General features: G+C 42.0%; 1 protein-coding gene and 3 long non-coding RNA genes across 5 annotated transcripts; 3 read left to right on the forward strand and 1 right to left on the reverse strand.

The window, feature by feature from the left end:
* Positions 1–128006: 128006 nt before the first annotated feature.
* Positions 128007–135515, forward strand: LOC309355412. The gene is made up of 3 exons (XR_014162535.1): positions 128007–128170; positions 132312–132453; positions 135469–135515. It is a non-coding gene; the product is annotated as an uncharacterized lncRNA (long non-coding RNA).
* Positions 135516–209262: 73747 nt separating this feature from the next.
* Positions 209263–477277, forward strand: SPON1 (spondin 1). The gene is made up of 16 exons (XM_081906840.1): positions 209263–210113; positions 221985–222091; positions 266215–266348; positions 291849–291922; positions 294947–295069; positions 306727–306875; positions 422080–422144; positions 453745–453946; positions 461405–461545; positions 462652–462730; positions 465469–465651; positions 465763–465933; positions 466046–466213; positions 469147–469311; positions 471313–471576; positions 472382–477277. Exons 1-16 carry the CDS (start codon positions 209864–209866, stop codon positions 472543–472545), a joined length of 2439 nt encoding a protein of 812 aa, XP_081762966.1. The 5' UTR covers positions 209263–209863; the 3' UTR covers positions 472546–477277.
* Positions 477278–485424: 8147 nt separating this feature from the next.
* On the reverse strand, positions 485425–491026 carry LOC309359100. Its single transcript, XR_014163718.1, has 3 exons — positions 490559–491026; positions 486409–486517; positions 485425–485639 (listed from the first exon to the last, which is right to left on the reverse strand). It is a non-coding gene; the product is annotated as an uncharacterized lncRNA (long non-coding RNA).
* Positions 491027–530392: 39366 nt separating this feature from the next.
* LOC309367553 lies at positions 530393–567615 on the forward strand. 2 transcript variants are annotated; one of them, XR_014167209.1, is made up of 4 exons: positions 532469–532847; positions 546907–547039; positions 559894–559991; positions 566964–567615. It is a non-coding gene; the product is annotated as an uncharacterized lncRNA (long non-coding RNA). The 2 variants fall into 2 exon arrangements; XR_014167208.1 differs by lacking the exons at positions 532469–532847; positions 559894–559991; positions 566964–567615 and adding exons at positions 530393–530714; positions 547163–547625.
* The last annotated feature ends 9101 nt before the right edge of the window (positions 567616–576716 follow it).

The following is a 576716-nucleotide window of genomic DNA, read 5'->3' on the forward strand; positions in this document are numbered from 1 at the left end:
TGCTGCCCCTGTGGATCCTGCTGCCTGAGGCGGTTGCCTCACCTCACCTCATGGGTGGGCCAGTCCTGGTGTTAGGGATGAGGCAGAATCTTGCCCCTCCTTCCATGCATGTGCCTTTTAATGTAGGAAGAGTCCTTTTCGTGTATGTATCATGTGACCAAAAGGAGTATGAGTAAATGGGGAGAATAGTCTTCAGCCTACAATATGGTGGCTTCCATAGCACAGGGCAAAACATCCAGACAAGAGCACCGATTTCAGGCCAAAATAGGGAGATCTCCTAACTAGAGGCTCCTCATGCCAAATAATAGATCACCTTATTCTATGTACGTTTAGCTTGAGTATGTGCTTCGATATCAGCAACAACAAAAATGTGTGGTGCATCAGATAGTTTCTTAATCCAAAAGATCCAGGTCATGAAAGGCATTCATAAATGTTAAATCATCACTATATTTCTTCAAAAGATCGATGAGGACCAAGTGTACAGTCAAGTTGGCATTCATACCTGAATTTAAACTTACAGGTGAATGAGTTTTTTAATCAAGAATTTATATAGTGCATTCAAAATCGATCATATGCACTATAAGCTTTTGTAAGGGTGGCTCCTCCTATGTTTCAGTAACTTACTAAAGTGCAGAGAGCAGGAATAAGTGGACAGTTCAGAAAACAGAGGGATGTACTAAGAAGAGGAGTCCACAAAGCATCTGCATTGGAACTGGGACCAGTGCTCTTTAACTGTTCACAAATTATCGGGAGCTAGGCATGAGTGTGGTCAAGTTTACTGATGACACTAAATTGTTCAGGGTAGTAAAAAAGAAAAAAAAGGAGTTGAAAGGAACTCCAAAAGGATCTCTCTGAATTGGGTGAATGTGCATTAAAATGGCAAAAGCAGTTCAATGTAAGCAAATGTAAAGTGATACCGACTGGGGCAAAAAAATAATAATCCTAATTTCACATATACATTAATGGAGTCTGAACTGGAAGTGACTCACCAGGAATGAGATTTTGGGGTTGTGGTTGATAATTCTACACATTCTGTTAACCGCCCCCACCACTAATTATCAGAATTCTTTCTATTTCCTCCTGCATGTTAAATCTGATCTTTTTCCCTTTAAAGTTTTCTTCCTGAGACCTATGATTCAATCTGAATTGCATTATACTAAGGAGTTTTTCACAGTATAAGCTGTGTCCATAGACTTTAGATCAGAAACTAAAATGCTCCTTTGAAATAAGTGTTACGTTTGTTGGTCTGTTAACCATTCAGAAATTTGTGTTTTGTCTTTCAAAATATTTCATTTTATGCCCACATATTGCCAGATGCAAGCAATAAAATAAAACGGGAATGAACCAACAATCAAATTTTGCAACAATCTTTGCAAGAGTGCAAAGGATACAAAATATTGAAGCTTATATAATAATATCTGTCTGTCTTTTTCCACATCTTGTTCCTGGAAACCTTTGATATCTTGTTACAAGAACAGGGCACGTCACAACTTCTTTTTCCGCTTAGCAACCTGTCTTGCAAATGAAAACGGTGGAAATCCAGCAGTCACTCACTTAGAATAGGTTGAGGAATGCTCTGCAAAGGATGACTTGGATAATACCAACTGCTCCTATAACATTGCTGCACGGCCGTCCAAAAGTTGATATGTCTGTGTGCTTAAGGTAGGACTGTAAAAAACGTATACACATAGTGTTTTGCTTCTCCTTTCAAAATGTGAAACAGTTCACTTTTATAGCTATATTAGAAAAGAGTGGCAGCACAAAATTTGATGAATTGTTCTGAAGAAAACAGGTTTGAAACATTTTATTAGAATGACTTCTTCTCAGCTAGATTCCTGATAAAATGGGGGATTTGATTAGTTTTAATCTGCAAATCAGATTTATACATCAAATCAGAGTTTTCTAATCTAGGTAGGCACTGATTAGACTTTGCCTGATCATTTTTAATGGGAGATAGGGGAATGAGAATCTATGCAGGATGAAATGCGAAATTGAAAAAAGATTGAATTGTAAAGCTATATATTATAGCCAGAAATAGTAGGCATGATATTTTCTGGATAAATTGTGTTGTCTTTGGCTCACCTTCCTAAAAGACCCTCCATGATCATTCATATTGCATTCTCTCTACATATAGCCTCCCAATTATGCATCTCATACATGTTGTTGTTTAGTCATTTAGTCGTGTCCAGCTCTTTGTGACCCCATGGACCAGAGCATGCCAGGCACTCCTGTCTTCCACTGCCTCCCACAGTTTGGTCAAACTCCTGCTGGTGGCTTCGAGAACACTGTCCAACCATCTCGTCCTCTGTTGTCCCCTTCTCCTTGTGCCCTCCATCTTTCCCAACATCAGCGTCTTTTCCAGGGAGTCTTTTCTTCTCATGAGGTGGCCAAAGTATTGGAGCCTCAGCTTCAGGATCTGTCCTTCCAGTGAGCACTCAGGGCTGATTTCCTTAAGACTGGATAGGTTTGATCTTGCAGTCCATGGGACTCTCAAGAGTCTCCTCCAGCACCATAATTCAAAAGCATCAATTCTTCGGCGGTATGTATGAATCCCATACATACAGAGGCACAATTACCTTATGCAGATTATTTTCACTAGGTCACAGCTTTCCAGCAAGCCCATGGAATCTTACAGCTTGCACAGAAGTCACCAAAGCCCTTTTCAGGTGACCTCTGTGCTCGGTAAACACATGGGGAATGGCAGGGATGATTGCCAATTGAGAATGGCTTCCAAGGGTCTGAAGCTGCCGGGGGGGGGGCTGTATTATGGAGACTCTGTGCTCCCATGGAACATCCCTGAGCTCAGGAGGCTTCAGACAGGCATCTTCCAACTCAGGGAAGAGGGGGAGAATGATGTCAGAGGGTGGGGCTAATCAGCCTGTCCCTGCTGTCCCACCCCAAGTGTTTATTTTACATACTTAAATAATGTCTTAAGAGGCCCTGACTGTCTGAACAAAGCCTTTGTTTCCAACAAATCAAGGATTCTCTAGGGAGAGAGCTAAACCAAATATTTATGGCTATTGGATCCTCAGAAGATAAATGACATTTTTTTGTCATTCATTTTTCTATACTTTCAGCACAGTGCTTGGCGTCTAATATGTAAATAATAAGACAAGTATTACAAAGACGCTGTAACCCTCAAGTGTTCTCTCTCATCCAAGGGAAACTAAACAAGTGCTGTGCTGAAAATATCTTATGCTTCCTGCCCACCCTGACAATGCTTCATCAATTAATGAGAAAATCAGCATGGAAACATTTAAAAAAGAAACTTCCCTTTTTAAAAAAATCACAGGAAGTGAGCTTCTAGCATCTGTTAAAGCATACCCTCCAACATTCCTCAGATGAAACTAGGTCCTTTATCACACCCCTCAACTAATCCTCAACCCCCCATTTTTTTGCCCCTCCCCCAAGCATTTTCTATCAGAAGAAGGGCAAGTGCCACCAGTGGGACACAACACACACTCCCTCCACCATCATGAGAAAAGGCTTGAATCCCTGTTTTGTTTTATTCAGTGGATTTACAGAAAGAAAAACTCACACCAATAAATAAATGATAGAAAGGGGCAAGATTAGACACAGGTGCACAAAGTCTTTTTTTAAAAAAAGACTCCTTGCACTCTGCTCCCCATTTCTTCCTGCCCAGAGTGGCCCTGTCCACTGCCTGCCCCTCAGAGCTGGTGTGTCACATGGGGCTGGGCCTTGATGGCGACAGCCTTTCCTTTTCCTCACCCACTCTCCAGCAGCTGCTACATGGTGCCCAAGGGAGGAGGCCGGCAGCAGCAGCCGTGGAGAGGCAATGGAGAGGCAACAGGATGCTCCCTTGCCGCTGACACCACTTGGGACAAGCACCAGCTCACCCCTCTTCTCGAGTGGTGGCAGCTGCACTGCCAGGGGAAACAGGGACATTCTGAGATCAAATCAGAAGCTCGTATGGCTTTCCTAATTCCAGGGCTGTCCCTGGAATATTGGGACACTAGGAGGGCATGACTATGACACAAGGGAAAATATCCGAAGGCAACTCCTTCCATGGGAGAAATTATCAAGAATTTCTTAAGCACCCTATGCATCAGGCAATAAAACAAAAGACTCATTCTCAGGGGAAGAAATCTTTGGAGGGCAGGGTTGAACCCCATATTAAACTACATTCTGTGTACGGTTAACCCTGGAGTTTTCACAAAGCAGAGTAGTTTGCAGTTTCAGTTTAAATTTAGGAGAAAGTAAATCAGAGTTGTGAATTAAGAGTTGTGAGACTTTCAGGGAAATTCATGCTGTTGAACAGTTCTGCAGAACTGAAAACTCTGTATTGCTCAACCAGTAAAAAAAACCAAAGAAGGATCATACTTTATTTTTACAAAGTAGGAGAGAAATTCTACATTAGGAAATATGCTCACAATTTCAAGGACTAGATACAACAGTTTTTTCTTTTCAAACAAGAGCAACAAAATTTTTCTTTTCAAACAAGAGCAACAAAATTTTATATATATATAAATATATATATGCAGGTTTTGGTGTCCTCGGGTGTCTTCCCGTGTAAAAGTTGGGGTGTCTAGGCGACGTTTCGACGAGGTCTCACTCGTCATCTTCAGGCTGGTGCTTTCGGCTTCTTGTTACTGGAACAGAGCAGGATCTCAGTGTTTGAGTTCCTATAAATACTGTTGAGGGGGTGTGGTGTATAGCCTCCAATGTTCTGGGCAGAGAGGAAGTTCCCAGGCTAGTGTGCCTTTTCTTCTTTTGTTCCTTAATTACTTGAGGGATATCTTGAGTGATTTCTTGAGTGATATCCTGAGTACCACTTAGGTGGGTCATTAGGTGTGGATTAGTTGCTAAAGTCTTTGTGTCTTGACCTCTTGAACTTTGTGAAGAGTTTTTCTGAGAAGATGGTATTTATAGGAACTCAAACACTGAGATCCTGCTCTGTTCCAGTAACAAGAAGCCGAAAGCACCAGCCTGAAGATGACGAGTGAGACCTCGTCGAAACGTCGCCTAGACACCCCAACTTTTACACGGGAAGACACCCGAGGACACCAAAACCTGCATTCCTGTATCCGTGAAAATCTACGAAAGCATATATATATATATATATAGTAACTCAATGAAGATTCTGACAAGGTAATAATAATAAATAAAGCAATGTCTGTAAACAACAGGATAAAACAAAACAAGAAGCAGCAGACTAGAAGAACACACATTTTCTTGAGACTTTCATCTTTGACTAAAGTATGCACTGTTTCCCACAAGATTGGTCCCCATAAACTGGGGCTGTTAGAAAGAACATTGGACGTCAGGATATTTGTCCATACAGCATTGTCTACTTTTGACTGGCAGAAGGTCTCTGTCCAACATGACACCCTCCAGATCTTTTGTCCTACAACTCTCATCAGTCCCAGTCTAGCCAGTGGTCAAGGATGGGAGTTGCAGTCCAAGGCATCTGGAGGGTGTCCCATTAGTTGCTCCTGCTCCAGGTGCTTGCAAATACAGAAGAAGTTTCGCCTGTTACCTAACCACTTAACTAAAGATTATTAGGATTAAATCTTTCCTTTTTGATCTGTAGAAGACTTTGCTGTAGTCTAATCTTGATGTGGCAGAGGAATCAGCTGCATTTCCAGATCCATCTTGTTAAAAACAATAGTAGTCTTCTCGCCAGATTGAATGGTAGGGCTTGGCCAACTTTGGCATTGTTAATTTCAACGGGACCTTGGCTGTCTTTTGTTGAATTGCATTTTTAATTTGTAAAAGCCCAGCCATTTTTTTTTTAAAAACCAAGTTATAGATTACCATACGTTTACTTCTAACATGCCAATCCTAAATACCTTTACTTGGAAAGAAATTATAAGGCTTCCAGTAGAATTTAGGCAAAAGTAAATCCAATTAGGATTGCAGCCAGGATGGCTTCTGATGTCCAGAAATATAGAAGGGAACTAGAAACATGAGGCACTTTTTACTTCCTGGCCAACTCCTAGGGGCCATGAGTGCTTTGGGCCCCACAATAAAATATTTGAGGGGGCTGGGCCCTCACAAAGTTGATGGCCATTCCCATTCAGATGGTGTGTGTGCACTGCATCATGTGATCAATTATGTGGGGCAGGGCTTACCTTGGCCCCCACAAAATTTTATTCAAGTTGGCACCCCTGGTTCAGTGCAACTCTCTTTAATATTCAGAGGGAAACATCTGCATCTTGCCCCATGGCAAGATGTGCCAACTGTCCTTGCATTAGTGCACACCATTGCATTGGTGCACACAAAATACAGCTTTTAGAATCTTACTCAAGGGCTCTTTAGTCTAAAATTGTGAGAGGAAGAAAACAAATCTGCATTTTCCAATACATTATATATTCTGGAAGGAGGAAAAACATGCTTGCTTTAAATCTTCAAAGGATGATGTATAAGCTGGCTACTCTTGATAAGGTTTCTCAGAGGCTAAAGACACTCATTCATAGAAATCTGCCCCGTTTTCCAGTATGATTTTTTCTGTCTTTCAGTCATGGGCTTCTATTCTGCTTAGGCAGTCACCTTAAATCAGGGATCTTTGCTCTGTGAAGGTACTTATCAAGTCCTGCCTCCATCTTCTCATTGATAAGCTAAATTAAGATGGGTTCTCTCACAATCTTATACTATAAAGGTGCTTCTCCAAACCTGTAAATCATTTTATAGCTCTGTGGAATACCTCCTTTTTAACACTGCAAAGGATTTTTCTCTTGTCTTGGAAGGACAGTGATTGCTGTGCTGTTTTAGAAGTATTAATAGATACAGAGAACTCCCTTCTGTTTGTACACATTTTTAGATTAAAGGCTTATCACAAATGGCAAAACACAAACCTTTTATCTTGAAAGATACTTTAATTCCAAGTCTGCATATTAAAAATCCAATTTGCTCTTCTTAATTAAAGAAAAAGCTTGCATGACAATTTGCACAACCTGAGTCTTATACTGAAGAGGCCTTTTCAATTTGGTAAAGGATATGGATTACCAAGAAATTCGGCAAGTGAAGGCAGAAGTGACTATTGAAAGGGCTTAGCTCCACTCCCATGTTATCCCTCCCATTCACAGGTTGTGCAGAACACTTAAGTGTTTCTTTAAAAAGATCATATTTCTCTCCATCTGCATACAGGAAGCATTGCTTTTAATTCTGCCTTCACTTTTATGTTGTATTTCTTGAAGCCAAATCCAAGTGAGGGCAGAATTAGGAAGCATTGTTTTCTATCCTCATTGTAAGTAGGAATGTTCCTTCTTAGCCAAAATACATCAGAGTGAAGGAAGGAAACATTATTTTCTAGGACTGCCCTCACTCAGATTTGGCTTGAAGATTGAGGGCAACACTTTATGTATGCAATCACAACCCTAAACATGTGTGTGTGAAATAAAGAAAGAAATGGGAAATCGGAAAAACCTGCTATTCCCTGCTCGACATTTATTTATTTCCCTCCACTCATGTACCCTGCCAGTTTTCCTTGATTACCAGGCTCTGAGAAGGTTGCAGGAAAGCCCTGGGAAGCTCCCAGAGCCCTCACACCTCCTTCTCAGACCACCAGTAAGTGAGATGCCTTGCTTACTGGGCTTTGGGAAGGTCATGGGAGGGCTCTGGATACTCCAGCGGAGGTGGTCCCAGGGATTCCTGATTTTTCATGATTTTGCCTTTGTGCACAGACCCCCAGACCGAACCTTCGTGTAAGTGGCAGGCCAACTGTACACTTTTTGAGACTACAGTAGTATTATCTCTGGCAATACACCAGAAATACATACATGGCTTCAACAGGAAGAGAAGTCACATTGTGATAGGAGGAGAAACCCATTATCTCCTCTGTGTGTCGATGATGATGTTCAAGTGTAAAGAAGTCACGCATAGATCCCTTCCTCTGTCATTGTAAAGAGATGAGCCACAATCATATGAAGTAAGAACACCAGGAGGAATGACTTACAGAAGAAACAGGAGATATCCAAGAATATCCCTGGCATTGTTGTTTCCAATCCCAGGGTGTTTCTTTTAAGCGGTATTGTTCATGATTTCACTAGCAAAGGAAAGAGAAAACGCTCTATATGTTAATAACATATAATAAAAGTGTTTGTGTGAACAGAACCCTATAGCGAGTTAGTTTAGGATGAGATGAGACGAAAACCAAGATTAACAAATAACAATTATCACCTTCCATACTTATGTGCAATTTAAAATGGTCTGGCATGAATTGAGTAAAATATCAGAATACAGATGGCTTAGTAAAAAAGGTTAAAATATCACAAGAACACAGATGGTTTGATTAAAATGTGACAAGAACATCACTCATCCCTGTAAGTGTGATTCGTAAGCAAATTCAGCCAAGTGTGTGGATTTGACTATAGCCACCATAATTTTCAGAGTACAGTTCAGAAGTGACAGGATCGTACATGCAACCAGATTTTTTGCCTCTTCAGATTTCAGCAGCAAATTAATGCCGGTTGTTTATACAGCTTTTCTACATGCTATCAAAGGGACAGCCCAAAACATTTTGCTGACTGAGGCAAAGGACAAGGCGGCTTCTCCATTCATTCTGCGTACCTAACTTCATTGGCAGTTGAATCTTCCTTCAGTACTGGCAACAAGATAGTATCCATAAGTACACCTGATCTCAGGAAGCCAATTAACAGAAGCTGCTTAACAAGCCATGTCATCCTACAGAAGGGTATGGAAATGAGGCTCAGGAGGTCCTGCCAGGGCTGCCCCCATCACCTCCTTCCTAAACATATGGAACCACTTTAGACCTTTGGTCCATCTAGCTTAGCATTGCCCACACTGACAGGCAGTGAGCCTCTCGGATTTCAGGCAGTGGTCTCTCCCAGTTAGCCAGGAATCCAACCTATGACCTTTCAGATGCAAAACATGTGCTTCCTCACCTACCCACAAGCACCATATGGCTATTTCTTGCTGGATCATTGCAATGCCCATCCATGCTGAATCACTGCTTGTTGTTGTTTGCTTTGACATCACTGATGATCAGTTTGGAAGCAGAGTTCACCCTCTTCCACTGCTCAAGACAACAACATCATTCAATGGGCTGTAAGATGATCACAGGCAGAGAAATCTGCATACTCTGCTGTTTCAAAGGAGAATTTTTGGGTTGTGGCCTCTGTATTAATATATAAGACTTTAAAGCTGAGATTTTATTTCTTGTCTTCTCTAAAAAAACTATTTTTTTCCATTTAGAAGAGTACTTCATTATCTGCAGCTGGATTTCCTGATTGAACACCAGGCCTAACTTAAATTCTAGTTCTGTCGGCTTTCAATCTCCTCGTTCCTGGTGTTGCACGACATTTCCCTGCTTGCTTTTTACAGTCATTTATTGTACATAGCCAAAGGTCTTTACAATATGTAAAATATAAAATTTCCAAAGCAATGCATTAATTAAAGGAGAAACATGTTGTGGAGAGTCACGTGACCACCCTGAATAGCTATTTATACTATCCTCCCAGGGTAACAAAGCACTGAATGAAAATTTATACTACATTATAATTCTTGATATGCCTAGAATGCTGCTTCTTAGCTGCTAGTGCAAATTTAGCTACCAAACGCATAATGTAAAATTGTTTGTGTCTATAAGTTACCACTTCCTGAGATGATTGATTTGAATACAACTGAAGAATAGGTGACAATTCCCCTCTGGGCTCCCAATACAGCAAATATTTTCAATCTGATATATATTTTTCCATTCTATAACTGGGATTTCAAGGTATCTCCCATCCAAATGTGCTGATGGCACCTGCTGAAGCCCAAGTTCTGTAAAAGCTCTGCAATGCTCTGAAAAAGGTAAATGTCTTAAAATAATGGGGTCTTGAATGACTAATCTTTATTTGGAGGACATTTTAATGAAGAACAGTTTTGATTGTTCAGTTTACTGATATTTACTGTGGTCTTCAAGGACACAGTTGCGAAGACACTTGGACATTGGTTGCACTGAAATCTGTTGTTACTTCCTTCTTAGTAAACCTGTGCCAAAATGATATTAAGTGTTTCATTTTTAAAAGGCAAGGGTTGCAATTAAATCTGCCCAAAGCTCTACCTCTGCCTTGGTGAAGTGTCCCATGCAGTTGATTTCCAGCTTCCTCCATGCAGAAGCAACATACTGATTGCACATTCGAAATATAAAGAAAAATGGCTTTATTATTAATCTCCAATTGGGCTGCCTAGGGATTAATTAGCACAAGCATTTAACAGGGATAATCCTTCACTGTTATGTATGGGGACTTTGCTCTGGAGGTGTATTATTATGGGCTTTTAATTTTAGCATTGTAATAACCAAATTTCCTATTAATGATAGGGAGCATTAATAGAAATAGCCAAATAGTATTTTAACTCGCAGGTAAACTACTCAAGAATGAATGATCATAAGCATTTAGGGTGAGCAGACTTTAGTCAGAATTACAGATTATTGTTTACACTCACCGCAGACCCCAAGTAATGCCTCATCCCAGACATTAGTTTATTTTTCACAGATGGTAAAGTGTAGTAGTAATTACAGTGGTGAGGATGCCAAGAGAGATGTTCAGTCGTATTTTTTTTTTTTTGGGGGGGTGTTGCCTCAAATTATAGGGATTAAAATAATGTGGAAAGAAGCTGCCAGAGTGTATAAATTAGATAGTCAAGAGTGGAATAGGCAACGCATGTGTGGGCCCAGCCCAGAGCCAGGCAGCTGTGTTGAGGTAATGGCAAAGTATGAGGCAAGAAGACAGGTATGAAGACTGGCAAGTCCTTAGATCAGACAGGCAGGCAATAGGCAGAAAGGCTAGCAGCCAACAACAGATGGTCAGGTATTCTGGCAATACAGCAGAATCTCATAGGGTCTTCTCCCTGTGTAAGGTGTTTAAGGTGTGTAGGTGTATCTTGAATAAGGGTCTCCAGCAGCCCGTCTTCAGCACTTCATCTTGCGCTGCACTCCCTCAGCAAGCCAGGCAGATTCTGTGGATTGGGGTGATCTCTCGACTGAAGTTTCAGCCCAAACCCTACCAGTTTATTCCTCAGCTTGAGCAGGTTGAGAGCTTATACCCGCACTTCCTAAGTCACTAGTGGGCTTCTCTCTCTCTCTCTCTCTCTCTCTCTCTCTCTCTCTCTCTCTCTCTCTCTCTCTCTCTCTGTGTGTGTGTTTATAATGTGATATTTTCCTGCATACCCATGATGCCCATCTATTCTATAGGGATCCAAGGAGTGCATTATAAACAGAGGCAGCAATTCAAGCTGTCCAAGACCCCTGGTGGTCCTCTATTCTGTATTCAACTTTGCTCCTGTTTTTATGACTACCTTATTTGAACTGCTTCACATCATAGCTCTGACATCGTGTCCAAAGGATGGAGAGGATACTATCATCTAATAAGACAACCGACAAATGAAAAAATTGAGCAAACCCTTATTCTAGAATATTTAGATAGCTAATTGAACCATATGTCCATCAACATAGGGTAAATCCATTTTATTCTGGGTTACTTAATCTGCACTACCAACTATCTCATGGTCCCAAATTCACAAATACTAATACGAATTAGACATTTCACTTCTTGTGTTTCTATTCAAATGGGAACAGGTTTTATTATCTGCTTTTGCTACTTGTTGACCATCCTGAGTTCAAGAGTGGATTAGAGAAAGTATAAGTAAGGGTATTCAATCTGTTTTAAGCATGCATTCTACAAAGATTTCAGATCAGCAAAGAATTTATCTCCATGACATGTGGCAACTATCTAATGGATGTTTTCTGCACACCATTTTAAAGGAATAATGTGAATAATTTTATCTCCTTAGAACCCATATCTGCTGTTCTTGCTCTGATAAAGCAGAGCAACATTTTTCCCTATAGAGTTCTGTATTCACTCAGAGGTAATGCTTTTTCTCACACATGTTTCTAAAGAAGAAAATGAAACAAGTTCCTCATTCATTCATATAATGGAGTGCTCCCATTACACAAGCCTTAAAAAACCTATATTTTTTTGCTTCTGCTTTTCTAGCAGTACTGTGAGTTATAGCAGAAATGAATTTTAGCTACACAATTTTCATTATATCGCGGGCGAAGTGTATGTGGATATAACACACATATGAAAAGAGAGAGAGAAATTCCAACTGTGTGTTAAGAGTTTTGAAAAATGTATAGCCAAACCCCACTTTAAGAACATATAAATTTGATAGAGACTAGGTATGCATTGAAAAGCCAATCTGGGCTGTAGTTGAAAGCTTGCATCCTTACTAGATGAGAGGAAATAAGAAAGAGAATGAAAATATAATTAGAGTGATCAGTACTCAAGTCCTCCAGTAGAGAATTGTGTCTTCTCTCCCTCCTGGTTGATGAGTGTTTAGGAATCCACTCTAAGCAACCATAATGAGGAATTAACTTCACAGTCCTCCTGTACATGTCTGGTCAGAATTTCTTTTATTTTGCTTTTTCTGTGGCTTTTTGCAGTCACAAAGACCCACATTTTTGCTCCTCTATGCCATTTCCCCCCTCTATATCTCCATGTATCTCCAAAGTGACACTTGTTCATTATCTGCCTTTCAATTAGCTGTTCAGGCGAATTCCTCTAAAACAAAGATGGTGAACTTCAGGCCCAGGACTCTGTATAGGCCACATAGCTTCCTGAGCTATAAATCTCAAGTGCCTATTGCTTGCCTGGATGAAGCATAGGGATGTGTGCATGTGAAGAAACTAGTTTACTGTACAAAAGTGATTTTGTATCTGGCCCCACTCATTACTATCATCTGCCTCCCCGCCCAAAAAAAAGGTTGCCCAGAGAATTGTGCTGAAAAAGTTCGCCACTCCACTCTAAAAAAGAAGCAAATGACCTCTCCCACCTGAATATAATTTTAACAGCCTCAAAGGTGTCTCTGTATTGACAACTGAGGCAAATGAAAAAATTGCATTTCACTTGCGACAATTCCAATCCTACAGTGTTAGCTTGGCCTCCCAAGGTAAACAACACAACTCACTTTTGTGGCTTGGAAAATAGGCTTTTGAATTATCCTCCCAAGTGCATCTAACGTTCCCGCTGATATGTGAGGGTGCTGTATCAATGTTTCTTTTCAGAAATTTATATTATTTCCCATTACACACAGTGTAAGTCTTTTTTGTTTGTTGTTGTTTGTTTGCTGATAACCCACTCTGCAATAACCTTGCTTTGCCAGTCCTTGCTTATATCACATATCATCAAATTAGAAATCCTTTTTGGTTTGTGAGGAACAATAGAAATTGCTCCTTTTAATAGTCCTCCAAGGGGGGGGGGGGAGAGGAACGTGAAGCTATTTATCAGGTTTTGCTACCTAATCAGTACCAGTTGCAAGGAAATAAATAAATGAGTTTTCCCCTTATTAAGAAACTATATCAGACTCATAAAGTGTGATTTTAATTGGGACTGAAAAACATTCATGCTTAATATTCCTTAGATGTTTAATAGTCCTTGCAGTGGTAGCAGCATGCATCATTCAGTGGCTTTGCATGGAACGCTGCAGAATATTATGAAATAGCTTTGTTGGAAACAATACCGAGCTAGTGTTATTATCAGTATTATAGCAAATTTTCTTTTCGAACTCATTCACTAATTTATCCTGCAACCCTTGGCATATAATCAGCTCTCTCTCATTCCAAACAGGTGCCTCTGGGAAGAACACGAAACACCAGCTCCTTCTGAAAACAGCACTGTGCTTAATGCCCTTTAGGAAAAAAAATAAACATTTCTTAATTAAAGGAACAGGTCTGATTTATGAGGTATCTGTTTGCTTCTCTTCTTTAACTCAAATGCTCCCTAGGTGCATGTTTTCTTTAGAAAATGGACTGTATCTCTGAAGTAAAATGCCTTTAAAAAAGACTTTTTCTGACTATTGCAGAAGGGCATGAGAGTCAAAAGCCTCCCTTGGGATCCACTTGACAGTTTTTAGATAATTGGTTTAAACAAAGGGTTTCCTTGGCATTGTGATAGGGCTTCATTGATCTATTTTGGGGCTTTTCCTTTTGAATTTGTGCAAAATGATGGATCTGTACCATTACTCCACTACAGATATAGGTCTCCAGAAAAAGGCCTTTATTTTGCTTTGATCCTTTGCACAGCTGAAAATATTACAGGTCATCTGGAAACAAAGAAGGAAGCCATTCAGTCCATTGTAGAGCTGAGTGAAAATGACCTCCTGAATGAAATTGGGGGTTGAGGGGTTGTTCTTTGGAGCTCAACATTCTCCAATAGTTCCCAGGAGGTGAGTGTAGGTTGACCATTAGCAGTTGTCACAGCATGGCTTCCTTTCCTCGCTTCTTCCAGGGTGGGCTCTTCTGTTTTGTTTTGTTTTGTTTTTTGTCCGCTGTAAGAAACAACACCACCATAACAGAGCTCCTGTGTTGTCAGCCTGACCGCCATATTGTGAGTGGAGAGACCAGAAAAAGAAAATTGTCAGAAACTTGCTCCACAAAAGTCCCAATGAAATTTTTGGGGGTTCAGTTCTAACTCAACACAATTTTTAGACTTTAAATTCAATCCCAGATCGCAAAATAATATCTGTGGTCTAACTCAAACACATTTCCACCACATTTGCTTTGCGTGTTCAGACCCAGATACCTCCCCGCTAAATAAATTCACACTTGACTCAAATTTTGGTTTTTGGCAGAATTTAGGCCACAACTTTATTGATTACAGAAAGTGATTGGTTGCACAGGCTCTGGTTCGACTAGCTCCCTGCCATGCAAGTAGAGCTGACACAGGGTTCCAGCATAGGTCAGCCGAGGGCGAACACCTGGATAAGCAGAAAGCCGGGAACAGGCTATCTCCATCACCCAAACGTCCTCCTGGACTCAGGCACAGGCACAACCCCCTCTCAGGGGTTGACCAAACCATTGAGTCCCTGGATTCCTTTAATGGAATACCCTTCACATAGGGATGGCAAGAGCGTTCTCCCATCCCTATCACCTGAACCAGAGCCTATCCACAACCTTACAAGTTGTGACAATTTGCTACATGGCACGTGAAACCCAAATGGCAACAGCCAATCAGCCAAGTGGGGAAAATTCCTGCCATGCCCCTGTCCCAATGACAGATGACACACGATGGCATAGCAAGGTCAAGTGCAAAACCCTAAAAGTAGGGAGAGGTGGGTGGGCGTTCCTAATGCACGCGCCGAAAGAGGAAGCTCTGGGTCACGGGCATGGGTATAAATAGGTCCCTTGAACCGTTTGGACTGCATCCCATTGGCCAGATTGCACTCAGCTACGAGGGACCTACCAATCGGGTGCTGTGGCTGACCAATCGTACCCACCCACAACACAGGGTGTCAGTTTCCAGGTCTCACCGCAATATGTGCCCTCTTTAAGGGAGGACCTGATTTATCAGCATAATGAAAGTTGGTTCTGAAAACTTTATTTCTGCTATGTTCTGCATCTAGAATGGTTAGCTTTCCAAACACAACATTTGTTCAGCATTTGCTGAAGGGATTGTTGTTTTCAGATTGTATGGATGTACCTAGGTTATTATGAGCAAACATGGGCAGATAAACAGAAATTATTTCTGGCAGAGTAAATACTTTAATTTGTTATCAACATTCATTTACTTGACATACCCAGGCAACACTGATTGGCCCCTTTCCTTTTGGCCTTCATTCACCAAACAAAGCAAACAAATCAGGGCCACCAGTTTCTGCTCACAAAGCCATTGACACAGACTTTGTCCATGGATTTTCATCTGTGGAACAGGATTTGGCATGAGTGTTTTTAAATTAAATCCCTGCCAATCTGGGATGCGCGCGCGCGTGTGTGTGTTTTCTCTATGCAAAATGCTTTTATAAAAGACTGGAGAAGAAATCAACTCTCTAAAATCCTTGGTAAAAAGGGACACAGATGTATCATTCTCCTGGTGCTTTGGCTGCCTGAATTCATGTGCCCCTCCATTACATGCTCTCTAAGGTCCATTGCTGCTATTTCAAGGATTAGATAATAGACTGCCCAGCTGTGTTATACAGACAGCACAGTGTTCTCTTCTGTAGGTGAAAGATTACAAAAGCCCCACACAGTCTGGTCTGTTTGGAAATAATGCTAGTTGTCTGCTAGACATTTCCCCTCACCCCTAGACCAGAATGGCACTAGCCAAAGCGGGAGGGGGGGCACACTCTGACAAAGCCCATAACAAACAAATAACAAAGAGTTGGTGTGTTCTGCTCAGTAGACAGTTCACAACAACTAATAGTTCATTGGCTTGGGAAACAAAGAATGAGCCAGGAATGTCCATTTACTATCCTCTGAAGTAACTATTAGCAGTGTCCTTAATGAAACTCAGTTTTCAGGAAAATAGATAATCAGGTTATTTATTCACAGAAACCTAATCCAGAACTTTACTGTTTCTCAACCTGACTCATTTGTCACAATGTGGATTTTTTTTAAAAATGAAAATGTATTCTTATGGAATCAGCTTTATTTATAAAGGTTTTTCCTGGGATGGGATGTGCATTTTCTAAAGAATGAAAATTGCTGCTTCTGCCTCATCTCCTTGGACATAGTTATGCCACCATGTGTAATTTTCATAGAAAAAGAGGTCATGAATCATATTATCTAAGATGTTACTATAGGGAAAATCCTAACTGTTTTCTGATAGGCTTGAATTAAATCCTAATGGGGTAGACAGTGGCAGAGGTATGTATTGGAAGAGTTAATGGTTAAGGATGGAAATAAATCTTTGTTGTCTATGTGTCATTGTTTCAACTTACTGAACACAGACATGGGAATGAATGATTTGGTCATTATGATCCCACATGTTTTAGAACTTAATGTATTATTATGATACCATGGGGATCAACCACAAGCTTAACATGAATCAACAGTGCGATGCTGCAGCAAAAAAAGAGATAATACTGTTCTAGGCTACATCAACAGAGGTATAGTATCCCAATGAAGAGAAGTAGCAGTATCACTCTATTTTGCCTTGGTCAGCCCACACCTGGAGTTCTGTGTCCAGTTCTTGGTGCCACAATTTAAGGAGGATATTGACAAGCTGGATGAGTGCAGAGGAAGGTGACCAAGATGATCAAGGGTCTAGAAACCAAGCCTTATAAGGAACTGTTGAGGGAGTTAGGTATGTTTAACCTGGGAAAGAGAAGGTTGAGAGGAGATATGATAGCCATCTTCAAATATCTAAAGGGCTTTCACATGGAGGATGGAGCAAGCTTGTTTTCTCTTACCCCGGAGGGTAGGGCTCAAACTAATGCTTTCAAGTTAAAGAAAGAAGATTCCAACTAAGCAACAGGAAGAACTTTCTGGCAGAGATCTTTGACAGTGGAACAGCCTCCTGCAGAGGCTACTTCATTAGAAGTTTAAAAGCAGAGGTTGGATGGCCATCTCTCATGAATGATCTCGTTGAGATTGCAGGGGGTTGGACTAGACAACCCTTAGGGGCCCCTTCCAACCCTACATGATTCTATGATTCCAAACATGGAGACCAAGCTTTCTTGCAGCTACTTTGAGAAAAGGACATAGCTCAGTGGAACAGCACTGTTTTGCATACAGAAGGCACTAAGTCTGACCACCTTTATCACCTGGTAGGACTAGGAGAGACTCTGTCTGAAACCCCAGAGAGCTCCTGCCAGTCACAGTAGACAGTCCTAAGCTACATGGACCCATGGTGTGATTCAGTCTAAGGCAGCTTCTTATGTTCCTTGCTATATTAATAACAGGTCTAAGAATATTACATCTTATATTTTTAAATTAGACTGCACTGTGACCAACTCATTTGAGCAACAACATACATGCAAGACCATAGGAGTGCATAGGGGGTGTTTGTTTTATTTAAAGAAAACTGGTATCATGGGGCAGAGAGACACAGTCCGAAGAAAAAGGCTGGAGTGGTGCTGAAATGGATCTGCAACTTTTGCTTGTGTCTGTCTCTGGAAGTGGCAGTGGGGTGATTTGCTCCAGCAGTGGCGGTAAGTGGGGAGGAGGGACTCTTTCTTCTGCAGGCAGAAGCTGCAGTTCCATTCCAGCCTTTCATTTCTGCCTTCATCTGCCTCATGTCTATGTCTCCATATGCCTGCCACTTTTCATGGAGAGAGATCTGCAGGGGTGAGGTGCTGTTTTTGTGGTGCACAAGCAGTAGGAGGAGAAGCCATTCCAGCCTCAACCCTCCAGATCTGCCCTGCCTCTTGTTAGCTTGCAGGAAAAATACCTTGTTTTGGCTTCTTGACCCCTCCTGTTGTTTCGCGTTAGCTTTTTGTCTCTTTACCTCTTCTTTGTCCTTATTTCTTTGTCTTGTCCCTTCTTTCTTTATTGAAATAAATAAAAAAATCCCCGAATGTTTTATTCAACCTAATGAAATGTGCTGTGCACATCTGTGTGAAAGATCATTGTTTACCATGTTTGTAGTTGTTTGATCTTTTTTTCCAGTCACAGTGCAGTGACAGGAATGTAACCTACAAAACAAATCAAGCCTGTCTATACTCTATAGACTATAGTTACCAGATCAACACAGCTTCATCTTAGCTTTCAAATTGCAAAATCAGAATTAAGATAAGCTAATGGGAACCCCAATTGGAAACACCACTTTTCTTCAGAAAATGTGTATATGCTGAAATATATCAGGACAAGTCACAGCTGAAGCAGGGCCCAATTCCTAAGAAGCAAGAATTTACTTCCAAGGGACAGGACAATCCAAAGGGAGAGGAAGAATCACAGGCTGAGAAACTGCTAAATTTAAGAGCCTGTAAGCTCAAAAAGTGGAAAAAACCTCTTCCACTTCCTATCTTTTTTTTTCAGGGTGGGGATTATCTCTCAGATTTCCTCTCCAATGGGAAGGAAAACCAACATATCAGCTCCAGGGCCTGCATACTACCCACTCATATTCTTGGCATGTGTTGGAAGAACAGGAGATCTTTGCAAATCTCCTGCAATTTATTTCACCCCCAACACAAACCTTTTCACTGTTGGAACACTGATGGTGGATGAAAGATATCCAGGCCATATATTTGCTTGGGATCCTTGAGATATGACAATCAAGCAATAATCCCAAATAATTTTGGACTAAACACTGGGGGGATCATTTTGTTCTGTGTTAGTTTTTATTAATTTTATGTGTTGTTGTTCCAAATTGCCCAGATAGCATATGTTATTGGGAGGTATATAACAGTAGTAAATAAATAAATAAGCAAATGAGAGCATATAAAAGCCTCTTAGCATCTGTACCCCTGAAGAGAAGCATCTGACAGTTCATTAATCCTCACTGTTGGGTTCTGGGATAGTGAGGAATATATGCTGTTGAAGATACAAGCTTTGTGAAATGTCCAGAAAATGCAAGCTAATGCTCATCAACAGTTAGTAACCAAACATTTTGGAGCAAAGCTTGAAAAAGACATTTTCCTTTATTTGAGGCAATGCCTTAATCAAAGCATTGGAATAGTTCAGCTAAACCCATTATTCTTGTAACTTGATAAGGCTGCATTTTCTATACGGTTCTTTGTGTTGCAGTAATGGCAGAGACATCCATCTTTGTCTCAAACGGGTGGCAACCACCTAATTTCATGTAGGTGGCAAGGTGGGAGGAAACAAGCCAAAAGTGAATGGCAGAAAAAGGGAGGGGGGAGAGGAGTGGCAGAAAGAAAAGTGGGGGGGAAGGAGTGGAAGAGAGTGAACAGACTTGCCCACTGCTAGTATAGAACCCCCAATAGATCGTCCCTGGGAGAATATAGTCCTCAGCAGGATAAAAAAGTTGCCCTTTCCTGCTCTTTTTAAAAATATAGCCATGAATCTGCTGCAGCTGAACATTGCTGGGTCTGCTTCGGGAAACAGGTTAGCAAAACCTGCCATGTTTTTCGCTTGTTTATGCTTCTAACTGAAAAGTATATTATTCTACATGGATTTATATTCCTGTTGCAGTATAAATAGGGAAGAGATGATTAAGAGCGGGTCAAGATTGCCAGTTGTTATAACATTGGCTTGACCAGGATAAGGCTGGTGGATTGACTGAAACTCCCTCCTTGATTATTTGCAGATCCTGGACAATTATTTTGTGTGGCCCCAGTCCCATTTTAGCCAAATGTGAATGGGGTGGGACAGGAGACTGTCTGTATTATGCTCTGTGTTCGTCTCTGAAGTTAGAGGCTTGTGGTGGACTTGGTGCCAATTTCCCAGCCTGCTGCAGTTCTCTGACTTGTCGGCAAGAGTAATGATAAGGTATGAGAAAAACAAACAAGTTCAGTGTAAAAGGTATCATTCAAGGATGTCCAAGACTCTCAAGGCTGGCTCCTTGTCAATGTGGACTCATTTACAAACTTGAGCATGCTGCCACAAATTCAGGGAAAGCCCTTGGAGTGTGAATGCGGATGACTATATGTTATTTTTTTGTGTCTCAGGCCTTCATTCTTTAGCTGTGGAAGGTGGGTACTTTGCATCCCAAGGCTTTAAAGGTAAAGGGACCCCTGACCATTAGGTCCAGTTACAGACGACTCTGGGGTTGCAGCGCTCATCTCGCTTTATTGGCCGAGGGAGCCGGCGTACAGCTCCTGGGTCATGTGACCAGCATGACTAAGTCGCTTCTGACAACCAGAGCAACACACGGAAACGCCGTTTACCTTCCTGCCGGAGTGGTACCTATTTATCTACTTGCACTTTGTGTTTTCAAACTGCTAGGTTGGCAGGAGCAGGGACCGAACAACGGGAGCTCACCCCGTCACGGGGATTCGAACCACTGACCTTCTGATCGGCAAGCCCTAGGCTCTGTGGTTTAACCCACAGCACCACCCGCGTCCCTAAGGCTTTAGGTGCTGACAAATATAGATTATTTGGGTATCCAGATGCAAAAAAAGGGGCAGGGCTCACCAGTGCTTCTTTTTTAAAGAAAAAAAATGGGGGCAAGTACTCACCATGAAGTTATTACAGTAAGTGCCACAATTTTTAACATGGGGTGCGTGTATGTGGGCCTGTACTGCATACTCTATTGTGGCTTCTTTCAGTTTTGAGTTGTGTACTTGCATTTTTCCTCTCCCTCTTCCTTGTTATATATACCTTTTTGGAATAAACTGCTGAATTGGATTTCGGAGCTGTACTGGTTTATGGAGGCATTCATGGACTAATTGTCCTCACATGTGGCTCAAGCTGTTTGGGCAATGCTACTGGTCATAGGTGCCAATGCCCAGGGGCCCTGGGTGCCTGAGCACTCACAAAATTCTCCATGAAGAGACCGGGCAACCACAAATTTCAGTGCCAGGACCATATGGCACTCACGGCCCTGGGCTTCCATGGTCGTAGGCCCACGTTGACACTTCTGCTACTGGTTGTGTAGCGGCTGAGAGAGCAGGAGGGGAGCTGTGGTGAAGCTGCCAAGCTGGAGACTTGGTATTCAGAGGACTATTCCCAGGTAGACAGGCAATGGGATTCTGGCACCCTTGCCCTCAGTGATCCATAAGTAGGTGGTGGCAGCTGAAAGAGTAGAACAGGATGGGTTCCCCATGTCTACTGTGTTTCCTTACAGGGTTAGTGCTGCACCAGGGGCAACCCTTACATTACACCAGGTTATCCAGAATGCAGCCATCAGGGGTTTGTCTGGCACCACATTATGGCTGAACCTTATCCACTTCACTGGTGGTTGTTATGTTTCCAGGTTCAGTGGCACTTTTGATGTTTAGAAACCTAAATGGCCTCAGGATGGGCTAGCTGCCTTTTCCTGGATAAACCTGCCCAAGAACTTCAGCCTATTTCTGAAGCCCTCATTTATTATTAACTGCTTTATTAGAAGTATTTTTATACAGCTCTATGATTGTATTCCCAGTGTATTCCTGTCTGCCTGTGTTAAAACAGAAGGTTTTGTGAGTCTTAAGAGAAGTGTAAAGCTCCATATCTTATAAGGTCTCTGTGCATTATGTAGTACTGTCTGAAACAATGTCCACTTTTTTCTTTAAATATGCTATTTTAAGTACAGCCAGGTCTCCCCCTCTCATATTTAAATGTCATAATTTCCACCTTATCGCCTGAGATTCTTCAAAGGAAGTTAAGGGCAAATTCACTTTCCCCAGATATTTTAGTGCCTTCTATGACTGAGGTGGAACTATTCTTCAAGCAAAGTCAAGTGGGAAGAAGGTACTGTACTTGATTTTTTTTGTAATTAAGCAAAAAAAATTATTTGGATATTTCATACTTCTGAAATGTTTTGTCTTCGTGGCCCAGTTGCTCCTGTGATAAGGTAACCTATGCAAATATAATACATATAGCAAATAAGAAATAAATATTTTTCCGCCTGTAATCTTATTGCCATGTTTGTCCCAGACAAGCAGGTGAAATAATAAGCAGGCAGACAGAATAGGAAAGGTAATAAACTTCTTGGATTTTTAGAGCAAATGGTAGAATTTCATTTATTCTGTAACTTTTATAGTTAGATAACATTGCTTCAGGGTTGCCATTTTCCTTGTGAGCATTTCCTCCCCAGACTCGATGCACTTTGATTTTGTGGGGTAATTTATCAGTTGATCACAGTGATTCTCATAGAAATATCCTCTAGCATTTAACTGGATGTTATGTTTCTGCTTTTCTTATCTTTTTACCGTGCTTAAGAAAAGATCTCACTTTCTGACACCAAGAATAACAGAGGCACCATCACTGTTTGGGAACCAGAAAATGCTTCTCACAAATCTATAAAACATAATTTTGTTGGAAGCACAAAATGGATGTCACATATCTACACTAGCAATCTAAAGTGAATAAGAAGACAATTTCCAGTGTGAATTGTTGTACTCTTTCAAGGATCATTTGGACAAGGTCTGTAGCTCAGTGGGAGAGAGCATGCATTGCATGCCAAAGGTCCCAGGTTCAATCCCTGACGTCCCAAGATTGGGCTGGGAAAGAAATAGCCGTCTGAAGCTCTTGAGAGCTGCTACCAGCCAGTGTAGACAATACTGACTTAGATGGACCAGTGGTATAAGGCAGCTTCCTGTGATGTATTTTAAGATTCAAAAAAGAAGGAATGTATTTTTCCTTTAATTTTTTCCTTAGCCAATTGGTTTCATGCAGTGTGAGGGTCACCAAAGGAGATCAAGAAGATATGACATGATGAGACTAGGATTGAGGGACATATTGCCCGTCAATCTGTAGCATGGCCTGCTTTCTTGAACCACTTTGGCACACTAGCATTGTAACTGCAAAGATATGCAGAGTTGCAATGGTACGCAGCTTGATGCCTTGTGTCTATTTTGCATACATCTTAGACAATGGAATAGTTATGTGTGTTCTATGTCTATGTTACAAATCTGAAGAAGTGTGTATCTGAAGAAGTGTGCATGCACGCGAAAGCTCATACCGATAACAAACTTAGTTGTTCTCAACTTTAACGAAAGATTGGCAGAGAAATTGAGGGAAGTCAAAAATTGATGACTGTGTGATAAAGTATGAGTAGATTGTACAAAAATGTTTGAAAAATGAATAAAAATTATTTAAAAAAACAAAACAAACTTAGTTGTTCTCTAAGGTGCTACTGGAAGGATTTTTTTTTTATTATGTTACAAATGATTAGGGTGGCACAACCCTATTCATTTGGGTATCTTCAGAAAAAGCACATTCAGAAATAGATATTTTGAGAAACATGTGTTTAGAAATGCACATTGGAGGGAAATAGGTTTCAAGTAGAAAATAGGTTTTAAATCTCTCCAAAAGATGATATTGGAGCACTCCAAGTCATTTGCCCATGTATGTGCACAGAAAATAGTAGATGTAGCTGAAGGGCAACACATGGAGATTTTTATTGATTGTTGGAGACTGGCCAGGGCTAAGAAGGTGGCTCTGTTAGAATACTACAGGGCTGCATTGTCAGTTCTTTCCCCCTAGAATTCTCTTGACTGCAGATATCTATAGGTTGTTGTGCTGATGTGATTTTCAAATCTGGAGGTGGCAAGGGGAGGTCAGAGAGATGTCTCTTCCCTGTGTGCAAGATAAATTCATCCTGTTAGTATCAAAGATATATATTTTTTCCCTTAAACACAAAGAAGAAAAAAGATCCTGCCATGTTCCTTCTTTGAACTCTCAGTGGATTAATAAAAACAATAGCAGGTGACTTCCAATCCATTTTGCCTAGCATAACTGCTAGCTAAAGTGTGGCACATGACTCACTCTTGTCAAATGGAGACACTGAGGAATTGGAAATGGGGAATGGGGAGGGAGGGAGAGCTGCATATGTCTGTTGGAATGTATTGGATTGTTGTTGTTTTTCTTGTGGAAAAGCTTAAAATGCAACTTGCTGTTAGCTTCATTTTGTAAAGCATACATTTTAACAACAACAGAATAAATTTAGAAAAGTGTTTGATGCATGTACACCGGTACCTCGGGTTACAAACACCTCAGGTTACAAACGCTTCAGGTTACAGACTCTGCTAACCCGGAAGTAGTACCTCGAGTTAAGAACTTTGCCCCAGGATGAGAACAGAAATCGTGCACTGGCAGCGCAGCGGCAGTGGGAGGCCCCATTAGCTAAAGTGGTATCTCAGGTTAAGAACAGTTTCAGGTTAAGAACGGACCTCCGGAATGAATTAAGTTTGTAACCAGAGGTACCACTGTATTAGAAGTTTCAGAGGAATGCAACACACACAACAGTTTGAATTAGATGCACATTTCTCACATAAAAATATATAAAAATTGTGATCACATTATAAAAATAATAATATAGTGCTGGGGAAGTTATAGAATAATCCAACTCAGTCTTCACAATCAGTAGGTTCTTATTTGCTGCAGCCTTCATCATGCACTGATCTACATACATAAAACAAATTCACGCACAGATGTCTTCCAATAAACACTGACAACTGGGAAACACTGGCCTGTGAGTGCTCCAATTAGAGAACAACCTTTACCAAAGGTGTCATGGGCTTTGAAGATGCTCAAACTCAGGATGAAAGGGAGAAACGTGCTAAGAGGAAGGCATGCTTGGCAAACCCACACCATGATCAACTCCAACCCAGAAAGCTATGCCCCCACTATGGAAGGAGGAGTGGATCCAGAATTGGCCTCCACAGCATTTACGGACTCACTGTTAAGACTGTATTCATGGAAGATAATCTTACTTGGCTACGAGTGATCAGCAAAGAAGAAGAAGAAGAGTAATCCAACAATTAGATTGGGCTTATTTTATTCATCAGAACTATCTTTATGCTAACTTTTCTTCTCCAGATACCAGAAACTCTGCTACATGGGTCCAGGGCACCAGCGCCAAAGTTTCATGTCCAAGTAATTCAGTAATAAACACACATTTCATTTAGCAATATTCAAAGGCACCCCAGTGCCTTTCCAACTCAGTCTGAAAGGTTGATCCTGGCAAAATCCCACAAAGCTGGAGGTGTTGTATTGTTCTTCTAGATCATTACTTTTCAACCAGCCATTCCTTGCTGGTGGTAGAGAAGGAGCTATGCTGGCCATAGCATGCGAAATCACCAGTTAGGGCAGTATTCAATGAAGTAATTGTGCTATCATAAGGATTACCCTCCAGCATAATAGGAATTCCCTCTCTCCTCTCCCTGACCACCCCCAAATCTGTTATTGTGGGATGAGGAAATCCCCAGAAAAGATATATGGGGTCCACAGGGAGAGAACATTGTGCAAGCATAAATCTGAGGGAACACTTGCCTTAATGCTACAACCCAAAATCACATATCTAGACATGCTTTGCAGCCTGAGATGCACATAACAACAACAATAAAAAGCACTTGGTATAAAATGCCACAAAATGGGATCTGAATTACTATAGTGCTGAAAGCAGCAACATGGTAGTTTGTCCATGTAGTATCAACACCATTGTGAGGTTCTAAACAGGCTTCTGTGAAGAAACAAATGCTCAGGGGCCCTTAAGAGTAAACTAACCCAAATAAAAACGAAGTACAAGATCATGAATAAAAAATTGGAAGGTAAGCTGTTCTAATTTATTTACTTCTTTATGATAGAGAGGGAGCATCTGCATTCTATGGCTATTTTATTCCAGGTTAACCTATGGAACTGCAAAACAGTCAATGAGCCATTTATTGCAGCCAAAATTGACATTTATGCCTAGTGGCTGTTGCTGTGTTTCCAATCTCCCTTAGAGCATCCTCTGAGCCAAGAAGCCAATGGAGATCAGGAAGCAGTCAAAAGTTGTAGGTCTCCTGTGGCCAATTTGTAGATTATTGCTTTGGGCTTTGAACATACTGGAGATGTCTTGACAGCAATATATATATATATATATATATATATATATATATATATATATATGCAGGTTTTGGTGTCCTCGGGTGTCTTCCCGTGTAAAAGTTGGGGTGTCTAGGCGACGTTTCGACGAGGTCTCACTCGTCATCTTCAGGCTGGTGCTTTCGGCTTCTTGTTACTGGAACAGAGCAGGATCTCAGTGTTTGAGTTCCTATAAATACTGTTGAGGGGGTGTGGTGTATAGCCTCCAATGTTCTGGGCAGAGAGGAAGTTCCCAGGCTAGTGTGCCTTTTCTTCTTTTGTTCCTTAATATCCAGGATATCACTCAAGAAATCACTCAAGATATCCCTCAAGTAATTAAGGAACAAAAGAAGAAAAGGCACACTAGCCTGGGAACTTCCTCTCTGCCCAGAACATTGGAGGCTATACACCACACCCCCTCAACAGTATTTATAGGAACTCAAACACTGAGATCCTGCTCTGTTCCAGTAACAAGAAGCCGAAAGCACCAGCCTGAAGATGACGAGTGAGACCTCGTCGAAACGTCGCCTAGACACCCCAACTTTTACACGGGAAGACACCCGAGGACACCAAAACCTGCATTCCTGTACCCGTGAAAATCTACGAAAGCATATATATATATATATATATATATATATATATATATATATATATATAGTTAATGTTTAAAATGGTTATTAATGTCTAAACACATATATACAGAATGAAGAGAATGAATTTATTGAGCACTGACATGTTTGTTTAATCACTGCTCACAACATCTGCCTTGGTTTATGGTGTATTGCATGCTAGGAATGGTAGCTTGTGATATCTCTAAACAGGGAAATGAACAGCTTGAGCTAGCACTACCCACTCAGCTGTGTTTCTGTTTTGCTTTTTATATACAAATAAATATCAGCTCCCAAACACACAAGTGTTTCCCCCACTTTTGTGCTGGGACAATCCTTTTTAATTCTTTTTTTGGGGTGGGGGGAATTAAATCACTCAAGTTACAGCAGGCTCCCCCATGAAAAAGAAACATATTGGAAATTACACAATAACAACATTTTCACCAGTTTCTAAAGCAAATTGCACAAACATATCACAAACGTGCGAGGAAGATATCTTCCATTCTTGTTTTTATCTTGAATTCTCAATGAACATGTCTGCTTTTGTTTTTCCGTGTTTTTTTGTTTGTTTGCAAAGGCTTTGTTCAGTGTTGGAAAGGAAATAAATGGGCTGGCATTGCCCACCAAGAGAACACTTTATATTGGGAAGGAAACCAAAACTAAACTCTAAAGCTAATTCAGAAAACCTTTCTTTGGGTTTCCATGGAAGTAGAGGCAACCAAGTAAGACTCCTACACAAAGAAGCCTGTGGGTGAGGGGAGGCTTCAGGGAAGTTACAGATGATGAGAGTCTGTTGGTGCTTGTCCTCTCACAGGGCCTAATCTGTCAAGGAGCAGAACTCTTTGCACCTCAGAGTACATTGAACACCTCTCAGCTCTCCTTGACATGAATGAATTCCAATGGTCTTGCAGAACAGGGCCTGCAGTCACCTTCCTAACTGTCTCCTTCTGGCCAAATTGCTGATGGCATTAGTTGTGTTGTAACGAAATGCATACCAATGAAGCCTGGACAAAGAAGGCTGAGGAATGAACTTGCTGAAAAGAATCGTTGAGTGGGCATCCCTTCTTAGGCAGTTTGTTCTGTTTCGATATCAGTTGCTGCTGGCGTTTATTTAATTTCTATCCTGCACTTCCAGAGGAACCCAGGGTGTCAAACACCAAAAGGGTAAAACAATATAAATAAAATTGTAATTTAAAATAAAACTAAGACATTTTAAAAAAATATTTCAGAACAGTTAGAAAAGCATTTTTGAAGTGCTAAAAACAAAAGCCACATACCCTCACAGCAAGTATTGCTAAGGTTGCCAGGAACAATGTATTTCAACCATCAAATGCCTGGGCAAACAAGAATGTTTCTAAGTTCCTCCTGAAACTTGAAACTGAGGGAGACAGTGGGCAAATGGGGAACCATAACTTAGAATGTCCTGTCACAAGTGAATGCCAGCCAGGCAGCACCCAGTGTCAGCAGCACCTACAGACTCCCCTGCTGATCCTAGAGCCTGAATAGGTTGAAACTGGGGGAGACAGTCTTTTAGGTAGTTGGGTCCCAAGCCGTTTAGGGTTTTGTATGCTAGTATACCTTGAATTGGGCCTGGTAGCTCACGGAAATGAATCCTCGCCTTGCATCTTTGGGAAAGCTTGCATCGTTATACAGGCCATACAGAAATGACACAACATTGCAGGAGAATGCAAGACTCGTTGACTCTTCAGGGCCCTTCCAAGTCTACTGTTTGATGACACATTACAGCTGTGTATTGCAGTGCAGATATCAATCTCTAAATATATTCCACATTTATCAGCCAAGTTTATACCTGCTACACAAACTGTTAAGCTGGATTTCTTCAGAGATCTCAAAAAAAGAAGGAAAAGAGAGATAAGAGAGAGAGAGTCCTTCTTCTGAATGTGACTGATTAAAGGAACTGTGAAAAACTTTGTGGTCAGTAGAATTTAGAATGCAAGTTCTCTTTCTCATCAAAGCAAAAGTCTCCAGTTGATCTTTCTTGCAATGTCAAATACAGATTCAAACCTTTGGCTTTTAACACTGGAATTGTTATTTTCACTTCTTTTAATTTTTTCTTGTTATTTTCTTGTAGCTTGTTCAGGGAGCTCTTCTGGGCTGAAAAGCAAGGCAATAAGGACATGTTTGTTTGTTTAAACAAATAAATGAACCAACCAACAAAGAAATTCTTCAAGGTTCCATGGTTTCTCAAAGAATGAGTCTTATAAGTTGTTACTAAATTTCATTTTTCTGAACTCCACTTACAACAGTATAGGTACTCACAATAACATGCAAATTACAGAGGGAACTTCAATGCAACCAAGGTTATTTTCTTATTATACTCCCTTTACTATTTCCAGTGCATTCTTCATATCACTGAATGTCAGTAAATTCCATATCACTTTGCCTCAAATGCCATGCCATGAATGACGGCATTGAGCCACACAACAACGAAGAGATAGTATGCATCAGACAGCTTCCAAGCTTTCAGGTGTGAATCCCTTTGAAGTATGAAATCCATATAAGAGAAATAATGTCTAACCCAAAGATTTATTCCCTGTATAGTTTTCTTCATGGCTCATAAAAAGTGATGGATGGACTTAATTTTTAGTTTAATTTCTAGCTGCTCAGTTCAGTAATTCCAATGATATTAAACAAAAATTATTAAGAATCTGGAACTATTCAACAGTCGTTAGTAACTGAGCACATCAGAGCATGAGTTGTCATTTTGTTTTCAAAAAGATGGCGGAAGGGATGTAGTAGGGGTGGGGTGGCAAGCAGTTGGGCTTGAGATGGGAGAGAGAGCCTAATTTTGAAAAACCATATTTTGGGGAGTGGGAGAAAGTTAAAATGTGTTTCTGTTTTAATGCGGTCAGCTTATTTCTCTAGCATGGCATGTCAGAACTGTTGCATTTCCATCTCAGTTTATAGTCCATTATATAGCACTTCATAGACTTCTAATTTATTTGACCTCACAAAAACCTTGGGCAGTAGTTCCATTAGCATAAGGACTTCTGGCTGCACAATAGAACTTCTCCTATCTCTTCTCTCCTGTGTGTCCAATAAATCTCTTCTGGGTTTCCCCCTAGACTTCCAGCACAGGTACAGGGTGAGTGAGGCATGCTGGGAGGGGATGCTGGGAGAAGAGAGGAAGGGGAACTGTCAGGTTTCTGGCCCAAGAAAACAATGACAGTGACTCTTAATCTAAAGAAAGGAAGAGGTCTTTATTCAGGTTAGCAGTGGTTTATTCTCACCAGCAACCACAAGCTTCAGAAGTCAAGATTCCAAGGTACAATACATGAGCAAGGCAGGAGGTTCATGACCAAGTAGAAACTATGAAAATATCATGATATGGCATGTCCCTCCCACCAAACTTTTAAAGACAAGGTAGGGTGAGTTCACTCATGAGATTCTCCCTATGGTTCTGCTGCGTGTTCACAGGTGTGATCTGTCATGGAGGGTGTTTTGATCTCACTGATGTTGATGGTATCTGGTTCTTGGTGACAAGACTGTATTCTTGCCCCTCTGCCTCCACCGCTACCTCTACCTCCATTGGCTGGGCAAAGTTCTCCCCTCTCCCTGATGATGCTCGGCAGCCTACAGGAGGGGTGGGGAAGACAGATGGCAGATCTGTTTCATTCTATGTGTCATATAGAGTAGCTATAGATACTTACATCCTTGGCAGATTCTATTGAAGGCAAGGGACCCATGACAGAAAGTTCCATTGGTAAAAAACAACCCAATGCTGTTTTGTTGGGTACCATCCCTTATGTGAAGGATGAAAAGAACCATAATAACAATTTTGCCCATGAGGAGCTGATACTGTGATTAGTCCAAAGCCTGAGGAGAGATTGGAACCAATTGCTCCCCTTATGATTCCAAGCAGGGACAGCAGTTGTGAACCATTTCTTCTTAGCTCATCTGTAGTCACCTTGCACCTTTAAACTCACTTCAGGAAGCAGAGGAGAGGGCAGATAAAAGGACCCGGAGAAAATAGAGTGGTATCAGCCACCTCTATTTCAGTTCTCAAAGCATCAGAGAAGATACAAAGGCAATCTTTGTCCCTAGTCGATCACAGATACAATCTGGAGAGGCATCCCATAGACCAGAAGCATGACTCATATCAACAAGGAGACTTGCCTCACTGTGAATGGCCCAGCTCTATGGAACTCCCTCCCATTAGAAATCTGGTAGGCTCTGTCCTTCCAAAATTTCAGGCCCCAGGCTAGAACAGTTTTATTTCAAGAGACCTTTGTGCTGTTCTACTGTTTTTATTTTCTGATATTTAGATCTATGTTTAAAATTTTATAGATAGTATGTTTTATTTTTATTTTTTTCTGTAAGCCTCTTTGAGGCATAGTGAAAGGCGGGATACAAATTCCTTAGATGAATGAATAAATCTTTAGGTTACCATCTGGCAATTCAAGCTCCATCTCTAGCACTCACAGAAGCTGCAGTGGCTCTTTCTCTAGCCGTCCATGAAAAGAAAAGATGTCATTGTATCACATGCACACAGCAGGCTTCCCAAGTAATTTCTTCTCCAGGATTATATGGATCATGTGGCTTGTCCCTAAGGAAGATAGCGCCTTGGCAGAGGCATATTTTTCTTGACATTCTCAGGATGTTTCTATGCTTCTCCATTGGAATGAGCTGGAAGGCACTATACAAACAAGAATTTATCACTGTTGGCCCAAGCTCCAGTCATATATGCATGCTGGGGCTGAATCCCAAAAACTATTTGCTACTTGCTGTGCTGCTGTTGAATTACAAAAACATTCCTACTGTTATGCTGTGGCTAGTGTAGTACATTCACTTGACAGATTCAAATGCAAGATTTTTTTCTTCTGTTTTGAGTCTTTCCAGTTCTCAAGAGGAGGAAATAAGCTTCACTGGGTGTCTGGCTATCAAAGGAAGTAAAAACAAACAAATAAATAAGATAGGTTTGTTGGTTCAGTGAGTTATCACTCAACTCTTCCTCCGAGGTTGTCATGCTAACATTAAGCCATGGTTATCTCCCAGTTGACAATTTATTCATTTTCCCCCTCCCAAACTGGCTCTCAAGAGTTTGGTGCCCCCAAATGGGGCATTTCTAATCTCAGGTACTCCTCCCAATGGTCACTGAACGCCATGCATACTGTATATGCTCATTTCTGCTGTTGCATTCTGTCAGTAAATGTACAGCCACACTGAACATTTCTTCAGAGATGCACACAGAAACTGAGGGCTATGAGCAACCCAAGGTAGCTACAGCTGTAGTTTTAAATTTTGTTCATGACATTCATCATTCCTCCAAGGAACTCATAGTTCACTGCACACACACACAACAACAACAACAACAACCATGAAGCTACCTGTGCAACTAATTGAAATATCAAGGAGGTCCTTTAAAGAAAAGATTCTTTCCTGTGTTGTCTCTATGGAAGGAACTGTATTATGCGGGAAATATATGGGGTTCCTAAATCTGTGTTTCACTCATAAGGCAAATAATTGATAGAGCACTCTCAGGGAAAGAACTGATGGGATGATTAGGGTGCATGTTTGTATAACCCTTTCAACCATCTTCCAATTCTTCCTTGAAAATAGCTCCTTCCTAGCTAAATCATTTCCCCCCTAGCTGGGCTCAGAAAATAGAAGCAACCACAGTTCTGCGCTATTTTGCATTTGCGGGTAACAACAACAACAATAACATACAATGATTCCAGCTTGATACTGAAAAATAATTGGAAGATCAGACTAATCACCCTGAAAGGTTTTCTTATTGTTATTGTCTATTTAAAATATATTTATTTCCTAAAATATTTTCATGTGATTGATGATTGCCCCAGTGTGAAATGAATCATGGCTGTGAGGGTTTGAACTGTTATTGTAAAGTAATCAATGATACATGCCCAATACATGTCCCCACTCAGTTATCACCTTGATATAATCTGCAATAGTATTTAATTAATATTATGGTAACTAAACCCAGAACAGGCCTAGGAAGGAATGACCTTATACTCTGTCCATTAGTTTACATTGTAGTTTCAAAACATTTAGGAGAACTATTTGGTTTTAATCAAGGAGTGGGGAACCTTTCTGGCCCAGCAGGCCATGTTTTTATCTCCATGCAACCTGGCAGACCAAGTTTAACAGGTGGGCAGGGCCACTCACCTGTCAATTGTTTAACATCACGACATCAGGTTATTGATGCTCATCTGTCAAAGTTGACTCATGGGGGGTGGGGAGAGTGCCTGATTCACCAGCATGGTTCCCACAGGGATGTGCTGGCAAAGCAGCGCCCAGCAGAATTAACCTTGCCCTCTCCCATCAGCAGATGTCATCCAGTGATGTCAGCTAATGGAAAGGTAGGCGTTGTTTGGGGAAATTGGCCTTGCAGGTCAGCTCAGACCCCCTGGTGGATCAGACTTGGCTCACAGGTTGAAGCTTCCCTGCCTCTACTCTAATGCCTCATGCGACTATGACATAGTGAAACAAATACTATATCTTCTTTGGTTTCTGCATGGATTTGCACCTTTTCCATACTCGTGCTTGGAATGAACTTGCTCACTTGAACATAGTTTACTGAACTAGTTCAGAAATCTTTGAACAATACCTGAAAATAGGTCCCATAACAGCCAGATGAACGAAAGCTGAATAAAGTTAATCTTAAAGTAGAATTTGTAATGATTTCTCATTCATTTTCATTCCCCATCCTAGTCAGAGGCCTGTTTAAAATAAATAGATAAGTTAGAAAGCAAAATGTGAAAGCAGTATTCTAAGTTTTATTAAGTAGATATGGAGGCTGCTAAGGACATTTAGATTTGGTCACTCATTCACTGTAGGCTAAGTAATCTGAAGGAAGGAATGTGACAGGAACGGCGTGCAATGAGAAGTACAGGTACAGGAATAAGTTGAATGATGCCTTGTGCCTTCAACAGCTGTATGGTTGGAACAAATTAAACAGGGCAAGCCTTTTCTTTCTTTCCTTTTGTGGGCACTGCTTTTTATTTTATTTTTTAAATATATTTTTTATTGATTTTTGCACAAATTTTCCATCATAACAACTCCAAAACAACATAAAAAATATTTGGCTATCACAGCCTAAGACTTCCTTGAACCGCTTCTAATGGTTTTCCAAATTTCTTTCTCATTTTGCATTTTATTACTATGCTTATTGCTATAAATCCAGTCCTGTATCAACTCATCTTAATCCTTTTCACAATAATTTATGTAGTCCTTCTTACAAAACTTCTTGTAACCCTACAAGAGATGTTAAGTAATTACAATTATCTTTCAGATACAGCACAAATTTCTTCCAGTCCTTTAGGAAAGTCTGGTCCTGCTGGTTTCGAATTTACCTGTTAATCTCACCAGCTCGCTATGCTGAGCAGGCAAGCCTTTTCTGGTATGGAAATACAATCATGGGGGAAATGTCACCTGATGACTTTCTGTCTATCAGACCTCTTATCAATTATGTTTGGCCACTGATTTACTTTTGAACACTATGAACAGCAGCTTGAAACATTCTGAATGCTAGAGGGAAAAAACTGCTCAAGATGAACTGTGTATTAACTAAAAGGTTCATTGGAGAATTTGAGTTGAACTAGTTTGCTTGATAGAAGAACAAACTGAAACTAGTTCCTTTTTAGACAGAATGAACTTAAACTAGATCCATTTCCTTTTTTAAATGAACTTTCCAAGCGCTGCCTTCCCCACAGTAGTTCATCTTGAAGTCAAAAAAAGCAATATTCGTGCTCAAGTACTTCCACAAATCCCACCGACGCACCCACCAGATATCTTCTGGGAGCAATGATCTGATAATGAACAACACAGTTTATTGTGAATTTGAGTCTTAAATGATTTTCTTGAAATGTGCATGATACTCAAGATATATTTGTAATATCATGTACCCCCCCCCAACCCCAACCCTTACCTTGCAAAACTTTACTCACTAAGCGAAGTTCCAGGGCCTGTTTTCACTTAGAGTGTTCATTGACTGGAAAATCTATTGCGGAAGAAGTTGAGTGGGACTGTTGGTATGGCATTGAATACATCACATATGTCTTCAGATTGACAAGATAATGGTAGCTGGTAAGTAGCTTCCGTAAATAGAACCGAAATTTTTAAAAGGCAGTAAGAGCTTCTTTTTTCTGTTGTGACTACAACATTTATAAATTAACTGACATATTAGCATTTTTTTAAAAAAAAATATGATAACATTTAACACAGCAATCAGTCTGGACAGGTTCATGTCATTTTCACATATATTTATAAGTCCCTTCCACCCGTTTCTTCAATAATTTTACTGCACAAGAATATTGGCATTTAACAAACTTTAAATACATTTTAAAAAATCATTTGAAGTATTTTCTCTCATAAGACACCTTCCTAAACACATTTTCTATCAAGATATGTCCATATCAGAATATTTTGGAATTGTGGGTGCTATTGAATAAGGGTCTAAGCCCCTGTTTGAGTGGATTGGTTAAAATGACAACGGAGGGGCTACTGAATCCTGAGCAAGCCCCACTGTCATCTTGTGGTGGGATCTGACCTGATCCCAGCCTAATCATTGCAAAAGCTCCAGGCTAGCACAGCTCTTTGCCTGCCCCTCACCTTCATATCCTTCCAGCATCCATGGTATGGCCACAGATGTGATGGTGGCCTGGCCACTCTGTTAAGACCCTGATGTTGGGAAAGACTGAGGGCACAAGGAGAACGGGACGACAGAGGACAAGATGATTGGACAGTGTTCTTGAAGCTACCAGCATGAGTTTGACCAAACTGCGGGAGGCAGTGGAAGACAGGAGTGCCTGGCGTGCTCTGGTCCATGGGGTCACGAAGAGTCAGACATGACTAAATGACTAAACAACAACAACAAAAGCAGGGGCTAGAGTTAGGAATGCACCATTAGTTCCAATCCACAAATTAACCCAGGAGGTGCAGATACGTTAATTTGTATCTTGTCTCAAAAAGGTTGAATGCCCCAGTTTAGTCCCTATGAAAATTTCTACTTAGTTTTATTGGGAATGGTTTGCCATGTTTGGAGGTTTGGAATGTCAGTTAAACTGGAGGACACCTGCTTCATTTCAGGACCAAATCAGAATCTTGCGTCAGAAAATCTGAAACTTTATGTCCCCCCATCTACTATATATTTCAGAATATTATTTGCTGTGCATATGGACACTTCTTGAGATATTGTAACCAAATTTTGGATGATGGTTCCTGAGCTCAAGGAATGGGTTTTTATCTACATTTGGCTACAGTTGGATGCCATTTTGAATCAAAATTGGTAGAACCTTGCACAGCTGCACATATATTTTGGATTCTTTGAATGCCCAAGCAATGCCAGGTATGACTATAAAGAAGATATCAACAAATGGCTGTTGTTTTCTTTTGCTTTGTGTTAGAATTGGATGGAATTTGCAGGTGTAACCTATGGATGAAGCCTGCCAAATTTCAGACAAATAGGTGCAGCAGTGATATATGTGCAGAGATGTATAAAAATAGCCTTTACATTTTTGAAGTTTTTAAAAACGAGAATTGCCTTTATTACTTAAAATATATATATTTGCGGAATGTGCAAAATGGGATTTGCAGGCATAGTACCTACTGCTGAGGGGAAGAATTGTGCCAAATTTTAGATAGAGGCAGTGGGGTGGGGAGGAGGAGATTAGTGCTAGGAGACCTTAGTGTATGAAATGAAGCATACTGTGATTTGATGAGAATTCCTTTCTTTTCTATGGAGTGAGCCATTTAAATGCAGGCCACCATGCTACAATGTTGGCAGTTTTGTTTCCTTTTTTTGTAAAATAGGCATCATTGTGCAGAAGACCTCATAAAAGGAAATGTCACTTTAAATGCAAGATATTTCCAGCTAAATGGCATTGTAATTGCTAATTTGGCAGACTTATGGTTTTAATGAAGCCAGAAGAAAGACTCTTAGTCACTGGTGTAGTTGAAAACTACAAGCTGAGAAACAAGTAATTACTTAATCTGAAATGAGATTTGTTAAACAAATCTGATTCAAATGGTCATTAAAGAGTTCCCCCCTCCCTGTCTCTATTCCCTCTATTAGTTTCTTTACACCAGCCTTCTTAGTGACCCCCTATAATGGCGGTATGGTTATGTCAGTGTAATTATTAAAAGTGGACTGCTGCATCAAAAAGCTGTGTGAATGAATGCCCAGTTGATATGATTTTTAATTTTTGTCTCCTGTGTGTGCCTGTGTGTTTTTAATGCAGGAGCAACAATCCCTCAGCTGAATGACACCTTTGCCTGCCTCGTCAAATCTCAGAGACATGGAGCTAATTACAGCATTCATCATGATGCAAAGTGAATTTGCAGGCTTCCAAGTGCAAAAAGCGACAAAAGGCATTAATTGCCCTACGATGCTCAGCCAAGCTGGAATGTTACAGGAAAAGAAAAGGGTGGCAGAGGACTCATCTAAAATTTCAGACTCCCCAAAACTCTGTAGTACAACTCCTAATATTTCCCCGCTAAAGTCCAGCAACAGTAGCAACTTGAAAAGTTCATGCTGTCTTTAATTCACATAGCTCTAAGCCAGCCCAGCAACCTTCTACCACCACCACCCAAGTGTAAACCACTGCTGATCCGATCAAATAGTATTACCTGCTGCCTACAGTTTTATACCCACAACTTGAATTGAACAGAGAGCAGCAACAAATTGTCCCTTAACACAAGGGTCAAGAGATGTGCTGCCTGAATGAGCTGCACAATGCTGCATTGGTAGGAGGTTAATGAAAAAGAGAGGGACTGGAGAATAAATATATAAAGGCCTGAAATATAGGGTCCCTTGGTACTTGACCTAATTGCATTCCTGCTGTTCTACTTATCTTAATCATATTTATTCCTGGATTGTTTTCATTTAGAAACAGATGAGGCTAAGTATCAAGGGTATTCAGGAAGCTCCAAGAAAGAGAATCGGGTTATATTTTGAAGGGCTTTTGAATGTCTTACACATGTTTTAAAAAAGAACAATGACATTTCACATACATTTAAGTTCCTTTGAGCTCTTGTATCAAATGTCTAACTTATTTACAGAATTGGTAGAACATATACAGACTTCAACACACTCTGGGGAGTTTGGGATTGTTGAAATATATACAACAAAAAATCAATCAATTTGAGTAAAAAAAAAAAAGGTAAAGGTAAAGGACCCCTGAAAGTTAAGTCCAGTCGCAGACGACTCTGGGGTTGCAGTGCTCATCTTGCTTTACAGGCCGAGGGAGCTGGCATTTGTTCGCAGACAGTTTTTCCAGGTCATGTGGCCAGCATGACTAAGCTGCTTCTGGCGCAACGGAACACCAAAACCAGAGCAGCGCACGGAAATGCTGTTTACCTTCCTGTTGGAGTGGTACCTATTTATCTACTTACACTTTTTGGCATGCTTTGGAACTGCTAGGTTGGCAGGAGCTGGGACCAAGTAGTAGAACTCAAATTGCATCAACTAGACCCATTATTTTTTAAAGCAATGTGGACTAACATTACTTTGGGGGCCTTTCTAGAATTGGGAGCCCTAACCTTAAGCTTCATTAATTTCATAGTACAGTCGGACCTTGTGAGTTGAACATTTTGGCTCCCGAATGCCGCAAACCCAGAAGTGAGTGTTCCGGGGACTTCCGGTCGGCGCCAGCGTTAATGGCGGTCCTTACTTCGAGCTCCGAAGCAGGACTGCTCCGTGAGTTCGGGTCTGACCCGCTACGGCGAGCGGGGGACCCCTAAAATCACAGGCGCTGAAGCCTGTGAGCAAGGAGATTCGGTGGGCACCTTTGCGCCCCCCGGTATCGCGAAAGAGCCTTTTTAAAGGCTCCGGAGCAGCATCGGGTGTGAGCGCGGTGCTGAGGATCGCAACCCAGCCCACGGAGCGAAGCCGCGTCGCCATTGACGGAGAGCGCCGATTCCTTCCTGAAATCACCGATTGGCAATAACACCCGTGAGTAAGACCGACAAATAAAGTGAACGGGACTTTAAATTTTAAGATTTAAGAAGATTAGGCTGAAAACGGGCAAGGCAAAAAATCAAGGAAGTCTGCCTCCCGGAACTGCATGACTGATTGAGCAACGAAAGGAGTAAGCTGTGTTTAAAGGGAACGCATTTATGCTTTTTAACTTTGTTAACCTGACATCGAAAGAGGACCTCACCCCTAATGAGCAGGAGAGAGGGGAAGAAAATTGACTTAATTTTATCTGCTTGAAGAAAGGAGTTTGGAAACGGGAACCTTCCGCTGTCGATACCTCTGGCCAGGCTGCCGGAGCAGCGAGCGCCTGGGAGTGAACTGTCAAACTAGATGGTGGATATAAAGTATCATTTATCTGAAAGAAAGTAACGGGACTTTAGTGGACAAAACTGTAACGTTTTAAATCGTAACAAAATAGGGCTCTTATTTGGACTTTCACTTTTGGAACTTTTTATGGCTACTTCTCTCCCTGTTTCTTTGTTCCTGTAATGGATACAATGTACTCCCTCTAGAGGCTTAAAAGAGAGACTGCTGTATTGAGACAGAAACAGGGGGATTTTCCACCTGCAACTGTTCCTGTGGGAACGACCTTGAGATATGAGCGGTCCACTGGATGAAATATCAACAAGATCCAAAGCAAAGCAGGCTCAGGCTCAAAAGAAAAGAGGCTCCTTGTCAGGAGCATCAGCTGCACAGGAAAGAACAACAACGGGTGGTGATTTATGCCAAGGAAAAATGGGAACCAAAAATGATCTTCAAAGATGATGAAGGAAGATACCTGGCAGTAGAAATTCAAATTCAAGGAGAAAAGATTTTAATTGTTGGAGTTTATGCACCCAATGAGGGGAAGGCAGAGTTTTTCAAGAAGTTGCATGAGACTTTAATGGACTTTATGGATTTTAAAATCATAATGATGGGAGATTTTAACCGAGTTGTCTCCACAAATATGGACAAGGCACAAAGACAAGTAATATCTAAGGACGGGAGACTACCAAAGACTTTTTTTGAACTGACTGACACCATGGACCTGATCGATATTTGGAGAACTAGGAACCCTCTGGAAAGAGAGGGAACCTTCTTCTCTGAAGCAAAAATGACCTGGACTAGAATTGATCAAATTTGGATTTCTAGCAATCTGGCACCAAGAGTGAAAAAAACAGAAATCTGCACAAAAACCTGTTCCGACCATAATGCAGTCAAGATGGAAATGAAATTAACAACGGCTGGAACCTTTAGATGGAGAATGAATGACACCCTATTTAGAGACGAAGAAATCTATCAAAAGGCCCAAAAAATATTGAAGGATTATTTCGAGATAAATTTGAGAACGGAGGTGGAAAAAAGAATAGTATGGGACGCAAGTAAGGCCGTGATGCGCGGATTTCTAATTCAGCAGAATTCTATAAAGAGGAAGAAACAAAATGAGAGGAAGGAAAAGATTTTGAACCAGATAAAAGAAGGAGAAAAGAAATTGAGATCCAAACCAAAGTCTCATGAGATTTTAAGAGAAATAAAATACTATCAGACGCAATATATGGAATTGATGAATCAAGAAATAGAATGGAAGATAAAGCAAATGAGGCAAAAGACATTTGAATCGGCAGATAAATGTGGAAAACTGCTGTCATGGCAACTGAAAAAGAGACAAAAGCTAAGCACTGTGACATCCCTGGAAATAGATGGGAAACTTATTAACAAACCAAATGAAATAAGTAACTGTTTTCAAAGTTTCTTCAAAAAACTGTATGCACAAGGGCCTATAAACGAACAAGAAATAGAGGAATTCGTTAAAAAATATGGATTATTAAAGATTTCAGAACAAAATAAAAGGATTTTGAATGAAAAAATTACAGAACAAGAAATAGAGGGTGCCATCCAGAATATGAAATTGGGGAAATCACCAGGACCAGACGGTTTGACTGCGAAATACTACAAAGCTCTTAAGGAATGGTTAATACAACCATTGAAGGAAGTATGCAACCAGATATTAGAGGGGAAAAAGGCTCCCGAATCGTGGAGAGAAGCATTCATCTCACTCATACCGAAGACAGAAACTGAGAAACATCAAGTTAAAAACTATCGCCCTATATCACTCTTGAACGTGGATTATAAAATCTTTGCAGACGTTTTGGCGAAAAGATTTAAGAGAGTTTTGGTGGAGGAGATTCATAAGAACCAAACAGGCTTTCTCCCAGGGAGACACATGTCAGATAATGTGAGGAACATTATAGACATTCTGGAGTTGCTGGAGGTGGACATTAATAGAAAGGTAGTTTTGATTTTTGTGGACGCGGAGAAAGCCTTTGACAACATTTCTTGGAAATTCATGAAGAAGAATCTCCACGGGATGGGGGTAGGCCAAGGGTTTGAAAACGGTATAGGGGCAATATACTCTGAACAAAGAGCTAAGCTAATTGTGAACAACGTGGTAATGGATGAAATACCAATAGAGAAAGGCACACGACAGGGATGCCCTATATCCCCCTTACTTTTTATATCTGTCCTGGAGGTTTTACTAAATATGATTAGAAAGGACCAGCTGGTAAAAGGAATACAGGTCGGAACCAAACAATACAAGTTAAGGGCATTTGCAGATGATCTAGTGTTAACTTTGCAACAGCCAGAAGCTAGTACTAAAAGAGTCTTAGAATTAATGGAGATATTCGGCCAGGTCGCAGGATTTAAACTAAACAAACAGAAAACAAAGGTGCTGGAAAAAAATCTAACAAAAGAGGAGAAAGATAGGTTTCAGAGTGAAACTGGGTTGGAAATAGCAAAAAAGGTTAAGTACCTGGGGGTAAATTTAACATCTAAAAATGTGAATCTATTTAAAGATAACTATGAAAAATGCTGGTCAGAAGTTAAAAAAGATCTAGATATATGGTCTAGGCTGAAACTTTCCTTGTTAGGCCGAATTGCTGTTATCAAGATGAATGTATTGCCAAGAATGTTGTTTTTATTTCAGACGTTGCAGATTCTAGACAAAATGGACTGCTTCAAGAAGTGGCAGAAAGATATATCTAAATTTGTCTGGCAGGGCAAAAAGCCCAGAATAAAATTTAAGATTTTAACTGATGCAAAAGATAGAGGGGGCTTTGCCCTGCCAGACTTAAGACTTTATTATGAATCAGCAGCATTTTGCTGGTTGAAGCAATGGCTACTTCTGGAAGACACAGACATTCTTGATCTGGAAGGATATGACAATAGTTTTGGTTGGCATGCATATCTGTGGTATGACAAGGTAAAGGTCTATAAAAGCTTTAAAAACCATATTGTCAGGAAAGCATTGTATAATGTTTGGAATAGATATAAGGACTTACTGGAAAGTAAAACCCCTAGGTGGTTGTCACCAAAGGAAGAGCAGTGAAAAAACTTAACATGGACTCTAATTGGCCTAAATATTGTGAAATTTTAGAATATGATGGTGAAAAACTGAAGCTTCAAAGTTTTGAGAAGCTAAAGCATAAAGTTCGAGATTGGTTACACTACCGTCAGATAAATGAGACATTTAAGCAGGACAGGAAACTTGGTTTTCAGAAGGAGAGGTCAAAGTTAGAAACAGAATTGTTAGAATCCAATACTAAGAATTTATCTAAAATGTATAATTTGCTGCTGAAATGGAACACACAGGATGAAACGGTGAAATCAGCTATGATTAAATGGGCACAGGATATCGGTCATGATATTATGTTTGATGACTGGGAACAGTTATGGACCACCGGTATTAAATTTACGGCATGTAGTGCCTTGAAAGAGAACATAATGAAAATGATCTATAGGTGGTACATGACCCCAGTCAAACTTGCAAAGATCTATCATTTGCCCAATAACAAATGCTGGAAATGTAATGAGGCTGAAGGTACTTTTTACCATCTTTGGTGGACTTGCCCAAAGATTAAGGCCTACTGGGAAATGATCTATAATGAAATTAAGAAAGTCCTTAAGTGGACATTTGTAAAGAAACCGGAGGCTTTTCTCTTGGGCATGGTCGGCCAATTGGTACAAAAGAAGGATAAGACATTTTTTATGTATGCAACCACAGCAGCAAGAATCCTGTTGGCAAAGTATTGGAAGATGCAAGAACTACCTACTCTGGAAGAATGGCAGTCGAAGGTGACGGAATATATGGGACTGGCAGAGATGACCGGCAGAATCTGTGACCAGAGGAAAGAGACAGTGGAAGAGGACTGGGGGAAATTTAAAATATATCTTAAAAATTATTGTAAAATTGCGGACTGATAAGATGTCAAGGGGTAAGAAACAAAGAATTACAGCTGTAAATCTTAAACTTTAAGAAAATTTAAAAGGGACTTGATTAAATACTGACTGATGAGTTGCTCGAAAAAATGGCAAAATAAGGATGTGGCGAAGGGAAGGCATGGGGAAGTCAAATTTTTGTTGTATGTCTTTGATGTTTGTGTTTTGTTCTGTATTGTCTTTAATATGTGTAAAAACTAATAAAAATATTATTAAAAAAAAAGAAGTGAGTGTTCCGGTTTGCGAATGTTCTTTGGAACCTGAACATCCGACGTGGGAGCTTCCTGCAGCCAATTGGAAGCTGCGCCTTGGTTTCGGAACATTTTGGAAGTTGAATGGATTTCCAGAATGGATTCTGTTTGACTTCCGAGGTACAACTGTAGATCCGCCCCTATTTTGGAGACTCACCAAAAGCCTTAGACCTGAAACTTCCTTTGACAGTATCATGAAATTTAACTTTGTCAGTTTTCACATACTATTTTTCACCTTCCCATTTGGAAGCCAATGACAGATGATTCTATGATCTATTACTTATTCTTCATTACATCAAAACATATGGTTCCTGTGATTTATTATGACAGAGAAATGCTAGTCTCCCCAGTTGATCTAATTTGGGTCTCCCCTGTCCGAAATCTCTCCCATAACCTTGGTTAGCTTCAAAACTAACAGTGGGTATTGCAGAGTCACCAACATAACCAAATGCTAAAGTTCTTCTTATTAGTAATGAAGCAACCTTTTCACATGTAATCCCTGTTCCTAGTCAGATAGTTATAGATCCATGAAGAAACACTTTTATGACACACATGAGTTGAGTTCATGCTTTACATTTTTGGATGTATCTTAAATACATCTTAATGGACATCTATTCATGTAATCTCCAAAGTGGTCCTTAAAATGTGGGATTTATTTAACTACTTAGAGAGTGAATTCTTATCTCAGGGAAGTATAATTCATTTTGTTTCTTATAAGGTATTTTCCTGTTTGAGATCAGATCTGTGAAGCCACAAGAGTTTATGGATGGCAGTATGGATCACATAGCTGGGAACTTTAAGAGCCAACTAAATAACAACAGTTTATTAAAATATGGGAAACAGCTGTATCACAGAAATGCCTGCATCAAATCAGACTTTCCAAAGGGAAGAAAAAGAAAGTGCATTCCATTCTATTTGGTATGCTTTAGTCCATATCTTTAGGATTACGACTCCCATTGATTTCAGCCATACTGGCAATGTCTATATAGGAATTGTTTTCCAAACTATCTGGAGGGCACCAGGTTGGTGAAGGCTGCTTTAGTCACATATGTGGATAATTCAGCTTTTAACAATTTGCTTTTATTTGCTCATTTGGTTGTATAATAGCCATGGATGGTTCCACTTGCATTGTTGATAGCATTAGATTAGCATTCCATGAATAACCACCCATTTCTGCTAATTTGATAGATGTGTACACACACATTCTCAAAGGCCTGCCTATCCACTTCCAAAATTATTTATTTGGGCTCATAGATTCAAAATGCTTTAAAAATGATTTTCCCCTCCCATGTGGGTTGTGTCTCTATGATACATATGAGACACTACCTACATAGTGTCTTCTACGATACACATGACAATACATAAATGGCTTTAGCCCTGTACACCTGAGGGAGCATCTCTACCCCCATCATTCAGCCTAGACACTGAGGTTCAGCTCTGAGGCCTTCTAGTAGTTTCCTCTCTGAGAGAAGTGAGGTTACAGGTAACCAGGCAGAAGGTCTTTTCGGTAGTAGCACTCATCCTGTGGAACACCTTCCATCAAATGTCAGGGAAATAAACAACTACAGTGGTACCTCGGGTTACATACGCTTCAGGTTACAGACTCCCCGCTAACCCAGAAATAGTACCTCAGGTTAAGAACTTTGCTTCAGGATGAGAGCAAAAATCGTGCTCCGGTGGCATGGCAGCAGCGGGAGGACACATTAGCTAAAGTGGTGCTTCAGGTTAAGAACAGTTTCAGGTTAAGAATGGACCTCTGGAATGAATTAAGTACTTAATCTGAGGTACCACTGTATCTGACTTTTAGAAGACATCTGAAGTATAGGGAAGTTTTTAATTTGTAATGTTTTACTGTGTTTGATGTTTTAATTTGTTGGAAGCCACCCAGAGTGTCTAGGGCAGGCTTCCTCAACCTCAGCCCTCCAGATGTTTTGAGACTACAATTCCCATCATCCCTGACCACTGGTCCTGCTAGCTAGGGATCATGGGAGTTGTAGGCCAAAAAAAACATCTGGAGGGCCGAGATTGAAGAAGCCTGGTCTAAGGCAACCTAGTCAGATGGGCGAACAACAATAACAACAACAACAACAACAACAATGATGCTGTTGTTGCTGTCATTTTAGTAGTGGTAGTAGTAATAGGCATGTGTGAAAATTCAGAAAAGGAGCAAGCTAAGCAGTTCTCTTAAAGCCTCCACTAATTATCTTAGCTTTTAGTGTATTCTTGATGACCACATGGCAACATCTTGCAAAGAGCCAGCCATAGACAGTTAAATGCAGGTGCCAAGAATTCCTTTTGTTTCAAACAGATAAAGGAGTTGCACCATACATTGTTGATACTATTTTTGCCTAAGCGCCTCCTTGGTCATTCTTTTTCATTCCCTGCAGCAGGGAGGGATAAACTATTCTCATTAATCCACAGATATAGGAATATAGAAATAGATGCAGAAATAGAACAAATGTAAAATAAAAGTGTAGCACAGGCAATTTAGGGCACTAGGCACAAGCTGTTAGGACTCAAGGTTTGGTGAATGGTTACAATTTTAACTACAATTACATAGAATGTCAAGCTGCAGCTTTACAAACTAATAAAGATAATAACAGGCCCGGCAATTTGATTCTTTTAAAAAGCCTCAGTAACTCAAAGGGCATAGCTGGGAGTTCTAATATGGATTCACAGAATATTATATGCAATTTCCTCCTTTCCTGCTCACTGCTTCAAGGTATTTAAATTATTGTGGGCTACTTTGTTATATCAGTCGGGCCTTGGGGGCTTGAAATTGTAAGAGGCTACCTAGGAAACTCAAGAGGTTTTCTAATATATTTGTTTGCCAAACAACCTTTTGTATAGAGTTGCAAGGAATCTCATTCAACCCTCTGCAGTACCAAGTGTTTCTAGGCTAAGGCTGGTTCAGACATTGTTCTTGGCAGTTTTAATCATTCACAGAAGTGGCATACATAGGAATAGAAAATAATGCGACTGTTGGAGCTGTTAATGCAGCAATTTGCCCCAAGTTTTGTGCTCATAGGCTAAAAATATATATAATTACACTCGTATACAACTTTCCTAGATGTCAACTTTTTGCTTATTTGTTTGATAAGTCTGTTTCCAGCCTCCATGGGATTTCTGAGCCCCAAATGGAAGGAGAGATGGAAAAATCCTCATTATCTGGTTATTTTCTTTTTGCTTCCTATATGCTTTTTGTAGATGGCCAAGACTATGGGACTCTTAGGAATAAGAATCAGGATGCAGAGTAGTCTTGGTAAAGTTAGAATTTCATGGGCTCATTCTATTCTTGCACAAAGCAGCAAGATTATACCATCTCTTCTCCTTTCTAGAATGCCCTCTGCCCTTCCCTGTCCAGTTTAAGTCCTGGGATGGACAGACCTCTGACTAATTGGGGCATTCTGAAATATTGGCTTGAATCAAGATCTGCCACAAACATTTCAAGGAATGAATTTGCCACAGATTTAACTTGAACATGTGAAAATATTGGCTTGGAGCAAGGAATGGATCTATCACCAACATTACAAATAGTTTATTACTTTGGGCACTTCCAGCCTGCCACTAGTTGCAGGTGGGATTCAGTCATATACCAGCAAATTCAGGTTGGGCAATTATAGTTGATTGAGAGGTCTTGTACAACAACAACAACTTGAGATTTTAAATGCTTGAGATGTAAAAGTTGTCAGCTTTAATTCGTTTTAAATTTTGTACATTTTACTGTAAGTCATTTTGAGACCTGTATGGTGAAAAGCAGAATATAAATTTTTAGATCAACCGACAAACAAACAAACAAAGAAACCTGTCTCTTACTCCCCATTCCCTGGCAAAAAAGGCTTTTTGCAATAAGGAAAGTGACAGAAAAGTTCACAGCACTTGTTTTGATGCAACATCATCTAATCTGCCTGTAGAATGTCAGTGTTCTGGGGTTGGAGTCAATCATGTACAAAAAAAATTCAAGTTGCAAGATTATAGTTCATGAGCAGGTCTTGTGCTACAAACCTGTCCCCCATCCCCCAAAGATCAGACTTTCTGTGATAAGGAAAGTGATAGGGGTGTTCACTGGAAGGTGTGAGATATCACTTGCTCTGATGCATCGTCATCTAACAACTCAGAAAGTAAGTTCATTAAAGAGATAGTGTTGCTGGTGTACATAGTCTGTTTCCCCTTGAATTCTCACACCACTCCACCAAAACTACTTTTTGCACCCAGAAAACGCTTCAAAGAGAAGCCAGTTTAGGGTACCACAGAGGCGCATTCTGAGAGAGAAGCTCTTGAGAAAATTCAAATGCATGCATGGATGATTTGTGAATGCAGCTCTGGGTTGATTGTGGCCTTAGTTTCCTCCAGCTTCTTTAGAAAGAAACCTGTTATTCTAAAAGGTTGTTTTTCAAATGCAATTTCCAGTGTCATTTGTAGCCTTCGTCATGCTGCCTCAGTGAAGTTGACAGTTGCCTTTAAAGAACAAACAGACTCTTTTTTGAAAGCTGATCTTTCAGGCTGAGTGTTTTAGCCAACTGTCTGTCATTTGCTCACCATGCCGGTTGTTGACATTTACCCATGTGCAGCAATATTTAATTTTAAATTTTTGTACTTTGATGTCAAATCCCCATGACAGCACTTTGTCATTTTTCTGCCCCACTGCAGCTGGTGATAGCAGCTGATGCTCTGCTCTGGTCTTTGGGTACCTGGGCTGTTTCCTGCTGCTAATGGGAGGCAGTGCTGTCCCTTTGGGGCATAATTGTTTATGGTGGGTTGTATTTCAGCCCATAAAGAGCATTCCACAGAAGTGATGAGGCTTCTTTCATATTATGGAACAATAAGAAATGCATCTACTCCAACATCCCCTACTTACCAGCAACAGTCTTTATCTTCTTTATCTGTCTTTATCTTTTGGTCTCCAAAAGTGTAGGGGTAGATTATGTATGCATGGAATAGCACATACATGAACACTAATACAACATGAAGGTGAACTCTGATATCGCTCACTGATAATCAAGAGGCTTGTTTTGAACTGTTAGGTGCAATGATTGACAGAGCACATTTATGTTTTCCTAGTATATCTTTAATGAAGAACAACTTTGTTTTTGAACTATGTGATATGAGTGAGGCTGTGACCGCACTCATTCCTTCGTTGGTTGCTGAAAAAAGCAAGGAGACTAACTCAGTGACCTAGCTGATATAAGTTCCTGGAGTTTTCTCAGCTGCAGCAGCTCTGTAATATCCTCCACCAGGTGCACTGTGAAATTTAAAATCCCGGTTTTGTTCAGTTTACTGATACATACGCCCAGTTTCAGTAGCCTGTGCAGCAAACTAAATTAATATGGCATGCTGCGGACAGACAAGACTTCAGCAATGTGTGTTGTGTATATGTGGATATGTGGATATGTGGGGGGGTATGCTCAGATAGTATGCTCAGCTGCCTCACCTAGTACACATCACCATGGCTTGGTTGGTGGCACAGCTATGGCATTCACCTGTCTTATTTATTGCCTCAAAAGGTTTTCAATTCATCACCATCCTAACCTGATGGCTGGGGAAGATGGGGTTGTTGTAGTCAAACTGGTACCCTCTGGACATTGGACTGTAATCTCCATCATCTCTGATCATTGGCTAAAGTGGTTGGGTCTAATGGGGATTGTGATCTTAAAAAATCTGGAGGATGCCACGTTGTGGTACTTGGTGACTCAACAATATAACAGGTTTCCTGAGTATATTTCCCAAGGACTCACTTGGTTATCTTTTGCTTTAACCTTTCACAGGGTGAGAACCAGTCTTCTTTCCCAAGCCACTGGCGAGATCTTGCATACACTGTGGAAATTTATGGGAAATCATACCTTTTATTTATTGTTTTATTTGCTCTTTCATTGGGTTGCTGCTTGTTCTGTCTTTCAGTTTATATTTATCTATTATAGTGGCTCTAATTGTCCTGCCACTATCTTGGCATAAGCTACCTTGAAGACCGAATGGTGACAAGGCTGAATATAGTTTTAAAAAAGCGAAAGGAAAATAATAATAAATAAGAGTGCCCCTATTGTCATCTGTGAAATGTTGGAGAGTAATCAAATAATGAAATATTTGGAAGGCCAGTTCTGTGAATTGGCTTTAGCTGAAGGGGCACAAGCAATGACTTGCATCAGTGGAGTGAAATCCTATTACTGGCAGCTCTGCCCTGCTTGCCAGGAAACCTGTTTTTCTCTTTTTGGTCTGTGCATGTTTACATCAATCTCTTTGGCTACTGTCGACCAGAAAGGACCAATGGGACGATGTGGAATGGAACTAACAAGAGTCTTGCTGTCTCTGCAGAGGGGCTCCAGGACAAGCAAGGAAACACAGCTCACAGGTTAAAATCCCCAGACACGCCAGCTTCCTGCTTTTTCTCCAGACCAGATGCATGCATCCCCAGTTGCCATTAAAGTGACCCCTACAGTGGCAGCCACCATGTCTTGAAAAGCCTATTTCACAAGCATATACATGTGCAATTAAAGTAGTGGATGCCACATGCAAAGAAAATAATGGAATTAATAATGCTATTATATGATTTTCTGATTCGACCTGTACATGGATACACCATGCATGCCAACATGTTATCCAGTGAAGAGCCAATGCAGCCTTCTCCAACCTGGTGCCCTCCAGATGTTTTGAGGGACTCCAGCTAGTCCCAGCCAGTGTAGCCTGAAATCAAGAATGGTGGAGAGACGTCATCTAAAATATCTGGAGGGCAGCGAGTTGGGGAAAGTTGTGTTGTAACAGGAGCATGAAATCTACTGTGGGAACACTTGCCTGCAGAGTGCAGATAATCTAAACGCAGACCAAAAATGCACATATAAATCCACCCTGAATTTGCTTGGGAATCCTATGAAGTTAAATAGCATTATTGCTAAGAGTAGAAATGCTACACAGGGCAATTTAAAAACTACACTCAATCACAGAGCTCTCTCCCCCCCCCGCCCTTTTCTTTAAAAAGCTATGAACAATCTTGTTCTGGCAAGAAATTATCTGAAATGCATTTTCTGAGTCCATTTGAGCGCTCCCTTGATTCCTGGAGATGGGAGTGGAAGGAGTTTCGGAGTCATCAATTGCTTCACTTTGGTCCCCCTTTCTCTCTTGCTGGCTTCTGTTCCTCACAAAGGAAAGAAGTATAGGTGCTTTAGAAATTATCTTATAATCAGCATCATTAGCTGGAACTGAAAAGGGGACAGATCATTAGACAACTACTCTGCACAACCTAAGTGTAGGGAGTTGCAGGCATAGGGAGCAAAAGGCTAAAAATAATAGGCCATTTGCACTCAGCAGATGAAACAAGGAAATTGCTAGCATTAAGCTAGCCAACTTCACATGGCTGGGGGGGGGGAAGAAAGCTGTAGAAAATTTGAAGGAGAAACTTCACAGGATGAGGAAGATGAGAGGGCAGTGGGAGGCAGAGAAAAGTGGCAATGGAAGTAAAGTGAAGCTCAGAGAGAAAGGCAACACACCAATAAGGAGTTTGTGAAGCAAACTCTAGGAAGCAGAAAGTGAAGGAGAGCCATTTAGAACAAGGCGCATCCAGAATTTCAGTAAATGCACAGGAATATTTCTTATCATTTTTGCTTAGCTGCTGCCCTAATGAAACAATATTCCTACTCAATTGAAAACGTAATGTCCCAATAAGCAACAGTAGATGTGAGGAAGCCTTGAGATAATTTGGCCCCTTTCCCTGTAAGCTGCCAGGAGGGTTAAATTAGCTGATGCATTAAAATGGATACCTAAATTCAGCCGTGAGCATGGAGATCAGTTTAGGGCAATGGTGCCATGGAGGAAGAAATGAGCTGTTCAAACTTTCCCCTCTGCTACAGTCCTGACAACAGCTCCCACCCAGCTCCTGTTTGCCCTAGGAGAGAATCTGCCATTGGGAGCTTCTATTCTGAAAAGGTTTGAAGCTTCCTGGAGAATTTTTTGTTGCGACTGGTAAGAGGGGGTGAAAGGGTTTCTTCTTCATGATCCCAATCCCAATTCCTCCTCCTCCGACACACACATTTAATAAATTGTCTCAGTTTGACCCTTAGATCTTATGGTTGCTGGAGATAACTTTGGCAAAAAGATGTGATGTTTGGGTGGGGTTGGGGTTGTGGGTGGCACAAATAAATTGCTGATTGTCGAAACTGACTCTGTTATGATGGAGAATGCTGTTGTAGAGATTGGAGCAACTACCGTTGGAGGGAATTGACAAACCATTCTGATCTTACAGGATGCTTCAAATTCCAAAAAACAAAGTGAAATAAGAATGGTTGTTGTTGTTGTTTAGTTGTGTCTGACTCTTTGTGACCCCATGGACCAGAGCAGGCCAGGCACTCCTGTCTTCTACTGCCTCCCACAGTTTGGTCAAACTCATGTTTGTAGCTTTGAGAACGCTGTCCAACCATCTCATCCTCTGTCGTCCCCTTCTCCTTGTGCCCTCCATCTTTCTCAACATCAGGGTCTTTTCCAGGGAGTCTTCTCTTCTCATGAGGTGGCCAAAGTATTGGAGCCTCAGCTTCAGGATCTGTCCTTCCAGTGAGTACTCAGGGCTGATTTCCTTAAGAATGGATACGAATGGATAGAATGGATAGGAATGGTTACATCATGGCAATTCATGCAGGGCAATACCCCACACTGGGGAGCGGGGAAAGGCTCCCGGCAATGCTCCAAGTTACACAATTTAGGTGAACATGCAACTTTACAGTAGAGCAGATAAGCACCATGCCTGCTGTACTTGCCCCAGAAAAATGCTTTCCCTGAAGTGGCAAAGATGAATTCCAGCACTAAAGTACATTTAGGTTCCAAGGCTGAGGAAACATTAGTATGATCAATGAATGCAAAGCACTAACGAGCAATTTAGATGTAACCTGGCTGGCTGTTAAAGCTCGATCCTTCTTCCCATCCTCATAAAAAGGCTGACACCCAAAAACAAGTGCTATATCATGTGTCTGAACACTATGAAGCACTAATTAGAAAATATTGCCCTGTAGCTCTTTCATTACGTGCCTTCACATGAAGAAAGTCGCACAATAGATCTGTCAGACTTTGGCTAATATTAGAAGGAGCATGTTCAAATTTTCTTTATTTCAACTCTGTTAATACTAAGATTGCATTAACAGCAGCAAAAGGGGAGGGTGTTCTTTGTCTATAGCAAGGAGGAGGAACCTGTAAAGCCACAGATCCCATCAGCCTTCAAGGACTCAGAGGAGAAGGTGCTGATGAGAACCAGCTGGCTTCAGCCTTCTTTAGCAGGGCTTCCAGCCTCAGCCAGATGCTGGAAACAACGCTTATCATTCCTGGCCTGACCTTGCTGCTTCTTGCTCCTCTTGACCTTGGGTAACTGGATTCTCTGACCACTGGACCGTCTGAGCACATGAATTTCTGTTTGCCCAACCCCAGGAGTGGATCTGACTTTGGATACAGACTCTGCCTATAGGCAAGTGCACCTCTGAGACTCTGTTGTTTGGCTGGCCTCCAACTCCTCTGAGCTTGCTCTCTGTTGCTCAGCATAAGACTGCAACATAGTTGAGTGGAAAGGTTCAGAGCCCACTTGAGAAAGAAATGATTCTTCTCCCCTGGCCTCTGACATAGCAAAGCTTGCAGGATACTTCTCAGAACCAAGACAATGAGCCAACAGCACTGAGGGCGTGCCATATCCTTACCCATTAACTTTGCAGCACATTCTAATGTGCAAGGAAAATGGGAGGTAGGTGTGATGAGCTATAATTGTCCACAGTTCTTAATAGGCAATGCTCCTAGTAATTAATTAACCCCCCTGCAAAAAACAAACAAAAACCAGACAGCTGAACAGATACACAGCTTTCCCTCTGAATCCCAAATGGAGCTGGGCAATTGCATTGCATCTTCCTGACCGCGTTTTATCCTTGCAACAACACTGAGACACAGGCTGACTGTGAGATACTGGTTTGCCCTTGGCCACTCAGGGAGCTGCATGACTGAGCAGGGATTCTAACCCGAGCCTCTTAAATTCTATCGCAACTCTTTTTAACATTGACACTTGGCTCTCCCAAAGTAACAGCTAAACTCAACACAGCTGTCATAAGGCAGGGGAGTTCCTGTAGTTACTATTCACCATAGATCTTTCAGAGCAGCCATCCTTAGCTGCCCATATTCAAATTTCCACTGTGTAGGTTTGTAGAATAATCTTAGCATGGTATTGCCATTGTTACGGGACGAAGAAAAAAAGGCATTGTGGAAATAAAGGCTGTCTCTTTCATTGGCATGGATCCCAATTTAGATGTTCACAGTCTAGGGCTGGCTAGGGGGCTGATGACTGTGGACATTAGCATTTCATCACAGTTACAAGCAGCTATTGGCTTTATAAACTTTTAACTAGTGAGATGGCGTTCTCTTTTGTTCAGTTTAGCTAAATCAATTGGTTGCACTGCTCTCACAGGGCTGTAGCCATTCTAAGTGTTCTGGGTGTGTGTGTTTTTAAAAAAATATGATGACTTAATATTTTAAGGATAAAACAGTATGGGAGGTTCACACGGTTAATAAGTGCTTCGGGGTTCACTACTCTTCTGTTATCTTTACATGCTTCATGCTGGTTTTAAAAAAAAAATGGGAATGTAAAGGCTTGATTTAACTATCGCCACTTTTTAAAAAGATACTCTACCACCCAGATACCTCACAGTGGGAAAGAGAGAACTCTGCGTCCTATTTCTTATAACAAATTATTCTGCTTGCAGACTAGGGGACCACTGGCAGAGCAGAGAAGAACATTCACCTTGTTAAAGCTAGGAGATCACCCTTTCTTTCCAAAATGTACTTTTAGAGGCTAAAGAGGCACATTCAAAGCAAACAAAATTGTTGACAACAAAAGAGCTATACAACTACCTTAAGGAAGAACTCCAAAATATGATTGATTCTAAAGCTGAAACAAAACCATTCAGCCAATTTGACTTGTTCCAAGGGGGCCACAAATGAACACAAAGGAGGGTTACTGCCCATCCCTAGAAAAACACAGGTCTGGTGGGAGGAGAGCAAGCGAGAGCCTGAGTGGGAGTTTGTGCAGGCAGAGCGTTGGGTCCATGAGGAGGAGAGCTGAGCAGGGGAGTGAGAGTTATTGCAGGACACAAGCGGGACACACATTGCAGGACACAGAGGGCAGGGCAGGGCTGGGAGTTTGAAAGAGAGAGTTTAAAGAGAGAGCCAGAGAGGGGATTTGCAGTGTCTGGGAATGCTACAGTGAAGTCTCGGGTTTTGAGTGGGAAGGGGGTGAGTCAGAGAGTGAGAGAGAGGGTTTGCAGGGGCCTGGTGCAGTGTGGGAGAGAGGGTTTTTGCACAGGCAGAGGGCATGTGGTGTGTCAGACTTGGAGAGTGGCAGGGGGTTTGCACGTGACTGTTTTTTTTCCATTGAATAAACCACTGTAAACACCATGTGCCATTGTAATGGATTTCTTTGAAGTTATTTCTGTACCACGTAAAGCCATTTTAGCCCACCAATTCTCCTCCCAACCTGTTCCGTATTTTGCCCGACCTGTCATTTATTTTGCCTGACCAAAGGTGGCAATCCTAGCACAAAGCCAGGTTCACGTTGGCTGCAATCTTGTACATGCCTACCTGCGAGAAAGCTCTATTGAACTCAGCATGGCTTATATCTAATTGAGTAGCACATTGGTTTTGATGGCTGAAGAACCCATGCTAGATTGTGAAAAGAAAATGTGTAACATATTACAACACTGTCGTTACAAATGTGTCACATTAGTGTTTTATCATTTTCATTGTCTCCTGGTCCATCTCTTGGCTCAATGTAGCCCAGGACCTCCATCCACACTGACCAGGGGGTCACTTCAGTGCTGCTAATGCAGCAATTTGACTTCACCCCCAGAAGCACACTCCGTTGCCTCTCGAGACTGATGGATGCCAACTATCTATATCTACATCTATATTATCTGTGGTTTTAGAGGGTATTTTAGTGCCATGTGGATGTTTTATGACTCTCTGCCTTATATTATTAGACAGTGGTGGAGATTGTATGAAATCTGCTCAGATATGTTTTGACATGACTGGTTTTGTGAGTTTCTATGTGGCTATTTGTTCACGATTTACTGGATTTGTGATTTTTTGTTAGCTTTCCATTTTTAGCTGCCCAGTGAACCTTGGTTATGAGGTGTCAGATGGAGAAATAGATTGGGGTTGTGGCCAATTGTTCCCATCCACAGATAGAAGGCTTCCAGCAGGGGCTTCCATTAGTGGAAATGGGTTGAAAATGTTTTTGCTGAGTCCCTCTGCAACCCTACTGTGAACAAAAAGACACAAATCTGTTGCAGAGGGTTGGGATACCACTGGAGCTCTGTGTATTTAGATGGGTTGGGGAAATACAGGAGAAAAGGGAGAGCTTCAAAAATATCTTCCTCACAACCCCCACTTTTAGCTCATGGAAGACTGTTTGGTTAAAGAGCCTTCCATTAGTGGAAGAAGGACACGGTTGGATACAGCTCTATACAAATAACAAACAGTCATACAATTATTTGGAGCCACTTCTATCCCTCAGGTTTGGCAATCTCTTTCCCACCGGTTTTTCCTTATCATTCACAATTTACATTATTTATTTACATTTTACATTGTAATCAAACTCTTAGCAGATGTTTTTTTCATTCAACAACAACATACCTTGGGCAGTATCCAGTGAAGGAGATCTGTTTGTGCTAGCATCTCTGCTTGGGCAACAGAACATGCCCTCCCTCCTGTCACTCTGTGTGCCCCCACACCCTTCCCAAATCTGCTCTGGGGAGTTGGGGAGCTCCCAAGTGAGACAGGGGGAGGTGTGCAGCAAGAAGAGGAGGAGAGGAAGTCCCCTTGCACTAGCAGACCTAGTTTGTTGGATACCACCCATTACTAACCCCCCCCCCAATTTATACTCAAAGTGGCTTCAATGTCTAATGTTGGGCAAACTGTTTGATTCTAAATGGTCATATGGGAGGACCACAAGCAGCTCTGGTCATTGTCTCCTATTTGCAGATTATGGTCCCATTGATGCCATACATTGAAAGCACATGCTTTTCCCCAAAGAATCATAGGAACTGTAGCTTGTTAAGGGCTCTGGGAACTGAAGCTCCATTCCTAGGATTCTCTGGGGAAAACAATGCGAGAGCAAAAGGGGAAGTGGAGGGAGTGTGTGAGTGTCTGTGGTCCATTTGAGAGTCAGGGCAGAGAGGTGGCTGGTGGAAAGGGTGCTCAAACCCATTCGCCTCCTCCACTGTGCGCCTGTCGCCCCATCACTTGCCTTGTATGAACACCAGCCCAGTGAGAAGCAAAGTAGCTGCAGTGTCATGCGTTGGTGTGTTTGTGTGGGGAGGGTTGCATGAGTATTGGGAAGGGCTTGAGATGATCATTATCTTCCTCCCCCCCTTTCCCCTCCCCTCCATGTCTCAGGGAACAATTTAAAGTAGTTTTAAAGTGGTTTTAAACAGGAGCCTTTGCCATGATTGAACAATTTAAAGGGCAAGTTTGCAAGAAGAACACTGGTGTGTTGCTTGCTTATATATGCATTCTGTGTGGGTAAGTGAACTTTGGCTCTGCCAAACCTGCTGAGTCCTGTGGGTGAGTGGAGGGTGCCTCTCTCCCCCTCTGTCCCTGGTGGGTAAGGCAAAAGGGGCTGTGGGCGATGGTGGAAAGAGAGATGGTTTCATATAAAAGGACAGAGGAACTGCCACTAAAACCCAGAGTCCTCCCAGCCCTCTTGCATCATGGCGTGCTTCATCTGCCCCCCCCCCCAATATTTTATTCAAGTTGGTGCTCTTGGCTATTGGTGAACTATACCTCTCTTCAAGTCAGCAAATATTGCCAGGGATGGTGGAAGTAGTTATTCAGCAACTTGAAATATTATTATTATTATTATTATTATTATTATTATTATTATTATCATTATTATTTAATATACTACCCCTTATCCATAGATCTGAGTGTGGTTCAAACATAGACAATGCTTTAATCCAGTCTCCTACCCCTCAACCATTGTATCCACTGATTAAAGCAAAATAAGTAATTCCATGTCTCACAGCTTAGTAGCTGCTGAAGGCATATATCCAAGATGAAATATGTGATGTGAAGCTTTTCTTGTGTACATTACAAAGATTTTGACAGCAGGCCAAGAGTTTCACAACAGCACTCTTCATTTATATCTTTCAAAAGAACGCGAATTCCACTCATATTTGATGGTTGACAGATTTCTTGTTTAACCAGATATCCACAAAGAGGTTGACAAGTTACAGTACACTTCTTTACATAAAGAACGTGCTTTTCCTAATGGTAGCATATGATGATCTGGTATATCTGGCTGGTGGTATCCATGGTGAAAGGATTGCCATCTAGGCACCAGTGGCCTAGAGTGAAGCACTGTGTGTGGTAGGCTGCATAGGTAGCTACTTTATAGCAGGCATATGTCCATTATCTCCTCCAGTCTTTCCCAACCTGATAACCTCCAGAATTTTTGGACCACAACTCCCATCAGCCCCGGACTATTGGTCTACTCTGATTGGTGTTAGCTCTCTAGGGTCTTGGGGAGAGTTTTCCCCAACATCTACTACCGCAAATACTTTTAACTGGAACTACTAGAGACTGACCCTGGGTCTTTCTGACTGCAAAGTATGGCGTTTACCAATATGTTCCACATACAGAATGGCAGTACACAGTGGAGGCCTATGCATGTAAGTTTATTTATGTTCAATGGGGCTTTCTCCCCAGTAAGCATCTGCAGGAATGGGATAAGTGTGTGCACAAGAGACATGAACCTTTAGGGAAGGATGGGATGTTCTATGGCCTAAACTCTATCAAGAGTGGCCAGTGGGGAGGCCTCCCTGTAGCTGTGCCACTGCTGTGTACCAGTACAATGACAGAGAGATGTTTCCTTTAAAAAAAAACCAAAGAGAGCTCAAGAGGATTCTATGTCCCCTGCTCCACACACTGGAGTGTTCTATTGTCACCCCAGCAAATGTTAATATATTGAGATTTTTTTGTGTGTCCATTGAACATTTTACTACCATGAAACACATTGGAATTTATCTCTGAATCCCAGATGCTGGGGGTCACAAGTGCTGTTGCGTTTATGTAGGATTCTGGTGAGCATCTGCTTGGCCACTGTGAGAACAGGACGCTAGACTAGATTATGAACCTATGCTCTGATATATATTCTTCTTATATTCTTATTTCCCACCTTAAGAAGGCAGGTTGTGTTTCAATTCGCAGAAAAGGAAATAGCCCTCCAAGCTTATATATCATCTATTTTCTCCCGTGATTGATGCCTAATTGAGGAGGGAGAGTTCAGGCTTGGGGAAGTCTGTTCTCTTTCTTTGTGACAGAGACAATAAAAATGTTGCAGGAAACACCCCTGTGAAATATGAAGTGATTGATCTTCTGGCATGTCTCGTATTTCCAACACCTGGATGTATTGCAAAATTGCATAGATTAATTAAAAGCAGACCTTATATCGAATGGCTCACGGTTTTCACAGGAGAAGCAGTTCTTCTGCCTGTTTGAAAAGATGGCCGGTGGGGGTAGTGAGGGCAAAACACTGAGCGCATGCAGTAAATTTCCCGTTCTATCAAAGTGCACTGGACTATGGGGCTGCAATCAAACATGCCACCACTGGTTATAGACGGCCCCGTTGCAAAGAATGGAAGGGAGGTGACTCTTAAGGTAGCTAGGTTCTGAACCACTGAAGCTGGCATATTGAATTACGCCTGGAAGCTGGCACACAGTTCATTGACTGCCCCTCTCCAGGCACTTTTTAATGCTCTCTTGCCACTCCTGTGAGATGACAGCAGTTTGTTACAGCACCCATGGCCTATTCTTTGCACCAGTGTCCCCATCTGAGTCTGCAGTCATAAGCTACTAGTTCTGCAAGCTGATCACAAGGCATATTGCTGTCCATCTACACTATTATTTGAGGAGTCTGCCTGGCTCCTCCCACTCAGCCGCCCTACAGCTGACGGGGAGGTGGTGGGCGGACTGTTTGGGGCACCAAGGAACCTGCAGGTGCCCCAGCTACCACGTCACTCCCAGGAGAGACACGTGGCTTGGGCGTGCTGCAGGCCCCTTAGTGAGTGCCACCTGGCGTTTTGTCATGCCCCCTTCAGTGGTGACACCCCGGATGACCTGCCCCCATCACATCCCCATCCTCCACCCTGTCTATCCCACCTTTCACTGAAGTACAGTGGACTGTTTCCCCCATTAATATTTTAGCTTCACAACAACTCTGTGAGGTAGGTTAGGCTGAGAGACAGTAGCTGGCCCAAGGCCACCCTGTGAGCTTCATGGCTGAAATCGAGATTTCAACATAGCTCAACACTTTGACCACTATACCAGCTAACTATGGTTCACAGATTACTGCCAGCAAGATTTGGCCTCTCAGCCTGGCTTTGAACACCCCATTCCTTTAAATCTTTTGAAATATTACTTTTGTCTTAGTTAGAGCCATATATCCTGTTACCACATAGCAAAACTGGCAACTGGCCCCATTTATTCCACCTGCGTGGATTCCTCTCCTAGTTAGTCTGCAACCCTGATAATCTCGGCGGCCAGGTTTATGTATGTGCCAGATGTTCCACGGCTTCATTCCGTAAATACATTGCAATATTTTCTTGATTTTAAGGCTTGCCAGTTTATAGTGGTGCACTCTCAGGAAAGGGTGGGGTAGAGATAATAAAGTGCATACAGCACTGCTTCACAAAACAGATACAAAAAAAGAGGGAGGGAGCTGTGTTATAAATGATTATACTTCTGTGAATTATATGGCTTTCATTCTTGCTCTCCTTTTAACCACATGGTATCATCTCATTAGGACATATGCTGAAAATGAGAGAGTCAGCAAATGGCATGTAAGGGTGCGTAACAAAAAGATGCAGAGTTGGCAAAATTCCTTCCTTTGTGTAAACTAACAGCCTCAATTGCTGGCAGCCTCACTTTATGCTGAACCTACAGTCTGTACTCCCAGCTCATCTGCTCTTGCTCTCAGCACAATCTACAATACCTACTTCTTCTTCTTCTTTTTTACAAAACACGCACAGCTGAAATATGTGTGCTCAGTTATTGGTGACATTAATCTGCCTTGCTGTGGCTTCTCTTCAGTTGTGCCCTTGTTCTGCTTTCTTAGAGCAAATCTTCAGCAAAGACATATCACCCTGCAATGGCTTCAGAAGGATTGAGTGTAACGGAATGTAGGAAGATGCCTTACACTGAATACAGACATTTGCCCATCCATATTGCCTGCACCAGGGGTTGGGAATCTGTGGCCCTCCAGATGACTCCCATCATCCCTTATCATCGGCCATGATGGCCAGAGATGATATGGGTCAGTGCCCAGTATCATCTGTAGGCCTACTGGTTATCCACCCTTGGTCTACACCAGGGGTCAGCAAACTTTTTTCAGCAGGGGGCCAGTCCACTGTCCCTCAGACCTTGTGGGGGTTATTTTCTTTGGGGGGGGATGAATGAATTCCTATGCCCCACAAATAACCCAGAGATGCATTTTAAATAAAAGGACACATTCTACTCATGCTGATTCCTGGACCATCCATGGGCTGGATTTAGTACACTGACTGGTAGCAGCTCTTCAGAATTTCAGGCAAGGGTTTTTTCCAGCTCTTGCAGTAATTATTTCTAAATTTGTGCCTATTTGTATTACCATACAAAAGTTTTATGGAAATTGGTGTTTTTTTTAGCTTCCTTTTTGGCGATGCAAATCCTTCTTCTTCCCTCGCCTCCACTTTTGTGGCAATACTTAACTGGCTGACTTAGTCTCAGTAGCATAGCAATTTTTACAAAGTGCATTATACACTTACTAGTGAACTTGGATCTGACGTTGCTCCACAATTCCAAGAAGCAAAACAAAAAATCAGTCTAGTTTGAAAAGTTCATTCCACAATTTTGATTCAAAATGGCATCCGACTGTATCCAAACATAGATGAAAACTTGTTCCTTCATCTCAGGAACCATCATGCAAAGTTTCATTATGATACAGTGGAACTTTGGATTTTGAACTTAATATGTTCCGGAAGACTGTTCAGCTTCTGAAAAGTTCAGAAACTGAGGATCAGTGGGCTGGCTGCAAAGTCAATGGGAAAAAATGAAAAATGTGGCTTGGAAACGGTTCGGTTTCTGAAAATCATTTGAAAACCAGAGCAGTTGCTTCTGGGTTTTCAGTGTTCGGGAACCAAAACGTTCCAAAATGGAGGCGTTCCAGAACTAAGGTTTGACTGTATCTTAAGAGATGTCCAAGTGCGCAGAGAACAGACAGATACACAGATTTCCAAAATAGATACGCTAGATAGATAGAATTGATTTGGTGGCTTCTGCTCTACATCTCTACTAGTCTTATTGATTTCATGGAGCACAGTCTCAGGTAAGTGTGTATGCAACTGCAGCCTTAGTAAATCATAGGCTTAAACTTCAAAACAGATGGCAAAGATACGAGTCTGTGCTCCTTTTTACCTTTATTAAACCACCATAGCTTCTTCTTCAGTTTTAATATGCAAAACCACATTGCAGTACATTCATTTCAAATGCACTTCTCCACTTAACAGCCTGCAAGTATATTTTCTATGTCTAATGAAGTTGTACTCCATTGAACTAGCCATTAAAACAGCCAAGACCTAATGTGTCAGGTTTTCTTATTAGGCCAGATTTATAGAAGAGCTTATTCACTCCTTTGCTACTTCTACATTTAGTTTCCATTTAGTGGCAGCAGAGTATTCAAAATGTTAATGAGTTTGGGTCAGGGTGGGGTTGCTATGTTGATCCCATAAAAACGAGAGTAAGTGAAAAATGACAGGCTTGGGCTCCTCTGGCAATTCCTTGAGGGTGTTGAAGCTTTTGATGAGCCAGTATGGCCTGTCTGCCCTTGCACAGCTCCACAAATGGGGAGATATAAGCAGGGAGCTCCCTGTTCCCATTGCAATGAATGGGACTGGCTCTCCATGTGTACATCAGAGTGTGAAAGGGAACTTGGGAGAAAACGAACAAGCAGAGCAAACATGTAACTCTCCAGTTACGTTAGGAAAAATCAGCAAGGACACACTATTTTAAAAGCCATTTTGACAGGTTAAACTACAGCAGCAAAAGCATTATTCTAAAAAGTATTGTGGCAAATATGAGCAAGAAAGAGAAAGAAACATCACCAGATGAGATTAACAAAAAAAGAAATTATTCAATCCTAATGGAAATATGGGGGCAACATGGGTGGTGCTGTGGGTTAAACCACAGAGCCTAGGACTTGCTGATCAGAAGGTCGGCGGTTCGAATTCCCGCAACGGGGTGAGCTCCTGTTGCTCGGTCCCTGCTCTTGCCAACCTAGCAGTTCGAAAGCAAGTCAAAGTGTGAGTAGATAAATAGGTACCGCTCTGGCAGGAAGGTAAATGGCGTTTCCGTGTGCTGCTCTGGTTCGCCAGAAGTGGTTTAGTCATGCTGGCCACGTGACCCAGAAGCTGTACACTGGCTCCCTTGGCCAATAAAGCGAGATGAGCGCTGCAACCCCAGAGTCGGCCATGACTGGACCTAATGGTCAGGGGTCCCTTTACCTTTACCTTTAATGGAAATATATAATATATAATTCACAGTGGTACCTCAGGTTACATATGCTTCAGGTTACATACGCTTCAGGTTACAGACTCCACTAACCCAGAAATAGTTAAGAACTTTGCTTCAGGATGAGAACAGAAATCGTGCAGTGGCGGCACAGTGGCAGCTGGAGGCCCCATTAGCTAAAGTGGTACTTCAGGTTAAGAACAGTTTTAGGTTAAGAACAGTTTCAGGTTAAGAACGGACCTCCGGAACGAATTAAGTACTTAACCCGAGGTACCACTGTATATAGGCAAGTCCGTCTGTCCAAGCAAGTATCCAAACAAGATGGATAGTTAGAACCATAGAATCATAGAGTTGGAAGGGACCCAACTCCATGCAATACAGGAATCATTTGGCCAATGTGGGGCTCAAATTCATGACCCTGAGATGAAGACTCTCATGCTTTACTGACTGAGCTTTCCCAAGTTATATGTCAAATGGAGAAAGGCAGTGGGATCTTTAGATCCCCGAGTAGTAGGTAACCTTAAAGGCTCACAGGGTTCACTTTGGTTGGCTGTCTGTTAGTCCCCACACTAAGCAGCAAAAGTGCTGAGGGCAGCTTGTCTCAAGGCATTGTGCACCTTGGTACATATACATTTTGTGCACATATTGTGTTGGCTATGGAGGGCATATGAATGTTTCAATTGCAGTTGTCAAAATATTTGGAAGGGGTGACTGGGAAAATAGGATTAGTTCCCAGGCTTGATCACCCTTGATCTGCTCAATGAGAAGTGTGCAGATTAATTTATAATAATTTATTATTTGTATCTCACCCATCTGACTGGGTTGCCTCAGCCACTCTGGGCATACTACGACTTACACCAAAGACGTGTTTTTCATTAGGTTAGCATAGCTGAAATCAACAGGACTTTCTTCCAAGCAGATGTCTGGAGGTAATGAGATAGATGTTATATTATCAGTGCAGATAACTGATTTTTTTCTAGAAAGGGAGCTTACAGTGGCTGCTGGCAGAAATGGTGCTGAATAACAGCATTCTCTTGGCAAAAAAGTGTTCTTTACAGTCTGGTACGACAACATACCACAGTCCAGTGTATGCAAAGGTCATAACATAGATGACGAGGGGCATTTAAATATGTGGTTTGAGAAGATAAATGAAAAACAAAACTTTTTTATGGCTCTGATCAGAGTTGGTAGATCAGATAATATCACACCAAATGTTCACTGATTACCAATTAGTTTCTAATCTCAATCCAATATTTTGGCCTAAATAGTCTAGAAGCAGAATATTTTGTGTATTGCCTATGAGCCTGCTAGAAACTTTTCCCCATTTCTGAAGTTCTTTATTGTGTTCCTGCACTGTCCTGTATACAGTGGGTGTCATATATACAGATGTAGGGATGAGGGAAGATTTTCAGCAAACTTCCCTGCTCTACATAAAATGAATCATGCTCAGATCAGAACACAGACACGTGGATTAGATCACATGTCCATGAAGCTTTCCAGAGCATGGTTCATCCAACATATAGTTCTACAAAGGGTATCTATCATTCTTTCTTTCTCTTTCTGGCTTTCTTTTTCCTTTACAACCATTTCTATCTGCTTGCTAGTTGCTTGTCACTTAATAGACCATCTGTTCTATTTAGGATATCCTGGTCTCTGCAATCTGAGAGGGAGGCCCTTGTCGCCATACCACAGTTTATGGATGCTCAACTGGTGGTGGTGCAAAGGAGAGCTTTCTCTGTTGTGACACCTACGTTCTGAAATCAGGCAGCCGCCAATTATGAGGTATTTCTGCTGACCCTCCAAAAATGTATCTGTTTATTGGTGTTCCTGGCTATTACTGCTTGACTACTGTGACTAATATATGGTTATTAATATAGGGTGCTGGAGGAGACTCTTGAGAGTCCCATGGACTGCAAGAAGATCAAACCTATCCATTCTAAAGGAAATTAGCCCTGAGTGCTCACTGGAAGCTGAGGCTCCAATACTTTGGCCACCTCATGAGAAGAGAAGACTCCCTGGAAAAGACCCTGATGTTGGGAAAGATGGAGGGCACAAGGAGAAGGGGACGATAGAGAACGAGATGGTTGGACAGTGTTCTCGAAGCTACGAACATGAGTTTGACCAAACTGCGGGAGGCAGTGGAAGACAGGAGTGCCTGGTGTGCTCTGGTCCATGGGGTCACGGAGAGTCGGACATGACTAAACGACTAAACAACAAATATAGGGTGGCAAGGTGTGTCGTGGACCACTTTGTAAATAATGTTCTAAAGATAAATAAATTTCACAGGGTGGGTGGGTAATGGTAACCTTGTGCTATTGGGAAGAAACCACACTGGGTCAGTTAGTTTCACCTCCAGCCCATTTTTGTTCTGATCTGGGTAATTTGATGAGGATATTTACCCTACTTTGCAATAACCCTTTCCTCTTTAAGAGACTGGACACTCTCCCTTGGCCAGGTGTTAGTCAGGCTTCTTTATCAAGTTTCTCCCAGAGGGTGATAAGCCTTCCACAGTTAAGGAACACACATGCTCAGTCAACGAGACTGCATAGTATTTTCACATTACTTATGTCACACACAGTATCAGACGGCAAAGCGTTCTTGCAACTTGATTGCAACACTTTCCCTTTGAGTATTGTGATTCAATTTTGAGAGGGCTTCCTGGGGGTAAAGCAAAATTTCTTCATGGGCCAGATTCAGCTCACAATATATCAGCTGACTAACTGCACCAGGCTTCGACCCTCTGGCCCTCTTTCATTGGTTTAAACATGAGAAGTTGTATGGAAAGAGCACTGTGAATTGGATTCAGCATTTACTAATGGTTTGCTGCATTTGCCCCTTACGTTTTCACTCTACATTCTGACGAGAAATTTCAGCACTGGGCTGCCAGCATGTTATACATGGCCAATAAACTCACACTCTCTCAGGTTCATCAGGAGTTTTGTCTTGAAACCACCCAGCCCAATATTGTATCTCATGATTGAGCTGTGGCTTACACAGTGCTGAGTGAAGAACATTTTTTTAATAAAAATGTCAATAACCTGGAGAGGTTTACAGGGACAGCTATACTGAGGATAAAGGCTTTAGATAGCAAGATGTAAATGGAGAGGTTGGATTGTATTTTCTGACACAATCATTATGGCTGACAGCCCTTTCTGAACAGTTACTCTGAAGCAATCCACATATATGCTTGGGTTTCACAAGCAGATCCTTGCAGGACTGTTTAATTAAGAAGGCATCTCTAAAGCAGGTTTCCATCCTGCAAACAGTACTCTGTCAACACAAGCAATGCCCTGATTTTACAGCAAGCAACTTTAAACTATTATTCATGATGTACACTTTATAAACCATTGTAAGTGTGAAGAAAGAAATATGGGAGAGTTCACTTTAAATGCTGTAGAAGCACATTGTGTTCACTCTAGGCCTCAGGGGGTTAAAAGAAATGGCAGGTCAAGACTAGAAGGGCAGTAATATGATGTAAAGAATGGAGAAAAGAGAAGTGAGAAATAAAAGAATAAAAGTGGTAGAAAGGGGGTAAGGTCAAAAAAGGATGAAACAGAAAGGATGGGAAAGGGGAACATGGAAGGAACAGGAGTGGAATGGAGAGTTACAGGAGAGGTCTGGGTGTCGTCTTTTTGGTCTTGGTTGAGGGGAGAGTTAAATTTCCAAGTAGCTATTATGGCTGGTGCTGTAAACCAGCTGTGACCATCAGAGTGTGCATGGACCAACATCATGTGAAAGGAGAGTCTCTCAAACAGATCCCGCCTCATACAAAACAAACAAAAGTTCCCTAAACTAGTTCCACCAAGTTTTTGTCACATAGCCTGATCTAGCAAACATCCCAAATGACCATTAAATGTGGCCAAAATTCAATGTCAACCATATTCAGCTGCAACAATTTTGTATTCCACTCTAAATTTTCAGTGAGGGTCTATGAGAAAGGAAGTGAATATAAGTAGAAACACAATTTTGATGCATACATAAAATGAATTTAGTACCTTTTAAAAAAAACAACAACAAACAACCCCAAAGATTGCTGCTCATCTCATCCAATGGGTGTATGAGATCACTGAGGAAAAACAGTGTTGCATTTAAGCAAGAGTGGGGAACCATTTTTATGTCAAGGCAGGGCCACATACTGGTGGTGAATAGGGCTACAGCTGGTGGTGTGCATATGATAAAGCTCAAGATATGTGGTAAAGATGTGGTCACAGCCAGAAGTTCAGTAGGTGCTCTACCACCTTCTTTTGTCCCCTTCTTTCTCCTGCTTGGCAGGAAGAAAGAGGGTCCTCTTCCTCTCCACATAAAATGGAAGCCAAGAGAGTTGCCAGACACAGAGGCCTTTGTCTCCCGTCGCAGCATGGAAATTCAACCAGTTGCTTAAGGAACGGCAGTTCACTCTATCCACAGTTAAGAACATATGAAGAGCCTTTGCGGATGAGGCCAAAGGCTCACCTAATTCAGCATTCTGTTCTCACAGTGGCTAACCAATTGTCTACAGGAAATCCAAAAGTAGGACAGGAGTGCAATTCCTCACATGTGGCTCCAAGTATTCAGAGCCATATTACCTCTGACAGGGGAGGTAGAACATGGATAATATCCATTTATCATCTTAACCTCTGTGATTGGTCTAATCTTATTTAAAAGGTTGGGCAGCTTATGTGGATTTCACACTGGGTGGGAAGAAAGAGACTTCATTCCCACCCAGAATGGAAATTCAGTGGACTGAGGGATGCCAGGAGGACATAGGGCTATGAAGAAGATTCAGGCTAGATCCAGTCCAGAGACCAGTGCTTGCCCGCCCCTGCATTGAAGGAAAGAAGTGCATAGCAGGAAAAGTATGTATTATGCAGTCCACTTTATCTAAGGTGGCACTTGAAATTTTAAGTATTACTTCCGTACTCAGTGGATTTTGTCCTGCTTTCCAGCTGTCATCACTGTTGCTCTTGTGTGTGTGAGGAAATGGCCCATTGAAACATAATGTTCTAAGTATTTCAATTGTGTTCAATATATTTGCAAAAAAATTCAATACTGTTGAGTTCAAACATTGACAACTAAAAATGTGCATTGTGTATGATTCATTAATAGCCGGTGTCTATGAATTGGTATGACTGTAATGATTAGGCAGGGGTGAATAAGATGAATTTGTGCCCGTGCTCCTAAGTATCAGCCCACTCTTACATTTCCTTTTGCCAGTATTATTTTCCCAATAGTCTTTTATCTGCAAGTGTTCACTTTCTAAAGGCCAACACATTCTTTTGTCAAAGGCACTAACATATAACTAGGTTTTAAAAGCACATTTGCCCTTCGTTGATTTATTGCAGAGGTGTGCTGCTTGGTGATATTTTCTGACATTACTGCATGCTGTAAAGTTCATAATATAAATAGGTTTTGCATATAACTCTTAAGAACCAGGGTTGTCTGAAATATTCTCCCCAGAAAAGTTCTGGGAACACATATAGGTTCAAGACAGTGTTTCCAAAGGATTTGCATTAACTGACTAGGGACAGGGACAGAACTTTCTCTTTTTCTCTAGGACACACGGGGCTTGTACTAATAGAGACTAGATGTTGTGTCCCCCAGATATCTTCCTGAGAGTCTTGGTTGATTGGAGTCAGGGATTGTTGTTGGCATCTATTTGTCTTGAGAGACAATGGAGTGCACCTCCAGAGGGGAAGACAAAGTGCTGGGTTAGCTTCACTGAAGTGACCTCCCTGGAGCGCAAGCCTGGACAGTGTGTATGGAGGTCCTGGGCTACCCAGACTGGGATTGACCGATTGCCATTTAATTTAAAGCCAGGAAAGTCTTTTACTAGGTCAAATTGGCTGATGAATCTGGAGGGTCTTCAGAAGTCTCCCTTGCATGAAAGACTTGGACTTCCATCTTGGGGAATCCCAAGAGCTTTATTGATAAAGTCAGCATATGAGCTCAGCATCAGCTCTGAGAAAATAAGCAGCTTCCATTGATTTAGAGATGGAGGAACATGTGGCCCTCCAGATTTTCTTGAACTGCAACTCCAAATCATTCATGCCCATTGGTCATGCAGGCTGAGGCTGATGGGTACAGGAGAACAGGAATATCTAGAGGGCTACACATTTCCCCATCCTTGTTTCAAAGTGACAGCTGCAGAGGTGGAAGACTAACATATCATTATCATAATTGTATTTATAAGCCATCCCTCTGACTGGGTTTCCCCAGCCACTCTGGACAGCTTCCAACAAAATATAGAAAACACAGTAAAACATCAACCTTTAAAAACTTCGCTGAACAGGGCTGCCTTCAGATGTTTTCTAAAAGTCAAATAGTTGTTTATCCATTTGACATCTGATGGGAGCGCGTTCCACAGGGCAGGCGCCACTACCAAGAAGGCCCTCTGCCTGGTTCCCTGTAGCTTTATGGGTTGCATTGATGGAACATCCAGAAGACCCTCAGAGCTGGACCTCAGTGTGGACAATGGTGGTGGAGATACTCCTTCAGACATACAGGGCTCAGGCCGTTTAGAGCTTTAAAGGTCAACACCAACAATTTGAATTGTGCTCCTATGCATACTATTTTGAGGAGTATTCCCTAATGAACTCTGTGAGGCCATGCATAAGACTGTGCTGGAAAAGAAGGAAAGAGCATTTAAGGCTGTCTTTCTATACACACTTGAGCATAGTGGCACTTCCTGAGTAAAAGTGTATAAAATCGTACTACAGGTCTCATTGGAATAAATGGAACAAGTTGCAGCTAACCAGTCCCTTTAATGGGCTTTATTGGAATTAAACCATGATGTCTGTTTCAACAGAACATATTGGCCAGGAGTCAAATAATCTCAAAACTAATTCTGTGCTCCTATGGGTATTAGGGCTCACATTTCTTGAACTGCTGCTTCTGCCCATGTCATATAATGAACCACTTTTGAAAAGTGACAGGACTTTCAATAGTAGTTCGATACAGCAAGGGGATTTGTGGCTTAAAGGGAGCTTAAAGAAAAGTTTGTGACATGCCCAAGGCATTGCATGTGCATATAAGTGAGTGCTTTGGAAAACTACAATTCTGGTTAAATCCTGGTCTCTTCAGAGAAATCAGCCAGGCTTCAGCAAGTATTTCTTTTGAAAATTCACACTTATAATACTGAGGAGTGCTAAACTAACATGATCAAAACAGATCTTTCTTTAACTAAAGACCACAGTCGTGAAAAGCAAAAAGAGAAGAGAAGCATGAAGTGCTTTTTAAAAGTCAGTGCAACATCATCATCATCATCATCTTGGTTTGTAATTTTATTCTGCAACAATATAGAGTAACATATTAGCTTTTCTTTTTGCAAGATTGATAGGTGAGCTACCAAAGGATTGAGATGGACAGCCAGAGACTTTTTAGAAGGGCTTGAAGTTAACTCATTTGCAAAACAAGGCATGACTGAGATCTCATAAGACCTGGCTCCAAGATTGCCTTCTTTTCCTCCACGGGGAATACTGATCCAGGAAATGAATGGTTTGCATCATATCTCTACAACTAAAGTGAAACAAAGTATGTCTGACACTTTCTCTGTTTGACTATGCAAAGCGGATGCTTAGCTGTATTTGCCTTCTTCTTTCCATTTAGATTACTCTTATTATTTTCAGCTTGGCTAAAATTCTGATTGTTTTCCCGCTCTCCAATTTTCTTTTAATGCATCAGAAGAATTCAAAGTAAGTGAAGTATGAAGGGTTGGAGGCAAGTACGAAGTCTGGGGTGCAATCCACTGCTTTAATAGCAACCACTTGAATTGCTTAAATTCTTTCTTCTCCAGTGTCTTATTTCCCTACTTTATTTCAAAATTTAATTTATTAACTGAGTGTATTGTTCCACCATGGAACTGAATAGTGAAATAATGAAATTATTCTTACAACTCTGGAGGCTTTCCTGCATGGTCACCCCAAATAATTAATAAAATACATGCTATACATTCTGCAAGCCTAATGCACGGTCAGGATCAGCCAGAACTTGAGTCAGAAAGTTCTAGGTTTGTATGCCAGTACATTTCGTGGTTGACCACTTGAGGTTGTTCTTCAACATATTCCATTCCCATGTCCTATGAAGTTGCATGAAAACAGGGACAGCAACACGCCGTTACCCCATGGGCCATGCCATGTCATGGTGACATGAGAGGTAACCCCAGAGTTGTATGAAAGTGAGGACAATGGGGCACATCAGCAGATTGAGATGAGGACACCAGGGTTTGGTTTCTTCAGCTTACCCTATGCCTGGCTTTCCTTTTTGTAGCAAGAGGTGGTTAGAGGTGAAAACGTTCCTTTTCAGACAGTGTTCACATTTCCACTTTACGAAACAAGGAAGTTGTGATAGTTAACATTTTCACTGTGTTCTGGGTTTTTTGAGAGAGACTATAGCTCTCATGATTTGATTATGTAATGTGAAGCTAACCACTTGGGAAGAATTATGAACTAAATAGGGTAGCCTAGATGGCTGATAATCTGCTGAGCAATTTCAGAGTATCTGCTTCTAAAGAGAACTTTTGTGATGGACACCATGCTATGAGTCTACAGGTGTTTGTGACAGATTTGTAAAACAAAATTAATTCAGAACTAAAAGATTGGGAACTGTGTTAAAACTACCATTCATACAGTCTATTATTTAAAACAGTGACTCCAAAAAGTACCCAGCAGTCTACTGGAGGTGTAGGCTCCAAATTTAGAAAACATTGCCATTATGTTGGTTCACCACATTCTCCATTCAACAGCACAGCCAGCACAGGACATTTTGCCACTTGAGACATAACAGAAAATGCCACCCTCCGCTGCCACCAAAACCACCCCCTGCCCACCAAAACTGCCTCCCCCTACTGAAGCCACTCCCCAAAGCTGTTGCGGCCTGCCACCACCTCTTCCCACTGCTGTCCGTCAAAGCCACATTCCCCCCTCCGACTGCCTTCAGGAGAAAAAAAATGAGGCTGGAGAGGATCAGTGGTGGCAGCAGTCAAAGCAGCAATAGAGCAGCCCATTGTTAAAGAGTGCCTTTCTTTATTGGCCAACTCCACAATTCTCTGATTCTATGAATTTCCTAAACCAACAATTAAAACAACCATAAATTGTGAGGGGGTGAAAAGCTGTTCATGGCCACAGTTTCCCTGATACCTGTTTAAGTCTCATTCCCCCCCCCCCTTTAATGGCAGGATAGTGACCTCATGTTGCTTTGTATCAAATCATATTTGGTTATCTTGAGAATGAAAATAGTGTTTCCTAGCAGTTGCCACAGGGGTGATCTGAGCCAATCAGGGATCATGTAGTAAATAGAATTCTCTTAAACTGCTATTTGGCCAAAGTGATTTGGCTGTGTGATGTCTCAACCAAAGCCAACTCAGGGTGAGGGCAATGCTTCCTGAACTAGCAATCTCTTTTAATAACTATCATAAGGAGGAGAGGGAACACTGGGGCACTTTTCAACTCTTCAGAAAACCTTCGTGAAAATGACACCCCCTGCATTTAGGCTTAGCCGTATGGGTGAGAAAGAGTGAAGGCAAGGTTCTGAGACAACTTTGCTTTCCCTAATACAAAAGCTCATTGTCTCACATGTTTCCAAATGGGAGGGATGCACGTTAATGGCAAGTGGAATATATTTGTTTTCCCACCAAGATTGACACCAAGTTCCAAAGGTCAAGCATCGTCTGATACCAGCTTAAGCCTCACTTTCCCACAGGGGATGTGTTTCTATGAGAACTGACCCAGCTGCCTGTCCATCAGCTGGGGAATTTTCTTACACATCTTTTGTGTAAGAACTGAACTTGTTAGAAGATGATAATTAGCCAGGAACTGGAATCTTTTCCATCCTGTGTGGGCAAATGGGCCTGAGGCAAATAAGCACAGGATGGATATTCAAAAGCAATCACTCTGTGCCTTAATAATTCAACATTTCATTTCCTTCCATCCCCTCCTCCTTGCATGCCTGGATTAAGAGTGACAAATAGAATACAGCTCTGTTTGGTCACTTCCCTGCTTTTTTTGTGCTTTGTTCAACCAGCCCATCAGCCCTCCAGACCATCTTTCAAGTTCCAACACATGTTGAAAATGCCAAACTTTATAGGAGTGTCTGAGAAGAGTAAGCAGTCAGATATATTTCACAACCTCAGAGGGATTCCTGTAGATCAGTGCCTATTTGCACATCATATTGGCCTGAAAATGGCATTTTCCTTCCTCTTGCCTATATCACAACTAGGCATTCTCGAGAGATTTGATCTTTGTGAATTCCAGTGGGTAGTGGATTTGATCTGCACCTCCCTAGCTAATGTGTGGATTAAAACGTACAGTAAATGTCTGTCAGATTTTGCAGTGCTCTTACTGCTGTGATGTAGTTCTCAGCCTACAACCCATGTATCAAAATGTGTTTTAGAATGTGTCTTTTGAGAGAGAATACATCTAGAAATATGTGTTTTTAAACAACGTGTGTTTCAAAATGTAGGTCTTAATACAAATTTTCATGTGGATAAAAAGAATAAAGTAGCAGATTGAGGTAGAAACAAGATAGGGCAGATGCATAAATGAACAATTTGAAAAGTGACAGGAACCAGAAATGGACTGATTAGGGATGGGTGTTTCATAGCCAGCAGTGACCTGGGTTAAGCACAGATATCACATAATTCACCCCAGACCTTCTAGTTACCCATGGCAAGTGCTAATATAATGCAATCTTGCATTCAGCCGAGACCAAAGTTGCTGAAGCATAAAATCAGTTATTTCCAACTAGCTCTCACTTGATTGAAGGAACAACTTCCAGTTGCACAGAAAAAGGACTAACTTGTCACTCACTGAAGCAATTCACCTGTTCGGAGACAGCCACAATTGTTTTAGAGTGGAAGCAGACACTTTTGAAAATAGAGGCTGCAGAACATTATGGAGGAGGCCTGCAAATGATTGTGGCCAGGCTGCAGATATGTCTTCTTTATTACTGATGGGGGCTGTCAGAGTATATTTAAAACAAAAACAAAAAAACAACAAAATTATCACAGGAGACAGGTTAAAAATATCGAAGCAGCTTAAATCTTAAGAAAACATTTAGATAAAATGTTTGCTTGGATGCATGGTGATGGCAAGAGGCACACAGGGAGAAAGAAATAGTCCACTGCACACCCAGGGAAAATAAGTTCATGGTTTGACATAATGGTATGGGGTGGGGCTAGAGATGCACAAATCTGTCAAGTTTATTTCCTCTAAGTTTCTTATTTTTAAAATCTAAAGTTCAGTTCTCTGTATTTCCACATCATTTTGCATTTTAAAAAATGTGCTCATGATAATTCATCAGCATTCCAGTGTGAATTTCTCTGAATTTGTATGCAATTTTGCCTAATGTGCACATTTGTCCAAAGCAGTGTTCCCAAATACATTTTGTGTGCTATTTTCACTCATTTAGCATGGGGGAGGAACTGTACTTGAATAGATATATTTTGGTATTTGTTACTTGGCTGGAGAACTGCATTACGAAATTCAGAAAAGTGCAAATTTCAAAGGATGGCAGTTTTGGTTTGTGTACTGTTTCTGAAAGTGCGAATAAGGTAATTTCACCTTTAAATGAGAACTGAAGGAAATTGATCCCCCATGCCTAGGTAAGGGGATAGGTTCTTAAGTAGCAAGTGCCGAGTTGTCATTTCTGTTTTCTCTTGTGAACGATCCTTCAATCACAGCAGGTGAAATGATAGTGCTTTTAACAAAATTGATCTTCTCTCCCCCCACCCCAAATCTCCCCCCACCCTTGAAATGGCATGTCATTGACCCTTCTTCATAATGGTGTTCCTACTAGTGCTAGCTTGAGTACGGTAATTGCTTTTCTTCATAGACTGACCGAGGCACCAGCCTGTGAAGTATATGTTAAAGTTCAAATTACGCAGCCTTTGTTCTTTGCTTAGCCCTACCTGCTCTGAATATGTAAGAAAAGAGGGCAGGGAATAAAATGAGTTACAGTTAAGAATTATTTCAGGGTTGAATGGAGGGAGGAATAAATCTGCTTACTATGCTCTCTCTCTCTCTTTCCTCTCTCTCTCTCTCTCTCTCTCTCTCTCTCTCTCTCTCTCTCTCTCTCTCTCCAAAATAAATAAAGAGGCTACATTAAATGAGCCAGCACCAATGGACCCTTCAGGATTTCGTACTAGAATATCCTGACCTCCTTTCCTCTTAATTTTTCCCCACCAGATGGATTTCAGTTCTGTTCATGCCCTTTATTGTGGTTTCCATTATAGCAAAACACATGGTAGCAAAATCCCTGTTCAGCACACCATGTGATTTCACACTGTTTGATGTTTACAGGGCTTCATTGCCAGTGGGCGAAGACACTAAATGTTAAAAATGTTGAACTGTCACCTACCTAAGATTTAACTGTCACGTTAAAGGTCAGCCTTATGTGTATTTTCCCCCCTTTATGCCCTCTTTCCTTGAAAATGTGCATTCATTATTATTTGCAGTACTAATGAAAGACACACACCATTAAGAAATGCAATATGTGGGGTTGGGGGGGATTTCTTACACCCAGCACCTACAAATAATTAACTTGGGCATGGAGGTTCGCATTCTTTCATTACACTCACTAGATTAAACAGTCTACTTATTTGTATTTTGAAAAGTGCAGTGTTATTTACACCATCACCAAATAGCAACTTTAAATTTTCAGCAGTGTCTTGAGTCCTCTCTGGATGCCAAGTGCTGTTAGCAGTCAAATATGCCCAGCACTAAATGTCGAGCACTGTAGTTGTGTGCATTCCATTTATTTTAAATTTAAAGTTACACTCCTGCCTTTCAGCCTTGCAAGGTGGCTTATTTGATAATCCTAACAGGGGGAAAAAGAAGAATTAAAAGTTAACAAAACTGCATTCATTTTGAACAATTAATAATGAAGGTATTAAACCTGTAAGCTTATAAATCACTTGTAAATGGCAGGCTTGCCAAGGGAGTAGGGGTGGGTGACATTTAACAGCGAACCCACCTAATTCACACTTTGCGAAACAATGCAGAAACCAAAATACAACCATCCTACAAAATTCAGACTTCTCCAGATTTTGCACCCATGATTAGGCACGAAAATACACTAAAATGAATTATTTGAAGACTATATTGGTTCACCTTGAATCGGGGCCATTACTTTTAATCCCTCTCACCCACAAATTCATCCCCCCCCCCAGTGAATAGGGGCAGACTGGTAAATCTCCCTTTCAGCCAAGGACATAAGAAGAGCCTGATGTATATGGCCAATATCTCCATGTGGTCCAGCATCCTTTTCTTGTGGTGGCCAACCAGATGCCTATGGAAGCAAGACCTGTGCACAAGAGCACCCTCCCCACTCATACCATATTGGCCTGAACATAAGCTGCATTTTGCCCCCAAATTCTGACCACCAAAAGTTAAAGTGCAACTTAAATTCGCAAGCTTATGGTATGCAGCCAGGAGCGTGGGGCAAACAGCGCCAGGAGCGTGGTGAAGCGGTGCCCGCCCCGTGCGTAGTCCCCCATCCTCTCCCCCAAGGCCAGGAAGGGAGAGGGCAAGGAAGGGGTGGCACCCCCAGCCAGGAGCAGCGAGATAGGGAGAGGCTTATATTCGGGTAATTTTTCTTTTTTACTCCCCCCCTCCAATTTTAAAGGTGTGGCTTATATTCAGGTGCGGCTTATATTCGGGCCAATACGGTACATGCCAACTTCCCGGGGTCAGGAGTGCCCTGGCTCCCACAACATTTCAATGAAGGGGCAGGGCCCCAACAAAGTGTGGCAGCAGCTGTGCACACACTCTGCAGAGTGCACATGCTACATCATCACACCCTTGGCATGTGCATGCTCCATCACCATGGCCCACTACGTGGGCGAGTTACATCAGCATGCAAGGGTGGTGGTGATAATGTAGCATGCGCACACTGCAGGAGGGGACATGATGACGCAATGTTTGAACTTTTATTTATGAACTTTGTAATTTACTTTGAACTCATCCATTCTGCGACAAATGAATAACAAGCTCACCTGTCCGATGGGTGTGTTTTGAATATGGTATATAATGCAGAGGTCTTGGTATGTTGGGGTTTTGTTTGTTTGTTTGTTTTAAATAATGACTTTTCTTTTATTTATGTATTTTCTTTCTTTTTAAAACTACTTTATGGGCTGCCAATCTTATGTTGTGTCAGTTTGTTTCTTTGAAGTGTATTATATTGTTTTGACAGCTGTAATAATTTTTTCATACAATGTAATTATGCAGAACACCACACACACACACACACACACACACACACACACACACACACACACACACAGTGCTACCTCGGGTTACATACGCTTCAGGTTACATATGCTTGAGGTTACATACGTTTCAGGTTACGGACTCTGCTAACCCAGAAATAGTGCTTCAGGTTAAGAACTTTGTTTCAGGATAAGAACATAAATCATGCTCCGGTGGCACGGCGGCAGCAGGAGGCCCCATTAGCTAAAGTGGTGCTTCAGGATAAGAACAGTTTCAGGTTAAGAACAGACCTCTGGAATGAATTAAGTACTTAACCTGAGGTACCACTGTATATATATATATTCCCATGACTTAGTGCTACTCCTGAGCCCTGGAAAAAAGGCTTCTGGAAGCCCTTGACACAACAGGATACCTGTAAGGGTAGTGGGCTTCTCCCCACAGCAGTTTTTGAGTGGGCAAGCTTTCCTCTCCCCAATTTCTCCATTTCTTTTCTCCAAGAAACCAGTGCAAAAGTGGCTAGCTGAGCAACTCTGGTGAAAAGAGGCCTCAGTGTTTCTAACTAGTGTCATGCAACACATACTTCTCTGTCCCTTCCTTCAGTTTTATTTCCTCCCCTTGATTGATTTGTACATCTTACTGATTTTTTACATCTGTATTATTAAAACATATATAAAAGAGTGGTGGGAGCATATCCCAGTGCTGGTTGGAAGAGCACCAAGCACTCTGACTAGCATTACATAACACACACACACACACACACACACACACAGAGAGAGAGAGAGAGAGAGAGAGAGAGCGCCAGCCTCTCCCTCTGGAGAAAGGTCACTTTGCTGTTCCACTTTGATAAAATACAGCTGTTAAAATCAGGACACACACACACCATTTTGGGGTACCTATTTTTACAACCTGAAACGGCAAATTTCTGCAGCTGCAAATTTGAGCCCAAACAATTAAATGCTTGTTTCAGCTTTAAAGCAGATGTGAATAGGGAAAATTTGGGACCCCTGCTTGAATGCATTTAAGGGGGGATGCAGTAATTCATGCAGGGAAATATCCTTTAGAATTGACAGTCTTATTCTTGGCTATCTATTCAAGTAGAAAACATCTCTCCTGGTCATTCTGCCACCCTAGGTAGGCAGGGAATGGTGCCCAGGAAAGGGTTTTCTCTAAATCATGGGACTCCCTCACCATGAGGTGCGTCCAGCTTCTGCCATATGCTGAAAATGTCTCTTTAACCTGGCCTTTGGCAGTTGAGGATATTTATGTATTTATTGGTGAGACCCACTTCTTTTTTATTGTATGCTTATATTGTTGCAACTCATTCTGAAACCTTATGGTGAAGATCAGGCAAGAAATCTCATAAGTAAATAAATAAGATGTGGTGAACACCACAGCAAGATTCCTCAGGACAGGAGTGTTGAACCAGGGAGCGTGCAGAACAACGTTAGCCTGACATTAGAGGCAATTGCAGCTGTGAATCTGCTGCAAGCAATTAAAACCTTCTCAATATGTTACTTTCCTATAATATAACAATATCCTTGCGCAGTACATCCTATATAGCATTGTGGGAAAATGTCTCCTCTTGTACTGGCCAAAGTCAGTTAATCCATCTATCCATCAACCCATTAATGCTTCTCTCTGCACAATTCATGATGCTTCTGACAGTAGAGTAGGGCAGGTTAAAAGCAGCCTAATGAAACACTCCATTACAAACATGCCTGACTCAAGTCCCCATCTATCCCAGTCATGATCGATATATCTGCTATGTGTAGACTCTCAATTAGATCAGAATGTGATCAGAATGAGCATGATGTCAGGGGCGGGTAGGGTCGAGCTGGGGGGAGAGACCATTCAGCTCATTGGATCCAGTGTCTTAGCACAGAAAAAATTGAAGTATTAAAAGTTTGCCTCTCTCGGGAGGACTCCCAAATTACATTTCCAGTAATGTAATGCAGAAGCAGGTTCTCTGATCTACCGCCAAATAAATAACAAAATTGTTGTCTGTCTGCACCAAAATGTCCAGTGCTCAAAGGGTTGAAGCACTAGAAGGCTACCTGGGAATGAAGCAGTGCAGCATGTTGTGTCTCACAGGCTTAGCAATGGCTCTAATAGCCATCACTGTCACTCTATCCAGCCATCACCAGATTTAGTGCAGGTGCAGGCAGTTCCTCCATACAGGGCACCGGGGTGAGGGTGTGCAAAATTGAGAAGACCCATAATTGAGAAGATCCATTTGGGGTCACCAAAACTTGGACTCACTCAAGGCGCCATGTTATGAAAGATTACAAAAACCACTCCTGGTCCAGCTAGTGAGCTTCCATGCGCACTCTAGGACTTAGTCCTTCTATGGTAGGGATGGGGATGTGCCCAAGGGCTGAATTCTCTTCTGGGCAACCTTCTAAGGCACACTTGGCAGTGGTAGGCAGGGCAAAAAGTAGGTGGGGCAAGGGATGCAATTTTCACCTCTGTAAAGTTGGCTTGTTCCTATACACCTGTCCATTCAGGCAAGCGAGAGGCAGTATCAGAGTTTCAGGACACACCTAGCCAGACAAAAGAAAACCAAGGAGAGTGAAGAGCAGGACCAAGGACAGTTCCAAGGGCTAGATAGAGTGGTCTGGAGGGCTGCATTTGGCCATGGGCCTGAAGTTGCCCATCCTTGCTGTAGAGAAAGGGACTGTATTTCTGTGGTAGAGCACATGCGGACATGCACAAGGTCTTTGGGTCAGTGTAAAGGATCAGGATGTGTTTAAAATGATTATATAATGCCTCAGCTGAAGCCCAAGAGAGCCACTCACAGCCATAATAGCTAATACTGTGCAATGTGGACAAATATATTCACTAGGCAGCTGAAATGTAATGGAGTGGAAGACCATTTTCAGCTGTTCCCCTACAGAAGAAGAGAAGAAGAGTTTGGATTTGATATCCCGCCTTTCACTCCCTTTAAGGAGTCTCAAAGCGGCTAACATTCTCCTTTCCCTTCCTCCCCCACAACAAACACTCTGTGAGGTGAGTGGGGCTGAGAGACTTCAGAGAAGTGTGACTGGCCCAAGGTCACCCAGCAGCTGCAGGTGGAGGAGTGGAGACGCGAACCCGGTTCCCCAGATTAGGAGTCTACCGCTCTTAACCACTACACCACACTGGCTCTCCTGTACTCCCCCAAATCTTCTTTAGGGAGTTAAGGGACCCCTTAGGTCAGTGTGAGAAGTAGCTCAGAGGGCTGCAGGACACAGAGAAATCAATGAAAGTCCTCTCACCATTCCATGGACAGAAACCTCTGCCATTTTATGCAGGAAGGAGAAGGAACCAGTTTTTATCAGGTTCTTCTATGTTATTTCGCTTTATGGAGACACATCAAGGCTCATCTAGTCAATTTGCACAGTTACACAGTGATGAAAATGTAATCCTCCTCTCCATATCCCTTTCAGTTTTTCCCCTTTTGGAACTAAAAGAGTGAACAAGATTTTTGTGGGAAGAGAAGCACTATCCAGCTTTTGTATGACTTGTTAGTGTTTCGGTGGTGCTTTAAATATTTGTTATTATCACACACACACACACTTCAAGGCAGAAGTGGCCAATGTGGTGCCCTTCAGAAGTTGATTGACTGCAATTCCCATACTACCTTTGGCCCTGCTAGCTGGCACTGATGGGAACTAACACCCAAGAGCCTCTGGAGGGCACCTTGTTGGCCATCCCTGCTGTAAGGGATAATATTATTATCGGATAACTTTATTGGGGTCACCTGTGGTATGCTTTCCAGTTTAGTTTGCAATTCTGTGACTCATACCTTTTGTTGCACCGCATGCCTGCTGTGCTGGTAAAGACTCATTTTGACTAGCTATGATTGCTTGCTATGCCTGAAGAGTGTGAGTCACGACCAGCTCAGGCCAGCAAGAAGCAAACAACATGGAGGAAACAAGGGCTGGCGAGAGCTCACCTTGTGTGGTAAGTTAGCCTGAGAGGCCATTAACCTCATGATGCAGCAAAAATTGAATAGATGTTTTTGTTTGCTGTTTCATTAAACTGCGCAGCAGTTGAAAAGCAAGTAAATGTGTTCAATTGTGTAAATCTGGGTGGGGAAAATCTTGATCATTTTTTTTAAAAAAAATCTTTATATACATATTTTTAATTTGCATCTGGCATTTTCTAACTTCCCTTAGTCTTTCTGAAACAGACACTTAAGGCTCCCCACATAGCCAATCACTGCTATGCACAGAATTTCTATCTATCTACACGCTGCTTTTTAGTCTGGCAAACTGGAGCACGAAAACAGTCTCTTCTTACAGCTATCATTTTCTACTGTAGGCAAGGATGCTTCGGGAGTAACTGTTGGTGTTGCGATATTAGTCTCCCCCCCCCCTTCTGCAACAATTGCCGTGCTGCTGCCTTTCTCCACTGGGCATGCATACGATCAGAACTGCATTTTGCCAGGATATGCCTTGGCATTGTGCAGCAACAGTGACGATAGTTCATACATAATTCAAATATTGTGCTTTACAATAATGCGAGGATTGAAAAATACTAGTATCTTGGAGTAAAAGGTAATTTGTAGTTCTGTCATTTTCAGGAATTAGAGCTAAAACACTACTTGGCTGCCGGTAAATTTGCATCTTCTTTTCTTTTCTTTTCTTTTCTTTTCTTTTCTTTTCTTTTAAAACCCTTTATTTAATGTTCTGGGATTTAGCATTTTTCTTTTCAGTGACTGGAATTGTCTGTAAAGCCCAGGGCTCTTACATCTTCTGCTAGTTCCAAATTGCTTGTCTTAGCTATTGCTCAAGAGCTTAGGCCATCCAGACTTGGAAAAAGGCATGCTAGGGCCAACACACTTAATTGCCCATTGTGCAATTCACAAGGCAGGCTGCTCTACATCCCATACAAATCTCCCTGAAATGATGTGCATTGAAATTAAAGGCCAACAATGAATAGTAATAATTAGAATTTTTTTAAAAATGAATGAGTGCTTTCAACTATAGTCTTTATCTTGATTTTCACAGATCTGTAATCCAGATCAAGTATTTGCTGGAGCAACATGGAGCAGACCATGGTGTCCTTATGCAGAAGCTTCCAGAGATGTCCTTGGAAATTAGGGGCACTTGGAAGTTCTGGAAGCAGCGGGTGGACTCTGCCACTGCATCCACACAGTCCCACCCCTGCTGCTGGGAGATTGAGCTGTCTGTCTTGTACCTATTTAATGCCTTCCTCGTGCCAAGCAAATGCATTTTGTTTTACCAGGTCTTTTAATTTATGTATCAGTTTAGTACTGTTTTAGTTCTGTGAATTTTTATTCTTCTGTTTTGTGGTTTCAATTGATTGAATGCAGCTGAGCTGTGCTCCTCGGCTCTGCTTTTAGAGTGGTTTGACTTTATGGCTGTGCTTTATTTGTTGCGTTTTATTGTAACTCTGATGCATTTTAACTTGTTCTTGTTCTTGTCTTGTAAACTGTCCAGAGCGCTTCTGTTACAGGGTGGACTTAGTTGGCAGAAGGTGCTTGCACAGCCACTAAAACTATTTTGAGCTTCACACACAGCCACTACCACCCCTCGTTTGTCAGGAGCCCTCAAAGAAGTGCCTCAGCTCATGATCTCAAGGCACAGGTAAGTAAATGTGAGGAGAGATGATCAGGAAGCGAGGTTCCAAGCTGAGAACAAAGCTTTCAGCCACACCCAACTCCGACAGCTTCTCCATAAGGACACCATGGTGAATTCTCTGCTGAATTCTCTTTCTCTAACAGACAGATCCAGAGGTCGTAGTCTACTCTCTTGTCTTCTCCTTCCCCATACAAGGTAGGGCTGGGATATGGAGCATCACCAATGTGTGTGCATAACAGAAGGGGATCACCAGGTGGGGTGGAGCCACTATACCAGCTTTCCTGCTATTGCATACTGGGTGGGAGAGGAGCGGGGCAGTATTGGGGTTGGTGTAGTGCAGTTTCACTGGCAGAGCCTCTCAGGTGCTCCTGCTGAATATTCAACATTGTTCATAACAAACAGCCTTGTACACAGCCCTTGGATGTGTGCCCTCCACCTGACGGTGGGAACAAAAGACATCTTGCGGGCCTTTTTTCGCTTTTGGTTTAAAGCTATTTTATTTCCTAGTTCAAACATGATACGGTTTTTGTTATATCTGCAGAACAATCTGATTTTCTTTGTCTGCAGTTCAAAGTCACATACAAGAGTGGAGCAGCCTCATGGTTATATAAAATGCTTTTTTGCTACACAGCCTCTGACTGGGTTGCATTAGCTAGCCTATAAAGGATCAAAACATACACATTGAGTGGGGATATTACAGTGGGAATCTCTCTGAAATATACTGTCTGACTTTGATCACTGTTGTCACTTCCTTTCGCAACCTGAAATGTGCTAGTCAAATATTTTCTTTTCTTTTCTATATTAGCATTTTAATTGCTCAGATCCAACCAGCCACCAATATGGAAGGGTGAATTCTCCTCTGAGAATCGTGGCTTCATCCTCATTTAGATTGGAGTGGTCTGACCATAGTAGGGCATCAGAAATGCCAATAAACTGATCATGCAGTGTGGTCTGAAAAAGAGGTGTGCCAGCCATATAGGGATAGAAGAGAAATTGGATTCCGTTCACATTGAAAGGCGGACTGACCTAATTCACACTTCCTGAAACAATATGCAAACTGAAAGCCAGCCATCCTTCAAAACACACTTCTCCAAATTTTGCCGTACAGTTTTCCAGCCAAGTAATGGGCACAAAACTGCATTCACCTGGCTAAAGTGTGCCTATAAATGCCTGTATTAGTGAAAATAACACCCAAAATGTACAATATTAGGGGTGTTCACTTGTCAAAATTGCCTCAAAAATATGTATCAGGAGAAATATCAGGAGAAATTAGCACTAAAATGATGAATTTCAATGAGGACCACCCCCTGCCTGCCTCTAATCCACAAACTGATGTGGGACTGTGAAGAACTGAAGGCTGGGAAAATGTGAAACTGAAGAAAACCAAAATCGACTGATTTGCTGTTGTACCTTTTAACTAGGAAGGGGGCCTCAAGTAAACACCATCCCATACTCATGTTGACATGGTAAAGTGAATGGGCTTCTTCCATTATCTTTTAGGCCAGTGTGTGCAAGGATGATGAGGTGAGTGAATTTGATCCCAGCATTGACTTGGAGCAGTTGCTTATGTTGAATCTCTAAGCAAACAGGCCCACATGAAGACCTGGCAATATTGGGCAGCTGGTAAGGACAACACATTCCAGAAGGGCCACATGGGCTGATACATAGGCTGTCTGAGCTCCCACCCCATCCCAATATTACTTCTGGTGCCATTTGGTCATTCAGCAGTATGGATACTGTGCTCAGAGATTTTGCTACCCACACTTCTTGGATGGGCTATGATGTCCAGCAATGCAATGATTCTGGCAGCGATGCTAGGGAGCAGAGAGACTGTGGAGTTGAAGACTAAGCCCAAGCAGTGAGCCTTTTTTGTGCCTGGGGTATTTGTCAATACCAGGAAGCCTATTGGGGGCATTTAGCCTGACTCTGTCCCTGATGCTACAATGTATATAAGAAGTACATTTATCAGTGCTAAACCCTGTCTTCAGCTTATCTGCACGAATGAGTTGGGTGGGTGTGTTTCTGTGTGTATGCCATATCTACCACTGACATGCGGCCCCCAGAGGGATAGTCCAGAGTGAATGTGGCCCTTGGTCGAGAAGGTTACCTACTCCTGATCTAAATAGGAAAAAATACCTGTCAAACTGATACTCCTGTGCACTTCCACATGCGCATGGCAGTTTCTTGATGCTGGTAGTGAGGAGCTTTTATGGTTTTCTCTGTTCTTCAGAGCTGGAATTTAGTTGATAAATTAAGATTGCTAAACTCAGGCGAGTGTTGCTTTAGCAGTATGATCTCCAAAGCACACAGGAAATAATTTCCTCAGATTGATAAATAACACAATAGGAACTTGCAATCCCTGAGACGATCATGCATAAAAGGGCACGTTCTTTGAGTCAGTCACCCACTAAATGAGCACCGAGCCTTTTACATTCTTAGGCAGGTAAGTCTTAACAGCTGCTTCAGTGGCGGGAGGCTACACTTCCATGGGGAGCTGGATTTTAATTTACATTTTTAATAAAGGGCTGCGCTAGTGAAGCCTGTTGTGTTTTTTTGTTTTCCCAACACGATTAGCTTATTCTTCCAAAATCCTGAAGTTCTCTTTATCTTATTTTCTCGTTACAATTCTGTTTAGATATGGGATCAGTTTCACAAGACGACTCTGCCAGGCACATTGGAATTGTTCATAATGATCATATAGTCTGTAGATTTGGGGGTTTTTTATATAAAAAAATATATCATACATCTTCTAATCACTGGGGAATGATTCAGGTCGTCTCTTGAGCATGACAATAATGCAATCTGGGCAGAGTTGGGGAGCAGCCGTCCATTACATATCCATATGTTTGAAATACACTGGAGGTGGAATTGACGCTATTAGCTGAAATGAGGGGAGGGAATTTTTTGAGGAAGACTCTTCATTCTTACCAATTTTGCAGGGGCCAGAAACAGTGGTGGAAGTTTTTGCCCCTTCCGAGTGTGGGGAACGCTTCCTCTCCTTCCTCTTAATTGCTTAGTTACCTTGCAATGTTGCCATATTTGATTAGTTATGCAAGAGGTCAGCAAACTTTTTCAGCAGGGGGCTGGTCCACTGCCCCTCAGACCTTGTGGGGGGGCTGGACTATATTTAGGAGAGAAAAAAATGAATGAATCCTATGCCCCACAAATAACCCAGAGATGCATTTTAAATAAAAGTACACATTCTACTCATGTAAAAACATGCTGGTTCCCAGACCATCCGCAGGCCGGATTGAGAAGGCGATTGGGCCAGATTCAGCCCCCGGGCCTTAGTTTGCCTACCCATGGGTTATGCCATCCCTGATTGGCTGAGATCATGTTGCCTAAATGTCTGGGATCCTATATCCAGGAGAAAGGATATAGGGTGGTGTTTAACTAAATAATTGTGTGAGTGGAACCACTTCCACTTGTGCAGTGGGATTCCTCCCTCCTTCCCTTCTACCCCACTAAATCTGCTCTGGGGTCTATCCCAGCCCTCCAGAGTAGTTTGGATTCTCAAAGGTTATGCGCATGGGGAGGAAAGCCCTGTTGCTCAAGCAGAAGTCATTCTTTTCACACAGTTATTTAGTTTAATACTACTTATACTGCTTTAAAAGGATGGTGGTAAAGCAATTGTGGATTTGGCAGAAAACCATTTTCAGGCAATTTTGAAATAAATATGGGGAAGAGGGCTGGAGCCCATTTGGCCCCTTGAGGGCACCATTTTTGAAATGTTCACCTGTGGTCGTTCTAATGAAGTGCATGTGGTATGGAATTTAAATAGTTTGCTCTCTCACTCTTAGGTTGCAATCCTGTACCCACTTACATGAGAGTAAGCCCCACTGAACTCAATGAGACTTACTTCTGAATTGCAGTGCATATGATGGTGTTGTTAGAGATGAAATATGGAGGCAATTGTATACATGCGAAACATATTTGTATTGTCTTGGATGAACTATTTGAAAGATTCTAACTAATGCATGATCCCTTTTGTTTTAAGAATTTCCTGTCTCTACTTTTTTAAAAAAAAGGTTTGGGCAGCCTTTCCATCTGCTGTTCATCACAAGGATTTTGCATCTTCTTGACGGCAAGACTTAATTGGCACTCTGAGGACTTATTATCTCTTAATGTCTCCATAATTTTATATGCCTTTCTATATCTCTGAATCCTTTGCCAAACAACACCATTGTTATCCTAGAACCCTCAAGCCAAATCCCACTAGCTGTTGCCTGAGTGCAGCATCCCACAGGACCAGGCCATCAGATATTCAGGGCTGATTTTTTTTAATCAGAGAAAGGCACTCATCAGAAGTTTTAATGTGTGTGATTATTAACTATCGCTACACAGCTTTTTCTCAGGAACTCAAAAAGAAAAGAAACATATAAAAAATAATGTGCTTGAGGAATGAGGGAAAGGCCACAAAATATTCTACTGAGAAAGTATGGGGAAATCGTACGTTTAGATGGGATGTACAAGTGACATATCAAACATTATTTAATTTGGACCTTCTTGGACTGCGAGTTTCACAGGTTCAGTTTCTAACAGTAAAATTTATTGTTAAGCATTTCTACTGGGGGAAGCACCATTTATTGAATTAATTTGGGTTTGTTTATTTATTCCATTTATATCCCACCTTTATTTCCAAGGAACTCAAGGTGGTGTACATGGTTCTCCCTCCCCTCATTTAATCCACATCACAACCTACCCTGTGAGGTAAGTTAGGCTGAGAAGCCATGACAGGCCCAAGGTCACCCAGTGAACTTCATGGCAGTTTGAACCTGGCCTCCCAGGTCCTAGTCTGACATTCTAACTGTGACACCACACAAACGAATTCACTGCGCGAGCAAAATGACTTCTGCTCATGCTATGGAACTTCCACTTCCTCTCCTTCTTCTGCATGTCCCCTGCAGCACCCCCAAATTAACTCTGGAGAATTGGAGAGATCCCCAGAGCAGATTTGGGGTGGGCTGCATGGGCAGAGGGGAGGGAGGGGAAGTTCTGTTGCATGAGCAGGTCGTTCCATGTGCACAGTGATATTGTTTACAATATGTGTATACCATCCTTCATCAAAAAGATATCAGGGCAATTTACAGCATGTGTAAAAAGGAATAGAAAACAATTATGCACACTTGCATACCAAGCAAAAGAAAAAATCATATATAATAAAACAGGAAATAAGGTTAAGCAAGACTGAGCATAATACATTTTAAAATGCCATAAGGAGCAGGCTTTTCAATTAAATGTCCATTTAAAAGCCAGGTAAAACGGCCGAGTTTTAAAATATATATAAAATATATCCACATACAAGAAAGAAGATTCCACCTAAACATTAGGAAGAACTTCCTGACAGTAAGAGCTGTTCGACAGTGGAATTTGCTGCCAAGGAGTGTGGTGGAGTCTCCTTCTTTGGAGGTCTTTAAGCAGAGGCTTGACAACCATATGTCAGGAATGCTCTGATGGTGTTTCCTGCTTGGCAGTGGGTTGGACTCGATGGCCCTTGTGGTCTCTTCCAACTCTATGATTCTATGATTCTACTGGTGCACACATGAAGCAGGGGAGGGCAGGGAGATTCTAGAAGAAAAGCACTGAGTAGAACCTTGACCAATTGGTTCAAGTTTGAAGAGAAAACGTTTGAGGCTAACTTCCTGCATCAGTTCAACAGTGGAATGGGCAGCCTAGGTAGGTGGTGGATTCTCCTTGAAGCTTATTGGTCACCTATTAGGGATGTTGCAATAGTGGATGTCCTGCATTGGCATGGGGCTGGAGCAGGATGACCTTTGAGATCCTTTCCAGCTCTATGATTCTGTGATCACCTTCACACTTTCCTTCAGCGGAAGGAGGTTGCCTTTTGAAACCATCTTTAGTTGAGCTATTGTAGACATCTTGTGCCATTACAGTGGTACCTTGGTCCTCAAACTTAATCCATTCTGGAGGTCCGTTCCAAAACCAAAACCAAGGCTCGCTTTCCCATAGAAAGTAATGCAAAATGGATCAATCCGTTCCAGACTTTTAAAAACAACTCCTAAAACAGCAATTTTACATGAATTTTACTGCCTAACGAGACCATTGATCCATAAAATGGAAGCAATAATCAATGTGCTGTACTATAAAATAAATAAGACAGTATTGTAGATGATGAAAATAATAATAATAAAATCTTACCTGCACTGATGATAGTCATTGCTTGGATGCGGGGCTTTTATCCATTTCCGCAATCACACAATCAATCAGTCAGTCAGTCAATCAATCAGTAGCTGAACTGGGTTCCACACAGTCACAAAAACAAATTAACCAAAAAAACCTCAAAAACAAAAAAGCAAAATAAATAGCAAAAACAAAAGCGCCAAATTTAATTGGTTCTGGAAGTCCATTTGACTTCTGAAAGGTTCGAAAACCAAGGTGCAGCTTCTGATTAGTGCAGGCGCCTCAGAAACAATAGCCGACAGCCACATTGTTCGGCTTCCGAAAAACTTTCTAAAACCAGAACACTTACTTCTGGGTTTTCGGCATTTGGGGACCAAGGTGTTTGAGTACCAAGGTACCACTGTATTCTTGTGTGTGTGTGTGTGTGTGTGTGTGGAGGATAGGGATTGTTTCATAATCAGGGATAAAGGTTTTCTGTCTTCAGGTGTAAATCTTATTATCTTTCTGTTTAGATCATTCATAAAGGATATTACTTCTTTTATAAGAGTACAACACATCCCCTCTGTATTTTACTAGCACATGATTCTGATATGGTGCTGAAATTCATTTACCATTTAACTGCAGATAATAACCTTGAATATATCTTTCCCATGGTTTTAATATGTACTTATCGGAATAGAATAGCAATGCTGTCAATTAATTGCAATAATTCTAGAATGTGTTTTTATTGATGGAGACTTATTTACGCCAAAAAAGAAAAGATAAAGCAGTAGGCTACAGCAAAGAGAATTTGAACTCGATTCTGCTGTCAGTCTCAAAGGGACACTTTTGAAATATGCCTGCATTTTTATTTCATGGGCATTAAATGAAATGTTCATGGCATCTCATCAGCCCATACCCTTGACATCTGATTTGTGTTTATTAGGACGCTCAGGTAGGGAGAGAATTTGCAACTGATAAATTGCCAAGATGTCCCCAAAATTCCTTAGATTACATTGAAGTTGCAACCTTCAGGCCACTTGGCTTAGAACGAAGTGATTGATTGGGAAATTGAACTATGCAACCATGGCGTGCAAACCTCTGGAAGACTTGGTTCTTCATAGCTCACAGCTTTGTAGGGGAAAATAACACCAAAGTCAAAACTGGCATCCCGTTTCAATAATACCCCCTTAAAATCCTGAAACTAGTCATTGACCCTCTACAACATGGAATCCTTGGGTTTGCTCTGACTCTAAATCACCCCAGTTTGTCTCATTATTTGGCCCCTACATATAGCCAATGCACAACCAGAGGATCCAGCTAATGAGTCCTGTTAGCATATGCCCTGCACAAGATGTTTGTTTGAATAATGGAGCTTTCTCCCTTCTCCTTTCCTTGCCCCCCCCCTCGTGCTCCCTGAAATTGGACCGAGGGGTTGAAAGAACCCCTGCAAGAGCACAGAGGGAGGAAAGGGGGATAGTTCTATCTAGCAAGCCAAAATACTTGCCCTGACTGATTACTTTAGTGTGACATTGAATTTCTCCCTGTGTGTGTGTTTGATTACATTACATGAGTACATAGGAGTGAGGTGGTCTAATCAAAATTCATACCCTTTAAAGTACCCTTCAAATCATCAACTAAGGATGTACCATGGATAAATCTGTCAGTTTTCTCCGTTCTCAAGTTCCATTGACCACATTTTCACATCTGTATTCCATTTCCCCCTAATGTATGAAAGTTTCGCTTGGAGAACTGCATTGCAAAATTTGGAAAAGTGTGAATTGTGAAAGGCAACTGCATTTTTGGTTCACACACAGTTTCAGGAAAAACAAATCGGGTAGAATTCTGTTAAAGAAGCTCCCATTCCTGCCCTCAATTTCTTTTAAGTCTGAATGAGAAATGGAATAGATGGGTAACAATACACCTGTGAAATGTGGAGTTCCTTTTCTCAAATAGCTGGAGATCACTCCTGTTTGATGAGCAGGAGGTCGGTATTCTTCCATGCAAAATCTTTTTTGTTTTTCCCTGATGTTGCTGAATTGGCACAACATGCATGATTCATGAACTGGTGCTCATAGATATTTTTGTTGCAAATTAAACTGTGACCCTTCCATTTTAGTGATAATGTAATTTAATGGAAAGCCGTAAGAGGAGCATGAAGTAGTAACCCACTTTAACAAATACGCAGCAAAGTTAGCTATCTTCTTTCTTTTTTTAAAAGCAACCCTACATACTAAACAAGATAGCAAAGTTAGCTATCTTCTTTCTTTTTTTAAAAGCAACCCTACATACTAAACAAGGCAGCGGCTAAATGGAAAAAGTAAACCACATAATATATTCTGATTTAATTGCCTCCAATGAAATATATAGAATTAAGTGCTTCAAAATTATTCAGTGCTAGCTCCAAAAGAAGTACATTTTGGAACTTAAATGCTGAGATGTTTCATTTAATCTTGAAAGCTTTGAAGTGAATGTGAATCTGAATGATATTAGAGCTACCACACGAGGGGAATAATAATTTTCAATAAAGAACCACAGATGGAGAAATTGTACATTTTAGTAGCTTGCCATATCTGCAGAATATACCAAGTGAAGACAGGTTGAAAGAAAAATGGTTTCCACATGAGAAGCACTTTGCTCTGTTATTAGCAGGGAAACTAGGTGGCCTCCGTTTTCTGGGTTCCCAGACCCACAGCTAATGCCAAGGATCCATTCTTGAAACATCTGAGGAAAATGCTCAGTCTTAGAGTCTTATTGGTTTCACTTCCCTTCAGCCCATTTTTTCATATCATGTGGCCAGACCTATGTGAATGGTGGTTTAGATTAGACCTACAAGCAGCATGCCAGGTACGATGGAACCTTTGCATTAGCTTCCGGGCAGGTGGGTTGCTGAGGGTCACTGGATGGGAGAGGGTTGAATTGGCGGGAAGGTTGGCATAGAGCAAACACACCAGCTGGAGTGGCTCCAACAGTGTGTTTGCACCACACAAAACTCTTCACTATCTGGCCTCTCCTTCTCTCCCTCCTGTGACCAACCTGTCAGGGAGCTAGTATGGCTTTACCCCACCCAACAGGGCACTTCTGATTAAGCATCTAAAAAGAGGTATTGCCTGATGGAGTCTCTCCCCTCACAGTTCTTCCTCCAGGCACAGCTCCCTCATGAGGAGTCCCAGGGCGGGGCGGGGGAGCAAGGCAGGTGGAAAGAGGCCTTGCCTAATGGAGCCCCCTCCCCTCACATGTTCCTGTGTCATTGATCATTTGGGAAATTCCCCAGTTACAGATGAAAACAGTGCACCAGTTTGTCATTTGTTTTGCAGACTCCACAAAGGTGTGGAGGTGTGGAGTTTTGCAGACTCCACAAAAGGTGAGCTTCTGCTGGGGATAAATTGCCATTTCAAGCATCCTAGAATACCGGCATGAGGTGAATTTGATGCAGGTTTAGCAGTGGCCTCTGAGTCGGAAGTGGTGCATGCCACTCTTCTCTACCATGACTATCAAACTACACATAAGAAGTGGGAGAGTCTGCAACTCTATGATGCAGATGTTGCAGGGTGACAGGCAAAGAGGTAGAATAGAAGCACCCTACTTTGTGTGGTGCAGGGACTCTTGTGGCTTGTGTTAGCTGATGTTGCTTTCAAGGATATCTGTGCAAGCCTGTCATGGCTGGCTCACAGGCATCTGTTGGGCCTCTGTGAGAAGAGGATGCTGGACTAGGTGGTCTGTGCCTGGAGGAAGAACTGTGAGGGGAGAGACTCCATCAGGCAATACCTCTTTCCACCTGCCTTGCCCCACCCTCTAGTGTCTGCTTCTCAATTTGTATCGTATTATATTATGTACTGTGGCTTGCCGTTGTTTTATTGATTATAGTTTAGAAATTATTTATTGCAACTGTTGAGTGGATTTCTGTTTAACTTTTATATGTTGATATTATTATTTTGTACTATTCTAATAATTGTTGAATGTTACTGTTTGATGTAGGTTGCTTATTTTAAAGTTTTGTTTTAATATCACATTTTTGTATTGCATTAGATTGCTATAAGTTGTCCGTTTTTTGTTTCTTCAGCTTGTAAACAGCCTTGCGTATTGTAAGACAGAAAGACGGTATACAAATAAAAAATGATGATGATAAGAAGCTGTCATATACCAAGTAAGTTCACTGGCCCATTTTCTTCAGTATTGCCTACACCACGAATGAGATGTCTATGGCATTCCAGATGTTGTCCCATCAGCTCCAGAGAACATGGAAAGAGGAATGATGGGAGTTGGAGTTCAGTGACATCTGGAGGGATACAGCTTCCTCATCCCTGTTCTGTGCTGATTGGCAGAGGCTCTCCAGGGCTTTGAGGCAGAAGCCTTTTCCAGCCCTATCTAAAGGTGCCTGGGATTGAAACTTAAGACTTTTGGCATGCAAAGCATGGGGTCTAATGCTGAGATAGGGCCCTTCCCCAGGTCAGCAGTAGTGCTCTTAATGTTAAATCAAGCAGCTCCCATAAAATGCAGAGGTGATGGAAGATGCTATTTCTTATGGACAAAGTAAACTGTTTTGACATACTACCCAAGTGCTACACTTTCTGTTTTCTGCAGGAAACGATGGGCCAATTTTTAAATGTCATGTACAAATTGTGAAATTAATGCGAAGCATGGAAAATAAATGACTCACAGAAATAATGATATTGGCATGTCTGTGATACCTTTTCATCTGGGAATCTCTGAAGCACTTTATAAACATTAATTAATCACAATGGCATCCCTTGAAACACATAAAGGGCTCAATGTGCTCTTTTCACCCACCTCTGAGCTCTGCAAACAGTTCTTTGAGAACACACTGCAGAAAGCACAAAAGGCTTGGTATGGGAAGCCAAGGAAACCAGAGCACACTAGGTGAGTAGAGTAGAACTAAGCAAAAGGTAATAACCAGTGGGGCACATGCAGTTCAATTCCCCCCTCCGAATTTCCTTTGCAGCAGATGCCTTGAAGGAACCCTCAGACAACATTCTGGACTTCACAAAGTTTCAAAAAGCAATTTCAGGATTCTTTCTTTTTTTTAAGAGGAATTTGGGAGTCAGTGAAATGGCATGCTTTCAGTTGCAGAGGACTCGCAAAAATAAACAGATCAGTGTTCCACTGATTTCAAATGGGGGACATTAGCACAGTCCTATGTGTACTAACTCAGAAGTGGCCTCACTGTTTGCTGCACATGTTTATCTGTCCATGGAAACAGATGGTTTGGACATCTGATTAATTTTGACAGCTCTTCCTATATGCATCCAGCCCACCCGAACCTGGCAGAATGGAAGAGGAACTAGGCTTGAGAATCTAGGCCATATTTACCCTGTGCATTAGATAGCACTTAAATAGTCATGACTCCCTCTAAAGATTTCAGGGAGTTGTAGTTTGTTAGCTAGCATTTCTTGTGAAGAGGGATTGGTTGTTAAACAACTCTGGTAATTGTAAAGCCTCAAATTGTACCCATTTAGATATTCTCCAAAACAAAAAACACCCCCAAAACCTGACATTTTAATGATGCTGTTTATAATTGTATTGTATTGTATTGAGGTATTTATATATATAATCCTGATGTAAGCCACTCTGCATACCTTTGCAAAATGTGGTATACATACTTATTTGGGTGTAAATGGGCATACAATTGCAGCCCCAGTTTTCTAGAAGGATCTTCCCACTGCTCCTTGTGAACGTCATCCCCCATGTTGGTCCTCTCATATTTCTTTCCATACCTTCTTCATTCCCTTTCCTTTGCCATGTGCCCATTCTGCTCTTGTGGGTGAACCCTTTTTACAGGTCTCCTCTACCTGAGCCAATTCCACCAGCTATAAATGGGCAGAACAATGTGCCCTTTCAAATTCTTCATACGGTTGTTTGTTCTTGAAGGCAATTGAAAAATCTTCAGGGTAGAGAGCTACAGTGGTACCTCGGGTACACTTGAGGTTACAGACTCCGCTAACCCAGAAATAGTACCTCAGGTTAAGAACTTTGCTTCAGGATGAGAACAGAAATCACATGGCGGTGGGGAGGCAGTAGCGGGAGGCCCCATTAGCTGAAGTGGTACCTCAGGTTAAGAACAGTTTCAGGTTAAGAACAGACTTCCAGAACGAATTAAGTTCTTAACCCAAGGTACCACTGTATCATGTTTTCAAATTTCTTAAATTATACTGAGGACTAGAAACAGGCCTTTAATGAAAAAAGTTTAGACTCTCAGAAGCCTATGAAGCATTCCCTGCCTGGATTTGGTGCCCCATCACAGGCACAAACATCTTCACTGAGGAGAACTAACAAACATGGATGATCCAGCTGCACACATCAACATGGTGGCTGATGTGTGGATTTGTAACTTCTACTGCTGGGATTGACTCAATTTCTCATCAGGCTTCCATGTATAAGGTAGGTGAGGTAATGGCAGTGCTTTATTTTTTAGCCGGAACTCACCAGAACTTAGTTCTGGCACCTCTCAGGTGGGCGCTATTGCCATTGTAAGAGAACAAGGGAGGCATTCATGGTGAGTTCTGGCATGTCTTTTTCTAGAAAAACAGCACTGTGTATTGGTCACCTTCACTTCAAATTTCAGAATGTCAAGGATTCAAATAAACTTGTGCCAGGAAATTTGCTTGGATAGCAATTACAGCATTTAGCCCTCTGGGAATACGATGGTTCATGCAAAATGCTCTCTCCGGTGAGCATATATTTCATGCAAAGAAATTCTTGGATGCTTGTTCATGTCTTAAATTACTGAAGTAATAGCTAATATTCTTTTGTGTAAACATAAATCTGCAAAATCAATAATGGCCTAAAATAAAAATAATTTAGAATAACTATTCCAGGTTTTATCACCTCATTACTTCCCCCTGAGAAATTATCTGTTCCTTTCCTACCAATGAAAGGTTTCTAGCTTTTTGCCCTCAGGAAGCATTCATCTGGTAGGGAGATAAATTAGAAATAGAACTTGGTGGCTGTTATTTTTATAGAAAAGAAGCAGAACCCAAGGCAGGAGCAGGGGAGAGAAAGAATTAAGGCCACAATCCGCACTCCGCTGAAGTTAGTGGCAAAAATTCCCTTGACTTTTATAGCTGTTTACTGTACTCTAACTACTTGCCCTTGGCTCTAAGCACACCATCTCGGTTGGGCTGGGAAAATATAATCTATTTCACAATCTGCAGAAGAAATACTGTCCCTGAGAGTATTCATGTGAAAGCAACCATGAAATCATATGAATGGCAAAGGTGTGCCTTGTAAAGCTAATTGGAATATAAGCCATTGTTTTTAAACCTCATAAAGAAAATTCTGGTTTACGGTCTTACAAGCAAGTCCCATTTTTCTATATACAACATTTGTTCAATGAATTGCGAGGTTTCTTTTTGACAAGAGTGTTCCTTTTGTCTGTTTAAAAGAATGAGCAATGAGAAAGTGGTAGATATTTGGGAGTTAAAACCAATAAGAATTCACCCCCCCCAAAGTGTAACTGCAGCAAGCACATGAGCTTGGGAGTGACACCAATGAAATGCTTTCAAAGTTCATTGTGATTATTCCATAGTGCTGTTAAAAAGAAATGCACTAGCTTCTTTCAGAAACTTAATTCCTGGCTCAAGACATCTTGCAATAAAGAATAGCTTATTTGTAGCTCTTTTCCACAGATATAAGCAAAATGGTGGTTTGTTGGATTGCTGTCCTCTTAATGCATAACCGACTCAGGACTCCCATGGGACCTTCTACCTTGGGATTTATCCATTCTAGCAGAGAATCCCTTTGGCTCTTCTCTATGGTCTTTACACTGTACAGCACATGCCGTTTTACCTGGAAATATTCCTAAGGTAGAGTTTGATCTTTGCAAGCTTTTTAAACAACCACTGAAGACTTTAAAAAATAAGCAAACATATTCCTTACAGACTGGCTTCAGTTCAGTAAGTGAGCATGGAGGTAAACAAGATGAGAGGACTTCAGCTTTGCACTGAGACGATCATTCCATCAGACAGACAAACCGAATGATCACTCCCTGTGCTGTTCTGGGGATTCCCCCGCCCACTCTGAACTAATTTCGGGGGCACATGGGGTGCACAGAAGCTGGAAAAGGGGCAAACACCATGGTGCAGGCAGATGCCCTTGCACAGGGCTTCCATTGATGGGACTCGTTAGTTGAACTATGTATGGTGTTTACATTCATAGTGTTACATTTAGTGCTCCAACTATGAATATCGTGGGCAGCCAATGGGAATAGCTGCTCTGCAATTTGTTGGAATTAGTTGGAATAAGAGATAGCAGCTGAAACTGCACATCTTGGGGACAATGCCAGATGGAGCTAAACCCATATGGAATAGTGAACAAGTCTGTAAGGGGAAAGTGTTAGGGTTCAATCCCATAAAGATAAAGGAATTATATCATTGTTATGTTGCATGGGATTTATGTGTGCATGTGTACAAATGCCTTGAGGCAGGTAGTCATTTTTTAAAATATAAAAACATGCCAGACTATATATATATATATATATATATATATGCAGGTTTTGGTGTCCTCGGGTGTCTTCCCGTGTAAAAGTTGGGGTGTCTAGGCGACGTTTCGACGAGGTCTCACTCGTCATCTTCAGGCTGGTGCTTTCGGCTTCTTGTTACTGGAACAGAGCAGGATCTCAGTGTTTGAGTTCCTATAAATACTGTTGAGGGGGTGTGGTGTATAGCCTCCTGAAGATGACGAGTGAGACCTCGTCGAAACGTCGCCTAGACACCCCAACTTTTACACGGGAAGACACCCGAGGACACCAAAACCTGCATATATATATATATATATATTTTCTGTAAGTAGCCTTGGGTTGTCTTGAGAAAGTGATAAAAAACTTAATGATGATGATGATGATGATTTAGTTTCCTGCTGAAAATCCAGAGAAATCAAAGGCTGACTACCCAAGACTAAACCTGCTTGCCCCTACTTCGGCATGTGGAGCTGAATTCTTGTCTCACCCCATTTTAAGCAGGGTTTATATAAGCTCAGAGCCAGTGATGGAATCTTAGTAACAACACCACAGACCACCATGACAGATTTTGCCCACAGCCAGCCATCAATGCCATATAGTTATTGGTTATTGTTGAGAAATCCCAAGCATAATGATTCCTCTGAAAAGCTGGTTATGTGTGGGCTAATTCAGTTCACATATTATCCAAAAGAAATTTACATGATCCAGCTCCATGTCACAGTGGTATTCTATGTGTCAGCCAACCATGCGGATTTTTCTGATCACAGGGTTATTTCCTACACCAGGACCTTTATTCAATTGCAATCACATTGTGGGTGTGCAAAGGAACTGCTAGATCAGTGCAATCCACTTGGGCGGGCCTTGTACACATTTTTCTTGTAAGCTGGAGCCCAGCCACATGGAAGTGGTTTTCTGGTAGCTACAATATCACCTAGATAGTTAGCCATAGTGATCCATGACTTGTGTAAATAAGAACTACCAAGTATGACTACGCTGCACTTAAAAATAATATCCCCCACTTAAAAAATCCCAGCAGCACGCATTATATGAAACATTTTTTTACTCTTAAAAGTCAGCTAATGCTTTGAGTTCCCCAAAGCAGCAAACCCATTCTCTAGTTTTAATATCCATTTTAGGTTTATGCATACTAATGAACATTTCATTAAGACTCACTCAAAACTCATTCTTAGCACAGAAAGCAACAGAGTTAAATTCTCTCTGGAGAACGGAAGTTTAATATTTAATGTACGCCTCTAGCGAGCCTTGTCTTGGTCAAGGTTTGAGGTGCAGATGTTGGTTTTAAAAGACTATTTCATCTTCATATATTATAATGAGCCTATAGATAAAGCCTGTCAGCATTTCTGTTGCAAAACCTGTTAACTTGGGTCCTTATATAGCTTGACTATAACTTTTGTTTTTGCTTTAGGCTAAAACTAGTTAAACCAAACTTCAATCTGAGAGCAATTTTCTGAAGCAAATTTGATTCAAACTGCTTTCATTTATTTATTCAGCCATAGTTTAGCTGTCCTAGAAAGTCTTCACAAAGGAATGAAGGATGAGCAAGCTTTTAGAATCCAATTCTGCACTTCTTCTCACAGGAAGTAAAGCTCTAACACAATTTAGTTGGTTGGAGAATGCATTTATCCATTAGGGATGGCAAACCGGTCAGCATTTTACTGGTCTGAGCTGTAAAAGTGTGCTCTGTTCCTGTTAAGAAACTTCTGTTGGAATGCAAAAATCCCATAAACGTCAACTTGCCATGCTTTCGTGCAGAGAGGCACAGTGCTCATTCATGAAGGGTTCTCCATAGAGCTCAACAAAGACTTGTCTTTCCATTCCTCTTATTGGGGTGCACAGAGAGGCATGTACAAGTGCACCAGAGTAGTGTGTGGAATGGGACATTTGCACACACAATGCATCCCTGTCATCTTCAGCCTGGTGCACTCCAGAAATTTTGGACTACAATTCCTATTAGCTGAAGAGTGCTGGGTTGGATAAGGGCACCAAACCCATTCAGACCTTCCCCACTGCTCAGTTTTGTCAAGTCACTTGAGCTTTGAAACATGAATAATTTGATTGGTTATAGCATGAGATGCCTATCATTCCCTATCAACAGAGGATTGTACTGCACGTGTTTACATCAAGCAGAGAGAAGGAAAAACTATTTCATCTCTTAGGGAGATTTTGGCAGGCACTGCACCCTTACATGGAGAAAACTTGTGATCTCAAATTTCTACCTGCCTGTATCCATAACCCACCAGATTCTGCCAGGGTTTACATGTAACTGGTTCACTCTGTCTCCACTGCTGACCAACCAGCTTCTATTTTAGCTCTGCCCCAAGTTCCTTGATTTCTTTAGACTCTCCAGGCATCTGCCTCTCCAGATTTAACATACGAAGAGCCCACTGGATCAGGGCAAAGGCCCATCTAAGTTCAGCTTCCTTTTCTCTCAGTGACCAACCAGATGCCTGTGAGAAGCCTGCAAGCAGGACCTGAGTGCAACAACATGATCCCCATTTGTGATTCCCCACAACTGGGATTCAAAGACAAATTCCCTTTGACATCGTAGAGGTAGGACCTAGCCTTGATAGCTAGTAGGCTTTGATAGCCTTGTCCTCCAAGAATTTGTCTGTGGCTGATGGAAGCTAGAGTCCAACATTACCATGCTGCCGAAAGCTGCTCTAAGCAGTGAGTTTTTCAGAACTTAATATTCTCATATTCTGGGGAAGAAGAAAATACACGAGCTCCTTTTACAGATAGTTGGAAGCTAGGGATCCAAATGTTAAACCAGTGCAGCAACTTCTCCTACTTGGGCAGTTATCTTTCCATAAGGGCTGACATTGATGCCGAAATCCTTCATCGCCTGAGCTCTGCAAGTGCAGCTTTCTCCCAACTGAAGTGCAAAGTGTTTGAGGACCGGGACATTCGCAGGGAAACCAAAATGTTTGTTTACAAAGCTATTGTACTACCAACATTACTGTATGCTTGTGAAACACGGACCACTTATAAATGCCATCTCCAACCCTTCAAAAGATTCCATCAATGGTTTCTCCAAAAAAATTTACACATCACTTGGGAAGACAGGCGAACTAATGCCAGCGCGCTGGAAGAAGCAAAGATCACCACTGTCAAAGCAATGATTCTTCAACATCAACTTCATTGGACTGGTCATGTTGTGTGGATGTCTGATTATCATCTTCCAAAGCAATTACTCTATTCTGAACTTAAAAATGGAAAGCGTAATGCTGGTGGTCAACAATAGAGATTTAAAGACTCTCTCAACGCAAATCTTTAAAAAGCTAATATAAAGAGTGACAATTGGGAAACACTGGCCTGCAAGAGCTCCAATTGGAGAAAAGCCTTTACCAAAGGTGTCATGGGCTTTGAAGATGCTCAAACTCAGGATGAAAGGGAGAAATGTGCTAAGAGGAAGGCACGTTTGGCAAACCCTCACCATGATCAACTCCTGCCCGGAAACCTGTGTTCCCACTGTGGCAGGACGTGTGGATCCAGAATTGGCCTCCACAGTCACTTATGGACTCACTGTCAAAACTGTGTTCATGGCTATGAGTGATTGCCAAAAAGAAGACTTTGCACATCAAGTTTCACAGTTTGTTGCTACAATTTCACTGTGTTGGGATGCTTTCCTTTGAAAAAACAAACCCCCCACATATTCTATTTTATGCTTGTTTTGCAACATTTACATGTTGGTCTTACAATATGCTCATTTTTACTGTCCTTTAACTTCACAAAGCAGCACTGACAAGTGATTTCATAAGCCAGTTATTCAAAGTATCCAAACAAAAAAGTTTAAAAAAGCATACACTTTATTATGAGAAAGGTGGTGACATTTTTACGAGTTCTACAAAAGCCCCAAACGGATCCATTTTATTTTAGTGCTATACAACAGAGATCTTAGGGAAGAAATCCAGCATATGAACTGTGTTATCTCAACACTTCTCACACTTTATTTCTGACTCAATCTGGTGTTGTTGTTAGAGTTGGAAATGCTTCATCAAACTGTTGACCTAGGGATACGGTTGCCCTTGGAGAAGTCAAACTTTTCATCTAGCTTGCATTTCCCTACTTAAATATATCTTATAGATATATTAAAAAAATCTGTACTTTGGGGGGTTTCTGAGGAAAGCCTCTGGAGACCAAAATCACCATATTTAAAACACTATAGCACTCTGAGGCAGATGGTAAGAAAAGCAAATTTTGTTCAACGGGGAAGATGAAAGAGGGTTGGATCCAATGCTCTCTTTCTTCAAGCATCTGGTTATATTTGGGCTGTATCAGGGAAGTGAGATACTTGCATCTGACAACTAAAATCATGCTGAGGGTCACTTGAATGTTTTGATTAACTCAAGAGGTCTAGGAAAGTATTTTTGCTACCATTTGCACGCTGTTCTTCTTAATCCCTTTCTCTGTTTCTATCTTTGCATCCTATAACATGCTCTTGATGCACAACTGCACCTTATCTCCATTATCCCTCCTATTTCCCTGTTTTCCCAATCCGCAGATCTCTCTGCAGCCCCATCACTCACTGACTTTCCCTTCCCGCCACACACTGGACCCCCAGAGCACTTTCTCCTTTGTTGGTACAACCATAGGCCCTTGTCTCTGTTACCTCAACTGTTTCTTTGCACTCTATGTTATCTACGTTCTCCCTGCATCCCATACTATGAAAACTATTTCCCCATCACCCTGCTCCATAATGCCTACACTTTCAACTCTGTTACTGTTATTCTAAAGCAGCAATGCGGCAGCAAGCAAAGGCTATAGCAGCCAAGACTGCTGCTTGTGGCTGGAAAGCCAAACAGGAAGATTGTGACTGTTGCCATGGGAACAAAGGGGCAGTCCATTCTGTACTGAGCACCGGATGTTAGCTCAGTGGGTTTGTCATATGACCTGTGCTGGAAGTACTTGGGTGGAGTTTATTCTAACTGCTGATGAGTGCAGACATGTTTTCTCTGTACTGAAGTAAAAGACAGGAATAAAAGATGTAAATAGATTTCTGTCTGCTTCTTTCCCCTCCCTGGGGACACCAAAGGGGAGAGAGGAGCAGTTGGTGTGTTTTCCTCACAGCCTGAGGAAAATCGCCGGAACGGACCTCGCGTATGTTTTATCCTGCCGGGAGTCGCCGGAGGGAGGTCTAAGGAATTCAGCCGGTGCCTGAACAGATAGGCACATACCTCCGTGATGGGCCAGAATTCCAACAGTTACCCCTTCTAGGGTCTCTCACTTTGACCTTTATTTCCTTCCCTTTTTTCACTGTTTCAAGTCCCCACCCGCATTGCTGCTTATCTCTGTGCTCTTGGCTGAATCCAAAGCTACAGCCTCCATTCATATGTTCAGCTCGCCTGGGAGCCAAATGGCCAAGACGCAAAACTCTCTGTCAAAATTTTGTTGTCTGGTAAGCAAGCGCTTCTTCACTGGGTGTGTGACCCATGCTGAACTGGTGTGTTCTATCATGCTATTTGTTTTATGTCCTCTATTGTATTGTATTTTATTTATTTGTTTGTTTATTAAACCTATATCCTGCCCTTCATGAGAAGACCTCAAAGCAAGTTACAACAGATTCATACATAATGTACCATAGCAAAAGATCACATCATGCCAATAATCTGTCTGTTTCTTACATATACATGTCACTGCCTTTAAAAGCTGGTGTAAAAAGGGCAGATCTTCTGTCAGTGCCTAAAAGCTGTATAATGTTTCTGCTAGCCTTAACTGTGTCACTTATCTTGTGAACCATTTAAAGATTCTGTCCCCCAAAATAGCCTGGCCACATTTTGTGTTTTCCTTTACTGCAGCATGGTGCCTTTAGGGCAGGTATGGAGGACTGGATTCATTGAAGCCAACTCCCAGGGGTCAAAAATATAGCAAAATATTTGAGGGGGTTGGGACCCCCCCCCCAAGTTGATGGGCATTGCCATTCAAATGGTGCACGTACACTGCGTCATGTGTTCAGTTATGTGGGGCAGGGATTATTACCTGCCCCCCATATTTTATTCAAGTTGGCACCCCAAACTGAATTGGAGGGGCTGCTACATGCATCAGAGATACAAATAGGGCCTGTAACAAAATGAGAGAGTGTGAATTGCACCTGTTCATTGTTCCAGTGAGCCATGCCTTCCTCCCACTACTCAGAGCTGTCAACGTTTCCCTTTTTTAAATGGAAATTCCCTTATTCCGAATAGGATTCCTCGCAAGAACAGGGAAAAGTTGACAGCGATGCCACTACTACACAATTTCTGTTTGTGCTCCCAGTGGTTAGTGAGCATTCAGTGATCACTGAACATGACCACAATCTTCAGAGGGCTGTTTGGCGTTTTCCACGCACCCCTTTTTAAATAGTTTTACAAACATTGGGTTTCTTCCAAACCTGCTGATACCTAACTCTTGAGAATGCAAGGTGCTGTTTTGGCTACATAAGTCCTGGCACTCATCTCCAAACTTCAACAATAGAGGGAATGACATGCAAGCAATGTGTGTTTACAGTGGCCCCAAGCAATAGCATGGTGGGTTGTTGGTAGGCTTTTCTTAGCATTTTCTAGGGTGCACTTGACTTCCCTTTTAGGCAAGTGCTCATGACTTGGTGAGCTTGTAACTTTCCTCATTGTTGTTTATTCGATGGGCTTGAAAGCAATTTGTACATCACACCTGTTGGGCAGAATGCCAGCTTTTAAACCTGACTTCTCATCTCCCTGCACATGTAAATCAGCCTCCATTGCCAAGTAGATGGGAAACTGGAGGAATAGGCAGCAGCAGTGGGAACTTTGGCAGAGATTGGAAGTTGCTCGATGCTACCACCTGTGAAACTGATTGGTGCTCTGCCAGATATTCGGGAGAAAGTTTCAACAGCATAGGAAGGATCTTCAGTAGGTAAATACAAGCAGAGGTCAAGGGACACAAAACAGAGATGCTTTCACTTGCTTAGGAAAGAAGCTGTGTCATGATTAAAAGAGCTATGAGAAAGTAAACAAGAACTTGCAAACTCTCAACTGTTTCTATAAAAGCCTCAAGTATTTTGTTTCTTTCAAACAAGCCTGACTTATGCCAGTCCCTCTTAATAAAGGGTCAACAGGTTTTGCTGAGGGGAATTCTAGTTAACTACTTTCCCTGCTTGTTATATCTCTTTACAGCCCAATAGGTTTTCCACATTCCTGCTGATAGTTTGTTCCCCCAATTACTAATTTCATGCATCGTTATTGTAGATGGAACAGCAAAAAGAGACATAACTTTAGTCCGTGGCCTCAAAAAGTGACCTGAACTCATAATTAGAGAGTAAAACAATTTCGAGAAGCAAGCTCTAATTGGGACAATAAACTGAGGGGAGACTAGCTGAGACAACCCCAAACAGTTGATGTTGGAGGTGGGAAACCTGTAAATGTTAAAGTTCTTTTTTGAATTTCACCCTCTTACAATTTCAGTGCAATAGGAGCCACAAACCAGAGGCTGTATGCACTACCTTATAATATGAAAAACTGGTGGTCTTTGGGGATCTCACAGCATTCCAGACCTAATGCAAATAGCAGTAAGATTACTGCAATAATTGTGTCAACCTACCTGGCTCTCCATCTCATCATCTCCAGTTCTGACAGAGCAATCCTATGAAGTTAGTCCCACTGCATTCATTGGGGTTTACTTGCTCATGTTTAGGATTGCAGCTTGAGTTGTGATGCAGATTATCTAAGGAAAGGTATGCCTTCACTTTGAAGTATGAACTATGGCCAGGGATGGTGGAACCATAGTTCAACATCATGTGGAGGGCCACAAGTTTCTCATTTCTGCTCAGGAATGACTGTATGTTTTGGGATGGTGAACGGGGAGTAGGCACATGTATGAAAACTTGGGTAGCAATTCACATTTCTAGTTGGAGAACTCAGCTAGAAGAAACTGAGGAATTGGGTAAGAAATTCTCTTTAGTTCTGATTGCGATGCAAACCCACCTAAATCACACGTTCTGAAACAATATGTGAACTGAAATATACCTACGCTTCAAAATCAGCACTATTCTGAATCTTGTGATGCAGTTTTCCAATAAAATTATGTTCACAAACCTTATATTAAGGGGAAGTGTGCATAAAAATGCATATATTAGTGAAAATAAAAAATGAAAATGGATTATATTGTGGGAAACCGCTTGTTAAAAAATGTTACATTTTATAAAACTGAATACAAAAATGTATAGAGATGCATGCTAAATGCCTGTACATTTTTATGACTTTTTAAAAATCACTAATGGATGTGTAAAGTATTTCCAGGCTTATGATTGGAAAAATGAGAAACTGAAATTGACAGATTCATCCATTCCAACTTTCACGTTTATTCTTTTCAGCACCTTCTCATTATACTGAATCAGGCCAATATTTAACTGCAGCTCCAGGTTCTTTGGTGATAGGTTCAGCTTTGTTACATATGGAAAATAGGTGAAGCATTAAAATGGGATTGGACAACTTAATGGGGAATAAGACCATCAATGGTTACTAATGATGACTAATATATACCAGTTCCAGGACCAGAGTCAACATTTGTCTGAATACCAGTTGCTAGGGAACCACAGTGCTGTTGCACTCATGACCTCCTTGTGGGTTTCACATAGACGTTTGGTTAGCCACTGCAGCAAACAAGATGCTGAACTAGATAAGCCTTTGGTGTGATCCAGCAGGCCTCCTCTTAACCCATTCCCATTATAATAGGGTTCCTCGCGTCACTTCCATTGGATACACAATCACAAGACCAAAAAGTCTAATTCACTACAGTGGACACTCGGGTTGCGAACGTGATCCGTGAGGAAGGCATGTTTGCAACCCACAGCGTTCACAAGCCACAGCGCCATGTCTGGGCATGCGTGGGTCACATTTTGGCGCTTCTGCACATGCACAAAGCACAATTTAGTGCTTCTGTGCATGTGCGAGCACTGAAACCTGGAAGTAACCCATTCTGGTACTTCTGGGTTCAGCGCAGTGCGCAACCCGAAAACATGCAACCTGAAGCATCTGTGACCTGAGGTATGACTGTACTTTATTACACAAGAGTGCAAGCACATTGTAAAAACAGAGCTGTTCCAATAGAAGCCACTACAGATAGAAGAATTCCAATCCAAAATGCTACTACAGAGCCCTCTGATATGTACTGCAACTTGAGCAACTCATCTTGATTCCCCCAAAACAATTTATTTTCCTCTTGCTCACCCTCTCCAACTGCTCTGTGCTGCTATTTCTACACTGATGAGTTGCTATGACCATTGGCTTCTGTTCCAAGCAAATTGCCTCAGAAGAAGGACTGCATCTCTCTTAACTTGCACAACGGCCAGGTCACTGATGGGCATGCTGAATGCAGTTAATCATAGTCAGTGGGAAATGCTACTTAACTATTACCATGGAAATCCAAATGGAATTTCAGTCCTGCAAGTTCATCAGATTCACCTCAGACCCCCCTGCTGTTTGTTAAAAAAATGCACCGGTGATCTCAGCTCTCACAAGCTTTGCATGCTAGGTATAGCTCATTTTGCTTCAGTTCTTTGTGTGTTTTTGATTAGGAAGCAGTTGCTACTATGTTCTTCAGCTTTTTATATTGCACTACGCTTACAAAAAAGATTACCAAAAGTCTGCCCCTGCTCTGCCTAAAGTTAAGGCCAGCCCTGGATGCAGACACAATATCAGACCCAGTTCTGTGTTTGAATTTCCACAGGAGGTTCATTGTATCAAGGGTAATGGGTATGCTATCTACATAACGGTAGTGTGATGCAAATGTGAATTGTTAACACTTAGAAATTTCTGGGAATTGAGGACTAAATTATGTTTGTTGATTTTATAAATTTTCAAGAAAAACATAAACGTAAGCAGGGCTTTTTTGCAGCCGGAACTTGCCAGAACTCAGTTCCGGCACCTCTTAGGTGGGTGCCATTGCCATTCTAAGAGAACAAAGAAGGTGTTCATGGTGAGTTCCAGCACCTCTTTTTCTAGAAAAATAGCCCTGAACATAAGCATTATCAATACAATTGGTTTCCTACCACCCCACCCCTCCCCCCAAACAGAAAATTAATGTGTGCAATTTCCCCATAAATCTATATGCACAGTTGGTGGGTGTTAGTCATCAGGATGTTCATATGAATATTTTATAAAGAGGTGCCATACTTCAAAAAAAATAATCATCCGTATCAGCCATGTCATTCAGGGGGAGTTCTTAGTTTCTCAGATAAAGCAATTGTCCACACATTATCGTTTCTTAAGTAAAATACTGAGATAGAAGGAAGCATGAAGCCATTATTGTGTTTACTAAATGTAAAAACCATTTCTCTGCAAAACTGTAGTAAGCAAGTTATAAAGAAATTCACATTTTTTTAAAAAAGGAACAAAAAACCCTCTTCTGGTAATATATAGTCTCTTAAACAAGCCTAAGATGTATGCAGATGTTTGTGCCACTGGTGCAACTGTTCTCTTTAGCATTATGTTTTTATGTCCCCATTCTGTCACTTTCCCTGGTTTTAAACAAACAGCTCCAGATGCCACTGATTTTTTTCTTTAAAGGAAGTTTCCACAGCTCTTCAGAGACTGCCTTAATTAATAACTGCACCAGAGTCTGTGATACATCACGTTTCAGCATTTTCAATGCACATCCATGCCCAACTAATTTGTTAACTCTCCACATGCTCTTTTTGCTACAAAACTAGGGGAAAGGCATTTGTGAACCTCATTGGAAATGATTTGCTGTTTTCCTCTTTACAATCCAATATGCCACAAGTTCCTGTTAACATTCAGGCACAAACACATGCATTTAACTGAATACGGAATATTTCTGACATTACTAGGCAGGAACATGACTTTTGCATTTTATTTAGAGGGGAACGGAAACTTGTTTTGTTTCCGATTTGCTATAAACCCTCTCAAATGTTTAATTTCAAGAGCGCGCTTGAAATGATCACCACTTCTTTTTTTCTAGTTCTATGTTTTGATTTGCGCATTATGTGTATAAATCTCCACTATGCTGGGCTGGAGTGACGGTGGATTGTTCTGCCTGCCCAATGTGCAGGTGGGCAGAAGTCCTCCCAGCTAAAAGCTCTGAAACATTCTTGGGTGAGGAGGAGCGGAGCTGATCCCGCTGCCATCAGATGATTGTGTCAGACCTAATCTGGGACCAAATGCTGCACCACCTCCAGGCCGCTGCAGCAATTTGCCTGTCACCAGCTTCCACCCTGGTGACATGTGTGGAAGGAATGTGGATTCAGTGGTGGCCCGACCACCCGGAAAGGACTTAAGATCATTAAAAAAGAGTCAAGCTGAATCAGGTCATAGGTCCATCTCATCCAGCATTTTGTTCTCACAGTGGCCAACCAGATGTCTTTGGGAAGTCTGCAAGCAGAGGCAGGTTTAGGGCACCACAACCACTTCCTCTGCAAAGGGGCCAAGGGAATGTCTTCCCAAAGTCCAGGAAGTGCTGGGCTTTGGGAAGAAGGCATGATGGCTCTGAAAGTGTCCTTGAGTCCTTCTGCCTCTTTCCCAAAGTTAGTTTTTGCCTAGCTATGGGAAGGAGGGCTCTAGGAACCTGCCGGAGCCTCATGCTTCCTTCCCAAAGCCTGGTGCCTCCCTTACTCAGCTTTGGGAAGGCAACTTTGGGCCGGTGGTGGGGACATAAAATTCCGGACTCACACATGGCACCATATTACCAAGGCCCACCCCTGCTGCAAGCTGGCATGAGCATAAGAGCACTCTGCCCACCTGTGATTCCCAGTAACTGGTATTCAGAAGCGTGCTACCTATGATAGTGGAGGCAGACAACATTGCCAATGTGGCTAACAGAGTTTGGATTGCGCCTCTAGTCCAGGAACTGTTAATCAGGTTTATCCAATTAAAAATGTAGGCAAGACAAAATCCACAGGTGTATCTAACAGGAATCACCCTGTTAAGTGCTGGAGATCACATCACACCATTTTGTTCTGAGAGTTTCTTAGCCATCTCTCACTTCTCATTGCAACTACAGCTTTATAGTGCAGCATGCGAGGGCATACTTTCAATAAAGCTTGAAGAAAGTTCCCAGTAATCTGATCAATCTGCATTTGTCATTCTAACAGTAAAGGATTCGACCTGGGTTAAATACAGATTCATTCAGAGAAACATTTTGATTACCCCCAACACAGACTGACACCTAGGCAAGAGATGTAAACAGCAATCGTTGCCTCTCCTTTTTAACTTTTCCCACATACTGAAAAGTGCACTGTGTTAATAATGGGCCCATGAGGACTTGATGTTCTCAACAATTATTCTTTAAAATTGCAGTCATTAAAGAATGACATTTGGTGGTGTCTGTGGAAATCTCAGTTAATGAATTGTAAGTGCAGGGCTGCTTTCTAAACATGAATAGGGGAAGGAGAAGTAGGAATCTGTATTGTAGTAGGATGCAGCTCCCACACTATAGCCACTCCAAAGGCTAAATAGTCTTAAAGAGAGCTGCAACAAAATGTAACTATACATATAACAGAGGCTAGGTCAGAGCAGGTTATCTAATTTGGTGGTTCATCTTGAAGCCGAAGGTTAGTCCCCTGAAGACGTCAAACTAAAATATGCTTCAACAAGAACTGGCCTGTGGAACTAAACACAGGGCTTGTGAGTAGGGATGGAGGAATCAGTGTCCAACAAATATCCTTGTTTCTCATATTTTCCCTATTTAAAATTCAGTTTACCACATTTCCACAGCAATTTGAAATTTCCCCACAAAAATTTGTCAGTATTTTACTGCAAATTTCTCCTAATATACACATTTTTTAAAAAAATCTGCTGTTATTATTAAGGATAGAGTATACATAGAATACATTTTTGTACACGTTGTTTGGCTGGGGAAATGCATTTCAAAATTTAGAGAAGTATGAATTTCAAGTGACAATTGTGCTTCCATTCGAATATTTGTTTGAAAAGTGTAAATGAGGTAGTTTCTCATTGAAATGCAAACAAATAAAATGTCATCCCATCCCTAACTGTGCCACCATTTCATTAGTTTATCGAATCCAGGAAATATATTTTTCTGCTTCTCCACCTACCCATTCCTTCAATGACCTTATAGGTTTCCAGCAGCAGCATAGGTAAGCCGCTTGGGTGCCTGCCAGCCACCTCTGCCTCACTTGCAGGCACCGCACTGCCCGAAAAGGTAGTGTGGGGCTCGCGTTTGCCCCTGCCTCTCCCTCAGCTGAAGGAGGGAGAGAAGGAGGAGATTTTTGAATTCTGGTTATAGCTAAATAAATACGAAATAGTTGTGAAGTTTGCATGTCTTAGAAATAATTGCAGAATGTTAAATTCCAGTTGTTGCCATTTTCCTCATTCTTATCAAGTATAAAACTAAAATAGGCGCTATCTTTAACACTCAAATCCCAATCTGCGAACTTTCATGCGTCAGCATCCTGGGGTGTTGTGTAAGCCTGCCAACTGACGTAAAAATCATGTTTAAAAGCAGGTTTAAAAGGAAGGCTATGAGTGTGCATAGAGTGAAATTATCCACATAATGGAAGATAACTCACCCAACAGCTTCATCTGAAATTTACAGATGGTGGGCTTTAGTTATCTTTCCTGATTTTAAGTCTAGTAGAATAGCCTAAGAGATGAAATATAAGTTCTATGGTGCTTGTGATACTAAGTCCTTTAAGACCTTTGAGAGCTCATAAAGCATTCGAGGAAATTATAGACACCAATATTGATCAGTTCAAGGATGGTGCTGAGACATCAGCTTACTAATTAGAATGTCCTCCACTTCGTTAATTATCTTTCATGTTCCTCTTTTGTGCAGCAGAAGGAACTGAACAATTGCTAATGATGGATAGCCCACATCCAACTTACTCCGGGTGGTTTATTGAACAATACTTCCCAAGGTGTTTTAAATAAGCTATTTTCTTTCCACTGGCACAATGATTCTAAAATGGCGGCCACCAACAGATGAACAAGTTACCTTTTAGATGGCTTTCTAGATTGGTAGCAGTGGGATTGGGAAACAATGCCATGAAGAAAATGGACAAATTAATATCCTCCTGATTCAAGAAGAGTGGCTGGCAATGTTTTATTGAGCAGGCCCCACAGCAAAAATTGAGGGAGAATCTCTGCTCTAGCTAATCCCTGTGCCATTCATTTAAAAGGTCCAAAATGGCCACTCCTGCTATATGCCCAATGTTCAGAATTATTCGTAATATTATGTATGTTGGATTTTTTAAAAAAATTACCTGACAAGCTGAAACAGACCTATGTTTTACACTTCCTCAAAACCCCTCCTAGTAAACATGGGATATCCCACTCCTTCCTCTTCTCTCCAGTTTTTGTTATGCTTTTCCTCTTGGATTTACTCTTTACGTGGAACGTTTCAACAAGAAGGCTTTTTGAAATAGGAGTCCTTTAGGCCAAAGCAGCTAAACTCCACTGCTAGCATGAAAACTAGGTTTTCCCTGAAAACGTATCTTCAGCCTTTCCAGCTTCTCACCTAGAGCTTGCACCTGTTTCATTAATAGGTATTACGTAGAAGTGATGCTTCTTGTCCCTTTATTACACCAGGCATATTGCCTACTCTTCTTTGTACTGTAGCAGGACTCCCATTTTGTTCCACCTAAGGCAGAAACGGCAAGCCGATGAGAGTCAGATTAGTGGGCAGGAAAAGTATGGTTCACAGATTTGGAGTGGCAATACATACTGATGAAAATTGATCTGATGAAAATTGGGACATCCTATTCTACATCTGGAAGCTTCTTTTACATTTCATCTCACCGCATACATAGACATCATACACACATCTATATCAGTCACCTTAGCCAATTACAACCTCTCTGCTGAACTTATCTTGCAGGATTGTTGTGAAGAAAAATGTGCAAGGGAAGGGATTGTGTGCAACACTTTACACAGATAATTTCAACACACAATGTTCCTATACATTGTAAGGCCATACAAAATGTAACTCTTCAAAGATATTTGGGGTTGTAAATGTTGGACAGATTGTTTTGTATTTTGTTCTGTAAATTGCTTTGAGATGCTTTGCGAGAAACAACCAACAATTAACAACATCGCCAAAATACAATATGGAGAAACTTTTTTAATGTTTCAATTTCTGGTTCAGAATCAGCTGTTAGTAAACTGCTGTGTCAACATTCATTGGCTCTTTGCTTCACCACATCAAACCATTTATTCTTATTGTCAGCAAATTTTCCATGCCATGCTTGCCAGAAGTGAATAATGCTGTCAGTTTTCCTTCTTAGTAAAATAAACAATTTATTTCTTCTAAGATCAACAGGCTTCTTTCCTCACATTCAAGTAAACAGAGTGCATGTTCTTCTTCAAGTTTCTCTTTTGGTTCAAGAGGCCTCCTTACCCCCTGCCTGTTGATTTTTAACATGGAATTTTATTTTTGAATAACCTTTAAAATACAGGGTATGGAAAGAGAGAGCATATATAACAATGCAACGGGTTCGCTAAGTATAGGGGAAAGGAAATCCACTGGCTACAGTCTTTAATATGTTATTGTTAAGTTTGTGGGGCAAGTAAGAATGTAATGTCCTAAAGCGATACTCACCAGCTATAGAAAAAAAAAGGAAATTCAGTTAAATTATTTAGCTGAAACATACTTTGGATGTGTCAATTATTTTGCTGAAACATTTTTTTTCTTAAAAAAATATGGCTTTTATTCTATAGTTCTTTGCATAGATCCTGGAGGTTTCTGTGGCGATGCTTTGGCCCCAAAGTCATAAGTGGTACATTTTATGCAAACTCTTGGCTAGGTACCCCTTTCAGTTACCTGAAAGTATACCTCAGAGGTCTTTACATTATTGCAGTCTTTTGGGTCTCCTCCTATTTCATAGTGTGAGGGCATCTGTCAAATCTAAGGCTGCACATTATTATTATTATTATTATTATTATTATTATTATTATTATTATTATTATTATTCTGCCCTATACCCGGAGGTCTCAGGGTGGTTCACATAAAAGGATCACAGTATATAAAATAAAAATAAAAGCAATAACCCAATAATACCCTCTGTAGGGGGTAATGAGCTGTTTCCAACTTGGTAGGCGGCCCACTCAAGGTGAGAAAAGACACCAACTTTCACTCTGTAGTATCCAATTATCCTTTAGAGTAGCAATGTCATGGCCAGTGGTCAAGCACACAAGGGGTTTGGCAGAGAAAGGTTTGCTTGCCCCTCTCCCAAATTGGGGACGTTGGTGATCCCTTATCTTAAAGTCTGCAAGACTAAACTTCTATTCTATTCCTCATGCTTTCTAAATAGCATTAAAGGAAATCAGAACAGACCAGTAAAAAAAGAAAAAGAAAGGAAGGATACATCTACAAGAGGACAAGAGGTAGCAGATCCACTCCTAAAGCAGTTCAGTCCTGACAGTGGTATGAAAATAAATTATAAATGCAAGGATCACTCTGGTCAAGGTATCTCTGTCCAGGAATGATCATAGCTGATGTATCAGCAGAAGCTGGTAATAGCCGCTCCTCTCTACAGAGGTCTCTTTGGCCCCTAGCAACAATTATGAATTCTGAAGCACTGTAGAACAAGAGTAGGTGCAGCCCCATCCAGAGTACATAGATCCCACTCTGGATCTAATAGAATAGGAACTATTCACCCCCAGACAAAGGGTTTCTTATCAGGATTCAGTTATAGTTCTGACCTCCCTGAAGGATGGAGATTTGATTTTGAGCTTGAACTGGGCCTAGAGTTGTTAACAAAAAAAGAAACAAATGAAGAGGCAGTTATGTAGTGGTCTGAATATTGCCTTATTTCTTTTAAAATAAGGACCCTCCCCGCCCCATAATCCAGGATTCCCCTCCCTTCAAGGTACCAGAGGTTTTGCTTTCATTGCCCCAAAATCAAAATTGACACTGCGACTCAAGCTGCAGTGCATGCTAGAGCACACATTACTCAACAGAGTAATCACACAGCAGATTAGGCTTGAGGCATGGATAGTATACTGTACTAAGCATTTATTTTACATAAATCAGGACAAATAAAAACATGGCCTCTCTCATCATTCTTCTCAGAGAGCGAAACCAAAGCAATACAGAGCGGAAGTTCCGCTCACACCAGCAATCTGTGCTGGTATGTAAACAGACATGTGACATGCGACATGTAACAATCCCACATATCTGCAGCAAAGGGTGGAATGGAATTCCCAACAGAAAACACTCTAGTCATATGGATTCTTTCCTGCCTCCTTTATGTTAAAAGGGAAGCTGTGTATTCTGCATCAGCTGAAGTTTCAGAGCAATTTTCAGGGGAAGCCTCTTGAAGACTACTTCACAGACATTTTTAGTGATTACAAGTGCACAACAGATAGCAACCAGTTTGGACACAGCCAGTGTAACTGATGATATTTGCAGCAACTTCCTCTCCTCTGTTAAATACATTTTTCCCCAAGTAGCAATGCCAGGTCTATGAACAGCCGCAGACTATGGCAATGTTATGGCAGAGCAATAATAGCTATCCTGCAGAACACAATCATGCTTACTGCTCCCAGAACATCCATAGATCCCAATAACTTTAGTATTATCATGTCTGGAATGAATTCACTTTCAACCTAAAGGCCTTCATCCATTGGATTATGGTCTTCTAAGCACTAATTTGGGGTGCTTCTCATTCTGGGTGCTGAATAAAAATATATATAAACAAGAGTATGGTCAGAATATTGACACGGTCAAATGCAAAGCTGAAAACAGTTCCTCTCAGAGGTTTCACATAAATGTTGAACAACCTTAGTGAAAGCACTACAGAAGTCATCAAGACAGATCTCAAAGAGCTGAGCACATCACCAAAGGCTATTATTTGCAGTCATTCTGATTTATTTATTTTTTAAGAGCAAAGCCATTCTAAAGCCAAAGCTCTTATCTGACTGTCAGTCATTGCAGAAAACATGAGCCAGAATTCCAAAGGCTGTGAAGAAATCCATAGGAAAATCAGAATGGAGGAGTCTGCTCACTCAGCTTCTAGATCCCTGGATCTCAAAGCGTGTGGCAGGAAAGGATGGCAAGTGTGGCACGAAATTCAAGATCAAAGAATTTTTTAAACATTTCAGTGTAATATAATATCAAAAGAGTTTGTCATAAAGTAGACCCAATATAAATGAGATTACCCAGCAAAAGCAAGCTCACGCCTCTTAATGAGTTTGTGTGCATATTTAAAGTACATATGTAAGAGGCTTGTTTATAATTATATTTCAGGATTGATTCATGTTCTTATGTAGCTGCATTGTTTGATACTTTCTGGATGTCCCATGGTCATATTATGAAGTAGTTGTGTTCTATGTTATGAATCAAACACTGCTAGTTGTTGTTATTTTTCGCCCACCAATTAATTTCTTATAAATAAAAAAATTCATGTGGTGTGAGCAAATTATTAATTTGAAAGTGTGGCCCAGAGAAAAAAGTTTGAGAGCCACTGTTCTAGATGGTCAGTCAGTCTTCCCCCAGGGCAATGAGAGCAGTCAGAAGCCAAACTGAGGAAAGATATTTTATATCCATGAATTTCTGTAGTTTTCACATATGTTTATGGAGCATGTCACATATTTTAATATGTTAGCATTTTAAACAAAAATGGCAGAACAAGCAAAGTAAGATAGCAACAAATTGTAGCTATAAATAAGATAGTTTTCCTTCTCCCTCATTTGTGGATGGGCGTGTCTGTTTTGCTTTAAAAGCTCTTTTAATAATGACAATATTTTCCATTTCCATTATGAAATATTGAATGGGACATTTTACACACTCTCATACCTCAAATATTTGTTACCGGGAGGGAGATGTTTCACAAGCAATGCCACCAAGCCTTGTTGTGATTAATCCAAAATGTCACCACAGTAATAAAATACTGTCCACAAGTCTCCTTAAAAACGAGACTCTCTCAGGTAAATGAACTCGCAGGCAATGAATCACTGACATCTGAAAATGCTTTCCCAGAGGCTACTTTTTCTGTTTATGACTTTTCCAGATTAAACTGTTTCAGAAATTATACCATAAAGTAGATTGAAATCTAATTGAATAATTCCTCTTTTATTTTATCTTATCCTCAAAATTGTACTATCTCCAAAAATTGTGACTTGAAATATATGACGGGAGAAGCTAATGCAGCTGAAGTATGTCACTGTTGCTTGTAATCAGTCACGAGTCCTTTCTGCATGGTGCTGTGACCTTTCCGCTTGGTGGAAAACGAGAAGCCATTTCATGCTTCTCTGGGAGGTGCAAGACAGCTTGCATTTTTTTTAGGGCAGAGGTAACACAAAGGCCTTAGGGCAGCAGGCACTGGATTAATGCAGTGGTCCAGTCTGATAGGTCCCAGGTGAGCACGAGGGAGCATATGAGAGACGCTTGAGGTATTCAATCTCTGTGAGTTCTGGTGCGAACTCACCTGTTGCTCATGTTCCAAACTAAGGTACGAATCTGAATGTGATTATCCTTCAGATTTTGTACTTCTCTGGATATTACGATAACTGTTCCTGGTTCAAAAAATGTATCAAAACACATTTGAAAATATGTAGGATAGAACCAATTTTGAATGAATATATTGAGATAAAATACAGACCCATCAATCTGTATTCCGTGATAACATGCAAATTTACATGAACTTCCATGCAGACTTTTTTCAAATATGCAGATTAATTCAGAAACGGGTCAGAACAGACTTATGAATGAACACATGGGAAATGGGAACACATGGGAAATAAAAAGAAGATCCCATTGCACAAGCAGAAATCCTTGTGCTAGTGGAATGTGCTGGCATTGTAGGGAAGGCAGGTGAAGAGAGGGCAGTTTAATTGGGCTTTTGACTCGCATGTTATGGAATGGTTGCTTTGGCCTGTGAATTATAAAACAAAATCCTTCCATAGTATATCCATAGTACATCCATAGTATATCATAGTATAGTATTGGCTCTATATATCTGAAGGAGCATCTCCACCCCCATTGTCCAGCCCAGACTCTGAGATGCAGCTTCAAGGGCCTTCTGGAGGTTCCCTCACTGTGAGAAGTGACATTACAGGGAACCAGGCAAAGGGCCTTCTGAGTAGTGATGCCATCCCTGCAGAAAGCCCTCCCATCAGATGTTACTTTTGGCCAAGTGAGTTTTTGAACCACCTTGTAGAATTATAGATCTCAGAAGCATCCAGTGAACACCCAGTGAGCAATCTAGAACAAACCCTGCTTCAAAGCATGACATCTTATGCTGCACATGGATAAGCCATGACCCCTGTGATTCCCCATCATCCCTGATCAATGACCATCCTAGCTGGGGTGGATGGGAGCTGGAGCCCAGCAACATCCAGGGGTTCCACAACCCTGTCTTTCCCCAGGATATTCTGGCTTGATCAATAGCTTACATGGTGAGATAAGCCTTGTAAGTTACAAGCCAAAACAATTGTTCATATTGTTCATTTGTTCAACAATCCAGGGAAGGTGCTGCAAGACTTCCACGCCTTATTCATGGTCTGAATCCCAACTTTTGAGAGCTCCCATTCGCAGAGAGTTGTGCTCATGGAAGGAGCTTTCTGTTCATTAGGGTCCAAGCCATTGACTTTATTTTATAACTCCAAATGCTTTTATGTTCCATATTATTACCTTTAGAACTCCCATGTACAGAGGCCAACATGAAGATTCATGTAGGAAATTTGATTTCAGTTTTCAGTGTAATTCAATCCTGAACGCTTCCTCAATGGTGAAGCTCTGTGCTGTAACTGAATTTATTTTTATAATGTTTTCTGCTTGGCTGTGCTGTTGTCTTGGCTAATGATTTCAACATTTTAAAGCGTATAAGAGAGCAGACAGGGAAGTCTCTGTACGGAGATGTTGCTGCTGTTTATCTTTCATGGAAGCTTATGGTTGGAATATATTTGTGACTTCCAGCATTTTTACTATAGATGCAAAACTGGGAAGCATACAAAGTCCTTCATCTGATCCTTGTAAAATGTCATGAAATACTCCCAATGTGTCTTTGAAATGGAGGATGCATTGATTTATCTGTATTTCCGTTCTGTTCCACGATTGAAATAATTGGGTCCCTTAACTATTCCTTCCATTTGTGTTGTGTGTGAGAGGGGTCCTTTCTGTTTTTATTTAATGCCCTACTTAAGAGCACTACTGTAGATACACTTATAGAAAAACGTGAATTCACAGGCAGTCATTTTTCACCTAGTTTCATTAAGAATGTGTTCATGCACAAACTAGGACAATCCTAGAAATAGATTATGTTGTAGATGTGAAAGTTAAATGAGTTTGCCTCTTATGTCATTTATCAACACAGAACCAAATTTCAGTGAGAAAAAGTGGCGGGTGGAGAACAAATCAGGAGACTGGAAACTTTGGAGAGGGAACAAAAGAGACTCCACCTCAGTACTAGGCCTCTATTATTCACTTAGCTTTATTTTTGCTTAGCTCCACATTTTTCTAGAGAATTTTCTTGTTCTGAAGCCTTTGGAGCCTTCTCTTTGAGAAGAGAAGGGATTTCTTGCTTTGAGCATATCCCGCCTTCCATTTTTGAAGTTGCTAGCCTGCCTTTTTTGGTCTGGGTGTTTGGCTCATGAAAAGTTTTGAACAGATGCAAGTTTTATAGGGTTTTGTTTCTTCGATTTTAAAAAATTGATTTTACCTTATGTTTATTCCCTTGTGAGGCTCAGACTTTACTTTTCCAATTTTCTCTTTATTTTTATCTGAACGTATTTTCCTCCTTGAAACCTGGAGTTATCTTTTTTCAGATTCTCCTCCTGACTCCACAGAAGTCAGATTCACAGTTCCCAGTTTGGATTGGTAGCTATATAGAATCATAGAACTGTAGAATTGGAAGAGACCCCAGGGTCATCTAGTCCAACTCCCTGCAATGCAGGAATCTCAACAAAAGCATATATGGCAGATGGCCATCGAAGCTTTGCTTAAAACCTCCAAGAAAGGAGAGTCCACCACCTTCCAAGGGAGTCTGGTCCACTGTCAAACTCTTACCATCAGAAAGTTCTTTCTGATGTTTAGTAGGAATCTCCTTTCTTGTAACATTAATCAATTGGTCCTAGCCAGAACTAGACAAAATACTCCAGGTGTGATCTGACCAAGGCAGAATAGAGCAGGACTACTTGATTGGAACACTGTACTTCTGCTGATGCAGTCTAGACACCTAACAGTTACATCTTCCAGCCCACATTTTACTAGCTTCTCTGCAAGAAGATCATGGGGGACTTTGTCCAGCGCCTTACCGAAATCAAGATACACTACGTCCACTGCATTCCCCTGGTCCACCAAGCTTGTAACTCTTTCTAAAAAAAGAAATGAGAATCATCTGGTATGGTTTAGTTTTGCTCTCACAGACCAACCATTTAATTATCTTTTCTAGTATATTTCCTGTCATTGATGTCAAGCTAACGGGTCAGTAGTTATGTAGGTTTTCTTTTCTTTTCCCCCGTTCTGAAGATGGGACAACATTTCCCTGTCCCCAGTCTGCAGGGCCCTCACCTGTTCTCCAATAATTCTAAAATATTATAGACAGAGGCTCTGATATTACATTTGCAAGCTTCTTTAGCACCCTTGTGCTAAAGGCCCCGGATATCAGGCCCCGGATATTTGAATTCCTTTAAAATACAGTGGTGCCTCGCAAGACGAAATTAATTCATTCCACGAATTTTTTCATCTAGCGAATTTTTCGTCTTGCAAAGCACAAAATCCCATAGGAATGCATTGAAAATCAATTAATGCGTTCCTATGGTCAAAAAAAGTCCAAACAAAGCCAAATTTGGTACAACAAGAGTTTATTAAGTGCTCTTTAAAGTCACACATACTGTAAAGAGCATTTCAAAATTCAAACCCAGAATTTTTTTAAAAAAACAGCAGAGTGGCCCAATGGTCACAGAAAATCATAAAAATGCAGGGGGAAAAACACAAGCTTCCAGATTCTTGCAAAACCCTCCCCAACTGTTCCCCCAGCCACCCAGCACACAGAAATTCAAATCCAGAATTTTTTTTAAAAAAACAGCAGAATGGCCCAATAGTCACAGAAAATCATAAAAATGCAGAAAAAAACCCACAAGCTTCCAGATTCTTGCAAACCCCTCCCCAACACCAAGTCCTTGAATTCCAAACACCCCAACCCAAAATCCAACCCCCCCAAAAAAAGTTTTAAAAGCTTAACTTACCAAATGGCTGCAAAAGAAGTTTTGGAAAAGCTTCAAAAATCACCAAAGTCTTTAAAAACCTCAAAAAAGGCTACTATGTACACTGCGTTCTATGAGTTGCTCCTCAAAGTCAAGTCGCAACTGTATTAATTGTGTTAAGAAAAAGAAAACAAACTTGCAAGACGTTTTCGTCTTGCGAAGCAAGCCCATAGGGAAATTCGTCTTGCGAAGCAGCTCAAAAAATGGAAAACCCTCTCATCTAGCGAGTTTTCCGTCTTGCGAGGCATTCGTCTTGCGGGGCACCACTGTACCCAGGTCTTCCCTTACCACCTTGGGCTGCAGCTCCCTCCTTGCATCATTTATTCTGTTATGACTAGGTTGGGCACTGCTTTCCTTTTGGGTGAAGACAGAGGCAACGTAGGTATTGAGCAGTTCCACCTTCTCTGTGTCACCCAATAGCATTTCTCTGTCTTCTCAATGCAGAAGACCAACTACTTGCTTGTTCTTCCTCTTGCTTCAAACACAGCCAAAGAAACCTTTGAAAAATTATTGCTACCTCTCTTGCAAGCCTGATCTCATTTTGAGCTTTGGTCCACCTGTGCTTCTCCCTGCAACTGTTAGCTACTATTATTCTCCCACCCTTTAAATCTTTAACTTAAACTGCTGTATGGCTGGGCAATTAGAAAGTTTGTAACTACCGTAGTTTGGAAGTTTTAGAAGGATGAAATTCAGTAACTGCTTGGTTAATCTAATGTTTTTATTTTTTGCAACTGATTCATACATTTTAAAAATTCTTATATTTCAAATATTGCTGGTTTGTATATTTTTATCACTTCTGTGCTTTGATTTAGATAAAACCTTCCTGTTAATTTTATTTTCAGTCTTAACTCTGGTCCCTTTCTGCCATCCCAACTCACTGAAGTAAAATGCAAGAACCTATTTTCAGCTGTTTGTTAGACCACAAACTACCTTATCAATTAATTTATATAAATTATCAATTAATTTATATAATATATACACATTACATGGGTGTATATGTAGTTAGAATAAATAATTACAAAAACAGATATTTTATTGGCATTATTTTATAAATAGCATAAATGGGTTGTTAACTGACATTGTCAAGAATGGAATAAATCCTGTTGATCTTTGCTGTGTAAAATAAAAAAAAAATATTTCCAAATTGTTTTTATAATATGCATTCTCACTTCCCCTTTTTAGAAAATATGTATTGAAAGTTTGTTTTCAGCTACAAACAAGATGCAGTTGCCAGACTGAGTGCATATGAGGAAGATATAAGGCATTCTCCCCGTAAGTCACAGCAAATAATGCAAGAACTAACAGCACACAAACCATTTCTGATCCTTCTGCAACTACAGTGATTTGCACAGGAAAACTTAGATAGGGAGTTCAATAAATCCCCCTTCCAGTTTACCCTTAGCACAAGGGCACAAGAGCTGTCAAACACAGCTGTGGGAGCACCTTCTTCTCATCTCTGATGCTTATCTGAGTGCACCTTTACTGCCCAAGACCCCAGCCTGCTGACCTGGGCTCTAAGAAAAGTTGGAACTGCTGGATATGTTTATTTAATCCTTGAAGATATTTGTAAATATTAGGCTTGCGTGCTGGATCTGGTCAGAGCCCAGATCTGAAACTGAATCGAGCCCAATTTGGGAAACCCACCCAAAGCGATCCTGGATTGTTATGAGACAGTGTATCGGGCATCAGGCAGCAAGAAGGAGGGGCAGGCTGCAGCCTCTGCAATAAACCGCACGGGGCTGTTGACCATACGTTGAATTTGGGTTTTTAAACTCTAATTAAACATGCAGTTGGGAGGCAGCAGAAAGGCCACCGTGTCTCACCTACCACATTTAATAAGGGCTGGCCCCCAAACTGGGGCCTAGATCTGGGTCTGGTCAGCCCAGAGTTACAGCTACTCCTGGATCCAGGTTCTGAATGGGATGTGGAGGAGCGTGGATCAGCCTATTGCATACTCATTTTCTTAAACAGGTGATTTCCCCCATGACTTCATACATGGACCTGAGGCTGCAGTCCTACCACAGCCACTGACCAGTGGGGTTTCGTGGAACAGCAGGATCACCACATGCATGTGGCTGCCCAGGCAAGGCAGAAGGTGGGGAGGCCTGGAGCTTGCACAGATTGGTCCTAAGACTGTTGTGTGATGGTAATGGGACCAGCTCAGAATCCAACATATCTTGGTCTAGTTCAGCCCCTCCCTGGCATGAATGCCACATTTTGAGGCCTTCTGTTGGCTGGATTTCTGCCAGTGGTACTTCCGGCCACTTGCACATTCAATGGGTAGGAGAGGAAGCTCTGGGAGGTATGCTTGGGTGACAGAGTTGGGTGGAGGGATGCCTTCTCTCAGTCCCTGCTCACCACAATGCAGCATACCTGTCTCTAGATGTCTCTTTCTGTGGATTAAAGCGGGACACAAACCATGGATTAATAATCCGTAGATAAATGTGGGATATCAGGGACTTTCCAGCTGTAAAATGAGTATAACACTTATCTTCCTGTTCATGTTCAAATTATATGAGTAAAAACTGTAAAACATGTCACATATTAAGGAATCCATTCATCAAAACTTGGTGATAAAACAACTATTAATTTAATTTGGGCTGCTGAAAGGTAAGAGAATCTGGTCCCCCCCAAAAGACTATTTGTTAATAAGAATTATAGTATGGTATCAATTCTGTGAGACACTGACATCAATCAGGACAATGATTAGATTTCCACAGCCATCTTGTTTCTAATGACCAGGAGAACCTGCCATTAGATAATTAGAAGGAACTAGGGATCTGAATTTGGGGGCAATTGACTCGCCAGAATTCAACTCATCCTTCATAGGCTGTGAATTGGGGTCTTTATGGTCCTTTCCCATTTAGCTAAAAGCAAGATATGATTTGTGTGAAGTGTATATCACAGCTACATTGAGCAGTCAAAAAGAATAGCATTAAAATTAGTATACCAGCAGTGGAGGAGGGTGGAGAAACGGTTACACAAAAGCTTCACAGAAAACTAAGCTCTGCAGAAATCCAGCTTCTGATCTTGACTCAAGGCTGCAAAACTGTGAAATGCTTACAAAGGAAGGAAAGGGACAAAGCAAGAGATGAGAGCAGATACTGCAAAATGGAGAGCCATTTGGAATGTGAATGAGCAGGAACAAATCTTTGAAAAGGAGCAGACAGCTGGAATCGACAGTTGCTAAAGCCAGCAGAATCAATGGGAAGTGTATTTGGAGAAGCTCACGTTACTCATTCATGTTGCTTTATTACCGCATGCTCTCCCTTTTCCTCCGCAGAATAAAGACATAGCTTTCATTGTAAGACTTTGGGCCTTTTCACACACTACGCAGAAGCAAACACAGGTTTGTGACTGCGGGTGACTTTTCAAAAGATGTGGATGCTGCAATGAAACAATGCATTCCTCTTCCTCCATATTTTCAGGTCTTATGCCAAGGAGAGAGGAGCATACATATCCCCCTCTGGATGGCTGCACGTTATATCCATGCAAGGGAAGAAAAACCTTCCCCCCTAAAGGAAACGTACATGCTGCAGTCCAGTTCTATGGCCTGCAAGCTTGGGCACATAGTCGTTGGTGGAAAGATTTCATCTTAACATGCAGTGCTACATTCACGCCATACATTTAAAACACTATTATACCACTTTAAGAGGGACACGGGTGGCGCTCTGGGTTAAACCACAGAGCCTAGGACTTGCCGATCAGAAGGTCGGCAGTTCGAATCCCTGCGACAGGGTGAGCTCTCGTTGTTCGGTCCCTGCTCCTTCCAACCAAGCAGTTCGAAAGCATGTTAAAGTGCAAGTAGGTAAATAGGTACTGCTCCGGCGGGAAGGTAAACAGCGTTTCCGTGTGCTGCTCTGGTTCGCCAGAAGCGGCTTAGTCATGCTGGCCACATGACCCGGAAGCTGTACGCCGGCTCCCTCAGCCAATAAAGTGAGATGAGCACCGCAACCCCAGAGTCGGCCACGACTGGACCTCATGGTCAGGGGTCCCTTTACCTTTATACCACTTTAAACAGTCATGGCTTTCCATCAAGGAGCTCTGGGAGCTGTAGTTTGTGAAGGTTGCTGAGGGGGGGGGTATCATATTTCCCTGCCAGAGCTACAGTTCCCAGAGTTCCTTGTGAAGAGTGATTCGATGTAAAACCATTATCTTGAATCACCAGGTTAAAACCAGGTAGTACTGACACCATAGTCCTCCTATCTAAGCCAAGGGAAACTCAGGCTATGTCTGGATGTACTTGGGATTCACAAAGGCAAGGACCAAACAGTCCACTCTCTGTCTTTTGAACCCCAAGCGCCACAGCTTACTCAGTAGCATAGCACCAAGTAGTCAGGTATCAGATTCAGAGCCAAGCTTAGTCCAAGAAATCATACCAGGATAAATCCAATACCTTATTACACCGCTTATTACGCGGCTTATAAACGCAGGCATGAGAACCCATTACCAATAAAAGGACAATCAAGAAAAAGGGGTAACATTGTAAATTGTAAATCTGAGGACAGAATAGAAAATAACAACACCAGCCCACCTAATACCAACCATGAGTGTCATTGACCCCATTGAACCAGCAAGCTGCATTCAGGCACAAGTAGGTGTTTCATAACAGGGGCCATAAGATAAAAATCAGAAACCATCTTTACACAAAAAAGACCTGGAAGCAGGAGGGCAGATAATGCTTAGCCAAGCAAGGCCTAGGGATGTGCTTCCCAGCAGTTGAGGGTATACACGCTCATTGACAATGCAGCCACTCAGCTAATTTCTACACAGTCATAGTAACCTTGATGCTATCTTGCATCAGACATTCACAGGTGTCAAGATAATAATAATAATAATAATAATAATAATAATAATAATAATGATTTATTTATACCCCATCCATCTGGCTGGGTTTCCCCAGCCACTCTGGGCGGCTTCCAACAAAATATTTAAATACAATAGTCCATTAAACATTAAAAGCTTCCCTAAACAGGGCTTCCTTCAGATGTCTTCTAAAAGTCTGGTAGTTGTTTTTTCTCTTTGAAGCTGATGAGTGGAACTCTCTCTCCCCAGCCCCCAGGGAAAACTGTACCCAGAATGCTGAGTATGTTTTTGTTTAATAAATATAATTTTTATTATTTTCCAATACAAAAAAAAATACAATTATGCCAAATTTTCACAGATTTTCACAAATTTGTTACATTTTAGACTTCCTTCGGATTCTCTGACAATCATCCATATTTACTTCTCAGTTTACGCATTTCTCTGTTTATATTGCCATTAAACTTCCTCCCACTCCTGTTTGTTTTTTTTAACAATATATCTCTGTTTTCATAGTGCTTCTTGGAACCCCACCAGTGTTGTTTGCACATCACATATTCTTTTCAGATATTCAACAAATTTCCCCCAGTCCTCGATGAACTTTTGGTCTTGAAGATATCTAATTTTTCCGGTTAATCTGTCCAGCTCTTCATAGTCAGACAGCTTCATTCTTCAGTCTTCTATTGTCGGTATCTCCTCTTGTTTTCATTTCTGGGCCAGTAGAATTCTTGCTGCTGTGGCTGCATATTGGAAAAGTTTACAGTCTTTTCTTCTAATTTCATTCCCCGTCATTCCTAAAAGAAAGGTCTCTGGTTTCTTTACAAATGTATATTTTAACATCTTTTTCATTTCATTATAGATCATCTCCCAGAAACCCTTCATTTTTTTACATTCCCACCACATATGGTAAAACGTACCTTCTTTTTCTTTACATTTCCAACATTTGTTGCACGTCTTATACATTTTTGACAGTTTTACCGGTGTGATGTACCATCTATAAAACATTTTCATGACATTTTCTTTAAGTGCTGTGCATGCAGTAAATCTTAGATTCTCTGAGTATGTTTGTAGCTCTTCTACTTTTATCTGTAAGCCACCTTGAACCCCTCTCAGGAAAATAGGTGGAGTAAATAATAATGATGATGAGGATGAGGATGTCATTTTAAAATGAGCCAAAGAAAGAGGGATTCCTTTGTCAGTATTGGTGCTTTTCCAGATCTCTCTCCTTGTCTAGGACATGAAATTTTGGTACTTTTCACTGGGCATCACCCCCCCCTTTCAGACTTCCATGCCAGGAATGAGTAGAACCAATCAAAGGCAGTGCCAGAAACTGTGCCCAGATGATCGTGAGATGCTGGCATTATACAATTTTGGGCACAATTGTATTAAAAGCCACAGAAGGGTGTAACAGGATCCATGGGTGCAATTTTCCCTATAGATCCCATAAATTGAGTTTGTCAAGGCCACAAATACAGCTAATTAACCCTGCTGAAAAAGTATAAATTGCTCTGTTACAGGGACCATTTAATAGACAGAGTTTGTGGTACAGGAGGGAAGAGGGGAGCGCAACCCCGCTTTGTGACGAGACCGCCAGTGTGGCATGACTTGCGGGGAGGGAAACAATGCCCTAAGGGGGCGGGGATGTTGAATGAAGAAATTAAGAAAACTGTGGCTTATGCTGTTGCACATAGCAATGAGTCCCATAAAAGTCAGGACAAAAAGAAAGAAAGACCCAGCACTTTTTAAGCAATTCCCGGTCCAGCATTCTTGCTGGTGCTGTGGTTTATTTATGCACCTAGAAGACTCAAATGCAGGTTTCTCTTTTGCCTATGACAAATAAACCAGCAAGCTGCAAAGAACACCGAAAAGATAATGCTGGTGGCAGAGGAATCATTGATCTTCCTTAAACTAACATTAATTTTAGAAAGGCAGCTGGAGGGCTGTTGGTCTGCTCCATACAAGCTGACAGCAGTAAATTGGAAAACAAAGCTTGACATCTTTCCATGCGTTCCTTATTGTACGGCAAATTTTTTATAACACCTAGGTTCCCGGCTGGCTGTAAATTTCACTTCATTAAAGATTTCACATCTGGAGCATAAATATGCACTCTTTAAAGTAATTAGCTCTTGGAGTAGTCTGTCTGCAATATAAATGACAACAAACCCCAACACAACTTCTGACTGAGCATTTTGGTGATAAAGTTTTGTACAGATGTGAACTTGGAAAGATATCCTTTATTAATGCAGCAGAGTTGGGAGCAAATTTGAATGGAGGGGAAAGTTTAACCAAATTAATTATAAAAAGGACAGCATGAGCTTGAGGAAGATCCAGAAAATATACTGGGCATTACCTCACTTTCTAGTTAGGAAAATGAGTAAGAATTGGATGTATTTTTTATGAATTGTAGCTTGAAAGGGCACTGCTTCTTCTTGCTGCCATCTGAACTGCAGTCTTTATTTTTCATCTACCATTCCAGACCTCAGTTATATCAGAAAGGCCTATGTAACACAATAGGGTTTATTACATTAAGTCTAATTGGCCATGATCCAGGATACTGAACAAAAGAAACAATAGCACGAGCACATCCATATTTTGAAACTTGATTAATTTTCTAAAGATTGGTTATTATTATATAGTTATCTTACAAAATAGATTGAGAATAACTCCAGAGCGAATGGGCGGTAGAATGGCAAATACAATTCAATGTAAACCACTTTAAAGTGATACATGTGGGTGCAAAATAAAATCTTATTTTTGCATATGTGCTAATGGGGCCTTGAAATGGTGGTAGCTGACCAGGAATGAGACAATAGACAGGTGTATGCAGATGGCAACCCTATGCTCAGCAGCTTCGAAAAAGGCAAATTCCATGCTAAAGGATTATGAGGGAAGGAATTGCAACTGCTGACATCACAATGGTATTATAGAAATCGATGGTAAGACCACATTTGGAATACCATGTACATCTCTGGTCCCCTCACCTCAAAAGGGGTATTGTAGAGTTTGAAAAGATTCAGGAAAGGGCAACCAAAATGATCAAGGAGATGGAAAAACTGCCCTATGAGGAAAGGTTGCAGTATCTGGGAATTTTTATAGAGGAAAAAGGTGAGTAGGAGGTGACATGACAGAAGTTTTTAAAATTATACATGGAATGGAGAAAGTGGACAGAGAAATTTTTTCCTCCCTCTCTCACTAGAACTTGTAGACATCCCTTGTAGACATCCAATGAAGCTGAACGTTGGAAGAGACGGGATACATAAAAGTCAGTACTTCTCCACACAATGCACAGGAGGCAGTGATGGCTTTGCAAGAGGTCTAGGCAAATACATGGAGGAAAAGGCTGTCCATGGCTACTAGACATTGTGGCTGTGCTCTGCCTCCATGGCTGGAAGCAGTAATACTTCTGAATACCAGCTGCTGGAACCTGCAGGAGCAAAGAGTCCTCTTATGTGTGGGTCCTGTTGGCAGACATCTGTTTAGGTGCATAAAATTTCATAGTTCACCCATCTCTTATTTCCCCCCCATCCGCTGTGACTGTGTATATTTAAAAGAACTAGACATGCTGCTGGAGGTTGTAGTCTTACAAGAGAAAGAAAAACCTGTAATCTTCCAAGTTGTCAGACAAAAGATTAGAACAAAAATTACGAATGACAACTATGTATAGAGCATTTGCAAAGCAACCGGTTTTCATCCTAAGATACTAAAATTGCCTGAGAATCACCTACCTCATGGTTATATAAGTTTGCCTCTGATGTAAGGCAGAAACAGATTTTATAAACCAAACAAGTAAATAGCCAATTAATCCTTAACAATTTATAAGGAGCAGAATCTTCATTTCATTAATGCTACGAATCAATACCTATACCCATTCAAGAGACAGCAGTGAATAGGGAGACTTGGGTTCCTTTCCTAACTACCAAGCATGGATGGTATTTCTATGTAATGAAATCCCAAAGGCAGAAAAGATTTAGGTGGAGCTGAGCAGAACCTTCGTCTTCCCATCACTTCTCTGTTCCAAACTATCCTCTTTATTGCTATGATAGAATAAATCCCAACAGCATCTTCTTTCATATTTTAGTGAGTAACTATCTACCATCTGAAAATCAAAAGTGAAATCACACAGGCTGTGGAAAATAAAGGACAATCAGTAAAGAGATTGGTAACTGAATAGTTCAGGCATGTCAGGAAAGAAATCATAAAGGCGAAGGTGTAAATGGGTGACAACTTTCTGGAGTTGTTAGACATAATTAGAAATATGTCAGAAATAAATGGAAGACCGAAAGCTACATTCATGTGCTATATTTTCCTGCAGCCCTTGGTTCAGCAACAATTTAAGGGATGTGGAATCGTAAAGGAGAAAATGGACCAATGCTTCTGTTTTGGGAACATCACAAAGTCTGGACTGGGACATTCTCCCAGTTATAGATATTTCCCTTCTGCACCTATCCACCGCAGAAAGTCAGATTTATTATGACAGGCTCACAATAGCTTACTTGCCCCCTAAAAATGAAAATCTGAGGAAGATAAGCCCCACCAGCTATTATTTTTATAGACCATCATGTAATAATATATCCAATTTTTATAATCATTAATACTCTGACCACTTCTTGAAGACATAAGAAGAGTTCTACTTGATCAGACCAAAGGCCCATCTGGTCCAGTATCCTCTTCTCCCAGGGGCCAACCTTTTTTCCACTTTTGATTCTCGCAAAGAAAGGTGGGCCATAAATTTGTTTATATTGTACAAAAAATGGGAACATAGGGAGCTGCTTTATCCTAGGTTTGGCCATTGGTTCATCTAGCTTAGTATTGTCAACACTATCTGGCAGCAGCTCAACCGGGGTTCAGCCAGGGGGAATTCCCAGACCTACCTAGAGATGTTGGGGTTTGAACCTGGAACCTCCTGGATGCAAAGTGGAAGTTCTACTGTTGAGCTATGGCCCTTCTGTAACTGAAGCTATTGATAGACTTCATATATATTCTTGTCAGAACTTGAAGCAGGCATTTGATTTCAAATGGGACACTCTTTGTGCTTGGTAAGCTTGGAGGAATCTGTAAATTGGCAGATGAATTTGTTTGTTGATTAGGAATTGTGAAACCAAACATCAAACTCTCTAAGTATTGTTGCATTTCCAGCTTGATCTGTAACCTTTGCTATAGGAAACAGGCAAAAATGCAGGCATCAGTGATACTATCTGAACATTTCCTCAGGATACAGCTCACATAGATAGGAATAAACATTAACATATATAGTGTTTTTCTCCACAATTGTATACCAACTTATGATTTTCAGAATTATTTCCTTCTACATTTTATTTACATTCCCCACAGTCATTATTGTAAAAAATGAATCTCAATGCATTTTTAATCTAACCCTATTTTGGAAGACATATGAAAATTGAACCAGAACATAAAGGGAAGGTTTACCTATAGTTGTGTTCAAGACTAGACTAGTTTTGACAAATTCAGAAGCTGCACACACAATATTATTGTTATTTATTTTCTGTGTTATTCTCATTTGGGAATCCATGATACATTTGGAAACGTAGCCTCCAGTGAAGAAAAGTCAGGTTCTGTTTTGCAAAGAGGAACTTTTTCTACATATATTACTGCCCGATCATTTTTTCTACCTTTTCTTCTGAAAGGCATTACAAAGTTTACAATTCATGCACAATGTTGGGTTCAGGAAAGATTACAGCTAAGGCAAATTCCGGTTTTCAAATATCCGTCAGCTCAGATTCCATTCATTAATTTGAGTGAAATTCTCACCAGTTTATGGGCTTACTATATTCAACTAGTTAGAGCTTATTTTTTCTAATGATAATGCATAATCTCTCCTCATGCATTTAACAGTATGTGTGAGGGCTTAAACTGAGGGAGCGGGTCTGGCGTGTGTCAATGAGGGACATCCCAGTGTCTTCCACCCTACCTGCTCTTCTTCAGGGTGTTGGGAAAGTCTAACCATGTTCAGATGGACGGGATTAGAATCCTCATTTCAAACAGGAGCTCTGATTAGGGAAAAAAGCAACAAAGGAAGCTGCCTTAGACCATTGGTCCATCTTGCTTAGTATTGTCTACACTGACTGGCAGAAGCTCTCCAGAGTTTCAGGCAGGAGTCTATACCTTGACAGCCCTACACCAGGAGATGCTGAGGATTCAACTTTTGACTTTCTGCAAGCAAAAGAGATGCTCTACCACTGAGATATGGCCCTTCCCCTCTTGCAGAGTTTCCGAACTGAGGGAAGATTGTTACCATATCCAGCTGGTTAGAGCATTTCTTCAGGCCTTCATAGAGGCTCTGGAACATGTGTGTCTGTACGTTGGGGGCAGGGCTTGCATGCATATCCCCATGCCCAAACATTAAGCCTACACATTTATTTTTTTGGAATGCCCAACAAAAGCTACATGTTGTGGCTCCCAAGGCCCATTTTCCCATGCCACGAATTAGAGCTTTCAAATAAAAAGGTGTTGCTTCTAGTCCACATGTTTGCAAAGCTATCGTTGAAGTTATGATTGCACACATATTGATTAAGATTAAAGTTTGCAAAGAGTAATGTTTCTGAATAATGACTATTGTTGCACACACTTGGAATGATGAGAGACTTCAGGGGTTCCTGAATTTACCCAGGGTTCAGTTTCCTTAGAGTGAAGTTCAGTGGAGAATGTAGTGTTTTTAGGATATATGGGGTTGCTTCCAGGGCACTATGGCAACACACCTGTTCTTTGTCAGCTCTTTAGACACATAAATGGAGGGTGTTTGTAGGCCTGGCGAGGGCCATTAACTTAACAGATAGTGGTTTAACCATTTCAGCAGTCTTTTCTACTATAATCTACTATGTTGTAGATACAAAATCTACAACATTGGGACCCAAGGGCATAATTCAAATAAACCCACCAATCTTAGAAAATATAAAAACCATCATAATATATATTCAGGATCCCTAATGTTCTTGAAAAAGACAGGTAAACCACATCAGATGTAGGCAACTAATGTTGTCTGGTTTTATTGTTGTAAATTGCTGTGGTATATTTTTATGATACAGCGGTATATAAATGTTTAACAAACAAACAAACAGACAATACCCCTGCTTTGTTGCAGTTTTCTGGCTCATGATATGTTTCTGATATGGTCCACAGTGCTGAACAAATTATTCATCTTTGATACTTGATTAAATGGCAGAAAGATTGTTGTTGTTAATCCGTATGTAGGGTTATAAATGTTTCTCATGTTTTACTCTCTTCCTAGCATGACGCCTTTCAGAGCTGAGTTGGGCTTCCCCTTGCTAGCATGACGCCTGTGCCTTTAATGACAGGCAGGAAGAAATTGAGAAGATGAAGTTCATTTCAGCATGAAAATGATATGAAAAGCCTTGTTAAATTTCTGTCAGGTAGGTGTTAAAGGAGTAGCCCTCCCAGGAAATAATTGGCAATTACAGAAGTGAAGGTTAACTATATAAAACCTGATATTTACCTGATGTTAGGAGACAAACTTCCCTTTTGCAAGCAGCAATGGACAGCATGACAGAGCTGCACCATTCAAATTAAAGGCAAAGCTACCTAGTTTGCAGTTCCCGAAATAATACACGGACTGAAAAAGGCATCCATCGAAATTTTCACTTCTCTGAATTTTTCAATCATGTTTGCAACTAAGTAGTGTGTACAAAAATGCATATACGTGATAAACTGTGTGTGAAAATAGGCATATTTGTGCAAATACAGCGGTACCTTGGGTTACAGATGCTTCAGGTTACAGACGCTTCAGGTTACAGACTCCGCTAACCTAGAAATAGTACCTCGGGTTAAGAACTTTGCTTCAGGATGAGAACAGAAATTGCAGGGGGGGGTGGCGGCGCAGCAGCAGCGGGAGGCCCCATTAGCTAAATTGGTACAGTGGTAAGAACAGTTTCAGGTTAAGAACGGACCTCCAGAACAAATTAAGTTCTTAACCCAAGGTACCACTGTAACATACAAAAATACATTTCGTTATGGGAAATTGCTTTGCACAATGTGTGCATTGGACAACACTGCATACAAAAATGTGTATTTTAGAATTAGAATATTCACACAAAAATGCTGGTGAACTTCCACGAGGACTTTAAAAGAAGAAAAAGAATTGGCAAAGTGATGTGGGAATGTGGAAAACTGAACTTAATATTAGAAAAATGAGAAACTGACAGAAACTGAAATTGACAAATTTCCCCATCCCTATCCTGGAGTAAATAATGTTTGTACTCTACACACTTTCAGTTTGCTTCTTCCTCTACAGGTGTGGCTTGCCAGTGTAGTCCAACAATTACCCCTTCTGACACCTTGTAATGAACCCTTAACCACAGAATGTAATGCATGTCTGTTAAAAGCAAGATTTATTGAGTTCAATGGGACTTACTTCCAGAGTTTAGAAGTAAGCGTTGAGAGTTTAGCTCAGTCAGTAGAGCCTGAGTCACTTAATCTGAGGATTGTGGGTTCAAGCCTCACATTGGGTGAAAGATTCCTGTACTGACTAGTAGATGATCCTTGTGGTTCCTTTCACTTCTACAGTTCAATGATTCTATTCCGCCTTTATAGATGGTTCAATTTCAGTTTCCACACTAGGGCTTCTGCATTCTAATTATTAGCACATCTGATTTGGTCCAAATTTAGCCAATGGTGAAACAAATACAAATAAGCTATGGTTTTTAAATTGTACTCTCTAAAATGTGCTTAGTGAACATCACAGCAACTAAATATGTTTTTGCTTGACATGCCATAGTAGGATAAGCGTTCGATCAGTATTTCATAGCACGATACAAGAAAACAGGGAAATGGTTTATATTTGTTTGATAAGGTTAACATTTTTTAAGACACTCAGAATAATTCTCTTTATAAGGCATGTCAAAATAGCATGTCTTTATCATCGCATAGTCACTTCGAACTGATGAATCTAATTTTCCGTAAGACTGACCGCTCTTCTGAGATTCCTGCGAAAGGCTGAGGGGATGCAAAATTAAATTAATATACTGATATAATATAGTGCAGGTATGAAAAAACAGTGCCACCATTAGTCTGAGTTGCACTGCTGCATTCATTTTTAAATATTGCCAAGATGCTGTGTAGGGTATACATGAAAATATGAGTTCTCATTAATGACCAGGCCAATTTATGAGAAAATAAATAGAGAGTCCGGGCCTTGTGCCAATGGCATGTATCTGAGAGGCTGTAGAAAGGGTCCTAATGCAAGGGTTTATGAGACTATTTTAGGTAAGGTCTATGTGCAAGTGCATGTGTTATACATATCATGATACAAATGCCCACTTCAGTGTATCTCAAAATTTAATGATGGTCTGCAAAAGCCTCAAAGGATGGTGATTATTGTAAGCCATTGCATATGCTAGGAGCTCTGCAATGCCTGCCTCACAACAGGGAGGGCAAAGGGTAAGTCCTGGAGGTACTTGGCATATAATTATCTTTGTGCTTTATTTGTGAGCTCTCTCTTCAACTGCAAATGGAATGAAAGGACCTAGGTGAGTTGCCTCACAGAGCCTAGATAAAATAAAGAGCTTAGGAAAGATTTTATTTTTTTTAAAAAAATAAGCTCACTGACTTCGGCATCCAGTATCTATTTCACAGTTTCTTCACTAGGGCTGCTTGTAAAAAACTCCTCCTGGGCTAGGAGCAACAATTCCCCCATCCATGATCTGATTATGAATGAGAAGGCTGATCTGGTCTGTACCACTGAGACCTGGGTGGGTGAGCAGGGTGAAGTTGGTTTCACCTAGTTGTGCTCACCTGGGTACTTGGTGCAACAACAGGGCAGAATCGAGGGAGGGGGAGTTGCTGTGGCCTACAGAAATTCTCTCTCTCTCTCTTTCTCTCTCTCCAGGCTCTCTGTCCAGTTCTTAGGTGGGGATCTAGTGTGTGTGTTCCTGGCATTGGGAACATTAGTTCCACCACACAAGAGAGCTAGTGGAAGGGAATTTCTCCCACTTTCCTCACACATACATACACACACCGCACCATCCCCAAATCTTCTCTGGAGTGTTGGGGAAAACCCAGAACAGATTGGGGACCAGAAAGTTGGAGAACCTTCCATTAGACAAGGAGAAATCCTTGCGCTAGTAGAATTTTCTCATGAGCGCTGTATTGAATACAAGTCTTAATAATGATTCCAAAATGCATCTAAGCATGGCCGCTCAATCACCATTAAAAAAAAAAGGAATTAAGCCAAATTTAGATACATCTGCTGGTGACACCTGTCAAGAACAACTGTTTTTGACGACATTTCCTGTCCTATTTACCTACAAGGGCATTTGTAATAAAACCTTCTGCAGAACCATGAAGAAACATTACAGCATTCTAATCTGGTTGGTCCAATTCCTTCATGTAGAAACCCAACTAACACTTTTCAGCTGTTTTTCTTTTTTTAGGTGCCTGATATATTTTCCTGCTACCAACACTTAGTAGTGAAATTTGGTACGAAGCTACGATTTCTCTGGAGTGCCATCCTGTTTCCCAGTGAAATTACTTAGCACACTACAGTGTGGATTTTGTCCTAACTGCATTTCTTTCCCCACCTACCCTCAGTCAACTCAAATTTCAGCTGAGACAAATTATAAAGCTAAGAAGTAAAGGTCAAGGCAAATTGCTACAGGTTATCTTAAATGTTGGTTTCCAGCTCAGTTATTGCTATTTCTCTGGTGGCTTTCAAGTATTTATGAATGTGGTGGCGGAAGCACTCATATGCCCACCTGCAAACATGTTGCCTACTTCTACGGGATGGCCTGGGCAGAGAAAATGGGGACATTAGCTGAAAATATCCATCCAAGTCTCATTTCATTTGTTCTTTAAGTTGTTTGCCAAGTACAGGTGTGGGCAATCTAAGGCTCTCCAGATGCTACTGAACTACAACTCCCAACAGCCCCAGAAAGCATGGCCAGGGAAGATGGCAGGTGTAGTTCAGCAATATCAGAAGATCCATGGGTTCCCCACACCTGGCTGAGTATATGAAAGGTGGGGTGGCGCTTCACCTCGTCTTAGTTGAAATTCCACTGGTGCATGATGAGATGTAGCTGCAGCATCTGCTTTGAGTCACTGAAGTAGACTAGCTGTTGCATTTAAAAATAATCCAGTTGAATGAGAAAAAAATGATGGAATAATAATAATAATAATAATAATAATAATAATAATAATAATAATAATAATAACTTCATACACTGTCCTTCAAAGATCTCAGGGTGGTTCACAACAGAAAAATGCAAAATGAAAATACAAAATATATAATAAAATGAAAACAAAGAAACAAAAACAAACCAATAACCCTCCTTCTACAAACACATTTAAAAATCCATAGAATGCTAATCAGCCAAACAACTGTCTGAAGAGAAACATTTTCGCCTGGTGCCTAAAGCTATGTAATGAAGGCACCAAACGAGCTTTCCTGAGGAGAGCATTGCCCAAGTGGATGGTGTGTTGAACTAGGATGATTTGGATCCACATCATAGCTCAGCCATGAAGGTCACTGACTAGCCCTAGCCAACTTAGCACATTGTTTTGTAAACATAAAATAGGTTGATCTCATTCATTCAAATAAACAAGATGCCATAAACAGGGCCATTTCAGCCTCTGCTGAAATGGTTTTACCCACCTGTAGTGGAAAATTTGTGAGTTGGTATGTGTGTGACTGGATCTGAGACTTCCACAAAGTCTCCTCTTATGATAACATTGCCATTGTAATTTTTTTAAAAGTTCTTATCTTGAGAGTCTGCATTGAAATTGTAAACATTTACATGAATACACTTATAATGAACCAATTGGTTTTCTAAAATGTCAGCCCTCTGGATCTGATACCACCTAAAACACTTATAGGTTTGGTGGAGGTTTGGGGGTCAATCAAGGTTGCTGCTCCTTTTGCTCACAATCTCTTTTTTGCAGGAGTTTTCCTTTGCAGAGGAAGGGAATTTTAACTCTTGCAAAAAAAAGGGGGAGGAGGAAAGCTTTCATTTATCTTCTGCTTTGCCTCATACAACTTGATTAGTCTCTGTTCAGTATTAAAATGTCAGAAGAACAATTAAACAAAAACAAATACAATATTTAGATCAAGGTCTTCAGCAAAATTCTCAAATGATAGGGACACCTTTTATGAAAACTGCACCTTGGAAATTGAGTTACCTTGGAACACAAAGCAAGCAAGTTCTAAAAATTACTGTGTTTGAACCGAAATTCTGGTTACAAATCAACTTCAGGAGAAGGAGGAACTCCAACAGACTGTTGCAGTGTGAAGTGCTCCTGTTCAGGTTCTAGCCATGCATCTTCTAGGATATTCAATTCCCTTCCTTCCTGGCCCCCCTGCCCCTGATCAGCCAGCCAGTCACCATTCCATGACAGCTGAACATATTCAGTCCTCATTGGGCTGCACTTGGTTTCTCTCAATAGGATTCCTCCCCCAAGATGATTCCTCCCCACAAGGTTGCAGGTGCCTCCCTCCGGTATGTCGATGGTACTGTTTGAGCTACTTAAGAGATGGTACTTGGAGAACAGACTCATGAAGAAAGAGAGGATGTAATGAGATAAAGGTTTGATGTGAGAAGGAATGGAGGATCATGAAGAAGAGTAACAACTGGTAGTAGCTAGGAAAAAACAAATAACAACAACAAATGCCTTGCTGGATGAGACAAAGGTCCATCTCTGTAGCTGATACAAGGTGGTCAGTTTTTAATTTTTTTAAAAATCAAGCATCTGGATGGAACCAAGAAGTGCCAGAGCCAGGATAAGCTCCCAATGCCTGTCACCCTCCATATGTTGCTGACCTACAACACCTGTAATCCTCACCCAGCATGACTACTGAAGAGGAGCGATGGGAGTTCTAATCCATCAATTCCCCATTCCTGCTTTGGACAGTACTGAACTACATAGAATATTGCTTTGATTCAGGGTAAGGCAACCTCCACCTCTGTTCCTAGAGTTGGAATTAACCAAGCTATTTCCCAGTTTTTAAAGCAACAGTGTTCTATTTGTTAAGCCCAAATCCAAATCAAAACAGGGGAAGGGTTTGTCAAACACTAAATGTTCTATGGGTCTAATATGGCTCTCCATCGTATTTGCATAACAGGTTCATCTTCTTTGTTGGTAGCTTTTTGGTGAAACGGAGGACGTTACATTTTCAAGGCAAGAGGGCCATTTGCATGTTTGATGGATGGCCTGCAGAGAACTTTTAAAGATCAGAATAGATGGATCACCCTTGACACCCAGCTGTGAATCTCAGATGTTTCTGCCACAGATTTATAATGCTAAGGAGAGCACTTGAGCCGAGGGAACTTTGTTGCATGCATAAGAATGAGGAACACAAGAGCATTAAGGTGACCCCGGGTGAGTCTGGCGCGCATGATGCTGGCTCCCTTGCTGTGCGCTCACTCTAGTTGTGTCATAGAGGAACTGCTACTGAAGCCTGTGCTTTATTGATGCTTTTTAAATGATTCTGATCATTAGGGCTCAGCCAGTAGTCCCAGTGTCTGCCTTGTCAAGTACCATCAATATGCAGATAGCATTTTTTAAGCAAGTAAAGCTGTAGGTGTTAGGACGTTTAATGAAGCAATCCAGAAACTTCACACCAGAGCTTTCCGTGACACACTAGGCACAAGTCAAAAGCCAAGGAAGGGGTGACTGAGTTGTGCTGATAATATATAAGGCAAATTAGCTCCTCTGTGGCCATAACAAAGCATTCCTGAGCAGAATAATTAAGAGAGAATCTCTTTAAAAGTCTTTGGGAATGTGATGCACCACCACTCAACCACAATGGATAGTTTAAAGCGTGTATTTATTTATTTTTATTGCCCTTAGGGGAGGTAGGAATGGTTTAAAAGTTGTTGTTGTTGTTAATTTAGATTTAGACTTGTTCTTCACTATAAGGTCCCTTGGTGGGCACAACAGCAACAGCAACAAAATAAAATGGGGACTTCCGGTGCGACAAAATGGTCATCGCCATGGAAACTATTTATTTCAGTGGATCTACTCGCTGAAAACATAGTATTTACAATGGGACTACAAACTGTTATAAATACTATATCTACAATGACCAATACTAAAATATCAGATATTGAACATCTGAGGTTTAACGGATGACTTTAATCAAACCTAGTTAACTGGATTTCTGACTAGGTGTAGATGTGTGATAAGAGTCTTTGGACTAGTTTGAGTGTGGATACAGAAAGTCATGTTACCACCTATTCCACTACATATATACTCCCGATGTACAGGAAAATCCCCCATAATATTTGGCAGGATGTTTCAGGCAGCAACACGATCCTAACACAAAATGGCTGAACAGAAGGTAATTTGGTCCTGTGGTAGGTTATTATTTAATGAATGGTCAGCTGTAAATCCAGTTGACTGGTCTATCAATTGGTTAATGCACACAGTTAACTTATATGGTCATCACAGTTCACCCTTTGTCTGATGCCTTGCAGTAAGCTCATGCCAACACCTTCACTCCATTCCAAAATGGACCCTTTCTCTATCCATTAAAAAATAAAAAAAACCCCAGCATTTATTCATGTTAGCAAAGGCCTCTTCTGCTTCTCTATTCCAAAGAAAAGGGCTTATGACCAGACACTCCTTTACATCACAGTTCTACACCATCATTCAAAAGCAATAGCCATGGGGAGCTGACCTCTTTTGATGAGGAAGTCCCTTTCTCTGCTAGAAGAGGTTCCCAGGTTGGGCCATTCTATGGCAGCAGGGCAGTTGATACTAATCCTGCATCATGGCCACCAATGGATGCTGTGATATACTGAAGGATGGATGTAAAGTGGAGGCAAGAGATGCGTCAAGCATGGATTTTGTATTATCATTTTTTTGCATAGCTATTTTAGGGGATTTTAAATTTCTAGAATGCACCTTAAGGTAAACAAATTTCAGTAATTGGCTAAAATAATTTGTTTTGATAATGGTGCTTGCTGGAAACAAATGTACACATGCATTTTATCTTCTGGCCCAGACAAAAATGTACTTTTCCAAGCTAAAGAACTCATTTTCAAATGTACTATCACACTGAGTTCATTAAAAAGATTGAAGGCATATCAAATATATCTATTTTAAGGAAAGATGACTAAAATATGCAGAATGGGAAGATAGTTATTTTGATACATTGTAATTACATCAAATGCACAGGTGTGGAGTTTATCTTTTTAATCCAAAAAATGATTGAAAATGCTTTCAAATACTTTAGCGTCTTTTTTGGGGGGGGAGCAATTCAGATTCAGTGTAATCATGTTAACTACACAATTAAATATATTCCTGCCGATAAACATTGCATTAAATATTTTGGAACTTTCATGTGCAAACTTTGTAGTGCTTTCTTAATGGAAACTAATTGCCATGCATATTTCAATAATATATGCATTGCAGTGAACATTCCTTGGAGAGGATGAGGGACCCTGAGACCAGGGTCTGGCCATTGGGACTCTTTCCAGGTTACACCTTCTCCTCAGGTCACACTCCTCACCAACCCTGTTCTGGACTTTTGCTTGGCTGGAATGTCTTCTTAAGAACGCAAGAAGAGCCTGCTGAATCAGGCCAATAGCCATTCTACCCCATCATCCTAGTCTCATAGTGCCCAACTTGATGCCTGTGGGAAACCATCAAGCAGGATTTGAGCACAAGAGCACTCTTCCCTCAAGTGATTTCTAGAGTTCAGGAGCATTGCTGCCTCCACTTTTGAGGCAGAGCACAGCCCTTATGGCGAGTAACCTTTAACAACCCTCTCCTCCACGAAACTGCCTAATCCAGAGGTGTAGCTAGGTGAGGCAGGAGGCACTAGGTGCCACACCACGGGGGGCGGCACTTACCACGGGATCTGCAGTGAGCCCAAGCTACATGTCTCTCTTGGGAATCATGTGGCGGCTTGGGCGCCTGCAGGCTCTGTGCTACCCGGAGCAGCAGCGTGGGGCTTGCATCTGCCTGCTCCCTTTCCCTCAGCCACCCTACAACTGAGGGGGAGGTAGCGGAGAGGCGTGATGCACCCTGCCCTGGCTTGCCCCTGTTAGGAGTTCAGCCTACACACGAGTAGGACCTTGGCAGAGACACAGGCCTGACTGGCATGTTCCCTTCCTCCTGGTTGATCATTTGGGAGCTTCATAAGCTTTCTTCTGCCTGAACATCACAGTGACCGATGCCAACAGACATCATCACACTTAGGAATCCGCAGAGTCTTTGCAGCTTGCGTAACAGACCTCAGCAACTCAGCATTTTGGCTAATCTACTTTATTTACATATAAACACACAGAGAGCATTGCAACATGGCTCCCTCTCTCTCTAGCATCAGACAGCAAAGTGAAAAAGAGCAAAGGACAATAGTCCCACTTAACGGAACACAGTAACCACAAACATCCTGTTTCAATCACTTCCCACTCTGTGGAGTCAAAACATATACCATCATGTGAAAGACAACAATCCTATGACTGCAATCATAGATCAGGAATTCTAACAGCCCCGCCCCCACCCCAGGCGCAGGGTGTGCATGCGCCCCAGTAGCTACGCCACTGGCCTAATCTTCCTTCAAAGCCAAACATCCTTGAACTGTGATGTTGCCTACTGCTTCCCTGGATCGAGGTGTGTGTGTGCTTAGAAAACTGTGACTTTTGCATATCTTGCTCTACGTAAATAAAAGTAGCATCCATTGTTTTGCCCACTTTAATCTCTAATGCACTGGTGTGAGGCCCTCAGAAGGTTGTATATGTGGAAATGTGGCCTTCAGGCTGAACATAGCATATGATTCCACCAGCATTCAGAATGAAAGAAAGACTTGATTCTCAAGGCCTCAGAAAAGCTACGCAGTACAAGTTGAGCAGCACAATTTATGTGAAAATGTATTCAGTTTCCAGATCACCCCTTCAAAACATTTGTGGCTGTGCATCTACTTATACTGTTGACCTAAGGTTTGCATCATAATGAATTATTGCAGATGCAATAATTCATCCCCCCTTCATTTTATGCATGCTATTGGCACACACCCATCTTTGGATGATGATATATCATCTGGGTGTCCAGAGAAAAGGTGGTTGAGAAACACAGGCAGAATAAAGTAGCCTCGTGACTACTTCATTAGTCACCAAATCTCAGTTTTTTGAGTGCGCCTGAACATCTTACTCATCACTGAAAGACCTTTGAGTTGGTCATCACACTGAAGTTTTGGGATTTGGACAACCAGATGTCATTTCTGTGTGCCTGAACTCAGCTCACACACTATCGATTGGCATTACATTCAGCCAAGGTTATATGTCGAATATTTATTGGATTCATTTTCAGCTCCTGAAGGTCACTTTGGGTGTACCCCAATTAAATGAGAACGTTTGATGGTAATCATCTGAATAAAGTCCATGATCGGTCCAGATTCTCTTGATACCACAGATCTTTTTTAAAGCATTTTACAGGGATGCTTGCAATGTCTGAGCATGTGGAAGAGCTTTCAGACAACCACGTCTTTCCATCTGCATTTAATCCTGAATGACAGAAGAAGAAGAAGAAGAAGAAGAAGAAGAAGAAGAAGAAGAAGAAGAAGAAGCAGCAGCAGCAGCAGCTTTCCAGTTGGACATGTGGATTGGCATTGACTCAGCCCAACTTTAATAATCAAATAGGTAGTGAAGTCCTTTCTTACATGTTTGCTATTAAGAGACAGAAATGCAATATAGTATTGATTTGTCCAACATCATTTAATGCTGTTTGCTTTATCCAGTTAGGTGATATCTGGATTCTAAGTAGGAAAATCGTTGAGGTTCAACTAATAACAAACTGACATTATGCTGGTTTTCAAAACAACATTATGTAAATATGCAGTAATGAAATCGCACCAGGAGAAAGAATCCAGTGAGGTTTCCCCCCCACAATCATATGTATAGTCTAGATTTAAATTCTAATTTTGACATTTTTTAGTAAACATCTATTGGAATATAATGAGCATGACAATATTGAATTGGTATAACTCAAGGCATATAATATCAAAGCGGAAGCAGCCTAGATATTGCAAAATAATATTGGTGCATGATGAAATTCTTTGAATGTTATCTAAATGCCTTATCCAAAGGTTGTTGCTGGTGGATCAATCTTGCCAGCTGATGGTTCTAATAGCCCCTAGTCCTCAGGGAACATTGCAACAAAATGTTTTAGAGAAGCTCTTATGTTCATACTTTGTCATCTCTAAGATTTTTGCATAACACTTTGTTCTGTTTCATTAAATGAAAATACCCTAAAGTCTTACAAAGTATTTTTTAGGATAGGCATTATTGGATTCTGCATTTATTGGATTTAAATTGCTCCCATATGAATGCATATTTGCTAAATACAAGGCAGGGTGAATGAAGCCTGTTACAGACGAGTCAAGCTGGGTTTTGTTTTGTTCAAGATTACCTGTATGAAAAAGGTATGAAAGAGGTACAGGATAAATTGTGCCCTTGAGAGCACTTAAACGAATCCATTGACTCTGCTAGAGATGTAGCTGAAGGGAAATGCATTAAGGGAATGTGCCGATAATACCCAGAAAGAATTAAACTTTTTTTCTCACACAGATTAGTTGGCTTTGCAGAATGAACATAAAACATTTGCAACAATACTTATTTTTGTCAGTTTGGACAACTGATAGGTCTAAGTAAAGAACAAAATACAAACAAACAATATCCCCACTTGAACAAATCCAAATAGCCAAAGGACCACAAAAGAACACCTTTTGTAGACCTCACAGACCTCACTGTATATATAGCCCAAAGGCGCATTGATCAGTTGGTTGACCAGAACCATGTCAATGCAGGCATGTTGTAACAGTACAGAAAAATAAGGAATAATTAGAATGGGACTGGAAAACCTTTGGCCTCCCAGACGTTGTTGGAGTCCGACTCCCATCAGCCCCATCCACAGTGATGACTAGCAAATGGTGGTGTGTGTTGTGTTGCAGTCTAACATCTGGAGGGCCAGAGGTTCCTCAACCATGAACTATAAATATTTTAAGAACAGAATTATTTCACAGCAAGATCAACCAGCATGGTGCCTTATAGGTGCTGTTGGGCCCCCATTATGCCATGCTGGATTTGGCTGATGAGAGTAGGACATTTGCTGCAGCCCTGTCATTAACATTTATTGAATGGAACTCTCTTGGGGAACAATATTTTAAGAACAGGCCATGCTCCAATGCTCTGTGGACACAGATGCAGGTGGAGGTTGGGACATTTTTCCTCATCTCCATCTGCTGGAGTTTGGTAAATATTTTGCAGTGGTGTGCAGAAAGAGATGCAGGTAATTCACATATTACACTTAGAATACTTACATGGTCGCAACTTTATGTGGGCAGTGGGGAAATGAATGAATGGGTGGATGGATGGATGGATGAAGAGCAGGGGAAACCTGCTGCAGGAAGAGCTTTTTAAGCCCTCCGCCTTGCTTCCTGGGCTCTGGGAAGGGCATATGAGGGTTCTGGGAGTAACCCACAGCCATCACATGTCCTTCCCAGAGCCTGGTAAGTGTGGCGGAGGACAAGGCCCACTCCAGATAAGTAGGAATGGCCACAGGGCGTGCGGTTCCAGGGGTTTCTGCCTTTATGCAGCTTTGAGTTTACGCGCGGACCCCCAGAATCAGACCCTTGAATAAGCTGTGAGTTACCTGTAGCCTGGTAAGAAGGGATAAAGGGATAAAGAAAATTTAGGGCTTGTTACTCATGGCAAACTAAGTCATTCTAAGTATGTGTTTTACAAGTGGCCAAGAAGTTAACACTAGCACATGCTAGCTCATACAGCTTTTGACAGAACTTGGAGACGAAGCAAGAAGGAAGTAGAGCCTGAAAATAAGTGTTCTACTGTACAAACAAGTAGTTACAATAAGCTCCAACATTTTCCCGATGGAAAGAGGGATGTCCCATTCCATAATAATGACAACAATTTTATTATGTATACCCCACCCATCTGACAGGCTTGTCCCAGCCACTCTGGATGGCTTCCAATATATATAAAAACATAATAAAACATTAAACATTAAAAAACATCCCTATATAGGGCTGCCTTCAGATGTCTTCTAAAGGCTGTAATGCTACTTATCTCCTTGGCTGGGGGAGTCACATAACTGCATACCCTCCAACATTTCTCTGGTGGAAATAGGGATGTCCTAAGGAAAAGCAGGACAATCTGGGATCAAATCAGAAGCCAGGATGGCTTCTGTAAATCCAGGACTGTCCCTGGAAAATAGAATCTGAGTTACTAAAAGTGAAGGAATCAGTGGGAAGGAAGAACAGGTTGCCTTCTGTCTATCACCACCACCACCACCGGTTCAGGTAGCTTATTTGGGAGCATTATTGCTTTGCTCGCAGCACCATCTCTCCTATCAGCTCTCATCTGAGCACATTGACAACAACAGGGCCAGGAGACATGTTTTTCTGTTAAGGGATACATTCCCTCTGATTTAATCTCCTGGGATCACTTGCTGGTGGTAGGAGGAACTGAAACCAGTTGCATGTGGGGACAAAGGGGTGAGAGGCACCCCTTCCCCTCCCTCTCCTTGCAACCCACTTGAATTACAAAAAGGACTAAAGCCCCAGGTTCCCCCATCTCTGCACTATGGTAACCCAATTGTTCTCTACAATGTAGGTTTGGTGGATACTGTTTTACATAAAAGGTTGTGCTTGCATGTTAGCCATGCCTGGAGCCCAAAGGTGTGTTTTGAGAAAGGAAATGGGTCAATTGGTAGATCAAGTCCCTTCAAGGAAATCTATCTTTCTTTTTGTGCTCATAAGATTGTCCTGTAGTATTTTAAGGCACCATGTAGCCTGCTTGTGCTCAATTCAAAATGTGTTAGTATAACAGCAGCTGTTGAAGGAATTCCACACAAACACTACACAAATATATATTGTTTTATAAACATTTTAGTCAGTAATTAATTAGCAATAAATAACCGTTTTAGGGGCAACTTGTCCTTCAGAAAATACCCCCCCTTCTCCTCAGCTTGTTTTCTTGACTGTTCCTTGATTGAACAGCGTGTGGACAGTCTTGAAACGTTTTGCATGATTTATGACAGAGACAGATGTCTGTGTGATGCACAAAGCCCTGTCAAATTTTAGAGACAGTTTAAAAATATATAAATCTTGTGATGATGACGGAACTTTAAGGAAATAGAGAAAAATCTATCATGGGAGAGGAGGATGACAAAGATGGTGAGAGGCCTCAAGAACAAGAGCTATGAGGAAAGATTGGAGTTGGGTATGTATCATGCCCATGCTCTGAGGAGGATCAGGCCGAGGAGAATTCAGAACCTGCAGAAACTAGGAGGACTCCGGAACAGAAAGCTCTTAAGGTGCTTCAGCTGGGGCCTGGCAGTTCTGACTTAAAAACCTCAGTGTGAGGCAGCAGTAGCTGCTTGAATGATGTCTTTCCCCCAAGCTGGGAGCACTACCATTGTGTGGCTTCACCTTGGACCATCTCTTCTCTTCTAACATCTATTCCCTGGCTGTGGGCAAGGAACAAAAAAACCATGAGCAAATTCACTTTTTATTTGTCTTAATGATATTTGCTGCCCAAGCATGGAAGACGAATGGGGGGGATGCTAGTGCAGTTTTGTCATTTCCAGAAGTGCCTTGCTGGTCAGAGAAGTGGTTTTAGGAACAGTCTAAGAAGTGCTTCAGACAGGCTGCTTGAAAGGCTGCCATGGCAAGCTGACCTCCTCATGCAAACAAAGGAGTGCACTGCTAAGCTTCTTTGTTCCAAGTTCTACAATCTGTTTCCTGCCAGTTTGACAAGGAAGGCCTGTATGGGATGTGCAGGAGCTCTAGGACAGCAATAGATGTTTTCTGGAGACAGGAAGAGAAGATCTGAGGAAGACTCCCATTTCTATCCCACATCAACATTCCATGGGAAAAAGTGGACTATAAAGATACAAACGTCCTTCCAGCCTTCTCCAGCAATCTATTATCTGCAAGAAAACAGCTAACCGCAATTCTGCCCCCTAAAATGCTTTGCCTTTATGAAGCAGAGAGAGACTGGGTTCCAAATGCTTCAGAGAGATCCAGATGGAGAGATGGAATCTTTTTTTCTTCCAAGCTTATCTGGTTCAGCAGAGGATAAACAAACAAACAAAAGCCAGAAAGTGCAAGCTTGGAACAGTGATTTATTTTTTGTTATGTTCTTTTGGGAATTAAAACAACTAACTATCCTTATAGCTAGATAATATCAAAACACACCCTTTCCGATCACTGCCTCACCTCCTGGGGAAGAATGTCAACACGCTGATGTGGACTCCATTTGCTTCTTCATACTGAGTTAGGGCTCACCAGGGCTTAAGCAACAAATCTGTTTCAAGTGTCCTAGAATATGTGATGTTATAATCAAGAAGAAAACTTCTTAAGCATGTTTATATGTCTTCTTTCTCATTACTGAGTAGCCAAACCAGACCTCCCACATCTGATAATAAAGGGTGAATCAGACTGAGGGCAGAAGAGAAGCAGTTTGAGAGTGTGTTGTCTAGCATCAGTGTTACTAAAGGGTGTGCATGGGAGATGAAAGAACAGAGGTCATCTCTTGAGGTTCTTCACATTTTGAAGACGGAAGTGCAGTTCCTCCTAAGGTCAAAACCAGGGAGCCGCGGTGTGTAGGTAGGAGTGCAGATTTTAAAAAACCAGACATGAACTTCCGCTGACATATTTCTCAGTTCAAAATAATACTCCTACTGTCATTATCCTCTTGCTAACATCTCCCGAGAACAATTTGTTGTCTGGCATATCTAGGTCATAAAACGGCTGTTAAAACAAACCATTAGCTGTAGAGTAGTTACAGTTTGGAGACATTGCTGGGGGGCTGGAAAACTTCTCTCTCCACATTGAGAAAGGCAACAATATTGAACCAAGAAGGTTTTCATCTAAACTCTCTAAGAAAAGTCCTTTCTTTAATAATGGCATGGCATCCAAACCTTATTCAGAAACAGTATTTGATTTTCTATCTTTATGAGTGTAATAAGAGAACATGCCCAGGTCCTCAAAGAAATGAAGACTCCTAAACTAGGAAAGACTATATCTATTAAAGCACCATCTCTGCCACCTGATTAACCTCAACCCAACACTTAGAGGCACTCAAAAGTACTCATTAGGAACTTCCCTACATTACATTTTAGGGAAATTGTTGTGATTAGAGAAATGGGGACAAGGTATAAAATTAAAGCACATAATCAGTAGATTTTTTTTTAAAAAGAAGGAATTTACCTCAACAGGTAACGGGAACCCAAAACAATTTTATTTTATGTACGTAGTGCATTTATCTATCACCTCTCCCAAGTCTTAGCCAATACTCCAGATCTAAAGCTCACCAGCTCCTGTGAACTTCTAGAGCTTCAACAAAACTAGGCTTCTGCATTAACTTTCTTAGAGGGGAAAGGACAGTTTGGTGCAGATATAACTTGTTGTGCGTGGAGCTGCCCTTTATAAACTGAGAATCTTTGCAGGATATGGAAACTCTTTATACATGCTAAACTCCTGTGTTTGCAAGAAATCAGTAGACTGAAGCATCATTCTGTTGGATCAGGGATTCTAGTGTCAGATAATTTACAAATAAACTCTGAGTTTGCTCACACATTCATGTTCATCATTTGATGTCTGCAGTGCAAATCTAGCAGTGATTTGCATCCAAATTACCTTCTACACAAGTCTTTTTGTGGAGTCACATCAATGGTGCTCTATCAAAAGTTTAATAATCAGGTGATGACAAATCAAATTATGTAAATGCATGTATGCACTGGGCCCAACCAAAGATGTAAACTTTGGATACGTTTTGTTTTTCCTTCTAATGGCCTTGTAAGATATTAATAAAATCCATCCTCGTACTCCAGGAAAATACTTTCTGGCATATTGTCTTTGGAACCTGATTCTGTTCTTTGAAAAGATGGCACATTTCCTCACAACTTGTATCAAGGGAAATCAACTTGTATTTGTGCAGTGAGCACTCCTGCAAGAAGAATATGGGCTGTGTGCCCATATTAGCAGGGCTTTAGAGCAGATCACAAATTTTACATTATTATTTTTTAAATTCCCGCATTTTTAAATTCCATTAGACAATATATGTCAGGTTCTTTTGTTTGTTTAATTTGGGATGTTACCAAACCACCATCAGCCAGGGAAGGTGATTCCTGTTTCTATACAGTATCTCATCTAGTCTAAGATCTTCCCTGCAGTTACCAAGGCAGATCTGAGGCCTAATTATATACCAGGCACCACGGCATGGGGCATTTCCTGGGAAAAGAGAATCATCTAGCCTGGAGCTAAACCTCAGGCTGTTAATTTTATCCATTCATTAATCCTTAGGAAATGCCCCATGTTGAGGAGGCAATAACTGTAGCAAGCTGCAGGGAAACGAAGTGATAAGCAACAAAACATAGGCCTACAGCTTTCTTTTAATCAAAGATGCACTTTCAATTAAAGTATTTGCCGTTTATTTTCAGGGGATTAATATCGTCTCTCAACTTGTCCCAATGATTTTGTGATCCCCCTGCATTCTGCTTAAAATGAGAAATGCATAATAAATAAGGTGGAGGAACAAGCAAAATAAATCAGTCTTCAGATATTGACCCAGCTCCAGGGACTGTGCCTAGCTGAATCGCAGCGTTGGCCGGGGAAAGCCAAAGGTCCACACGGTCAATGGTGTGATCAGCCCTTGGTGCTACAAAGTTCTGAGCACACTCATGGAACTCTTGAGTAGATCAGTGTCTACCTGCTTGCTTATGACACAATGGGGAAAATCAGCTTGAACAATTTAGCATTCTTATTGATGGAATAATCATACAGTGGTACCTCAAGGTACAAACGCCTCAGGTTACAAACTCCGCTAACCTGGAAGAGTTACCTTGAATTGAGAACTTTGCCCCAGGATGAGAACGGAAATCGTGTGCCAGCGGCGCAGTGGCAGCATTAGCGAATGCACGCCTCTAGTTAAGAACAGTTTCAGGTTAAGAACAGAATTAAGTTCGGAACTAGAGGTACCACTGTACTTGCAAAGCTGACCATCCATTTAAAAACAATGTCTTTGAATTGAAAGCAAAGGATTGAGCATCGTACTAACAAGAACATCCAGTGTGTATCCTACACCTATTTGTGCTGCCGGCTAGGCCATGGATGTCTAAGCAACAGTGTGGCATCATGGCTTGAAATGCTTTGTATAACTGGATAGAAATCAACACAGTTGCACATGCTTAAGATTTATTATCTTCTTCGTCCTGTTGTGCATGTAAACATGATTTACCTTGGTTTTTCTTCTCAGCTTGCCAACACCACCATTTAGAATATATGAGATAACAGCTGCATCTGGTATGGAGGACTATTATAAATGATAGAGAGGAACATGGTCTTCCTTTTATACCCAGCTAAATGACTCCCGTAGTTTTGACTTTAATTTGTCCCATTGCTCTTTCCTCTGCCTGTTCCCATAAAGTACCCTCTCCTCAAATTCCAGGTTCATAGTAGTAAAATGAACAGTCAACCATTGATGTTCCAGAGAAACAGTGAGAGAGGAAATGTGTGGCTGGGGCTTCTTCTCCCTTACATTTTTGGATGTCTACACCTGTCACTTAGGAAGAAAGAGCATCTTATTCCTTTGAATGCACCTGAGAAGCTTTTGGGAAAAGGAGTGCAAGGCCCTACCAATTCCTCTGTTACTGCTTCTTTGAAACTTCTGGTTAGTGTTCCTAGAGAATTAGAGGGGGCATTCAAATGGATATGTATTTAGACTGGCTTTTTAGTCTTGATAAAAAGATATCCCATATTAATCTTTGCATTTCCCCCCCCCCCCCCGAATTTCAATAAAATCTATTAAAAAACCTAAATGGGGATGCATTTCACATTGTCATTTCACTAGGAAAGGGGAGGAGAACCTGTGTCCTTTCAGATGCTGCTGGACTATGGGAGAGATTCAATGGAGTCCTGTCAGCCCTGCACATGGACATCTGCTTGCACAACAGGACTTTCATCACTCTCCTTCTGCCACGCCCCCCAATAGACTGGGGGTGTTTGTGTCAGGAGAAACCCACAGAAGAGTGAACATGGAGGAAGGGGGATTATTCAGGGAAGCCAAATTGGAATAATCACCTTTGTGTGCTGTTGAATTCCTCCTTGTGATTCTGATCATCTCTGATCATTGTTCATGCTAGCTGCAGCTGATGAGAGTTGGAGTCCAACAATATCTAGAGGGCCACAGGTTCCCCCTCCCCATTGATAACGGTACTGCTTAAATGATTCTGTTGTTCAGTAGATTTTCCTTCATGGAAGGAGCATTTTATCCACCCCTCCCACTTCAGTGTTTGACCTCATGTGCTTCCCGAGTGCTCTGTTTCAAAAGACTAAGGCAAAATTCTGCAGAAACATTTATCTGTGGAACAATTGCAAAGTGGTTTTCAGAATAAACATTTCCCCAGAACCAATTTTACATATTTATTTTGTTTCTAAACAACATAAGCAACAGCCATTTTTGGCTATGAATGCTCTTGGGACAATGTCATTGAATAGATGCTTGTGAAAACGTTTGCAAAATTGATTTATGGAAGGGAAAAGCAGTAATTCTACAAAGAAAGACAAGCTGCAGAAAAGAGAACTAAGGAGAGTGAAAAGGAACAATCCCCCACCCATCCCATGTCCTAAAATAAGTTCAGAATGTTAATTCTGTTACCTACTCACCAATTCCAACTGTCTCCTTGGAGTAAGCCCTCTTGAACCAATGGGTCTTACTTCTGAAGTGAAATGTATAAGATGTGCACTGTCAACCTCATCTGGGTATGGTAGCTCTGCTCGAAAGAACATGGGCAAAGTCTAATGTCTTAGCATTTAAGAGATGACCTCAGAGTTACTCTGCGACAAGGCATATTCAGTGCTGTTGTATTCTGTTAAGTTTGTGTAAGAAGTTTGACTGGAGCAGGCCCAGGAATTGAGGGAGGGGCTGGGGGGGGGCCGAGAAGAGAAAATTGTCTGAGGAAATTAGGCTGAGATGTGACCTAATTAATCAAGATTTCCTTTGGAATAACTGGAGATCTATTTTTCATATCCAAAATATTGTTAGAGTCAAACATCAACTTTGATGTATAGACAGTAGGGAGCACAATTCACCTGTCAATAGGAAGGGAGTTCCAGAGATTAGGTGCTGCCACACTAAAAGAGCATTTTCTTACAAATATGGAGCTAGTATTGTGTGCTACCTGCAACAATGCCAGTTCCACACATTGAAGCGGTTTAGTGGGCATATTGTGTCCTCCCTAAAAGAGGGCACATGTTGCAGTGAGACCTGAAGACCGACCTCCTGTGTTGTGGGTGGGTAAGATTGGACAGCCACAACACCCAATTGGTAGGTCCCTTGATGTTGGGTTCAATCTGGCCATTGGGGCACAGTCCAAACGGATTGAGGGACCTATATATACCCATGCACGTGACCCAGAGCTTCCTCTTTCAGTTCGTGCATTCAGAACACCCGCCCACCTCTCCATAATTTTAGGACATTTTGCGATTGACCTTGCTATGCTGTCGTCTGTTGTTGGGACAGGGGCATGACAGGAATTTCCCCCACTTGGCTGATCGGCTGTTGCCATTTGGTTTTCACTTGCCACGTAGCAAATCGTCACAACTTGTAAGGTTGTGGATAGGCACTGGTTCAGGTGATAGCAATGGGAGAATGGACCATTAAAGGAATCCAGGGACTCAACTGGTTTGGTCAACCCCTGAGAGGGGGTTGTTTGGTCAACCCTTGGTTTGGTCAACCCCTGAGAAGGGGTTCAGTTCAGGGGAGCATCTGGGTAGTAAACACAGTCTGTTCCTGGCTTTTTGCCTACCCAGGTGTTCACCCTTGGCTGACCTATGCTGGTGCCCTGGGTCAGCGCTGCCTGCAAGGGTGCAGGGAGCTAGTCAAACCAGAGCCTATGCAACCACTCACCTTCTGTAATCAATAAAGTTGTCTCCTAAATTCTGCCAAAACCAAAACTAAAATTTGAGTCAAGTGTGTCTTTATTTGGGGGGAGGTCTCTGGATCTGAACATGTAAATAGGAGGTAAGGTGGTCTTGCAGAAAAATGGGCAACTGCTTCACAAAGCTAGAACAAGACCAGAGTTATCTGTGATACAAGTCAGAAACAAAAAGTTCCAATGTTATTTACAATGGATCGGTATAAATAGTTTAAACTATATTGTCAACATAGGAAGATAGGGGGTGCTGCTATAGAATGAGATGAGGCATCTTTTGTATGTTAAATATTCAGAAGCCGTGTGAAACAAACATGTCTTCTGCATCGAGATTGCATGCAATTGTTTCAAATGGTCCCTGTGCATATTGTCACTTTTTGCTGTCATGAGTAAATACTTCATGCTGTGTGATGTGCAAGAGGTCAGCAAGATAATGAGGGTCACTTTTGCAAAGGCCTGCAATTTTCCTCTTTAGAAAAGAAAGGATTCATAAGCAGCAGCCACATGGCATCAGAGACACGAAGAAGAGAAACAAAATGGAGTTTTTCCATGAGAATGAACCCTGCAACGTTAAGAGCCAAGAATGCTGGCTATTTCATTCAGATCACTACAGATCTGTGCTTACACTGGGCAATGACGAAATCCGCAGAGGCAAAGTGGGTGGTAGATGAAACACATGCCTTCAGCACGTTAGTTTTGCACACTTCAAAATAGTATATTACTACCTATATTTGCCACATGGCCAAGGAAAACCATAGTTATCAGCTTGTAGAGAATCAGATTCCCTCCCCTCAAGGCCTTCAGTAAAGAGGATTATTTCCTAGTACTAATGTTATGCCCGCAGCAATGTAGGATGGAGATTCTAGTTTATCGCTTTGTTTACGGGGCACAAATAAGTATGCAATTACCCTGTTTGTATACTAATTATATGGAAATAAATATTATTTATCTCCAAAAGGCTACCTAGTAATTTTGCAGTACCATGAAATTAGGGCCTGGAAAAGAATATATTAACAAGACTATTTACTTCCTCTTTACAGTATTATTTAATATATCAATACATTTTCTTTGTTATTCCACTGGAGATATTTTTCATCTCTCACTTTTAATATTTTTGCACACAGATTAGCCAGCTGGGGAAGCCAGAATGAGATAAAGAAGAGGATTCTGTCCAGCTGCCAAACAGGTGTTTTTTGTATTGAGTGGAGTGCCTTAGAATTAAAGTGATGCAAGCAAAGGATGCACACCTGTGGGAATAGCTAGGCCCCGGCTTTGCTGCAATCCTCTGAACTTGACTCTGATTTCTTCCAGAAGTTTGTCCCAACTGGAGTGGAGTGAAGTTCATCTCAAGTCCACCATTTAAACTCCCCAGCAAATGGCAAGCCCATCCACAGAAGTGAACGGTGAATGTATAGGGATATCAGAGTAGTGAGTGCATTTCAAAACTAGTCTTTGTCATTGCATTGAAATATTTCCCTTCCAGATACATATGGCAGGGCAAAAAGCCGAGAATCAAGTATAAATTACTAACAGACGCAAAGGAAAGGGGAGGCTTTGCCCTGCCAGATCTGAAGCTATACTACGAAGCATCGTGCCTTTGCTGGTTAAAAGAATGGATTAAACTTAAAAATACAAAACTCTTGGATTTGGAAGGATTTGACAACAGATTTGGGTGGCACGCGTACCTTTGGAAAGAAAAGAAGAAGGGATACAAAACTTTTGAAAATCACATCTTCCGGAAATCGCTATGGGAAGTTTGGGACAGATATAAAAACATATTGGAAGGGGGGGGTGCCACATTGGCTATCACCACTAGAGGTTATGGGGGTCAAAAAAGTTAATATGAGAAGTGATTGGATTACCTATGGAGACTTAGTAGAGAAAGAAGGAGGAAAGTGGAGATTAAAACCATATGAACAAGTCAAAGAGCATGTTTTTGATTGGCTGCACTACCATCAAATAAATGAAATGTTCAAAAAGGATGTGAAAGAAAAGGGGTATAAAGAAAAAGATTCGAGATACCAAACAGAGATAGTGAACAGCGACTCCAAAACAATTTCCAAAATGTACAAAATTTTGCTGGAATGGCACACAATAGATGAGGAAGTGAAAGTAGTAATGACTCAGTGGGCCAAAGATCTAGGATACAATATAGATTTCGACGACTGGCAGAAAATATGGAATGAGAATTTGAAATTTACGGCATGTACCACACTAAAAGAAAATGTAATGAAGATGGTTTACAGGTGGCACATGACACCAGCAAAATTGGCAAAAATGTATAAAACCTGTAACAAATGCTGGAGGTGTAAGGAGAAGGAGGGTACGTTCATACATATGTGGTGGGACTGTAAAAAAGTAAGGGGGTTCTGGGAAACTATATACAACGAACTAAAGAAAATACTAAAATACAGTTTTGCTAAAAAACCAGAAACCTTCCTTCTGGGCATAACAAGAACGGATATAAGTAGGAGAGATCTCAAACTGTTTCAATATGCTATTGTTGCAGCAAGGACACTGCTAGCACAAAGGTGGAAACAAGAAATGGTTCCGACCTTAGAGGAATGGAGGTCAAAACTAATAGATTACGCAGAGTTAGACAAATTAACGGGGAAAATTAGATACAAAAAGGACCAGAATTTTATTGAGGACTGGGGGAAATTTACAGAGTATTTGGAAAGTATATGTGAGGATAGTACAACGCTAGCGTGCTTTAAAGAGGCTTTGTGAAAGTAGAAGGAGTATTGTCAAAAGGCAAGCAAAGATAGAAACATAATACTTAATGGCAATATAAAATTAAGGAATGTGAGCAGGGAACAGGAACGCTGGAAGGTCAGGAGCAGGAGGCCGGGCAGAGAACAGGAACACTGGAAGGTCTGAAGCCAACAACGACGTTGCTCCCGCAACCTGGGACCGAGCTGACTGACCTTTATCTTCTTCTAAGGCCAGGGGCGGTCCCGGCCCCCAGGAGCCCCGCCTCCTCTGGCCTTAAGGCGAGCACTCCTCCTGGGAGCAACCAGTTCCCTTCGCCTCTCTGCCCTAAGCCTCTGCAGTTCAGGAGAGGCCAAAGGGTTACTGGGCCCCGGAGGAGGCTCACCTGTAGACACTGAGTCCTCAAGCACCTCTGGGGCCAGAATGGCTTCACCTGGTGCCTGCTCCTGAGGATCTGACACAGGTGCAGGCTCCTCAGAATCCAGGCCTTGCCCCAGTTCAGCCGGCCCTGGAGGCAGGGACTCCTGTGCAGGCTGGGATTCCTCTGGTTCAGCCTCTGAATCGGAATCCCAGGCCATCACACAGAGGACCAGAACGCTGAAAACAGAGAAAACAGAAAGACCAGTCTTAGTGCTAGGATACACCGTGGATCATTTTACCCACCTTTCCAGTGTTACTAATATGCACCAAAGTGCATTAAGATGTATCAAGATAATATACAAATAATGATACTTATTGGTAGCATCCAATGCTATCTCCATGTATAAGCATAATGGGACTTCCTCTCTTCTGCCAGCAAGCCAGATGCAGAGCTAAGGAGATGAAGGTGAAGTCTCATTGTGTGGTTTCCACCCAGCATTTATTCTAGCACCGAACAAACATTCTCTGGAGGTGTTGGGAATGTTTGTCTTCTTTGAGAGAGTAAAAATTCAAGTGAGGTTGAAACTTGGGGGGTACAAAACTCACCATCTGTCTCAGAAACCCTGTCAAAATGATACTATGACATAATTTGCACTTGTTTCTGTAGTTTGGTGGGGAGGGATAGTGGCTGCCAGGAGGAACTGGTGGAAGTGATTTCTCTACTCTGGGAAATTGGCCAAAGTGGGGGCAGTCATGTCATATATAACTCCTATGTTCAGAGACCTTCAGGTACATTAACCCTTGCCATAACCTTGTAAATATCCCAGTGCTGTGATCTCCATTTTGCAGATTGAATGTGCATGGAGACGGAAGTGAATAACAGTGCTTTGCCTAAGACTATTCAATGAAATTATTAGAGGAAGACTTGAGCAAGGGACCTACTATGAGCCCCATCAGTTTGCATAGGAACCAACCTGCATATGCTCTCACTGTGCCCAGGCTGCATACTGTTCTCTCTGCATGTTAGCAGTGAAAGCTCAGGACTCTGACCAAGCCAGGTTTGATGGGCTCAGAGGGGCTGCATTTTGAGTCATGTCCGGCATCCATGGGGTGCAGTCAGTCTCAAAATGTGTTCTGCACCCAACCTCCAACCCTCCATGTGCATGAGAAGGGGGTAACATGTGGCAGAGGGCTCCTGTCCCATGAAGAATGGGTTATATATTATTGGGCGGTAACTGGAATCGTGTGATTCACTGCCCAGAGGGAAAGCCTGGGTTGTAATTTTTGTGTGTTGTTAATAAACTTGCTTAAGGCCTCTCAGTGTGGGAGACTGAACTGGCGTAGAGAGTCAGAACCTATGTGGGTGGGAGGTGAATGGGGGAATGGTTATGTTGCCATTTGTATGATACTATGTTGCCCAAAATGGAGGTGGGAGCAAGAACTAGTTGTAGATTGTGCTTGATGCTTGTAGACCAGACACTCATTTCGGGACAAATGGTTGGCTGGGGATTAGCAGTGTTATGGGAATGATCAAGAGTGAGGTTTTAAGTGGAAGCATACTAAAGATTATTTGGAAGATGTTACCAGGGAGTGGGGTGGGCAGGGTGAGCATGGCTTCTATTTTAGTTACAGTGGTACCTCGGGTTAAGTACTTAATTCGTTCTGGAGGTCCGTTCTTAACCTGAAAATGTTCTTAACCTGAGGTACCACTTTAGCTAATGGGGCCTCCTGCTGCTGCCGTGCCGCCGCATGATTTCTATTCTCATCCTGAAGCAAAGTTCTTAACCCAAGGTACTATTTCTGGGTTTGCGGAGTCTGTAACCTGAAGCATATGTAATTGAAGTGTCTGTAACCTGAGGTGGATCTTTATTGTCTTTTCTGTTTTAATGTGTTATCTTGATATTGTACTTAATGTTGTAAATGTAGTACAGTATAGAAATTATTTTAATAAATAGATATATGCCCACACAGGACATCCACAAGGTTTCTCCTTAGCAATAGATGTGCCAAATATTGTTTCCTGCTTAGGAAGCATTGAACGTATAGTTTTCAAATAGGGGGGAGGAGGTGAAGACCAGCTGAAACTACCCCTCCCAGGGGAGCAGTTTATGGGGCACCATCAGCACACATGCAGTAACAGGCTGGAAGAAAATATACACTGCCATCCACCCTCCAAATTCTTGTAAAAATTGAGCTGATTCTGAATTGAGTTGAGAAGATTCGTCCCTCTCTGGGTTTTTCCAAACTCTATAGTTTAGAATTCCCTAATTGCTCTTCTTGCAATCAAGCTGAGGCCGATCTCACACATGCATGGGCCTCACTTGATGGCTACAAGGTCAATTGCTGACATGCATATGTGAAGCAGCTACAGTCAGCACTTTCGCTTTTCATTACATTGCCACAACTCAAACAGTAGCAGTTCTTCAAACAGATGGAGGTCATTAAACGATGAGGCCCTGAGCTATGTACGCCACGTGTGAATCAGCCTTAAGAGCACGTCTTGTCCTCCCTGACACCCTTCTGGGAGCCCCACGGGCTTGTACCATTTAGCAAAAGCTCAACGGCTATTAAAGTGGGAACTTGTCAGCGTCGTCAACACCAGTTCCAAGTGCAACAAAGCCTACCGCCAGCCAGGGGCTTTCTTCTTCACCGTCAAAAGCAAACCCAATTCAAAGTAGGCTTGCAACACAAAAGCTGTTCAAGCATCTGTCTGTCAGGGCATTTCTCATTCCTTCCAGCTACTTTTACTGAGGGTCAAACTGCACATTATACTTAAAGGGTAGCATGCAGCAACCTCAACCCCCTCCCCAAATAGTTACAACTGCTGTAGGTGGGCATTTGTACTGAGGGCTTCAGTGCATACAGTTTATCAATTTCAGTGGGTCTTCTCTGACTGTGCCTTAGTTGGATATCATCTTTTGACTTAATGGCAACTGTCTTTTGCTCTCACCACTCGGTTTTCCTAAAATCATCTATCAAACAACCAGTCCTTAAGGCACTCAGCCCTGTTTGTAGTTATTTGGGTTTCCAGATGCTGTTGCACCTTGCTGTGATTGCGCAACATGCATGAAAATGAATTTGCCTGCTTTGGACCATCTTTCTTTCTTTCTTTCTTTCTTTCTTTCTTTCTTTCTTTCTTTCTTTCTTTCTTTCTTTCTTTCTATAGTTTTGCATCATGGATACTGCCATCAACATTTATTCTGAAAGCAGTGCTTGAAATCTTGAAATCTCATTCTGTTATGCTGTTTGATATATATGCTAGTAAATACAGGGACACTTTATTCCTGTGCAAAGTCTTATCATGTATTTTTTTTAAAAAAAATCTTTTAAAATTTATCAGAATGAAAGTACTATAATGCTGATAGCATTCTTTTCAAATGGCTGGCATGATTTGTTGTTGAAGGGGGAAAAAACAGCCTAACTGCTTTAAAGCAAGAAATTAAAGGGCAAGGAATGTAAGCAGTAATATTAGATATTTACGGCAAATGTTTATTTAATTAATTTAGTTAAATAATCAGTGGGGACCCTCAGCCCACAGCCTAATTAGGCTCATCTGCCAACCGTTTTGGCCCACGAGGCCATTTTGGCTAAGTCTTGCTCATCTGTTCTACACCTGATAGCATCCATGATGTCAGGTGTAGGGCAGGTAATGGCATAGTCGACCTGACAGAAGGTTTGCAATCACTGTGCCAAACCTCTGCACAGCCCCAACAATCAGCTGATCGTCAGCAGTTTGTTTTCAAGCCACATGGCCAAAAATGGGTCCCCTGACTTCCTTGTTCCATTAAATGATTGGCACATGGGTAGTCCTAATCATCTGTCCACCTTAGCCCACTGGGGGGGGGACACAAGGATCCTGTCCACGAGCTGGTGCCAGATTCTCCCCCTGCCATTTAAATGATTGATATTCCCTCCCCCCTCAGCATGTGTTCGAATTACAAGATGAAAGGAGGGAAACCCCTGAAAATCTAAAATAATTTTAGAACAAAAACCAAACAAACCATAATAAGATAATTGGTATGGTATCAGCCAGTCAGAACCGTAGATCTAGGAAGGAACCCCAGGGTCTGATAGAAAGGATGGTGTTCTAGTCTTTTGGAAAGGGAAGCAAATATAAGCTCTACTCATAGTGTGAAGGGAACTTGGAAGCACATGTTCCTCCTGACCCCTTTCCTGGAATTGCACATCCCACCAGCCCTGCCTCCAATGTCCAGGCATCTCCTGACTCCACCCCTTTGATCTCCACACATTCAGTCTGAGGGGGAAACTAGCTGAGCTCATGTTAGGCTCCTCCACATGATCAGTGGTCAGGAAACAGAAACCAGCTGGTTTTGAAAGGTCGCAGAATGCAATTTAAAACTTTACCCATGTTTAGAAAATATATCACAGTTTCTAAACAGTGACCTCCCCTAAGGTTAAATATTTGGTTGCCTTTCAAAAAGCATGAGTCAAAACTAAGCGAGAGCACTGAGGATATATTAAAGTATTTTAGCTACTCCTTTCAGCCTTGGGTTCTTTCATTAGTTGCATTGCTGAACTACATAATAAAAATCAGACTAATGCATTTTCTCTCTTTGAACACAGATTTTCATTAAGTTTTATGGAAGGTTTAATTCAATTTATAGACTTTTATATCCAGATCCTACTTCTGATATTGTTTGCTTGCTTTTGCTTTTTACACAGTCATACAAGCATCTGGCTTCCAAAAGAAATAACTGAAAAGTTAGGAGGTAAAACAGCTCTTATTGGGACTTCTTTTATGTACTTTATTCATCATTCTATTTGTACGTCGCCTTTATGCACACATCCAACATCTTACAACCAAGAGGGCAGCAAAAAAAGTCTTAAAATCAACAGTCATAAGAACTTGAGCTTTCAAGTAGCTTTGAATTATCGAATCATAGAGTTGGAAAGGACACTGTAGGAAGTGGAATTCACAATGATACAGCACGATCCATGACAGCTGTATTAAATCACAGCACAATCTTAGACATGTATACTCAGAAGTCAAACCCATTGAGTTCAATGATAAGTGTGTCAAGGATTGCAGCTTTAATTTATGTAATTCACACACAGCACACTAGCAGTTCTCTCATAGTAGGCAGTTTAGGAATCAACACCACAAGGCCTGTTGGAGCTCAACATTTCGGTCCTCACTAAGAGAAACAGCATCCCTATAATGTCTATTCTTCTTGCTTCGTAGGCAAAGACAACATTTTGACCAAAAAAAACCTGGCCATCAAAACTGCAGTCTAGAAGGAAAGCTGGCAACATTATCAGTTATGTAGAATTGCTAAATAGCACGGTCAAGAAAGCATTTGTCCCATAAACATAGCCATCTCTAGAAAGAAGCTTGTTTTCAGTATTGTTTTGGATAGCACGACCAGTGCTGGATTTACGTATAAGCTAAACAAGCTAAAGCTTAGGGCCTCACTATCTTGGGGACCCCCAAAAAATTTAAAGGGAATAAAGCCTGGATGTACATTTCCAAAATATAAGATAAAAAAACAAATAAAATAAAACTTACACACTGCAGCAGTGTTTTGTGTTGTGTAGGCTCCTATTTGTTATGTGCAGATGGCTTTAGGTACCTGTTAAGTCCATAAATTACCATATAGCATATATTCAATACAAAAAACAGCGAAAATTTGTTGTTGACAAAGAACAGCTGGTCATATAAAGGGCACCATTACCTTCAGTAGCTTAGGGCCTCATCAAACCTCAATCCGGCTCTGTGCATGCTGAGTTTGAGATATATAAAACTATCTTGTTCTAATGTATCATTTGGTCAAAAATATCCCTCTCCCCCCCCTTCTCCTTCTTTTTTGGTCTGTGAGTATTTAGACTGTGTCACTTGTTGGCCTTTTCTATAGGTCTGTGCCAATATTTGAATGGAACAATGAACTATTAGTAGAAGCATGGTATCCATAATGATGAAAGGTGAGGAATTGATTGCACGTTGCTATGGCAGTAAAGCAATCATTTTGAGTATTGTGCTGATTTGTTCACTTACTCGCTCTTTCTCTCTTTCCCAATTATTATGGTAACAATGATGCACAGGAATTCATTGTAGTACAGCCTTGGAGGGAAGCCTTGCAGAAAAGAATGATCAAAATGGAGAACTGTCCGTTTACAAAAACTTGCTTTCAATTCACAGCTTCTGCTATTGCTGAGATTGTGAAACAGTACTTTACAAACCTCCACCTGTGAGTGTTTAATTGCTAGGTCAATATGAAAAGAATCACAATGCAGTGATACCTCAGGTTAAGAACTTAATTTGTTCTGGAGGTCTGTTGTTAATCTGAAACTGTTCTTAACCTGAGGTATCACTTTAAGCTAATGGGGCCTCCCGCTGCTGCTTTTCTTATCCTGAAGCAAAGTTTTTAACCCAAGGTACTATTTCTGGGTTAGCGGAGTCTGTAACCTGAAGCGTCTGTAACCCAAGGTACCACTGTATGATTATGGTCAAAATTAAAAACAAACAACAGAACAGAAAACCCTAAACCATTGACCACCCTCCTTGACTGTCAATATGATAAAGCTTGAAGAATTAAGTTGCTACAATTTTTGATGCATTTTTAATGTAAAATGACTCGCAACACATTATGTCCCGCTACATATATAAAGCACACAATATGATAATAGTATAAACCAGGAAATCTGAAAAGTAAACACAATAGAAGGCCTTTAACAAATGAAAAAAGGGGGAAATGATAAAACGAAATAATCATGACAAATCATGAATACTGTCCATCCCATTATGTATTTCAGCTCCTGCCTGTGGGAGAATTTCCTGAATTATGTAGCTCCCAATTGCTATTTCTAGTTCAACAGACATGAACTTTCAAACATTTTTTTTTTTTAAACACACAAACATTCAACAAGATCATACTTTGAAAAATTATTGTCTTTCCAGGAAGATAACCATCTAGATCATGCAGATCAGGAGATAAGGTGGGCCAGGAAGAGCAATGGCACTGTTCGAACAGGGGGCCAGTCACTAGTTTGTACAGGATGCTTCATATTCATACTTTTCATTGCTAGCGAGTTGAGTACTAAATAACACAATCTTGAAAGCTGGTTGCTTCCAGTGACATCATTACTTTAGGTATGGTGTACTTGTGGCCAAGAGATCAAAAGATCACGAGGCTCCAAAAATAACAGACTGGCAAATCAAATTACAGGAATTGGTGGAGATGGCTCAATTGATTAGTAAACTCAGAGGAAACTCAAAGCAAAAATTTGCGGAAAAATGGGATGGTTATAGAACCATCTCCGACAGAAGTTAAGAAAGATTTAGACATATGGTCTAGGCTGAAACTTTCCTTGTTAGGCCGAATTGCTGTTATTAAGATGAATGTATTGCCAAGAATGTTGTTTTTATTTCAGACGTTGCAGATTCTAGACAAAATGGACTGTTTCAAGAGGTGGCAGAAAGATATCTCTAAATTTGTCTGGCAGGGCAAAAAGCCCAGAATAAAATTTAAGATCTTAACCGATGCAAAAGATAGAGGGGGCTTTGCCCTGCCAGACTTAAGACTTTATTATGAATCAGCAGCCTTTTGCTGGTTGAAGCAATGGCTACTTCTTGAAGACACAGACATTCTTGATCTGGAAGGATATGACAATAGTTTTGGTTGGCATGCATATTTGTGGTATGACAAGGTAAAGGTGTATAAAAGTTTTAAGAACCATATTGTCAGGAAAGCATTGTATAATGTTTGGAATAGATACAAGGATTTATTGGAAAGTAAAACCCCTAGGTGGTTGTCACCAATGGAAGCGAAAGCAGTGAAAAAAATTAACATGGACTCTAATTGGCCTAAGTACTGTGAAATTTTAGAATATGATGGCGAAAGACTGAAGCTACAAAGTTTTGAGAAGCTAAAGCATAAAGTTCGAGACTGGTTACATTACCGTCAGATAAATGAGATGTTTAAGCAGGACAGGAAACTTGGTTTTCAGAAGGAGAGGTCAAAGTTAGAAACAGAATTGTTAGAATCCAATACTAAAAACTTATCTAAAATGTATAATTTGCTGCTGAAATGGAATACACAGGATGAAACAGTGAAATCAGCCATGATTAAATGGGCACAGGATATTGGTCATGACATTATGTTTGACGACTGGGAACAGTTATGGACCACCGGTGTTAAATTTACGGCATGTAATGCCCTGAAAGAGAATATAATGAAAATGATCTATAGGTGGTACATGACCCCAGTCAAACTTGCAAAGATCTATCATCTGCCCAATAACAAATGTTGGAAATGTAATGAGGCTGAAGGTACTTTTTACCATCTTTGGTGGACCTGCCCAAAGATTAAGGCCTACTGGGAAATGATCTATAATGAAATTAAGAAAGTCCTTAAGTGGACATTTGTTAAGAAACCGGAGGCTTTTCTCTTGGGCATGGTCGGCCAATTGGTATCAAAGAAGGATAAGACATTCTTTATGTATGCAACCACAGCAGCAAGAATCCTGTTGGCAAAGTATTGGAAGATGCAAGAATTACCTACTCTGGAAGAATGGCAATCGAAGGTGATGGAATATATGGGACTGGCAGAGATGACCGGCAGAATCCGTGACCAGAGGAAAGAGACAGTGGAAGAGGACTGGGGGAAATTTAAAACATATCTAAAAAATTACTGTAAAATTGTGGACTGATAAGATGTTAAGGGGTAGGAAACAAAGAACTACAGCTGTAAATCTTAAACCTTAAGGAAATTCAAAAGGGACTTAACTAAGGACTGATTGATGAGTTGCTCGAAAAATGGTAAAACAAGGATGTGGCGAAGGGAAGGCATGGGGAAGTCAATTTTTGTTGTTTGTTTTTGATGTTTGTGTTTGTCTTGTATTGTCATTAATATGTGTAAAAAACTAATAAAAATATTTTAAAAAAAAGAACCATCTCCACCAATTCCTGTAATTTGATTTGCCAATCTGTTATTTATGTAAGATAAAATATATGCAAAGGGACCTGACAGGAAGTCAAAGTTGAAGAAAAGATTTGGGAAGATAAAAGGGGAAAAAATATTTACTTTCATTATTATCATTTTGTGTGCGGGTGTGGGTGTCTGCACATATGTGTGTTGTTGTATGCAATATTTCGGAGGAAATAAGATGGTAAATAATAAAGAACAAAGTAAATATTGATGTATGTATTTTTTATTTCTTAATTATATTTAGTGGGAGTATGGCTGTATTGTTTTTTGTAACATAAAAGCATTCAATAAAAATTATTAAAAAATAAATAAAAAAAAGATATGGTGTGATGTTTTGCCAGGAAAATTGCTGGAAGGTATTGTTACATATTAACACCCCCCCCCAAGCACATTAGAAGAACAAGTCTTGCTAAAGCAGAATCAGCATGGCTTCTGCAAGGGTAAGTTCTGTCCTGTACCACCGACCTATTAGAGTTCTTTGGAAGTGTCAACAAGCATATAGATGGAAGTCATCCAGTTGAAAGAATGTACCGGTACTTTAAACAAGCTTTGAACAAAAGGCCACCCAAAACCCCTGAGTAAGCTTAGCAGTTGTAGAATAAGAGAAGTACTGTCAAAAGCCTTTCAAAACACAATATTTTCCCAAGGCTGCAATTATGCTAATAAACCTCTGACCAGGTTGAAGCCCAGAGGTCTGGTGGATGAATTCACAGCCACCTTATCTCAAGGGAAAGTTGGCATCCAACTTGTGAAGTGAACTCTACATTGGAAAGAATTTCAGTGAAGGCCTTGGAACACATCCCTAGACTTTATGAAGAATGTGAAATGTTCTTAATAACCAACATGAGTAGACAGGGCCTTTGATGTTAAGGTCTTATCTAAAAGACACAGGGGACTGCATGAGAGTGGATTTACCTCCTTTGGAAAGATAAGGGTCTATATCAGTTCTGTTGTTATTCAAAGCTGCAGTTCCAGGGAATGTACAGCAGGAATGATAAACTCTCCACTGTTATTCTGTTGCGTAGGTTTGTTCATATTTCAGCAGTTTCTTCACTACCACTGCTGAATTGGATTTTTAGATGTATGACACTGAGATTAAGCATATTTTATTTATATTTAGGGAGAGAAAATTACTGAACCTAGGCTTTTCAAGATGATCTTTGGAGATAAATATGTTTCCTGGCAGGAAAATTCTACTAATTTCAATGGAAATTATTGTCAAGAAAGAAGTATGGGCTAACAATCTAACATCCCAATCCTACATAGAACTTTGCGCTTCGAAGCTTATTCATTGAAATGGACTAAGCTAAATGGACTAAGAGTTACATGGGAAAGCCACAAGTGGAAAAGTTACAGATAGGTAGCCGTGTTGGTCTGCCATAGTCAAAACAAACAAACAAAAAAATCCTTCCAGTAGCACCTTTAAGACCAACTAAGTTAGTTCTTGGTATGAGCTTTCGTGTGCATGCACACTTCTTCAGATACGTGTGCATGCACACGCAAGCTCATACCAAGAACTAACTTAGTTGGTCTTTAAGGTGCTACTGGAAGGAATTTTTTTTGTTTCCACAAGTGGAAAAGTAACAGAGGAGAGGGGAGCTCAATCCTTTTGCTAGCTCCAAATCACTTCCTTCCTCCCATTTACTTTTTGGGTTTTAGCTGTGTTTGTAAAGCAAACAGTCACTGGAAATCTGTTTAGGAAATTGTGTTTTGTGTTTTGGTGAGCTGGCAACCCTAGCTTCTCTGTTCCCATTCCCTTGTCTGTGGCTTTTCTAGCAGGAAAAGAGCTCTCAGATTGCCCCAGCGTGCACTTGTGATTAACATGTAATTTGGTCCTAAACCGATTGAAATCACTAGGCTTGGGTATGCTTATCTCGGCATAAGGCTTGGCTAAGCAGCATTATAGCGGAGTTTTGCACATAGCATCACACCAAAAAAAGTTCTTGGGATGAAAGAAATGTACTGATTCCAGGATTTCGCATTAGAAGGGATAATCCAATACAATCTGCCACATTTCCTGTGGAAATTAAGAAACTAGTGGACATAATCAGTCCAAGGAAGAAATGAGAATTTCCTTGAAGCAGTTATGGGGTAGGATGTTTTCAGTCCAGTCTAAACTATTTACTTCACCTACACTGAATTTGCAAAAGGATTGTAACAGGGTTTAGGCATATTGCATGTTAACAATAATGGTTGGTTTTAGTCTTTTTATAACTGTAATTTTTTTAAAGCAGTGTGTTTGTATGTTTTTGTGCTTATTTTGATCTAAGCAAGTTTGACCAGTTCTCTCTCTTGTTTAATGATTTGGCATGTTCCTGCCAAATACACAATCCCCTTATAGAGCTGTTTTTTCAAAGATCCTTCAGCTTTTCTTAAAACATGATGCACAGAAAAGTCAGCTATATCTCAGAGGAGCACACAACTGGTTGGATGAATTTTTTTAAAAAATATTTTTTATTGATTTTCTTTTCTCATAACAAATATCCAATATCATTACTAAACATTCGTTTTTCAATTTTCCCCATCCCTGTTGACTTCCCTCAACTTCCATTTCTGCTTTATTACATCAAATGATAGATTCTGCTGCTTATATATAATACTATGTTATGTTATTGTTCTACTCTTGTTCTCTGTAAATAAAATTGTAAATGTTTATTTAAATCCTGCCAGCGAATCCATTTTTTTTGTTGTTTCTGCAAATATATTGTAAAGAGTTCCAATTCTTTTTCAAAGTCACTATTGTCCTTTTCATGCAATTTGTCCGTTAACTTTGCAAACTCTGCATAGCTCATCAATTTTTCTTGCCATTGTTCTTTTGATGGTACTTCTCCGGTCTTCCAGTTTTGTGCTATTAAGATTCTTGCTGCTGTTGTAGCATACATAAATAAAGTTTGTTTTTCTTTCGGTAACTCTTGTCCTAAAATACCTAACAGAAAAGCTTCTGGTTTTTTAACAAATGTTATTTTAAACATTAGGGACGCAGGTGGTGCTGTGGGTAAAAGTCTCAGCACCTAGGACTTGCCGATCGAAATATCAGCGGTTTGAATCCCCGCGGCGGGGTGCGCTCCCGTCGCTCGATCCCAACGCCTGCCAACCTAGCAGTTCGAAAGCACCCCCGGGTGCAAGCAGATAAATAGGGACCGCTTACTAGCGGGAAGGTAAACGGCGTTCTGTGTGCTGCGCTGGCTCGCCAGATGCAGTTTGTCACGCTGGCCACGTGACCTGGAAGTGTCTGTGGACAGCGCTGGCTCCCGGCCTCTAGAGTGAGATGAGCTTACAACCCTAGAGTCTGTCAAGACTGGCCCATACGGGCAGGGGTACCTTTACCTTTACCTTTACTTTATTTTAAACATTTCTTTTTTAGTAATCTTGCAATCCCACTGGCTGGATGAAAAATTGGCACAACTAAACACAGTCCTATCCTCAATGCCTTCAAAACAACATAATGGGCACTAAAAGATGGTGAAAGTATGAATTGTATGCAAGGCACACCAGCACTCATGAAGTATGCTTCATGAGTATACTACAGTGGTACCTCGGGTTAAGAACTTAATTTGTTCTGGAGGTCTGTTCTTAACCTGAAACTGTTCTTTAGCTAATGGGGCCTGCCACTGCTGCTGCTGCACAATTTCTGTTCTCATCCTGAAACATAGCTCTTAATCCAAGGAACTATTTCTGGGTTAGCAGAGACTGTAACCTGAAGTGTCTGTAACCTGAGGTACCACTGTACTGGGTAGTTACCCAGACCTTGCTGCTGGTTGCGAAGGGCCCCCCGTAACAGTTCAAGCTTCAAGGCCCCAAAAATGTAGCACCGCCACTGCATTTACTGTATTAATAAATCTATCTGCTAGATATCTGCAAAATCTTAGATGCATCGGCAGCCACCGTTGGTCACAAAAGGAGGCATAAGGAGGAAAGGCATGTGAAGTGCAGCTTCTGGCTTGAGCTGAATATACACTGGGTGACTTCAAATACATTATATGTAGGTGTTTCATGTATATCCACTTTGCTTTGAAAATGTATGCCATCCCCTCCTTTGTGTTTCCACTCCGTGGGAAGGAAGCGGTAACACAAACTAACAGGGTTAACATATGAACTGCGCAATTAACAAGTGATGTGATTTATTGCATTGAGACAGCTACTCTGCCTTAAGTGAGGCTTGTGGCTTGCTATGGGAGTAAACTACCATTTACGGAGATGGAAATGTAACGAGTTTGCCGAGGTGAAACATGGCAGCAGACATATCAATATCAATAACACCTACCACATTAGCTTGCTTTCTGTGCACAAAAAAATTAATAAAAGATCTAAATAGACCAATTTTCATGCTTCCAAATGGTCTCTTTATTTAACCTGCAGTAAGAAAATCCATTTGAACGGTGGTGCCAATTGCTTAAAAGCTGCTGTTTTCATGCTTCATTAATATTTTCTAACCCAGTTACTGAATTCCCACTGACAATCCTGCTAAAGCAGCCTTAGTGAGGTATTAAATTCATCCTGGCTCTGAATGGCCAAAGAAGAATTTCTGAATTTCATTACTGGCTGGGAGAGAAGCCTTAATTATCCCTGAATAAACCTTAATGACTAGAATTACCTGGTGTGTGAGTGTGTGTGAGGAGAGAGGGGATGCCTCAGTGTCCATTAGCTATTTAGAAAATGCAGGCACCAACAATCATTACTCATAATGTTACCACTCAGTGACAGCTGCCCAAAGATAGAGGTGTACCAAATTGAGGATGTCAGCTATGCCTTATAAAGATATTCACCTGACTTGCTCATTAGTGGTGTGTGCATAGAAGCATAGCTGGAGTTTCATTTACTTGCTTCCGATATAGCAGTACAATAGTACCTCGGGTTACAGACGCTTCAGGTTACAGACTCCTCTAAGCCAGAAATAGTACCTCGGGTTAAGAACTTTGCTTCAGGATGAGAACAGAAATCGCACACCGGCAGCAGCGGGAGGCCCCATTAGCTGAAGTGGTACCTCAGGTTAAGAACAGTTTCAGGTTAAGAACGGACCTCCAGAACGAATTAAGTTCTTAACTCGAGGTACCACTATATCTTAAGTGGCAAATGGATAGTTGGAAGAGTAATCCTTTCATTCGTAGGGATACCATCATGTGAATCTAATGATGTATCAAATTCAATTTTGGGAAGAAGAAAAAAGATTAGGAGCTATTGTTCTCTTAAAGTAAATGTCAGTATATTGGGCTGGATCTATACTAAGTTGAATTTAGCTCCCAGTGTAATCAGTGAGACTTAAGTTGTGACTAACTTGTCCCACTAATTTCAATGGGAACTTAGTTTAAGTAATTTAACCTGCATCCAGTTTATTGGATTTATGTTGAGGTCAGTGGAAGCTGATCTAGTAGGATGAATAAGGCCACTGCCTCACCCAGCCTCAGTCTCCACTCCCATGCCTGTCTCCTTACTTACAAGCAGTCCAAGGAGTGGCACTGCTGGCCAGCTTCCTCCTCCTCAGTCTTAGGGGTGATCCACACTTACCTTTCCTTTAGGGATGCGGGTGGCACTGTGGTCTAAACCACTGAACCTCTTGGGCTTGCCAGTCAGAAGGTTGGCGGTTCCTGTTGCTCTGTCCCAGCTCCTGCCACCCTAGTAGTTTGAAAGCACACCAGTGCAAGTAGATAAATAGGTACTGCTGTGATAGGAAAGTAAACAGCATTTCTGTGTGCTCTGGTTTCTGTCAATAGATTTTATTGCATTAGCCGTGTGGCCATAGCATAATATACATAGAAATAACAACATAAAATGGGGGTGGGGAGGTAAAAGTAGATATCGTCTTGGGCGAATACTTTTTTTAAAAAAGGGGGGGATAACAAAAGTAACAGGGGATTTAAAACATCGAGTGACAGAGAGTACAAAAACAAAAAGACAAAAAACTGCTGAGGCTGGAGGAGGATTGTTAAAGGGTCCTTCATCTCCTCAGATTTGTCCTAGCTCCTTGTCCTTGTACAATAAGGCTACTTGGAACTTCGTTCGATTGTGCGGCGTATCGACTACAGCTGTGGTATTAAAGAAGAAGTTGGTGCCGCTTTCCTCTTCATCACACTAAGCAGGAAGTTAGCTGTCATCTCGGTAATCCAACAATCAGAATCCTGCAGAAGAAGGGACACTATCCAAGGCTGGATTGGGAGATGAAGCTTGTTCACGAGAGGAGTTAGAAACCGAGATCTTTCATCTGTCCAGTTGGGACAGAAGAGCATTACATGTTCCATAGTCTCCAGAGCCGTGTCATTGCACGTGCATGTTCTATTTGCGATGGGAACTCTGGAATAACGACCCGACAGAACTGCTGTGGGAAAACAGTTGAGACGGGCACAGGTAAAGGCCCTTCGCTTAGCCTCCGAAGAGATTGTGAAGCAGTATAGAGGGATCCCTTCAGGGGGTGGAATAGCTAGGGCTAAGCCTGAACACGGCCCTCTTGCATGGGAAGCTGTGTTAGAGAAGTCAAGTTGCTGTAGCTTCTTTTTGATTGGAGGTAGGGCCGCCGGGCTAATACATTCTAAGTTAAGAACAGTTTTACAGTTCAGATTGAGAAGAGAGCGGAATTTGAGGTTAATTGTAGTTTTCCAGGGAGAATTATGACTATCTCTTAGGATCAGATTGGATCCTCTAATTCGAGCATCCGATGCTAATAGGTGGGAGCTATAGGAAATGGCTTGACTCCATGCTCGTTTTACAATTGAGGGCTGGGCGAACTCAAGTCGTAGGGCTGCACCTGAGACACATCTCGGGATGCCGGAAAGAGATCTCAGAAACATGTGAAGTGGGCGATCCAAGTTACCTGATATTGCTGTAGTCCATACTTCGCAGCCATATAATAATTTAGGGACAACTTTGGCATTAAATATTTGAATTGCTGCTGGAAGGTGTTTGCCGCCCTTCTGGTGGTAAAATCGGACAATGGCATTAGAGGTCATGGTTGCAGCGAGAAAGGCAGATTGTAGATGGGTGGTCCAGGAGAGATTATAAGTGAATATTAAGCCTAGATATTTAAAGGCTTTTACCTTTTCTAAGTAGCCACCTGTGATCTTAAGCGGCTCCAGCTTGAGTTTGCGGGAACGAGTGAAGTGGAGGACTTTCAATTTTTTATAATTAATATTAGGAGCTTCCGCCTTACAATAGGCGATAAATGCATTAACTGCATTTGCTAGGTCCGCAGCTGTTCTGGATAAGATGACGGCATCATCTGCATAGAAAAGGGAAGCAACGGGGTGGCCTGCTAAGTGAGGAGGATACTTAGTTGCTAGCTTCAAAGGGGAAATTGCATCATGAAGATAGAGATTAAACAGTAAAGGGGCCAAGAGACAACCTTGTCAGACGCCCTTGGCCGTTGGGAATGGAGTGGTAAGGGAGCCGTTGGGACCACTTCGGACGCGAGCTGTGGTGTTTGAATAAAGGGAAATAATTAGGGAGAGGAGGTGCGGATCAATTCCCAGATGGGCAAGTTTGGACCATAATCTCTGCCTAGGAATGGAATCAAAGGCGGCCTCCAGGTCCATGAAAGCGGCAAATAGGTGGCCTTGTCTTGGTGCAGTGTATTTACTGGCAAGGTGATAGAGAGTTAGACAGTGGTCCATGGTTGATGCTGACTTTCGGAAGCCAATCTGTTCTGGCGGTAGAATGTTCCTCTCATGGACCCATGAAAGAAGTTCTTCCAGTAAAACAGCGGCAAATATTTTCCCCGGAATAGATAATAAACTGATGGGGCGATAGTTCCTAGGGATGTTTGGCTGGCCGCCTTTGAAGATCGGAACTATTGTTGCTTCTCTCCAGGAGTCGGGGATGTCTAGGGCGGAGGAGATAGCGGTGAATACAGGAGTCAGCTGTTCGCTCCACCAAAGAGGATCAGTCAGGAAAAGGTCCAACGGGACCATGTCTGGGCCGGGGGCCTTGTTCCTTCGCATGGACATTATGATGTTGAAGATGCGAGTTGAGGTAAAGTTTACTGAGGAGGTGGGACTAAGATAACAGGAACAGAGGTCCAGCGGGGATTGAAGGTGATCTGTAAGATGATTTGGAGAAGCAAAACTGGTTGAATAATAGGCAATCCATTCGTCAGCGGAAATCTGGGTAGCTGAATTGAATGGTGCCGAAGGCCTAACTAAGCGCCAGAAGGAGCGGGAGTCATGCCTCTCTACAGCCGAACGAAGAGTGGACCAAGCCTCAAGGATGTGCTGCTGTTTTTTGCAATGAATCATATTTCTGTATGTCCTTTTAATATCTATAAGCTTTGCACGGGTTTGGGGGTCGTTGGAAAATTTGATGATTCTGACCATTTTCCTAATTCGCCTTCTTAGGGCTTTACATTCCTTGTCAAACCAAGGTGATTCAGAGAAGAGGCGTTGGTGGGTAGGCGAGGTGGTGGTTATGTAAGTTGTTGAGAAAGCATCAATTAATTTCCGGTATTGGTCAGCGGGCAGAATTGGGTCAGAGGGAACTGCAGGCATATCAAATGATTTTTGTATGTCCAGGGCAAGAGAGGAGCTGATGCTTGTCCATTTCTTTGTTTTGTATACAGGGTGGCTTTGTGCCGTGGAACTGTAGTTTGAGGGGGCTGAAAATGGCTCTATTAGGTTTAACAATAGGGTCAATGGAAGGTGGTCACCACCAAAATATTCAGCCACTTCCATTTTTGTAGAGATTGAGAATAGCTCCGGCGACAATAGAATGCAGTCAACAACACTGGTTCCCCGGGAAGTGATGCACGTTAACTGCTGTGAGGACAAGGGAGTAACGTTGCCATTTGCGATGCAGAGATCGTTTTCCATGGCCAATTGGGCCATCAGCCTCCCCGACGCATTTGTTATGGGATCAAGAGAGCATCTGTTTCCCCAGGGGGGCTGCAGGGGATTGTCCAGGAGTGCTGCGGAAGATAATATACCATCGTCGTTGGGACCTATTCTTGCATTAAAGTCGCCTAAGAGGATTTGAGGAAGTCCTGGGTTAGTTGTTTGAAGATCATGAAGCCAAGACGAAAGTTCAGACCACCTTTCGTTGCGGTCGGAATCATTAATTACTGGGGGCAGATATACTGTAGTTATCAACCATGGGCTTTTGGTCTTTGGAAGATGGATCTTTATAGTGAGAAAGTAAGGGGAAGATTTAATTTCCTCACAAATAGTGAGGGATAAGCTGGTTGAAATAAGACAGGCGAGGCCAACTTGAGGGCGACCCCTGTTAGTTCTGGTTTCTGTCACTGTGTCCCGTTGTGCCAGTGGTGGTTCAGTCATGCTGGCCACATGACCTGAAAAGCTGTCTGTGAACAAACGCTGGCTCCCTCAGCCTGAAAGCGAGATGAGTGTCATAACCCCATAGTCGCCTTTGACTGGACTTTACCAGGGGTCCTTTACCTTTACCTTACCTTTCCTCTGCTCTTTCGAGGCACGATCCATGCTATGGAGCTCCATGTTTGAATGCCCTGTGGTTCTTTTTGCTCTGGAGCTTTGCCCCTGAAGTCCTGCTCTTTAAAGCTCAATTGAGCACTGAAGAGTAGGTTATCTTGGGAAAGCTCTGGGGCAAAAAAGAAAAATGCTCAAACATTGAGCTTTTAAGCACAGACCTGTGCCTGGAAAGTGTGGATAAGCCCTCTGTGTAAAAAATTAGCAAGGAGGAGGATGGGGCAAAACTAGAATTAGCTGGCTATCATTGACTCTAGCTCCCCCTACTTATGTCTTTCACCCTACCAGTTCCAACAGGCAGCAGCCACCACTATTTAAGCTAAAAAAAAATCAAACTCATACCCTTGACATCTAAAGCTGCAATTTAGCACAGAGGAAATTCCCTTAAACACAGTATGACCTTTCTCTGAGTAAACAAGCTTAAGATTGCATTACCTGGCTTTAACACTCCTGCTTGGATGGTACTACAACTTTATATTTGACTTGAGCTGGCAGCCTGGAGGTAAAAAGGAATTCCCATGGTGTTAGCAAACTTAACTGACTTAGGGTGACAGAATGCTTGAAACTCTCTTTTTTTATTGTTCTAGGTGTATGCATGAAGGAAATGTGTGGGTGAATTTATTTTATAAAAAGTATTGATAGACCACTTAATATAGAATATCTAAGTGGTGAACATGAAAGATAAAGAACTGCATAAAATAAAAAATAAATCGTCAAATAAAATTTACCAAATGTAGTGAAGATCCTTTGTTAGAAATTGTATCAGCTGCAAACTAAAAAAAAATTCAGCTAGGCAAGGCCTGAGTTTAAAAAAAAAGGCTTTCCACAGACATCTAAAAGCACAGAATAATGGGCACCTATCTAACTACCCAGGCAAGAGAGTTTCATCTTGTTGGTAACAAACATGCTGAAGTCCTTTTTGGCAGTATGAAGGCTGATCGCCGAAGAATTGATGCTTTTGAATTATGGTGCTGGAGGAGACTCTTGAGAGTCCCATGGACTGCAAGAAGATCAAATCTATCCATTCTGAGGAAATCAGCCCTGAGTGCTCACTAGAAGGACAAATCCTGAAGCTGAGGCTCCAATACTTTGGCCACATAATGAGAAGAGAAGTCTCCTTGGAAAAGACCCTGATGTTGGGAAAGACTGAGGGCACAAGGAGAAGGGGACGACAGAGGACGAGATGGTTGGACAGTGTTCTCGAAGCTACCAGCATGAGTTTGATCAAACTGTGGGAGGCAGTGGAAGGCAGGAGGGCCTGGCGTGCTCTGGTCCATGGGGTCACGAAGAGTCGGACACGACCAAACGACTAAACAACAAATAAGGTGAAGCAGTGCCACTACAAACAAGGTCTCATCAGTTGAGCTTTTTCTAAATTATGGTGAATTCACACAACTTGCCAACTTTTGTACTAGAATGGGAAATTGAAAATATTGTATTCTCCTCAGCAATGGTACCTTGCCAGGAACTTCCTTCACCTAATGGTAGCAACAGACGCCCCATTGTATTGGCATTGGAAGATGCACCTGTTTACACAGGCATTCCCTTGTATTTTGAACTGAACCTTCTGTTTTTAATTGCTGTGTGGGGTTTTAATGGGGTTTTTTATTACCTGTTTTAATTATCAATTTTTCATATTCTAATGTTTGTGCAACTGGATTTTATACTTCATAAATCCCTTGGAAGCCTATTTTTGGCATTAAGCCATATATAAATGAAATCCTTAGCGTGCGATGCCCAGGGCTGAGAAGCTAGCTGTATTCCTGCCTCAGGACACCCTGTAGGGTATAGACAGAAAGCGTTGGCTTGGCCTGGCTTGGATATACTGTTAAAGGTGGCCACTTATGCTTCACCCAAAATGAGGAGATGCAGCGTCAGCCTGAGGTCTTGGAGAACAGCTGACGAGGTCGGTAGTGCTGGACTAGACGGCTCAGGTCACATGTTCAGAATGTGAATGCATGCATCCTGACTTGAGTCCACACAGTCCAAACTAAACCCACAGGGAAGCAAGCCACATCAGAGACTTGATGTGAGTGAAGGAGGAAAAATGAAAAAATGAAATGTTACCAAAGGTCATCTCAATGTCTCCCTTCTGTGTCAGCCCATCAGGAAAGCAGTTGATATAGGGAAAGAATTCCTTCCTTTCCAAAGTGTTGGAAGCAACAATCCGATTCCTTCATGCATAGATACAAAGAAGCATATGCTACATCATGGAAAAATAGAGCAAAACCCTGCTGGTTAAGAGGCAGCGACTTCTGTTCTGTTCTGCCTGGCATGATACCCGAATTAGCAGACTGTTTAGCACATATTCTGACAGCTGGAAGCCATCCTCTCTACAAGGAAGCTGCTAGCAACAAGAAATGACAGCGCTCATGTTACAGCGTTTAGCATCAGACATAATGTCGATACGAAGATGATTTGCGGCTTCTGGGCTGCTTGCTGTAAACAGGCAGCTCCTCGTGCCAATTGCAAACCAACAGGACGAGCGCCTCTGGGAACCTCCAAAAGAAGCAGCCCTTTGCTGGGTAACAATGCACCCACTTTTCACTTGATGCACATCTGATTAGTACTTGGTCGATTCTGAGACAGTGCATTATATATACATGATGTTATGGCCAAGGGGATAAATAGATAGTTTTTCTCCTGATTCCCAGTCATCCCACTGTAAGATTTTTTAAACTGTCTTTTTCCGAATAATAGGCCACATTCTGAAGTCCTTTGTCATGTAGGAAAACCACCTGCATACTAAACTGAGCCTATATTTAATGCTTATAAATGGAAGCAATCTCCTCTGTTCTGATGGATTCATTTGCTCAATTGTATCACAGCTCAGTATCTGACAATAGTGGAAATCACACCAGTGTGCCATCTTAAATACCTTTTTCTTCTCAAAACTCGGGGTGGATAATAATGAGTGTTTATGGCACACAGCTTGATTTTCACACACAAGGACTGAGCAAAGGTCTAGCACTCAGCTGACACTGTATACCTTCCAAGCATTTCAGTAACAATCATTATCCACATTTCCATATTGTTTGGATGCTGTTTGGCATCCTTTTGTTCCCTTGGATGAAGCTTCTACTGAACACCATTTTTCTCCCTTCTTCTGTCTCACTATCACCTGCTTCGTTTACTCTGACTGCCCTGTAATTTAATTTGTTGCGGTGACCCATGTGATCCGCTGGGTATGCCATGATGCTATGTCTCAAACAATGATGTCACAGATGCTTGTAAGCAAAAGACTATGAGCACAGCCAACCAGACTATACGGACTATGGGAAGAGTTGACACTAAGAACAGTGAGAGCAAAGGAGAAAAATAATGTCCAGAAGCAGTGCCCCCCCCCTGATGTTTCATGCTTTGGTGTTGAAGAGGTGTTTTTTGTTTAATTTATTTGTATGCATCAGATACATAATAATTTAAAAGCACATCTCAACTAGCAAATATATGGTGGAGTTTCTGTAGGCAGTAGTGCTGGGCAAAAGGGGTAATTTGTCCTGTCATGTAACTGATGCAAAGAAAGTACTTTTCCGGGACTTTGGTCTAATTCATCTTTATGAGCATTCCCATGAATCAAGAGCAAATCGCACTGGTTATGTACGGCTGGTGGGCAGCTAATTCATCTAAGGCTCACCTGTCATTGTTTTTTATATAAGCAAGACCCTTCAGTAGCACTGGACAATGATCCCTGAAGCATAGGTCAGTAAATATTATGAGGCTCTTATGCCTACTTAAAAGTATACTAAAATGCCACATCAACTGTTATTGAAATAGACCATTAAGAACACTTTTTTTTACCATGATATTTAAAGCTATAAAGATCAAGAACCTGTTCCTTTTCTTCTATGTGTAAGGCCCCTGTATTTAAGAATCAGATAATACGAATGGAAAAATGGAAATCAATGTTTCTCAAGATTACACAATATTACAGCTTACATTACTGTATTGGTCCAAGTCCTCTTTAAAATCAAAAGTGGCTATTATACTTTTATTTGCCTAGGTTTTATTCTATAACTGTTTCTTATAGTTGTTTGGCAAGCATAGTTTCTCAGATCCATCAAGCTATGCATCCCAAAATAGTTTCCAATAAATTGCCACGTACTAATGTTAGGTTTTTATTAACTGGCAAGACACCAAATGCTTTTTCTCTGTGTGGGATCAAAGCACGTTGAAGCAGTGAAACGCCGCACAGCTACGACTTTTTTCAAGGATGACATAATTCAGTCGTCTTTGAGCTGATGCTGACATTGGAAAGGCATAGGGTAATTATGTTAAAAAAGGAGAGATGAAGACAAATGAACAACTGGTAATGTGGGATGCAGACTGGGCCCTAGCCCTTCCATTGCACGCTTGAAGTGAATCCACGAGCTTAATAACATATTCTTCATCATTTCACTCTTCCTGCTAGGTCTGAGAAGATACAAGAATTGAAAAGGCTAAATTGCCTTGGGCTAGTATTTTCAATTAGACCCAGAAATGTTCTCTTACACAAAATGATGTGGTGGAACTCCAGACTGTGCCACTGTAGTGGGGGGATCGGATTTTTGTATCCTTCCCTATGCAAAACAAACAAACAAATGAAAACAACTCAAGCATGAAGTAGACTAGCACATTGGAGAGAGAGGTTTGGTCTAGTCTAGTCTTGTCTTTAACATGTATGCAGTGAAAATAGTGGCCAGTGCTCCTTGAGAATTGAAGGGTAGAAGGCAGGGAAACCAAACAATAGGTGAAACTAGAATCAGTGACTGACAGAGCCACATGCTGACTGGTTGTAAGAAAGAAGGCAGGCAGGTGGGGAATGGTTGAGGGCAGAACTTGAGGTTGGTGGGCAGTGCCCCTTTCCCCTAAAGAACCGACTTCCACTGCCCACACCTGCAGTCTGAAGCGGTATAATCTGCCACGTCCTTCTGTTAAATGGCTCTTACACCAAGGAAGTAGAATGATAGCTCAATGTAATCACTCACTGACAAAAATGCAATTTGTATCAGTGAGTATCTTCTTCCAAGAAATGTTGAACCAACCTAGTTCTTCAAGTAACACTCATTTGAAACCTTTGAATTCCAAACTCATGGATTTTGGTTTTCTTCCACTCTGTTCCTGCATTTTTATTTCCTCCAGGAAGCATGTTGAGGAGTAGAGTATACCAGGCATCTCTTTTGTCTGAGCTCAAGCGTTAGCTATAAGACTATGTCTTGGAGGGAGACATCAGACAGGTTGGGTGTGGGGTTGGCTGGCTGCTGCGTATACCCCAATGGTTGTAGAGCAAATATAGTACATGTGCTAAAAGAGGGGACACTATTTTTTTACTAGGGGCGGGCATTGGATTTGGATGAATTCTGGGTGGAGACCCAATATGAGGCACTATGAGACAAAGCAGGGACATGAATAGTACCTCCTGATTCTACCAAAGATATGGACTTTTATTGTAATGTTAGTTATAAAAACTATCATATTATTTCATCAGAATTTTTATACGTAGTTGATTTTTATGTACCTTGCAGAACAAAGACACCAAGCTAGCAAGATGCAGTAGATAAGGACATATACACTGGAGTTCATTAGGTTGTATTTTTCCAGTTTGTGCCCCACCTTACGGAGGACAGACATCTACACTAAAGGGATATCAGAAGACAGTCCTCTTTTTGCAAATGTCTTCTGTTTGAAAGTATCTGCCAGTTCATGTTTAGTTAAACCCTAATTAAACAAATAGCTGGAAGGGGGCATTGAGAAAGAGATGTTGCATCTCCTCCCCCTCCCCACTGAAAGCAAGAGGGCCAATTCTGCTGGGGGTTCCTTTTCAGGCAACTAGTCTGAGAAGACACTTGCAAAGGAGACATCTATGGCACACAGATTTAGCACCTCTGCTGAACAAATGCAAATCCTCTTTTATTCTTTTTGCAATGCACAACTGACTGCCATTTCACCTCCAGAACTGCCCTAGTGAACAACAACTCATATTGTAAAATCCTGGGTACTAGTAGAGAAAAACCTTGAGCAGTTAAGCAAGGGTAGTACAAATTTTCTTAGAAATCCATGAAGCATGTACAATTGCAATTTCAGTGCACCATAGGATTGAGGACTGGGGATTGTGATCATCTTTATTTGGTAACGTACCTGTCTTCAGCACGTTACTCCATTTGAGGCTTCTAGGCAGACATAACATGAAGTCGCCAGGAATTTGCGGTGCAGTGCATCCTTATGTAATCAAGGAATTCAGTAGTATTTTTCACTCTTTTAAGAGCTGCATAATTTGGCTTTCTTGCCATCAGATCCCTGAGAGCAAAGTACTTTTAGATGTGAAAAAGTGACTTGAGCTCACACAATCAACAAAAGAGCACTGAGCGCTTTGCAGTGTTGAACTATCCCATGAACCTCCTCTGAATAATCTTTAGTCCATGTGCTTCTCAGTATGCTGATAAGAAGTGGTGTCCACTTGTGGTGTCTGAAAAACATGATAATGTCCTCTCTACAGATGTGGGAAATGACATGAATGAATGGCTGATTGAGCTGGTTCCTCTTTTTTTTGTCCAAATGCTATCCTTTGACATTAATAACCACAATCATAAAAACAACATTTTAGCTTATCTTTTGCCTTCACTTCCATCTGCCAGCACCCTGCTGCTAAGTTTCACACAGAAAAGCACTTTGTACTCACAGAACATAGATGGCCTCATCAGTAAGCATGCACATTAAAAGCCAGAGTCCTCAGAGAGCGTAAACAATTAGACTCAGCAGCAAAGGTAGTGAAGTCAACTTTTCCTGCACAAGTTTGCATTGATGTTTGATGTATTTTGCTTTTGTTGCTATTGTCTATTGTCCCGAGCTCCTTTATGAGTTGCATTTTCTCTAAAGGAGCTCAGGAGAATGTACAATAACCACAAAAGCAAAATGCATCAAACATCAATACAAACTTGCTCAGGAAAAGTTGATTCAGTTCACAGTTAAAGGCAAGCCCTGCCTAATTTTCACTAAATAAATAAACAAGAAAATAAATGCAGGTCTCCACATGTTCAGTCTTATTAGCATAGAATTGTAGGATATGGAGGTGAACAACCAAATCACTGAGGCATACTAAAAGGAATGTATAGGAAATACATACTCCATAATCAACAAGGTACAATATTTCTGGGAGAAACTGTAGAAACATAACCCCCTGTCATTAACTATTTCTTTAGCATTGATGAGCTAATTTGGGGTTCTTGTGCTAGGAAATTTCTGCTTGTGTTTTTCTTTCCAAGGGTGTATTTGAATAATTCTGATTCCATGGTCTATTTTCTATCCCATTCCTATGCGCCATGGTAGCCTTGCATAACATTAACTCGATTGCGAGGAGACGACTTGATCTTGACTTCTTCTCACAATCAGTGGTGGCAAAAGAGCGCTTGGAGGAGCTTTACTGCATGACTAGGCTGCAATTGATACTGATTTCCTCATAGAGCCCTAAGCAATGCTAAGCACCATTTGTATTTGCAGTTGTGCCCTGTTGCGTGTGAGATATTGTTTTATATATATATAAAGCGCCTCCTCATTTCAAGCACTTCCAGGGGGGAAAAGACATTAGAAATCATTGACAATAACCAAATATAGAGTTAGGCTATATCTCCATCTATTTGCAAGAACAGCATTCCATGACTTTCAGCTTGACCTTGTAAACAAGAGGTCTCTGTGTTTTGTTTTGTTTTCATTTGTGCAAAGGTCTATTCTAGCCTCTTTCTGGGAATTTATTGTTTTTATTTTGTTTTAAAAGAAGGGATTAGGCTCAATATTAAAAAATAAATTAAAAGCTTCTTAGTATGACAGGCTGAATTCTGGTACACAAATATGGGTACACAAAGTACGTATCTGCTCAGGCTTTTGGTCCATTTAGCCCAATATAATTTATTCTGAATGTCATGAGGTCCCCAGACTCTAAGGAACAGATTTTCTCCATCATCTATTCCCTGTTCTTTTCTTTTTTAAAGTCTGGATTTACCGGGGGGAGGCGTGGTGCGCTTTTGAATTTCAAGCAAGTGTTCTGCATAGTGCTGGGTTAATCTTTATGGCCCATTAATTTTTGAACATTTGAAAGGGGGAAGGGACAAAAACAAATTGCCTCCAAGTTTTGCAGGGGGTGGGTGAAATGGCTGAAGAATTTCACGGAGGAATGTTGGAAGTTGGTTTACTGTATTAAAGTTGTGAGGTAGCCTAGCAGCGTTCTTGCTTTAAGTTTCTCCATGCAGTAAGGTAAAGGGTAAAGGACCCCTGGACGGTTACGTCCAGTTGAAAGCAACTATGGGGGTTGTGGTGCTCATCTCAGGGAGCCAGTGTTTATCCACAGACAGCTTTCCAGGTCATGTGGCCAGCATGACTAAACCGCTTCTGGTGCAACGGAACACCGTGATGGAAACCAGAGTGCATGGAAACACCGCTTACCTTCCCGCTGCAGAGGTACCTATTTATCTACCTGCATTGGCATGCTTTCAAACTGCTAGGTTAGCAGGAGCTAGGACAGAGCAACGGAAGCTCACTCTGTCATGGGGATTTGAACTGCCGACCTTCCGATCGGCAAGCCCAAGAGGCTCAGTGGTTTAAACCACAGCTCCACCCATGTCCCAATTCCATGCAGTACAGTACTCCCCTCGCTTCCCATTTCTCCTTTTTACTCAGTATTATGTTGCTCTGGATGTAGCCTTCCCAGCTGCCTGAAGACTATGAGCATATGAGGATGCTGCCTGCAGAATGCCTGAGAACAGGACGTTCCCTCTCTACAGATAAAATAATATCCTTTTAGCTTTTTTGGGGGGGGCATTGTTTTCCCAGGTGCTCCACACAGTAGCAGACTGTGGAGCAGTAGTGATCATCTGACCAGTAGTGATCATCTGACCTCCCCACAGCCAAGTCACTGCTGCTTAGTGGAAGGAGAGGTGGTGGGGATGTCTGTGTGATGCAAACATAGTGGCAGGAGCACCAGATAGGCTCCACTGGTGCATTTGTGCCATGCCAACCTCCCCACTGCCTTGCAGCTCCCCTTCCACTTTGTCCTCTCCTTCCCAGATAAGAAACACTGACTCAGGTGTTGGGAGGTCAGGTGAGCATCACCACTCCACCCCACCATCCGCTGCTGGCTCTACAGATCCCCTGGCTCCTTTCTGGCTGTCAGGTGTGCCTGAAGCACAGAAAGTAGGGGGAAAGTAGAGTGCCATGCTATGCTGCACAGGAACACCCCTTACACATTTAACAAGGTAAGCACCATCCCCCATAAAGGGGATTCACCCACTCTGAAAGATGGTATTTCCTTTGTGGTTTCCTCTATTAAAGCGCACCAAGTGTTTCACAAAGCTAGGGAATGGGGTCTGGCACACCAGAAGCTATCACTTATGGTCCTTCCCCCTTTGCGACAGAAATCAAAAGAAGACATTCACTTCAACAGCTGCACTAATAACAGAGGAAAGAGCCCTTTGTCCCAAATCCACAGGTGAGGGATGGGGAGCCTGTGACCCTCCAGACGTTGTTGGACTACAATTCCCATCATCCCTGCCCATTTGAAGATGTTTACATGGGAAACAAGAAAGCTGCTTCATCCTGGCAGGAGACACTGTAGACCTCAGTATCCAAGGAATTCTTTATTCACTCCTACTAATGGTGTCATAGTCTACTGCCTCTTTCTTTCTCCAACAGAAATTATGGCTGCCATTCATTTCTGTGCAAATGTTTGGACCGCTAAAACATATGTGCCAAAGGTTTTGAAAAAGACACTTCACTGAGGCAAAATGGTTGAGTAGTTGCAGAATCTTTTGATGGATGGTTTCTTAGCCTCCAACAGACAGCAGTCACTGGCTAGTATATTGATCTCTTCTGCCCAGTGATTAAAGGAAAGAGGATTTTCTTTAAACATTGGGTGAACTCCACTCAGCTCGATTTGAGATCAAGGCAGCAATTACAAATGTTGTCAAGGATGCTTTAAAACACCCACGTGCCTATTTTCAAAAGTTCCCCACTTGAACAAAATTCTTTGCCCTTACATTCCTTTCTTGGATGTGCGTTCTTGCAAGTTTCCTTAGAAATGTTGTATCAGAGTGGGAGACGGCATTGCGTTGCCTGTGCAACTGGAGGAAGCAATCATTCAGCACCAAAGTCCTGAGCTACAAGTTGGAACCCACCCATCCCCATCCGCCCAGTACACAAGCAACTGAAGGAAGTCTGGAATGTACCCATGATGTTTGAACTTGTTGCCTCCTCCCTGCTTCCCTTTCCTTGCCCAATCATGGAGTCTTGTTTAGCTAGAGCAGAGCTGCAGGACTCCAGCTGATGAATACTCCCTTCTCACTCAACCAGTCAAGGATCATGGTGGCCATGAACGCTACTATGAATTTGGAAATTCCTATGCCAATTGGTTTGCAGAGCAATACTAGTTGTGTAATTTTCCATTCCTATTTTTTAAAATTTAGTCCTGGGTAGTGCTTTTTTCTGGGGGGACGCAGGATACGTAGAACACATTAACAACAACATACAAATGCATTTTATGGGAATGGGACCTTTAATGATAGAGAGAGATGCTGGAGTGAGTATGATTATTCCATAGAAATAATCAATGTATATTCCACATGTATAATCAATATTGTTGCTAATGTATCAATTGATGCATGCTTTCACATGTAGGGTAAATTATTGAAAATCTCCACCCCCTTCAACTTTTAAATATGTATTATTAAGCAAATAAATAGATGCCTGAATACCCTAATTGTTGAAGCCCCATTCAGGCTCTTTAAGCATCTGTTTGGTGTATGCAAGGGAATGGGGAGGGGGTTTGACAACTTAAGAGTTACCATTTTCCATTTGCAAAAGTAGAATGGTGACAGCCCAGATACACCCACACGTAGTAAGAGGGTGCCATAAACCTGCGCTGGTAGTTCTGAACATGTAATTTTGTACAATATTGTTTTTAATTCTGTTTAAAAGTGCTTTAACCTTCAAAAACACTCTGTTGTACACTTTTCAGTAGATTGTTCTAGCAATTGTTGTTGCGCAGAATTAAAGAACCGCATGCTTTTTTCTCGCTGAATTGAGTGACAAATCTTTACAGCTTGGCTCCATAATGGATTTAAGTAAGCAGTAATACGGAGAATGTGGAAAAGCTTAAGAATGTAAAAAGAAAAATCTTTCTTACCAAACAATGCAAGTTGTCCTGCACAGCTTTGTAAATCTTTATAAGTGGGTTCCACAATTGCCATAAGTGAATTAAATGACTGGCAATATGGAAAATTTGTAGGAAGGCATCTAAGAAAATAAAGATTTCCTTTCTTAAGAAATAATCCAAACTGCCCTTCACGGCTTTAGAAATTCGTGGTGAATGTGAACAACATCCCCCGGTGCATTTACCAAATCTCTGTGGAATTTGAAGCATGAACTATATAAATTGGGAAACACTGAATTGAAAGTACATTGCTCTTGATAAATCCTGATTTATTGTTCTACACGTTCAACCCCAGTGATAATGAGAGCTCTTGTTCACTTCAGGAGTTCTTCTAACTGAGGTTGTAGTTTTTATGATAATATGCAGTTACCATCAGAAATAAGAGAAAAGGTTAAAGAGCCTTCTGAGTCAAAATGATGAATGGTACAATCCTATGTATGTCTACTCAGAAGTAAGCCTCAGCTGAGCTCAATGAGACTTACCCCCATGTAAGTGTGTTTAGAATTGCAACCCAAGCCTGAGTAATCCTATACCTACTTATGCTGGAGAAAGCCTAATTAAACTCAGCGGGCCTTGCTTCTGAATAGATTTGTATATGGGATTTTGTAAGCTATTATTATTATTATTATTATTATTATTATTATTATTATTATTATTATGGTGCTGAAGGGTTGAGATCAGAAGCTTTGCTGAGATCTACTTGGGGATTTTAAAAGTCATAATCTGAGAATTGGATTTGGATGCTGGTCTACAGCTGTAATTTTCTTCTTCTTCAAAGAGTATTATCCATATCTTAAAATATTAGCTACATTTTTATAAAAAAGATAATTTTGCATGTTTCCACTGTAATTACAAGGATATTAGAGACTTCTGGTATTATAGCAGGTGCTCAGAAGTAGAAAGGGCAAGGAAAAAGTAAGGGATATAATCACTTGTTCGCCAAAATTTTTTAGTGACAACATAACATTTAGATAATTATTACTCCCAAGACGGGAAGCGAAGTTGAAAAGACTCCAAGCACTTTTCTTTTCTTTTTCATTTTTTTAAAAAGGGGGGGTAGTAAAGCAACAAAGTTTTTAGAATTAATTTCTATTTATAACACATTCCCTAATAGAGCATGAATAATTAGGAAAGATCATCAATGCAGCTAGCTTTAAGACAGTGGCTTAAGTGATTATAGGACTTGGGCAGCTATCAGAAAAGAAACACTATTCCATTTTTTTGGCAGCACTGAGAATGAGTATGACTGAAATACATTATGTATTTTCGATGTGTCAGTTTGAAGAGTTTTAATCAAGTACAAAGGCGCCTTTTACAGTTACTGCTAATTCAAATATGCAAATTTTAATTTACCTCTAAAGGTTATTATAGTGGAGAATATTGATTATTCACATGTAGTAGTGATTGTACGTTAATTTCCATCCTGAGGTTCCAGAGAAAGCTACAACTTTATCCTATTATTCTAGTGGAAGAGTAATTTCTACTGAAGATTTCAAGCTGAAAATCAAAAACTACTCATTTTGCAGAAACTATAGCATATTTTATGCTGAACAATAGCAAATGTAATGACTGAAAGGAGAAAGACGGTGCCTGTTACTGTTACAATGGTAACATACGAGACTTACCGTATTTTTTGCCCTATAGGACGCACTGGCCCATAAGACGCACCTAGTTTTTTGGGGGGGAAATCAAGGAAATTTTTTTTATTCCCCCCCCCCCAGGTTTGCGCAGCCATCCCCAAGCTAGAAGAGGGAGACGGAGCGCTCCGTCTCCCTCTTCTGCCTTCAGGGACAGCCTCCCTAGCCTCCGTGGGGCAGCGGCTTGCCCCGCTATCCCCTGAGCTTGTGGGGCTGGCGGGGGGGAGCAAGCTTGCTTCTCCTCCACCCGCCAGCCTCCAGATCAGGTTGGGGAATAGCGGGGTGGCGGCGCTCCGCCTCCCCGCTATCCCCCGGGGTTGTGGGGCTGGCGGCGGGGGGGGGGGAGAAGCAAGCTTGCTTCTCTCCCCCAGCAGCCTCCAGACCAGGTCGAGGAATAGCTGTGCCTCCTCGCTGTCCCCCGAGCTTTTGGGCTGCAGGCTGCTGCCCGCAAGCCTTGCGAGCCCTGCGAGCCGCGCACCGACCCCTCTCGCTCTCCAGGCTTCAGCGAAAGCCTGCATTCGCCCCATAGGACGCGCACACATTTCCCTTTCATTTTGGGAGGGGAAAAAGTGTGTCCTATAGGGCGAAAAATATGGTAGGCTCCATCCACACTATACATTTAAAGGCATATTATGCCACTGTAAACGGTGTCAGGAGCAGGTGTCAGAAGCAGGTCAGCAATAAATTACACATTGTAAGTGAAGTTAACTCTTTATTCTAGGAATCAAGGTCTGCTCAGAAGGCCAGGCCTACTGAGCACAGCAACTCGTCCTGGTAGATTTTACCCCACAGTCGTCTAAGTCTCCTCCTCCTCCAGGTTCTTCCCAAGCAATCTGAGACTCTGTCACCATGTCTGTCTTTGCTCCTCTGTCTTCTATCTTTTCTGGTTCTGGGAGACTAGGGAGAGTGGAGTTGGTCTCAGCAGGAAGGGGAGACGCCCTGGTCTCTTCAGCAGCCTGCCTCATCTCTGCCTCTTGGCTCCCCTCCTCTAGCCTCCTCTTCTTCCTCTGGGTCTAGACTGCTCTCTGCCACAGACTCTTCCTGCTCACTAAACCCTGTTCACTTCAGCTTCCAACCCCTCCTCCTCCCAGTCTTCTCTCCCTCTTCCCTCTGACCACTCATTGTCGTCCCACCATCAATCCCCTGGCTCTAAGCCTTCTGCCCTTGGGAGTTCCCCAGCCTAGTGCTTCCCACCATTCCTCTGCATCCAGCCAGTCCATGACAACAGTTATGGCTTTCCCTAAAGAATCCTGGAACTGTAATTTGTTAAGGTTGGTGAGAGTTGTTTGGAGACCTCTATTTTTGTCACAGGGCTACAGTTCCCAGAGTTCACTGGGAAGGATGGTTAAACCACTATGATAATTATAGCTTTGTGATGTGGGATAGGGGGTGTCCTATTACCGGTAGTTCTAAATTCCATGGTCACTGATGATGCTATTTGTTGGGTGCTATGTGTTTTATAAGGTAAGGTAAAGGGACCCCTGACCATTAGGTCCAGTCGTGACTGATTCTGGGGTTGCAACGCTCATCTCACTTTATTGGCCAATGAAGCCGGTATACAGCTTCTGGGTCATGTGGCCAGCATGACTAAGCTGCTTCTGGTGAACCAGAGCAGCGCACGGAAACCTTCCCGCTGGAGCGGTACCTATTTATCTACTTGCACTTTGAGGTGCTTTCGAACTGCTAGGTTGGCAGGAGCAGGGACTGAGCAACGAGAGCTCACCCCGTTGTGGGGATTCGAACCGCTGACCTTCTGATCAGCAAGTCCTAGGCTCTGTGGTTTAACCCACAGCGCCACCCGCATCCCGTTTTATAATGTACTACCTGTATATTTTATGATCTGGTGGTATGAGATACTTTTATAAATGAAAATAAATAAATAAATGGTGTCAAATGCTGCTGAGAAGTCAAGGAGAACCAAAAGGGTTGCATTCCCTCATCTCTCTCCCAAGAGAGCTCATCAGTCTAGGCAACCAAGGTTGTTTCAGTGCTAAAACTAGGCCTGAAGCCAGATAGAAATGGGTGAACATAATCTGCTTCTTCCAGCCATACCTGTAGCTAGCTGGCCACCACACTTTTGATCACTTTGCCCCGGAAAGGAACACTGAAGACTCCATGAAAGTTTTCTAATACCCCTGGATCCAAGGACTGCTTCTTCAAGAGGGGCCACACCACAGCCTCCTTCAAGGCTGTTTGGAAGGGAAGGGAAGGTGAGTTGGTGTCCAATGCTGGCATCCAAAGCAAATCAGGCAACTGTAATTGTAAGGAGACATAATGAATGTAGGACAGGCCAAGCCAATGCAAACAGTCCCTCCTGCAGTGTGGATTTTTGAATGGATATTTACTGAGACCCTTTGCGGTCATCAGAGATAGTGGTGGGTGCCCTGGCACCTGTGGGCAGTGTGTTGGGAACCTCTGTTCTGTGAAATCTTTCCAGTAGCATGGGCAGATGTGGGTGCCAGTGGATGAGGCCTTCTTTTCCACTCCCACTGAAGTAGTTTACATGTGTATGTGTGTACCACTCAGTGCACGTCAGGGTACACAGGCTGCGATCACTCCCATACCTTTCCAATAGTGTGTGTTTTGTTGAGACAGAGCACTTGAAGACTTTAGATGAGAGGTACAATCTTTATTGAGTTCTGTAGGCTCACACACCACTCTGCTCTGGGCAAGCTGCAGGGAGAGCATGTCATAGGCCAGAAGTCAGCTTCACCTGCTGAACAGCAGCTCAAAGAGGGAGACGGCAGAGTGACCACCTGTAACTGATCAGTCTTCAAGGACACAGAGGCGAAGGCACTGATGAGAACCAGCTGGCTTCAGCCTTCTTAAGCTAGAGCTTCCAACAGCAGTCAGATGCTGGTAAGAATGCTTGTAGTTTCTGGCTCTATCTTGCTGATTCCTGCTTATATTGATTCCTGCTTATATATGGATTCCCTGACCCCTGGACTGTCTGGCCACACAGATTGCTATTTATACAACCCTAGGACTGGACCCGACTTCGGATGTTGACTCTGCCTCCAGACGGGTACACCTCAGAGACTCTTCTGATTGGCTGGCTGCCCACCCCACTGAACTCTGCACGTTGTTGCTCAGCAACAAGACTACAACAGAGCACAGGTGAGGCCCTTGTTCTGACTTCCTATCCCAGCACTTTCTATTTCCTGTCTAGAGCATGAGTTTATTCATTTAGTTCTGTTATTGTGGTCCCTATCCTTACAATGTAATGGGGAAAGCTACTCTTCCCCCCCCCCCCTTTTTGTATATTTCTATGAAACTCTTAAGACTTAAAGGTACAAGAGCCCTTGGAGGCTGTCATGTTTGTATCTAGTATCCTTCATTGGCCTGTGTGGATTTGTGCAAAATGTCCTTGCGAAGCTCTATAACGCTCTATTTTTGTTGTTGTTGTTGTTGTTGTTGTTCCTAGAGACCATGAAGCAGATTTTAAATGGTCTACAACTCCCTTTGTGACTGGGAAAATGAGAGCGTCTGGTATGGCCATTTTCCTGCTTCATGTTTATGTGGCTGCACAGGGACAGTAAACATGTGGTTGATTTAAGTCATTAGACTACAGGAAGCTCCCTTGCGCTGTCTAAAAGTCAATTAAACCTTGAGTGCAAATTACCTTAGGCTTCTGTAACTGAATCTTTTCCTTGGGTTACAGCATTTTGATTTCAGGACAGTTCTGAGCAAAAACAAGCATTTGTGGCATGAGTTCAACCTTAGGAACAATCATTTCTCTAGTTCACAGGCCAACAGGAGCAAGAAAAACTTGGCTTGGGGAAGTCACATCTGTTTTTAATTTCTGTTGCTTCTGCTGGATTTGAGTTCTATTTGCAAATAATTATCCACCAATACTTAGGAACAACAATGGCTGTGCAGACCAGCTCTCCTTGGTGGATTTTCCATCCTAAGAGTCCAATACAAGAGACGCAGGCAAAAGGCTGATTTGTGTTTTCCCAGTACCATGATGTGCTATCTTGTAGTCCTGGAGGGGGACTTTCTGCCCGAACAGAAAATATTCCTAAATCTGAAGTGGTATTTGCATATAAATGCACTCCTTGATAAATTCTTGTTCTGACATTTATTTCTTGGGATAAATAATTTCAGGGGTTTTAATATTGTTACACACTGTGGCGTTTTAGGATATAAGGTTTACGGTGGTACCTCGCAAGACGAATGCCTCGCAAGACGAAAAACGCGCAAGATGAAAGGGTTTTTCGCTTTTTGCATTGCTTCGCAAGACGATTTTTCCTATGGGCTTGCTTTGCAAGACGAAAACGTCTTGCGAGTTTGCTTCCTTTTTCTTAAAGCTGTTAATACCCAGCGAATCCGCACTCCGCAAGACGAAAAAATCGCAAGACGACACAACTCGCGAAACGAATTAATTTCGTCTTGCGAGGCACGACTGTATTTACACATATATACAACCTGGGCCTTTGATGGAGGGGCTCACAGCATTAACACCCCAACCGATCTTGCTTCTCCATTAGTCACAGGTTTGGATCCAGTCTAATCAAGCGTATCTCTGTCTTTCTGCTTCTCTACCTGCATCCTGCTTTCTCGCTGCTCATCTCACACACAACAACCTTGGCTGCAGTCCTTCTAACTACTAGCCAGGTGATGGCGAATGGTGGGGAGACCACACACTTGCCTTCTAGCACAGAGCAATTTATTTGGTTATACAGTGGTACCTTGGTTCTTGAATGTAATCCATTCTGAAAGACCATTCGAGTTCTGAAACGTTAGAAAACCGGAGCGCAAAGGAGCTGTCTGCAAATTCAATTGAGAAAATTGAAAAACATGCAGCGGAAGCCGTTCAACTTCTGAGGCGCGTTTGAAAATGGAAGCATTTACCTCTGGGTTTTTGGCATTCGGGTTCCAAAATGTTTGTCAACAGGAGACATCCAAGAACCCGAGGTACCACTGTACTAATGAAGGTACTTAGGTGGCAAGCTAAGGCCATTATCTTACAATTGCCTTGTTAGCAACAGAATATCTTCTGTCAGCTTTTAGTGCTTACTGGGTATGGAACCCCCAAAATTGGAAGGGACTCATGGTATCATGCAGCCTGACCCTCTCAGCAACAATATTATATGTGACTTGACTCCACTGCTTGAGGTTTTTTGTTTTGTTTTTGTTTTTTGCTTTTTAATGTATAGCTGTTTCCAAAATAAAGGCTTAGTTGTAGGCCATACAATTTTTTTATTTTCATGTTGCTGTCTCATCCCTTTTTGCAGTTTGTCATAGCTACAAAGGAAAAGGCTGCTCCAGGGTATGTGTGTGTGTGTGTGTTGATTTGAGTTGGAATCATGGACTCCCTTATGAAAAAACCTTACAGCATTTGGGGCTTTTTAATTTCCACAAAAGGAGAGCAAGAGATGAAATTATAGGTGTATAAATATCTGCATTCTATATGGAGAAAGTGGGTGGGAAAAAAGGTGGTGTCCTTCTCTCAACACTAGAAGTCATGGACATACAATGAAGCTGAAACTTGGAAGATTCGGTGCAGACAAAAAAAGGACTTTTTCACCCAGCACATCATTAAACTATGGAATTTGTTTCCACAAGAGGCACGGATGGCCACCTACCAGATAACAGTGGCTCTCAAAGTGAACCATTCACAGTGGGATCAGGTGTTAAACAGGGTTGTGTTATCACCCCAGCTCTATTTATTATTTTCATTGCCAGGACTTTGTCAAAGGGAAACTCCCCATCGGAATAGAAATCATATATAAAACAGATGGAAAGCTCTTCAATCTGAGCAGGCTGGAAGCAAAGAGTAAGGTTACCATAACATCCATCATAGAGCTTCAGTATGCTGATGACAATGCAGTGCGCAGACACTCAGAAGATGATCTCCAAATCATCCTTAAATATTTTCACAGAAGTTTACAAAAAGCTTGGCCTATGGCTCAACATCCAAAAACCGACACTGCTGCACCAACAAGCACAAAACAACCACTCTGCAGTGCCACAAATCCAACTCAATGGTGCAACGTTGGAAAGTGTCAATCACTTCTCCTACCTGGGCTGTTACCTTGGCCAACATTGATGCCAAAATCCAGCATCGCCTGAGCTCTGTGAGTGCGGCTTTCTCCTGATTGAAGTGCAGTGTTTGAGGGCCAGGACATGTGCAGAGAAACCAAAATGCTTGTTTACAAAGCTCTTGTACTACCAACCTTACTGAACGCTTGTGAAACATGGACCACTTATAAACGCCATCTCCAACTCCTCGAAAGATTCCATCAAGCAGTGTCTCCAAAAAATTTTACACATCCCTTGGGAAGACAGGCAAACTAATGTGTTGAAGCAATGATTCTTCAACAGCAACTTTGTTGGACTGGTCATATTGTTCAGATGCCTGATAAGGCTTTAGAGCTCTCATTCCAAATGAACCAAACCTCAAAAACTTCCCATTGCTCTGGGAAGTGGGGCAGATGTAACATAATCTTATTTTGCAACAGTGTGTGTGTGTGTGTGTGTGTGTGTGTGAGAGAGAGAGAGAGAGAGAGAGAGAGAGAGAGAGAGAGAGAAATCTGTTGAATTAAAACAGGAAAGCTACTTATTTTGTGCAGACATGTCCATTTTAGATACAAACTGCTGATTGCAGATTTTGTTTTGTTGTTTTTCAGTAGCTCAGCTTTTTGAAACAGAATGAATGCAACAATCCTTATATTCTATCTTTAAGGAAACAAGAACGTTTATGATTGGAATATAATTACAAAATTGCAAGTTGCGAAGGCTTTTTAGAACTCATGGAAAGCATATTTGAAAAATATTTATAAACTATTGCCTGCAGTCCTGGCACTCAAAGATGTATGATAAGGCTGGTCTCCTGTTGAGAGCTAGTGTTGTGTAGTGGTTAGAGTTTCAGACTAGGGTCCAATCCTCACTTTGCCATGAAGCTCATATGGTGACCTTGGGTCAGTCTAACCTACCTCACAGGGCTTTTGTGAGGATTAAATGAGGAGGAAGAGAGAGGAAAGGCTTTAACAGCTTCAGTTTTTACATAATTTGAATATATATTTTTGGTTCCTTGGTCCAGTTTTTTAAAATACTAAATCATATTTATGTACTTTATTGTGCATTATTTATGATGATTAAATATCTTAAGAGTATTAAATTGGACCTATATTTGTATGACGTATTTCCAATGCAAGTAATTGTTTTGTATAAATTATGTCCCTTTTAAATTACATTTAATGTTTGTTCTTCTAAGCTAATTTTGGACATGGCTTTGCCCACCTCCCTTGCAACTTGCTATTTTGAATACAATATTTATTTGCTACATTTATATATCCATTAACTCAGCCCTCTGGGGATAATTGTTATCTTGGGTCTGACTAGGCTAGACAAATGAATTCAATGTTACCTCAGTTTTCTTTGTGAATCTGTGTTCCAGAAGGACGCAGTCCAGATTTATTGTGACTTATAACCCTCTTCCACCTCCCCAGAGGTAGAGAGGTACCAACGAAAATGCTATCAGTCCCTATCCATAGGATTGCTGCTTCCAGGAGCCATTGAAATATCTATCTCTTGCAGTCAGTTTGTTCAAAGGGTCATTCATCTAAGAATACATGGAACAATGAGATCTAAGCCAGGCAAGGGGGCAATTTCTGGAAAGCAAAAAACAATTTCCCAAGAAGTAGTAGAAAGGTGATGTGCATGAATGCAGATCGAAATATAGGAGCCTCTGTATAAGCATGAAGGCTGAAACCTCCCCACAAGGAGATTGTAGGGAATCTATTTCAGGCCCACTGGCTCAGGAAACATCCTTGTTCAGCAGATGCATAAATACATTCGCCAATGGTGTCAGCCTGTCTCTCGAATTTACATCTTATACCCGCTCATTTCTTGACTCTTGGCTGTTGAAAGCCACACAGATGGCTGAACCATTCATTTCTTCCTCTTTTTCCCCTGAATTTTTGAATATTCAATTTTTAATGACTAAGATGTAATCTTGTGTTGCCCTTTTCCTTCCGTGGGAGTGTTGACTAAGCGGAGTTGTTTTCTTCGGGATTGATATGCACTACGCCCTTATGTCATGCTTCTTTTTGGCATTCTGATCCTTCATTATTTCAAGTGCGTGGGGTGGAGAGAGAAACCAAGAGTGGCATACAGGGCCAAAGGAAGCAGTCTCTTCCCGTGTCTTGCACAACCATCTCTGGAACATATGGGTAAAACACCTTGGGGGTAATCTGGGGAGGGGAGGGGGCACACAAGGATCACATGCAAGCAGTTGTTGTTGTTTAGTCATTTAGTTGTGTCCGACTCTTCATGACCCCATGGACCAGAGCACGCCAGGCACTCCTGTCTTCCACTGCCTCCCGCAGTTTGGTCAAACTCATGCTTCAAGAACACTGTCCAACCATCTTCAAGCTTCAAGAACACTGTCCAACCATCTCGTCCTCTGTCGTCCCCTTCTCCTTGTGCCCTCCATCTTTCCCAACATCAGGGTCTTTTCCAGGGAGTCTTTTCTTCTCATGAGGTAGCCAAAGTATTGGAGTCTCAGCTTCAGGATCTGTCCTTCCAGTGAGCACTCGGTGGATGAGGACAAAACCAAAAGGTCGTTTCTCCCCACCCTGCCTCTCCTTGTCCTGGCTCTGCCTCTCTGATGAGGAACTGGAACTCTTTCTTCCGGTTTTGCCAAAGGCTTTTATCTTCAGATTAGGAACATAGGAAGCTGCCCTATATACCAAGCCAGACCCTTGGTCCCTCTAGCTCAGTATTGTCTAGCAGCAGCTCTCCCAGGTTTCAGGTAGGAGTCACTCCCAACCCAACCTGGAGATGCTGGGGATTAAACCTGGGACCTTTTGCTTGCAAAGGCTCTTTTCATAGGTTGCAAGCGTCTGCAGTTCCAAGGGAGTTCAAAAGCATGACTAAGCAGGAGTTAAGATGTTGACCCAACAAGTACATGCTCCTGCAGCTTCCTATCAGGGCAGGCATTTAGTGTGACTAGCAGCTCTGAGATTGGGCAAACAAACGGGCACCCCTTCCAGAAGGCTGGCCAGGTGGTGTTTGTGCACGTTAGCAATGGTGTCTGCCTTTCCAAGGGAACAGAGGTGGGGTGCATACCAGCTTGGCATCCGATTTACTCCCAGCTGCCTCCCCTGAAGACTGAAGCTCCTGTGTAATGCTCCTGGAGAAGCTAGGGGGCAGGTGGGTGGGCAAGTCTGGAAGGAAAGTATCGGGAGGCATTGCTGACAATCTGTCTGAGTCTCCTTTGGTGGGGGCAGATCCCCATCCCCTAATCCACTGGGACCCTCCCCAGGAACAGAGATCTCTTGGGGTTTGGAATTTGCTACCTCCACCCACCCCAGGGTCCTTCAGATCTGAATTTCCAAGCTCCTTTGACTCTTCAGGGTCCAACCCCCACTTCCCACTCCTTTTCTTGCCCTCTCATCTTTGCCCAGAGGACAGATCACTGAAAGATATCAGTTTGGATTTCTGGGTTTTGAAACTGGGCTGAAACACCTGAGTCACCCTGCAGAGGAATGAGGAGGAAATTTTTGCCAAGTCCACCTTCCCTCTTCAGCCCCCTCACAAAAAGTCTCCTGAAATGTTACCCAAGAGAACTGGGAGACCTTCCAGAACAAGGTGAGAGGTGGATCAGGTGGTTCTGGTGGGAAGGGGGATTTGCAAAAATGGCCTTGTTGCCTGCCTTCCTCCAATGAGAGCCTCTGCTGAAATAGAACCCCTTCTGGGAACTGATGTAGCCCCTCCATTTGTGAAAGGGACACTGGACCAGCTGGTGACCTTAGAGGTTGTCATCAGCCCCCGCCAGCACCAGGATGGGGAAGGATCATCTACTGCATTTGTGTTAATGATTGCCAAGCCATTTTACTGACATAGATGGAGATTAGATGAGGAGGATTTAAAAATACATGTAATTTGAATCTGAGAGGCTGGTTTATGGCCTTGGCCACAAGTGGGCTAGTTTTGCAGTGGAAGATTTGCAAACTTAAAAGCCCTAGGGAGCAGATCTGTTTTGCAAAAGAAAACAATACACTTTTCCTTTAAAGGTAGATTTTTTTTCATGATTCCTTAGATATACTCCTTTCAGTTTGACAAACTGACATATTTTCCAACTACACCACAGCTAGGAGCAAGCAAGCTGAAGATTATATTCCACTTTGTGCATCAGCAACAGAATTGTTTGTTAAATTTCCTCCAGCTGCACCTGCGATAAATCACTGAAAACAATGGGGTTGCACGGGATGTAATTGGAAGACAATGGGATTTCACAGGGAGTCATCGCGCAAACTTCATTACTGGTAGTGATGTGGAAAAGGAAGAAAGCCTTTGCTTATTCTTTTAGCCTGTATTTGAAGGTCTGGGATGTAAAAGGTGGCAGTTTGCTTGTAAATTCAGGATATTTGTTCTAGGAGCCACTGCGATACAATCTATATAGAAGACCGCAGAGTTATTTCTTTTAATGAAATAATGCTGCTGAATAGAGTTGCCGTCTGATAGAATTTAGCCATAATCCAACTGTTAAATTGAGGGAAATTATTTTATATGTATTCACCAGCGAAAGCCTTTCAGAATCTGAAGCCATGTAATTCAGTTCTCCTTTATTTCCTTGTACCTATCCATCAGATCCAGGGGAAATCACTGTCCTTATTTTGTATTCTGGGGTGATTTTTGAAACTTTTCTTGCATATATTGTGTTTTCCATCTGCACCCCCCATTCGGGAGAAGAGAACTCATGTGTGCATGCATGAAAGCAAATGCATGCTGATAAGATTACGGCAGGCAAACTAAGGCCCGGGGGTCGGATCCGGCCCAATTGCCTTCTAAGTCCAGCCCGCGGACGGTCCGGGAATCAGCATGTTTTAACATGAGTAGAATGTGTCCTTTTATTTGAAATGCATCTTTGGGTTATTTGTGGGGCCTGCTTGGTGTTTTTACATGAGTAGAATGTGCGCTTTTATTTAAAATGCATCTCTGGGTTATTTGTGGGGCATAGGAATTTGTTCATTTTTCTTCTTCAAAATATAGTCTGGCCTACCACAAGGTCTGAGGAACAGTGGATCGGCCCCCTGCTGAAAAAGTTTACTGACCCCTGGATAAAATGATACCAGCACACTTTGTCTTCCCTTTCCATTTCCCACCCCAGTAACTGCCAATCCAGATAGTCAATGCTGCTTTTCTGTAATAAATGCAAGACCACCCATGGTGTTAGATCAGTGGTTCCCAAAATTTCTCAGGCCACTACCCCATTGCTTCCACAAACTTAACCCTGGTGCCCCCTACCCTATAGCAGTCTGCATGACCCACAAGAGAAAATAATGCCATAAAATTCAAAACAGTAACAATTAATTGCACATTTAACCCAATTCCAATTAAAAACTATTTGGTTTGATTAATTAATGATGAAAATGGATGAATTTGGTCCAGTGGTACCAGCTTTTCAAAGTCTGATTGTCATTTACACCTCCAGTGCCCCCTATGTAATCCCACCCCACCCCACCCCCCCGACGGTACCCTTGGGGAACCACTATATTTGATTAAAACACAGAAAGCTGTCTTATAGCAAATCAGATCCGTTGGCCCATCTAGTTCAGTACTGTGGGGACAGGCAACTGATCTCTCTCAGCCCAGCCTGGAGCCTGGAACCACCTGCATGCAAAGCAAATTATAATGCTGAGCCATGGTCCTTTCCCAACAGCATTCAGTTAATGCATTTTATGATTTGGCACTGCTGGAAAAGGACCATGTTACATTGTCAGGAAAATCTTTCTGACTCTCCTTCCTTAGAGGTTTTGACTCTGAGATTCCTGCATTGCAGAGGTTGGACTAAATGACTCTTGGGATCCCTTCCAACTCTGATTCTATGGTTCTACGGACAAATCTGCATCCGAAGAGCCTTCAGAAATGTTTATTGGTTGGTCTTTTGTGCAGATAAGGACAGTGCCCAGGAAATGACCCTCATTGGGGCTAAGAAGAGGAGTTTCGAAGCCTTCCTGCTTCCAGTTTCAAAATGCTGGGGGGGGGGGGGGACTCAGCACAGAAAGAGGGAGAAACGTTTTCAAAACAATTGGTGAAGTGCTTGTTAACTACTCCAAGAGTCATCTTCACAAGTGTGAAGCTTTCCAAAACCAAAAGACACTAGAAGGCAAAATTCTGCCACAGCTTAATCTCTAAAAAGCCATTCAGAAACAGCTAGTAACTTAATCTCTTTGTACCCATGTGTTGCCAAGACCGCAGTCGTCTTGTTTCCTTTCTGCTATCTCAGAGTAGCAGTGAGTGCCGCAAGGTACCAGACTCACTTCTCCCCAAGCTATACCCAGAGGGTAGGCAGGCAAGCACAAATCCCTTCTTTCCCCATGCTCTTCAAGTCCCCCAGACACTTTCCACTGTGTCACAAATCAAATTCTCAATAAAATACATAGGGATGGAGGAGGATTTCACTTGGCCTGTATTTTTAAGGAAAATCAACCAAGCCACACCTCTCTAATCCAGGAATAAGGATGGAATGATCCTATGGCCTTCACTTTGTATTTTGTGGCAGTTCACTGCTCAAGATGTGCTAAACATCCAATATTTTAGGATAAAATAAGTTTAGAAAAGCATACATTGAGGTATTTAAATACAAATTTTGTGATTAAATATACTTGCATACAAATGATTGTACAGAATTTCTTTTGTTTGAAAAATCGCACATTAATGTGGAAATGGGATGATGATGATAATACTAATACTAATACTAATAATAATAATAATTTATTATTTATACCCTGCCCATCTGGCTGAGTTTCCCCAGCCACTCTGGGCGGCTCCCAATAGAGTGTTAAACAGGAAGGACTTATGTATGAAAACATGTAAAACTGACATGGGCTGGAAGTAGACTAATCTGTCCATCCCGAACTATATGCTACAAGCTCAGATCCAGTTTATTACAAGTGTACAAACCAGATATGCATTGGAGGCAGATTTGAAATGGTTGCAACTGCTTCCTGAGCTCTTTACATATTGTCCCTGCACTAGCCTTACAGCAGCATAAGGCCGCCATTCTCAAATCCGGTCATTGTGGAACAGTTTTGCAACGCTTTCTTCAGCTTGCTTGATAACAGAAGCCTTTGAAACAAATGAGCTTTAAATTAGCTGCTAGCAAGAGGAATGAAGTATCTACCAGACAGCATAATAATATGTATCGAGAAATAAGGGATTCATTGGATCAGCAAGGTCATAACTAGCAGAATTGCCATTCAGCACACATCCACAACCACAGCTACTTTTTCAACCAAGCTGGTAAACAATATGGTTGGAGTAGACCCATAAAAATGAATGATCCAAATCAGTCTTTTATGTTAACCTTAATGGGTCTAATCTGAGTATGACCAGCACTGAATACCACCCAATTTGAATTGACCTTAAACACTCTTTCTAGTATGATAGAAACACAACGGTGATAACCACTGTCCTTTTTCCAATCTCTCAAGCAATGTCAGATCCAGTGCTGGATTTACATATAAGCTAAACAAGCTGCAGCTTAGGGCCCCACTCTCTTGGGGGCCCCCAAAAAATTAAAGAAAAAACCCCTTGGATGTACATTTCCAAAATATAAGATAAAAAACAAATAAAATAAAACCTACATACAGCAACAGTGTTTTGTAAGCTCCTATGATGTAAGTAATGGGCCACGCCTGCTAGCCTGCTCCCCAAAATATCACTGGTTTGCTCATTTCTATATATAGGGTGCCTACATTCTGCATAGACAGCTGGACATATAAAGGGCCCCATTACCTTCAGTAGCTTAGGGCCTCATCAAACCTAAATCCGACCCTGGTCAGATCCATGGTGGAATTCTCCACTTTTCACTAGCTTTTCTTCTGTGTCTTAAACAGAAGTTTGACATACAGAAATGTAACAGATGGGTATGACATAGCCTTATATCTCTGCCAGGATAAGCTGCACCTGGTACATTTCTGCGTGACAGACTGGTATTTTATTTTTTTATTTTTTTAAATGGATCCAGATAAGAAAAATGGTTTGCAATCTAAACCCACATAATTGCACTTGCCCCTTACCTATTTCCCTATACATCATGAGCTCCTATACATCATTGCCGTACCTAATGGGTGACATGTTAAGCCTTACTGAGACATAGGCAACAGAAAAGAGCCAGAAAGATGCTCAGCTTTCTTGGCTGAATCCAGCCATCCGTGGTAAATGTATCAGTTTGCATGTGTCTGAGACTGATGCATCACACCAGACATTTTAGGCAAACAGACTCTAATTGGTAGAACAAATAGAAACCCCTAAGGATGCCTGTGCTTAATGACATTGCTGGTATTCTATAATGTCTCTACTACAGAAATTACTCATTTCATGGCTGCAGGCAATGCAAGTTAATTTATTTGTATCAATTGCTAAGTTAAAGTGTGCACTTCTAACAAGATATACTGTACTTTGCCTATCTAGGAATGTTTCTGGCAGCTCGGTTTTTAAACAAGGGAGAGCAATACAGTGAGAGGAGCAGGTAAAGGGCAATGGAAATCTAAAAAGCGAAATCAAGCGATGCACATTCATAATCCTTGCATCTCCTGTAAGTAAACATGGCCAAAATTGTGCTGCATAACTGTCCTTGTCTGAGGCTTCTTATCCAAATCTCAAGTTATCCACTGCAACTGCTGGGTCCCCAGATAGCTTCTTGGCACTGTAATCTGACATAAATAAAAATCTCGGGTTCTGATTATCAGAATTCTTTAGATATTCCTCAAGCCTTTCAAATAACTCAGATTGTACTTTATATTCCACCTACTAATGTATGCCTGATGAGATACAAGATGCTGGTGAATTAATTCATGTTTAATTAGTTATATTTTGGTCCTTTTGTTAAAAGCAAAGTAGACATTCAGAGAGAGAGGGAAATGTTACAGTTACAAATATTTGTTAAGTAGAACACAAAGTTCTTTCCATGGGTGATGCAACTGTGAAGCAATGGGTCAAATGGCTGATTGGTGCAGCTTCCAACTTTGAAATAGAAGAAGGGAAAATAAAATAGGACATTGTCTTCCAAAGGCTTGTCAAGTTATTCTGTCTTTTCCATAAACAATTGCGTATAATTAGTTTGTTTTAGATAACAACATGGCCCATTCAAATATGAAAATAGTCTTAAGTCATGAAAACACGCTAGTCCCTCTGGATCAGACAAAAGCTCAGTCCAGTTCAGCATTTCTCTTTCCAACAATGAGAAGTTAGATATATAGAGGGAGGAGGAATCCATCTTTGCTAACATTGGGTCACCTTTTTCATCAAGCACCTGTTTATCTCTGAGCCACTGGTGCATTGCCAGGGGTGCTTGAAATAGGAAAAAAAAACTTGTCTGGCTAAATATATGCAGAATTATATGTAATAAATAAATAAATAAATAAATAAATAAATAAATAAATAATAAAGTGTGTAATGGGCAGTATTCAATTAACAGTTGCCAATAGGCCATTAATAATCCAATATTCTTTTTGAAAGCCATCTAAGTTGACTATCACCACATCTCCCCTCCCCATGTTAAACAATGGGATTCCATAAGCGAATGATGGATTGTGCGCAATACTGTTTTATTTTACCTGTCCTGATTTTATTGGGTGGCCCCGAGTACAATTCTTATGTACATACTGTGATAAGTGTGCTTGGTTACAGGTTCCTGCTAAGAGCAGTTCAATTTTGCCTTTTCCTCCTTTGCTGCTATTTTAAGCATTATTGTTAAGTCTCTTGAGAAGAACTGCTGAGTGAATTGCTTAAGGTGGATGTAATACTGATATGGCTGGAACTGGGTATTGTTAACTGACCTATTAGTACGTTTGATGACCATTTGAACTTCAGTTTTGCTTTAAATGGATCTTAATGGCTGAAATGTCAATGATATATGGCCGTTTATTAATCTTTTATTAGTTCGGGCAACTGCGCCGTTGCATTTCCATTGTCTGTTCTGTGAATCACTTTGAGCACAATGTATTTGTGGAAAACATGTTACATAAATAGACCAACTGGGTTGTATCAAGTGCAAGCAGAATGGGTCATCTTCCTCTCATCCCCTGCAGTCTTCTGCGTGCCCTCTAGGTCTTCTCCAAAGGGTTGGGGGACTCAGTGGAGCAGATTTGGGAGGGGAAGGTTGGTACAGGGTCTGCTGTCCCATTGTGAGTGCCCAATTCCATTTGTGTACAGTTACACTCTATAGCCATAGAGCAGAGTCTATCTTTCTGTTCTTCAGTCCCATTCATAATTTTATGTCCCCCTCTTTTTTTATAAATTAAAAAAGTACACGGAGCACTCTCTTTCCCCCGCAGGGAAAGTACTTCAGATACTTGATCAACAGAACCAGGCAAAATTCCAGAGTGTATGAACAAATCATCAGTCTGTGAGAATATAGAAAAGGAATGCATTTGTGGCTAGGACCAAGCATGAGTTTATTGAGAATAAATCTTGTGCGACAGATTTAACTCCTTTTTTGATAGAGTTAATAGCTTGGTAGGTCATGTGAGAATGCTGTAGACATAGTATACTTTGATTTCATTCTTGTGGATAAGCTCGTAAAATGTGGCCTGGATGGGACTGCTGTTAGGTACATCCACTATCAGTTGAGCGATTGTATCCTATGAGTGCTTATGAATGGTTCTGCATCAACCTGGAAAAAGGTCTTGAGATATGTACCTTGGTCCTGTGCTGTTCAGCATCCTTATAAATGATTTAGATGAGACTGCAGATGAGATGCTTATCAAATTTGTAGATGACGAAAAGTGGAAAGGGTTAGCTTGCCCCATAGAAGATACAATCAAGGTTCAAAGCAATATGGATAGATCGAAACCTGAAATTCGACAGAGACAAATGTAAACACCAGCATTTTGACTCAAATACATAAATGAAAATAACATAAAAGGAAAGGTTGCAAGTAAAGGATGGGGGAGACCTGGCCCTGCATGTGATCACACACACAACATGAGCTGGGAATGCGATTCAGAACCTTAAAAGCTATACAGTTTAATAAATGTAATAGTTCAGCTGTGTTCTATACTAATCAGACCACATCTGGGTATGGGGAGGGGGGGGAATGTAGTTTTATGCACCAGAACTGCATTGCAAGATCCAGAGAAGTGGGAGTTGCATTCTGATTTACGAGCAAGTCTGAGAGTGTCGGATTCAGTAGATCTGCTGTGAAAAGCAGACTGAACAAATTCTTACTTCATCCCTAATTTCATTCCACTTATGATGGTGATGACATGATTCAACTGTGACAGATGCAAGACCCCAAAGCAGATAAAGTTTTGTCACTAATACATCATGATACACTGGGCTGATTACTCTGATTACACAATATCATAGTGATTCAAGTCCCTGCTATGTTTTTTCTTGGAGACAGGGGACATTGGTTAAAGGAACACTTGATTTCCACAATTTCTTATAGGGTAGTATAAGAAATATAGTACGGATGGGTAGAATAGGTGAGTGATCCATTCTGCATCTTTTATTCATGATAATTGCTAGTGAACTGACTTAACTGTAGAGGCTAATTGTTCAGACATTAGCACCAATGAAAGCCAAAACAGTTTGGAGTCTATGGCTCAGTGAAGTTTCATACACTTCTGTCCAATAGAACTTATTGATATAGACTGTCCAGGACCCACTCCTTCCAGGCACAGAGTTTCCAAAATTTGCTTATTCCCTTGACCCTGGAGACAATGGGGAACAGTTGCATCTTAATATTCCCTTTGCTTTCTCTGGAGTAAAAATGATGAGCCATTGATCTAAAGGCAAAAACAAAACTAGTTATGTAAGTCTTCCCAGAAAACAGGAACTGACTAATTCAGGGTGAATTCAGGAATGTCACAACTAAGTTAGGGGGGGGAGAAACTAATTACAGGCAGGAGCCATTTTAAAAGGGCCCAGGAGGAAGCTATTAATTAAAGGCACTGTAGCTGCGAAAACGCTTGGTAATAGTTTCCAACTGGACAAGCTGGTGCTGCAGTTGGATTTTAATACTTCTTGTGTGTGCTACAAATCAGGCTTTAATAAAGACAGGAGGATAGATGGAAAACACTGGAAGGCAATGCTGGGCAGCAACATTGTCTGGATTCTTCATAATAATGGAGTGAAAAATTAGGTCTGTTCCAGAGATAACAGCTAGTGTGGAAACAACATATATTTAGGTCCAGGTCTTGAATGGTAAAAAACAAAGACGACTGGCTTTTTTGCATGATGGTAGCATATTGGCAGGGGCAGATGAAGGTGGCTAAACTCAATTTTTTAAAGTGCAGGAGGTTTCCTGGAATCAGTCATTCCAGGTGTTAGCTTATACACCCATGTTCATTCCTGCACACTCTTCTTCCTAATCTACAGGCACAGAATTAAGAAATTTGACCTCGGTAACCTTTCAAATGAATCTTTTCCCTTATCTGACAAGTGAACTCTTGAGTTTTTGCAAAACTCACGATGACTGTTCTTGATCAATGTACTACTAAACTCCTTAAAGCCATCATTCAACTTGCAACAGCATGCCGGAGCTATCTCTGCCCTGATTCAATCAATCTTTACCAGAACTAGACCTTTAGTATGTGGGTACCTATACCATTTGTTCCTAATTTTATTTGTATGCTGCTTTTCCAAAAACAGAATCATGCTCAAAGCAGCTTACAAGAAAGGAAACATGAAAGCATTTCAGAAACGAACAGCACAAAACAGTTTCATAGTAACAAAATAAAACAACAGCAAATACAGCAACATACCAAATATCTATCTGTCTGTCTTTCTGTCTATCAATCAGTATTACAAATATAACAAGATTACATTAACAGCATCCAACAGCTTCATCTTGATCCTAGAAACAGCTCTCCCATGATGTGGCTCACAGTCCCTCTCCTGCAGTCACTTGCAAGGCTTGTCGTCCCCCACCCCCACCCCCGCCCCAACATCATAGGCCTAACAAAAGGTTTTGCATTTTATGCAACAACCTGAGATCCTACACAATGACCCTATTAGTCTTGATAAATGTTTTAAAGCATTTTTTAATATGGGCTTGTTGCTCATTTAAAGCACACAAGCACACCCATCCAAAAACAATCCTGGGAACTATATTCTGTTACGGGTGTTGGGAATTGTAAATATGTGAGGGTTGAACTAGTTTCCAGGACTCTTGGGGAGGGGATGTGTGCATGGTGTATATGCAGCCTATAGCATGAACTGGAACAATGTGAAATAGAATCATGCTTTTCTACTTATTTAATCACCCATTTTGTGTGCAGAAACTAGGATGAAGGTGGTGGTGGTGGTGGTGATGATAATATATTTTGTACAGAGTGGAACACTCTGTGTCACACTGTATAACATAGGGCCATAGACTCTAGAGTACTTTCAAGGAATCTTTCAACATTGAGCGATCTGAAAAGGAATCTATGCCATTCCAGACACAGGACCCTTTCACTTTCAAGAGAAGACTCATTTCATTTAGGCTTACTATGAGAATATTGCTAGAACACAGCCCAGTTCATTGTGGGAAAAGGTCACCCATATTGGTTGTTCACCATGACCGATCTTCTCACTGAGGAATCAGGTGGTCTATTGGGACTCAACTTTATTGTTTTAGGTATGGATCCACTCTCTTTTACCCTCTCAATTCATTCATCTGGCTTCATTAACGCCTCCTGAATTAACACTTGAAATGGAGGGATAAAAACCCCTGCATGATTCTTTAAAAATGTACGACAGGATGCTTCGTAGGTATGAGGAGATAATGCATTCACTTTAAAGGAAAATGGTGAGGGCACCATGAGCAGTCCTTTTCCTTCATCATATTATCTTCCCTAGTAGCTGCTGTGTCCTGACCAGTCCTGTGCTTTTCCTGTAGCGAGGGAGGAAAAAATGCCAGAGATGCATGCCTTGGTGATGATGGCCAATGGATTGGAAATATCTAAATTATGCATCCTGCCTGGTGCCTGTTGATGGTTATCTCTCAGGGGTTCAGTATGTCTTGAGTTGGCAGGGGTGCCAACTTGAATAAAATATTGGAGGGGACAAGTAAGCCTCACCCCAGATAATTGATCGCAAAATATGCTACACACACACAATTTGAATGGTAATGCCCATCAACTTTGGGGGCCTGCCCTCTCAAATATTTTATTGGGGGGCAGAGGAACCTCAGTCCCTAGGAATTGGCTTCTATGGTTGGCAATGTGGACCACCACCAGCAGCAGTTGGCCACAAATGTGCAAAGTAAGTTAGACTGAAGACGTGAGAGAGCAGAAACTCCAAGAGTCCCTTTTCCAGCTTCCTTTACTTCTTTCTTTCAAGGGGCTCCTGCTCAGTCCTGATGGACAGTTTTGCAACAGGCCAAAAGCATTCTGCAAAGTGAACCCAATTACAAAGGCTTTTGAGCCACTGAAAATATTGCTGCTGACATGCCTTTTCATCCCATTTGTGGTGGACCTCAGGCCTGGTCACTGGGCATCTCCCTGGGGAATTGCTCCTTTCCAGGCCACAGCTCTTTCTGGTCCTGCTCTCTTGCTTCCACAAGTGCTTTTTTCTTGGCTTGTTGTTTTCCTCATAATGTCTCTTGAGGAGCTGAGGACAGAGAAAGATGTAGGTAGGTGTATAGATGCCTTTGACTTCTATGTGGCTGAAACATAGGGCTTCCCACAGATTGATGTTTGTTCCAATTTAGTAGTAAACAGCGACTTTTCCCGAGAAAAGTGTTGGGACAAAACCCCCCAAAAAACAAATCAGACCGGTGCCTAGAAATTGTGGCACAAACAGAAGAGTGGATGAGCCCTTACTCTGCATAGGTAAGAGTCGCAACTGTTGCTTCACCTGCTTTGGCTTCTGTTCCCACCTGGTCCTGCCCACCCATGTGACCCTCAGAAGGTTCCTGACAAGGGAATGTGGCCCTTGGACTGAAATAGTTTCTCCACTCTGGACCTCTGGAGTTATTCACTCCAGACCTACCATCAGGTATCTTACCTTTCTGGTCAATATTCTTGCCTTGGATCCATAACCAGGTGTTTTGTTTCCTGCACTCTAATCAGCCAGGTCCCCTGCTGGTAGGCCCAAGCCTTTGAACCTTCCCGCCTCAACTGCACTATCCACCACAACTAGCAGCTCTCCTGCCTCCAAAGACGCCATCCAGTGGTGCAGTTTGGTAGTTGAAGACTCTGGAATTAATGATATTGTGGAGACCACCTTGAGCTGGCAATGTCCATTACTTGGCTTGTGCCAACATGTAGCAAGGCAACATGTCAAGGAAATAAACAATTACCTGACTTTTAGAAGACATCTGAAGGCAGCCCTGTTTAGGGAAATTTTTAATGTTTGATGTTTAATCATGTTTTTAATATTCTGTTGGGAGCCGCCCAGTGTGGCTGGGGAAACCTAGCCAGATGGGCGGGGTAGAAGTAATAAATTATTATTATTATTATTAATCCTCCTGCCAGTTCTGCTTAAGTGGGAGCCCAAGGGCACCACAGACTCCATCCACCAGACAGTCACAAACCACCTGCCTTATTCTATAACGACATTTTTATTTCCAAGTAAGTGTCACTGAATGTATTTATTTATTCTTTATTTATTTATTAAATTTCTATACTTCCCTTCACCCTCGGATAACCAGGCAATTTGACAGTGGTGCTTTCTCTCGAGTAACCACACATAGGATCGGGCTGCTGTGCAACACACTTTCTTCTTCTTCTTTTTCTTGTTTTATTTGCTTTGGGGGCATCTCTTTAGCTTTGTACGCTTTTGTAAACCGCCCTGCGGTCTTCGAACGAAGGGCGCTCTAGAAATTTAATAAATAATGATAAATCCTTCAAATAACAAATGATGCCCCCTTCTTCGTGATGCTGCCAAAGTTTGCCCTTCGGAAACTTCAAGCCTTGCGGGAGGCTTGGAGGCAGGGGCGGCTTTGACACGTGTCCCTCTACCTCAGGGGTCCTCTGGCTTTTTAGGGAGGGCATTCCGCCTCCTTGTCCCTTCTCATCCGCAGAGTTCCTATAGACTGGGGCACGGATTTCGGTGATCGGTTCCCAAAGCACCTCCCGTTCGATCCGCCCAGTGGGGAACACTCCCCACCACACACACACACACACACACACACGTGTCTTGGCGCCGGCGCCGCGCAGCCACCCACGCACCCTTGCTCCGCTATTTCGCCGACCCCTGCGAAGAGAGCTCGGCTGCCTAAGTAAACATCGCCGAGCTGCTAATCACAAGGTCTGAAACAAAACAGCACTTCACTTCGGATCTGGGCAAGATCAGTCCTCCTCCTGCTGCTGCTGCTCTCCTTCGCATCGGCTAAGGTGGTCCTTGAGATCGAGCCGCTTCCCTGCCTGCTCTCGCTTTTCCTCCGCGCACCGGGGGAGCAGCCGGGGGGTCGGGCACCCATCGCGGGCTGCAGCCGAGCGCAGGCTGCGTTGCTTAGTTCCTGGCTTCGCTTTCTCCGGAGACAAGAAGAGGGGAAGAGAGCGCGCGGAGGGGAAGGGGGTACCTTTCCCTTGCCCTCGCCTCCAAGCTGCCCATGCTGCGCTTTTTATTTCTCTCTCGCCGCCCCAGCCAGATATAACCATTGCCTCTTTGTCGAGTCTGCTCCCCTCCCCGCCACCTCCCGCAAAGTTGCTGTCGTCGTCGGGGTTTGAGAGCGCCCCAGGATGGGGCTTGATCCTGCAGCCCCTCGCCAGTCTCCCGGGTACTGGCGAGCCTGGCCGCTGCTGGCGTGCGCTTTCCCCTTGGTGACATTCGCTTCCTTCGCCGACGAGACCTTAGAGAGAGCCCCCAAATCCGAAGGCTACTGCAGCCGGATCCTGCGAGCCCAAGGCACGAGGCGAGAGGGATATAATGAATTTAGCCTCCGCGTGGAAGGCGATCCGGATTTCTACAAGCCCGGAAACAGTTACAGAGGTGAGTGGGGCTGGCCGCTTCCAAAGGGCGCAGCAAGTGTCGGGCAACTAACCGGGATGGTGGGCGGGGGGGGGGGGGAGAGGTCTTCCCCTCTGGACAGAGGCAACTTGCTGCGATGCACGACGCTGGTTAGGGGGGTGGGTTGCAAATAAGGAGCAACACTTGTTCTGTTTTTTAAATGGAGTTTGTGTGTGTTGCTATCTCTCCCTCCCCACCCCCTTAATGCATGCTAACGGGGGGTAAAAGGAAGCCCTGTTCTACGACGCAGCACCCAGACTTACTCTTTTTACCTTAATTGCCCCTTGCACTTTTCCAGCGTTGCGACTAGAAATTATTTCACTTGGCAGAAGATACTTAATAGGCTGCTAGTGGTCTTGCTGTGCGACAGGAAAAGCAATAGGACTGGGAGAGCAGATGGGCCAAGAAAAGGCACCAGCTTTCCTCACAGTTTTCACTTAGGTCCCAGGATAACTACTTGGCGTTTATGCTACTTGTAATTCCTGCCCTGAGAAAGCACTCTGCATGCCCTCAGGAGCACTCAGGATGAGCCTTGGCGCTGAAAATATAGTCCAAGAAGTAAAAAAAAAAAAACAACCAAGAAGGAAAAAGAGTTTCACCTATTCCTGACAGCAAGAGTCCTGAGGGTGAATATTCTACGAAATGTTGCTCAGAGGTTTCCTCTAGTTTTCTCAGAATCAGAGTGTCTCCTTATAATAGGAGACATATCTACAAATCACATTTTCATCTTGAACAGCAGATCACTGTTAAGATAATAATATCTAACTTCCCTAGCAGGGCACTTCATCCCCCCCCAATTATTATTTTAAAATATTTTGGGAAAATAAGCCCACCTTGAATGCGCCCTTGAGCAAAAGTGTCAGATCCCATTAACATTGCAAACTCATTAACCTAGTTACCTTACGGTAGCCCCAACTTTTGAGGTTGGCATCTTCCCCACCCCCACAACCTTTAGCTAAAGTAAGTGAAAGAGCATCCTTCTTCTCCCATGAGGCAAACCCAGACAGGATTATATTCTTAGGCAAGGGAACATTATCAACTTGTGAATATTTGGGGTTTGGTTTGGGTTTTTTTAACAGTTGGAAGGAAAATGGGTTGAATAAAAGAAATAAAGCTGAATCTACATGTAAAACAACCACCATACCCTAAATTATTCTCCATGAACAGGTGACCAGCTGAACTTTGAGTTTCCAACTCTTTTCTGTGCCAAGTCAACTTGGCATCTACCTATTTGGTTTCTTAATGGCCTGGAAATATTCTTGCAAAGGTTTGAAAATTACTCGCAGTGAAAAGTTCTACAGAGTATTGTTTTTAGTTGCCAAGAAGGGTTTTTTGTTTCTTGGATCTGGAGGGGAAAATAGACTTTCAAATAAACTTCCAGAACAAACTTGCAGGAAATATGAAGTTTTTGCCAGCAGAATGCAATCAAATAATCATTTACACACACATTTACGAGTGGTAAAAGTTTTCGGATTCTGATCTCTGGCTCATTAGAGGATGTGACACTGGAAATTTAGCACACATTACTTGTAGTTTTCAAAGCTAAATTCTTCCAGATCCTCCTAAAACTTAGCCAGATGGGAGGAGCATGAGAAAATGTTGTAAGTATAACTTTATGTTTCCTACAGCAGTTTAATGTTGTCACTTAGCTTTATTTTTATTAACTGTCACAAGAATTTAACAAGTCTCTCTCATGCAACATGAAATGACATCACACAGTCTGGGGGGAAAATCCTTCCTAGGCTCAGTTGTTTGGTTTTTTTAAAAAAAGTAATAACAGTGATCTTAGAAAATATCTGTCTTATCTGAACAAAATCTGTGTAAGAGGCAAAGCTGATTAATTAAGGACAAACTGAGGCTTTGTTGCCTATAAATTACCAGGAAGCAAGAAATACTGGGCAGAAGATGCTGAGAAAGACAGCTGAGTTATAGCCAAAGATTCAGCAAATGATGTTAACAGGGACTGAGAGCATTAGTGGGGGAGAGGGGGAACCTCCTGGTGCCAAATCCTTAGTCTGTTTCTTATGTGTTTTTGTCACTGCGTGGGGTTTCTGGTAGAAGGCTTTGCCACCTGGAGCTGTTCTTCAAACAGAAAGAGCAAGCATGATTTTCCTGTTCACAACTGCTACTTCTCTTTGGATGAGCACAGGGTGTGAGGTGGTTTTTAACCATGGGAAGAAGATTCACACTTTTGCAGAGAGAGGAATCAACACATGGCAGAGCTGGCAGAGGGAGGTGGCCACTTCAGGCAGATGACTTGTTGGTTATTTAATTGATTTCTGCTGGATATGTGCTGCCAGGGAGATGAAGAGGTGCTTGTGGGATTTTGTGCCTCGGGTCCAGCTTGTCTTGGTGGAGGGCACCATTTGCTGCTCCACCTGAGGCAGCAAAATATCACAGGATGGCCTGGAACTTGGGACAAGTTGTTTTCCTGCCTAGCAGATGCTTCACACAACTGATTTCCCCTTTGGCCAATAGTTTGGTCTCCACGTGGCAGGATGTGTCTGGAAAATGTTCCTGTGGAAGAGTTCACCACACGTTTCTCTCTTTACTAGCATATGTTCAGGACCTGTTGATAATCTATGCTGCTTTGTTTGCATTCATGGGCTCAAAAGGGATTCTGTCACGTGGAGGGTAGAAAACATGGCCACATGTGGAAAGGTGCAGCTTGTAAAACAACTGTCAGTGTGCCTTTTGTCCTTTCTGAGGAGTGTGGCCATATGTCCTACTTGACAGGGGACACTCCTTGATTTGAAGGGCTTAAAGATAAAGAACCATTAAACGGGGGAGAGCAGAGAGTGCCTAGGAATTGCCCATCAACAATTAGCATCTGGACAGCAGACTAAGCAGGCACATGTCTTATCTAGCCTTCCCTACTATCCTTATATGTATTTAAGTTATACTCGTTGTTTCTAAATTTGCACCTATACATACGGCTTTTTCTGTAACAGTACCCACCAGTACAGAGTACCATGACCTCTTTCTTTGCTGCCCATGGCAGCCATTTTCTGTTGGCACCCATGACACTTTTATCATTATAACAGCACCTCATTTTTTTTTTTACCAAAAGCAAAGCAATTATTCATATAATTAGTGGGTGCACATTTTAGGCAACACTGTGTCCCATCCGGTTTGTTCTCCCTCTCTTACACTTCTTCTTTGGAGGCAATATGTAAAGGGCCACTGAAATAATTTTGTGAGGATGAGAAAAGCCTCCTTCCTGTCAGTGTACTTGATTTATTTTAGCATTCTCACCAAAATACATTCCCTGGGATTCCAGGGTGGGGTGTGGATAGCCATTTAAACTACTATTTAAATGCAGTGCCTATATATGCTTTATGTGGTATCTGTAGTGATTGCATTGTTCCAGAAGCAATAGGAGAGATGAGATAAACCTAAAAGAGTTGTCTTCACCTGAGAGCATGAGGAGGGTAAGGTAGGAAAGTTCCTTCTCTGCCTGTTCCTCAACCTCCCAGGTCTTCCTTTGCCTGAAGCATGACAAAAGTCTAAGGCTGCAATGTTATGTACATGTAACTGGGAGTAGGTGCAACTGAACACAGTGGGACTTATGCTCAAGCAAATTGAATATGCATATGATTGTGTTGTGAAGTCTACATTTGGGTCCCTGTTATCCTCTTGCCTGCTGTATCCAAGGTAGCTCTCTCAATTCTTTCAGTTAAGTGGCAGAGGAAGTCGTTGCCAGCTCTTTTGATTTTCTTTTTAGCATCATGAGTGTAGGTGTTTTCCTAACACTCTGCCTGCTAAAACTTTGACACTCTTAGCAATAGTTTAGAAAAACATTTTTCCTTTTATGATTGTAGGTAAAAAGCATTAAAATATGGCTGCAGATTGAACCCTCCCCTCCTGAAACTAAAAGATACATAAGTACCTGTAATAAACAATTCCTGAGCTTTGCTTTTTTACAAGCTGACAATTTCTGTTCTAGTCCTCTCACAGAGCTGCCAAATTTGCATATACAGTGGTACCTTGGTTCTCGAACGTAATCCGTTCTGGAAGTCCGTTAGACTCCTGAAACCGTTCGAAAACCAAGGCACAGCTTCCGATTGGCTGCAGGAGCTTCCTGCACTCAAGCAGAAGCCACGTCTGATGTTTGGCTTCCAAAAAAAGTTCGAAAACCGGGTTTTTGGCGTTTGGGAGCCAATATGTTTGTCTGCTAAGCCGTTTGGGAACCAAGGTTTGACTGTAGAGACAGTAACAAAGAATAATCCCACAGGATCACAGCAAAGGCCTATCTAGTCCAGGATCATGTCACCCACAGTGGCCAATTCATAAACAAAAGCACTCTCTTGTTCATGATCTGGTATTCAGTGACATACTGCCTCTGATGCTGGAGGTAATATATAGCCCTTATGACTTGTAGCCATTGATAACCTTGTTTCCCATGAATTTATCTGCTCTTATCAGCCCAGCCAGCATGGCTATTGAACAGGGACTGATGGGAATTGGAGTCCAACAACTTCTGGGGAGCCACAGTTTCTGTGCCCCGGTACCATCCCATCAGTGTTGAGGCAAAGGGCAGGAAAGTAGTATTACACTCTTATGTGTGGCACCCACCATATTATGCTCTTCCTACTGAGATTAAGATGGCTCCAAAGATAGGTGTTTCCATCAAGTGAAAACCAAGTGTTTCCTGCTGCCCAGTGTCCTAGTTATTGTCCTATGTTTGAGTCATCAGTTTTAATGGATTTTATATTATTTTAATATATTAAAAACTACTTTGGCATTTTGCTACAAATGAAAATCGGTACATGATTTTTAAAAGATTAAATAACTGTGGGAGTTTTGATTTTCTAGAACTGTGAGTAGCAATTCTGGAACCGAAGCAGAGAGAGGGTCACTAATAGTTCATCCTGACTCCCACCCCTTTAACAGACATGGGACTGTGCCTGAGGGCCCTTTCATATGCAGCAACAGTCATGTGGGGGCCTCCTTCCTATGGTGTGATCTAATGCTGCTAAGGTTGCAATGGGGTTAATCGATCTACATTGGTGGGCTTAATGGCATAGGTCTCTCTGGAAATAGAGGCACCAGCTAACAGTGGCTGTGTAAGAAGGCACAACATTTTGAGTAACCATCCACAACTGTTGATGTCACTATCAAAGGTGGGTAGGGAACTTTAATGGAGAGGAGCATTGCCTCAGCAGCTTTATGTTCAGAAAGCATTGGATACATCCTTATGTCTGAAAGTACTTTCAATTTCAGATTTTAAAAACTCAGTGCATGGATAAGCTTGGTGGGGTGGGGTCAGAAATATCTTAGCATGAAAAGAGCCCTGCTGGATCCGGCCAAAGGACCACCTACGCCTCTCTGCTCATTGTGGCAAACCAGATGCCCATGGGAAGACCATAAGCAGAACCAAAACATGTCAGAACTCTCCACACCTTCTGTTTCCAGCAACTGGTATTCAGAGGCATACTTCAACAGTGGAGGTAGAACATAGTCATTGTGGCTAAGAGTTATGGAAGAACCTTATCCTCCATGAATTTGTCTAATCTTTTAAAGCCATCCAAGATGGTAGCCATTACCATAGCTTGTGGTAGCAAGCTCCCCAGTTTAACTATGCAGTGTGTGAAGATGTATTATATTTTGTCTGTCTTGAACATTCATCATCTATTTTTCCTCTTTTACTATTTGTCTAATAATAATAATTTATTTATACCCCACCCATCTGGCTGGGTTTCTCCAGCCACTCTAGGCAGCTTATAGCATATATAAAAACATAATAAAACATTAAAAACTTCCCAGACTTAAGATGTCTTCTAAAAGTTGTGTGGTTCTTTATCTATTTAACATCTGAAGGGAGGGTGTTCCACAGGGAGGGTGCCACTACCAAGAAGTCCCCCTTCCTGGTTCTGTGTAATTTCGCTTCTCTCAGTGATGGAACCAGCAGAAGACCATCAGAGGAGGACCTCAGTATCTGGGCTGAGCCATGGGGGTGGAGACAATCTATCAGGTATACTGGAATGTCCAGCCTGACAAAGAGTTGTCACATATCACATGATGAACCTTGCATATAGAAAGCATGCTGGTCCTAACAAAAGGGGTCACTTGGCTGTCTTTGTGATTGGATTGTGAAACAAATCCAAGCAAAACAAAATCTGGTTTGGATCATCAGATATAAATTTGGCCCCAGTCCTACACATTGCTTACCTTTTCTGAACCCCTGAATGGGAGATCAGAGAACTGGGTTTCTCATGATAGCCTTTCTCTAAAGGAAGAGCAAGAAAAGAATACAATAAATAAAATACATGATCTGGAAGGTTTGACACATTTTACTTTACATGCATACATTTGTAAGTCACCAAGACAGATACAGAACATTAATTTAGATTTGCAGTTCACAAGGGGCTTGCTAAACCTACCTAAGTAGGTGGGTGGGGGAAACCAGGAGGGTTGCTTTGCCGAGCACTGGTCAAGCCATCAATCAGGGCTGATGGGTTGTGTATGGCTTAGGCTGCAATCCTATGCATACTTGGTTGGGAGTAAGTTCCATTGAAATGATTAAGATGGGACCTCTCCTAGGGAAAAGCACCAATTGGCCTAATTGCTTGAAGTTGTAATGTGGGGTTGGGGTGTGTGAGATAGAGGCTATTGTAAAAACCCTACTAGAAGTAATAGTTGGCAAACTTTTCCCAATTTGGGTACTGTATCAGTTACAATGCACTTTTCTCTTGATTACATACTGGCATGATATTATACAAGAGTACATGGATGGAAATAATAATTGCTAGTTTGTAATTGTGAGTCAGCCGTTTAAAAAGAACACAGCATTACAGTGGTAGCTCGGGTTACATACGCTTCAGGTTACATATCTTTCAGGTTACACACTCCGCTAACCCAGAAATAGTACTTCAGGTTAAGAACTTTGCTTCAGGATGAGAACAGAAATCGGGCTCTGGCGGTGTGGCAGCAGTGGGAGGCCCCATTAGCTAAAGTGGTGCTTCAGGTTAAGAACAGTTTCAGGTTAAGAACGGACCTCCGGAATGAATTAAGTACTTAACCTGAGGTACCACTGTACTATCAAATGCAGAAACTTTTAAGTATGAATACACTGTGAGTATTTGTTTGATTTTAGTATTCATGTATTCAGATTTTGCCCTATAACCAGGAGAACTGGGGAAATGGGGTGGGGGGCTAATAACTAGGAGACTCATGTAGTCAAATGACTCTGGAACGCTGTAGCACTGGCTTCCATGATGTGATAAAATTAGGAGGCTTGCCATATAAATCATGAGCACTAGATGCTCACCTACTCATGAAAGAGAATACTAAAATTAGAACACATAAAATTATTCCCATAAGCAGAAAAAAAAATAGACCGTACTGAAGATTCCCTTTTATTGGTTTATATTAAACTGGAATAATACACTCGTTCCACCAGAGTGTTAAACACTGGTTTGAATTCTCCACTGTATACATTCTTTTTAATAGAATAAACTGTGATCTGCAACCAGTTTAGTTAAGCATTATGCAATCAATCTGCAGGGAATTCACAAGTGATTTTGTCCATAGAAAATGTTTTAGTTTTATTTCAAAGTGGGTCCTCCCCTGCCTAAAAAGTAACCAACAAACAACTCCTCTTTGACAATTTGATGTGACATTTTGGTTTATTGTGGCCTCTTCTGAAAAAGCAATATGAAAACTGAAGTACATTGTTTAGTACAGAGTAGAAAAAAATATGGGGAGAGAGATCCATTCCCTTCGGCAATGCACTTTTGACATTTTGCCTAGCTTTGCATTAGTCAGTGCTACTGTGGCTTTGTTGTATAAAGGAAGGGAATTAAGCATTTATCTGTGTAGCTGTGATCCCATCACATTTCTCTGTAGGAGGAACAAATGTGAATCCTACTAACTAAGAAGGGATTTATACAAGAAGGGGTGGAAATGGATATTGACCTAATGAACCACTGCCATAACATACTAATTCTGTTTGCTGAGTTTAGCTTCGACTGAGATTGTGCTTGTTTTTGTTGGTTTCTGCTTTCTTCTCTGTGCAGCGAAGTGCTTGTCACGAGACAGGTTGTTTACATTCCACAGAGTCTGTACTGCACAGGTACCAGGTGGAGACTATCATGAGACCTACTCACCCACCGTGAGGTATGAGAGCATTAGGCTTATGCTCAAGCTAGCTGCAGAGGAGAATCTACACATTAGTCACCATGATGTGAATACAGCTTTTCTGTACGGATCTCTAAATGAATCACTTTATATGCTTCCACCTGATGGCGTACAGGTAAAACAGGGATTTGTTTGTGCTCTGAAAAAGTCCCTTTATGGTCTCAAACAAAGTGCACGGTGTTGGCACACAAAACTCACTGAAGTATTGTTTTCTCTAGGTTTTAAGCAAGGGAAATCTGATCCATGTGTATTTGTCAAAGAGGAGGGGCAAAAGAAACTGTATTGTTTGTTTTATGTTGATGATCTTTTATTCTTTTGGAAAGATGTCACAATGTACAATAACGCCCTAGCTCAACTGAAAGAGCACTTTGACATGAAAGATAAACAACTACCTATCTCTGGAAATAGAGAGAGATCAAGATGGTAACATTCTAGTACACCAGTCACGGAAAATTGCTGATGTGTTAAGCAAACTAAACCTGATGGATGCTAATCCTGTAGACACACCGATGATAACAGGTTATCAGGTAGATGACACTGAAGAAGCATTTTCTGACACTACACTGTACAGAAGTGTGCTAGGCAAGCTACACTTCATTGCCAGATGTTCAAGACCAGACATTGCTGTTAGCTGTACTTTGCTAAGCAGACTAGTCAACAATCCTACTGTTAAGGATTGGAAAGCTCTGAAACGCATAGCGCGGTATTTGAAAGGCACTATGCATTACAGACTGAGATTTAACAATCAGAAGTCTGGTGGTCTTGAGATATTTGCAGATGCAAGTTTTGGAAGTGACACTACAGACAGGAAAAGTACGTCTGGAGTTTGCTATAAGTACAATCAGGGTCTATTTGATTGGTCATGCAAGAAGCAAACAACAGTTAGCTTAAGTACTTGTGAAGCTGAACTGAATGCACTGTCTTATTCACTTAAAGATTGTGAATGGTTGTTACAATTGTGCAAAGACATGGAAATTCCTGTCAAATGTCCAATCCAGGTTTACCAGGACAACAAAGCATGTTTGGCTTTGCTGAATTCTGAAGGTTGTAAGCAAAGCACGAAGCACTTGCAATTGAAATTGCAACATGCTAGGGAATGTATTCAGAAGGGACTCGTAACGGTGTCCTATATGCCAGGTAATGAAATTCCTGCTGATGTATTGTCCAAGATTGTATCAAGGGATCAACACTGTACCTATGTGCAGAAGTTGGGTTTGTACTGATATTGTACGAACACGCTGCCCAGAGATGTTCACAGAAAGGGGGAGGATGTTGGTTTCTGCTTTCTTCTCTGTGCAGCGAAGTGCTTGTCACGAGACAGGTTGTTTACATTCCACAGAGTCTGTACTGTTGGTGGTTTTTCCCACGGGAACGGGAGACTGGATATGACGTACACTGGTTTCCTGTTTTTCACTGTTCTTTGCAGTTTCAGTTTGTGACTCTCTCCGTGCTTTTGAGGAGAGATGACGCTTTCTCTGCTCTGGCAGAGGGAAAATGTTTTTCTGTAACTTACCAGCTTTGAACTGTAAATAAAGTAGTATAGAGCATGTTGGCTCATACTTTTCATCATTCCGCTGTGCACTGGACACTGCTTATCAACAACAGTTTTGAGGGGTGATATTCCACTAAGATTTGCTCGGAATAGACCTATTGAAATTAATGGGCATAACTTAGTCAAGCTCATTGATTTTAATGGGTCTACTCTACATTACTTTTATGTGGTGATTCCCCCCCCCCAAGTGCTTTTTCCAACCATTCTGTCAATGAGAAAAGGAACTGCATGTGGAAATTATCAAAGGAGAAGGAAGAATTTTTCATAGATGAGGGGTAGGTTTTTTGTTGAGCTTGCCTTGGTTTCAAGGTGACCATGGGGTGTATGTGAGTGACCTTTCTTTCATCTCCCCCATGGTCTGCACTTCCTGGGTGACTATCCTTTCTGAAAGCACCATGACATCCTCAGCTGGACTTATTTGTAAGCAGGAGAAAGTGTGGAAGCTGCCACTATGTTATTTTGTTCTAAAGTGAAGTCTTTTTATACTTTTAATGAAAGGAAAAGGAAATAAATCCCCTTAAAAACAAAATCATCTGTAGTTTCTGAAGTGGCTGAAACTAAGGAAAGAGGTCAAAGTAGACAGCTGTCTGGAAATATTGATTCTGATCTCTTGTAGCAATGGAAAAGAAAATTCGATGGAAGGAATCATTTGGAAAGGAATCAAAACCAGAACTATCAATACAAGTATATACATTTATTGAGAATCTACTTATTTGGAAACTCTCACAGCCAGATAAGACTACATAGAAATAAAGCAGGATTCTGCACAAAGTGTTACTAAAAATAATAAGAACAATTTGACCAAAAGTCAAGTTTGGTAGAAAAGGGCTCTTCATTCTCCAATAGGAATTCATTCAATAGGCCAATTCAATAGGCTTTTCATTCTCCAATAGGAATTTCTGGCACATCACAACCAAACTACATGCAACATTTAATGCAAATGCACCTTTGCATTTAACATGCATTGTTTGTTTTAATGAAAATAGCAAAATGTTTGTGGAAGGCTGAGGCTAGTAATTAACAGGATCAGAGCACACACAGAGGGAGCACTTGAACCATAGACTTGTAGAGTTGGAAGAGACCATGAGGATCATCTAGTCCAAACCCCAGCAATGCAGGAATCCTTCACCCAATGCAGGTCTCAAACCTACAAGCCTGAGATTACGAGTCTCATGCTCTACCAACTGAGCTTATCTGCTTTCATCTCCTCCTGAGGTCCTAAAGAAAACCCTTCTCATGAAACTGGCATTTGTGGGGGAGGGGAGAGAGAAACCCATTGGCACTAACTGGACACTTAATTTCAAATACAAATTTTAAATCAAATGCTCTTGGTGTTGTACAACAGCTCAAGTTCAGCAGGTTGTGTTGCTGGGCTAGTTAAAAGAAGAGAGATAAAACTGCAAGTTAAGCATACTTTCTAGAATGTGAAGCCTTGTGCATGAACAGTGGATTCACTCCTTAGTATGATTGCTTTGCAGGAATGTAGGATTGTTACAAGGAACAAGAGAGCTGCATTAACTGCTGTATGGAACCACAGTTTTAATTCCACTTCCAGCCCACTGTGGGAGATCAGCCCCAACCAGGAAGTTAGCACTTTAAACGTTGCTTCGTCTGTGAAATTGCCAAGAGGCCTTTGGACAGCCACTCCAAGCTGCCACAGCCCCCATCTGAATTATAGGGATAATAGCGTTGATTGACTTTATGGTGTTCTTGTAAAGATTCCAAAAAATAATGTACATAAAGTATTTTGAAACACTGTAAGGTATGTAATATGCATATATAAAAGCATTATTAAGAAATGGTGGCTGGTCTTCTAACATTAGTAAAACGTTAGCCCTGTGTTTGCCAAGATCAAGGTGGTAGATGTGGACATTTTCCAGGGCCCCAAGTCCAGCAGAGGGGCCCCAAACAGCCCTACCATTTCCACTTTCCACAGAATATCTAAGAACATCATAAGCAGTCTAAGAGAATTCACTGTTTGCATGCCCTGTTTCCTTCAGGTGAAGGGACCCGACTGACAGTGCCATGACTGAAGCCTGCCACCACCCACTGTAAAAAAATAAATGAATCCGGAACCAGTACTGTCTAAAGTATATTGTTTAAAAGCTCTGTAGAAACAAACTCATTTTAAAAGTCTTATTTTCCTGCCTTTTCGCCCCCAGTAACACTTTCCGCTGCCACTCCAGCTTATTTTCGTGGATTCACACTGATTGCTTTGAAAGAGGGCAAAGAGGGAGAAAAAGAAGAAGACCACGCAGGGACTTTTCAGGTGAGTAGCTGGCTCTTGAACTTCACCTTCAGAGAGTCTGTCTCGATGGTTATTTCACAGCAGGATGGATACTGTACAAAACAACATAATCTATTTGTGTTGATATCAATATCTCTGTAGTTGCAGGCATGGGATAAGCTTTGCAACTCCAGCTAAAGATCAGATTTCTACGGGAAAAGATTTCGGCATGTGCTGTTAAGTTGGCTGCGGAGTTTAGTGGATTTATACACTTATAGTTCAATCTTAGGCATGTTTGCTTGGAAGTAAGCCCCACTGAAGTCAATGGAACTTACTTCCAAGTTAAGTATGCATAGGATTGCAATCTTAAAATAATTTGACAGACAAGATGCAAGAAATCGGAAGTTGATGCTGGTATGCAGCTATTCATAACAAATATAATCAGCTCCAAATATTTTTGTAATGTTTATTTTGTCCAGCACTTGGTCTCTTTTTGTCCACATTCCTTTTTCCAGACTAGCAGATATTATTTTAACATGGTGGTATTTTGATAGCTATGTTGTTTGAATCTAGTCGTCATCACTTGGAAGTAGGTCCCACTTAGTTCACTGGGGTTTGCGCCTAAATAATTATGCATGGGGTGGTCAGTCTTACTGAAATGTGCTATTGCAAACTGCAGTCTGGTCTGCTTTGTCCTGGAGCCCTTGAGTTTTCCAAGAAATCATTAATCACATGACTTTCATGTTTTCTAATGGTTCATGAACTAAAAAGCAAATAAAAAACAGCTAGTTCAAGTTAGGAAGGAATATTGTTTTTGCATCTGTACTGCTAGAAAGATTATATTTATCAATTACACTGACTTAGTGAGACCACTGTTGCTCTTGTTGACCTCCTCTGAACTTGGGAGTTTTCTACCTGGAGTTTCCTCAACACTTCATTCAGTTGGTCAACAGCTTCCAGCTCAGACTGCATGAACATATATGTGAAATTAGGATTTATGTGCCCCAACTTTACACTTTCTTACACTGAATTGTATATGACATTTTACTGCCCATTCACCTAGTTTGGAGAAATCCTTTCCGAGCTCCTTGCAATCCCTTTTTGTTTTAACCACCTTGAACAACTGATATCACCAGCAGACTTTACTGCCTCTCTACCTACTCCTAACTCTAATTCATGAATGAAGAAGTTAAAAAAACACAGGTTCCTTGTGGGCTTCACTTTCGACATCTGTCCATTGGGAAAACTGTCCATTTATTCCTACCTTCTGCTTCGTGTTCCTTAACCAGTTATGTAAGAGCTTACAGAAGTTTTCATGCAATGTAACATTGATTTGTGCTTCAGAATATCAATACGGAAAATACAGTGTATAAATCCAGTGGGCCATACAAAAGTCTTGGGAATGACCTTGTGTAACCTCTTACACAATTTGGCTGGCCCAAACTGAGAAACTCTTCTGAATTTGGGATAACTTTTCTCATGCAATGCTCTCTGCAAAGCTGGAAGCAGCATTTCTGAGAAGGTAAGAGGCTTTCTAGGGACGTGGGTGGCACTGTGGGTTAAACCACAGAGCCTAGGACTTGCTGGTCAGAAGGCCGGCGGATTGAATCGCCGAGCGGGGTGAGCTCCCGTTGCTTGGTCCCTGCTCCTGCCAACCTAGCAGTTCGAAAGGATGAAGTGCAAGTAGATAAATAGGTACCGCTCTGGCGGGAAGGTAAACGGAGTCTCCGTGTGCTGCTCTGGTTCGCCAGAAGCAGCTTAGTCATGCTGGCCACATGACCCGGAAGCTGTACGCCGGCTCCCTCGGCCAGTAAAGCAAGATGAGTGCCGCAACCCCAGAGTTGTCTGCGACTGGACCTAATGGTCAGGGGTCCCTTTACCTTTACCTAAGAGGCTTTCTGCTAATGGAAGAGTGCCCTTAGGTCCACCCTGGTATCCAGCAAGCACATGGTCCTGCAAGTTCCCTCACTTCCTCCATGATCATAGCACACCATATTGTCATATTGCTGAATTCTCCACCTCACCCCCTCCGTGACCCCGACTAATAAGTGAAGTGTCAAGGCTCAACTCTATCATTTAGAGAATGTGTGGGGCAACATAAATTCCTCTTTGTCCATTTTTATCTTAATTGTTTGCTCATTGAAGAGTTTATAACTTGTGCAATCAATCCAGCAGTTGTGATCCTATAAAATACATAATCTTAACTTTATTGTGCCTGGGGTGGTTGTTTTTTTTAAACCCAGATCATTTTCATACTTCACAGACATCTGTACTGAGTCATGCAGCTTAATTTTTGCTGAAACTTTCAGCTGAGGATGTTTAAGCAGAAAAATAAGCACTCTCTGCTTGATAACAATATTATCCACTATTAATAATATGGAGTTTGCCAAACTAGAATAGGATTTATTCTTGCAGATTTAGTATTCTTACAGGTTTACCATTCTGTGACATGGGCTTAAGCATTTTAGAAAAAAACATATCAAACACTTTCTGGAGAGCCACAAGGAAACTGACAGTGAAAATAAACTCATTGTCCCCTGTTTGTAAGCTCCTTTTCTGCTAATACAGAATTTAGAAACACATGGAGTGTATTGAACATGCTGATGTTCCTGCCTTCAATCTGGATGGACTCTTTGGTTTTTCATATCTGCAGCCTATATATGTATGTAAGATTAGAATTGCACATAAAAACATATGGGCCTAACATGTGAAAGGGCAGTCCTATGTCACACCCACCCTTCCCTCTCAGTAACATGCCACCCAACCTACCTTATGTTCTGCCTAGTCTAATGACATCAAGAAGGGAAATAAACTGTAATTCACATTATGTAGCACAGTGGTACCTCTACTCATGAACGTGATCTGTTTCAGGGTGCTGTTCACACCCTGAAAAGTCCGTAAGTAGATCACTTCTGTGCAATGCACATGTGGCGAAACCCGGAAGTAAACACTTCCGGGTTTGCCGCGTTCACAACCTGAAAATCCGATGAGAGGAAAAATATGAGAGGAAACTTGACGTGGGGGTGCAGATTTTGGTTTCTAATACCTTCTTGGTCTACCCTTATTAAGTGCAGCAGCAGAAGGGCTGACGCTCTAGAGGGGACAGATTTTCACCTGGGTGCCAGGCCACCTCCCTGCCTCTCACCTGCTTGCTCACAGTAGCAACACCTCCTTCTCTCTTTTGGGCAGTTTCTTCAGGAAAACAGGAATGTTTTCCATCTCCCCAAACCCTGAGATAGTGCAGCTGCCTTGCAGATCAAAGGTCCCAGGTTCAATCCCTGTCATCTCCAGGTAGGGCTGGAAATGAATGAAGAATCTTTATTGCTTTATTATAGCAATAAAAACAACAATACAATATACAAAGAATAGAAATAAAAAGTCAATTATATAAAATACTTTTTAGGGTTTGAATCAATAGTCAAATAGTGGATCTTATTTTGATTGCCCCAGCTAAAACCCTTGCAACCTTCGCTGTCACCTGCTCATCTTGATCTACCAAGAGAAAGGACACTGTGGCAGTGGTTGGACAACCCAGAATGGACAATAAAGGAGGGGTGATAATCTCATTCCTCAGTCCTTAGAAAGAGTGCAAGCCAGAAGGGCACGTGCCACCAATTCGATACTGAGGTAGGGCTGGGAAATATTGGGAAATATGGTCCAGATTGGTGTATGGCAACCTGACAGTCTCACGTCCCAAAGTAAGTTCAGCAATACTATTTTCAATATACTGAGGGATTTAGGTCTAATGCGTGGCAAAAGACAAGGAACAACATGGAAATTATATGAAACGGCAATATTCAAAATTCGAATTGTGAATTTAACAGGCCAGTTTAAGAAGACTAGAAAAAGTTAGGTCATCACACAAGTAGGTCATCACACAAATGTTAGCAAGTACAAATTAGTGTGGATCATTTCCCGTAACTTAATTATAATTTCTCCTTTACTATAAAAAAGTGGTTATTTTCTTCTTTCCACAGTTGGGCGCATTCCCACCATTAATGTCCTATTGTAGCTAATTTCCAATTAACTTTTCAGCACTGACAAGAAAAAGAGGTTTTACAAGGGTCTGGACTCCAGGCCTAACTTTTTCAGCATCAGACCAGTAAAAAAAAACCCCAGTAAAAACATCCCTTCACTTTGCAGAAGTAGGCAAGAATTTTGAACTTTTGATGAGAGTTGGCAGAAAATTGAATTTTCTAAATATCGGCAAACGCCTCATGGATCTCAGCGGAGGAATAATTATTAAGCTATTTAATTAGTTTTATTATACCGCTTAGAAGCTGAAATCAGCATTTTAATTGGCAGATGAATATTTCAAAAGTTTTCGAATAGCTAAATTCATATTTTTTTGGCATGAAAGAGAACTCATTGCCCTTCCACCTGCAAACACTCTATTAAGTGCTCTTTGTAGAGCTAACACCTGCCTGTAATGCCTGCGTTCATTAAAGATTCAAGTATCAGCTTCACTAATGTGTAGCTTTGCGTTATAGTTGCCCTGTGTGCCACTAGCTGGGTGAAAAACGAGAGTTCATAAGTGCTGCATTAGGATTATGCCAGGCCTTTAGTCATGAGGTGATGCCACTATTTTGCAAGCAGCTTTTGTACAGGTTTTTTTAAAAAACAAAAACAAAAGCTTCCAAGCTGCCCAACTCCCAGCAGTGCAAGCAAAGGTTTGTGCCACTGCTGTTGAACTGGCATGCTGAGTGCCTCAAGTCTGACACAGCCATACAGAGCTGAGGTGGCACCTCATAGGTTCATCTATTCCAGCATTGGTGCAAAGCGCAACTCACTCCTTGCATAGTACCATACAGGGCAGTGGCGTAGCGTGGGTTGTCAGCACCCAGGGCAAGGCAAGTAATTTGCGCCCCCTAACCCGTGGATTTGCGCCCCCTAACCCTAACCCCCAGATGTCGTGCCTGGTGCGGCCGGCTCCCCCTGCACCCCCCACGCTACACCACTGATACAGGGGTGTTCTTGGAGAATGTTGCTTTAAATACAGATTCAAACTAAAGTTTGATATATATTTTTAATGTAGAATGTTTTGAAACTTTGAAATGTCGACTGAAGTCAATGTTGTTATACAGTGGTACCTCTGGTTATGAACTTAGCATATTTTTTGCTCCTGACCATAAGATGCGCCTAGTTTTTAGAGGAGGAAAAGGGGAAAGCCCCGTTTTTGGGGGGATCAGCTCAAAGTTGTGCAGCTTCTTTTGCAAAGAGGAAAAGCCCCCTTTTTTGAGGATCAGCTCAAAGTTATTGAGCTTACTCTGCAAAGGGAAAAAATCCTGGTTTTATAGGTTTCAACTCACAGTTCTGCAGCTTCTTTAAGAAAGGAAAGGGAGCTGTTTCTACAGTTTCCAGACAGATAATCTAATCAGCCAGTCACATGTCGCTGGGGAAACAAACAGCCTCCATCTGCAGAACATTCAACAATGGAGGCCTGGGCAAGGGGGCGGGGCTGGAAAGGGAGTCAGCGATTGAGCACACATTCGCTCCATAAGATGCACAGACATTTCCCCTTACTTTTTAGGAGGAAAAAAAGTGCGTCTTATGGAGTGGAAAATACGGTAATTCATTCTGGAGGTGCGTTCTTAACCTGAGTTACCACTTTAGCTAATGGGGCCTCCTGCTGCTGCCGCCATGCAATTTCTGTTCTCATCCTGAGGTAAAGTTCTTAACCCAAAGTACTACTTCCAGGTTAGCAGAGTCTGTAACCCGAAGTGTTTGAAACCTGAGGTGTTTGTAACCCGAGGTACCACTGTACAGGGCAATGTTGCATTTATCCAGCATTTCACTCTACTCTCCTAACCAACTTTCATACATTTGTAAAAAGAGCATTCAGAAGGAAAGTGTGCTTACTGAATGTAGAAGCAGGAGAAAGCGAAGGATCTGGCATCTGGATCCTTATGTGAAGGGGGAACATGAGTTGCACTCACCTCATGGAAAGTGAGGTTCTAAAATTATCCCAATGAGTGAAAAGGTGCTAACCAGTGAGACGTCTAAAGGTAAATATCTGTTTAGAATCATGCACAATTCTTCCAGCAGAGATGGGAGGTATGTGAGATCTGGAGCAAGACATGGAGGAAGGTGTCATCCAGCAATAGCTTCTTTAACTATCACTTGCAAGACTGCTCAGGGCCGACTTTTTGCTGCCTGAGGCAAAGGGCAAACTAGCACCTACACTCCACATGCAGATGCTGACCAGACTGCCGTTTGAAGTTATTAAACACTGGCTGCAGGGTGAAGGATAGCCTGCATGGCATACACACAACAGAGGAGAGTGCTGGCCCTCTTGAGGCAGTTGCCTCACACTACCTACTGGCAGGGCCAACCCTGCAGCCAGTTCCATTGGCGCTTTTTATGCTGCTGGTGTTGATGTGCAATGTGTATTTGCATGCAAAGGCCAGGGCTGCTCTTTTGAGCCTTCTGAGTGGCTGTGGCACCATCTGATTGCTTTAAGGACAGATTCAAACTTGAACTATTTTAAAATGTAGAACATTTCAAAATTAAAAGCTGTCACTTTTATTATTATTATTATTATTATTATTATTATTATTATTATTAAATGCTGCAATTGTACAGCATTTCCTCTTAAGCAGTTTTCATACATGCATACACATAGAAGTGGGAGAGAGCAAAGGCCTTGCATCCTGATTCTTATATGAAGGCAATTCATGAGGTGAACATACCTATGGAGAATATCACCACTGAACTACATCCTTATCACAAGGCCAAATAAGACTGAAAGCCATGCTTCTCATCATCTTTGCCTCATTTTGCAGCCTTCCCATCTAATTAGTGAAATGGGTTGTGTATTTCATGGAGGGAAAGTCTTTCATATAATGTTCCTTAATTTCAGCTCAGATCTATTTTCAGTAGAGTTTAGAATCATTGTTGACTTTATTGACTTACAAGTTGGATGATCATCAGAATGATGTTTTAAAATAGCAAGGTATTAATGCCAGAAAAACACAAGAGCTGCTGAAACAAATGATTAAAAATATTAATTCTATAAAAGGTACCAGTGCTTTCTTTGAAATGCCACACAACCAAAGCGTATCCATGAAACTGTTTAAAATAATCTGTATGCAGCCAAGCTAGCAGTGTAGGAGACCTACAGAAAAAAAAAATGACAAGGGGAAGATCAGAAAATAACCTATTCATTTTAATTTATGATTCTTTGTACCTGATTACAAATCCTCAAAGATAGAACTCAAATTAATGTTTCCACCTTATTTTTAATGCATAAATAGGTTAATATGATGAGAAAGCCTGCAAATCTAGCAATTTTTCAAGTGTTCCGATCATTTTATATCCTCATCAAGTTGGAGTCTTAGCACTTCTGCATTAGATGACTGGCTTGGGTCTGGTCTATGGAGTCCATTTGAGCCTCCAAAGGCTTTTTCTTGCTGATTTGGTTTTACATGTTCAGTAACTCAGCAGGTCTGGTCAGCCATCATTAATCATAAATCAAGGAGGTCTTGATCTTTTAAATAGCCCAGCTGTTCAAGCATCTGTGTAGACTATGCAGAGGCTGGAAAAAAGAAGTTTACTTCTTCATTAGCTTTCTCCTTTCTACCAGTGCCATCTTTGTCACAGGATTAAAGGCTTCAGATGAAGCTCAAAGAGAATTGGAAAGATGTAGCTGCATCTAGTGCTGCAGTTGCATTTGCAGAACAGACACACACGTGTGCAATAGAAATTCCCTTTCCTCTCCTGCCATGCCTCTTGCAGCCCCCAACCACCACTTCTCAACACCTGCTCCAGAGCACTGGGGGATCTCCAAAGCAGATTGATGGGGGTATGTGGGGAAGGGGGAAGCTTCACTGCATGAGTAGAAATCTAATATTTAGTCTCCTTGTGAAAAGAAGTGCCATCATTTTGATGAGTTTGAAATTGGATCACTATAAGAAGGCTTGTAACCATGATCCTGTACCAACGTAGGTCAGATTGGTTCAAGCCAGAAACCCAGTCTAATAATCTTTCTTGGAGGCATAACAACAATAGTTTTGCTTTAGGGATTTTTAATCCAGAATCTTTCAAATAAAGAAAAAATTCCTTCCTTTTTGAGCTCCTCTCTACCCTGAAGATCTCTCAACCCTCTTAATAAACCTCAAGCCAGAGGTCCTCTATTTCCCCAAATGCCAGCAGCCAACCCCATCACACAGCTGCTTCAGCAGCTCACCTGAGCTGCAATGTATTTATTTTTACAGCACTGTAAAAAACTCCTAGGCAAGGCTTTGGATAAGTTACTGAATAACAACCACCCTATTTAGGATTAAGAAGGATTTTCTCTGTGTCTGTTATTTTCCCCAGCTGTAAGCACTACAGATGGGCACCATTAGAAATCAGCAATTGAAAAAAACCACCATTCTCTTTGGGAGGCAAAATGGAAAGATTTTGCAGACATGCTCAGAGATCCCAGTGATATCTCAGATTGAATTAGATGATTGGCTACTTATCTGACCCTCTGGGAAATGTGACTGAGTTATAGTTAAGTGATTATATTACTGGCTTATGGTCACTCTGTGATCCTCTGTGACTTGTGTATTATGCTCTCTCTGTGATCTCAGCTGTTAAGTGATCATGTTTTGTGTGTGTTTATATGTGTCTGTGTGTATATACACAAAAACACACACAGATAGGTCATATTACAATTGCATTTGATTCTGTTCCTATTTGAAGGGACCCTTTCATGGAGGGACCATGAAGTTACTCAGTTTGTCCTGCAAAATGTCCTAATCCTTGCATGTGTTAACAAAGTTTCCTATCTTGATGTAATCAGTAGATTTTATCAGCTTGCTCCTATTTCACTCCTCAGTGTCTCTAATGAAATATTGATCAGCACGTCCTACGACTCATCTTTGAGGATCTGCACTGGGTACTCTTTCCAGTTTGAAAGTTTGCTTTTTAGCAGAACGCTTTGGTGTTCTTCCCTTTGACCAGTTCCTTTCCCATTGTATAAATCTGTACTATGGTTCCAATCCCCCCCCCAATTTTATGAACATTCCAAGCTGACTGGTATAGAGTCAGTGATAAGATGAATGCAACTGAGTGAGTTGGTTCCAGACTTAGTCTTGCTTAGAGTAAACCCATTGAAATAAATAGGAATCAAGTTACTCATTGCTAACTTAATTTCTCTTGATTTCATGGGGTCTGCTCTAACTATGACTAAATTCAGTGCTTTTTTCTGGGGCTACGCATACCCCTAAACATTTTGTGAATCTAACTTTGGCTTCATTGAGGAGCAGTACTTCAATATGAGTAGAAAAATGAGAGTAGCCCTAAACATTTTTTTTAGAAAAAAAGCACTGACTAAATCTATATGCAGCCTGTTGCTTTGTCCCATCTCCTGCCAACCTAGCAGTTCCCAAATGTATCAGCGCTAGTAAATAGGCATTGCTGTGGCAGGAAGGTAAATTGCATTCCCTTGCTTCTGTCATGGTGTCCCGTTGTGCCAGAAGCAGCTTAGTCATGCTGGCCACATGACCTGGAAAAGCTATCTGTGAACAAATGCCAGCTCCCTCGGCCTGAAAGCAATATGAGCGCCACACTCCATAGTCAAATTCAACTGGACTTAATGATAACTGTCCAGGATTCCTTTACCTTTTTATCTTTTTTACCTGCCTAAAGCTCACCCAAATTACTAAAATATGTGACATCTATTGCTAGTCATAAAGTAGAAACATCGAAACAAATAGACTTCATGAAGATGACAGTGGGATATCACCCAGCCACTGTTGTGAAGTTAAACACAGAATCACAACAATATGTTAAACCAGCAGTAGCCAAAATGGTGTCCTTCAGTTATTGTAGACTATAGGATAAATTCAAGGCAGCAGTCTTGATCACTGTGTCAGCACAAGCCTGACAGAATGATCTCCCCTCCACGTTGTTCTGGGGCTGTCTCCACTGAGGCAATTTGGGGGGTGGGGTTGGGACCGTGGGAGGAGAAAGCCCTGCTGCACTAGGGAAAGTCCTTGTGCAGGTTTCCACTAGTGATCTTTGGCCATGCTATGTACATCATTTCACAAGGTGTGACCATTTCCATTTTGTGGGTTGTGCCTTTCCATCCACAGGTTGGTTTCAAACAGCACACAGGTCATTGGGACACCAGGTGACTGAAAAGTGGGCAGCCCCATTCGCCTGTCATACTTGGCTTGTGGAGAATGTAAAAGATAAGGATATAGTGCACCAGTTCCCCATCTCTGATATATATCATTAAGGCAAGTAGTTAAGGCCTTATTGTGATACAAAGGATAGCCACAGGCACCTGCCTCCCTCTATTAGCTTAGAGCACCATGCTCCACAGCCTTCTAGCACATAATAGGGAGGTTGTTCCCGCTCTCATGCAGACAGATAAATCTATCTGATTTGCAATGTTTAGCAACACCATGCAAATCACTTTTTCACAAAAGCTAAGTAATTTGATGGCAATTTACACCTGAACTCAACAATCAGGCACTGATTGACAGTAATTAGCATTAGAACAGTCACTCCACAGGCCAGGGGTTCTGCCTGTTTAAGCAAAGCTCATGGGGCTTCAGCAAACTGATGCATTTAGTTGGTGAATTAATGCTCATTTGTTTCAAGGTAAATGTCCAGTTAAACGCATGTCATTTAACACATCGGGTTCTGAAGTCTTTCAAGTGCACAACATATAATCATATAAGACAAATGAGCTTATCCATATGTCGGATGCAATGAGGAGAGTGAAGTACATTTTAGAAGAATAGAGTTAAGGTATTTTACAGCAATTTTGCGGCGTTTGCACACTAGATTTTAGGCAGTTTTTCCATAATTCATTTTGAATCAGACCGCAGGCTGAGCTATAATGACTGTGACTATGATTTTTTATTTATCGAGCCATTAAAAATGACTTAAAGTGACTCAGAAACACAATAGAAATGCTAAACCAATCATAATAATAACAGTCAACAAAAAAGGACAACAAACACCAGAACAGGTTTAAATACTTTGGCTCTAACCACCAGATACAAGGGGTACACAGAAGATTCCCAACGATTCCCCTATGCACTTTTGATCCTTTCTGATCATTTTGTGTGTAACTCTTTGCATGCTCCACTTCAGTCTGTAATTCTCAGTCCCGGAGATAGTCTGGGTGAAAAGAAGCGCTGTGCTTCCCCATTCACACTAATGGGCCATCTACACATGGCTATAACTTTTCTCCCTTTTAGCCATAGTGAGTGACATGTACCAGGATAGAAGCTGCTCCACTCAGGATTACACCTGCCAAATTGCAGACAAATAGGTCCATAATCCTCTGAAGCAGAGTGGGAGGTTATCTTTTGCTGGGCGGGAAGTTCAGAACTTCGACTTGTTCTTTTTTTTAACCTTAAAATAATAAAGGAATGATTGAGCAGTGTGTATTTTTGCTTGCAGATGTTTAAAAGCTTTGCAGTTTCTCACCAGCCTCAGTTTCCAGTGCTTTCTGATAGGATTTACAGACTTTGTCTGTGTTCTCCAAGTGACTAGAGGCCTCCAAACAAAGGCTTTATAACATGACACTTTCTAGAACACGGGCTGAAGAGCTGTTTTGTAGAGCTATGGGACGGGGATTAAAGCAGAGTGATGCAGCATTCTTTTAAAAAGCTTAAATGAAATTTTCATTTCTAAGAAAACCCTCTGCTGCTTTGCTTAATGAAATAAACAAATCCAGAGCTCTTCGTTGCTCGACAGGCAATGTTTTAGACAGCCTAACTCCTTGCACAGCCCAGAATTGGAGGGGTTGCCATAGAATCCATGCCCCAAAATACAGAATCAGGATTCAAGGTGACTTTAACAGATTAGAAAACTGGGGCCCAACTAGTAAAATGAATTTCAATAGGGGCAAATGTTACATTCTGCACTTAGGAAGAACAGGCTGTACAAATATAAGATGAGGGACATGTGGCTTGCCAGTAGTCCAGTTGAATTCAGTTGAATTTACCCACAGGTAAGGGATTAGAACAGCAGTCTTGCTAGCATGATCCTGCCTTGTTTCCTTCACTCCGGCATCAAAGTAGGACAGTTTAGGATAATTATGAAAAATGCTGGTCTGAAATTAAGAGAGACTTGGATAGCTGGGCAAAACTGAAGCTTTCTTTGTTAGGCCGAATTGCTGCTATTAAGATGAATGTATTGCTTTGCTTAATGAAATAAACAAATCCAGAGCTCTTCGTTGCTCGACAGGCAATGTTTTAGACAGCCTAACTCCTTGCACAGCCCAGAATTGGAGGGGTTGCCATAGAATCCATGCCCCAAAATACAGAATCAGGATTCAAGGTGACTTTAACAGATTAGAAAACTGGGGCCCAACTAGTAAAATGAATTTCAATAGGGGCAAATGTTACATTCTGCACTTAGGAAGAACAGGCTGTACAAATATAAGATGAGGGACATGTGGCTTGCCAGTAGTCCAGTTGAATTCAGTTGAATTTACCCACAGGTAAGGGATTAGAACAGCAGTCTTGCTAGCATGATCCTGCCTTGTTTCCTTCACTCCGGCATCAAAGTAGGACAGTTTAGGATAATTATGAAAAATGCTGGTCTGAAATTAAGAGAGACTTGGATAGCTGGGCAAAACTGAAGCTTTCTTTGTTAGGCCGAATTGCTGCTATTAAGATGAATGTATTGCCAAAGATGTTGTTTTTGTTCCAAACATTGCAAATTGTGGACAAAATGGAGTGTTTCCGGAGGTGGCAGAGAGATATTTCCAAATTTGTCTGGCAGGGCAAAAAGCCCAGAATCAAGTTTAAGATATTAACAGATGCGAAGGAAAGAGGGGGCTTTGCCCTGCCAGACTTAAGGTTGTATTATGAAGCCGCAGCTTTCTGCTGGCTAAAAGATTGGCTACTTCTCGAAGACACTGATGTGTTAGACCTGGAAGGTTATAACAATGCTTTCGGTTGGCATGCATACTTGTGGTATGATAAGGTTAAGATCAATAAGGCCTTTAAGAACCATATTGTCAGAAAATCAGTGTTTAATGTCTGGACAAAATATAAAGACTTACTGGAAAATAAAACTCCAAGGTGGCTCTCACCTTTGGAAGCTAAGGCCTGGAAAAGACCCAATATGGAAGCCTACTGGCCAAAATATTGGGAACTGTTAGAAAAAGACGGAGATAATTGGAAATTGCAGAGTATGGAGAAAATGAAGGATAAAGTGCAAGACTGGTTACACTACGCTCAGATTAAAGAAATTTTTAAAAGTGACAAGAAGTTAGGGTTCCAGGTGGAGAAATCGAAGTTGGAAACAGAATTGTTAGAACCTAAGACTAAGGTACTTTCAAGAATGTATAACTTGCTGTTGAAATGGAATACACAAGACGAAATGGTTAAGTCGGCTATGATAAAATGGGCACAGGACATTGGGCATAACATTATGTTTGAGGACTGGGAAAGGTTGTGGACCACTGGGTTGAACTTTACTGCATGTAATGCTTTGAAAGAAAATGTAATGAAAATGATATACAGATGGTACATGACCCCAGTTAAACTTGCCAAAATATACCATTTGTCTGATAACAAATGTTGGAAATGCAAAGAAAATGAAGGAACATTCTTCCACCTCTGGTGGACTTGCCCTAAAGTGAAGGCCTTCTGGGAAATGATATATAATGAGTTGAAAAAGGTATTTAAGTATACCTTCACCAAGAAACCAGAGGCCTTTCTTCTGGGCATTGTCGACCAGAAGGTGCTAAAGAAAGATAGAACATTTTTCATGTATGCAACAACAGCAGCAAGGATATTACTCGCTAAGAACTGGAAAACTCAAGATCTACCCACACTGGAAGAATGGCAGATGCAACTGATGGACTATATGCAACTGGCGGAGATGACTGGCAGAATCCGAGACCTGGGAGAAGAAAGGATTGAAGAAGATTGGAAGAAATTTAAGATTTATTTACAAAAATATTGTGATTTAGTGGAATGTTAAGAAGGATCCTTGGTTATAAATAATTGGCCATCACTAAAATAGATCAGAATTTGGTAATAAGAGAGATTAAGAGAAACAAAATTTGTAGGAGAATTTTTTTTATAGTATTTTAATAAGTGGTTATAAATTTGGAAATAAGATGATAATTTGCTTGACAAAAATTTATTAATGATGCAAGTGGGAGCGGGAGACGTGAGGAAGTCTAAGGATGTTATGAAATTTTGTTAAAACAAAGCAACACTGTTTATTATTATTGTATTTCTTTTCTAAAAATTCCAATAAATATCTATTAAAAAAAAAAAAGTAGGACAGTTTAGCATCCCAGTCATATTTTGCTCTTTTTGTCCTGGACTGCCCAAATTCCTTTGAGACTACCAAAGTTTTACATGGATTCTAATGCCAGGGCATTTCCCTTTTTGCAATGCAACATTTTATTTCATAACTGCACTTTTTATATACAGAAAATGGTCATGTGTATGCATCTGCTGAAATATGTCTAACAATCCAGCTAACTTATGTTTTATGTGTTTGTAGTAAACATGGTGTGTTTTTTGTTTGACAGCTGACTTTAACTGAGGAGCACAGATTTATTTATATTTTCTAGAAGTGTATCCATCTTCCCACACTCTGGCATTATGTGTTTGTGATTGCTTAACCACAGCAGCAAAAACAGTGTTGTGTATCACATCTACATTACTATATGCAACTGAAGTGCATCATATATTCAGCTTAAATGTGCATCATTTAACATACAGGCATCTCTAAGTGATGTGGTGCAGATTTGAATAATTGCTGCAGACTACAACAACTACTAGGGATGCGGGTGGCACTGTGGGTTAAACCACAGAGCCTAGGACTTGCCGATCAGAAGGCTGGCGGTTCGAATCCCCGTGACGGGGTGAGCTCCCATTGCTCGGTCTCTGCTCCTGCCAACCTAGCAGTTCAAAAGCACGACAAAGTGCAAGTAGATAAATAGGTACCGCTCTGGCAGGAAGGTAAACAGCGTTTCTGTGCACTGCTCTGGTTCGCCAGAAGCGGCTTAGTCATGCTGGCCACATGACCCGGAAGCTGTATGCCGGCTCCCTCAGCCAATAAAGCAAGATGAGCGCCGCAACCCCAGAGTCGGCCACCACTGGACCTAATGGTCAGGGGTCCCTTTACCTTTACAACAACTACTGCTTTAGTTGTGCTGTGGATATTGCCTCTGATCACCATTCCCCTCCCTCTGGTTCAGTGTTTAATTTTAATCCAGTTTCCTTTTTGACTCACTTGCAACCCTCCTCCCAGTATCTGTGCAGTTCGGATATTATAAGGAGAGTATTTCACAGCATTTCAAACCAGTGTCCATATGGTTGCCACCTCTCTAACTTTTATGTGCATTTATCACAAGGGGGGAAAGGAACAAAATTTTGAAGAAGGTCTTCAAAGAGAGGCAGATGCTCTGTGAATTCAAAGAGAGTTACAGTGTATCCAGATCAGAGAGACAGGGATTTTTATTTAGCTAATTCCCAATCAGCAGTTTCCACCAGCAGCAGGAGATAAATCAATCTAAACTGATTGTCTATAGCTATTAAATCCAGGATCCTACCATTATAATTAGTGAAGTGCGTTTGAGATAAAAAGGTTGAAATGTCATGTATGTTGTGGCATTCTTTGGCAGTCGGAAAATTATTGGAATGAAGCACCTGCTACCACACTGAATTTAATCTGAAATATATATTGGGCTTTTGTATCACTCAAGAAGCATGTGCAAGGAGAAAATAGGTAGTAAAAGGTGAAAGAAAATCCTAAGAATGTTTACTCAGAAGTAAAACCCACTGGCCTTCCGGGATTACTTCCTGGTAAATATTTCACACCAAGGGGGTTTGTGGTCCAACTCAGGGCTGATTCATGCATAACCTTGAATTTATGCGGATCTTCATTCACATACATAGATATTTAGCTTGTAATGTGCAGACAGCTGAAGTAGTAAACCCATTCTTACACTGCAGAAATACATATAGGATCATAGGAAGCTGCCATATACTGAGTCAGACCATTGCTCCATCAAGATCAGTGTAGGCGCTACATTGATTGGCAATGGCTCTGCGTGGTTCTCAACGGGAGTCTTTGCCAGGGAATGAAGTGTTGTTGTTGTTGTTTTTAATGCAAAGCATATGTACTGCCACAGATCTGTAGTCCTTCCTGTTTCTCCTATGTGGACAAAATGTCTTGTGGAAATCAGCTCTTAGCCTCTGACAAACGTGTCCGGCTTAATTTTGTTACCTAATGTGTTTAGGATAATGAAAACATTTCTGTTCAAACATTTCTGTTCCACCAGTACCGTCAAAGCAACCCTGAGGGCAGCCAGATTGCTTAAAGCCTAACAGAAAGGCCTAGTTGTGCTTTTTTCACTGGCAAAACCCCAATGTTTTCACACTTCACACCACTCAGGTGCCAAATTGCCCCGTTGTCACTCACCCACACTGCTGTTGCTGCCAAAATAGAGTCCTTGCAGCCTCTCAGGTCCTGTACAGGGGTGCCCCAAATCAAAAGTGGAGGTGGTCCTGCTGCTGTCACTCTGCGCTCGGAATAAAAGGGGGTAGGGGGCGCGATGCTCAAGCTTCATTGAAAACAATAGGACCCATGTTCCACACTCCCCATTCATTTCAATGGGGCTTTCACAGATAAATCTCCCGGTGGATCATGTTCCTACTCAGCTTACTGGAATTTATTGGAGCTTAAAAGTATGCCCTCTTGCAGGACTGTTCATCTATATCAAAGGATGGTCTCTGGGCACTGCTTTCAAAGGCCATTCATCATTATTACAGAGGAGAAGAATGCTCTGTATCCTGTTTTCACAATGTTGGCTGGATAATAACGTGGCTTAAAAACATTGTGTACCAGATTAATCATAAAGATTTCAGCAGTTGTTCCAATAGGCTTTAAACTAACTTAATGGCTTTGTGAAGAGATGACTATATGAAAGATGACACATTCCTTATCAGGACCACAAGACAGAATACAACAGTGTGTAGAATTTATCCAACAGGTGCTATATACTACATGAATGGAGAGCCCACTGCACATTTATGTGAGAAGAAATCTCACTCAGTTCAGTTACTTACTTCCCTCCAAACATGTATAAGATTATTAGACTCAACAATATTCTGGTGACCACGTAACTATGTGACCATGACTAATCCCAGTATATAACCATTGCATAAGAATCCTAAAGTTAATCCAGCCTGTGATCCAGAATGGATGTAAGGTCCATAATAAGTTGGTTCCACTCTAGAATGGTCATGGAGGCAATGAAATTCTGAACTGCAGCTGACAAGAAGACCTTAGAATAAGGGTTGTTGGAGTTCAACAACATCTGGGGAGCATCATGTTTGCTACCCCTGACTTAGGTCATTGGAAGCAAGATTTCTCTGATGGTTTTCAAGTGGAATAGCCTCAGCCCAGGACAGAAGCCCCACAGTTTATTGAGCATTTTGTAAATTTTTGGGTGGGTGATTCAGTTCTCCACATTTAGCATGTGTTAATCAGACTCAAAATCAATCTTAATTATGAGGACTCCACAAGATGGATTGATGCAATGAAGTCATGGGGCTGTAGGAAGTAATTAAGTGGGTCAGCAAACTCAGCCACCTTCATGGGGGAGGAATTTCCTCAAATTAAATAAACCAAGACTGCTGCTGATTCAGCCATTCATTAAGCCCCCACTTCCTGAGATCCCACAGGTTCAACACACTGAGCATCAATACTTGCAAATATGAAAATAACTCTGATGCTAATAAATATGGAATTGTTTTATTGGAATGCTAATGATTGTCATCGCTTTGTAGCAATGTACATAGTTTTGTAGAAGGTATGGGCTAAGTACTAAGTACTCCACATCATTTCATTATACTCTTACAACTCCAACTGAGTTTAGTATGTGGAAAAAGAAGGCAGGTCAGTGTTCTCCCCCAAAGCATGACTTAATAATGCTTGTAAGTGTGGGAAACTGATTTCTGTGCATTGGCTACATGTGGACATCAGCACAAACCAAGGCTAACCAGTGGTCCCAACCCACACCGATGCCGCCACAAGGAGATCAGAAGCATTTACATTGGTATTTGACTGATTTCCAACATCAGTATAAACAAATGTGTTCAAAATTCATTTTTAATCTGTGTTAAATTTCAGAGTTAGGAAGAAAATTGCTTGGGTGGTGAAATCTATGCTTCTATATTGCCAAAGATTTTTACCTTTATGCCAAAGCTACATATACATAGATAAAGGTAAGATAAAAAGGTAAAGGTATACATATACAGAGATAGAAATTCTTTTTTGCAATGTTCACATTCCTATTGTAGTGATGTTCATTAATTTCATAGGGTCTTCTCTGAGTAAATCTTAGTTGAATACTACCCCATAATACAATAATAATAATAATATAACAATTTAAGCAATTTTAAAATAGAGGGGGTGCTGATATTTTATTGATATGATGGTAGAGCACTCTCTCCTAAAATTCGGAAATAGAATATAAGAATAAGGTGAGGATAAGCATCTATGGAAATCCAGAGTTCCCTAGAGTGTTTGAAAACTGTTCTATAGTAGAGCATTGTACAGATAACACAAATAGAGCATTCGTCTACTTAGCTCAATACTGTGTCCTCCAGCCTTCCACAACCTGGTGCCCTCCAGATACTTTGGCCTACAGCACCCATCAATCTTAGGTAGTGATGGCTGGGACTTATAGGAGTCACAATTCAAAACATATTGAGAACACCAGATTAGGGACAGCTAGTTTACTCTGATAGACAGCATCTTTTTTATGTCTTTAAATACCAGAGATGGAAGCAAGGACTTTATTCAGGCTATATCTTAAAAGTCCTTCCCAGGTATGTAAAATCAGAATAATCAGCAAACCTGTGGTTTTTATTAGAACAAAAGGAGTGTATATTCTCTTGCTGCCTTGCTAATTGATATTATTAACAGAATGCCATAAATATATAATCATATGGTTTTTCCCCCCAAAAAGAGCATTTTGAGGGTTTGCTACGTCCCCTTCCCTCATAGCTTTGACTGTTGCATACCTTGGATTCTTTTGAAGCAATGTGGCTTAAAATAATAAGAGAGCAGCTGCTTTTCCTTCATTCTAACAGTTCATCAGCACCAAAGGAGAAAAGTCTGTCTTTAAATAAATGGTTTAGGTCTATATCTTTTCATACCATTAGGTGTTTATTTGAAGTTAATTTAGGTTGTTAGTTACATGCACACATTGCTCAGGATCAAAACACAAGATGTTCAAATGAAGGGTTATGCAATGGTAAATCGTAAAATGTAAACCTAGCGCAATTATTTTAGACATATTTAAATATAGACAATTCTGCCTGGGAGGAGGGAATTCATACCCCTTAACTGCACAAACATTTAATAACATTGTGGTTTTAGTTGTGTATGCCTGAAGGTAAGCTGCGCGTGTTTTGGGCATATATTGAAAGTAATAAATCCAGCTTACTTTCGGAAGACATAGTTAGGTCTCTAGGTGATGTATCATATACATCTTCTCCAGGGTTGCTTAAGAATGCAAAGAGATGGGCCCATGCATGTCTCATCTGTCCCATTTTGAGGTTGTCTTCCTGGATGTCACTGCAAATCCTCCCCCAAATCTAAAGCTACAGCATAAGGGTGAAGGCAACCCAAGATTCTGTCTTATTTGAGGTGCCCTTCATATGCTATAGCAGCAATTGAGGTGGGTGGAGATTATCTGTAGCTTTGTCCAATTGGTGTGGCCAGTTCTCATCATCATTGCCTCAGATCCCAGCTTTGTGAGGATTGTGTGAGAAGGACCTGTGCAATTTGCCCTGCCCATGTGGCACTGGACTTTTACATGTTCTGGATGCACAGTGGAAAAACCCACAAAAGATCAGATCTCACTGCCTTGCTGTTGTACTATAGAGAGAGCACTCTTACCTTGTCTTTTTCCTGTCATAAATCTCTGGCTACTGTTAGCAACACAAATATAGTGTCCTGGGTTTCGGGGTGTTATCCAGCATCCCTAGGTTCTCATTCAGTACCTTTGCAGTAGTGCGGAAAGATGCTGTGATGCTGGAATCAGTCCCAAATCTCTATGGTGCTGTCTGGTAGTTTTGGTGGTATGTGGTCGGGCTGTCCTTAATGCATGGAATGCTGAGATTGTTTTCCTCTCTGTGAATCAGGGAGTGATCTCTACAGAGAGTGAGGATGCTCCACTGTATATGTTCCAGCACAGAACAAGAGAAGGCATTCTTGTGCAGATCTCTGTGTGCATTGGGCTCCTGCAGAGCTTTTGGTTGTGTTTTATCTCTTTCGGTAACCAACTGCCCAAGACATATCTATTAATCTCTCCAGGTTTTGTGCTTAGCTGGTTGATATTACTGTTACTATTTTTTGCACCTGCTCCAGAATTTGCCTACTTGCACTGGCCGATTCTCATGCTCCTTTCTTGCAACACTGATGTGGTGTCCCCTGCAGGGGGAGCCCAGTGTGGCTCAACCAGTTGCTTTATCCTAAAACCTACTGGAAGAAACTGACTTAGTTTCCAAACTGACCAAAATATCACAGTTCGACAGTTTGGTTTGGGAACCTACGTTTCAACCTCCAGAGAAGGGCTGGTGAGACCTTTCCCCAGTATGTAACTAAACTGACAGGCACATTTATGCATCATCTATGTGGGAGGTATAACATAATTTTCTTATTAGCAAATACAGTATCTGTAAGGTAATATTAGCAATGTCCAGAATTGCTGTATAAATGGGATCCTTTAGCACAATCACAGCATATTTATGTTATGCAGCACGATATAAGAAGAACCAGATGTTCCCTCAAGCACTGTGAACTCTAGTATTTTCCCACTTATCCCGGCCTAATTTCTGTTTGCTATCATTAAAATTTCATCTACGGGGATTATTATTCTCCGTCTTTTCCTCTTTTTGCCTGAAATTATGCAAGTCATTATCTCCTTGAAGAGCTTGATTGACAGCACTCATAGGTGAAGCTCGCATTCACTTCAGACGCCAAGCCTCTCAGCAGTGCTGCTGTTTTGCTGCATTATTCCTGAATGTGTGCTTGACAGCAGCATTTTATATCATTGCAGGATAAACAGATCACTTGACACAAATGGCGAAATATATACTAATAGGTTTTTGCATTGTCTAAAACATCTAATGGAAAAGCCTAAAGGCACTTCATATGATACTTTAACGTCTATCAACATTCAAAAGCTTTCTATAATAATTGGGTGTGCTTTATGAGAGGAGCCATACTTAAACAATGAGTTTTGTAATGATCTATTAGGCATGTATATGAGCTTTAGTAGCAGGAAGGGGGGAGCAAAGGTCATGCAAGGATTTACAATTACATGTATGCAGCCTGGTCTTGTGAATGTTTCCTTACAAGTAAGTTTGGAGCACAAGAAAGTCTGCATAGGATTACAACTTTTAAAGATGGTTATGCTCCACCAGATTTAATTATTTTTTGCGTGGGAGTAAAATTCCTAATTTGAAAACCAATGCAGTCATATAATATAACAGGGAAGGTGATGTCTTCTGTAAGATGTGTTCTGGCTCTCTGAGCTAGTAATACTTCTGTTTAGCCTGAAGCTTTCCTTATTTTTTTATTCCGCTTCACATGTTTCTGTTGCTTAGTATAGAACTAAATAGCAGTCCATTGTCAGCTCGTACCAGCACCCTCTGGTACAGGGGTTACCAGACCTTTTGGATCAGTCAGGGGTGTAGTGTGGGGGGAGAGGCCCCAGTCCCATTTTTTTGAGGGGGCGTAACCAGGCATCTCCACAACAGGCTCCTTCACTTAGGCCAGAGCTGTGGGAATGGAAGCTGCCCCTGGGTCAGGCCTTCAGGGCTGGAGTAGCGGCAGTGGCTCCTCCTTGTGGCTAGCGGGCCGGACAGATGAGAGGCAGCTGCTGCCCACCGAGGAAGGAGGAAGAGGGTGTGACTCGGGGGCAGAAGTGGTAGAGAGGCAGTGGCTGCCTCACCACCCAACTTCTCTGCTGGGCTCCAGCGTGTGAGTGGGCCCCTTTCACCACTTTGTGAGGCTGGGATCGGACAGTCCGATCCCAGGCTTGCAAAGCTGTGCAGAGCTTCCAGGGTGGTGTGAATGCATCCTTCAAATCAGTCCGATCCAGAAGGGAAAGAGTGGGGGGCATGGAAGTGCGCAATGTAACAAGCTTAGGACACAGCGTAAGGTGTGCTAGAAGTGTTGCAAACATGCAACTCCTGGGCACCATTGGGGTGGTGAAAGGTTGTTCAGTATCCCATCCAACATATACAATGCATGAGGGAATGTTTGCTCTTTCTGCTCAGTTGCTGTTCTAACTTTCTCAGCTTGTCCTGCATTGAGCATGCCTACTTAATGAAGCCTACTGTCAGGGCACTGCCATCGGAGCTTAGGGTGGTGGAGAGGCTCTCGGATGCTGGGAGACCCTCGGATGCTGAGGAGGGAACCAGCAGGGGGAGAGGGAGAGTTTCCGCTGAAGAAGGAGGGGAGGAGGAGACAGTGTTGGAGGTGAGGCACAGAGACGCTTCAAGCGAGACCAGTGGTGAGAGCTCGGGGCCTCCCCTTGGGACGCCCACGCTGCGCAGAAAGCTGTCGCGTAGAGAATCAAGGAGGAGACTCTCTGTCAAAGAACTTTTATGTTGGAAGAAATTTAGGAAACGCCCACTGACGGATTCTGCCAGTGATTAAGGCAGCCACGCACTCATGGCTGTCCGGCTAGAGAGAGTTTAAAACTAACCACAAAACTGGGAGCGTTTTAGCGCTTACGCACAAGCAACCCCTTATGCCATTACACCTACATTGAATTGGTTACCAAGATCAGATTCTCATCCTTCCTTCCCTACAAAGAGACTTTATCTGTGAGTGAGCATGGTGGTGGCTGGTGTGTCTTTTTCCCCATTGATGCAAGGGCTGATGGAAACATGCCTGCACCATTTTGTGGTCTTGTCTCTTTTTCTGCTCTGTTTAATGTCACACATGCCACAACAGCCATTTTTTTTGACTGGCACCCGCAACACTTTCTCAAAGTTATAAATGTGAAGGGAAGCTAAATCCTTCCCACACCCACCATGTACTTCCCTACAGCCTCACCCCAGTCACAAACTGTGGTGAGGTTTATTAGGGGTAGGAGAGGGAATTTGTACTATCCACTTGCATGCCTCTTTGTTCTAATGGCATACCTCCATTTTCATGTGTGGTTAGGCATTTTTGTTGTTGTTTAGTCGTCTAAGTCATGTTTGACTGTCCGTGACCCCATGAACCAGAGCATGCCTTGGAAACTCTCACTTTCTTCTCAAAGCTTCTCCTTTTTTATGTCCGTGGGGTTTTCTTGGCAAAATACTGGAGTGGTTTGCCAGTTCCTTCTCCAGGTGGATCATATTTAGTCTAAACTCTTGGCTATGACCTGTCCGTCTTGGGTGGCCCTGCACATAGCTTCATAGCTCATAGCTTCCTTATTCAAGCCCCTTTGCCACGACAAGGCAGCAATCCATGAAGGGGGACGTTAGGCATACCCAGTGCTATTTTCATAGAAAAAGAAGTGCCAAGAACCCTCATTCTCTTAGAATGACAATGGTGCCCACCTGAGAGGTGCAGGAACTGAGTTCTGGTGAGTTCTGGCTGACAAAAAGCCCTGGGCATACCTGGCTTTAAAGAAATGAGGTTGGCCCATCACAACATGTTTGGCACCCCCTGCATAAGAAATCTCATATTCCAGCACTTCATGCGATGAGAATGTTATACTCTTTCATATGCTTACTGTAACAAACTGAATTTTACAATCAAGTGTACTTGACAACAGCAATATCCGGTCTTGGCTGTGCAATGACTATATTCATATAATGCATGTGTTTCCAAACATGTATATCTCATTCACAATTCACATTTTAAAAATGTACATCTCAATCAGCCTTTCCCGATCTGGTGTCCTCCAGATGTTTTGGACTGCAACCATGCTGGGTGTTGCTAAACAAAACATGTGGCGAGACCAAGTTGGAGAGATCAAAATCTTAGTTGAAAATCTAAAAACCTGGAAGGTATGAACTGCCCTGAGTGAGCCACGTGCAGGACAGTTCCAACAGGAAGGAGAAACTGTTGCCTGACCCACCATATGTTGCCTGGATCCAGGAGAGATGATGCAAGCATTGTCTCCCACCACCCTTGTAATGTGTGTGCTGCAGCTATTCCCACAAGGAAAAGGGAGTGGGCAGCAAATAATGCCTGGCAGTGGTGGTGGGGGACTGCAAATTCCCTGGGAAGGGGACTGCAGCCAGCCCACGGGCCTTATGTTGTGCAGCCCTGGCCTAACGAAAGCAGCAATTCGATCCTCATATTGCCATCTGTCAAAGCCCAGGCAGCAGATTGTCATGATAACGGATTCAGATGAAAAGTTGTTTAAGATTTTATTACACAATCTCTTGGAAAGTATGTTTGTAGTGGAGTGCTTCCAGAAGACCTCAGCTTTAGCAGATGTGAGATTATACAGAGAATCCCACTATCAGAGATCACTCAATGTGAGCATTTAACTTATCTTTAAGGAGTGCGGTTATGAGTCTTGTGGTACTGGGTACTGCATTAAGCCTTGGAACAGAATTCTCTTGTTCCCAGGCAGCTTTATTAGCTACCCCCTGCATTAAGATACCAGATTCTATTATAAAAAGAAGGAACAACCCTGAAGGAATAACATTGCTAGCATTGCATAAAAAGCATGAGCTGGGTTTTGTTTTATGCTCAGAATTGGAAAATAGTTTCCTTCTGGGCCAGTACAACTACCAGTTTTTAAGTGTGGGGTTCTTGTGCAAGCTATTTTCCCCTGTAGCAATTCATATTCATATGTAATTCCTATGTAGCAATATACAGTAGCAATTCATATTCAGTTCTGAGCTGTGGGGATGCTATGAATCTCCGTGATTTCCACTTCTAGTGCAAAGGCAGCCAGCATGCACCACCTGATGCATACAAAAGCACCAGGTTTGAAAATATAATTGTAAGATCTATGGGGATGGGATATGCAGTGAATGGTTAAGAACATACAGTTAGGTCAATAATTGATAATATATATGTGATGTGCAATAATGATTCTGGGTAGATATGCATTATGGTGCCTTGAGGGCACCATAATGCATTTGAATGTGGAATGTGATGTGCACCTAAGCCATTGCAGAGAATTATCACATGTGATAATTGTCAGAAGGAATTTCTTTTTAAGAATGAGAGTGCCACACTGGCATTTATGTTAATACAGATGAACTCCTGTTGCTCTGCCCCATCTTCTGCCAACCTAACAGTTCGAAAACACACCAGTGCAAGTAGATAAATAGGTACTGTTGCAGCAGGAAGGTGAACAGCATTTCTGTGTTTCTCTGGTTTCTGTGTTCTCTGGTGTTCCGTTGCACCAGAAGCAGTTTAGTCCTGCTGGCCCCATGACCTGGAAAGCTGTCTATAGGCAAATACCGCCTCCCTTGGCCTGAAGCAAGATGAGTGCTGCACCCCATAGCCACCTTTGACTGGACCTAATCACCCAGTGGTCCTTTACCTTTTAATACAGGTATATGAGTTTAAAAATCTGCCTTTCTCTGAAATTGTCTCTGTTCTCAGTGTTGATGTGTTTTGAGATCATGCATTCTCTGATGAGGTTCTAGTCTTGAGTTCCATTCTCATAGAAACCTCTCCTCGTTTTAGGAGTAATAGAACAGGACAATCCTAAGCTAAGCAAATGGAAAAAGTGGAACACTCAGTAGGGTCTTAAAAAAAGTAGGAAATGGAATGTTAATTGGAACTGCCATGAAAACTGTTTTGGTGCTTAGATTGTTTTGTAGCAGATTAGAAGCAATGGAAACCTCTCTCTTCCTTGCTGTTAGGGAAGATTTTGGGATCCAAGAGATTCTCTGCAGCTGTGACAGTTGGGTGACTTGCATTCCCTGGGAATTCCTGTAGCGGTTGTGGAGGGAGTCTTCCCCAGAACTCCAACAAGGAAACCCACATGTCCACTTATTCAGTTAAGGCTGCCAAGCATCTTATGCCAATGTGCCGGAAGGGAAATAAAGGGGCAGATTTCACACATTCCAGACTGGAACCCTCCATTCACACATGACTAACCAGTGAGGTGTATGTTTTCTGTGGTTGATCTGTGCTTGTGTCATACCATAATCTTGATCATGCAGGTTAATATATATCAAACAGAGATGGGAAAATCTTCAGATGTTCTTGGACTCCAGTTCCCATTGACCCCAAACAACATGGCCAATGGTCAGGGATGATGGGAACTGGAGTCTAACAACATCCAGTGGGCCAGATGTTCTCCAGCCCTGATGGAAAGGTCTAATTTGTGGAAGATCTTGGATTGATGAGCTGTATGCATGTCTCTGAGGGACGTGGGTGGTGCTGTGGTCTAAACCACTGAGCCTAGGGCTTGCCAATCGGAAGGTCAGCGGTTCGAATCCCTGCAACGGGGTGAGCTCCCATTGCTCGGTCCCAGCTCCTACCCACATAGCAGTTCGAAAGCACGTCAAAGTGCAAGTAGATAAATAGGTACCGCTCTGGCTGGAAGGTAAACAGCGTTTCTGTGCGCTGCTCTGGTTTCACCAGAAGCGGCTTAGTCATGCTGGCCACATGACCTGGAAAAACTGTCTGTGGACAAATGTCGGCTTCCTCGGCCAGTAAAGCGAGATGAGCACCGCAACCCCAGAGTTGTTCGTGACTGGACCTAACTGTCAAGGGTCCTTTACCTATGCATGTCTTCTGAGTTCATTCCAGTCCTGACATTCTCTTACTTCCTCTTAATCCATAAGACTTTGCTAGGCCAAGGTGTCTGAGTATGGTTTCTTATGGCAACTGCTTACCATGCTTTTCCATTTCCAAAACACCCCCCCCATCCATGTTCTTATTCCTATAATTTCTTGGGCTCTGCTTTCATTGCTCACTTGGCAGCCAACGCTGTTCCAAGCTGTAATGCTGAAGATTTGTGAGATCCTCTCAAGAGATAAATGAATTTTTCAGTTCAACCAAACAAAGTCTGTAATTCAAGTTCAACAGTATTTCTTTCCCAAGGGTGATTTTAGCCATGGATTAATTGTTTCTGTTTTTGTAAACAGTCAACAGAAGTCAAAGGGATCTGCTTGTGCCAGTGGGAGGTGAATTTTCTAAACTAAGCCTTTGATGAGAAAGATAAATGTTGCATGGGTTATTTATTTATTTATTTGTTGCTACTTTTACATCAAAGCTTTTACCACCAAGCAAGATCATGATATCATTAAAATAAAATTTAAAAATCCAGTGTTTGTAACCCAGAGCACAATTATTAGTATTAAAGAAAAAAAGAATATAGAAAATTGAAAAGTGGTTTACCATAGTCACACATAAAACCATACAGTAAAAATAAAAATAAAAAAATGGGTGGGGGCAGAGATCAGCTTACTGTTATGGAAAGAGTAGAATAGGTTTTAGGAGACATTCAAAGGTTGCAACCAGGGCTGACCAAAGACATTTTGCTGCCTGAGGCAAACCATAAAATGGTGCTCTTCTAAGGAATTTTAGTTTGTTGCGTGAATATCATGGAATACCAGGCTCAGGGACCAAATGCAGCCCTCCAGGTCTCTCTGTCTGGGCTCAGGCTATCCCCCTCTCCTGTTCTGTTTTGCACCCTCCTGGAGTGTTTTTGACTGACTGAAATGTGTATTTGTATGGAGAGAATGTACTGGGGATGGTGGAAGAGAACTCATCTCACCCCCTTCCTTATTCCCTCTACACGACGCCCCCCCCTAAAAAGCTTCCTCTTTCCATTCCACCAAGCAACCACTCCCTCGCCTTTGAGTCATGGCTAACTGGAGACGGAAACCGCTCTCTTGCAAAACTGGGAGACTGCCTGTCAGGAGGCAGCTAGACATGTGGCATGCTACGTGAGCGAGATTCTGTGGGTTAGTGGCTTGATAGTGGCATGGAGAGGAAGCGAAATGGAGAAGGGGAAAAAATGGGGAGAGGAAGGAAAGAGGTGCCTCCTCTTGCCTGGGCAGTTTCTTCATATTTGCACAGCCAGTTAAGTGCTCATTTTCCTGGTTCCCAGAATTCACTCCTACAAGAGGTAGGAATGGCCATCAATGTGGGTGGCTTAAAAAAAGAGAGGATTGGACAAATTCAGGGAAGGCTACCAGTGCCTGCTAACATTGATGGCAATGTTCTATCTCTGCTGGAAATTACAGGAAGGGAGAGTGCTGTTGTGCCTGGGTTCTGCTTTCTAGTTTTCCACAGGCATCCTGGCTGGCCACTGTGAGAACAGGATTCTGGACTAGAAGGACATTTGCCTGATTCATCAGGCTCCTATGTTTTCCTTTAGGACTAGATCAAAGTTTGGCTAGTATATGCCCTCTCCACTTCATCATAATCATAAATCTTCTTCTTCTTCTTCTTCTTCTTCTTCTTCTTCTTCTTCTTCTTCTTCTTCTTCTTCTTCTTCTTAAGTCATTTCATTTCTATACCATTTCATATATTTAAGAGAGATCTCAAAGCGGTTTACAACACAGTAAAACATCAAATAAAACAATCCCAGAATAAAACATTACTGAAGAAAGTAAAACGTAAAGCGTACATTCAAAGCAGCATAATTAAGATCGTTGTTTCAGTTTCCTATTAAAGATTTCAAAATAAAACATTACAAAGGAGATCAACTACAGAGCGAACATTTAGTGCAGCCAAGTTAACAAAAAACCTATGTTTTAATAGTTCTAAAGAAAACATTACTAAATGAAGTCAAATATAAAATGCACATTTAAAACAGCACAATTAGCAAGAGAATAAAATATTATCATATCTGCGGCTGTTGCTGCCAGTCCTGCCAGTTCACAGCTGCGGCAACTGTGGAAGCTCTGGCTTGATCACCTGGGTCTGCACTAAGAGAAAACCTTTGTCACTAGAGTCAGTCGTTCTGCCCTCCTAGGCCAGGTAGGAAAAGGCCTGCACAGGACTCACAGCCAAGGTTGTCTCCATTGAGGTCACAGTGGAATGCATTCACCCACTCTATTCTTAAAGTTAAGCTAAATGGCAAGATAAAATATAAATATTCTAATAAATCCACGTTTAACACTGAACAATAGATTTAAATCTTTATTATTCTCCTGCGCTGGCACCTAACGGTAAAGTTTATCTTAAGTTTCAAAGAAGTTGAAGTGTTCCAAGGAGGTCCACTTTAATCTAGTAACCCAGGGTGCACTGCAAGAATTGTTTTAAATGAGACTAGGCAGCTAATTAAAGATGTTTTAGTTGATTAACCTTCTGCCTTTTAACTGATTAATTGATTAATCAATGAAAATGTTATTTAATTAGTCTACTTATCAAATGCAAAGGCTTTCGTGCCTGCCCATGTACATTTACGTGAAAGTAAGTCCTGCTGAACACAGCTTGCAACTCCGGTTCTGCCTAGAGGAATTGCTTGGCTTTAACATAGCAAACTCCATTCTTGCCAACCTCCTCCATTTGCCAAACTGCAAGCGAAGGGGAAACTGCTTGGATCAGAGATCACAGAATCATAGAATTGTAGAGTTGGAAAGAGACCACGAGGATCATCTAGTCCAACCCCCTGCAATGCTGGAATCTTTCTGACGAGGTCTTAGATTGCAAAGTGGGTGGCAGCAGGGATAGGACAGACCAGCCTTGTAATCAAGTATTTCCTGCTCAAAGTGGGAGATTTGGTAGGTAAGCAGGCTGACCCACCTCACAGTCAGCTGAGCAAATACAACAGCACAATGTGTTGCTCTTTTGATGGCTTCTCTGTGTTTTGTTGTCACCAGCCTTTCTTGTGGCACAAGCGAAACTAAGCTAACAGGCTCCATACCATGGGAAGTGTATAATTTAACCGGCGGGAATAGAAGGTTCATGGACAAATAGCAGGTTTAAGTGTAGGGGTTTTCCCTCCCAATTGCACAGTAATTACAGAGGGGCAGTCTGATACTGAAACTGTTCTGTTGGATGCTAGGCAGGCATTTAGCTAAGCACTATGGGAATTCTCTTGTGAGTACAGATTTGATTCAGTTTGTATGTGAAGGCAAACTTACTGCCCAAAACAATATGGGGGCAAAAACAATGCCATACTTTGAATTTGCACTTCTCTGAATTTGGAAATGCAGCTCCCCAGCCAAGTAATATGTACATAAATACATATGCTGAGGCAAAGTGTGCATTAAAATCCGTAAATTAGTGACAATAACATACAAAATGTGTGATTTTAGACAAAATTAATTTGCAAAAAAATGTGCATATCAAGCAAAACTGCATACCAACAAATGCATATTAGGGAAAAATTCACATTGAAATGCTGAATTTTCATTAGTTTTTTTAAAAAAATATAATCACAAACTTATTTGGAAATGTGGACAACTGAATTTAAGATTGGAAAAAATGAGCTGAAACTGAAAGAACTGAACTGAAAGAAATGAAAATGGACATATTTGTCCATCCTTAGTTGTGAGTGAGACAGTTTACCGGTTTGAAAATGACTGTCACCATTCCACAGAATTCACATTTCTGTTTTCTGGTTAAGATAACAGATTCCCCGTGCACTTAATTCTGTGGCCATCAGCTGCAGTCTTGGGCTAATAACTGTTACAGCTATGTAGCCATGGGCTGAGAGGAATGATAGAATCAGACTGTGTGAATAGGCTGCAAGCCTCAATCACATGCCTGGGGCTTGGCAACAACACTGCAGTTTTTGCAATATTCGGGGTCCCTCCCCCTTAGAACCCCAAACAGGCCACCCGGAATTATTGTAACTGAGAACCACGGGAAATGCACCCACCTGGGCACTAGATGTGCCTGGAATGTTAGAAATAATCACATAAATGCCACAAAAGCCAAGAAAGAAAACCAGGAGAGAAGCCTTCAATGCAAACAGGGATCAAAGACGGCTGTTCTTTGTATGAATCTACAGGGGTTCATTCACTACACTTCAAGTCTTTTATGGGCTGCTCAAAAGATATCGATTATATACAAATGTGGGCACTGAGCAGAACGAATGATTTGCTGTAGTGAGAAATTAATTGAACAAGCCCATTTCAGACGATGGGATTAAGCTCTCAGCAGCAGCCTATTACCAACACCACCCGAACTACCCAGCTGCAATTAAGTTGCGGCGCCTGCCACTCCATCGCATGTTCTGTCACACTTTAATCCAGCAATTAAGGGTTTTCTTGGCCATAGCTTGGTGCGAATGGTGCATTCCAGAACCAATATTGTCCTATAAAGACATTCAGAAATGGAATGGACAGGGGATTTTATTTTGAAAATGTCAAAACAGTATTGCTATGTCCGTGACAGCAGCACATTTAATTTTGGAAAGAGTTGGGAAAGTGATTTTTTTTAAAGTATCATAAAATGCCATGATATAAATCAGTGGTATGACCACACAAAGATTATTGTATATTGGCCCCTTTTTTAAAAAAAAAAAGGGGGGGAAATGAACTGGAAAAAGGACAAAATGAGCTTGAGAATAGAGGGAAAGTATTGGGGGCATTTTAGTTTAGAAAACAATGACTAATATATTTTTCTAGATGCATGAACAATGTAGAGAGAAAGACTCCCCTCATAATACCTGGCCCATAGGACACTCAATTAATTCAGGCACTTTTTCACACACTGAAGAATTAATGACATACAGAATTAATGACGTGTGGAATTCCCTGCAGTAGGATTTGGTGAGAACTACTAGCTTAGACCATTGGGATGAGAGAAATTCAAAGGGCCCATCAAAGACTCTTGTGTTCTTTCAGTTTGAAGCTAGATGTGGGACTCCACTGAGACTGGCCTGGTAGTCACATGAAATAAAGGGGATTGACAGTGACAGTCAGATGAAACCTTCATGTACAGAGGCAGTCTACCTCTGAAGAAAATATACATTAGATAATGACTAGCACTTTCATACATGGCTTGTGAGTAGTGGCTCTTACTGGAAATTGAATGCTAGACTACATAGACTTTGGTGTCATCCAACAAGATAATTCTTATGTGAACCAAAAAAATAAATAAATGGTGGGGGAGAAGTATATCTCAGTTGTTGGAAAAAGGGGTTGGTAATTTGATGATTATCCCTGTTTGGTTTCTCTCTCTCTCTCTCTCTCTCTCTCTCTCTCTCTCTCTCTCTCTCTCTCTCTCCTTTCCCACAAAGCGAAGACACCTGAGTCTGTTGGCAAGTATATCATTTTGGAGTTTGCTGTAGTTTCCTTAGGAGCTTTGACCTCCAAGGTCTCTGAATGTTGACCTGCAGGGATGGCGGGAGGGGCCTGCCTCGCCAGCCTGTTACTTGCCAGGAACATGCTGGTGAAGCAGCACACAGCTGGATTGAACCCTCCTCTCATTAGTTGATGGATCCTCAATCCTGCTGGATGCAGGAGATTGCTTTACCAGGGTGTTACCCTACTCCCCATCTATCAGCTAATGTCACCCAGTGACATCAGTTGAAGGGCTGGTGGACATGTTTTGGCGGAAATGGCCTTGTGTGCCAACTTGGACCCCCTGGGAAACCAAGATTGACCCATATGCTGTAAAAAATTACTGATTTTAGCCATTAGCATTTTACACTGATGAAATATGTTGAAAGTGGAGGTTCTGTTGAAATAAACTATTGTATTTGAAAACATTTTACATTAAAAAAATGTGGCTTATTCTACTTTTTATAGCAAGCTGAAATGTGTAGGGACACGGTTATGCTGTTGGTTAAACCACAGAGCCTAGGGCTTGATGATCAGAAGGTTGGCGGTTCGACTCACCATGATGGGGTGAGCTCCCGTTGCTTGGTCTCTGCTCCTGCCAACCTAGCAGTTCAAAAGCACGTCAAAGTGCAAGTAGATAAATAGGTACCGCTCTGGCGGGAAGGTAAACGGAGTCTCCGTGTGCTGCTCTGGTTCGCCAGAAGCGGCTTAGTCATGCTGGCCACATGACCCAGAACTGTATGCTGGCTCCCTCGGCCAATAAAGCGAGATGAGCGCCGCAACCCCAGAGTCGGCCACGACTGGACCTAATGATCAGGGGTCCCTTTACCTTTACTAACATAATAATAAGCATTTATCATTTACATTATCTCTATTCTTGCTACTCTTCTTGTAATTGTTTTTTTACATGCAAACATTACTTGCTTAGTCAAAAATCCAAGTTCCTCCTGCATGTGGGAAATGGCCTGAGCTGTTAGGTATACCCATTTTGTAAGAGTTTTGATTACTATATATAGGTATAAATGTAGATGAGCACTAAGGATCCCTGGTGTGAGTGATTCTGTGTACACGGCAGCTCTTGGTCTCATTCTTTGCTCTTAATATTCACCTCCATTGGCACTTCTTATTTCATTTTATTTTTCTTTAGCAAATTGACTTTATTTGTCAATTGATTTCACTACCCATTACACTTTAGTTTGCTTTTATTTCCCAAGAGCCATTAGCTTGTGGTATTAAAACCCAGGGAGCGTGGGTAAAGCAGAGGAACAAAAGAAGTTAGAGGAACTGGATTTGTTTTGCCTAAGGGTTGTGTCAAGAGTTATGGCTCTGGGATGGTGAGGTAATACAGTGCCTCTTTGGATAAATAGGTCTTATCTCCCACAATATGTCACTTGAGTTCCCTGGTGATTTATAAAGTCGGCAACAGTATTATGTTACCGAAGGAACAAATATCAATCACATACAGCATGCAGTTAAAGCAACAGCGCTCATTCAGATTTGTTTTCTTACATCCACACAGCAGTGTATATTCTTGTCGTAATGTTCATTCATAGAGTTCGACAGTGTTTCTTTTGTTATGATCTATTAAGCACAATTGCAAGACATTGCTAGAAGAACTGGTGGTGTCTTGAAATTCTGAAAGGAAAAGGATGGGCTAAAATTAATGAAAGGGATATTTCCTTATTCTGTGTATGTAGGTTCTACCCCGGAGAAATAACATTCACACAACAGAAAGGCAACTATGACATTCTAATGGATGTTTGAGTGAAATTACTGATAAATCATTGGAGTGAATAAATTTTAGACCCCTGTGCAAGCCCACTTTAATTATGGGCCACCTGTAACCAACCTGTTGCTTTAGTTGATACTATCCTGTCTAAACTCCAACATTTTGGGGTTAATGTAGAGTAAGCAGAGGCATCACTGGGGCCAGACGTAAGTGGTGCACATTCAGGACCCCACACAGCACCCAGGCAGCCAAGCAGGGACTGCAGCTTTCCTCTAAATATGAGGTGACAAAGGGTTGTGCTGCCTCGTCCACCACTGCCACTTCTCCCCCTCCTTTCCTCAAGCACCATGCTTCCTTCAAAATCAATTTTACTAGCTGCCTTTGGCAAAATGGCACAATAACGAGCACAATTCAAAGTGACCTTTAAAGTCCTAAACAGCCTTGGCCCAGTATAGCTGAAGGAGCATCTCCACCCCCATCATTCTGCCCGGACACTGAGGTCTAGCGCCGAGGCCCTTCTGGCGGTTCCCTCACTGCAAGAAGCGGAGTTACAGGGAACCAGGCAGAGGGCCTTCTCGGTAGTGGCACCCACCCTGTGGAATGCCCTCCCATTAGGTGTGAAAGAAATAAACAACTATCTGACTTTTAGAAGACATCTGAAGGCAGCCCTGTTTAGGGAAGTTCTTAATGTTTGATGTTTTATCGTGTTTTTAATATTCTGTTGGGAGCTGCCCAGAGTGGCTGGGGAAACCCAGCCAGATGGGCAGGGTATGTATGTGTGTGTGTGTGTGTATTACAATGCAGGCCATTTGCTGGGCCACCTTACCCAGAATGCCTTACTCTAAAGAAGGACTGCCTTCCTCAGAGTGAGGGGTAGTGCAGGCTTTTAAGCTCTGTTTTGTGATGTGCATCTACACACACACTCCCTATGCCCCCTGCTCCAGGATGGACAAAGTGGTCCCCACTGCATACTCCACAATATAGGCAAACTCAGCTCCACAGGACTATCTATAATGTGATGTCTACAAAGCCAGCACGCAAAGCAAGGCAGGCCAAGGGGGGATGTGATTGGTGAAAGCAACCTCATACTAATATCATGCGTCAACTCTACACTACAGTATTTTCCACATAGCTATTGCTTAGTATGTGTCTTATTGCAGGGCTTTTCAGGGACAGGCTGACTAGTGCTGGAAGAAAACAAAGATGAAGAACTGCAGGCAAGCTTCGCATTGAAACCTTGGCCTGGTTGAAAAGAGGAGTTTGCTCACTTTTGCAGAGCAGGGTAGCTCCAGAGGGAGATAGGGTCAACTGGGGCTAGTTCTGTGATCTGTGCAATGGGAAAAGGGCTGAGCATGTTTTCAATTTCTTTATCTTTACTAGGATAAAAAATAAAATAATTACATGATAAGAAGTACTAGTAACAATTTTCTTGGTCAGCTCTCAAATCTTTTGCTGAAAATATTTCTTTCCAAATAGGAATAAATATTCACTTCCAGCATAGATTAGTTGTTAACCCTGCCTTTGTAATTCACTGACAGAACAATCCAAATGCCTTTGCATTGGTCTGGGTTGTTGTTGTTGACACAGCTTGCAGAGTTACTTTGTTGGGGCAAAACTCCCCTTCCCATCCACCAAATATGTGGTTGGGAAGAAGTGCTGCTGGCAGGATCTCTGTCAGTGGGAGTCAACAGAAAGACCCGATTCCTGGGGCTGAGGCAGGGCTAAGCCAGACCAGGACCCATTGGATCCCAAGCCGGCCCTGCTGCCATCATGGACAGCATTGAACCCAATCCATGCCCCCACAGCACCTCCTGTCCTAGCTGTTGTGTGTGGCAGGTGTACAGAAGCAACAGTCGGCCTGTTGTGCTATAAAGCCCCACTGGGCTGGGCTTAAAATTCATCCCTAAACTGTATGTTTACCTGTCAGAATTACTAAAGGAATGCATTACAATGGGGAGCTGTTTAATGGAAACAGAAAGGCTGCAGTCCTACCCACAGTTGAAAACAATGGGATTTACTTCTGCACAGAGAGGCATAGGGATCTGGGTGACGTCCGCATTGCCACAACCTGTGTAAGCAGTAGGGCAGCAGTTAAATTGGGCTGTGAAGAGCTATGGGGCAGCATAATGTTTGTGACTGAAAAGCCTCCAAACCTGGGAGCTAGCATTGCCTTGCAATCCATTTTGGTAAACTACAAATAACTGTAGTAGAATCCTGAGATTTGGGGCGATATGGTGAACCCCCACCAGTTAACACTTTGCCTCTTCAGCAGACATTTGCCAACACCATTGGAGAATGAAGTGACTGAATGGAGAGAAACGTGCAACAGAAGAAGTGGTGAGAAAGAGAGACATTACGAGAACCTTTGCAACACGACTTGACAGCTCTGGAAAGAACCAGTACTTTAATACAGGGAAATATGCTAATAGTTGCCTGAGAGCTTGAGAAAGGAAGAATTTAAATTTTCTCTAGCTTTTTCTTCCCTCCTTTTTTTATAACTGTGCCTTGCATAATGTGCCATACTGCATGATTGCAATGAGAAAGGCTTCAGGACTATGTATTTACTGTTATTTCTTTATTTAAATATGCCTGTGTCTTGCCCCTAAGAGGTAATACTTTCCGGCAGTTAACAATAAAACCAATTAAAGCAATCAACATTAATTAAAACAGTAGAAGTAAAAAGACATAATTTTTAAAGCATTCCATCAGCAGATTTAAATCCAAATCCAAATTATTTTTCCCAAAGCCTGGAGAAAGTAAAATATATTTTTCCCAGCACAAGAATGACGTACGGGTAGATAAAGGTGAAACTCCCTGAGATGAGAATTCCTTTTGAAGGGGCATTGGTACCCAAAGCATCTCTCGCTGCTCGTAACCTGCCAAAGAGCACTTTGTCCTTGCTCAGGGGGCCAAAGTCTGCCCTCACCCCCTTGGCTTTCCTTTTGAAGAGCCATGGAACTGGCAATGGAATTGGGCAAGCAAGCAGACATTCCTGAGGATCACATAACAGCGGAGGAATGCTCCCCCATCAGCCAGCTCCTGCCCATCACTGGAGGGGAAAGGCAACCTACATCAGCCACCACCAAGGTTGCTCACAGAGAGAAGCTCTTTGCCCCTCTTTTCTGTGCAGAATGGTATTCAATCCCAGCATCAATTGAAAATTGGGCATGTTTAAGAGAGTATGTCCAATGTAGGATAGGCCAAGATACAGTCGTATCTTGGCAGTCTAAAGGAATCCGCTCTGGAAGTCCGTTCAACTTCCAAAAAGTTTGGAAACCCAAGCGCAGCTTCAGATTGGCTGCAGGAAGCTCCTGCAGCCAATTGGAAGCTGCGGAAGCCCCATCAGACGTTTGGCTTCAAAAAATAGTTCACAAACCGGAACACTCACTTCTGGGTTTGCGACGTTCGGGAGCCAAAATGTTTGAGAACTAAGCTGTTTGAAAACCAAGGTACGACTGTATTGAAAATAGGAACTGAGCAGGAAGAGAGAACATCCTCTCATGCCTTATGGATTCTTGGGGAGATATTTATTGAGGGCTTTTGTGGATGCCATCGTAGGCAAACTAAAAGGCAACCTTGCACCTGCATATGCCACACTGGTAATCCCTAGTTTAATGAGCAGGCTCAAGTTTCAATTGATTTAAGTCAACAAGCATCATTTCAATGGAGAGGAAGGACCTTCAGAATATATATACAGGTACAGTGGTACCTCGGGTTACATATGCTTCAAGTTACATATGCTTCAGGTTACAGACTCCGCTAACCCAGAAATAATACCTCGGGTTAACAACTTTGCTTCAGGATGAGAACAGAAATCGGCGTGGCAGCAGCGGGAGGCCCCATTAGCTAAAGTGGTACCTCAGGTTAAGAACAGTTTCAGGTTAAGAACAGACCTCTGGAACGAATTAAGTACTTAACCCGAGGTACCACTGTATATATCTATATCTATATCTATATCTATATCTATATCTATATCTATATCTATATCTGTATCTGTATCTATATCTATATCTATATCTATATCTATATCTATATCTATATCTATCTATCTATCATCTACCTATCATCCATCTATCTATCTATCTATCTATCTATCTATCATCTATCTATCTATCATCTATCTATCATCTATCTATCTATCTATCTATCTATCTATCTATCTATCTATCTATCTATCTACCATCTATCATCTATCTATCTATATCTATCTATCTATCTATCTATCTATCTATCTATCTATCTATCTATCTATCTATCTATCTATCTATCATCTATCTATCATCTATCATCTATCTATCTATCTATCTATCTATCTATCTATCTATCTATCTATCTATCTATCTATCTATCATCTATCTATCATCTATCTATCTATCATCTATCTATCTATCATCTATCTATCTATCTATCTATCTATCTATCATCTATCTATCTATCATCTATCTATCTATCTCTATCTATCTATCATCTATCTATCTATCTATCTATCTATCTATCTATCTATCTATCTATCTATCTATCATCTATCTATCTATATCTATCTATCTATCTATCTATCTATCTATCTATCTATCTAATCTATCTATCTATATCTATCTATCTATCTATCATCATCTATCATCTATCTATCTACCATCTATCATCTCCTTACAAGAAGTGAAGTGCCTAACAAAAGCTCTATCACCTGACAGTCCTTTGAGCAGGCATTATATTTATATGAGTTTGGAGTTTGAGTACTTCTCATGATGTCCCATGATGATCCAGACCATTGCTCTGGCCAGTTTCTTCATGCTTGCAGCTTAAACCTGTTGTTTGTAACTGCTGCATAAGAGCTACAAGTAAGCGTGAAAGTTTAGATCGGAGCCAAGGGGAATCAGCATAAATCTTGTAGATGGATATTTCCTGCTGCAATCTGCAAAACTAAACACTCTAGGCAAGCTGATTGTACTAAAAGAAAAATGAAAAACCATATCAAAATTTTATGTTCAGCAGTGCAGGATTCTGACTAAATAGTATGTTTATGATCTTGTTAAATATCTTTCCCCAGCTTACTCCATTCCCAAGGTTGTTTGAATCATTATTTCAACCCCCTAAGAAACTCATGCATTTACTGTGTTTGTGTCTGCACTTTTAAATCTCTATCTTTGTATTCCCATTCCATTGTCCACCTGTAGCTTTGATGGAAAAAATATTGTGAGCAGTCCCTTTGAAAGAGGGTGGTGGTATTTTATATGCTTGTTTATATAATGCAATGGTCATGACTGGCACCCTCAGATCCACCCACCCTGGCACCTGCTAAGCCCCCCTCCCTATTTTTATTATTATTTTAGAAATTGAATGTTTGCCTTTTGCGGTGGTTGTCTGTAGGGTGGTTGGTTGGTGGGGAGTGGCCACCGGGACCATAGAACACCAGTCCTAAAGGATCTACACTGGCTCCCAGTATGTTTCCAAGCACAATTCAAACTGTTGGTGCTGACATTTAAAGCTTCAAATGACCTCAGCCCTGTATACCTGAAGGAGCCTGGACTCTGAGCTGTAGCTCCAAGGGCCTTCTGGCGGTTCCCTCACTGTGAAAAGTGGGGAACCAGGATGCTCTCCCATCAGATGTCAAGGAGATAAAGAACTACATAACTTTTAGAAGACATCTGAAGGCATCCCTTTATAGGGAAGTTTCTAATGTTTGACATTTTATTATGTTTTCATATGTGTTGGGAAGCCACTCAGGGTGACAACCCAGCCAGATGGACAAAGCATAAGTAATCAAATTGTTGTTGCTGCTGCTACATTATTTTTTTTGGAGGGAGCTGGACTCTTTTTAGTCCATGCTTCATTTGTTTGCAGGGAGTACATACAGTTTTTTTGCTTGGCATTTGGAAGGGCCTGACCAAATTTTATTCTGTAAAATAAGTATTTTGTGGTGCCCATAACAGTTCCTTTAGACCTCCAGAGTTGCGGGTTGGGGACCCTGATCTATTTTTTTAACAACAACAAGAAGAAGAAGAAGAAGAACAAATTATTATTATTATTATTATTATTATTATTATTATTATTATTATTATAAATTTTTATACCACCCTTCATCCAAAGATCTCAGGACGTTTTACAGCATAAAAGTACAAGATTAAAACACAAAAGGCATCTAATTAGTAGGTTTAATCCAGAGAAATGTGACAAAATGACAGCAACAAAAGTTGACTTTCCTGCTTGCTTCTCTCCCTGGCAGCCCCAGCAGCCCATGGCAAAGGCTCCCCTCAGGTTTGGAGGATTCTCCTGAATGGGGTGGGCTGTGAGGGAAGGGGGGCTCCCCCAAAATCAGGTGAGCAACCTTTCCCTTACTGACTTAGCCTTTTTGTGCATTCAACATACCATACATTGTCTCAGGATGTTCAAATTGCTGTACCACATTGCAATAGCTCAGGCTGAGAAAAGTAACTCTAATGGCAAAATGAGGAAATAATTCCTTGTATATAAAATTACGCCTTGAATATACAATTAATAACATTTTCCATAATGCTTGGGCAATCAGATGCTCTGTTAAATAAGAATGCTGGATACATTTATGTGTAGTTACAAAGGAAATAGACAGTGATTATGGGTAATCAAAATCTGAATTACCATACTTTACATAATGAGACTATGTATTAAATAAGTATGGGCATCTAAAGCAGATACAGAACTACCACAGAATTCATAAAACTACATTAGGTACATAATAATTTGAAATGCTTTTAGTGTTACCTTGCCTGAATATGTGTTTCTCTTTGACATGAAATACTGTATAGGGTCTCTCTCTCTCTCTCTCTCTCTCTCTCTCTCTCTCTGTGTGTGTGTGTGTGTGTGTGTGTCTTCATTGATATCTGAGTTTTAAAAGACAGTACAAGTTGGGAACTTTTTTGGAATCTAAAGTCACAGTTCACAAATCCCGTTTCAGCAAGAGGGAGAAAAAGCAAAACAAACAATTTATTGTAAGAATCAGTATGGAATCTCAACCTTCTTCAAAGCGCTCTAAAATAAATTTTGAGTGGACAAGCACCTGTCCATTAAGCAAAACATTGACGCTGTTTCAGACTTTCATAATCCAGCATTGCATCTTAAAATAACTTGATAAAATGCGTAAAGAAAACATTTTTCCTCCTCTGGGAGGCAGTGAGCACTGAGAGGCAGGAACTCATCATCCCAGTCCTTTTTATACAGAACACAAAGGGCAAAAGAAAATGGGATGAAGCTACCAGGAATGTATTTCCTTTCAGTCATGTGATATTTAAGAGGCATAAAGTTAGTGCATGAGACTGCACAGGAGCCTTTTAAAAATGTTCTGGGGGTCATTCCATTAATTTGAACATGTGGTCTTTTTGTTCCTGCAAGCACTTCAATGTAAACCATGAGATTTTCCAAAAGAAATTTGCCATGCAGAGACTGAGTATGTGTTTCTACATCAGCCAAAATAGAAGGTTTATTGGTCTCTTGGGCTGTCTTATTCTTCCTGAAGAGTAAATCTGTGAAGCTCAAAACTACATCTGTGCCCATCAACATAAAAAAAAGTATCCGTTTTATTTGTAATCCAAGGCAGCTGTTCTGTACAGAAATACATGCATACGCACACACACCATGGCTCATGTTGGCAGTGGGAAGTACAATAATATTTCCCATTTTATCTCAGTAGTCTTTATGACAACTCTTCAAGACAGATCAGTATTATCCCCATTCTGCAGATGGAAACGAAGGCCCTATGACTTCCCAGATTCCATTTAGGATGTTTCCAGAATAAAATTTCTTCATGCTATGGAAGCAAACAGTGGTACCTCAGTTTACGAACTTAATCTGTTCCAGAGGTCCATTCTTAAACTAAAACCGTTCTTAAACTGAGGGGTGCTTTCCTTAATGAGACCTCCCACTGCCAGTGCCCTTCCATCATTTGGATTCCGTTCTTAGACCGAGGTAAAGTTCGCAAACCAGGACACTACTTCTGGTTTTGTGGAGTTCGTAAACCAAATTGTTCATAAACAGGACTGTTTTTAAACCGAGGTACCACTATATATATATAATGGACGTGAACAATGATGAGGGATGGTGAAAGCTGGGATTAATTTCACTTTCATAACACAACCCATAACACAGCTAGCTCCAAATGGCCTGGGATGGGGTTAACTGAAGAATGACCTTTTGCAGCATGGCCTTGACTGGCAGTCGGTTCCCCATGTAGCCCCATTATCAGAGATTAGGTTCTTAACCTGTGGGTCCTCAGATATTGTTGGACTACAACTCCTATCATCCCTAGCTAGCAAAGCCAGAGCTCACAGATGATGGGAGTTGTAGTACAACAACATCTGAGAACCCACAGGTTGAGAATCGCTGGATTAGGGAGAGGATGGGCCTTCTCAGAAGTGGCACCCAAAATATGGCCCTCCATCCCTAAGCGCAAGGGTGCCATAGATTTGACACCTCCATTGCTATATTTTAGGTGATGTGCAGGATCCATCCTGTTCTCTTGGGCTTTTCTACAGTTTTCCTTTTCATTTTTTCAGGATGTGTGCTGGGCTCTTTTGTTTCTATCTTTGTTGTATTGCTCTTACTCATCTGATTTTCATTGCTTTTAATTGCTTCTTGCTGTATTATTATTGCTGTCTTTATTGTAAAATAAACATAAAATGGTTTGATTGATGTTGATTGTTAGTCACCTTGAAATCCATGTCCAACAGTGGGATATAAATATTAGAACCAATAGGCAAATAAAGACAAGTGCACTTCAGACAGCACAGGTGTATTGACGAAATGTATAGAAACTATTTTCTATAGTCCCAGAGTTTCAGAAGCTGAAAATCTTTGTTAGATCTTGTATTCATGGTGAATGTAAGCTGACTTCTCCCTCTTGTTTCCCCTCCATTCAGCCTTAAGAATGAAGGAGGATTTATACACCTTGACCCAGACACTGATATCTGGAAGCCAAGGGTGCCAAGAGGGATGATAATATGATTTATATCTTATTGGTGCTATTATAAGACCTTGAATTTAGTAGAATTTTATGGTGCAGCTTGATGAAACATTACTCCTCTGCCATGCTACTATTCTTGCCACATAATAGCGGAAGCAATATATGCTTTATTATTTTCTTCCTGTAATTATCAAGGTGAACTTAGCCTTAAATCAATGGCACATTAAAGACCAGCTTTTCTGTACCTACTATTTATATAGGTGGTGATTGTTTCCCCCCTTTCTCCTTACTTGGTTTTATTTTCTCTTCTTTTGCCTAGCACAGCTGATATTTGAAAATCACCTGTGATATAAACAAAACAACTATCCTGTCTAAATCAACATATAGGAGAAAATAAACCTAGTTCTATTTATTATTTGTGTTTCACATAAATGTATACTTGCATAAGTGTAGAAAACCATTTTTTGTCCTATCTCCCCCCAAAATTGCAGTAGATTTAAGGTATTTTCCACTGGAGTATCACTGGTATAAAAAGGGGAGTGGGTCACTTTGATTTGAATCTTTCTCAATTGGGATGGGGAGTTACCCAAAGGCTGGTCATGGATCAGAAAGAGCACATCATTCTAAAATCCTGGGAATCCCCAACGTCAGGCCCTATATACTGGCCTCAGGAGGTGGAATGCTACTTGTGCCTTTGCATTTACAGAACAGATTTCATTCCAGTGAACATGCTGTGTTCTACTTCTACTGTTGGAGTGGTATGCCTCTAAAATACAAGTGGCTGGAAATTGCAGGTGGGGAGACTGCTGCTGTCCTCCAGGTCTGTTTGTGGGCTTCCCATGGACATTTGGTTGGCCAGCGTGTGAGCAAGATGCTGGAATAGATGTGACTTTGGCATGATCCAGTGGGCTCTTCTTAGGTTCTTAAGAGGAAGGGAAAGTTTTTTCCTGATTTCTCTGCTCCTTGCAGGTCCCACTTTTTGTCTTCTTCTATCAGCAGATGTGGTCACTGGATCAAAGCCATCATGTGAGCACAGTGACATCACTTGGATTCCACCCAGGGTTAACATAGCTCATTTGACTTATGTCAAGGCCTAGAGTCTTTGCAGAGTTCCCCAACCCACATGCTGGATTTTCTGTGGCTCTCCTGAATTTAAAAGAAAACCAACTCCTGGAATTTCAAGGAATGAGGTTATACCAAGATTTTTGTAGTGGCTAATATGGCCCATTCCTAATCATTATATCATATATACATATGGTATAATTTTGTATAGCATCCAGTCTTTTCAGACACTATGATATGGATGATTGTAATGAAATATATTTTTGTTATGTTTCTTTAGATTATAGATGAAGAAGAGACACAGTTCATGAGTAATTGTCCTGTGGCTGTTACTGAGAGTACACCGAGGAGAAGGACCCGCATTCAGGTCTTTTGGACGGCGCCTCCTTTGGGCACGGGCTGTGTGATTTTGAAGTAAGTCAGTTTATGGTCCAAACATTTTGTTGAAACCTTGCTGAATATAGCGTACTTTATTAAGTTGTGGTGCTTTTTCATGTCTCACGTATATGAGCCAACAGCATGGCGGTGTGTGCAAATGTGTGTGTATAACATCAGATTTGTCTTTTATTTCTTAAATTATGTATTTTTGGTCATTGCCACTCAAGGTAGCTGGCACACCCTAAAGACACAATACAGATTCAAATGACCAAGATTTTTAAACCCGCTGAAGAGTTTGCAGCATTGATGAAATTGCTTGTTCTTAGTGCAACCACAGGAAAGATCTTGGCAGCATGTATTCCAGTTGTTACCAAATGGCTGGAGCTAAATAACAGAAGCCTCTCTGAGCCCTAGTCAGCTACTGGGCAGAATTGCAGCATGGGATACCTACTATCAGCTCTCTTGTCTCTGTCATACACTCCCATAACATAACTAGGCTAAATGTTACACCCATCACAGGGATCAGCACCCACAGGGAGAGTTTTCAATTACCATCAGCCCCAAACATATCACTTAGTTGAACTAAGTGAGTTGGAGCCATAACATATTGGACTTTCCTGTCTACTCTTCACACCATTGGTAGTTGACCATAGGAACAGAGAGACTCACTTCATGACGGCCCTGACTCATGCAAGGGGTTCTAGGTATGAGAAAATTACCACAGGAAGGTCAATTGCTAGGGTGAGGGTATCATTGAACCAGGCCTGCTTGCCAGTCAGCAGTATGGGAGACTCCCCTTGCAAGACTCTCATGGTACAGGTCATCTTTAGGAAAGTCTCTTCCCTTTACTTCCATTGGCAACTGGATAGCATGATCAGAGGCAGAACACACCAGACTACCAGACTACCAATTGTGAGCAGATCTTCAATGATGGACAAGAGGTGGTTCACAAAGCATTTACAGGTCTTGAAAAAAAGGTAGATAGGGATGGGGGAATGGACAACCACAGATAATATCAGCTATTTATTGTGTAATTAGTTACTTTACATATTGTGAGCTATAGCTCTTCCTTGGGAGCAGAATAAAATTTAGGAAGAGGGGACAGTCCCAAAAACTGACGTTGTGTTCCCTATTCCAGGCAGAGGGATGTTTTCTCACTTAGAATAATCAACATTGGTGGCATTCACCCACATAACATCTCAGGTGGATGCCATCCATGATCAGTGATTTATCAGTTAATGTTGTTCTTGCCTTGGTAGATGATGGTTAAGGAGGCAAGAACTTCACCACAATCCCATGTTCAGATGACACACTAAACCAAACCTTGGCTTAGTTGTCATGGAGCCCTGATCTAAAAGCACTGGGTTGGCGGCGGGAGCAAAGTGAGTGTAAGCTGTTTTCTGGGAACCAGCACACTCGTGTACTCTTGGTAAGCTATAGTTTGGGTTACTATAACATGAAAATCAGATCAATGTCTCTGGCTCCCCCTCCCTGTCCTCTGTAATTTTCAGTGGTTATGTGAAAGGCCCTAAAACTGTTCAACTGATTTGCAGTGAGGTTTCCACAAAGTGTCATTTTAAAGGCAATGGCCTGGAGGCAATATATCGTTTCCTTTATTTTATTTATTATTTATATCCTGCCCTTCACCACTTTGATAATCCCAGGGTGGGTAACAACAATTTTAAAAGCTATTAACAAAATTAAAACACTCTGCAATAAAAGCCCAATATAAAACAGCAGCCAACAGCTCTGATCAAAGCCTTATACCATCAAAATGCAGCAGTAAATTTCAAAACCTCCACCAACAAATAACGGCAGCATCATGTGCTTATAGAAAGCTGCATGTGCTTTATATTCTGGACATAGACATGGGTTATCAATTGCTCTTAAGGGAGAAGACAGAAGGGCCACAGTCTGTAACACCACTGGTGTGTGTGTGTGGGGGGGGAGACTTAGTTTGGTCTCTGTGATGTTGGTCACCAATGCCTGAGGCAGTGCCTCTTTGTTCACAGTCCTCTGTATTTCCACCCTACATTTTTGGATATCCACAGGAAGCCCACAGAATGACTGACATAGCCTGCTTTTCCAATCAATTTCCCCACATGTAAAATGGATGAGCATTGCATTGTCTTGAAAAGCCAGTGCTTGCATGCCAACATTTCAGCTGCACAATATTGCTGGCTGTTTGCACCACTTTTAAAATCTTCAGCACTAATTGTGCATTATTTTTTCCTGGTGTGATGGTCAGAATATATATATGTTGGTGGTTAGATGTGCAAATAATTGGAGGCACAAGCTGGGAGAAGTGCATTCACTGCAGAAATGGAAACCCTTTTTACGTACATAGTGCAAGGGCTTCTCCAGGCTTCCTACAGAGTGGGGGAAATTCATAGAATTGTAAAGTTGGGGAAGTGCCTCACTGGCTGATATTTTTATGTTTAATTTTGATGGCTGTTTTGCAGATTCTTCTGGTATGCTAATATTTTGCTTTATGATTTGGTTGAGTTGTGAAATGATTTCTGTTTTATAACTTCTTTTTTAAAATAGTTAGCCACTTTGAATTTCTTTCAAATAAATAAATTGCACGCGTAACCACTTGCGCTTAAGAAATCTCAAATTTCTTTCTTCTTTCTTTTTTTGCTTCCCTCAAAATTCCCCAGGCCCAGTTTAGACTTGCTGCAAAACAATCAAAAAGGCATTATGCACCTGCTGTTATACATGCGTAGCTTCCCTTTTAAACTAGGTCCACTGTGCAATGTTAGCACACCAGCACAAACATCCACTCTGGCTATGGAACCCTGTTGTTCGAGCCTATGAAGCAACTCAGTGTCAGTTAGATATGCTGGGTGCATAGAACACAGCACGAATACGTAGCTCGGTAGTCTCTGGCATCTCCAGGTAGGCTGGGAAATCCTAAAATCATGGAGTTGACAGTCCTGAAATAGATGGACTGGTGGTCTGACTTGATGTAAGGCACTTACCTAAATTCCTCATATTGTTCTTGCAGAAGCCTAGTGGCACATTAAAATTGGCCAATCACCTGAAGAAAAGTCTGCAGATTTGCTTTGAAATTCAATTCACACTAATTGTTGATATTTATTTTTCATCAGTTGTCTACAGAGTCCCACAAAAGCTAGGATCACAATACTGGGAGGAGTTTCTTATGGTGGGGCAGGCTGGCAACGTCGTAATCTTTCGACATCCTGTGTAATACAAATGTGAAGAAACATAAAGCTGCCGCATAAAATTTAAAAATTTGAGTCAAAAGAGAACCGGATGAGTTTTCTTGAGTATAAGTCAAAAGACTGAAGCCTGTTGAACGGAAGCAGCTTCCTTCATTGCGACTTGTTAGTGAGAATGATTAGCAGTATAATACAGTGCTAAACTGTTGTGCGGGGGCAGCGCAGTACATAGCAATTATCATTTTTGCTTTTGGCACAAACTTAACACCATGTACATTTTTTTCCTACCAGGATGTAAAGCTTTGTGCACATCTAAATTATAGGGTTTACAGAAAGCCTCCCCTCCCCCTTCCACTCTCCTGTCGCCTCCGCCCACCCACATAAATGCATACAAATGTTGGACACCATTTTCTCAGCTATTGTCACATCTGTGAAAGCTACAATGCTACCATAAAAAACCCGAAGCACTCAAAAAGCCCCACCCACAATCCTGCTATGAAAGCAGTTGTTTCTGAAAGGCGTAGGGTGGAATTCTGCTACCTTAAGCACTCAACAAGCGTTGACACTATTAGCTGTTTTTATTTTGGAGGCCTTGCATATGTCAGAAAGTACATGACCATTCAGGGTGTATGTCCTGTTCAAAGGCTACATTGCTGTTGGGAATGTGTTCATTCTCCATCCCCTTTTTGGGAGACAGTCCTCCTTACAATTTGGGAAGCTGAAAGCAATGATAGGCCAGAAAAAGGTAAGAACGTAGGAATCTGCCTTATGCCAAGTCACAATATTCCTCTATTGAGCTCAGCAAAGACATCACCTTGCTGACAAGGTCCATATAGTTGAAGCTATGGTTTCCCCAGTAGTGACGTATGGAAGTGAGAGCTGGACCATAAAAGAAGGCTGATCGCCGAAGAACTGATGCTTTTGAATTATGGTGCTGGAGGAGACGCTTGAGAGTCCCATGGACTGCAAGAAGATCAAACCTATCCATTCTTAAGGAAATCAGCCCTGAGTGCTCACTGGAAGGACAGATTCTGAAGCTGAGGCTCCAATACTTTGGCCACCTCATGAGAAGAGAAGCCTCCCTGGAAGAAACCCTGAGGTTGGGAAAGATTGAGGGTTCAAGGAGAAGGGGACAACAGAGGACGAGATGGTTGGACAGTGTTCTCAAAGCTACAAACATGAGTTTGACCAAGCTGCGGGAGGCAGTGGAAGACAGGAGTGCCTGGTGTGCTCTGGTCCATGGGGTCACGAAGAGTCGGACACGACTAAACAACACCCATCTATACTGATGAGTAGCACCTGTCCAAGGCTTCAGACAGGCGTGTTTCCCAGCCCTGCTTTGCAGATGCTAGGAACTGAGCCTGGGATCTTCTGCATGCAAAGGAGATGTTGTACCCTCAGCTACGGCAACAACTCACATCAACCCTGAGTGCTCCTATCCCCAGTGAAATTCTTCTACTGAAACTTAGAAGTTATTTGAAAACTGAATGTTAGCTTCAGGCTGAAAGAAAGGCAAGATTATGCAAGCATTACAATAAGCCAAATTTGCAGAATGGTTGGAAACTTTGCAACAGTTCACTTTCCTTCTCCTATTTGTATCTGTTGAGTCCCGACTGTCCATGAAATATGTGACCTGGGTTGCATTTGTTGTTTGGCTAGCAGCAACACTGTCAAATAACTTCATCACAATATGTTTTTTGTGTGTGGACAGGGGGAGCTTCTTGTGGTAGAAACTGTGTTCAAGAAGAACTGGCAAGGGAAATGTTTTATTCTTTTTAAGACAAAGCGTGGAATTTGTTATTTTTAAGCATAAATCATTCCCCTTATGGTTTATTCATATGGTTCTTTTTCGATGTGAGCAGCCACTAGAGGGTTTGAGCAACTTGAAAAGGACATAAAGTCTGCCAAATTAGAGATTTGGCAGATTTAGAACATAATTTACATGTTGTTGTTGTTTTTTAAAAAAACCATTCGTTTGGAAAATTGTACAGCTGGAAAACTGGCTTTGGTGTTAGCATAACATAATCCAGACATTAGGAGTTAGTACCTTGAAGATTTTTGGAGCCCCTGTTTTGTGAGTTTGAATTGTGGACCCCAAAGATTATACTTCATTTTGAAGCTTCCTTTTACCTGAAGGGCCTATGGATGTGAAAAGCACATCTTCTGGAGTTCTAAGGTTCTCTGGCATTTTAAATGTAAGAGATTCTATATATTCCTTTCTTTTGATTTGGGCTAGTTTACATCTCAAGGATCACTCTTTTACTAGCTACCACATTTTGAAAATAATTTTATCCAGCATCCCCCCCCCCATAGAATCTATGCAGTAGTTTACATAGACAAGATCTTCTTCCATCTGACATGTGGAGATTTAAACCAAAGCACTGTCAGTTTGCGTTTCTCAGTGCAGAAAGCATTGATCTGATGTGTAGAAATCTTTCCTTTTCTAATTAATTCAAGTGGGTTCTGGAAGCTTCACTGTGTGAAAGAAACAAGCAGAAGGTTCATGATGTTTGGGTTATTCCTTCAGAGAAGCTGAGTACAGCTGGCTTAAGCTGGTTCTGTTATTTCTTCTGTCAAAGTCATGATAACTATAAAAGTAAGGCCAGAAGGAGCCTGGGTTTCACTTTCTCTTTCTATCTCTTTTTCCTTCTGGTGTGGTGTTCCTTCTGGTGTGGTGTTCTGGTGTGGTGTCATGCTATAGTGTTAAGGTTTAGACTTATTGTAAGTTATTGTGAGTATAAGCTAAGTCTGCTGCAACTAGATTTATTATGGACAGTGCTAATTCTAAATGTATTGGATTTGTGACCATTATTCTCATTTGCCTTCAGTAGCAGCAAAGCTCTGCTGGATGAAATTTAATTGCATCTTTTCTGTTTTTCGGGAATCCTGCAACGTGTTTAAGTTTTTACTCTAACTATACCTTGGAATCTACTCTGGAACTATTGAATTCTATTGAGTAAAATTCCATGACAAGCACTTCACCGGTGCAGCATTCCATAACCCAGAACAGATAGGTATGATGTTGAAGGTAGGGCTGGCCTGCCCATTAACCTTGCTGAGGCTGTCCCCTCAGAAGGCAGGACAGCTGGAAGGGGCAACAGAACTGGAAAGAAAGGGGAATCCTCACGCACCTTTACCACTCCTCAAAGGGGAGGATAGGAGCTGCTGCTGCTGCTGCTGCCATCCCAGTCACCCCCTGGGGAGGAGATGGTCCCCCTCCTGCTGCCTTTTCCTCTCTGGTCTCCTTGTTTCTCTTTCACCACTTCAGCTTGCTGGGGCTTCACCTTGAGTCATCTCAGGTGGCAGCAGAGGCAGCAGCATTTTCCGTTTTGCCTCAAGTGGTAAACGGTATTGGGCCAGCCCTGTGGAGGGGATAGAAAGTAAACTGATGCAATTAGGTTCCCCACCCCTGATCTAATGATTTTGCAGATATCCTTTATGCTCCTTAATAATCCTGTTAAAAAACTGCTGGTATCCGTGTGTATAATGTGTGCATTTCAGCCACTTCTGAAACATGGCAGATTCTTCATAGAATCATAGAAGTGTTAGAGTTGAAAGAGACCCTGAGGGTCATCGAGTCCAACCCCCTGCAATGCAGGAATCTCAGCTAAAGCATCCATGACAGATGGCCATCCAACCACTGCTTTAAAAATCTCCAAGGAAGGAGAGTCCACCACTTCCCGAGTGTGTCCATTAATCACAATTCTGTCATTTGTGGCATTAGCTACCCCTCCCAGTTTGGTGTCATCTGCAAATTGAATGGGCATCCAAGTTGTTTATAAAGACACGGAACAACAATGAGCCCAGGACAGATCCTTGTGGCATTCCAATTGTCACCTTATTCCAGGTTGATGAAGAATCATTTGTGAACACTCTTTGGGTTCGGTCAGTCAAATCCACCTAAGAGTTGCCTCGTCGAATCCACATTTTACCAGCTTCTCTGCAAGAAGATTATGGGGGATTTTGTCTAAAGCCTTACTGAAGTTCAGTTTCACAAGTGTCAGTCACATAAATATATCCCAAGATGGACCTCCTCCTATCCCTAAATCCTGTGCTTCATTATAGTGACATCTGTGTAATTATGATTTCACATGCAAGTTGCTGTAATTTTGGAACACAGCTGTTCAGAATCTCTGCACCAAAAAATAAACCTAGCTGCCAACAACACTAAGAGTCATCTCATTCAAATTCTAGCTGTTTATACTACTGTTCCCACTGATAAATTACCATAAATTATGTGTGTGGAAGAGAAGACAATTACTGTATGATAAAGTACACACATCAAGTATATTGAAATCAGCGACAGGGGTTGTTCATTTCTGGAGGAAAGTTACTAATGATTTAAGTTGGAAAATGTTATTTCAAGGAACTGGGATGTTAAAGTTTTTATGACATCTGTTTCCAGTTTTGCAACATACATAATATGATTCAGTTGTTTATATTATACAGATTATGTACAATATTATACAGCTTTAATTAGATACATTTAAAACACCAACATATCCATGTATGTTGAGGGAGAATAACCTGAGAAATTTATCACAAACAGTGGGGATGTCACCCTACTTTTCTTTCATTTGTGATTTATTGTTACATGTTTGCAGTCCCCCCTCCCCCGAGTTAATTTAACAGATTTTAACTGTTTAGACAGGGATGATATGAGTCTAGTTGATTGAATTAGTGCTGTGGGAAAGCCTGTCTCCAATTTGTGAACAGTTTGCTTCCATTTTTCTGCCTCATTTCAAAGCACTTTATAATTTCTTTCGATGTTCAGTGGGGTGCAGGTTTGAGCTTACGTATCACTGTATGGTGACCGAGGGTGGTGTATGTTTCTTTTCATCATTTTTCACCAGCCCTCTGAAGCCTCCTCAGCTGCCTGTGCTTCATGATATGAAAAAGTCCCATGAAGGAGTCAGCTCATGACGTCTCTCCCTGGCCTTTAAATAAAATGCTAGAGGAGGTTGGGTCCTGAGCGCCTGAGATTGGCATGCTCGCTGATTTTGTTTTTAAGGGAAGTTCTTTTGTTTACCCTTCTTTTAAAGGAAAATCAAAATCCACACTCTTGGCATCCACCTAATGATTTTCAAAGGTGAAAGTACTTTGCTTTTTAAAAACATCAAGCAACAGCTATTGGGCACATAATGAGCAGCATCCCCACATTTCTATGCATTTAGAGGAAAGCCCAGCTGAAGACATGGTGGGGTTTTCAGCTAGTACAGTGACCCAGGAGGCCTGAAGCATGCAAACTGCCAAGTACAGGATCTGTAGAATGAAAGAAAAGATGCTCACAAACAGTGCTTTTTTTCTGAGGACACTCAAGGGGATGCAGTACCGCAACCTTTATTTCTAGAAGAAAAGCACTGGTTAAAAGTGTGGCTCTTACTGTAACAACTTCACAATGAGTATCGGCACCTTTTTTTTCTAGAAGGAAAGCACTGCTCACAAACGCCCCCCAGCTAGCTTGAAAGTAAGGTAAGCACAACAAGGAAAAAATGACCATTCATTAACTAATATTTTACCAAAATATTTTACCTGCCCTTCAGTAATTTTCAAATTTGCAATTTACTTTCCTCCCATTAATCGATGGGAGAATGGTTGGGGAAAAAATGAAGAAATATTTGGCACGGCACTAGGGTGCATACCTATGAATTGTAAGAATTTACTGCAGAGTATCACTTTCGGTGTATTAACCATAGGGTTAATACCTAACTGTAACTTGTTTCTCATCCCTGGGCATATCATTGGACAGAATGAATCACATGAGTTGTGAATTTCTTTACTTTCAATAAGGCCATCACTGACTGGGTTGGGAGCAAGGATACAAGCAACATGCTGTTCAGAAGTCACATGGTGAGTTACACGATATGGCTGGCTGGGGTGTGTGTGTGCGCATCACCACAGAGATGCCAAGCCCCATAGATTGGCATATAAACCAGCTGTTCAGCACATTTTTTATGCTGAAGAAGCCCCCCTCGGCTTATACTCGAGTGAGCATGCTTTCAGGCTGCTCCTTCCTCCTCTGTCACCTTTGCCACTGTTGGCGGCGGAGGAATGAGCAGCCCGAAAGCAGCCCTTTTGGGCTGTTTGTTCATCCTCCGCTGCTGCCGCCACCACCAGGTTTGTGGTGTGGTGAACTGGCTTATACTCGAGTCACTAAGTTTTCCCAGTTTTTTGTGGTAAAATTAGGTGCCTTGGCTTATATTCGGGTTGGCTTATACTCAAGTATATACGGTATACTTGCCTCGGTCTTGAAATATCCAGAAGAAGGAAAATAACAGGGAATCAATGTGAAAGAATAAGATAATTTCCCTGAATTATGAAATACTAAGATCTGATTTATAAACTCAATCCCACGGAAGGGTGTCTTAAGTTGATTTTAATGGAAACAGGCTTTGGCCTTTAAAGACCTGTCCTTTCTGATCCATTATCGAATGAATCCTTCACTCCTCTGCATTGCAAGCAGTGAAAAGGCAAAGGCTGAGAGGGCTCCATCATTTCCTAGTTATTTGCCGTTTGTAAATGAAAATCATGGTTAATTTAGGAGCCTGACAGCTGTGGAACATTTGCCATTCCACCACAGCTGTCAGTGGCATTGTGATTTGTTTTACAAACAGATGTTTAATTCGACTTCAGTGTGGTTGTCAGGCTTCCACCGCTTCCTTCGCCTTTATTTAAAGGGAAATAATGAGAGGAAGGAGAAAGTGAAATAAAGGGGATGTTCATTGGTTTGTGTCTTTCCAAAGCATAAATCTGGGCAATTAATAATGACATCAGAAATGTTTTTGGCTGCAGAAGGATTGAACCTAATAGTTTTGGAAAAAACCTACAAGCACCAGTTGAATCCAGCCTGACTCATTATTGCAAAATGGATGTTTCAAAATGTTTTCTGGTTCTGCAGGCACAGAAGGAATATTTTTTTCAACAGATGCAAAATCTAAATCAATGTTAACAATATTTGGATTTTGTGTGGAGGGATCAATATTACTTACGAACCTTAAACACCAGTAACCATGTAACTCATGATGCAATTGCCTAACAAGTAACAATTTAACATGGAGCATTTTTAAAATGCTAATAATAATGGTGATTAGTTATCATAACGCTTATAGTACTTTTCAGTATGCAGAATGACTCGCAGATCTTACTCCATTACAACGAGTGATGTATGTGGTGGAAATGCTTTTGTAGTTCCAGGGATGGGAGTGAATCTTTCTGTCCTGTGCACACATACTAGGAATATTGGAAAATTCCAACCAAAAAGGAAAAGGAGGCAGAAATTTCTGCAGTTCATGTATTTGTCTATGATCAGGATCATGTGGGATCTCTGACACTGCGGGCCGCAAAATGTCAAGGTGGAGGACAACTTTGCCTCCTCAGAGAAATTAGGCCTCTTTTGAACAACAATAATAATAATCCTATTTGTGAAGCCAAAAAGCAACCATATTTATGCCCAAAATCGGGGATTAATGATTAAAATGAAATCAAAGACAATCCTATTTTCCTTTCTCATCAAAGTCAGAAAGCTGTGTAAACATGGATTTAGAGTCTATAGTCTTGGTCCTGTCCTTCCAGACCTAACAAAACTGAGGTAAAAATTAACTGTAACTGGCACCATACCTGCCAGTTACTTCTAAGCTAGGGACTTAATTTTAACAACCCAACAAGCAACTGAAGAAGAACAGAGAAACAAAAAAGAATTAAGTTTGAAACAACGGGCATACCACAGGGCACTGACTGTGGCAAATAGGTTGCTTATTTAAGAATAAGTGCCCCACTTAGCTTTGGGATGTGGCTCAGGTTGCTCTTAGTCCTTCCTGTGACCAGCATTTCAACCTTTATGCCATTCCCTGCATAGGCTGTCTGTGGTAGTAAGCCAACATTGTAACAGTGGCATCTGCCATTGGGTTAGCCCCTACCTGAACCCTTCGCCATCACTGGAATGTTGGGGACTGGCTTTTAGATACAGTTACCATGGATTGTATCTCTGAGCATAGAACTTCCAAATATTCATTCTCTCACACACAAAAATGTGAGGTACATTCTTGTAACTCTCATTTCCTGTTGGAGAGCTGAGGACAGCAACATGCATGAAGGCTGTCGCAGTGTACCAGTAGCCTTGCTGGAACTATATTCTGCTTCTCTAAATTCCAAGTGTGTTGATCTAAGTATTATATCAGCATGCAGACAATGCCTTGTGTACGATCCAGAGGATTGGATTAGAAAGGGGTAAAATAAATCCTGCTTGGATTCCCAAATCTTGAAGCAAGTGTTGTTGCATATGGCATATTAAACAAATGAAAAAAAAGTAAAAGCAAATAAAAGCAAGTAATTTATCTTCATTTCAAAACACTATAGAAGTGATACATAGAAAACACAGAAGCATTTTTTAATTCTATTTTGCTTTCAATTCCATTGGCTGAGTTGATCTACACAGCTCCATCTGTGTTCACATCTCACTGTACTCAGTTACCAAAAGTGATCAAACCTATACCAAGAAACAGAAAGATCTGCAAGCACCACCACTTTCCTAAAAGCCTCTGTTTCTCAAGAGCAAAACAGCTGATGGTAGATGTTTTCTGCTCAATAACCAACTCTTTCCAAAGCTATAACTATTGGAATTCAGCTACTTGAAGCTGCCCACAATGTGAGCAACTTGATGAAGAAAAGAAATGAGTGTGTTTATTTCCATGTGCCACATTTCTCAATAAAACCAAGCAGACAGGAATTAAAGTATTACTACTGTCTAATCCATTTCCACTGTAAAAGCTTGACCACATTTTGATATACACAGTTCAGTCCAGTTCAGAACTGAACCAGATCTATCTGAAATGCAGTTACAGACCAGGGAACTGGTGTAGTTGAGCCAACATCCTTCTCACACATCCATCTCAGCTCTGGGTTGACTCATCATACACCAGGACAGAAGAATAAAGATGATTGGTTTTCACATTGGTACTTTGTGGTGGCCATCACGTTGAGTGACATCCAACAGTGTCATTGCAACTTCACAACAGAGTTTCTACTAGATCTCATTCCCTCTGGAACTCCCCAAGTGCCCATAAAATCGGCTCCATTAAGTTGGAGAACCTCTGGGGTAGATTTTGGTGGGGTGCAAGTATTTCAAGAGGAAGTAAGGGAAGACCCATTGCACTCACTGGTATGACATAATATATAATACATTTCACATTATGAGATCATTAGTATGATGGAAATATGCCTAATTAGTTTGACTGCATAAAAACAAAAACAATAGGAAAAGAACATGTATTCTATAACACAAAATATAAACAGCAATCAGATCAAAAGCCAAAGATTCAGCTTTCAAGTGCTTTGTGGAACAGTAAGGATTCACTTGTCTCTGAAAAGAGGTAAGAGGAACCAACATTCTCAGAGGGAGGGGAAATCATGATTCAGGGGCCAGCACAGAAAAAGCCCTACTCATAATTGACTACAATCTTATATCTGTAAATGAAATATGTGGGTGGCATTTTACTGGCTGACCACAAAGCCTCATCGTAGTTTATAAAGAGCCAGACATTCCCTGAGATGGTCAGGACTCAGACTGCATAGGAACAGGTCAAAACCAGCACATTGAATTATATCCAGAAAGCAAGGCGTAGCCAATGATGTTTCAAGATAGGCAATACATGCCATCGACAAATGAGCAGCTGCATTCTTGAGCCAGTTGCGCTACATAAAGCATATTGCAACAATTCATCCTGGTAGTCAGTCATCATAACAGAAGCTAGAAATCTATATTCCAAAAGTGGGTACATCTGGCATACCAGCTGACGTAGTTAAAAAAAACCAGTACCTCTTGGATATCCAGGATCAATGCTGTTTGAAGGCTCAAAACAGCAATCCCGATCCTTAATTGGCGTATGACCCCCTCCTCAGCCAGAACACATATTTTTCAAGATAGCCAATCCTCCGAGTCTCTCAGCATTATAATCTCTATTTCCCCCCAATCCATTGTGAAGCATCCTGCTCATGCAAATTGCTTGCTCAAGCAACATCAAGGTAAAACTCGCTTCATGCAAAATGTTGCAAAAGGAATTGAATTTGTCTGGAGTGAAGATAATGATGAACTCTAGAAGACCAGTTAAGTACAGTATATTGACAAGTTGTTGCAGCAACAATCCTTTTACAGTCTGACTCCTTGTTTACCAAAATGTCTGTCTGTCTTGCACTTTAATGAAAAGTGTGTGAATTTGTGTAGATGTGAAAAAAAGAGGCTAGCAACAGTTTCACACAAGCTGTCTGCTGAATAAAGCAGATTTCATCTGCAACAAGTGACAAAAACACCTGCATTGCCAGTATATCTGTAAGAATGTCATTAATACCAGAGAACTGTTTGGAAAATTCCTTCAGGAGCTTCAACAGAGCCTGACAGACTGGTGTTTGGGAGCAGTGATGGGTCCAATATGGGCCAATAATTGAAGCTGAATCCTCATAAGACAGAGGTGTTCAAGAGGGAGACAGATGCTTAGTGGAGGCTCAGGTGGCCTCAGTGGTTTGGAGTGCCTCTTTCTAGCTTAAGCTAGTTCACCAGCTCCAGCCTCTTTTGGACAGAGATAAGTTGGTCATTTTACTCATTGCTCTAGTTAACTTCTGGACTGCAGTGTTGCAACATGGTGAAGGTGGATTATGGATAAGTTGGAAATTTGTTCTGGTTCAGGAAAGCCAGGAGCTATGACAGGAACTCTCACAGGACTGGAATGAAGCAGTGAGCAGCAGCAAAAGGGAGTTATGTGTCCAGAGATGAAATTTCAGCAGTATCAGAATTTTGGGAAAGAGCCATAGTTCCATGGTTGAACATCAGCTTTGCCTACAGATGGTCCCAGGTTCAATCCTTGGCCTCTCCAGGTAAGGTTGAAAGAGACCACTGTCTGAAACCATGGGGAGTTGCTTCCAGTCAGTGTAGACAATACTGAGCTCAATGGAACAATATTTTGACTCAGTGTAAGGCAGCTTCCTATGTTCCTGTGGAGGCTTGGGACTGAAGAATGGCCTAAGAAGTTTCTCGTTTTCTTGGATATATGTTATCCTTATCTCTCTCTGATGGGAAGTCTGAGAGGGGGGAAGTGCATGCTATCTTTTCTCTGAGAGAGCTGAATAACCTATCCCCAAGACAACTACTACTGAGAAACTAATTTCCAAGCATGTAATATGCTTCTGTAGTGTCATTTATGGATGGCGCTAATGTACCATGAATGCTGTGATTTATACCTCCAAGAGGCAGGAGAAGAGGGACCTTATCTTTTTCATTTGCAATTTATCCACATGTACACGATTTGCAAATTACACTATGGATGTGTATTTTGTGCTTGGGGGAATAATTTTCCCAATACAAATATTAGTATTAGTATCTTCCTGCAGGAAGAGCTTGCTGGTTCAAGACTTGCCAGAGCTACCTGAATTATGAATAAATGAGTGGCAGTGTGGAAAGAAACAGAGGAAGGGGGATTTTCCACTGCTATGAAGCTGACAGGACACTTGAGCAGTAAAATGAAGTGAATGTTACAACCCAGGTATATTTCAGCTTTATGTATTACTTATTAACTAGAGTATATATGGCTCGAATGGTTGAAGAAATTGCAACTATGTTATATATACACATGAATGTAATCTGACATCATGTTTGGGGCAGCTTTTAATTATTTAAAAAGGAACATTTGAATGTACTTTTGGAACGAATTCTACTCTTAAATATGAATCCCAAAAGTGTTTCATTAATATGATATTACAGAATGAATAATGTAACGATGCTATATTGTGATATTACAAAACCATAAAAAGAAATCCTCCTTTCTTCCCTCCTGATTTTCCCCCTTCCCCTGAAACTTCATACACAGTGAAGAGAAGCCAATAAAAATCTTTTATGTAAGCAACACTCTCTCCTCTGCTGCCAAGCATTTTTAAAAATATATATTTTGAAATAAAGGGATCTTTGCTGCTTTTCTATCTGCCACAAGCACTTCATAGGAAAGGATATAAATAATATGTGATAAGGAGATGGGGAAAAATCCATACAAGTTTGAACAGTATCTCATAGCAATTGATTTGCTGTTATAAAAGTGGACTGATTTAAGGTTATTGGTGCAATCATACTACCTCTCATATTGGCAACAAATAGGTGAAACATAAATCATTGCACCTTACATAAGCAGAAGAGACTGTATTGTTTTGAGCTACTGATCCTATTGAAGTATACTGCAGAAAGAATTACTTTTCAAATGCACCCACCTCGAGCCTTTAGTTACTTGGAATTCACATAGATTACAATGCAAACCTGCAACATTTGCTCAACAGCAGTCATTTTGATTTTTTAAAAAATTATCAGGAGCTGGCCTCATCCTGACTTTGGCCAAATGGTTTTTAGGTGATGATCTAGAAGAGTCATCTAGGGAAAGGAGAGGGAAATCAGTATGCATCTTTAGACCTTCTTAAGTTTACATGGGGCAAGCAGGAAGTGAGCTGCGTCACGGCCCCACCACAAGTAGGACAAATGTCTGAAATAGGGTCTTGATGTACAAATATGTGCATAGGTGATGCATGGAATTGGGATGCCTGTGCAGATCTTCCTGTTCAATGTGGAAAGTCTGTGGGTGGAGTGGGTGGAGCTAGTATACATGCAGATGCTGGGGTGGAGTTGGCAAACACATGCCGTGTGAGTTGTCTCAACACAGCTAAGCTAGGCTACTGAAGGTGACTGTGAATATAGCTAACTGCTACCTCCTGCATGCTAGCTCCACCTACATAGCTAACAGATAAGTGATGATTTAGTAGGGTAGATTACCAGGGAAGCTTGCAGCCATTTGGGGGATGGATTCTATAAGTTGATTAAAAATGTAACCACTCAGACTTAAGGACACAGGAAGCCCTGCTGGATGGAGCTAAAGGTTCATTTGGTACATCACCCTGTGCTCACAGTGGCTGACCAGGTGTCATGGGTAGCACAAAAGCACAACCTGAGCACAACTGTGCTCAGAGATGGATTTAGGGGAGCGTGACTGCTTTGCCCACACTGGGCACCGAGCTCAGAGGGTGCTGTAGGAGGTGCTACAATAATGACAAACAGTGGAAGGTGAGAGTCAGTGTGGGCAAATTTTGGTATCACTCAGGGGCCACTGAAAAGTCCAAAGTATGCCACTGCCCTAGTCTTGCACAGCTTCTGTTGCTGGGCCTTCCTTTCCTTTCCTTACAGGGTACATTTGCGTAGCAACAATCCCAGAGTTACCTTTGTTTCCAGACTGCTCATTAGGATCTTCTATTCCATGTCTAAGTCCTGTGCCCCCCCCCCCGCTGCTTCACTAATCATCAGAGCTGCTCCATGCTGTAGAAGAAGTAGAAGAGTTTGGATTTGATATCCCGCCTTTCACCCCCTTTAAGGAGTCTCAAAGCGGCTAACATTCTCCTTTCCTTTCCTCCCCCACAACAAACACTCTGTGAGGTGAGTGGGGCTGAGAGACTTCAGAGAAGTGTGACTAGCCCAAGGTCACCCAGCAGCTGCATGTGGAGGAGTGGAGACGTGAACCCAGTTCCCCAGATTACGAGACTACCGCTCTTAACCACTACACCACACTGGCTCACACTGTAGTCCTTTAATGTGAATCTCTCCTCCTCTTTTAGGAAGCAAATTCTCCTTAGCCAGCAGGGGCTGTTGGGAAACGTAGTCCCAAGGTTCCACAGTCCAAATACAATATAAGTACATTTTTCAACATATTTATTTTTCCTTTTCAAAGACCCGGGGTTGGAATACACCAACATCAAGCTGATAGCATAACAATAAGATACTCATTACAATATAAAAATGAATACTAAAAAGCGCACAGCTGGAAGCATGCACTGCAGCTGTTTGAAGCCAACCCAAGCAAGTTCTGTCCAGAAAAAAATGTTCTCTGCTGAGATGACCTGTTGTGACATTTGGATTGGCTTATGTGATGGATTTTACAGTCCAGATAGTGTGCAGACCCCAAGCCTTTTGTGGCATTGTTGGTGTAGCTTGTGCAGCCTGTTTCTAAGAGACATGCCTGGTCTGCATTCTTTCTAGGTGTGGTTCCCTCCATAGTTCAGTGGAAACTAGTTGGGAGCCTTGGTCTCACCTTTGTATCAAGGCCTAGTGGCTGTGCTGAGCTGAGCTGTTGATCTGTTGTTCACCAATAAATATAAATATTGGATTTATCCTGACTCCCATCACTTCTGGGTATGGGGCCAGACCCCTGGCAAGGTTCCTTTCTCCAGTGAGTGCCCTTCCCAAACCCACAGGATACAACAGTGATAAAAAGTGTCATGCATGGTGCGTGTGAAGTAATAGAGTCATTGGTGATACGGGAGCACAAGTATAATATGTTTTCATCAGCCTTCTCTGTCAGGAATGTGTAATTAAGGGCAAACCACATAACAAATGAGGTACTTTGTATAGCAGATTAAGCATCTTTTATGGTGTGAGCACAGTGGAAAGAAACTCAGTCAATGCTGGCATGGAGTTGCGTTAATGTGGGAACTGCTGAGAGCCAGGGGCATAGGAAGGGGGCAGTGGGGGTGGTCTGCCCCGGGTGCCCTCACTGAGGGGGGTGACACTCAGTGCGCTGGCCGGCCGCAACTCCCAAGCCTATCCCGAGCCATTGGAGTAAAGGGGGGAGCTGCACACCTTCCCCCTTCGTTTGGACAGCTTGGGGGAGGCTTGGGAGTCGTGGGCGCATGGCGCGCCAAATGTATACCATGGGCAGCTCGCTCTGCCCCCATGGGTGGCTTGCTCTGCCCCCGGCTGCTGGGCACATGCACCGCTCCAGGCACCCAAGCGGCTATCCCACACCTGGGATATCCCACATATGCTCCACTGCTGCTTAGAGCGACACTGCAGTTTCCCAGCATGGGAAGCAGTGCATTGGTGCTATATTGCCTGACCCATGACTTAACACATTGCATTTGCAGTGTCAGGCTTTGCCAGGCTGTGACCCCCAAAGCAAGGGAAGAATGCGCTTGCCAAGCTTTTCCTTCTCTTTCTGCAGGATCCACAGCAGCTGCTATGGTCCCACTACTGGCAAGCCTGTTGCTTCTCAGCAAGCAGCTGGGAGGGTTAGGGACAAGTGACTCATGCTTCCTTGCCACAAATCTGTGCAGGTCCATCGCTTGTCTCACTGGAATTTTTAAATTCCTGCGCAATTCTCCTGAAATGTCTTCTGTGGATGGCAGAATACTGGTAATAAATGGACCAGTCTCACTGTCCAGGTTTCCAGTACTGATGCTCTCCTTGGCCTCCTCTTTTAGGAACGTGGCAGACTGATTGATTTAAAATTAATATTTATCCTCGTGAACCATCAGATAGAGAACAGAGAGATTTTTTGAGCACAGTACAAACACAGAGACATATTTAATTAGATTTTTTTCGAGAATCTTCTTTGTTTCATTATATATGATGGTCAAGATCCTGCTTTGAAGTGAGTGGAATCACATCTATGACCCACAGCAGAAATCAAACTGGGGCTGATATTCTATGCTGTCATCCCCTACCTTCCATCTAAAGTTTGCTTGTGCTATTTATTATGGATTATTCAAACTGCCGTGAAGCTTGAGTTCACATTAGGTGCCGCAGAATAGGGTTTGGAATGAGACCTCACCAAATGTTTGCATTGTCTCAGCTATACCCAGAAGAGAGTTCTGAAAGACATTCATTCAAATAGTTACTGAAATACTTTCCTTCAGCAGTTGACTGAAGGGAGAACCTTTGTCCTGGCCTTTATCACTCATAGCTTTTCTCAAGCAATGTTTGCAAGAATTATGCATTTGCCCAGAGGAATGGTCTGAAACCAGCCTCAACCCTCCCTGAAAATGATGCCATGATTTCAGAAAGGAACCATACTCTGGAATTTTATATAAATGGGATATCACATATATCAAGCTAGGATAGCTCAGTTGGTAGAGCATGAGACTCAATCTCAGGGTTGTGGGTTCGTGCCCCATGTTGGGCAAAAGAGTCCTGCATTGCGGGGGGTGGACTAGGTGACTCCTGTAGTCCCTTTCAACTCTACAATTCTATGATTCTATGAAACACCGCTGTGACTATGCTGAAAAAGTTGTATTACCTTAAAGAGTTCCTAATACAACTGAATAAAACAAGAGCTTGTAAGTACAAAATCAATCAATCAATCAATCAATCAATCAATCTTTATTATGGTCCAGAGACCCAACAAATCATTACAAATCAATACACAATTCATACAGCCTACCTCCAGGTTAAACAAGCATTTTGTTTAGAATATAGGGCTCATTTGTTCTTGCAACCACCAATAAAAACTATGCCACTGCTAACGTTCTAGCATTTGTCCGGTCTTCCAGTAGGAACCTGACATAGTGAGCCTCTGATTTTCCCGGGAAAGGTACCAGCAAGGGTAGTATCAGTTCAGCCCTGGCCTGCTCATATTTTGCACAATGCAACAAAATATGTTTTATGGAATCAATGTCTTGAGCACATGAGCAAAGTCTGTCCTGGTAGGGAACTCCTCTCAAACTGCCATCCAACACTGCAGAGGGAAAGACATTTAGTCTGGCTTTGGTGAAAAGCCTTTGGTAGTTTGGTACTGTCAGGTTTTTAATGTAAGATGTTAACTTAAAGACATACCCATATTGAACTCCTACTGCCAGCAGACTACAGACACCGTGTGATCGAGATCGCAAGTCACTGTTTGCATTATCCCATAATCTTTGCTTTAAAATCTTTTGGGTGCCTTCATAACCCAGGTAATACAATTGGGGGGGGGGAGAGAGACCAACACAGGTGGCTTTTTTAGCCATGGTTTTCTGCCATTTGCTGACAAATTCCTCATTTTAGCCATGGTTTTCTGCCATTTGCTGACAAATTCCTCATTGGTCAGCTGTTGGTACAAACCCTTCCCTATCGCTTCTCGGCCTTTTGGCTAAGATCAAATGTAGAACAAAATCTTGCTAGGACAAAGAGAATAGAAATCTTGCCATTATTCAACCCCTAATTACCTCTCATTGTTTTTTAGATGTCTTAATTGTATTGTTTTAGTATTGGCATGGTTGCTGCCTTCGGCTCCTTTGGAGGAAGATGCAACATATAAATTTAACAAAGAAATACAGAAATAAAGCAATCAATTTCAAGAAATGGAGTGTGGGGAGAGTGTGCCAATTTTGATAAGCAGCTGAAGTAGTTCAATATATTACAAATTTTGCAGAAGTGATCGAGCTTAGTGGACATGTAACATTTAACTAATTCTTATAACAAACTGGTATTATTATTATCATCAACACCATCCTCGTCCCATACATATAATATCATTGTAATTGTTGTTTCGTTTTTAACTGTTGTCAAGGTTGCATTTTAAATTGTTGTGGCTTGCCCTGAAACCTTAGTAAATCAAAATGAAAATAACAGTAGTAGCGTATGAGGCAATAGGTTAGTGATTGGTAAGAGATTGACTTGCCTAAGGCAGTGGTGACATTTGAACTTGGGGTGTTATGGCCCAGTGTCTTTAGTACTTTCTATGCTGGCCAAATATTCACAGAATACAAAGCTGAATTTTCACCTCTGATGCCTTCTTTGTATCCAGTGAACTGTAGTCAACAACAGGATTTCTTTGCAAACATGCTGTGAGATCCCAATCCCTAACAAGGCCGGCATTCAAAATTCCATTGCCTTCACCCTTGACCTCTTCTGCTGACAGCATCTGATTAATTCTAGGTTATTTCTGTAATTACCAACTCCTGACCTTTTCTGCCCATTAAACATTTAAAGTGTAAAGCAGCATCTTTGGGTTTGATGTTTTTCATCAGGAAAACCTGCTCCTTGCTGTGTCATTCTTTCTTCCCCATTTCCCCCACAGATCTTTGTCCTTGCCTTCGAGATGTAAAACCTAGCCACCTCTTCGTAGTATCTCGATAGCGTGCAGCGAACTCACAGGATGTTGGCAGTGGAAAATAGCTCTGTGTATGAAAACAAAATGTGACAAATAAAGTGGTCCTCAGATACATAGCAAAGGGGATACAAACTGAAAGGTTAAAAGCCTGCATCATCTCCCGCAGCTGCCTGAAACGTTAGGAGGAAGACAGTGAAACGTTTAGAGGAGTAGCATATAGTTTTGTTTTGGTTTTTTTAAATAAACAAGGAAAAGTACATATACTGTCTCCACTTTTAATTCATACAATCTTTTTTGAACAGTTTACATTCCATATGAGACACTATTGCGGTAGACTTTGGGGAAGGGGAGAAAGAAAGGGAGGGAGAGGGTTGGGGATGATCTTTTAATTATACTGCATAGTGTTCCTGTCTACACCTCATGTGTAGGTCCTTTGTTTATATAGTTACAGTGGTACCTCGGGTTAAGAACTTAATTCGTTCTGGAGGTCCGTTCTTAACCTGAAACTGTTCTTAACCTGAGGTACCACTTTAGCTAATGGGGCCTCCCGCTGCTGCCGCGTGATTTCTGTTCTCATCCTGAGGTAAAGTTCTTAACCTGAGGTACTATTTCTGAGTTAGCAGAGTCTGTAACCTGAAGCGTCTGTAACCTGAAGCATTTGTAACCCAAGGTACCACTGTATTTGTTTTTAGTGGTGTCGTGAGAGAATGGAGGATCCAGGGTTCGGTTGGATGTGCTTAATTAGTTGCAGTATGGTTTGTTGTATGTCTGGGGTGGTAGCTGTTGTGTCAGGTTAGCTATATAGTTGCTCTCATTTATTTGTTTGTTTGTTTGTTTTTTGCTTTCATTTCTCCAAGGAGCTCAAGATGGTATACATGGTTTCCCCCATCTGAATTAATCCCCACAACAACCCTGTGATGTGGTTGTTGTTGCTGTTGTTGGCATCTGTCTGTCTTGGGTGACAGTGGAAGAGCACACCTTCGGGGTGAAGTCAAACAGTAGGAGAGTTACAGCATCTGCTGTGGCTGTAGAGAATGATACAGGAGAGACATGTTTTATTGCAGGTGGGGCATTTGAAGGCATCCAGTTTTGCTGCTACAGGTGCGCCATGGCGTTTCTTCTCTATGCGCCACTCCCAGTGGTCATTTCTCCTCTGGCCACTGCCATGGATACACGACCTGACTGTCTGTCTCCAGGCACTGTGATCATCTGCAAGGGATTCCCTTGCGGTGGGGTTAAAGTTGCCAGCCTTCGTGCCACGTTTGTAGACATCTTTGTAATGCCGTGTTGGTCTGCCAACAAGCCTAGTGTCTGAATCCTGCTACCCTCAGGTCATTGGGGATCCTGCCATCTTCCATTTTGTGCACGTGGCCAAACCAGTGCAGATGTCACTAAGACAGGAGTGTGAACATGCTGGGAATGTGGGCTTGAGACAGCACATCTTTGTCTGGCCATGTGGTGTCCAAAATCTTTCTGATACAGCACAGGCATTGCGGTGTCACTCCTGGCAGGTCTAAGTTGTTCCCGATTCGCTTACATAAAGCATCCTGCTCAACATGCAAACCTGGTCGACTTTCATCTTGGTATCGGTCATTAGCATCACATTCTTCCAGATCCATTTTGGAGATGTGAGCTGTTGCCATAGCTGCCTTGCCAATATACGTTTGTCTGATTTCTGTGTGCTGCCTTGCCTACTAAATCCACCAGGTGGCCCCATGTTTAAAAGGGACCTCCTTTCCAAAGAAGAGAAGAATGAAGAATCATCAACCCACCACAATCTTGGAATAAAATATGCTGGCCATAATAATTGAATGTGTACAAGCACATATGTGTATAAATAACTTACTTATTTTTAAAATAGTAGCTGCTTCTACTTCCTGGGCTTTGTAACTCCCTTTTAAATTTGCAAGACTTTAAAGAACAGTCTTTCATTTCTCACTCTCTCTTGATAATTTGAAGATTAATGGTAATGCTGGAAACAGGCAGCAAAAAGTCAAATGAGAATAGCCCAAGATTGAGTAAGGAAGAGAGAAACAATAACCCCGTAAGCTTCCATGCTGTTATCTGAAAAACATACTTGGGTCTTGTGTGGCCACAGCTATTAAGATTCAGGTCACATCCAGATGATCTTCTTACTGGGCATTCATCCTGATTTGTTTGAACGGAGGTTAGACAACACTAGCTATTTATTGAGCATTCATTCTTCTTTGTTTGCATGACACGGCACCAAGCAAGTGTTAACCCACATTTTCCATTTCATTTTCCTATCGCTTTCCTTATTGTACACACACACACACACAGGATCTTTGGGGGAAATAGGCTTGTAGCACATGGCCTTCAAATCAACTTTAATTGTGCAACCTGAATTTGCCAGTATGTGATTGAAAATAGCAACAGTCTCAAAGCACCCTTAGAGCAAGATTTCCATGTTGTCTTGACCTGCGGAAACCTTGCTAGTGCACAAAAAGGAAAAACCACGGGTGCCAGAGGAATTGCATGTTGTGGCTTATCTTAATTCTCTTGTGTGTTGCTATGGAACAGGGTGGAGGGATGCAAAATGTACAGATTTCATTTGACTTAGGAAAAAATGAACATTGTAGAAGAAGAAAATTACAGCTGCTAGATTTTAAAAAGTCAACTAACTGTTAGTCAGAAACATTTTAACATTGCACTTTTTAAAAATGGAACATTGGAAGGAAGTCTCACCTGATTTGTTCTGGAGATTTCATTTTTAGAAGTCTTTCTGTGACCATGTGGTCTTGGCCAGTGTGAGATCAAAACAGCAACTTTGGCATTTGCAATAGAGTACAAAGAGCACTGGTGTCAATGAAATTTTGAGGACCAAGGAGTGATAGGCAGTGCACTTTTGAATCTTTCCTTTCACTTACTTCTTCTGTTCCATTTTTGTGCCTTCCGTATTCTTCAGCTTCAGTGAACTTTGCAAAATGAGCATCTGATCTTTCTGAGATACTAGATTCACCAATTTAAGGCTGCCCAAAGTTAGAGGCAAACACAAAATATAAGCAGTATATTTTGGCAGATTTTTCTTTCAAATTTACATAATCCAGGTTTGCAGAATCCCTTTCCTTTCTCTTTTGGGTTCCTTGTTGTCGTTGGTGGTTTTGTTTCATAAACTCTAGGAAGAGCCAGGTAACTTCAGCACCACATAGGGTTGCCAAGTTGGGAACCTGGATAACTTGTTTTATCTTTCATTATACCATGTGAATAGGTGATGTGCTCAGTGTGATTAGATAAGAACTGGTGCTGCTGAGAGGTGGTGAGAGTAAAAGGGGCATATTAATAGTAATAGGCAATGAACAGCTGAAGTCAACATAGAACTACTAAAAAAAGCAAATGCGTAAATAATCCCCTTCTTTGAGTTGGGCAACAGAAGAAGAATGGCTTTCCTAAAGTCCTAGCATGACTTGGGGTGAGACCAAGGAACTGCTACTGATTCATTGCTAAACCCCTTAGCAGCGTGACGAAGCTGCTCTGGCGAGCCAGCACCAGCGCAGCACACGGAAACGCCGTTTACCTTCCTGCTATAAAGCGGTACCTATTTATCTACTTGCCCTTAAGAGTGCTTTCAAACTGCTAGGTGGGCAGGAGCTGGGACTGAAAGAAGGGAGCTCACCCCGCCGCGGGGATTCGAACCGCCGACCATGCGATCGGCAAGCCCTAGGCGCTGAGGTTTTACCCAGAGCGCCACCCGCATCCCTGCTAAACCTCTTACCTATTAGCTAATGCTGTACCAGCTCTTGTTAGACTTTTGTTATCATGATGGATAGGTAGGGCATGAAAAAATATTTTACAAATTTAGGAGGATTCTGACAGAGGAGGAAGAACGATGAAAAACTGACATCTTGTCTTAGAAATTGCAATCTTAGTCAGTATGTTCCAACTGATATTTCCCACTTTTGATGTATCTGATGGACTAATTAAATGTATGTTCCTGTGTTTTTTGCTTAATCCAAGCATCCCTTAAGACCTCTCATCCCTCAAGAACTTAAGTGTGGTGACCTCCAGAAATTTTTGGGCTCCAATTCTCAGCAACCCCAGCCAACATGGTCAATAGCCAGAGATTATGAGAGCTGGACTCCAACAGTATCTGGAGGGCAGCACATTGTCTCCTTCTGTTCAAGACTGTTCAGTGCCTTCATACCAACTGATGGATTGAGCTATCTCTGACAGTCTCAACCAATAGCATGGCTCATTGACGGTGGGGGATGCCAGCTCATGAACCTTATCTACCAATAAACTTGGTGCGGATCAGAGGTGACTTACTATTGTTAATAGGGCTGCCATACATCCAGATTATCAGGATTTTTGTTTTGAAAAGCTCAACAACTTTTGGGGTGTCCTGGTTTTTACTTTTTGAAATATGGCAACCCTAGTATTAAGGGGTGTGTGTGGAAATGTTATCTGCTGCATCTGCACATTTTCTGAACACATTGTTTCCATCTCTCAAACAGGGCAAGCATCGTACAAAAGCGAATTATTTATTTTCAAGATGAGGGATCGCTTACCAAGAGGCTGTGTGAACAAGGTATGAGACACATTCATTTGCTTCTCACTTGCTGATTTGCTCTTCCAGAGTAACTAATCAAAAACACAAGTCTGGCATATGTTAGCTATCTCTTTCTGTTGGTTAGGGTGGTCACAGGTGAGTTGAAATTAAGCTGCTTTAAGTCCTATTGGTTTGGCGATTCTCTTTTTGTAATCAGCAAGTAGGCCTCACTTCTCACCTGTGGTTTGGTCTTCCTTGCTATTCATGTGACAGGTTTGCTGAATGCTCATTGAGATAATTTCAAGGTTGCTAGGTAGTCATGCTTCCAAATTGTTCATTCACACAATTCAGAACTGAATAGCAAAAACATCCATGACTACACAAATGAGCGCTGTGCTTCACTCAGTCAGTGGGTGCAAATATGTTGGGTTCAAGGTCTGTTAGGCTTAGAGCAAAATTCATTTCTAGGATGCCGGCAAAGGAAAACAGGCTTAACAAGACCAGAAGATGGCCTTGAGGCTGAAATTAATTTATAAGGAAAAATGGGACCTGCTTTGGAGTAAACATAATTAGGTTTCGGCTTGAGCAGGCTGATCCTACACGAATGCCAATATTGTACTGGAATAATGTAGTCACATGAATCTCAGCAGAAAAGCAGAGAGCAAAACAAATACCAGTAGAAGTTAGAAATGACATAGGGAAAAAAATAGAAACTCCCCTTGCACTTGCTGTCACCACCAATCAGTAGCATTCTGCACACATTATCCCCACATTATCCATGCATGGAAGCCAGTAACATATGACAACCACAGTGATACCATGATAATGTCCCTAAACCCCACCTGTACACCATGGGGCCTTTTGAACTGATTTCCCACTTTTGCACCTGTCCAGCCAACATTGTTGGCAAGGCCTGAAAGCCATTTGCACCAAATGGAACTGTGTAAATTAGAGCATTTTTAAAAGAAAAATATAAGTGGTCAAAAGACGGGTTGCCATTTTCCATCTAATTATGACATAAATAGCCTGAAGACTGGGCATTCCTGAACTGTTCATCTGCTTATTTTACATGTAAGGAGCTGCTTGATAGTCACATAATACATGCTGCATGCTAGGAAACGGACCAGGCTTTAGCTGCTTCTGGCACCAGCCACCAAGCTGCCGAAGCTTAAGCAGATTTAAAGGGCTGTGTAGCCCGACTTTGATCTATGTAGATCCTAAGCATATTCTTGGAAGGAAGACCTGTTGCATTCAGGGTAACCTGTAAATTCAGTGAGCTAAGGATCACACCAACAGCCTCAACAGAACCCTATCCAACTGCCTCTGGGTACAAGTATCAATTGCAGAATTGTATTATATGAGCTACTGTTCCACACTAATTTCCAAGATCACACATGAACTGCATGGAGCTGCTACAGTCTCAGACGTTACACTGGAAGCACATGCATGGAATTCCCATTAATGTAATGCCCTTCACCATGTCATCTTTATACACAGGGGTGTATGTGAACCAGTTCAAAGTGGTGCCTTGTGGCTCTGCTCCCAGTAGGATCATGCCAGCAATCTCCACCTTCTGACATCTATATGTTTGGTGTGCTAAATTCACCATGCAGAATTTCTAAGAAAAGCATACAGGGGAATATTGGCAGGAAACTTTCCCTTCTTGTCCAAGGATGTACTTTAACAGAAAGTAATGATTTCTTCAAACCCTCTTTCATGATGTTTTCAGCTGAGAAGACACTTGTGCTTAGAAGTGCTGCAAAATGCCCACCCTTCTGGAGCGTAACTGCTTTTAAAATTACATCCTAGTTGCATAAATTTTATGCAGAAGTCTTCCAGAGAATGATTCCCAGACCTCCTTGGAAAAGAATGGTAATTTCTTGGTGCAGCAATGCAAAGATAATTGCTAGAATATGATCTTACTCCTGCCCCTTTCATCCCGCCAATTTGGAAACACCGCCACATTTAAGAGAATGCCAAGAGGGCCTGGCCTTCATCTTTTTCCCTAGGCCCAAGGATTAGGATAATCTGGCCTTGACTTTGATAGGCTTTTTAAAATTCAAAACAATATACACTGAAGTGTGTGCTGTAAGATGCTTAATTGAATTTTATAAATATGGCATATTTGACACTGGCCAGGCTTTTCACTTTCTTAGTCCATTTAGAAATGCAGATTGCGTTCAATTTCAAACAGCTCTTTATGCTGTGAATGGTGAATGTGTTCAATGAAGTCACTGGAGCAGGTTACGTAAATGAAATTGAGACATCTGTTTCGTGTTCTTGAATACAGAAAAATCGAAAAGAGCGTTAAAAGCAAAAAGGGCATGTCAAGAATTTAAAGTACATTCCGGTTGTTTCTGGAATAGGGAAGCTGTTTGCATTTAAACAGGTTACAGTACTCCTCTTTTACAGCAGTGTTATTAAATATTAGAACAAATGCCTTGGAGTATATACTATCATTCATTTGTAGTACAAGAAAAAGTTGGCAAGTCAATAGGGGTGTTCACACATTACATTCAGCAGCTGTACCATCTGTACACTTGTGTACAGAGGCTGCACAAATGAACATTCTTTCACACTTGTATGTCTTTAGAGACAGCTTTTGCTTGTGTTAATCGGAACATGTGAACAAACATGTTCACATGTTCCAATGAGGGTGCAATTGAACTATTTGATTCAAGCAAACTGAAATTGTAGCTTCTGTATGTGTTTGGAAATAGTGTGTTAACACATGCCCCCATGGATTTGTCATGAGCTGCCAAAAGAACGGGGCATCGCCATTGGATTGGATTGGTCCAGGTGTTATTCTATCTTGGTGCATGATTTTGTACTCCTAGAAATTATGATAAAATCAAGAAGGAATTATTCAGCAAACGTGACTTTAACTGAAGCTCAAGGTATAGTGCTAACTTTATGTGCAAAAATCTGGATCTAAATCTCCCAGCCCATTTGAATCTTGTGGTTTGATTTACAGTATTTGTAATTTTAACAAAACATATTCAAATGCTGCACCTTCAAAATCACCCATACAGTAAAATAATGGCCTCTCTTGCTTCCTTTTAGATTCAGCCATGAATGGTGTCACCGATAAACCAATCTTAGACTGTTGTGCCTGTGGAACTGCTAAATATAGGCTTACGTTTTATGGTAACTGGTCAGAGAAGTCGCATCCAAAAGATTACCCACGTGAGTGTGCTGTATTGTATTGTATTGTATTGTATTATTTTTCTTACTGTACCCCAACCTTCCCCAACCCTTCAAGAGTTTTGATTTGCAACTTTCATCAGCCCCAGCCAAATGGCCAGTGGTGAAGCACGATGATATTAGTAGTCAAAAACATATAGAAAGTAAGGGTGAGGGAGGTTTTTGTGGGCCACCCCCTGCTGTCTCTTAGAGGGCTTTCTTTATGTTCAGATATTGCACATGCACAGAGGACCAGTCTGCAGCGAACATCCAATCCAACATACTAGATTTTTCAACTTTTTCAGTAGATACTGGATCATGATATTTTAGCCATCCTCATCACTAGTGAAGGTTGTTGTTGGCATCTGTCTGTCTCAAGAGACAATGGAGTGCACCTCCAGGGTTTAAGTCAAACCACTGGGTTTAGCAGCACTGAAGTGACCTTCCCAGGGCGCAAGCCTGGGCAGTGTGTATGGAGGTCCTGGGCTGTCCAGACGACAAGACCCCCCTTTTGGCCTTGCTGATGTGGTCCAAAGGAAAGCAGAACAATATGTTTGGCCCCAGCTTGGCTGCAGCAGTTGCTGCAAGGAGGCAGACAAGGTACCATCCAAGCATCCAGATTTGTGAAGGGTTTCTTCCTTAGGCTTTGCTTCTCTGCAAGGCAGCGGAGGTTTAGGACCAGAGTTTTCCTTCTCCTCGATGGGCTACTTTCCCAGGTTGACGGGCCCTATGTGCCCCACACTTCTCTCAATAAAACATGAGTAGCTGCATTCTTGACCGTTGGACCCACTATTGGTCTTGTCTGCTCAATCCACCTGAGTGTGGTTTTGCATGCAGGGGATAGACAAGTCCCTAATTCACTGGTTTGAGACCCATCGGCTACCCTCCCCTGGTTTAGCTGGGCAGTCAAAGCTATTTCCCAGTGTGTAGTCACAGTGGCAGGCTGATAGTTGAGAGTGGAGTGCAAGGTGGGGACTAAAGATGGACAAACTATCCCAGAAGGAACATGGCATATCCCCAACCAGTGGTACTACCTATCCCCTAACACCCCATACACCCCTCGCTAGTGCAACCCCATAGGAAAAACAGTAAGATTAAATATAGACTCAAACCATGTTGCAAAACGTTTTACATTTTTGAATCGGTGCGCAAAGTGGATCAAACCCTGATCTGCAGTGATCCAAAATCACCTGGACCTTTGAAGCACCTCTGGATTTCAGCTCTATTCTTTTCAGTACTGATACATTTTCCACAAATACAGTTAACATACATCTGATTCCTGACATTTGGAGAAAAACGGTCAGGTGGTGTTTGCAGTAGGTGGTTGCAGAGGTGGGCAGAGCTGAACCACTGTTCTGGCTTCCCTGTGATGTGTATTGCTGCTGGTTACAAGAGGGTGTGATGAGATACAACATCATGGACATTGAATTGGCTCACCGCGCCCAGCTCCCCACTGCCTTGCCCCTCCCTCTCTTGGTAACTGGCAGTGATGTATGGCGTTGGGGAGTCAGGTCAGCAATGCAGCCCTGTTGCTCGCCCCCCCCCCCCCGTTGCTTCTGGCTGTTGCCTGCAGCTCTTTATGTTGGAGTCCCCAGATGCACAGCCAAGTTCTTGGATACAGGTGAAATCCAGAGAATATATGAACAAATGCATGTAGATACCAGATTCCTTCCATTTTATATTTCTTTGCTCAATATATTTGGACTTTCCTTTCAGATCTCACGTTTGATCTTTAAATATTGGCTTCACATCGATGACAATGAAGCCAAGTAAATGACCTGGAAGTTTGAGTCACATTTATTTTCTCTTTAATAAAGATCACACAATGGCCAACATATTACCAAAGTTTAAGGGCTTTGTGTATAATTTTATTTTCTAATATTGCCGTGTCCCTGTGCAGCTAGCTGGCATTGATGCAGCCAGAACTTTGTCTACATATCAATTGTTATTTGATATAGTCTACATAGATTTTTGTCTCAACTTTATTAAGTTGAATGCTGCCTAGTTCAGATATAGAACTGTGCACGTTAATAAAAGAGTTTATATTGACATATTAAAATTTGTGGCTTGAATTTGTGGCTGTAAAGCTGAGATTGTGGAACAAATTAAAATGGCTGGCAAGTTTCACAGCTGAGATTCTATAGGATTGTAGACGTAGAAGACATCTGAGACATGGCATTTATCAAGTTTATGGGCCTTTTGGCCTATGTCAAAGAATTGTATACTTAGATGAAGTTATTTTTCTACTTCATTGGCACTTTTTCTTAATTATGTGGACTGGGTTCCTTGCTTTGTTTACTCGGTTCTTAGGATAATGAATAAATATGAGTTGTTCTTAAGCATGAAACAGACTAGGCTAGTGTTACAATTGATATTTCAATCTGGTCACCTAACAGTCCCTTGGGTAGTGGGTTAAAAGAAAGACAGTGAAGTAAAATGCTTGTAATGATGTAGTACATTAAAAATTAAACAGCTATTAAGCAGCTATTAAAACTGCTTGATGTGAGGACATGTGGTACGCAAGTAGTATTTTTGTTTAATTATGCTTGCCAAGCTACATATTCAAATGAGTGTCTCGGACTCTGATCACGTCTTAGTTTCTGGCAGTGCCATTTTTCTTGAAAAAGAACTCACCACGAACACCTTCCCCATTCTCTTAGAACGGCAATAGCGCCCACCTGAGAGGTGCTGGAACTGAGTTCTGGCGAGTTCCAACTGGAAAAAAAAGCTCTGGTTTCTGGGCAGAAATATATACCAATGAGACTCCACCAGCATAGCTGAAAGAAAGTAAATCAGCTTGTGCCACATTTTCTTCTTCCTGCAGCCAGCCAATCTGAAAAGTAATTTTTAGTCAGGTGGTCAAGAAGATACAACAAGGTACATCACTTTGAGTGTGTGTGCTTTTTAAATTCAGTGATATATATAATAAAATAAGGGGAGGCATAGGTGAACTGATGGTGAGGCACCAAGAGCTCGAGGGTTGTCATGTCCCAGGAATCAGATTTGATTTGGGGGTGATGGAGTGTACTGGCCCTAGGGGACTATGTCAGCAACCCTGGGTGCCAGAGCCAACAAATTTGGCAAAGGGTATACATGGGCCCACTGGCACGTGGGTGGCGCTGTGGGTTAAACCACAGAGCCTAGGACTCCCTACGCTGCAGATAGCAGCCTGCCACCCGGCGTGAACGGCACCCTGAAGCAGAGCACCTCGCACGCCAGACAGACATCCGCAGCGTGGGGAGCCCTGCGGGAGTTCCCCACAGGGCTCCCCAAGCTGCGGATAGTAGCCTGCCACCCGGCACGACATGCGCCCTGAAGCAGAGCGCCCCGGCCACCGGAGAGACATCAGCAGCATGTTGGAGCCCTGCGGGAGTTGCCCGCTGCCCGGCGCGAAGGTCGCCCTGAAGCAGAGCACCCCACACGCCGGACAGACATCGGCCAGCCCCACAAGCTCGGGGGTCAGCAAGGAGGCGCAGCGCTGCCATCCCGCTGTTCCTCGACCTGGTTCGGTTTCCCCAACCTGGTTTTGGGGGGGAAATAAAGGGGGGGAAATTTCCTTTATTTCCCCCCAAAAAACTAGGTGCGTCCTATGGTAGGTACTATTCCGGCAGGAAGGTAAACAGCGTTTCTGTGCGCTGCTCTGGTTCACCAGAAGCGGCTTAGTCAAGCTGGCCACATGACCTGGAAACTGTACGCCGGCTCCCTCGGCCAATAAAGTGAGATGAGCACTGCAACCCCAGAGTTGGTCATGACTGGACCCAGTGGCGTAGTGTGGGTTGTCAGCACCCGGGGCAAGGCAAGTAATTTGCACCCCCTAACCCGTGGATTTGCGCCCCCTAACCCATGGATTTGTGCCCCCTAACCCTAACCCCCAGATGTTGCGCCCGGTGCGGCCGGGCCCCCCTGTACCCCCCACGCTACGCCACTGACTGGACCTAATGGTCAGGGGTCCCTTTAGCTTTACCTTTATACATGGGCCCAAGCTTCAAATTGGGTTGCAGTACAGCTGAACTTTTTCAAAAAATTTAAGTAGATGTTGTAAATGAAACATACTTAAATATGGGTACTCATGATCACTACTCAACACCTTGGTCAAAAGGAAATTATATGTTAGCCAATTCAATTGACATGGCCACAGCTAATGAACTTAGATGTTTGCTTAAATGTAAGAGGAGGCAGCCCCAGAGTTCCCCAGCTAGCCTGGGTATCACTCTCTCACAGCCCACCCTATCCTATAGGATGCTGTGTGAACAGATTGCATAGAATTATATGTCATTTTGTACACTTTGATGCTCTATTGACATGTTAGACAATAATTGAAATCAATGCGGCTTACTGTGAAATAAGCATGTGTATAAGCTGGCTGAAAGTCAGCCGAGAGCCTGGCTTTCTGATGGTACAAACATCTGGAATCCTGTGGAGAACAAGGAATAGCTTTTTGGATTCATTTACGGGGAACATGGGTTCCCAAGTATTACCAGCCAGGGTGTCCCATTATCATCTGGAATCCTCCCCTTTTGAAAATTGAGTGGTATACAAGCAGCTTACCTCACAGGATAAACAAGCTATCCATTTCCTAGCACTTTGTACACTTAAGAGCAGTCCAAGTGATAAATAAGAATGTAGCGATCACGATAATTTCTGCTCAGCTGTCAGGTAATAAGTTCAGGATTAAATATTGTTAAGCTTTATGATAGTGATATAAAACACACCAGAAAGAGCATTCGTTCTTCTTTACTTGCCTGCATTCCTGTGCGGCCTCACCTCATAAATATGAACGTTTTAAAGTCCTGGTACTTTAGCAGCAAGAATTATTCTCTTTGCTTTATTGTCATCCAGAAATGTGATATTTGCCGCTGATTTTGACACTAATGGAGACAGCACTAACCCCTGCAGAACAACCAACATCAAATTGTAACTATAAATTCCTGGGAGGCCAGAAAGCTTTTCCACCCACCTACATACCCTGGATTTTAAAAATGAAAAGTACCTGTCAAAATTGCTGTTTATTATGCAGAGGCTCTGAAACTATTAAATGAAACAAAACCTTATTCAGTCTGGAGTGTGGAGAACTGTAGAGTGTTTGCCATTATGGTACAGCAGAAATGTCCATAAATATGTTCCTTGCTGGACAGTTCCTATAAATCTATTAAATTTTAGAATTGTTTATCAAATTATATTTCACTTGCTATGTTAATCTAAGAAGATTTCTCATACTGAGCATCTGGTAGAACTGCTGGTTAAAAATACTTAATGCTGGCATTTATTAATTTCCAGTCACTCCTTGAAAAGATGAAAGTTGTTAAGTCCATACCATGTAGTTCTGGAGTTTCTAAGGAACAATCTTTTATGCCTATTGAAAATAAGTTTTGACTAAAAGTGCTGGCTTTATTAGATTTCTATGGAAATAAAAAGCTTTAAAGAGAGCTCAGCTTTCCCTTTGCCCTGAGAGCATTAATATTACTAGCTTATAAATAAGATACCAGCACTTAAGCTTGCTGATGATGTCTCCCTCTGAGTTACTTACAAACTTTTATTTACTAGTTTGTCATCCAAAGTGCACTTTAATCCAGATCTAATTTTTTAAGGTCTGTTCTTGGCAGTATCCAAAACACACTTCTAAACCAAACGCCTGAAAACACTTGAGACTTGAAATAACAAAACACAGCTTTGAGTGCAGCTGAATCATTTATTAGAAGGCATAGCTGGCAGCCTGGGGGTGTAGCTTCAGTTTGTGCTCTGGAAAATCTTCCTAATAGTGTGTTTTGTTTCAGTTGCATTGGTGTTTAGCAGCAAAGCGTTTTAAAAGTTTTAATATACTATATACTGGTCTGAAAATAAGGGCTCATGCACATGTCCACTTGTCCCACCACTTTCCCCTAGGGAAACCCCCTTTTTATCTGCTGTTTACTGCTGGATCATAACAAATATCAATCCGTTTTTCTGCAGATAGATATTTGTTCTGATTCAACTGTAAACAAATGAAAGACAGCTCAGCCTCGTGCTTGCTAGGCATGGGACAAGTGGAAGTTTGGATGAGCCCCAAGTCTGATTACATCAATGGGATATGATAACAAGCAGAAAACAAAAGTTTGTGTCTGACTCCTAAGTGTATTTGGTAGAGAGTAGAATCTATTGAAGGGACGCGGGTGGCGCTGTGGGTTAAACCACAGAGCCTAGGACTTGCCGATCAGAAGGTCGGCGGTTCGAATCCCCACGACGGGATGAGCTCCCATTGCTTGGTCCCTGCTCCTGCCAACCTAGCAGTTCGAAAGCACTTCAAAGTGCAAGTAGATAAATAGGTACCGTTCTGGCGGGAAGGTAAACGACGTTTCCGTGCGCTGCTCTGGTTCGCCAGAAGTGGCTTAGTCATGCTGGCCACATGACCCGGAAGCTGTATGCTGGCTCCCTCAGCCAATAAAGCGAGATGAGTGCCGCAACCCCCGAGTCAGCCACGACTGGACCTAATGGTCGGGGGTCCCTTTACCTTTACCTTAGAATCTATTGAACTCAATGGTATTTGCTCCAAATGAGTAAACATGCCGTATTCTGCCTATGTCCAGGAAATTCCAGACGTATGGCAGCCCAAGACTCTTAAGAGAGATTCAGACTAGAGACTATGCTTTTATTACTGTTTCTTCATTTCTGTGAGGGAATATTTTGGTTGCTGCATACCTTGTAAAATGCAAATAGCATAGTTGGTGTAGAATATTAGTAAAGAGCATGACAGCAATTGCCTTGCATTGATCCTATGTGCTCCCAGAAAGTGTGAAAAATAGTTGCATTTCAAATGTTTTCCCCTCACGTAATATTGCAGTGAATATATTGGCCTATTTCAGTTGTCTACTGAATGAGCTTTAGTCCAAAGAACTGAGCTTCAAACAGTACAGGTGCACTGAAATGCTATGCCAGTCATGAATTCATAAAATTTGGTTATTATGTGTGAAACCTGATCTTAGACGGAATACGGCAGTCGGAAACAGTGTCAGGGCGGAAATTGCTTTAATTTCATTAAAAACAGCTCAGAAACTAAAAAAGGGAAGAAGTTCAACAACAACTTTTGTGTGGATTTTTGCTTTTTGAAATATGGCAACCCTATAGTCCTATCCAGCAGACAATATGAAAAATGTTTGTTGTACAGCAATGCAGTTTCTTCGACCACCCTTTGGACACTTGATAATTGTAACTTACCAGGGTATTGCAGGGCAGGGTGGGGCAAGATCAGGGAAGCCAACTGGTCACTCTCACCTAATATCGCCACCACAGTCATGCCCCACTATTCCATCCACTCCTGCTATTCAGCTCCAAAAGGAATCAGGGATGCTTTGTAGTCATTTTGTAAGAAAGCAGGCGACAAAAAGGCAGGGATGAAACATCTTGAAGTGCTTGGGAAATGAAGCTTTTTTGCTTAACAAAGCTTCATTTGCATTTTAGGAGCTGCTTTTTGGGGAGGGCGGCAGTAGGCTATGTCTACCTTTGTCACTGTTTCCAATCAATTTGTGGTGGGGTGGCTGAATGTAAACAAGCTAGCATTCTAATTGACATGTCTAGCATCTTCTGTGGATTTATGCTAACTGGGCCTATTAAAATAAACTTCAAATACACTTTTTGCTGTTTACAACCAGAACCATCATGCCTATCAAATTTTGCCAAGATTTTACCAAAGTACACCTCTACGTTCCATGTGAATTTCATGCCAATATCTTAAAACAAAAAACCAACAAAAAAAGCTGGTGCCAGGGCAGCAAAGACATTTTAAAATGCTCACAATCCAAAAGTGCCTAGCATACCCCTTGACCCATTTCTCTGAAATTCTCTAGGTTTCATTTTCACAGAAGGAGCTACTTGAAAATTGCATCCAGTTCTGTTAAAAATGTAAATGTTTCAGTTCCACTGTGATTTATCCACTTAAATCTGTAGGGAATGATAACAAAGCTTTGTTTAAGAAATGAAGTGGGAATGAAATGAAACAACAAAAGGAAGCAATTCCCAAAGCAAAGCATCAAATACAAACCGTGTGTGTGTGTGTGTGTGTGTGTGTGTGTGTGTGTATTATTCAACTTACATATGAGTATTATTCAACTAAGTTACACTCAAAATAGACCTACAATAGATATCACAGATGTGCTTGTTTGTTAAGACATGCATCATAGGGGGTGGGTGTGTGGCAATCATTTTATTTGCTTGCTATATGTTTTCCAGTAGTTTTTCCTAATGAAGCTTAAAATTGGATCTTCATTTCTTTTCCGATCTATTGGGGCATGTTTTTCTCCTCTTTTGCCTCCATACTGTCTTTCACTTTCAGCTGTTTCAGTTTGCATGCCTTTCATTTGTTCTGCACAAGCATTTCTGTTTTTCTTCTCCATTGTTTCACCCAATGCAGTTATTCTAGTCTGCACAATTTCCACATACCTTCTCCTTCCATAACTCTTTCTGGTTCCTCATTCCAATAGTGCAGGAAACATATTCTGTTCTCTCCATTTATTTCAGATATTCATTTCTCGTTTGCCTTCTTCATGCTGAAACTTTTTGGCCCAGTTTTTGAGCGGATGGAACATTTGTTTCTGGCGCCAGGCCTGCAGGGACCGTAAAACAGCTGCTAAACACTAATACCACTATGTTGCTTTGTAGCTGCTGGTCCAAGTGGAAGGAGCAAGCAGCTCAGCAACATAAGGCTGTACTCCCCAGCCACCTCCAAGCTACTGTGCACAGTCTAGTGACAGGCAAGCAAGGAGGCAGCAGGATGACCTGCAGGGCATCCAAATTCTCAGGGCAAGTTTGTCTTGTCTTATGTTTTCTGACAATCCATGTACCACGTTAGCTTCCCCAAGGCTGGTTCCATGTGTGACCCACAATTCCAAGCACAGTTTTCTAGCTGTGACAGAAGGTAGGCCCTTTTACCTCATAAATTATAATGGATATTCCTTCAGTCAGAACATTGGAAGTCAGTAGAAGAACGTAGAATAGATATTCTGCCCCAGCCGCAACCCAAAGTTCTCTGCATACAGAACTTCCAGTGACCTTTTCCATCTCAACTTATGGAAGTGTCAGGAGAATATACAGCAGGTGGTAACCCAAGATAGGACCTTCTAAGAGGAGGTGTCCCGATTCTGCCATGCCCTCCCCCTGGAAGTATCACTGGTGTCAATGTTCTTCTTATGCTGTCATTAGACAAAGATTGCTTGTTCATTAATGCTCCTGCAATTGGGAGCCAAGGGAGGCTCCATGAGTGCTTATATGGCTGATGACTTTTGTTTTTATCCACTTCTAATTGCTGGGGGTTTTTAGTATTTTTTATTAAAGATTTCTTGCTTTACAAAAGTATGTGCAATGTCCCTTTTTTCAAGTTACATTTTCTACAGATCAGTTTGATTTGTTGAGACATTAATGTTACATAAGGAAGAGAAGGGGAAAAGAGGTGGAGGTGGCCATGGTGAGTGGGGGGTTGGGGGTTGGATGGCGATGTTTCTATTTTACTTTATGTATGTGTGAGGTTTTGTGTCAGCATTGCTTGTGCAGGTTCTCTTTGCTATTCGCTTGTGTTCCTTTGGTGGTGAGACAGGTTGGGGTTGGCCCAGGGTGTGGTTGTTTGTTTGCGATTGGCTGTGGTAAATTTTGTTTTCATGTGTGAGTGGGGTGGGTGGGTGTTTTTGAATTAGGTTAGCCACGCTGATTTGTATGCTGTTGGTGGGTTCTTGTCGTCGTCTTGATGGGCTGTGTGCTGTTTTGTTTTTTAAACTACAATGTGACCTGCCCTGGTGTCATCTAGGAAAGGGAAAACTCAAGTATAGATGTAAGAAAGAAAGAAAGAAAGAAAGAAAGAAAGAAAGAAAGAAAGAAAGAAAGAAAGAAAGAATAACCTCTATGTCTGCATCTGAATTAGTTTGGTTTTCTAAAGACAACCTAATGTTGCCTTCATTTTATTTGCATTGATTGTGTTTCACGTTAGTTATTGACAAATTAATTTTAATCTTTGTTTTAGTTTTACCTCACCTTTGTTTTTACATTAATTTCAATAAAGAGCCAGTGCTGCCTGTAACACTGATGCTTTCCATCCAAATGGCATGCATTTTGTAGCCTTAATTATCCTACTATTTCATATAGATTGGTGAAAGAGTACCCGCCTTATAGGCAGTTAAAAAGACGTGCATCCCATAAGCTTCTCATTGATTTAAGTGGGAGACCCAGTGAAATTTCTCCTGCTTGTAACTATTTCAGTTCAGATGTTGGGAAATTTGTAGGCAATCTGTTACCATCTCTGTGCAACAGGCCTGCCAAACTGCAGACAGATTAGACAAAAGCTTCACTATTTGATTATTGGAGACTTCTTGCAGACATTGAACTGGCGTTTCTTTGCTTCAGGTGAGACACTTGACATGCTATGTCAGTTTCGCAAGTCTTTCAACTCTATACAGAGAAATGCATCAGTATACAATACACTGCAGAGCCTTTTTTCAACTTCAGGAATGTATCCATTTGTGAAACTGTGCCTCCTAAGTAAAACAAATGCAAGAAACTAAAATCAAGGTGAGAAACTAAAGTAAAGGGACCTGCATTAGTTTCTTACATTGAAACTAATGCGAAACTAATATGAGAACCATATACCAACAGTAAGCTCATTCTCCAAAACGACACAATTCTCACACAGGGAAGAGGTACCAGCAGACCTGGGGGAATGTTGTAGTGTGAAGAAGTAGGAAAAAATGCAGTACTGTGAGTTTAGAGGTACAGTCTGGGTGGTATTCTTGGGTCCCTTCCCCCACCAGGACTCCTGTATCCAGGAAAGGTTAGGATGTAGTAGAAGACACTGCTGAACTGGGTCATACACGTTTCCTTGTACTTAAGTGTTCTCATCAGCTTATCAAAAAGTGAGCAAAGTTGCAATAGCTACAACTAGGTGATGGTGCTCTTCAGGAAGTCGGGGAGACATTTTCCCACTCCTCTCACCTGGCTGGATGATACAGCATCCTAGGACAAAGAACAATAGGCCAAAGGGAGCTGGATATGGGAGAACTGTGTGAGACAGTTGTACTGATGCTAGAAACTGGAGGGACAGAGACTTGTCTGCTCTGTGCTGGATCCAAAGCTGGATTTGGGGTTCTCCTGGTAAGCAAATGGGGAAGCAAGTTTTGTTGGAGTGCTAACACTAGGAGCCCCTCCGTGTGATACTCAGTTTGTATATATGTGTAAATAAAACCATATATCCTCAAGACCCAACAGTCTCTGTTGACCTTCATTCCAAGGAAACTGGACCCTGGGTAATGAACTAGAATCTCTTACTGAGATTGCATTTGAGGGCAGGGGGAGCCCTGAGAGGGGAAACTACCAAGAACAGTCCAATGATGACACAACTTGCTTGGTTGGCATGGAATACTAACAGACTGTGAGGGAGAAATGGAAAGTTGCGGGGAAGAAGACAAATGGATTGGAGTATCCTAGAAAGGGCATGTCTATCTGTCTGGAATACTGAACACTATAGCTTCAGAAGAGAGCCTTCAGAATGGAGCACTGTAAATGGAAATGAGACAGTAGAAGATAATCTTATATGCTTTCTGTGGCAACATCTCACTTTAGCTCCTACAGAAGGCAAGTGCCATTTCATTGTAGGACAATCTTCTCTAAAGCTACTTATTGTATTATTTTATCTTCTTTGGTTAAAGGGCGAGCTAACCACTGGTCTGCTATCATTGGTGGGTCTCATTCAAAGAACTACGTACTTTGGGAATATGGAGGATATGCAAGTGAAGGAGTTAAGCAAGTTGCAGAGCTTGGGTCACCAGTAAAAATGGAAGAAGAAATTCGGCAGCAGGTAATTGTCATTTAATTTATTAAAACAAAGAAAATTGTTTTAAAATGTATAGTTGCCAGGAGCTGAAAATGTGAATCAGGTTTGAAAGATCTTGCTACTATTAGGCTTCACTGTTTTAGCAAACCTTAACAAAGTCAATTAAAGTTTTCCTGGCTAATGATTTTAAGATTTAGCCCTGTGACTGAATATTCAGTAAAGAGCGTCTTCTGATTCAGTCTCTTCTTAATGAAAACATTGAACTATTGACTTTACTTATAGCTCTGACTTAGGACTGTTCTGTACATGTGTGCATTTTTCGCAGATCAATGTGCAAATGATCTGCAACATCTGCATATCATACACAGGGAGAAATAAGTATGGCTTGTGAATTACTGCACTTACACCATCCCAGATGGGGGGGGGGGAGTGTCAATTTTATGGGTGAAAATGAAAAGTGTAGTAGTAGATGGTGTCTGACTTCTGGGAATAGGTGTCAAATATAGCTAGGCTTATACAAACTAAGGTTTGAAAAATCAGTGGTGCAATCCTGAACTCTCACTTGCCATTTTTGTATAAGTAACACGTAAAATATTAAGTACAGAAGAGTGACCGTAATTAAAGATAGCTAATTCATCTTCTGGGGCCTGTGCATTTAGTAGGGAAATGAGATCCCACTCTTACTGGAATCAGTGTCTCTGCTTGTATTTGTTCCCTTCCCTGAAACTTAACCAGTGAGTCTGTTATCTATTGCAAATGTACAGAATATAGCAGCATGAGTGAAGGGACTATGGGACTTGCAGTTGTTTTTTAAGATACCACGGTTTGTATCCAGTGCTCCACATGTGTAGTTCCAGTGGCACAACAGGGCATCTATTTCCTCTCCTCCAACAGCATCCCCCCCACATCTGCTCTGCAGGTGTCTCCCAGACAGCAGGAGGAGTGGACTGAAGGAGACAGGAAAGGAAGAAAAAGCACATGGAAGTCCATTGTGGCAATAGAGCTACAGCTTAGGATTTGGCCTCTTTTCTCAGTCCCTCAAATATGAAGTCCTAAAGTTTTAATAGAGAAATATTGATGTCACATATAAAGTCCCGCAGAGTGGCTGTCTCAGAGAAAACACTGGGAAAGGCAGTTTTCTTTTTTAAAACTTTTAACATACTGTGCATGTCCTGCTTTTAAAAAATGTTAAATCATGAATATAAGATAGTATAATATAGATCGTTGCGATTCTGGAAGTCTCTGCTCTAGTGCCTAATACATCATTTGAAATAAAGCTGGTAAGTTTTTGCTGGCTAAATAGCTTGCTATTAGTTTTTGCTTCAATATTGGATTGCTGCCTATAATTTCATGGAATTATTGTGAAATAATTAAATAGGAGTTATGCTCACTCTCATATGAATCTTGATATAGCTAATTTCTCACTTAGAAATCCACTGCACTTTGTCCCTCTAACCTCTTACTGAAGTGTTTTCTAAAAAGTATCTGACAATACCATTAGATATTTGTTCACCTGCTTTATTCCGATCTCAAAAAAGTTTTTCTTTTATTTTGGAAAGAGGCTTAAGAGAAAAGGGCTTTGATTAAGCTAATATTGTTAATATACCTAGCTAACATGATACAATGAACATGTAGCAAAGTTAAGTTTGGAGCCTCAAAGCACTTATATTGGAAGCCACAGGTGGAAAACTCAAGTCTGACCTAAAATCAAGTGACTTATTTGTAGAAATTCATTGTTTAGGAAATGCTGACATGTAGGTGATGCAAGTCCAAACACTTTAATGAGATAAACTTCCTTCTTTTGACTTCTTAGTTCCAGAAGAATGTGTTCAAGCTTGATGGAAGTTACTTGATTTCCCTACTCTCCCTCATAGTTGTAGAAGCCATATTTGTGTGGGTTGTTTTTTTTCTTCACCCTAAAAGGGTGGAATATAACTTATATATTTATATAGACCATTTATAGCATGCCCTTCATCCAAGGATTTTGGGGTGGGTAACAGCAAAATTCAACTAAAATACCACATCCATCCATAAGAGCGTAAAACCAGCCTGGGGGTTTTCCACATAAATGTGGTTGTCTAGATGGGCCTTTGGTCTGATTCAGCAGGGCTCTTATTTTGTTTTTGTGCTCTTGAAGACAAAATTTCTGATGTGGGGTGCCCATGTGTCCTGCTTAAGAGAGGAATAGAATCACAGAATTGTAGAGTTGGAAGAGACCCAACGGGTCATCTAGTCCAAACTTCTGCAATGCAGGAAACACAGCTAAAGTATCCTATATTAAGACATTCTTTATTTTAGGAGTGGCTAATCTTTGGCCTGCCAGATGTTGCTAGACTACATAACTCCCTGACTCTTCACCATGCTAGCTCGGCCTGATAGGTATTTGAGTCCAACAATATACAGAGGGCCATAGCTTTGCCACTCTTTGCCACTCTTGCTCTGTTTGAAGGACTGCCTTGTGATTCGTCCAAGTCCAGTTCAAAGTCAGAGTTAAAGAACCATAAGAAGGAAAAACTGGGACCTTGAAGTTTCCCATCAATCTGGACAGCAAACTGTGTCAAGCAACACAGACCAGACTGAGAGGGTCTTCCCTGCTTCAGTGAGATGTATTATATTTCAGCTTAAATTATACAAATCCTTTCTAAATTTATCTCTTTATTTATAATTCGCATATGCACCTTCTGGCAAATCAGTGTACTCTTCTGTCATTTTTATTTGGTGATTCTTTTTGACAATGTGTATGTAAGTGGCCATCCCAGAGATCACATGTCAAGTTGGGTTTTGTACCGTACAATGGTCCCTCAATTACAAAACATGAAGATTTCCCCATCTATAAAGTAATCCACCTTCAGAATGACTTTATTTTTCATTTTATGACATGGGTAAAAGAAGATATCAAGAAAATTATTTGCTGGGCTGGGCTGTACAAAAAAATAAAAATAAAGGCTCAGGAATCTGCATCGCGGAATGGCAGAACAAGGAGCTACATATGGCAATTGAAGGCAGTGGCTGACCCCCAGGGCTAAATTTGAGTATTTGATATGCATAGGTGGCTCTTGTTATCTTCAAGGAGAGCTTCTGTCTGTGATTCAAGCAGGAGAAATTTGTACCCAGGAGTCTTCCCTCAGGCTATACTAAGGTTTTGTGCTAAATGCGTCCTGAGCTAATACTTCCAGGCTTGAATTTAAATGGGGACTCGTTTTTCATATATCAAATGTGAAATGAATGAATAATTGAATTCCCCTGGTCTCACCCAGGTCTGCTTAGCTAAGCAAGAAAAGTGTGTATGCCCATAAGGTAAAGCTTGGCCATTAGAGTGAAATACTGTGCTTCTAATGTGACTTATTTCATTTCCCATAGGTGCATAATGGGTGCTGCTTAGGGGATAACTAGAAAATGCAGAGGATGTGTGTCTGCACTCAAAATAGCAGCCTTTGTGTTTTCTCTCTTCTCTCCTTTTGCTCCCAGTGATGTCTAATAATGCACAGTTTGTGATGTGACAGTATCAGTTGCAGAGCTTTTCCTGCTTTTGCTTCACTTCATTGGTCATCTCTTTGGGGATAAAGAAAACAGAGTATGGGTGTTTTGGTATAAATCCTTGTATAAATCTAGATATTTTTGAGAGACAGCAATGCATTAATGACTACAAGTGAGAATGGCTATATATTACGATATAATAGGCAGGATGCCTCTTAATGCTGATTACTGGGGAACAACAGTGCGAGACTGTATATTTCTTTCCAGGTTTTAGTTTAGTTTTTAAGAACCACCTACAATTGTAACTATATAAGCTGTTCAGATGGGGGTTATTTCTAGCTCCCCTTCTGGAGATGCCAGGGATTGCACCTGAGACCTTCTGCAAGCAAGGCAGATGTTCTAGCTCTGAATATCCATGCAGTGCAGCAGAAGATACAATATTAAATTTGGGACTTGTGCATTAAGGTGTTTTGTTTTTGTTCTTTCTGTAACACCTTACCTAAAATTTGAAGTGACAAATATATCAATATATCCTCAGAAAAATCCTAAGAGGTCAAAGTTAAATGCAAGATTATTTTTTCTCTTTTTTTCTTTTAAAAAATGTTGCGTGTCGAGGTCCCCAATCCACCCCCCAAAATAACTCACAATGGACACGTAATTTTTTGTTTAAGATTTTTGGCATGATTTTGGCCACAACTTTATTAAAATACAAACTGTGAGTGGTTTTTTAGGCATTGGTTAAGACTATCTGTCCCCCCCACCTGGGGACAGAACTGACTTTTGGGCACCACCGAAAGACAGTGCGGGGGAAAGCAAGTCGGGGAAGAATTGGAGCTGAGACACAGACCCTCAAATCTCACCTGCCTGCTCCCCGAAGGCTTGCTGGCCCTAGTCCCATTCCAGGGATTGGATGAAAAGATGGCAAGCCCCAGGATTCCTTTAACGGAATTCCCTTTCCGCAGCAACCATGGAGGGGCAGGCCCAGCCTATCCTAACCCCTCCTCCACCAGATTTATAACCAATGCCTAACCACAACCTTACAAGTTGTGACGATTTGTTACGCAGTAGGCAAAAACCACCCAGCCAGCCAATTTGCCAGGTGGAAAAATTCCTACCAGGCCCCTGCTCAAAGGGAGACGACCCCATATTCTAGGGTGGGTGGGCGGGTGATCCGTTGCACGCAGCAAAAGAGAAAGTACAAGGCTGAGTGCAGAGTATTTAAACCTTTTACCCCTCCCACCAAAATTGCAACATAACTTTCCCCCCAGCAACTCGGCAATCCAATCAATGCCCCCTGGCCATCTTGGAGAACTTACCCAGCAACAAAGGGGGTGGCTCAGTAGACCCCACAGCAACACGTGCTCTCCCTGAAGGAGAACACGCTTTACCACATGTGCAGCATGACATTTGGACAAGGTTGCTGGTGCAGGTGATGTTTTTATATGCCAGGCATCATGGTTAACTAGGTTGCGTTCAAACATGCCAGGGGTACATGACTGGATTAGATAAAGGCCCCTCAATGAACTGCATGGCTGAGCTGTGATTTAAAGGATTCCCTGCACCCAGACCTAGCATGTTTATGAACCCATACTAATTCTGCAACAAAGGAGAAGAAAAGCAGTTTTCTGAATGCTGAAACATGTTAAGTTTCCTCAGAGCCAGTGCATAGGGTTGGCTATAGAAATTTACTAGTGTGGTGCAGGGGAAAGGAGTCTGGCAAGAGCTGGTGGATGACATTGTGTGGTACTCTGCAAGGAAGTGTGGAAGACTTGGTGCTAGTGCCACTTGGAGGCCTTGGGCAAGACGTTTTGTAGTGCTTCTGGATCTAACCCGTAATGTGTTGTTATCCTTACATGAGGCAACGATGAGGTCATGTGATATGTTTGATAGCCAGTATATAAAGTGATATATGTTGCTTGTATTCAAAAGTACAGATTAGTATCATTATATTAAACCATGCAAATTTCCAACCATTTGATAAACATTATCAACGTGGTTTTCCCCGGAGCTGAGGGTGATGAAACAATCGTTGAGACGGCTAGAGCGCCGGTGGCGGAAAACTCATTCTGAATCAGACCGGACACGGGTTAGAGCTCAACGTCGAGCCTACCAAGTGGCAATGGCGACGGCCTTCTTCGCCGCCTCCATTGCATCTGCAGAAAACAGCAGCAGGAGACTTTTTCAGGTGGTTCGCAATCTATCGGAACCACCTGTACCACCGGGGCCTGGTAGGGACCCCAAGATCTCCTGCAATGCTTTTGCAAAGTTTTTTGCAGATAAAATCGCTCAGATTCAGAAGGAGGTAGACTCCACCATGGGAGCAGGGCCAGGGCAGGAGAGTGCTAGAGTCTGGTCCTGTTACATGGGATCAATTCCAATCTGTTACCTCCGAGGATGTGGACAGGCTGCTTGGACGAGTGAAACCGACCACCTGTCTCCTTGATCCTTGCCCATCCTGGCTGATAAAAGCGAGCCGGGAAGGGCTGGGCGATGGGCTCTGCGGGGTGGTGAATGCTTCCCTCTGTGAGGGAGCCTTCCCAGACCCGCTGAAAGAGGCGGTCATTAAACCGCTTCTTAAAAAATCATCTTTAGACCTGGCCAATTTGGCCAACTATCGCCCAGTCTCAAATCTGCCATTCTTGGGCAAGGTGATTGAGTGGGTGGTTGCTGAACAACTCCAAGCACGCCTGGAGGAAACGGACCATTTGGATCCCTTCCAATCGGGATTCAGGCCTCACCATGGGACTGAAACTGCCTTAGTCGCACTGGTTGATGATCTCCGGCGGGCTAGGGACAAAGGTGAGAGCTGTTTCCTAGTTCTGCTGGATCTCTCAGGGGCCTTTGACACCATCGACCATAACATCCTTCTGGACCGTCTAGAGGGGCTGGGAGCTGGGGGCACTGTTATACAGTGGTTCCGCTCCTTCCTCCTGGGCCGTGTCCAGAAAGTGGTGGGGGGGTGAGTGTTCAGACCCCTGGGCTCTCACTTGTGGGGTGCCTCAGGGTTCTGTCCTCTCCCCCATGCTTTTTAATATCTATATGAAGCCGCTGGGAGAGATCATCAGGGGGTTTGGACTGGGTGTTCATCAGTATGCAGATGACACCCAGCTCTACCTCTCCTTTAAATCAGAACCAGTGAAGGCGGTGAAGGTCCTGTGTGAGTGCCTGGAGGCGGTTGGAGGTTGGATGGCGGCTAACAGATTGAGGTTGAATCCTGACAAGACAGAAGTACTGTTTTTTGGGGACAGGAGGCGGGCAGGTGTGGAGGATTCCCTGGTCCTGAATGGGGTAACTGTGCCCCTGAAGGACCAGGTGCGCAGCCTGGGAGTCATTTTGGACTCACAGCTGTCCATGGAGGCACAGGTCAAATCTGTATCCAGGGCAGCTGTTTACCAGCTCCACCTGGTACGCAGGCTAAGACCCTACCTCCCCGCGGACTGTCTCGCCAGAGTGGTGCATGCTCTAGTTATCTCACGCTTGGACTACTGCAACGCGCTCTACGTGGGGCTACCTTTGAAGGTGACCCGGAAACTGCAATTAATCCAGAATGCGGCAGCTAGACTGGTGACTGGGAGTGGCCGCCGGGACCACATAACACCGGTTCTGAGAGATCTGCATTGGCTCCCAGTACGTTTCCGAGCACGATTCAAAGTGTTGGTGCTGACCTTTAAAGCCCTAAACGGCCTCGGTCCTGTATACCTGAAGGAGCGTCTCCACCCCCATCGTTCAGCCCGGACACTGAGATCCAGCGCTGAGGGCCTTCTGGCGGTTCCCTCATTGCGAGAAGTGAGGCTATAGGGAACCAGACAGAGGGCCTTCTCGGTAGTGGCGCCCGCCCTGTGGAACGCCCTCCCATCAGATTTCAAAGAGATAAAGAATTACCTGACATTCAGAAGACATCTTAAGGCAGCCCAGGGAAGTTTTTAATATGTAATGCTGTACTGTTTTTAACACTGATTGGGAGCCGCCCAGAGTGCCTGGGGAAACTCAGCCAGATGGGTGGGGGATAAATAATAAATTATTATTATTATTATTATTATTATTATTATTATTATTATTATTATTATTAAAATGTTCTTTATGTAAATGCCACTAAATTCTGCAGATGTGCTTGGGTTTTTGTTTTGTTTTGTTTTGCCTACACATGTAAATTGTCATCTGTATTGGGACGTTATAATTTTACCTTCTTGGGTGAAAAATCACCACCTGACTGCTTGTTGTTGGTTAAAGTTAAATGCCTTGTAAGATAAATTCAATAACTCAAGGTTGCTTTACCCTTTGATTGCAACAACTATTGATTGCTATATGAGCTTTGTTTGCACTTGGTCCAATAAGAGAATTGAGGAAGTCAGCTTCTAGGAATTAATAGTCTTAATGTTGCATAGCTGGTAAATAACTATTACAGGAACCTGTTTTGTGTAATGGACTTTTCCTTGAAAACTCTGGGACAGTAACAGATTATGACTGGTTTTTAAACACTTGCTGCAAGATCCCAATTAGCACCTATGGAAGTTTTCTATCCCTCCTGCCATGCATCTTTATTGTTGAATAACCACACCTTTCCAGTATACCGTAAATAATGTTAAAAATCTGCAGAGAGTAGATGAACAGGTTCCAGGGTTTTTTCGTGTTTTTTGCACATGATTTTTCTACACTCTCTCTCTTTACATTGAGCTCATTTTTAGCCCAGGAATTTGTTTTCAGCACCAGAACAGAGGTCATAGTCATTTCGTATGTAAAGCTCTTCCTAGTTTTTCCCCCAAACTGTCTTTTTTCCAGCAGCCTAATTTAGAAGAGAAGGAAGACTTTTTTGCTGTTTTTTCTAAATGTGAGCTGATAAACTGCAAATTACTCTTCTTAGTCTACTGTTAATTATCCACTGATCTTCCAGTAGATTCCAGTCTAACCTTCTGCCTCCCCTGACCAGCCCATACTTTATGGTACTGCACCACTAGCATAGATCCCATCTGCACCATACATTCAGAGCAGTATCATACAACTTTATAAACAGTCATGGCTTTCCCCAGAGAATCCTGGCAGGTGTAGTTTGCTAAGGGTGCTGAGAGTTGTTAGGAGACCCAACTTCCCCTTGCAAGAGCTACAATTCTCAGAGTTCACTGACAAGAGTGATTGTTAAACCAACTCTGAGAAGGGTTGTGATGAGGTGAATCTAATGGTGGCTTGGCTTTGCTGGAAAATGCTTCCTCTTGTGCTTGGTGGGGCATCCAGTTTTTGCTAATTACCCTTCTCCTTACCGCAGCCATCCGTGATATACTGTTTTAGAGGGACCTTCTCCCTTCTGTGGACATAAGGAGCAGGTTTCATAGAGAGCAGTGGGCTGCAGTGGGTGGAGTGAATCAGCAAATACCACGTATCAGCAAATACCAAGTGCTTTCTGATGTACAAAGTAACCACAAAGTCACCACTGGGTATTGTCCAGAGTTTTAGGCATCTAAAATGTGTTATATTGTAGAAAGGCTCAAGTGTCAGTACAGAAGGAATAGATGCTGCAGTTCAAAATCCTCCTTCACATTGAGAAATCAGTATTCTATGGAACTGTTCCTTCTATTTTTGGAGAGCATTCTCAGAGTAACAGGTGCAACAGTGACATTTAGGAGAACTCTCATTGGTTTGCCTTGTGGAACTCTGTTGATTAAGGCATGGACTATATTTATGAAATAGAGCACAGCACTGTTGCAAAGAATTTGCAGAGATTTAAATCCATCTGTAGCTGGATGGTGGCCAGATGTTTCGAAATTAGAAACTCTTTGCATGTATAGATCTACATTTGTCAAAGTACATTCTGAGCTATTTCTGGCCAATTAAGGTAAATGGTTAACTCTCAGTAATACCTACTTATTAGGGTCTGTATTTAGCTTCCATAAATTACCAGTTTTAACAAAAAATGGAGCTTATTTTAGGAATGTATAGCAGCAATACTTTAAATTATTACTTTACTATTGCTATTGGGAAGAAATCACTTCAGATTTACACAATTTAAATGAAAACCCTGGCTTGTCCTAAGATTACCTCCCTCAATTAATCACCTTAGACTCTCTTCTTGATGCTTTAGAAGTTCCCCAACACCTCCCAAATATAAAGAGAGAGATTTTGAATTGAGGGGTTGCCTTAAGAGAATGCTTTCTGCAAGCTTCCTTATTAATCTAAATGGGTAGTACAGGTGTATAAATTATAAAATGACTTGCTAACACTGAAGAAAGCCTCATTCTGTTTAGTGTGTAAGTGGGTAAAGTGGGTAAAGAATTGTAGCCCCAGGTTGAAATTTAGAATATTTTTCTTTCTTTTTATAAACATAAAATCAGTGTGTAAGTGTGTTTTGATGTGAAGCAAGCAGTTCATAGGCAGTTGTCTGAGTGAGGTACCTGGGTTTAGGCTTGTGGAAATTGTATGTGTGGCTGCCTGTGTAGTCACATAGGTGTGCTAGCAGCATGTTCTTTTAAGTGATCAGCAAAGTTGTGCCCCTTCTATAAATTTGCCCCCCTTCTTCCCTCCCCAAAGAGCCCACTTTTGTTGTATTCTCATTTGGGGGTGTGCGGAGAAACCCAGTTCCATATACTAAGCTGGCTCCGTACATATTACATCTGTGACTCTTCTGTGAACCAAATTGCATCTCATATTTTGAGGACAGGTCTTCTGCAAGCGTGACAGCTGCTATTCTTGTTTTTAATTAGCTGTAAATCAGTGTGTGAGAGTCTGAGGTGAGGGGTTCATGGCTATGTTTTGACTAAAGCCCCATGGGATCTGAAATGCAGCAAACTGAAATGTTGATCGCCAACTTTTCTCATTGACCGTTTGGCACATGTGAGTTTTTTCACACTGTGATTCCGCCCTCCCTCCCCAACAGTCCTGTGCACTGTGAGCTGGGCTCCATACAGCGTGATTTTATTCAGGAGGAGTCAAAAGTCTCAAGTCTCATTTCTCATTAAACTTTTCCTGGCACCTCTAGCTGGAGGCCACAGCACTGAGAAAGTTCAGTTAAGCAAACCATTAGATTTATGATACCTCATATTAGGTTAATTAACGTGCTCCAGCTCTGTGGTTATAACTTATAAATAAGCAAAAGCTTGAAAGCAAGTATATCTTGACGCTTACCATCTCCCGAACCTCTTCATTTGGTTTACCTTTTGTTTTCAGGCAAGTCTGAATTATTTAAAATTAATTGGAAGCAAAATCGATTTGGCAGAAAGCAGCTGCGAAATTTGACATGGAATATTTTGTGCATAATTTATAATCGTGCCATAAGAATGGGAGGTGATGTGGATTTAAAATACCTGCACATCTGCATTTTAAAATGTGACATGTTCCTAAAGTGATCTCGTTTTCACACCTGAGACCTTTAATAATGGAGCTTGTGCCTTCTGATTTAGAGAGAAGACTTGTTGATTGCTAACAACGTCCACTTTTTCTGCCCACAATAGAAAGGGGCCATTTGTACAGAAAAGGTCTACCAAGTGTGGGCAAATACCCAATTATTATGAGGGGTGGAAAACTGGCAATGCTGGACAAAGTGGATGGTGTGAAATGGGCAGGCAAAGCCATCCAGCCGAGAAACTGCTTTATATCAGCTATTCCAACAGGCAGCAGTTCTTCTCTGCCTTACAACTCCTCTTGTTCAGAAATTCAACTCTGTTCTTAGCTGTACAGAACCTATGTAATCCCACCAAATCGAGAAACCCAAGTGTGGACATGGAGTGGTTGAACCTAAGGAGAAAGGGAAATCATCTACCGGGCTAATGGAGAAAACAAAATATATTGTTTTGACCTCGCTGGAGCACATAGAGACTCCCTCTTGCTGAGTGGGAGCTCTATATTCTAATGAGACTGTCTGCTGAAGTGATTGATTTCTCCCACTGCCTTCACACTTTCCCATTTGCAATAATTAATTAAATAATGTCCTTTGCTTTTCAACTCACATAGCACAAAGCCACTGTAGGAAAATATTAGGAAATTCAGAAGGGCACCATATTCCAGGAGCAGGAATTGATCTCGGCTTTCAGCTTCATACTGGACCACTCCAGACCTCCGGCCTGCAAGGTCTGTGGGCTCATTTCACAGCAGACAGGAGTCTGCTTTCTTTTTCCCATTTTTGTAACTCCAGCGCCAGATTTAAGGTGGTGCAGATGGTTCTGCTGCACAGAGCACCAAGCCAAGGCGTCACAGAATTGAGAGGATCCATAATTGAGAAGATCCATTTGGGGTTGCCAAATTTTGGGCTCGCACTGGGTGCCATATTATTAAAGATTACCAAAGTTTGCCCCGGGTAACTCTCGCTGGCCGTAGTATGAAAGGGAGGGAATGAATAGGAATGATTTAACTTGTTAGTAGTGCAAGAGTAAAGCCTAAGAATTGGTGCACTTGTGAGGAAACTGGCTAGGAATGACCTTGTGGTAAAGCCAGTGTTTTTGTGTCACTGCTAAATCAACAAACACACATACACTGCACAGCTCTGAAATAAAAGCTGCAATGTTGTCCATCTTTGCTGGACCATAGGACCATCTGACAAGTGCCACACAATTTTATTTCCTTTATTCTCATGGCAACATGAATTAGAGAAGCTCATTCTTCTACCCACTCTCCCTTGATTACATGATGCACCTTTCAGGTGAGTGAAAATGGCTTGGTTGAGACCATTTACAAAATAGCTGCCATATTCAATTCATCATGATCTGGTATTCATCATGTCTGTCTCTACATGGCAAACCACTCGTGCGTATTATGGCTGACTCTATGCCTAAGGGAATGTTATCAAGGTACGGTAAGTTTCCACATGTAAATTGCTACTCGAGAACTGTTGAGGAACCCACATGGCAGCAATTTCAAATATACCAGCTCTCAATCCCTGGTTGATAACTGCTACTATGAATCCTAAATTCCAGTGAAATGAAAGTCCTCATCTTGTTTTCATATCTGGGGCTTCAATTCGAGTATTCTTACATCAGTCTGTTATGTGATTAATTTTCTTCGGTAGTCTATTCGCACATAGTACAAATAATGGAATAGTGTGAGAGAAGTTCAAAGGCGCATTTTAGCATCTTGTGCTAAAGTAACCTTAGTTGGAGGCAGGTGTATCTGTGGCTATTTTTACTGGTTCTATCTCATTCAGCTGTTGTACAGTGGGACCTATCTACATCTCACCTCTTGCAAGGTATCCTCAGAATCTGCTACAGACAGTTGAGGTACCCTCTGGAGCATATTTTAGGGGCACATGGGGGGATATGAGAAAGCAGAAGGCCCAATGCATAAGTGGAAGTCAGCTTGCGCTGTTAATTACAACTCACTGATTCCCAGTAAGTTTCCCCCCGCTTGTACGCTTTTTCTAACACTCTTCTCCAAATCTGCTTTCTCTTCCACTTCCTGCTATCCTTCCCTCCCTTATTGTTCATTGCCATGTTCTGTGGTTTCCTCCTCCTGAGCACATTCTAAAATATTAGTACAGAGATCAAACTTACAAGATAAACACTATTTGGAGCACTGGATATACTTTCAGTTTCTTTGGTTATAGGGAAGTACTGTGGTGAGTTAAATGGAAGCCCGGCATTCATTTTGAATAAAAGCTTTTTTCCGAAACAAAAAAAAAATCCTTCATTGCAATAACATCTGGCATTTCCTCTTGTGTACCATTTTATCTGATACCTTTTCTGCAAAGGATAAGACTCTCTTCTTTATTTATTAATCTAGTGCCAGTAAGAGAGAGCACAAAATTGTGTTCCGGGCAAACCTTGTTCTTATATGAATAAGGAAAAACAAAAGAGATTAACCTTTGTGTCCTGTGTCAAGCAGAGCAATTGCATATTCCAATCAATGAACTAAAAATTGGTTCAATGGTTACTGCAGTCTCTCCAATTAGGTATGTCTGAATAAATTCCCCATGTTTGTGAAACTGGGGAGAGTCTGTTCTGGCTGGGAAAACAGCTAATCATTTGGAATCCTGCCTTGTGAAAGTCTGGATGTTTTGCATTGTTATTGCAAATGAAAGGATGGTTGATAAAGGCTAGCGCTGACTTTTGACATAGGAAATGCTGTTCCTTTTTTGCCAAGAGATAAGGTTTGTTAGGCAACATGTACCTTCTTGATATGTTCAAATCCCAGCAGCTGAAAAACAAAACAAAAACTTCTGTCAAAACCAATGGTAGTTAATGTCACTCTATATTATTAAAAACTTTGATAATTTTTTACCATAGATGGTGCAAGCCGTATCACAGAAAAGCTATAGATGAGACTCATAGGTTCATAGCTGAAAGGAATCATAACAAGGAACAGAGAGAATTAAGGAGGCAGGTGGCGTCATCACATCAGTGCAGGGAATTGTTTTAGCAAGATGTGAGAAGGAGTGAACTGTAAGAAGGGAAGTCCACAAGGAGTTGATTAACAAGGATTAGTTAGGGTTCAAAGAAAACTGGGAGCCTTGTACACAGGTATATCAGTCAAGTCACTTGTATTTTAGTTATTGTAGTTGGCTATCATACAGTTCACAGGTAAGCATATGCACACATTCCACATTTGTTCAACTGCAAATACAGTGGTACCTCGGGTTACAGACGCCTCTAACCCAGAAATAGTACCTCGGGTTAAGAACTTTGCTTCAGGATGAGCACAGAAATCGCGTGGCAGCAGCGGGAGGCCCCATTAGCTAAAGTGGTACCTCAGGTTAAGAACAGTTTCAGGTTAAGAACGAACCTGCAGAATGAATTAAGTTCTTAACCCGAGGTACCACTGTACAAAGTCAGATATTCTCAAGGAGTAATCTAAGAGTTTATATGCTCAGCCTTCGTAACATAGGGACCTTGACCTTGCATTCTCAATCCACCACTTCAAGAGATTAATGAAACAGTTTCCGAAATGTGGCCCCAGCCACTGGACTACATGTGAGCGTGTGTCTATGTGCGACTCCACAAACACACAGAGCACAAACTTTTTGAGAAGAGCTATAAGTTGTGCTTCTCCTAGAGAAACTACTCTTAATATATCACCATCTAACACATATTTTTGGGCGCTCAAGCAAAATTTTACCTTTTAGTTGTATTAGTTTGATCTCAGTTGCATTTGGCAACACTACTGAGATGTTATTTCCAGAAAACATAGAGAAGTCTAGACTCCCTGGAAGTACTGCCTGAGCTTGTCAAAATATTTGTAAACCTTAATAAGCACTTGGCCCACACAGGTCTTCTGGATGTACAAGAAAAATGAAGTCAATTTCCTTCAAGCAGTGAGTACATTGTTTCATTTGTTACTCTGCCCAAAAGTGTGCCAAGCAGGCATTTGTCACATTGTTGAGCATCTTAGGAACATCTTTGATGAAATGCATAATGAGTTTCTGCACATAAGGGATGTTAGGGGATGTATCAAATTATGCAGCACTCTGCTGAGTATACTTTTGCTGTGTTGGGCAGGTTTTAAATAAGACAGCACTGAATAGTCAGGGCTAACTATTCTAGGGATGAACAAGGGGCTTTTGGTACCCTCACCCAGTGTTCTCAAAGTGTGTGTGTGTGTGTGAGACCGGTTACCTACTGTTCACTGCTCCAGTTTGCTGCATCTTTGGAACATAGTGTGTCACATGCTTGGAGCCTAGTGTCAGTTTATTCATCTCGTAGCCCTCTGACTCACATCTGGATGCAGATGTTGTCCAGCCACGCAGCATTTAAAGGATGTGCATTTGGATTCAGTGAGGATGAAGCTGCTTGTGAAACATTGAATCTGCAGGAATAAATACAGTCTTGGTTCATTACACCCACTCAAAAGTTTTAACCTGGGGAACTGGTACCGCTGACAGTTGCCACATAATACCAATCTTGGATTCATAAGAAATTGATACCTTAGTGTGGAAGTGCCTACACTTCGAAACTCCTTGTCTATCGATAGCAGGCAGGTGTGTTTGCTTTCCCATGCCTACTTAAAACAGTTTTGTTCAAGCAAGCCTATCAAAGATATGTAGAGGTAACAGGGGTTTTATCTCTTTTTTAAAAGTTAGTGTTGATCTTAATAATCTTTTGAGTGGTTTAAATCTTTTTTTAACTGTTCTTACTGAAAACGTTAATGTTTTATATCATTGTAAAGCTTGTATAGGTTTTTCCCCCTCCTGCAATCAAGTGGTATATACGTTTTGTTGAATAAATAAATCATTAACTAACAGAGCCACTAGCAGTGAACTAGGCATTTTGGATAGATTTGGGAAGAGAAGTAAATCTTACTTCGATTTCATTTTTAAAAATTCAAAAGTTTGGGTCTAAATGAAAAAAAGACTGTACATCTTGAAATTAAAACAGATTAGCATCTGACTGTATGATTAGCAATTGCAGATGAGGGACTAAATGTTTGTTCTTCCCTCCATATGCAAAGCACCCTGCACTAAGGAGATAAGGAATATTGGATACAATGTTCATAGCTGTCAATGTTTCCCTTTTTTAAGGGAAATTCCCTTATTCCGAATAGGATTCCTCGCAAGAAAAGGGAAAAGTTGACAGCTATGCTCAGCTTGCCTGCTCCTTGTTTGCATTCAGAGATGGAGATACACACACACACACACACACACACACACACACAGGGATGTGAGCGGCACTGTGGTCTAAACCACAGAGCCTAGGGCTTGCCGATCAGAAGGTTGGTGGTTCGAATCCCCGTGGTGGGGTGAGCTCCCATTGTTCATTCCCAGCTCCTGCCAACCTAGCAGTTCGAAAGCACGTCAAAGTAGATAAATAGGTACCACTCTGCTGAGAAGGTAAACGGCGTTTCCATGTGCTGCTCTGGTTCGCCAGAAGCAGCTTAGTCATGCTGGCCATATGACCCAGAAGCTGTCTGCGGGCAAACTCCATCTCCCTCAGCCTATAGAGCGAGATGAGCGCACAGTCCCAGAGTTGTCCGCGGCTGGACCTAACGGTCAGGGGTACCTTTACCTTTATATATTTGAGAGAAAACGACACATATATATGAGAGAGAATGACACATTCAAGCATTTGATGCCCTGCAGCAATCTATAGTGGGGCAGTATCTTGATCCTATAATTGATATAAAGTACAAACCGTAATCATTTCATGCAAATAGCCTCAGGTACATGGCCAGTTGAGATGACTTTTTATGGCTAACCCAACACAATTCATGATTGCCACTCACCATATCTTGGATACATGGTCCTTGGGTGAAGGATGGTATATAAATTTAATAAATAAAAATATACTTGCAAGTTTCCACAAAAGGGGGTAAGGGCTAGGAAATAAGGCTTTAGGATTTTGCACCAGCAAATTTTCTGCCAAGCCTAAAGTGTCATGGTGCTATTGCCACATTTAAGTGCCTAATGAAGGATGGCAGTGTTCCCTTTTGATCATTTGTTCATTGCAGCAGCCTGAAATTATAGGATCAAGATACTGCCCCGCTATAGATGGCTGCAGGGCATCAAATGCTTGAATGTGTCAGTCTCTCTCATATATTTAAAGGTGAGTGGCAATCATGAATTGTGTTGGGTTAGCCATAAAAAGTCATCTCAACTGGCCATGTACCTGAGGCTATTTGCATGAAATGAATATGGTTTGTACTTTATATCAATTCCCAGATAGTTATTGTGTTCAGATGCAAAATAGTTTTTTATTATTAATCTATGTATGTAAAACATTTCTATCCTGCTTTTCACTTCACAAAATCTTCCAAGTTGACTTGTGTATTAAGAATACTAATGACAAGCAATATAAAAAATGAAATCTACCAAATCTTTATTTATAAGGCCCAGCCAACAAAATAAAGACCTAATAGCTAAATAACAGTATCAATTTGTGAGGCATTCTAAAAGGCTTGGATGAATAAAAAATAAAATGTCTAAACAACCACTAGCAGTACAATCCAAGCAGGTCTACTTAGAAGCATATTCCATTGAGATCTATGGGGTTTACTCACAGACAAGTATGCATAGAACTGCAGTCCCTTATCTAGGAGCAAGTCCCATTAAATTAATTGGACATGCACAGGGTTGCACTGTGCAAAATGAGCCTTCCTGGGGGAGCATTCCATAAAGGGACTCCACAACTCAAATGTCCCTTTCATGGGTTGCCCCACCTCTTCTGATCTCTAATGGTGCAACCAGGAAGCAGGTGCCTTGCTTGCAGAGAAAGTTTGGCAAAGTTCTACAAAAGATAACAACTCTCCTGTTTTGAAGATCCCATTCAAAATGACAGTCTTCTTAATACAAATACACTAGAGACATGTTAATTACAACATAGTCATTTGTCTTTATTTTGCAAACAAGCTTATTTGGACAGCAGCACGCCGTAACAGTACCGTGAGCCATGAACACAATAATCAATTTTTATCAAGACAACATGAATAGAGTACTAGACACTCCTTTACTAATGGAAATATTTCTCTTTTTATTATTACCTTGCTTCATCATTTCCTGCTGTTGGGTTTCATCACATAGCTGCCATTTTTCAATAGACTCCCACAGTGGGAGAGATCTGGCCACAGTAATTGCTAAAATACTAGTGTTTTTCCCATCTGATAATACTTCAGAATTGAACTTTTAAAATGTATGTGTGCCGTTTTGAGCAGCTATGATTGAAGCATGGATTCCACGAGTGATGATAGCTCTTTCAGCTGTATCCTTTGGGATGACATTTTGTCACAGAAGTAAATTGGTGGATTTAGAGAGAATCTGTAGTTTTCAGCATCACTGCTGTAATTTGCAAGGGTCAATACATACATTAGCAAATTTCACTTAGATATTTAGAATCTGGTCAGAACTGCAAGTGAAGAAGAAGAAGAATGATCAGTACTCATTTTATATTGTATTGCTTTATACTCTATGCCCTGTTCATGTTCATTCCAGGCAGAAATCAATAGGAATAGAAGCTGTGGGTATTTAACAGCGTATTAATACCCACACACATACACAGTAGAGTAGACACAGGGAGGAATTCACTGTAACACTATGACAATCATTCTGTAAGCACAAACAATTCTGCTTACCTAATGGAACAAGCCCCTATCAGGAGCTCGTCCTACACTTGAGTAGGACCCTGGCAGAGACTGGCATGTTCTCTCCCTCCTGGTCGATTGTTAGGGAGCTTCAAAAGTTTTTTTCAGCCCGAACATCACAGTGACTGATGCCAACAGACATTGGCACACTTAGGGATCCACAAAGTCATCACAGCCTGCGTAACAGACCTCAGCAACTCAGCATTTTGACTAATCTACTTTATTTACATGTAAACACACACAGAGCACTGCAACATGGCTCCCTCTCTCTCTAGCATCCGACAGCAAAGAGAAAAAGACAAAAGACAACAGTCCCACTTCACGGAACACAGTAGCGCAAACATCCTGTCTCCATCACTTCCCACTCTGTGGAGTCAAAACATATACCGTCATGTGAAAGGCAACAATCCCATGACTGCAATCACGGAGCAGGAATTCTAACAGCCCTTCCCCAACATATTCTGTTTTGGGGGTGACAGAACCAAATCAAGGTTCCTCCCACTCCCAACTATTGCACAGTATGGAATAAGTAAAAAACTTGTTCTCCAGACCAATAGAAGAACAGGCCCAAAATTCCTTCTTGGCTCCTGTCTTGCCAAATGCAAGGTGGTTCTTTTAAAATGAGATTCAGAAGTAATACAAAACACAAGTGAGTGAGAAGATTAAATATTTTATTCTAAACAGCAAGCAATATATACATACCATGCGAAGTGGCACCTCAATCTGCCACTTGGAAGCCCTCAAGAAGTGGCGAAGTGACACCCCCCCCCCGATAGCCTAGGTTTGCAAGGCCCCGTGGACATCGGTCCGTGCATGAGCTTCTCTCTAACACTTTGCCCACAAACATCCGATTTATAGATAGCTAACCTGTGTGGTTTGCCTGACTAGCTACGTGCAGTCATACATTACTGGCTAGTGCAAATTATTCATTCGCTACCCTCTCCCAGTCTCTCACTTTCTCCAAACAATGTCCAGCATCAAAGAAGGTATTCTTCACTGTTGCCTCCTTCCAACAGATTCTGTTCTCAGCCACCAAAGAGCTTGACAAGAGATAGGCAAAAGGAAGGAACAGGGGGCGGGAAGGATAACCATGTTAGGTCACTAATTCCTTGAAATACAAATATCTTCCTAATAGATTTCCCATACAGTTCCCATCCACAGTGACTGGTGAGACCCATGCAGCTATGAAAGGCTGAGGGGGCGAGGTGCCACACTAGCAATGAAACCCTAGGCTGGCTTCACATTACCCCATGTCAATGCTGCAGTGTGCTCATATCTTGCATTACTTTACTCCTTTGAGGAAGATGAGCAAACCTGCCCCTGCTCAAACATGGAGGAGCAAGAATGGGGCAGGCCTGCAGCATGGATGGGATTTCCATCAATAAGGGTGATGGAAAGTTTCAGAGTTTCAGGCAACCTGAATGAGGATTCAGGGTACAAATTGTTTAGGAGTCTCATCCTTTTGTCCCTGGGACAAAGGGGGAAGTTCTGCTAAATTGCAGGACTCCTGGAATACAGTGTGCGCAGCTCAGTCAAAGAATTTCTCCTTGAATATACCTGTTTTGTAATTTGAAGGAATATCAGGAGACTGTCAAATGCGTAATATTCTGCCTAAGCCTTCCAACATCCTTATGCAACGTCTTCTAAATCCCCTTCAATCTAGGCTTTGTATATTGTGTGTAATGAATCCATTGGCACATATTCTAATACTGTTTGGGGAGAGTATTCATCATTGTTTAATTTCATTTTTAATTTAATTTTCCAGGAGTGCTTTTCCAGTCTTTAATGGAAAAGGCTATAATGTGACATTGGTGGAACGCAATCAGGATTATTTCATTTGAAATGTTTTTGTGGGTTTTTTTGTTTTTTTTTTACTCTTGTTGAATAAAGATCATTTCTGAAAAGAGTATTGCGCTTGCAGGTTTCATGCTTTTTTATACAATTCACCACTCCGCCACTGAAATAAAATAAGGTGTGAATGAGTTTGGGAGAAGTTATTTGCCTGAAGGATTAAAACAGATATAGAAATGAATACTGGATATTGTAATGTAAATGGATGAAGCATTTTCATTAACTTCTGAATGTAATCTTATTGGATTTCCTTTGAAATGTATTAAAGGCTGTTTTATCTGTAGGCTATCTTGTTCACACCTGGATGGTTTTATTCCAGAACTTCTAGTTTCAGCTTCTAGGATCACTGAGGCTGCAACTCACAAACTACTTAAATTGAGTGCAAATCTATGGGATTAAGCAATTTCTGGATTGCACTGACAGTGAAGGTTATTACAATAAGGGTTTTGCTTTCAGAATTCCATATACCATAACTGACGGGAGACTAATAGCTTCTGAAACATGCAATGTTGCAAGAAATGGAATAGACTGAAAAACTTCTGTGCCTCCCTTTTAGGTTAGATTTGAGAATTTGGGCCATTTTTGTTGCCCAGGTTCTATAGACTGTAGCGGCTGCCCTCATAAGACATAAATTTACCTCTGAGCATCACCTGTGCCATTTATACAAAGGTGTGATAACTGTATAATGCAGAAGAGAAGAAAATACAAATGAACATTGCCAACACATGATGGAAAAAGCTTGAGAGACAGAGTAATGGCGGAAAAGTCATATTTTTTCAAATAGGGCAATAGACTAACCAGACAAGAACCAAATTTTGTAAGTATGGGCAGGTGGGTTTGAATTGACACATATGAGGGAAACATTGTCCACTTTCCTGGACATATAAATAGCCCCATTCCATGGCTCCCCAGACAGGGATTGGGAGAAAATTCTCCTTCCCTGCGAAATGAACCTTGGGTATGTGAACCAAACATGTGCACCCAGGCTCCTGTCACTTGTTAATCAAGGTGTGCATAAAAAGTTTAAATGGTAACCCCAAAGGCACTCCCTCCCAAGCCATAGGAAGATGACACAACTGCCTTTAAACCTGTAATGCCTTAGGGTGCCTGTCAATTGAGTTATTAAGCCTCCTTACCAGCCTGTACTGAACACTACAAGAGGTGAACATGTTGTGCTAGTTTGCCTCCACCCATATAAGCACTCACCTAGCAATGCCTCATTGGAAGGGCACTAGCACATCATATCACATTATTATTAGTAGTATTTATTAAATTTCTATACTGCTCTTCATCTGAAGATCGCAGGGTGGTTTACAATATAAAAGCACAAAAATCATGTTCTTCCACAGAGACAATATGGTGGGAGAAAGGGGTGGCCCTGGAGCACAATAAGAGCTCCAATAAAGCAGCAAAAACGAAAGCTCTAAGGAGGGGAGGGATTAAAAGGCAGAATGATGTCTCTGCTATCCTGAATCTTTTCTTTTGTGGTTATACCCTTGAAACTGACAGAAAGTCCTTCCCCACTTTTGCAGCAAGAGAAGAGGATTGTGAAGTGACGGCCTTTCAGCCCCACTCTGGTTTTTACATTTCCGCGTCACAAACCAATCAAAGAAAGGGAAACCTTAAGCCTCAAAAATACACTCTGCATATTTTTGAGAATTTCATGACTAGCATTTCTTAAAGCCAGGTGCAATGACCAACAAGCAGTCTTTATTCTGATATGTTATGCTGGAAGTGTGTTCAGGAAGCCTATCATTTACTAACCCCTCTGAGTACAAAACTGCAGAGTGAATGATAATGGATAATCTTCCAATGGTTTTTATTATATAGGAATTCTTTTTCCACAGATTTCTTTTCAAATTGGCCTGATGTTGCCTCTAAGGCTGATATGATCATCAAAACATGGCCACCTATTTTTCACTTCTCCAAATATTGAGAAGTCAGCTTTGTTAGTTAATGTATCAAAATACGTGTTTAAATATGTATTTTGAGAGAAAATAACATTGTAACATTTGGATTTTTATAGAAAATAACACATTTAAATAGTCTTTTGAGAGGATTAAAAAAAACCCCATGCTGATTAATGCAGAAATGGAATGGAATGGAATCATGAATAAAAACATGCAAGAGTGACAAGGACAGAAAGAGACAGATTACCGCATCTCTATTTTTATATTTGAGAGCCTCACATCAATAAATGTAAGGGAAGTAAGGGTCTGGTTGGTTTTTGCAAACATTTTCCCTTTCCCGGAGGCCTTTTTTTTTGCACTGAAAATAAAACTGACATGAAAGTCAGTGCAGAACTAATGACTAGCCTTTTCAAAGACGATTTTTGTTTATTTTACTTTTGCTGCAAATTCATTCACTACTAACGTAAACAGGTAGAGAGCAATACCATCTTACTTATTTGAACAGACTTGTTAGTTGTGAGTATTAATTAGCCCTGGAATATGCAAAGCTGATAAGTCCCTAAACAACTAGTTTTCAAATCCAGCCAATCACCTGATATAGCGTATTGATGGTAATGAGCACACTTTCCCTGCAGGAAAAGCAACATGCAAAGATTATATTATTGTTAGACTGAAGTTTGTTGTTTCTGCTGCTGCTGCTGCTGCTGCTACTACTACTAGATCATTATTTATCACTAATAGCTTAGTCAGTACAGCATGAGACTCTTAAACTCAGCACTGTGGGTTAAAGCCCCACATTGGGCAAAAAGATTCCTTCGTTGCAGAGGGAGAGACTAGATGAACTTTGTGGTCCCTTCCAACTCTACAATTCTATGGTTCTATGATCTGAGTGAATATATTTGAGCAAAATGGGTCATCCTCTCTAAAAGAATGCCCTCCCTAGAGAGGCTTGATGCATTTTCAGACCCAGGTGAACACTTAATTATTTGCCCAGCCCCAGTAGGTTTTATTGCTGGTCTTGTGCTCTTACAACTTCTGCTGAATATTACTGGTAATGTTGATTTATTGCTGATGGGCTTAAGGCCACATAAGGAGGCTTGCCCAGTGATGTTTTATTGCCCAGTACGGGAAGGTAAACGGCGTTTCTGTGCGCTGCTCTGGTTCGCCAGAAGCGGCTTAGTCATGCTGGCCACATGACCTGGAAGCTGTACGCCAGCTCCCTCAGCTAGTAAAGCGAGATGAGCGCCACAACCCCAGTCGCCCGTGACTGAACCTAATGGTCAGGGGTCCCTTTACCTTTACGTTTCCGAGCACCATTCAAAGTGTTGGTGCTGACCTTTAAAGCCCTATATGGCCTCGGTCCAGTATACTGAAGGAGTGTCTCCACCCCCATCATTCAGCCCGGACACTGAGGTCCAGCACCGAGGGCCTTCTGGCGGTTCCCTCACTGCGAGAAGCGAAGTTACAGGGAACCAGGCAGAGGGCCTTCTCAGTAGTGGCGCCCGCCCTGTGGAACGCCCCCCCCCATCAGATGTCAAGGAAATAAGCAACTATCTGACTTTTAGAAGGCATCTGAAGGCAGTCCTGTTTAGGGAAGTTTTTAATGTTTGATCTTTTATCATGTTTTAAATATTCTGTTGAAAGCCTCCCAGAGTGGCTGGGGAAACCCAGTCAGATGGGCTGGGTATAAATAAAAATTATTATTATTATTATTATTATTATTATTATTATTATTATTATTATCTGAAGGCAGCCCTGTTTAGGGAAGTTTTTAAGAATTGATGTTTTGTTGTGTTTTTAATATTCTGTTGGGAGCTGCCCAGAGTGGCTGGGGGTATAACACCCACTTAGATGGGTGGGTATATAACCACCACAACAATGTACCTGGGTTAAAAAAAACCTTGCACATTCTCCATTTATGGAAACAGCAATACCTTCCTTTCACGTCAAAGTTCCTTGAAAGACAACCTTTCCGAGAGACCTTGAAATGTCACTCAAAGGGGCACCTTTGACTCCCCTGGGCATTCTATTGCCGTAACTGGGCCTTAGGATCACAAGGTCCCTCTGGTCACCACTGCGTTTATTTCCAGGCTCAGTTCAAAGTTGCCTGAGTCCCTACTTTGTTTCTGGGTACGCTGCCAAGTGCTGTTTAAGTTGATGATTAGGACTGGATACTGGACTGGACATGCCTCCACATGTTCAACATAGCCTTTTCTTCAGCTACTCCCACCCTCTGAAGTGTGGCGGGTGGTGACTACAAGATAAAGTGCCTCCTCAGTGGTGGCACCTTGACCATGGAACATTGTTTCCAGGGAAACTTGCCCTCCTTTAATGTCATTGTATCACTTTTTACTGCTCGTTACATTGGCTTTCATGTTGCATAATATTTTTTTGTAAATAATAAATAAATCTGCTCATTGCTTTTATATTGCGGTGGTTCAATGTTCTTGTTTCAATATTCTTGATTTAATCAGTTTTATTATGGTTTTAACTTTTTTTCCCAAGTGACCTTGGGATCCTGTTGAATAGCAGGGTATATATACAAAAACAAACATAATTATGATTTTTATGAAAGCTTTCAGATTCATTTTAAGCACCACCCTCTTTCACAATTCTCCTCTTCTTGGATATAGTGACCCATATATCAATCCAACATTCCACAGGGAATGAAAAGGAGAAGGGGAGTGAAGAAAGCCTTTGTTCAGTATTAGGTCCATGCTTCAAGCATTCCCTGGCATAGATAAATGATAAGTACACCTCTCTATCTCAAATATGCTTATTATTCCATTTATCATTCTCGCGCTGTTCTGAGTTTCAAATGATCATTCTGCACAGGGAGAAAAAGGAGGAGGAGGAGGAAAAATGAGAAAGAAACAAGACAAAGTGTCATCATTCTGTTTGTCTTTCATTCAGTAAGACGATTCTTAAGCCATTCTTGAGAGCCTTTTCATCTGAAAAGCAGGGTAAACAAATGCTCTAAATACCCCTACCCCGCAATCACAAATTAGGCAAACCAATACAATTTTAAATGAATGTCACCAGAGAGCCTTGGCCTTTATCCTTCGGGGGGGGGGGAGACTTAAAGCTGCACACACACACAACGATTTAGGATACAACTTAAAACCATAGCCGCATATGCGCAGACTTAAGATATGAGTTAAAGTGATACACGCAGGAACATAAGACACAGTTTTAAGTCATGCATAAGTAGACTTTTCCTACCCAATTCTTGTAGAAGACAGTGCTCCATAAATGCAGAAGCATTTCCCTGTTCTATTTCCTTCCTTATAGCAGGCAGCAAGGAATGCTTATGTTTAATTGACTCTTTTAGCCATTCCTTTTATTCAGCTCTTTCTAGTTGTCCTTGTTTGCCTGTGTTTTGGAGGGTGGGTGGGAGTGGGGAATGTTTGTTTTCATCATACTTTTAAAACTAGTTCATCTTACCTTGCACCCAGCCCTATTGAAAGGTGGGCTGCAAGTCTTTTAAATAGAAATAAATCAATAAAACATAGTACTCTGATCACACACCCAATATTCAGTCTCCCCAAAGCAACTTAATATATGGATGGCCTTCAGGGAAAAAAATGTTCTTTATTGTTTTCAAGGTAGAAACATTTTATTTGAGGGTTGTTGTTTTTTGAAAAAAGAAAAAATAGCAACAGCAGCCAGCTATTCATAGGAGAGAGAAATTACTGGCAGGCTTTTTGCCGACTGCCTGTCTGGCTGCTCTTCGTACAAAAGAATCATAGAGTGCTTAAAACAAGAATAGTTTATTCATGAGAGAACAAAGGTCTTACATGAAACTTTTCCTGAGGAAGCAATAAAATTGTATGAATAATCTCCAACAATATGTCATTAGTATCCTTCAATCCAGAAATTTAACCTAGGCAATTACATAGCACAATACATCAAAATCATATTAGCATTTCCCATCTACTATCGTATAATAGCATTATAATATCTGAGTCATGTTTGCTAACTGGGTCTTTAGGCATGCCAGTCACAATGAAATACTTATACAGTTGCAGCCGGTATTAACACTCTTGTACAAATACTTCGGATCAGATTTGAAAAGATGATTAAGACTGAGCACAATGGAAGGAAATGCAATGGGAACAGAACTACTTGTGAAAGGCACCTAAGACCGTCAGGTAAGGAGAAAATGAGAATGCGCTGGTCTGCAGTACTGTTTGCAAGAAGTTCACAAAGCAAAATTATTAAGTATAAATATAACAACAACATAAAACCTCAGCGCCTAGGACTTGCCGATCGCATGGTCGGCGGTTCGAATCCCCGCGGCGGGGTGCGCTCCCGTCGTTCGGTCCCAGCGCCTGCCAACCTAGCAGTTCGAAAGCACCCCGGGTGAAAGTAGATAAATAGGGACCGCTTACCAACGGGAAGGTAAACGGCGTTCCGTGTGCTGTGCTCGCCAGATGCAGCTTGTCACGCTGGCCACATGACCCGGAGGTGTCTGCGGACAGCGCTGGCTCCCGGCCTATAGAGTGAGATGAGCGCACAACCCTAGAGTCTGTCTGTCAAGGCTGGCCCATATGGGCAGGGGTACCTTTACCTTTTTTATAACAACAACAACAAATACAGTTGTACCTCGGTTCTTGAATGTAATCCATTCCGGTGGCCCTTCGAGTTTCAAAATGTTCAAAAATCAAGGCGCAAAGGGCTGTCTGCAAATTCATTTTGCAGAAAACTGAAAAAACACACAGAAAACTGAAAAACATGCAGCAGAAGCCGTTCAACTTCCGAGGTGCGTTCAAAAACAGAAGCATTTACTTCTGGGTTTTCGATGTTCGGGTTCCAAAACATTTGTCAACGGAGACGTACTAGAACCGAGGTACCACTGTAATACTGTTTTAAATTATATCCCTCCCATCTTGCTGGGTTTCCCCAGCTACCCTGGGTGGCTTACGGCATAATATGGCCTCTCCTATGTATGGAAGTGCTCTGATGCATACACAGAGCACGTGTGAAATGAGTGTGTGTGTGAACAAAACATTTTCAAACACCGAATTGAATGAAGAACCTCTTCTTACATAAGTTATTCATTTAACTCTCTGGCTCATATAAAAGTCTACATGATTTGGTTGTTTTATTGAGGCAAGGTTGGAACTGATGTTGCTGCCTTATCACCACAGCATCAGAATCTGTGGTGGGCAGGGTGTGGGCACCAGCAGTGCTTTTTTTCCTGGGCATACTCAAGGGTATTCAGTACTGGCCCCCTTTTTTCTGGAAGAAAAGCATTGAGCACCAGTCTTAGGTAAGCCAGGAACCAGAAGCTGTGGAACAATCCTGCAGTTAAAGGTAAAGGGACCCCTACCATTAGGTCCAGTCATGACCAACTCTGGGGTTGGGGTGCTCATCTCGCTTTATTGGCCGAGGGAGCTGGCATACAGCTTCCAGGTCTTGTGGCCAGCATGACTAAGCCACTTCTTGCGAACCAGAGCAGCGCACAGAAACGCCGTTTACCTTCCCGCCAGAGCGGTACCTATTTATCTACTTGCACTTTGCTTGACGTGCAAATCTACTTGACGTGCTTTCAAACTGCTAGGTTGGCAGGAGCAGGGACCGAGCAATGGGAGCTCACCCCGTCGCGGGGATTCAAACCGCCGACCTTCTGATCAGCAAGTCCTAGGCTCTGTGGTTTAACCCACAGCGCCACCTGTGCCACCAAGCCTGCTGTTAGGATTAGTTAAATTCAGTTAGAACTGAAGGAGAAAAACAAGAGGCAGGACTGAAGAACAAACTGACACCAGAACTAAAGAATAACCAAGGGTGCTGGATCTCAGGAAGACCATGTACATAGCCCAGCCTGAGTGGAGAGAGTCCGGGTCTAACACAGGGTTTCCCAAACTTGGGTCTCCAGATGTTGTTGGACAGTTGCCATCATCCTTGATCATCCTCCTAGCTAGGGATGATGGGAGCTGTAGTCCAACAACAGCTGGAAACCCAAGTTAGGGATACCCTGGTCTAACAAGTCCCATCAGTGCAAGGCTGTCCACTTGTGCATCCCTCTCCTCCTCTCTGGAGCAGATATTTAGGAGTTTGGGAATCAGACTTCTGGGGGAAGAGGAACTTGAGTGAAATGGCCCACCACCACCACTTTAGTGAGCAGGACCATTCTGTGAGTGAAACTATACTCCTGAGAGATCTGGATAAGGTCAGGTAAATAATTGTTCACATAGAATGACTCTTTTCCCCTCTCTTCGCCCTGTGTTTCCCCCCTCACTATCTCCAGATCTCCTCTGAAAGTTTGGGAGAAAGGCCAGAACAGATTTAGATTTATATGAACAGGTTTATATGAAACTAGATTTAAGAGGAAACAAAAACTCATAGCGGATCAAATATGTTTCTGTGCTCAGAACCTAAGAGGCAAGCAGGCAGGAGCTGTCCAGCTCCTGTTTGCTGGCCTATTTTTTACATGAACTGTTTAATCTCATGACACGTCCATCCCTCGGAAACTAACAATGGTATCGCTCTTATAGCATTTCTATCTGTTTTGCTTTTGAAAACAATAATTTTCAATCTCAATACTGTAGCAATTATGTATGAAAAGGTAGCTGAGAAAAATTGATATCACTGAACAAAACCTCACGAAAACCCTATTATGTTCTTTAGCTGTGCATCAGCTTTAAACGTGTCCCTTTGAAAAGTTAATGATGTGATTGGTACATCACTTTAAAGATGAAGTGAGAATATGTATAATGACAAGTTTCTAATGCAGTGACCTTTTTTAAAGGAAAAAAAGAGCTCTTTTTAAACTTTCCCTTTGGCTATTGGATGCTTATTGAGCTTGTCACATAGAGTAGATTACTGATCTTTTTAAATACTTTCCTTGCTCTCAGTAATTGATGTAGTACCATTTCCCCACAGGATATTTTCTTGTAAAATACATTCATCTTTTCTCTATTAAGATTAAACAGAATGGTCATTATATCAAAAAGAAATAATATTCACTTCTCTACTTACTGCAAAAATGCAGCTATTATCTGTCAAATATACAGATTAACGTTGCCTTCAGGTAGGATTTTAATGGCCCTTTAAATATAGTGCAGATTTCTGCAACATGCAATAACACAGGAGAGATTTTATTCATTAGGGGAAATTATATCTTAATTATATGTGAACCCTCAGGGTTTTGTTGTTGTTCAATTCATGCTTTTAGCAAAGAAATATTTATATATTCATCCCACTACAAATTTATGGTGTCACTCACATTGTAGACTAAAAGTTCAGGCTAAAAGTCAGTATAGACTCTTTCCTTTTAAAAAATTGGATATAAAGTTTCTATAAGTTTATATTTTGCAATTATACTCATATGAACTAACAATGAAGAGCCTTACCAAGGCCAAAAATAACACTGAGTGGTTTGATTTATAAGTAGAAACTGAATTTGAATACAACCTGGTAGTCAGCTTGCCCTAATCTAGATCGTTGTTATAACTGCTGTAGCATTATTCATTGCTGAAGAAGCAACCCTCTTATAAATGGAATAGAGACTTGTCTCCTTGCTAGAGGAAAGTGTCAGCATCGCCCTTGAGCCAGTGTCACCAACTGGACTCATCCACTTCAGCCCCGACTGGGCTAGGCGAGCTGGGTAGCACTTCCAGAGACCACCTTCTGCACAGGAACAGGTCAAAGTGCTGTGGACTCACAGCTTAGAGTTGTGAGCACTGGATTCACTCCAACAAGAAGACAGTCGTTGCACAGCAGAGTACAGCAGAGTCTAGCAGAGCACAAATGACTCGGAGAGCAGCTCTGTAGAATATCTTCTTTATTCTATCTATAGCTATAATACACAACTATATACAGAGCTAAATGAGGTCTAAGCATAAAAGAATGCTGAACCGCACTGAGTGCCTGCAGCTGCTCTTAGCAGCAACCTTATCTATACACACGATCTCTAACACTCAGTCTCTCTCTCTCCGACACACTGACTGACTGACTGATGTTAGGCTGGAGCAGAATAAGTAGAGAGCAGAACACCGCCCCTCCTCTCTGGAAAATCACCAGACTCATCAGCAGATTCTTGGATATGGGAGGGGTGATATCTCCTCAGAAAGATGGGGTAGAAATTAAGTAAATAAATGAAATAAATAAAATGGTCAAGCCATATGCAGGTTGCTGTGCCTACATGTTGCTAATCTGTGCCCATAATAACTTATATTTCTTGTAATTAAAAATGTACTAAAGATCATTTGCCTATTTTTATTTTCATCTTCATAATCTTTATGTTCTCTGCACAGAGAACTCTGTTGTGCCATTTCCAGTAAATTTTGTCCAAGATCTGTTGAAAGAGAAATGACATTTTATAGAGTTGCTAAATAAAAGCCTATTCATGTATTTTTTCCCTTAAACTATCTTGTCTGTTAAGACACTAACTAAATTACCTCTCCAATCGTCTGCCCCGAAGTCTTAAAGATTTTGAATGATGTATGTAAACACCAGCCAGTTTAATTCAGTGTTTGTTTGTTCTTATATGCCCCAGGACCTTCCCATTTCCTGAATTTTAGATGCCTTGCTTTTTGTAGAAATCATTAAAATGCCTTGTGTAACAACTTGATTCAAAGGCAAGCATGATGGATTCTATAGGCCCAATGCTGGTTAGGCTGTTTTCATGTATAAAGAAGCACTAGACCAAACATTTTCTTAATTGTTGCTGTCAAAGAAAGGACCTGAAATAACATTTTGACCTATACGTTAGTTATGTTTTGTGTCTGGCAACTTGGTGCTTTCCTAGATGCTCTGCCACTCTCCCAGTGGCAGAGCATCAACAATCTGCTCCATTGAATATTTTATGGCTCATTCGAAATGAGAACTTGTCACTTAAAACAGGAATGTGGAACATGTGGGACTTTGGATGTTGCTTGACTCCAGCTCCCATCAGCCCCAGACAGTATGGCCAGGGGTGAGGGATGATGGGAGTTGTAATCCAATAACATCAAGTAGCGCACAGTTTCCCCATCCTGGACTTTAGAAGATGACCAGAAGTCAGAAGTCTGCACATTCCTTCTGCTCTGTGTGTTTAGTAAGACATCTCAGGCATTTTTGCTTCGACTTTATATTCGCGCACTGGTGTAATAACAAGATTAAATTGTTTTATCATTCCTGTCATTCGATAATATAACTATCAGATATATCAGAATCATTCACACATGGATTCTGAGCGTGTGGTAAGTGTTTTAAGTTTTATGTATGGTGGTAGGTGATCTCAGCTCTGTGAAGGCCACTTAGCATAGAATTATGCAGTTGGTATACTGTTTTATTTTGTTTATTTATTACATTTAGAGACCACCTTTATCTGCCAAGGAGCTCAAGGTGTTCTACATGGTTCTCTTCCTCCCTATTTTATCCCCACAACAACCTTGTGTGAGATAGGTTAGGCAAAGAGATGGTGAGTGGCCCAAGGTATACTAACAGGGACAGGAAGCAGAAAGTAGGAATGGGCGGTTCTCACAATGGAGATGTAATAAGTAGGATTCCTCGAGGTTCAATATTAGGAGTTTTGCTTTTTAACTTGTTTGTAAATGAGTTGTTTACTTGATGAGCAATATGGTGGCTCAATTTACTGAAGATGTCAAACTGTTCAACAGTAAAAGGAATTGTGAGGAACTCCAACCAAGAGGAATAGACATGATAAATGCCAAAAAAAACCCAACCCACCTTTATTTCACATATCCACTAGAGTATTGGTGTCTGAACTGGTGGTGGCAGACAGAAAGAAATCTTGAAGTTGTGGTGGATAGCTCAATGAAAACATCAACTCAGGTTGTTGTAAAAAAGAGAGAAAAAAAGGCAAAGTCATGTTAGGGATAATTAGGATGAGGATTGACAGTAAAACTGCCAGTGTCATAATGCCATTATACAAATGTATGGCATGACAAGTACTTGGAATACTGGGTACTGTTCACATTCCTATACCTCCAATTATCAGAGGCCTATAACAACTGCCCAATGGAAAAAGTCTTCAGTATGTGGGGCTTTTTAGTTTAGAAAAAAGGTGAGTAAGAAGGAACATGATAGAGCTGTATAAGATTATGCTAAAGTTGTTAGAGAGAAGTACCATCATAATACTAGAAATTGAGGTAATCCATTGAAGCTGTATATTGGAAGATTCAGGAATTACTTCTTCACAGAGCACATACTGGTAGTTAAACTGTGGAATTTGCTACTGCTAGATCTGGTAATCATCACAAAGTTTGATGGCTTTAAAGGGAGATGAGACTAATTCATGGAGGATAAGGCTATCAAGAGCTACTTGCCACCACAGCTATATCCTACCTTCACTGTCAAAGGCAGTGGAATCACAGATGGGGAGAACACTCCTGTGCTCCAGTCCTGCTTGCAGGCTCCCCATAGACATCTGGTTGGCCACTGTGAGAACAGGATATTGGATTAGATAGGCCTTTGGTCTCATCCAGCAGGGCTCTTACATTCTTCTCTTTTATTGACAATGGTGCAGCAGTAGTCTTCTCTTCTCATTGTTCTGTTATAAATTGGAATAATTTGTACCTTGAATGAGATTCCTGCACAGCTTCAGGAATACATACTGTCAGAAGAGACTGTAATAAAGTATCAATTTATCTTCTTAAGAAAATACGAAAACGTTTGAATTGACCACTCCTGACTGTCAAAATGTAATGCCAATTAGTACAGTATGCAGAAGAGATGGTTCTAATGGGGCTGATTTTGATCAGAGAAGCAGTAAAGGTAGAAGGAATCACTATTTCCCATATTCGTAAATTGAAACGAGGAAAAACACCAAGGAGTTAAGCAGAATGGCTTTCACTGGTTTATTCTTCAAGGACTCTGGCAGGAGGAATGCTGGCTCGATCTTTGTGAGAGCTCAAAAACAGCTGATGATAGTGATAATGTCTTTTATTTCTCTGAGTTTTGTGAGGCGTGAGAAAATAAGATGGGTTCTAAGCAATAGGACAATTCTATTTTCCTCTCAGTACATGGGAAGATAAGGCTGCCATGTGTTGATGAGATCAGCTCTTTAATAGCTGTAATTTATCTGACTGCACTCTGGAGGTAAACAGAACATTCCGGTTTAAAGTTAAAAGCATAATGTAGTTTAGGTGTTTCCTTAATTCTGTTATCACAATGAGATTGTTGATCTATTGGCATATTTTAAATAAAAATGTCTGATTCTTCTCTGAACAGTATGCAGTAACACTTACTTCACTACTGCTTTTACTGTTTAACATTAAATTTAGCAGCAGCTGCCTGCTAGGTAGGCACTGTACAGAACAAAGCTTGTGGCCAAAGTTAGTCCTGCTAAGAGCAGACCCATTGAAATTAATAGAAATGGCTATCTCACAGCTATTAATTCCAGTAGTTCTACTCTGAGTAAAAGTTAATTGGCTATAACCCATAGGAGTGGAGGTGTTCCTGCCCGAGGAAGCTTATCAGGAAAGGGAATAGAAGTTCATAATGTACGGGTGTTCCCCATATGCAGGCATGGGGTAAAATTGAGGTGCTCCATATTTTGTTGGGACCACATTTCAAATCAAAGGAACTGGAAACTGACCTCATGTAATACTGACCTATCAGTGTTTATTTACCAAAGCCAGACTAAATGCATTTCCAATAGGCTTTGTTTATGTTCTCAGGACGTTGATTGCATGAAGCATATCTTACTGCATTGTGGGCAGTACAAGCAAGTAAGGGACCAACTGATCAAACCCCTACTGGCAAATCTGCCAGGAAAATCCAAAGCCTCCCATATTAAATATCTTTTGGATGACAGGTCTAATGATATTACACTGGCCGTGGCAAAGTTTCTTTGGGAAGTAAAAAGAAACAAAGATCATCAAGCTCGAGACAAAACAGAATGACTGCCTCGGTTTCTCTATCTTTTGTGGTTGGCTGTCTTAACTGTATTTGGTTCTGAAATTGTTCTATGGGTCTTTGGACCGCAATAGAGATTTATTATTACTGACATCGGAATGCAGTTATCCTTTAGTTTTCATGTATCAAGGAATTTTTATGATACAGTTCTTAAATTTGAAAAAAGCAAAATGCATATAAAATGCAGGATGTATCATAAAATGTGTACATAAGCAATACGAGTTTTTATGCATAAAAATATGCAGACTGAGGCAGAAAATAGATGAAAGTGTCTAATGAAGGAACAAATGCAAAGCGTTATGGGCAGGCATACTATAAATAGGATCCATCCATCCAAAGAATGAAAATAGGAATGGAAACGTAGGCAGTAGATAACATGGGTCAGCACTGGCTTTGTCAAAGAGGTTGACCTGAAGGCTGAGAGGGAAGATATTGGATAGAATCAAGTGGGGAAGCTGGTTTAGGAATAGGGAGTCCTATGGTCAAAGGAATGCACTTGGGAACAGAAGATGACATTGGAAAGACTGGATCAGTTTGAGAGAAAGAGCAGTCAGAACTGGGGAGATTTTAAAACAAGGACTGGAAACTTGAAATAAAACAAGAAAACAAACGTGAACAAAATGGCTCCCATTATATGTGGTCGCATCATTTAATAAAATACAGTAGTCTGCATGGGCTTCAGTAGATGAGGCAAGCAACACACTGTAGAGGTGAGGCAGTGGTGACCTAGTGGAGATGGGAGATTCTGAACCATCACGACATTCATCTTATTGCTTAGCTTTTCTTTTATTCTCGACTCTTAAGATGATATGTTCCTTCCATATGCCAGAGGACTGCCTATCTTTCTTCTCAATTTCAAAACGAAGAAAGCACCACAGACAGGAAAGAAGAAAGCATATGGAAAAAAGACTTCTTTCAGGCCCAACGCTTTTTCCTTTTGTCTGGTGTACTATAAATACAAGAAATGACTATGCACTTAGGAAATGGGATAGCAAAAGTTTGTGGATCAGAAGATTGTAGTGAGGTATAATAGAATCCCAGTAAAAGAAGACCAATGTATCAAATTATATACTATAAAATCCCCCCCCCCAAAAAAACAACCCTATAAAATATATAGACATGCATGACAGGAACAAAAGAATATCTAGACAAACCAAGTTAACAACAGAACAATTGTCTAACAATAAAACAACTCCTGTAACAAGAACAAACAAATTTAATATGGCTCAAGATGCAGCCTAAACAGATTTCTTTCATTCTATTCTCCAATTACTCAGTATGAAATTATTATACAGTACTTGCCATATATGCACATTTCTTATATTTATAGTTCTCCCAAAGGAAAAAAAAATGTGCTGGGCCTGAAAAGAATCTTTCTTCTAACACCTGGAGCTCCTTCCTCTCTTTTAAAAATTTCTTTTCTATCGGCCTTAGCTTACAGTTTTCACATAGATGCACAAATGGTGGGGATCTTCTCCAAATGTAGGAGATCTATATTTTCTTCTTATTGCAGTTCTAGGATGCTTTCTAAATTCCAAAATGTAATGCTAGTTGGGGGCATTCTTATGTCCCTAAAGTAACTATTAAATTCATTCTTAACACACTTTCCTTAAAAACACACCAAAGAAAGGATGGGAACAGTGGGTTTGTTTTATTTACTCGATTTACTTTTAATAGGTGTTCTGTTGGCAATGTTTACTGAGTATTGTATCCATAAAATGTTTAACTTTTTAAAAAGTTACTGTTAAATAGATAAAATTTTCTCTTTGGCATAATAACCTCATTAATTATAGGGGATCGTCTATAAATTTTGACATTTATTTGAGATGAAATACTGAGTGCAATAATGGTCAAGAAGGCAGTGCCGAGGTGAGACAGGGGGAGTATAAGCCAGCTTTGAGGAGAGATGTATTGATTTAATTAAATTTCTGTCATCTGCCTAGGGGGGAAAATGGCAAATTGGAGTCCACTATATTGGTCAGATACTTCAGATTTGACACAAATGAGGTCTTTATTAATTCTTTGCCTGAGCCCATCACTTGTAGTCACTGCGTTACACAGTTATTTTTGAGATGTGTTGCATTTTGCACCCAGTATAAGAAATCAGCTGCTGGTGCAAGAACGTGTGTGTGTAATGACAGATCAGCCAAGGTGTTCCTACCCAACAGGTATCTGAAATATTTTGGTTAAAATGGCACTGCTTAAATAAATGATATTCTCTGTCTTTAATGCTTGGAATGAATAAATTTGATGAAAGAGGTATAAAGTAGACGAACTTCATAAATTTGATGGAGGTGTAGTACCAAAAGCACAGACCGAACCTAAAAAAAGCACCATCTCCCACAATGATCTGCCTTGACCTTGAGGTCAAGGGCAATACCCAGTGAAGTAGACTCACTAATGCAAAGACCTTTGGCTTTTCTCTCCTGCTCCTCTGCCCATGCATGCATCCATGCCCCAGGATACTCTCAAATCAGTGCTGGAAGGCTGGAGGAATCCACCAAACAGATTTTAAGGATGTTGCAAGGGGAAGGGGAGCTCAAAAGTCCTTGCAATAGTGGATCTACTTAATTGACTACTGCCCCTACATTGGAAATGTTTCTTCTCCATGCATCCCCACAGTTAAAGGATCGATGGGTTGTGAATGGGCAAAGAGCTCAGGCAGCACCCAGATAGCTCACCTGGAGCCAAGCTTGATGATTTTTAAGAAGCCTTTATTTGCCCAGCCATTCAATTGATTTTAGGTGTTGCTTTATTTCCACATTGTTTCTGCTGTCTGTTTTTACTCACTGTTCATTCTGCATCGCTTTCGGCTGCTTTGATTGTCGTCTTCACTGCTGCATAGTTTTTGCAAGCCACTTTGAGAAATCTTGGTTTGAAAATGGCTTAGCAGTAATCTCAATAAATAATGTAAGCTAAATCAATGTTAACCATAGCCTACCCATGGAGGCACAGAGGGAGAGAATGTGAGAGGAGTGCTCTGTTTTTGAAATAGATGCTGAACTCTGGCCCTTGCAGCTGTACACACTTAGGGTTTACTTGGAAGACGCCGAGTTGACGTGCCCAACAATTTATTTCTCCTCTTCACAGAGAACTCATTTTCAGACTTGATAGCTGGGAGTCCCCCAAGCAAGCCTTTTGAATTACAGTGGATCAGACTCTTTCAGGGTATTAGCTTTCTCCCAATCAAAGCTAATGGAATACCATTTTTCTTTCTCCGTGTACAGCTTTCTTTTTCTTTCTTTCTTTCTTTCTTTCTTTCTTTCTTTCTTTCTTTCTTTCTTTCTTTCTTTCTTTCTTTCTTTCTTTTTCGTGGCCAATATGTCCACTCGAAATCACAAGTTTCATACCCAGGAGAAAACAGTGCAAAATGAAATTCATAAAAACCACAGAACCCAAGTTACTCCTAACAAACCTCGACTAGTTCAGGTCAAGCTGAATGGCTTTCCCAGTGCCATTCTCTATTTTAAATTAAGGCAGCAGGAACCATCAATATCTCCTTTTGTTTGAGCCACAAATGGAAGAGATTCTCAGCCCAATTGCCCTTGCCAATTTCGAACCTGCTAGGCTTGTACAATAGAAAAGCGGTTTGATTTCCCCTATTGCTATTGCATTGCTGCACTGAGCTTCAGTGCTATGCAAGATCTTCCGCTCCTCCTTCATCAAATGTCAGTACATCCTTCAGCTTGCATATAGGGAGCTTTCTGATGTTTCTCGCCTTTGGAAGGAGACATTTGGCAACAAAGAGGGAAAGCAACTGTGAAGTTCATAGCTGACATGGATGAGCTTATACTATGACACGTCAAGTAACCCTTAATGATGCTGTCTCAAAACAACTGTGAACAGGGGTAGGACTTGTCCTGTGTCATTTTCTTGAAACAAAGACCATGTGAAGTCATAAAGAATGGCAATTCCCAGACAGTAGCTGTGGTCCTGAGTAAATTGGAACTTTTGGCGAGCATTTTAGGGAATGTACGAATGCGTGTGTACTTGTACTAGAGGTGATTGAGTTATCTATAGCAAGCTCTGGATTGAGTCAGAAAGATCTGAGAACATCTGTAACTAACTTTAAGCTGGAAAATGGAAGAGTTCAAAGAGGGGGGTGTTTCCTGATCCAACTTCAAAAACTCTCCCCTTCCCATCTTATTTTCATTGAAGATGTGTTAGGTATGCCAGAAGAACTCCCCTCCCCACCATTGACCCAATGGCCCATCATGCTGCCTAACAGCATTCTCCTGTGCTTGAGACATTTAGAGCACATGGCTTTCCCAAAAGGATCATGGGAACTGTAGTTTACCCATGATAGAGCTGTAACACCCTTAATGAGTGAGAGTTCCTAATATTCTTTGAGGAAAGCCATGTGATTTAAATGTGCTTCAGTTGCATGGTGTGGATCTGACCGAGGAGAAATATAACACTTCCAAGAGCCTCTGTAATAGTTTCTGAAATATTTTTGTTTGATGGAGTAAAATGGTAGCAGTTCTCTGGGTGGGTCAGGAGTGGAGTCAGTCTAGAATGATAGGGGAGATTGTACTAGCTGTTTATTCAGGGCAAATATGCCATCATTGTAAGTGCAGGTTTTTCAACTTTTCAAAGTGAAGAAAGTCTGTGGAGTTTCACTTGCTTGTTCCAAGGCCATATTTATCCTTCAATTTCTTCACTCTTTGTGGGAAATTAGACCTTTGATGGTATTTTAATGCACTTTAAATGGTTTAATTTCTTTGGATCTGGCACTATGAAAAGATGTTGATTTCAAATCCAATATCATGTCAATAGAGTGGAAACATTTAATAGGCTTAAATAGCTCATTGGAGTTAAATTAGTTTGTTGAAACCGGCTTAGGCATTAAGGTGGTTGTTTTGAATGCATATCAACAAGAGTACAAATTTAGCAGTATTGAGCCAGGAATAAATTATTTTTACAGGCATCAATTCACTAGCTAATTTATGCATCTCCTGTTTGCATCCTTTGTTTCTACCACACCAACAGCACTGATATGCAGTATAAAAATGAAGCTGTAAAAATGTAATCTGACAAAGACATTTGCATCTCTATGCATTTCTTGTTACTATGAAACAACAGAATTCTCAGAATTAGCAAGACGTCATTGTATCAAGAAACACAGAATTTTTTTAAAAATTAAGTCTCTCTTTCTCTCTCACACACACACACAAACACAAAATCTATATCTGTCTATCATCTATTTATAGCTATCATCTATCTATCTATATCTATCTATCATCATCTATTATCATCATCTGGTAATTCAAAAAGTATTCATTTTCTGTTGTGCTGACAATTCCCATATAAAATTTGTATACTGCCCTTCACCTGCAAATCTCAGGGCAGTTCACAACATAAAATTACAATATAAAAGCACAAAATACATGATATAAACAAGAAAAACACCCCCCCCCCAGCAAACCAGTAACTCCACTGCCCACCACCCTCTCCCACTAATATGGTGAAGTTGTTCACTGCTGCTTCTTTTTTCTTTTTTACAAAGGTTTAGACAAATCATAGAAAACAGAAAAAGAGCTGAATATCACTTTCCCCCATTTTTTTTTAATATATCATGGATACTCATGAGATGCAAGTATCAAAGCTTTAGAAGAGGCATAGGCCCTCCAGATGTTTGGGACTACAATTCCCATCATCCCTGACCACTGGTCCTGTTAGCTAGGTTTGATGGGAATTTTAGTCCCAAACATCTGGAGGGCTGGATTTTGCCTATGCCTGCATTAGAATGCTGGGAGTTGTGGGGAAGTTATACAGTGGATATCTTCCTGTATCCTTCTGAACTGTGAGCATGGTGTTGTAACCCTTAAGGTGATTGTTGCCAGGGGTCCGATCTGTTATCTCACCCTCCACTACAATTAAAGCTGACTCAAATCCTCTGCCGGAGGTTGCTGACTCCACTTGCCCAATGGTAGGGCCACCTGTGCGTACCCGCTCACATAAGCAGTGATTACACTCAGCTACACCTTCTGCTACAGCCTGGCTGTCTTTGTTACCTGTAGAATTATGTGGTTGAGGCTGACTTTGTCATGAGCCAGCCCTTCATTCAGAGCACCCATCTTGGCTAACGAGTCCCTCAGCACAGCATCTTCCAATTTCGTCTTGTGTATGGAGAGCTCAAGGTTAGCATTGGCAGCTTTAACCTGAGGAGGAAATGGAGATACTGAATTTCACCTCCTACTCCAGGCTGCTTCCCCTTCAAGGCATAGCAATGGTGCCTCAGATGAGAAGCTCTTCTTTAGGGAACAGAGATCCATAAACTCATGCCTAATTAACTTTATGGGGGAATCCAGACTTGACGATAGATAGGCAGTCTTTTTTGTGGAAGAAATGGGTCGCTTGTGGAATTTATATATTAAATCAGCTGGATGGCATTTTTGTTGTTGTCTTCTGTATTGCTCTTTAAATGTCATTTACTGAGTGCTGAATGGCAGCATCTTCAATTACATTGGTTGGTGTCTATTTGTGAACTGTGTGCTTTGGGTGCTCCTAAATTGTTAGATCGAATTATTGGATCTTCCCAGACAGCTAAATCCACGAATGCTGCTTATAAATGCACCTCAGTCTATGCTCTCATGCACCACTCAATGTTGTGGGCACAATTTAATATGCTGCTCTAAAAGGCTGATCTTCAGTACATCATGGGTTACATACAAGATTAGTTTAGGACCCACTGAAGTCAAAGGAACTTAAGTAATGAACAACACGTCCAACTGACTTCAGGGGGGAACTAAGTTCAACCAACTGAGCTTGGCTTTAACAAAAAATGTTTGCATTTGTGAAGCTGCAGAGCAGGCCTGGGCCACCCACCCATGAGGCAAGGTGAGACAATTACCTCATACAGCAGCATCCATGGGGCAGCAGATCCGGCCTGCAAGGAATGCATTGTCCGCTGCTGCCACCACAGTGCCACTGATGACTGCAGCATGCTGGATCTGTCACCTCCACAGCTGCCCCCCCATACTACCTCTGTGGTGGTTTCTTGGTGATTGGGGGGGTGCTTTTCACCCCCTCCCCCAGCCACTGCTACAATGGCCTTTGATTCCCACTTCAATCATTGGGTAAGGTTCATTTGATCCTCCCCACTCTCCTGTTCCTGCTATAGATCTTGACTTGTTCCCTTGTTCCTGATGTAGATCTTTGCTCACTCCTTCTTCCCTGGCTGGGGAGAGAAGCATTTTCTCTCAGGTGTCAAAATGTCATAGGTCAGCCCTGCTGCAGAGCTAAATAAGCAATACCAAGCCACAGGTTTAAGATGTAGATACATTGTGATGAAAATACTTGTCAAGAATTTCTGCAGAACCCTTTTGAATCAAACGTATCCAAAGTACAAGCTCTGGCTCTCAGGATACAAATCTTCCCCCCGAGCCTGCTGATAATGGTTTTCAAGCCGCTTGCCCAGTAGCTTGACTGCATTCGTTCTCCTAGCACCGTTCTAAGAAATGTTTATGGACTAAACATTTAAATCCAGCATTAAAGAAGCTGTTTTGCCTTCTTTCAGAAGCACTTTCCCAACTGCTTGCATCATTACTGCTGGCCTTCCTGGTGTGGCTAGAATTAAGTTTAGGCAGCTTTCCCCATCATTAACCTCTCTTTTCAAGAGGTTATAAACATGGTCATTAACATTTACTATGAGTCAAAACTTGGTGTAGAGAGTTTCAACCCAGGAGTTTATGCTTTTTACTATGTAAAAATATTGAGTATAACTCTGAAACTTTGGGATTAACTGCTGTCAAGTTTCTTGATTTCTAGCTGCTGAAATATCGATAAAACGTGGGTTTAAAATTGGAGAGGGAATCCCAAATGTGGTTTGTACACCCAATATAATTGCATTATTTTTCTGTATACTATGTACAGTTAGCTTTAAGAACTGAAAAAGAATTATTGGGTTCTTCCTAATTAAAGCCCGTTAGTCCTGGTGAGGCATTGCTCTCTTGCACAATGAGCCAGAGGCAGAATTGCACCTGTGATTCTGCATTATATCTAATAAGATGCTTCATTTTCATTGCAATCTCAGTATACTCCCATCTGCACAGAAGAGGGAAAAAATAGGAAGGCTCTTTAATGAAGTTCCACCTGCCTGCCCACTTGCTTCTTTCAAGGCTGGGGAACTTATTTCTCCTCCAGATGATGGATTCAAACTCTCATTATGGAGTTGGCCCAGCTAGCATGACCAGTGGTCAGAGATGATGGGAGCTGTAGTCTAGCATCATCTGGAGGACCACAACTTTCTCACCTCTGCTTCAGTTGCTTGTTTTCTTTGCATCATGTCTTTTAAAACTATTTATACATTTGTGCCTAACCCCCTCTCCCTTTTCCAATGCAGGAAGTCACCAGCTCCTCCCTCAACCCTCCCTCACCCACTTTCCTTCCCAAACTTGGAGTGGAAAAAAATGTACAGCGTTGTGTTCGGGGGCTTGGATAAATGTCTTTCCTCCAAAATTGTCAAATACACATGTACTTGGAAGAAATATGAAAAGAGTGCTTGGCTGCTGACTTATGCAGGAGCAGGTCAGATCATTTCCGTTTTAGCCTTTGTTTGAAGTTATGATCAGCCAGGCTCAAAGTGTGAGGAGACTTGTGTCCTCCAGTTCCTCCCCCTGCCCTTCCTTGGCTCCCACATAGCACAGATCCAGGGTTCTGACTGACTGATGGGCTCCTCACTGTCCTCCTTCCTGTGGTTTTCATAAATTTATTTAATAATAATAATAATAATAATAATAATAATAATAATAATAATAATTTATTATTTGTACCCCGCCCATCTGGCTGGGTTCCCCTAGCCACTCTGGGCAGCTTCCAACAAAGATTAAACATACATCAAAATGTCACACATTAAAAACTTCCCTAAACAGAACTGCCTTCAGATGTCTTCTAAATGTCAGGTAGTTGTTTATCTCTTTGAAATCTGGGAGGGCGTTCCATAGGGTGGGCGCCACCACCAAGAAGGCCCTCTGCCTGGTTCCCTGTAGCTTTGCTTCTCGCAGTGAGGGAACCGCCAGAAGGCCCTCGGCACTGGACCTCAGCGTCCAGGCAGAACAATGGGGGCGGAGACGCTCCTTCACATATACTATGTCGAGGCCGTTTAGGGCTTTAAAGGCAAACACCAACACTTTGAATTGTGCTTGGAAACGTACCCCCATTTCTTCATTTTTCCCCCTTCATTTTTGGCAATGAAACAGGAGGAATGCCAGATGGACCACTATTCCCTTTCTACTTTATGACCCCCATGATTTGTAGTCCATTGCAATCATTCATCCAAAATGCCCCCCAACACACAACCTGTCCTCTGCACCCTGAACCAGCCATGGGAGCTCCTGCAAGCAGAGAGTGTGCTGGGTTGGGGAGGCTCAGCTGATCTTCAGAGCCGGCTTGTGGGTGGAGCTCTGGGGAGTCAGTGAAGTCTATTCAGCCCCATTCTTTCAGCCTGTTTGGATTGTCCCTTTCTGAAAACATTTTGGAATGGCACTTGGCAGTAACTGGAAAGAATAATGGAAAAGGTAAGCTTAGGGAGAAAGTAAAGAGGAACACACATCAAAGCTACTCCACTTAAAAAAGATGGAAGAGCAACACTGAGTGGTGCTTTCCCTTCCTTTCAGAGAGGGAAAAATTTCTGATTCCCCTCCCCACCTGCCAAAATTGAAGCATCATAGAGATAACACAGAGTGAGGATTATACATTGAAGATGCTCCATAAAAAACAAGTGAACAAAAGCATGGCTTTTCCAGAGTAATCACCTTGTCCAAAAGTGCCCATTATTATTGTTTTTTTCCTGCTTAGAATCTACTTTTAAACAAGTCCCTAAATTCATCTCCTAATATTGCACATTTCAAGCAGTCATAAAGTATGCATTCATATACTATTTCTAAGGAACTGTTAACATACTATTGTGCCGCTACTCAAGTATTTGTGTGCTTAAAAACTTAATAGAGAGGAAATTGACATAAAGCCAAGGAAATGACAAGAAGCAGCATTAAAACAGTGTTAAAGTAGGTGATAAAATCTAACACTCAAAAAATGAACGCTACTTATTGAACTCATTATGATTAGTGATGGGTGAACTCTCCTCAGCTCAATTCAGAATTGGTTTGGTATGTATGAGCTTCCTCTCCAAAACAACTTGACTGTTTTTCTTACCTTTCTCTTCTGGCTCATAAGATGGAGCACAGCTCATACATTTTGGAAAGGATTATTATAGCCTACCTAAAATTCTAAAGCACCCCATCTGATAGCAAAAGTGCTGAGAACAAGAGAGGGGTAAGAACTTAATGATAGGGACAGCAATCATGTAAAATATTTGCACAGAAAAATCTAGAAAACCATCACAAAAAAAGGCTGCTTGGTTGCCGCCCAGGTTACATTGTCTGCTCCTCCTCCAAAGTAGACATCATCACCTCTTACAGATAGGTAGCCGTGTTGGTCTGCCATAGTCAAAACAAAAAAAATTCCTTCCAGTAGCACCTTAAAGACCAACTAAGTTAGTTCTTGGTATGAGCTTTCGTGTGCATGCACACTTCTTCAGATACACTCATTATACACGACAAAGCCACTTTTCACCTTCTCACCCCAGATACACTCATTATACATGACAAAGCCACTTTTCACCTTCTCACCCCTTGCTTCTTCCTGTAATACCTATTGCAGTCGTTAAGAGTCGTCAACAGGCTCATCACAGCTATCTGCCAATCACCCATTCCCACCACCCTTCTGAGTAATACCCCTCCCCACCTTCTCACTATATAGAAGGGTCTGGAAACTTCTGTTTCAGTGTATCTGAAGAAGTGTGCATGCACACGAAAGCTCATACCAAGAACTAACTTAGTTGGTCTTTAAGGTGCTACTGGAAGGATTTTTTTTTGTTTTGATCATCACCTCTGCTACTCCTTCCATACAATCTCCTTGCCTCTAAACTGGTAACAGGGTTAGTCACTAAGGAGCTAAATTTGTGATCAGTTGGTAATCCCTAGCCTAGATAGACCCTTGGTTTTATTCATCAGTGCATTCTAGTGATGCTACAAAACTGGAATTGTCATTAGAATTCCATACTTTGCTGCCAGCCGTCTGTGGGTTGAAATGTGTGAATCTGATGCACAGTGTATTTTCCTGTTGGGAATCCTGAAGCTTGTTTAGAAGCCCCAGAAACCCCCAAAAGAGGTGATACTCCATGTGTCACTTGCTTTCAAAATGATGCCCAGGACATAATTTCCTGCCAAAGATTCTTAGGCTTGTAGTAAAACTTCAGAATCCTTGATGGAAAAAGACACCCCTTGTTTCAGTTTCCGCTATTGAGAGTGCCCTCTACCATTGCTGTAGCCTGCTATCTCCTCCCCTTTCTTCAAGCTAAAGAAGATTAGCAAGGGACTGAGACCAACAGGTAAATGAAGATTTTAAAGAAATGTTCCAGTAGGACACTTGGATATCTATGGTTCATTTTGGGAACAAGCCAAAGCACAATCACTCATCCCTGCCCATAATTATCAGGGTTTGGACTTTCTTCTCATTCTGCTTCCTGCACTCCATTTCGAAGAGTTGTAGCTCAGCGGCAGAGTATGTGTATGCATGCACAAATCTTAGCATTCCAAGAGTAGAAGTGGATTCAGGAGCACCCTCAAGTTTTGAATGAGCTCCTTCAAAAGCAACACAAGCAACTTCCAAGCATTCTGAACACCAACACCTGGATCAACCTCAATATCAACCACAAAGTTCTTCCATCTTGTCCGGATTAAAAACTGATTCAGATTTATTTGCAACCATCACGTGATTACCACATTGTGTGCAAAAGCCAACACAATCTATCTTGGGATAGAATACACACAATTGCTGATCTTTCTTAAACTAAGAACTCAGTAACCACCACGAAAAGTGATTGTGTGAATTTTCTGGATTTCTTGTCCTTTCCTTTCTCCTCCTGCTCCCATTTTCAAGCCCATCTGTACTTGTTGGGGCTCTCTTTCTGTTTCTCAGATCATTCCATTGCCACTAGATTAATGTTCAACAGTAGTAGGGCATTTGCTGCATCGCTAACTTTATCCCTAGTTTTCAGGTATCAATCACAAAGGACTCGTTTTCCAAATTAACGTAGTCACACTACCAGCAATCACCTCTAATCTCTCTCTGTAGTCATGCCTCCACATTGCCCAGATGTTCACCATAAGTTTGCTTAATTACTCAGGCATCTCAGCTACCAAGACACAGCCACAAATGCCTTGCTACCTCCCCGTTAACGCTGGAACCAGCCATCAGATTCTTTTTTATGACTCAAATTAAACTCAGTTTAAATAACTTTGTTGACATTTCTTGCAGCTGCTTTGCTCAATTCTGTCTGCTTTATGCTATTATCATTTTAGGCTTTATCTGTCATAATTCAAAGCAAACAAATAAAGCACTTTGCCAAGATCTTTACCAATCATCTGCCCCATCTGCTGTTCAGTCCCAACCTAATCTCTCTCTCTTCATCACTGTGTTGCCAAGAAAAGCATATCTACAAAATGTTTAATTATTGTTGAGGGATTATTATTATTTTTGGCTCAGTTCAGTACTGTGAATAGCCTCCTGTTTCTATTGCAAACTGCTGATATTACAGAAAACATTTGTACTTGTGAACTAGAGCTTGGGCCCATGTCATTAACCACACAGGGCCTGATTTCCTTGTGTTGCCTCCAGTCCATCACTTAGGTCCTTTAGAGTTGCTGAAGATGTTGCCAAACGATAGCAGTCAGAAATGACAGTACAGTCGTACCTTGGTTTTCGAACAGCTTAGTTTTCAAATATTTTGGTTCCCGAATGTTGCAAACCCAGAAGTGACTGTTCCGGTTTGCGAACTATTTTTGGAAGCCGAACGTCCAATTTGGCTTCTGCGGTTTCTGATTGGCTGCAGGAGCTTCCTGTAGCCAATCAGAAGCCATGCTTTTGTTTTTGAACATTTTGGAAGTCAAACAGACTTCCAGAATGGATTCTGTTCGACTTCCAAGGTATATGGGGAAAGGGGAAGAGCCACTAAGTCTGGCTTCATTACCTCAGACTGTGTTGCATCTTAGCAGCAACAGTAGCACACATCACGACTCACCCCTCTCTAGTTTAAGACAACTGCTATAGACTTTGTTAATAATGGTTAGGTCTCCCTAGGAAGCATCCCACCAAAACTCAATAGATTCAATGTGTTTGATATCTTAAAAGAGTGCTTTTAGACCAATGCCCATTGAAATATATGCAAGAAATAGCAATGGGTGGGCTCACCCCACCAGAAATCCATAATTAGTTTGCCAAGTTACGAATGCCACATTACAAGTTTGGATGAAACTTCTCTGTTATTTTCAGATCTTGTTCTATATACACCTAGCAGTTCGAAAGCACATCAAGCACAAGTAGATAAATAGGTACCGCTCCGGCGGGAAGGTAAACGGTGTTTCCATGCGCTGCTCTGGTTCGCCAGGAGCGGCTTAGTCATGCTGGCCACATGATCCAGAAGCTGTCTGCAGACAAATGGTGGCTCTCTCGGCCTACAGAGCAAGATGAGCGCGCAACCCCAGAGTCATCCACGACTAGACCTAACGGTCAGGGGTACCTTTACCATTACCTTTTACTATATACATTAATGTTTGATTTTATCGTATTTTTAATATTCTGTTGGGAGTCGCCCAGAGTGGCTGGGGAAACCTAGCCAGATGGGTAGGGTTTAAATTAGGGTCGAACAGCAAGAACAACTTGGGAAAGCACGGCTTACAGTGTGGCATCACAATATCACAATGTGCATCCCAGTGTGACATCACTGCTTTCCTTTCTCTGCTTCATTGTTTTCTACAGTGAGTTTGACAGGCACTTCAGATCCAAACTTTGCAACAGATTGGATTGGCAAAGGGTAACTGAAGGGTTAAAGTAAAATCCTGCCATGAGAAAGCGGATTAATCAATGTTTGAATCATTCGAAATTTCATATTTCATGTTTAGGGTTGGAATCCTGTGCTTAGCTGCTTATGCATACATTCAATTGAAGTCCATGTTATTTAACTGTAAGACCGTGTTTCCGAATGAACGCAATCAAATAGGATTTTGCTGTTGGCTGCATTAACATTAGTAATCCAAGCTAAATACTTATCTTTACATAACAATTGATATCTTAAAACAGGTTATTTTTAATTTCTTTGTTCAAATTAGCTTCCATATTCAATTCTCCTTCTTCGACATTCCTTCTTTTTAATTGACAAACAAAATAATGATGGCGAAAATCTTTGCTTTAGGTCACAATTGCACCAGCCTTATTTTCCTGTTTAATGGCTGCTGTCTGTGCAGAGATTATAAAATAGTCCATTACAACCATAGCCACCGTTTTACAAGCGATAACCATTTTGGGCAGTCGTTTCATAGGTCAGTAATCCCCAGGAAGTCTATAATAGTCTCTGTCACCAGACTGTTCAATAAAAATACCTTACACTATTTTTCTTGAGTGCATTTTTCAAAGTCATTTATTTTCAGATCCCTTCCCCCAAATAATATCAATAGACCTCCACTTTTGTATGTGCATTATTTACTGATATTGTTTGCAAAATGTATTATATCTACTTAGATTTTGGCTAAATTAAGTTCATTTCACAAGCTTTCATAAGAAGGCCTCCTTCTTATCACAAAGTCAGATGATCAGCATGACCATCCCAAATGGGAGCATTCATTAACACATCTGGAGTGACTGACAGCTGGCAAGAACATGGGCAGAACTCTGTACTAATCAGATTTGGGCATATCAAGGCTCACACACTGAATTTTGCAGGAAACTAATCCATACAGAGTTTTCAACATATGATCAGCAGTCAAAGGCCCCACCATCACCACTCAGGACCTTGATGGGAGCAGGGCTGGGAAGCAATCAACTGACCTGCCGAAACAAATAATTAGTTCATCATCTATCATTATTTTGGGTGGGATTGCACTGCGCCTGAAGCAGCAAGTAAGGATATGGAGAAATTCAATGTGGTTCACATTTAAGGAGGAGCTTTATTAATTTACACATTGAGAAGCAAAACATAGCCACACTTTGAAATAGGCATTTCTCTACATTTTGCAGTTCTCAAGCCAAGTAATGAATATAAGTAAAAAAAATATATGCATGTATTGCAGGGGTTGGCAACCTAAGGCCCATAGGCCACAAGCGGCCCACAGGGGTCATTTAACCAGCCCCCGAGCCGCCCCCGAACTGAGCTGCCTCCCGGCGAGTCCCCGCGTTCTGCACTAAACCAGCAGTGTGGTGCAGGGACTCGCTTTCCCAGGACCGGAAATCGTGTCTGCACAGACACAGACACCAGAAATTGCGGGCGTGCAGGCGCATGTTGTGCGCAGATGCAATCTGGCCCACAGAGGCCTCTCCGCTGGAGTGAACCAGCCCAGGCAAGGTAAACCTTGTTGACCCCTGATGTATTGGGATATAGTTGGATAGCTATTCTGTTTGGAGGCAGAGCAATAGCCATCATGACTCATAGTGGCCTCATGCAGCTGCAAAGGCCCTTTCCCTGGTAGCTACCCATCTCACATCATTCAGTTGCACCTGGGTCAGGCAGGACCTCCAAAGAGGATCTTGAGAAATGTGAGAAAGCATTCTTCTGTTCACAAGGTTCAAACCAGCACTTCAGATTCGCCCAGAAAACGCTGCAGCTAACAAAGCACAGGAATAATTTTTTTTAACCTGCCCCATTCTGGTTAATGCACATGCAGCTTCACATACCTTCCAAGTGTCCCTATTTTTCAGGGATAGTCCCCAAATAATGAAAGCTATCCCAGCTTCTGATTTGATACCGGAATGTCCCTTATTTTCCCTCACCAGTGCTGCCCACTGCCAAGCTTGGGGAGGAGGATGAGACGGTGCTCTTCCCGAGCAGCTGCTGAGGAGGACAGGCTGTGAGGAGGCACCCTGTTGCCTCTCTGTTGCCTCTCCATGGTCACCGGTGCCAGCCTCCTCCCTTGGGCAGCTTGTAGCGGCTGCTGGAGAGCAGGTGAGGAGGAGGACAGGCTGTGGCCACTGAGGCCCAGCTCCACGTGACGTGCTGGCTCTGAGCAGAGAAAGCAGAGGGCAGGGCCACCCTAGGTGGGAAGAAAGTGGGCGCAGAGCACAAGGAGTCTTGATTTTTTTATCACTTTTAAAAAATGCTTTGTGCCCCTTTCTAAAATTTATTTATTGGGGTGTGTTTTTCTTTTTGTAAATTTACTAAAAATTAAAATAAAAATAAAACCAGGAGGTTAGTCAGGACCGTGGTGGAGGGTTTGTGTGCTGTGTCCTGTTTGTGAGGTGGTGGCAGCACCCATCTTTCTTCTGATGGGAAATGCTCTGTGGGTGGTGGGGACAAAAAATAGGGGGCTGAGGAGGGTCAGTTCTAGGGAGGGGAGTGAGAAATATCCCTATTATCATCTGAGAAATGTTGGAGGGCATGGCTTCATCCTTCAATAAGTTTTTCAATAAGTCCAATAAGTCCAATAAGTTTTTGAGGTGAACCTGTGGGTGGGGTCCTTATATAAGTAGCTTTCAGAGGTGTGGGGGTCTGCAATTGATGGGGGAGCAGTTGCCACATTTCCCACAGCAACTCCTACAGCAGGATCTTTATATCCAAGCACCTGTGTGTGTGTGTGTGTGTGTGTGTGTGTGTCTGTGTATGTGTGTGATTTACAGTGGTAGGCAACCCAATCTGTTAATGTCTTATTACATTAAACCTGGAGTTCCTCAGGAATTGCTATATAAAATTCAATCAAATATATCCCCGGCCATGGTATGCCTTAACTTTGATATCATTGCTAAGCAGTAAGCAAGGAATCAATGCAAGTTTATTGAATGTGGCAGCAGATGTGTTTGAAAGTGTAGGCATTGATTTTTCTGTATTATAAACAAACAAATATTGATAAAACTTTGCACATGGAAAATAGATCTTGCCTTTACTGTAATGAACAACAGAAATTTTAACAGGAAAAGCTGCTCAGAGCTGCACCTGTAATAGCTTATGAAGTAGATGTTTTATTATGCTAATATCGGTGACATTAAATTAATATATTTTGGGCCTCCAGCAGAAATTGCTAAGGAACCATTTCCATTTATTTCAATATTGAATTTAATAGCTGTATACTTAATGAAGAATTTAATGAAAAGAGATAATGGAAATTTGATGTATGGAAAATGCAAAGAAGATGTGCATGTAGGGGTCTGGTGTTCTGGTCCACTTCACTTTCTTGTGGTTATTAAGCTTTGCAAGGCAAAACACACACACGTATAACGAGAGAGAGAGAGAGAGAGGTAAATTCCTTCATCTGCAGTAATGTTTTGAAGTCCTGGATTCATCCAAGTAATTAATCTTTTGTTTCTCAGAGGCCAAGAAACGCATCACATATTGAATACTTACGATTGAATCTATCTATTTGTACAGCAGTTCAGGGCTGGATTTGCCCTTGCAGGACATTAGTATGTGGCTAACAGAGACATATAGAGGACATCCTGTTCACTACCAGGAAAAAGAAGCATGGAGCCTGAATTTGAGCAGAAGGTAGCACAAATGGAGCAAGTGGATAGAGAATAGTTTTTCTTGCTCTCTCTAAACACTAGAACTCAGGGACATCCAAGGAAGCTTACTGCTGGAAGAGTCGGCAGACGAAGCAAAGCATTTCTTCACACTGCACCTAGTTAATCAATTGAACTTGGTCCCACAAGAGGCAGTGATGGCCACCAACTTGAATGGATTGAAAAGCTAATGAGACAAATTCATGGAGGACAAGGCTATCAGTGGCTACCAACCGTGATGGCTATGTTCCACCTCCACTGTCTGAAGCAGTATGCTTCTTAATACCGGTTGTTGGGAACTGCAGGGGGACAGAGTGCAGTTTTGCCCAGGTGAGCTTCCCATAGGCATCTGGTTTGCCGCTGTGAGAACAGGATACCAGGCTAGATTGGCCACTGGCCTGTTCCAGCACACTCCTCCTGTGTTCTTAGGAAAGGGAGGTATAAATAACCCTATACCAGTCATCTGCTCCTGATTTCAGTCTCCTGTGGCTGCTCTCTGGAGTAAGGAAGGGACATAGAGCTGCCCATCACATGTATTTGGGCCCCGGGTCCCTTGATATTCCAGTAACTTATATTTTTAAGTTACAATGGATTCAGTCAACCAGAAGCATGCTATTACTGCTTAGTTCTCACCATACTTCCATAGATAGAATTCAGCACTGAATGAAACAAGTATCATTTCTGAGTAAACATGCCTATTAGGGAATGCAACATCAAGGTTTTGCAGTGGGAAGGGAGCTATTTGGGGGGATCTGTTTTGGTGGAAGAATAATGAAAACTGAAATGGGAAGCGTCAAAACCTACGGCCCCTGAAAACCTGCCCTTTTTGGCCCCTTCATAGTGATTGAAGCACCACTGGGGAGAACGAAAGAGCAGCATTAGTATCTTAAACTGTGTAAACAGAAGCTTGGCAAAACTAATTGAAGTGTGTTAAATGTATGTTTAAAAAATAGTTCCTCTCCATCTTCATTTGAAAGCGGAAACTGAAAGTGTCAAACAATACAAGCAGAGGCAGTCGCAAGCCTTTGCGAGGAGGGGAATAAGTATCCCCATTGATTTGGCACAATGGCTTCTAGATGCATTAGGTATAATTACAGGCTCCAAACCCCCGCTCGCCTGGAGTTGCTGCCCTTTGAAATGGGCACATGCTTTTGTATTCATCTCGAGCTTCATGTACCACTCTGTGGGTTTTACCTGTAACTGCACCAGCGGGGTGTTTTCTCACGACAAAGATGAATGCAGCTTTTTGTGCCATCCCAGCATGATTTGTCCTATTTTCTCATGCCATTATCAAGAAAGGGTAGCATGCATCTATTATAAATATTTGAAACTCGAGCCCACTGTGACAGGGGCTTGCTTGAGCGGAGAAGGAGCTTGAGCTGACGCAAGGATACCATAGGAAGCAAGGGCATTCAGGGAACTCTTAAAAGCCATCAGAGCAGATAAAAGTTTGAGTCCCCCCACCCCACTTTCATTCTTTCCCCCCTTCTTCTCTGAGTTTTTTTTAACTCTTTGCAAAACAGCCAGATGCCAATGGTGCCAGAATCAGCACCGCTATCGTATAAGATTAGAAGTCTCTCATGGTTGCATAGCACAGTTAGAGGGAAAAGAACTGTATGGTCAACCAAACCAAACATACTTTCTTAATATTTTTCTTGACCCACCCTAACACCATTAGAAGAGTCTTCTAAATATAGGTTTTTTTATTTAGCAAGATTTATATATGCTTAATCTCTCACACACCAAAAATACGTAATCACTTTACATAAAATAGCCTATTTTACTAACTAGGTAAAGAATGCTATAAAAATGGGTGGCCAGTCCAGGCCAGCCTGTGAAAGGAGGGGTGGTATTTTAGAATATTGAGGGGTGGGGTGGAAATAGCAGGGGGAGAGAAACAGACATGGTAGAAGGCATCACTTTCCACTCTGCCCTGTATTTCACTTTCCACTCTGCACCATTTCCATTCTGCTGCCACATTATTCGTCTTGATGTCTGAAATTGCATAACTTATGCCATTAATTATGTAAATTATATAAATTACATGTTACAGTGCATTACATTATTTCACCCCATTGATTTCAGAGCACACAGTGCAAACAGGGCAGGGGGTGGGTAATCAATCATGTATTGTTTGTGGACCAAAAGCAACAACAACCGTGAGTATTGATCATATTCCCTGAATTGATTTCCATTCTGAACATGGGGTAATAAGCAAACTCCAGCTATTTCTTCTCATGTTTTGGTTTTCATTGGAATTCTCTGACATCTATATGGAGAGATAAATGTCAGCTGGGAAGAAACTTTCTGAATAATGAACCAGATGCCATAAAATTTCCCCAGGTAGCAGTTTCAAGTTATATTCTATAAACTGTTTTGCAACCATAACCTGCAATCTAGAATAGTTAGAGTGGTTTGCATTGAACTGGGTGGAGTACAACCAAAGATGGGTTGGTCAATAGCTACTGGCCATGGTGAGTTAAGTCTCCATGTGGAGAGGCACTGTACAACTGGAGCCCAGATGCTGGCAGTGTGTGTGGGGGGGTTGGCATTGGCAGAAGTAAAGGTGAGCTCATTCCTTTGCAGAGGCTAGGCAGTGCTGGACTCAGATTGCCAGGCTAGATGTTAGCTCTGCTCAAAGCACAGTATTTCTGATGCTCTTAGCAAAGAGGGTGAGGAAGAAGAGAAGAGACCTTGTGCAGAATCCATCAAAGGCAAAGGGCAAGAAGTTAATGCAGTGTGGCACTAGTGGTCTCACAAAAGTGCTTGGGTGCATATCTGTACCTCATAAGAAGGAGAGGGAGGAGATATCAATCAGATCGTGGTTGTTGGTTTATTTACCGTTAGGTGGCACATTTTCTCCTTAGAGAAGACTTGTTGACAGAACCATGTGTTTTCTAGCAAAGGGGTGGAAAAGTAGAGGAGAAGAAACCACACATCAAAATGCAGCCAGTCAGAAGCTGGGGAGGAGCTTCCAAAGCAAAACTGGGCATGATCCAAGCCAGGGATTTCTGGGTACAATATTTATTGTTTCCTCCCCCACCCCCTTTTACACATATACTGAGAAAGAGTTACTCAGAACCATTGCATATAAAGTCCTAAAGCAGCCTTTCTCAACCTGTGGTTCCCCAGATATTGTTGAACTACAACTCCCATCACCCCTAGCTAGCAAGGGCAGAGCTCAGGGATGATGGGAGTTGTAGTCCAACAACATCTGGGGACCCACAGGTTGAGAACCACTGTAAAGGGATGTGAGCCCAAATGTTGAAATCAAAATCTTCCTAGAGAATCAGTGCCCTCCTCCCCATACAAACCTCCTTTTCCGAATCTCTCTCTCTCTCTCTCTCTCTCTCTGTCTTTCTCTCTCTTTCCATCCTGCCCATCTGAAGGGACTGCCGCTTGCCGCTTACCAGCTCTCAGATCAGAGGGGGAGGAAAGCACACTTTCAAACACCCCCCTCCATGGTTCTGCTCCAAACCTCTGCAGACCACGCCGAATTGTAAAAATATGAGAAGTTTGTCCTTCCAGGGGCACGTCTTCCTTTGGGTTTCATGCAGGTATTTTGTTGCCTTGCTGAACGGTAGCAACAGCTTCTCAAGATACACAAGGGGAAGTGGTAACTGTTGAATAAACTCACTATAAGAAGACAAACCTATGAAAAAGGAAAAATGTGCTGAAATCTACATAAACTTTACCTCTTTTTAGGGGTCTGAATATCTGTAAAAATTATTCAGCTGCAACAACCACCTAATTTCACAGTACACATTTTCTGCTACTTTCTAGCAAAGTTTTCAGTTAGGAAAGTTTGTAGTATGTTGACTGGGGAGTTGCTTTCAGTAAATAAGATCTCCGGGGAGTACGGGAGGGAAAACAGAGATTTATAGTGTTGGTTGTTTAGCGGACAAACTTTCAGCCACAGATAAACAGTGGAAATCGGAACAGAGTTGGAGAATTAATTTCCCCCATAATGCCCATATACCTTTGTTGAATTGTGTTCAGTGTGTTTGGGATCAAGATGGGAGCATAATCACCCTTTCGCTTACAGTTAAACCCTCTCTTACTCTCTATGGCACTTTTGAGCCTCTAATTTGAACACATAGGGGTCTCAGGTTTCTGAGAAATCAGGCCCAGAAATCAGATACAAGGTGCCACTGACATCTACCTTCAGCTCCCTGTGGCCACACATGTCATTACATTAATTGGCCCATTGCACACTGGGTCCTTGTGCAGGAAAACACATTTTAGCACAGATATGCACCCACTTCCTAGGTAAGTGGAAGGTTCCATGGACAGATCATATGCAGTCTGAATGTAGCAAGATGACTGGAGGGTAGGGGTCTGGTTGGGTGCTGAGAAAACAGTTTCCAGTGCATCTACAGAGTCTCAGCCCAATTTTATGATGGAAACAGATTACCCTTCAGCTACTCAGAATTTTAAGGAAATCAAGGGAAGTTGCCTACTCTCTTTTCTTAGAGTTGACAGTAGCAGTAGTGTATCATATTTCTTTTTTTCTAAGGGGTGTCTGTTGTGTGTGTGGTGTGGTGTCTGTCTGTCTGTCTGTCTGATGGCAGCAGAGGTAACAGTGTTGGTAGCCTGACCATCATCTCACAAACCCCACAATGCCCTGGGCCTAGCATTGTTCCAGGGCATTGTGGGATGGAAGTGGTGATTGCCATAAAAACAGCGGAAAGCATTCAGAGAAAATTCTGCAGTGGCATTCTTTTTCTTGGGGGAAAAAAGAAAAATCTCAGCTATAGTATTAGAAAGAAATGTTTGCTTTCAACTTGCTTACTTGAGTACTGTGGTGTTTAATGTATTTTCTTTATATAGTTTCTTTTACATATATGGCACAGTTGTGGTGTTTAAACTTCAGGTTGTGTGAAATTATGCATTTCTATAATATGTGGGATTTCTCTCTCACACACACTTTATTTATTTTTATTTTTTGTCAGAAATGGCTATTTCTTCTGTCAATACTATCTTGGTAATAAACTGTATAATATGGGAAAGGACGCTGCTGCTATCCAGATAATAATTCTGGTTCAGACTTGTCCTCCATCACCAAGCATGTCTCATACAAAATCTTATACACCTCAAAAATATTTCTTGCTAATAAACTAACTCTCCGGTGCAAGGAAGGAAGCGAACTGACAGTCAAGGGCTTATGATGTTACTCCCTACCTTTAGGTAGCAAGATCCATGATTTTCCCAAGGGCTCTCCATCTATTTCAGTTTCTAAATCTCATGCCCGAGGCTGAAGCTTACAAACATAGATCTGTTCTAACACACCTACCTTTGGCAGCTGAGCATCCATAACTTTATCTGAGCTTACTGAGGAAGTAAACTTTAACTGCATTTCAAAATCTCCCCAAAGATTTCAATAAAGTCTGACCAATCCTTGACATTCTGCAATGATAGAAGTTTCATTGGAATAAATGTGGAACTGATTGCTTTGAGTCCCAAAGCTGCAATATTGATCTTTGGTGAACTGTCTTCTATTGCTGGGGTTCTTAACGACAGCTGTTATGTAAGCTTTGTTTTTATGCTGCTCTTTTATACATTTAAGACTGCAGAGGGAAAAAATACTGGGGAAAGGGAAATGCAGTACGCAGCTCCTGCACAAGCTAGTTGGCCTGTTTTCCATTTCCCTATGATGAATGTGGTTGCAGTGTCATCTATAATACTGGTTTCTTAGACTAGCAAAGCACCCATGGATATGGTGGTGTGTTCTTTATGGCCATTCTTCTTCCATTTCTAGACTCAATCTTTTAGTTGTACTGGTGATTTTTACTGCATTTGTTTGTTTTTCAGATGTAAGCTCACTTCACTTGGATTTTTAAATGTATATGGATGTGTGGATGTGAAAAACACATGTTTCATGAGAAAACTGTGATTGCCTTCAGTTCTTTTACATCTACACTTAGGGGCAAATATCTATCTCTTGCTCTGCAGTGTGTGAAATAGCCCTCTTTTCTCTATCTTCAGTCCAAGGTGATGCAACATGGTAAAGTAACTTGGAACATCTTATAAAATAGTAGTACAAAAGTTAAAAATCTGGTTTAGTCCCAGCAAACCATGATCTGTAGGCATGGTTCACATCAGAGCAGTTAACCCAGAAGGATCTTGTCACTTCTGCCTAATCAGCCAGATTGTAAGAAGGGGGCAGGTCAGTCAATAGCATTAGAAGAGACAAGGTAGACACAGAGGTCAGCATCTGAAGAGGACATGCTATTTTCTGCAATAATGCAGTTAAGGGTGATACCAAGCTACGTCATACTCAGAGTAGTCCCATGGAAATCAGAGAACTTAAGTTGTTTAAGTCCCTTTATTTCAACAAGTCTACCCTGACTGTGACTAAAAATGGATATCTCCTGAGGAGTTTGTCTTTCACTGATATATTACAGTCCACCTCCCAAATCTTGCTGTGCTCCTTATCTTCTTAGCTAATTCTCATAGTCAGCTGTCACTGAAAATCACTGTTTTTCTGTTTTTCTGTATATAATTGCTTGGCTCTTAAAAAGAAAGTTTCTCTAAGATACAAAATATAAAGTATGTAAATAAATTTTTGCAATAGCATGAGAAAAAATGTGATATATATATATTTTCCTTCTCTCTCTTTCTATATATACAAGAGGTATTGTCTTGCTAAATTGTGAATATAACTTTGTAATATGCTGTTCTTTTATTTCAAGATGACATGTCTAGTAATTTGATGAGAAAATTACCATGGCAAATATGTTTTCTTTGAACAACAAAATAAATAGCTACATAAAATTCATGCTGCCTAGTGACTAGTTAATGTTACTCAAGGGCTGTAGTAATTCATATCACTCCTTCGTGAAGAGTTTCCTAGTTTGTTTATTTTCCTTCCTTTGTTTAATTTTATGTGTGTGAGAATGAGCTGCATCTCTTCTCCACATGTTTCCTGAACCTAGACACTTCAAGTCCCTGGAGCAAGCATGTGTGGCTAATTTATAACAATATCGTATAGAGTTTGGCAGCTATATTTGTTGCTGAGGCACACTGGGAAATTAAAGATAATCAGAAAGATGTGGCAAAAAGTGTGGACTCACATAATTTTTCTCTCGCCTCACAAGGAGTGTATTGACCAAAGATATGCCCCAAGACTTTGTGTTTATTAGTGCTTTGTTTTGAGCAATAAACACAGTGCCATTGCAAGGAACTGGAGAAGGCTAGAACAGATGCTTTTGAATTATGGTGCTGGAGGAGACTCCTGAGAGTCCCATGGACTGCAAGAAGATCAAACCTATCCATTCTGAAGGAAATCAGCCCTGAGTGCTCACTGGAAGGGCAGATCCTGAAGCTGAGGCTGCAATACAGTGGTACCTCAGGTTAAGAACTTAATTCATTCTGGAGGTCCACTCTTAACCTGAAACTGTTCTTAACCTGAGGTACCACTTTAGCTAATGGGCCCTCCCTCTGCCACCGTGTCGCCGCTGCACAATTTCTGTTCGGTCCCTATTTATCTACTTGCACCCAGAGGTGCTTTCGAACTGCTAGGTTGGCAGGCGCTGAGACCGAACGACGGGAGTGCACCCCGCCACGGGGATTCGAACCGCTGACCATGCAATCGGCAAGTCCTAGGCGCTGAGGTTTTACCCACAGTGCCACCCGTGTCCAAGAGTTACTGGGCTGCTTTCAGGTTGCCTTCAGTGCCACTGCCTGCCCACTGCTTCCTTTCTTGCCTGTCGCACCTCCTGTCCATGCCATAGCCTTTTGGTGAAACCAGTGCCAGCATCAGCAACTCCTTGCTTACTGAGAAGAGGTGGGCAAGAGACCAAGTTATTTGGGGTGGGGTGGGGAGGAAGGAAATAAAGTCTTCCTTTCCATCAGTGCCATTCAGGCAGGGGCTATTGCACACTTGGCTTCCAAATGCCAAGTATCACTGCTGCTTACTGAGAGGGAGAGGGCCGAGTCAGGGAGAGCTCAGTGTGATGTGGATGCGGGCGAAGGAGCATCAGGTTGGTGCCACCGCAACACCCACACTGCACTGAGCTCTCCACACCTTGCTGTTACAACTCTGGGTGAATGACAGCAACACTCAGTGTTCGGAGCCCAGGGGTGCAATGCTGCTCCACCTGAGCCACAAAATGGACCCCTGCCGCTCCTTCCTCTGAAGGGAAAGGGCTAGAGGAGGAGCTGAAGGACATAAGAGAGAGAGGCAATACAGTAGTACCTCTGGTTACAGATGCTTCAGGTTACAGACTCTGCTAACCCAGAAATAGTACCTTGGGTTAAGAACTTTGCTTCAGGATGAGAACAGAAATCGCGCGGCAGTGGTGCAGCAGTGCAGTGGCAGTGGGAGGCCCCATTAGCTAAAGTGGTACCTCAGGTTAAGAACTGTTTCAGGTTAAGAACGGACCTCGAGAACAAATTACCGGTAAGTTCTTAACTTGAGGTACCACTGTACACTACAAATTTAGAAGGAAATTAGATAAAAGGTGAATATTTATTATAATTATTACAAATAAATGAATTGGGAATAGAAAGTCAGGGGGAGAGAAAGCTGCCATAGGAGGAAAATGTATGAATGTAAAAGTGAACAGGGATGAAATAAATGGGCAGCTTTTCTTTGATGGCGTCAGGGTGGATGGGGATATAAGGTACAAGTTGAATGTGAAAGGAGAATGGATGGGGGGAAATACTACAGGAGATAGATAAGGTGGCAAGGGGGAAATATAAAAGAAAAAAAAACTTTATGAATCACCTAAAATAGTGTGGCTGAGTACCAATCCATCCAGAGGAAATGTCTGTATTTAGTTTGAGGCAGCCTGGGCTATGGAACTCCTTGCCACAAGGAATATGATGTGGCACAAAAATTAGCAATTTCCAGAGATGAATCAGATATCCGCAGAAAGTGATGTTGGCAATGGGCAGAGGATCGTGCCAAACTCTTTGACCGCGTCTGTCACCCTTATTGACTGGCTCTGGCCCTGGCATCATCATGTTTTGATTGCTGGGCCTCAGTAATTTTCAGCCATCTCAGGTGGCCCTGGAGATAGAAAATCTGAGAATCCCTGCTCTGATAAGAACTATTAGATGCACTGTGGGATTAAGGATAAACTTTAATGCAGTGTTCACTAACACAGGCTGCTTCAGAAACCTTTGCATGCTAGGCTATTGAACATGTATGAAAACTGTCCTTGATGTGAGAGGCATGGTGCTGCAAACACACAAAAGCTTCCACTTTTTTTTAATCTGCAAAAAGTTGGGAGGGTGTGGGTTTTGACAACTCAAAACTTCATTTTCTGTATTGGCATTCAAATGCAGATTCTTGTCTTTGTAGCCAAAATGCAAGATAGCTTTGAAGAAATGCTAATAGAAAATCCCTGTGATAAGGCACCATTCCTTGGACTTACCTTCCTTTCTTGTAGAACAGTTCTTTGAAATCTAGGCTGAAAAGAAATAAATAAACCATTTCCCTCTTATCAGTATTGCTTTAATGTGCTCAGAAGAGTGAATCTTTATAATGCCAGGAAACCTGATGGTTGATAACAAGCTTTTCATTTACTGTGCTGATTGTCTGTTGCTTTTCTGTTTCCTGAACACAGAAGGAGGATTCCAAGAGAAATAGCATTTTGTTGCTCATTTCTTTCCCTTTGTGACTTAGCGCTTCACAGTGCAATTTTAACTGAAATGACATACCACTTTAGGCATATGATGAACATTGATGAAGCCTATTGTGTGTGTGTGTGTGTGTGTGCAGTCTAACTTCTAACTACCGAAAATTGCAGCAGCCTTTTATAGTTAAATAAAAAACACTACCTTGAGAGAAAGGCCTAGCAAAGTAGCTTGGATTCCTTTTGAAAGAGTTATTTGGCAATCTTTTATTCTCTGCAAAGCACAGTTTTTTATGGAGATCTTAAGGACGCTAACAGGTTCTATGCCGTTTATGGCAATTCATTACAATATCTAACAATGCAAATGAATGAATAACGGAAAGAAAATGTCACAAATAAAGATAGTCCCAGGATTCTGGGACATCTCTGATTATCATCATCATCATCATCATCATCATCATCATTATTAATTGAATTTATATACCTCCCTATACCCGGAGGTCTCAAAGTCTTTCCAATTTTTCAAATAACTTTAAGGTAAAGCCAATTCTTTAATAACTTTATTATTGTCACTTAGAAGCAATTAAAGTTAAACTGCTTTTACCTGCATTTGGTGTCAGTTTTTCTTATGGGCCCATTAGAGTAAAATTAGAGGTATTTGTGTAAGATAGCTCAGTCATTCGAAATTACTTTCCTGTCTCATGTTCAAGCCTTTGATAGCGTACTTTTCATTTGAATTCAATTTTGGAGAGACACTAGGCATGCTAATTAGATTCTCTTTGTGTTCTTTGTAGGCTAAGAGGTAGGAAAAGGGAATTGATATTTTTAACACTTACTGCAGGACTTAGGCTCTATGTGCAGATATTAGGAGCAATGTAGTAAATGTGAATTTTGTAGTTAAACATTGGGTCTTAAGTACATTGATCTATTAAAAATATAATTAGGGCTTTTATTATTTTGGAATCTTATTGATTGTTGATATATTTCTAGGCCTTTAAAGAGATGGAAACTTAATAGTTCTAATTTAGCAAGGTCAAAATGTTTTAATTTCTGTACGTCTGGTCAACGTGAATGGGCATCACACCAGGATGTAAGCAGTGGCGTAGCGTGGGTTGTCAGCACCCGGGGCAAGGCAAGTAATTTGCGCCCCCTAACCCGGGGCAAGGCAAGTAATTTGCGCCCCCTAACCCCTAACCTGCCACCGCTGCCAGCTTCTTCTTGCTGCTGCCTGGCCTGGGGTATTTACGGTAAGGTAGCCACGGCGGCGGCGGGGGGTCCGTGTCAGGTGATCTGAGGCAAGTTGCCGCTGGCGCTGCTGCCCAAACGACGCCGCTTGCCTGGAGGAGGAGGGCAGAGAGGCGAGGAAAATGCAACATGGCCCAGCAGCTGCAGCAGCGGTGGCGGGCCTGTGAGGAGGGGCTGCCTGGCGCGCCCTCCGCGGCCCTGACGCGCAGGGACCGCGGCGAGTGCTGAGAGCCGCTGCCTGCTGGACGCCTTCAGCCTGGACGCGTGCACAGCTTGTCGGTTCCGCGAGACATGGGGCTCTGCTACAGCCTGCGCCCGAGGCTCTTCGGCGACTCCGGAGGCGGCGAGCGCACCCCCCCATGTTGTGCCCGGTGCGGCCGGGCCCCCCTGACCCCCACGCTACGCCACTGGATGTAAGGCACACCAAGATTAGCGTTTCAGTTTTTCTGTGCCCCATTGAACTGACTAGGATCACATTTGCAATGTATGCTTTAGCACAATAATGCCACTTTAAACTGTCATGGCTCCCCCCCCCCCCCGCATCTTGGGTAATGTAGTTTGTTAAGGGTGCTCATAATTGTTAGGAGATTCCTATTCTGCTTACAGAACTACAAGTCCCAAGGTTAATTTAAACCACTAATTTACAAAGAAAATATCACAGAGATTCTCGACAGCTGTACCTAAAACTATACAGTAAAAGCCATATGAAAAGTTAAAATCAGAGTCAGATAAGTACTATTGATAGATGTATTCTTAATTGGCTGCATAAGACTGATAGAATAGAAAAGTCCTCAACAAGTGAATCTCTATTGTCTTAGACCGAGGTAAAGTTCGCAAACTGGGACACTACTTCTGGTTTTGTGGAGTTCGTAAACCAAATTGTTTGTAAACAGGGCTGTTCCTAAACTGAGGTACCACTGTACTGAGAGGATCACACTAAAGGCTCAATTCCTTGTTGTCAGATGAACCTCATCAACTTGGGAAATGACCAATGATTTCTGGGCAGGGCTGGATTAAGGCCCTTAGTGGCCCCAAGTCCTTAAAAGATTTTGGTGCTTCCATATATATCTAATTAAAAATATAAACAATAATAATCCGCAAAAAAATGAAACAAAACCTACAGCAAGATGGGAAAGTGATTATTTTTTATACTTCCTTTTTATTTATATTTGAAAAGAAAGTATCCTACTTTTTTCTCATTGCAAAGTCTTTGATCAGATCCTCAAAACTAATCTTACATAACACATCCATTTCTATACTTAGTAGAGATAAAGCATCGTGCCTGCCTTGTTGCCTAGTTGTTCAGTTGGATTTTTAATATATTGCAACTGAGAAAATGAATGCTCAGCTGAGCAATTTGTGACCATTAATGTTAACAATCTGTAACTAGAACATTTCTGTGGTGCCCCTCTTCCCTTGATGCCCTAAGCAAGTGCTTAATTTGCTTAGTGGTTAATCCAACCCACTGTTTGGCCAGATGATCTCAGTGATCGAGCTGGAATATAAGGGCTCAGCCACTCCCTGAGGTAGCCTGGACCTAAGTTGTTCGGTGATTACAAGAACATTGAACCTAAAGTTCTCCTAGGAAGAGGGGTTGGTTGTTAAACTACTCTGGGAATTGTAGATCAGGGGGAAGAAAGGGCATCTCCAAACAACTTTTAGCACTGTAGCTACACTTCCCAGAATTCTTTGGGTATCTTAAAGTGGTATCACAGTGCTTTAAATGTATGATGTGAACATGGCCTAGATGTGTTTGCCAGTGGGAGTTGGGTTGTACATCTCCATTGCTTGTCCAGGTCAATATAATGAAGCTGCATTCCTGTATATTGTTTAAGCCCTGATGAGACTCAGTGAGAAAACACTGAGTTCTGCTCCTTTCTAAGCAGATGTGTATTGTTGCACTCTTATTCTAATTTCTTTTTGTCCAAATTTTGTATTAACCACTTTCATTCCTCCCCCCCCCCAAAAAAAAATCACATTATTGTAGTGTTTGCATGAGCTGGTGTTTATGTAGTTCTGAAAATGGTCAGTCATACTCCTGGCCACATGATTCAGCACTGAGAAGAATAATTTGGTCACAACTTCCAAAGCTTTTTCTACTGGTTAGAATAAAATAAATTCTGCCACTCAGAATTCAGATGTATTTATTTCTTTTACAGGTGTATATGCCACTTCACAGCCAGAAATGATCAAAGTACGGTAGTTTACAATATGATAAGCTGAAACAAAACATTAAGTATACTTGTTCCACTGGTGAAATGTTTTGTGGGATGCTGTTGCACAAGAGAATGCATAAGCAGGTTGCTGGTATTGCTGTTGCATCAATAGATTGCACCATCTGTTGTGCAACAATTTTCCACTAGCACAACATTTGTGTTGGTTTCCTCTGTCGTGCAACATTAAAACTCACTTATCTGTTAGTGCAAGAGCTAGCAGACAGAGAACATTGCATACAGCCCAGAACAAACACCCCTAAAAACAATAAAAGCATTTTACAATCACACAATTGTTGTTTTTGTTGTTGTTTAGTTGTGTCCGACTCTTCGTGACCCCATGGACCAGAGCACGCCAGGCACTCCTGCCTCCCGTAGTTTGGCCAAACTCATGCTGGTAGCTTTGAGAACACTATCCAACCATCTCGTCCTCTGTCGTCCCCTTCTCCTTGTGCCCTCAATCTTTCCCAACATCAGGGTCTTTTCCAAGGAGTCGTCTCTTCTCATGAGGTGGCCAAAGTACAGTGGTACCTTGGGTTACAGACGCTTCAGGTTACAGACACTTCAGGATTTTTGGCAAGAATTTCTTGGGAATAGTTTAATAATAATAATAATTTTTTATTTATACCCCGCCCTCCCCAGCCAAGACCGGGCTCAAAAGTTTATAACATGGTTGTTGCTGTTTATTCATTTAGTCTTCTCTTCTCATAAGGTGGCCAATGTATTGGAGCCTCAGCTTCAGGAGCTGTCCTTCCAGTGAGCACTCAGGGCTGATTTCCTTCAGAATGGAGAGGTTTGATCTTCTTGCAGTCCATGGGACTCTCAAGAGTCTCCTCCAGCACCATAATTCAAAAGCATCAATTCTTCGGTGATCAGCCTTCTTTATGGTCCAGCTCTCACACTTCCCCCCCCCCCCAATGGATCACACAATTAAAATTCCATAAAGTATCTGGGTCATGCTTCAGGGAAAGCACTTTCAAATGAAAAGTAGCCACCTAATCCATAATTGGCTACCTGAGCATACTCAGGATGAGATGGAGGAATAACCTAAGGCTCGCAGGACCATGACTTTTAGATACAACTGTCCTACTTTTCTACAGGGAAAAAGTATTCATTTCTGTGATGGTTCAGTTTTGTTTTTCAAAGTTAATGATCGGTGTGAAAGAAGCATGCATCTGAATCTTTCTGTGGTTATTCATAATATCTCAAAGAGTAAAATTCAGCAGCTTAGAACAACAAAAGTACCCTTTGGATAGAATTAGTCAAAGATCCTATACTAGTATACTAGCAGTAGAGAGAATACACACACACAAACCAAGTTTTTCTTGCAGGAAATATTTTGTGTGTGTCAAAAGCTCATTGGTTGTTTAAAAACTGTGGTAGCTCCAAATTGAGAGTGCCAGACAGAATGCACAATAACAAAGGAAAGTAGGGTGATCACTTTCATAGGAACTCTGGCTGGAGACAATGGAAGAGAGGCATATGGCAACATTAACATTCATTTCCTTCCTTCCTTCCTTCCTTCCTTCCTTCCTTCCTTCCTTCCTTCCTTCCTTCCTTCCTTTCTTTTAAATTGCTGTAGTTGATAGGACTGTAGGACTCATGTCAGCCTTATGTCAGTGGTCACACCACAGACCATTATAGTTTGCAGTAATGAAACTGTAAATCAAAATGATGCACAATTTACAGTGATACTGGGAATATTCTCTGGTGTAGTGAGAACGGCAGCATTCTGCCTCTGGATAATCATTGAGTTCATACATAAGATGCTCATCATTCTATCATTCATCGAGAAGAGCAAGTGTAACTTGTGTGTTTTAAACAACAAAAGAGATTAAACCTGACAGAGCTTTCATATCACCTGAACACCTCAAATAGGAACACTGGCGATACTTCAGCGGCAATTCGTAGAAGGTGAAATGATGAACTATTGAGCCCAAGTTTCAGCTTCTCAGTCAGCTATTATTGCACAGGAAGTTCTTAATTTGCACCAGAAAGGTAGATGGTTAACTTGTCAGTGAAAGGAAAGGAACAGATTAGGTAGTTAAGGCAAGACTAAGCAGTAGTGACACATCGAAAAATGCAACCTTACATAAGGGACAGAAATGAGGTTAATGAAAACCGGATGGGTATTACATGCAGGAGAGAGGAATGAAATGATTTCAGGACCTTAAAAGCAAGGATAAATGATAATACAAGGAGGGGCACCTTAATATTTAAAGAGTGCTGGAATGAAAAGTGAAGTATGGAAAAAGTGATGGAACAGGCTTTTAAAAAAACTGTAAGAAAGCAAAACAAAAAAAATTCCTTCCAGTAGCACCTTAAAGACCAACTAAGTTAGTTCTTGGTATGAGCTTTCGTGTGCATGCACACTTCTTCAGATACATATCTGAAGAAGTGTATCTGAAGAAGTGTGCATGCACACGAAAGCTCATACCAAGAACTAACTTAGTTGGTCTTTAAGGTGCTACTGGAAGGAATTTTTTTTGTTTTGACTATGGCAGACCAACACGGCTACCTATCTGTAACTGTAAGAAAGCAAGATGGGAAAGGCATTATTATTATTATTATTATTATTATTATTATTATTATTATTATTATTCCCATCTGACTGGGTTGCCCCACCCACTCTGGGCAGCTTCCAACAAATTAAAACACGGTAAGACATCAAACTTTAATTAGTTCTCTATACACTTCTTCATATTTAGGAAACAATTGTTCTTAAGATGGAATAGAACTCATTGTCCATGACCTCCTTAGTTCTTCCATTTAAGAAGGATTCAAAATCTACATTAAGAAGATGTTCTGAACAGCATTCTGAACAAAACAAAATGACCATGGCACATTCGTAACTAATTTGGAGAGTAACTGCAACTTTAAAGAACAGTACGGAGGAGTGAATATTTTAGCAGCTGTTGCATAATGGTCTGTGCAGCAAAGAGCACAGTGTGCCTCCTTGGAGACAGAGATTGTGCCTTCACAACATTAGACATGCTTTAATAAAAAGGGGCAGGGGGAGAGACAGTATTTTAGGAGTTTCTGTGACTGGGAAAGTCACCAACTGCTATTTCATCTAAGCGATCTTTTGTATAAATTCATCTTTATATTCATTTTAAACAAAAGCAATAGGTAGCTTCTAGAAATCTGTATTGCTCATTGGGATTATAACTTTTAACAGCGAGATGAGCAACCTTTGCCCCCTTGAGGGTCCTATGCTGGTGGGTGGGCAATAAGCAGCTGTATGCTCCTGTGGATGTGGCTAGAGTCAGTAGTTGATGGGGATCTGTAGATAAATGCACATATTTATTTTCATATACACAGAACTCTTTGATGAGCCAAAGCGAGTTGGGAAGGACAGCCGATGGGGTTGGAGGAGATATCGGAGAGGAAATAAAATTTGATGGGAGGGACAGCTAGAGGACCTGATAGGGATCGCATGCAGTTTGTAAGCCATGAGTTGCTCGCATGTGCTTTGACAAACTTCTCATACTATTCACAGAATTCTGCAGTTTATATTTAGAGCTAGTTAAAACCTTACAGTGCAATGAACTCAAATTTTTCACAAAGCAGCCATTCCCAGATTTGTCTGATACAAACCTAGTCAAATGCCTTCTTTCACAAGCCTGCAATAAAAACAACCGTTATCTAAAGTTGAATTTGTTTGTACAAAATTAGAATGTATATCCTCCTAATCTGATTTCTTCATATTCTAAAAATCTGAATGTGTTTGAATTTCTGGGGCTTAAGAGAAAGAAACAATGTATAAACGGATTACATTTGTCAACTTTACCTAATGTTAATACAGCTTAGTTTAGCTGGAATAACAGCACCGAAAAGGAGAGTATAAGAATGAAAATAGAAAGAAGTAATTGTCTCCAACAAAGGTGTTTGGTGGAGAAGAAGAAAAAATTCTATGAAAGGGCAGCTTCATTCTTGTTATGTGTGATAAGATTTGACATGAAGGTAGAATGTATTTGCTATTTTTAAAAAAGAAAGAAAGAAAGAAAGAAAGAAAGAAAGAAAGAAAGAAAGAAAGAAAGAAAGAAAGAAAGAAAGAAAGCATGGTCTGTCTTACTTCTATTGCAATTTTTTAATGGGAAATGAACCCAGTTGTGCCCTGAAATATCAAGTTGCAAATAGCAGGGCACTTCATATCAGGACTGAATTGTACGAGTTCATTGCCATACATGACAGGCAGAGGGGGTGGAATTGAGTTCTTTTATTAAATGGAGATTCAATTTCCTGATTATTTGGGGACATGAAGAGGATTTTGTATCATGCCTCAATATTTCAAATCAATTTGATATTGCTGACTAAAAAGTCTGGGGTTTTGAAGTATGCCCTAAAAAGGGTTGGGCAAACCTGCCCAATTTATTTACCAGCCTTATTTCTCACCACCTTCTCAGGGTAGTTAAAAACAACAAAATAAAGAAAATACAACCAATTGGTTGTTCAACAAGATGAACAGCAGATTACAAAATGATGATGTAATAAAGGAGAACAAACAAAATGTAAATCCTTTTATATTATTAACATTTCTGTTAGTGTTTTCTGCTGTGGCACTGCACATTTGGGACTGGGTTTTTCAAGCTGGGACATGAGGACAGGGTTTTTGCAAATTGTATGGTTGCATATTATTACTTTAAGATCCCAGCTTAGAACAATCCCACTTAGAACAACACTATCTTCATGCTTGAGGTTAGGATGTGGTGGAGATTTGCCTCCACCTGGCCCTGCTCAGCTCCACCAGTGGTGGAGGGGGCGTCTCTGCTGCCACCAAGGTTCCCACTTAAACCATTGGAAATATGGGCCGATGGCAGTTACCACTGGTGGTATTCTTGAAGGGCCTGCAGTTTAATATGCAGTGTCAGGTTTGAGGAATCCTCTCACCCACACCCACCCCGATGACACCGAGAGGCAGGGAGGAAACAATAAATGAATAAATGTATGATTTATTCAGTCATCATGGTCAAAGACAAAGAATTCTGGTCATTCTCCATAATGGAGTTGCTCGCACTGAGCTCCTCCCCCTTCCCCAACACCCTGCTTCTATGGCATCTTCTGTCAGTGGACAATTGTCTCTGGGCTCTTTGTTCTTGCACCCTTAATGAATGTCACATTTTGGGAGAAGGGGGGTCAGTTATGCTGTCCAGTGACATGTCAACAAGCTGCTCTGCCTCCCCTCCTCCTCCTCCTCCTAACACAGCATAACTCCGCTGTTTGCCTGTCTCTGAGCTGTTATCTTCCTCAAAGCCGTGGTGTAATTTGAGACTGCCTCCCTTCTCTCTGGAAGCTACAGGAGAAGGGGGAGGGAGACCTCCACCATTCCTCCTCCTCTTAAGTCCAGTCCCTGACATGCAGTAGGCTGAGTATCATGCTTTTTTGCTTTGAATGGATTGTTGCTTAAAAGAGTTCCCTATCAAAATAGCTGACAGGCTTCTTATTGGGCATAGGGCCAGGCAAACGCTCATTCAAATTGCTGGCCAGCCTGTGGGTGACACAGTGTGAGCAACTGGGAATCCCTTCCTTGACTGTGCAATTAACAAAATGTATAACATCTTATGGAACAAGACACTCCTTTCCCCCTCTCCCACCACAACGGTGGATTTGGAACACTGACTTGCAACTATGAACATGCAATCTGCACTCCTGAAAACAAAAAACCTCCCAGGAACATTCAGTATTTCTCTGGTCCTAAATTTTATTGTAGAGACACAGCTTCTTATCGAACACAAGTGTAGAAAAAGGTCCCTTCTAAAGCTCAGGAGTCTCTTCATAATAAGATGCTGGTTTGTTTGTTTTTTTTAAAAAAGATAGCTGTGATCTTTTATTAACCTTAAGTCAACCAAACCACTTGAAGCCTCTTGGCATGTATATGACAACAGAAGGTACCATGCTTGTGAATTTCAAATACATAAAAATGTGCATACTTTTACAAACCACTCGACCTTATGCGCCAGTGTTCCACTGTTGCTTCAATAAAAGTGTTACTGCCTGTTACTGGCTTCCTTCCCAAAGGCTGTGTGATGAGCTCCACGTATGCAACAAGACTTCCCACACCTTTTTTCTGGACTAACTTTTTGTGAACTGCTGCACAAACCACCCCTAACAATCAGGGCATATTCAAAAGAGGCTTTGAACACTGTGGGGTAGTTGTCTGAAAAGAAGAGTGGGGAATCCAGAGTGTGTAGGTACCAGCTCATGAAACTGAGGCCTGAGGCCTGCATGTGATCTTCCTTGGGTATCGTTCTTTATCGAGCAGCCCGTCAATCATTTTCTATGGCAATGGTTGTGTAATATTTTTCAGCTGTTTGGGTTATGTTTTATCCATCATCTTGGGACATATGTGAAAGGTGAATGATGATTATGATGTCAGTGACACATAGTCCCATGCTTGTTGACTCAGAAGTAAACTGTATTATATTTCATGGGGATTATTTCCAATTATGTGTGGATAGGAGTGAAGTCTTCGTTTTAACGGGTTTCCATACAGACTTTGGAATAGTAATTTAACTGCCTAGAACAAAGCTCTCCAGGCTCTCTTTGACATCAGAATATCTAACCCAATAGCAGCTAGAAAGATGGCCCCATCTCTGCCTGCCAGTTCCGTCCCTCTGTCATGCCAGAGTTAACCACCAGTGGACTCAGCAAGCAGGAGCAGGTAATGAGATTAATATTCAAAATGACTGCAAGAGGGAAGAGATTGGAGGTCAAAAGTACATGACTGTCGGCAAAGGTACCATATGTGCTCAAGCATGTCTCTGCATGGTATTGTCTTATATATGGCCATTTATTATCTCTGCTTGCAAAATAAAAATACAGACAACAATCACAGTTGTGTACTACTGTAATGATGGTTGTGGGGCAGTGAAGGAAATTTCCAAAGTTGCACAACCCAAAAATGAGTAAGCCATAACAGGGCATTCGTCTAAATGTGGAGAATGAAATGGCAGATTTATAAAGGTAGATCCACCTTTAATCGTAGATGAGGGAGGGAGACCTTAAGATCCAGGGATCAAGATCCAGTTAAATACCTGTGTGTAATAGGAGGAGAAAGTGTTTCATGCTGCACAAGATTTAAACCTCTTCTACATACAAGGCTCTGGGTTGCAGCACTGGATATATTTTCAGTGGCTTTGGGAAAAATAAAATAAAACCTCTCTGTCAACATCAAACAAGGAAAGAAAGGCAAACTCCACTTTCTGTTAAATCAATTCCTGTAGGAAAGGCGACCACCTGAGGAAATTATTTACATATGGAGCAAGTATTTGCACAAGTCTCAATATTCAAATTAATCACAGCCCAAGCATATATTACTAATTCCTTTTTTTTCTTTTTTGGTTTTAAAATGGTCACTGTTATGTTGGTTGTTGGCAAATAGCAGGAACATTTATTCATTCCCAGGAAAGGTACAAGGCTAAGGCAGGTGGGAAAGATCGCTCATTTCTATTCGTGGCTGGAGATACAGGGCATATGTCAAGATGACTTTGTTTTAGGGGCTCAGATGTGCTCTTGCAGAACCAGTGGGTGGGCTGAACTGTCCATCTGTGATTAAAAGAGATTAACATGGTGAAGCGTCTAACTGAAATCTTCAGCTTCAGAAAACGTAGGATTAAAAGACCAACATTGTGCCCTTTGAAACAAAACCATAGCTGGAATTCAATGACTGAGTCAGGACTTGCCCATCATCTGCTATAGGGATGGTTTCCAGTTGTGGTTCTTTTGCCTTCTACACCTAACATAGCACATGGTTCTCTGGAGCCTGTTTTTAGCTTCAGGGGTCCTGCAAAGTGTGTTCTCCTTCATGGAGAGCACGTGTTGTGGTGGAGGCCGCCAGGACACTCCAAAGTTGGGGGCGGGCTAATTGATCGTTGGCCACTGATGCGATTGGGGCTTCCCTTGTTGTTGGGAAGAAGTTAATGTTGCCATTTATTGATTGACAGCCAGAAATAGTAAAACTCCTTGCACGAGGCTAGGGCTTCCTCATTTCGCCCATGCATTGGATTGCCCATCCCTCCCTCCCTAGAATAGGGTTGTTCGCTTTGACCTTGCTATGCCTGTCATGGGGTCGTCTGCTTTGGAGCGGGGGCCTGGTAGGAATTTTGTCCATCTGGCTGATTGCTGGGGCCATTTGGTTTTTGCCTACTGCGTAGCAAATCGTCACAACTTGTAAGGTTCGCGGTTAGGCATTGGTTTATGGTTTGGTTGGTTGGTTGAGGGGCATGGATTGGCTGTGCCTGCCCCTCTAATGCTGCTGCTGCAAGGGATTCCGTTAAAGGAATTGGGGGCTAACTATTGCTTGTCCACTCTGTCAAGGGGGCTCGGGCCATAGCAATGAGCTCCTGGTTGCATTTGGGGTGAGGGCAGGTTCCCTGCTCTGTGTAACCCCCAAGTGTATTCCCCCATTCTGACTTTCGCATCATGCGGAATGTCAGTCTGTCCCTGTCCATGGTGGGGGCAGATAGTCGCAACCAATGCCTACACAACCACTCACAAATTTGCATTTTAATAAAGTTGTGGCCAAAATTATGCCAAAAATCTTAAACAAAAAATTCTGTGTGATGTGTGAGTTATCGGGGTGGACCTGGGGACCTCGACACGCAACAACAAAAACCCATGTATTTATAGAACTAGTCCTGAGGTAAGTGATTAAGCCAAAATTGCACTATAAACAGAAGCAAACACAGTATGGCCAAATGTGGCCCTCCAGGGATCTTTATCTGGCTCTTGGGACCTTGCCCAGCCCCCCCCCCAGCAGCAGCTGCACCCCTCGTGAGGCCTGTGTTGCATCCTCCTTGAGTGTTTTTGTCCACTGGGATTCCCATCCATTCTGACTTGTGGGATTCCTCCTGACCATATGTATGTTAATGAACTAAAACCTGGATTTGAAACACTAAGGTTCCCCATGACAAAATGAGTAGTATTCAGTTATGTTTTACTTAGAGTAGACTCACTGGTTAAAGTTAGGTCCCCAAAATGTTACTGTGGCACAATCCTAGTGTTAGCCATTCCTCCAAACTGCATTTCCCCATGTGGCGAGAAATCATGGAACAAGGTAACCTGGCTAGGATTCCTTTGGATGAGGAAAAAACACCACAGATTAAAATGCCCACACAATAATATACGTACTCCACCAAAAGGTGAGCACCAGCAGAGGCCAGTTTAGTTACCAAAGGTCTCAGTGAATATAAGGGTCTTAGCCTGGTGCCTAAAAATGGGTGATGATGGGGTCAGGGGTCTTCCCCTCAGGATGTGGGGGGGGGGGGAGAGACCACTGAAAAGGTCCATTCTCATGTGGTATGAAGACCAGGCCTGCCTGTATGTCAGAGAGTCAAAAGTTAGAATGTTAAGGTGATAATGCAGTGGGGATTTCATATACTGATTTTATTAAACTAGCTAGTCATTTTTCTGTAGAGTCCAAGTCTATGTAACCACATTTGCTATTTAACTTTATATTCTATGAATGACTGAAATGTGCCTGACGCTTAGCAGCCCCTACTAAGTAGCCCCACTTGCCTTTATACTGCTGTACACACCATTGCTTTACAACATTTGGATGACAAATAATTTGGAAAATAGGCACCCCACTTATATAAAGAATTTTGGCCAGATTGCCAATTTTCAACATTATTTTTCAAACTGATATACAGATGCAGCCAAGACATGGCCACAGACAAGGGGCTCTGCAACATCCAAATAGACAGATGTGAGTCTAAGGCATGTCTAATGCTCCAGCTTCAGAGACCTTGGCCAGTTGTGTGTGTCAAGCTCATGGCAGTGTGTGCCCCTGTTTGTTTGTTTTCCTTCCCACCTGCTCCCCACATGCTTTGCAAATGCTTGACTAGATTCAGATAAATAAAAGAGAACCACATAACTAAAGTTTGGGTAAAGACGTTTCTGCAGTACTTCCATTTGAGAGAACCATTTTGTCGATACCAGAAAAGAACAGTTTGTGAAGTAGCAGTAAAAGTGACTTGCCCTCAGTTTTTGCCAGATATTCCATTTCCCCTCAAATCCAAACATGTTCTGCTCAAGTAACTCTTGGAACAGCAGAAAGTTTTGCATAAATACATGATGGCTGAGGCAGATGTTGCTCTGATAGCTTCTCAGTGGAAACAGATTCTTCATTTGGCTCCCTGTCTCTGCCCATTTGATAATAATCACAGTCAAAGTGAACAGTAGTGACACCCTATTAAGTTTTATACTACTGCACATGGGGGCACTTAATATCCTGGCACTTAAAAAAAAAAAGCACAACTTTGAAAAGCCATAAACAGGGTACAAAAACAGAAATAGACCTGCTTTGAAGCGTGTGGAGAAATAAGAGTAGGCCTTTTTGCATAATTCCCAATTAGTCGAATAGGTCATAAAGAAAAGTGTCACTTTACTGTATGACTAATTCCATTAAAAGGAATGGATGTGGCACACTGCAATACATTTCTGAGTTGCTTAACCAAAGATAGCTAAATCATATCCATGAGGAAATCTGACAGTTTCTCCTTCAGCGGTGCAAATGCTCACAGGGCCAACTTTAGGCAGATTTGTGGCCAAGGTGAAAATCTTAAACCTATAGGGTAGACAACATGTTTCCTCAACCAGATGTTGTGGACTACAACTCCTATAATTCCTGACCATTGGACCATACTGACAGGGGTTGGTGCGAATTGTGGTCCAAAACATTGGCTACCTCTACTCAAGATCCTGGACCTGGAAGACTGTCTTCGTCCAGCCATCCTGCCATGTACAGATGAATCCCCCTCCTTTTATTCTCACAACTGCTATGAGGTAGGTTAGGGTAAAGGACCTGAGATCCCCCAGCAATGCTGTGGCAGAGGAGGAATTTGAATCCAGGTTCCCGCTTCTAAACACAACACTCTACTCCCTATATCAAACTTACTCAACTCACTCTGTCACGGAAGTTTCAATTTGCATTTCTTAGTGCAGAAAGTATTGATCTGATGTGTAGAGATCTTTGCGTGGACAGGCGGAGTCCCCAGATCCTGCGCGGTCCCCCCGTCATGTGGAATAACGACTCAAGACAACGTGCTATGGGATTAAATTGGCCACAACTTTATTAAATTTCAAATGTGGGTAGACCTTGGCTCAGGCATTGGGCGTTCTCCCTCCCCAGTCCCCAGCCGGGGACCTAGGGAGCATCAGGGTTATCCAGTGTGTGTGTGGGGGATGGGCCGGCTCTGGAGAACATATGTTCAAGCAGAGATAGCCGCCCCCGTAACGCCGCCGCCGCAGGGGAGAGCAATGACGACCTTCCGGCGTACGGTCAAAGCCTCCCTTCAGAAACCCCTTTAACGGGGAACCCTGGTATCGCCGCCGCAAAGAGGAAGATGGACAAAAGGATTCCGCCCAAGGCCTGATACTGCCAAAGTTGTGACGTTTTGCTACGGGAAAGGCGAAACCTGCCAATGCAGGGAAATTCCTTTCCGGCCCTTTAACAGCGACCTTAACGTAGCAGCGCCCGCATACCTGTGAAGAAAATTAACTTGCAAAACATGTGAGGAAAATTAACCTGCAACATAAGACATTGACTGAGGGTGGGTAGGGTGGGAGAAGCTCTGGAGCCAAGTGAGAATTCCCAGGTAAAATCCTCCCTCCTTTGTGTGGGCAGGTAATCCCTCCCCCACCTGGCCTGGTCTCCTTGGCAACCCTTTCCCCCAGGTGGGATTGGACAACTGACTGAGGTAGGCGGAGACCTCCAGGTATCCCACCTGAGGGATGGCATAGCCTAGCCTATGCTGTTGGAGCCGCTCCAGGTCTAGGGGCTGCACGCGTCCACGCAAAGGGTGCCCCCCGTTTTAAGCGGGGAGCGGTCATTCCTATTCTAATTAATTCAAGAGGGTTCTGGAAGCTTCTCTGTGTGAAAGAAACAAGCAGAAGGTTCATGATGTTTGGGTTATTCCTTCAGAGAAGCTGAGTACAGCTGGCTTAAACTGGTTCTGTTATCTCTTCAGTCAAGGTCATGCTGACTATAAAAGTAGGGCCAGAAGGAGCCTGGGTGTCACTTTCTTTCTGTCTCTCTTTTCCTTCTGGTGTGATGTTCTGTACATATTATGCTTAGTGTTAGGTTTAGACTTATTATAAGTTATTGTAAGTTTAAGTTAAGTCTGCTGCAACTGGATTTCTTATGGACAGTGCCAATCCTGAATGTATTAGATTTGTAACCATTATGCTCATTTGCCTTCAGTAGCAGTAAAGCTCTGCTGGATGAAATATTCATTGCCTCTGGACTATTTTGGAGGGAATCCTGCAACGTGTTTGTTACTCTGCTAACTATACACTGAGTAGAATTCCATGACAGGGAGTCCCTGACTTTTCACCTTTTTGCATCACAAGACCCTCTGATCTCTGAGACCCAATGCACTATTGGCACGTGTCAATCTATATCACACACCCAAACTTTCCCACTGCTGCAGTTCTGTTTCTCACCCAGAGACACCTTGATTATGTCAACTCCAACCTGGGGAGGGGCAAAGAAAGATGTATCTGCCTCCAGAAGGATCTCCAGCCATTTAGTTCCTGTAGCAATGCATCACCTGTGCTTGGCCATCTTTCATGCAAAAGCCAATTCTCACAACAAAAGGGAATCTGCCAATTAAGCTTGCCCACCCAGTTTTATACCTTTCTGGAACTGTAGTCACCGGGGTGGGAGGTCTCGCCCCCCCAACCCATTTAGCCCAACCCTAATCTCATAACAGTATCAAAGGAAGATGTTTCACTTGCACCCTCAGAGGCTTTGCTTCAGCTCAGCATCTAATGGGGTCTGGCTGCAAGGCAGTAAGATCTGCACTGCTGGGGAGGGTGGGGGCTTTCAGGGAAGGCTCCAGGGGCTACTGGAGGGGTCCACTGCCATAGATGGTGTGAGATGCTTTGGAGCTATCCTTAGTCTGGCAGTAGCAGGACTAGACAATGATCTGCTGGGTCTTAAGCTGGCTCATTTGCTGAAGAGAAGCCTGATCTAGGCCCCTATTTTGCACCAACCTTGGCATGGTACACCAAAAAAAAAAAAAGGAAAAGAAAAAAGGAACAAAAAGTAGTAATTAAAAAACCACCCATACCTTTAGCATTGACAGGCAGGAGCCAGCAAAGTTTCAGACACAACAGTGGCTCCATTTTGAGCTGGACAAGGCAAAGTGAGGATTTGTCTGCCGGTTCTCATCTACCCTTCTTACTGGAGGTGAACCAGAAATCCAGGCATGCTTTCTATATTGGGATGGGTTTCTGAAACACTGACTTTCTCCTAAACCCCTGATCATGTTTTATAGAGCTCTTTTCTCACAATCCTACGCCTCAGAGAACATGCTTTGCCCCTAAGAGGCAAATTGCAGACCGGGCACCTCAAGTCTCTGGGAAGCCCTGAATCAGTCTAGTCTTCTATTCCAGCAGATCTGTCAAAACAGCAAATCTCAGCTCCAGGTGGGGAATTGTGTGCTACTTTATTTTACATTGTAAGGTAACTAGGCCTAAAGAGGCTCTTATCTCCTGAAACTGCAAAATATTCCATTAGAGGAGAAAGTATTATGCTCCAAAAGAAGAATAAGAAACAAAAGAAGCATACAGAATATGGAATTTCTCAGCCACTGGAATAGATTTTAGAAGCAAAATTTATAGTGGAGTTTTTTTTTTTACATTTTTTTTTAATACTGATGGAAAGAGAAAGAAAATTAAGTTCTAAAACATCTCTGGACTGCAAAGTGGGAATCTCTGTGTGGAATTTTAACAAGGGAATTTTCATGTCAGACAAGACTTCTGGGGATTCAAAATACATTTATGGCGGAGCAGTGGGAGATATTAATGCTTGCCTGTGTTTGATCAGTTTGTTTAGCATTACGCTGCAAGCAAATTAAAGGATAGGCAGCAGAAATTGCCTGTGTCTTGTAGAGATTTGTTCTGTCATTTCATTTTTGTAATTTAAAGTTGTATAGGATTAGTTTTCTGAATTACACACCATAAAAATTCAATCTCAGAAGTCTTGGTGGAAGTCTGAGGGATAGATTTGCTTAATCGATTAGGCAGTGGCCTGGAAGAGCAACTCGAGAAGGAACAAACAAGGGCTGGGTGGCCTCTCACTTGCCACCTCTTTTGCTGCTGCTTTGGCAGTGAACTGAAAGTGCTGTGATGTCATGGCACAACTGAGCCAGTTTTTGCCACTAAACAACCTTCGTTTTACCCTTGGCACCAAAGATCCGATGCACACCATTGGGCCCATGTAAGAGATCAAATGTCTCTTGGGTGTCATGCATAAGAGCAGCAGAAAAGCCCTACAGGATCAGGTTAAAGGCCCATCTTGTCCAGCATCCTGTTCTCACAGCAACCAACTGAATGCTCAAAAACAGGACATCAGTGCAACAGAACTCTCCTCCCTTGTCATTCCCAGAAACTTGTGTTCTGCCTCCAGCAGTGGAGGTAGAACATAAGCATCATGCATAGATCTTACACTCCAGGACTTTGCCAAATCCTCTTCTAAAACCATTCAAGTTGGTGGCCAACACTACCTTCAGTGGGAGCAAATTCCATAGCTTTACTAGGCACTGTGTGAAGAAGTACTTATTTTTGGTTTGTCTTCCAACATGCAGCTTCATTGGATAGTCCCGAATCCTACTATTATCAGATTGGGAGAAAAACATTTCTCTATCCACTTCCTCCAGATCATGCATAAATTTCTATACCTCTGTCATGTCCTCCTTTACTCACCTTTTTTATATACAGTCAAATGTAATCCGTTCTGGATGTCGCATGGAATCCATTCTGGAAGTCTGGTCAACTTCCAAAACATTCGGAAACCAAAGCATGGCTTCAGATTGGCTGCAGGAAGCTCCTGCAGCCAATTGGAAGCCACGGAAGCCCCGTCAGATGTTTGGCTTCCAAAAATAGTTTGCAAACCAGAACAGTCACCTTCTGGCAAAACAAACAAAAAAAAATCCTTCCTGTAGCACCTTAAAGACCAACTAAGTTAGTTCTTGGTATGAGCTTTCGTGTGCATGCACACTTCTTCAGATACACTGAAACAGAAGTTTCCAGACCCTTCTATATTGTGAGAAGGTGGGGAGGGGTATTACTCAGAAGGGTGGTGGGAATGGGTGATTGGCAGATAGCTGTGATGATCCTGTTGACGACTCTTAACGACTGCAATAGGTCTTACAAGAAAAAGCAAGGGGTGAGAAGGTGAAAAGTGGCTTTGTCATGTATAATGAGATAAGAATCCAATGTCTTTGTTCAGGCCAGGTCACCTTCTGGGTTTGTGACATTCAGGAGCCACAATCTTTGGGATCTAAGCTGTTTGACTTCCAAGGTATGACTGTACTAAAGCATACCACATGTTGTAACCTTTCCTTGTAGGAGAGTGGCTCCAATTCCTTAGTCATTTTGGTTGTCCTTTTCTACACCTTCTCTAGCTCCACAATAGCTCTATAATATTCTGGTTCCACCTTCCTCTCTACCCCAAAAGTGCATTTGTGCAGCAGCCCTTGTTTGCCCTGCTGGTTGTGTAGTGTCAATGGGTAATATACAGTGAGCCCAGACAGCGTGCTCTCCTCTCCTCACCTGTCCATTATGACTGCATCGCCATCTGTCATTGCTGCACTTCCATCCATTCACATTCATTCAAGAGACCAAGACAACAGCAAAGAGGATGTATGCTGGAGAGGAACTAATAAAGTGTCGATTCCATGCTTTGCTGATAAGGATCTGCACAAGATGCTTTCTAAGGGCAGCAGGCCTCAACTTAGCATCTCAGGGAAATCTGAATGCGATTGGCTTTCTCTTGAAGGATGAAACAGAGCTCAGAGGTCAGAATCAAAGTCAGATCTTAGGAAGATTTGTGGAAATTTAAAAGAGAGTGGCAAGGTGTTTAGTCAAGGGCTGGCATGTGGTCCAGTCTGATTAAACAATCAAGAAGAAAGGAGGCGTCAGAATACAGAGGCAGGCAGTCAAAGGAATCAGAATCTAAGGATGGAGCAGCTTCAGGGGAAAACAGCTTCAAATAAAACTGTAAAGTGGCTCAAAGAAGAAAGAGAAAGAACATGCAATATCGTCCCAGCAAATGCCAGCTGCCACTTAATAATATTTTTAAGGTGGAGCTATATGGGAGAAAAATTATGTATCTTGATACTTTCCTGGTACTGGTTGGTTGCCACTATGCTCTTTAGTGCTGCTTCCAAACTTATTTTCCCACCCCAGATTCTGGATCTCCAAACTATCTTCTTTCTGAAGTGGAGCTGGTGAATTCAGAAATTTTCTTTTTGCATTCCTACCCCTCTGCACTCTATCTCTCATTACCCCCTTATGTTTCTTCAATCTCTATTTTTTTATTTCAGTTTCTCAACACATACAGATGCTGCCCACCCCCATCCCTCTTCATTGAATTTGGTGGCAAACCTTTCATTTACCCAGTAATTCATACCTGGGAAGGGGATCCAGCTACAGGTTGGCCAAGCAACATAACTGACTGGTTGCAACAAGCTGAAAAAGCTGGGCCCACCTCCACCACAACACTTTGGTGAGTGGAGGTGGAGCTGAGAGTGTGCCTCCACTTCAGACAAAGACCATATGAAAGTGAGCCACTTCAGAGTTATTTGGACCTCCTACAAAACAGGTCCAAAGTTACCAGGGCCATTTCAACCCAAAGCTTTGGAGCTTCACAGGAAATAAAGGCATCTGTTAAAACTCTGATACATGCCGGTAGAGGTGTCTCTGCTCACACTGCTGAAAATGCAGGTGTTGATGCTTGGGCAGCTGCCCTGATATACACTCCTTCAGAGCACGGTCTCCATTGACTTTTATCTTGGAGAGACTTACAAAGCTTTGGAAAAGCAAAGCAAAGGAAGTCTTCCTCAAAGTTGGCCAGAAGCAGCCCCCTTGCCACAATGGGTCCCAAAGCGATTCCAACACCCCCTGTAGATGTGCCTTCGAGTGACATATTATCCCATCCTATCTCACCTTGAATGAGCTTGGGTCGGCATTAGCTGTTCCTACAGACATTTGGGAAAGGGCAATAAATTGTCTTAAGACAATTAACTGCACAATTAACAGAATGGGCCCATCAGCTCACAAAGTTGTAAACACTATATTTGGAATTTTGAAATGTGTATCATTCCCTCGCCCCCATCTTCTGCCAGCTTTTCTGCTTGGAGCTTTGTCCTATATTAATTCTATGAGTTAAACTAGGCTGCACAGATGGACCACGCATGCTGTGTAGTGTTCAGTTGACTGGTGTACCAATCTCCCCAAGGCCTTAATAAAAAATACATTAAATTGCTCTTTTTGCAGATAGTTTATATTGTTTTTTAATCAAAGATATGAGAATCCCCTCTGGCCTGGTCTGAGGATTTATGACTGTCAGAATACATTTGGGGCTTGCTGGATAAAAGCCAAGGTCTAAATACCCATTTTACAAGCCTTCATTAAGCTTTCGTTATCAGCTTTTAGCCATTTTATAAGCTTTTAGTTGAAGTAGCCCATGAATACTAGCTCCAGAGATTTTGTTTTAAACAGCAATAATCTAAAGTATGCTGATTCTCCTTTCATAAATTATGACGATATTAAATATTGAAACTTCATACCGATGAAGCACGTTTATCACTTTTAAGCTCTAAGAGGAGTACAATGAGAAACACTTGCAGATAGCTAGTGTTCCAAATGTGGCGGCTTCACCTGCTAGCAATGTGAGCTGATTAAATGGGGAAATAACATACTTGGGTATGGTGGCATATTTGCATATATAAGAGACACTTTTTGTGCTCAGTAAAACCTATTATGCAATGAACCACAGATGTTTATGCATGCAGTACAGAAGATCTTCATGGGAAACCTTTTGTGCTCATTGAAAAGAGAACTATGTTTTCCTTTAATAAAAAAAAACAGAACCAAAACACTGAATCCAGAGATAATCAGGTGAAAGAAGTTGTTGGCCATTGCTAATGGCATGTGTGGGGAAACATCTCACAGTGGCACTATTTACAATATGTGGATGCATATTTCTGTCCCTAATGAGACACCTGAAAACAGTAACCAGACAATTGCTTTTGTACTTTTATACCTTGAATTTAAGTAATCTTCATAACCAATAACCCAATCATATCAATTTAATTTATCCATCTGCAATAACATCCAGTCAATCTATACTGCATCATAAAGCCCTATATGGCCTAGGACCCTCGTACCTATGGGACCGCCTCTCCTGGTATTTCCCAAGGAGGACCTTACGGTCATCAAACAAAAACAACTTGGAGGTCCCGGGCCACGGGGAGGTTAGGCTGGCCTCAACCAGAGCCAGGGCTTTTTTGGCTGTGGCTCCAATCTGGTGGAACACTCTGTCACAAGAGACTAGGGCCCTGCAGGACTTGACATCTTTCCGCAGGGCCTGCAAGACAGAGCTGTTCCACCAAGCCTTTGGCCAAGGCACAGTCTGACCACCTCCTTCTGTAATCCTCATAGACCTCTAGCCCAATGGTTGCCATTAATCTGATTTGAAATGATTTTATAATGAAATGATTTTAAAATGTTGTATTATTTTACTGTTGTTAGCTGCTCTGAGCCCGGCTTCGGCTGGGGAGGGCGGGATATAAATAAATTATTATTATTATTATTATTATTATTATTATTATTATTATTATTATTTGCAGTTGCTTCTTAAAAAACACACACAAAAAACTACCCTGGAACCATGGTATGTGGTAACTACCGGACAGTCATTTACACCACTATGGGATGAAGATGGTGGGGAATGTCATGTGGCAGAGCAGCTGCAAGTGTGTTCCTGAATAACCCTGATTATCTAAATCCACTTCCATCTGGGTTCAGGACTAAATCAGCCTTGGTCACCCTGATGGATGACCCTTCTCAAGAGAGGGATGGGGATTGTGATTGTTTGGGATGGGTATTGAAGGTACTGTATTACAGTGGTTTCATTCAGAGAGGCCAGAGAGTAACATTGGGGAATGTTCTTCAGCCCTTGTGCACTATTTTGTACCCAGTGCTATTTAACTTCTACGTTAAACCATTGGTAGTGGTCATTCGGGGACCAGAGCACAGTGTCACCCATACACTGATGACACACCGCTCTATTTTTTCCATAACATCTGGATCAGAAAAGGCTGTGCGAACCTGGACAAGTCCCTAAATGCAGTGGTGGACTGAATTAGGGCCAATAAACTCAATTTGAATATTGGGAAGATGGAGGCTATGCGTGTAGGGGGGTTCCTGTGTCCAGAGGTTAGGCCCTTTCAGGACTAGGTTGCTCTCACTCTGAAGGAGAAGGTATGTAGCTTGGGGGCACTCCTGGATGCATCTTTGTAACCAAGTGACCTCTGTGGCGGAGGATCGCTTTTACAAAATTTGTGTGGTACACCAGCTATGGCTGTATCTGGATCAGGATAGCCTGGCTGCTGTAGTGGGTTTCCCTTAGTCCTTCTAGTGCAGAATGGAGTTGCCAGGTTGTCAATGGTGCCAGTTGGCTGATGGCATGTGGCTCCTCTAAACATCTGTACTGGCTGTCCATATGCTACTCACCAGGTTCCAGTTTCTCATATTAATCTACAAAGCCTTGAACAACTTGGGTCCAGAATACGTTAAAGACCTTCTGAGTCCTTATTCTGAATTGCTTTTAGGGTGTTTTATGCTTACAAATTTTTATAGGAGAGGCAGTCCATAAATGAATGAATGAATGTCATCCTCCCTCAGCCTGGTACCAAAACAACTGGAGGGCATCAGTTTATGGATGGTTGTCCAATATACACAGAATGACATGGAACAGTTATTTCACATGGTCGAACAGGTTATGAGTCTGTAGTGTTTCTTTCTAACTGAAAATAAATAGTTTCAGGATGCTGAGATTCATTCACTTCCCATTTTATATTTAAAATGTTTTAATTAAAACAGATTAAGTAGCAAATGGCGGCAGAATCCATTCAACTCACATGTCCTATAGAAATGTGAAGGCAGTTGCCTGTGTGTTCACTCAGGATAATTAATTGAGGTATTTACATACTAATATTACCTAATTAGCACAGTGACAGGATAATTAAGTTACAGTCTACATTTGGCCAAGAACCACAGAATACACAAATATTGCCAGTGGCTTTCACTTAGCTATGTCTTTCCTGTCACACAGAATCCAAGCAGCTGCTGTCCTTAATTCTCTGAGAAGAACCTAGTCACTTTGGAAAGGCTACATTATATGCCTTCCTTTGAAGGAATGGCAGGAAGGCAAAGTACAGGACAGGCCCCCCACAAAAAAGATAATCAGTATTTGGCAAGCTGTTCTTGTCTAGAGAATGCATTGTACAAGACATTTAGTCTGGTAAATTATCCATCAGAAGTGGCCACAGAGAGTTCGTGGCAGATGTTCAATTCAAAATTCATGCTCTTTTTAAAATATGCAAGACGGCAGAATTACCACGTCAAATGTTGCATGTGAGAGTCTCTTTTGTATAAAGAAGAGAAAATACATTAAAAAAATAAATCAGGTGGGTTGGACTGAGAAATTTCAGATCAGTTATGTTGGACTTCTATATCGGCAAAGAAATGGGCAGTCAGGCACTAGCCTTTTGCAGTAATACCATGAATTGCACTGTGCTTCTGGTTACATCCCTTCGACAGCCATGAGGAAACGACAGCAGGTTCTGCCTAACCACTGAGCAAATCTGAACTTGTTTGGATCTGTCCACTGAATTAGCACTAGCCTGAAAAGACTTTCAGCCTTGCTGCACCACTTCTGTTCCATGCCATACATTGCTTGTTGCTTTGCTACCTGAGATGGCTCTGTGAAGGTGGTGGTGGTGGTAAGAACAGCCAGGATGATCCATTGTGCACTGGGGGAGATTCAGCAAAGCTTGGGTGGGTCTAAGCCAGCCCAGATGCAATCCTGATAACAGAAACCTCTATGCTACCTCCATACACTATTAATAACTTACTGGTACATGTGTGAGTATGGCAGAGGGGATCCCATTGCAACCAGGAGGCAGGACATAGGCTAAGAAAAGCTTTGAGGATTATCGGATTTATTTCCTATGATAGATTTGTATGTAGCACTTGCTACATAGGATATCCATGACTGCTTTTGGAATTCCGTGTGAATATAAAACATTTTGTTGGATGAAGTTTTTAATTATCATAGAATCATAAAGTTGGACAGCTGTCCCTTATGGGGATCAAATCTGTGGAAATTTTTTTAATGAATGCCTTATTTATTATAAAACATATTGGGATGGTATACAACATTAAAACATAAAGCACAATTAAAAACAATACAGATAATAATTAAAGTGACTGGTAAACTAAAAATTAAACAGCTACAAAGGCATGTCGGCAAAACAGTCCTCAAGAGACAAAAGATATTGATGAGAATGTTCTTGTTTATTAACAAATAATGAATTTGGTGTGGTTGTTTTTGAAATGTTGCTTGATTAACCAGGGGCATCTTTTTAGTTGATTGAAAGCTTTTTAATTAATCAATCTAAGCAATTAATTAACCAATTAACTCAAAGTTGCAGCCCTGTTTATAAGATATCTGAGTAAATTGTGGTGACATAGAAGACTAATCAACTGTTATCAGAATGATATAAGGGGCACCTGAAACCTTATCTCAATCATTAGCAAAGTAATGACAAGCAATTATGTATAATTTTCAGAAAAAAACCAGTTAAGTTATATTCAAATAATCTACCAAGCAATATTGAACAGTACCATAAAAGATGCATAGTCACATAGAGTGCAGCCCTTTGTATATCTACTTGAAAGTAAGCCTCATTGACTTCAGTGGGAGTTACACCTAGGTAAGTCTTCATAGGAGTAAATTCTATTGAATTCAATAGGATTTACTTCTAGTTATAATGCATGGAATTGCACTATTAAAGACACAATTCAACAAAAATACAATGTTATTAAAATGCATGGTATCAGAGAATGTCCCCAAATCCTTGAACTCAGTCATGTTAAGATTTTTAGTCTCAAAGATGTGCAGAGAGAAGAAGAAACAAAACTGAGTTATGAGGCAATTTAGGGGCATACCCCCCACTGGGATCGCTAGTCATCTAACTTGAGGAAAAGTTCCCTCCTGTCCCTAAAATAGAATATCGCCAAGATCTCCCCAAAGGAATTTGCCTGAGTGCCGTTTCTCTCAAGCCAAGATCCAGTCTCTAGCTGTGATGTCCTTTAGATCCCAAAGGAAATGGTAAGAACATTACCACAAGACCATAAGGGAACTCAGCTGAGGGAAAGCCATTTCTCTTTCTGACAATGCATAGTCTACAGTGAGCTGCATTTCCATTGGGCTTCTTTGGAAGGAAGGGAGGGATATAAATGTAATAATTAACTTACTAATTCACTTCTTTCTGGCACCCGTCCCAATCTCACTTGACGGTGACACTTGCTGCTGTGAGACTTTGCTTCACAGATCCAAAATGTGCTTCAGGCATGCCGTTTTTTCAACCTGCTGTTTTGAAAGTTTGCCTCGGCACTTCAAATCACAAATTTGTATTGCAAAGTTTCCTCAGCACATTCAGGGAAACCCTAACTAGAGGCTGATAACTGACCCAAGATGAGAGCTGACCCTTTGTCTCGGTCAGTATCACACCCTCCCACCACCCTAAAGTACTTGAAAACTTCCCTTTTGTTTGTTTGTTTGTTTCCTTAGTTATTTATCACCTTGATTGACATTTACATGCCAAAAGTGCAAATACTCAAGCATCTGGGGTTCTTCTTTTTCTCAGCTTTTGTTGGAATTTTTAACAATATAAATAGATATCCAGAACTGATAAACTGACATAACGATACTTGGGATTTGCTTTCAATTCTTCCGCTGGTGCTGGTGCATGCAGAGTGACTAACAAAGCCTGACAGTTTCAGTTTTACTGTAGTTATTGCTTTGACACCTCTTGACTTCCTGCCAACACAGCTGGCATAAGGCCTGTATCCCTTTTGCCCCACTGGCTGTCTAGAGACCATAGTGGGTTTTTCTTGTTATCCTTGCTGTTTTCCAAACTGCAGCTCTTCCCCCCCCCCCGCCCCTCAGATATCTCAAAAGGTTTCTGCCGTCCATTGCTCTTTGTCCATCCTCTAGGCCCTGGTACGGGATATTTTCTTTTTCCTAGAGAAGAGGAGATTTATTTGTTTTGTGTGTGTCTGCTGAATTAAAATCACTCAGATTCTGAGGAAAAAACCAGACAAGAACTGCACATAATCAACCTTTCCTTCCCTCCCCCAAAGGTTTGCATTGTTTGCTCCCTTTTTATAAGGATTCTCTTCTTTGCTTTGTTTCATGGTTTCAGTGTGTTGCTTTCAGAATCAAACCTCTCGTACCTGGAAAAATCACTGCCCCTATTTTGATATTTGAGAGATGCCTTGGTAAAACGTTTTTAATGGGAGTGTGCAGAATCATAGTACTGGAAGGTGCCGCAGTGGTCATGTGGTCCACCCCCACTATGGGCATAGGCAGAATTTTTGCTGGGGGAGGCAAGCTTTTGTTGGGGGGGCAGAACCTCATATTTCTATTGACTTGTATTAATTTAGGGGGGCAGCTGCCCCTCTGCCCCCCCTGGCTACACCCATGACCCCCGCTGATGCAGGGAATCTGTCATTCTTTAGAGTTCAATTCCCTCCCCAAGTTCTCTTGAAGTTTCACTTCTTGGTGGAGAAGTTCCGCGAACTCACATGTAGCTCACAAAGGCACAAAGGCTATTTCACATGTACTGCAGTTGCCATGGTATGGCTCGAATGGATGTATATTGTAGGGCAATTATATTTTCAAGCCTATTTTAACTAAAAGAAGAACCACCCTTGCAATATACTATGAGTCGAGTGTGAATTTCATGCTCTTTATTCAGCTGCTCCTGCAGGCCAATCAGGTTGCTGATTCAGTTCCACCTGGAGCTGCATTCTGGATCCTATTGTTCTAGGATTCAGCTCAGTACATAACACCCCTCTTAGTGTTTAACAGACTGTTGCAGAATTAGTATATACAAGCATGTGATGGGTCTTAAATAATTTGTGCTAATGGAGAGGGTTGGCCTAATGAAGAGATCCTTAGGTATTCCAGCTTGCCTCTGTTTTAAACTTGGATAATTTTGCTGGCACATAGAAGACCCAAACTATCAACACATTTTGGGTAAACCCAACAAGAGACAAAGACCGAGGGAACATGGGAAATAAAATAAATTCTAAGTTCAGTCTAAATTTAGCAAAAAGTGGAAGAGTTCAAAATCCCTCTTGTTATATCCTATCAGTGTGATGGGTATGTGACTGAAAACTGTTCTGAGCCTATGCTGAATGTACTGTTGAGGGTGGGGCTTCACATTCACCCTGCTCTCCAGGCAATCCTTCTTCCATGCATCCTTTAATAATAATGCACAAAATATTTGCACATGGGCCTGTCTCTTTCTCCTGAACTGCTTCATCAGTGCACACAGGAAAAGTACCACCAGAAAGCTGAGATGGGGTGAGGAACTGGTAGTTGGGTTTGAGCTCTTGTATGAAGTCTCAAAATGCTTCATTCCTCCAGGAGTGCTGTTATAAAAACAAATCCTCAGTGAAGGACAGTTGTGACTGACACCCTCATTTGTTAAACCAATCCAGTCTCTCTTCTCTGTGCAAAGCAGATTAAATACAGTTAATAAAACAGCAACAGAGATCCTAACATCTCAGAAGCACAGCTACCTTTATAGGGTAAGAAGATATAGGCTGCAAGCCTAAGCATGTAAGTCCTATTGGACACAGTGGAACATACATCTAAGTAAACATACATACTTAGGTTTGCACTGCACATCTGAAGAACACATAGAGAATATTAGAAAACTGGGTGATTAGTACTGAAAATCATTTGTATGCAACACTCTTCAATAGAACCTCTCCATCCATTATTGTTTATCTATGGTGCATTGTTACAGATGTGACAACTGTAATTTCCAACCATGCATTAACTGCCTGGGGAGTATCTATCAGCAGGAGCAACATTCCCTGCAGTTTAAACCCTTTTCAGCACCTCTTTTCATATGCTAAAATATTGTGCTTTAGATATTATCTACCTGCAGTGAATGAAATATTAGCATTGTTAATGAACCTGGTAGATAAGTAAACTGGGTTTTAATCCGCTGTAATTCCTTTGAACTTTTTTATTATTATTTCTGCATGGAAGAAATAAGAACTGCTACAACACTTGCTCAGCAGGACAATTTGCACAAATGTCACACCCACAGCAACCTCAATTTGAGAACTGTTTTGCTTGCTCAATGAAATATATCAAATGTGAATGCACACCCCTTTATCTAAGAACATTGTTGTCGTTTAGTCATGCCTGACTCTTCGTGACCCCATGGACCAGAGCACGCCAGACACTCCTGTCTTCCACTGCCTCCCGCAGTTTGGTCAAACTTCGAGAACACTGTCCAACCATCTCATCCTCTGTCGTCCCCTTCTCCTTGTGCCCTCCATCTTTCCCAACATCAGGGTGCATCCCAGTACAGCTTTCGCCACTCTTTTGTTGACTATAAGGTCCACTCCATTTCTTTTACGGAATTCTTGCCCATTGTAGTAGATATGATGGTCATCTGAACTGAATTCACCCATTCCCATCCATTTTAGTTCACTGATGCCCAGGATGTCAATATTTATTCTTGCCATCTCATTTTTGACCACATCCAACTTACCCAGGTTCATGGTTCTTACATTCCAGGTTCCTATGCAATATTTTTCTTTACAGCATTGGACTTTCCTTTCGCTTCCAGGCATATCCACAACTGAGCGACCTTTCAGCTTTGGCCCAGCCACTTCATCAGATCTGAATCTACTTGTACTTTTCCTCCGCTCTTCCTCAGCAGCATGTTGGATGCCTTCCGACCTGAGGGGCTCATCTTCCAGCGTCATAACTTTTATATGCCTGTTGTCTTTGTCCGTGGGGTTTTCTTGGCAGGGATACTGGAGTGGCTTGCTGGTTCCTGCTCCAGGTGGATCATGTTTGGTCAAAACCCTCCACTATGACCTGTCCATCTTGGGTGCCCTGCTCGGCATAGTTCATAGCTTCTCTGAGTTATTCAAGCCCCTTCGCCATGGCAAGGCAGTGATCCATGAGAGTAAGAACATACTTACTCTCAATGTTCTTTGCCAGAAGGACTGAATCATAGAATTTTAGAGTTGGGGCAGACCATGAGGGTCACCCTATCCAACCCCCTGCAATGCAGGAATCTTTTGCCCAGTGTGGGGCTCAATCTCAAGACCCTGAGATTAAGAGCCTCATGCTGTACTGACTGAGACTGTGCACTGGATTAGGCCAAGTCCTGAGCCCAACTTGATATATTTGGAGAGATTTGCACATCAGTCATTTCAGGTTGAGACAGCCAGGGATTGCTCCATTTTGGGTTGGGTGGCATAGAGAGATCCAGGGCTTTCAGCGGGCAGGAAAGAGAGGCAGACATCAGGTGGAAAGAAACCCTGACCACCAGGAAAAGGTAGGAACCCAATGCCACCAGTCTCTTCTTCCTGCCTGATGCCCTGCCCTACAGGATCAATGACTCCACACAACAGCAATCCTGAGAATATAGGTGATGCTTACCTTATTTAACATTAGTGTCTCCCCAGGGCTACCTCAGAAATGGATCCCTGGGTTGACTCAGGGTGAGTCAGTCTGACTGGAGACCCCAGGATCAGGGTCACACAGCAGGTCGGGGGCACTGTGCACAGCTCTATTGTTTTCTGTTATTGCCAACAGGGTGGCTTCTATTCAAGCTGGTGTGTCTGGGATTCTGCACCAACACACATGGTACCCTAGGTACTTACTTGGTGTCTATTTTTCCCCAGTCCTGCAAATTAATTGGCTTGGCAGCTGGGGGTGAAGGAGCACTTACAAGCTCCAAGAATACACCAGGGAGAGCATGTGGCCACAACTGTTTCATTTTCATGGGTATACATTGTATACTATCTTTTCCATACTGTTGCCCCTGTATATTGCTTCAGGACTCCTTCGGGCAGTGTGAAGTAATGCATAAATGGAATACATGGAACTGAATTGAATTAAGGGGAAGAAGAAGGTAAAAGAGGTAAGGGCTGAAGCTGCTGAAGGGCAACTGTAGGTAATACGATCAAGTCAACCTGCGATGTCAACAGTGCAAACATTTTGCAGGAATGTATCGGTCTTCCCTCAGGCAAAGGCCTGTGTACAGAGCAATTGTGTGTTTAAATGGTTAAAGATTGATGCATTGCAAAAAAAGAAGCAAAATGTCTGATGGTTTAATGGTGATATTGAGAATGCCACTCAAGCTATTTGAGTAGTCGGCAACTCTTTCAATATTGTGCTGACCTTGTCTCAGCTAAAATTCCCTATTGGTGGTTATGTTAGTGGCTGTATAAACACAATTGTGCCATCCATTTGATATTTTTTTTCCTGGGATTCATTACAGACCTAAATGCAGAATATTGAATAATTTCATGGTAAAAAAACCTGCTGATCCCACTCAGATTTTTAAAATTCTTAAAATATCCCTTGAGGAATTAAAATGAAAATAACAGTCCTGGAATATATATGAGTACAGAAAAGAGTCCCTGAAAGTATTCCACCCCCTCCTACAAAAAACAGCCATGGCATGATGCTGCAGAGAAAACTTTTAGAAAGACAATCAACTATTAGATAATACTCACAGGGGGGAAATGTTTAAGATTTTATGAGGAAGTAGAATAATAGAATTGTAGAGTTGGAAGGGACTCTGAGGGCAGTCTAGTCCAATCCTCTGCTTGTAGGAATCTCAGCTATAGCATCCTTGACAGATGTCCATCCAACCTCTGCTTGCAAGCCTCCAAGGAAGGAGAGTCCACCACTTCTTGTGGGAGTCTGTTCCACTGTCAAACAGCTCTTACCGTCAGAAGAACTAAGTAATTAGTTCTTCACAGATGCCCATGATGTTGTGGAACCAGTTATTTTTATATCATCTTAAAAGATGATATTTCTTTCTATGGTGATTTTTTTAAAAAAATATCGTCATCGTAACAAAGTGAAAAGAAACAGCTGACCTAGTGTCCTAGGCAACCTCATTCCAGGAAGGCACATGTGTGATAGTTGATTATTTATTGAAGAAAACAGGCACCTACAGCAACTGCCACAATACCCTGGACACACACCTACAAATGCTTCTAGCCTCTAGGCAGCTGTTCCCAGTGCCCGTGCCCCCCCTTTCCCCAGCTTATGTAGTCTCATCTGATGGGGTGCGCACATACAACCTGTGGCTTCTCCTACATGGAACAGTGTGCATACCCTTCAACTGTCCAGGCACATCACATTTTGGAGGGTCATGCTCTCACACGAGAGCATAGCACCCAAACACGTGTGAGGTCCTGGAAAATGGGTGTCCTGGTTTTCTACTGCAACATGTTGGAGGGCATGTGTGTGTACATTTAAAGAACCTTGTTAAAGCAGGAGATCCAAATCTTGTTAAACTCAGATTCAGCTGAGTTGAACATAAGAGTTTGAAGGAATCACAAGGATCATCCGGTCTTCTAATCATAGTTAAAATTCATGTAAGATAAGTCTATCACTGTCAGAGGCCTATTCTTCTGGGAAGTACAGGGTGGGAGAGTGCTGTGGGACTCAGGTTCCACTTGTGGGTTTCCTATGGGCATCTGTTTGGTCACTGTGAGAACAGGATGCTGGGCAAGGTGGGGCAGCAGGTCTTTTCTTATATTTTAATGTATTTTTAATCTTTGTTGGAAGCAGCCCAGAATGGCTGGGGAAACCCAGCCAGATGGGCGGGGTACAAATAATAAATGATGATGATTATATTATATTATATTCTTAGTAGGTAGATCCACTGGTCTGAAGGATCATGGCTGGACTCGTTCACACAGTTCCTATTTCAGAAGTGAAGAGTTTTATTTCAGAGCATTCTAGATAAATGAAGTTCTTCAGCCTCTGCTCCTTCTCCCACCCGGTCCTTTCGCCTTGCCTTAGCGCAAAGAGCTGATAAGCATCACTGATGGTCTGATGCAGGATAGCCAGATGTAGGCATGTCCATAAGGTACTGCTTTTTCTCCAAAATATTTCCAGTAATGTGGTCATATACCACAGTGCCAGACCCAGTGTGTCATTCAGAAGGCACCATCTGGTTGAGGATTCGGTACCACTAGAGACTCAGCGAGCTCTCAGCACACATTACTGTGGGTAGAAGGAACTTTCACTGCTGCATGCAGGGTTCAATAGATTGACACAGCCATCAGCAAATTAACTGTGGTTAACTTGGCTTTAATTGAGTTCCTACAGATTTTTAATGAGATCAACATCTTGATCACAGAGGTCTATCTTTTTCCTCATAATGTTTCTTTTGTTTTCATAGGAAGCTCATTTATTTTTGCCCTTCCATAAATGGATTTTAGCATTTCCTGTTTATCTGGGGAGAAATAACACTTCTAAAATCTCCACGAATCTCAAGCAACTTCTGTTTTAGACTGAGATATTTCCCCCTCCCCCTGTTCATTTGCATTTTTCTTGCACACTCTCAACTGATTCCAATTCCCCCCCCCATTGATATTGGAAAATCTGATTTATTATGTAGTGTTGAGATGTCATCCCATATATTATGTGACTTCTGAATGTCTGGAATCAAACATTTAACTGATAAAGGAATTATTCCTCTCACTCTGAATTGATTTTGTTCACTTTCAGTGACATATTGCAGTCAAATTTAACTGGCTACAGGCTGCAGTTCTGAGGTGTCGATGTCCCTACTTTGAGGGGGGAAGTTAGAGTGCAAGAGATGGAAAGTCAGTGTTCTGTGTAGCACAAGTTTCTAAGTTTTGCCTTGCCAATTTCTGGCAAGGCAAACATGGAAATTTGTGATACACAGAATAGTCAAGTCCCACAGAGCCATTTGTGCTCTACTACATAGCTACGCAGCCTTCCTACTATAACCCAAACATTTGCAAGAACCAAATCAATATGGAGGTTTACTAGAAGAGAAAAGGAAAGGGAGTCAGGAAGGTGGAAAGATAAAACCTATTATTTGTAACAAATCATTTGTCTCAGTGCTCTCAGCTCTGTATAAATTTGTACTTAGCAGGTTGTTTGCTGCTGTTTAGGTCACTTATGGCCATATAAAACAGCAGCATGGCTGTATGCCCATCTTGAAGTCTTTGTACTTCTAGCAATACATTACATTACAATGAAATCAGAGCATCCTTTGGTGTGAATTAGAAAACCTGTCTGAAGTGTAAAGCAAGAAATCAGGCTTCATTCTGGATCTCGGCACGTTTTCCAAAGTGAAGGGCCTTTGCTATGGCTTCTCTAAATGAGACATTGGGAATCAATGCAGTGTAATTTGAGAAAGACTCACTTTTCAGGTACAGAAACAATTATGGTTGTGATAACCACTACATTTTCCCTGCCTCTCAAGCCTCCCAGGTCATATCCACTTCTATCAGAACACCAGCATTTCTGTTTTTCTTTGATCAGTGCCAGGGAGAATTTCCCGCAGCTGAAAATTGATGTTTCTGCTTTGCACCAGAATAATAACAGGTGCATTTTGTTAATATTCGTCAGCCAGATAAGCCTTATACATTTGGAGTATTTGTTTCTCTTTCTAAGTTTATGGACCAATTTAGCTTTGCATTTCAAATGTAGAACAAAGTTATTTTGTTCTTGGTGAAGTGATTGCTGAAGTGTTTACCAAGAAAGCCCTTATGCAGAGCGATGTGAATGTAGATCGACACAAACATGTCCTCCTTGTGGAGCAGCTCACTGACCATGAGAAGAATGTCAATTTTAACTGTTTCATCCTCCATCCTGACATCCTACATAAAAACTCCAATATAGGCTGGCTGCATGTGTACCTAGAACTAGTTGTTGCACAAGTGAAAAGAAATATTATTTGTCATTAGGGGTAGGCAATATATTGATACTTTGTCTCTTATCAGTATGAACTCCAGACCACAGTAAAGGTTTCATCTTTTTTCATTCTGTAATATATCAAGAATGCACTGCCCAGCTGGCCTTGTAGACCTGGCAGGCAGGAAGCAGCACTTTAGAAGAAGGGAAGAGTTTGGATTTGATATCCCGCTTTATCACTACCCGAAGGAGTCTCAAAGTGGCTAACATTCTCCTTTCCCTTCCTCCCCCACAAGAAACACTCTGTGAGGTGAGTGGAGCTGAGAGACTTCAGAGAAGTGTGACTAGTCCAAGGTCACCCAGCAGCTGCATATGGAGGACCAGGGAAGCAAACCTGGTTCACGAGATTACTAGTCTGCCGCTCTTAACCACAACACCACACTGGCTCTCTTTACTGCAAAGTAAATGGCCATTTCCTGTCTGCCCAATATGCAAGGCATAAACTCCTGCTGCCTCTCAGCTGCCTTTGCAGAGTAAAGGGCTTTACTTTGCAGTAAAAGCTGCTTTCTGCCTGCACAATCTGCAAGGCACAAGCCCCATGCCTCTTGCTAGCATAGCGATAAGCTTCCCTGCCAAGGCAGGAAGATTCCGATCAGCAAACGATAAGATCCACATGGCTTTGCTATTGCTTTTGTTATGCAGGTTTAAGGCACAAACCTTGCCCTTTCCTAGGCGGCTCCAGCCTTATTTCAGAAATCGTGATATATCGAGATATCACAATGGTCAGCTGGCGATATATCGCGATATTGAAAACCAGATATCGCCCAGCCCTATTTGTCATATACCGTGTAAATGGGGATATCAGGACATGTTATCAAATACAGCTGGAAAGTGTTCTTAATTAATTAAGTCTTATTTCATTCTTGGTTCAACAATTGCTCTCCTCTCAATGAATAATCTTCACAGATTATATTTCAAAAATTCACAAGGTTGCATGGAATTCAAGGCCATACATTGAAAGAACCACGACACCACTATAAACAGTCATGGCTTCCTCCCAAATAATTGTGGGAGCTGTAGTTTGTTAAGGATGCTGAGTGTTACCAGGAGACCCCCATTTCCCCCTCAGAGCTACAATTTTCGAGTGGTTTAACCATCAATTCCTCTTCACAGGAAACTCTAGAAATTGTAGGTCTGTGAGGCCAATAGGGGTAAACCCTTAACAAACTACAGCTCCTAGAATTCTTTGGGGGAAGCTATGACAATTTAAAGTGGTATCATTGTGCTTTAAATATGTGGTGTGAATGTGGCCCATGTGCATCTGATTCAACCTTTAAAGAAAGATGCTTCTCCAATCTTTTCACAAAAATAGTTGTTTTCCCTTAACTCCTTCCATTGATTTTAGAGAAATCTATTTTCCTCCCTGTTCTAACTAAATGTACCTTTCTGTGTTTGCAACTGCTGCTTTTTATCTTGTCATCAGTGGATATAGCAAGTCGTTCTTGTCCCTCTTTTTTTAGTTACATTTAAATATTTGAAAAGTGACAACACGGCCCCACCCTCACACTCTAATCTCCTTTTCTTTTAGCTAAACAGACCAATTTCATTCATTCTGTCAAAATGGAATTCAATACGATTTGTCATTTTCCTAGGTCTTTGTGCTTTTGCAGCTTGTCAACATCTTTATATAACTGTGATACCCAGAATAGAAGACAAAGTTTCAAAGGAGGCATTGCTAGTACTAAGCAGAACCCCAGTGTTAAGCCTGCAAACTAATATTTCTGTTAATACAACTGAAAATGCCCATTCTTTGTTGCCTCAATCTATCCTGGAGAATAACTCAAGAAGAATATAGGTTTACTGTCTAAGCAAAATCCTGTGTTTTCTTTATGTGTTTTGTGTAACAAAAGCAGGGAACCTGTGACATGCTAAGTGTTGTTGGGCTTGAGGTCCATCCATCCCAGGCAGCATGGCCATTGGTCAGCGATGGTGGGAGCTGCAGACCAACAGCAACTGCTACACTACAGGTTCCACATCCCTGCTTTAAACATTAGTCAATTGAATGACTTTCAGGTTGCTCTAATATATACCCCTAGTGATGTTTAGCACTAAAATACAGCAGACTGGTGTTTGAACTGGCATGGCAGGAAGTATGCCTCTGTGGAAGTCAAGTGTATTGACTCACTTATAAACAGAGATGTTAGGTATGGCCAGATTGTGTTCACTATCTACAACAACCTCTAAATCTAACTTAGAACCATGGCTCACAGAAGTCAGGGCAGGAGTTGGAGGACAGATTTTTTTGGTTGCTTCACCCTCTCCCCATGGGAAAACCAATAGGAGGGAAGTTAACTATGACAGCTTCAGGCTGGTGTAGTTAAGGGGCACAGCTGGGCCACCTCTGAGATGCCTCTAGCACATCTTACTAGCAGCATTCCCATTCCCATGACACATTCCAAAGGTACGCTGGAGGTCTTTAGGGTGAACGAGCTGCCCTACTGTTGAAGAGGCACAAACATCTCAACCAGCCTTCAGCAGTGATTAAGATTTCTCTCTTTGACACTCCGTGTTTTTTTAAAAATCCTTCCTTTAGATTAAGGGTAGTCAACATGCTGCCCTGCAGGTATTGATGGACTCCAAATCCCATCAACCCCAGCCATCATGGCAAAAGACCAGGAATGATGGAAGTTGTAGTCCAGCAGCATCAGGAGGTCACCATGCTGACTCTTCCTGGTTTAGTTACAGAGCATTCTTCCACCATGGTTCCTTGCATTTGCTAAAATTGTTGCCTTTCCCCTCCTTTGGTTATTAGAACTTTTCCGCTTACAGTAACTCCCAGTTTAACCGCAATCGGTCTTCCTCATTGTTTACACACAATTTCAGGTTTTTTTCCAATTATTCTTAAATCTTATTAACAAGATTTAATATTATCACTAGGAGCTGATTATGGAAACAATGAGTAAGATATGGGATAATAATTAGTCCCTTCAGGACCCTGCTAGAAACATTTGTTTGTATTGATGTCTCAACATGAGCAATTACACTTTGAGGTGTTTAATTAAGTCAAGTTGACAGTCCACCCAAAATGTGAGCCCTGCTTTTTTGTTTTAACTAAGGTTTGGTCAGACACAGTGCAATATAGTGCTGAGTCACATTTCTTCATATAATCAAGCCGTGATTGCTTTTCTCAAACCAATAGTTAGTTTATTTGACATGACCTCTTTCGTAAGAAAAAAGTGCAGGCTGGTGTAAATTCACTCATAATAGAGTTCTGTGTATATAGTCATACCTTGGATCCTGAACGCCTTGAGAATCGAACGGTTTGGCTCCCGAATGCTGCAAACCCAGAAGTGAGTGTTCCGGTTTGCGAATGTTGTTTGGAACCCCAACGTCCGACTGGGCTTCCACAGATTCCAATTGGCTGCAGGAGCTTCTGGAACTGCAGGAGCTCCCGGAACTTCCGGAACTTCTGGAACTTCCAGAATGGATTCCGTTCGACTTCCAAGGTACCACTGTACAGCACGAAGCAAACTAATTTGACATTGCAGTAACACCCTCTTGTTTGTCCTTAGTGCTAAGTCATGTGAAGTGGTTTTCTGCATCCCGTTGGAGGTACAATTTGCTAGTCTGGTAGGGATCAGCGGGTGTAGGGGTTAGCATGAAAGAATCTCCAGTGCCAAGCTTCAGATGGCTTAAAGCAGCCTTCTCAACCTGTTGCTCTACAGATGGTTTAGAGTATAATTCCCATCAACCCGGGCTAGCCAAAACATCTGGAGGGCACCAGATTATGGAACAGTGGCTTAGAGCAGATTGTACCCACTTTCTCATACAATGCAAGAAGTAGGGGCAGGGACTGTAAGGGAGCAGGTTTCTCAACTCACTGCCTGGCTCTGGACTACCAGGCATGCTGTGGAGCAATGTCACATCAAATGCCGTCAGAGAGTCAAACATCTGTTTTGCAACATGTAGAGCAACTTTTGGAAAGAAGTTATATCAGCATTGGTTAGGGATGGGGAAAATATTTGATTCAGTTTGCATTTGAGGATGAACTTTCCATATTCACACTTTCTGAAACAATACACAAAGCAAAGCACAGCCATCATTGGATATTTGCAGTTTTCTGAATTTTGCAGTGCATTGCTCCATCCAATTATACAAAAATGCATATACTGGAGTAAGGTGTACATACAAAGCCTATACCAGTGAAAATACCATACAAAAATGCTTCATATTAGGGGAATTTGCTCTGCAGAAATGTGTCTATCAGGCAAAACAGCATGAGGACTTTAAAAATATATATCCAAACTTAGTGGAATGTGGGAGCTGAACTTAAGTTTGGGGAAGAAATGAGAAACTGATAAAAACCCAAATTGACAAATATATATGTTCACGTGGAGTAACATCATTAAAAAGGGAAGGTGTTTGTACTGTTTTTGTACTGTGAAAGGAGTTGCATCCTTACCAATAGCTGCTGTTGATGGTAACGTGCTAAAATCCATCCATCTTTCCATGGAAAAGCCCTGATTTCATTGCAAACCACAGGATAGTGACCTAAGAGTTTATCCCCCTCCATTTTTAATTCCTGTTATATTTTTTTAAGATAAAAAGAACTTCTTGAAAAAATAACATGCTCCTAACTTTAAATACAGTAATTGCTTCTATTCTGTATGATCGTCTGATTGTGAACAGTGAAAGGAAATACAAAGGGGTTTATGAATTATTTTAAATTGGTTAGTACTCATCAGAACAAACCAAGATTCTGAATGGCCTTCATTGTGGTAAAATTCTTTTTAAAAATGTTGCCACAGGTATCATAATTGCAGCAGGTCTTTACAGTAAAAAGTAATGTTTAAAGTATTATTTAAAAGTAAATTTATGAATACATTTGGAACACAAAATTATTACATATGTCTATTTCATTGAAATAACTCTTTTGCCTTCAGAGTGTGACAGCAAGTTAAGATTTAAATTAACTTTAAATTAAAGCAGCTTTTATATGCTGAGTATTATTCTTCAAATGAAGCAGAAATCTATATAATTGTCATTTATAGAACTCTTCATTTTTATTATCTATTATCTTCTAGACTTTAGTTGCACATCCAGAAAATTACAATGTCATTACCGGATAGAAGTTGTGGAGGTTTTTTAATGGCATGGGAGGAGAAATTCTGTCATTTTAAATTTAAATAATGCAAAAATTATTCCAAGGAAAAATAGTTATAGACTCTACAAGACATTGCTTCAAGTTACTGAAGTAGATTTGAGCAGAGCTGCCAATGATTGTCCAAAGATCTTGTCAGGGACCCCAGCGTAGCCTACAGCTCCTCTGTCACACATATTGCTGAATTATATCTGTTCTTCATGGCTAAGAGAAGCATATGGTGCATAAATATATCTGCAATCCATGATGGGGCTCACCTTTTTGAATTATTGCCCTTTGGTGTATTTTTACTTCTTGTTTTGTGCTTGTGAAACAGTTGTAGCTTGGATTGTATTAGCCTGATGTTATCGTAGTACCAGAGGCCATAAGAAGACTGCAAGACATTCCAAGGTTCCATGGCCCATGGAGGCGTCTCAAACGGATAATATGTGTTATTAAATATTTGAAATTTCCCATTCCTAAGCGAACAATAGGATTTAGGTCCACTGATGTAGTATTAAACATCCTGGCAAAGCACCAAGCTAAGCTACATTTCCCATGTTCCATCGTCCATCCAGTCATTCCATTCCTTAAGTTGTTTTGGTACAGTCTGAACACAGGAATTTCTGTCCAATGTATAAATTGAATGACTGTGAGGCCTCCCTTAATACCCAGCCAGGATTCTTCTCCAGAAGTCAAAGTGTCTGCCCACATCTAAAGTGCAGAACATCATGTTCTTGCTAAGTGTTATTTAGCAATGTAACATTCGATAACCTGAATGGCATCTAAAATTACTTTTTTGAAAGGAAAGCCCAGACTGCTATGTGCAATCTTGGCAGCAAGTGTTCTCTTTGGGGCTTAACTTTATATTAGATTCCTAAAGAGTGAGCATAGGTGTGATATTCATCTACTAAAATGTTGTCTGGATCTTCATTTGAGAATATAAAGCTTTTGTAAGCAGGAGACCACAGTCATATGGAAAGGTTTTGAGGGAGACTTTTAGAAATTGTCAATTAACTGAATTGACAAGTTTTCTCCTTAAATGCTGAGATTTCATTTATTTGGAAACTGCCATTAACTTGGTCATTAACAAAACAATAGGGCTCCCCCTATAAAATAAAATAATTAAAGCTAAATCACTGCTGACACTGAAGTGTATTTAAAATTAGCTGCAGTCAATAAGGCTGTATGCTTCCATTTCAGCAAACTTAAGGCCACATGGGGCCAATGAGCTTGGCTGATTTATAAGGGGAAGGAGAAAAATGTGCAGGACAAATCAGCAAAAAGAAAAGAATGGGAATTATGTCACTGAAGGGAGTAAAACACCACAAAAATACTGAAAGATTTGGAAGCTTCCCCTGAGCCATGGGAACCAGTGACAAAAGCTCAAATCTTCCCTTAAAAGTGCTGGTCCAGCTTGATTAGGTAAAGTTAAAAGGTAAAGGACCTCTGGACAGGTAAATCCAGTCAAATTCGACTATGGGGTACAGCACTAATCTCCACTGTCAGCTTTCCAGCATGACTAAACCGCTTCTGGTGCAACAGAGCACCATAATAGAAGCCAGAGTGCATGGAAATGCCATTTACCTTCCTACCACAGCAGTACCTATTTATCTACTTGTGCTGGTATGCTTTCAAACTGCTAGGTTGGCAGGAGTTTGGACAATGCAACAGGACCTCACCCCGTAGTGCGGATTTGAACTGCTGAGCTTGAGATCAGCAAGCTCAAGATGCTCAGTAGTTTAGACCACAGCACCACCCGTGTCCCTTCAGCTTGATTAGGTACCCTACCAAGATACAAAAATCCTGCCCTACAAAAGACTTGATCTGTAGCTGATTGTAGCAAGCAGAGAATTTCCACACTTAAGCCATATGGGATGAACTAAGTCTGAGAGGAGAATCCTTGTCTAAAGAGGATTAAACAGATTCATAGAGGATGTGACTATCCATGGCTACTAGCCATGATGGTTAATGCAACCCCCAGGCTTGGAGGTAGTACCTTTCTGAATACTACTTGAGGGGAATCTTAAGTGGGGATCTTAAATCTTGTTTTCAGGTGTCCCATGCACATCTGGTTGACTACTGTGAAAGTATGGTGCTGGGCTAGATAGGCTTTTGGCTTGACCCATCAGAGTTCTTCTTCTGTTCTTTTGATGAGGAGCAGTGGAATGGGTTTGGCTCAGATAGTCTTCCAAGGCTATCTGTTAAATATTGTCCATGTTTTCATGGGCTCTGCAGTTTGAAGGACTTTTATGTGGCTGAAAGCCAGCCCACATCTCTCTGTGCCAACATCTGTATTAACCGTAAAACAACACAAATTGGGCACCAGTTATAACACATATTTTGGGGAGGTTGTGGAGGCAATGAACCACCTACCAGTAGCTGGAAACTGGAGGAGCAGAGTGCTGTTGAGCAAAGTCCGCTTTGCAGGTTTCCTACAGGTATCTAGTTGGCCACTGTGAGAACGGATTCTGAACTAGATGGGCCACTGGCCTGATCCAGCAGGCTCTTTTTATGTTCTTAACATCAGTTGTTGCCTTTGGATGTTGCCATTTTTAGCTTAAGGACTAGGTTTAAATTATTATTATTCGCAAGTAGAAAATTGCAACTGTACATGTGGCAAGTTGATTCTTGGGAGTAGGATGTTAAAATCATTTGAGAGGTAGGGAATCCCCCGATCCATTAAAGCTCCAATCAGTACACATATTCTACACTTTCTCCTAGGTTTCTATAAGGTGTAGACATTATGAAATAAATCAAAACTGAAAAAATGAATTAGGCTTAAAATACTGAATCTGAGGGAATGCAAGTGTATGAAAGTATTTTTAAAGTATTTTTAAAGTATGTGAGTACAAATGAAACAGTAATTTGTAAGATAGTGTCATCTTCCGCAGTACATACGATTTTGTTTTGCACTTCCTTCGCTGCCCTGAGGTAGGAGTGTCACAAACAGAATTTCAACCTTTTAATGAAAAAAATAATTCTGCAGCCATGGAGACAGTCACGTATGCAATCTCTCATCTGACATCTAAGCTCAAAGCTTGGGTGGCCTTATATTCCTATATTATTAATCAGAGAAGAGAGCACCAGAGATAAAAAGAGACCCCCTCCCAGATGTAAAGGCATAAAAATGAAACTGCCTAAAGTTAATATATACACATCCTGATCTCAGGAACTGTGAGCAAAGGAGAAGTCTCAACGTGTTGCTAAAGGGAAACAGTTAGGGAAAGGAGCCGCATAAATACTGCAAGAATTCTGACAGCATTAGCAGAGAGAGGGACTGGGTATAGAAACTGAGCCCCTGTTCCTACATTCACAAGGGCTATAGCTCAGTGGTGGAGGATTTGCTTAGAGGGCAGAAGGTCCCCAATTCAGCCCCTGGCATCTCCAGGTAGTATTGAGAGAGGCCTTGGAGAGCCTCTGCCTATCACTGTAGACATTATTGAACTAGACAGACCCATCAACTGACTGAATACAAGGCAGCTAAACCTTAAGCTGCAAAAGACCGAATTGTATGCCGGCGGGGTGGGGGTGGGGAGGCAAGTCCATCCTACCCACTGTGCAAGTAACCTTTGCGAGAGTCTCAGCATGAACATTCAGTCTCACAGAGACACTGCCCATCGGTTGGGTCACCAGCATAGCTATCAACGTTTCCCTTTTTTAAAGGGAAATTCCCTTATTCCGAATAAGATTCCTCACAAGAAAAGGAAAATGTTGACAGCTATGGTCACCAGTCCTCCAGTCTCTCATGATTCTTCACCATTAGCCATGTTGGCTGAGGGTTATGGGGACAGCATTTGAAGCACACCAGGTTGGACAAGGCCAGTTTAGCAGATCAAAAATGGGGAAATAAGTCAAATGAGTGGGGCCTCTAAGCAATTGCCTATTTTTATGGGGAACCCAGAGAACGGGGGTGGGGGGTGGATGGGCTGCTCCTCTACTATGGTATTTCAAGGCCAGCTGGATACCTTCTGTACTGATCTTCTCATTTCACAGGTGGACAGCACAAACCACCTGCTGATTGATACGGGTGATGGCCTTACCAGCCTCCTAACAAAGTGGGTCTCACTTACCAAGAAGGGAGGGGCAAGAACAGGGAGCTTGGCTTTCACACACCTTGTCCCTCCTCTCTCCCTCTCAGTAAGCGCTAGCATCTTGCTGTGTCAGGAAGCAGGAGAGTGCCCCACCCCAGCTGTTTCACCGGCCTCCTCTGGATATTACTGATACTTTTGATGTCAGGTGCTGTGAGAACACTGTGCATGTATCTCAGGCACTGAAGTGCAGTATTCTCATCTTCCTCAGCCATCAAAGACTGTTATGTTGTCAGCCCTGTTTAGGGAAATTTTAAATGTTTGATGTTTTGTCATGTTTTTAGTATTCTGTTGGGAGCCACCCAGAGTGGCTGGGGAAGCCCAGCCAGATGGACGGGGTATAAATAAATTATTATTATTATTATTATTATTATTATTATTATTATTATTATTATCATCATCATCAATATGCAGCTTTTAGCTTCAAGTGTGTTGCTGAGGAGCAATAGCAGAAGATGGCTATTTTGATCTGCTTTTGGGCCTCCCAAGTGGCAGCTGGTTGGCCATTTGGAGAAATGGGAAGCTGGATTAGATAGAGCTTTGGTCGGATCCAGCTGGACTCTTCTTATATTGTTCTTAGAGTTCTTCTGCATGCATGGCAGAGCTCAACCAAGTGTGGAAATCTTTTCTCAAACATTAACACCTGCACAACCTAAGATTCACAAAACTCAATACAGCCATGTGTAACAGGTTACCATGGACTTGATAAAGATTTCATTGCATTTTGGGATTGCAAAAATTGGAAGCTAAGTGATGAAGCACCTGATAGATGATAGTAACATGACTGATGGGATTTTGTTGTTGTTGTTGTTGTTGTTGTTGTTAAGATCTGGTGAACAGAAGTTGTGCAGTGGTTATGCAGATCATTTTTTTCCCAGACTCAACATCATCTGAAGTCTCTTTGACTTTGACACGTTTGACGAGATGTGTTAAATGTTACAATCTGTTTACTTGACAGCTCTTTGTTGTTCTTGCTCCATGCTGTCATTAAAAGTATTGATTAAATCACGCAGGTATAAACGCAGACTAAAAGGCTGTGCATGCCCTTGCAAAATTTACTGATCAGAAAGAACAATATAATATATGCAGAACGAGCAGCCTTCTTTTCCACATGGTATACACCAGGAAAACCACTTTTTGCTTGTTCCTGTAAGTAGCCACAACTGGGAAATAAAGTACATGTCAAAACTTATTGCAAACATTTTATGGAGCTTCCTGCTCCTGCAATGAATAATGGTGGTAAGCTCATTTCAGTGTAGTAGAATAAAAGCTTCCCTTTACAGTGTAACACTACTACATGTATCTTTAAATTCAGAGCCCTCATGAAATAAATGCTGTGCTCATCAATTGTGTCCTGTCGCTCCGTTCCCCTTTCTTCCCACTTTTGGGAAAATGTTTAGGGTATTGTTGACAGATGCTATTGAAAAACACAAAAAGGCTTGCATTAAAATGAGATCTTGGATTATTAGCACCATGGAGTGGTGAACATAGCAAAAGACATTTTCAGTCACTAATAGCTTCATCTTAAAGCCAGCTCCTAATGCTCGGTCCCAGGTCCTGCCAACCTAGCAGTTTGAAAGCACGCCAAAAAGTGCAAGTAGATAAATGGGTACCACTTCAGCAGGAAGGTAAACTGCATTTCCGTGCTCTGCTCTGGTTTCAGTGTTCCATTGCACCAGAAGCGTCTTAGTCATGCTGGCCACATGACCCGGAAAAACTATCTGTGGACAAACGCCGGCTGCCTCAGCCTGTAAAGCGAGATGAGCGCTGCAACCCCAGAGTCGTCTACAACTGGACTTACCATATTTTTCGTTCTATGACGCACCAGACCATAAGACGCACCTAGTTTTTGGAGGAGGAAAACAAGAAAAAAAATACATTCTGAATCCCAGAAGCCAGAACAGATCGCTGCACAGTGATCCCTCTCGCTGTTCTGGCTTCTGGGATAGCCACAAGAAGCCTCTTCAGGGCAGCGGGTTGAAGGCTCCCCCTACCCTGATGAGACTTCGTGCAGCTAAGCCAGAAGCTAGAACAACAAGAGGGAGCGCTGTGCAGCGATCCCTCTCGCTGTTCTAGCTTCTGGGATAGCTGTGCAGCCTGCATTCGCCCCACAACACACACACACATTTTTCCTTCCTTTTTAGGAGGGAAAAGGTGAGTCTTATAGAGCAAAAAATACGGTAACTGTCAGGGGTCCTTTTTTAATGGTCATTTTTGAGCTACCACTAGGCGTCTTTCCCACTCTCATTGTTTTGGAATTGCCCTGTGAATTCTTCCTATGTAGAATAGATCCACCAATTGCAGTTGTTGATTAGACTAATAGAAATTACAATAAATACACATTCCATGTCCGGCTTACAACAAATTATTAAAAATACAATATAGAATAACAATATAAAACCAACAATAGAGGACAGCAAAAATAACCAAAAACCCTTCATTGTATACCGGCAGCACAAAATAGTTCACAGCCCAGATTTAAAACACAGTTTTCAAGTCTAGCTATATAAAATGATGGCATATTATGCCTGTGTAAACCTATTCTGGGAGATGCTGGCACTTACCAAAACATAACAATGGGGACAAAATTGTATAATTTGGTAACAGGAACTGAATGTTGTTGTTGTTTCTTTGTTATATTTGTATACTGCCCTATACCCGTAGATCTCAGGGTGGTTTGCAACATAAAATTACAATATAAAAAACACAAAATATATAGAAAAAGAAGACTAGAAACAAACCAATGACCCACCCTTCCACAGCACATGTAAAAGGGTATTGGATGTCAATTGGCCAAAGGCCTGGTTAAAGAGGAACATTTTTTCCTGGCGCCTAAAGATGTATAATGAAGCCACCAGTCAAGCTTCCACAAACAGGGAGCCACTTCAGAAAAGGCCCATTTTCATGTTGCCACCCTCCAGACCTCTTATGGAAGAGGCACACGAAGGAGGGCCTCAGAGGATGATCTCAGGGTCCAAGTAGGTTCATATGAAGAGAGGCGGCCCTTGAGTTTGTTATTGAGATGTATTGCTCAAAGACAGAAAGAACAGTGTGATACAGCTTGTTCGAGGCATTTTGATTGATTGATTGATTGATTGATTAATGTCTACACCACTCTTAGACATTCTTGCATCAATGGCCATCCTTTTAATAATAGATTATGAAAATTAAGATGAAATTTATTTGTTTGCCAAAGACACTTTTTTGGTTTTGAGACATACTGTACCAGTGAATGCAAACTGCTTCTCACTAGGCCATTTAAACTCTTGGAATTTTCTTGTAAATCTCAGTATTCACTGGAACTTTAGCAATTGCTATTAAATATAAATTAGCTTTGACACCCCCAAACCTTAATTAAACTCTATAAATGTATAACAAAATAATAATAATAATAATAATAATAATAATAATATGCAGTCAGAACTTTTCCTTCCCCCCCCCCCATACTATCCTCAGATCTGTTCCACGAGGTTGAGGGAACCCCCAGAAGGGGTAAAGTCCCATTGGAAAAATCCTTGCACTGCTGGAAGCAGTGACTTAATATTATGTCAAATACAACCTTCAATAAAAGGTAAAGGTAAAGGTACCCCTGCCCATACGGGCCAGTCTTGACAGACTCTGGGGTTGTGCGCCCATCTCACTTAAGAGGCCAGGGGCCAGCGCTGTCCGGAGACACTTCCGGGTCACGTGGCCAGCGTGACATCGCTGCTCTGGCGAGCCAGAGCTGCACACGGAAACGCCGTTTACCTTCCCGCTGGTAAGCGGTCCCTATTTATCTACTTGCACCCGGAGGTGCTTTCGAACTGCTAGGTTGGCAGGCGCTGGGACCGAGCAGCGGAAGCGCACCCCGCCGCAGGGATTCGAACCGCCGACCTTTAGATCGGCAAGTCCTAGGCGCTGAGGCTTTAACCCACAGCGCCACCTGTGTCCCTCAACCTTCAATAGCCATCTTCAAATATTTAAAGAAATGTCTCACAGAAGATGGAATGGACTTGTTCTCTGAAAATTGCAGAAATGCAGATTTCAGGTGTACATGTCTTAATGGCATGAGCTCTCCAATGGTGGAAAATAGTGCCTCTGGAGGTGGTGGGCTCTGAAGGTACTTAAGGAGATGTGCAGCTGTCTGTCAGGGATAATGTACTCTGCATTACATCTGCTGCAACAAGGAGGGGCTGGGGCTGAGGCTGGATGGTCTTCAGGGTCCCTTCCCATTCTTTATGTCTCACATAACAAAATATTTGCAGGGAAAACTATCTCTTTGGGGGAGAAAATGTGTGATTGTTGAGACTTGAATGCTAACAAGTTTACAATTTCCTTTGGGAAATTTACTTAATAGCTCAGATTGTTCTTATTTAGTTCTTTAATTTTTGTAAATGGATGTTCCATGGAGTTTCTTCTAGTTGAAAATTTAAAGCATGGTGTTTATGGTTCAGAGAATTGAAATAGTTGCAATTACCTGTGCACAGCAGCTGATGCCCATTTAGAATATTTATGCTGTAAATGCTGGCTTGAAAATAACACTGTTAAGCTGATTTGTCACAAAAGCTTTGAAAGCCTGGAGAATGGCCACCTGCTCACAGAATGTAGAACAGTAAACTGGTATTAATTAAAGTGGTTGGATTTAAATGCAGTTCGTGTTTCCACCAGAAGCAGGGCTTCCAATGTTGTGGCTCCTTTAAGGCCACCTGAGATAAGACAGTTCCCCCACAATCTACTCTTTCAGTATGCGTCAGACATTTTTATCTACCCAAAACTGTTCCGAATTCCCAGCAACTGTATTCAGAGTTAGGGAAGTAAGAAGGCACCATTTTCTGTTCTGCCCTGTATTAGTCACACATAGCACTGCTTCTGTTCTGCTGTAGTTCGTCTTCTGCCACAAAGTACGTTATTTGCCTCACTTTCCACTGTAGCATAATTACATTACTTACATATTTTACATAATTAATCACATAAATGACATTATCACTACATTATTCTACTCCATTCATTTCAGTGCTAAGGAAATGCAATACAGTGGTACCTCGGGTTAAGCACTTAATTCGTTCTGGAAGTACGTTCTTAGCCTGAAACTGTTCTTATCCTGAGGTACAACTTTAGCTAATGAGGCCTCCCACTGCCACTGTGCCACCACGCAACGATTTCTGTTCTCATCCTGAAGCAAAGTTCTTAACCCGAGGTACTATTTCTAGGTTAGTGGAGTTTGTAACCTGAAGCGTCTGTAACCCAAGGTACCACTGTACAAGTGAGTAGGGAGGGGGAAGTAATCAATGAGCTTAGCACTTCTCGAAGCTACAAACATGAGTCTGACCAAACTGTGGGAGGCAGAGGAAGACAGGAGTGCCTGGCGTGCTCTGGTCCATGGGGTCACGAAGAGTCGGACACGACTAAACAACTAAACGACAACAACAACAAGCACTTCAGCTGTGTTTCTTTGAAGGTTGTATACACATTGGACATTTTGCATTCCTATGGTGTGCTTTTTTCCATTGTTCGTGTTAGACAGTTGCATATGCCCTTACCCCTAGAGGTAATGTACACTGTGGTTTAAACCACCGAGCCTCTTGGGCTTGCTGATCAGAAGGTCACGGTTCGAAACCCTGTGATGGGGTGAGCTCCCATTGCTTGGCCCAGGTCTGCCAACCTAGCAGTTCTAAAGCACGTCAAAAGAGTGCAAGTAGATACAGCTGCTCTGGTTTTGGTGTTTCATTGCGCCAGAAGTGTCTTAGCCATGCTAGCCACATGACCTGGAAAAACTGTCTGAGGACAAATGCCAGCTCCCTCGGAGCTGTAAAGCGAGATGAGTGCCGCAACCCCAGAGTCATCTGCGACTGGGCTTAACTGGCAGGAGTCCTTTACTTTTACCCTTTTTTTACCTTTTTATAATAACAGCTCACGGAGCTACAATTCCCTGTGTTCCCTCTGAAGAGGGATTGATTACTAAACCCCTCTGGTTTCACAATTCCCAGGGTGATTTAACAATCAATCCCTTCTCCCAGGGAACTCAACCAGTGAGCTTGACATCAATACCAGAAAAGGTTCTAGAACATATTATTAAACAGTTGGTCTGTGAGCACTTAGAATAGGATGCTGTGATTGCTAAAACCCAGCATGGGTTCCTCAAAAGTTAGTCATGCCAGACGAATCTCATTTTTTTGGGTTACAAGATTGCTGATTCAGGGGGATGCAACAGTGGAACAGATTCCCACAAGAGGTGGTGGACTCTCCTTCCTTGGAGGTTTTTAAGGAGAGGTTGGATAGCCATCTGTCATGTATGATCTAGCTGAGATTCCTGCATTGCAGGGGGTTGATGGCACTCAGAATCCCTTCCAACTCTACAATTCTAGGATTCTGGAAACCGTAGCTCTGTGTGAGGACTAGGCATCTCCTAACCACTCTCAGAACCCTTAGCAAACTACAAGTCGTGCTTTAAATGTATGCTGTGGATGTGGCCTAAATGCTTCTTTAAAAATACTAATCAGATATTAATCCCCACCACCACATGCACACACACACCTTCTCAGTGTTCCTGAATCAAAGCATTTCTTATACTTGTCATACAGGCCTTAGGACACTGTTTACTGAGTCCACACGCCTTTAAAAAAAGAGTCAGAAATAGATTTAAGGGGCTTTGGTATCTTCGATGAGATGAAAAAGTAGTTTATGTAGTGTCTGTCAGGAGAAAATTGATTCCCTATTTATAGGGGAAAGAAATGCAAAAACTTGTACGTTCGAAATGATTGAGTTGCTGAGGAGGTAATTCCATCTCTGTCCATAGACGTCACTATATAACTATTGATTTCAGTCCAAGCACATCTATAATCTTCATTTATGATGAAGGGTGGTTTTTCAAGTGCCACCATTTTCCAAATGTCAGGTTATAAGAGCATCCCCATTCTGCCTGAGGAAATCATTGTCATATAAATGAAGTTATATGGAGAGTCAAATGGGCAAAAACCGGCCTATGTAAACTACTTGCAGCTGTTTGTGAAAGATTGGAATTGGGCCAGGGTCACATGCTTAAAGGGCACATTCCTCCTCTTCCTTAGCTGGCTGAACACTAGTGGCAGCACGGTTGGAAATGAGTTTTTTGCCCTTCCCACCCAACTGCTGCCTTGGCGCACTGGTGTGCTGAAACACAATGTGTCCACACACTCAGGCCTGGTGCTCCTTGGAAATGGAGTCCTCTTGAGGTCTACAGCAGTGGCATTGCATGAGTCACTTGGTCCATTGTGCACACTGACACATCCATTAAGCCCAGGATGCCAGGTGAGATGCTCAAGAGCATTCCTCTCTCTAGGCCTGCCACTGCTGCTCCACACCTCCCTGCCGGACTTGTGAGGAAGCTGGATAAAGAGGCGACTGGCAGCCTTACAGGGGAGGTGGGGAAGACATCTGGGGAGTCATTGATTGGCATGGAGGGTGCTTTGAAAAATGCAGGCTGCTGCATATGCTTTTAGTTGGGAATTAAAAGATCACATTTTGTTTGAGCTGGATCCTCTGAGTGTGGCACAGAAGACGAACTTCTCCAGCATCCCTACTGCTTGGCCACTGATGATGCAGGGCCACAACCAGAAGAAATCTTTTTCACATATTTACCAGCTCATGGGGCCTTCTGTGCCATATTCTGCACCTAGTATTTTGCTTCGAGGTGAACGGAGGCTTTGTCTGGTGCCAGAAGAAAAAGAGCTCACTGCACAGAAACAGGGGACCGGGCTGGCTTCTCACATATGAGCTGCCGTCTGTTGTTTTCACCATCATGTCATGCTTACCAAACAACACGGTACCTGCTATACTTTTTATATATGCTGGAAGCCGCCCAGGGAGGCTGGGGTCACCCAGTCAGATGGGCAGAGTACAAATAAATTATTATTATTATTATTATTATTATTATTATTATTATTATTATTAACTTGCTTCGCATATGTGAACTGTTCACTTGATCAGGCAAAAGGCTTTTTGAAGCAACTTTTTGATAACTATGATATTCTCTCATTGATATAATTAGCACCGTCTTCTGAATCTACAGAGCCAGTTTTTCAACAGAATAGGATAAAATGCTGTATCATCATTGATTTTGGATGCCCCGGTTCCCCCCTCTCCCCATCTCTTCATTTTAACTCTCCTCAGCTGGGAACTTGTTCAGCCTGCCTTAATGAAAGCAGCATATTAACTCAGCATCAAAAATTAATTATTTGAAGCTGGCATCTTAGGATGAGTAGAGCAAATCCCAAACACCAGGAGGAGCCAGAGAAGTTTCACAAGCTTTTAGCACCGCACGTTCGCTCTCCCCCCTTCTTGGCGAGGGAGAGAGAGAGAGGAAAGTAATGACAATAGCAAAAGCGGCCTGCGCAAAATTGATTTCCCTAAACTGGGGCATATGTGGATTAGAGCTAGCCTGAGGTAGCAGAGTCATTTCTGTCAAGCAGGGGATGGCAAGATTATCACTAACCTGAAAGGACAGCTCAGTAGGAGCTGCCAATTACACGTAATGTATGGTGTGTGGGTTTTTCCTTTAATTGGGGAATCGCTTAAAAAAAAAGACAACAGAGAAATCATAGGAATGAGTAGTGAACATCATATCCCCTTCAACAATCTATGGGAGAGAGTCCTGCAGGAGACTGTGGGTAGGGAGAGGAACTTGATAGATATTTCTTTGTACACCAAAGCCTCATTAAAACTGATCCCCTGGTTTTGTTTTGAGGTTTATTACACAACACACAATTTCAGAATTGCTGTATCAGGAATTCTTATAAGCTTCAAAGAAGTGGGGGGGAGGGGGGCACCTTTATTCACTCTTCAGCCCCACACAGGTGCGATATATTCTCATTGCTTTTATGAGATTGAGTCAGCTGACAAGGAATGAGGATAAAATCGCTCTCTTTTCTTCTATTTAAGAGAAGCAGCAATGTGTCTTTTATTGATTATGTTTTCATAGAAATGGTCCCTTGGAATATAGAAAGCATCCTTCATGCCATTTCCAGTTCTGTTGGCAAAAATAATAATATTGGCATATAAGTTGAAAGCCCTGAAACTGATCATGGTGTAGAATTCCCCTGTGATCTCTCTCTCTCACACACACACACACTTCCACAATATAGCTTTATTGTCTAATGCCCCTGACTAAGCTGGTGTGCACAGAGCAATATATTTTGTTAATTAAGGGTAACAGTTACTCCAGTGTTTGGGTTCTAAAGGTATAGAGTATGGGAGACCCAGGTTGAACCCTCCACTTAGCCATCAAACTCACTGGAGTCACTACCTCAGCCTAACCTACCTCACAGGGTTGTTGTGAGGAAGAGGAATGCGGGGAAAACCATATATACAATTTTCAGGTCACATATAAATAAACACGAATGTTATATGTTATCTATGCAAATATACTGTATACAACAGACCACGTGGCATTTCCACTATTTACCCAACTGATTCACTGTTATATAGTGTGGCAGATCCCCGAAAGAGATGTGTGGCAGGAGCCAAAATGGTGGACAGGCTTATAAAATACTTGCAGAATTATACCTTGTTTGTACAGCACCTCTTTGCACACTTCTGGTTACACGGTAAACCAATGGGACAGGAAAACAGAGAGAGTAGAGCAGTAGTTCCTTTCTGTGAATGCCATCATTTTACATGAGGCTGGTTTATTTGCGAAGAAAAGAATTGTTGTTTAGAGAAGGGTAACATTAACCTGTATCAACATTATTAAATCATGTAAAATGGCCCAGTTTCTTCCATTCTTGAAACAGGTATCTGAGTTTCCCTATCATGCACACCCACAACCCTCTGATAGCTTCATTTTTTTTACTTTTTTATTTTTAAGACATGAGGAACAGGCAACAGAGCAATGACAAGGGCTGCCCTGCAGGCTTTATATCCTGTGTTGATTGTACTCTGTTCTGGGTTATCCTTTGGAGCTCATGGGCTAAGATGGGGAACCTGTGGCCCACCAGGACTCCAACTCTCATCAGTCCCAGCCAGCATGACCAATGGTCAGGGATGAAGTGAATTAAAATCCAGCAACATCTGGAGAGCCTCAGGTTCCCTGTCCCTCACATAAGCTTTTAAACAATGTCAGCACCACCTACATGTAGAAAACGCAATGGTGTGGAAGAGAAAGACTTCCTCTTCGGTTGAACCCATGAACAGAACCCAGCCGGAAGTCTGGAACCTGCTCATGGAAAGACTATCCTTGGGGAAAGCTGTAAAGTTACACAGAGTGTGAATGCTAATGTGATTTTCCCATGAATATGTGCCTACCGCAGGATCCATTCAAAAAGTTACCCTCGCAAGTAATGAACATTATGTCAGAATCATCCCTCTGTGTCACACAAAGGAGGAAATGCACTCCCAGAATAGGAAATGCAATGATGAGCTATAGCTGCCTTCGCAGGAATTATGAGGAGCAATTTGAATTCAAGTGCCTTTTCCGCCGGTTACAAATCACTGCAGAGTGTTATTCACCATAATGCTGTCCAAACATCATTTTATTTATTGATGTTTATTGCTTCTCTTTTGCAGAGTGATGAGGTTTTGACTGTCATCAAAGCAAAAGCACAATGGCCTGCCTGGCAACCGCTAAACATGTAAGTAGGCAGGGAATTAAACCTCCCAAAAGATTTCCTTCTCTGCTGTCCTCTGACAGAATGCTCTGAATGTCTTGCCTTCCCCCAAAGTTTATCTCTTTCAAAGAGGAACAGAAAAAATCCAGTTGATTAATGAGTTTCTTTTTTTATACCATTATGTCTCTTTCCATTTATCTCTCTAACAAGGGTGTGTGTGTGTGTGTGTGTGTGTATTTGAAGGAGGTGAGTACTAGATTAGGAGTTTGTTTTACTTACCAGGCACTATGGACATATATTTGAATCCTCTTGTGCTCTCCCTGTTCTGAGCAGTGAGGATATAGCTGCACTATAGACTAATACGCCAGTCATATGCATGCTTTCTTTGAAGCAAGTCCAAGTGAGTTCAGTGGAACATGTTCCCATATAAATGTGTTGAGCATTGCAGCCATAAAATACGGTAACAAAGGCAGCCTTTGTCTATTTTAAAACAAAAACATAGGCAGCCTTGGGAAATCCAAATCTGTGAAAATTGTGGAATCTCCAACAGGAAATTACTAGTTTCCTTAAAAAGCTAAAATTCCCAATTTGGAGGGGGGATCCCAAGTTAATTTGTGACATAACAGATTGTGTTGAAATGCAAGCTTGTGTTTTAGAATATGACCGATTCTGGAGGAATAATAATAATAGACTCTGACATCATCACAAAAAGTGAAAGAGCAACAAACATCTGCCAATTGCCCCATCAGCTCTCCACATCAAAGATTCCCCTGGCTCTTTTGATTCTGTGCCTACTTCAGAACCACTGGATCTAACTCTCTGAAGCTTCCTTGGGTGGTTGAGTGAGTGGAGAACTATTCTTTCGGATATGGAAGAAAACTTTGGTCAATTCAAACAGGAACACAGCTTTAATTAATGAACACATGAAATAGTCATACTGTGCCTTAGTGTGCAACCCTCCCTTCTTTTTTCCCTAGTCTTCATTTCCTGAAAATGCCACCTCCTTTTGAAATATCAAACACACTTTCCAGAGTATAACCCTAGAAAGGACACTACAGGGTTAGGCCCCATTCTTACATGACTGGCACATTTCCTAATGTACTAATCTTCTAGCACAGTTTCATCTCCTTCCTTCCGTCACAAAATATGTTGCTTTATTCCACAGCCTTCCTCTAGTCTCATGAGATTTGTTTGGCTGTGTCTTTTGTGCAGTTTTCTTTTCCAAACTGGCACATTTCTAATGCTTTTTCATCAACGCACACAACAATTCAAGGCTTATGCTTGATTTGGTCAGCTGTGGGGCATGTGTACTTTGGCATTCATGCTCCCAAGGCTTTTGCCTAAACTGTACAGCATCCCCCCCCCCCCTTAAATTGTTCTGTGGACCAGTGGAAAATTGCCTTTTCTAAGCTTGTCATTCCAATGTTTTTCTAAAACAGCATTTTTTAAAAAAAATAATAATAATGGAAAATCCAATCACAACCCCTCTGGTCTTATTTACTAGGATGTTTTAGCAGTGAATAATTTTAAAAGAATGCATCTCTAACCTTTTACTCACACACCTATTTAAACATTTCCTAAGCGTATTAGCTCATTCTTATGCTTTTGACACCCTTGATGTTTATAGAATTACTTACTTCAATTGCCATGTAATTACATTTCCTATCAGTGCAAACAATGTCCAACAAGAAATGATCCAAATTTTAGTCATTTAAAATGTTATACCAAGTTTTACTCACTACAGTCAAGACATATCTACATATTGCTCATTTTGGGAATTGGATGCCCTCACAAAGCAGATCTTATCTCTGACAGTCCTCACACACAGAGGGCCTTCAGAACCGCAACTGCAAATCCACAGGGGCTCAACCTGCTTTGAGTACAACCAGCTTTCTGTTTTGGCAAAATGTAAATGCCCATCTCATGACAGTAGTACCCTGTGGTACCCAAGTGGCTATATGTTGTGTCTGGAATGTGTCCTATTCCTCCCCCTTGTTTATGTCTAGATTAATTAATCCCTTTCAAAATGTCTGCTCAGGACTAAATTTCCAAATGTGGTTGTTGAGAATGGGAAAGGGAAAGGTTGCTGGAGGAGAATTTCAAAGGCTGTGCAAAATGTGCACGCTCTAATCCTTCTTAAATCTACAAAACTCTGGGTTATCTTTCTATATGTACCCATTGGCCCTGATCCAGACATTTACACAAGAACAGCAAGCAGTTGTAGATCCGCTGCTGTAGTTGTGGGTAAACACAGCTTAGTGCACAAGGTTGACTTAGGAGATTCCATATAAGGCAAGGCATGGAGTTACTAGGGTTGCTTAAAACACCTCCAATTTGGTTCAGGGCCCAATTTGGTGATCTTGATCAGGTCTCAATCTGACCAGAACTAACCCAAAAACTCTTGCCTGCATTAACTCCTCCCCCTCCCTCCAATGCATGTTTATGTCATGGAATTCTACTCAAAATTGATCCAGAGCAGATTCCAGCGTATAGTTAGCAGAGTAAAAACTTAAACACATTGCAGGATTCCCAAAAAATAGGCCAGAGGCAATTAATATTTCATCCAGCAGAACTTTACTGCTACTGAAGGCAAATGAGCATAATGGTTACAAATACAATACATTCAGGATTGGCACTGTCCATAAGAAATCCAGTTGCAGCAGACTTAACTTAAACTTACAGTAACTTATAATAAGTCTAAACCTAACACTAAGAATACTATGTACAGAGCACCACACCAGAAGGAAAAGTGAAACCCAGGCTCCTTCTGGCCTCTTATTATAGTCAGCGTGACCTTGAAGTAGAGATAACAGAACCAGTTTAAGCCAGTTGCACTCAGCTTCTCTGAAGGAATAACCCAAATATTACAAACCTTTTGCTTGTTTCTTTCACACAGAGAAACTTCCAGAACTCTCTTGAATTAATTATAATAGGAAAGATCTCTACACATCAGACCAATACTTTCTGCACTAAGAAATGCAAACTGACAGTTTAATCCAGGTCTAAACTTGTGGTTGGCAGCAAGGAGAGGCTGGAAGAAGGAGACATGCAGGCAGAGACTTCCACCAGCATCGTCTTCTTCTCCCCTTGCCTTCTGACCACTTTTTGACAGCCACAGAGCTCTCTAGACAGATCCAACCAAGAATGTTCCAGGGCTGCCTGGAAAAATCCCAGATCTACTCAGATCAGTTTGGGATGCAGGATTTGTCTTGACACTATGTGCAGACCTGTTCATTAACCTATTTCCATGTGTGGTCTTGTTTCACCACTCCTGTACAATAGGCTTTTCCACACATGCCTCAGGAGATCCACCTGCTTGTAGAAATCTCATTTATGTGCCCAGGTGCCACACCACCCACCACCCCATCTTGTAAAATAACCAGTCAAAACTAATTACAAGAAACAAATCAGGCCACAACTTTTATTGATTACAGATGGAAGAGGTTTGGCATAAGCTTTGGGTATAACCATTGACTTGCCAGAAGTAATCTATTTTAGGGTCAACCTGGAAGCAGGGGAGGCCTAGGACATACATCAAATAGGTCAGAGGCAGGCTGTCATATTCCCCAGGAGTGGACCCAAGTGAAGCCTACAGGCTCAGTTCAGTGCCTCCCCCATAGACCAGCCCCATAGCCTGCCCGCAGTTGGCCAATTTGCAGGCAAGCTTGTATTCACAGCCCTGGATCGTGGTGGGCAAGGCGATGCCAGCTCACAATGTCACCACACCAAAGATGGTAAGTGGACATCTGCAAACTTTGCTAGGAAAAATTGTTGTATTTCAGTATATGCAGCTGTGCTTCCAGCTGTCTAAAGAACAGGGAACTTTACCAACGATTATAATTTCTACACTCAACTTTTCCATTTTGCCTTAGATGATTTAGCAATGATTAAAATGTTGCCTCTGGATAAAATAAAATTAGTCCATTATTATGCATAACATGACAAACTAGTTGTGGCAATATGTGTTGCTAATTTTCCACTGACTAATATGTATGGATAATGTTCTTAAGAGTAATCACTAAGCCTGCACCAAGAAACAGATTTGCCAAAGCATGGTTTTGCACAATATATAACTATGTCAAAATGGATCACTATACATTCAGCAAGATATTACTGCCTGGGAATTAGGCTGGGTTGTGATGCATAAAATATTTTCACCCGCTGTTTGTAGTCTCCAGTGATCATAAAGTTACACTACAGTTGTCAAAAGAAATTGCTGCCCTAATATTTCAGTTTTTAAGATATCACTGTTCAGAATAAGGAAACATTTTCTCATGTGATGAAATATGACTAATAATTGTTCCAGTAGTTATCATTGAAGTGTCAGTGTTTGCCTGAAGTTAAACTTGTCACTGGTGTCTGGAAAACTGTGAATGCATTGCTGGATATATTTTTTATACGTTGCTTAAAGATTAAGCATCATCTGTTGTTATACATATGTCATCATTCTGAAAAGGTTATTGCGCCTGTCACCCCTAACATTTTTAAAAAATAATAATAATGCAGCCGTGTTGTAAATCTGTTTTTAACTAATCTGACATATGGGAACAAATATGGCTGATTAACCCATTTTTATTTTTATTTTGCACAAGTTGAACTGAACTGAATGACAAAAATCCTGATGATCACATACAGCAGAGTCATCTACTGTTGTTATATATCATAAACAGAAAGAGGTTGCTATCCAGAGGGTCTTCAACATTAAAAAAGAATTTCTCTGTTCAAAGATTGCAAGCCTTGCACAAAGAATTGTCCAGTTTGAGATGTAGTGTCTCTTATTTAAACTCTTTTGGCTTCCTTTGACACTCCAGTCATTTCATCCGAGGAGAAACTTTCAAGTTTGCTTAAGGCAAAAACTCTGGATGACCTAGGGTTGTAACTTGTGAAGAACACCATGGGAAATTTAACTAGTTTTACTGAAACTTTCTTTGGCATCCCTAAGAACTCATTGGACATTTTGCCTGAGGGGGGGAAATCAAATCCACTTCTGATTTCATGTTCGGTGAAATTTCTGTGAGATGCATAGGAGGACAATTAACTGTGCAAAACAGCTGCAGTTTGCAAAACGAAGTATGTGTAAGTTGAATTAACTCTGGAATAGGACTTTGCCAATCAGAGGACACATCATTATTTGTCTTACTTATACACCAGTGCCTTATAACTGAAAATTTATAAGCCTTCTTCACTGTGTAAGCAACTTCTCTATGTTATGGACATAGGTTGTTACTATAACATAGTCCAACTGTGACAGGTATAAATGAGTTAAAATGGTAGGCATGGTTCTCATGTAACTTTTTGATGTGGTAAAGTCACCATGAGGTGATTTAACTATGTAGAATTCACATGCTGAATCTTTTATTTTAATGCAGCCTTAAATAGTGTGAGAGAAATGCTATTTGCAATGTTTTCAAAGTCTAGTGTACAGTAGATTTTTCTCAGTTTGGAAATAATAGTTTCTCACTATATGATAATGTTCTGTGCTCTTCAATAGGGTCCCCAGATTTTGTTGGACTACAGCTTAGCCAACGGTGAGGGATGGTGGGACCCAAGGTGAAGAGTGCTTCTCTAATTTATTCAAAATCACTAAAGATGCATGTGGTACAATCGCATCAGGTTACCTTACTATGCCAAGAGGTGATGTGGGTCTTAGACTGAATGTCTAATTGCTTCACCTAATGCTTTGCTTGAACAAGAATGCCAGTGTTCATCATCATCATAATGTGGAAGCATGCCACCCATTGAGACATGTCTCTACTTACCAAGTAACTGATGTAGCAGTTTACTTTAGCAAAAAAGCTACGGGCCATCTGTTATAGAGAGCTCTTAGGAACTGACTTATAGTGCAGTAAATGAGTATGAAATCCATAAGGCACAGAAATATGGTCTGCACTTTTCTTATTTGCACAGCTGCATACAGCCTGTCTTTGGGGCCTTTATACTTGGATAAAAGGGTTATCATTTGATTGGTTACACCTTTGATGCAACATCATGTTCTTGGCTACAGAATTGTTTGTGTGTGTATATATATATATATATGCAGGTTTTGGTGTCCTCGGGTGTCTTCCCGTGTAAAAGTTGGGGTGTCTATGCGACGTTTCGACGAGGTCTCACTCGTCATCTTCAGGCAGGTGCTTTCGGCTTCTTGTTACTGGAACAGAGCCTGTTCCAGTAACAAGAAGCCGAAAGCACCTGCCTGAAGATGACGAGTGAGACCTCGTCGAAACGTCGCCTAGACACCCCAACTTTTACACGGGAAGACACCCGAGGACACCAAAACCTGCATATATATATATATATATATATATGCAGGTTTTGGTGTCCTCGGGTGTCTTCCCGTGTAAAAGTTGGGGTGTCTAGGCGACGTTTCGACGAGGTCTCACTCGTCATCTTCAGGCTGGTGCTTTCGGCTTCTTGTTACTGGAACAGAGCAGGATCTCAGTGTTTGAGTTCCTATAAATACTGTTGAGGGGGTGTGGTGTATAGCCTCCAATGTTCTGGGCAGAGAGGAAGTTCCCAGGCAACAAATGAGTTGACAACTGAGTCAACCAAAAAATAGCCAATATCCTCAGAAACCCCAAGGATAAAATCCAGTTGGAAAACCAAGGGGTCTATGAAATACCCTGCAAAGTCTGCCCAGCCACGTACATTGGACAAACAAACAGACGAATAAATGCACGTATCGCAGAACACAAGAATGCCGTCAAAAAAGAAGAAAAAACTTCCTCTCTTTTCCAACACATGAAAGAAACAGGACACGAAATTAATTTTGCAGATTCCAAATTGCTCTTTAACATGGAACATCACCACAAGAGAATAATCATGGAAGCCATCGAGATAGAGAAACACCCTCACAACATGAACAAGCGTGACGACACATCCCGCTTGCCAGACATCTGGAAATTAGCCCTCCCCACAAAAACTGACACCAGATCCAGAGGCACACAGAACGCCATCACCAATCAACCACACCAGACCCAAACCCAGACCCTCTCCACAGATAAATTACAGACACCATCCAGTAGCCAAACCATGGAGGCACCTCCGGATGCTGCACCCCCCTGCAATCCCTACACAGATCTGGCTGACACAAGCCACAAAACCACAGCTCGCCCCTATACACGAAGCCAAGCCAGAGCACAACTAAGTGCAGTACAGCCATCTTCTCAGAAAAACTCTTCACAAAGTTCAAGAGGTCAAGACACAAAGACTTTAGCAACTAATCCACACCTAATGACCCACCTAAGTGGTACTCAGGATATCACTCAAGAAATCACTCAGGATATCCCTCAAGTAATTAAGGAACAAAAGAAGAAAAGGCACACTAGCCTGGGAACTTCCTCTCTGCCCAGAACATTGGAGGCTATACACCACACCCCCTCAACAGTATTTATAGGAACTCAAACACTGAGATCCTGCTCTGTTCCAGTAACAAGAAGCCGAAAGCACCAGCCTGAAGATGACGAGTGAGACCTCGTCGAAACGTCGCCTAGACACCCCAACTTTTACACGGGAAGACACCCGAGGACACCAAAACCTGCATTCCTGTACCCGTGAAAATCTACGAAAGCAAATATATATATATATATAGAGAGAGAGAGTCAATCTGGAATCTTTTTGAAAACTTGTGACCAAAGATAAGCAAGGGGTATCCTTCTAAAAGATAACCCTCAGCTGTCTCAAAAGATAAGTATGCACTGAGAGCATCTTAACAGATGGTCACTAATATGTGCCGTTGTAGGGAGGTCTGTTTGTTCTTTATTCAGAAGGCAACTATTCTGAATAGCACTCTGCTTTAAGACTTGCAGTCCTGTTGCTATAACCTTAGATACCGGAGAAATTATCACAACTGAACAATGTGTAAAAAGAAGAGATTTGCTGAACGGCTATATACTTATGGTAGATGATACACATGGTGGGCATTCGACATACCAAATAGGTTAGAAATCCTGTGATTTAGCTTGGGTATCTGAATATGCCATCAGTCCCACGTGGCTCCCCATCTTAATATAATCTTCCAGAAGCATTACTTAATTGTCTCCTCCATCAGTGCACACAGAGTTTGTCTACCCAAACTGGGGTTCCAATTAATTTTGATGGAGTTGATGGCCACATTTTCATGGGGTGCAAGAATTGATTCTCTCAAATGAAATTGTTGGAGCCTGTGAGGTATATGTTCAGGGCACAGATTGGCAGGCATTCAGCTAAACCTTCAATTGTAGTTTAGAAATTCTTTGAGCCATTCAGATAAATAAGAGTGAATTGATATATTTCTTATTTTATCTATACAGCATTGTCGCTTCCAATAACAATATCTTGATAGACAAGATACTTCCCATGTTAGAACAAAAAAATTTCCTTCCAGTAGCACCTTAAAGACCAACTAAGTTAGTTCTTGGTATGAGCTTTCGTGTGCATGCACACTTCTTCAGATACACACGAAAGCTCATACCAAGAACTAACTTAGTTGGTCTTTAAGGTGCTACTGGAAGGAATTTTTTTTGTTTTGACTATGGCAGACCAACACGGCTACCTATCTGTAACTTCCCATGTTAGAATTAGTAGTGCCAATGGAGGGAGGACTCTAACATAGGCAAAATTGCATCAGTGCAGCCTCATCCTATAGAGAGGGGGGCAATTTGGGGGGCAAGTATTATTATTATTGTTATTATTATTATTATTATTATTATTATTATTATTATTATTATTATTATACTTATACCCCACCCATCTGGGCGGGTCCCAGCAGAATATTAAAAACACAATAAAACATCAAACATTAAAAACTTCCCTAAACAGGGCTGCCTTCACATGTCTTCTAAAAGTCAGAAAGTTGTTTACAGTGGTGCCTCGCAAGACGAAATTAATTCGTTCCACGATTTTTTTCGTCTAGCAAATTTTTCGTCTTGCGAAGCACGAAATCCCATAGGAATGCATTGAAAATCAATTAATGCGTTCCTATGGTCAAAGAAAGTCCAAACAAAGCCAAATTTGGTACAACAAGAGTTTATTAAGTGCTCTTTAAAGTCACACATACTGTAAAGAGCATTTCAAAATTCAAACCCAGAAATTTTTTTGGAAAAGCTTCAAAAATCACCAAAGTCTTTAAAAACCTCAAAAAAGGCTACTATGTACACTGCGTTCTATGAGTTGCTCCTCAAAGTCAAGTCGCAACTGTATTAATGGTGTTAAGAAAAAGGAAACAAACTTGCAAGACGTTTTCGTCTTGAGAAGCAAGCCCATAGGGAAATTCGTCTTGCGAAGCAGCTCAAAAAATGGAAAACCCTTTCGTCTAGCGAGTTTTCCGTCTTGCGAGGCATTCGTCTTGCGGGGCACCACTGTATTTCCTTGGCATTGAATGGGAGGGCATTCCACAGGGTGGGCGCCACCACCAAGAAGGCTCTGTGCCTGGTTCCCTGTAACTTCACATCTTGCAAGGAGGGAACTGCCAGAAGGCCCTCTGCACTGGACCTCAGTGTCTGGGCTGAATGATGGAGGTGGAGACTCTCCTTCAAGTACACTGGTCCGAGGCCGTTTTGGGCTTTAAACACTTTGAATTGTGCTTGGAAACGTACTGGGAGTAACATGAAAGTACCATTAATTTTGCAAACATAGCATCAATCAAGTCAAGTTTTGTAGTGCACTCCATAAAGCAATCTATTTTCTTCTGAAAAGGTTAGAGGAAACCTATAGTCATTTCATTGATGAACGTATTTATTTTGCTTAATAGTCATTTAAAGGATTTAAAAACAAACAAACCACAATTTTGCTTTTAAGCTGACCATACTGTTCTTCTGTTGTGTGAACAATGAAAAGAACTGAGAGAAGGATTACTTTGCATTTCTGAACAATATAGTGTTTGGAATAGTTACATGTCTCACAGCATTGATGTTTAATCTGTCGTTTTAGTGAGGGGCACCTGAATGCATGTGAATATTTTTAAAGACCGAATGGAGCAGTGGTTGAATTTTTCTTTACTGTTTCAGAAAAAAACCACTCGCAGAACATCTGAGCCAAAGTGGCAGGCGGCGTTATTCAACTTTGTTGCTGTCCTTCAGAAAAACTCTGAGTGAAATAAATTGACACCTCAATTCCCTGCCCTGTTCACTGTTGTTAATAACAGTGATGACCCTAACCTGTAGCAGCTGTTTTCATATTCCAGGCTATACAACCCACCTATGGCCATTCCTAAGGGACTCCCACAGGGAAGCAGCCAGGCTTAATAACAGAACAGCTTGACAGCCATAGCACAAAATTGAAGAGCACTTTGAAAAGTGTCCTTAATTAATCAACACATGTCCAGCTGAGGTAATTAACAATACCCTCCGTGTTGTTCCTGTTACATCTCACACTTAGGCTCAGCGTGAAGCTTTATTTGCCAAGTGTAATTTTTGTTGAGATTGTAACTCTCCAGAATCCTGGGGCTTACATAGTTTCCAAATGAAGCTACAAATCCATCCAGGGCAACTCATAATACCTAAACCACTTGGTCAAGAGGGACCAAGGCCATTGCGATGCAAGAGCTTCTTCCAGGTGATCTCATGCCATGCCACTCCAGTAACAGTGGCCACAGGGAGGAGTGAAGCTTCCAAATGGTCAGTACTTTTTAGACACAGAATTTAATCATGTACAGTCATACATTGGATCCCAAATGCCTTGCGAGTTGAACGTTTTGGCTCCCAAACACCGCAAACCTGGAAGTGAGTGTTCCAATTTGCGAAAGTTCTTTGGAACCCGCTTCACTTTTGTGAAGCGTTTTAAAAACGTTAGAATTTATAACGGAATCAAAGCCCACTCAAAGGAATGTTTCCTGACACAAGCTAAAGAGGACATTTGAATTTCAACTTTGTTGTCTATGTGAGCAAATTCTGGTGTAGTTTCCAATGTGTACAGATCATAAAATGGGAGTTTGCAGTTACGGTATATTGCCTCTGGGGCATCTTGCAGGAGTCCTCTAGTTGCTGTTGCCAATCAGTTTAACACACTGTGGGCACTCTGTATGAAAGTACTGTTGCCACCAGCTGTGGGACCCATGTGACAAGGGTGTTTTGTGTTGAATAGTCCTATAAATCTGAAGATATCGTATTGAAGCCCATTGTAGTGCTATGTTGTTTTACTGGGATTGTATTATTTTAATTATTTAATTTCTTAATGTTTTAATGGGACTGTTTTATTATGTACTTATCAGTATTTCTATTTTAATGTCTCTGTGACAGGTTTTTATACTTCTCTATAAAAGTATAACACTTGGAAGCCTATTTTGACTTTAAGTGCTATATGAACTAAAACAAAAACTCTTATAAAACATAGTGCCATCTTTTTCTGAATGTATTTGAAGCGTTTCCTGCTTACAGAGCATCCTTATTTGGATTTTCAGTTCATTGCATTTCAGTCTCAAGGTAGAAAACAATGTATTGCTGAATGGCAACTAAATTTAAAAACATCGTAAATAGAAAATGCCCTTCAAAAGTTGGACTTCTCATTTACTGTCGTGATGACATTGTTTGTTGTTTATTATTATTATTATTAACACCCATGTTGTAGCATAAGAAAAAAGAGAGATCTAAATTGCAAGAAAGATACACCCTAAAGTCTGACATACCCTCCAATATTTCTCCGATGAAAATAGGGACATGCTATTTCATCATCACCATCACCATTTTATTATTTATACCCCACTCATCTAACTGGATTGCCCAGCCACTCTGGGCAGCTTCCAACATATATAAAAACACAATAAAACATGAAACATTAAAAACTTCCCTATAAGGGCTGCCTTCAGATGTCTTCTAAAGATTGTATAGTTATTTATCTCCTTGGCTTGGGGGGGGGGTGTCGCATAACTCATTCCCTCCAACATTCCTCCAATGAAAATAGTGATGTCCTAAGGAAAAGTGGGACATTCCAGGAGGAAATAAGAAACTGGGACGGCTTCTGTAAATCAGGGGGTGTCCCTGGAAAATAGGAACACTTGGAGTGACTGGTCTGAGTGAATGACAGAACAGAATGAAAAAGAATGAGAGATGCAGGTGTAAAAAGCAATGAAATGTGAGCAAGTACAGCTGCAACTACCATTGTCCTTGAAGATGAGGATTGGAAGGTTAGGCAAGGGTTTCATGGAGAAGGGATGCTTTGATGTTTTTAAATAGTCACCTGAATAAGAGGGTCTTGTATTTCTTCAGGAGTATACAGTACTCTGACTCTGGCTTAGCTGGATCTCTGGGATAGGGAGAGCTCCAGAAACAGGGGAGCGAGCATGAAGAAGGCTTCTTTCCATGTCTCTGTGGTGTGAACTTACCACAGAAAGGTCATTGCCAAGCTATGTTGTTCCTTGATGGTTGGAGTAAGAGGTGGCCTCTCTTACTATTTCTGCTCAATGCCTACTCGTGGGTATCTGCGGGGTGTTTTCAGTATCTTTTCCTACTTAAAGCACAAGTGTTGGCAAAGATGTTGCTCTTCTTGGCTGCTTTCCCACTCACTTCTCTTCTCTGGAGGCAACTCCAGCGGCTACAGCGAGAGTGGGAGACGGCGTGCAGATGGATGGGCCAGGAGTCTTCAAAGAGGTTCTGCCAGCTGCTTTTTATCAGCTCTCTTGCAGCAGAAAGAATTCCCCATCGTGTAGTTGGAGAATTAGCCTCTTTCTCTAAACCGTTGGCCCTTTTCCCACTCACCCACCTTGTGTGATCCATGCCGCTTCTTCCTATGGCCCACACAAGTAAAGAGAAGGGGAGGTTTCTTCTGCAGAACTGCTCCTGGTGACCAAGCTGACAACTTGGTTTTTGTGCTCCCCGATCCCAGTAAATAAAATAAACACCAGGAAAGCACCTTAATGCTGCAAGCCAAGTCAGGCATGTACTTGCTCAGTGAATCTGAGCACATTAGGTGCTGCTCTGTAGCCGTCTGAATAGTCTTTGTTGTTGTTGTTATAAAATAGATGCTTAGGCATAAATGCAGTTTGATCAACATCAAAAGGGAAAGAAAACAAACATTGTGGACCATGCCCCCTTCTTTCTCTTTCTCTTTCTCTATTTGAATGATGTCCTACTGTAAATTATATGAAGAAAGCTGGCATTTTTGTGCAGCAGGACCTGTGGGGAAAATAGAATTAACAGGAAAGTAAATGAGCCGTTTCTGAGTAAAGGGACTGCCTCTCAGTGAATCCCCTGTGCTGTTCTGCAGGCAACTCTGGATGTTATTGGTCCAGAAATAACATTGCCACCTCTTGTAATTTTAACACACAGTTTGCCATGGCTGATGCTGTGATTCTTAACTCCCAAGTTGCTGGAGTTTATAATAACTTCCAGGGTTTACTGGCTTCATTAAATAGTTTAAAGGGTGTATTTGTAACTTGCAACAGTTATAAAAGGAAAACAGGACCCAAGCTAGCTCTGGGGACTGAGGTTATATAAAGAGAGGTCATAAGAATCAAACTGCTACATAGCTTTTAATTGCCACATGATAGCAAAGCCAGTCTCACTGTAGGGAAAGAAAGGGTACTTGAATCCTGATATTTTGATGCTCCACTGATATTTTGTGCAGTCCTGAAAATAATGCTTAATACTTCCATGGTAATGATGCTCTGTGACTTGAGCTTTGAGTAGGAGAGGAGCAGCTGAACTGTGGTCAGCTGATCTACAACTCCCATTATCCCTGGTCATTGACCATAATAGGCAGGGATTATGGGAGTTGTAGTTCATCAATATCTGAACAGTTGCAGGTTAACTACCCCTAATATAAAACAAACCTAGACAGCATCTTAAAAAGCAGAAACATCATCTTGCTGACAAAGGCCCATATAGTTAAAGCTATGGTTTTCCCAGTAGTGATGTATGGAAGTGAGAGCTGGACCATAAAGAGGGCTGATCACCAAAGAATTGATGCTTTTGAATTATGGTGCTGGAGGAGACTCTTGAGAGTCCCATGGACTTCAATAAGATCAAACCTATCCATTCTGAAGGAAATCAGCCCTGAGTGCTCACTGGAAGGACAGATCCTGAAGCTGAGGCTCCAATACTTTGGCCACCTCATGAGAAGAGAAGACTCCCTGGAAAAGACCCTGATGTTGGGAAAGATGGAGGGCACAAGGAGAAGGGGATGACAGAGGATGAGATGGTTGGATAGTGTTCTCAAAGCTACCAGCATGAATCTGACCAAACTGCTGGAGGCAGTGGAAGGCAGGAGTGCCTGGCGTGCTCTGGTCCATGGGGTCACGAAGAGTCAGACACGACTAAATGACTAAACAACAACAACAATATAAAACAGTGGACAGAGGTGATCAGTGGACAATGTTGGGTGCTATATTGACTTCAGAAAAGAAGATGAGCTATTTCGGGGGTTTTATGTTGTTGGGCTTATTTTCTGAGCAAATCCAACATGAGAAGTGATCCCTGTGACAATGAATGTAATGAACTCAAGTTTAAAATGCAAGGTGCAAGCTTTTGAGTCTCCCTATTCTCTTCATGCTCACAGGATAAACAGAAAGCCCTCAATGTTTATCTGTTTTCTCCATGCCTGTAGAATGTAAGATGAGTTGGGGCAGACATTAAATGAGATTACCATTAGGCCATGCAGTTAAGTGTTCAAGTTACTCAAAGTCCCCACCAGGGACAGAGCAGTAAATGAAAAGCTTGGGAAGACATAAGTATCCAGATAATTCACTGACAACCTTAAATTCTACTGTGTTTGCTGACTGCGATTCTCTACTAGATCTATACTAAACCTGCATTAATCAGCACTGACAAAGGAAGATTCAAATCAATGAGCTTCACAGTTTTGATAAATGAAAGGATTTAGATAAATATTAATGAAATCCCCAATGCATCAACCCCAGGGATCTAGCAACAAGTCTAAGTCAGTATTGTCAATTAGTTTTCCAAGAACATCCTTATTAACAATGCATCAAGACATTTTCTAGTAATGCATTGAGTTCCCAATGCATACAAAGTTGAATTAACACAAGAGTATCTAAGCTGTTTAATTTTATAAGAAAAATAACCTCTATTTTCACCTGTTTGCATTGTAATTTTTTATTTCTCCAAATTAAAATATCAGGAATAGGAGGATATTTGTTAGCATCCTCCTCTTAAGATATAAAAAGTCATGCTTGTTTTTTCTAAACTGTAACCCTAGTAGGACATAAAGTGGGCAGTTTTATGTTTAGACTTAGATGCTCTGTTAATTGGACTGCTCAGCTCACCTTTTCTATTACAACATGGAGATTAGGGATGTCTTGGTGTTCAGTCATCAATATTTTGCACTTCACAGTACCAGTTTCTGAAAATGTAAATCATGACTGAACAAATTGGCATTGGAATTGTTGTTTTGCTCAATTAATCATGTCCTTCATCTATCCAGCTGAGAAGTACAATTAGGGAAAATATGTATTTTGAACACACAAACTTCAAAGAGTATGCTCTGAATGTGGCGAATAACTAGAGTTTTGAATTGTAAGATGCAGACTTATTCTGAACTCTAATTAATACTTATGTTCTCATTTTAATTTTTATTTGTTATCTCCTTCAAAATAGAAGTGAAACCTGGTATATTATAGTCCTTTAATGAAGTATCCACTGTATATCATTAACATTTTATTATACTAATTTCTTTTTAAAAGTATTCCCTTTCATAATTTGAAAATGAAATCATGCATACATAATTTCACCTATGGTCAACAGGCATCACCCAAAAGTTACATAATAATGCAACAAATCTCTCCCCCAGAGAGCTGCCACTGGCCTTGTTGACCAGAAATATATTTTAGCCTCTCCACTATTAAGAAACCCAGTGCTATTTTTCTAGAAAAAGAGGTACCAGAACTCACCATGAACACTTCCCTTGTTCTCTTATAATGACAATGGCACCCACCTGAGAGGTGCCGGAACTGAGTTCTGCCAAGTCCCGGCTGAAAAAAAAGCCCCAAAGAAACCTACTGTTCACATCTGCTCCACCTAGGTCAGCTGGGCCCTATAGATTGTCCACATGAAGAGAGGAGGGGAGCTGCCACCACAAGGCCCTTTATCATGTAGCATTACTTCTGAGTAATGCTCAGCCAGCGACGCAAAGTCAGTTGTACATGAATCCAAATGGTGACCACACGCTTGAGGTGGTAGAGAATTTTGCCTACCTGGGTTTCACCATAACCTGCAATCTCTCCATCAGTGCTGAGCTAGATAAGAGTATTGGCAAGGCAGCTATGACAATGGCTCACCTCTCCAAAAGGGTATGGGAGAATGTGATGCTAACAACGAATACCAAGATGAAGGTCTACCAAGCTTGTGTGTTGAACATGCTGCTTTGCGTGTTCAGAACCAAAGACCTCCCCCTTAAAAAACACACACATTTGACTCAAATTTTAGTTTTGGGTTTTGGCAGAATTTAGGCCACAACTTTATTGATTACAGAAAAGTGAGTGGTTGCATAGACTCTGGTTCGACTAGCTTCCTGCATCCTTGCGGGTAGCACTGACCCAGGGCATCAGCATAGGTCAGCCAAGGATGAACACCTGAGGTAGGTGAAAAGCCCAGGAACAGACTGTTCACTCCCCAGATGCTCCCCTGGACTCAGGCATGGGCACAACCCCCTCTCAGGGATTGACCAAACCAAGTTGAGTCCCTGGATTCCTTTAATGGAATACCCTTCACATAGGGATGGTGAGACCGTTCTCCCATCCCTATCACCTGAACCAGTGCCTATCCACAAGTTGTGACGATTTGCTATGTGGCAGGTGAAAACCCAAATGGCAACTGCCAATCAGCCAAGTGGGGAAAATTCCTGCCTTGCCCCTGTCCCAATGACAGACAGCACACGACGGCATAGCAAGGTCAAACACAAAATGCCCTAAAAGTAGGGAGAGGTGGGTGGATGTTCCGATGCATGAGCTGAAAGAGGAAGCTCTGGGTCATGTGCGTAGGTCCTCCTCATTTAGGGAGGACACAATTTATGGAAGTGAGTCGTGGGCAATCGACAACCATCAGGAGCAATGCCTCAACGCCTTCCATATGCGCTGCACCAGGAGGATTTTGGGCATCACATGGTAGGACAACATTCCAAACAAAGATGTGCTCTCCCAAGCCCCCATTCCCAGCATGTTTGAATTCCTGTCTCATTGACATCTATGCTGGTTGGTCATGTCACAAAATGGAAGTTGGCAGGATCTCAGAGGACATGCTGTTTGGGAGCTGGCTTCAGGCACAAGGCCAATTGCCAGACCAATTCTGCGTTATGAAGATTTCTGCAAATGTGGCATGAAGGTTGGCGACATCAGTGGGAATCCCTTGCAGAAGACCCCAGTGCCTGGAGACAGACAGTCAAGTCATGAATCCACAGCAGTGACCAGAGGAGAATTGACAGCTGGAAGGAGCGCAGAGAGGAGAAATGTCATGGTGCATCTGCAGCAGCGCAACTAGATGACTTCCTCTGCCCCAGCTGCAACAAAACATGTCTCTCCCGCATTGATCTCCACAGCCACAGCAAGCATTGCAACCGTCTAACAGCTTGACCTCACCCCCAAAGGCTCACTCCTCCATTGTCTCCCAACACAGATGGATAGCAACAACTTCATTGTAGGCAGCAACAACAGCCAAGCACTCTGATTAGTACTTTTGGGAGCTGAGGGTGCCCCTTGCTCCACCACACACCACAATTCATGAAGCCTGCTGGGCTGCCCAACAGCCTCCTGCAGTCCAGGCACAAGGAAGGAAAAAATATCAAGGAAGTGGAGCAATCTGTAGCAATGTGATGGGGAAGAGGCAATGCCTGGCATTGGGCAGTGGCAGGGACCTGACACTGGGCTGCATTGGAAAAGGACAATACCTTGGAAGTCGAACAGCCTAGTTCTTGAATGTTTTGGCTCCCGAATGATCAAAACCCTGAAGTGAGTGTTTTTGAAAGTTTTTTTGGAAGCTGAACATCTGGCGGGGCTTCCACGGCTTCTGGTTGGCTGCAGGAGCTTCCTGAGGCCAATCGGAAGCTGCGCTTTGGTTTTCGAATGTTTTGGAAGTCAAACGGACTTCCAGAATGGCTTCCGTTTGGCTTCCAAGGTATGACTGTATTTAGGACAAAATGTGTTTTTAAAAGCCATTTCTTAAATGCCATGGTCATGACTCAGATGCTCCCACCCCAACCCAAGGCTGCTACTTGCTTTTTTAAAAACCCCAAAACCAAGCAATGCCTTATAGAGCGTATACTAGAAGAAGAAGAAGAAGAAGAAGAAGAAGAAGAAGAAGAAGAAGAAGAAGAAGAAGAAGAAGAAGAAGAAGAAGAAGAAGAAGAGTAGTAGTAGTAGTAGTAGTAGTAGTAGTAGTTTGGATTTGATATCCCGCTTTATCACTACCCGAAGGAGTCTCAAAGCACCTAACATTCTCCTGGTGAGAGCCAGTGTGGTGTAGTGGTTAAGAAGGTAGACTCATAATCTGGGGAACCGGGTTCGCATCTCCACTCCTCCACATGCAGCTGCTGGGTGACCTTGGGCTAGTCACACTTCTCTGAAGTCTCTCAACCTCACTCACCTCACAGAGTGTTTATTGTGGGGGAGGAAGGGAAAAGGAGATTGTTAGCCGCTTTGAGACTCCTCCGGGTAGTGATAAAGAGGGATATCAAATCCAAACTCCTCCTCCTCTCTCCTTCTTCTTCTTCTTCTTCTTCTTCTTCTTCTTCTTCTTCTTCTTCTTCTTCTTCTTCTTCTTCTTTGTCTTCTTTGTCTTCTTCTTCCTCTTCCTCTTCCTCTTCCTCTTCCTCTTCCTCTCCCTCTCCTTCTCCTTCTCCTTTCCCTTCCAGATTACAAGTCTACCGCTCTTAACCACTGCACCACACTGGCTCTCTAGTTATAGGTGATCATGTTAAAAGAAGAAAAGTTTTTAGTGCTGGGTTTAGTGTGTTACATTTTGGCTGTGCTGGCTCCGAGCAGAGTTTTATTATGTTTTGAAATGTTTAACTGTTGTTGTTTTTTGCTGATAGTATTATGGTTTTCATAATTATTGCACACTGTTTTGGATGCCACTGCTGTGCAAGAGAATGTAGTATTTTGTTTAGGTTTTCTAAAAGAGAAATTAACACAATAAAAATCCATCCTTTTTATCTATGCTCCTTCCCCCTCCAAGTTTTACTATGGATACTGTAGTTCTTTGTTAAGAGCCCAGTGCTGTCAAACTAGTCTAAATGCACTAACATTTTGCAAAAAAAAGTGCATGGCATGGCAGTAAAGAAATATTTTCTCAATTTGGGAATTATAGAAAAGAAAGAAGACAGTCCCTTGTCTCTATGGCAACAGGCTAGTGTGCCTAGCTCAGCTGTTTTTCTCCTTTTAAAAATCATTTTATAACCAGTGTATGTCTAGCATAGAAGCCTCTCTTTAATGTTGTCAAGAATAGAAGACTGTGAATCAGTGATGCATAATGAAAAACACACCTAAAGAATTAAAAGGGATAGAAAGGAAAACTTATGTACTATAACTTGCGACTACAAAAGCCAACTTTGTGAACCCTGTGTTTTACTAAAAAGGTGGTTGTTGAATGATATGGTTCCCTACTTAAGCTAGGTATGAACGGATTTCCCCAGCTCCATTTCATTATTCTTTGGCAGGTTGGCTCTCTTCATTTTGCTCTGTCTGTCTTCCAGCTTTAATTAATTTCAGAACTGGCACATAAGCAGTTTGCCTCCATTTGTTGACGTTAATTGATTGTTGCATTAGAGTGCCATGTCGGCTTGTAGTATTGAGGTTGGATGGACAAGCTGAGAACGACTCTGACTGTGTCCACCTGGGCTTTTGATATAGCATTATCCAACACAGGCTCAGGGGTCGAGGAGGAGGAAGTGTCCCATGGAAAGTTGGCTTAGCCAGGAGAACTGGATAGAGGGACACTTGTAGACAAACCACAAGCTGTAAACCAAGAATGAATCTGGAGTAAGACAAACCATGAGCCAGGGTAAAGATGACAAGCTAAAACAAACCATACATTAGCTCAAAGCATAGCAGCATCAGGCCTGGAAAAGGAGCCATCAGCCACAATATCCTCTCCAGGAGCATACATGCTTGCACATTCATGCTAATGTATGGTTTGTCTTAGCATTATGTACCAACTGTGTTGGGAGTTTATGAGGTTTTATATTATATATCTCCACTTGGCCCCAAGTGATGGGTGGGTTAGAAATATGATATCTCCTGGAGAGGAGACTTGCTCATTCAGGGTACTTAATGTTGTAATTAGGTCATTGGCCACATTGATATATATGAGAAAAACTTATTGGATTCCCACTAGGAAAGGTAAATCTGGATTAAATGTGGGAAAACTACGGGTTGGCATTTAAATGCCAATTATGTGTGGAAGCTGTGAAAGTTATTGTTTTAAGAACCATGAATAATGTTCAGAAATTAAATTCATGGGCAGCAGTATGAATCTGTTTTGTTCTTTATTTGTTCAGATGGTACATCCGTCAACAGTAAAATAAATAAAAAGGAGATTCCATCACAAAAGATTAAGGAAGATTGTGTTACATGCCAAGAGAAAGGGGGGAGGGAATCATATCTGTTATAAGTTTCCACAGCAAAGATGAAGTTGGCTTCATGTGATTAAATTTCTATTTAAAATGCAATGTCAATAAGGAGGAAAAATGGTCACAATTACACACTGAAGGCTATATTAGATTTCTCACTTGAATGTTTAACTCCCAACCATGCCAACATCCTGCACCATATGAACTTGATTCAATTGACTATTGAAAGCAATGGCCAGCTGATTGTAAAACAAAGTTTTAATTGTACCAACCTGTCTTTATTTTCTTTCCTCTTCTGTCACATTTATGGCTGCAGTTTCGAGGTTGTTTTCAGACCATCTGCTGCCCATCCTTTGGCCAAAACATCCTTCAGTCTGGTTCCTACTAATGTGTGCACTTTCTCCATCTGATTTCTTTAGAAATCTGTTTGCGATTCTGTCAGCACTTATGTAAATGCTTGTAAAGCAAGTAGTGCAAAATGTAATGGAACTTGCTAAGATATAAATTAGTTTCCTGTTCTACATCCAGCTCTCAGTCAGGTAAAAACCCAGGCATGTTAGAAGTTCTGAAATCTTTGGAAAAGTACTTGATGCTGAAAGAGGTGAGGTGTTTTAAGTCTTAATAAAGGCGCCATGATGTCTGACATCTTTTGAGATTACACAGGGAGTGAAAATACAATTGCAGGCTTGTCGCTGCTTATAAAATAGATTGTCCTTCAGATGGAAGGATGCTATATTGTTCTGGCAAAAGCTTCAGGGCTGGCTTCTGCTATCTCTTACTTTTCAGATATTATAGACAGTTGTACAGCTCTAAAGAAAATAAAGTTAGGGCTCTTCTCAACCAGGCATACTGTTTAAGTGTTTTTATTTAGGAAATTGAGATGTGTGGGCTGGTTCATCTCAGGGGCGGAGCTACCTGCCCTAGTACTGGGAGCAGCATGGGGGCAGGGCTAGCCAGCCCTTAGGGGTGGGGCTAGCCGCCTGCACGGCAAGCATGGGGGAGGGACCGCTAGGACAGCATTGTCCGTAGTGGCCCACTGCCCGCGCAGCGAGTGTCTGGGGGCGCCATCCACGCAGCGAGCGTGGGATGAGGTTGGCGGTGGCGTGGCGATATCACCCACCCTCATGGCTGACACCCGGTGTGAACCCCCCACCTTTCTCCGCCGGTGGTTCACCTGTATCAGTATTTTCATAATCCCATTGACTGTGTGGTCCACCTTGCTCTCGGTCTCTTTTTGTTGATTGAGCTGACTATGATCAAGTGTCAACATGTAGTGTAAAATTGTGTGGGACCCCTTTCTGCTACTGCTGTCCTAAATGATTTCTTGAGCTCCCTCTGTTAATATGCTTTATGATATGTTCCGGCAGCAACAAGATTTTAGAACACTTAGACTTTGGATTCAGTTTTGGGGCCCCTTTGCTGTCTCTTTTTTCCCATTGAAGGGGAGAAACTTCTGCCCCTGAGATTTAGACAATAAACTGTTGGCAGGGGGCAGGGGGGTGGTCACTGTAAAACTTGACAAATCAAGATTGCTGTGCAAGATCTACTTCAGTTCCCAGAACAGCCCTTGTAATAGCAATAAATGAATAAATAAAATCAGCACACTAGTCTATTAGCACAGAATGGCTCTTTTGCTTAATTAGCATGGCTGCAATTAGTCATGCACTTGGCTAAGTAGCATTCGCTCCAGGTGAGTGACGGTCCCTCCTGACAACCACTACAACCTTGGAGTATGGTGTGTGAGTAAAGAGCCTAAGCTGGAAGGAGTGTCACAGTGCTCTGGGAAGTGCAGATAGCAGCACTTGAGGGCACACCAAGCCCTCTCTGTTCAGCAGACGCCTTTATGATAGCACTGGAGTATACTTTCCCAGGCACCCGGGGGGTAAGATAAACAGAAAACAGAAGAAACTGCAAACAGTGGATGGAAGTGGAATTAGTTGTAAACACATGTGTGTGTTATTAGCTTCATTGTGATGCATGCAATAGAGTCAAGTAGGCAGGTGTCACACTGGGTATATTGCCTGCAAATTTCTCCTGAGTCAGGCTCAGAAAAGAATGTTCAGGGCTTGTAAAAGTCAATTTCAAATGAAAACCTGCAGCAGCGTTGAAGTGGCAGCAAGGCTGGGATTTCAGAGGTGCATTAACAGAGCCAATCTGTGCACCTAGTGCACCTGCACAGCCCTGATCTTGAAGCTGTCATCTCCTGCCCCAGACCACCCTTGTATCTGGCATCGACACTGCTGTTGGGAGGGCAGCGGCTCAGCACTATTCCACTGTACTTGGGAGAAGCCTACACATTCACTTAGGAAGAAAAGAATCAACACTTCATGTTGTGCCTGAGCCCATCATGTGATCCATAACTTATGAGCCCTGGCTGCTAAATGGTGCAAACTTCACCGTGAATCCAGAGCGCTTATGATTACAGCTCACTTTACCTTTGATGTCTGGATTACTATCAGGAAAATCGAATGGTCCCTGAGACGTTGGTTCGCCTTGCTATATAAAGTGTATAAAACAAGCCCAGCGAATGCTTGTGACATGCACTATTTTCTGCTTTACCAGTTAGCCTTGAATGCAGCCTAGGGTGGGCCTGCAAATCCCTCCCACTCAGCGTGATTGAAATCTGAAATGGCATCCCGGGATGTCTGGCAGTGTGTTTTCCTTTGTGCATTATAAATTATGTGGGGGAATGAAAAGCTCTGTTCATGCCGGCAGAAGAATTCCACCACTTTAACTCTTTCCTTGACCTCTGCCTTACAGCGAGAAAGGAAAGATGGACGAAGAAAAATTATTTATTGCTACAGCTCCCAAGCCTTACATTTCTATTGTTGGAGAGGTGCAGCAGGCCAGGAGAGAGTCACATGCTAATAGACTTTTCACATATCCCTAGGATTAGCTCAGGGGAAATTGCCTGACCTGTCTGTACCTCCATAAAATAGAGAGCCTTAGCTAAAAGGCACTATATTTTTGTTGACTGAATGTGAGGTTGGAAGACCTCTATATATAATACTGGCATTCAGTAAGATTACTTTGAGTGCAAAATATAAGCCCTTTCTTGTATTTTGTGGTCATCACATTCAATACTCCTCATCCCAAACTCCCCATTTTCCTTCACATTCTCTGTCAAATGCAAAGCGAGCAATTGCTCCCTGTCTGTGTATCTGCAGTGCTGTCTTACAAAGCTTTGATTCTACCACAGACTTTTTTATTTTCCTTCTCGCAGGTTGAGAGGACCCAAAGTCATCAATGTGCAGGGATTTTTTAAAATATGAAATGGAAACATGGGAGAAATGTTGGCACCCATTCTCATAGAAGAGCCTGGGAAAGTCCCATAAGCATGTGGTTCTAGATTCTCTCTCTCTCTGATATTTATAATTGATAAAATTGGTGCAGCAAAAGTGTTGTTGTTGTTTAGTCATTTAGTCGTGTCCGACTCTTCGTGACCCCATGGACCAGAGCACACCAGGCACTCCTGTCTTCCACTGCCTACGGCAGTCTAGTCACACTCATGCTGGTAGCTTCGAGAACACTGTCCAACCATCCCGTCCTCTGTTGTCCCCTTCTCCTTGTGCCCTCCATCTTTCCCAACATCAGGGTCTTTTCCAGGGAGTCTTCTCTTCTCATGAGGTGGCCAAAGTATTGGAGCCTCAGCTTCAGGATCTGTCCTTCCAGTGAGCACTCAAGGCTGATTTCCTTAAGAATGGATAGGTTTGATCTTCTCTTTGTCCATGGAGTTTTCTTGGCAGGGATACTGGAGTGGCTTGCCGGTTCCTGCTCCAGGTGGATCACATTTGGTCAAAACTCTCCACTATGACCTGTTCATCTTGCGTGCCCTGCACGGCATAGTTCATAGCTTCTCTGAGTTATTCAAGCCCTTTCGCCATGGCAAGGCAGTGATCCATGAAGGGGCAGCAAAAATATTGTGTTCTAAATAACCTCACAGGGCTATGAGAATTAAATGAGGGAAGGGGAGAACCAACTCAGTCAGATGGGTGTGGTATAAATAATAAAATTATTATTACTACTACTACTACCATGCATGCCACCTTGAGCTCCTAGTAGAAAAGGCATGATACAAGTGCAATAAATAAACAAACATTGGATTTTATCAAGAGTCCAGAAATTGTGCTCCATTGACCAACTGTGGTCTGCAAGCTTCATCCAGGTGGTCCACAGTGTCTCTGTGGACTTGTAGTTGAAGATGGGAGAATGAACACCCATTAAAGATTCATATTGATTTTAATTTGCATTGCTTCTTTCATATTGTATGTTATTGTTCAAATTCTATGGAATTCAAATCATAGTACAATAAAATACAACTTATAAAAAAATAAAATAAACAATAAAACATACAGCATATAGGTCAGCTCATCACAGTTGCTACAACAGGCAGAAAACAACCATTTAGTAGTCCACTAAGACACTCAGCTTTTTTTCAAGGCTTCTGAGCATGAGGCGTTGGGGGACTACCGCTGTTTTATTTTGTTCTGTTAATACTGTGTATACAAATCCAGTACACTGATGAATACTTGGGAGCCCCTTTGTTGAAAGACGTAGCTCATGCTTGGCCTCAGCCTCTTCCCCACCTCTAAAATAGGGATAATAATCTCACAAAGAATGAAATAGATGCTGCTTTGCTTTGGCACGGTGGTCAACGATGTAGCCCATCCTTCTTGCAGCACCACTGCTCCAGCATTAAGGGAAATGCTTGTGTAAGAGTGCTGTGGGAAATAAGAGGGGTGGTTATTAAAAAAGTGGAGTCTGTAGGAAGTCTGTCAAAACAGGCACATAATCCCGCTGGCCAAGTAAAAATGTTCAGTAAGAATGCTCAGAGTCTGAGCTTCTGTTTATTTTTTAATGGCAAGTGAGGTAGAGTTCTTGACTCAACTTTACTTGTTTAGCTTAAGATGCCCTAGGCTTGGCTTCCCTGAGGTAGTTCAGCGTACTCTCTGTTGTGCTAAAGAGCCAGAATATTTAATCAATGTTAGCAGCAGCCGTATGTTTAGTCATCTATATATCTAACCAATGACACCATAGCGGTTGGCCATCTGGCCGAGGGCGTCTTCTTCAGTCCCAAAACATTGTAAGATGAAATTTTAAACTGTGCAAGTCTCTTCTTGTGCAACAGATATGGCATGAGCATAAGATCAGGCAACCAATCTGCTGTATAGATGATGAGCAAAATAAATATAATTAATGTTAGTGGCATACTGCTACATAGTTAAAACTCCCTGGGGGAGCCGCATTTTATGACGTGCAACTTCCTTTCCTTGAAACAACTTAAAGTGGTTGGTTTCTCTTCTTCTTTTTATTCAGCAAGACACACATCAGACTGAAATGTGTAATTCTGTCCTCGTTTTCCTTCCATCTGCCACTTTCAGAATACATAATTAATGGAAGGGTTTTTTAGTGTTAAAACCGTGGCAGCTTGATTATTCTTACTGTGAAACAGTACATTTAAATTATATTACAGGATGTGATAAGACCTTGTCTTGATGATTTTATCTTCCATCTAAAAATAACAGTGCCATACTCGTGAAACGCAATGACATGGAGTTAGCTGATGTGAAGTGAGTTATTGCCTGGTTCTTTATATTTCTGGAGAGAAATGCACATCCGGTTGTATTAATAAATTGAATAATTTTTATCATTGAAACTGAGACGGAGTCTATTTTCTCACATTGTTACGGTTTTATTACTGGCACCAGCATAATGCAGAGAAGTGATGAGGCCAGCCTTGTAGAATAAATTGATTATGATTAGTTGGGATGAAGTCCATTACTATGTTTCCCGGTTCCCTGTGGCAAATGCCCTTTGCTGTTTCGTGATGCCAGCCCTGAATACAGCCAGATACGCTTTTTAATGTGGCACAGATTTCATGGGATTGTGATACAATAAAAAACCATGGGAGAGTGGAGGGCAATGCCCCTATACCTTCATAAGGAGGTGGTGTTGTTTTGACTTTTTGCTTCAGGTGCAAATGAGACACCTCTCCCCATTAATGTATTAATGTGACATAAAGAACCAGTGTTTGCATGTCATGTATATTGACTATACCATGAAACAGATTTTGACGCTTGCAAGTGTGTCAAAAAAAGTTATGCTGCTATTCTTTTATATTATTGAATTTTAGAATTGTATTTTGTTATTTTTTTGTTTGTGAGCTGCCAGGATAACACTGTTGTTGGATGTCCTAAATAAATGCTAAAAGAAAAATAAAATAAATGCTTTAAATAAAAATGAAGGATCAGGGTAGGGAACTGCCACATCGCCAGAAACTGCTGGCAGAAATGGCTGCTTAATATTGCTTCTTGGCAAAGCTGGTGCTGGGAAAAATTATTGAGGTGTATGCATGTCCAAAATCAGAAAAAGTAAATAATAATAGTGCTGCTAAAAACTTGTCTCTATTAGTGATTTTTCTTTAATAGGAAGAAACATGTATAGATGATGATGATGATGATGATGATTTAGAGGGAGATGATTAAAAAGCCTTGATAAAAGGTTGTGGTGGAGTAGCTGAGAGGAAATCCCTTCCAAATACTCATCCAGTTGACAAGAAAGAAGATTCCACCTAAACATTAGGAAGAACTTCCTGACAGTAAGAGCTGTTCAACAGTAGAATTTGCTGCCAAGGAGTGTGGTGGAGTCTCCTTCTTTGGAGGTCTTTAAGCAGAGGCTTGACAACCATATGTCAGGAGTGCTCTGATGGTGTTTCGTGCTTGGCAGGGGGTTGGACTTGATGGCCCTTGTGGTCTCTTCCAACTCTATGATTCTATGATTCCTAGCATTGTATTTCCCCCCAATACTGGACCCAGCCATTCCCCGTTTATCTCAGAAGACTATTCCAGAAAAAGCAACATGCAAACTGCAGTGCTGTGAAGATCCTAGTTCAAACACTACTGATTTCCGCAGAGTTTGCTCCATCGCAACAATTCTAAAAACCAATCTCTGCAGCCAAAAATCCCGAACCTGCTACATCGTTCGAAAATCTTTGTATTTAGTTCAATTGGTACTCTTCCATCCATCAAAGTGAAGAGACATGTTTGTTCACGGGAAGCAACAACTGAACGCTAATGGCTTGAGACATTAGAATTAAAGTGGCTGAAACACTTCAAAGAAAAGAGCAATCTTATCATAGCTGCCAGGTGATGGATGAGATGACATCAGAAGTCTTTTCATCTGTAGCAGGTATGGTGACCTATCCATCTTGCAAGTCTTGCTGCCCAGTATTGGTCACATTTTCTCCTTGGAGGCCTCTAATGAAGACACAAACAGAATTTGAACTAAGGCTATACTAGCATGCTTGACAGGGACAAAATCCAAGTTCTGTGAAGTTTTCTTCAAAAAGCTTACAGTACATATTTCTCAAAAAGAGACAATATACTTGTTTGTTACAAAGAAGCACGTGGTCAGAATTCGATTACCTTCCTTGCACTTTCTACCATTTTAAAAAAAATTACGGGTGTAATCCAAGCCGAAGAACCATAAGAAATAGTATAAGTATCACTTCAAATGATGGAAATAGAGGCATGCTGACAAGATGACACTTGTCACAAGTTGACAGAAAGCTCCATCATGGTAGTAGATGTCAAATCTGTGAGATTCTGCTGGTGTAGCAGGGGAAAGCAGTGTGTGGCAAGGGCAGATGTCAATACTGGATACACCATAGAGAAAGCCTCTTTGTTTCCTCAACTTGCCCACCAAAATGGTGTAACCCTGTGCCAGCCCTGAGGCTGGCAACATTAATGTGGGATGGAAGAAGAAAGGCCACTCCCATCTCCTGCCCCAAACACAATGAAAAGGCAGGTCAATGAGAGAGGGAATGTAAACGTATAGTAAGATTTATCTGTTCAATTCTCAATACAAAGTTAAAAGTGGACACAAATAGTTTTATTATTTACAAAAAGTTAGAAGAACTTTGAAAACTCTTAACTGTCCAGTTAGACCAATCCGCTGCAGAACAGAAGTATGTCTGAGTGCATGGTTTGTCCATACATTAGACTGCTAACATTAGCATAAATTATTCTTTTCTTAAAACTGATTTTTAAAATATTTTTTAAATATTTCAATGATATTGTTGTTGTTGTTGTTGTTACTATTAATATTATTAAATACACCACTTATATGCCAAAATCACTTTTATTATATTTTAGGACTAAATGTCTCTTTTTCAGTGATGGTGAACTTTATTAACGATGGCCTCAAATTCTACTATTAATCTCAAGCTGGCCTACTCAAAAATGTTGCATGAATGCTGAATGTTTTGTTATTCTGTGAACTGAATTATCATCTAAATGTGAATGGCTTATTGTAAGTTTCTTTAGTGCAGCAGACGAGGAATGAGGCCAGGGAAAGGCTGGCACTGCAGCAAAAGGCTGCTGAACATGCCCCCACCGCGGCACCTGGTTGGGTGGCCACCGGGGAGGCGTGAGCGCCAGCCAGGTGAGCTGGAGGCAGGGGGCAACGCCCCCTGCTGGGCGGTGCTCGGGCTCCCGCCCACAACCACTCCCCTCTCTTTCAGGGAGGAGAGTCTTTAGTTGAATAATATATTCAATAAATATTTAAGTCATCTATCTATCTATCATCTATCTATCATCTATCTATCATCTATCTATCTATCATCATAGACCATTCAAACATTTGCACACCTGTCATCAAAAATCTAACCAATTTCTTAACTTTTCTTCCTCTATGAAAGAGATTTTCATATTTCTGCCTCATATGAAGGGCACTTGAGAATTCCTCTAGACTTTTGAATTTACCTAATCATTGTGAGATGGTCAAGGGTAGTGCCTTTGTTGCTGGTTTCCCCTCAGTAAGCACCAGCACTCTGCAACATTCCTGACTGCCCACACTTTCTGAAATGGAAAAAAAAACCATGGGAGGAGTTATCCCATACATTGGTGGACCTACCTTTTCAGGGACCTGTTCTGGCGGTCCCTTCGCAACCAGCTATGAGGTCTGGGTAACCACTGTTGTCTTCTTCAATGGGGTTGTTCCATGACGGATCACCCCATGTTTCCAACATCTGTGCTACTGACTCTCAAACTTCGGGGTTGATGAAATATATACAACAACAAAAATAACCAATCTGTGTCGTGCCACTCAAATTGGCTTCCGTAGACCCAAAATTTTGAAGCAATCTGGACTAAAGTCACTTCTGGGGCCCTTCCGGGATTAGGGTCCCTGAAGCTTAAACTTCATTAGTTCCATTGTAGATCTGCACCAATTCCATGCAGAGTGCAGACCATTAGTGAAATGTTTGATAGAATGAAAGAAAGAACACTCGCAAACATCCCTCAGCAAGGTTGCATTGAACATAGGACTAAGGAGAACACTCTATTAGCAGAAGTATTTCTGCTTGCCCAATGAACCAACCTCCCCTCCCCTCTTATGCTGTTCTGGGTGTTTCCCTGACCCTCCAGATCAAATTTGGGCAGGGTAAAGGCAGGGCATGGGATGCAGGAAGAAATCACTTTGCCGGCTTTCACTGATGCAGTAATTTCGTTGAATATGGCCCTAAGGTAGGTGCAATAAAAAGCTGCATCCCACATATGAACATTTCACTGAAATTTCACTCTCCCCTTTAATAACTTTTGAGAAATTGTCAGCCCAGCACTGGTTCATATCTTATAATATGTATTGTATTCATGGGAGATTTTGTAATAAAGTAGAGATTTAGCAATGATATTTCTTTTTATTTTCTCGTGGTTTTCTTGGAATAAAGGATGCTGGATTAGAAAAGCCTTTGGTGTGATCTGTGGGGACTCTCCTCAGGCTTTGTGGAGAGCAACAGAGTTGCTGCTTTGTTCCAGGTGTCTTTCAAACTTGGAAACATATGGCAGTTCCTGTGACTCCAACATCAATAAGAGAGGTGCTGAGGAGGCAACAGAGCTCTACTCCACTGTGATCTCTTTATTTCACTGCTGCCAAGAATTTGTACCAAGAAATGGGAAACTGGCCCAGCATCTTAGGTCAATGGTGGGCCCTCTGCAAGGCTCTAGGCCTCAGTGGATGCCCTACTATGCCAAATCTTGATGTCTGCCCTACCTGTCTCCAACACCATATGGCAGAACACTTGCCACATGTCGAGAGATGACTGCGAAGGGGTAGGAAGACATCTGATGGCATAGCTATACTCCTTCCTTGAACCCTTTTGGGCCTGGTGGTTCTTGTGAGGCTGGCACAATCCTGCGTTGGCTTCAGATAACAGCACATTTTGCCTGACAGATAAGGCAGACGCCAGTTGTCACTGTTATGTTTGGCAAGAACAGGATTCTACAGCAGCACAAACCCTGTGGGATCAGGCACTGCTTATGCACATGTTAATATGGAGAAATAGTTGCAATAGTTTGGTGCCTAGAAAGGATAGTTCATCTACTGGATAGTTGGACTGCCAATCACTGAAGACCTTTGGATGTTGTTACTGAAACAACCTGATTGATTCCACATGTAACATATCCTCTACTTAAGGGAATCCTTGGCAAGACCTCAAGAATTTGGGTGTGCTGCTTATCAGTATGAATGTACTTTGGCATAAACTTGCACAATACTTGGCTACAACATTTACAAGCTAATGCTATGAATCTCACACAGGCCTGCGCATTAAAATCTAACTAATGTTACTTTTGAAAATGTTGCCAGTCTGAATGCTTTTGTTAAATCCCAGCTAAAATTGCGGTGAGAATATATGTCTTTAGAAATTACCTGCAGTTTAAACCAACATTTTGCCGCAATTAAAATAAGCCATCCTTTTGTCTCCTTTGCAAAGTGACTTAAAGCACCCGTAAAAGAATACCTGGAATGAAATAAAAGCCATTTCATTAAATGCATGTGGTTGTTTTGCTGTTGAAAAGGATATAGTATACAAAACAACAGCATTATCAAGCAGTTTGCCTTATCAATCTTTTATTGCTAAGTTTCAGGTACAGTAAGGAATTCTGCTACCTGCCACTGATCCTAAAAGCACTTTGTGGGAAGTGTTGTGTCAACTTTGGTTTGACTCTTCTCCCGGAAATGTTTTATGGCTTACAGCGCAACTCTCTTTCGCTATACTCTCACTCCATTTGGCATGCAAGCTGATATCGTCTCAAGCAGCAATATTTAGTTGAGCCATTTCCCTCTTTTTCATTTGCAGAAGAGCTGCTCCCTCTGCTGAATTTTCTGTGGACAGAACACGTCATCTGATGTCTTTCCTTACCATGCTAGGCCCCAGTCCTGACTGGAATGTAGGGCTTTCGGCTGAAGATCTCTGCACCAAAGACTGCGGATGGGTCCAGAGAGTAATTCAAGATCTGATACCGTGGGATGCTGGCACTGACAGTGGTGTTACCTATGAGGTATCATAAATATTGATGCTACTCGCTTAGAACGTGCGCTGCTTAATAGAATAGAAACATGCAGGGGCTTGTGAGAGATGTCTGCTCTAAAGGACATGGTACAAATATCAAAGATAAATAAATTAAATGTGCATGCTTGCTGTTTCTGGTCGAGTGTTGCAGCACCAGTTAGAAGCAGGGAAAGCTGGAGTGGCAGCTTCTTTTTTCCTATAGAAAGGGGGACTCTAGAAAAGATTAATGCAGGTTGTTAGTCAATATGTGTTGCCTTGTCACCCATCTTTCAAAAGTGCTAGATATCCTTGTGGGAGACTAATCAAGAAAGTATCTTGCTGTGGGCAACACCAATAAGCCCTGATATTAGAATTTCACCTCCAACATTTCTCCGATGAAAATAGGAACATCCCATTCCATAATGATAATTTTGCTATTTTTACCCCACACATCTTACAGCGCTGCCCCAGTCACTTGGGGCAGCTTCCAACATATATAAAAGAACAAATAAACATTAAAAAACTTCCCTATACAGCATTGCCTTCAGATGGCTCGGGGGGGTCAAATAACTCCATATCCTCCAACATTTCTCCAATGAAAATAAGGACATCCAAAGGAAAAGTGAGATATTCCTGGATCAAATTAGAAACTGGGATGGCTTCACTAAATTAGGGATAACCCTAGAAAATAGGGACACCTGGAGGGTCTGATACTTTGGTTTCTGTTCAGGAGTAGCATCCAAGAAATAGCAAGGGAAGAGAAAATAACATTATCACTTGTTAAATTTCTGGAGGCTTCCTTTCTGTTTGTATTGCATATCCTACTGAAGGCCTTGCCCACTGCAGTTTGAACATCCACACCACTTGGCTGCTGATTAATAACTGCTACTCTTACTTTTACATGCAGAAATAAGTTTTGCATGGAAATTAATTGTTTCTAAAATGGATTCCTAGACCAGAACTTCAAATAGTTATATAACTCACAGTATTGTTCCTGTCAAGTTCTGCCATTCTGAAATGTTTGTTTATTACACTTTATCCTGTCCTTCCTCCACACAGCTCAGGGTGACCTCTGTGGTCTCCCTGTTAACATCACAGCAGCCCTGAGACATAGGGTCAGTCCAGTCCAGATAGGTCAATCCAAGGCTGTTTTGTTCCTATGGATTAACTTTGGCAGTCATGGTTTTCCCACAGAATCCCCTTTTCCAGTGATTGCTTGCATCAGCTTCCATGGGTCCTCCATCTCTCAGGTGCCTATCATGAACCAGAAGGCACTCTGTGTCCTCACACACCATGCTTTTTCTGGATTGACCTAACCACCACTTGTACACTGCCGCTAGGTAACAGTAATGATAGTATGCAGCTGCTGGTTACATCCCCTCCAATGCTGGCTGTGAATGTACAGTCCTTATGCCAGAGTATTTGAGTGTGAGAAAATTTAAATGCAGGACTTTAACAGAAGCAGTGTGTTAGCGTAACATAAGGCAAAGAGTATCCGCTGAGTAGTGCAGGTATAATAGCTTCTGTGTAGAATCAATACATTGTAATTAAACATTGGGCAGGCTCTTGTGGAGAGAGGGAGAAAGTTGGATCTCAAATCAAAGCCCCTTTATGTAATTTTATGTGAAGAATTTCTTACTCAATTGATCAGTCTTGAGAGAATAAACATCCTATGTCCTTATCACTAGAGGAAAATATTACTACTTAATTTGCTTCTTTAAGTGGGAAATGGACAATATGCTTTGTCCATTTGATGCTTGGATGCTTCCTGGCATGTTTATTAAATATCATTATTCTTATCCAATATGGGTACATGCTGGCTCTCTGCTGAGCATACAAAAGAGTGGAAGCAGGGCATCTCATTCTTTACAATGTAGGGGGAATCTTCCATGTGTAAAAATGCCACAAAAATTGTCGTACATATATATTGATCCTCAAAAAGATATTCTGTTTCCTATAACTTTTCCAGCTAAACAAATTAGAAACTGAGTGTCTTTTTTTAATTTTAACACAAAGAATATGTTCAAAGAGTAGTAAGGGACTCTAATATTTCAGTGACAGAAGCAAGCGATTTTGAATGCAGTCTGTTGAGTATGCACTGAAAATAATTTGTTCCAATTTATGTATATCCTTGCTGAGATAACTAGTGCCATGTGCTGTTTTCTACCCAAGGCTCCTCCAGAACAGTGTAGACTTTATTTCCATGACTCACCACAGGAACTCTGCTATCTTACTGTTCTGTCATTGTATTGCTCTGTGTGGTCTTATCAAACTTCCTGCCTACTATCATTTTGTGCTGTTTAGCGGAATTATTGTTTTTCAAGCATGCTATTGCCTTCCCACTGAATGTTGTTGTTCAAGATTCCACCCCCCTCCTTCCCTGCATGTTTTTCTCATTTTATGGTTTACTATCCTGCCTCTTTTCCGAGTCCATTTCCTACCACTGATCAACAACTCCCAATTTACTATCCCGGAATTACACAAGGCATTGTTTACTTTCTTTCACGGTCATTAATGAAGATGTCAGCAGAAACCAGAACCAGCACACTTGTGAACTAGCATAACAGTTTGTCATTACCCTTTAAAACAGACCCTTGGGTCAAAAATAATGAGGACAAACCAATCTGGAAATTCATCAAAAAATAAATAAATGCAGTCGTACCTTGGTTCTCAAACAGAATCCATTCCAGAAGTCTGTTCGACTTCCGAAAATCAAGGCATGGCTTCTAATTGGCTGCAGGAACTTCCTGCACTCAATTGGAAGCCAAGGAAGCCCCATCAGTTGTTCAGCTTCCAAAAACATTTGTGAACCAGAACACTTACTTCTGGGTTTGTGGCATTCGGGAGCCAAAACGTTCGAGTTACAAGGCATTTGAAAACCAAGGCATGACTGTAGATGCATTTTCTTGTCTTAACATATCTTACTGTATCATATACTAAACAATTACATTGATGCTGGAAGCCTATTGCTCTCTAACTAATTGACTTGTTTGTATTGACTTTTGACACTGAAACAAAGTTATCATTACACAAATCCTTGAGTTGGGTTTGCTGGCTGAGTCCTATGGATTTGCAGCAGGTGACCGCATCCAGAGAGATACATCTGTATTTGTTATAATTCTACTTAACCAATCTCTGTTAGTTGTGATTGATGAGCATTTGCCAGGGTGGGGTGGCGGAAGTGTCAATCAGATTGAATTTGCCTTAAAGAGATATGTGTGTTGGGGGAGGGGGCAAGCGGCCCTATTTTATTTTATTTATTTTATTTTATTTTATTTTTAATTAAGTAGAATGCTTCCAGTAATCAATTTGGGCTTCATATAGGATGTAAATTTTAGAAATAAGAAGTTGATACAGAACCCATTTTATTATTAACAGACCATGGTGGCTGAAGGCTCTTTTTCTGCTTCAGACTTTTAAACACCCCACATTCATTTGCAATCATGTGAGACTCTCCTGACTAGGAATTGAAGGATCTGACCATTTCTATCTGTTTTAAATTTTTCTCATCTTAAATTTTTGCAACAATTTCCTAAGAAGAAACCTATGAAAATTCTTCAACATTTTTGTGTGACTTTTTCCTATTTAATGCATTTTTGTATGCAGTTTTCACTAATGAGCACATTTTTGCAAGTGATTTCTCCCAATATAGTGCATTTGTGTGTGTTACTTTCACTACTATATTCATTTTTATGCACTTTTGCCCCTAGTATATGCATTCCTGTGACATTGTTTGGTAGAAGAATGGCATCACAAAATTCAGAAAAGGGTGAATTTTGAAAGAGGGCTGTGTTTCCATTCTCATATTGTTATGGAAATTCAGGGTGTTCTGTCCCACCCCACCCCACCCCACAACCCTAATATGGAAAGTGGGGATTAAATGGGAACTGAATCAAATTTCTTCCCCTTCCCTACTTCAAATACAGACTTCAAGTCTGGCATCACTTTCCAGAATGCCCATGTATGTGGCCACATGACACAATGGGCATTCTAGGAAGTGCTGTCAGGTGGAAGCCTTTGCGAAAAGAGTTCTGCACTCCTGCAAGTGTAAGTGACAGTCTTTGAGGTGTTAAGAGCAACCATCCTGCCCCACAAAATTTCAGAAAAATTATCCCATTCTGCATGAAAGAGGCCAGGGTTGGGACACCTCTTCTGTAAGGAGCAAAGGGTTTCATGAGAATAATAGGTGCAGTTCAGCACAGTTGGTTATTGCCTATATAATGGTGAAATACAGTCCTGATAATCTTCTGTTGTTCTTTTTGATTCCACGATGTAAATCAGTCCACTTGCTTATCCATCCAGTTTCTTGAAATAAAATCCAGCTGCATATTGCTTGTCTTCTGACAATTCTGTGGAATGGGGTGGGTTTTTTTAAAAACTGACTGCCGAACTAATAAAAACAGTAAAAATTATCTGTCGTAGAAATAAAAAAGCCCGCTGCAGGTTCCTAGTGGAGGAGTCTGAGCTGATCGTGGCAGCAAAGCCTTTAGCCAGATATTTCTCATAGTTTCCTAGACAAAGCAAAGGGTCCCTGTTCTTTATGTGCTTCTGCCACCTGCCTGCATGCTATGGTCATGCTGCAAAAGAGACTTTTAAGAAAGCTTGCAATGCCAAACATCTGGAGTTATAGAATGAGCAGAAGCTAAATGATAAAAGCCAATTTATAGTATATATTCAGGTGGATCTCCCCCCCCCCCCCCATTGTGCTTTAAAATTGTGGGATTTTTAAAAAATGGCTATGGTTTTTAAAGGAAATTGTGGCCTTATGAGGCACACACAGCTTCTCTGTTCAGTTTTCTGCCCCTGTTCTCAAGCCTCACTCCCATTAGCTTTGCCTCCACGGTACCATTTCCTGTAGCCGTTACCTTCCCCCCACCCAGCCTCGCCAACGCTGGAAACTAGAGCATGGCAAAAAATAAGGGGGGCTGTGAGACAACCAAAAGGGAAGAATTGCACTGGAATTTCTTCAAACAGCAAGCTCCTTTTGAAGACAATTCTAATGCTATTATACGGGGGATCTGGGATGGTTCCTTTTTTTTGCGGTGAAGGAATGGAGAATGAGAAAGAGAATGAATAGATGAATACTGTATGTGTCTGCATGTTTACAGGTGTGTGTGTGTGTGTGTGTGTGTGTGTGTGTGTGTTAGCATGAATGAGGTGTGTATGTGGCTTTGGCCCCACCTACTTCTGGTTTGGCCACCTGGCACAGAGCCTTGAGAAAGTTTCCAAGGGTATGTGGCTCTTTTGCCAACAAAAATGTTTCTGTAGACTACCTGCACATTTCATCCACTTCTGTTGAAAGGGTGGGGGATATACAGTGGTACCTCAGGTTACATACGCTTCAGGTTACAGACTCCGCTAACCCAGAAATAGTGCTTCAGGTTAAGAACTTTGCTTCAGGATGAGAACAAAAATTGTGCTCCGGCGGCACGGCAGCAGCAGGAGGCCCCATTAGCTAAAATGGTGCTTCAGGTTAAGAACAGTTTCAGGTTAAGAATGGACCTCCGGAACGAATTAAGTACTTAATCATTAAGTACTGTAACCATTATTTTATTTCCCAATACTGAAGGCAGTGGTAGTGAATGGAGCAGACTCAGTTGGACCCTGATCAGAATCAGGCAGCCTATGAAGCACGGAGACCAAGGAAGGTTGTTCTTGCTGAAGAGCTAAATTGGGGTTTGAAATGAATCTTGTGGTCAGTGCATGCCCCTACTATTTGGACCACGGGTCTGGCTCAGTATAAGCAGCTCGCGATATTATTTCTAATTCAGAAAACACTGAATAGACAACAATATCACATAGAGTCTTTGCTTAAATGAAGAAGAAATGAGTGAACAAATCTGGGTGGGAGAGAGGTTAAATCTGGGTGGGAGAGAGGTTGTTGAGTATCTGATATATGAGTGTTGGGTTGCACTCAGCTTGAGCTGTACTAAAAGACTAGCAAGAATTTGTTTGCTGTGGATCAGAATTTAAAATATGCACATGCAAACAAGTAACAACTAGGTTTGGATTGACAGACTCATCCCCAAATCTGGATGCCATATGGACAAAAAGTCCAAGCTATTCAAGAATCCAATTTAGTCTAGTTGGTTATCATTTTTACAGGAGTTTGTATGGGTGTCCTACTCTAACGAGTGTGCCTTGAAATAAAAAGTAGGGACTAGGTTTCTGCCTAATATTACATTTATTCATCCATTAATATACAGTTGAAATACCTTCTCTATTGTCATTTCAGTGGAGTTGTGTTTATTTAAAACTTTAGGGCATCCATACTAAGTTTTCATTGCTGACTTTTCCAGGAGCCACAAAAGAAGGGCAAAAGTCTCAAGAGGAATAGGTGGGAGAACTGAAATTGGGATGGCAAATGAAAGCTCTTGCCATTCTGTTTGAACTTTGCCTTTTATGTCAAAGTGTAAGGTAGAACAAGCAAGCGAGATTTTTTTATTTTTTATTTTAAGTACAGTGCAAGAACTTGCTTTAGTCTGTAGATCAGTCAACCCGAAGTCATTGTGTAAACTGGAAATGATTTATGAGTACTGGCAGACAGAGTTCATGGACACACGCTAGGAGTCAACACGTTTTCTGAGATATTCAATTTTTTGTATTAAATATTTACCTTCCTGAATATGTATGAGAGCAGTTAATGAGAAATGTGCAAGTGTAGGCAAAGTTAGGATTTGAATAGACTGCCCTGTTTATTTTCTGGCTATATTGATTTTTAGTTTTAGTAAGGTGCTAGGGTCGCACAACCTTTTGTGCAGTTGATGTCTTGAAATAGTTGAGTGCAGCAATATTTGTTAGGGAATACGGACATCCAATATGTATTTATGCTCAAATTTTGAAGTGTTTTTTTTATTTTTACAGAAATGTGGAAACGGAAGATGGGGTGGGTTTGTAGAAGTCATCCATGCTTTCTAATTGAATTTGTAGGTTTTATAAGGCAATGCCTATTACAATTCTGGTGACTTTTCTGCTTTAATTTTTTTGTTCTGGTATTGCTGCTGTCAAACTAGTTCATATTGTAATTTGATTTGATTCCATATTTTTATAGAGTATTTGCTGTGAGTGACTCTTACTTTGGGGCTGAAGACACAAAATATATAAATTAATGTGCTCCTAGTTTGTCTTCATTTTAGCTTCAGGCTGTTGTTTTTAATTTATTAATTGTCTTTTATACAGTCTTCAAGAGACAATGTACAAGAAAAACTGCCAGAAAACCCAGTTTTTAAGAAACAGCAGGTGCATTTTTTAAAAAAGAAACCTAAAACCATAAAAAATAGACAGTCATGACAAATATATACTCATGATAAAGAGTTCAGAATCTGAGGTCAGTTGTAATGGAAGTAGTGTACAACTGAAAACTTTTCAGAGTACTTCTTGATTCTAGTGCTATTCTATTTTGTGTCCACTATTCACTGTGACATTTTTTATAACGGGTTTCTTCTATATCTATATCTTTCTGCTGCAGTCACCCAACAAACCAACAGTACCTCAAGAGAAGATAAGGCCTCTCACCAGCCTCGACCACCCCCAGAGTCCCTTTTATGACCCAGAAGGAGGATCCATTAAGTCAGTAGCCAGAGTTGTCATTGAAAGGATTGCACGGAAGGTATGGCATTCCTAACAGCAATACAAATTGAATGGGGTGGTGGATAAATCTAATAATAAAGCTGTAACATAGAACTACTTTGTTCATTACTAGATTTTTCAAGTAATGCATAACAAGCATCAAAGAGAAGCTATGAATTGGTCTTCCTGTCTATGTTGTGTCAGTGGAGACATGAGGGTCCCAATCTCGTAATCATGGTTAAGTGACTGAGAGGGAGCTACGAGTTCATACAGTGACTCTCCAGAGTGCCCAACTGAGCAAATTCGCTACCTTTCACTTTAATCACAGTTAAGGGATGCCTTGGCCCCTATCAGTTTGCTTGAGAGGATGACCACTTCTTGCGGTACGTTTCCGAGCACAATTCAAAGTGCTGGTGTTGACCTTTAAAGCCCTAAACGGCCTCAGTCCAGTATATCTGAAGGAGCGTCTCCACCCCCATCGTTCTGCCCGGATGCTGGGGTCCAGTGCCGAGGGCCTTCTGGCGGTTCCCTCATTGCGAGAAGCAAAGCTACAGGGAACCAGGCAGAGGGCCTTCTCGGTAGCGGCGCCCGCCCTGTGGAACGCCCTCCCATCAGATGTCAAAGCGATAAATAACTACCTGACATTCAGAAGACATCTTAAGGCAGCCCTGTTCAGGGAAGTTTTTAATGTGTGATTTTAGTGTATTTTTGGTCTCTGTGGAAGCCGCCCAGAGTGGCTGGGGAAACCCAGCCAGATGCTAGCATTATGACTAATTAGATCATCACGTTGGATGTTTTCCCACCTTGCCAGCATTTTAAACCACACTTGCCTTTTACAAAATTCCCCTTTGCATCTTAGCTTGCCATTTCCGACTCCTATTTGAAAACTTCTCCAGAGAGAAGTTTCAGCAGCTTTCATTCTTCAGAAGAGAGGCCTAGGTACCCTTGAGGCTTTAGCTTCCTGGGCTATTTCACAAGACTTACATTTTAAAAAGGACCTCATGACTTCACTAGGCCTTCGCTAGGTTACACTCCAGGGACACAGATCTTGTTTGTGCGTATTCAGGCAGCTGATTTTCCATTCCAGCGCCTGCAACTGCATGGTTTCCTCTGCCAATTTAAACACTTGAAAATGTTTCTTTGCAGGGAGAGCAGTGCAATATTGTCCCCGATAACGTTGATGACATTGTTGCAGATCTTGCCGCAGAAGCTCCGGAAGATGAAGGTACCTTTTAATTATGTTCTATTTGCACAAGTTTGTGTTTTGCTTCATCCTCCAGTGCTGCTACTCTATATTTCACGCCTACTGCATTATTATTAGGACAGTATTAAAAACAGGAAGGGGGAAAAACAATTTGCTTACCCATTTGTGGTTGGAGCGAGCATCATTACTTAATAAACACCCACAGTGATGGTGTCAGCAGGCAGAATTTTTTGGAATTGAAAGCAGCACTATACTAATTTAGAAGAAGCCTAATCCCACTGACTTTATTATCCTTCACTGGGTTGGTCTTCGTCAGGCTCTACTATTTTCCTCATCTAACTGCTCTTCTTTATTAACGATTGTGTTTGTCTATGAGGACAGGCTGCCCTTGTAAGCCTATAATATGTGTAGAATTCAAATGAGAGCAGAAATGATTCAGCCATATGCACTAGTATCTTAAATCGAGTATCGTAGAGATTATGGAGTTTGTTTTCAAAAGTAAAAAAGGGTGTTATCTCTTAAATTCAAAAGTTAATTGCCTCATTGTCATTTGTGCCTTTTTTCTATTTTTGTCTAAGATGCAAGCAATTTCTGTGGGTTCTTTTCCTTTGAAAACTCATTAGAATTGCACATTTACAAGCCTATATTTCAGAATTGCTTGTAGAGCAGGTTGCCTTTTAAAAAAACTTAAATATCTGAATGACTTTGGCCATCGTCTGACTGTGTGACTTCTCAGTACTGCCCTTTTTATCTGGTCCAGAAGCTTCAACTAGTGCAAAATGCAGTGACCAGACTGCTTAGAGGAGCAGGTTGCTGGCAACATGTTGCTCCAGTGCTGAGAGAATTGCACTAGTTGCCAATTTGATACTAAGCCAGGTAGGACGCAGGTGGCACTGTGGTCTAAACCACCGAGCCTCTTGGGCTTGCTGATTAGAAGGCTGGCAGTTCAAATCCCCATGACAGGGTGAGCTCCCGTTGCTCTGTCCAAGCTCCTGCCAACCTAGCAGTTTGAAAGCATGCCAGTGCAAGTAGATAAATAGGTACCACTGCGGTGGGAAGGTAAACGGCATTTCCATGCACTCTGGCTTCCATCAAGGTGCTCTGTTGCGCCAGAAGCAGTTTAGTCATGCTGGCCCCATGACCTGGAAAGCTGTCTTTGGACAAACGCCGGCTCCCTCAGCCTGAAAGCGAGATGAGCAACACAACCCCATAGTAACCTTTGACTGGACTTAACAGTCCAGGTGTTCTTTACCTTTACTAGGCCAGGTCCAAGGTTTTAGTGTTAATCCACGAAGCCCTAAACAACTTGAACCCAAAATGTCTTAAGGACCATCTGAACCCTACCTTGATCACTGAGATCTTCTGCTGGGGCACTTCTGGTGGTTCCTCACACACTACTGAAGTTCAGTTGGACTTTCCTATGGTATTGAACTTGTAGTGGGGCAGCCCCTGTGCTGCAGAACACCTTGCTGTGTAGAAGGTCCAGCAGGAATCATCTCAGCCGTTTTTCAGACAGCATCTGAAAACTGTCTTGTAAAGAAGAAGAAGAAGAAGAAGAAGAGTTTGGATTTGATATCCCGCCTTTCACTCCCCTTCAGGAGTCTCAAAGCGGCTAACATTCTCCTTTCCCTTCCTCCCCCACAACAAACACTCTGTGAGGTGAGTGGGGCTGAGAGACTTCACAGAAGTGTGACTAGCCCAAGGTCACCCAGCAGCTGCATGTGGAGGAGCGGAGACTTGAACCCGGTTCCCCAGATTACAAGACTACCGCTCTTAACCACTACACCATACTGGCTAGCCTTGGGAATCTGATTTTCTTTTTCAATCAACTGATGTTCCTAATGATATTTTCACTGGTGTTTTTACTGAATTTATTATAATCTTGCATACTGCCTTGTTATACTTTTGTGAAAGTGTGGATTATAAACACTTCAATCAAGAAATAAATGAAGTGAAATTCTGCCCGTCCCATCTTCTTTAGCACCATGCTGCAACTGCTGACTTGTCCTGTACTGTTTGGAGTATGGAGCAGCATAACAGGAAATAGCTGCTGAAAGGCAGACTAAACAGGAAGATTTTTCATTAAATTCTACTGGAAGATGTTCTGGCTTATCCATTACTGCGGAATAGCCACTTAATATGCTTCTTTATGCAGTCTTCTAGTTGTCTTCAAAGCTGTGAACTGACACGCAGAATAAGTGAGCAACATGGCACACCAGGCAACTCAAAAAGTGGTAGAAAAGAGCATGGCTGTCATTCCATATGGAAGGATGCTTTGTAGAGATGCACCTCATTTCTTCCTGCAGAAAGTACCAGCTTCAATCCCTGGCATACCCAGTGAAATGATATTGCATTAGGAGGCATGTAGAAGAGTTTTGTTTTTGTTTTTAAAACCCCTTGACCTATTTGAGCAGGATAGTTTGATTGGCTGGCAATGTTACACTGAAAACGTGTGTGTGTTTGCATGCAAAATAATTTGAGCGGCTTGTCTAAGATGCTCTGTGAGCACCTGTGTACATAGCTGAGAAAGCCAGATAGCCTATGGCAAGAAGTGTTCAGAAATGAACGAGATATGAGAAGATAAAGAAAACAGAAGGCACAATAGATAAACGGGGGTATCGGCGAAATTCATCCCTAGGCTTGTTTGTTCTATGGAAAGTCATTTGTGATGGTGGTGACTGTCTTAATATCCTATGGCAGTGAGTTCCATAGGGTAATTATTATGCACCATGTGAGTAACTGTTTCTTTTTGCTTTTAGACGACACTCCAGAAACCTGCATCTATTCCAACTGGTCCCCGTGGTCAGCCTGTAGCTCTTCCACCTGTGAAAAGGGCAAGCGGATGAGGCAGAGGATGCTCAAAGCTCAACTTGACCTCAGTGTGCCTTGCCCAGAAACGCAGGACTTTCAGCCATGCATGGGCCCAGGCTGCAGTGATGAAGGTAGGAAAGAGAAGAAGGGTGTGTGTGAGATAAAGGTATGCTTCTCTTCCCACCCACCCCACATCCAGGTGAGACTTAGAAAAGAAATGGCAATTGTATTCTATATTTTAGACGGCTCCACATGTATGATGTCTGAGTGGATAACGTGGTCCCCCTGCAGCGTCTCTTGTGGCATGGGAATGCGGTCGCGAGAAAGATATGTGAAGCAGTTCCCCGACGATGGCTCAATATGCAAAGTACCCACAGAAGAGACCGAGAAGTGCATTGTGAATGAGGAGTGCTGTAAGTATTTGATTTAGCTTACCTCGCTGAATCAGCATAAGAGCTGCCTGTGATCCCTCTATTAAACGAGTGCCAGTAGACTGATCTTCTTTCTGCCTATTGTTATCAATAGCTCCTAGCACCTGCCTGGTGACGGAATGGGGGGAGTGGGATGAATGCAGTGCCAGCTGTGGGATGGGAATGAAGAAACGGCACCGGATGATCAAGATGACCCCAGCAGACGGATCCATGTGCAAGGCAGAAACCACGGAAGCCGAGAAATGCATGATGCCCGAATGCCGTAAGTATCCGAGATTCACCCAATCACTGTGTGGGAAAGTAGCATGTCTCCCCGCCTTGAGATGTGGCTCAACCACAGCTTGTTATACTCAGAGACAAGCAAATTTGCAGGTGGAATAAAGAATGCACCCTCACTGGGCAGGTAACTGAGCTGATGCTTCTCACGTAGCCATGTGGCTTAAAGTTAGGGAGGGATGAACTGGCCTGTTTTGGGTACGTGCCCCTTTCACATATTTTTACTCATAATTCTATCCCATTTCCACATTAATCTTCAATATTAAAAGATCATCTCAAACTACATATTAAAAATTATGAGAACAATTCTCTTAAAACGTATGTATTTAAACTGTGACACACACCCCATCTTCAAATTATGTATTAAATGCATACTGTATCACAATATTCAGAGAGGTTCAAAGTCAGCAGATGGCTAACATCTGCCCTATGTGTTAGTCCAGGTCCTTTTCCATAAGGATTTGCAAAGACTTCAGCATCCGAAGCTGCCTGGGCATTGGGGATGTGCTTTCTCTTTTCTCTAAAGTCTAAACTACTTTAAATAGCTATTGCAACATCCTACAAAATTCCTTTGTCTTTTGATGATTAATCCCATTTGTTTGGCAGCTTTAAAGCTTCAAATGCAAAACCTGCCATTATTGACTTCGTCTCTCTTTTCTTGGGCTGCACAAAAGAGCACTTGTTTCAGATGGAAAGTTATGTGATTCATTTCGGCAAAGCCACCTTTAATAGTATTAGCAGGGAGGTGGCATATGATTATAGAGTGCACTTAAGTAAAATATACCACTTTAACTCAGATTTGAAGTCAAGTCTGTAACGTGACGTATGCTGGATATTCTTAATCTAGGCGTTCTTTTTCTACATCACTATCTTCAGATAATTTCCTTGGCCAGGAAGATTATGGGCTGTGGTTTGAATGCAACCCCAGGGTGTTTGACCCACAGTGCCACCTGTTACACCTGAAATGGTGCAACTAACTCCACTACCCCATTCTGCTGCATTTTTATACCTGCCCTCTAATCCTAGACTAGGGCAGGGCAGATAGAAGGGTAAACAACCTTTATGATGAAGAAGTCAGGCCCTGGGCAACAGGGCTGAAATATGGAGGGATCCAGAGAAATGAGGGCAAGGGGAACTGGCCAGAAGGATGAGACTGATAGGCAAAAATAACCCCCAGAATCCCCTGAAACAGATAAGGAATAGGCTGAACAGATGAGGAGGTTCACATGAGCAGGATCTGCAGGGGTAAGGTACTGATTTGAAATAGCCTTCCAGATCTCTATTTTGGAAAACCATTTGCTTCTGATTTCTTCTGCGGCCAAAATTATTCACCTTGTAGAATCAATATTCATCTCAGTTATGTTCATCTGACCACGGTATGAAAAAAACCCCCATCAGCTATACATCTATAGGACTGCTCCTGCCTGTTTTATAGGTTTTGGCTGGCTCTCGTGCATATATTAATGGGACCATAAATCAGTTCACTAGATACAAAATTGCATTTCCCCATGTATGGACCATTTCATACAACATTGGCCTGAAGACTCAAGTCAAAAGGAGAGCTCCACGCAGAATAATCATGCATTAAACATATGCTGCAGAATATAGCCTTCAAATTCTTATTCTTAAGTATGTACAGGCACACGCTAATACGTAATGTACAAAATGGCTCTGAGGCTAACCTTAATTAGTATCTCTCAAGCCTCTCCTGTCACTGTGATTTATGTACTCAGTCCAGTGAACCTTTGCATGTTATGAAATCACCCATAAATCAGTCTAATGTGAGGTCTCAATGGATTGACTTCAAGTCTTGTAAAAGAATAAACAGCACCATTGGGTGGCTGGAGGACTAGCCATCTCCAGGCTATAAAAATCATCAGGGAGTGCAAGCAGCTGTGTGCCACCTCCATCATGCCAGTCACCCTTGTTTACTGCTTTTACACATCATGAAACCAGCCCCAGGAAACCGTAGTGGTGTGAACTGATGCTGACCTGACTTTACGAGGTGTGAAAATATCCATTGTCTCAGGCTCCATTCCCTGCCTAGCCAGTGTCACTTTAACTCTGGACTTTGTTCTCCCCAGTTCACTCTCTTGACTGAATTATTCCTGGATTTCCCTCACCCCGTTCTCTTGGTACATTTTCTCATTGGCACATGTAACAATTTCCTTCAAGAAGGCCTAACAAATACCACATTCTAGCATGGGTGAATGAATTCATTTGACCTGACTTTAGAAAAATAATCATTTCAGGTTTCATGAGATACATTCAAAATCACAACAAAGAGCCATAGATGCATCTTTATTGATATAACACTATTAGCATCTGGGAGCACCAAACTATCCAAAATGATTTTTTTAAAGCTTTTTTTGGGGGGACACTAATCTTGGGGCCCCTAAATCAATGTATAAGTATCTACAAAGGTATCTTGCTTCATCTCCTCCTTACTGAAGCTGCATTGTAGAGTAAACATACCATGCTGTGCCAGTTTTCTCAGGGCACATGTAGAGTTCCAGTTGAACTGAGCTTCTTGGCAAAAGCAGCTGCCATTTAAATTGGAGAAATAGCACAGGGGAGATGGGTTAACTCTGTCCCCGGAGCCAATTCAGCCCTGAGCCTATTCAGAGAGAGGAAAGACTGCTCCCAAGATGGAAAAAAGAGAGACTGGGGGAGCTGATTGCAATTTCTCATTTGCCCCACAAGTGAGAAAGATGGGGTGATGGGGTCACTGGTGTTTGCACCCTGGTAGTCAATATGGATTTGAGCCAACAAGGGTCCTCCTCCATTGCAAGATCCTCCCACAGTACCAATCCTGTCTTTACCAAGTGGCCCTGTCCCCCAGCTTTTTCCAAATGGCTGGACAACACTTTGAAATTAAACCCTGGCTGTGAGCTAGTCAATCTTTATCCTTTGCACTAGATACCATTCCCTGTATGCTGTCTCCTTGGTCTGAATGGAGTGACTGCAGTGTAACATGTGGGAAGGGGATGAGGACCCGACAGAGAATGCTGAAATCTGCAGCAGAGCTTGGAGACTGCAATGAGGAGCTGGAGCAAGTAGAAAAGTGCATGCTGCCCGAGTGCCGTAAGTACCGATGTCTGGAGTCTGAAGGCCAGGTTGCTGTTTCCCTTCCCCTTCTTTCCCATTCAGCATGCTGCTTGGCCAGAAATTTGGTCATTCTGCTCGCTTTGACAAAGTGCTGCTCCTAACCTGATCATAGCCTTGAGTCAAGAGTGGTGATGCACAGCTATGCAGGCATTGCCAAAGCACCATTTCCACACAAGCTGTCAGGGCAGGGTCATCGACAAGCAGACTGACATGGGCAAGGAAGTAGGAACATGGAGATCTGGGACAAAGATGTAAGTCAGGCCCAAGGGACAAATGAGAAGGCAGAAATCAAGGAGCAAGGCAGAAATCAGTACCAAATAACAAGAGCTAGAGAGCTGAAGAACAAGGCTGTCTTTACCCAGGGGTGCAAGGGGTGTGGGGCACCTGGGTGCTGAATTGGGGGGGGGTGTCAAGTATATACCTATACCAGTCCCTCTTGATAGGTGGCAGTGAAAAGCAATGGAGCAAAAGTCCCTGCCCCCCTCCTCTGTTGCTCTGTTGCTCCGTAGCATCATACATTCCCACCGAGTCAGGAAACAAAAGCAGTTTTTTCTGCTGCGTTGTTGTTACAGGTGAGTGATTCCCCCTAAAGACTGCCTTGCTCAAGAAGTCCTTGTTGATTGAATAAGGCTTGGCTGAGTGGGCAGAGTCAGTCCAAGGCTTGAAGATACTTTGCTTATAAGCTGTCACTTTAGAAGCTGTCACCACACAGGACACAGATATCAGCAGCTCCTGACACAAGGGTAGGATGCCTAATTCTATTGCAGAGATCACAGAGAATGATTTATTCTGTGTCAGTGTTGGAGAGCCTATGAAAGGCCTTCCTTGCTGCTGAAAAGTGTTTGCAATGGTGATGCAGAACTACTGCTAGTTCTATCACACACCTGATGCCTGCAGAAAGCAGGCTTCGGTTCTACTGCCCACGTGCTGATCAACAGTAGAAATGAAGCTTTCTGGATCAGCTGCACCTGGTGTTTTGACATCCCAAATTCAAGGCTTCAAAAGTGCCCAAGCCCCTGACTCGTTCTGATGTCAGATGGTTGACAGATGGGCAGCCCCACCCCCTGTCAGATTCTGCCCATGGAGCCAAAAAGATTCCCCACCCTGAACTCGAGACTTCCCAAAAGATAGCTTATACTTTTAACTGCTAGATCATCCCAGCTTTCAAATGGTGATGACTGCAGGATCTTTCTGTTTCGGCTCCCCAACCTTGCTCCCACTTCTGGTCTCCTAACTCTGCCCACCCACAAGAGTGTTCCATTATAGAGCCAAGTGCCACTTAAATTCTTTGAAAAGGTTTTACCCTTCCAAAGATCCAGGTTATTCTCACTAGGCATCCAAGTAGCCTGCATGCTGGGGCTCTGAGGAGGAGAGTGCCACTGGATTCTGCCATGGGAGGCATGAAGGAGTTCAAGGTAATGGGTTGGTTCATTACAGTGGGAAGTAGAGGAAAAGAGTGTAGGGGGAGAGAATAACAGTGCCTTGTTGGGAATCCCTGTGATTCTCAGGCATCTCTGTGTCTGTGAAAGGAACAGAATGTGAATGTTGTCTGAAGTGGTGCAAAAACAGCCTCTGGGTCTGCGTGCTCTAAAGACGAGCATTTCACCGCTTCCATATTCATTTCTGCCTGGCCAATGAAAGACCACCACAGATGGAGAGTAAGTCCCCAGGGAGTAATTTGAGCTTATTCTCAAAACATAATTAAAAGAAGATGATCTAGGTTCTGTGTTGCTATAAAACAGCCTTCCCCAAGTTGGTGCTCCTAAGCTAGCATGACTAGGGATAATGGGAGTTGTAGTCCACTGGTATCTGTAGGACACCAGAGTGCAGAGAGCTGCTATAAAATTTGCTCTGAGACCATCAGGGAATTTTCCTGCTTTTTGGTGCCACTATCAGAGCATATTGACATTGTTCCTTAACTTCATTTGTTTGCGTAGCTTGATGCTCATGGCAGCCTTTCTTGTTCTGTCTGTGTAGCCATTGACTGTGAGTTAACAGAGTGGTCTCAGTGGTCAGAATGCAACAAATCTTGTGGGAAAGGTCATATGATCAGGACAAGGATGATCAAAATGGAACCCCAGTTTGGAGGAGCTTCATGCCCAGAAACTGTACAGCGTAAAAAATGCCGGATAAGGAAATGCTTGAGAAATCCCAATATTGAGAAACGGCGGTGGAAAGAGCCTCGTGAAAAAAGGAGAAGTGAGCAGGCAAAAGAAGATGTAGATGGTGAGCAATTTCCAGGTATGTGTTGTAGACGTTGCTTGGAACTGTTGTGCCACCAAAAGCTGGTTAAAAGAGGAGCAAACAGGCACACAAGCCTAGACTACAATGCTAGTTTGTTTATTTATTCCTGAATCATTTATAGATTCTGAACTGGTCCCCAGAGATCACAGGAATGGTTAACACACAACCCCCCAAAAAATTATAAAGAAAATACAACGTGATTTAAACCAATTTCAGAATAAACACAAAACAGAATAAAACACATGCTAAGCTCCAGACACCCAGTTTTGAAACTTTGGGTTTTATCCCACTTCAGGCATACTCAGAAAGACCCATTAATTTTACAAGTCACGTCAAACTTAGGACCGTTAGTTTTGAAGGGTCTACTCTGAATACAAGCACCTTTTCCGAAATGTAGAATGAGATCACATTCCATAGCCTCGATCCTCTGCTTCTGTTTGTCATTCATCCTATCTATTTAATAGAAAGGGCCCAGTTAATGTACTAGGTAGGGCTACTGCAGTCCTTTGTGCATTTGGAAGAGCAGCCTATTCACATGGGCAACATCTGCCACTCAGAAGATGCATTATGTGGATGTGGCAGTTGCGATAGACTCATGAGCCACAGATATTCACAAGGAATTTCTAGAAGTATAAACTATTTCTCAAGGTAACATGCCAAATGACCTGTGGAATTATTTATATATCTAACCATGATATTTTAAAAGCTTGAAGTTAAGAACAGAAATCAAAACAAGTGTATAGAAGAGAGAATTTTCACACGAAGTATTGACCTTCATGCTTTTATTTTATTTTAATTTTAGGTTGTAAGATGAAACCATGGACTGCTTGGTCAGAATGTACCAAACTGTGTGGGGGTGGAATCCAGGAAAGGTTCATGACAGTCAAGAAGAGATTCAAAAGCACTCAGTTTACTAGTTGCAAAGACAAGAAGGAATTAAGAGCCTGCAATGTTCATCCGTGTTAGCAAAACCTGAGTCTTTCAAATAATGCACTCTGAGCTAAATGTAAAATCAACCTTGATTTGATTTTTTTTAAAGAAGATATAAATTGTGTATATTAGTTTTCATTTTTGCAGTGTGGTTTGCTTATTAGTCTTGCTGGTGCAAGAGATATATTTTATAAATATTTCCTCACAAATGTATGCTGAGAGTGGCTCCTTGATGCTCCAGCTAGCCCTTAATGCATAAAAATAGTGAAGTCATTGTGAACTCCTAATAACTTTGAAATTATAGACATCTCTGTGTGGACATACCATAATCATAGAAATATTACCTGTAAATACACAGGATGCATGCATAAATTACATTGCAAACATAAATACCTATTTGGATCCAGTTTCAAAATACTCAAAGCAGTGCCTCTGTGATTACACAACTGTGCCAAGGAATTTCTTCAATAATGCTGGTTCAATAATACTTCAGGTGCATAGTTATCTTTTTAAATTTGTATTTATAGCAATCCTGTGAGACATTTCTTTTTCCTTCGGTAGGGACCGCTACAAAATAAAGCATATTTTCTTCCTTCCCACTTTCAGAAGGGAAAGCAAATTTAAACTGTTCACATGCGAATAGAACAAATGGTAACTCTTTCTGTCTGAAGGCCACAAATTAACTGTTGGGCTGCTTCTAAGTAAGAACTAACTATTCACATTTGCCACGTCAGATGTTACGTCAGGACATCCTGTGACCACCAGACAGGAACCCGTGACTGCCAGGAGTTGTGGGACTACAGCTTTGATCATCCCTCAAGCTTTGGCCATTCTGGCTAGGGGGTTGATGGAGTCCAGCAGCATCTGAAATGCCACAAGGGAGAAGTGGTAAGATACAGGGAAGCAGGCACTCAATTGCATCAGGGATGAGGAACCTGTGGCACTCCAGATGTTGCTGCACTCCATCAATCCCAGCCAGCCTCGCTCATCTCTGATTTGGAGATTATCCTTGCCTGGGGATCAGAACCAAACAGATCTCGGTGGTTTCGGGAGAAGCCATTGCCTTCTAAGAGTTGAGCTAACATAAATATACAAGGTGTTGTTTAGATGCCTGCTGCAGAGGTGACGGTCCTCAGCATCAGAGCTTCAAACCTTGCTCTACCAAGTAATTCCAAGAAGGAAGAAGGGGAAGAAGCTTCTCCACATCACTCCCAAAGCTGCTTTTGCTGGTTTCAGTCACAAAGCTTCCATTTTTCTCTCTCCATCACCTGGCAGAGGTATTGTTACCCTGATGTAATTGTCACAGGCAGCATATATGTTTGTTTCTCCTCGTTCTCTTACTAGCTTTCTAGTAATGGCTGCCATATTTCTGGCATATATTTTCAGAAAAAAGTAACTGTCATGAGAGACAATTTTGGTGGTGCTGGTATTATATATTAGTATAAAAACAAAAAGTACAGCTCCAATAGGAAGTTGTACAGTGGAGTAAGTACCATTGAAAGGGGGCTGGGGTCAGTAAGTGGGTCCTTATCCCATGGATGAAGCAGAAAGCTCCGGCATTTCTGTCTAAAATGTAGGACTACGTTACAGACACAGCTATGGCATACTGTAACAGGCAAGGCAAATGCCTTGAATTAATCCTTCACCATCTCTCTCATAAAACCCAATATTGGCTGATGTGTGCCATGTAGCTGCAACCTGGGCCCGAAGGAGAGGGATTCACTTACCTGCCCCTAATATAGCCAGTATAATTGTGGAGAACACAACTTGTGTTCAGTGTGCAAAAATCCAAACTAGAAAAAAATGCTGAAAATGCCAGCCGTTCTCTACATACCTTTACAGAAATACCTTGTATGTTCATGTGTTTCTACTTTCAATTGCCAAAGCTTCAGAAATTTCGATACAACAATGAAGAAGGCAACAAAAAACTCTAGAGGTTATATAAATAATTTTAAGGAGCAAGCTCAAGTCTACCACAATAAGGAACAAGTGCATGGATTATTAGTAACATTTTGATGTACTGGGCAAATGACTCCCAGTACTAACGAAGTCTGTATGCATCTTGCGTGCAGAGGAATGTGGGATTAGTGTGGGAGAGGGCAGAAGCATGCATGCAATGTCATTTTGCCAGAGTGGCTCATCTGGTCATGAGGCTGTAAACATTTCCAAAGGATAAGGCATCAGTGAGTTTCCCTGGAATGTCAAGAGGTGTAGAGAAAGATTCAGGTAATATATTAGAGTGTTCTGTAAATCATCAGCAGTTAAAAACCACAGTATAAAAAGGAGGGCATCTTTCTGCATTCTCTTCAGTTCTCTATGCCAAACGTAATCCTGTACAAGGACTGAGTCCAAAAGGGACTGAGTCAAATTAGAGAGTCCCCAAAACTATAATGATATTGTTGCAGGCAGTGGTCTCAGAATGAAATAACGTGCAGGGTGATGCCACCAGCCTTCTAGAGGTAAGGGACCTCCAACTATTGCAGAAAAGGAATGAATTCTGCACACAGCTCCAAAATTCCACAAGGTTTTCATTTTCAATTTGTCATGTAGCTGCTGACATTAATCATCTTGTACCCCTTTCAGAGCTGCAGCATTTATAAACAGCAGCACAGTGTGTTGGCACCCTAAGGGGAAAAAACACATTTTATTGTTTTTGACACAGAGAGATTCACCTAAGACTGACCGCTGAGCTCTGGGAAAATGTAAACACCTCTTCCAACATAATATTTGGTGCACTCGGGGTGTCTTTTTGAAAGGGTACCACGGGCTCATTATACATGGAAACTTAAAAGGTCTCATTTGTAACTATTCCAGAAAGGATTCACCTCAGAAGACATGTGTGGTCAGCTAGAAATAACATCACTTTTCTATGTATAATCCAAACATTGTTTCAGAATCAACTACTTTTGACTCATCAGCCAGTCTGCCATTTGGGTGTCTGTGGGGTTGCTAAGCAGAAATCTGAGGAACTAGGCTCTTAGCTTTTTTACCACAGTCACCATAGCCACTTTGAAAGAGGTCCTTTATTCAAGATAAATATATGTCCTTTTATTGAATGCCTCATCAGAAAAGTTAACGTAATCTCAAAAGGTTGGCAGTGTTCTTTTTCTAGAGCTAAAGTGCACCTCGCCTCCCAAATCCTCACTATATTCCTTCTCATAAGCCTTTTCCATCCCTGTCTCTATACTCAAGACCCAGAGACACTCTATCTTCACAGTTAGTTCATTGTGGTTGTGTCTTCTCATGTACCATTTGCACTGAGTAGCCAGTCACTTCCAGTGCAAAGCCACCCAAAGCAATTGAGGGCCAATGGGCAAGGAAGGGAAGAACCAGGGGAAATTCAGGAGGGCCTTCAGCACAGGCGCCGAGCAGAAATGTCTTGAAAGGACAAGCACACTTATGAGTTAATGCACGAGATTAGGCTGGAGCTAATTTTTGTGTCTCTGGTTTTCAGATATCTAAGATTCAATTATGTTTTGCTTCAATGAATTATGCATTAACTTCCTCACATTATATACTTATTCAGTCAAAATATGCATGAAATATGTAACCGCTGGAGTATGCCCAGTTGCATTTACTTGCAAAAAAACAAAACACCCTGCATTAAAATGTTTTTGATTCTTCTACGCTGTGCTTGTATTAAATGCTAGTAATTGTCCCAGAAAGAGTGCTGGCTCTACTGAACTCAGTAAGAATTTCCATGAACTTAATGATTTGACTTTCACTGTCCCCAGTACTTGATTGACACAGCAGCAGCTCTGTGTAGTTGCTTGTAATTTCTTTAATATCTAATAGTATTTTGCTTGGTTGGCTGACTTTTCAAAGGATTGTGATTCGAAAGCATGAAAGAGCTTGCAGCTGAAGAAAATTTGGTTGTTCTATCACCTGATAATATAGCTGTCCCAGTCCACATTGACAAATTTCTTCTAATTTGATCCAAATAGTGGTGGGAATCGTTACTTTTTGTAATAATGATAATGCTTTTTTTAAAAAAAAAGAAATGAAAAATGAATGAAAAACAGAACGGACCCAATCCAGCCAATCACTTTTAGTGGAAATTTAATTAGGACTACCTTGTTCCATTGGTTTTAATGGGACTAAGACTGCAATGCTATACACACTTGACCTGGGAGTAAGTCCACTGAAGTCATGAGACTTACTTCTAGGTAGAGATGTGTATGATTGTGCTGTTAATCACACCTAATTTTAGCTTGATAGAGACTCTTAAGGTTGATTTTTCTATTAAAGAAATGAATCCCAAAGTGACACAGAATGCATAGCATTATTGCAAAGTTACTGTAAACCTTCTAGTAGTGTAATATTTGTTGCAAATCAGCCAACAATAGACCACACTTCTTATCTTGTACAATAATTCATGCCTGTTGCACACTCTGGAACCAAAAGCACAGGTATAGCTCTAGGAATTTTATACACCTCACTTACCATTTATTAACATTCTCTGTATTTTATTTTCTTACATAATCTGTAGAAACTTTACAAGCAATGAAACAGAAATGTTAGGGGGCTTATATGTACAATAGGTTTTAATAAAAGCAACTTGGTTTTTTAAAAAAACAAAAAAGGCCTTTTTGTTTTTATGTTTTCTTTGTTGTTTGTTCTTTTTTTTTTTTTTTGGTTCACTATGGAATTTCTGAGAAAGCTGTCATGGATATATTTCTTACCAAAGTCTTGTGTAGATGTTTTGTATGTAGTTGTCCGGCTAACACATTATTATTTTGGAATAAAGACATCTTTACTATGAAAACAACATCACTTGTTTGTTTGAGTTTAATGGTACAAGTAGATAAATGTTGTTGGCATCTGTCTGTCTTCAGAAACAATGGACTGTGCCTCCAGGGGTCAAACCACAGCATTAGCAGTACCAAAGTGACCTACCCAGAGTGCAAGTTTGGACAGTGTGTATGGAGGTCCTGGACTGCCCAGACAACAATAGCCCCCTCTCAGCCTCATTGATGTGGCCCAAAGGAAAGGAAAGGAAAGCAACACGTTTGGCACCAGCTTGGCTGCACGAAGGAAGCTTACAAGGCACCATCCAACCTTCTAAAAGGCTCTGGATTCCCACTCTGGATTTAGCCTTTTATTCTCCTAAAGATATCCCACAGAGCAGTGGTAGTTTTCCTTCTCCTAAATGGGTTACCTTCCCAGGTTCACAAACTCCATCTGCCCCTCACTTTCTCCTACAGTACGTGCAAAAACCAGCTTCTTGACTGTTGGTCCCCCTATTGGTCTCATCCACTCAACTGCTGGAGCCTGTCTTCGCATGCAGGGGAAGTCCCTAACTCACTGAGGGTTTGAGACCTGTTGGCTATCCTCACCTGGTTTAGCAGGCCAGTTGAAGCCATTCCCAGACACTGGCCACTGCTGCATGCTGACAACTTCTAGGAGCCACAAGAACAGGCACGTATTCAGGGGCTGATGATCAGAAACTCAGAACAGAGAGGAAGAAACTGTTTTTGAAGGCCAGCACAAACATGGGTAAGTCCTGATGTAGAAGGATAAAAAGTTAAAAAGTGTTGATGAAGACATCACGAAAGAATGAGGTGGTTCTAGAAGGCTGCTTTCCAGACACACAAAGAAAAGACCAGCTCTGTATTTAGGACAGTGTGGGAGGTTCCCCCACTCAGGGTGCCAAAATACGGGGGTGCAAAACTGAGAAGATCCATAATGAAAAGATCCATTGGGGGGGGCCCAATTTTGGCCTCACATAGGGCACCATATAACAAAGATTACCAAAATCCACCCCAGGAAAGAAATAACTTTGCCCTTGTCTAACAAAAAAAGTGGTTCCTGTTTCATTGACTTTCAAAGGAGGGCTTATGGTACTTCTAATATAGCATTCATCAGGTTTTGAAAAGATTGAAACCATAGGGAATATTTTTTTTTTAATATAATTTTTTATTAATTTTATAAAATACAAAATCAAACATCCAATTACAAGTTGCAATAAATCTAGTGGACTTCCCCCTATCTTCCGAACCCTGCATTCTCTGTAAATTCAAAACATCAGCAATTTGTTAACTTATTTCAACACAATAATGTATCTTTCATTTTATCGTGATATCTGATCTCAAAAACGTTGTAACCCAAGTCCTAAGAATTTTAGTTTCAACACAATAAAGTTATTTCATTACACCACTTCCAGCTTCTTGTACCTTATTTTCCGTTTCAATAATTTACAAATGCTGAAGCTATAGTTTCCTAAAAAGAGCATTTTTTTAACATTAATACAGCTTATAGTGCTTTTTCAAATAGTCCTTAAATTTTTCCCAGACTTCCTCCGTTGTTTCTTCTCCCAAGTCTCGGATTCTGCCAGTCATTTCGGCCAATTCCATATAGTCCATCAACTGCGTCTGCCATTCTTCCAGCGTGGGCAAATCTTGTGTCTTCCAATACTTTGCGATCAGGATCCTTGCTGCTGTGGTAGCATACATAAAGAAGATTCTGTCTTTCTTAACCACTCTTTGGTCTACCATGCCCAGGAGGAAGGCCTCCGGTTTCTTAGGTAAGGTAAATCTGAGTACCTTTTTTAATTCATTATGTATCATCTCCCAGAAGGCCTTCACTTTCGGGCAGGTCCACCAGAGGTGTAAGAATGTCCCTTCCTCCTCCTTACATTTCCAACATTTGTTGTCAGACAGGTGATATATCTTTGCAAGCTTGACTGGGGTCATGTACCACCGGTATATCATTTTCATAATATTTTCCTTCAAGGCACTACATGCCGTAAATTTCATTCCGGTGTTCCATAACCTTTCCCAGTCTTCAAACATAATGTTGTGCCCCAAATAAAGAGCACTTTCTGGTCACCTGAAGATGTCAGTTACTGGGGCCATTCTATTGTCTATGTCAGGAAGTGAGGTTTTGGTGGGGAAACTTACCGGTACACTTAATTTTGATTTTGGACTGTGCAGCCAAGTCTCTGCTTTTCAGGCCCTACAAAACAGAAATGGCTAGGGAAAAGGTGCTAAGAAACAGTCATCAAACATAGTCATCTCCTGGGCTTAGGAAGAAGTGTGTTTGAATCAGAGGGCAACATTTCTAAAGAGACAAGCTCCAGCAACTCTTTTCTAGAAATAAAGCAGTGGTCCCTGTATGATGCTGTTAGGAATAGCTCAGAAAAGAAAGATAAACCCTGTCGGAGTCACATGCAATAGAGAGCGGGGGGGGGGGAGTTAACTTATGCCAATTTAATTCCCTTGACCTTTGATGAGTGTTCAGATAATGCCATCACATTTCCACTTTAATAACTGCTGAGAGCAAATGTACACTTTCATTTTTCCTCCTTGGAAGAAGCTGTGTTATTGCAGCCTAAAGACTTCACCAGCAAAATGGACTACGCTAAAGATCCTTCTAAGAGGTATTCCAGACACCTGTCATTCTTCACTCGGCATGCAAACTCATTTAAGGCCTTTATCGCTAGGCTTTCAATATCCAACCTTTACTTCCTGTTGTTTTTTGCAATGTTCTGTGAAACAAAGGCGATTACAGCCCACCTGAATGATATTTAAGCATCCTCTCCTCCTATTTGTAAGAGCCAGAATGGTTTGCACATTAACTGATGCACACCATTAACTGCTCAGTAGGCACAAAGCAAGAGTATTCCTTACACTCTCTTCCTGGCACCACAGATCTTGTACTGTTGAATTTGCAGTCTCTCACAGCTCTTGCGAGACTGGCTACTTTGATAATGGAAGGCCCAAAGAGTAAACTTCAAAAAGGAAAGGATATCTAGGGAAATGTATATTGCACCCGTTAGCAGAGACACATCAATAATGCAGCTGCAGTCCAGAGTGAAAATCCTGGTAAAGGTTTACTGGAAAAACCTGAACAAAACAGGAACTGAGAACTAATGAGAAATGAAGTTCTAGACGAAATAAAGACAGGCAAATCACTGTATCTGGATGGCATCTACCGGAGAGTTGTCAAGTAACTCACATGTGAAATGGCTGATTTTCTAACATGAATATGTTGTCTTAAGATCAGCCTCCATACCTGAGGACTGAAAAGTAGCCAATGTAGTACAATTTTTTTAAAAGGGATGCAGGGGGGATCCTGGGTAATACAGGTCAGTTGGCTTAACATCTGTCATGGTGAAGCTGGTGTAGTTAAAAATAAAATAAGCAAGCATATAGAAGAACAAGCCTTGCAGAAGCAGAGCCAGTATGGCTTCTCTGAGGGCCTATTAGAGTACTACACCTATTAGAGTAGCAAAATATAGATAGAGGTGATGCAGCTGTTCAGCAAGGTACTTGAGTAATTGCAGCATTGGCTGAACATATGAACCAAAGTGTTCAGCATTAAATTCTAGGATGTTTGAGGGAAGGCAGCTGGACTGTTGCCTTACTATACCTCAAAGAAGGCTGAACTTCCTTAGCACTGAGTTAGTCTCTATCTTTTAACCACCTTTTGTAGGCCACAATTGCCTAGGATAACCACAAAGGAAGAAAACAAATCCTCTCTATGTATGCCGCCTTACAAATATGTGAAGACTGAATACAATTAAGCAGTATTATCAGTTTGTCTAAATGCAACATTTAGAACAGAAGAAGAGTCCTGCTGCATCAGACTAAAGGCCTGTGTACAAACAAAAAACTAGCCTGATGGCTCAGGCCAGTGCCCCATCTCCTCCAACATTATGTCCTCACATTGGCCAACCAAATGCTTATAGGAATCCTGGGGGGAATTCATGCAACAAGCAACCTCCCATTCTCCAGCAACTAGTATCCAAAGGCACATCATCTCCGCAAGTGGAGGTAATACACAGCCATAATGACCAGTAGTCATTGAACATATGTTAACCTGCTTGGAATTTGAGACGCAATACAAAACTTATCCTATCCTACTTCCTTTAGCCCCAGGAGTACAAAGAGGGAGGCTGCTGGAAGTTAAAGCAGCAGTCTTAAGCCTGGCTAGTAATGCAGAGTGTGACTCCTGGCAGGTAACCCCTTTCTACCTGACTATAAGTACACTTGGCTGTCCAGTTTAATGCTTCAACTGCCTGTTCCGATATTCTACTCAAGGTTCTTGTGTTGTATGGTTCTTGTGTTGCTTATTATCTGGCATTTGGGCAAAAGTAAGGGCAGTGCATAAGGAGGTGGATAGCTGAGTTGGTTAGAGCGTGGTTGCAGGTTCGATTCCTGTAAGGGACAGCTGCATATTCCTGCATTTATGATTCTGTGAGGTAAATTTCTGAGCCTGGTCATGGGCTTCAGGCTTATGTACTCCCTCCCCTCCCTCTTTCTCTGCTTCCTTCAGTGTCGTAAAAGGCAACCACTAGATTAGCTAGAAAAACCTCAAATTCAAATACATGGTGGGGCCTCCTTACCTTCTACACTTGGTAGGTGGAATAAGTTGGACTCACCCTAGATATAATCCCAAATGCTGAATAAATCTGAGGAGGTCCCAAAGTAGTGTCACCAAGGATATTGGTGCAAGGAGTGGGGGCTTGCCGCCATCCCACACCTCTTCTTCCCAGGACACAGAACACACCAGGCAAGGGACTCTTGTATCAGATCCTAGCAGCTATGCAATGGTGTAGTCCTGACTTGTAACTTATTTGCTTGTTTTTATTAATTTGTGTCCTTGGTAAGGTGGAAGAATAGGGGGAAGAACACTGAGCATGCCAGAAAATATAAATAAAATACCACTAGATGGTGCTAAAAGCACAGCTATTATTTATATAGTACCGGTATGTCTTTTGTGGTTTGAAAGACTTGAGGACTATGCAACTGGAGACTATTAAAGAGTTATGGTGCAGGAGGGTTTTCATCTCATTTTAGGAATGTGGAATGAGCTGCTCAGTATCATAAACTATCTTATTAAAACACTGCTTCTAAAAAGTGATTATCTAGTCAGAAAACCTCCCAAGCAGGGGTTCACATTCACAAGGGCTGACCCATCTCTGGCCTAACTACCATTAATACTTCAAATCCACATGCAAAGGGTCCTAGGATATGCCTGCATGCAGAGCTGTTTCTGGGGCAAAGACTCACTGAAGTCTCCCATCTGTTCACATACCTCTGGTTATGTACTTAATTCGTTCCGGAGGTCCGTTCTTAACCTGAAACTGTTCTTAACCTGAGGTACCACTTTAGCTAATGGGGCCTCCCGCTGCTGCTGCTGCTGCTGCGCCGCCGCCGCACGATTTCTGTTCTCATCCTGAAGCAAAGTTCTTAACCCGAGGTACCATTTCTGGGTTAGTGGAGTCTGTAACCCGAGGTACCACTGTACAGCGAGGAATAAGTTGTGACAAATTCTCTGCTTTAGCTTTGCCAACTCTCTCCCCCACCCAACTGCGCCTGCACTGCCATAGTGGGGAACATTTTTAAGACGAAGGGCCAAATGCCCTTCTAAGCAGCTTTGCAAGAGCCATATACCAGTAAGTGGTAGGACCATGGGCAAAAGTCGACAGCGCAACAAATGTGAGCTTTCCATTTGTACCCATCAACTAGCTTCTACACACACACTGCCCTCTATTCTCCATCCAGGCAAGAAAGAGGCACTCTAAGAATTCAAGGACACAGTCTAGCCAGGCAAAACGACTCAGCAGGCTTGTCATTACCTCAGCAACACACAATGAACCTAGCAACTAGGTTATCCTCTCAGCTGCAAATGAATTTAGCTGCAACTGCAAACTCTCTTCATCTCTTAACAGTGTAACATAATATACACTGTAGCTATGATAAACATGTAGAGGAATTTCCACATTGTTTTCAGGAACAAAGACAGACCTGGCCCACCCATGCAGTGGGGCGAAGCAGCGGTGGAAACTGATCACAGCTTCTGCCACCACCAGAGAAGCAACCAAGGTAAGGGAGCTGTTGGCATTGGCAGAGTGACACAGCATTCTGCCACACAGTTTTGCCACCAGTGGCAAAGCTCTCCGGAAAAAAACTGAGTGAGAGGGAAGCATTCCCAAAGTCCTTGCAGAGTTTGCCCTCACACATTCCAGTGAGACTTTGCAAGGGCTTTTCCATGAGGTGAAGCCCTTGCAAACCTCATGCCCTGCCCCCAGTGGGACCTAAGACATTAAAAAAAAAAAATCATGAAGGAAAGACCTGCCTGGGGCTTTAAGTGGCTCCAAGCAAATACTTTGTCCCGTCTTTTAACATGTTTAAGATTTACAATATCTCAAAACTGATATTGAATATTACTTTAGTCTGACAAAATCTGACCACTTAAATTTTATCCCAGTGGGATTATTGTGGCTCTTTTTATGCATTTGTTTTGCTGCATGAGCGTGCTGATATTGTATTTTATCTGATTTTTGGTATGTCTTTTAATTTTTATTGACTAAATTGGTTTATGTCACCTAGAGGACTAGGCAAACATGTGACTTATCAATGTAAACAGTAACAAACAATGCACCGGGCATGTTAATGGTGACTCCCCAAAGCTTTTGTTTTTATGTCACACCTTTCTTCAAGGCTTGTGACTGACAAAATTTATTGTTGCATGAGCTTCAATTGTCTGAGGGCAACTAACCCATTACTTCATGTCTGTGAGGAGACATATTATACTAGCTGACAGGAAAAGTCTTCTTAAAATGTTTCCCAAGACATCCTGAGCTCTACATAACATGTCACCTCCAAAACTCTTATACTTGCTTTTAACCTACAAATATCAAATCCTAACACTCTCCTAGGTGGGGAAGGAGACAGCTGAGTTAAGAAATCTTTCATTTTTAAAACAGGGTAGCAATCTCTAAGCAGAACTTTCAGCTCAATTCTCATGTGCTTGGCAAGGTAAGGGTATTCTCGTCCCCTCAAGAGCTCATAAGGTTAGGCTCTGTTTGGATTAAAATGAGCTTGTCCCCATTCCTCAGTTCATGCAAAGGAGGAACAAAAGAAGTGTGTGGGGTTTAGGGGTGTTCAGTGCATGGAGGGACCTTTTCATGGTGCAACAGCAAGGCTCTGAAAGCAAAATTTCACCATGCCATTCTCACTTTGTGCCTGTAGAGGGGAGTAGATAGCTATTTTATGATGCACCGTCGCTCTACTTTCAGCTAATGAATCCTTGCCTTCCATTGCAAAGCCTGAACTAAGGTCATTTACACAGGTGATGTTCAAATCCATTTTTCCCTACCTCTGAATGTCCACATCTATAATTTGCATATAATTCCTGCTTCCTGTCTCTCTTTAACAGCTCCAAAAGGTGACCCATTTCATATTTGGAGAGCCAGCACGCCAGAGGGAGAAAGTTTTTTCTGTCCACCATCTAGGCCAGAGAACGTTTCACTCTTTTCCTCCAATAGCTGGTCTTTCCTCCCTTAGCAGTCCTTTAAAGGGGCTCCTTTTACTGCTGAGGCTTTGTGACTTTCCGAACGAATGCACGAAAAATGAACATCCAAGTTGCATACATTTTAATGCACTTTGCACACATTCTTCCAACAAAATACACTTTGTTTCAATGCCCTAAAATATATACACGTATGCATTTACTAACAAAAAATATGTTTTTGGTGTGTACATTATGGGATCTAAACTGCACCACAAACTCTGGAGAAGTGCATAATTGAACTGATAGTGTGCTCCAGTCTGCAAGCACATGCAGGGACACTGAATCAGGCTGGCTCACTGTGAATTAAACAAATTTCTCTCCCATCCCTAGCAGAAATAAAAATACATGATGGGGAAGGAGCCAGCCTTCTCCCCACCCATTATTCATTTGCTTCAAATTGTCACATCAGCAGCTACAAATCTGAAACGAAAAAGAATCTCCAAGCTATGCAAAACTTAAGAGTTCTTTGGCTCTAAGATGCAAGAGCCAGGATCTTTTACTCGAAAGTAGCCTCACCAGTTTGTGAAGATGTGATTTTTGGCCTCTGTAATAGCCTGCATTCCTTTTATTGTTAGCACATACGCGCACGCACGCACGCGCACACACACACACACACACACACTGCAACCAAATTGGTCTCCCCTTGAAATCTCACCATATTCTGCCACCATGAAATATCTTGCTGAATCCTCATATGCAAAAAGTGGACTTCCAATGACTATGGTGTATCCTCCCACAGCTGCTTCGGAGGCCAGAGGAAAAGACAGGTCCACAATGCCATTTTGAGGCTTCACATCCGCCCACTGGCCTATTCGGTTCTCATTAGGATCCTGGGCACAGGGATAAGACCAAAAAGACTGTGTGGTTTGTGTGGTTTGTAACATCACAAAAGCAGTCAAATACAACATTTCCTGTTTGCCCAGAGCGGACACAGAGGGGACTCTTGCTCCAGTCAGGAGGACTTCCTGTCACACCTGGTCTGGAGCATCCTCACCCTGTATGTGACCAGGTAGATGAGCTTGACCTTCTGAGACCCCATAAAAGGGCTGGTCACGCAGCCCTCTTTCTCTTGATGCTCTTCCTCTTGTACTATCTTGTACTATTTTTGGCCCTTTTCCCTCACTGCCATGAAGGCAGCAAAAATAGGAGGCAATGTCTTCTGTCCCAAACCACATTCACAAGCCAGTTTTGAATGTAAATATTGTACAAACTGTGTAGTCCTGCTTTAGGATTCCAGAAATAAATAAAGGGCAATGAGGTGAATATCTATATCTATATGTTTATTTTCAAATGCAGGTTTGGGAATAGCTATCCGCGTGCCTTTCCTCCCTCTAAGCCAAACATCCCTCATAATGATGAGAGTGTGTTGAATCTCACTCTTAATGGCATGCACTTCAAATCATTCGACCTGTACAGTATACTTAAATTACCAATTAACCCTCACAAAAAAAGATCAGGTCGGGTCAACTGAAAAAATCAAGGCTGTCTGGGCACTTCCATTACCACCATGAAGCAATCAGGAATAAACCAACTGGCAGTTTGTGACCTCTGCCCCAAACAAAGGTCCCGTGCTTTGTGATTAATGGTTGTATGGTTCACCTTTTGTTCCCAGACAAGCAGTACTTAACCAGCTTTCATTTCATTCCATTTCTTTTTTGCATTCTGCTGATCAAGAACCTTCAAAAATGTGTCTTCCTGAGAACAGGCGCTAGGAAAGAAAAATAAAATAAAAACAATTTCAGGAATTGGGGTTTTTTTAAAAAAAGGTTCCAGAACTATGGGGGCTCTGGCTCATGATCTTGTCATCAGTTGCATTTCATACAAAGAACCCAGATGAATCAGACTACAGGTCTGTTTAATCCAATAGTCTGTTCCCAACCATGGCCAATCTGCTGCCTATGGACAGTCTAAAAGCCAGGCATGAGTGCAGAAGCCATCTACTGATTGTGATTCACAGCAAGTGATATTCATATACAGTGGTACCTCTGGTTACATACTTAATTCGTTCTGGAGGTCCGTTCTTAACCTGAAACTGTTCTTAACCTGAAGCACCAGTTTAGCTAATGGGGCCTCCCGCTACCGCCACACCACTGCTGCACGATTTCTGTTCTCATCCTGAAGCAAAGTTCTAAACCCGAGGTACTATTTCTGAGTTAGCGGAGTCTGTAACCTGAAGCATATGTAACCTAAAGTGTATGTAACCCGAGGTACCACTGTAGCCATCATGACTATAGCTGTCAGGAGCCATCCTACTCTCAAGTAGGACCCTGGTAGAGGCACATGCCCAACTGGCATGTTCTCTCCCTCCTGGTTGATCATTTGGGAGCTTTGAAAGCTTTCTTCTGCCCGAACATCACAGCGACTGATGCCAAGAAACATCAGCACACTTAGGGATCCGCAGAGTCTTCGCAGCTTGCGTAACAGACCTCAGCAACTCAGCATTTTGGCTAATCTACTTTATTTACATGTAAAACACTCAGAGCATTCTGACTTAGCTCCTTCCTCTTTCTCATCAGACAGCAAAGAGGAAGAACAAAAGACAATAATCCCATTTCACAGAACACAGTAACACAAACATCCTGTCTCCGTCACTTCCCACTCTGTGGAATGAAAACATACAGCATCATGTGATAGACAACAATCACATGACTGCAGACATGGGGAATGAATCTTCAACAATAGCCTCCCCAATCCCCCCTTTAAAGCCATTTAAAGTAGTGGCCATCACCAAAATCCATCAGTTATGATCATCATACTTGTTAACAATTATCAAGATGCATGCTTGACCAAATAACATATTGATTCATAAGAAAATGTGTATTAAGAATCTAAAAATGTCTTTAACTGACACAAATATTTATTTAGCATTAAGCAACAGCTATATATAACATCCGGATTAGTTGTTGTGGAAATTTTGTGATTTGAAGTGTTTTTGGAACCTCAACCACCATAGTGATTATGCAGTGCTAAGTCACAATGTCTTGCCTGAGAATGATAGCTGTTAATTGCTTTCATGAATATGGATCTGAAAACTTGCCTACAACAGAAAGGTGCCATGCACTTAAAAATGTAGATTAGCCATGGGAGCAAGGGTAAATAAGTCCACACTGGCATATTACTCTCTGAAGTATCAAATATGTTGTATTAAGGGCAGCACAATTAATTGGAAGTCAAATATTACTGGGAATATTCATTGGTATCAGATTCAATATATGGTTATGAACTCCTCCCTGGCTGATTCCAAATTTGAGCCTATTTGACTCCAAGCCTATTGTTCACTTCTCCTTAGTAGTCAAGGGCTGAGGGGTGTCAAAGACCCACTATCATTTTTGCAGGAGGGTCCACGTCTTCATCATCCTACCAGCCACCCAATCAGCATGAAATGGGAGCTTTCTAACACCAGGGCAGTCTTTACCATTTGAAGCCAGGGGTAAAAACATGCTCCCCTGCGGTTGTTGATGTTGTTTCTGACAAGTAGTTTGAAAATGGGGGCCATGAGGGAGGTGTCCCTGGACAAAAAAACGAACACCAAATTTCAGACAAACATGTCCAGGGACAATTGTGCTTGTTTATTTTACCTTCATTATAGGAAAAAGTCACACTTTTCTTGTTCTCCCCTCCCCCTTTCCTGGAAGTGTTCTCTGTGAAGAAAAAGAGAGTGCTTTTGGGGTTCACTGACACACCTTATTAATGGCGCAAACCAGCTCAGAGACATGAAAGCTTGTTCCAAATCAGCTGATTCACCTCATTCTGGGTATTTACAGAAGATGGAGGGGGAAAAGGAAGCAAGGGAAATATGGGTAACAATTGATTTGAGTACCACAATGGAATCTGCTTCATTTCTTTTTCCTTTTCTTGTTAAAGAAAATATCTGCTGTTGGGGAATTTGAAGTATTTTCCTTTCACTCCAGTTAGCTGTTGCCAGCGACTACTACACATTCACTACACAAACACTGATTTTGTATTCTGACTGACAACAAAAGACAACAGGAGCAAATCTACCAGTCCTATTTGGACTTGCATACCATGGATAAGCATAGAGAACATTGTCATTCAACTGACAGAACCCGGTGAATCGAGTCACTGCAATACATATGCTAAGGTTCATATATTCAGGATTTCAAGGCTATTCTTTGTCTCTTGGTGACGCTTTACACTGTGATTTCCTCAATATACGTTTATCATAGGATTTTGATGAGAAAAGACCTGTCTGTTTTTTACACACACCCACACACCATGCCAATTTCTTCTTTCTTCCAGCAGCGATGCTCAAGAGCTAAAGCATTGGAATACCTTTTTTCATCATGAGTAAATGGCATGTTACTTACAGATACTTATACTGAAGTCCTGGTGATTTTTAAAATGAAAAGCAGCCTGGGATTCGGAAACACAGGCGTGGGGTGGGGGTGGGGGTGATTAACTCTTTTCTCATCAGTCATTTTTCTGTTAAAAATCACTCCTCTGGCTGGTCCCCCCGCAATCCAACAAGAGTCAGATTCCCAGTATATGTTAACAGGTGATTGATTTATATAAGCTTACTACTCTAGGTTCCAATTTTTAAAAATCATGTCTATGAGAACAGTGGCTTATACGATGACTTCATCACATATCAGAAAGGTTATGATGACAAACAGAATTCTCTCTACCATAATAGCCCTCAGAGAGCTACAGTGAGTCAGGAGAGATTATGTGCTCCCAGAAGTATATAAAGGTTCACAGGCGGAATTCAACTAAACAACTGTGTGAAAAGAATGGTGTCCACCTATGCAATGGGACTTTCCCACCCTAGAACAGATTTAGGGCGGAGGAGAGAGGGAGAGCATTCTGTTGCACAAGGAAAAATCCTTGTGCTGATGGAACATTAGCCGTAGTGCTACACTGAAGTCTTCCCACAGAGTAGAATGAGATCCTCATATCTAGTGCTAAAACAAAGTACAGTAACTAATATGCTCCATTCTGCTGTCACAAATGTTGCTATGGGGGGTCAGGGACGGAGAAAGGGGGTGTGGCAGGGGCAGGCCACCCCAGGTGTCACAACTGAAGGGTGGTGACAAAATGCTGGGTGGCACTCACTGCGGGGCCTGCAGCACTCCCAAGCCACGCATCTCTCCTGCGAGTGACGCAGTAGATTGGGTCCCACAGACTCTACAATGCCCCAAACGGTCTGCCTGCTTGCCTCCCCCTCAGCTGAAAGGCAGTTAGGGTGTGCCACCCCAGGCGTCCGACTGGCTTGCTCTTGGGGGGGGGCTCTAATCCAGCACCAGGAGTGTGGTCTCTTGCACCATGTTTTTGCCACCAAGTAATGCCTACCAGCTTGGCTGGTGCCAAGTGTTCCCTTCTCTTCTCAATAGGCAATTAGCAGTGAGGATCTCTCTCTTCTCTGCAGAGAGAGTATTGCTATTCATCACTTTCCACAAGGAGAGGTCTCAAAGAGAATAAAAAATCCATAAAATTCAAAACACCTTGGTAATCAATTAAAAGCCAAATCCATAGAAAAATATACAATAGAACCCTCCCCCCCAAAAGTGTTCTTCCAACAATAACAATAAAAAGGATGGCTCCACCCCATTCTGACTGACAACAAAAGATGACAGGAGCAAATCCACCAGTGCTATTTGGACTTGAAAACCATGGCTAAGCATAGAGAACATTGTCATTCAGCTGCCATTTTCTACAGACCCCATCGAATCGGGTTACTGCTAAGTGATGAATGCCGCAAACTAGGCTAGACATCATAACAAAGTCTTACCCATGTTAACGACCCAAGGAAAAAGGTCTTAGCCTGACACCTGCAAGCTGACAATTATGGTATGTTTCCTTCAGAAGAAAACTGCACAAACTCAGGTGTAGATGTACCTGTCTGTAGCACATATCTATATTGGGTTCAATGGCTTTTGAAGTGTCTGAAGCCTCAGAATAGAGCCTTCCGGTCTATCAGTTTTGTTCTGCAGTCCATCATATTGACCAAATTGTAGCTTCAGAAGCTAGTGATCATATGTGCTCTATATAGCATGCAGAGAGCTTAGAAGAACTTGGGGGGGGGTCCAATTAAAGAGTGCTAATTGCTCTCCTCTTATGCACCTGCACAAAAGTATAGGCATAAGAGCTGCCACAAAAGTTGCTGTAAGAGCAACAAATTGGTTTTTAATGCAGTACTTTCAAAAGATGAATACAGTCTGGTATTTCCTGGTCCAGCCTCTCATCTCTCCTACCTGGTATGATGCTGTCATCCTTTAGTGCTGATAATGGTGTGAGCGTGTCATAAAGGGGTGTCTGTTGCACACTCCTTTCATATTCAGTATCAAAGACAGTTTGGTCGTGACAAAACAGGTTCCCCATTCTGCCTTGGCAGAGGAAGCAGGGGAAAAGATGTGTGAAGATAGAATTTGTCATCACAACTACTTAATCTGTATATTTTTCGGAAAGGCAAACTATTTGTCATAACCCAAGCTTAAGCCCCAACCCTGTCTAGAGCACTCTGGAAGTCTAGACAGTCCCATTTTGGGATGTAGCAGGTCCAATCTCTACTTCACTATCCCCATCTCACCAGAATCAACTCTGTAATACATTGTCACCAGCTAAGACAAGGCCAGTTGCTCAGGTGCTTCTTTGTGTTGTCTCCTGTTCTTCCTTAAATTCAGAATTGTTCTGCATAGATTTACTGCAGGGTTTTTGTTTTTAAGGCAGTTCAGCTTTAGAAGCTTCTTCTTCTTCTACATTTATCTACAGTCATATAAATATATCTCCCCCAACAATACACACAACTTAGTGTGAAATGCTTTAGGACAGTGGCTTGAATCCTATGAACACTTCCCTGGGAACACATTGGGACTTGCTTCTTATATGTGTGTATTGTTTCACTGTTATCACAGAATAATAAATGTTATGTGCAACTCCTCTAATTGTCAACTTTGAATTAAATTGTGGGGGCATCACCCTCTTTTGTGACTTCTATAGATAGAACGAATCTATGTTTAATATTCAGGGAGAAGGGCATGATAATATTGCAATCAAGCAGCCAACAAATGAGAAAACTGAACTTTAAACATTTCCTTTGCCTTTTCATAGGTAGGCAAGACAAATTCACTATTTGCCCTATAGCCTTTAAAAGATCCAAATTGTTGAATATGGGAACACTATATACCGAGATGGGCTAACTCTATATCCCAAGATGCACAGAGTATTACACACGGTTTGATTTGATATTCCAAAATTGCTCCCAGGCCCAGAGCCTGCAATAGCATCGTTAACCTTAGCTCCAGAATTAGAGTTTCTACTTCAGTTCTAAAGTTCCATTAGCCCAGAGGCTATTTTCATCTTTCTGCCATGTACCCATGCGATTAGTGCTGAAACGGGGCATGTAAAAGTTGACACAGAGTCTGCATTTATTTCTGCATGCCTTTTTGTTCACTGGAAATCCTCAGCTGACCTGAGACGAGGTTCATGCAAACAAATGAGAGATGGTCACAAAGTAAGGCTCTCCACATACATTAAGAGCACAATCCTACACATGTTTACATAGGAGGAAGTCCCACTGAGGTCAATGGGATAAGTCTAGGTAAGTGCCCTTACCTGGATGAAAGGAGGGTATCTTGATTGGTAAAACAGCCCTTCTACCAACATGCTCACAGGATGATTTGACCACAGTCTCATTCTCTCTCCATGCACAAGCTATTAACTTGTTAAAATCTTAGATTGCTTTGCTTTGTTTTTTACTTCTTTCTGCTTGTTTCATCTTTCTTTGAGATTTGCTATTTGATTTTCCATGCTAGTCTCTTCCTCTAATCCTCCTTCTCTGCTGCTCTGTCTCTATTCTAATATCTCTACATCTATGTTTCATTGCTGGTGAAACATAGCATATTTAGGGGGGGGGAGCGTATAATATAATCACACAAAAGTAATATAAGCACACAAAAGGTTTGTTGGCAAGCTGAAAGGATGAGACTCATTCCAGGAAAACATTCCAGGAAACATTACTCTAAAGGCATGTCCCTATCTCTAAATCTCTGTTGTCTTTAGAATGATTAGGGATGTCTAAAGCAGAGCCTGTATTAATTCAATGGCAAGATCAGGTCATCATATTCTAGTTTAGTTTTAATGTCCCCAGTTTCTAAAGATGGCTATCATGAATACACATTCACCCTTCCTAGTGCAAATTCAGGCTTTCTTTTTCTGTAAGCTCTTCAGACCCTCATCATTGGAAGAAGAAAAAAGAGCAAGTTCCTACTTTTCACTTGATAGTGAAGAAAATTATGCATTTTTTTAAAAAAAAACCAAACACACACACACAGAGCAATAACTTTCCATTGATAATTTCACTTTTTGCCTTAAAAACCCCCACTCCATTTTAATTCTGACTTCTTTTTTTCATTGTGCTGTTATTTTGGGTGTGATTTGCAGAGTTAACATTGTCTTGTTTTGTTATTTTGTAGAGAATATCACAGGGACCTGAAGCTGACTTACTGGCATAACCTCACGGGCTTCAGTGAATACACACCAGAGATAGATCTACCCCATTGTGTTTCAAAAAGAAATTGTAAGGCAATAATGTATTTTACACACACTCCTCTGAGCCCAATTGCTCTATGTGGAAATATAGAAATAGACTGCAAAAGGAGGATTCGTTTCAATTTAATTATTCCTGGTAACTCACTGAGAGGAAGCACAACATCTGGCTTCTCTATCTACATTTTCAGAAGATTGATTAGTGCCAATGAAAGGCAGGCAGATGTATTAATTAAGAACTATAAATGGAAAGTGCATGTCTTAGACCCAGTTCAACAAGCCAATATGGACATGGTAAGCAACTGAGAGGGACATAGGACAGAATGTGCTTTAGTGCAGTGGGCCATGTTAAGACAGTTAGCATGAGTCACCTCAGATGTAATCTGATGTAAGGAGTTAACAAGGCCATAGTTAAGGAATTCCACTTCATGGGCAAATTTCCCCTTGCCGTCAAGCATTGGTATGTGTGAGCATGGAGGGTAACAGGTGATATATTTATTGCCTCAGTGGGAAGTTATTCTCTGGTAGTGCACAGATGCCATCAGCTTCAGTGCTCCCTTTGCAATTCTTGATGCAGTTTCTAATGCGGCCTGCAGAGGTTATCTCCACAGCATGAAATCACAGATGGACAGATCAACCATCTGGTAGCCAAAATGGTGCACTCCAACTCTTGTTGGCTTCCAACGTCCATCATCATGGTCAGGGATCATGGAAGCTTTAGTCAAACAACATATGGGCACCAGATTGGCTATTCTGACCTAAGATTTCAAAAGCAATGATATTGTTATTATCATTTTAAAGAACACCCAATAAGCACATGGCAAAGAGACCAGTGGTTCCATTTGCTCCATGGTGGGCTGATTCTGGGCCAGTTATGTAACATGCAATTGTACAATTTCAAAGGGTCAGTTTTTTGTCTTAAAAGTTGCTTGCTGTCATATACCAGTTCGCACCATTGGAGAGCTATAATCATAAATGTAGAATAATGCTTCATGGAGTTTTCAGGAGGCAATTGTTATTTCCCCCCTCTCAGCTGAGAAATGCCATGACAAAAACCCTGTAATGCTTTAGAATAGCAATCTGATAAGCAGATTAGTTTTCAGAAATGTATTCAGGCAGTAGTTAAGTTCTTTTTTATTTATTTCAGCTGTCTCCACTGGAGATTTATTTTTAAATAAATGAACACACATCATGTACTAATAGTTCTGGCTTTGCAGAGTACATCAACCATTATGGGAAGGATCATAAGTAATGCTTTCCCATAAGATCTAAGCGATAGAGTTGGCTAGAGTAATCATCTGTTATTGTAAACATTTCCTCTCCAACATGTGCACGTACCAAATCACAAAGCCTTTAATACAAGAAAGCAATGGAATTAAATATGCTTGCTTAATGCTTCTGGTGCCTTTTATCTTTTGAGATGCGGTGGTAGTGAAAGCCATTCATGCTAGATTCAAAAAGAATGGAGAGTCAATTACATAAAATTCTATGGTTTGCTACAATCCTTTGCCCAATTACAGATTCTGAAACCCTTTTATTTTATGGAACTGGAGGCGCATAATTATTTTTTTTTCAAGTTGCTTTTTGACAAAGGTATTCAAAGATAAGTGCAGGACTAGAAATAAACTGCATGCCAATAAAAATTGAACAGTAAAAAGAAAATATTTATCAATTGCCAAAAAAAAAGCAGCAAGTGGTCAGTAAAACAACAGGCAAAAATGAAGAGCTACTAAAGCAGTAGAAACATCAGAGCAATATTCTAGAAGTCTTGGATAAAGTTTTAACCTGGCCACTACATATAATTAATGAAGAATCTTCCATAGTTCTCTGCCCTTGACCAATGAAGTGCTAGCATATAGCACTGTGTGGTCTATAGGGAGGCAACTTCCATCCTTCACTACTTACTCTCCTGTCCACTATTGCCTTCTAAGCTATCAGGTCTGAAGCTGAGACAGGCATTCCTTTGGGATGAAAGCACTCCATCTGCTTACTCCTAGCAAAGAAGAATGGAGTTAAGTATCTCCAGCACATTAGTAACCAAGAGAGCAATCCAAACCTCCTTTGCAGCAGCAGCTCAGTGAGCACATGGGGATCTAGCCCACATGACCCAGCCTCCTCATATAACATCTAAACAGGGCTATGGATTGTACCATTTGAGACTAACAGACCCTCCAAGTATCCCTATTTTCCGGGGACAGTCCTGGATTTACAGAAGCCCTCCTGGTTTCCGTTTTATCCCCAAATGTCCCGTCGTTCCTCAGCAGGACACCCCTATTTTCATTGGAGAAATGTTGGAGAGGATTGTCTAAAGATATGTGCAGTTAACATTTGAATGTTCCCCCATAACAAAACAAAAACAAAAAAACCCACCCCAAACATTTGACTGAGCATGCTGGTTCTTAAGAACACCCCCTGACCTCCCTTAAACTGAAAGGCAAAGGGTCATTGTGCTGGGATCAATAGAGTTGTGTATATTATCACTCAGCCCACCCCTGAAAGTATTCTTCTATTCGAATCCTTCTGTAATTAGCAGCAGTACTCAGAGCTAAAAGGCAGATCGTCCCCTCAATTAAATTTATGAAAATCTAATTCCTTTTGGTATCCATATTGAACTGCAGCAGGACCATTTCCCTTTCAGGCAAGGGAAGCCATTTCAGAGGAGGGGACAAAAATGAAATAAGAGCACAACTTGATTATTGCTCAAATGAGTGCAGATATCATTTAATAGTACAGGAAACAAAAACATTGGTGTTCTTGATTGAAGTCCCAGACTTTCAGGTTGAGACAGTGCATTGTTATCACCAAGCTAAATGGGCTTTTTCCCTTAAGGCCGTTTGGCCCTTGTTACTGTGCTGCCAAAGTACAGGAGCTCATCTGGTCCAGAATTTATTCCTAGCTAGGCTGGCTATTGCATGACATTGCCCTTTATGTCAAAAGAACTCCAGCATGCAAGTGCCAACCTTTGAAATGGAGGCAAACTGGGCACTATGGCTGTTGGAAAAGGTCTGCAAACACTGTCAGATCTACTTGGCTGCCTCAGGGCACACGGACATGAAGAGAGCTGTTTGGAATTAGAACAACCTGCTGCTGACTATCCTGCTCCTGCCTCCAATACATTATCCATGCTTTAGGGCAGATATAAACAGCACACTAACACAGTCCTCTGGTTCCCGGTCCCAACCCCATATGTGCTGAGTATCTTTAAAGTTGGTGTAAAGAAGGCATGGGCAAACTCGGCCCTCCAGATGTTTTGGACTACAATTCCCATCATCCCTGACTACTGGTCCTGCTAGCTAGGGATCATGGGAGCTGTAGGCTAAAAACATCTGGCGGGCCGAGTTTGCCCATGCCTGGTGTAAAGTTTGTGTGATTATTTCAGATTTAACAAGAGATGGGCAAAGCGTGTTCTCCTTCATGGAGAGCACGTGTTGCGGTGGGGGCTGACAGGACACTCCAAAGTTGTGGGGCGGGCTAATTGATTGTTGGCCACTGATGTGATTGGGCTTCCCTTGTTGTTGGGAAGAAGTTAATGTTGCCATTTGTTGATTGATTGACAGCCAGAAATGCTAAAACTCCCTGCATGAGGTGTAAAGCTTCCTCTTTCGTCCCGTGCATCAGATTGTCCGTCCCCCCTCCCTATATTTAGGGTTGTTCGCTTTGACCTTGCTATGCCTGTCATGGGGTTGTCCGCTCTTGGGGCAGGGGCCTGGTAGGAATTTGTCCATCTGGCTGATTGGCTGGTGCCATTTAGTTTTTGCCTACTGTGTAGCAAATCGTCACAACTTGTAAGGTTGCGGTTAGGCATTGGTTTATGATTTGGTTGGTTGAGGGGGCATGGATTGGCTGTGCCTGCCCCTCTAATGCTGCTGCTGCAAGGGATTCCGTTAAAGGAATTGGGGGCTAACTATTGCTTGTCCACTCTGTCAAGGGGGCTCGGGCCATAGCAATGAGCTCCTGGTTGCATTTGGGGTGAGGGCAGGTTCCCTGCTCCGCGTAACCCCCAAGTGTATTCCCCCATTCTGACTTTCGCATTGTGCAGAATGTCAGTCTGTCCCCATGGGGGGGCAGATAGTCGCAACCAATGCCTAAGCAACCACTCACATTTTTGTATTTTAATAAAGTTGTGGCCAAAAATTATGCCAAAAACCTTAAATAAAATTTCTGTGTGATGTGTGAGTTTTTGGGGTGGCCCTGGGGACCTCAACACGCAAAACCCAAGTAATCTCACTTCAGAATAGACTGGGACTCCAAGCATTTTTGGAGAATTCTAATAAAGTTCAGCTTTTTATTAAGAAGGAGGAGGAGGAGGGAGTACTTGGTGCTGCCCAGGAATTCAAGGGAAAAAGATGTGATTTTTAAAAATTGAATAGTGTGATTTGAGAGGTTTAGGACTGAGTGCATGCACACCCACACATATGCACATTGACGCAGGAACACCTGAACCCTTTGTGTCTGTAAAGGGGGAGAATTAATGTTTAATTGGGGTTAATTTGGCCTGCCTTCTTGATGTACAGCATCCAAACACAAAGTCCTGCTCCTCCACTCTTGGGAACCCTCGTACTGAGTTGGGTAATAGTATCATCAGTGCCATCCAAACTGACTCAGGTTGGAATCATCCCACCAAACTGGGCAGAGATACCTTCAGAGCCAATCCTGATTGGGGCAGTTTCATCCCAAAAAGTGGGGAAACACACCACAGTCACATTTTAGTCTGCCATCTTGTTTCAAAATGGCGCATGGAATCTAAATGTAGATGACAACCGCCATCTCCCCCTCAGGAACCCTCCTGCCGAAATGGGTGACAATACCTTCTGTGGCATCAATAGTCATTAGTCAAGTAGTAGATCAGAATGGAGCCTTGATTCCAGAGACTATATAACTCCAATGGGTGAAAACAACAAGTAATAACTACCACCATCAACAAGAGAGAGCTATTGTCATGCCTTTGAGTTTCCCAAGGGCACATTACTGACCACATCTGGTGCTATACAGACCATTCATCAGATCCAGCATATTATGAATAATAGCAAATGGGAAACAATATTGTAGGGCAGGAATGAGGAACCTGTGGCATTCTAGGTGTTGTTGGACTCCAATTCCCATCATTTCTTAAAGTTCGGGGTGCTGGCTAGGACTGATGGAAGTTGGAGTCCAACAGTGTTGGGCTACTTTGGGAAGAACCATGGCTCAGTGGTAGAGCCTCTACTTTGTATACAGAAGATCAGTCACTAGCATCTTCACATAGGGCTAGGAAACAACCCTGCCCGAACCCCTAGAATGTCACTGCCAGTCAGCATGGAGACAATACTAAGCTAAATGGATGAACGGTCTGACTTGGTGAAAGGTAGTTTTATAACATCTCTGCTGTAGATGTTTGCTAGATGTTACAACAAATATGGAGCTACCACCAGAGTCCATGTCTCTTTCTGACTTGTCCTTATTATGATCTAGGTAAGCACTATGCATGATGTGATGTGTCTGTATTATGCATTACCTGTTGGCCACATAGATGGGACAATGTGCAGCTTAATGGTATCAAGTCATGTTTTCTGTTTTACAAGGATACCGTAGTGGCAGCTGAACTGTATGTTCTTTAATGCTCTTGTTTGAACATTAAATACACAAAATTGCTTGCTCACTACTCATCTTAACAAAGCACCAGTTGTTCTATCATCCATTTTCCCATTTTGGATAGGAGGAACTGGGGACTAAAAGCTGGCAGTCTTTGCAATTGGGGGGATTTGAGCTAAGGTTAATGTTCAACACCCTGCCCACTATGTCACATTAACTCTCATACATAGCATAGCACAGGGACTCAGTCTTTTTTATTTATTTTTGTAAAAATCTGGATTGAGCTTTATCAAGCATTTTATGGAGGTCAACTTGACCCTGATCAAATATTAATGAAGATGCAAATATTCAAAATAATAGATTTTGGCTTTAAATGAAAAGCTGTGAAATCAGACCTTACCTAGAATAGTGAAATGTGATTCTGGCATTTGTAAGCACCAACTGTAAGCATCATCAAGGGGGAAAGGACTGCGTTCATTTTCATCAGCAAGATTAAATTGCAGTTGTGGAGCTTTCATAAATGAAGCACAGAGGCATTAGAATGTTGGGCTTAATTACGTCTTCTGAGCACTATCCAAATACTAATATTTACCTTTGAGTCTACAACTAAATTGCATGTTTTCCAAACCCACAGAAGGCACTTTCTGAAGTCAATATGCAGATTGCTTTGGGGGATGCATCTAATAATTATGCCACTGATTGGAAGTTTCTTCAATAATTTACACAGGAAGCAATGCTGGTAAATTACATTTTTAAAACCAGCAAATCTGTTTGTTGACTGGGTTAATGATCAGGCTCTGAGAATACTCTCCATTTATTTTCTTCTTTAAATATCTATTTATTTTGAGTAGGAGGTATTTAACTATGGAAGAGGTCACTGTTTTAAAGATAAATCCGTCTTAGATTCTAGGCAAAAGAAAAGAAAAATATTACACAGTACAGGAAAGCCAAATTCTTTTTCTGATCCTTAGAAAGATACCTTCTTCAATAAGCAAACATTCCAGTTCAAATTAATTAATTAATATGCCTATATATCCCTATTTGGGTGCCATCTTACCAGTTACCGTATTTTTCGCCCCATAGGACCCACCGGCCCATAAAGCGCACCTAGTTTTTTTGGGGGGGAAATAAAGGGGGGAAATTATTTTACCCCCCCAGGCATGGGGCTGGGGCGGGGGAAGCCCGAGCTTCCCCTGACCCCAGCCCCCAGAACAGGCAGTTCTCTGCAAGCCGTGGGAGCCCAGTGCCTGGCTCCCACGGCTTGCAGAGAGCTGCGCAAAGCCTGGAGAGATAGAGGGGTCGGTGCGCACCGACCTCTCTCGCCCTCCAGGCTTCAGTGAAAGCCTGCATTCGCCCCATAGGACGCACACACATTTCCCCTTCATTTTTGGAGGGGGAAAAGTGTGTCCTATAGGGCGAAAAATACGGTACTCAGTTTCTGATGCTACTTGAGAATTCAGAGTGTGTGGGCAATCTACCCAGAAGATATTTGTATTTCGAGAAATTTAGTGATCTAACTTGGTTGCCTTCTTCCTACCCCCTGCTCCTTCCTTTTCCCCGTCTCTAAGCTCTTTGATGGCTGAAGAACAGCCTTTAAAAAGAAATGATGTTTAGAAGACATCTGAAGGCAGCCCTGTTTAGGGAAGTTTTTGATGACTGATGTTTTAATGTATTTTTAATTTTTGCTGGAAGCCGCCCAGAGTGGCTGGGGAAACCCAGCCAGATGGGCAGGGTGTAAAATAATAATAATAATAAATAATAATAATAATAATAATAATAATAATAATAATAATAATAATAATAAATTGTTATTACAACTACTACTACTACTATTATATTGGAAGGAAGTGAGAGCCCTGGGTACCTTCACTTTTTTTTATGTTAGACATTGTTTGAAGAAAGTAAGGTATTGGGAGAGGGGGCTAACAGGTTAGCTATCTATAAATCAGATGGTGCAGGGCCTAGTTCTGAGAAGCTCGTGCATGGACTGATGGCTGCAGGGCTGTGCAACCTGAGGGTACCTGATGGATCACCTTGCCACTTCTTGAGGGCTTCCAGGTGGCAGATCAAAGTGTTTGCTTGGTAATGTATATAATGCTTGCTGTTTAGAATAAAATATTTAATCTTCTCACTCACTTGTGTTTGTATTGCCTCTGAATCTCATTTTAAAAGAACCACCTTACATTTGGCAAGGCACAGAGTTTTCTCTTATTCCAGATCATCATCCCAATCTCAGCGAACATAACAAATGTCTATTAATTGCAAATCTCACAATTCTGTGGATAGTAATGGATGTACCTTGCCTCACACATAACAGCAATCAAGTGTACTGATTGTTGATCAAGTGAGACAAGTCCTTCTTATTCTGAAATATCTGACACCCTTCAGAAAATATAGGGCTTGAGAACTTTTATAGAGAGTAAAAGTAGAATTGCATGGTTTTTTTTCCATTGAAAAAATTGCCATTAGTGCTGAAATTGTGACATACTTATATTCTCCCCCCCTCCCATGTTCCGTCACCCACTATTTTTAGAATCATGCATTTAGATGTCGGTACCACTGACAGTTTTTTCACCTTTGCTTCTCAGTCTGTTCAGAGGAAAGGCAGACAGAATAAGGCCATGAACTGATGCTATCTTAGGATAAAGTAAGGCTCTGTTAATTCTGTTAGCACAATGAATTGCTAATGATAAATCAGGTGGTCTAGTCCTTGAACACCAAGCTCTTCCAGCACATGGAATAAAAGAAGCTGCATGGCTGGGGTGTTTCTTACATTAACATGCTGAATTAGGTCTTTAAAAAAAAGCAAATCTGAAAGAATTGTGGTCCTTGTTGTGGGCAGACTTTGAATATGATCCTTTGTGTGTCTATCGAATTTCTGTTATGAATAGAGCGAGCAGAACTACTGTGTGCTGGGAAGGTTGTAAGGCTAAGATTGATTGGTGTGCATGTATGTGTGTGTAATTTATTATTTAATGAAAAGAAATAGATTAAGTAGCAATTGATCTGTCTCTTACAAAAGGAGAGCATACATTCTAACTGAGTAAGTAATAGATCAATTAGTTAAAAGAAGAATAGTTAATCCAGTAAAAAGACATTTAAAAGTTTGACTGCGTTCTCTTTTCTAAAGTGGGAATTCTCATCAATACAGTATTGTACAAAGCCCTTAATGAAATGAAGAGACAATACAGTAACTGTTTGAAAACCACCGTCTTCTTACAAACCCATCTTTATCCAACTGAGCATAGTCTACAATGAATAGTAAAAGAAACAACTGGAAAGAAGGATAGGAACTGCAATCCCAGGTTGATATTCCCAAAGACGACAATTTGATTTGAAAGTGGGGGATGGCAGACTATAGCAAGGTAGAGACCAGTCAGAAAGCAGGAAGCATTCGTCACTGTTAATCTGGGCCCAGAAAACAGGTATCTTCAACCCAAGTGCAACAAGAGATGTGCAAGAACTTCCCCCAGATGTGGTCCTTCAAAACCTGCAAAATCTTGGCATATCAATAAATCAAAGGATCTGCCAGCTCCACAGCCAAAAGGAACTGCCAATTCATGCTCTCGTCCCAAATCATTCCAGCTGCTGCCAGCAGGAACCAATTCTATGTGTTGCTGCAGCTCCCAGTTACCTCAGGCTGTCAGTGAAACGGAGTCAAAGGAAAAGTTCCTCAGAGGCCGGATAGAAAGTGATGCAAAGGAGTCAAATGGGCATGCAATTTTGAGTCAGAAAAGTGCGGAAATGTAGGAGGGATGTCACTTAATGAAGTTTGAAATTCATTACACTGCTCCATTACTTCACAGATGCCCTGCAGTTCCTATGTTGTAACAAACCAGTGCTTGTGTCCATGCACATGGAACTGCTTGATGGAGGGGGAAGCAGACTAGGAGGCAAAGTTTAGTGGGGAAACAGCAAGCAGATAAAATGTACCACCTTCACCCATCATCCCTCTACTGAAAATAGCACCTCACAAGAGTGATTTCAGTTAAACAACAACCAGAAGCTCTATTGCAACTTTGCTATGCTCACTCACATGTAACATCGCCTTTGACCCTGACATCCTTTGAAACCAGGGTCATAAGGCTCTGCAAACATAGTTTCACCCTACAATTTCTCCTTATTTATCAGATTCTTCTTCTCTAGGTGAACATGACCCAGCAAGCGTAGGTAATATTTCAAATGGCAATATACGTTTTCAGAGATATAAATAATCTTTTTCCGTGAAACCCCTCATCCACAACACTGACATGCAACCTGTACAAAAAGAAACAGTATTTAATACTTTGAAACCCAACCGACCCAATGTACAGTTGGTTTAATTTTTTCTTAAGCGAAAGATGGAAATATGCCAGGATTTCAGGCACGAGGCATCTACAGTGGCAGGTCATGTATGATTCATAAAGAGCCCTTCTCTTTAGGGATGCTCTATTTGTGCTGTATCTTCCACATAATTTCAGCCAGAAAAGGGGCCATATGGCCAGCAAGGAGCATTGTCAGCTGGCAATAGGTAGAGCGCTGAAATGTCTAGCAGCTTGGCCAGCCGATCATTATTTAAATTCAACATGTCACCCTGTTGCATTTCATTAGACAATAACAGGATGGAGCTTAACAACATGCAGAAGCTATTCCTGCTGGAAGCTTACAGCTAAGACACAAATATCTCCTCTCACCAAAAAGAAAAAAAATAGTATTTGGACAGTAATCCACAATTTCATTGGGAAGAAGTTGCATTACCTTCACTGGGGTCACAACCACACCATAAAGTGCTCTTGACTGTTGCTAGCCGCCCTGAGCCCAGCTTCGGCTGGGGAGGGTGGGATATAAATAAAATTTATTATTATTATTTATTATTATGCCATGGAAAAAGTCATGGCTTCTGCCGAAGAATTTTGGGAACTGCAGTTTGTACAGAGCACTGAGAGTTCGTAGGAGACCCTTGACAAACTACAGATCTCAAGATTTGGGAGGGGGCATCATGACCAGCTGCAGCTAGAAATAGCAGTGGAGGAAGTCACTCAGGTGCCTGGGGTGGTACTCCCGGGGCAGGGCAAGCCGCCTATAGGAGCAGGGCGAGGGCAGGGCGAGCACTGCGGGGCGAGCGCCGCAGGGCCTCCAGTGTCTGTCTGCCTCCTCCCACTCAGCCACCTTACAGCTGGGGGGAGGCAGCGGGCAGACCGTTTGGGCAGCGCGGAGCCTGCGTGCACCCAAGCCACCACGTCTCTCCCAGGAGAGATGCGTGGTTCAGGCACAGTGAGTGCCGCCCGGCTTTTTGTCACCCCTTCTGTGGTGACACCTGGGGTGGCCCGCACCCACCGCACCTCCCTTCCTCCACCCCTGCTAGAAATAGGTACTCCAAACCATGAATCAAGGAGTACCTCCAAACTATGTACCTGATCCTTCAGGGGGACTGAAAGCCCAGCATAGCCCGTTCTCCTAATTCCTGACACAGGTACCTCCAATCCAGTGTACCTCCCTCTTTTCACAATTCAGCTTGAGTTTATATATACAGTAGACCCTTCTCCATCCCATTACTGCCTCCATTAGGCATCTGGACATCTTTACCCAACTCTGATGGGAAGGACATATGATACTGAGTCTAGATTCCCACATTTGTAAAACTGACATGCCATACCATGCAATGCTTTCCTCGATCACCTTTCCATATGGTGCTCCACCATATCATGGGGAAGGGGTATAACCTAGTGGTATATAGCATCTGCTTTGCATGCAAAAGGTCTCAGGGTCAGTCCTCAGCATCGTGAGGTAGGACTGGGAGAGAACCTGGTCTGAAATCCTGGAGAAAGCTGCTGCCAATCTGTGTAGACCATATTCGGCTAGATGAACCAATAGCATAACACAATACAAGGCAACTTCCTGTGTTTTTACCACATTCTGGACCTTGTGGTGCTATAGTGTGACAATTCAACCAGTTCCCTCACATGTCAATGACCAGGGTAAACAAATGCTTCAGATTTCCACAGAAAACTCTGGATGTAAGCAGAAACCTTCTTGCAAACCAATCTTTGGAAAGTTCTCACAAAATTTAGACAGGCTCTTAAAACCCGATAAAACGAGCCAGATGAGAGTTGGCCTTATGAGTTGGCGTCTCAGAAGTCTGCCTCATTTGAAAAGAAATGTCCAAAGTCTAGAATACAAGAACTGCATAATTTCAGTATTTAAAACTATGGACATATGGAGCATTGGCATTTTGTGCCTGTGAGCTGGACTTGCGAGAGAATTATAAATCACAGTAAGGAATACGTGGTTAAATATTAGCATTCAGAACAAATTGCTTGCAACTTTTTTTTTCAAAATCTGGATTTTATTCTCATGCTGCTGAGGCAACCTCAAAGCAGGGTGACGCTTAATGTCACCTCTGAGGCACTGCAGTACTAACATCTAAATCTGCCACATCAAGATAAAGAGCTCAACCCCGTACAAATTAAAGCATTAATAAAATATTCAGTGTTCTATACTAAACACTAGTTCTCAGCCTCTGAGATCTCGATGAGATCACTTTGAAGAGTACAAATTGTTTGGAGAGGCAAGATATAAATTTAATAAATGCAGAGATTAAAGAATAAGGTGGGCTATACATTCTTAAAATAAATAAATGAAATGCATTTATTTGTCATATTACTTCTTCCTTAGCTTTGCTATCATAGGCCTACTTTAAATGTCATGGCTGGTGCTAAAGCTGCATCTTCTTTGTATGATGGAATTTCATTATTTTAATCAAGGTATGCTAAAACAATTTTCTTGATGAGATAATTAGAAAATGAATGGGTGTGATACATAGCTTGATTAAGAGCAGTCGACTTGATTTTGCAGGCATAGAAATGGAGGACCATCCTTGAATGTAGGGAAAATTATTCTGGGAACAGCCGATTTCAGTGAAGTACTGCACTGTATGCTGTATACAACCCAGTCAGATGGGTGGGGTACAAATATTAAATTAATATCATCATCATCATCATCATCATGTAACAAAGGGGATCCATGCTGCTCTACTGTAAGATTTGGTTCTCAATCCTTTGCAAAAGGAGAATGGCCATCACAAACATCTCTAGAATGTAACATAACTTGCAGTACATAACAGACGCAATAGATAAACTCCAAAGGTCAGCTGAAAGCTGAAACAAAGCTCCTATACCAATGCCTCAGTCCAGAAATACCTTGTAGGTACAGAAACTTTAATCAGAGATGGATTTAGGGCAGCACAGCTGATTCCGCTGAACTGGGCCTAGGGCGCGCCACAGGGCATCACAACTATGGTGCTGTGAATGTAGCAGAACAGAAGGCTGGGGGGGGGCACAGCCTTGCACAGGATACAGCTGAAATTTGAAAGTCCTCCCCTGCTTTGAGGCACACATGAAGCTCCCCCATACTTTGTAGTTCTCTATTCTCTTCAATGAAAGAGTCAGAATCAAATGGAAACATATACCCAGGGGTGGTACGATCCACTTTGGGGAGAACTGCTCTAGACCCACCCGAAACCACTGGAACCCCCCTCAAGGCCCTCTTCAAACTGATGGACTCCACTCCCAGGCCCTGACAAAATCTGAAATGTTTGCTGCAAGCATTGGCAACCCAAGTGGAGAAGCTTCTGAGAAGTTAAAATAAAATATCTGACATTGTGAATAACTTATGAGGATGAGCTATATGAGCAATTGCACCAGAATTCAGGAAATTGTCTCTTAAAATATTGATCTAAATGACCTCACAAAATTCCCTCAATTTCAGTGGAGCCAAATAAACTTGCAACAGATGAAGATCTGTTCTCCCAAAGGTACTTTTATGACGAGTGGATTGTGATGAGAAGGGAAAACTGAAAACTGCTGGAAGCAACGGCTATGACTAGCGCGAAGTGTGTGTGTCAGATTTTGAGTGTGTCAGATTTTATGCATGGAGTGGGAAGAGTTTCTTTCTCTTGTAGCACAGTAGACCCACGACATTACCACAACATGGTTTTGAAAAGTCCAACCATCTCAGTGTGACCACTCGTTACAGAATTAAACAAGTGGACTTAAACCTGGAAGTGTTAGACAGTACTGTGGTTTACAACATCCTATTTGTGCTAGAAAAGTTAGTTGATTAAAAATACCTGTCTCTGCTGCCCAGAAAGGATTTTTGGAGAAAAAGGTAGTCGTAAACTGGGACATGAGAAACAAAGAATTGAGACAGGCAGTGTCAAAGTCTGGACTGAGGGACACAGGTGGTGCTGTGGTCTAAACCACTGAGCCTCTTGGGCTTGCCGATCAGAAGGTCGGCGGTTCAAATACCTGTGATGGGGTGAGCTCCCGTTGCTCTGTCCCAGCTCCTGCCAACCTAGCAATTCGAAAGCACACCAGTGCAGGTAGATAAATAGGTACCACTGAGGCGGGAAGGTAAACACTGTTTCTGTCACGGTGTTCTGTTGCATCAGAAGCAGTTTAGTCATGCTGGCCACATGACCCAGAAAGCTGTCTATGGACAAACACCAGTTCCTTCAGCCTGAAGCAAGATGAGCACCACAACCCCTCAGTCGCCTTTGACTGGATTTAAGTGTCCAGGGGTCCTCTACCTTTTTTTTTTTACCTAAGTCTGAACTAGGGGTGGGAAGTGAGAGTGGGTGGGTAGTAGGATGCCGGTGTGATCACATGTTCAATGGCCCAGCCAGACTTCCTTTTGTGCTGCGTTTCTAGGCACAGGTCTGGGCTTTAGAGCAAAGTGTCTGAGTGTGCTTCTGCACAGCTTTCCCCAGGAAAACTCACATTTTACCGCTGAATCAGTGGTAAACAGCAATAGGGTAGGGAGTTCCTGGCTAAATATACCCAACTCCTTCAACTTTAAAGGTGCTGGTTTTGACCTTTAAAACCCTTCACGGCCTAGGACCCTCGTACCTACGGGACCACCTCTTCTGGTATGCCCCATGGAGGACCCTATGGTCCATATATAGCAACACCCTAGAGGTCCCGGGCCCTAAGGAAGTTAGATTAGCCTCAACCAGAGCCAGGGCCTTCTCAACACTGGCTCCAGCCTGGTAGAATGCTCTGTCTCATGAGACCAGGGCCCTGTGGGATCTGATTTCTTTCCACAGGGCCTGTAGACAGAGTTGTAAATAACCCCAACATTTAAAAACAACAACACCCACTTCTATTTAAAAAATCTATGATTTGACAAGCCTATTTGTGGACATCACAGTGCAAGAAGTGACAATCCAGAATGGGATGATCTGGGATACATTGCTCTGTGCATTTCAAACTTGTCTGGTACACAGATTTCAGGTCAAATGCTGCAAGTTCTGGGTCTGAGTTGCTGTTCTTCACAGGGGCTAAATTCATTTTTATTGTGGCTTGAGTTTCATGGAATGCAAGTCTGACACTAATTTCAAGCAGCATTTTTCAGGCACCGTGTAAGTATAAATATAAGACAGATTATCATTGCTTTCATAAAAGGATTGGTCGATTGCAGTGCATCAAGACTGTTAAGCAGCAGGAGTCTTAATAAAAAAAGGTGGAATCACAGAGCAAGGAGATTGACTGCCACACACCTATTAACATAGTCCTATACATATGCAAAATAACCAACAAAAACCAAAAAACCCTCAGCACAAATTAAGATTCAAGTAACCTGTATGATGGAAGCTAATTGCCTGGAAGGCATCCTACAGTTCTTCTGCAAGAGCAGTTCACTCATAATACTGTATATCGCTCCACATAGAAACCACTTTACCCCTTTTTCATCCAACGCCTACACGAAACAAATACAAAGAAGTTCTTCAAAGTGTATAAATCTGCCAATCGTTAAAGCTTTGATAGAAACTCACCGTTTATGAGAGGCAAATTAAAACTCTAAAACTTTCTGCAGCTCTCTTGGCAAAAGCACTATGACTGCACCAGAATTGACTGACGGTGGATTCCCATAATGACCTTGTAGAAGACAGGCAATGAACCTTGCTATAAAGGGGGGGGGGAGAGAGAAAAGAAAACACTTCTTCATACAACACAAGCAAGTTTTGGAATTCATGCCCACTGTCATTGTGGTGATGCCGGCGGCAACGTTGGCTTATTTAACATCACATCACATGAGGAAATTATATGATGGGGCAGCACAGAGACTTGGGGCAGGGTAGGGGCAGTGGCATAGTGTGGGGGCAGCAGAGCCATGGCCCCGGGCACAAATTTTGGAGGAGTGCAACCAGACACCCCTACGACAGGTTCCCTCCTCAAGGTTGGAGCCGTGGGGAGGCAAGCCGCACCTGGGCCAGGCCTTCAAGGCTCGTGCAGTGGCACATCCTTCTCCTCATGGCCGGTCAAGGGAGGCCCTCACACTCCCCACCCTGGGCCAGTTGAGAGGGAGAGCAACAGTGGCACCCAACAAGGAGGAAAAGTCTTCAGGAGCCAGGTGCATTGCCCAAAGTGCCTCACTGGAAGGATAGGAGGTGTCACATTTCTCTGCCTTATCTCTTCTCCCAGGTTGGGGCTAGTTTGTATGGACAGGCTCCCTTGAGTAGACATTGGCCGGCGAAGGGGCTGACTGCTGGCCAGTCCACCAGGGGGGCACAACACTTGTCCCGCCCCAGGTACCAGCAACCCATGCTACGCCTGTCCTTTGAATAGCTGTAGGGGAGGCAGCTGACTGGCAGGTGTGGCTTCTTCATTATAGTGTTAAGAGTACATTTCGCTGCAGCATCTGTAATAAGCGTTTCTGCAGGTACCAGATCCGCCTCTCATATACCTGGATTCCCAGGATACTGGGCTGGTGCTGAAACTGGGAAGAATGCAGGCCACTTACTGCTGCCACTCTCAGTGGAAGGGCTTATGTGACATTTCCTCGAGCACACAGAGTCTGCAGAGAAATTTCTTAAACACACACACAGCCTCCGTAAGTCATTGGGGAAACATCTGAATCTTTAAAGGGAAGGCAAATGATTGTTATATATTGATTTCCATCCACTTCAAGCACTTTCCTAAGCAATGGCAATGTGCCATTATACCCATTATAGAGCTCAATGTGAAAGTGCAAAGAGGGGAAACGGTTTGCCTAAGGTCACACTTACACAGGTTCTGAGTAGAGCAGGAACAAGAGCTGCATCTCCCGAGTCCCATTCCAGCATCCTACTTAGTGGGAAATCACAGTGCAAGTTGGGCATTTTCTTCTGCCCTGGGATGGCCCACTATATGTGATTTCAGCTTTTTGCAGCAAAAATTGGCACGTCGCTTTATTTAACTTAATGGGCAAAACAGAAATAGTGAGTATACACTAGCTTGGGGCAGTGCAAGAACCATCTCAATGTGTGAATGCTGAAGAAAGCCATGCTAAAAGCAACATGGATCAAAATAGAATACGGTAATGCAACATAATTTAGCAGGCTTCCATTCTGAGCTGTAAAAACCCTACAGTCATAATAGTGGAGAGCTAGAATGGGCCTTAAAAATTGCAAACTTCATTTAGATGAAGCATTTCAAAATGCTGAAGGTGCTTGACCTACACTTTCTTGTAATCTTTACAACAACCCTATAAGGTAAATAAATCAATACGGGTGGGATGTTTTCCCTCTTAGTTTTAAATTAACTATGTGGGGCTTATTGTCTGTTTGGTTATCAATGGCTTTGGGTTGCCCTGGGCAAGATAAAGCTACTGACAAATTTAAAAATAATAAAAATGACCACTGTTATTATTCCCCTCCAGTGTGGAAGGAGGCACTCCTTCCAGTAGTTTGGCTCCAAGTCAACTTTGGGCATTTCAGGTTAACATGAACACATTTAATTGGGCTCGGACACAATATAGCAGTTTCCTCAGGACTGGTGCCATTTGGGCCCATCTCACTGCCCTGGTTTACATCCTGGCTACTACATTCTCCACAAGTTGTAACCTTGGAGGTGGAGTGCCCCACAGAGTGCATTAAGCAATCCAATCTGGAGGTTAGCAAAGCATAGGTAAGTGGGGCAAGAGTATCTCAGGTGCTATTAGACTCCTATCAGCCCCAACAGGCAAGCAGACACCAGCATCCCGAGCATGTGGGGAAACTTCCTCTAATTCTCACCCACACCCACTTCCCCCCACTCCTGCTAACCCAGCATGGGGCAAAAGAGGCACCTGCCACCTGCCTGAGTGTGCACCCCCACCACCCCTTCCTTCTCTCCCCAGACTTTTTTAAGGCAGGACCCACCGTGAGCTCCACCTGGCTGGCAGGCAGCAATGGCCAGAGTCACACTGCTTGACTCTCTTTTCAGAAGCCCCTGCACAGGTCAAAGGAAGCACCTAACACCAGCTCCATGTGCCTGGTGGGCAACAGTGGCCAGAGTAAAGGTGCTGGCACAGTCCTCTGTAGCAGAGCATTCCAGCAGGGGAAAGAAAACACTACTTGGAACTACATCATAGCAGTGGTGATTGTATCTATGTATGTGCATCTGTTCATGTAGTGCAAGGCTAGCTGGTGTGTTGCTCTCCAGATGTTGATGGACTGCAACTTCCATCAGCCCCAACCAACATGGTCAAGGATGATGGAAGTTGTAGTTCAATGGGCTCCAGAGGGCACCACTTTGGCTACCTCCTGAAGTAGTCCCTAAGTTGAGTATATCGCCTAATGTGCTTTTGTAACCCAGATTTGTGACCCAATCTACCCTTGATATAATATTCTCTCTCTCCTCTCTCCTTGTTTATTTGGCACTGTACTGAGCTTTGGGAAACTGCTTTAGTGCAGCCTTTGGGTTCTATTGTTAATCCCCTCCAGACAAAATGGAAAAGAAGTGGAAAATTAACCCAAGAGAGAGAGCTTTCCCTTCCTTCCCTTCCAAGTAGAACAATTAGTACAATGTAGTAAGAGCAAGATATAGTTTCATAAACTCAGCAATTAATGAAAGCTGATGTGACAGATGGAAGAACGTGCACTGGGAATTGGAAATTAACTGTGCACTTTTTACATTAGACAATCTTCTCATCAGGTTTCTTCCATAGTTCTACAGACTTTTTTACTTTTTAGATTTTGCTGACCCTGACATTTTGCCACCCATAGGTCAGCAGTACTTCAGATAAAATGATGTAGTAGGTTTGAGATCATTTCCCAATTGGGTACTTACACTTGACCCCAGTGGGCGAGATGAATGAACAGTTTACACCACAGCTCATCTGCCATCAGATTACAAGCAATATTTTAAAATCTATTGACTTAAGCAATTGCACAGGCTGTTTATCATTAAAGAAAAGGGACCAAATGGAGCAGACATGTGAATAAAACCCACAGGATTAAAGAGAGGGCAGGGGAATGGATTCTGAAACGTCTAGGTATGCGTCGCTCCAAAACAAAAAAATATGTGTGCCAACTTCTTTGTTCTCAGGATTCATGTGTGAGGAATATTCTCCTGACCCCACATCCTTGAGGTGCTAACATTAGACCATGCACCTTCAGCTTCCTAACCCTCCAGGTTTGGCCTGGAGTCTCCAGGAATGACCTTGATCCCCAGGAATCTCCTGAGACTGATCCTGGAGATCTGACAAGCCACTGTGAGTGCTAGTTGGGCCCACCCACCAGATGCTGGATACACACTTGAGTGTATCCATTTTCTTTTTTTCTAGGGGAAAAATGGTTTCAGTCCTCGCTGGTAGCATCTGCGCCTGCCATAACCATTGTGAGAACCACCACTGAAGCGACCAGGGTGCACATGACCAGCAGCAGAGCGCACTGCATGGTGGGCTAAGTGTATCACAAGCTGTGCCACCCACTCTTGCACTCCTTGTGGAGCATCTCCAGGGTGAGGGGAAAGGTGCTGGTACTGTGTACTGGTGAGTAGTGCCAGGAAAAATGTACCGAGTGTATCAGAAACTAAAACAACTTAATGACCACCTGATACAAACGGAATGCAAATATCAGAGAATCCATAATTCCCTCCATCATAGGATGAAGATGTTGATGTAGAAATCCTTGTTCTTAAGGTTGGTGTTCCTCCCCAGGAAAGAAGATAGAAATTCTTTTGTTCTTTGTTTGAGTTTGTAAAAATGGAATGCATACAAAGATGTGCTTTGGCACAGACCAACAAGGTGGCTGTCACTTCTACCCACTATTGAATGTATACATTGCCATCTTGAGGGCATCTTGCCAGAGGAGAATGTGTGATGATTGTGTGGGCAGCACTCAGTGAGAAAGAACACAAATCTCTCTGTTATACCTACTTTCTTCACAACTTGACGGTGATTTTTTAGGATGCTGCGAAAAACCTTAATTGTAACAATGCCAGCTGCACATTGTGTCTTGGAACGCCTCCATTCAAAACTGAAGAGAAAAGGAGGACAAATTCTGTGGAAGATCAGCCTAAGTCATTTTTGGGAAATGTATTTCCAGCTGACAATGGAAAATTCAGAGAGGAAGCAAGTAAGATATGGATGTGGTGAAAAACCTGAAGAAACTGTATGATGTTGAAACACCACTTTTCTTCATGGAAGGGGCCTGTCTCCTAAATGCAGCCTTCACTTATACGAGACAATATTCTGGAGGCTGCCCACTAGATTTCCCTGGGCTAGTAGTACTCTGCCATTTTCCTCATCCTTCCAGTTCTTTCTCCTGAGCAACTACCCAAGTGGCCCACTGCAAATGCACAGAAAACTCTTCCCCACCTTCTAGTTGTACCCTGAAAACTGATACTGCTGCTCAGAGGTTTCCTGGCAGTCCCCCATGAACCTAATGTTACTCTGGAGTTGTTCTTTCCCTCTCTATCAGGAAGAGAGAGAGAAGGAGAGAGAGAGGGAGATGGGAAACAGTTGCAGAGCTCAGCAGGAGCTTGGCCAAGTGAACACAACACTTCATGTAGCTCTGGCACCAGGATTGTTGAGCAGAGACAGCAGCCCCACCTGCCAATCTCCAGTTAGGACCAGAAGGCCTTATGAGGGTCAGGCAGAGCTGCCACTAGCCTCAGTGGCATCACAACGGGGGGCGGTACGCCCCGGGTTCCATGCCTACAGGGGTGACAAGAAGTCAGCCCGCTGGGGCTCGCGGCGGTGCAAGTAGCCATTGCGCAGCTGCAGCCGCCTTTGGAGGATCCTCCGTTCACGGCTGCAGCCGTGAGCAGAGGATCCTGGTGCCAGCAGCAAACCGCTAAGTACAGCGCATGTGCGGTGTCACACGCATGCACTGTATGTAGCAACGCTGCACATGCGCTGTACTTAGAGATTTTCCGCCAGCACCGTTTCAGCGCTGTACGGACGGTGCCAGGATCCTCTGCTCGCGGCTGTAGCGGTGTCGGAGGGATCCTGGCACTGTCCGTACGGCGCTGGAGTGGCGCTGGCGGCAAACCGCTATATGGCGCATGTGCAGCGGCACTACGTATGGCGCATGCGTTATATGTAGCGATACCGCACATGTGCTCTATGTCATGATGCCTGCTCTGAGTGTTACGGTGCCTTCCTTCACCCCTGGCCAGCCTCAGCTTCAGGAGGAGGATGGCCCTGCTTGGATGTCTCATGGCCTTCTGGAATTAACTTACAGAAGTGCAGAGAGAAGACAGTTTCTAGTATTTGGCAATATGGAACACAATCTGCCATGTATGCAAAGGGTCCCAGGTTCAATCCCTGGCATCTCCAGGTAGGGCTAGGAGAGACTTCTGCCTGGAGAGCTGCTGCCAGTCAGTGTAGACAATACTGAACTAGCTGGACCAATGGTTTGAAGCAGCTTCCTACATTCCTATGTGAGTGTGATGAAGCTGATTGTAGTCCACAGATGCATACACCATCATAAATTTGTTACTTGCCACAAGACCCCTTGCTGCTTTCGTCATGAGTAGCTTCTCAGAGCAGTCAAGAGAAAAGACTGGCTTTCTTTGGTCCTTTTCCATAGCTTCCTGATTCTACTTTTCACATTCATCTCACAATAGTCATGACCCGCTGTGGCCTTAATGAATTTTCCAGGAAATTTTCTAGGTGGTTTCCTTTAACCGCTGCATAATGGTAGTTGATATCAAATGTATTAGTTACAAGGGAGTTTTGAAATGTATTAGAGATTTAAAGTAATGAATGTAGCCTGCTGTCAGTAATTCCAGGAATAGGAAAATTGACTCCTTTTTTAAAAAGCTTTATGCATTGTGGCTTAATGCTGGAAATAAGTTTACCGTTGTTTTTAGGGCTTTCTTGTGAGAGATTGTTCGATACAATTATTTCTGGAGTTGTCTTTTTACAATATGTCATTTTGTATCCTTTCAGTATGTATTTTGTATTGTTTTCTACAGATTCCCTTGATAAGAGCCTATCTCGACACACTTCAGGAATCAAATCCCACATTCAGCTGTACGTTTCTCCTTATTGTTTGACATTCCACTCAGCCCCTTTATTGGGGAGTGCACCTGACGCTTGCTGTGGTGCACTCAATTTCTAAATATTTGTCAGTCCAGAACTAAACATCATGTGGTCAAGACATATTTCCAAGGGTTGTCAGGGTTTTTGGAGGAGTCGGCAGCATCAGAAAGAAGTGAAGCTCCTGAAGACAGTTCTGGTAGGTCTTCACTCAAGACCAGAGCCAGAGCCTTGTTCTCCTCAGAGTCCTCTGCTGCATAGCATGTGATGTCTGGGTCATGACACCCTCTGCTTACTGCTTTTCCCTGCATTTCAAATATTCATAGGCTGACTTTCTGAGTACAATTCACTCATGCAAAGTGTTCTATCTAAATGCTTCTTTGTGGTAGCAGAGAGGCATCTAGAGTATGGAAATGTGATTTGGCCAGCCAACATATAATACTAGCCTCAACTATGATCAATTTAGAGCAGTCCATGTGTTCCTTTTTGAAGTTGTTTGGCAGTGATTGTCTTAAATATTTTGTAAACTGCCAGTTACAGGAACTGGAAGCAGCTCTGCGCCCTAGTTGTTCCTTAGTCCCAAGTCCCACACGGAGAACAATGAGGCTGAAAATAAGAGGTACATCTGAAACCCTGCCACTCACACTGTCTGGGGGAGAGGATATCTTTCTTTAAAAAAAGTTTGCTGAATGCTGGACTGGCTTAAAATCCAGCCGACCCTTGGCTAGTCCATCCCCTCCCCATTCCACCTCATTTTGGGGCCTTATACTTATCATTGAAATTCTACTCAATATTCATCCACAGTAGGTCCCAATGTATAATTAGAAGAGTAAAAACTTAAACACGTTGTGGGATTCCCAAAAATAGACCAGAGGCAATTAAATTTCATCCAGCAGAGCTTTACCGCTACTGAAGGCAAATTAGCATAATGGTCACAAATCCAATACATTCAGGATTGACATTGTCCATATGAAATCCAGTTGCAGCAGACTTAACTTAAACTTACTATAACTTATAATAAGTCTAAACCTTAACACTAAGCATAATATGTACAGAACACCACACCAGAAGGAAAGAGACAGAAAGACAAAGTGAAACCCAGGCTCCTTCTGGCCCTACTTTTATAGTCAGCATGACCTTGACTGAAGAGATGACAGAACCAGTTTAAGCCAGTTGTACTCAGCTTCTCTGAAAGAATAACCCAAACATCATGAACCTTCTGCTTGTTTCTTTCACACAGAGAAGCTTCCAGAACCCTCTTGAATTAATTAGAATAGGAAAGATCTCTACACATCAGATCAATACTTTCTGCACTAAGAAATGCAAACGGACAATACTATCTACCGATAACATGAGTGGCACCTTATCAACAGATTGCACTCTCAGCAGGTGCAACCAACCCCCAACCCATGTGCTGGTGGAAACCAGCAGAGGGAACCTATACCCCTCCTCTGCAGCTTGGGTCAGGGGTTAGGATTGCTCTCATGCATTTTGCAGCAGTTGTGGGGCCTAAGAATGAGAATCTAGATGCAGAACAAATGTTTTAACAAATGAAGGTAAAAATGTGCCGGTTCGTCTCTGAATACACCCTGGAGCAGTACCCTTCAGTGTAGTCCAGAGATGGGCAGTTTGTGATTAACTAGGGGAGCTGTAAAATACTGGTTTGGAACAAGGAAATGATTTTTCTCACTGCTTGAGATACACACCTGGACTGGTTGTTAATCTTTTGTAATTATGTTTGCCCACAATTTTGACTTTATTTTTGAATCTGCTCTCATATCTTTAAAATTATGGCCCTCTCCTTGTTTATCCTTGTTCAACAACAAAAGAAATTCTGGAAGGGTGGGTGGAGAATCAAAAAAGTTTCTTTACGCAAAATTAGTTAATTCCCATATAGTTGCATGATTTCCAGAGATTATTCTGAACTGTCTTCCCACCTCTCTTTTTTCCAAGCAGCTAATAACACCCGAGTCCTACAGAGAGCTTTGAAATTAATGGTGCCCTTGGAACTCAGGGCATCTGTTATCATCCTTGTATTGGTGTAGCTCCACTAGCATGTATTTTGTCAAAGGTGCTAAATTATCATTGTTGGGGATTAGTTTAATTCCTGCTGTGCCTTGCACATATAAAAATACCATCCCCACAAGATAACAACTGATGCTCAAGAAGACATAAAAGGCTGCCCCAACAAAACAAAAGATTATTGGAGATGGGGAAATCTGACTTGGGACAGGAGGCAGCAGAATCAGATGAAGTTCTCTGCTCCTTGATTAACAATAAGGCTCAAGAGTGTATGCTCAGGAAAATGATTATACATTATCTGCTGTTGTAAAGTGCCAATGTGCACAAGCGGTAAAGTCATGCTGCTCTGATCTGTTCATTGTCTTTGCAGATGCTTGCTTGTGAAATCTAGCAGAATAATTCCTGGACACCTGATGAAAATATTGCAAAATAATACAAGCCCTTTGACAACAGTTAGGCTGCACTGGCTTAGGAAAAAACACACGTGAACCCTGATTATTTGAGCACTGAGATTGCAGTAGGTCTATTTCAAGGATGGCTCTGCAGATGGTGTTGGACTCCCAAGTCCTGTCAGTCCCCTTCCTCCCAGGTAGCATTGATGATGATCAATGAGTTGCAGTCCAACAGCATCTTTAAGAGGTCCCACACCCTGGTTTACTTTCTTTGGAACAAGATAGTAGGAATACTGCTGGTGTTTTATGATACCTGCTTTATTTACAGAGAGGTGGGACTTCACAGCAATAATCACACACAGAAATACTTTGCTCATCCCACCAGCACCTTATGGTTTTTTCAGAGCAGCCCTAAACTCGCCCACACTGGACTTCAATGTGGATTTGAAGCAGCTGGTGCCTCTATTTTTGTGTGTGGCAGCCATACAACACCCTCCTCCTCCTCCAAGTGGTAGCCCATCCCATTGCTAAACTGAGATTGTCCCAATCCTCAGAAAATTCAATAAGGAACCAAAAACCCCTTATAAAATCACACTACCCAACTGTGGACAAACTAAAGTGCATATATGCTCAGTGGGTGTCAGCTACTGCTGAATCTTCCATTTTGTTTCATCAGCTCAAATGAAAGGATGTGGTCTTCCTCTTTCTACCAGTTGTTGCTGAAGGCATATTCACAGTATTTTTATTCTTATTTCTAAAACAGCTCTATTCTGCAGAACTGATCTTGCACAAAACAGTTGTATTAAAAAAATTAAATTTGCTCTTGCGGGTACAGGAGGCAAGGAAGGGGAGAAAAAGAAGTAGCATCTTTACATGTGAGCAAATCATTGCCTAGCTTGAAGCTATATAAATACTGCTCTTTTGTGCAAATCTGGTATATTGAAAAAAAATGCATTTCAAAAATATTTCATGGGATCATAGAATTCATGGAATTGGAAGGAACACAAAAGGTAATCTAGTACAACCCCTGGCTCACTGACATGCCCACAACAGTTCTCAGGTTTCCTGGTTTGGAGTAACACACATTGTATTTTTATTTTTATTTTTTTAAAAAAATTGAACTACTCTTTCATACAATCTGGTATATCCGAAAACTTGCACTTAAAAAATTAAAAAGCTGTGTGTGTAAAGGTAAATCAATACCCACGATCATAATTTCATGCCCACAATCAACCTCAAGTTTCCAGAACTTAAGCTTGATGAGGAACACACAGAGGAATGGATCCTTACTACATCAGGCATCCCCAAACTTGGCCCTCCTGATGTTTTGGGACTACAACTCCCATCATCCCTAGCTAACAGGATCAGTGGTCAGGGATGATGGGAACTGTAGTCCCAAAACATCTGGAGGGCTGAGCTTCGGGGTGCCTGTACTATATGATCCACTAGAGTAGATGGAAACATGAGGGTAGATTTTGGAGGCATAAAAATGGAAAGAACGGGTGGACAAAGGTGCACAAATGAATACACAGAAATTGTGACCCACATACACATTGACACCCTAGTGTGGACACAGCTTCTGTCTCTCTTCCAGTCCCTTTCTGAATTTCATCACCAGCTTGGTGACATCATTCCCCACAGGGAGATGGAAACTCTGGGAAGAAAGGCATGCTGTCTACCAGAAGGCCATGCAAAGGTGTTTGGGCCCATCTGCACCAATCCTCTCAACAAAAGGGAATCTGCCAGGCTACACTTGTCCAATCATCTTGACCCACTCTAGCCGTCTCTTTTTACAACCAGAGTAACCTCCATGGGGATTACAAAAAATATTATTTAGATTTCCAGTGAAATGATGAAAAACAATTCCAGTGTCACTTAAATGGCTAGGTGCACAAACCAGGAAAATATTGCGCTATTTGTGGAGAGTGATCTGGAGAAAGATGAGCAGATGCTTATGAGTTGATTTGCATGCATATCAAGGAGCTTTGCATAATGGTTCTGTTCTTCCAATGCCATAATCTCTTTCAAGTTAGTGAAGTCTCTCAAATTCATATTGGCTGAACGTCAGATATCACTGGCTTATCATATCTACTTTCCCCTCTACCTTCCTAATCATTTCATGTTATCATACACCTACCTTTCTTTGACAAGAATACATATTCCTTCATAGCCATGGATAAACAAGCCAAAATGAGAAATGTAAGATCCATGCTGAACAGCTAGGAAAAGTCTCTGAAAATTTACCCTTTCTCTTCAAAACCATCTCCATGGTATTAGGGTTTGTTTCTTCTCCCTACTTCTTTAGTTTATTCATCTTTCTGATAAAATGCAGCTGAAGGCAAAACATTGCAAACAGACAAGAAGTGAGTGAGCAAATTATTGTAACTATTTTTTTTATTAGATCACTCTATTAAATTTTAGAAACTGAAAGAGTAAATACTGATGTTTGAGGCATTTAGAAAATGCTTCAGGATACACCAATGCATTTCTCTCTTTTTTTGAAAATGATTTTTATTTGATTTTACAAGTGTGGAGTTATAACAATGCCAAGTAAATACCCACATTTAGAGATTTCTCCGAATCTCCAGACTTCCCATCATCCCCTCCATGGGTCTTATTGCCAACATTTTCAACTGCATATTATTTCATAATCCATATTTGTATCCGTCCATATTGTCCATATTGATTGTTACATTTCAAGTGTTATTAGAATCCTGCCATTGTTTTCATTTGCTTGCAGTGGTAAGTAAAGGTAAAGGTACCCCTGCCCGTACGGGCCAGTCTTGACAGACTCTGGGGTTGTGCGCCCATCTCACTCAAGAGGCCAGGGGCCAGCGCTGTCCGAAGACACTTCCGGGTCACGTGGCCAGCGTGACATCGCTGCTCTGGCGAGCCAGAGCTGCACACGGAAACGCCGTTTACCTTCCCGCTAGAAAGCGGTCCCTATTTATCTACTTGCACCCGAGGGTGCTTTCGAACTGCTAGGTTGGCAGGCGCTGGGACCGAGCAGCGGGAGCGCACCCCGCCGCGGGGATTCGAACCGCCGACCTTTCGATCGGCAAGCCCTAGGCGCTGAGGCTTTAACCCACAGCGCCACCCGCGTCCCTCGCTTGCAGTGGTAGGATACACCAATGCATTTCTACACTGCATAATGTGCAAAGTCCATTTCAGGAGCCTAATCCGGCCCGCCGGTTGGTTTAATCGAGCCCCTGTGGCAGTTTATTTCCTGGGGTAAAATCCAAAAAAAACCCAAAACCCTCAGCAACTTCAAAAAGCTCAAGAACTTCAATCCTAAGAAAAGTTCAACAACTTTGGTCGGCCCTCACGGCCCTTCATTTCACCAAATCTAGCCCTCTTTAAGAAAAAGTTTGGGCACCCCTGGAGCAGCAAGCAGGTAGGTTTGCTCCCATACACAACCTTTAAGGTTCTTTCAGACCTTTCAAAAGCAAGTGTTGAATTATTCTTGTTTTAATAGCAGAAATCATGTAGAAACCTGGAGAAAAGACTGAAAGGTAGTATAGTAGCCATTGCCAAACATCTGAAGAGCTGCATAAGAATCCTCCTATGAAGGTCCTTCAGATGTGACCACTGCCTCTGAGGAAGAATCCAGATGCGCTGTTAAGTGTAGTGTTCAGTTTACGTACAGTACAATCCTCGGAAAACCTGTTCAGAAGACAATGCTACTGATTACAATGGCACCTACTCCCAGGTACGTTTCTATGGGATAGCAACCTTACAGCACAATTTTATACATGTCTATTCAGAACTTTCACTGACTTCAATGCAGATTACTTCCAGGTAGGTGTGTATAGGATTGCAGCCTAAAGTTCTATCGATCTTAATGGGACTTGAGTGTACGTAAACTTAGTACTGGATTGTACTCTTCAAGTGCTATAGAACACAAAAACAAAACAAAAACCACACCATTTTCATCACTGACAAAAGCAGATAATATTTAGGGCTTTGTCTCGCATTTTCTTTGCTTTCTTGGTAGACTGAAAGACAGTTTTGACAAGGGAAAACTGCAACCTGACAAAGAAAAGAACCTGGTATGCTGGCAATCTGTCAAAATTCTCTTTCAAAAATAGTGAAAATTCTCTCTGGAACAAGTACTAATTTGCCCACTACAAGTCAATGCTTTGTTCACAGCTGGAAATTTGTTTTCCTGCTGAAATGGTGTCACTGATCAAATTTCCTTGAAAACTCAAGAGGCAGCACCTTTAAAACCAAAGTGGCTGTGCCCTCTCCCAGTTGCCTGGGCCAAATACATCTTTTGTCATAGCCTTGGACTTGAGAACCTTTTACAATGGAAACAAAGAATCCCTTGTGGGAACCATGGTTGCTTGACATTGATTGACTTGTGACATCTTTTTTCCTACTCTCCTTGACCATGTTGGTGGGGCTAGTTGTAGACCACATCTGGAGGGAACCATAGAGGCCATCTCAGATTTTGTGTATAAGATCCTTGGATCTTATACCAAGCAGCAGACTTGGTGTAGGAAACTGGGTTCAGCACTTCCATAGCTGACACTGCTGGTCCTCTTGATGCAGCTAGGTCTGTCTCCTCTGTGTCAGTGATGGGGCTAACCCAAATAGGACCAGAACCACTGTAAATGGATACCACCCACTCCCAACTTCAACAACTGCTTCAGAATAATACCACGGTCAATTGTATCTAAAGCTACTGAGAGATCAAGGGAAATCAGCAAGGTCACACTACACACACATCTCTCCACCTAAGCAAGAAAGAGGCATTATCACAGTCGAAGGACACGTTCTAGCTATCCTGGCCTACATGACAGCAAATCCAAAATCCAACAGTCAGGATACAGTCCAGAGTCAAACCTGAAGCACAGTCCAGAAGAGTTCCTTGGAACAGCTAAGCTGTGGTCCAACCAACCTAAGTAGTTGATCAGACTACTTGCCTAAGTAGTTGATCAGCTCTGCTTGCCTTTTATATTATGCATGCTAATTTCAGCATGTGGGCTTGATGAGGCATGTGACCCTCACCTGCTCCCAACCTACTCCAGCTGAGGAATCACTCCCAGAGCTAGCGAGCCCCACCTGGCCAGCTAGTGAACTGGGCTGTGGGTCCTTGCCTGCTTCAGCCTCCTAGAGCGCCCCACCCACTGCTCCCTCTACTTGTTGTCTTAGTGGATACAGGGTCCTCTCTGGCTCTGGTGATGGGTCCTGCTGCTCTGGTTCCTGTGCATTGATCCCCCAATCCCCTCATGATGTCCTCCATCACCCTGTGAGTACTTCCTATACCAACCTCTCCTTCCCCATCCCCAGCTTGCCCTGGTGTGTCCCAGTCCTGGATACACCCCTCACCAGGATCCTCTTCCTCTTCTTCCTCCTCCTCCCTGTTGTTCTGCCGGTTCATGACATCAGCTATTCAAAAACGCTCAAGGAGAGGGTGGAGCAGGAGTGGTGAAGGATATGGCGTGGGAAAGGGTGTGACTTCATAGACCTGGAGAGCCACATTTGGCCCCTGGACATGAGGCTATACTCTATCCTGAAAATCTCTCCATTTGAAACATCATTAGTGTCCTCACCATGACCCTGAGCAGCAACAAAGAGTCACAAACAGAGGAGGAGGAGGCAACTGGATTAGGGAAATTAGAGGTCCAAGCCATGCAGGTGCTAAAACCAGGCACAAAATAAGCAGGCTAGGAATCTCTTCTTCTGGAGACTCATGAATCGGGCACAACACCCTCTAAACCAGAACTTCCCAAGTGACTGTCCCACTTGATACAAGGTGGTAGCCAACTAAGAGATGACACAGCACTAGACTCCTGGTCAAAGGCTCTCTACAATTCAGAAATAAGGTGGAAACTTGATGGTGTAAACTAGCTCAAGAGTTACAAAGTGCTTCCATTGAACTCCAGACCACAGTGAAGCAAATTGTCTGCCTTGAGCTGTCCAAGGTTCTGCAGCGTCAGCTTGACCCTACCTGGGACTGACTTTTGTCTCTTGGGCTGCAACTTGTAGCCATGAAATCTTTTCTCTCTGCCCCTCCTTCCACCCACTCTCAAGACTTGCAACTCTTGTTGTTCTGCATCTTTAGTGTCTTCAGCTTTAAATTTTGCAATCTGCTTCAACTTTCCAGATGCCTACTTCTGGAAACCATTTAGTATCCAGAGAATGTATTTCATAACCATAAAATTCAGATATGTACTTCCACTAAGCAGGCATGCACCTCTTACGCCTGTTGTTCAGTTGGCAGCCATGTTTTGATCGGGGGCTTTGCTGAAAGGTATCCTCAGAGTGTTGTCTGAAAGTGAGGAAGGACAGCGGGTGGATGAGAGGGAAACAACAGCTCCTAAAACCAACAGGGCTGCTGTTTCTGAAAGTCTAATTAAAAATGAATGTTGATTATGTCTTGCGATAAAAGGGAAGGGTCAGGAAGCAAACACTGAGGTGATGGATAATTAATGGCCAGGGAAAGATGCTGGAAAGCAAGGAAGGAAATTAGTATGATAGATGCATTTGCTTTGAGAGGGTGTGAACAACAGGCAATTATCCATTTGCCATGTGCATAGCCACAAGTAACTGTGAGGCACAAAACACCCTGGGTGGAAACTCAAGCCTCACTAAACTATTTTCACATGGGAAGAAGGATTAAAAGAAAGGAGAAATATACCAGTGGTGCCATCTCTAACATGCTGTACATGGAATTAACACATACTGTGCATGGGAAATATATAAGGAGTGCAACAGGCCCACTGCAGTCTTCTTGTTCAGACAATGCCTTGGTTCTATATAAAGTTGTTTTTAGGATAATATTTTTTTTTAAGTTGCCTTTTCCTTTTTCTGAGCTAAGGTTCAATTCAGACTTTGCAGTAGCCTGCCCTCTTTTTTTCGGCACAATCATCCAAATCTTCATTCAGGTGACTAAGGATATATGACTCTGTTAATCTTGGTTTCTCTGTTTCCTAGTTTCCAATCTTAAATTTGATCCAACCAATTTCTGCCTACATTTGCAGTCTTCTTTTTTTAAAAAAGGTTGCTTGAAAATTTGCATGCATTTTCATTGTCATCTCTCCTAATATGCACATATTTCTATACCATTTTGCCTAGCATATTAATTTTTGCAGGCAATTTTTCCCCTAATGGTATATTATTTTGGTACATTATTTCCACTAATTCAGTTAGCTCACATTAAAATATGAACCCTATTAAAAACAACCTGTTAACATAGCAAATGTCTCTCCCTGTCTCTAGTATGCCCTCAAAGGCTATGCATTTGACTTTGCAAACACATATTACGGATGTTTATTTTACTAGAGGCCTAACTGAATCTGAAGCTACTGCTAACCCCAGATAACAAAACTTTTCAGTGGCTGCTGACGGAGTGTTTGAAAGCAAGCAGATGTTTTATAAATCTGTTTCTGAACTGTACTCTTAAGGGTAACATCAATCAAAGCAATGTCAGGTTGAGAAAGAAGCTTTTGTATTTGCCTGCCTTGGGAAATATCCCTTACAATTTAGTAACAACCTGAAAACTTAAAGCTTTAGATATCGTACAAGAAGCCCAGTCTCTGTTTTAACTATTAAGCAGAATCCATGGAGATTTCATAAATTATAGATTGTACCTACGGCTCTCTTAGGGGTAGGGAATGCAGAGAGATTTACTCAGTTTTTAATGCAAACTTACTTAACTTACACTTCCTGAAGGTATATAGGAGCCAAAATGTGGCTTCCCTTCAAAATCCACACTTCTCCATATTTTGCAATGCAGTTCTCTAGGCAAAAATGCAGAGTGTGTGTGTGTGTGTGTGTGTGTGTGTGTGGAGAGAGAGAGAGAGAGAGAGAGAGAGAGAGAGAGAGAGAGAGAGAGAGAGAGAGAGAGAGAGAGAGAGAGAGAGAAATATCCTGAGACTGAATCCCCCTGTTGGGGGTATTGGCCCCTCAATGGTGATGTGGAATACTCAATGAGGAATTATCTAACACTCCATATGATAGAAGGGTGGTCTAGAAATATGGAAAATGAATTAAAGATAACAAAGTACATGCACATCACATTTTATTTTGATGGGGGGGGTGGTGAAGGATGCACTTAACTTTCCCATGAAATAGCATAGCACTGCAAAGTGCTTTACACTGGCTGAACCATGCCCAGAAGCAATAGGAAGTACAACCCAACCTAACCCAACCCTGGAAATTGTAGTTCAGAACATTGGACGAGGGGATGCTCATCAAATTTGCTGATGGTACCTAATCAGTCATTATTCACCAGAGTACTCAAGGGCTTAAAGCAGGGGTAGGCAACCTAAGACCTGTGGGCTGAATCCGGCCCTATCGCCTTCTCAATCCGGCCCACAGACGGTCTGGGAATCAGCGTGTTTTTACATGAGTAGAATGTGTCCTTTTATTTAAAATGCATCTCTGGGTTATTTGTGGGGCATAGGAATTCGTTCATCCCCCCAAAAAAAATATATAGTCCAGCCCCCCACATGGTCTGAGGGACAGTGGACCAGCCCACAGCTGAAAAAGGTTGCTGGCCCCTGGCTTAAAGTGTGTGTGTGAGAGAGAGAGAAAGAGAGGGGGGGAGGGGGGACACAAACATGCAGACTGAGTACATAAAGATCTGAGAAGGAGTCTCTCAAGAGGATTTTAAGTGTGCAACGATCTGGTCAGCAGGAAGCTAATGACTTGCCTGTTGGTCATATTGTTAACTCAGCTGTTATTTGTTTACATCTGGAAACTAGGACAATGCCACCTAGCTCTGCTCTGCTTTCCTGTTTATGTTTTCTAAAAGTCCTTACTCCAAAGGTTTGCTGTTACAGAATTGTTCCTGTCCTTGTGGAACAAGGCATTTTGGATAGACTTGGGCCAAAATGGCGAGAGACAGCTCCACTGCATTCTCTGCTTGTGGTCAAAACAACCGCCTGGCTCCTTTGGGGTGGTTGTTGGTTATGGTGCCACCAGAGAAAGGGAGGGTACTAAATTATACCACCAGAAGTGACAACACAGTCCCAGTGCAGGAGTTTAATTTAAGGAGAGTTTTAATTGGTACCAGAAGTTTGATCTGGGAGTTTCTACAACCTGGAAGTATCCTCTCCACATATTCTGTTGTAACAATTGGTTTCTCAAAATTTATCTTCTGTACCATGAAAATAAATAAGAACATTATTTTAAAAAAATTGACAGCAAGTGTACCTAGGTGTTTACTCCCCATTTCTTTGTGTGAACTATGTGTTAAGATATAAGCTCCCCTCCCATCTCCTCCACACTTTATATGCCTAAGCTTGCAGCATCCTGGAATTTGATATCTGCTCCACTGCTTTGGTCTTGGCAGATGCAGCTTATCATGTCTTAAGAGATGGATGGAGATGGAGATGGATGGAGAGCAATTTAAAGCACATTTAAAGCACACACCGCCCCACCTAAAGAATCCTGGGAACTGTAGTTTAGCTCCCTCACAGAGCTACAATTCTCAGCACCCTCAGCAAGCTACAGGTCCCAGGATGTGGTGTGTGTGTGTGTGTGTGTGTGATTGCGGTTTTAATGTATGGTGTGTACATCCCTTTTCTCCTTTGCATGTACTGACTTTTGTGAGATTGTTTTCAAGGCGCCTGTAAAATCTCACTGGACGTGTGGTATTAGTAATATAAGTACAAGGGCCAGTAGGTGGCAGTGTGCAAAGAGGTCAGAGGCTGCAGGTAGGAAAAGACTGTTTCTTGAGTGTGTTAAATTTAAAGAAGTTCTGTTTGCATTTGAGAGTGGAAAAGAGGGGTCATGTGTTCCACGCAATCCCTTTTCATAACATATTTAATTTAAATCAGTCAATTGTTTCCATGTAAACAATGGAAAGAAGCAAAAGTCCTATCAAAGGTAGAATGGATCCCAAAACTTATGGAATATGCAGAAAGGGTGAAACTTACAGGAAGAATAAGCAATCGAGATAACAAACATTTTATAAATGAATGGAAATGGTTTGTTGAATATTTACAGATAAGTTGTAAACACATAAAAAACATTAGCAGCATTATTGTAACTACCAGTAGTTTTATAAGAGTTTATATTTACAGATAATTAAATGAGCAAGTTAAATTAATTTGGATATGCAGAAGATATTAAAAAAAATTAAGGAACCACAGAAAAAGGGGGAAGAAAGTCAAATTCTGAGATGTTAAATTGATTGTAAAACTAATGAAAATGTATAAATTTGACAAGCATAAATAAAAAACTAGAAAAAAGTTTCCATGTAAACACCAAAAGCTTCAAACTAGCCATTTATCAGCCTAGTATTTCTGAATAAAGAAATGATCGGTTGACTCCACCACTTAATTTCCTCTGGATTGTGGTGTGACATCAGTCCCATTAATATTCAGCAACACAAGGATCTCTCCAATATTTCTGGGGCCAATGGTCCAATTTTCAAAATTGAAGTTTAAAATGAACCTGTCCGAAGGATCTCCACTGGTTATAAAATTACAGTTCGGCCCTTAACTGTAACTTGGAGATGAATCTCAAGGCATTTCAGGCTATTTTTAGACCTATTTAATACCAACTTATTCCCCTGACATGAGCGTAGCCATCTGTCAGATTCCTTCTGGAGCTCAGAAATCAAATGTATAGCTAATTTAGAAATTGCAGGCTACATTATGACCTCTGTATAATGACATGCCACATCTCTGGTAACTCATTTAAAAGTAACATCCTATTGATATTACATAATAGCATTAATCTTCCCTTCCCCCCACCCCATATGTGAGGGTAGGGAAATGAAGCTTTGGAGTCAGAATCCATAGAGCTGCTTAGAGCCATGGAACAGTGCCAGCCCAAGACATTTTGCTACCCGAAGCAGAGCCCTACTCCCATCTAGGGCAAACACTTTAAAATGTGCTTTTCCAAGGTGGCGCCCGTGGGCACCAGTATAACCACCAATAGCTCCCATGGCACCCATCAAAAGGTCTCAATAAATATTTCCTCAGAAATCTACAATACAAAAGAGACTGCTTGTTCTTTCTGCTCAGTTCCTGTTTTCATTGGCTCAGCCTCTCATCCACTGAACACCCCATTCCTGAAGCATGCCCACATTTCATTAGAAGTCCACCCTTGCAACTATTCTTATGATTCGAGGACCCGCCCCCTACTTGGGAATAATAAAGACACGTGGACACAGGATATTAGGTTAATGGGCTAGAAAAGGCCACAACTTTATTGATTACAGCATGTGAGAAGGTATTGGCTTAGGCATTGGACAACGGCAGATTTGACTCCACCCACTCGGAGAGGGGTGAGTCAGACGGAGGGTTAACCACCAGTAGGGGGAGCCTGTTGATGCAAATACAACTATAAGCTCTACCCTGATGTCACCAGGGTCGTGCCATGGCCCCCCGCCACACAGGCATCGGACAGGATCCACGACTGCCGGATTCCTTTAACGGAATACCCATAAGTGAAGGGGTAGGCGATGGCCACACCTTGCCCTTCCATACACCAACAACACATTCTAATGCATAACCGCCAAATACCGAGAAAGTTGTGATGATTGCTACAAGGTAGGCAAAAAAACCCAAGAGGCTGGTGCCAATTTGCCAAATGGAAAAAACTCCTACCAGGCCACCTGGGCAACCAGGGCAACCAACCGTGGGTCCATAGCAAGGTCAAGCAATAAGCTACGCTCTAAAGAGAGTGGTGGGTGGGTGACTCGTGGAGATCGGCAGTGCAATGGTGGAGAAAGCTGGCGCGGCCACATTTGAACAGCTAGACCACGCCCCTGCAGTGTCACCCAATTGGGTGCCCAACCAGGAGGCGTGGCGCGCCAGTGATGAAGGCAAGGCAGGGGGCAAACGCCCCCTGCGCGACGCGGGAATCGGCTCCCGCTCACAACCCAACCCCTCCGGAAGGAGGAGAAGCTTTCTCTCACACAGGACAGATGAAAACACCTCTCCACGGGAATGTCAATGCCTTTCCTCCCCATTCACGGGGCAGCTGGTGTAGGAGGGCTACAGCTACACTTTCTTTAATAAGAGTCATCTATTCCTGCCGAAATGCAGGAATCATTTGCCCAACATGGGGCTTCAACCCACAACCCCAAGATTAAGAGTCTCATGACATGATTTACCCACTGATCTCTGGGGCTATATATCTATACTTTACAATTTCCCAGGTCAAGAAAGGTTAAGAACAGGGGGACACTTCTCATTCGTAGTTTTGACCTGTGAAATGACTGTTCCCTTTTGTTGATTTTTCAGCAGGGTTGCAAGGAGGAGTAAAACTGTTCACAGAGTATGTCATAATCAGGGTGGATTAAAATCAACATATTTCAGCAGGCCACATCCATTGATTTCATTGGGTATACTCAGAGTAGCACTTAGTTGGGTGACTAAATTTACATCTCTTCTTTTTTCTAAGGAGCTCAGGGTGGTATATATTATTGGTGGGGCTGGGGAACAGTTTTTAAAAACCAAAAATATTAGCTTGAGACCATTATACAGTCATACCTTGGAAGCCGAACGCCTTGATACGCATGTGTTTTGGCTCCTGAACCTGCAATCCCGGAAGTGAGTGTTCTGGTTTATGAACGTTCTTTGGAAGCTGAATGTCCAGCACAATTCCTGCAGCTTCTGATTGGTTGCAGGAACTTCCTACAGCCAATTGGAAGCCGCGGCTTGGTTTCCGAACCAAGGAAGTCGAACGGACTTCTGGAACGGCTTCTGTTCGGCTTCCAAGGTACGACTATAATTATTATTGGGATTTATAACTGTCCCATCACCAAGAATGGTCACACAACATACGTAATCCAACTGCTGCAGCACTAACTGTTAGGAGCCGAAGTCAAGTGTAGGTCAGCAATAAAAACACACAATGTCAGTCAACTCTTTATTCAAAGCAACCAAAACAGTGCAGGCACAGTAATCCCAGCAACTCTTCCCAGTAGATCTTGCCCCAATGAGGCAGTTGCGAGGGCTGAAGATCCTCACCTTCCTACAGCTGCCTATCTCCTCTCCAGTGTTTGACCCAAGCCATTGTAGACTGCAGGTGCACACAACCAATCTCTGCTCTGCTCTCTTCATTCCTCCATATGTTCTAGGAAAACAGGCTGAAGGGGAACTTGTTGCTGCAGGAGTGGGAGACTCCCTGGCTTCTTCAGCAGCCTGCCTCATCTCTGCCTTTTGACCTTCCTCCTCTCTAGACGTAAGCTCCATTGAACAATGAAGACATGCATAGGCTTGTACCAAAGGTGTCAACTTGAGAAGGAGATGGGTGTGTGCGACATTGTGTTTGTGATGTCACACATGTGATGTCACATCACAATGGCAGGACATCAGGAGGAGCCAAGGGGTGGAGCCAAACGTGGCTGCAGTGCAGCTTCGATCACCGGCGTCTCCTTTCCTCTGATCGTCATCCTCTTCCTCCTCCTGCCCCTGCCACCAGCCAAGAGCTGCTTTCCCACTCCTTCCCCTCTGCAGCAGGAAGAGGAGGAGGAGCCAGCCACTGAAGCCATACCACACTCAGCTCCATGCTCAGCCGCCTCCGCCATCCTGGACCCCCCCTCCCATAGTATTGGGGGGGGGGCAAAAGTGTTGGTCCCCTAGGAGTTGGCACCCCTGGCTTGTACTGTTTAGGGAGAAGCAGAAGCCAGCAGGCTCTGCAGAGGAAAAGAAACGACAGAGTGAGCACTTCTAAATAAAGTATTATTCAATCAATAGTGATGGACGGTAGGGTCAACCCACCCTCGTGTAAGAATGACATTCCTGAATTGGCTCATATCAGTCTGCCACTGCTAGTGACAGGAGCCTTTGTTGAGGCCCACCCAAAGCGCTTATTTGCTGACACCCTGGGTTGCCGTTTCAGGCCTCAGGAACATTTTGCAGTACGGCTGGTGTCTGAGGCTTGACCATTTAATTATTCCATTTAGCAGGAGTTGAATCAGACATGAAACTTTTGATAGCAGCGCACTCAAGGGGCGGTGTGTTCTTGCCTGTGGCGCCGCTTGAAGTCAACACTTTTTCTTGTGCCTGAAACAGCCATGTTGAGTGTTGCATCTTTTCAAAATGAAATTCATTTAAAGAGTGTCGTAGTTCAATCAAGGTGCCCATCCTTTTCAGCCAGTGTACATTCTGCTTCTCTTACAAAGGCTTCTCATATCAGTATCCTTGACTTCCTTCCCCCACTCAACCCCCCCCCCCAAAAAAATCCATAAGAGTATAGTAGAAATCTGACAGATAATGTACAGAAAGCGAATTGCTGAGTCTTTTGTGAATTATACAATGGAATCCCAGAGACATGTCTTCAGAAGCTCTTGACACCATGGGAGGCCTTGAAAGTCTAGACTCAAAGGACTTTTATATTTTGGAAATACTTTGCTCTGTTCTGTGCTTTTCTTTCCTTATACATAGCAGGGCTTGAAAGCGGAAAGTAAATACTTCTGTAACCGAATGATCAAGGCTCCCAGCCCAGAAGTAGCCGATCAGGTTTTGATTATTATGAAGCATTCTGTTGATATGAAACATTTTCTTCCCTTCATTTGTCTGCATTTGGGAGCCGGTTCTCCTGCTTTGGGGCACTCCCTTTGAAGGCCCCATTTGGACAGTACATTTAAAGCAGTATCATACCACTTTAAATAGCAATGGCTTCCCCCTAAGAATCCTGGGAACTGTAGTTTGATAAGGGTGCTGAGACTCATTAGGAGACCTCCTATTCCCCACACAGAGCTGTAATTTTCAGAGTGGTTTAAAAGCCCAACCCTGTTCCCCAAGGAACTCTGGAAATTGTTTGGGGGGGGGAGGTGTTCCTAACAACTTTCAGTGCCTTTAACAAACTACAGTTCCCAGGATTCTTTGAGGGAAGCCACAACTGTTTAAAGTGGTATGATACCGCTTTAAATGTATAATACAGACGGGGCCTTAGATGCTATATCAAAAGGGTCAGGTTAAGGTATTCTTTATTTAAATATTTGTCTATCATCTACCAAGCACCTACAATTTTCTAAGCAATGAGCAGACATTAAAAGATAAGGCAGCCCACAAGCTCATAATCTAATAGACATGATACAAAAAAGGAATGGGGAGGGAAGAATAAAGTAATATGGTTTAATATAAAGAGGTACAGCAGTGATGGTCGCAGAGAAAGAGAAGCCTCAAGCATGGAAAGAGATTGATGTTTGTGTGTGTTTTTTGAGCTCGACGAGGAGAAAATTATCGTTTAGCCTTTGGCTTGCTTTTCATATTCTGAAGAGCTAAGAGTGGCTTTATTAAATTCCTTTGCTCCATTTGATGAAGATGTTTTGGGGGAAGGGGCAGGATCATGTACAGAGTCAGTTCAAATGTATGTTTTATTATAATGGGTGGTGCTGGTTTTATTTTATTGTCATTTGCTGAAATTTTGTTAATATTTATTTAGAATACTGCATGTGACGTGAATTCATGAATTTTGTTAATTGTTTATCTTTAGTTACTGCAATGCACGTTATGTGAGATTATTCCTGAGGCTGCAGCTGCTGCAGAACATAGTGGCTAGGTTGCAGCATATAACACTTTAGCCATTGGATTTGCACAACTGCTAGTCTGCTACTGGACAGAATTCAGAATATAGTACTAGCCTATACTAGCCTATAATGCCCCATGCAGCTCTGGACCAGGTTACTTGAGAGACTGCCTTGTCCCTTATATACCCAATAGGTGCCGGCTGTCTGTGGCAGAGCTTCTCCTGCAAGTTTCGAAGATATCAGAAGCCTGTTCTACAGGAACGTGGAGCATGGCTTTTACTGTGGCTTCCCCTGTTCTGTGGAACCAGAGGCACCCACTTTCTGCACTGTCTGGAAACAACAGAAGCCATTTCTGTTCTGACAAGCTTTCTCAACTGAATAAATGAGTATTTACTCTGAGTGTCCACTTTGTTAGGGTTTCAGTCTTGTTTTTAATTTGCTGTGTTTTTGTTCTTTGATTTATCATGTCTCTGCCACAGGTGCCTATTTCGTATTGTTTCTCAATTTATCTGATGTTTGTTTGGTTTTGGTTTGGTTTTTTTGCATTGCTTTTGGTTGTTTTCATATATCTGGGCCAACATTTTCTATATTGTCTGGCAGTAGCTTTTCAACTCTCATCCAGAGAGCGTTCCAAGCCATTGCCAACAGGAAATGACCAGGACTGATACATAGGGGAACTCTGGATGTGAATGCATGTGTTCAACCACCTAGCTACGATTCCTCACACGAAGACACAGGGAAATGGCCTGGCTTGCCACCAGCACACCATACTGACAGATGTCTTCTTGCATAGCAAGTTTAGAGAGAGATGATGAAAGAGGGCAAACTTTTGACGGATGTCGCAAACTGTCTCTAAGGAGATTCAGTTTCAAGCCTTTCATGTCATTTTACAATGGGGAAAAGATGTTATTTCAGAAACGTTATGTAATCCATTTATTGTCTCCATTGTTCGGGTAGCAGTACTGGAGTGTTATTACTTTTTAGAACATGTTTTCAAGAGTGGTGCTATCAATTCCAAATGACAAAGCTGGAAGTCTATCACAATCTGCATTCAAAGGCTGTGTGGAACAAGTATTGTGAGGGGCAGACCAAGCTCAGAAGCCAGGGAAATTGAATCTAATTCTCAGCTATGTTCTCCATCGCCTTCTTCGCGAGAAAATTGAGGCACCAAACCACTTTTCTCACGGTACTACTAAGAATAATAAGCATCTGGATGCTTCATGACACTTGCACAAGGGATACAGGTGCAAATGTAGAAACCTCATTTGCAGAGCACTGTAACACTGGCACCCACAGAACAGAAATTTACAATCCTACGTGTGGCTTTTCAGAAGTAGATCTCATGGATTTCAATGAGGCTTACTCCCAATTTAAGATTATAGGATTGCAGCCAGGGATTTTGAGAGGGAAACGTAGTGTCAATGGCTAATCACTAAGGCCACATTCACACCATACATTTAAAAACACCATAACACCACTTTGAACAGTCATGGCTTCTGAATTCAGAGAGCTGCCGTTTATTAAGGATGCTGAGAGTTGACAGGAGACCCCTATACCCCTCCCAGATCTACAATTCCCAGAATGGTTCAATAGTCAATCCCTCTTCACAAGGAACTCTGTGAATTGTAGGAAGAAAGAGAGAAGATAAACAAAATGCCAGAATTTTTTTTTAATATAAAGATATTGTTTAGAGCCAAATAAGCGTTTACAATATACATATCCGTATGAGGAAGTATTATGCTAACAAGATAGACATGTGCTTTCTTTATCTTGGGAAATATTAGTGAAATCATGCTCTTGATGTGTTCATAATCTAATATAGGTGGGAATGATCAAATGTATTTGTTTACACACTTGTTATAATGTCACCTCAAGGGTGATGCTTACTCTTGTAATTATCAATGGTTTTTATTTGTTTGGTTATTATCAATGGTTATTTATGTGTTATTTAATTTATATACTGCCCTATACCCGGAGGTCTCAGGGCGGTTCACAGAACAAAATCTGAATATAAAACCACAAAATATATAATCAAAATAAAAACAACCCAATAAGCTCCCCATATAGAAATATTGTTCTGACAATAATAAATTAAAGTTTTAAAAACTTTTTTTTTAAGTGTGAATTAAGTGGAATTAAAATGCAAACTGAACTTATTTCTCTCCTATCACTGCCATTAGCTGAAAGACACCGTTGGATACAATGCCTACATTGTAATCTGTCACAGTGTAGTATTCTTATCCACTGAGGTAAACATGATGTCATACTTAACCTGAAGAGTATCTGTTGGGAAGGCCTCAGATGCTCAGGTGTTTAAAGAGAAGTAGGGTCCCTCCCCCTTTCTGGGAAGGAAGGACCCTTAAATTTAACAGATACCTGCTTTCTGTGGATCCTGCTGTGTTTCTTTTCCAGATCAATATGCTGAATCATAGAAGGAGCTTCTACAGAAATTAAGACACTCCGAGTGATCTTTGCAGTTCTACAATTTACCACAGAATACACTAAGGGACTGGGAGAGGCAGCTATATTAAAGAAGCTGGATATTGCACTCCAATTTAAATCAAAACAATAATCTCTAAGCTTCTAAAACAGAGTTTCCATAGTAACATGTCTTCAAGTATGGGAATATGCATCCATAAATAAGTCATTTTAAGAATTTTCAGTCTCTTTTTTCATTCAGAGAAGCATCCATATTCAGGTTCTAATTCACAGCTCAAGTAGCCCCACAGCTCAAGTGGTGTGGAACTGACACTCACAGCATAGTCTGTTAGCACAGTCTTTATTCACAAAACACTGCACTCTTCCCTCAGATATTTTAATTTATTCAAGCAAACAATATAAGCAGCTTTTGAAATTCTGTAGCATGTTGATACAAATTTTCAGGACCTTTACAACCTTTCAATAAATTTAAGGGCTGTGGGAAGTTTTACATATTTGGGCAGACTTGTCTAAACAAAAATGTTTTTTTTAGTAGGCAGCAAAAAGGGTACTGTCAGGGAACTGCCATCCAAAGAACCGGAGGTGCAAAGGCTCATTGAGGTTGAGAGAGAAGTAGCAGCGGAAGAGGGAACCAGTAGAGGGCGAGCAAGAACTCCAAGGGAAAGTGAGTCGGAGGGATGGCTCAGAGACGCTTCCAGCGAAAACAGTGGGGAGGTCTCAGGACCTCCTATAGGGACACCCACTCCTCGCCGGAAACTGTCACGCCGAGAGTCCAGAAGACGTGTTTCCGTTAAAGAGCTTTTATGTTGGAAACGATTCCGAAAGCAACCACTTTCGGATTCTACTAGCGATTGACGCAGCCATGCTGGAGGGGCTCCGTCACAGGCAGAGGTTTGAAAACCTGATCAAACTCTGAGGGACTTGCATTTTACGCACAAGCAGCTCATCATCCCATCACAGCAATCCGAAAGTCTCTGAAAGCCAGCTTGTGCAGGGAGAAGGCATCATGAGCAACCCAGCCGGAACTGGAGGAGCAGGAGCAGCTGGAGGGGGTCCAAGCCTGGAAGAAAGGTACAGGGCGTTGGAGATCCAGCTGGCGCTGCAAACGGCGAGGCTTGAGGAGAGGAGGGCTCAGGATGCAGAAAAGGGAAAGGAGAAAACCACCCCGCTCGCCAGAAAGGTGCCAGGATTGGTGCAGAAATTCGGGGGGGATCCCAGGAACTATCATGCCTTTAGAACAGAGATGCAATACGCTCTCAACCTGCAGTTTGATGACTTCCCCGACGAGGAATCGCGAGTGGCTTTTGTAATTGGCCATCTCGAATCGGGGGCGAAGGACTGGGTTAGACCCCTGATGGCAGCGAATAATGAGATCCTAAAGGACACGAGGAAGTTTTTTCGTGCCATGGACCTGATGTTTTCCAGCGACATTGAGCAGGGGGTGGTGCGAAGGCAGTTAATGGCTTGCCAGCAGGGAAGCCGATCTGTCCGTGAGTACTGGACTGAGTTTACTATGCTGATTCATAAATTGGGGTGGGACCTATCGGCGGAACCCATCCAGATGCTTTTCGAAGAGGGGCTTTCTTCGGCCGTCAAAGATGAACTTTCCCGGGGGCCCAGGGCGGAGTCTATGGATCAGCTGACCAAATCTGCGCTGTCCATAGGAGCGCGCCAGGAGGCGAGGGCTTTGGAAAAGCGGGAAGGGAAAGGAGACCGTTGGAGGGAGCTCCGCATTCCAGACATTCCAGAGCCACCTTTCCCGCCGGCAGAGCCGATGGAAGTTGGAACAGCGCGGGCGCGCGCAGTTTCAAATCCCAGTGAAGGGCGGAAGGAGGGAAAGAGCGCCAAGAGATGTTATCTCTGCCAACAGCCAGGGCACTTTGCCAGAGTCTGCCCACAAAGAAAGGAATGGCAAGGGATGGCAGGAGCAGTTGGGGAAAAGGAAGAGGAAAAGCAAGGAGCAAGTAAAAGCCAACGCCTGGCTGCCACCGTCGGGGCACAGCAGCCAGGCCAAAGAGCAGTGAAAGTGCCCACGCCGGAACCTCCCAGACCTGCTTTAGTGATAGAGGTGTTACTAGAACTGCCAAACGGACACCCACTAAAGATCAAGGCGCTTTTGGATTCAGGCAGCTCCTGTAATTTCATGAGTAAGGAGTTTGCAGCTGAGCACCAGATACAGACCATCCCTTTAAGTAACCCCTTGCAGGTGACTACGATTGACGGCAGAGAGCTGTTGGGGGGAGAAGTTAGCCAACAGACTGTCCCGATGATAATGAGGGTGGCAAGGCACACCGAACGGATAGCGTTTAATGTGGCCACCTTGGGAGGAGCTCCCATCATTTTGGGGATGAGCTGGCTGGCGCTACACGATCCGCTAGTGGGCTGGCATCAGAGGGTGGTCTCCTTTGGGTCAGCGCATTGCCTAGAACACTGCAAGGAGGGGAAGGTTCCGGGAGGAGCCAGAGTCACCCTAGCCGGGATGGAAGTAATGGACAAAGGGAAGGTGCCCCCGCAATACGCAGATCTGAGCAACGTATTCAGCGAAAGGGAAGCAGACAAACTGCCACCGCATAGACCCTTTGACTGTCAAATCAACCTACTCCCTGGGGCCCAACTCCCAGTGGGCAAGCTGTACGCCATGTCAGACAGGGAGATGCAGGAGCTGAGGGAGTTCATTGACAAAAACCTGAAGCGAGGTTTCATCAGAGAGTCCCGAGCGGTGGGGGGCAGCCCAGTGTTTTTTGTGGACAAAAAAAACACAGATAAGCCGAGACTTGTGTGTGACTTTAGGGCCCTGAATGCAGTGTCGGAACCCCTGGCTTTCCCTATGCCCCGAATTGATGACATTTTGACCAGGGTAAGGAAGGGAAAGATTTTTACAAAGCTGGACCTGCGGGGGGCGTACAATCTGATACGCATAAGGAAGGGGGATGAATGGAAGACCACCATGTTCACCCCTTTGGGAGCCTTTGAATACCTCGTTATGCCCTTCGGTCTACAAGGAGGCTCCGCGTGCTTTCAAGCTTTTATTAACCACGTTCTGGGACCTTTGCTCTACAAGAATTGTGTGGCCTTTTTAGACGACGTGTTGGTGTATTCGGAAGATGAGGAGCAGCATGTGAGGGACGTTCGAGAAGTGTTGGGCAGGCTGCAAGCCAACCAGCTGTGGGTGAAACTGGAGAAGTGCCAGTTTCATACCAAGGAGGTGGAATTCCTGGGGTACCGCTTGTCAGACAAGGGATTGGCCATGGATCCAGGCAAGGTCCAAGCGGTACTGGAATGGAAGACACCGAAGACCAAGAAGGATGTGCAAAGATTCTTGGGGTTTGGAAACTTTTATCGGAAGTTCATCAAGAACTTTGCCCACTTGACGGCGCCCATCACCGACTGCCTCAGCAGCAAGAAGAAATTTGTTTGGACGGCAGAGGCGGAGCGAGCATTTGAAGAACTGAAAAGGGCTTTCGCCTTGGAAGAACAACTTCTGCATGTGGATTTACGAAAACCCATGAGAGTGGAAACCGATGCATCCGACCGGGCGGTAGGGGCGGTACTTCTTCAACCGGGGAGGAGTACGTCGGAGTGGAGACCGTGTGCCTTCTTCTCGCGGAAGCTGAATAAATCCGAGAGGAACTACACGGTGTATGACAGGGAACTACTTGCCATTCACGAAGCGTTCCGGAGGTGGAGACATTTATTAATTGGGGCACAACACAAGGTGCAAGTGTGCACCGACCACAAGAATTTAGAGTATTGGAGAACAGCTCGAGTGCTCAACCAACGACAAGTGAGATGGGCACAGGAATTCTCCAAATTCCACTTTGAAATTTGTTATGTGCCAGGCCCAGAAAACGTCAGGGCGGACGCGCTCTCACGCAAACCAGAGTATTGGGAAGGGGAGGGGGCGATCGAAGAGAGACATGTCATCCCTGAGGACCGCTGGGTGTGTGGGGCGGCGCTGGTGGGGCAACGAGAACTGGTAGAGGAAACGGAAAATGATGAATATGCCCAGGATAAGCTCAGAGGTCTCAGGGGGGAGGGCGAGAGCCCCGGAGGTTTTGAGGAAAGAAATGGGGCATTGTATTACAAAGGGGCACTGTATATACCCGAAGGTGAATTGAGGGGGAGAGTACTCAAGCAGTTGCACGATAGCCCCACGGCGGGACATTTTGGGCAACACAAGACCATGTGGTTGGTTACCAGGGAATTTTGGTGGCCCAAGGTGAGGGAAGATGTAAGGGAGTATGTAAGAGGGTGTGACCAATGTCAGCGAACCAAAGGGGAAAGAAGGGCGCCGGCAGGGTTATTAGAACCATTACCCACACCAGAACGGCCTTGGGAAGCGGTATCAATAGATTTTATGACGGATCTGCCGAAGTCCAAGGGGAAAACAGCCATCATGGTAGTAGTAGACCTGTTAACTAAGATGTGCCACTTTGTAGCATGCTCACATGCAGTCACAGCGGAAGAAACAGCGAAGTTGTTTGTAGAACACATCTTTAGGTTGCACGGGGCTCCCTTGAGGGTGATCTCAGACCGCGGCAAACAATTTACTTCCAGGTTCTGGAGGAAGCTCATGAGCTTGCTGCACGTGGAAGTCAATTTTTCAACTGCCCGGCACCCTGAAACCAACGGGCAGGCGGAAAGAGCAAATGGCATTCTTCAACAATATCTGAGGTGTTATGTCAATGACAGAGAGAACGATTGGGTCGAAAAGTTGGCGCTGGCAGAATTTGCCTACAATAATGCGGAGAATGTGTCCACAGGGATGAGCCCCTTTTTGGCTAATTACGGGTGTCACCCCAGGGCATTTCCAGGGGAAGGAGGGGAGAGATGGAGCGTCCCAGCGGCTGAACATTTTGTAGAAGAGATGGAAGCGATCCATCATCAGCTCCAGCTCAACTTAGAAAGGGCCAAGGCACAATATAAGAAGCAGGCAGACAAGAACAGAAGGGAAGGTGAAACCATAAGGGTGGGGGATCAAGTGTGGCTGTCAACCCAAGGGTTGCCGTTCAAAGGGGGTTGTAAGAAATTGAGGCCCAGAAGATTGGGACCCTTTGAGGTCATTCAGCAGGTCAACCCGGTGGCTTTCAAACTCCGGTTACCCAACCACATGAAATTGCACCCAGTGTTCCACAGGTCGTTACTGTCACCATACAGGGGGGGGACATGAAGGGGAGCACGTCAGGGGACCAGCCTTGGAAGAGAGGGAACGCCGCAACCATGTAGCGGAAATCCTCGATTCCAGGTGGAAGGGAAATCAGGTGGAGTATTTGGTGGCGTGGGAAGGGGAACCGGAGTCAGAAAACACCTGGGTGATTGCAGAGGAAGTCAATGACGAGGTTTTAACAGAAACGTTCCACCAAAGATTCCCGAGGAAACCTCAGCCGGTAGCAAGGTTTAGGAGGGAGTATTTCGGCACCACCGACGAGGAAGAGGAACTGGAAGGGTTCGCGGAGTCGGAGTTGGAAGAGGGAGTGGACTCCGATGACGAAGAGTACCGAGAGACCAGGGACAGCAACAAGTGGAGGGAAGTGTTCGAGACTTCGGAAGATGAGGGAGGTTCTTTCAGGGGTTTTACCTCCTCACCGCCCGGGGGGGAGGAGACGGGAGGGGGTGAAGGGGGCCCTGGAGGGGAGGTGGATGTCAGGGAACTGCCATCCAAAGAACCGGAGGTGCAAAGGCTCATTGAGGTTGAGAGAGAAGTAGCAGCGGAAGAGGGAACCAGTAGAGGGCGAGCAAGAACTCCAAGGGAAAGTGAGTCGGAGGGATGGCTCAGAGACGCTTCCAGCGAAAACAGTGGGGAGGTCTCAGGACCTCCTATAGGGACACCCACTCCTCGCCGGAAACTGTCACGCCGAGAGTCCAGAAGACGTGTTTCCGTTAAAGAGCTTTTATGTTGGAAACGATTCCGAAAGCAACCACTTTCGGATTCTACTAGCGATTGACGCAGCCATGCTGGAGGGGCTCCGTCACAGGCAGAGGTTTGAAAACCTGATCAAACTCTGAGGGACTTGCATTTTACGCACAAGCAGCTCATCATCCCATCACAGGTACAGTGAAGGAACCTGCCTGAGATCAACAGGCAGGGAGTTCAAAGGTGTAGGTGCTGCCACACTAAAATATTTATTTCTTATAAATGCAGAATGAGAATGATGTGGCAGCTGTAACAGTGGCAGTTCTGCAGCTTGAAGCAGTCAAGTGGGCATGTGCACCAATATGCTTATAAAATTATGCTTCAGAAATATAGTACAACATGGTGTTTGCCTTTTTAATGCAGATCATCCGCATCTTATGTCCATTTAACACACGCCATTTCAACCATATTCCACTGAGGGTTGGCTGGCTGAAGTTCTGCAAATTAAGTGTAAGCAAAGCATAGAGCTTAAAAGCTCTTTTTGCACTGGGCTTTCAGGGCATATAAAAAGCTTTAGAGTTCTCTGCCTTGCTTGGGAATCAAAGCCCTCTTGGCACACTGGTTCTGGGATGTTCTTCCGTGATCTCACGGGACTGCCTGAGTTCCTACAAGTTCTTGCACAAGCATCCCTAGTCTTCTGGAGCCAGCACACCAAGAGGCCCTTACCCCCAAGCAAGGCAGAGTTCTTAAAAGTTCTTTCTACGCTGGGTCTGATTGGGTTACCAAATATCTTTGGCCCCAAATATCTGAAGAAATGCCTGCTTCCATCACACCCTATCCAAATGCAAAGAGGCTCTGTTAGTGGCATGCATAAGAAGGGCTTCTGTGCAATGGCCCCTAGATCACAAAATATCCTACCTTCTGCAGGGCATCTTAAGTAAAGGTAAAGGGACCCCTGACTGTTAAAGTCCAGTCACGGACGACTCTGGGGTTGCGGTACTCATCTCGCTTTACTGGCCGAGGGAGCCGGCGTACAGCTTCCGGGTCATGTGGCCAGCATGTGGCGAACCAGAGCAGCGCACGGATCTGGGGAAATCGATCTCTGGGCTAGACCGAAGGAGCCGTAGCTCAGACAGCTTTACGATCCGCATCAATCACTTACAGCGGGTCCGGCACGCTTCCTCCAGAGCTGCGCAACAACTCCCAAGGAGCCCTGCTGTCTTCTCTCAGTCACGGCTTTTTAGCAGAGTAGAAACACGCAGCGTGTAAAGCAGCCTTACTTCTCCAAGCAAGCATACATAGACAGGTGTGCCTATATACAGCTCTTTATTAAAACATTACAGCATCAAAGGTCCGTCACTGCAGGCAGCCATTGCTGCAAACATGTCTCCCTCTCAGATACACAGAGGGAAGTGAAAGTACAGGGAAAAACTCCCCCTTCTTAGCTTCTGAAAGCTTCTGTCTCCGCCCAGCTTCTGTAAGCTGACGTTAGCAGGTGACACACACCAGGGGAATTTAACCAGATAAATTCTGAACCATCACACCCCCCCTTGTGTCCCTGCGTGATACCTGTGCAACATCTTCAGTAACACCTTGTGAGATCGATCCCTTCCCCAATGCCTTGTGCCCTCCCTTGGCAAACCTGTTTGGCATTTGTGGAACCACCTCACAACTCTCAGAATCGCACTGTGCGAAACTTACCCACGCACCTGTGGCCTGATACCTCTCTGGTGGGATACCTTTCGTTGTGCGACTGGACCTCCTAGGCACAAACTCAGGTGTTCCCCCTGACTCACTTTGATCGGCAGGTGTATCCGCTGCATCATGGAACTCACCCTCTGACTTAAAGCGTCTTCGAATCCTCTCCATTACACTCACAGGAGAACTAGGCTGACTCTTGGGCAGTCTCATAACAGCTTGTGGAGATGCCACTTCCTGCTCTTGACCCTGGTCAGTGACCTGGTCGTCATCAGCAGCCTCAGCCTCTTCTTCCTCTGCCTCATCAGAACTGTCTTCTGGGTCAGAGAGACAATCTGAGAGAACATCACGCCTGACAGGAGTCTTTGACTTTACACCCTCCTCTAAGAACTCAGCGTGTTTACTGATCAGCACCTTACTCTGATCACCTGACGGGTAAGCAAAACGCCATGCACGGGCATCTGGCTCATACCCACAGAAGATCATTTTCTGGACTTTGGCTCCATCTGGCCCTTGCAAAGCCTTAGGCAAAGCGACAAGCGCAGGAGTCCCAAAAGTCCGCAGAAAGTGAACCTGGGGTTTGCGGCCATTTAACAAAGAAAACGGTGTGTCACCTACCAGTGAGTTATAGACACGATTCCAGGTGAATGACACAGCCCTAGTAGCCTCCACCCAAAACTCAGGAGGCAACCTGGCTTCTTTCAGCATCACCTGTGCAGCCTTAACCAGAGCCTCACTCCTCAGCTCTGCCCCCCCCCTTGCTGGGGTGAATTAACTGTGTGGCGTATCCCTCTCTTCTGCAAGAACTTCTGCAACGCAGAACCAGTGTACTCAGCATTTCTGTCACTGATGATCGCTTGAACCCTGGTGGAGAACCTCTGTTCCACCCCCTCAATCCAGCTCTTGATCAGCTGTGCTGCATCCTCCCTGGATTTGAGACCATGAGCCCAGGAACTCTGCGAGAAATTATCCAAAAAAGTTAGGAGAAACCTGGCCCCCCCTAGACTTGGTTCCTTGACAGGACCGGCCAAATCTATGTGTACCAACTCAAAAGGTTTAGTGGCCACACGTTCCACCTTTGGGTAACTGCACCCTCTCACCTTTGTCTGCTTGCAAGTGTCACAATCAATGGCACTTCCACAATTTTGAATCCTACACCCCGTGGCAACCTCGGGCAGAGTCTGCAAGTCCTCTACCGACCCATGAATTGTTCTCTGATGCCATACGCATGCACATGTAACATTATGAGCGGGAATTGTAGCACGTTGGTTGGGAACTGTAGCACGCAACGCTTGTGCTTTCTCAACCTTCCCCTCACCTCCAAGAGACGTTTTAAGAATGAAAAGATCATTCTGTCCCTTCCGCACTTTGGCCAGTAACCTCCCCTCTTTGGAGATTGTGCAGACATCATTTTCAAAACAAACTTTGAACCCCTTACTTAACAAATAAGGCACAGATAGCAAACAGTGATGAATCTCTGGAACAATACAAAAATCCACCGTCTCCTGTAAAATAGAAAGAAAGACATTAGCACATTTGTGAACTCTAGTTTTCTGTCCATTCGCGAACTTAATAGTTCGCCCCTTCGGAACTGCTGTGCAATTCCACCTCTCGACTGCAGGGGTCTCTGGAACCATGTTGCGGTTAGCTGCAGAGTCTATAACAAAGCTGACGGAATTTTCCACTTGGCCGTCGTCAAACACTGCCATACTCGCAGAAACTTGATAAGACTCTTCCTGTTGTTTACCACGACCACCTGGCTCAGTTCCACGCCTGCCTGTCTTCCCAGGCCTGTTGCCATGGAAACCTCCCTGATTCCCATGGGAAAAGTCCTTCACAACATCCTGCATCGGCTCTCTGCTCCGGTGGGGGCAACTGCCACGCCGACGTTGAACTCCAGTGGAAAAACACTGCCCGGGGCTCCTCCCAGCTGGCCTGGCCTTCCTCCTTCTGGAACGGCTTCTCCCACCAGCCCGGCCCCCCCTGAAGCTCCTCTCTGCTTCAGCACAAAGCGAAAGCTGTTTAAACTTGCCTTTGGAACTCTTCGCCCCCCCGATCTGCTCACTAGCGCTCCTAGAGGCCAAGACATCGGGAACAGGGCCTGCCAGCCCAGCGTCTCCAGGACTCAGTCCATCACACAGACGTGTAGAAGCATTGCAACAGCTCCCCAACACTGTCCCAGCCCCCATTGGGCTTTCTGGGCATCCTTCAGCCCCCCCAGGGCTTCCTCCAGGGCTTTGGCCTTTCGCTGACGCCTCACACAAGCCCTTCAGCAAATTCCAGGCAGCCCACGCTGTCGTTACGCCCTCCAAATGAGGCCTCAGTGATACATCAACGCATGCTTTGAGCATCTCTAGCTCTTGCAGCCTCTGGCTATCTTCAGCTAACACAGCCCCACAGCTTGCATCTCCTGCTCCAGCTGCTGGCCGGCCAAGGGGTGATGATTTTGGCTCCCATTGACTTGCTTCCCAGAGCCCTTCAACCAAGAACCATCCCCTTATTTGTCTGGACCACGTTGCCCAACTCTTTAGAGTGAGCTTTTCCAGCGGTATATTCTGGCATTTGGCCATCTTCTCCCGTTTTCCCGTGGGGCCCCTCAAGCTGTACTTACTCAGAACTCAGTACCAGCTGGGCGTCCGAAGCAGCCGTCTCTCTTGGCTCTTGCTTCCGTGGAAAAACGATTTCTAGCTGCGTCTCAGCTTCCAGCTATTTCTCAGCTTTTTAGCTGCTTTTTAGCTCAGTCTCTGCAGCCACCATTGCCTCTCCGAAAGCAGGCAATCAATCATTCTTGCTCTCCAGCACCCACGCTGACTTCAAAGCGTTCCTGGAGCTCACACCGACTGCTTTACGAGCGTTGTCTGACCCCATAACCTCTGGGGAAATCGATCTCTGGGCTAGACCGAAGGAGACGTAGCTCAGACAGCTTTACGATCCGCATCAATCACTTACAGCGGGTCCGGCACGCTTCCTCCAGAGCTGCGCAACAACTCCCAAGGAGCCCTGCTGTCTTCTCTCAGTCACGGCTTTTTAGCAGAGTAGAAACACGCAGCGTGTAAAGCAGCCTTACTTCTCCAAGCAAGCATACATAGACAGGTGTGCCTATATACAGCTCTTTATTAAAACATTACAGCATCAAAGGTCCGTCACTGCAGGCAGCCATTGCTGCAAACATGTCTCCCTCTCAGATACACAGAGGGAAGTGAAAGTACAGGGAAAAACTCCTCCTTCTTAGCTTCTGAAAGCTTCTGTCTCCGCCCAGCTTCTGTAAGCTGACGTTAGCAGGTGACACACACCAGGGGAATTTAACCAGATAAATTCTGAACCATCACAACGGAAATGCCATTTACCTTCCCGCCAGAGCGGTACCTATTTATCTACTTGCTAGGTTGGTAGCAGCAGGGACCGAGCAACGGGAGCTCACCCGTCACGGGGATTCAAACCACCGACCTTCTGATCGGCAAGCCCTAGGCTCTGTGGTTTAGACCACAGCACCACCTGCGTTCCCAGCAGGGCATCTTACACCATCATAAATGTCTATCCCTGCAGTCTTGCTCTAGTCTTTTTATCTCTTCAGGAAATGACACTTGAAAAGGGGAGTCAAAAACTCAGCTATCCAAAGAACAGGGGTGTGGGGAGAGCGGTGAGGAGAAATTCCCCCTGAAAGAAATACACAGCTACTTTTTTTTGCCTCTCTGTTGCCTTTCTAATAATGCCCACAGAGTTAGAGGTCTCCTAACTTGAGAAGATTTCTGTGTATAAATTATTGGCAGCAAGACCTCTCCAAGGAAAAGAAAGGCAGATTTTGCTTTCCACAAAGCAAGCGACAAAGGAGGAAAGGCATAATTAGAAGAAAAGCCTATAAAACAGATACAGCCATGTAACAACCTTTGTCTTCCTTGTTTCAACAGACTGTAAATGAGACGGTGACAGACAAGTGCTCCCAGCAAAATGCAATCTGTAAGGTTCAATGTTTTTAACTTCCTGAGTCTGCAACCAAGGATGAAATCTTGCCCTTATTAAAGACAACAGAGAGAAGAAAAGGTAATATTGGATGCAGTGAAGTGAAAATTTCAATTCATTTTCCCCCATAAGTTTTATTTAATGTCCAGAAAGGATGAAAAGGAGTTTCCCTGTTTACCTTTTTGGTTGTTTTCCTTCTTCCAGAACTGCTTTTCCTGCTCTGCATAGGATAACTCTGGTTGTTTTGCATACAATGCTCTGCATTTCATACATTATACTAAAAGAGACTATGAAAAGATATTGTTTTTGGCATATCCTTCATGGGAGACCCTGTTTGATGGGGAAACTCTTGCTTTCTGACTAATCCAGACCTTGAGGCCAGAGGCCAGAGCTATAGTGCATGAATCCAGACAACCTAGCATCATTCACAGCACAGAGTGGCCAATTGGAATCACACTGCCGTTTGATTTCTGACATTCTTCTGGTGTTTATTTTTTAGTAGAGGAACAAAGAATCCGTCCTTGTTATAGGATTGTGAGAGGGGTACTTTTGTTTTTTAAAGAACAAGTTTTGTTTTATTTTTAAAATGCATTTGTTTATTTGTGTACGCTATAGATTTGTAAATCGCATTGAGGCTTTTTTGTGGAAAGCCATGAATAAATAAATAATAACTGTCAGGGAACTGCCATCAGCTCAGGGGGGAGAGGGGGAAAGCCGGATGGATTACAGAGAGCCCCCAAAGATTGTGGGAAGCAGCTCCTCCTCAGCGCAGGAGAGTAACCATGCCTCCAGTGGAGAGGAGCTTCAGGGTTCGGAGGAGGTGAGGCGGTGCCAGGACACCATGGGCAAAGCGGGGAGGAGAGAGGTCCTCCGTTACCCACGCCCTCCTTGCGCAGTAAGCTTTCGCGCCGAGAAGGGAGGCGCAGACTGGGCGTCAAGAAACTACTTTGCTGGGGAAGGTTTAAGGACCGCCCACTCACGGATTCTGCCAGTGAATGAGCCAGCCATGGGAGAGTGGCGCACTGGACAGATAAAGTTTATTTTGGCATCAAAAGCAAGGCTTCACAGCCGAGCAGGGAGGCATTTACCTGCTTGCTCTCGAGAAACCGCTTGGAACCCTAACAATAACTATTGGGTTTGAACTGCTATTGCTCTTTCAAAACAGACAGCAGCTAACAAATGTATTTTGTGGCAGCCTCATCTGTGTCTGGGTTGATCATTCTCACATTCAAACATTGCTCCAGGCTGTTGTTTCATTGCTTTAACCCATCGCAACCCCACAAAACTGTTGCTTGGTCCTAACCCTTCATCACAAAAGGAATATGCAATTTAGCTGCAAGAGTAAAAAATAAAAATAAAAAAGCACTGATATTCACTATTGCTGTCTCTATTACGTGGCCTTTGAAGATGCCCACAGATCAAGTGCTCAGCACTTACATATTAAGATGTGTGTTTTTTTTCTTTTGACAGAAAGCTCATCATTTGTGCCCAAATTTGTATCATACCGCAGAACGCACACAGTCGTGTTTGGGAAAGAATACATTGGAATTCTTAGCATAAATAACTCAGAGGTAAAATCTAGGGTATGATCTAGTGAAAAGCAAGAAGACTTAAATCTGCTGAGTGCAGTGGGAGAGATTTAAGTGTGTGCTGAGGTCTCCCTCTGAAATCTATGGCACCGCTCAGAGTCTGGTTTTGGTTAGAGCCTGACTTCATAATTAAATCCTTTTGCGGATTACTGTATTTGGGCTAGCCTTTGATGTACTCTCGGTGGAAGAGCAGCTTCCCTACAAATAAAAATGGATGGCGCCAGAGGCATAGTTTAAGTAGTGCAACTTGAAGCAGCTCTCAGATTAGAAAGGTACGCATTCTTGCTTCACTTGGTTTTACAGGGTTTTGCTTTCATGAAAACTCCTTGAGTGGTGTTGCAGTGAGTGCTTCTTCTGCACCCAGCAAGCCACAGCGGATACATAAAATTCTCCAGCAATATCACAGACACTTATTTTAAAGAAGGAGCAGCTTTTGTCCATTTATTTCCTCTTTCTCCTGCCTGATAGAACTGGCATGCCAATGATGCGCTAGCTTTTATATTGTGTCCAGTGTCTGGCCAGCTACAAAATGCCATTGCCTCCATTTTTTTCAGCGTGCACCAATATGAATAAAAAATCAGAAAGAAAGGGAAGGGCATTCAGAAAGAGACATTTCCCACATCCTGCCTTCTCACAGGAAGCTTTTAACCTGCTTCCCCCCCGCCCCCACCCGAGAGCAATCTCTTTTCATTGCATAACTACCTTCGCAATTCTGGGACATGGCTGAACTGCAGCTTTTCATGTTCCCTGGAGGCATAGGAAGCAACAGTCCCACTTCTAGGCTGCATCAACAGAAGTACAGCATCCAGATCAAGGGAAATAACTGTGCCACCCTATTCTGCCTTGATCAGACCCCACCTGGAGTACTGTGTCCGGTTCTGGGCACCTCAATTTAATAAGCAGTATGACAAGTCACCTTGCCAACAAAGGTCCGTACAGTAAAAGCTATGGTTTTCCCAGTAGTGATGTATGGAAGTGAGAGCTGGACCATAAAGAAGGCTGATCGCCAAAGAATTGATGCTTTTGAATTATGGTGCTGGAGGAGAATCTTGAGAGTCCCATGGACTGCAAGAAGATCAAACCTATCCATTCTGAAGGAAATCAGCCCTGAGTGCTCACTGGAAGGACAGATCCTGAAGCTGAGACTCCAATACTTTGGCCACCTCACGAGAAGAGAAGACTCCCTGGAAAAGACCCTGATGTTGGGAAAGATGGAGGGCACAAGGAGAGGAGGACGGCAGAGGACGAGATGGTTGGATAGTGTTTTTGAAGCTACCAGCATGAGTTTGACCGAACTGTGGGAGGCAGTGGAAGACAGGAGTGCCTGGCGTGCTCTGGTCCATGGGGTCACGAAGAGTCAGACACAACTAACCGACTAAACAACAACAACATGACAAGTTTGAATGTGTGCAGAGGAGGATGACAAAGGATTTGGATACCAAGACATATAAGGAACAGTTGAAGAAACTGGGTATGTTTAGCTTGGAAAAGGAAGGACTGAGGGGTGACATGACAGGACTGTCACGTGGAAGATGAAGCAAGCTTGTTTTCTGCTGCTCCAGAGGGTAGGACCCAAACCAATGGGTTCAAGTCACAAGAAAGGGGATTCTGACTAAACATCAGGGAGAACTTTTGATGGTAAGAGCAGTTTGACAGTGGAACAAACTACTTCATAAAGTGATGGAGTCTCCTTCATTGGAGGTTTTTAAACAGAGCCCTACATTGGGCAAAAGATTCCTGCATTGAAAGGGCTTGGACTAGATAATCCTTGGGGTCCCTTCAAACTCTACAATGCTATGATTCTATGAAAGGGAGGGACTTCCCTTCATCCCAGGATACCCTGGTAGAAAGCTAGTTATCTGGGTTGCACATGACTGGCTCCCATTGGCTGGAAGGTCTAGAGATGGATTATTATTATTTTTTTGAGTAGTAGACTCATGAGGGTCATCAAATCCAACCACCTTCAATGCAGGATTTGTTTTGCCCAATGTGGGGCTCAAACCCACAACCCTGAGATTAAGAGTCTCATACTATACCAACTGAACTATCAGAGACTACTATTGAAGTTATCCACTCAGATCCTCACCCCCAATTTCCAACTTGTTCCTTGATAACCATGAGAGGCTTATTATCTTTTTATTGTTTCCACTAAAAGTATGGACAATTTTCACATTGCTATAATAAACATATTATAGTCATATACCCTCCAGGTTCCTAAAGTAACCAGCGAAAGAACAAATACATATTAAAATACATATAACTGTATTTGCATAACTGCAAATACTTCTGCATTCATACTTATAAAATGATGCTGCAAAACTATTATCGGTATTATTGATAAAATTTGTATATTGCCCTCCGTCTGGAAATCTCAGGGTGGTTTACAACATTAAAAGACAAGCTAAAAATCGCTAAATTCATCATATAAACAAGAACAAAAGCAAACCAATAACACCCCTCCACCCTCCCACAACAAGTTTAAAAGGCATGCCCATATAAATGCTTATATCCATTTTGTTGTTGACAGACAGGTAGCTCAGCCAGTAGAGCATGAGACTCTTAATCTCCAGGGTCATGAGTTTGATTCCTGCATTGTAGGGGGCTGGACTACATGACCGTCATGGCTCCTTCCAACTCTACAATTCTATAACTCTTCAGTGATTATTCCATCGCAGAAGGACTCTAGGCCAGATCTCTTCAGGTGTTGTACCTTGTTATATAATTGTGTGGTTACAGCTGCATGTGGAGGAAAGGAGGACTTCAGTCACTGGCTGAGCCAAAGCCCTCTGCCAGGCCTCCTCCCCTCCATCCATGTGTTGAGGTGGAAAGTCCCAGAAAGGGAGCAATGCTCCACATGTCTAGGGATCTCCATATGGTTTAGAACCCTCTAAATGGCACAGGAAGCCTATGCACATAAAGCATGCTACTCTCTTCAGACTCCGCCCACCCCAAAAAACATGTAGGGGCCTGGCAACAGGGTGTGGCAACAGGGATGAGACCAGCGCTGGTTGTGTTCCACATGTGATTGTAAGCATCAAGGCATAATGCCTGAACGAGGCCAAATCTGCCAAATCTGTCATCTGACAATTACATTGTTTCGGGCTATTTTATGGGAAGCAATTCATAAATGAAGTAAATAAATAAAGTAGCACTGGTGTTTGGGTCATTTTGTAGAAAATGAATCTTGCAACCAATTATTTATAAAATACAAAAAGAAATATAATAATTACCAGGATGTAATGAAAGCAAATAAAAAGTCACTCTTTTTAAACCAGTGCTTCTATTTTAAACTATTCCACTCCACCCCCCCACCCCTTTCTGCTCTATAATGTTTTGGAATGAAAACATTCTTTTGAGAAATGCTTCTAAACAGCTTTTTCTAGTTAACACTATCCCTGGTCTTTTAAAAATAAACACTTTCACAAAATTATTTCAGCACACGTAAGCAGCCTATTCTGTGACAAATATGACATTAACTGCCAAGGCCTACTGTGTATTTATTTACTGCAAGTTTCCTGATGATACTTGATAGGATAGTTCTTTTAAACAGATGTACTGTGCAGATTGAAAATGCCTTTCAGTTTAAAACAACCTGGCAATGTTTTATCTTTCTGTAAAAAGCAGAGCTTATTTAGAAACAATCACTCTCTAAAAGACCTGGGGCACTTCCATTTGACCTGTTTATTGATCCTTCATCCTGATTTGCTTGCAGGGAATTTAGACAACACTGGCTATTTAATGAGCCTTTATTCTGATTTCTTTTAAGGAAAGGTTGGGTGATGTTTTGTAAATGCCCACACTTTCCAGTACATTTTCACATCACTTTCCTTACTGCAAAAAGTCTGCTCTTTTGGAGAACTCACTGGTTCTACACTGAATGACTATTGGTTTGTTGCATAGATATGCATTTCAAGGCCGCAAGGCCACTCTTTTTGTAAAAAGAATGATTGCTGCATGATGCTATAATTTTATTTCAAGGTATTGGAGCTGGTGTCAGAGGTTGACAGAGTTGGGTTCCTGCCTAGGCCCACACCTTGTTAAGTATAATTGTTTAATTGCACACTGAAATGAAGAATGCCTATATGCAGGTTGTAAAAGGTTTAACATTGGAAAATTCCATTTGAGTATACTAAGCTAGAAAGAGCACTCTCTAAGCTTCTGAGTTGATAATTAACTGTTCTCTGCTAGCCTTTGTGTGAGTGTTTAACCTTAGATCATGTGATTAAGGTATTCAATTGCAAATCTCCATCTTGAAGGGAGTTGCGAGTTAGTCTTTCCCTGGACACCACAGAGAACAAAAGGATGTGATCATGGCTCTCCAGGAGCTGCATAGCCTTAGGCTGGATGCAGGTTAATGCAAGCTATGGGAGAAACAAAGATTTGATTTTTACACTGATAGTAATTAATATATATATATATGAAGATGAACCTATGCATGTGAATTATACAACTTTCTGGGTGTATCACTGATTGTTTTGTACCTGTTTTTGAAGAAGTTCTAGTTAGTGAAGCTCTAACCAAGAGGGTCCAAGAGGAGTCAGTTTTTAGGTACCCAGTTTTTAGGTACCCAGTTGCTTCATGCTGCGCAATATTAATATGTGCAATGCACCTCAGAAGAGGGTCCACAGCACATCTGATGACCAGAGCCCCTAACCTCGCTGGTGCTTCTCTTGCAATTTCTGCCTTTAAACCTGTGATCTCCCTCTAGCCGAGAGAGTGAGAGTGAGTAACTGGGTGAATGAGTGAGTGGAGCAAGGAGAAGGAACCACTGCTTCTGCTCACTTTCATACTTGCTCTTTTATCCCTAAGGCAGAGGGAGAATAAATGGGAGCATCTTGCTCTAGGTCAGTTTCAAACACTGGCTATGAGCTGTAAGCATGGACTTTATTTAGAGCTTCACAAACAAGATCTCTGAACACTGCATTTTCTTAAAGAACAATAAACAAAAATATATAAATTGAAGATAAAGTTGATTGTTCAATGGGGCTGAGGACTTTAAAAGCTATCCTGCTATGTTTCCTAGCAACCAAAGCATTTAATCCCTTTCTCAATACTGTCTCAAGCATTTATGTCTCGACTGCATTTTTTGGTAATTATTTAAGAATCTCTTTGACTTTTAAGGTTGTTTTGCTGAGGGAACTGATAGCATATAGGCTGCTCAAATAAATTTTCTTTGGCATTCAGTCCAAGTGTGTGGCCTGCTGAATTATTTGGTTTTACACAAAAGTAAGGTAAACCTGGGAGGGTGGGAATTAATGAAAGTGGGTTTTTTAACAGCTCCCATGCTTGGGCCTACTTAGCTAACACTTGGCCAGAGAAGCACGAGGCCATCTCATTAAAAGGTGTAGTTCACAGTTAGTGTACATGAATTGAACCCAGCAAGGATGTATTGAAAAATCCATTCAAGTTCTCTCCTAAGTCAATTTTATACATTCGCTGAACACAATAACCTATTGCAGGCTCTATTTTCATCATTATTCCTCTACAACAGGGGAGCCATTGTCACCTTTTTTTATGAAGTTACCTGACACATAATTCAGCCGAGACTTACATAACTGTTCCTATAACTAAATGTGGTCCAATTTAAAAATGTAGGACAGTTCAGTAACATAAACATGCATACATATTCCCTGAAAATTGGGGGGGGGGCAGTGGGAGCTGGAAATTGCCAAGAAGTAACAGTGTTTGTTGGACCATAAAAGTGAAAGCTGGACCATAAAAAAGGCTGATCGCCGAAGAATTGATGCTTTTGAATTATGGTGCTGGAGGAGACTCTTGAGAGTCCCATGGACTACAAGAAGATCAAACCTATCCATACTTAAGGAAATCAGGCCTGAGTTCTCACTGGAAGGACAGATCGTGAAGCTGAGGCTCCAATACTTTGGCCACCTCATGAGAAGAGAAGACTCCCTGGAAAAGACCCTGATGTTGGGAAAGATGGAGGGCACAAGGAGAAGGGGACGACAGAGGACGAGATGGTTGGATAGTGTTCTCAAAGCTACCAGCATGAGTTTGACTAAATTGCGGGGGCAGTGGAAGACAGAAGTGCCTGGCGTGCTCTGGTCCATGGGGTCACGAAGAGTCGGACACGACTAAACGACTAAACAACAACAAAACAGTGTTTGTGTGGGGGTGGGGCGCTGATGTCATACCCTATTTCCGGTCTTCCCCCAAAGCATTGGTAACTTCAAGATTTGATTATTGTAATGGGCTTTATATGGAGATGCCCTTGCATCTGATCTGGAAGTTGCAACTGGTGCAGAATACAACACCCATTGTCTTCACAGAAGCAGGTTAATGGAAACGTGTTCCTCTGCTGCTGAGAGGGGGAAAGAGCCTGCAGGTGGTTATTAACCACCTATTCAAGGACTGTGCCCGAGAAGGGAACATTCATGAACAGGTAGTTATTAAAATTTTCTGAAGCCAAGGAATATTTCTTAAGGAATGGCTTTGCCACTGCAACCTTGGGGCATTCAGGGACCATTCTCTCTCTCTCTCCGTCTCTCTCCCCCTTCCCTAATGAGGCCTTAATCACCTCCTTGGTCCAGCTAGCTGGAGATACAGCTACCAGAAGTTCTATTCAAGGCTGACTATTGAAGTGAAGCAGTAATAAATAGTTGATTGCCCATTAAACATGAACTGTAAACTAGTCAAAAGACATATATTGTAGGAAATTAATTGGGTTCAGTAGTGCTGTGCTCATCTGCTACATTGACTTTCTTTAAATAGAACTGAGAGTCCAGGTGACAGCTCTCCACTCAAAGCATCTGCAATTAGTATATTTACACTCCGGGATTTACTTTGGAGAACAGGCTAAATAGCCAGCTGATGCACATAATTGGTGCATAGCTAACTTAGACTATGAGGTCACCACAGGCTATCTTTTTCTTTTCTTAATTTCAGGGCAGAATCTGCTTGGGTTTTTTAAAGTCCTGCACCACAACAAGAGGTGACAAATTGCATTAGACGAGGGAGTGATTTCAAACACAAGATTCTGAAACTCACAAGGCCACTGTATTCTAAATTTAAAACTAGATTAAGTATTAGAGCCAGTTATAGGTATAAAGCAGGCTTCCTCAACCTCGGCCCTCCAGATGTTTTGAGACTACAATTCCCAGCATCCCTGACCACTGGTACTGCTAGCTTGGGATCGTGGGAGTTGTAGGCCAAAAACATCTGGAGGGCCAAGGTTGAGGAAGCCTGGTATAAAGTAAGGATATGCAAACCCATCATTTCCTTCTTGCAGGCACTCAGACACATTGCACATTCAGAACCAGGACTTTAGCGTATGCAGGTAATAGGAAAAGTAAGAATATAAAAGGCTTCTCTAGTCATACCAGATGACTGTGGCAAGCCAGCAAGCAGGAGGGCAGTAGACCTCTCTCATGGTTACTCTTCAGCAACTGATACTCATGACACTTCCTGTAGGTACTTTATTTTTATTATTATTATTATTGTTATTGTTATTATTATTATTATTATTATTATTATTATTAATTAAATTTCTATACCTCCCTTATTCTGTAGATCACAGGGTGGTTTGCAAAATAAAAACACAAAAATATGTATTACAATAACCAGTGAAAACAATACCCCCGCTTTAGAAGGCCATAGATTCTTTAATTAGCCAAAGGCCTGGGAGAAGAGGAATGTTTTTGCCTGGTGCCTAAAGATACGTAATTGTTAGATGTTAGATGTATCGGTTGGTTGCTCGACAGCAATCAGGCAATATGCTTCAATAGTCTGTTCTAAAGCTTTCTTATTGGTGGTAAAAACCTTTAGAATGCAGAGCGCCTCTATTCCATGTCTTGCTCATTCACTGGCAGAATCTGAGAGTGTACGGTACTTAAATCTTCCCCAGCAGAGTAGTTTCTTGACCCCCAGTCTGCGCCTCCCCTCTCTGCGCAGAAGCCTACTGTGCACGGACGGCTTGAAAGGAGGACCTCCCTCCTCCCTGCTTTGCTCTAGCAAGGTGTCCTGGCACCGCCTTGCCTCCTCTGAGCCCTGCATCTCCTCTCCACTAGAGGCGTGGCTTCCTTCCTCCGCTGAGGAAGTGCTGCTTCCCACAATCTTTGGGGGCTCTCTGTAATCCATCCAGCTTTTCCCCTCTCGCCCCTGAGCCAATGGCAGTTCCCTGACAGTAATGATAGATAGTATGACACAACCTTGATGGCAGAAAGTGAGGAGGAATTAAAGAACCTTTTAATGAGGGTGAAAGAGGAGAGCGCAAAATATGGTCTGAAGCTCAACATCAAAAAAACGAAGATCATGGCCACTGGGCCCATCACCTCCTGGCAAATAGAAGGGGAAGAAATGGAGGTAGTGAGAGATTTTACTTTCTTGGGCTCAATGATCACTGCAGATGGTGACAGCAGCCACAAAATTAAAAGACGCCTGCTTCTTGGGAGAAGGGCAATGACAGGCCTAGACAGCATCTTGAGAAGTAGAGACATCACCTTGCCAGCAAAGGTTCGTATAGTTAAAGCTATGGTTTTCCCAGTAGTGATGTATGGAAGTGAGAGCTGGACCATAAAGAAGGCTGATGGCCGAAGAATTGATGCTTTTGAATTATGGTGCTGGAGGAGACTCTTGAGAATCCCATGGACTGCAAGAAGATCAAACCTCTCCATACTGAAGGAAATCAGCCCTGAGTGCTCACTGGAAGGACAGATTGTGAAGCTGAGGCTCCAATACTTTGGCCACCTCATGAGAAGAGAAGACTCCCTGGAAAAGACCCTGATGTTGGGAAAGATGGAGGGCACAAGGAGAAGGGGGCGACAGAGGACGAGATGGTTGGATAGTGTTCTCAAAGCTACCAGCATGAGTTTGACCAAACTGCTGGAGGCAGTGGAGGTCAGGAGTGCCTGGCGTTCTCTGGTCCATGGGGTCACAAAGAGTCGGACACGACTAAACGACTAAACAACAACAACAGCAACCATGATAGATAGTACATGATAGATAGTAAGGTTGTACATCCAATTCAGACAAATGCTGATGCTTCAAATGGGTTTTAGACTTGCCCAAGGTGAAATGGGATCTGCATGAGGTTGCAGTAGTTGAAGCAGGACTACCCTGAATTACTCCATGGCAGCTTGATGGTTCAGACAGTCATGAAGTAGTGATTCTGTGAGCAAGTATCGCTAGATGAGGCCCCTCAGGCAAGTGTAACCATTGAAGGGGTCCACCTGGGTCCACTTTGGAGAGCCAGGCTGGAGACATTTTATAAGCTGAAAGCCATCTTAGAAAGCAAACTAAAAGCTAAAAAGACATCTCTCGCTCCCCTGCTTGCCCCTGCTCTTTGCAAGAGGATGCGGCCAGGGGATTTTTGCTAGTGGTTGAGCTCTTTCTGAGAAACTGTCCGTTTGCTCAGGATGTAGCCCACCACAAAGTTCTAAAAGAAGACTTACACCTGAACCTGTTAAAACCACAAGACCCCTTTCCTGAGAAATGGGGGGGCCGGAGCATTTTCGGGAAACAGCATTTAGGTCAGATAGATTTTAAACTTGCAGCACCACCTAGTGGATAATGCAACTTGGAACCGAAAGGCCATCATCAATTCTTTAATTGGTTGAGATGGGAATGATTAAGGGGTGGGTCAGGGGGGTTGAACCATTGTTTTGCCTGAGGGGATAAAAACTGTCTGCCCCTGGTGTTCGTGGGCATTCTCTCATTTTTCCTGAATGCACCCCTTTGCTTTATTTGTCTGACAAATTAAACCAAAGTCAATAAAACCTCTTTTAAAAATATTGCTGCCTGGATTTTTCCATTCTGGTCTATATTCTGAAGTCTCTAACACCATTAGTCCCCAAAGTGGAAGCAGGTGATGGGACTACCAGCAGTCTTCAGCCCCTATAAATCTTTGAGTTAACCTGCCGAGGGAGGGGAGAACATACTGTAGATTAGACTGCCGTTTGATGTCTGTAGCTGGTGCCAGAGAAGATGCCAATAAAGTCTGATAACCCGTTCATTGACTACGTGTGAGTTATTAGAAGCTTGGAGGGAAGAGTCAGGAAAGTGACCTCCTCCTTCACACAGACATAAAAAAAAATGCTACAGACAAGCATCTGTTAAAGCAAAATTTGCCCAAACTATAAGGCTTGTCCTTGCAGGAAAACTAATGCAGCTATCCGTCAGAAGGAGCCAACCTGCCTGCAAACACAAATTTTAAAATCATCAGATATTGGGACAATTTCAGCATGGTGCTCTGGCAATCATTCCATTAGCACAAGCATTCCTGCTTTCCAGACAAAACAACCCCCCTTCTCGTCCCCCATGAGCTATTCTGGGGGTTCTGCTGATACAGCACCCTGAGCCAATCTGAGGGGACATGGCGGGAGGAGAAGAGGAAAGCTCCACTGTGATAGCAGATATACTTGCATGAGCTTCCACTAGTGGGACTCTTGGGTTGCATCTGACACATTTCCTTGTACCACTGTCCTGGCAAGCATCCCCTATTCGGAAGCTGTTATTTGATCTGGGATGGAAGCTGCAATTTGCATCAGGGAGAAGGCTTGAATCCCCTTTCCCCTTGCAGCAAGATCAATTTGGATCTGGGCCTCATGCAACTATTTAAAAAACAATAATGAAATTGCAGAAATGCATTTAACAATCATGTTGTTTAGCCCAGAGACAATCCTCCCTAGCCAGATTGCTGCAAATATATTTGTTTAAAATTCAAATTTTATACTTTTGCTACAAATATTCATATCTTTCTACAGCCTTTCCCGGATGAATCGTGCCTTAAGGCATTATCTATCATCCCATAAAACCTGCATGAACACAATTATCACAAATCCTTTTTTTTTGCAGTTTTAATCTATCATCAGGCTCCTAGACAATAACTACCGAAATTCCAGCTGTAACTACACACACACACACACACACACACACACATATGCACATTACAATTTACCTCATAGTTACCATTTAAAGAAACAGAAAGTGCAAACCCAGTGTTTCTCTTGAGACATCATTACTTTTTAAATTATGCTTGGTATTTTTGGAATTCGGCATGGGTTTGCAAGTGCTGAGTCAAAATAGGAGCGAATGATTCCCTAGGACTATTTCCTGCTTTCCATAGTTCCACATCAGCAGGGTATATCTAATGCACATTTTCCACATGGAACCTTCAAAACTGGGTCTTTGAAAAACGTAAAAACTTCCCCCCTCTATTTTAGGATTATTTTTTAAAATTCATGACAGAGGATTTCCCTTTTTTTGTTTCCATGGCTATCCTGATCTGGATTTCCTCCTTTTAGAATCATAGGTTGTTAACCTTCCTTTTCCTCACCCCATTTGAGCAGCATTTGTTTTATTTCAACATAGTGTGTTCTTGTTGTTTGGCAGATATATATATTCTCAACTGGCTGAGACAGGTACAGGCATGCGAGTGCCCTTCAGATGCCCGTCATCCCTGACTCTTGGACATGCTGGCCTTGTCTGATGTGAGTTGGAGTCCACTAGCTTGCCTAACCTGGGCTAAGGCGTATCTCTGACATGCAGTCTTCCTTGGGTGTAAAATTCATTGAGCTCAGTGACATGTACTTTGACTTTTTATATGCTTACATTGGAGGAAAGTTGTTTGTTCTTTTCCTATAATATTTAAATCCCTACTTACTAGAACTAGATGCAAAGCAGTGGCTTGGGGGTGGATATACGGACTTAGAATTACTGGTCAAGATGCCTCTGAACAGATCTTCAGTTCAGAAAATTGGTTTTCACTATTAGAACAGGGCTCACGGATATTTTTTCCTCACACAAATCCATTCCCTCCCCATCTTTTTTTAGGAGAAACACACACACATACTTCTTGTTTCTAGTGTTAAATGGTTAGAAGTAAGATAACCTTGCTCACTGATCTACTATCAACCACTCAGAGATGTAGGAGAAGAATCTAATCTACCTTCCACCACCACCACCCCTTTTCATGCAAAAATCATGGTGCAATTACAGCTCCTTCTGTGTCACATATACACTTTCTCTTTTGGTGTCAACTTAATCTTCATGCTTTTCCTCTCTGCCTCTCTGTTTTTAATGGTTTTGATGTTCTTTCATTTCCCATATTCAATTCACTCTCCTTCAAACATCCATCCATTTCCCAGACATCACAGGTATACAAAATATGAAAACAGCAAAGAGTCTTGTGGCGCCTTAAAGGCTCTTTGTTGTTTTAGTTTCAAGCAGCACACTCATACAGCTACACACATCCACACAGCCACACACCCGGGAGTTGTGAGCAACAAACACATGGCTTTCCAAAACCAAATGTTTTTGGATATTAGTACAGTGGTACCTCAGGTTACAGACGCTTCAGGTTACAGACTCTGCTAACCCAGAAATAGTGCTTCAGGTTAAGAACTTTGCTTCAGGATGAGAACAGAAATCGTGCTCCGGCGGCGCGGTGGCAGCAGGAGGCACCATTAGCTAAAGTGGTACCTCAGGTTAAGAACAGTTTCAAGTTAAGAACGGACCTCCAGAACAAATTGAGTTCTTAACCCGAGGTACCACTGTACTGTTAAGTGACATGAGAAGTAGCACTGCTCAAATCCCTTCTTCTAGATGACAAATTTTTAAAAGGAGCGGAGTCCTCTTTACCTTTGCATATCGTCACTCTCATATAGGAATGGCTGCTTAAACTGTAGAAGATGACAATTGTATCAAGTCATATTTGTGTGAAACAAGAAAAGCTGAAATATAAATACATTTAAATTTATGAACTGGCTTTTTAATTACTTAGCAGAACATACAATTTAAAATAGATAGTATAGAAGAAAACATTCTAGCTTTTTTATTTTATTTTAAAGGTGACTGCAATGCTATCCATTGAATGGCACTGCCATTGAATTTACAGTACTTCTAAGCAGACATGCCTAAGACATGCACTGTAGGACTACCATTCTGGGTGCTCATTCTTAGAAGTAAATCCTTCAAATTAAGCTGAATTTATTTCTGAATAACCTGACCGCATGTCTCTAGATTATCTAACATGAATATAACCAATTTGCTGAAAACATTAAGAAAAAAAAGAGATTCTGAGAGAAAATGAGACTGACAGATTAGTCCTTCCCTACTTTTGAGTAGCCTTGCCTAAGATTGTGCTATAAGGCTTATAATCCTGTACACATTCACCTGTGAGCAAGTCCCATTGAGGTGAAAGAGACTAACATCGGAGCAGACATTTCTAATACAGCATGGTTAATCTCTGATAAGCTTGTTTGTGAACAAGCAAGCAATCATTTGGGTGACATGTTATTCTTTTGTTTCTGGTGATGGACTCAGTCCAGACTTTACTGTCTGGATGCCAAATGGAACAGTTCATTAAAGGTTCTTCCTTTCATTATTCTTCTGTCATTTAATGAGGTATTGATCTTTGATTAAGTGATGCTTAGAGGATACCAGTCACAATATGAACAACTAGTTACACTTTAAATTCCATCAGCCTATCAACTAAGATATTGTCATGTGAAGCTTTATTTTTAGTCCTTGCTAGGTCTGTGCCCATATAATATTTTTTTGATATATTTTTTTTGTTAAGCTTGATCCCAATATCTGCTTCCTAGGGTGCTTGGGATGAGGCACATTGGAATGAAGTGTTAGGCCAGCGGTGCTCTCAAGTATTAGTTACCTCATGTTCACATTTTTGCAGTGTTGCAATGACATCATTTTCTGGACCTTGGTGTCATTGCTCCCGGCAGTTTAGGAATAATCTGGATCAGGTCACCTAGTAAAGGACCCCTGGATGGTAAAGTCCAATCAAAGGCAATGATGGGGTTGCAGCGCTCATCTCACTTTTCAGGCTGAGGGAGCCGGCGTTTGTCCATAGACACCTTTCCAGGTCATGTGGCCAGCATGACTAAACCGCTTCTGGTACAATGGAACACCATGACCGAAACCGGAGTGCACAGAAATGCCATTGACCTTCCCGCCACAGCAGTACCTATTTATCTACCTGCACTGGCATGCTTTCGAACTGGTAGGTTGACAGGAACTGGGACAAAGTAACAGGAGCTCACTCTGTCACGGGGATTCAAACCACCGACCTTCCAATCGGCAAGCCCAAGAGGCTCAGTGGTTCAGACCACAGCGCCACCCGCGTCCCAGGTCACCTAGTAAATATACACGGTTCTATTGCATGGGTATTACATCATATGGAGGGAGGAATTATTTATTATTATTATTATTATTATTATTATTATTATTATTATTATTATTATTAATGTTATGTACTTTGTGTTTATATGTTGTAAACCAATCTTTGGATGAAGGGCGGTATATAAATTTAATAAATAATAATAAGATGGTTCATAAAAAGAAGTTGGCAGCAACTCTCTAAAAAGCAAGTCAAGCTGTCAAGAAACCTGCTTAGTGAAAAACACCCTCCCCTCCAAAAAAAATGGCAAATTTCTTTATCGTTCTCCTCCTCTGGGGCTTCCCCTTTTCTAGTTCTGCTCAATAGTGGACAGGGGGGGGGGAGAGAGAGAGACAAAAGAAGATTGTCTCTTAGTTAATCTGAACCTGGGCCATATAAGTCTTTGAATATATATATATATATATAAGCATTTAAAAACTGTCTCACTAACAAATTAGTTTTCAGTGAAACTCCAACATGAGCAACCAACCTGCCTGTTTCCTTCTGGACCAATGGAAGCTTTTCATGATGTCTTCAAGTATGGCACCAGAAAAAGCACAAGTCAGGAGGTCGCTAGAGCATGCACAGAGTTCCAAGGGGACTCTTCTCCAAGAAGGGTGCAGCTGGTGTCTCAGGCAAAGCTCATGAAATATTCTCTCAGCCATAGCTTACACCCAAGAATCCAGAAGAAAGACCACATATACCAGTAAATATGAATATTACTAAATTTGACAGCTGCTCAAATGTGGGATAACTGTAAAATGTTGACCTCTCCTGCATGTCAGCTATCCGATACTGCAAAATGGCAACTGTGCATGTCAGATACTATCTCAAATGCTGACGGCAACTGCATGTCACTTTTCAAATATCAGTAAGTACTGGCTGCTGCATGTCTGATGCTGTCAAATACTGACTGCTACTGCATGTCAGCTGTCAGATCCAATCAAATGCTAGCTACAACTATATATGTCAGTTGTCACATATTGTCAGATGTCAGCAGCTGCATGTGAAATGTCTCTTTTAGTATTATATTTCAGCTCTTGGTGGAATGCTGGAATGCTCCAGCAAAATATTTTGTTGTCAAATCCTGGTGTTGAATATACTTTATTCGCCGCATATCTGGAGAATGCTCACATATACAGAAGATATGCACCATCAGAGTTTTAGAAGAAAATTTTGGTGGGGGAGATGGTTTCAGATAACACGACAAGAAGGAACAGCGGCCCAATGCAGCATGGGGAATGTGACCTATACGTCTTTCAGCCATTAAAAATCTAGTCAGAAGTCTGAAAATCTAGGTGATGATGAGAGCACTGCAGTTAGGAATTAATCGTTCCCTGAAAAAATGTCAGAAAGGAAATGGCAGGGAAAGAAGAAAGGTGGTTACAGAAAGAGATAGAAGTGTGTTGCAGAGGGAGGGAGATGAAAAATGGGAGCTTCGCCCACTTTTTAATCTGACCCCACCCATCACTGGCTTTGGCCTCATCTGCTGCCTGCCTGGAGTCCTTGACAGACTACCCCCAAGGGAACCTGTCCCTTCAGGGATGATGGGGTAGTCGTATATGAGAGAAAATAACTAGCACGATGAGAAGCTTCACTTCTTTCAGAATTTTGACTAATGTCTCCTGATATCTCATGCCACTGCTTAACTTAATTCTACCTCCCATACACTGCATTGTGTCGCTTAACTTTACCCCTAAATGCAATGTGAAGGCCTGCTGCTTCTTTTCGTTCTCATGAGGGGCCTGCAATTTGTGCGATTTAATATCATATGCCTATACCCATCTATCTCCTGCAATTGTGGAGAGCTCTGAGGCATGTTTCAATTTGTGCAGAGCCAGGCCAAATTGGAGAGATCTCCTCACAGCCTAGAATTCCCACAAAACAGAACCAGGGACTTTGAGTGTACTCTCACTTTGGTGGACTCATAAACTAATCTGTGCCTTAGCACTGTGGATTTTATTTCTTCATTAATTTACTCTATACGGTTTATAAGCCACCATCTACAGGAGTACTCTGGGAAGCTTACAGGAATAAACAGGATACATTAAAAGTAGCATTTTCTATGGAAGAAACTTAATCTCATACAGGAACTAGTCTGGCTCATTACTCTTACTGGGTGAGATATAGAGAAAATAAAAAAATCAGAGATATAGTAGGATGCAATATATTGTCTGATAATGGGCCTTTGGATATAGGGTTTCCCGCCACACAAAGAATAAACCCTCAGTCCAAAGGAGCCTCATATTTCTTTTATCTACTAAATCAAAGAGAAATACTTTGCAGAGTTTTGATCTGCAATTACATTGGACAAGTCTGAAGTAGGATAGTGTGTCAGAGTCGCTCAATTAGCCTGGCCATTATTGTACTCCATGAGAAGGTGTGTTTGCATCAGCAGGGGACAGAAAATCATTAGGGATGGTTGATGCCTTGGTTGGTTTCTGGATAGAAACCTGTGGGAAGTACAGTATAAAAGGGTTGATACCAGAGTGCAGGCAACAGATAGAACCTGAATCATTTTTTAAAAATCATTTTAGTTTCCATGGATACCATTGCCCTGCATATGCTTCGCCTAAGAAGTATGTCAAAGTCAAATCGCACTGCTTAAAGCTAAATAAACTGTGGAGTAGTGACGTAGCTCAACACTTTGTTAGCAGGGAGGTCACTCATCCAATTTGCCAATTCAGGTACTTAATACTGGTTGCCTGCAAAAGTCGGCAGGAAGAATTCTATGCAAAAACTTCTGCAGTGAATTTCAGTAGGTTCTATTTGTGCTGTCCCACTTTCAGTATCGACTGAATTTTTGTTGTGTGTTCAAGCATATATTTGTTAATAAAGGTTCAATGCAAAGGTTAGATCAATGGTTCCCAAAGTACTGTCCTGCGGAGGATTACTGGGGAAGGGCAGTAGGGGGCTCTATGGGTGTAAATAACTATCACTGGATCGAGTTCATCAATTTTCTTGAATTAATTACAGTGGAACCTTGGTTCTCAAACTTAATCCATTCCGGAAGTCTGTTCCAAAACCAAAGCATTCCAAAACCAAGGCACGCTTTCCCATAGAAAGTACAGCGGTACCTTGGTTTAAGAACAGCCCTGTTAATGAACTATTTAGTGTCCCAGTTTGCAAACTTTACCTCAGTCTACAAACAGAATCCGAACGGTGGGAGGCCTCATTAGGGAAAGCACACCTTGGTTTAAGAATGGCTTTGGTTTAAGAACGGACTTCTAGAACGGATTAAGTTCATAAACCGAAGTACCACTGTAATGCAAAGTCCGTTCCAGACTTTAAAAACAACCCCTAAAACAGCAATTTAACATGAATTTTACTATCTAACAAGACCATAAAATGAAAGCAATAATCAATCTGCTATAAAATAAATAAGACAGTATTGTAGATGATTAAAAAATTTTTTTTAAATTGTTACCTGCACTGATGATAGTCATTGTTTGGATGGGGGGCTTTTATCCATTTCCACAGTAACACAATCAATCAATCAATCAGTAGTTGAACTGGGTTCCACACAGTCACAAAAACAAATTAACTGAAAAAGCCTCAAAAACAAAACTGCAAAATAAAAAGCAAAAACAAAAGCGCCAAACTTAATCCATTCCAGAAGTCCATTTGACTTCCAAAATGTCTGAAAACCAAGGAACAGCTTCTGATTGGTGCAGGTGCTCCAGAAACAATAGCCGACAGCCACATCAGACATTCGGCTTCCAAAAAACGCTCAAAAACCAGAACACTTCTGGGTTTTCGGCATTTGAGAACCAAGGCGTTTGAGTACCAAGGTACTACTGTAAATAGCTTTAATTGGATTTTGAGTAAATGTGCAATTAATTGTTACTGTTTTGAATTGTATTATGCTACCTTCCTTAGTGGGTTGTGCAAACTGCTATTCTGAATTATTATTTTTCATAGGGTAGAGTAGGGGGCACTGTGGATAAGTTTATGGAACCAAGCGGGCAGTAACCCCAAAAAGTTTGGAAACCACTGGGTTAGATAAGATAGGTACAGTATTTGTTTTCAGTTGCACCATGTAATAGACATACCATCTTAAATCTACATTAATATTTCACTGTTCTTGCTCGTTCATATTTGATACTTCACTGTAGATCATATCCAACATCGCAGGATTGTTAAATGCTGTCAAGATTCTAATGCTGTAAAGGAGAACATTAGCTGACAGTGTTGCTGTCCCACTAATAGGTGGTTGCTGTGTCTGGAACCATGCTATGGTCAACTTCATAAACGCTCACGTTCTTAGTAGATACACTTTTCTTTTCAGCATCCACATGGGCTTCTTAAACTCCCAGGACAAGGAGCATGTGACAAACCACCCTCAAGCAGGAAGTTTTGAAGGGGGCTTCTTTAAAAAGTGTGAGTGGAGTTATTTAAAAACCTCCGCATGAGAGGCAACTTTGCACAAACAAGGTTCCCATTCACAGGGAGGAATCCTAAGTATTTTCATCCAAATGCAAGCAGTTTCACACTGCTACTTACATCTGAAAACAGGGTTTAGAGGAGACATGTTGACTGATCACAAAGGGCTTTCAAATAGGCCTGTCTTGCTCCTTCAAACCTCCAGAAACCAGAGGCGGATCATTCCACACATCCATCAAAATAGGCCTGTGGAGGGGTGGGGAGAATAAGGATGCTGTTTCCAGTCTCCCCCCTCCCCTGCAGCTAGCCAACCGGAGGCATTTTCTGTGTGTGACTGTACTCTTTATTTTCTCCAGCACGTCTGGTCCAAGTTATCCCTCATGATGAATTACTGTCAAGTACACAATTTTGTCTGTGAGGCAAACTGGCATCTGGGACAAACCACAGTCTATGGGTTCGCCTTGCTTCCTCCTATGAGGCCAGGAACACTTAGCACTTTATGTAGTGTTATTTTATCCTCCTCACTCAATAACACATTTATGTCCCAATAACTTCCCTGGCGCAGGTAGAGACAATAAAGTACAATTACTAAACAGTCATTTTGTTTCAAAAGAAGACTTAAAGAAACAGTGAATGTTGTAATAAATGTGGTGACTCACATAAACCTGCAGAGAAGATTTAAAATAGTAGTCTCACACAGCAATGGGAGTGGGGGCAGAATTTGTTCTGTTTGCATTTTAATAGGAACTTCCTTAATTCATACTTCCAAAAGTCAACATGAGAGCAGAAACATTGCTATCCTTTGGAATATGTACTTCTCCACATTTGCAATCAAGTTTTCTAACCAAAAATGTATACAAAAACACGCATCTTAGGAAAAGTGCACACAAAAATGCACGTTAGTGGAAAGAACATAATCAAAAATACATTATACTAAGTGAAATAGCTTGCTAAAATACAAAGACTGGGAGGAAATGGCGCAAAAATGTGTATATTAGGAGAAGTGCAGTGAAAATGCACAAAATTTTTCATGCACTTTTTTTTTAAATCAGAGACTGATGTAGATACAGGGCAAACTGAATTTAAGACTGGAACACTGAGAAAACAAAACTGACAGATCGTTCATGCGTCTTGGTGAATGAAAGAAGGAGAAAAGAGGAAAAATATAAACAAAACAATGCAGCTGTTAGGGAGCTTTTTAATATCATAATTATTACTTTTCTTTGCTAAATGGGCAACTCAGTGTCCCTTTAGAAAACATATTCCCAGTGTCTTCTGCAGGACTGCTAAGCAGTGCAAAGGGTTTGTGAATTATCGCCTCTTGTTGGCAGCCTTTGCTAAAGTTAGATGTGAACATGGCAATATAGGTCAGCAACACCTGATTCAAAGACAGCTTTATTGCAGGCATGTGACAGGCTAAGATAAGAACAGCACTGGTCACTGAAATCCTTTCCCTGGCCATGTCAAACTCCCTCAAAAGACAGGGAATGTTCTTTCTGATTGTTAGATTGTGGGCAACCATTCCCTTCCCTGGGTGGCATTCAACTAAATCGCTGTGGGAACGGAAGCTGGCCCAGCGATTCCCGCTAGTGTAGTGGGACTCCCCCCACAATAAGCCTCCCACCCTACCCAAATTTGCTCTGGAAGGTCAGGAGAACCCCCTTGAACAATGCATGGGGGAAGAAGAGGGAAGATGGTTCCAATGGGCAAGCTGAAATGCTTGAATGCAACCTCTTGAGTCTGGCCCACCCCAGGCAGCCAGTTTTCTATCATTTGGTTTCTTGGTCATCTGAGGGAGCCTCTGGTCCCAAAATAGCCAAACAATAAACAGTCAACAACAAAAAAAGAGAGAACACCCTGATGTAAAAAGCCTTCCTGGGGACAAAACCAAGCATTTAAGCTTTCATCAGTTCTTGCACCAGGGCAACAGTATGCAGATTCACCTGGAAATAATATTGATTTACTGAGGCTTGTTCCCAGGCATAGTATTTCAGCCTTAATAATTAGTAACTGGGTGGGGGAAGGGGGAAGAGAGAAAGAGATGGGTAAGAGGCAGGGCAGAAGCAATATGCAATTTGGGAGGGGACAGGGACTTTCATGTCAAGTATCTTTCATGTTCATTATATCATAGGGATGAAGTTATCCTCATGCAAACTCATCTGAGCTTAGGATCAGTATCTGATGCCTTGCTCTCAGACCTCCCGGTAATAACTTTAAGATTAGTGTCTACCAGGGATAGGGACTTTTGAGTGGTGGCCCCATATCTTTGGAATACCCTCCCTAGGTATGTACGTACAATCTCATCATTGCCAAATTTTAAGAGACCATTGAAGATGTTTTTATTTCAGTGATGATTTCAAGCTGTGCTTGAATGTTTAGCAGCTGCTGGTTTTAATTAAATGATTATGAACGGTAGGTTGTTGTATTTATTATGCTTCTCAAGTTTTATTTATTCATTTCAAATTTACTTTTGTGAACCACCCCATAAGGGGCGATGTGCCTTGAAAGGTGGGTTAGAAATTCATCAGAGAAATACAGTTTGACAGCTAAATGCAATCTAAATTGATGGTAGGAATTTTTAGAATTGGTTTCAATCAAGCAAAAAAAAAGGGGGGGAGAACTGCAGGTACTTTTGGGGAGGGGAGGGGGGCACTTCCAGAACTTTAGTATCTTTAGAAGATGCTGAAATGATGCCACATATTAATGTGCATCTTCTACCTGGGAAGAAAATACAAAGTCTTTTGTAATGCTTATTTGGGTATTGATCATATCTGGCGTGCATTGCTAGAGAACGATTCCATAGGGGGTGCTGCTGCTTCATTAATCAATATACCTAGTCTATATCTAAAAGAGCAGTAAGAAAAGGAAAATAAAGCACACAGCCGGCTTTGAAGGAAACAGTGTCTGTTTGCCTAATCATGTCTTTATGTTGCGATTAATACTCTCAAACAATTGAATGGCAACTGACTTCAGCACAAATGCATTTTTCTCAGTTTCCTGCATTATGTAAAAAAAAAAAAAAAACAGAACAACCCATGCAAAATGGGATCTTTGATGACAATGATAAGTTATTGTTACTCCTAAATATTAATCATGTGCATATTTGCCTAGATGAACGAAACCCAAGCAGACAGATGTATCCAAGCAGCATTGCTTTAATTGCATACAACATGTGCTGCTGTTTCACTCATATATTTCAGGCAGCTTTCACACTATTATGTAATTAGAAGTATGAAATTAAGGATAGAAAAGGAAAGCCTCTAATCCATCCATTTCGGAAAGTGGATAAGCTTGTCTTGGAAGGAATCGCTAAACAAGTTATGTTTGAAATGTCATTGAATTATTCAGGTGGTTCAGTATGAACATCAAAGCTTTTGATCTGATGTTAAACGGTTCCAGACAGGGCTTGTATAACAGCCCTGCAAGTCTCCTGCTCCAACAAAACTTACGAATGTCTTCTCCCCCTCTTCCATTAACAGCTTTACACTGTGCTAATATTTGTCTGACAAGGGTTTCCTTCACAGAGGGCCTATTCATTCATATAAAGGTTCCAAGAGAACAGGTGCAAAAGTTACAGAGGTGACAATCCAGTTGACCAAACAGACATAGGATGTAGAGTTGTGGGTGAACATATCAGACGACACAGCAATTCTTCAAACAGCTCTTGTTTATTCAGAGGCCAGAACAGAACTGACTGAAGGGCTCAGTCAGCCTGCTTATCTAGAGCTCCAGTACAACGTTACTGTAGCAAATTCTAAAAGTATCCAATCACTGAGTGTCACTTTTGATCCTTCATTTGCATAAAAACTATCCAATCACTGATCGTTACTTTCGATCCTTCATTTGCATACCTATCTACAGTATCCCCCTGCTGGCCCAGGGTGAGAACTTCAGTACATAACAGGAACATTTCTTCAACCAGCTCTGTATTGTCTGCAGACTGACTGGCAGTCGTTCTCCAGGATTTTAGACAATAGTCTCTCCCATCTCTATATGGAGATGCCTGAGATTAATCCTGGAACCTTCTGCCTGGAGAACAGGTGCTCTACTCACTGAGTTAGGGCTCAGCGTTGTTGCCAACTGACCAGGAAAATAGATAGTCTTTAATAGTGGCTTGATCACCTGAAATCAGCTAGTAAAGCTTTTCACAGTATGAAGACTAAGCAGGTCAAGCTGGCACAGACCTTCTCTTTCCGCCCTTCAAGCACACACAATTATTAACTCTATGAGGTTGAATGCCTAAAGGGATCTCTGCTGAAGCAAATTTGGGGTTAACTCATTTGTTATGGCGAGGAAAAATTCACTCCTTTCGCTCCAAATACAAAGAAAATGCCCATACACAGCCTGAAGCTTTAAGCCGCACCATCATTTTTTAATTCCTGGAATCTCTTATCTTAAAGCTGAGTGAAATGAGTGATAAGCCCTGTAAAATCCATCACTGAACTTTGAAACTTCCCAGAAACTCATTAAAATCTTATAATAATTATCAACAATAGTATAATGCGCCTTAAAATTATGGGAGGCACAGAATGGGCAGTGATTATGTCCTCTTTTTAAAGTTGTAAACCTTGAAACTAATAGGACAAAACAATGCTTAGATGAATCTCTCATTATAAAACAGTGTTTACTAATGAAGATTTTGTAGATTCTCTGAATATATGGGCAAATATTGCAGATTATATTCATGAATTCATTCATTATTAAAATGGGTTGGGTGCATTTAGATAAGAATCTTCCCACAGCAAAGCACAGTTAGCTCAGTTGGTTAGAGTGTGGTACTGATAACACCAAGATCATGGGTTCGATTCCCGTACAGGCCGCCAGCATATTCCTGCATTGCAGGAGGTTGGACTAGATGACCATTGGGATCTCAGTTTTCGAACATTTTTTGGAAGCCGAACATCCGATGAGGCTTCCGCTATTGTCTCTGGTGCGTCTGCACAATCAGAAGCCAATCAGAAGCCGTGCCTTGATTTCTAAACATTTCAGAAGTCGTACAGACTTCCAGAACACATTATGTTTGAAAACCAAGGTACAACTGTATGTCTCAAAGGCAACCCACCCATTTACCTTCATCTGGAAGGAAAACAGTGCTCAAAATATTTCTTTTTATGTATTTATTTTTAAACACACACACATTTCTATTGAACCAACCACTTCAGCAATAACCTTAATGGACAGGAGATAAGAACTATATATCTTGCTCATCAAATTCCTGTAAAGAAAGGATTGGCCATATACCACTCAATGAGCAGAAGACCCTGTGCTGGGCAGAAAGTCAGTGAGGTATTTTGCTATGAAGGCAGGTGGATCATGATGTGATAGCCATGGGGAATGGTGTAAGCTCATGGAGGCTCATACACAGCCTTCTTCCTGCAGGAAAAGGACATAATTAAGGGCCTGAGAGAAAGCCTTTGAAGAGTTTCATTGCCTTCAGTGGATTTTAAAGCAACCCAAGGAGAGCAGCCACACATTCTCTGCGTAGCTAGAGCATCTGAAAGAAAGGAAAAGGAAGAACAAAGCATAAAGTACAAGTACTGTATTTTGAAAGAATGCATTCAAAGGATATTAGGGAGAAAATACAGAGGCGGAGGGCGAATCAAGCAATGAAAAGCATTACGGATCAAGTAGAACATTATCTTCAAGAAAGCCAGAGATGAAAGAAGGGATCTGTCAACAGGAGATTGCAACACAAGCTAGCTAAAATTTCCTATTTAAAATGATAAAGTAGTAGGCGTTGTTATTATCCACATGCAATATATAATGGTACCTTTCACTAGAGGTGTATGTAAATGTCTGTGATTTTTTTCTTCTTCATTGTGGACATAGAAACACAGTGCTTTTTTTCTGAGGAGATGCATACCTCTAAACATTTTGTGAATCTTTGTACTTCTGTCCATTTACTGTATTTATTTTTCCTAATCTGAACTATGAAATGGTGATTTTCCTGAGTCAAAATGTGAGTACTTCTAAACATCCCATTTCAGTTGAAAACATTTGATTTCTCCATGTAGGGGATGAGGGAGGTAAAAGTCCTCCAGACTGGTTGAGTAGTAGTGAGGGATGTCCAGCTTTTCAGATGAAAGCATCCTGGGATACTCAATTGCATAATCCTGTATTTATGCAGTTTCCAGTAAATGTACCTATGGCTGGGCCCATAACCACAGGTGAATATCAGAAGATAACATTTGGCTTTCTGGATCAGACCACAACTTCTTCTTCACTGTTGTATTTCTAGCAGTGCTGTGCCAGATGTAAACAGAATATGAAGGTGATGCCCTTTCCTCATCCTTCATCCCCAGAGTCTGGTGTTCAGAAATATATTGCCTCTGGGCAAAACTAGGCACGAGGCATCTCTCCTAGTTCAGCCTTGCACATCTGATTTTTGTTTAGCGCAGAGCTTGTGTGCGACCACAAACTGAATTGGTTTGTGGCATGGGTGTGCTTTAACCCTTTTACATCCATCGCCGACCCAATTGGATTGGTCACCATGTTCACAGTGAGAGAAAAGCTCCCATGAATGGCATTGGGTGGGTGGAGTGAATTCTGGTCAAAGGGTTAAAGCAGTGCTTTTTTTCTGAGGGGACGCAGGGGTATGTTTACCCCTAAATATTTCATGAATCTAACGAGAGAAGAAACTATTTTTTTTTTAAAAAAAATGGTTTCTTCTCTAGCGCGGTGAATCGACAGTTCCATTGGTATGCCAATGGCGGCCACATTTCCTGTCAGTGTTTCCTGAGTCTCAGACGGAATTAGAGTACTCTTAAACTTTTTTTTTTTTTTTTTTTAAAGCACTGGGTTAAAGCGTCCCCACTCCACAGTTCTGGTCTAGCACTGGTTATTTTTAAAACAAAAAGCAGCTACACAAGGCCAAACCATCTGACAAACATCATGTTTAACTTTGCCATCTGTATATACCGCTGCTAGGCCAGACTTCCATGACTTTCTCAAATCCTTTCTTAAAGTAATCTAAACTAGTGGCTATAATTGCTATGATTGTTATGTAATCATACTTGGGTGTAATTTTTTTACACGAGCAAGCTGCAAGAAATTTAGGAACAAAGGGAAGAGCATAAACCCCCTCCAAAATGGTTGGCAATTACATTAGCAAATATTCGCACAGTAGAAGAGAATTGCCAGTAATCTCAGGATGCTGTGAATGCATTAATATGATTGATGAATTCATTTGTACAGGAAGCAAGTCAAGAGCAAATTAGCTTTAATTTGACTAAATCAGGTTAATGGTTATGGCTAGATCCCTCATGCTTTTGTAAAGTTGATAATAGGAAAAATGTATTATAAAGATCTGGCTGTTCCCTGAAAATGTTTTCCAGTACTTAGTAATGGGTACTGGGTTGGGGGATGGGGAGAAACCAGGTAAAACTGAATATAGCATAAAAGGCTAAATTAAAAATAATAATTTTAAATCTTCAATATAATTCTCATTTATTACAACTATGTCAAATTTCTGTTTCTTTACTTGCTCATCTTCGGATAAAAGTGAGACCTCTTTTTACTATTTTATTATTACTATTTTTGTGTAATAGTTCATCCAGCACATAACACAGTGCACTTAGTAGATTCATATTACATTTCGGTATAATGTGTTCTATATAACATTGCTGCCCTTTATGCAAAAGTTTTTCTTCTGTTTTGCCTTCCTGGTCATATATAGATAGCCATGTTTGCAGGCAGAAATGTGAGGCGTTTTAAGCTCCATTCATATAGAGTGTTTATATGTTTGCTATGGTGTGGCTTTGGGGCTAATTCCGCAATCCTGGGAAGTTTCTTGCCCTCAAAGAGGCAAAGTGAACCACATTCAGCCTTGATGAGGAAAGTAAGGGTAAAGAAGAACCCCAGTTTGCTGTGAGTGATTTTTCTCTTTCTGTTTCAGAGCACAATGGCTCATATCAGCATGCAAACTTGTATAAGAAAAAGATAATGATGATGATGATAATGATAATGATAATAATAATAATAATAATAATAATAATATATTTATACTCCACCCATCTGGCTAGGTTTTCCCAGCCACTCTGGGCAGCTCCCAACAGTATATTAAAATCACAATAAAACACCAAACATTAAAAACCTCCCTAAACATTAACATGACTCTTTAGGGCTCTTCATATTGGGGATGGGTTATTTTCCAAAAGAGAAAACAGAAGCTACCATAGGACCAGTGTGCTAAGAGGGAATATTATTATACCCCATAAGCTGCTTATGAGCTCACCGTTCTGTTGTCTCCAGTGCTCTGCTGTCACTTTCTACCACTAGTAGAGTTTCCCCATCGCCACTCACCAACTGGGCACCAAAGTTCTCATCATCTGACACTCTTTACAATGCTCACTTCTATAAATCAAGTCACTTGCACACAGGGCCAGATTTAGGTTTTATGAGGCCCTGAGCTACTGAAGGTGATGGGGCCCTTTATATGTCCAGCTGTCCTTTGTCAACAACAAATTGTCGCTGTTTTTTGTGTTGAATATATGCTATATGGTAATTTATGGACCTAATAGGTATCTAAAACCATTTGCACATAACAAAATATGTATCTTATCAAAGTAATTGTTGAACTGAAATACAATTAAGAAGAAGTATATTAGCAGTGAAATACAATTAAGAAGTATATTAATAGTGAAATAATTATTAAGCTCTAACTGTATGTAGGTTTTATTTTATTTGTTTTTTATCTTATATTTTGGAATTGTACATCCAGTGGTTTTTTTTTTCCTTTACATTTTTTGGGGGCCCCAAGAGAGTGGGGCCCTACGCTGTAGCTTGTTTAGCTTATACGTAAATTCGGCATTGCTTGCAAAACACAACAGATATAGAGACTCAAAAACTCAATTCTTGCAAACTGTGGGGAACCTTGGGGTCTCAAATTTCAGCGGTGCTCTGTGAGATGCCAAAATCTGGTGCCCCCTGCCTCTCACCTTCCATTCTGCATCATAGCTGCAGCTCCACACCCAGTGAGACCGAATTGGTTGCACTCCCCTAAATCTGCCTCTGCTGCAAGTGTTCGCTGAGGATACAGTCCATTTGCATGTCGAGGTCCCCAATACACCCCGAAGGAAAACACAACTGACACTTAATTTTTGTTTAAATTTTTTGGCATAATTTTGGCCACAACTTTATTCAAATACAGCAATGTTAGTGGTTGCTTAGGCATTGGTAGTACTAACTGCCCCCGCACGGGAACAGCTCTGACATTCGCATCCCCCGCGAAGTCAGGAAGGGTAAGTCACCTGGGGAGAGAGACGGGACTGGGAACCATGCCTCACCTCTCCCCAGCATGCTCCCAGGGGCTTGCCTGGCCCTAGCCCCTTGCCAGGGGGTTTCGGACAAAAGCATGGGGAAGCCCCTGGATTCCTTTAACGGTAAAACCCTTCAGAAGCATCAGAAGCATTTTGGAGGGGTATGGATTCAGCTGTGACTGCCCCTCCAAAATGCTGCTGCTGCTTCATTTTGGAGGGGCAGGCACAGCCGAATCCATACCCCTCCAGCAACCAATTCCAGACCAATGCCTAACCGCAAATCTTACAAGTTGTGACGATTTGCTACGCGGTAGGCGAAAACCAAGTGGCACACACTAATCAGCCAAATGGCAAAATTCCTACCGGGCCCCTGCCCCAAAGCAGATGACCCCATGACAGGC

Source organism: Podarcis melisellensis (assembly GCF_964234715.1).
Source record: "Podarcis melisellensis genome assembly, chromosome: 1".
In the NCBI taxonomy this organism is placed as follows: Eukaryota; Metazoa; Chordata; class Lepidosauria; order Squamata; family Lacertidae; genus Podarcis; species Podarcis melisellensis.

Excerpts from the sequence above, each read along its gene's own strand:
- SPON1 (XM_081906840.1), top strand. The coding sequence starts at position 209,864 with ATGGGGCTTGATCCTGCAGCCCCTCGCCAGTCTCCCGGGTACTGGCGA. Across the intron at positions 295,070-306,726 it reads GCATCCAAAAGATTACCCAC|GGCGAGCTAACCACTGGTCT; the intron begins GTGAGTGTGCTG and ends CTTTGGTTAAAG. Across the intron at positions 461,546-462,651 it reads TTGAAAGGATTGCACGGAAG|GGAGAGCAGTGCAATATTGT; the intron begins GTATGGCATTCC and ends GTTTCTTTGCAG.